Source organism: Haliotis rufescens, unplaced genomic scaffold, assembly GCF_023055435.1.
Source record: "Haliotis rufescens isolate VD_foot unplaced genomic scaffold, xgHalRufe1.0.p SCAF_9, whole genome shotgun sequence".
Taxonomy (NCBI): Eukaryota; Metazoa; Mollusca; class Gastropoda; order Lepetellida; family Haliotidae; genus Haliotis; species Haliotis rufescens.
The window spans coordinates 5,689,285-6,266,000 of record NW_025964383.1 but is presented as its reverse complement, the minus strand read 5'-3'; the positions used below and the strand labels follow the sequence as shown (position 1 = coordinate 6,266,000).

The 576,716-nt window shown below is 43.0% G+C and overlaps 13 protein-coding genes and 1 long non-coding RNA gene across 31 annotated transcripts; 6 read left to right on the top strand and 8 right to left on the bottom strand.

Annotated features, from left to right (window-relative positions):
* Positions 1-12,324: 12,324 nt before the first annotated feature.
* Positions 12,325-62,266, bottom strand: LOC124118726 (succinate--CoA ligase [ADP-forming] subunit beta, mitochondrial-like). Of its 5 annotated transcripts, XM_046480969.2 has the most exons (14): positions 62,119-62,266; positions 57,031-57,193; positions 56,088-56,199; positions 55,713-55,875; positions 50,123-50,293; positions 49,259-49,358; positions 36,287-36,448; positions 31,352-31,494; positions 29,608-29,728; positions 17,455-17,543; positions 15,768-15,838; positions 15,357-15,373; positions 13,864-13,885; positions 12,325-12,525 (listed from the first exon to the last, which is right to left on the bottom strand). In XM_046480969.2, the coding sequence occupies exons 1-12, from the start codon at positions 62,182-62,184 to the stop codon at positions 15,367-15,369; spliced, it is 1,368 nt and encodes a 455-aa protein (XP_046336925.1). In that variant the 5' UTR covers positions 62,185-62,266; the 3' UTR covers positions 12,325-12,525; positions 13,864-13,885; positions 15,357-15,366. The 5 variants fall into 5 exon arrangements, with proteins under 5 accessions (XP_046336925.1, XP_046336923.1, XP_046336922.1 ...); XM_046480967.2 differs by having other exon boundaries at positions 12,325-13,885; XM_046480966.2 differs by lacking the exon at positions 13,864-13,885.
* Positions 54,111-54,931, top strand: LOC125377559. Its single transcript, XR_007219733.1, has 2 exons — positions 54,111-54,180; positions 54,812-54,931. It is a non-coding gene; the product is annotated as an uncharacterized LOC125377559 (long non-coding RNA).
* A 66,281-nt stretch (positions 62,267-128,547) lies between the features above and the next one.
* LOC125377482 (extensin-like) lies at positions 128,548-129,294 on the top strand. Its single transcript, XM_048391063.1, has one exon. The coding sequence runs from the start codon at positions 128,548-128,550 to the stop codon at positions 129,292-129,294; it is 747 nt and encodes a 248-aa protein (XP_048247020.1).
* Positions 129,295-130,841: 1,547 nt separating this feature from the next.
* Positions 130,842-131,846, bottom strand: LOC125377481 (proline-rich protein 4-like). The gene has a single exon (XM_048391062.1). The coding sequence runs from the start codon at positions 131,844-131,846 to the stop codon at positions 130,842-130,844; it is 1,005 nt and encodes a 334-aa protein (XP_048247019.1).
* A 10,334-nt stretch (positions 131,847-142,180) lies between these two features.
* On the top strand, positions 142,181-554,014 carry LOC124151447 (muscleblind-like protein 2a). 14 transcript variants are annotated; one of them, XM_048390567.1, is made up of 14 exons: positions 142,181-142,199; positions 326,926-326,971; positions 410,360-410,401; positions 461,632-461,703; positions 506,193-506,648; positions 526,465-526,629; positions 536,386-536,445; positions 537,245-537,445; positions 538,728-538,982; positions 541,048-541,116; positions 541,827-541,980; positions 547,008-547,043; positions 547,713-547,797; positions 547,927-554,014. In XM_048390567.1, the coding sequence occupies exons 5-13, from the start codon at positions 506,448-506,450 to the stop codon at positions 547,745-547,747; spliced, it is 1,176 nt and encodes a 391-aa protein (XP_048246524.1). In that variant the 5' UTR covers positions 142,181-142,199; positions 326,926-326,971; positions 410,360-410,401; positions 461,632-461,703; positions 506,193-506,447; the 3' UTR covers positions 547,748-547,797; positions 547,927-554,014. The 14 variants fall into 14 exon arrangements, with proteins under 14 accessions (XP_048246524.1, XP_048246527.1, XP_048246523.1 ...); XM_048390566.1 differs by lacking the exon at positions 142,181-142,199 and adding an exon at positions 288,857-289,030; XM_048390570.1 differs by lacking the exons at positions 142,181-142,199; positions 536,386-536,445 and adding an exon at positions 288,856-289,030.
* Positions 184,385-186,802, top strand: LOC124118723 (periaxin-like). The gene has a single exon (XM_046480963.2). The coding sequence runs from the start codon at positions 184,385-184,387 to the stop codon at positions 186,800-186,802; it is 2,418 nt and encodes an 805-aa protein (XP_046336919.2).
* Positions 235,156-236,527, bottom strand: LOC124118725. The gene is made up of 2 exons (XM_046480964.2): positions 236,124-236,527; positions 235,156-236,016 (listed from the first exon to the last, which is right to left on the bottom strand). The coding sequence occupies exons 1-2, from the start codon at positions 236,178-236,180 to the stop codon at positions 235,156-235,158; spliced, it is 918 nt and encodes a 305-aa protein (XP_046336920.2). The 5' UTR covers positions 236,181-236,527.
* Positions 250,328-253,451, top strand: LOC125377480. Its single transcript, XM_048391060.1, has 4 exons — positions 250,328-250,611; positions 251,266-252,254; positions 252,414-252,658; positions 252,999-253,451. Exons 1-4 carry the CDS (start codon positions 250,328-250,330, stop codon positions 253,449-253,451), a joined length of 1,971 nt encoding a protein of 656 aa, XP_048247017.1.
* LOC125377479 lies at positions 266,907-267,641 on the bottom strand. Its single transcript, XM_048391059.1, has one exon. The coding sequence runs from the start codon at positions 267,639-267,641 to the stop codon at positions 266,907-266,909; it is 735 nt and encodes a 244-aa protein (XP_048247016.1).
* LOC124135241 lies at positions 346,210-351,214 on the bottom strand. Its single transcript, XM_048390573.1, has 3 exons — positions 350,935-351,214; positions 350,139-350,257; positions 346,210-349,867 (listed from the first exon to the last, which is right to left on the bottom strand). The coding sequence occupies exons 1-3, from the start codon at positions 351,133-351,135 to the stop codon at positions 349,366-349,368; spliced, it is 822 nt and encodes a 273-aa protein (XP_048246530.1). The 5' UTR covers positions 351,136-351,214; the 3' UTR covers positions 346,210-349,365.
* On the bottom strand, positions 351,427-355,014 carry LOC125377412. Its single transcript, XM_048390564.1, has 8 exons — positions 354,799-355,014; positions 354,388-354,546; positions 354,032-354,116; positions 353,709-353,818; positions 353,265-353,524; positions 352,664-352,834; positions 352,188-352,281; positions 351,427-351,835 (listed from the first exon to the last, which is right to left on the bottom strand). The coding sequence occupies exons 1-8, from the start codon at positions 354,989-354,991 to the stop codon at positions 351,564-351,566; spliced, it is 1,344 nt and encodes a 447-aa protein (XP_048246521.1). The 5' UTR covers positions 354,992-355,014; the 3' UTR covers positions 351,427-351,563.
* LOC125377413 lies at positions 355,434-365,502 on the top strand. Its single transcript, XM_048390565.1, has 10 exons — positions 355,434-356,227; positions 358,260-358,354; positions 359,275-359,356; positions 359,916-359,983; positions 360,252-360,386; positions 361,075-361,206; positions 361,708-361,939; positions 363,589-363,624; positions 363,859-364,062; positions 364,419-365,502. The coding sequence occupies exons 1-10, from the start codon at positions 356,032-356,034 to the stop codon at positions 364,538-364,540; spliced, it is 1,302 nt and encodes a 433-aa protein (XP_048246522.1). The 5' UTR covers positions 355,434-356,031; the 3' UTR covers positions 364,541-365,502.
* LOC125377478 (mucin-17-like) lies at positions 371,393-410,966 on the bottom strand. Its single transcript, XM_048391057.1, has 4 exons — positions 410,845-410,966; positions 373,714-374,411; positions 372,480-373,532; positions 371,393-372,354 (listed from the first exon to the last, which is right to left on the bottom strand). The coding sequence occupies exons 1-4, from the start codon at positions 410,964-410,966 to the stop codon at positions 371,393-371,395; spliced, it is 2,835 nt and encodes a 944-aa protein (XP_048247014.1).
* Positions 437,646-438,065, bottom strand: LOC125377477. Its single transcript, XM_048391056.1, has one exon. It carries the CDS (start codon positions 438,063-438,065, stop codon positions 437,646-437,648), a length of 420 nt encoding a protein of 139 aa, XP_048247013.1.
* Positions 554,015-576,716: the final 22,702 nt, after the last annotated feature.

Sequence of the window (576,716 nt, the reverse complement as noted above, 5' to 3'; positions counted from 1 at the left end):
AACGTATCTGTGACATATCTAGAACAAGTGTAACGTATCTGTGACATATCTAGAACCAGTATAACGTATCTGTGGCTTATCTAGAACCAGTATAACGTATCTGTGACGTATCTAGAACCAGTATAACGTATCTGTGACTTATCTAGAACCAGTATAACGTATCTGTGACATATCTAGAACCAGTATAACGTATCTGTGACTTATCTAGAACCAGTGAAACGTATCTGTGACATATCTAGAACCAGTGTAACGCATCTGTGACATATCTAGAACCAGTATAACGGATCTGTGACATATCTAGAACTAGTGTAACGTATCTGTGACATATCTAGAACCAGTATAACGTATCTTTGACATATCTAGAACCAGTATAACGTATCTGTGACATATCTAGAACCAGTATAACGTATCTGTGACATATCTAGAACCAGTATAACGTATCTGTGACATATCTAGAACCAGTATAACGTATCTGTGACATATTTAGAAATGAACAACGAATTTCCAACAGGTTTACCTTAACTGCAGTATATCACTTTTGGTGGACATTAAGAACACATTAACCAATTTTTAATGTACACGTTATTTCTAACACGTTAACAGATCCCCACATCTCGCAACTATAGTTGATGTAACAAAAGATTCAAATAATTACCTCAATCTAGGTATAAAATCACACTTCTTATATTATGTAAGAGGCTGTCCATAGCTTTCAATCCCTTTCCTGCCAATGTTTTTTGTGCTTCCTTAAACTTTCAAAAACAAGACATTATTGTACCAAGGTAAGACAATTCGTCAACTGTTGACCATTGTACTCCCAATATTCATCATATTTTACCCGCTTTTCGTAATATTAACTCGAATGCCGCAATCAAGACAATGGTCATATAAACTATCAAGTAATGATTGTAGCTCTTGTCGTGAACCATCTGCAAATAATGTCAAAACTATTTTTATGTAATCTATCAACAATTAGAATAGATAAACAATTACATAGTTTCATCGTGTATTGTACCTGGACAAGACGCGCGTCTGTTTATATGTAGTTTATATTATATAGTAGTTTGTATATAGTTTATATACATTTGCTCCCAAATGGTATCATTAATTATTAGTTTGTTGGGTTTTTTTTCCAAATATTTCGTTGTGGTGGCCTCAAGGGGACTCCCCGGAATGGACGCTTCTCTTGTTTAAGGTATAGGCAAACCAATGCAGCTTGTTGATGGGTATAACAATAGAGAATTATAGGGACCGCCTCACAGGTAAGTGAGGCAAGTTAACTATTGTAACCTAAAATTCAATTTCATTGATGATATTCACTTCTACACCATGACAGTGTAGTATAAATAAGCTTTTGGAATTCGTTTTCATGTCGTTATGACCCCTTAATTGGGCCCCATGTATTATTTGTTATTTTATCTTTTCAACTGAGAACTTCTAGAGAAGCGAGGATCAGTGACGATAATCCCTGACGTGGGTATATGGTATATATATATATATATATTTGCACCAGTGTCCCCACTTAGTCATGGTTGGTTGGCCCAATATGCATACCTTATACCTTTTCTACAAAGTGGAATGATACACTGTGGCTATGACAAAACACAATGTAGGATGTAAAGATATGTTTAACTTCCACTTCCAATGGATGCATGTTCCTTTGAGGAATTCTTATTGTACAGATGCCCTTCAAATAGCAGAATTGTATATCACAAGACACTGATCCCGATGCAGACCCTGAGAAACCGATTGCTCGCATTTTATTCGTGATAGTTTCAAAGAGTGAAGTTGCAGGCTGGGGAGAAATCCGAAAAATATGTCCGAACTGGGCAGACGTAGGAGGAGAAAACTATTTGTGAAATGCTGGACTTCCTCATTCATAACATTCATACAATTCTGGGGTAAGACATTTAGGCAGAAGTAGGCATCCCCAAGGACACCAACTGTGTTCCCTTTCTTGCGTTCTGTTTCTTTATGCATATGAATCGAAATGTCTGCTCGGAATGGTCATTTGGTCAAGAAGTTTCACTTGTGCTGCAGGTGTATCGATGATCTGATGTTGTTCAGTAACCATCAAATAGCCAATTCCATTCCACTGATGTACCCCCCTGAACGAGAAATAAAGGAGACCAGTGAGACTCCACAAAACTGTATGACGAGGCATGACTTCAACTTTCAAATAGTCAACTTTCCCTTTATGTGGAGCAATATTCCAGCGGCTCCGACCTTTTGTGTTTACTTTTCATAACTTTTGAGGTAAAATTGAGCATGCTCTTTCTATCAAGATTTCAAAGTGACGAATGTTGCTCAGAAGTTGTTTGATCAAGGTAAGAACATTCAAGGTCTCAGTAAAGCTTTCACAATGTTTTATGGTGGACATGTTAAGGACTTTTCCAAATCTGACGCATCAGGGACAAACATTATGTCCGATGCAGATGCTTATTTTGATTTGTACCATATCTTGATAGTGATTCATAAACACATGCTCACGATGCTCAGAGATGTCTTATGAATATGGGAAGGGTTTACAATAGTAGAGGCATACAGAAAAGTATCAAGTAATGCTGCACGTTGCGGCCACGTGAACCCCCAGCAGGGGACTGTCTACGCATGTCACTGCATCTCTGTCACTGCATCTCTGTCACTGCATCTGTGTCACTGCATCTGTGTCACTGCATCTGTGTCACTGCATCTGTTTCACTGCATCTGTGTCACTGCATCTCTGTCACTGCATCTGTGTCACTGCATCTCTGTCACTGCATCTGTTCACTGAATCTCTGTCACTGCATCTCTGTCACTGCATCTGTGTCACTGCATCTCTGTCACTGCATCTGTGTCACTGCATCTGTGTCACTGCATCTGTGTCACTGCATCTGTGTCACTGCATCTGTCACTGCATCTCTGTCACTGCATCTGTGTCACTGCATCTGTGTCACTGCATCTGTGTCACTGCATCTGTGTCACTGCGTCACTGCATCTGTGTCACTGCATCTGTGTCACTGCATCTGTGTCACTGCATCTCTGTCACTGCATCTCTGTCACTGCATCTGTGTCACTGCATCTGTGTCACTGCATCTCTGTCACTGCATCTGTGTCACTGCATCTGTGTCACTGCATCTCTGTCACTGCATCTGTGTCACTGCATCTGTGTCACTGCATCTCTGTCACTGCATCTGTGTCACTGCATCTGTGTCACTGCATCTCTGTCACTGCATCTGTGTCACTGCATCTCTGTCACTGCATCTGTGTCACTGCATCTGTGTCACTGCATCTCTGTCACTGCATCTCTGTCACTGGGGAAGTACTTGACCGACTTTATTTAAACCTTTGAACCAATTCGAAAATATACTGAACAACAAAAGTTCCTGTGACATTGAATAAGATTCAATGCAAAGTTATCTTTTTTACCAAATCTGAAACAATTTCGGTTTGCAACAGATAAAAGACTCCTGTAAGTGTTCAAATGGTTTAATTTGCCATACTGACTTCAGAAAATGCGTGATTTCATTAAAAAAACCACATGAACATGCCAAAATGTCAATTTACAAATCAATAGCGTGTGTGGTAGCGATGCAAGCAACACATCTTCGTCTCATGGAATGGACCAGGCGTCGCACAAAGTCCTGTGGGGTATCTGTCCATATCTGCTGGAGCATGTTTCGAAGTTCGTGGAGTGTATGTGGAACACGTGGTTGACGTCGAAGGCGCCGATCCATCTCATCCCACATGTGCTCGATTGGTGAGAGATCAGGGGAGCGAGCCGGCCAGGGGATGACATTCACTTTGTTTTGTTGAAGAGAATCCTCAACAAGTCGAGCAATATGAGGCCGGGCTTTGTCATGTTGAAAGGTAATGCCTGGGCCATGACGACGCAAAAACCGGTAGAACAACTGGGCCGATGATCTCGTTGCGGTAGCGCTGTCCATTGAGATATCCCTCTACCACTATCAGACGTGTCCTCTGTCTTGCTGTAATCCCATCCCATACCATAACGCTGCCGCCCCCGAACCGATACAATGATTGACGTAACGTTCAACTGCGTCGGTACACTCGAATCCGTCCATCGCTGTGGCTGAAGTGAAAACGAGACTCGTCAGTGAATAGAACTTGTCCCCACGCTGTCTGCACCACTGTAGACGTGCTTGATGGTGGTTTCCTGTCAAAATGGGTCTTCTGGCGACAATCCCTGCACATCTGAGGCGACGATGTACGGTTTGTGAAAATATTCGTCGAAGGCCAGGGATGATTCTTGCAGTCACTGTTGTCGGCTGGAATCGATTTCGAAACTGCATTCGTCTGTTGCCAACGTTGCCATAAACACCAAATGGTGTTTCTGTGGACGTTAAATTGTCTTACAACATCACGTTGACTCGATCCTGCTTCAAGCTTACCAATGGCTCGCAGACGCTCATTTTTGGAAAGGCGTGGCATTTCGTAATTTTGAATATTTGCGTAATTGTGTTGTTTTTCTGAGTGGTTGTCAGCACGATGCTAAACAATGCATATGGAATCCCGTTAACGCACATGTTTTTATACCCATTCTTGGGTAGTGAAATGCATGGGGCTTGCATAAAAGTCAACTTTTGCATGGAATGCATGCTTTTCTGTAGCAGTGACTTGATTCCATACATGTACTACAATATTGAAAACCAAACTTTACTTGTTTGAAAAAGACACTAAAATATTGGTGTCACAGAAACTTTTGTTGTTGAGAGCATATTATTAAATATAGAGAAACCATTCCGAAATTACGATCTTGTTCTTCGGGGAGTGGCTCAGTGCTGGACATGTCGCGACTCCATCCTGCATCTGACAAGACAAAGACAAACTTAAGTAAACAATCTTGTTGCCCTTTGCTGTTGGATATAACTTCCACTGTGGTATTGTCCGAATCAACTAGGATCGATAACGATGTCAGAAGATGTTTCCATATCACCTCAAGGCTATTTATGTGGAGCCTCTTCTCGTGGCCTAGCCAGTTTCCCTGAACTGTTAACCTGTCCATGTGAGCTCCCATCCTGAACTGGTTGTGTCTGTGAATAAGTGGTGTTTGTGGGGAATTCCAGCCTCTGGGATGTATTATCCCTTTCCACCTTTGGATGTGGATCTGCCATTAGATGCTACAGTTGTTCAGTCAAATCTTCTGAGGAATGGCCTGGTTCAAAGGTGTCCGGTAGAAACTCATTTCAATGTCGTTAACCCCCCGTAGCAATTGTTGTCCAGTCCCGTGAATATCTGGGGTAGAATAGGTCTTCAGCAACCCATGCTTGCCGTAAAAAGCGACTATACTTGTCGTAAGAGGCGACAATGGGATCGGGTGGTCAGGCTCACTGACTTGGTTGATGCATGTCATCGTATCCCAATTGCAGGGACCGATGCTCATGATATCAAGCACTGGATTGTTTTGTGCAGACTCGATTATTTACAGACCGCCGTCATATAGCTTGAATATTGCTGAGTGCGGCGTAAAACAACTAACCAATCAACCAGAAGGTCTATAGCTGAAGTCAATGATGTCGAGATTGTCGCCTTTTGAAAGAGGAATGTCCCTTGGGATGCTGCAGGTCTGTAACTCTGCAACTGCTGTAGCCAGACAGTTGGGATGTCATCGCATCACTGTCACGATGCTGATCAGTCACGTTCCGGCCGACCCAGAGTAACAATACCTGCACAGGGGTCACTCAAGAACAGTAGGTGTAGTTCAGGCGCCAAGCGGGTCAGTATCAGCAGACACGATAAGGCGACGTCTCCACGATGCTCACTGTCAACGTCTGTATGTGGGACCAATTTTGAATCACCGTCAGCGACCCTGACAATGGGCCCGACAACATTAACGTCCGCGACGTGCTCATTCAGCAAGGGTGTCGATGGCGTATCTGGCTCAGAACAACATGGTCATCTCTCTCGCCTAGATATGACTCCTACCGAACTATTGCAGCGGGTAGACAGACAAACACTCTTACAGAATTGGAACAGACATTAGTGTTTGAGTGGAACCACCTGCCTCAGGCATTTTTTCAGACCCTTACTCGATGCGCTGACGTTGTACCGCCTGTGTGGTGGTAGTCTATGGCGGCCACACTCTTTCTTTTTACACGACGAAGGGTATCTGTCTTTGACGTTCCGTGTTCCTTTGTAAACTTCTGCAATGCCAGTGTAACAACGACCTTCAGCTCTTAAACTGACAGTTCTCTCTGTAAATATGTGACATGAGACCACTGCGTTTGTCTTTTGTCCCAAAACTTAAAACGAATGTCAGACTGTTCAATCCGCGGATTACGCAAACGTTTACAGATTGTAATCGGTGTAATTGATGCTCAACAAAGGTCAGCGACAAAAGATAAGCGATTTTTACACTATGAACACACAATGCCATTTATAAAGTGGTCAAATGTAACAAATGTTATATTTGGGATAACACTTTCTTAGTAACGTATAGATTCTCGTACTTTTTTGGCTTCCACAAAAATGAAAGTCCGACAAATGGTAGTCTAGATCACGTACTTTGTGTGCTGGCGATAAGGTGCCTCACTCTGTCGGCATGGGTTCGAATCCCGGACGGGACTCAACCCAAAAAAGTACAAGAATCTGTACTTTACTAAGAAAGTGTTATCCCAAATACAACATTTGTTAGATTTTTACACTGGCTCTCAGTGATCGAAGTTGGCGGACTTTAACGATTGATTAACTGAGGAAGTTATACATGTATTATTATTATTATTATTAGCTATTATGAGGTATTTTTAAAATTAATCTGAACTTTTATATTACCATTAAAGGAATTTGAAGTTAAGACTTGTATTACTTTTTTGTGAATAAATGCCCTGAAGTTTACATTTCCATTATAAGGGCGTCCTTACTTTTTCTTGTGTTTCTCATCTCCCACCGTCTGCAAATTTCCCTTCTGCCTAAAGAATGAAAATATGTTTGAAATCCTGAATTATCCGCCGTATTTTACAGAAGCGCTGTAGGGACAGGAATAGGAGAAAAAAATAATTATTCATCGTGCAAACGATGTAGTATAGTGTGCACACTTAATACTAATGCAAGAAATGAAGAGACGTGATTAAAAATAATTCTACATCATATCGTGCGCACGAGATACTAAATTCTGCGCACGATGCATTATAATATGCACACGAAATAGTATACCTTGCGTATGAAATGAACAGGGAACAGTTCACTATATCGTACGCACGACATTTTGCCGTGGGCGCTCAATACTACTGCCTTGACTTCAAACGTGTTATGTTACACATCATGCATGTTAGGTTACATCTAGTCCATGTAAGTGGCTGGCGAAGCCTACTTTTAAGTTTGGCGCACAGTGCGTTCAGTTCTCATGTTGTCTACAAACTTGTTGTCTACTTTAGACACTTTCAGTTGGGATTCAAAATAAGATTACACCTTCAAGGCGCTCTTAAAGCAGGTTTGTTTTGGGTTCCAGCAGGATATCGACCTCGGAATGTGTTTTCGCCAATACGTACATGAACTGATGGGCATCAGGCTGTGATTGTCGATAAATGTTATCTGCATACGGAGAGTAGATTTCTTGTTTATCGTCAAATCTGAAGACCAACGACAGTTCATACTTGTATTGGAGTCATGTCCAAAGGGAAATCCATGCTTTAAGTGTGTAAAACGACATTGTTTTAAAACTACTAATAGAAACTATAAGCGCAGCGGGTATGTGGTGTATATGTCAACGAAAACAAATTACTGTGCTTCATATACATTTCAATAAGAATATATATATTCTGAAATTACAAAATGCATCTTCCGATACATGTTCATTCAGCCTCCTCACACACGTGGTTTTTTAATGTGCACGGCACACAATGTTTGGTTCAGATGGTCATAAAGAACTTTTGATTAACCGTTAATAACGCTCAAGCAAGGCAGCGACTTGCTGAAAATCAATCCTCGTATTTCAACAATATCACGGCCGGGGACACCAGAAATGGGCTTCACACATAGTACCCATGTGGAGAATCGAACCCAGATCTTCGGCGTTACGAGCGAACGCTTTAACCACAAGGCTACCCAACAGCCCTCGTATGCATGAATAAAAGGAATGACGCAAAACGAAGTCGGCAGAGATATTAATGTTCATCGAAACACAATATCATTTGTTTGGAGTCGTTATCTACAGCAGGGCAACACTCATGGGCCAGTCGTCCAGGTGTGACGAATGTCATCAATTTTGGGTGGAAGTGTAATGGTATGGGGTCACATCACAACTCATGGGAGAACACAACGCAGTACTGTTGAAGGCAATTTAAATGGCGTAGACTATCAGGACGACATCGTTCGAGATCATGTTCTACCCCCATGCAGATGCAGGGATGTAACGTCACGTAATATTCACCTAGCAGCAACAGTGGTCAAGCGTCTAAATTAGGCGTAAACTGGATATCCAGGATGAAAGCAATGATCATCACACACCCTTGATGTGATGTGAGACGAGGGAGGCAGCGTCTTGACCACTTGTACAGTCTAATCTCTTCCAGAAGGTTCTTTTCCATGCTGGATTAGTCTAGCTGTTCTTGAAGATTCCAGATTACACTTGACTCCGAAAGCATCTACATATAGCAACTCCCACACCACCACTTACATTTGATAGTTATACATTCCTGACAACAAACCATTGTCAAAACACAATGCTGTGCATTTCTACTGAGTCTCAACAGAAACATACAATTATAACAATAAATTACACTGCCGCTAGCTCATTGGGATCATTGGTTGACATTTGGAACAAAATCCCCTTGGCTGTTTCCAATTATCTGACTCACCTGTATCAACGCAAATGGTAGTCACACCCGACATTGACATTGTTAATCGAGATCTCTGGGTATGTCGCTGTTTGTTGTTTAACGACGCTCTTAGCAATATTCCACCTACATGACGGCGGCCTGTAAATAATCGAGTCTGGACCAGACAATCCAGTGATTGACATGCATCAACCAAGTCAGTGAGCCTTACCACCAGATCCCGTTAGTCGCCTTTTACGGCAAGAATGGGTTGCTAAAGGCCTAATCTATCCCGGATCTTCACGGGTCTAACGTCGCTGTGTCACCTGTTACCAAGTATGGGTTTTGTCAACGAGATTGTTATGATAAAACATTGATCAGACGAATTGCCAAATATTTCGATCGATGTTATTTTCAATAAAATAACATTTGCACCAATTTATATGAAGTGCGGTTATCATTTTACAGTAAATATATACACAAAGAAAAAAGTTAAGTACACCCTACTATATGTCATTATTGTTTGGTCCCAATATCTGTAACAGCCATGAAAGATATAATTACGGGAAGAATTATGTTTTCTCGAGATTATGTAATCAGTCATGCGTGACGAAAGCTCGCGTGTCATGCATAGTATGTCCGTGCAGCATGCTACCCTCGAGTATCTCTAATAGCAGTATATCCAAACGTTAAAATTGCTTTCTTTAGCTCCGTTTTAAACAGTTATTCTGTGACATTGTGTGACCATGGCACGAAGGCGAATATCAAACGCCACAAGATGGCAAATAATCGGCATGCATCAGGGATGTCTTGTAATGCCATTGGTCGGAATTTGGGGTATCATCACACTGTCGTAAGCCATTAAGTCGAGAAACATGCTCAAACCGGTGATGTACAGGGCCGTCCCAGGGCCGGAAGACCTCCTGTGACAACACGTTGCGAAGACAGGGACCTTCTTCCTCTCATACGCCGAGAACGCTTTTTAACAAGTACTCGTCTGAAACAGCTGTGGTTGCCCAATCGTCGTTTCAGCACCAGAACCGTCAGGAACCGGCTGAAAGCAGCAGGACTGAGGGCTAAACGAGTCATAATGCGTCCCTTGTTGAGAGATCACCACAAAGCTGCCGTTTAGCGTGGTGTATTGCGCGACAGAACTGGAATCTGAGAACTTTGAGGCGGATCCACTGGTCAGACTAGCTTTCTGCTCCACGTCACTGATGGGTGAACGAGTTTCGAGGCACCGGATCACGGCCTACACCCCCAGGAACATTAAACCGACTGTTGCATACGGCGGGGGCTCGGTAATGGTTTGGGGGCGTATCTCTCATGATTGCAGGTTGGATTTGGTCACCACAAGGGGCAACTTAACAGGGCGTAGGGTGGAATGCGTCATACGGGCACCTGGCAGTTATACCTGCTGTTGAACTGTTTCACGTGTCATGTCAAGTAGACTCTAAGGAACATTTTCACATGAAACATCAAAAGTAACTCGTTTACTTAATCCTGCAGCTCCATACTTTTTGAGGTATTGTCTAAGTCAAAAACAGTACCTGTGTTACCATGTTGCTTTTGTCAGTAAATTTCAATCTTCTTTATTTGTTGTCAAATGTTTGTTCTATCCGATGACAGTCATCCCATGAGGCCGGGGGTATGGGGTAGGGGACTTGTATAGAGTTTAGATATTGTTTCAGCTACAGGTACAAAACCAGATATAGGATAGAACTAGGATCCTGATATTTTAAAAGAAAAACACTTTGCAACAATGTAATCTTGGTGGCAGGCAATTTCCTTTCTTTCCCACCAACAGTCTGAAACATAATTTTGTTTTCAAGAATATTTGGGAACAATTTCTTTTTTTTGATAAATCCCAAACCCCCCTCCCACCTGTAAAGGAGGTGAAGAGTGAATGCTTTTTAGTGTCAGAGGTTGTCCAGGACAAAAAATGATGGGCATCTGATGCTGGTGTGCATGATAATTTGGAAGCCATTGGATAATATTACACAAATTCTCACTTCATCACAATCATTATTATGATCATAATAAGATTATATACCACACTCATCCAGGTACTAGTATATGCTTTAATGCGTTTATTTGTTCCCAACCAGTGGATCCTTTTGCATTCCTATGATCATTCTATAGTCCCTGGGGATTATACAACCAAAGCAATCTCGGAGCGCTAGTGGATTTATATACCAACTCCCAATTGCATAAAGAACCACCACACAGCAACAATAGATGCAAAGTATGGCTTATACATGACTGGAAGTTTGTGACTTGTTATCCCCCGCCCAACAAAGTTGGCGGGGAATATAGAAACGGGCTCCGTCTGTCCGTCCGTCACGTTTCTTTTCCGGAGCATAACTCATAAACCGTTCAATATTTTTTCATGAAACTTTGCAGGTCTGTCAAGTACATGCTGAACTGGTGCCTTTTGCTATTTAGAAATTTTAGAAATTTTTATCTTTTACGTTTCCATGGCAACAAGATGGACTTAGGTTCCAAACTCTTCTTTTTTTTACAATTTCCATGACAAGTTCCACCTCGGTTAAAAAAGGTTAGGGTTTGTTTAGATTTAATTATGTCATAAATTCTACAACAGGGGAGGGGGATATAGCCACGTTAGTGGCAAACTCTTGTTTAACTTTGCAATATTCCAGCTATATGACATTGCCATGTATTTAATCAAGTCTGGACCTGACAATCCTGTGATTGATATTCTGGATAATAATTCACTCAGTCAGGGTAAGGTGAAGGCAAGCAAGTCACAGCGCCTGACCACCTGATTGATCCATCTAGCTGCCGTCCATGTCCATCATGGGTTGTTTGGTACCAAGAACCCGAATCCCCGCTGGTAATGAGTATGAAGTTGATGGCCAGGAAATGCCACCCATCCTTCCGTCCTCGGATTCATATTTTCACAACAATACTCTATGTTCCAGCCATAGAATGGTGGATTGAAAATGATCGAATCTGGGCCAGACAAACCAGTGGTTGACATTATGAGAAACGTCCCACATTCCATCAATCAGGACACTGACACTGACACTGACAACCCAATCAGTAACATGTCACAAGAAAAAAACAGTGACTGGGATCTTTCTTATCTGTCATAAGATGACAAAGTATGTTTGTTTTGCTGTTGGAAAGAGTGAGTGAGTTGGATCCCAGGGTCAGAGGTTTTTGTTGGGAGTTGAACAATAAATGCCCTAATGTTGTATACCATTCCACTGGTGGATTTTCCCCAGACACCTTACATGGTAACCAAGGCCTTGGTCAAGTCACTTAGTGACTTAGGTATTATGTGCACCCCCCTTTTCAAAATTCCGGATCTGCCCCTACAGTATAATACACAACAGCTTGAGGTAGAGTATGTCTCAACTCACTTCACACAAGTCCTGTGGTTGGAGTAAAACCCTACTTTTAACAGTATGTCAGTTGTATCATGGCCAAGTCGATTCATAATCAAGGCACATCTGGGAATGTGGGGTTCAGGCCCCAGCCAAACAACTTTACTGTGAAACAATTTCCAGAACATAAATTGGAGGCACATAAAGACATAAATATGAAATTGAATAACATATTTTAATGGTGGCATGAAGATATCTCTGCAACAATCAGCACATTGTATTTCTCTCTTTACACAGCAACTTGGAGTGGGATTCTGTACAGTCAGTATCTACAAGTCCTGCCAGCCATCAAGCTGCAAGGTGACACGGGATCACATGATCCACAACAGGACTGGAGGCTAGTCAGGGTTTCCTTTTTGAGCCTGGGGATAGTAAATAGTTGCAACAAAGACACTCATCAATTTTTAAAATGGTTAAATTTCACTTTTCCACATTTCAAGGATCTTTCATTATTTCTGGAGTATCACCTTTTAAACAAGCCCTTATTCCATTACCTACTGCAATTGCCCTGGAAATGAGTAGGGCTGGGAAGAATCTAGTATTCTGGTACCCATGCCGCTCCTACCCAAACAGGGTACCTGCTTTGAACATTACATTGCGTGTTCTTGTGGAAATACTATGGTCAATATTTAATATTTGTTAGAAGTCCTGAATCAAAAATGATTCTTGTCGGTTGAATAAAGCATTAACAGCAAACAAATTAAATGTTTTACAAGTACACTGAGAAAAATAAAAACAAAAACAGAACAGTACAAAAGTTTCAATTATGTCATTATTTGTTTCCATTTTTCTATTTTCAAAAGATGACGGTCGATAAAGCCATGTGACTATGAGTCTCAGTACTTTCTCCCTTGGTAAGTATCTTGTTACCCATCCCAGCCCTACTGCACACAAAATACCAACTGTAACTGTTTCATCTGATGGTTTAGTAGTTAGATTTTGACAAACAAGAATAAGTGTGTTAGACACCTAGAGCAGGGTAAAGAATGTGTCAGTGAGTTGTTAAGACATACACATGCAATGCCGATAGATTGATGTAACACAGTCAGGTCTACTTCTCTTGTATTAATCATGTGCACAAAGTGAGTTCTTAGCAAACCATGGAGGGAATGTTGTTAGGTGTGTAAACAAAACTAATGTTTAGACCGGTGTGCAATTTCACTCACCAAATCATGCCAAATGAAGTGGAAATGAAAGCTCATTACAGAGAGAGGAACAAATATTGCACGGAAGTAAAAACTATTTCATACATGCTCATCATTTCCACTCACTGACAAAGGTCAATGTTGTAGACAGCAGTACCAACATACCAGGTATACATTGTGAAAGTGGAAAACCTGACAATGCCCAGTGAAAGATATTCATACCAAACGTTGTTGTGCAAGAGGGCATGAAAACTATTTGTGACAAGCATGTGGAAAGTTTATCAGAAAATTTTATTCAGCATGCTTTATATTGTTAGCTATTTCTGCATCATCGACCTGCTACCTGTTAAAATAGTGTCAGTAATGTTGAGGTTGCAATGACAATACAGTGGAATCTGTTTAATCCAGATCTCGGTAAATACACAGGACTCTGGAATCCAGACGGAAACTGTAGAACAAAGGACCACGTTTTCGCACATATCCCTCACATATCCAGTAAGCTGATCACAACATAGACTGATCGCGAGAATGGTAGTCGGCTCAGCTGTAACATACCTTATATTACCGGATACTAGGGCTGCAACGAATACACTGTGAGGCGAATACGATTCGTATCATGAATATAGGGTAACAAATACAAATATTTATTCACGAATACAATAGCAGGTCAGCAGTTCATGTATTATTTATGATAGTCAGTGAAACAATAACAAAATAAATTATGTGACATAGTTTGTTAATTATTAATTTATTATACATTTATATACTTCACTTATCCAGGTACTAGTATCTGCTAAAATGCGACAATAACCAGTGACTACATTACTGTCAAATTAAATATAAAAGAGTGTTGTCTTTGAAGAAATCTACGCATATGTTAATATGTTCTTATGGATATTTTAAGGGTCAGGGTATGTAAATGCACATGACTGCATATTCATTAGTATTCAATTCTAGTGACCACGAATAACGAATTCAATTCATGAATGGATACAGTTCCATTCACCGAATACACGAGTGAATTGTAACAGCCCTACTGGATACAATAAAGTTGATTGAATAAAGGTGCATAGGTCAAAAAGTTTATTTAGAATTCCATTCACAGAACTATCAAAGAGCATAAACAGTTACATTTCATGAGGATTGATAGAAAATGTTACTGTCAAGATGAAGTTTGTTTTAATTAAACACTTTTATCTCAGCTACCAACACTAAATTCAATGCTGATGGGGGCATAGGTGGCCCAGTCGTCTAAGGCGCTGCGATTCGCTGTGCAGAGTTGCGTCCCTTGGGCATGCCAGAAACCTATGATCGATGATTATGTTTCTAGGTTTGTCAGCACCATACCCGTGTTTGTGGGTTTCACTGAAGTCACTTCGGTCTTTCCTCCCACATTAAGCTGACACGCCGTGATATAACTGGAATACTGTTAAAAGCGGCGTTAAACCCAACTCACTCACTCTTTCCTCTGTTACTGTGACAAACAAGATATAATTAGTACATAGAGCTGATACAATATAATGTTTATCCATCATTCTAACCCAGAAAATATAGTGAACACAACACACTGTGAAGTTTTCATGTTTGCTCATTAGAGGCAATGACTTGAGAAGTGAAAAAAAACCAGCAAGTGGGAAACAAAATACATCGCTACCAGCTTCTACAGAAAACAGACAGTGGATGGAAGTTGGAGGTAAATGTCTACAATGGACTAAGAGCCAGGATATATTCCTGGTCAGTCACTTGAATAACATTCAATAATTCCTAAAGAGCATATGTGAGAGTTGTTAAATCCTGGCCTTTGCACCTGATGATATTAAACAATTTATTAAGGCATGCAGCTGGTAATATACTACAACCCCCAGGTCAGATATCTCCCAGTGACTAGCCAGTGTAGAGAGGGCTATGGATGTAAGAAGCAGACTGACAAGGAATACAGCTAGTCTGAGAGAGGGGAGGGTGATCTGTGACAGGGACATGGTTAGACTGCTGTGGCTTACACCTACACAGGCAGCTGTATACTCATCTCACCCCACCAGCAAACTTACCCAAGCTCTGCTACAACCTGAAATAACCAACACTGCTGTGTCACTCCATGCACTCATACAACAGTGTAAACAATACATAGTTCACATCCAGCTCTCACTGACCAGACAGTCCATATGTGGGATAACACTGCAGGTACCACTTAATGTTGACATGGCTACACAAATGTCTTCAATTTTCAGCTTCCTACAGTGTTCTTTTCAAAATTTAGCAACTTGGTCTGTTGATCTGAAAGCCTGTGTCTACAGCCTTGGCTCACATGTCACAATTCAGCTCTTACTGTCAGAGAGTTAACACTTGCCACCAGGAACCCATACTGTAAGGCTGGTGTGTGCGCTTAAATCTACAGTCTGTTCAAATAAACAACTTTCAGAACATTTCACGGAAACAGTACATTACTGAGGGCTATTTACAGTGGAAGTTCAAACTTGACATGTATGTCAGCTTCTCTTGCAAGGGTCACGATTGTTGATAGCTTTACAACCTGAAAAAGATGTAAAATGTTTGGTAATAATCCTTATAATTACTCTACCATATTGCTTTGCCTAAGGAGACATAGAAATGCAAATACAAATTAATTTGGACTGAAACATACTTGAAAAGACAGCAATATTTAAATGGATAAAGCCACAAGGCTCTGCACCTCTCCTGACTTTTTCTTGAATATCATATTAGATCAGGAAGGTTACACAACAGTAAAGAAGGATAAGAAAACAAATTAACAGAAGTCTCCATACAACAGACATCCACAGTATGTTCATCAATTGATAATGATACATAGATAACTGGCTGAATCTCATTAAAAAAGATCTTAGTGCTCACTACCGATAAACAAAGATCTGACAACATCCCATCACAGGTCATATCTGAACCACTTTTCATCTGACAAATCAAAATGTCATTGACGAAATTGGGAAAGAGACGGTCGGAATGTGTTTCCTATTCATTCAACCTAGAAAGGGTTTTCACAGGGTACTCCAAACGACAGTTTTGGGCTGCACAACAGATTCCGTCAAAATTATTGCTTTAATGAGATAAACATTTAAAACAGAAGAGACTTCCCATAGCCTATTAGACATTCCAGCATTGAGTTTTAAAATTTCTAATTGTAAACCTTATCAAAATAGGTTTCTAAGTGTAGTTGCCAGTTTGAAACTACGGTCATTAATAGAGAAAGCTGCCTTCTGATGGGCTAATATTGAACTCTTATAAGTCATTTCATAGGTCGGTCAAAGTTCACAAAAGGTCATTCTGACAGGACCTGTAATGGGATGTCCTCAGATCAATGTGTAGCAGTAGCGAGCACTAAGATGTTTTAATGACATTGATAACAGGCTATGCAAAGAGCCAAAATTACATGTTGACCTTGACTACCATGGCACTAATGGCAACCACAGCAGTGCATAACAATCAAAAGTTGAAGTTATATCATGATACCGTACTTTCATGATAACGTACTTTCATGATACAGTACTATCATGATACAGTACTATCCTGATACAGTTATATCAGGATACAGGAAAACATAACATGTTATTATTAGCAATACCCCTAAATTACCATGTATCAAATTTCATAACATCCACAGAAATTACTTAAATGTTTAAAATCAGATGATAATTCATAATATTATTTTTCCACTTTAATATCATGAACAAATCTTAAGTCTGTAATTGTACAAAACCTCTTCATACAGTTTCTACACCTTGGTTTTTGTGGTTCATAAGATGACTTTTTAAACTTAAATTGTTTCAATCTTTTTGAAAAATAGGGAGTCATTATAGCTTCTCAGAAGATGTTCAAACACAGCACTCCATTCAAGTATATTATAACCCTGGTTTAGAATATGTTCCTGCCATCTCTGTTCTGGGGTTCATTCAATGAAAGTCCATGTCTTGGCAGATTTATACACATATGATCAAACATATAACATTATGTAAAGTATGTGACAGTTGGCAAGATATGGTCCTAATTCATGAAACAGTTTAGGACAGAGCAAAGGGTCATTTTTTAGTACAGGTTGCAGCAGTATTGATACCCCGTTCACCCTGGGAAGAAGTCTTTTTTGCCAGCAGTATAGTACAAGCAACAGTGTCTCACCATTCTAGCTGCCTCATCGAGATTATCACAGGCTAAGATCTTCATTTGACTGGCTGCAATGATAGCTTTTGCATCTTCATTTCTTGTTCCTAGGAAAAAAACACAGAAATACACAAATCATGAAGTAGGTTTTGGAGAGAGGTCCATGACAAAAGGCAGTAAATATTCTCAGATTAACAATAGTCCTAGTTTTGCAAAGGATGAATGTATCCTACTGACTTATTCCAAGACAAGTAAAGAGAAGAAGGCTCCAATAGTTTTAGTAAAATCTAAATATTTTTTACATTTGTATACTTATCCTACATTACTCCTTAATGCATTTACTGCTGTTTTCTGACAGGGAGATGAACTGTGTGAGATCCAGCTGCTAGAGAAAAGTTGTTCCAACCAGAAGATGCAGCACCCTCGCAGTGTCGTTACATGACCCAGAAGTCATGACGTCACATCAAAACACAACTGCTTTAAACACAACATCTGAAACTTGGTTGGTTGGTTTGTTGTTTTTAAACGCCGCACTCAGCAATATTCCAGCAATATGACGACGGTCTGTAAATAATCAAGTCTGGACAATCCAGTGATTTATATCATGAGCATCAATCCACTCAATTGGAATCGATGACATGCCAAGTCAGCGAGACTGACCTCCTGATCCCGTTAGCGGCCTCTTATGACAAGCATAGTCGCCTTTTACAGCAAGCATAGCGAGGGGAGGACACTTAGACGTCGTTGTCATCAATCCCAATTGCGTGGATGGATGCTCATGATATCATTTAAAGCTTGTAGGATGTGAGCCCGGAGCCACAGGGAAATAGTATTCTGGCTGACCTCTGACTGCGACGAGGGAGAGATTGGCAGGAAAAAGCATTTCCTAGACTTGTGGCAGGCTTCTGACTGTCGTAGGAAAACCCTCAATGCTTGCACCAGGCATAACCAAAGCTCCGTTCTGCCTCTGCCTTGACAAGAGGGGGGAGGGGGGTGGTAAGCTATCTATCAGGCTGTCCTGGGAGTAGATTCTTATCAATGAAGTCCCAGCACATCCCAAGACACACAACGCCATGAGTACCAGGTTCAAACCGGAAACCTTGGAGACGTGAAGCTCACTGACCCGTGCAGCGGTAGTCAGAGCCAGTAGGAACACTGTCATCTTCGTAAGGTCATAGAAGGAAGACGAGTGGTTCAAAGGAAGCTGTCTGAAGAACCAGTAAAACCATGTAAAGATCCCACGCAGTCGATCTGAACTTGGCTTACTGATCTTCAAAACGAAACGAGTGCAGGGAGGCCTGGAGTTCAGGGATTTTCGTCATTCTCTGAATGACTGAGATGGCAAGCACAGAGTTAATGGCGACCAGGTATGTAGAGATGGTGGAGCTTTTCAACCAACACGCGCAAATAAAGGAGAAACGTAGCCAGAAACTGTAGGGATGCTGTCAACGGATCCTGGTGTTTTGTCTGAGCAGAGGGCCTGGAAGGAGCACCCTTTGTCGACATACAGTCCCTGTGTAGACGAACAATAGATTAATGCAATAGCCTTGGCCGTTCAAGCTGAGCAGCCCTTGGCAAACCAGGCAGGGTTTGGGTGTCGCAATCTGCTGTGTGGGTGTAACAAGTGGTCGAGCCACACCTGAAGGTCTAGGGGATTGCCTCTGGCAAGGGCTCGGAGGACAAGAAACCAGTACCTTGCTGGCTACCAGGTTGCAACCAAATTCAGTGGTTGAGGGGCCTGGAACATATGAAGAACCCTGGGAAGGAGAGCCGGAGACTGGAAAAGGGTATGCGGATAAACCTCCCCAGGGAACGCTGAGGGCGTTGACTGCCATAGCTGACGGATCCGGCACCGGTGAGATGTAGGATGTCCGCTGGCAGTTCTGGGATGTGGCGAACAGATCGATGTTGTGGGAGATGTGTGAGTGAGTTGGGTTTAACACCGCTTTTAACAATATTCCAGTTATATCACAGCATGTCAGCTTAATGTGGGAGGAAATCCCGAAGCGATGCAGGTCTCTTTGGTGAAACCCACGAGCCAGGGTATGGTGCTGACAAACCTAGAAACATAATCAGGGTGAACCGGGATTCAAACCCACAATCATAGGTTTCTGGCGTGCCCAAGGGACGACTGGGCCACCCGTGCCCCCTTTGGGGAGATGATCTTTTGGCAGATCAAGGTCAACACGTCTGAGGGGTGCTACCACCCGAGGGAGCCACCATGTCCGGCCTGGACAGAGCAATCAACCTGGTAAGTGCTGAACGAGAAATCGCAGGGTATTTCAGAGGTGATCCTGCCAATGTGTTATCGCTAGTATGAACACCCACAACTCTAGGTTGTTAATGTGCTAAGTGCACTTTGCCCCGGACCACCGCCCTGATGCCATCTGGTGTTCTAGAAATGCGTCTACGACTAGGTGTGACGATGGGGACAGCTCTGTTAAGGAGACACTTCTTAAGACATTTGACTCTACCGTCCACCAACTGAGGTGAGTCCAGAGATGAAGCAGTGGCATGATGGATATGAACGGCTTTGCCATCTGATGTCGGGTGCCAGGAACTGTAGGATCTGGTGTAAGTGCAATCGTCCCCATTTTGTCAGGTGCCATTAGTCAAGTTTAATTGGCTGCTGAAGAGCGGGCAGCAGATTTAGATTAGGCTGTCAACAAGAGTGTAAAGTTGAAAAAGTCAACTTCAGGAGGGGTTCTGAATGTGTTGTGCCTTGACGATAATACTGTTTGCTGAGGCATGACTAACTGTCGTGGGAAGATTAAAGATTCAATGCTGTATTCAGTAGATAAAGCTGACTGAAAATATATAAATCTTTGGTCTGAAAGATCGTACCGTAGGAAGGAGGTGATCATTTCTATTCCCTGGACATCCTACAAGCGCTCCAGTTCTTATATTGAGGTGATGATGAAGGGAGGTGCCTCGTTACTCTGCGTGTTGGCAACGGAAGCCTACTGAAGTTAGTGACTCAGTCACATTGAGGTGGTTGCAGCACTACGTACAAGTAAGCATGCAAAGCAATCTGTACAAATACACTGCACAGCTGGCATTAGGTCAGTAGACCTAATTCCAGTAAAGTCGGGTATGATTACAGTCAGCGGGTTCTTGACATGTGACATTTAAATCACCCTGCGCAGAAACCTAGAATCCCACATTTTGCAGGCGACGAGGTTCTAGCTCTACACAAGGACAATCCACTGTGAACTGTGTGTTGGACAGACAAGTGTTGTCTTACGAGTTCTGTGTAGAATTTGTGACATGGCCGGAGTAGGAGCATGTTGATCTCCATGATATTTGTAACGTCTTGTCATGTCCTGGGTATGATGATCCTGAGAGATGGGTACCAAATAGCATATGACAACTCAGGCACATGTGAACTTGATTGTGAATTTGTGATGATCTGCAAGTTTTGGTAATCACCGAGGAGGTCTGCAATGTAGACTCCTGAGCGTCCAACGTCCTCATGGAGCGCCACAAAGATTGCTGAGCCAAACGCTTTAGCTCCTGTGAACTATGTTCACTGGGCCTTTTTGTAAATGGCCTAATTGCAGCACTAAAAAAAGTTATTACTGGTGTTGTTTTGCTATCTGCAGTTTATGATAGAATATGTAAATGTATTTGTAATGAGTAAGGATGAGACATATGGACAAACAACTTCTTTATTACAATTAGGAGCGATGGTTCGGTGTAGTTTCTAAACCCGTTATCAAGTAAGTGAAGTACAGAGTATGGTTGTCAAGAATATATACTGGATAGGAGGCAGTGTTTATACAGTTGAGTAGGTTTAAGATCAGTTACACTGTTGTATTTGTTATGAGTTGTGTTTCTGCATGAAGTTACCGGTTGTCAGTGAATGCAAAAACACTTTTGGAGGAACATACACACAAGCGATGCAGAACTTACTAACAAGAAAGGAAATGTATTCAATACTGCAAGATGACATTATGTGCCAAGTTTGGTGAAGAAATATGGTACGGTTTTCAAGATCTGCTCCGGAAACGAGGACTACCACCATTTTCAGTCTAAATCAAAGTCTTTGCCATGAAAACTCGAAAAATATATTTTTTTTAAATCTCAAACTATCAAAAGGCACCAGTTCACCACTAGACCTATCTATGTGCCAAGTTTGGTGAAGAAATATGGTACAGTTTTCAAGATCTGCTCCGGAAACGAAATGTGACGGACGGATGGACGGACGGACGGATGACAGCACCCATTCCTATATCCCCCTTCCACTTAGTGGATGGGGATAATAATGGAATCACATAATAATATTGGAATTGTATTACACTATAACGACTGAGATAATGGCTTATAGTGCAAGCAACTTGTAAAATTACACCCAATTTACTGTGAAGTTGCAATGAGTATGATACCCAATTAATGAGAACAAACAGTCTAAATTCAAAATAATGGATATACAGCATATTATGATAAAGTGTTTTACACTTTAAACGCCAATAGCCGACTAAAGGTATAAATACACAAAGATACTGAGCCGACATTGAAATACAGAGTATGTGTCACGTTAGCACTTCAAGATGGCGGATTGGAACAACAGCCACAGTGGAACAAATTTTTTCTCATCAGCTGGACCCATCACAGCTTCGTTTCTGTCTAAAGTAAGCAGTAAATGCATTAAGGAGTAATGCAGGATAAGTGGAAAAAAATGGGTTTTTCAGATTAAAAACGATGTTTTATTGGTCTGTTTTCAGTCGTACAAATGGGTATCTCTCATACCCTCACGTCTAGTCGCACGTTTAAGAGGAAGCCAGAAGCTGGAATGTAAACATTAAACTTGTTTCCGTCCGGTTGCGCACGCACCTCCCTATGACATGTCACAAATCTCGAAGAATAAGCCATCAAGCAGGACTGGACTGGATTGCTTCCCTGTGGGGATGGCTGGGTGGGAACGTACGACTGAAAACAGACCAATAAAACATCGTTTTTAATCTGAAAAACCCATGTTTTAGTCTGTTTTCAGTCGTACAAATGGGTAGAATTCGACGGAACACTGGAAGGTGGGTCGGGAAAGTAATCAGGCAGTGACCACTTTCACGTCGAATGTACCAAGTTCCTCACCCCTGTAGTGACAATAGAACATTCGACCAGATGCACGGACGAGACAAGTTGTTTATCACGAACGCACAGCATGGTTAATGCTCTTCGACACACAACTAATTATCGATGCGACAGGTCAACTGCACGCGTCAGTTGAACAGCGATCGAAGTGTGGTCGACGAATAGTTTAGTTACAGAGCAACTCGCAGTATACAAGGTAACTAAAACAGCATGTTTAATGCTCTTCGACTCACAAATAATTATCGAAGCGACAGGACAACTGCACACGTCAGTTGAATTGCGATCGAAGTGTGGTCGGCGTATAATTTAGTTACAGAACAACTCGCCGTAGACAAGGTAACTAAAAAATACGAGCAGTATTACAATGTATGGGAAGACGATGCATACACCGAATAACCATAATAAAAAACAGAAGTACTACACGCAACAAAAAAACATAAGAATGCGTACATTCACCAACAGCTTTTATTGTAACCTGTTATATGTCACAAAGTGTCGAGCAAAAACTCCAAAGTGAATAAAACACAAATTCACTGTCTTTTCTGAGAGATCTGTTGTGCCACCACGAGTGGACCAAACTGTTTGAGTCCTTCAACATCTTCTGTGGAGATATCTCTAAGATAATGCGAGGCAAACACTGAAGTAGATCTCCAAAAGCAGCCCTCCATAATAGCTTGTAGCGAACAATTACTGTGGAGTGCTAATGTTGAAGCGATGGCTCGAACTTCGTGCGGATGAGAGGAGGTGGGAGGTGCGAGTCCTTGCGCCTCGTAAGCTCTGAGAATTACCGCTCTCAACCAAAATGAGAGAGTATTACGTGTAATCTCTTTCTTTGCATTGGTTGAGAGCGGTATGAACAGCCGTCGAAAATGTTGTCGTCGCTGTTCAGAACGCTGCAGGTAAATACGAAGAGCACGAACTGGGCACAAGGTGAGATCAGCGTGATCATGAGGGCCCATAATGGCAGACAAGGAAGAAATGTGGAATATTCTCGGATCTTGGCCAGGAAGTTGATTTTTCGCTAAAAAGTCCCATCTGAGACCAAGATGGACGTTTCCATGGTTACGCTGATCGAACGTAATCCGACCGACGTCAATGGCATGTATTTCCGAAATTCTCGCAGCCGTAGCCAGCGAGAGAAGGAAAGCCGTTTTCTGAGACAATAAGTCGAACGCGACCTGATCGAGAGGCTCGTAAGCCTGACTAGACAGGTTGCGCAGAACGACATCGAGGTCCCAGGCCGGCGGTCGGAATTTACGTGACTGATCTTCAACCAAGAAGGCACGTAGAATCTTCTGCAACTCCGGTACTTTAGTGAGCTTGTCGCCCGTAGGAGACGGCACCACCGAAGCCAAAGCTGCCAGATATGTCGAGATCGTCGATCCTTTCAGACGTCGAGATGACCGAAGAGAGACTAGGAACTCCGCCACCTGTGGTGGGGTCGCTACCGCCGGGTTGAAGCCATGAGACCTGGCGAAAATGGAGAAAGTGGTCCACTTGTCATCGTACAGCTTACGAGTCGTAACTCGATGTGCCGACGAGACAAGCGCTGCCGCTTTAGCCGAATAGCCTTTCTTCATTAACGAGGTCTTAAGCAAACCCAGGCGTGAAGCTGGAAGTTCTTTATCCCCGGATGCAAGTCGTCGGTGTGAGGATGAAGAAGGAGGTCGTCTCGATCTGGCAACGGGAACGGTGGTTGATCGATTATCTGAAGAAGTTCCGGGGAACCACGTTCTGGCCGGCCAATAAGGCGCGACCAAAAGCAGACGTAGGTTGGCCGTTTGACGAACTTTCACCAGTATCGATGGTAACAGCACCGTTGGCGGAAACGCGTAAGCGTCTAGACCCTCCCACGATATCGCTAGAGCGTCGTGGTCCCATGCCCGTGGGTCTGGAACCGGCGACACGAATCGAGGGAGGTGGTTGTTGTACCGAGTTGCAAAGAGATCTACTTGGGGCAACCAGAGTCGATCTGTCAGCAGATGAAAGACTGTCGGATGGATCATCCACTCCGTGGGAGACGGCCTCGATGGTCTCCACAGGGCGTCGGCTATCACATTCTTGGCCCCCGGGATGTGACGGGCGCGTACGCCCATGTCCAAGTCGTCGACGAGGGCGAAGAACCTGAATGTCCGGTCCAGAAGGGCCGCCGACCGAGTCGTTCCCTGTTTGCTGACGCAGTGGACGACTGTGGAGTTGTCCGACTGTATCATCAGCCGTTTCCGACGGAGTCGAAGTTTCCAGAACTCGACCGCCCGAATCACTGCTTCCATCTCGAGGCAGTTGATGTGGAGGACCTTTTCTACTGGCGACCACAGCCCGGCCGCTTGGTCGTCCCCGAAGTGTGCTCCCCAGCCTTCCAATGACGCGTCTACGAATAGGTGTAGTATGAACGGAGGCTCGCTCATAAAGACGCCTTCGCAAACGTTCGACGGCTGGAGCCACCACTCCAGATGACAACGTAGCTGCGCCGGAAGTGGAACCAGGAGATTGGGAAACTCCAGGTGGGGGTACAGCAATCTCTGCAGCGGACGAAGTTGAAGACGACCTCGGCGAGTCAGGTCTTGGGCCGATGTCAACAGACCGAGGACTTCCTGCCACGTGTGCACCGACGCCGGGGCATGTAGAAGTCTCGGAACGCTGCTGACAATCTTGTCCCAACGGTCTTGAGGTACCATGACCAGATTGACTCCCGTCTGGAAGCGTATCCCAATGTACTGTAGATCCCGAGTTGGTACCAAGTCTGACTTTTGAAAGTTGACGATCCACCCGAGGTACCGTAGTAGACTCAGGGTGGTCGCCAACTCTCTTGAAGGGCTTCTGTGAATTGGTGAGCTTGGAGCCCGTCGTCTAGGTAGAAGGCGACCCTGATCGCCTGCCGATGGAGCCATTCTACGACCGTCTTCATGATCCGTGTGAAAATGCACGGGGCCGTAGAAATTCCAAACGGGAGGGCCGCCCACTGGTAATGAATACCTTGGTATTCAAATCGGAGGTACTTCTGGAACTCGGAAGCTATTGGTACATGTAGATACGCGTCCTGAAGGTCTATCGAGACGAGGAAGTCGTTCGGTAATATCATCCGACGCAGAGAGCTGAGGGATATCATGGTGAATGTGTCGGGTGGTTGGAGGTATGTTGCGTTGAACTTTTTGAGATTGAAAATAAGCCGCATCTTTGTGGAGTTTTTCTTGGGTACTAGAAAGATGGGTGAGTAGTACCCCGGCGATGGTGCCTATGTCCCTAGGCGAAGTACGGCCGCCTTTTCCACCAACAATCGATGGCCTCCGTCAGCCGATCCGTTGGTGGAATGTGGAATGTCGGGGATGACGTCAGTGGTGGCGTCGATCTCAGGCGTGGGGCGTAGCCTGTTGTCAAAATGTTCTGAACGTAAGGGTCGTTGAGGAAAACCCACTTGTGGGCATAGTGATGAAGTCTCCCCCCTACCGGTAGCTCGTCTAAAGGTAGTGTCACCGGGGGGGACTCCAACCACGGCGACTGCGGGGGAAGGGACCTCACTTCCTCCCCCGCTGGCCCTTTCCCCCTCTGGGATACTTGGAAAAGGAGACCTGGCGACCTTTCCTGTCGGAATCTCTCTTGCGGAACGGCTGTCGAGGCACGTCCCTACGGAAGGCCCGTTGCACATTCTCGTTTCGGTAACGTCGTCTTGGGGCGTTCGAAACCGGTGGCCGTCGGGACATGTTGTGTGAAGCCGAAATGATGATGTCACGCTCGGCTTCCCTGGAGTACTTGTCCAGAACGTCGTTGGTATGACCGTCAAACAACTGTTGCGATGACCACGGGGCCCGTAGGAGTGACCTGCCATGACGATCAGGTAGGTCAGTGCAGTCGATGTAACCATGGCGACGTGCCGTAGTAATCTGACCCGACACATATCGGGACTGAGCGAGGACGTCCGAGATCCACCGTTGCATACAGGAGAGGACCGATGGCACCGTCCTGCCGTCCTCGTCCTGGGGTTCTTTCTCCTCAAAGTACACTGAGAGTGCCTCGATCGCAGTCGACAGCATAGCAAGCGGTTGTAGCTGGTGACGAACAGCAGAGTCCATGGATTCCAAATGCCTGTCTTCAACAAGAATTTTGGAGGGCGCTGGTTTCTTGAAGAGTGAAAACGGCATGCCATAGATCGGGTAACGAAATCGACCAGGCGGCTTGCAGAAGCTCTGTCCAGGCAGAGCAGAGGCAAAGTTCTGGTCCATATCGTGAGCCATGGCTCTGAAGATATCGGGAGGAGAAAACTGAAGAGACTGTGGTGTATCTCCGACCTTAAAGCCCGCACGCGTCGGTTTGTCATCGTCTTGTGATAACTCAGGTAGAAAGTTAGATAGCCAAGCAAACAACTCAATGTCTTTGGGAGGCCTAGGAGGGCTGTCGTCACAATCCATCGTCGACGTCGATTGTGGAGGCGTAGATGAAGGAGCTGGTGTACTAGTTGACGGGCCATGGACCCCCGACGTAGTCGTGTCCTTCTTGGTCGACGCCGTCGAGGCGAGAACCGCCGCCGTGATCTGGGCTATCAAAGCCGGGTCGATATGAAAGTGAGACTAGGTCGTCGTTCTGTCACTATCTTCACTACGACGCTGAACCCCCAAACTCTCCCTGCAAGAACGTCGCACGTCCCCGTGGGGACAAGGGCTACGATCTCTAACTGTAGAAGTACTACGATCCCCATCGTAGTTATCGTCCGAATCGTACCTACGACGACCACGATGGCGATAAACGCCCACGTGTCGTGTACTGTCTCTCGACGAGGCACTCGACCTGTCGTCCCGACGTAATCGGGAACGACTTCTGTGTCCACTGTCGTCCCGCACGACGTCCCTATCGTCGTTGGAAGAACGAGATACGGACCGACTGGGGACCGTAGTCCCCTCATGGTCTTCGTCACCACCCGGTCCCGTCGTAACAGGGGAGGTTGAGTAACGCCCTCGATCAACCGATTGACGAAGATCAGTCGTGCGGGTAGTATCATCAGCAGGCGAACGGTCCTTGTCGAAGACAGAAGTTGGCTGAGGCGGGTCTTTAACAACTGATTTCTTAGGAGTGGTCGACCCGCCACCCCCAGGGCCTGATGTGGAGGGTGCAGAGTCCAAGGATCCAACCGATGTCCTTCTCTGCTTGTAGCGCTGGTCAGCGGCCCGCTTCGCCAACGCACGAAGATACAAGTTAAAGTTTATTGAAGACAAGTTCTCACATTCTTTACAACGTTTATCCCTTGAACACGTTGAAAACCCGTCCTTAATGATGCAGGAAGGACAATACTTGTGAGGGTCCACTTTAGACAGTTTTCGTTGACACGAGGCACAAATGCCCGACATATTGCCACGTGTAGAATCACTGTCAAACAGCGAAACACGGGTTGAACACAACAATGGATTACCAAGGATTACATTCCAGGAGTCTACAGGTAAGACATATTATTATTATTACTTTATTAGAACAACTGTAGATAAGCGATAATCTACCGCGAAAGACTTTCTCGAGCGACCAGCTCAGAGGCGCGCTGAGAGATTTGTGACATGTCATAGGGAGGTGCGTGCGCAACCGGACGGAAACAAGTTTAATGTTTACATTCCAGCTTCTGGCTTCCTCTTAAACGTGCGACTAGACGTGAGGGTATGAGAGATACCCATTTGTACGACTGAAAACAGACTAAAACATGTTTTTTTGAGTAGGCCAGACTGTGCACACATGTGCATTTAATAGCTGTTGAATGCTTAGTTAATTTTTTTTAAATTTATAACACTACTACAGAAGTCTATGGGAAAACATTTGGTTTTGTATGACCTAAAAGCTAAAACTTTCAATTTTGATGTGTTTAATAAATCTTAAACCCCATTATGGTAAAAAGTACATTCAAATGAGCTTTAAAAACTAGGAAGTGTTTGCCAAATTGAAGGCACTTCCAGTGACACACATGGCATTATAATGTTTTCATGATTTCTCCACTTTTGATAAGACATTCTTCTATATCATAACCCTATTTTAAGGAAATCTTTGGACATTTTGGAAGACAATCAGTCAATGTCTTTATTTCAAAGGTGGGTATTTGTGACATGTTCACCGGCTTTTGACTTTTTGATGACCAGAAAGCAAGTTTAATAAAACCTGTTTTCTTCCCTTCCTTGAGGCACTATCTCTATAGCTGCCTCTTCTACCAGATCTGTTACCTCGAGACAAAGAGCCTCTTGGTAAGTTTCTCCAAAGCTGTGCAAGATTAAGAATTACACACTGATAGGAGTGTCCATGGCTGGAGTAGGGGGTTATGGCCGACTTCCCAGGGCTGCTCATTCAGCCCTAGCCCAAACAAAAAGACTGATTCCCCATTTACCACATCTTCCCAAGGCAAGGGTGTTAACTGTCTATAAAAGTCCAGTTTCCACCCTTGCCAAACTAGGCTGGAATTATGGAGTATATTTGGCTTATGCATTGTCCAATCCAAATTGCATAGTGAAATCGACATCTAGTTCGTAAACTGACGTGCAGATTTCCGATTTGCAAAGCACGTGAACCGCCAACATGGCCTCAACAGATATTATCCAAGTCTTTTCATGCTTTTAATCAAAGTGTGCACGTGATTAGATGCAATTCGCGAAGTCAGACCCATTTTATTACAACATAGATTTTGATTTCAATCAGACAATCTTGACTGGGTGCTGCCTTTTTGTTTGAAGCAAATGCAAGTGATATGAGAGGTGGAATCTGATGGGTCAGTAGGAGAGTGAGTGAGTGAGTGAATATGGTTTTACGCCGCTTTTAGCAATATTCCACACATTGTACCCATGTCGGGAATCGAACCCGGGTCTTCGGCGTGACGAGCGGTCAGTAGGAGAGACATAGATGGGACATAACTCATAATTGCCACTGGTGCCAATAATGAGTTATGCTAAGATCATGCCCTAGAAATTCACTGCTACTGCCATTATGTTTTTTCTTAATCTTTTTATTGATATAACTGTTAATACAGGTCTGTCACAAGGAAAGAATTTAAGATTTCAAATGTTGGAATAAGTCTCCCCAGGGAAGAATTATATGAAACTTACACCGTGAGACTCTCACCTTGTAATCTGACAACTATTGGTATTTTCAGTTGTAGTTCTGCTGCAGCTGCTACAATGCCCTGAGCAATTATATCACATCTCATGATACCACCAAAAATATTCACCAAAATCGCATGAACCTGCCAAGAAGAAAAACAGAATGCATCAAGTTTGGAATACTCTTCTATAATAAAATTGTCGTATTATACACAGGGTTGAGTATTTCATGGGGTATTTCTGCAACACAAAGACATTACTTGGCACGGAACACCGGAAATACCATGTCAACAATCCGTACTGAAATACTCAAATTAATCATGTAATTACACTGTCTGGTTGTAGAAAGAGTTCATAATATATCTGGACTGTTGGTAATCTACTTTATTAATTTTATTCAACATTTCATTCAATATTGTTTCAATTCATTTCGGCAAAATCATATGTGAAGTGATCGGAAGATCGCAGAACTCACAGTTATTTACAGCAACCACGGTCATGTTACAGCTATTGACGCCTTGAAATGAACTTAAGTGGATAGAGAATGGATATACATATCGTAAATACCATACTTTGACTCGCAGTCAGTCATACTTGTTGTAGTTTGACTATTATATGTCAACATTAAGTTTTCGCAATCGTCGGCGCATGGACGGTGATTGATCAAATTCTTCCATTCGAAAACATTTCCGGCAATGGCAATCAAATGAACCAAAGTGCTACGCTTATGGTTATTAATTTCTTTCATATATATACAGTAAAGCTGCAACTACACATGATATTGGAATAAATAATTCCTGATAAAATAATAGTTTCAGATACAATTCTTCCGCTCATTGTATCAAAATTCTTTAAAGTTATATTATCCGAGAAAAGTGTGTACAGCTGAATGCTACTTCTGGCTTGGTTTACGAGACAAGACGCACGATAATCTTAATCTCTGCATATAAAACAATGCCAATCAGAACAGGAAATACAATTTAATCAGCTAATCATTATGTTTAGTGATGATTAAGTTTAACTGACATAATCTGTTCCGTTTCCCTGAATTCGCTGAAGGGCTATGATGTAAAAAAGATTTCTGCGGAAGACAAACACATTTTTATTGCAAACGTAGAGTTTTGTATGTACTAGTGATGTGCTTTATTCCGATTCGCTTTATAGCCGGGGTATATAAATTAGCATTGATTACCCACTTATTTTATGAGACAAATAACCTCTGCGTATGAAACATTGTCCCTCATACAGTACACAAATATCATTGAATTTGTATTTGAATACCATCATCATGTCTAGTGAGGTTGTATCCAAAATTTAATTTTTTTATTGGCCAAATTTGCAAACAGCAAAGCAAGCACACAAACTCCTATTGCCGCCATGACCATAACTCACGAAATGCGCAGTAAAGCAGTGCGCATGGAAAGGGAAGTAACTGCATGTTATATTGGATCGCATTGTTTTTAAGTATTGTAGCATTTCACAGTTGAGGTCGTGTGTTCGAGATGCGGAACATTTAAGGATTTTTTCTTTAAAAATGTTGAAAATGGAAATAAAAACGAAACGTGAAGCGGACTTTATGATCATGCGGCGGTGCCTGAGAACCAAGAATATATTTTTTTTAGCCCCATATAGTTCCAATAATGAATATGTTGATAATAGAGAATGAACATCTTTAAATCAAACACTTATAAGAAATAGCACAGAGGGTCAACCATGCCAAATACCTTGAAAATAAAACCAGATCAAAAGTTTGTGTTAACCCTTACCTTTGGGTCTGATGTGATGAGTCTAAATGCTTCCGTCACCTGCTGTGAGGTGGCACCACCACCGACATCAAGGAAGTTGGCTGGAGTGCCTCCATGCAACTTGATGATATCCATTGTGGCCATGGCCAGACCAGCACCATTCACTGCCAAACAAGACATTGCTTTATAGCTGAAAATATTTTCATGACAAGTTCTTATCAAACAGTCCTGTCCCTCACAAATCAGCAACCTACTATACTGCTGGATTCCCTGTCAACTACATTCTAAATCACTTATCCATCTTCTAGAGCCTATATGTCTGTTGTCTCATTAGTACCTCTGTATCTCTTATTGAATAAAGCCTACCAGGGTAAATTGAAAAGTGTGTGGCCTCATAGCTATTGTTTTGTGAATATGTGAGGTTTCAACATGTGTATTAAGAATGTCATCTCTTAAAGACACAACACCAAGTTACAGACACAAAGTTCTGTCTGACCGAAGCTGACACTATTGGGATTAGTCTTGGGTCAGTACAGTACTCTACAAGAGCAAGCTGTCCACAAGATGGCTACCCACTATGTTGATACCAGATCAGAAGATCACCGACTGAACTTTTGACGAGTTTAATAAATGCATATTGTAACCCAGGATGAGACCTGGATCCATCACTTTGCTCCAGTGTCAAACTTCAGAACAAGCCTTGGAAACATTTGGCCTCACCCCTACCACAGAAGTACAAGCAGGTAGCATCAGTTGCCAAAGTTATGGAGTAAAGGGATAATCATGAATGACTATCAATAGAACTTTCAGTTGAGAGAAGCTTTGGAGGTAAAGCTCTGGTCACATGTCACAAGTGGCATTGACGGCAGTTGCAGACTGTGGCTTTGAATTACTTCCCCACTATATCCTCCCGACAGAGGGTTGATAGCATGTCCTTGCACTCTGATGGTGTCGAAAGTTGCACACAATATCAATAACTCGACTGTCTGGTCCAAATTACAGGAATTTGGATATTCATACTTATCCTGACATAACACATTGCAATTTCCTTGTTCACTTTGATCATATAACACAGAACCCAAACAGGATTCTTCTACCTGAGTTATCAGTCACTATTCCCTCACTATCTTCTCATCAGCAATCAGCTTGATATCCAGACTGGGGACAGATGGGCAGGCCAAAATACTTGTTGTGTCAGGGTGAGTATACTAATATCAAGAATATACAAATTCATGTAAATTATTTCTTATCCGACAAGCTTTAACAAATTTTTCTTCGGCACCAGGAAGATGCGGCTGTGAAATCCCGGAGTAAGACCTTTTGGAGACAGGAGCTCCAAAGGCCCCTTGTCCAAATGGACCCAAATGTTGTCCTGTAAGGGCTCCAAATGCACATCTAAGTACGGTAGTTGAAGGGGCCATAGCGTGAGAGGCGGTTGTGCAATTGAGGTTAACTGGCACCCGTAACAAAGAGTCGGAATAACCCAGTAGTCTGATAAGAGTTGACCTCAATCTTTCCAGAACCGCTGTCAGGAGTGTTGTGAGGAAGGACGACCAGTGGTGGGGAAGTTAGTGTAGGATCCAAACAGTATTGAAATTAGAGTTCTTAGCTCTTAAATCATGGGCTTTCACTGAGCAATTCCGTGATTGTCTCTAATATGCACTAAACTTTACCGTCTACAGCGACAACAATCCCCTAACATAGGTACTCACAAAAGCCAAACTTGATGGAACAAAACATAGATGGGCAGCTGAACTAGCAGACTACAAATTCACCATAAAGTACATGCCTGAGAAACAGAACAGCGACGCTGATGGACAAAGTAGGATGTCACTAGACTTTCATGAATAAATGTCACATTGTACAGAAGAAGTAAGTCATAACATTATAGGAGCCTCCATTCAGACAGTTCAGGCAAGAGATTCTAATGAGATAGTATGGATATCTGCAATCACAGACAATTGCAGTGGCCTGACAGAACTTGATCTACCAACTGACAATTCTAGATCTTTCCAGCATTTCACGCCAAGAGACATTCGACAAGCTCAGAAAAATGATCAAGCTATCTACCCGATCCTACAACTACTGCAATGGAAAGAGAGTAGGAGAAAGGTGCATGATTTGGTACTTGACAAAGAGAAACCTGAGCTCAACTGTTTATTCAGAGAATTCAGCAAATTGTTCTTTAACAGGGAAGGTATACTGTGTCACAAAAGTTCAATCTTTTGTCTACAAGAAAGAATTCAGATAGTGTTGCCAAAAGTGTACAGAATATCATTGGTGTTGAAAGAACTCCACAATGACATGGGTCATCTAGGGACAGAAAGAGTGACTGATCTTGTTAGAGAGAGATTTTACTGGCTATTCATGCTGCATGATGTGGAGACATATGTGACTAAGGAGTGCAGTCGTTTAAAAGACAAACCACCGGCTATCATGCAAAGAGCCCCACTGGTACCAATCACGACAACACCTCCATTTGAAATGGTATCCATAGATTTTGTACATCTTGAAAAAAGTTTGGGTGGATTTGAATACATGTTGGTAATATCTGACCATTTTACAAGATTTGTTTAAACTTACCCTACATGGAATAAATCTGGAAAAACTGCAGCTGAGAAAATATTCAACTACTTTGTACTACGTTTTGGCTTTCCACAGAAACTGCACCATGACCAAGGCAAAGAATTTGAAAATAACTGTTTCATCATATTCAGAAATACTGTAGAATGACTTGGTCACGCATCACTCCACATCATCCTCAGGGGTATGAACATTGTTAGGAATGCTTTGGACACTACCTCAAGAAATGAAGAGCAACTGGAAAAATCATGTGAATAAAGTAGTACATGCCTACAACTGCACCTGCCACCATTCCACCGGCTACTCCCCATTCTATCTCCTACTTGGCAGATCGCCTAGATTGCCAGTAGACCTTATGTTTGGTCTGGATAGAGGAGAAGGAAAGAGTGATCCAAGAAAGTATGTGGAAAAGTGGAAATCATGTATGCAGGAGGCTTATGAGATTGCAAACAAGAATGCAGAAAAGACAGCTGTCAAAGGAAAGTATCAGTATGATACCTACGTTCCATGATCCACAGTATCCGATCCTTAGAAGCGAAGAGTGGCTGCTCCTAACCATTAGATGTAGCAACACTAGCCATCAAAACACAAAAGGAGCCCCTCGGTGAAGAATGCACAAGCTTGGAAACCCTGTTAGGAGACGACGAACAGGATCTTGAATGCCGAGTCCAAGGCACAATCAACCCGAGACGCCTGATGAGGTGTGAGGGATGTATGGGAGTACCCTGAGGGGACAAGAGTGGTAAATGTCATACCGAACTGACATCCTGAGGAGAGTTCAACAGGGGTGAGCTGACCCAAGGTGAGGATAACTAAGGCAGAGTCTGTGACAGCTGAGCCTGAGATCAAGAGGGAACAGGTGGCGCCTGAGGAGGCAATGGTGGCGTACCGAACATCCAAGGCTGATAACCCTGTAGTTGCGCCTGTGAATGCGATGCCTGAGAAAGTGGAGCCTATGGATACGATGCCCGTAGCTTGGAGAAATGCTTGAGGAAGCGCCTGCACCACATGAGGATCCGGGAGAGGAGCCGGAAAGGAAGGCGGCAACTGGATAGCACAGTTAAATACGTCTGAGAAGCTGCCTTTGTCTGATGAGGGGTCTGAAGGTTCCAGGTCGACTGACACAATGGAACATGAGGTTGGGTTTGCCAATAGGCATCAGTGGAAGATGACAGTAGGCTGGGAGAGGTCACAGCCGAAGCGCCACAAGTAGTTATGAGAGGCACCATCGCAGTACCCGTCGGACAAGTTCCGTAGCAAACAGACAGGAGGGGTGATGACCTTGTGAGAGCTGATGAACCAGGTGAGGTAGCCCCCAGGTCGGATCCAGCTGATGATGAGCCTGTATGTGTTGCTGATGTGGTGGAGGTGACAGTCGCAGGCCTACTAGAGGAGTTTGAAGTCTGGCGGGAAAAGAAACCTGTCGGAGGGTAAGTAGACGTAAATGTCACATATTTATTGATAAGGAACGCTTGGGACCCATAGATAAATGTATATAGTAAGATATTCAATTCAAACCGAAATGACACACAAATCCAATCCCAAATAGGGAGTGGAAGCAAACACATCCATTCACTACGGGCCATGAAGGAAAAGTGATGAGAAGTACAGGAACATGTTGGGAGCGTGGTGGTAGGAGGATGTGTTCCAGTGATTATTGTTTTCACAATTTTCTACAGTCATATGATCGAAGCAAGAAGGAATTTTACAAACTGTTGTGGAGGGATTAGTTAAAAATAACATTTTCACAAGGAAAAAGATCTCTGACAGTCCTCTGCTGCGCATGACTATCAACTATCTACAGACATACCAATACACCCGACATTGCAGTTCATAGCGATCTCAGTCAGTCCTCCGCTACACATGTCTATCAATGATCTACAGACATACCAATACACCCGACATTGCAGTTCATAGCGATTTCTGTCAGTCCTCTACTACATATGTCTATCAATGATCTACAGACATACCAATCCACCTGATGTTGCAGTTCATAGCGATTTCTGTCAGTCCTCTACTACACATGTCTATCAATGATCTACAGACATACCAATACACCCGACATTGCAGTTCATAGCGATTTCTTTCAGTCCTCTACTACACATGTCTATCAATGACCTACAGACATACCAATACACTTGATGTTGCAGTTCATAGCGATTTCTGTCAGTCCTCTACTACACATGTCTATCAATGATCTACAGACATACCAATACACTTGATGTAGCAGTTCATTGCAATCTCTGTCAGTCCTCTGCTACACATGTCTATCAATGATCTACAGACATACCAATACACTTGATGTAGCAGTTCATTGTGATCTCTATCAGTCCTTGCAGTGCCTCTACACGTCTATTAAGCCTACAAACATACCAAGACAACCGATGCTGCCATCCAACCCGATGTAATTGAGATCTGCTTCAGCTGCCCGTTGGTCTCTGTCATCCTCCTGGCTCCAGTCACGGAGAGAGAAAATGTCCTTTTGGCGGTATGAGGCATTATCATCAAAATTCAACTTGCAGTCCATGCAGAATACTGTGAACAATGAATTTTACATATACTGTTAAATAACTGCTTCTTTATAGTTACAAAATAAGAATGTTAAACCTATTGAAATCTTTAATCTTATTATCAACAACTGCTAACAGTGCCCATGCTTAAATCCAATTGTCACAGAACTTTTGCCTATGGAGCACTTCTCTCTCGGCTGCTGCCATCAATGAGCCTCCTTCCATTCTCTTCACACTTCATTATTTCGTATTCCCACTTGTACATATACTTTATATATGATCTTCCTTTATGTTTTAGTGGGTGGACATGGTGCACCAAAAACATTCACTATTATCATTCAACTGAGTGTATACTAATTGAACAATTGGGACAGTGACCCTTTCAACAAGAAAATACGTGGTCATTTTGAGTTGGGTTTGGCGCTGCTTTGAACAGTATTCCAGTAATATCACTGTGTTTCAGTTTAATATGGGAGGAAAGCCCAAAGTGACGCAGATGTCAGATTTTTGCCACCTTGGTGAAACCCACAAACATGGTTATGGTGCTGACAAACCAAGAAACTTAATCACGACAAACCAGGATCTTTAGACAACTGGGCTACCCATGCCAACCACCCCCCCCCCCCCCCATCCCATCCACTAGGTAAGTAATATCAGCGATACACAAAATGTTTTACATGGCATCTTTCTCAGATGTAACGTTATATATTGTAGCAACAATGTCCAATGTCAGTAGTCTCAACAATTTGTTTTTCATCACTGCCGTTAACAAGTCTCTTCAAGTTCAAAAATTTAGAATTTAGTTGTCATTGAATATGACTTCACATAAATTATACAAAGCTGGCATGTCCCAGTATTTCTTCTGAGTTATGCTGCAACCATGTGTAATTGGGAAGCCAGATTGATTGAAAGTTTTTGCCATACGAAACATTGTGTGTATTGCTGACATGACTTGTGGTTGGCAATTCTGTAATACCAGGGTAATTCCTAACAGATGCATTTTGGGCATCATATGAAGACAACTTAGGCTGTGATGATTCAAATTTTATAAGTCTTTTTTCTCTGAACTTTTTTCAGCTGATTTTCCTTTTTGGTCATGGTTTATTAGTTACAGGAAAGAACCTTTAAAAATTGCCCATATGACTACTATATTTGTAAAATGTGTAAGCTCGATTTAGTAGGACCATTTGAACTAGCAACAAGTGAAAGGCGCTGATAGTAAAGTGAGACACATAAGGCAACGAAAAACAGGAAGTTTACATTCAATAACTGAACAGCTGTGCCAGTGATATAAAATACATTTGAGACAGTCAGTGATCCCCATAGTTATATAAATCAAACTATCAACATGAATGCGCATGATGACCCACTGAGATTAAGCATTATGCACCAATCAATAAATCACTGCAACAATCACAGCCTCTGCCTGAGCAGAACACTGGATCTATTCATAATTAGGGCTACATTTTTTAATGTTAATTATTCAATTTTGTCACATGCCTCTCAAAATGTGGGTCACTAGAGGTAGGACACGCAATTCATACACTCGAATACATGACACTATTAGTAAACGCGATATATTTCTTACATTTGTATACTTATCCTGTATTACTCCTTAAAACATCTACTGCTTACCTTACGACAAAGAAAACAGATCTTCGCGTTAGTCCTAGGTGAAGAAAAAAATATTTTTCCTTCTTCAATCTACTTTTACTAGGACTCATCACTGCAGTCATGTGACCTTCCGTGGTGACATCATATCTGATCACATTGCTGCTCTTCATCCATGCTAAAAAATGTCAGGCAAGTCTGCAACGGGTGGGCCCTTAGACGTAGTAACACAGGATAAGTATACAAATGTAAAAAATATTTAGATTTTACTAAAATGTTTTACTTATCCTGCATTACTTCTAATGCATCTGTGGTGGGTATACCTTCAGATTTTAAACCTCAAGATATATATAATCCCTTCAAACGACATGTGTGTCAAGGGAACAGTATAGCAAAAACAAAAAGCCAGACAGTAAGACTCGTTCAATCAAACGAAAATTGAGGATAAGGCCATGTGAACAAACAGTAAAAAGAAATTGGCATAAGCTAAAATCTTAACTGCGTCACCAAGCCAAAGCTTAAAAGCTTGGAAAAATCCCATGGTCATGTCAAATAAACACCGCACAAGTCTGGTAAGACTGGCTCCGGACATGACAGAGGATGTTCATTATTTGCGTTAGGGATTGGTTACCTGCTGGGCTACTACGAGAGGGCCAAAGCTACGGACACCTTTGACATCTTCAAGTGCCACATCTTGAAGATAATGGCTGGTGTCTGACCTCCCCCAAACATCCTTCCATGATTGCTCAAATAGGAAAGTTGCTATGTACAGCCAGGGTTGAGGTAACCGCTCTGATCTCATGAGGATTATTCCCTCTCGGAGGACCGAGGTTAGTGATCTCAAAAGCCTGCAAGACGACTGCGTGTAACCATACTGATATGGTGTTGTGACTGACTTTGGTCGTGGATGTCTAGGATACAGGAATGAACAACCGTTTCCTCGTGCCACTGCTAGTTTTGGAGCAGCGGATGAAAATTTGGAGGAGTTCACCCTCATCTTCGCCCACCCCACAATCATAGAGATTGGTAGAATGGTGAAAGACCGATCGGGTTGTCCTGGTAGCTGATTCTTCGGTATGAAATCCCATCACAGCCTGATGTGAACCGCTCCCTGCGTACCATGCTCAAAGAGGACATGGGTGATGTCGAGTGCATGTAAGTCACTAATGTGTGCTGCAGTGGCTAAAGCCAAGAGAATTTTTTTTCTTGGTGAGGTTGAAAAAAGGATGATGCATTGAGGAACTCCAAGGTGGGGCCAGCGCAATCCTCGAAGTGCCAAGCAGCAGGGACAGATTTTGGCCTTCTGATCCTCCAGCCTGAAAGAGCATAGGAGGGCCTGTAGTTCTTGAACCTTGGTCATATTGTGATTCTCTGATACAGCAAACTCTGAATTAAGCACTACCAAATATGTAGTAATAGTGCTGCCTTTCAAGTGTCGTTTGGTACACAAGTGTAGGAGGTACTCGGCTAAGAATTGAGGTGAGGCTGTCGTGGGATCTTGATTCTTTGCCTTACAAATGATCACCACTTGTTATTGTATAACCCCCTGGTGGAGGGACGATGTGCCATGGCCTCAGCTTCCGGCACCAAATAGCCTTTATAGAGTAGTGGCCAAACCCTCAAACTGCTGACATACCCCTCCCCATAGTAGAACAAAACAAATTTAGATCTCTCTTATGTTTTTGTATCGAATAGACAAGAAAATGATGGTTGTGGTCAAATGTTTTGGTGGCAGATACTGTTTTTGTGTCAGAAAGCACTTTTCAGTTGTAAAAAATGAGAAAATAAAAAAAAAGTCAAACAAAAGGTAGTGCATGCATTGAGTCCTTATTTTATCATTTATGTGATAGTTTATACATAGTAGGCTTGAATTATTATTACTTTTTCAATTATAGCCTCTCACAAGTTGAGTTATTAGTAAAAACAAGTCACAATATGGTAAATTTTACAAACCTGTAGAGGTTATGAATTCTCTGATGAAATCCTCCTTGGGGCACCTATTGCATTTTCCTTGCTCAAGAAAATCTACATGACATAGTTGTAACCATTTTCCTTAATAAAAAATGTTACCACACAAAAAACTTTGTTTTTGTATGATATACGACCACCCTTACGGGGCCTCACCCTCCATGGCGCGTCACGCAAGGGGGAGCAACTCTCACCCAAATCACTTTCCATATGTCTAATGCTGACGGAATGTGGGGAGGTGGGTGGCCGTGCCCCAAGGAGGATTTCATCAGAGAATTCATAACCTGTACAGGTTTGTAAAATTCTTTCAAATTAGATCCTCCTTGGGGCACCTATTGCATCAAGATAGATTCCTAAAGATAATATAGGAAGGGGCATCCGTCAGCAAGAGGCATAAATAAATACATCGTATTTGATTATTCAACAGAATAAAATATATAGTTCAATAAATGGAACCAACCTCATCGTGAAGCACCACCGTCGAAAGGTGGGGGCTAGGGACAGGGCGTGGTCGACCATATATTATGATAAAGCCTGTTTTTGCGGCTTGTCATAAGTTGAGAACTCGAACCCCTACACCCCCCCTCACTTTTTTGAACAAGTAATATAGGGGCGTAGATCACGAGAGACAAAAACCCACGCTGAGCTAGGCCAGAGGGACCCCGAGTATCGAAGGAGTGCGTGTGCAAATACGAGTATTATCGAGTAGTAAGGACTGATTTTTATCGACCGCAGAAGATAAAATCTGGACCACCATTACTGAGCAGTATAACCAGAGGACAGTCTAAAATCTTGAAGGCTCAATTGACTAGAGATTAGAACTTTGCCCAGTTCGGAGAACTGACTGACCAAACTGAGCACGCTCTCTTGAGTGTTTGTCGAGTTGGTAATGTTTGATGTTTGGCTCGGCTGGCTCCAAATAGCCGCAGAGCAGATCTCCTTAATGAGCAGAGCGTACACTCTTGTGACGTAGCCACTGCTCTAACCGAATGAGCCTTCAACCTGGTAGGGGGGTCCCTGCCTGTAAGCGTATACGCTGTACAAATGGTTGAAACTATCCACCTCGAGATAGATTGTTTGCTCGCAGGTGAGCCAGCCTTCCTACCTCCGTAACAGCAAAATAGTTGGTTATCCTTACGGATACCCTTAGTTCTGCTGATATAGGCCTTGAGGGTCCTGCGGACATCCAAGACATGAGCATGTCTTGCAGTGGTCCCTGACGAGGAAGGCTGTGAAAGAGCAGGTAGCTCAATAGAAGCCGTCACGTGGAAGGCGTGTGCGACCTTAGGACGGTAAGAGTCCAGTAGTCGAATACTGACTCTGTCCCCGGTGGCAGACAGTTAGTTCGGGATCGGTTGACATAGCATGAATGTCGCCTACCCGTCTGCCGGACGTTACCGCCACAAGGAACGCCGTCTTCCAGCTCAACAGCTGAAGAGAGAGAGACGACAGATCCTGAAAGGAAGGACCGAACAGCCAATCAAGAAAGATTGACAAGTCCCAAGGGGGACTGATCTGCCGGACTGGCAGTCGGATCCTGTCCACACCTGCTAAAAAGCGCTGCACTAATTGGTGTGCACCCAGAAGTGCCCCGTCGACAGGGACGTGAAAAGCTGCGATAGCTGTAGAGTACCCTCGGACTGTCGATGCGGCCAGGCCGTCATCTAGTCACGACTGGAGGAACTCAAGTGCGGCTACGAGATCTGCAGAAAAGGGATCTGCAATCCCTCTATCGACACACCAGCGCGCATAGCAGACCCATCTATCCATGTACTGAATGTTTGTCGAATCCCTCCGCGAACCCAGTATTGTGTCTGAAACTCGTGCAGGAATACCGCTCTTCTTGAGGTGATTCCTGACAGTGGCCAAGCCACCCATTGAATCCTGGGATTCGGGTGGAGGGCCCCGTTCTTGGATAGGAGGTCCGGTGGTAAAGGTAATAGAACAGGAGGCTGAGCCCGAAACCGGAGTATTACTGGAAACCAACTCTGCGCCGACCAAAAAGGTGCCAGGAGCACAAGTAGTCGTGCAGGCTGAGTGGCTAGCTGAGACAGGACCTTGGAAATCAGAGGCACTGGGAGGAATGCCCACAGAACTCTGTCCGTCCAATCTAGCTTGAAGTCGTCCGCTGCCACCGACCTCGGGTCAGGGACTCGGGAGCAGAACGTTGGTGTCTGGTGATTCACCCGAGACGCAAACAGATCCACCTGGAACGACCCGTATGACAGGGAGATAATCCCCAATATCCCCGGGTCAAGCCTCCACTCGTGAGGAGCAAGGATCCGGCGAGACAGAGCGTCCGCACGGACGTTGTCCAACCCCGGGAGATAAACAGGTAGCACCCTGATAACGTGAGAGTCGCACCATAGTAGGAACTGCCACGTCTTATTTCGGTGAAACCCACAAGCACGGGTATGGTGCTGACAAACCTAGAAACATAATCGGGGCGAACCGGGATTCGAACCCACAATCATAGGTTGCTGGCATGCCCAAAGGATGCAACTCGGAACTGGAGTATTGAGGGAGCCCCCAGGACAGATTCCCGACCTCAGTCCACCACTGAAGGTGTGTAATGAGCCACTGCTGAGTCTCGAGCACAGTCTCGAGAACTCCGAGTTCGCCCAAAGTCAACGGAGTGCTTGTTGAATGGGTCTCATTCTCAAGCGCGCCCACTAGACCACATCCACTGTCGCCGCCATGTTGCCCAGTAACAGGAGCCATGTACGAGCAGTGTGATTTGTGGACAGAAGGAACTGGGAAGTAACCCTTCTGACCTTGGCAATGCGATCTTGTGACAGATACAAGTCCGCTCGTGTTGAAATTCGCCCCTAGGAAGACTAGATTCTGAGTAGGGCTCAGAACTGACTTCTTGAGATTGATTATCCACCCTAGAGTGATCAGAATGTCTATCACTTGTTGTGTAGCTATCTGACTCAGGGATTGCGATAGAGCTCTTAGTAACCAGTCGGCGAGGTATGGGTGTCAGAACCGACCTTTCGACCTGGCCACTTGGGCAGGAATCAACATCAGCTTGGTGAACACCCTCGGGGCCGTGGAGATGCCAAATTGTAGAACCCTGAACTGATAACACCTCCCGTCGAAAGAAAACCTCAGGGTGTATGGGTACGTGGAGATAGGCGTCTTTTCGGTCTATTGACGTTAGCCATTCTCCTGTCTCGACAGCTGAGATCACTGAACGCAGTGTCTCCCTCCTGAAGGACGGTACCTCTATAAGTTTGTTCAGCCTTCTCAGATTGAGAATAGGCCTGAACCCTCCGTCTTTTTTGGTGACTAGGAAATATGTCGAGTAGAAGCCCTCGCTTTCCTGTCCCTCGGGAACCGGTTCGATCGCAGCTTTCATAAGAAGTGCGACTGCGACTGTGGGTCCATCCGGGGCTCTTCGGGCGCTAATGGGAACCCGATGGGTTCATGGCCCTGCGAAAAGGCTGCTGGCCTCGACCAGCTGCCTTGCCCCGGCCCCTGCCTCTCTTGCTCTTGTATTGGAATCATACAATTGAGCGGCCTCTCGGACCACCTGCTGAGCCCCAGGGAAGAGGGTGGCACCCATCTTATACGGCAAAGCAAGGAGGTCTTGGCGTGTTGAAGACGAGTATTTAGATACCGACATCCACAGCCTGCGCATGCCCATAACAGCGCACATCATCTGCGAGGCACAGCTACAAATAGCGTCCCACGCAAGATGACTGTGAACTTCCGTTAGAAGCGTGGCCAACTCCGAAAAGGTGGCCAGCCCCTTCCCCGCTAACTCCCTCTGTACTGCCGACAGATACACGGAGTGTACGGACACACAGAGCTGTTGGTATGCATTATGATATTGCTCCTCGAAGCATATGTAAGCAGCCTTCAACTCCGCACCGCACGCGGGAAAGGGGGGCAACCGCGGGCAAAGTGGAGCAAGTCAACTTGTCTCTTCTTTCGGGCCCGGGGGGTAAAGGCAATGCATATTGGGCATGACCCATCATCCTCCGCCAGACATTTTAGGGAGCGTTCGTGCCGGTCTTTGGGGAGGATGGTTGCAGAACAACCCGTAGACAGTTTGAAGGTCTGTAAAAAAAAGACTGTAATTTCTGATGTGGGCGGGAAGGGTATTGAAGTGTATCAGTGCGATATAAAGATCGGAAAGATACGTGCATAAATTGTGAAACCAGAAGCAAAGGCGTAATGTAGATAGCGATACTAATAGCCAATGTCGTAGTATAATTATAACACCAAAGGGGCGTGTTACACGCTAAGGTGTAAAACCCATAAAAAAGGTAATTGAAGTTATAAATTAACACACCACCTTGGGTTTATGTAAAGGGAAAGAAACCAAAAAAAATGTAGTCCAAAGCTGTATGATATAACAAAACCCCAAGCCGTTTCTAATGGCCTGGATGTTACATGTATCAGACCGTGGAACTACAATGTGGACGCCATTACGGCCATTTGAATTCAAATGTACGTACACGTGGCGTATAATTACAACTCTTATAACTTTACAATGCGAGGTATTACGCCTTTGCAATGAAAGAAATGTACCATACATACAGTTTGGTCAGCCATGGTTCTTGTCGAACGATAGATTCTCTTAATTTGTCTTGTGTGAAAAATCAGCACGTCTGTCTCTTACAGATGACATAAGGAAAGTGATTTGGGTGAGAGTTGCTCCCCCTGGCATGACGCGCCGTGGAGGATGAGGCCCCGTAAGGGTGGTCGTATATCATACAAAAATGAAGTTTTTTGGTAACATTGTGGTAACATTTTTTATTAAGGAAAATGGTTACAACTATGTCATGTAGATTTTCTTGAGCAAGGAAAATGCAATAGGTGCCCCAAGGAGGATTTGATCTGAAAGAGTATTGGCTCTATATTCATTTTCCAATAATTGGAAAATGAACCGTAAATAATTATTAGTATTATCAACCAAGCCATTTGATATGAGAGGCACCAGCTGCACAAGTCCCAACCCCAGAGGATGTATACGCCAGATCCCCTGCAACTGTGGCCACCAGTACATTGGAGAAACCCTCAGACCCCTCAACACCTGACTCAAAGAACATCAGACATCTCCATGAAAAGTATGGAAGATAGTTATTAGGGTGTCATTCATTGGTTACCCCCTTCTGCTCACGAGTCAACACGAGGTACATTTACATATATCTACTGTCGTAACAATCCGTATATCAAGATAGACTATGGCTATAACGATTAAGACAGTAGATATATGTAAACGTACCTCGTGTTGACTCGTCATAAAGAGAAATGTCAACCATTGTGAGATGTCCAATCGAAATACTTTTAGACATTAAATACTTGATTATGTGAATATTTCATCCTTTGCTTTGATAAATACAGCAGAAGGAAGAATCGAGCAAGGATTGTAGAAATGCACATATTGAACGGACATGTTTAAGCTCTTGCTTGGTTTTGATGTCGTATTGTAATCATCGCAGAGCAAGATACACCAAGTACCAAAACTCTTTAAACGGTTTAGAGGGTTAGAGAGAGGGCCGGGAGGGTCGTTGGAGAGTGTCCACCTCTAATATGAAGAGAGAGATCATATTAGATGACTAAATATTAGCTGAGATAATGATAAGGATCTTATGAAAATTATTTGAACTCACATTCTTGTGTCACTTAACAATACACTGCTTTGGACGTAATTCACTGAGCTGAGATAATCGAGACTGTGTATTCTCTGTTATTTATTTGTAAGTGAATTGGGAAAGGGAGTTGCACACTGGTAATTGCGCTCTAGAAGAACATTGTGAAACGTGATATTCTTATGACGATGTGTGGGTATAAATTCAAAGAAGCCAGCTTTCTCAGTGAGTTACGCAGCTTTTGGCAATATTCCAGCAATATCACGGCGGGGGACACCAGAAATTGGCTTCACACATTGTACCCATGTCAGGAATCTAACAAGGGTCCTTGGCGTGACAAGCGAACGCTTTAACCACTAAGTTACCCGACAGCCCCACAGCTTTCTCAACAATGCTGTCACATGTTGAAATGTTGAGGAACTTGTCAGTTTGGATTGAGCCACCTAGAATTGACCCTAAACTCTGCTAGAGCATTCATCCTCCCACTATACTTTTGAACACTCTGGATGAGCTAGACTATATCCAGGCTTCCAACACTGATAAGGAAGCTACAATGTTCCAACCAATATAGTTAATAGAAGATGCTTTCAAGCAACACATGTTGAGAGCCATGTTTCAGGCAACAACATAGCTCATCTGCAGTGACAGATCATGTCGTCTCCAGAAAGTGTCCTTGTCTCATGCCTGGGGTGCCACGTACTGAACACTGCACCTGCTCTGTTCTCCAAAACTCTGCACATGATGATAGGTTTCCTAAGTCAACACACTGATTTTATTTATAAAATGAGCATTGCAATATGCAAATTGACTTGTTTATTTGATTTACTAAATTTTGAAGCACAAATGTGCATTTTACCACCAAAAAACATGTCTGCACCCAAAGGAAATCACCACAACCAGCATTTTCTAATGCATAAATGACATCTTGTGAAGACAAATGTGGTTTTGCTTTGTTCTGCTGTGGGGAGGGATTACTCCTTAAATAAACTTCTTTTTAAGGGTTGGCCGCTATTCTGTTAGGGATTAGAGCCTTTTTAAGACGAACCAAGAGTGCAGATGAAATCTGCCTGGCATTGGGTGATGTAGTTTGCTGTGAGGGTGGATGAGTAAGTTCGGCCACTCTGGGAAGGGTAGTTGTATTGTCTTCTGCGAGGCCTTTGAGGTCGAAGAACCACCCCTTCATTGGCCACCAGGGCATGGCCAAAGTAAGAGTAAGGCTCTTGGTAGCTATGATTTTGTGTATCACCCTAGGAAGTAGTACAGGAGGTGGAAAAGAGTACGCTTTTAGCCCTTCCCAGGATTATGCCAATTGCATCTACCGGCCCAGTCTGCGGATCTGGTAGCAGTGAGACATACATCACAAAGTTGGTGGTTCTGATGTGTCGAGATAAGGTCAATCTTGGGTTAATTGAAGTGTTGATGCACCAGTTGATGCGCCTCGGGTGAAGTCGGCATAGGGCGTCGGCCAGAATTTTCTGACATCCGGGGATGTGCTAGACTAGGAATTGTAGTTCCAGACGAAGGGAGTGAGAGTGCGTTGCACAGGCACCACACCACCATGCTGTTGTTGGTGGAGATTGTGAGTTGGGTGAACCGTAGCTGCTCCTGCCAATGTGAGATGGCCAGAATGAGCGTTATTGATATGAAAAGTACCACAGGCTGAGGCTGTCTGGCCCTGTAGATGAGCCCCATCCCTGAAGGGAGGCATGTACGAACAGGTGTAGTTTTGCGATGAGCCAGATAAGAAGACGCCTCATAAGACGTTCGACTCTATCATCCACCAGTTGAGTTAAGTGATGGCTGCGTACAGGTCTTGATGCTTGATGTAAGGAACTGTTTCATTTTTATTTCCATTTTTTTTTTTTTTTTTTTTAAAACATCTTTAAATATTCCAAGTCCAACGGTAGTCAAATACTGTATTCCAGTATTTTGCTCATCAAGAAATACATTTATGTAAACAGGCCCTTTCCCAGGTTGATTGTACACAACTGTTTATTTGATTACATACTAGTTTGAACAACCAGAAAAAACCCAACAAAATACCACCCGCATGCATTATTTTTTCAAAAGCCATTGCCTGAGCCTGAGAGTGAGTTAACCTGGACATAACCTCATTGACAATCCATCCCAGTTGATATAGTAGATGCCTGATAAGATGCACCAAGGTCAATGCGCGTAGGAGTCGCTGCTTACGATGGAGGCTGAATCACAGTCGAAGTCACCTAGTACATCCGTGCCATGGACTGCTACCACATGGACTGCATGAAGTTCTGCATCCAGGAAGTCTCCAAGTACGGTGACATACATGGGCTGCACTACCGATAGGCAGGGGGTTCGGCATTAAGCCAACCCCACGTCGATGACATCGTAGGAGTGGCTGGAAGCCCTGAAGATGTAGTCATAGTCGACGCTGAGGTCAACGCAAGCCCTTGTGATAAGACGCCTGCAGGTGTGGACAGGATCGAGGCATGCGGTGGCACCAGGCCAGCAGGAGCACGGTAAAGCATGTGCGGGACCTGTCTATAAGTTGAGAAACTCGAAGGAAAGAGAGGTGAACAAAAATTACATTTTAAATTTGGAGTGCTTGATTGCAATCCAAACAATGTTGATGAGGATCTTTAGAAGATTTTGGCCACGACAATTAGTGCACCACGCCAGGATCAGTTACGCAAAACTTGAAGTTGTAGTTGAAGTAGACTTGTACATATCGATAATAAAACCAAAGTTTAAATTGGGAAAATTTATGACTTTAAAGTGTATCAAAATACAAATGTGAAACTGTAGATAACGCCACAAAAGGCCAAGGGTATTTAAACATACATGAAGTAATCATGGTAATACTTAGACAAGAATTGCAAACAATAATAAGTACCTCGAATATAGGAGAGAAACATATTACGCAATTACAAAATGGCGGGGAAACAACAGACAAAAGTCTTTTAACGTGGAATACATACATATTATTTCGCAAAAAGGGAACATAATGTTAGGCATACTTCACCGTCACAGACGAAATTTTATGCACTAAATTAAGCCTAAAGTTGGAGGACCAAACAAAGCAGAACATGTCCGTTTGGCAACAAGGAGGAATATGATCAGATGTGACGTCACCACGGACCATTGCGATGGGTCCTAGTAAAAGTATCCTTCTTTCTTTACCGGGGACCATTGCGAAGTGCTGTTTTCTTTGTCATAAGGTAAGCAGTAGTTGCAATAAGGAGTAATGCACATTAAGGAAAAAAATTATGGATAACATTTCAGTGATTGAGTGTTGTTTTGCGCCGCTTTTAGCAATAATCCAGCAATATCACGAGGGGGACACCAGAAAGGGCTTCACACATTGTACCGATGTCGGGAATTGAACCCGGGTCTTCGGCGTGACGAGCAAACACTTCAACCACTAGGCTACCCGACCACCCCGATAACATTTCAGACTACTGGAGGTTAATGCAACTAAATTCAAGGAGAAAACAAGAATTCTCCAGCAGTTGAGTTGGACAATGGGGGCAAACAATGTCTATGATAGCTTTATCTAAGGTGTCATCTAAATTTGGCAAAAGTAAATCAGATTGTACATGAAGACACCTAAAATCTGTGGTTGGTATAGAAATCTCTACACCACCAATATTTCTACCTGGAATCAAAGTATTTACCTCGTCCATTGGCATCTTCTGACATGGGGTTGATTTCAACTAACGTAGCATCATACTTGAGGAAGATGTCATTGTAGAGCTTCATCATATAGTCTGCCGCCTGTAACATACACGTCATGTGTAACTGTTGACTGGGATTCACTTTACATGGAGAATACACAGAGTGTAAAGTCATCAGAACAAGGTCTGTACAATCATCAAATACAGATACCATTTTTTATACATAAAGTTCACATGTTCATAACCCACATGAATTTAGAAAATAAATAAATGGCAATTGTTCTACATATAGCACACCAAGCCAAAGCAGAGAACATCATACCGGGGGTATGTCAAACATGGGCATTTTTGGAATATTCAAAACTGCTATTGTGTGAGCAAACACCATAGTATCAAGAATTAACACCTATAATTTCGATTTTTATAATTTTTATAATTAAATTAATTGAAATGTGTATCTATTTTGTAAGCAGGATAAGAGCAAAAACACTTCAAAAAGTACCACAGCATCGCTCTTAAAATCTCAGTCACTCACACTGCAGGTGTCCCTGCTTAGCAATTCACATCATTCAGTTTGCTGTATCAGATGAGTTTATATCCTGCTCTTGATATTTTGGAAAAGTAAAATCAGTGTGATCACTAAAAGAAGTGGTAGTTCATTTTACCACCCTATACTGATCACTGAAAAAGTGAAAATCTACAAAATCAAGTTTTATCACAACAAATAAATCAAAGTAAACCTTGAAATAACACATATACGAGATGTAGAGACTTATTATCTCACAATCAAACTCTTCACTATGTTTGTAATAAAGATCTCAAATTCAACTAAAAACACACACACATTAACTTTGAGTGACTGACCTCGTCAACACACTGGTCACTAAAACCCATATCTGCAGCCAGTTTGATCGTTTGTTCCTTTGACAGACCAGATGCAATATCAACTGCACTCTTCAGAATAGCAGAGGGGTTATCTTTGGCCACATCTTCTATATTCATACCTCCCTGCGAGCTGCCAACCAGCACTGGGCCCTGCAAATCATAACATTTGTAGCAAAGAAATAGGACTAGAAACTTTTCACACTGAACAATCAGACAACACCTCAGAACAATTCTATTTTACATTAATTTTCATAAAGGGAGATGCCCCAGGGAAAATTGATACAAGAGATTCATGTGTAAATACTTAAGTACAGATTTGTTGACATGCTTCTTCTGGTGATGTGTGCTCACAATAACGTCTTCGCATTGTGAAATAAAATCAAAGCTCATTGATACTTATCCTGCATTACTAGCTAAATGCTTCTACTGCTGTTCTCTGGCTAGGAAGACAGAGCTGTGAGAGGTCCTGGCTACAGAAATTGTTGTACCAACCAGTTGTGTGGCATACTTCCTCCCACAGCCACCACGTGACCAGAAGTAGTGACGTCAGGTATACCCACATCTCTGCTAGTACATCTGAAACTTTGCAGGGAGGTAGCAAAGCGATGGGAGGGCACTTTAGACGTAGTAATGCAGGATAAGAATCTAAATGTAAAACATATTTAGATTTTATTAATTTTTTTATCTAATCCTCGATCACTACAGTACTTTAATGCATTTTTGTCAGACAGAACGGACAGTGGGAATAACTTTCAGATGGAATTTTCGGGATAGACCCTCCCGTCAGTCTAGGTAGCCAGATAGCATACTGAGCGAGAAAAATTGGAAACCACAGACCTTCCTGTTGGCTAGAGCTACCCCAGGGAGAGTTGGAGGTGTGAAATCCAGTCATGAAAATGGAAAAGTAGAAAAAAGCCAAGTTCTAAATTCCATTTCAAGCAGCTGGAATAAAACAAATAGCACATCCTCAAGAGCCATGTCTTGGAGATAATCTGTGGGGTATCTCTGAGTATCTGAGCGCCAAAAACAACCCTCCATGATGGATTTGATAGAACAGTTGATGTGGAGAGCCATGGTCGAAGCGACATGGAGGTTGTTGGCTCTAGGCAGGTCCAAACTTGGTCGTAAGCCTGCAGGATAATTGAGCGCAGCCATACTGAGCTAGTGTTACAACTAACTTCCATCTGGGATGACCGGAATGAACAGTCATTTCCGAGCTACACGTTAAGGCTCAAACTGGGCACAGAAGTAGTTTAACCTTGTGCTTGGAGCCCACTATCCATGATAAGGGGGGAATGGTGAAGCATCTGTCCGGCTGTTCAGGAAGTTGATTCTTAGCAATGAAATCCCAGTACAGACCAAGATGGACAGCACCATGTACCTTGCGCTCGAACCGTACCCGTGGCCTTTTAACTTGCTGACACATTTTTGTAAGATTGAAAAAAGATGAAGAGTGGAGCAGTTCAAAGGGCGACTTTAATACCATGTTCAAATCCCAGGCTTGGGGACGAAACTTGGCATGTTGATCCTCCAGACGAAACGACCGCAATAGTGCCTGAAGTTCCGGGATCTTGGTCATTCTGCGATCCGTAGGAACTGAAGGTCTGAGACAGGGATGATGAGTGACGAGTCCCCTGGTATGGAGGCCCGAGTGTGCATCCGACAAATAAACGGGAGTGTAGCATGAGTAGTTGGAGTTGGTCTCTAGACGTCCGATCCTCAGCTGACGTAAGAAGGCCCATTAATTCCTGCCATTGACGAAGTGTACGAGCTTGGTCAAGGGCAGGAAGGAGGTGGTGCTGTATTTTGTACCACCTGTGGTTTGGTACCAGAGGGAGATCCGGCTCTGAGCCAAACAAGTCGTCTGTGAATTGGAGCTTGAAGGACGGAGCGAGTTCCGCCTTGAGATTGTTGACGATTCATCCCAGTTGAGCAATTAGAAGAAGTGTGAAATCCCTGTGAAAAACCGTGTCCTGATGATTCAGTAGATAGTCGTTGGTGTAACACTCGAACTGAGCGTCCCTCAGGTGCAGGTATGTGGTCATTGGCTTGGTAATCCGGGCAAATAACCACAGGGCCATGGAAATGCTAAATGGGAGGACCGCCCACTGGTAGTGGATACCCTGGAAAAAAGAACTTCCTGCAACTGGGATGGATGGGCTCATGAAGATAAGCGTACTGGAGGTCGAGACTGATCAGAGATTCGTTTGCATTGATTCTGGTCCTGAGCAGTCTCAACAGACTCTATGAAATTAGGGTGGATGTGCCATGTAACGCCGGAATTTGGATGAATCCTTCTTGGGCACCAGGAACACTGGAGAGTAGATCCTGGGGGGTGGGTAATACCCACAGGGTAAGAGGTCAACGGTGGGTTTGCCTTGAGAGAGAGATAGTACCCCTGACAAAGGATGTTGGTAACAAATGGATCTTGAAGAATTGTCTAACTGGACCCAAACCTGCCCAATCTCCCACCTACGGGGATGTCTATGACTGGTAAGACTGCGGGTAGGAGATCCCAGGTGCTGAGAGCCAGGGCGTCATAGTCAGCCATCTGGGGAAGCCTGCGGGCAAGTTGGGTGTGTCATTTCCTAAAGACCCCGAGGTTTTCAGTCAAGTCAAGAGGGGAGAGAAAACGGCAGTAGAAGCATTAAGGTTTTGTTTGATGTTTTACGCCGCAGACAGCAATATTCCAGCTATATGATGGCGGTCTGTAAATAATTGAGTCTGGACCAGACATTCCAGTGATTTACATCATCAGCATCAATCCACGCAATTGGGATCGATGACATGCATCAACCAAGTCAGCGAGCCTAACCACCCGATCCCGTTAGTCGCCTTTTACGACAAGCATAGTTGCCTTTTACGGCAAGCATGGGTTGCTGAAGACCTATTCTACCCCGGATCTTCACGGGTCAGAAGCATTAAGGTAGTAATGAAGGATAAGATAAACAATTATCTGTTTGGCTTGTCTACTGTTTTACACCACACTTATGTTAGCAATATTCCAGGTATTTGATGGCGGCCTGTAAATAATCAAGTCTGGACGGGACAATCTACAGTCAAGTCTCGTTAATCTGACACTCATTAATACGACAATTGGGTTTATCCGACACTAATGATGAGAACCAATTAAATCAGTGCTATTTAGAACTTACTTAACAATAAACACTTAATGCCTTAAAAAAAGAAAACAGGATTAATCACATGCTTAGATTACCTCAATCTCATTAAAATCAGATACACGTTCTCGTAACGCCAAGGACATGCTGTTACAGGTCACGTCAGAACAACCTTTTGCGAACTATTACTGACCAATGAAATGACTAACAGGAAGTCAATGTTTGCCACTTAGAAAGGAGCTTTCTTAACCCTTTGGCCCCGACTGCCCGATTTATTGGGCAGCATAAACTGTCCAAGTCCCACACACGGCTGCCCGCTAAATCGGGCGGCACGAACGTGTTTACAAAATCGCTCTTTCTACTTCCTTTATCGTGTGTAATCTCGTTCTAAAAATAGAAACGAGATCTACACGTAATGACACGTCATTCCATGGAATTTCCCAGTGTTTTTGGCGCGAAAATCGCAGATATGTCACCTGTTTTCGCGACAGGTATTTTTTCTTGCATGAATGGTAAATCTAGCGTAATGGCGGCCAACTACGATTCAGATAGCGATCAGATGACTAACAACGACTCTATCGAGAATAATAATGTGTTTGATTTGAATAATTTACGCGAAGGGGAGAGGGAATTTCGCGAAGATTCTGGTGAAGATTTTGACGGTTTCGACGAGGTGTCCCCCCCCCCCCCCCCCCCCGCCAACTTTCACGAATGGGAGTGGCAGAGGGACCACAACGGTGGAGACATGAGGGATTTTGAAGAGGCAACTGCGCTCAAGAAAACTTATTGACAGAGTGAAGAGTCGTGCTATTGATTTTTTCCAACTGTTTTACAATGATTCTGTGTTTGAACAGATTATCAGAGCGACGAATGAGAATGCAACCTACACGTGAACGAGCGATCACAACAACAACAAAGGTGAGTGGCATGACGTATCTCTTTCTTTTTTTTAAAAATTATTTTTCTGATCGCAATCCGAATTGTAGTTTGCCGATTTGTCGTATGTCCTTGTATTTCGCTCAATTTGAATAAAATTTATTTCCATATTCATGTTCGTTTTCTTGTTTTTTACATCTTAATTTAAATTTTAGTAACTGTAATAATTATTTATTTATTAATTGATTTAATAAAGTACTGATTTAATTTATTATGCAATTGTAAATAGCAGTGTATTGTAATTATGTTATCACAACTTGTATAGCTGCAGAACTTGAATTTACGATCTTTCTTCTTTTACAATCTTTCCCTCCTTTCAGATCAATCTGTGATATCTTCCCTGTGATGGCATTCTTATAGTAGCTGTGGTTCAATGTTCAGGTAATGTGATAAATTACTATTTAATTACTTAAATACTTAATTTTTGTTTCAAATCCTGAAAAAGAACAAAATAAATCTGTTTTTACCTGTGTTAACCAGTTTACCTGCGTTAACAAGTTTACCTGTGTTGACGAGTTTACCTAAGAGGCTGTAAGTGTATCATAAGTAATATGTGACATCAGTATAGAAAAAAAAAGTCGGTACCAAGTGTTGTAAACTTATTTGTTTACAGATGTGCATGAAGAGAATTTACCTGTAACACCTGGGATTACCTGTGCCGTCCAAGATGACAAGACCACCGTATTATGTTACCTTGTATGTGTGATTTATTTTTGTGATTTTTAATACAATTTGAGCCAAAATTCATTGTCCGTTATCATTTTTTCAGTGTTTTCAAGTTTTATTTCACTTGTAAACACCTGTAATTAGAAAATAACAAAGGTCAGAAACAATAACAACAAAGAATATTACAGTATACTTAATCTTCTTTACAATGGTATATGATAAATGTATATTAAAAGCAAGTTTCTGGTAGAAAAAGTGCATCAAAAATGATAGTGTGATTTTCCAATAATCCTGCCAGGGAGGCCAGTGTGCAGGCCTTGTCAGTGTCAGGGAAGCTTCAAACTTGCAAGTTCCATTCCAGACTATGCTTTTTAAAGTATTTTGAATAAGTCATACAGTCCGTAACAGTTGTTGTGTGTTGAGCTTCAGAGGTTGCATGATTGGAAAACATATTCCGCTAACAATGTAACATAACAAAATGAATATTTTATTTATATTTTTTTATTATGTGTTTCTATCTTTATCTATCGTGTAGTTGTCCGATTTTCGATCACACTGATCATGTCAAACGTTGATACTACTTAATTTTGTTTATCCGACATACTCGTTAATCCGACATAATCTTATGCAACCAACCATGTCGGATTAACGGGATTTGACTGTAGTCATTGATATATTAAATCAACAATCCATGACACAAAAATTACCAAGCATGACCATCCAATTCATTAAGTCGCCTCTTACGACCTTTGCCTAGTTTGCTGGGGACCAATTCTAACCTGATATCCCCAAGTATGATGGGCATTATCAACATTGGCATGTTCAAGTTATCTTAAAAGAGAGATTACCCCAAAACTTCTCTCCATTGTGATAGCGAAGTAGAACTCGCGTCTTGAGTACAGTCTTTCTGCCACCAGGACATTGGAGCATAATCTCCCCTCACTCCCAGTCTGCTTTGTGAACAGCTTGTGGTTCAACATCTTCGATGCCAAATCCTTTGCTTCATCAGCCCTGAAGATAGCAGCAAAAGATAACATTCTCAACTGCCCATCAGTGTTAAAAAAATCAGACAGTTATCATTGTAAAACATTGAAGAAGAACTTCTATTTAATGGTGCTGAAGGATAATGTTTACTGCATATCAGATATCATCGATACACAATACACAAAAACACATACATGACAGAAATATTGTTCAATAGATCATGTTGATGGTGTCCTTACGAAAATACAAGCTTCACTCCTCCCTTGAGTCCACTGTCCCAAGATCCTTTGCCCCTTCCACCTGCCAAGACCTGGGCCTTCAGCACAACATCCGGTGATCCAGCAACATGGCCTGAAGCAGCATCCTCATTACATTTAGTCCTGATTTACAACCACAACTGGAATAAGTAACATGTGAAACTAGCAGGGCTGGCTATCAATGCAGATCATAGAGGTCAATATTCGTGAACTAAATATCGATCAATTTTCAATAAATATCGTAACATTGAGCAAATACGCCAAAAACATCCAAAAGAAATCAACATATTTCACCCCACTGGTGAGTGGGGGCACATATTAAGTGTTCGAAATACCTGCCTGCCCGACCGTCCGAGACGGGTTGATTTCAACTCGGGCTGCCAGATTTTCAAATTCCCCTGCCCGACGGTTGGGTTATATTTCATATGTGAAAACATTCTATATATTTCCCGATGATAAGCATTAATTCACATGTAAAGATGAATGATAAAATGTAACCAAAAAGAAACCCTGTAAGCTTATCCTGAGAAACATACAATTATAGTGGGCAGGCGGGTTTTGGTCAGGGCTGGCAAGTATTTCAGGTACCAGTCCTGTGGACTGGCTGAAAGTTTTGGGAGTTTCATACCCTGACATATATGCATGGATTACTACGTAGACATTTCAGATAAAACAAAAACAGTTGCTTTCCATCTTCGGCAATTGATATGATTGTCAATAAAAGGTCTGTTTTGATTATCTAAACTTTATTTCATCACAATAGTTCATGTGAGATATTATCGATGACACAATTCTCACATCGATAATTGTTCATATTTCTACACATCAATGATAATTCTGATTATTGATCCTTTTTAGACAGCCCTAGAAACTAGTACTTGTATGTCTGGTTGGGTACTTTAGAAGACATGTGTATTGTGCTCACCCAGCTCCTTGGCAAAGTTGTATGCCTGATCTGCTGTCTGGGCCACCCTGAAGGAAGGCACTGCTACCCCCGCCTCTCGCAATAAGCCAAAGCTCATGTATTCATGAACAGATAGGTGGCGTTTCTGCTGACAGGGTGCTCCACCATTAGCTACACACATAACCTGTGAACAAAGTAGTTTCAACTTCAGACAAAATCTCTTTAAAATCACTACTCAGGTGTGAACATCATCCTGTGAGCATGATGAGTAAGCATCAGTCCCTCATAAATCACAAGCATAATTGCAATCTTGACTCATGAGGCTAGAAGAGCCGTTCTTTCCAGAAGAAGGTAAAATTTGTCACATTTTAACTTAGTTAAGATTTAGAACTTAAATAAATGAAGATTATGTGTTGGAAGGAGCACTAGGCTCTGGCTTCTACCCCACTGTTTGGCTGTGCATTCGGTTCCAAATTCAATTTCGCGTGGTTAAATCTACAGGTAACCTAGCTCTACATTGAAAACACAATATTTTTAGCGCCTAAATAAAGCTCCAACTTTCAGTCGTCTAGCCGGCACCATTTTAGTTAGCCGGTGTATTCACTTGAATCCAATTAGTGCAAGCGACTCAACAAACTGGACTTCTGACCAGCGAGGGGCCAACTTGAAAACCTCGTTGACAGCGAGGGGGAATCCCCTTGAATCCTCGCAATTCAGTGGATTATGCTCACTATAACCTTTCACATTGCAAATTCATTTGCGTGTATAAAAGGGTATGCACAAGTATGTAGTTTGGCATATAGAGGTTATCACGCGAGTGTGTTTGGGGATGGTAAATATCCTGCATTAGGAATAAACATTGTATTTAGCGAGCCTTGGCGAGCCGCAGAGGTCTACAGGCACAGATATGGCTACTGATCCTGCTCGGCTAGGCCTTGTGCCCTCGCAAAATTGTTTCGAAATTTATATCTCCAAAGTTGCCAAAACTTATAAAATGCCTCAGCTACGTCACAGTTAGACACTGATTTTCAGTATGTTAGACTGTTCTTTTGATAATGATAGCAATTATCCCTTTAGTTTATCCAGATTCTCGATGGTTAATTCTGACTCGATCGCCGAATGACGAGGGCGACGCCATGTTTGTTTATAAACAGTGAAAGCAGTCCCTACTTGACCTTTGATATTTGCATCTCTATCCGCATATGACCCCAACGGAAATCATTTTTATCCGTTGGCTTTATCCTGCCGAGAAACCTACCCATTATATGATAAAAAGAAAATATGTGTACATATTACTTTTGTTACAAAGAAATTCAGTTCATATACTCAACAGCAATGACCCTTAATTTTCAGGCAAATTGCACACATAATACAACAATTACTTCTCCCTTCTTATCATCCACGTCTCATGGTATAACCCCCCACCTGTGTATTTTTCGTCATTCACTTGATGCTCAGAAAATGACTTTATTACAGGTATAATCAGTGGTAGAACTACTCAGATTTCCTGACAAAGACTGCAATATATCTCAATAACGTTCACTGCTGCCCATGAGGATGTAAAGGTAATAAAGCACTCAGTGGTTCGCATGTATCTGGGGTATTTATCTAATCTACGATTGGGTTATATGTATATCCAGATCTGATGCGGTGAATTTCTACATATGATGTAATATGCACTTGGCAACACAGCAAAAGAGGGATGATCAGAAGAGTTGCAAAAAACATCGATCAAAAGATTAACTGGTAATATGTTGATTGATTAATCACTGTTATCTTGCACAGTGGATTTGGCAAAGTTTACTAAAGCAGTTCTGAAGTGCTGATGTAAAAACAACATTCTTTGTTCATGTTGTTCAAAGGATCAGCCTATAAATTATAATATGTTGATTGATTGCTTGTTGTCCTACTCTATGGATTTTTTTAAAAGAACCATGGACATTATGAACATAGTTGTTACGTGAGCTATCTCAGCTGACCAATGAGCCGTGACACCTATGTGAAACACCTGAAACAAATTTACATGGTCAGTTGTGAAACGAACATGGGTCATAATACCCCAAAATGCCATATATATTTTAAAATATTAGATTGTTATAAAGACACGTGACAACGGACAAGTTTCTTTGTACAGCTTCAGATGTATGGGATATTGTTTCTTTATGTGGATATCTGCGAATACATTCCTCAAACAGGTAACTACCTGATAGTATACATACACCTTTTGTTGGTTGTAATTACGAAATTTGCATTTTGTTTTCATTCATTTGCTGAACCAAGAATGCCGGAGGCTATCAAATTATTCCATACGTAAAATATATCCGGCATAGCTCTCAGTTGTCCCAAAGAGCTATGCTTATGGTTATTTTACACATATATAGTAAAAATTGCAATTAAGGATTGACTGTGTATTTTTTTCGGTTCATTGTGGTATGATTCGAAAAACCAATGTGCAAACTGTATGAATCCGCGTAGCGGATCTTACAAAAGTTTGCACATCGGTTTTCCTCTTCATACCTCAATGAACTGAAAAACATATACAGTCAATGCTTAAAATTAAATTCGACAACGTAAAACATGTTTTATCTACAATAGTTTAACCCCAAACAGTTGCATATATCAAAACAGACAAAAATGCCGACATTGATAAACATTCCAGGTGTAGGAATACATACAGTGGCGTGACATGAATCAGGTGATCGTTTAATTTATGCATATAACTTGACACACCTACAGAGTCAGTAGCCAATCAACGGAGAGTGGGATTAAAACAATGTTCATTGGACCTGTCAATTAAGGCAAGAGGCGAAAAGAACTGCAACAGTCAGACTGTAACAAACCGGAAGAAATATGTCCGAGAGAAGGCGGCTGTTTCAAATAACATGGTCATTTACTGCATGATTCAAACATTACTTCCCTGATTACGGTAAAACACAGTTGGAGAAATGCTAGTTAGAAATGAAACCCGAAGACATGAAAGTTGAACCGAAGCGAGCGGGGAAAAAACTGGCGAGCGAGCCTGCACGTTTGCTGTTTCATTCATTCTCGGCCTTCGGTTTCAAAGGGTAGTTTGGACAATGAATATGCATGAAAGTCGCTTAATGTCTTGTGCATGACGATACACGTGAGCAGAAAGGGAATTCCCTCGACTGTAATATTGGGATTCCCCGACATTCCGCAGTAATAAATGTAGTGCGCCGCGGTGGGCGTGGCTTAATTTTTTACATTCATTGGGAAATGAATGCAATAACACGTGACCAATTCAGCTAATCAGAATGCAGGAATTTCCATGAACACAACGAAAATTTAATTATTTAAATATAACTTGATGTTGGAATATTTTATATCTGATAAAATAATAGTTTCAGATACTATTCATCCGATCAAAATTCTTTGAAGTTATATTTTTGTGTATTTTTTAACCAAATCACCGGTAGAATGGTAGAAAATGTGTATACAGCTGTTTGCTATTTCCAGCTTCGTTTATGAGAAAATACACAGGATAATTTTTATTTCTGAACATGAAACAATGCCAAGCAGAACAGAAAATACAATTGAAATGGTAAATCATCATGTTTTGTGATAATTTATCTGAATTTCATAATTTTATTGATCAAGTTTGTTATCACCTGTTCGTTTACCTGAATTCTCTGAAGGGATACTGTGTAGTTTTTTATTGTATGGTGTTGACCGATAGCTTCATCCTTTCAAGTCATATACGCATTTATCAAAAACAAAACAGAATAGCACCGACAACAAGTCACACGAGTTGAAATTATAGTCCATAACAACCAACTTTTGCATCTTCGAAGAAAATACCTAGTTTCATAGTTTCAAATTTTAACTAAAACATATACACACAATAAAATAAGCAATGAGCAGGTGGAATATTTAGTTTGTGTTACAAGTCAAACTAGTGTAAACAAAAACTGCATATTACCAAGCATGTGACAGATCAAAACTTTGTTACTATTACCAATGCTACCCACAAGCATGCCTACATTTCCCTAACATTTCCAAGACAAAACTGTATTTAATTTTTTGGATCAATGTGATGTAATGCCCTTATATACTATTAATAAAAGTGATAAATTCGCTTACGGTTGGCAAAGCACAGGTCACGTCTTATCGAGAATTCTGGGATATCATCTGATATCCACAAGAAAAAATAATAACAAAAGCAAGAAAGGCAGTCTTATTGTCAGAGATCAGGGCAAGAATGCAGTATACCGGACACCTTTCGCCAGTTTGGTAAGGGATGTGCATGAGCTCATTCCTTAGTAACGTTTTTTAAGTTTTTCGGACGCCATGTTTATCGCTTTGCTAAAGTAACAGGGAGTTTGGGGGCTTGAATCCAACTCAACGGCTTGAATTAAATGCTTTCATAAGTAAATAAAATGTCTTATTTCCAAAGGAGATACAAAATACGTGTTCACTGAAATGTGGCTCAGACCGATGTCACACGCCTTGATGGAACATCTATTTTCGAGTACCTTTTCGATGTTGATGTCATGCATTGCTTTGATATTCAATTTCAAGGATTAATCATATTAAACCATACAAATGCAAGCTGGGTAATTTGTTTGCATATTTTGAGCATTATTCCCCTATTTTTCAAATAGTGATGCTGTCGTGTGCGTCTATACTAGTGGCATCAAACAGACACGGCAGATTGTGTCTTGTATAATGCACACGTACAGAGATCATTGCTGCTTTAGTCAAAATAGTGAAAACGACAATATTTCGCACAAGAAATGTGTTAGGCCCACCTCCTACCTACCTCATCACCATGACAGCGACGAGGCCTACCGACCAATCCGACATGACGCATCTAATGCTTGCAATTAGGCCTACACGTCAATGTTACGCCATGAGGGTAACATAAATGAAGTCAACTTAATCGTATGACAGGTATGTTCAGTATATATAGTTTAGTACAAATGAATCAGGGTTACAGGCATTGACATTGCAATGTCAAACTTGTTATAACACAGTCGTTGCGATTTGGACAAAAAGCGATAACAGAAAAATATGCATGCAAAATACTAATTAGGATATAGTTTTTCGTAAAATGAAGGACATGCACAAATATTCTTCGTGGAAACCTACCCGCGCGGCATGCTGGAAGGCTAATCTTTCAGCCGCACGTCCACTTCGAAATAAGGCAGACGCCATCTTTGAACGAAACTTCCGTTCTGGATATTAGAGTTATCTCTCTTGCACCACAACCCGAACAGTCCTGACCACCTTTTCACAGCTGAAACAGATAAACTCTACTGTTATGATACGTTTCACAGGAAAGGAGCGTAACCCGGGGCAACATATCTTGCTACTAGTATTCAACATACTAGATTTGGGATTCATTTTTGTAAATTTGTTAAAATAATTCGCCCACGGGGTTTGCCTCCAAAATACATAGCTTGGATGGCTTGAAAAAGTGTGTTCAGAATTTATTTTTAATTGTTCGGTACTAAGGCCCGGTTCGATTCCCCACATGGGTACAATGTGTGAAGCCCAAACCTGGTGTCCCCCGCCGGGATATATTGCCGAAATATTGCTAAAAGGAGCGTAAAACCCTACTCCCTCCCTCACTCACTAAGGTATAATAAGTATACTAACTGAGGTATAAATGTACTCATAAGTAAAAGGCGTTGTGTCGAGAGCGTGAGTCATTCAAACGTATGGGGAAACTTCGGGAAAGACGTACACTACATTTGGACACCTAAGTGAATAATTTCTCAGTTTTTTAATAATCCTTTGATAGTGATAATAGTTTTGTAGTAACAGTCACCCCATGTATGTGTTTTAACTTGTACTGTCACCCAAAGTAGTATAGGTAATGGGGGTTCTGGACCACTTCCACTGGAGCCAGATTTATTACCTATACTGCTACTACAGAGGGAATTTTTTTATGCGTAAATGATGATGCGATTCAATGATAGTCATAAGATTAAGTTAAATTGACTGCAGCTCACCACCACCTGGAGTCTATGATATACATTTTTATAGGTAATTGGAGTTCTGGACCACTTCCACTGGAGCCGGATTCATATACCTATACTGCTACTACAGGTGGCATTTTTTATGCCAAAATGATTATGCGATTCAATGATAGTCATGAGTTGTATTAAACGAAACATCAATATTAATTAATAATGGATAAAATTTACTATAGCCCACGAGGATATTGGAAAGGTATAGGAGCAATAAAAAAATTAGCCACCGCGGCTAAGGTATCTAAAGATGTGGCCAAGGATTGGTTAAAGAAACAAGCGATGTGGCAAATATATTTACCGGGTTTACCCCCATTACCTATACTACTCCCCATGTATGTGTTTTAACCTGTACTGTCAACCCATGTTTGTGTTTTAACGTACATTGTCACCCTTTGAAGACACAAAACATGGCCAAAATATCGGCAGCAGTGCGGAACCCTGCACATACAACACGTTATTTCACTGGTTAGTGGATCAGTGTGCAGGACCACTCAAGCTACCCGGCGATAATCTCTTAACCGTCCAGGTCTACACACATAATACTTGGTCATTGCCATCCTTTGCTATGGTATTTAAGGATATAAAACTTCCCAATTAGAGTGAAATTGCTAGCGTCAATACAATATAGCTACCAGTTCCATGGCGATTGGTGACCGCCAGCAGTTTAACAATATTTTGTGTGTGATAATGTGACAACCAAATATATTAGATACTGTCAAGTAAACTATCAAAGTTGCTATACCTACGACCATGGGCCAGAAATACTATTCCCTATAAATGTTATGTTAAACCTACTCGGCTATTCCCAATATTTTGGTATACCTAATATTAAACAATGAATCAAGTGATTGTACCTAATAAGATACAATGAATTAAGTGATGTACCTAATAATATGTAATAAGATTTAGTGTATATACCAGTACACCTGATAAGATATATTGAATGATATGATATATATGGTATATTTTATAATATAACAGCATATACTGATACTTAGATACTAACATAGCTAAAAAGACGTAGAAATTGTACCTGTGTTCGTGACTGTCGTAACTGTCGCTCAAGTCACTTACCTCATTTATGCGTTACAGGTGTAATATGTCCGCACTTTGGACTTTGCCCCCTATTCAGGTTATGGGGTATGCACGGGTCAACATAAAACACTTCGTTTCTATTTTAATCGACATGTCCTTTTGAACGCACTTACCTACAACGAAATAATGATTACAGTAAATTATACAGAAGCGACTACCACGAAAAAATAATGTTGATGAGTTAAACCAAAGCATTGACAACGTAACAATACTGATGATATGATATACCCAAACGTCTACCATCACGAAACAATACTGATCATATGCTATACCTAAATGTCTACCACGAAACAATACCGATGATATGCTGTACCCAAACGTCTACCACCACGAAACAATACTGATGATATGCTGTACCCAAACGTCTACCACCACGAAACAATACTGATTATATGCTATACCCAAACGTCTACCACCACGAAACAATACTGATTATATGCTATACCCAAACGTCTACCATCACGAAACAATACTGATGATATGACAAACTAAACGTCTACCATCACGAAACAATACTGATGATATGCTGTACCCAAACGTCTACCACCACGAAACAATACTGATTATATGCTATACCCAAACGTCTACCACCACGAAACAATACTGATTATATGCTATTCCCAAACGTCTACCACCACGAAACAATACTGATTATATGCTATACCCAAACGGCTACCACCACGAAACAATACTGATGATATGACAAACTAAACGTCTACCACCACGAAACAATACTGGTGATATGACAAACTAAACGTCTACCACCACGAAACAATACTGATGATATGCTATACCCAAACGTCTACCACCACGAAACAATACTGGTGATATGACAAACTAAACGTCTACCACCACGAAACAATACTGATGATATGCTGTACCCAAACGTCTACCACCACGAAACAATATTGATTATATGCTATACCCAAACGTCTACCACCACGAAACAATACTGATGATATGCTATATGCAAACGTCTACCATCATGAAACAATACTGATTATATGCTTTACCCAAACGTCTACCACCACGAGGCAATACTGATGATATGCTATACCCAAACGTCTACCACCATGAAACAATACTGATAGTATGCTATACCCAAACGTCTACCACCACGTAACAATATTGATGATATACTATACCTAAATGTCTACCACCACGAAACAATACTGATTATATGCTACACCAAAACGTCTACCACCACGAAACAATACTGATTATATGCTATACCCAAACGTCTACCACCACGAAACAATACTGATGATATGCTGTACCCAAACGTCTACCACCACGAAACAATACTGATTATATGCTATACCCAAACGTCTACCACCACGAAACAATACTGATTATATGCTATACCCAAACGTCTACCACCACGAAACAATACTGATTATATGCTATACCCAAACGTCTACCATCACGAAACAATACTGATGATATGACAAACTAAACGTCTACCATCACGAAACAATACTGATGATATGCTGTACCCAAACGTCTACCACCACGAAACAATACTGATTATATGCTATACCCAAACGTCTACCACCACGAAACAATACTGATTATATGCTATTCCCAAACGTCTACCACCACGAAACAATACTGATTATAAGCTATACCCAAACGTCTACCACCACGAAACAATACTGATGATATGACAAACTAAACGTCTACCACCACGAAACAATACTGGTGATATGACAAACTAAACGTCTACCACCACGAAACAATACTGGTGATATGACAAACTAAACGTCTACCACCACGAAACAATACTGATGATATGCTGTACCCAAACGTCTACCACCACGAGGCAATACTGATTATATGCTATACCCAAACGTCTACCACCACGAAACAATACTGATGATATGCTATATGCAAACGTCTACCATCATGAAACAATACTGATTATATGCTTTACCCAAACGTCTACCACCACGAGGCAATACTGATGATATGCTATACCCAAACGTCTACCACCATGAAACAATACTGATAGTATGCTATACCCAAACGTCTACCACCACGTAACAATATTGATGATATACTATACCTAAATGTCTACCACCACGAAACAATACTGATTATATGCTACACCAAAACGTCTACCACCACGAAACAATACTGATTATATGCTATACCCAAACGTCTACCACCACGAAACAATACTGATGATATGCTGTACCCAAACGTCTACCACCACGAAACAATACTGATTATATGCTATACCCAAACGTCTACCACCACGAAACAATACTGATTATATGCTATACCCAAACGTCTACCACCACGAAACAATACTGATTATATGCTATACCCAAACGTCTACCATCACGAAACAATACTGATGATATGACAAACTAAACGTCTACCATCACGAAACAATACTGATGATATGCTGTACCCAAACGTCTACCACCACGAAACAATACTGATTATATGCTATACCCAAACGTCTACCACCACGAAACAATACTGATTATATGCTATTCCCAAACGTCTACCACCACGAAACAATACTGATTATATGCTATACCCAAACGGCTACCACCACGAAACAATACTGATGATATGACAAACTAAACGTCTACCACCACGAAACAATACTGGTGATATGACAAACTAAACGTCTACCACCACGAAACAATACTGATGATATGCTATACCCAAACGTCTACCACCACGAAACAATACTGGTGATATGACAAACTAAACGTCTACCACCACGAAACAATACTGATGATATGCTGTACCCAAACGTCTACCACCACGAGGCAATACTGATTATATGCTATACCCAAACGTCTACCACCACGAAACAATACTGATGATATGCTATACGCAAACGTCTACCATCATGAAACAATACTGATTATATGCTTTACCCAAACGTCTACCACCACGAGGCAATACTGATGATATGCTATACCCAAACGTCTACCACCATGAAACAATACTGATAGTATGCTATACCCAAACGTCTACCACCACGTAACAATATTGATGATATACTATACCTAAATGTCTACCACCACGAAACAATACTGATTATATGCTATACCCAAACGTCTACCACCACGAAACAATACTGATTATATGCTATACCCAAACGTCTACCACCACGAAACAATACTGATTATATGCTATACCTAAACGTCTACCACCACGAAACAATATTGATTATATGCTATACCCAAACGTCTACCGCCACGAAACAATACTGATGATATGCTATACCCAAACGTCTACCACCACAAAACAATACTGATGATATGCTATACCCAAACGTCTACCACGAAACAATACCGAAAGTATGCTATACCCAAACGTCTACCACCATGAAACAATACTGATAGTATGCTATACCCAAACGTCTACCACCACGAAACAATACTGATGATATGCTATACCCAAACGTCTACCACCACGAAACAATACTGATGATTTGCTATACCCAAACGTCTACCACGAAACAATACTGATGATATGATATACCAAAACGTCTACCACCACGAAACAATACTGATTATGTGTTAAACAAAGCATATACCACAAAATTGTAATGATAGAACTTTATCTCAAATCATTTGAGCACGAAATCAATCATGAAAGTATAATTATACCAAAATTTGGCCTAAATATATGGCCATTTACAATATTCACACTCAATTTCTTATGTTTAGAGCTTTTGTGTATTTCAGACCGTTGCTGTCATAAACGTGAAGTTGGAAACCACCATACTTTTGATCATCTGCTTACAGTTCAATCTAGCCAATCTACAGATTCTTGCTGTTTGAAAGCTGATTTGATGGTTATAGCACATACTGTAAGATCATCACTTGAACTTGTTGGTGTTGTTTTTCCTAATTGATCTCCTATTGCAGTAGAAATACATTTCTAGCCTGGACAGGCTCCACAGATAATTGTTCTTGGCATTTAACTGTTTATGATGTGAATACTCATTCCTGTAACAATTTGTAAAAAGTAATCTGTGGCTAGGTAATTTTGCATAAAAATGAATTGGTTCAATAACGAATATGACATGTATTTGCAACCACATGGCCCTTGCCATGTTTGACATGTAAAGTTGCGTCGAAAAAAGCAAATGTATTGATTTTCAAAGATATAATGTATTAGACACCAACCAGCAGTTGTGCATTATGCGATTATTTTTTAATTTTTAAAAGTTTTAAATCATATTATATTTAAAAAGTCAAACCATGTAGTAGTTTTCTTTGAGAGCTCACTGAGCGCCAGTACAGTTCATAATATCGTTAAACATCAACAGAGAGGCATAGTCTCCTTTGCTCCTCAGCTTATGCTCATTAAGTATACTGTAATGCACAGGATGATGGCACCCGTGAACATCCAGAATAGACTAGAATAGATATGGTAGATACCAGAAGAACTACATATGGTCGATACTAAAAGTACTCGATACGGTAGATACTAGAAGTACTAGATATGGTAGATACTAGAGGTACTAGATACGGTAGATACTAGAAGTACTAGATACGATAGATACCAGAAGAACTAGATATGGTAGATACTAGAGGTGCTAGATATGGTAGATACTAGAGGTACTAGATATGGTAGATACTAGAGGTACTAGATACGGTAGATACTAGAAGCACTAGATACGATAGATACTAGTGGTACTAGATATGGCAGATACTAGAAGTACTATATACGATAGATACTAGAAGTACTAGATACTGTAGATACTAAAAGTACTACATATGGTAGATACTAGAAGTACTAGATATTGAAGATACTAGTGTTACTAGATGTAGAAAATACTAGAAGTACTAGATACGATAGATACTAGTGGTACTAGATATGGCAGATACTAGAAGTACTAGATACGATAGATACTAGTGGTACTACATATGGTAGATACTAGAAGTACTAGATACGATAGATACTAGTGGTACTAGATATGGCATATACTAGAAGTACTAGATATAGTAGATACCAGCAGAGATCATCAATCAGCATCGAGACCACACGTCGGTATAATGTTCCCTTCTCGGTCTCGAATAGCAAAATGTTTTTCAATCGGAATTCACTTGTCACATGTCCATCAGAATGAATCGGTATCATGACGTTGCGATGACATACCGAAAACGTTCCGAATGTATCCGTCGTCTGCACTTCCGAAACCACGGACAAAACGCGTGTCACTAAAATGTTACTTTCTGTCGTCTTCATCATCATTAATTTTGAAAGAGGTGAATTCTTCCGCTACAATTTATCTTTACAAACACGGTATTGATTATAACGTGCATAGATACATGTATAGAGAATCTCACCCGAGTGTGCACGCTGATTACACAACCGGATCATCCCAAGTAGGTCTAGATATCTGTCCAGATAAGTCGAAACTGACTTCATTTCACCACGCTTATCTTTAATCAAATTGAAAGCTGCGAAAGTGGTCGGTGCGTCACGCTCATGGGGACCCTCGATAAAAGATCGTATATTGTAAATGGATACAGCTCGATTATATAATGTCTGTAGAAGCTCTATGCATAACTAATATAGAATGCAAACCGAATTTGATGCGCGTGACTATCTTGTTTGGTTTAATAAAGTGTTTGTATTAAACCTCGCGTTCATGAGATTGCTTCAGTTCTGCCTTGTAGTCTAGTGATTTTTTATGAATGAAATAGTAGCCCCTGTCACAGAGGTGACGGTTATCCAATCAAAACGAATACAACAAGGTCAACCTTGTACGACACATATGTGACGTACGGATTTAATATGTTACCACCTGTATCTTCACCACGTGGGTAATAAGCGTACTTGTAACCAAATCGCAGGTAACCGATGACGTCATAATGGTCTGCAAAACATTGTGATGTATTTGCAGCGATATCTCCTAGGAGATATCATTTCATCTCACCCAAGCGATATCTCTGCCAGAAGCCAGTTTTGGATGATAAATAGAGGTTATCACGCCTCAATAGCGTGTTTGTTTGTTGTTTAACGTCACCATCAGCAGTATTCCAGCTTTATGACGGCGGTCTGTAAATAATCGAGTCTGGACCAGACAGTCTAGTGACTGGTATCATGAGCATCGATCCGATAAATTGGGATATGATGACATGCATCAGCCAAGTCAGCGAGCCAGACCACCCTATCCCAGTAGTCGCATCTTATGGCAAGCATGGGTTGCTGAAGACAATTCTAACCCGGATCTTCACGGGTCACGCCTCAATAGAGATTTTTGGCGACAGAATTAAAAAATGACATTATATGATAAAGAGGTTATCACGCGTCTGTGTTCCTTGATGTTACAAATTATGCGCTAGGAATAAACATTGTATTTAGCGAGCCTTACAAGCTAACTACATAGTGTTTATTCATAATGCAGGATATTTACCATCACATGTCATGCTTACATTTTGTCAAAAATCCTGTTCATATTTCTTACTAAGGATAACTAAACACTGCAAGTGTTCTTGGAATGCGCGCATTAAATAATATGTATTACTTCAGAAGGTCCATGACTAGTCAGTCAGGTTTTTAGACAGTGGCGTAATTACATGCAGGCGAAATAACAATTGCCTACACCAATATTTTGTCCATCTACTTACGTTTTGCTGAAATCCATCGTCCGCTGATTGAGTAACTGCCCTTTATCAAAGCGTTTAGCGCTGATATGGAAGTAAACCAGAACAACCCAGTTTATATAAAACGTAAAGAAGTCAGTCAAATATTAAATCATAAGCGAGTGTTTTGAAGTTAGAATTCTACACCGCGCTTCTTCATAATGCCAGTTATGCCCCTTTGACTAGAATTTTGCACTTTCGGTAAAACCAGACACATACATTTGTACACATACACAGACACACTGATGTTCACACATAAACAGACACATTTACATGAACACATACACATTTAATGTACACATACACACTTATGTTCACACATACACAGACACACTGATGTTCACACATAAACAGACACATTTACATGAACACATACACATTTAATGTACACATACACACTTATGTTCACACAGACACACTGATGTTCACACATAAACAGACACATTTACATGTACACATACACATTTAATGTACACACACACACTTATGTTCACACATACACAGAACACTGATGATCACACATGCATGGACACACAAATGTGTATACATACACAGACACACATACAAAGACACGTACACAGATATACAGACACATACGTGTAAACATACACAGACATATACATTGACACATACACAGACACACAAACACACATACACAGACACACATACACAGCTGTACAGACGCATGCGTGTACACATACACAGACACAATTACGTGTATACAAACACAGACACACAAACACAGACACACGTACACAGATATACAGAAACATACGTGAAAACATACACAGACACAAATACGTGTATATGTTACAGGAAACAAGTATAATCAGTGATTAAGTCTAATAACTGGAAATTTCAGTGATTATGTCTAATAACTGATTCACTCGGTGGTTATGTCTAATTACTGAAATCTTCAGTAATTAGACATAATCAGTGAAATGAACCAAGGGATTTTATACTTGTTTACTGAAAGCATATCCCTGCCTTTTTATAATAACTTGTGAGAAGGCTGTCCTTTCCTAAGCCAATCTTCTGTAAACAAACGGAAAGCCTCGACATCCCCAAAGCCAAGGTTCTGTAGAGAGGGCGAACTGTGACATTAAAGACATTCTAGTTGCTTGGCTTGGAGACAATGACACCAGTGATTGAACTGTAGGACTTAAGTTCGTCCAGTTTCAATACCGATGTCAATACCGATCGAACGCTCTTTGCGTCAAGCGGTTCAACCTGACTCAGTCTGTGGTGGTCAAGGCTTTGTAAGGTGTAATTGTGTTGGAACTAAACGGTGTCAGACCAATCGCTGCAAATATTTTAAGGCCAAGATGCAATGTAATTCTAGATGTCATTCAAGTCTTTCATGTGCAAACAAACATTCCTGAGTGTCCATCTGACTGCTATTTGTCATACCATTCATGTCATACCATTCACGTCATACCATTTACGTCATACCATTTTATAAAATAAAAGATTGAACTGTTTAAGCTTATTTCTGTGATTTTTGTGTAAGGTATCTGGTTACAGGAGGTTGTATTTACTTTGATAGCTAATCTAATTTCAAAACTAGCACACATTATAAAAACAAGGCAGAGACATGCTTTCAGTAAACAAGTATAAAATCCCTTGGTTCATTTCACTGATTATGTCTAATTACTGAAGATTTCAGTAATTAGACATAACCACCGAGTGAATCAGTCATTAGACATAATCACTGAAATTTTCAGTCATTAGACTTAATCACTGATTATACTTGTTTCCTGTAACATATACATACACAGATACACAAACACACATACACAGACACACGTACACAGATATACAGACACACATACGTGTACATATACACAGACACACATACGTGTACACATACACAAACACATACATGTATACATACACAGACACACATACGTGTAGACATACACAGACACACATACGTGTAGACATACACAGACACACATACGTGTAGACATACACAGACACTCATACGTGTACACATACACAGAAACACGTACATGTATACATACACAGACACACATACGTGTATACATACACAGACACACATACGTGTACACATTCAAAGACACACATACGTGTACACATACACAGACACACATACATGTATACATACACAGACACACATACGTGTATACAAACACAGACACATACATGTATACATACACAGACACATCTAGTATACATACACAGACACACATACATGTATACATACACAGACACACATACGTGTAGACATACACAGACACATACATGTATACATACACAGACACACATACATGTACACATACACAGACACACATACGTGTAGACATACACAGACACACATACATGTATACATACACAGACACACATACGTGTAGACATACACAGACACACATACGTATACACATACACAGACACACATACATGTACACATACACAGACACACATACATGTATACATACACAGACACACATACATGTATACATACACAGACACACATACGTGTATACATACACAGACACATACGTGTATACATACACAGACACACATACATGTATACATACACAGACACACATACATGTATACATACACAGACACACATACATGTATACATACACAGACACATACATGTATACATACACAGACACACATACATGTATACATACACATACATACATACGTGTATACATACACAGACACACATACGTGTAGACATACACAGACACACATACGTGTAGACATTCAAAGACACACATACGTGTACATATACACAGAAACAGGTTCGTGTACACATACGCAAACACATACATATATATATACACAGACACACAAACACAGACACACATACGTGTACACATACACAGACACACATACGTGTACACATACACAGACACACATACGGGTACATATACACAGAAACAGGTTCGTGTACACATACACAGACACATACATGTATACATACACAGACACACATACGTGTACACATACACAGACACACATACGTGTACACATACACAGACACACATACGTGTACACATACACAGACACACATACGTGTACACATACACAGACACACATACGGGTACATATACACAGAAACAGGTTCGTGTACACATACACAGACACATACATGTATACATACACAGACAAACATACGTGTACACATATACAGACAAACACACACTTATGAGTCATTTTCAGAAGATGTCACTATTTCTCTCCGAACCCATTACAAAATTTAAAAAAATATATATTGACATTGCCATTTGTACAGATTATCACCTGCAAAGTAATGCATCTAGTAAAATGGTTATTTTCAATCATTGTGTCATATTATGTGTTTTTGATGCGTTTTAAGTGGGTAGAAAGTGCATTTTTGGCTGTCCCAGTGCATTTAGCTTCAAATTTGAGAAACTGTCATTTTATAAATATTGGCATATATACAATATTACTGTGGTTATCTCATAAAAACTAGATTCATTTAGGAATTTCAGTGTGTAATTTCAATCTAACTGATATAATTCCTGAATAATAATTATATATAACACCGTCCTTAGATTTTGTGTCTTTCCTGTAACACTTAATAAAACTGGAATAGTCAATGATCCCCAATGCAAGGATATCAGTACTTTCTGTCATGCCTAGTACCATATCCTATACATTAGGAGTGTGATGTGCCATGTGCACCAGGAGACAAATAAGCACCAAACGTTAACCAAAAAGGTAAGGAAATGATGAGTATTTTCATTTCATGTCTTTCCCATAACACTGTGGTTCAATGGAACAGATGCAAAAAAGTTATTTCAAGTTCCTAGTTTATCTGCCAATTCATGAACAGAAAATTGTGTGAACATTCAGCTTCATGAAGAGACCACTAATTAGTCAATATAATTTTTTATCTAATGATTTGTCTTTCCTGTAACAGTCTTTCCTGTAACACTAAATTTTGTTACAGCTAAGACAGATTTTGTTATGGTAATGACTTTCTTCACTTAATAAGCTATAAAGTAAGAAAACTATTACTTTCTGTTCTTTTTCAACATTCCAACTGAATATTTTAATTCAGCAGTTTGAAAGACAAAGTTGTATTTTATTATTTTGAGCAACATTGTCAGAACATATGGTTTTTATAAGAAATGTGTTACAGTAAAGACATATTTTGTTATTGTAATGACATTTTGCAATTGAAAAGTTATAAAGAAACAAAGTAAATTATTCTCTGTTCTTTTTCAATATTCTAATTAAGTATTTCAATCAAGCAGTTTGTAGGAAAAACTTGCACTTCATCATTTTATGCAAAATTATTGAAACACCTAATTGTTATAAGAAATGTGTTACAGCAAAGATAGTTTTGCTTCAGTAATGACATTCTACATTTCCATAAGACAATCAGAATCAAAGTAACTACTCTCTGTTATGTTTGATGATATATTGTACTAAAGGGATCAATGAGATTTTAGTTACTTGTTCCTAAGCTTGCTAAAATAAGTGTTTATGATTTCGGAGTTAATATGGTACCATGGTTATAGATAAGACAAACTTTACATTTAATATAGAATCATGGCAGTGATCATGAAGTACCTAATAGCTCATGGGTATTTTCTATTTTAAAAGGTCAAACAAGTTTTAGAATACGAGTTTTGGAGAAAAACATTTCTTCACGCTTCTTTATTTTCTGAAAAGGTCCTTGTTGGCAAAGACAAACACTCAAGTATGATAATGTATAGATTTCATTACATCATCAAAATAATTTGAAATTTACTAATGCTGATTTCATGAAGGTTTACTGAATAGCAATGTGTGCTTGACTGGAATACAAAGCAACTCCAAAGTGGAATTTCTGAGTGGAACTGTACAACTAAATAACCATGGCAATGACAAATGGTGAGCTGTATCCTTGTACTGTGTTATCAAATGGTAACTGCTCACCATCATGTGGCAGTGCACTTGCTTTTGGGACAATTGACAGAGCAGCAGAAATGACAGTGAGAGTAGTCTCTGAACTTGTTGCCAATGAAGCCAAATATCTTGATGGAAATTTCCCGTCTCAAGGCATAAAGGAAGGATGTCAGTGTAAAGAGACATAACTTGCCACGTCATTATGCTCAGTATTCTGACATATATGTTCCAGGAACTTGTCTCACAGACAACATAGTCCAAAGCATATTTCGACTCAAAACCCTCAAAGTGAAGAGGGACAAGTCTTTTATGGGAATCTGGCAAATTCACACTTTGGCCAATGTTTTGAACAGACCACTATACACAATCTATCCCAAACGTGGTTAGTGAAGGAGAGAAGGTGAAGGCTGAAGATGCTGTTAAAGATAGAGAGAAAGTGAAGAGTGAAGATGAAGAGGCTAGTGATGGAGAAAAGGTGACGGCTGAAGATGAGGCTAGTGATGGAGAGATGGTGAAGGCTGAAGATGAGGCTAGTGATGGAGAGATGGTGAAGGCTGAAGATGAGGAGGCTAGTGAAGGAGAAAAGGTGAAGGCTGAAGATGAGGAGGCAAGTGATGGAGAGATGGTGAAGGCTGAAGATGAGGAGGCAAGTGATGGAGAGAAAGTGAAGGCTGAAGATGAGGAGGCTAGTGATGGAGAAAAGGTGAAGGCTGAAGATGAGGAGGCTAGTGAAGGAGAAAAGGTGAAGGCTGAAGATGAGGAGGCTAGTGATGGAGAGAAAGTGAAGGCTGAAGATGAGGAGGCAAGTGATGGAGAGATGGTGAAGGCTGAAGATGAGGAGGCTAGTGATGGAGAGAAGGTGAAGGCTGAAGATGAGGAGGCTAGTGATGGAGAAAAGGTGAAGGCTGAAGATGAGGAGGCTAGTGAAGGAGAAAAGGTGAAGGCTGAAGATGAGGAGGCTAGTGATGGAGAAAAGGTGAAGGCTGAAGATGAGGAGGCTAGTGAAGGAGAAAAGGTGAAGGCTGAAGATGAGGAGGCTAGTGATGGAGAGATGGTGAAGGCTGAAGATGAGGAGGCTAGTGAAGGAGAAAAGGTGAAGGCTGAAGATGAGGAGGCAAGTGATGGAGAGAAAGTGAAGGCTGAAGATGAGGAGGCTAGTGATGGAGAAAAGGTGAAGGCTGAAGATGAGGAGGCTAGTGAAGGAGAAAAGGTGAAGGCTGAAGATGAGGAGGCTAGTGATGGAGAGAAAGTGAAGGCTGAAGATGAGGAGGCTAGTGATGGAGAAAAGGTGAAGGCTGAAGATGAGGAGGCTAGTGAAGGAGAAAAGGTGAAGGCTGAAGATGAGGAGGCTAGTGATGGAGAGATGGTGAAGGCTGAAGATGAGGAGGCTAGTGAAGGAGAAAAGGTGAAGGCTGAAGATGAGGAGGCAAGTGATGGAGAGAAAGTGAAGGCTGAAGATGAGGAGGCTAGTGATGGAGAAAAGGTGAAGGCTGAAGATGAGGAGGCTAGTGAAGGAGAAAAGGTGACGGCTGAAGATGAGGCTAGTGATGGAGAGATGGTGAAGGCTGAAGATGAGGAAACCATAGTGATGGAAAGAAGGTGAAGCCTGAAGATGGGGAGGCTAGTGCTGGAAAGAAGGTGAAGGCTGAAGATGAGGAGGCTAGTGATGGAGAGAAAGTGTAGGCTGAAGATGAGGCTAGTGCTGGAAAGAACGTGCATGTCTATCCTATAACGCACTCATTTAAAAAATATATATATCTTAATATGTCTTTAGTTTCCGCAATGAGACATAAGTTGATCACAGTTTATCTTTGTTTATCAAATAAAAAACCTCCAAGAAATCTTGAAATTTAGAAATCATAATATTTATGTTGAAAGGGTAACAGTATTTCATAGAATTGACACTGAGTACATATTGGTCATTAAGAGACTACATAAATGCCCTTCATCCTCACTTTAAGTTTAATATACAAAAATATGAAGAAATAAATATGTTTCGTTTGTGCTTTTTGCATTTTCATGAATTTCAAACCAAAATAATTCACACAAACATTGTTATGGGAAAGACAAGCCAAGTTTCAGTTGCCAGGGTAACTGGTTATTCCCATTTCTTAAAAGCATCATTAAGACTTCCATTTGATGTTACTGACAGCTTCAGATATTTGTTACTCCATTTAAACCAAAAAAAGATATTATATCAACCATTGGATTTTGTAATTTTGGAAACTCAAAAAGTGACATCTTTTGAAAATGACTAAATACACAGACACACATACGTGTACACATACACAGACACACTGACACACATACACAGACACACATACGTGTACACATACACAGACACACATACGTGTAGACATACACAAACACTTATACAAAGACACACGTACACACATACACAGACACACATACGTGTACACATGCACCTACACAGACACACATACGTGTACACATACACAGACACTCATACGTGTACATAAACACAGAAACACGTACGTGTACACATACGCAAATACATACATGTATACATACACAGACACACATACACAGATACACATACGTGTACACATACACAGACACACAAACACACATACACAGACACACATACGTGTACACATACACAGACACACATACGTGTAGACATACACAGACACACATACGTGTACACATACACAGACACATATACGTGTACAAATATACAGACACACATACGCGTAGACATACACAGACACACAAATACACATACACAGACACATACGTGTACACATACACAGACACACAAACACACATACGTGTACACATTCACAGACACACATACGTGTATACATACACAGACACTAATACACAGACACACGTACACACATACACAGACACACACATCACTCTCCGAAATTAATGGAGGAAATAAAGATCATTCATTCATTCATTCATTCATTCATTCATACGTGTATACATTCACAGACACACAAACACACATACACAGACACATACGTGTACACATACACAGATACACAAACACACATACGTGTACACATACACAGACACATACGTGTATACATACATAGACACGCAAACACTTATACACAGACACACGTACACACATACACAGACACACATACGTGTACACATACACATACACATACGTGTACACATACACATACACAGACACACATACGTGTACACATACACAGACACACATACACAGACACACATACGTGTACATATACAAACACATACGTGTATACATACACAGACACACAAACACACATACACAGACACATACGTGTACACATACACAGATACACAAACACACATACACAAACACACATACGTGTACACATAAAAACACATACGTGAATACATACACAGACACAAAAACTTACATACACAGACACATACGTGTATACAAACATAGACACACAAACACATAAAAAGAGACACACATACGTGTACACATACACAGACACACATACGTGTACACATACACAGACACACATACGTGTACACATACACAGACACACATACGTGTACAAATACACAGACACACATACGTGTACACATACACAGACACACAGATACACATACACAGACACATACGTGTACACATACACAGACACACAAACACACATACACAGACACACATACGTGTTCACATACACAGACACACGTACATGTATACATACATAGACACGCAAACACTTATACAAAGACACACGTACACACATACACAGACACACAAATCACTCTCCGAAATTAATGGAGGAAATAAAGATCATTCATTCATTCGTTCATTCATACGTGTACACATACACAGATACACAAACACACATACGTGTACACATACACAGACACACAAACACTTATACACAGATACACGTACACACATACACATACACAGACACACATACGTGTACACATACACATACACAGACACACATACGTGTACACATACACATACACAGACACACATACGTGTACACATACACATACACAGACACACATACGTGTACACATACACATACACAGACACACATACGTGTACACATACACATACACAGACACACATACGTGTACACATACAGAGACACACATACGTGTACACATACACAGACACACATACGTGTACATATACACAGACACACATACGTGTACACATACACAGACACACATACGTGTACACATACAGAGACACACATACGTGTAGACATACACAGACACACATACGTGTACACATACACAGACACACATACGTGTACACATACACAGACACACATACGTGTACACATACACAGACACACATACGTGTACACATACACAGACACACATACGTGTAGACATACACGGACACACATACGTGTACACATACACAGACACACATACGTGTACACATACACAGACACACATACGTGTACACATACACAGACACACATACGTGTACACATACACAGACACACATACGTGTAGACATACACAGACACACATACGTGTACACATACACAGACACACATACGTGTACACATACGTGTACACATACACAGATACACAAACACACATACGTGTACACATACACAGACACACAAACACTTATACACAGACACACGTACACACATACACAGACATATATATATATATATATATATCAACTGTATATATATATATATATATAGAGAGAGAGAGAGAGAGAGAGAGAGAGAGAGATAATATGTACATGTAACCGATATAATATGTATGTTATGTAATACCCATGCATGTTCAGCTCTCATTCCATGTTGCAGGTGATGATTTAACGCAAACGGTTCATATCAACTAAGCGACTGCCAGAACGCTGCAGATGTTCAGTTATTTCCAACCGAGATAACATCAGAAAACAAAGTGTAATTTTACAACAGAAACAATGCCGCTCATGTTTCCAAAAAAAAATAAATCTATATATAGCGAATATTAACACGGTATCGCCGCTAAGAAATGTCACAGTGCCCCAACTGAAAACTGCAATCTACATACACCGACTGAAGTCAGTACCACATGCATCTACATACACCTGCGTCATGCATCTACATACACCTACTTAAGTCAGTACCACATGCACCTACATACACAAGCGTCATGCATCTACATACACCTACTGAAGTCAGTACCACATGCATCTACATACACCTACGTCATGCATCTACATACACCTGCGTCATGCATCTACATACACCTACTTAAGTCAGTACCACATGCACCTACATACACAAGCGTCATGCATCTAATTACACCTACTGAAGTCAGTACCACATGCATCTACATAAACCTGCGTCATGCATCTACATACACCTACTTAAGTCAGTACCACATACACCTACATACACAAGCGTCATGAATCTACATACAGCTACGTCATGCATCTACATACACCTACTTAAGTCAGTACCACATACACCTACATACACAAGCGTCATGAATCTACATACAGCTACGTCATGCATCTACATACACCGACTGAAGTCAGTACCACATGCATCTATATACACCTACGTCATGCATCTACATAAACCTGCGTCATGCATCTACATACACCTACTTAAGTCAGTACCACATGCACCTACATACACAAGCGTCATGCATCTACATACAGCTACGTCATGCATCTACATACACCTACGTCATGCATCTACATACACCTAAGTCATGCATCTACATACACCTAAGTCATGCATCTACATACACCGACTGAAGTCAGTACCACATGCATCTACATACACCTACGTCATGCATCTACATACAGCTACGTCATGCATCTACATACACCTACGTCATGCATCTACATACACCTACGTCATGCATCTACATACACCTAAGTCATGCATCTACATACACCTACTGAAGTCAGTACCACATGCATCTACATACACCTACGTCATGCATCTACATACACCTGCGTCATGCATCTACATACACCTACGTCATGCATCTACATACACCTACTGAAGTCAGTACCACATGCATCTATATACACCTACGTCATGCATCTACATAAACCTGCGTCATGCATCTACATACACCTACTTAAGTCAGTACCACATGCACCTACATACACAAGCGTCATGCATCTACATACACCGACTGAAGTCAGTACCACATGCATCTACATACACCTACGTCATGCATCTACATACAGCTACGTCATGCATCTACATACACCTACGTCATGCATCTACATACACCTACGTCATGCATCTACATACACCTGCGTCATGCATCTACATACACCGACTGAAGTCAGTACCACATGCATCTACATACACCTACGTCATGCATCTACATACAGCTACGTCATGCATCTACATACACCTACGTCATGCATCTACATACACCTACGTCATGCATCTACATACACCTACTGAAGTCAGTACCACATGCATCTACATACACCTGAGTCATGCATCTACATACACCTGCGTCATGCATCTACATACACCTAGTGAAGTCAGTACCATATGCATCTACATACAGCTACGTCATGCATCTACATACACCTGCGTCATGCATCTACATACACCTACTGAAGTCAGTACGACATGCATCTGTATACACCTACTGAAGTCAGTACCACATGCCTCTGCATACACCTGCGTCATGCATCTACATACACCGACTGAAGTCAGTACGACATGCATCTACATACACCGACTGAAGTCAGTACGACATGCATCTACATACACCGACTGAAGTCAGTACCACACGCATCTGCATACACCTGCGTCATGCATCTACATACACCTGCGTCATGCATCTACATACACCTACTGAAGTCAGTACGACATGCATCTGTATACACCTACTGAAGTCAGTACCACATGCCTCTGCATACACCTGCGTCATGCATCTACATACACCGACTGAAGTCAGTACGACATGCATCTACATACACCGACTGAAGTCAGTACCACATGCATCTACATACACCTGCGTCATGCATCTACATACACGTGCGTCATGCATCTACATACACCTACTGAAGTCAGTACCACATGCATCTGCATACACCTGCGTCATGCATCTACATACACCGACTGAAGTCAGTACCACATGCATCTGCATACACCTGCGTCATGCATCTACATACACCGACTGAAGTCAGTACCACATGCATCTACATACACCTGCGTCATGCATCTACATACACGTGCGTCATGCACATACATACACCGACTGAAATCAGTACCACATGCATCTACATACACCTACGTCATGCATCTACATACACCGACTGAAGTCAGTACATCATGCATCTACATACATCTGCGTCATGCATCTACATACACCTGCGTCATGCATCTACATACACCTACGTCATGCATCTACATACACCTGCGTCATGCATCTACATACACCTACTGAAGTCAGTACCACATGCATCTATATACACCTGCGTCATGCATCTACATAAACCTGCGTCATGCATCTACATACACCTACGTCATGCATCTACATACAGCTACGTCATACATCTACATACACCTACTGAAGTCAGTACCACATGCATCTACATACACCTGCGTCATGCATCTACATACACCTGCGTCATGCATCTACATACACCTACTGAAGTCAGTACGACATGCATCTGTATACACCTACTGAAGTCAGTACCACATGCATCTGCATACACCTACGTCATGCATCTACATACAGCTACGTCATGCATCTACATACACCTGCGTCATGCATCTACATACACCGACTGAAGTCAGTACCACATGCATCTACATACACCTACGTCATGCGTCTACATACACCTGCGTCATGCATCTACATACACCTACGTCATGCATCTACATACACCGACTTTAGTCAGTACCACATGCATCTACATACACCTGCGTCATGCATCTACATACACCGACTGAAGTCAGTACATCATGCATCTACATACATCTGCGTCATGCATCTACATACACCGACTTTAGTCAGTACCACATGCATCTACATACACCTGCGTCATGCATCTACATACACCGACTGAAGTCAGTACCTCATGCATCTACATACACCTGCGTCATGCATCTACATACACCGACTGAAGTCAGTACCTCATGCATCTACATACACCTGCGTCATGCATCTACATACACCGACTGAAGTCAGTACCTCATGCATCTACATACACCTGCGTCATGCATCTACATACACCTGCGTCATGCATCTACATACAGCTGCGTCATGCATCTACATACACGTGCGTCATGCATCTACATACAGCTACGTCATGCATCTACATACACCTGCTGAAGTCAGTACCAGATGCATCTACATACACCTGCGTCATGCATCTACATACACCTGCGTCATGCATCTACATACACCTACGTCATGCATCTACATACACCTGCTGAAGTCAGTACCAGATGCATCTACATACACCTGCGTCATGCATCTACATACACCTGCGTCATGCATCTACATACACCTACGTCATGCATCTACATACACCGACTGAAGTCAGTACCACATGCATCTACATACAGCTACGTCATGCATCTACATACACCTACGTCATGCATCTACATACACCTACTTAAGTCAGTACCACATGCATCTACATACACCTGCTGCAGTCAGTACTTCATGCATCTACATACACCTGCTGAAGTCAGTACCACATGCATCTACATACACCTACGTCATGCATCTACATACACCTGCTGAAGTCAGTACCACATGCATCTACATACACCTGCTGAAGTCAGTACCAGATGCATCTACATACACCTGCGTCATGCATCTACATACACCTGCTGAAGTCAGTACCTCATGCATGTACATACACCTACTGAAGTCAGTACGACACGCATCTACATACACCTGCTGAAGTCAGTACCACATGCATCTACATACACCTGCTGAAGTCAGTACCACATGCATCTACATACACCTGCTGAAGTCAGTACCAGATGCATCTACATACACCTGCGTCATGCATCTACATACACCTGCGTCATGCATCTACATACACCTACGTCATGCATCTACATACACCGACTGAAGTCAGTACCACATGCATCTACATACAGCTACGTCATGCATCTACATACACCTACGTCATGCATCTACATACACCTACTGAAGTCAGTACCACATGCATCTACATACACCTGCTGCAGTCAGTACTTCATGCATCTACATACACCTGCTGAAGTCAGTACCACATGCATCTACATACACCTACGTCATGCATCTACATACACCTGCTGAAGTCAGTACCACATGCATCTACATACACCTGCTGAAGTCAGTACCAGATGCATCTACATACACCTGCGTCATGCATCTACATACACCTGCTGAAGTCAGTACCTCATGCATGTACATACACCTACTGAAGTCAGTACGACACGCATCTACATACACCTGCTGAAGTCAGTACCTCATGCATGTACATACACCTGCTGAAGTCAGTACCACATGCATCTACATACACCTGCTGAAGTCAGTACCACATGCATCTACATACACCTGCGTCATGCATCTACATACACCGACTGAAGTCAGTACCTCATGCATGTACATACACCTGCGTCATGCATCTACATACACCGACTTTAGTCAGTACCACATGCATCTACATACACCTGCGTCATGCATCTACATACACCGACTGAAGTCAGTACCATATGCATCTACATACCCCTGCGTCATGCATCTACATACACCTGCGTCATGCATCTACATACACCTGCGTCATGCATCTACATACACCGACTGAAGTCAGTACCATATGCATCTACATACCCCTGCGTCATGCATCTTCATACACCTGCGTCATGCATCTACATACACCTGCGTCATGCATCTACATACACCGACTGAAGTCAGTACCACATGCATCTGCATACACCTGCGTCATGCATCTACATACACCTACGTCATGCATCTACATACACCTGCGTCATGCATCTACATACACCTACGTCATGCATCTACATACACCTACGTCATGCATCTACATACACCTACGTCATGCATCTACATACACCTACGTCATGCATCTACATACACCTACGTCATGCATCTACATACACCTGCGTCATGCATCTACATACACCGACTGAAGTCAGTACCACATGCATCTGCATACACCTACGTCATGCATCTACATACACCGACTGAAGTCAGTACCACATGCATCTGCATACACCTACGTCATGCATCTACATACACCTACGTCATGCATCTACATACACCTGCGTCATGCATCTACATACACCGACTTTAATCAGTACCACATGCATCTACATACACCTACTGAAGTCAGTACCACATGCATCTGCATACACCTACGTCATGCATCTACATACACCTGCGTCATGCATTTACATACACCGACTGAAGTCAGTACCACATGCATCTGCATACACCTACGTCATGCATCTACATACACCTACGTCATGCATCTACATACACCTGCGTCATGCATCTACATACACCGACTTTAGTCAGTACCACATGCATCTACATACACCTACTGAAGTCAGTACGTCATGCATCTACATACACCTACGTCATGCATCTACATACACCGACTGAAGTCAGTACCACATGCATCTGCATACACCTACGTCATGCATCTACATACACCTACGTCATGCATCTACATACACCTACGTCATGCATCTACATACACCTACGTCATGCATCTACATACACCTGCTGAAGTCAGTACCACATGCATCTACATACACCTACGTCATGCATCTACATACACCTGCGTCATGCATCTACATACACCTACGTCATGCATCTACATACACCTGCGTCATGCATCTACATACACCTACGTCATGCATCTACATACACCGACGTCATGCATCTACATACACCTACGTCATGCATCTACATACACCGACTGAGGTCAGTACCACATGCATCTACATACACCTGCGTCATGCATCTACATACACCTACGTCATGCATCTACATACACCGACTGAAGTCAGTACCAGATGCATCTACATACACCTACGTCATGCATCTACATACACCTACGTCATGCATCTACATACACCGACTGAAGTCAGTACCACATGCATCTACATACACCGACTGAAGTCAGTACCACATGCATCTATATACACCTACGTCATGCATCTACATACACCTACGTCATGCATCTACATACAGCTACGTCATGCATCTACATACACCGACTGAAGTCAGTACCAGATGCATCTACATACACCTACGTCATGCATCTACATACACCTACGTCATGCATCTACATACACCGACTGAAGTCAGTACCACATGCATCTACATACACCTACGTCATGCATCTACATACAGCTACGTCATGCATCTACATACACCGACTAAAGTCAGTACCACATGCGTCTACTTACACCTTAGTCATACACCTACATACACCGACTGAAGTTAGTACCACATGCATCTACATACACCGTATGAAGTCAGTACCACATGCATCTACATACACCGACTGAAGTCAGTACCAGATGCATCTACATACACCTACGTCATGCATCTACATACAGCTACGTCATGCATCTACATACACCGACTAAAGTCAGTACCACATGCGTCTACTTACACCTTAGTCATACACCTACATACACCGACTGAAGTTAGTACCACATGAGTCTACATACACCTACTGCCGCCAGTACGTCATGTATCTACATAAATCTACTTCATGCATCTATGTGGAGGAGGACGAGGTATACAGTGTAGCTATGTGGAGGAGGAGGACGAGGTATACAGTGTACCTGTGTAGAGGAGGACGAGGTATACAGTGTACCTGTGTGGAGGAGGACGAGGTATACAGTGTAGCTATGTGGAGGAGGAGGACGAGGTATACAGTGTACCTGTGTGGAGGAGGACGAGGTATACAGTGTACCTGTGTGGAGGAGGACGAGGTATACAGTGTACCTGTGTGGAGGAGGACGAGGTATACAGTGTACCTGTGTGGAGGAGGAGGACGGGGTATACAGTGTACATGTGTGGAGGAGGACGAGGTATACAGTGTACCTGTATTGATGAGGACGAGGTATACAGTGTACCTGTGTGAAGGGGGAGGGCGGGATATACAGTGTACATGTGTGGAGGAGGACGAGGTATACAGTGTACCTGTGTGGAGGAGGACGAGGTATACAGTGTAGCTATGTGGGGGAGGACGAGGTATACAGTGTACCTGTGTGGAGGAGGACGAGGTATACAGTGTACCTGTGTGGAGGAGGACGAGGTATACTGTGTACCTGTGTGGAGGAGGACGAGGTTTACAGTGTGCCTGTGTGGAGGATGACGAGGTATACAGTGTACCTGTGTGGAGGAGGACAAGGTTTACAGTGTGGCTGTGTGGAGGAGGACGAGGTATACAGTGTACCTGTGTGGAGGAGGAGGATGTATACTGTGTACATGTGTGGAGGAGGACGAGGTATACAGTGTACCTGTGTGGAGGAGGACGAGGTATACAGTGTACATGTGTGGAGGAGGACGGGGTATACAGTGTAGCTATGTGGGGGAGGACGATGTATACAGTGTACCTGTGTGGAGGAGGACGAGGTTTACAGTGTGGCTGTGTGGAGGAGGACGAGGTATACAGTGTACCTGTGTGGAGGAGGACGAGGTATACAGTGTACATGTGTGGAGGAGGACGTGTATACAGTGTACCTGTTGAGGAGGAGGACGGGGTATACAGTGTACATGTGTGGAGGAGGAGGACGAGGTATACAGTGTACCTGTGTGGAGGAGGACGTGTATACAGTGTACCTGTTGAGGAGGAGGACGGGGTATACAGTGTACATGTGTGGAGGAGGAGGACGAGGTATACAGTGTACCTGTGTGGAGGAGGAGGACGAGGTATACAGTGTAGCTATGTGGAGGAGGACGTGGTATACAATGTAGCTATGTGGGGGAGGACGAGGTATACAGTGTAGCTATGTGGGGGAGGACGAGGTATACAGTGTACCTGTGTGGAGGAGGACGAGGTTTACAGTGTAGCTATGTGGAGGAGGACGAGGTATACAGTGTAGCTATGTGGAGGAGGACGAGATATACAGTGTAGCTATGTGGAGGAGGACGAGGTATACAGTGTAGCTATGTTGGGGAGGACGAGGTATACAGTGTAGCTATGTGGAGGAAGACGAGGTATACTGTGTACCTGTGTGGAGGAGGACGAGGTATACAGTGTACCTGTGTGGAGGAGGACGGGGTATACAGTGTACCTGTGTTGAGGAGGACGAGGTATACAGTGTAGCTATGTTGGGGAGGACGAGGTATACAGTGTACCTGTGTGGAGGAGGACGAGGTATACAGTGTACCTGTGTGGAGGAGGACGAGGTATACAGTGTACCTGTGTGGAGGAGGACGAGGTATACAGTGTAGCTATGTGGAGGAGGAGGACGAGGTATACAGTGTAGCTATGTGAGGAGGACGAGGTATACAGTGTAGCTATGTGGAGGAGGACGAGGTATACAGTGTACCTGTGTGGAGGAGGACGAGGTATACAGTGTACCTGTGTGGAGGAGGAGGAGGTGTACAGTGTGCCTGTGTGGAGGAGGACGAGGTATACAGTGTAGCTATGTGGAGGAGGACGAGGTATACAGTGTAGCTATGTAGAGGAGGACGAGGTATACAGTGTAGCTATGTAGAGGAGGACGAGGTATACAGTGTACCTGTGTGGAGGAGGATAATGTATACAGTGTAGCTATGTAGAGGAGGACGAGGTATACAGTGTACCTGTGTGGAGGAGGATAATGTATACAGTGTAGCTATGTAGAGGAGGACGAGGTATACAGTGTACATGTGTGGAGGAGGACGAGGTATACAGTGTACCTGTGTGGAGGAGGATAATGTATACAGTGTAGCTATGTAGAGGAGGACGAGGTATACAGTGTACATGTGTGGAGGATGATGATGTATACAGTGTACCTATGTAGAGGAGGACGAGGTATACAGTGTACATGTGTGGAGGAGGACGAGGTATACAGTGTAGCTATGTGGAGGAGGACGAGGTATACAGTGTACATGTGTGGAGGAGGACGAGGTATACAGTGTAGCTATGTAGAGGAGGACGAGGTATACAGTGTACATGTGTGGAGGAGGACGAGGTATACAGTGTAGCTATGTGGAGGAGGACGAGGTATACAGTGTAGCTATGTGGAGGAGGACGAGGTATACAGTGTAGCTATGTGGAGGAGGACGAGGTATACAGTGTAGCTATTTGGAGGAGGACGAGGTTTACAGTGTAGCTATGTGGGGGAGGCGAGGTATACAGTGTAGCTATGTAGAGGAGGACGAGGTATACAGTGTACCTGTGTGGAGGAGGATAATGTATACAGTGTAGCTATGTAGAGGAGGACGAGGTATACAGTGTACATGTGTGGAGGAGGACGAGGTATACAGTGTAGCTATGTGGAGGAGGACGAGGTATACAGTGTAGCTATGTGGAGGAGGACGAGGTATACAGTGTAGCTATTTGGAGGAGGACGAGGTTTACAGTGTAGCTATGTGGGGGAGGCGAGGTATACAGTGTAGCTATGTGGGGGAGGACGAGGTATACAGTGTACCTGTGTGGAGGAGGAGGACGGGGTATACAGTGTACCTGTGTGGAGGAGGACGAGGTATACAGTGTACCTGTGTGGAGGAGGACGATGTATACAGTGTAACTATGTGGGGGAGGCGAGGTATACAGTGTAGCTATGTGGGGGAGGACGAGGTATACAGTGTACCTGTGTGGAGGAGGAGGACGGGGTATACAGTGTACCTGTGTGGGGGAGGACGAGGTATACAGTGTACCTGTGTGGAGGAGGACGAGGTATACAGTGTAGCTATGTGGAGGAGGACGAGGTATACAGTGTACCTGTGTGGAGGAGGACGAGGTATACAGTGTACCTGTGTGGAGGAGGACGAGGTATACAGTGTAGCTATGTGGAGGAGGACGAGGTATACAGTGTACCTGTGTGGAGGAGGATAATGTATACAGTGTACCTGTGTGGAGGAGGATAATGTATACAGTGTACCTATGTAGAGGAGGACGAGGTATACAGTGTACCTGTGTGGAGGAGGACGATGTATACAGTATACCTGTGTGGAGGATGATGAAGTATACAGTGTACCTATGTGGAGGAGGACGATGTATACAGTGTACCTGTGTGGAGGATGATGAAGTATACAGTGTACCTATGTGGAGGAGGACGATGTATACAGTATACCTGTGTGGAGGATGATGAAGTATACAGTGTACCTATGTGGAGGAGGACGAGGTATACAGTGTACCTGTGTGGAGGAGGACGAGGTATACAGTGTACCTATGTGGAGGAGGACGAGGTATACAGTGTACCTGTGTGGAGGAGGACGAGGTATACAGTGTACCTGTGTGGAGGAGGACGATGTATACAGTATACCTGTGTGGAGGAGGACGATGTGTATAGTGTAACTATGTGGAGGAGGAGGACGACACTGCAGCCGCCTGCGGGTGGAGAACGGTATACAGTTGTGGTTTCAGGGTGAATTATGGCATAAAAAAAACAACAACAAAAACCATTTGTTTTTGGTGACATATTCAACCTATTGCTTATCTTTGAATATAAAGTGTATCGTCACCATGCCATTTACTCTTATATTGGTGAAATGTGTTATACATTCTAATCCTGAAATCCTGAAAACGGAATCAAGAGAGGCGTTTGCCGTGACCACAGTGTTCGCTTATGACAACAGCTCTCATCTCTAGCTTCACGTCGACGTTGTCACAGCACTGAAGAGTCTGTCCTGTGTGTACTGTGCGTGCACACAGTGTCATAAGATGAGCACGCGCCGTCTCGCCACGACTGGATAGTCTGTCCATTGTTCGCGTTCATCATCTACAACCGATGATTCATTGCTGAATTCTGCCTACTAATACAACCGAAACTGTGTCTAGACTGAATCTATTCAATTTGATTGATTAGCAGAAAACACTCAAAGGGAAATAAGTATTCTTTACTTACACACAGGGCTTTTGCTCATTGAAAAAAAACAAAAAAAACATATCTTCCATTAATGCAACTGAGGGTTTTCATCATTTCACGACAGCAGACAATCTTTTCATGGACCCTATCAATTACCTATACAGCGCCCACTCAGCCACTGATCACCAGCGCTGAACAAGTAGGTCTATGCAGCACAATAAGGACTGTAGAAATATAATGGTACATGTGCTCGGCGAGTCATTACATGACATATATGAGTGGTAGTTATTGTATATACTGTATTATCAAAGTCTGTGCTCACGTCTTCTTAATATCCATGTGTGACATATATCATTACGGAAAATACTATGCTTAGATACAATATTCTCTCGAGGACGGTGCTTGCAGATCCTGCGCAGAGATGCCTCGCACGACATACACTGATGAGTCACTGTGGCCAGTATATTAGGAGCAGTTTCCACGACGACAGACAAATAAACTGGATACGATTTTTAGAGTATAATATTTGCTGATATTCGCTTTAAGTTTACTGAAGATGAAGTTAGTAGTCCTGTTGCCAAATATAAGGCTGACTTTTAGAATGTCTGGACGCTGATTACATACAGGTATAAAAAAATATTAGTCTTTGTTGATATCGTGTTGATGTATTTTTGTAAATTTCTCTTCCGTGAACACCTTAATTGGTGGGTTCAACAGACGATTATCTGTATATATCTGGCAGTACTAAACTTAACCATGAAGCAACATATAAGGTCCTATTTTACTAAATGTTTTAAAGGCAGTCCCGGCGGTTTGTGCTGGCGGTGTGGTTTAAATACTCTACACACCATGTGGATGTCGCTGTTCTCAGCTAAGCGAAACATCACCGTATGCATTAAATTCAATGCTGACAGACCAGTCAAAATAGTTTATTTCAATTTAGGAGAGATAACAACCTCTGGTTACAGGTGAGTGTATCTCACCATATATCTAGTACCCCTATCTTTTCTGCTAAATGTACATTTGAATCACCCTATGAACTGTGACGCTATCTCCTGGTAGCAAAACAACATTTGGTGAATTTCAAAGACCTTTAAAAAGACTTGCGTGTCGCTTTACATGAAAATGCTATTAAAGAATGAGAAAAGTGCCATCCATGTAAAGGCACGTGTGTTTGAGGTCAGGTCAGCGTGGCCTAGGTCATGTGACACAAATGGTGACTCACTCACTGTCAGTGTGTTTTGATTTACCGTGATTTTTGTGAGGTGGGGATGTATGAGTGAGTAAACTAGGGCATACCCACGTGGCGCAGGTCTAGTCCCGGCCTCCTCAGGGTCGGCCCGGGCCAACGCAACTTTCTGTACAGATTGATTTATGTAATAACCGTAGTTAATGGATAAAGTTTAAAACCTTGTCAATTAATTATGAAAATGGACGACATTCGTTTACGCTGTAATGATTGATTTAATTGTCGCATGATAACTGATTAGATTAAGGAGACGAAATCAGGCTGTCTGCGAACCGGCCATTCGCGCATGATGGATTGGTGATGTCGTACACCAGCAGTGAATATAATATGACGATGCAATACGGTGGTTAGCAGCACTCATGTACATGTTGAGATTTTAAATATCTCAATGACACAAAATCAGCACTTCACATACTTTAAATAGTTGCAATTCGTTTCAATCATATAGCTAACTGCAAAACAGCTGTCCAAAGGTTTATAGTTTCATGATATCAATAATATAGAAACAGAATAAAGTTGATTTAACCTCTTCCCAATTCATTGCCAGTGTCGAATGTTTAAAGCATTCAGAATTAACACAATTGCTAAATTACAGGTATAAATTAAGGAAACAACACCCCAGTAACACTTCATTTCTTTTGTTGATACATGACGGTATCTGTGACAGTGAAATGTCTACAAACATAATTTTAACTGATCGGAATGTTGAGCAAAATGTCAAGTTATTTTGCAAGCTATGCCCTGCTTATCAACTCTTGGCCCAGCTAATTTGATTGCCTTTAAAAAATAAGCTTTTATTGGTAAAATAATACCCCCGTGGGAAATGAAATACGCCGTCGGTTCATCAACTCAAAACACTACCAGCGTCTTTGAAGTTACCTCTCTTTGATGTTTGGCAGCGAGACGACGCACCTTACTATGACGTAATGGTGCTTTCCTCGGCATTCTGCTGCTGATGACACATGGTAGGCTAACATGCACGCCTCATGCAACACCGTCCGTAACAAGAGATGCATCATCTCCGTTTTGTAAACTGAATATTTCCAAGTCATATTTGGAATGAATATGTTTCATTCTCCTTTGAATATATTTATCCGGACATTTGTTGTATTGATTCCGAGAGCCTATCAGTTGCTTATGATCGAGATACTGCTAAGTCACACTGGCTACATGAGTCTCCCACTGTCACACTGGCTACATGAGTCTCCCACTGTCACACTGGCTACATGTGTCTCCCACTGTCACACCGGCCACATGAGTCTCCCACTGTCACACTGGCTACATGAGTCTCCCATTGTCACACTTGCTACATGAGTCTCCCACTGTCACACTGGCTACATGAGTCTCCCACTGTAACACTGGCTACATGAGTCTCCCACTGTCACACTGGCTACATGAGTCTCCAACTGTCACACTGGCTACATGAGTCTCCGAATGTCACACCGGCCACATGAGTCTCCAAATGTCACACCGGCCACATGAGTCTCCCACTGTCACACTTGCTTCATGTGTCTCCCACTGTCACACTTGCTACATTTGTCTCCCACTGTCACACCGGCCACATGAGTCTCCAAATGTCACACTGGCTACATGAGTCTCCCACTGTCACACTGGCTACATGAGTCTCCCACTGTCACACTGGCTACATGAGTCTCCCACTGTAACACTGGCTACATGAGTCTCCCACTGTCACACTGGCTACATGAGTCTCCCACTGTCAAACTGGCTACATGAGTCTCCCACTGTCAAACTGGCTACATGAGTCTCCCACTGTCACACTGGCTACATGAGTCTCCCACTGTCACACTGGCTACATGAGTCTCCCACTGTCAAACTGGCTACATGAGTCTCCCACTGTCAAACTGGCTACATGAGTCTCCCACTGTCAAACTGGCTACATGAGTCTCCCACTGTCACACTGGCTACATGAGTCTCCCACTGTCAAACTGGCTACATGAGTCTCCCACTGTCACACTGGCTACATGAGTCTCCCACTGTCAAACTGGCTACATGAGTCTCCCACTGTCACACTGGCTACATGAGTCTCCCACTGTCACACTGGCTACATGTGTCTCCCACTGTCACACTGGCTACATGAGTCTCCCACTGTCACACTGGCTACATGAGTCTCCCACTGTCACACTGGCTGCATGTGGTCCCACTGTCACACTGGCTACATGTGTCTCCCACTGTCACACTGGCTACATGTGTCTCCCACTGTCACACTGGCTACATGAGTCTCCCACTGTCACACTGGCTACATGTGTCTCCCACTGTCACACTGGCTACATGAGTCTCCCACTGTCACACTGGCTACATGTGTCTCCCACTGTCACACTGGCTACATGTGTCTCCCACTGTCACACTGGCTACATGAGTCTCCCACTGTCACACTGGCTACATGTGTCTCCCACTGTCACACTGGCTACATGAGTCTCCCACTGTCACACTGGCTACATGAGTCTCCCACTGTCACACTGGCTACATGAGTCTCCCACTGTCACACTGGCTACATGTGTCTCCCACTGTCACACTGGCTGCATGTGGTCCCACTGTCACACTGGCTACATGAGTCTCCCACTGTCACACTGGCTGCATGTGGTCCCACTGTCAAACTGGCTACATGAGTCTCCCACTGTCAAACTGGCTACATGAGTCTCCCACTGTCAAACTGGCTACATGAGTCTCCCACTGTCACACTGGCTACATGTGTCTCCCACTGTTACACTGGCTACATGAGTCTCCCACTGTCAAACTGGCTACATGAGTCTCCCACTGTCACACTGGCTACATGTGTCTCCCACTGTCAAACTGGCTACATGAGTCTCCCACTGTCACACCGGCCACATGAGTCTCCCACTGTCAAACTGGCTACATGAGTCTCCCACTGTCACACTGGCTACATGAGTCTCCCACTGTCACACTGGCTACATGTGTCTCCCACTGTCACACTTGCTACATGTGTCTCCCACTGTCACACTGGCTACATGAGTCTCCCACTGTCACACTGGCTACATGAGTCTCCCACTGTCACACTGGCTACATGTGTCTCCCACTGTCACACTGGCTACATGTGTCTCCCACTGTCAAACTGGCTGCATGAGTCTCCCACTGTCACACTGGCTGCATGAGTCTCCCACTGTCAAACTGGCTACATGAGTCTCCCACTGTCAAACTGGCTACATGAGTCTCCCACTGTCAAACTGGCTACATGAGTCTCCCACTGTCACACTTGCTACATGAGTCTCCCACTGTCACACTTGCTACATGTGTCTCCCACTGTCACACTGGCTACATGAGTCTCCCACTGTCACACTGGCTACATGTGTCTCCCACTGTCAAACTGGCTACATGAGTCTCCCACTGTCACACTTGCTACATGAGTCTCCCACTGTCACACTGGCTACATGTGTCTCCCACTGTCACACTGGCTACATGTGTCTCCCACTGTCAAACTGGCTACATGAGTCTCCCACTGTCAAACTGGCTACATGAGTCTCCCACTGTCACACTGGCTACATGAGTCTCCCACTGTCACACTTGCTACATGAGTCTCCCACTGTCACACTTGCTACATGTGTCTCCCACTGTCACACTGGCTACATGAGTCTCCCACTGTCACACTGGCTACATGTGTCTCCCACTGTCACACTGGCTACATGAGTCTCCCACTGTCAAACTGGCTACATGTGTCTCCCACTGTCAAACTGGCTACATGAGTCTCCCACTGTCACACTTGCTACATGAGTCTCCCACTATCACACTGGCTACATGAGTCTCCCACTGTCACACTGGCTACATGTGTCTCCCACTGTCAAACTGGCTACATGAGTCTCCCACTGTCAAACTGGCTACATGAGTCTCCCACTGTCACACTGGCTACATGAGTCTCCCACTGTCACACTTGCTACATGAGTCTCCCACTGTCACACTTGCTACATGTGTCTCCCACTGTCACACTGGCTACATGAGTCTCCCACTGTCACACTGGCTACATGTGTCTCCCACTGTCACACTGGCTACATGAGTCTCCCACTGTCAAACTGGCTACATGAGTCCCTCACTGTCACACTGGCTACATGTTTCTACCACTGTCACACTGGCTACATGAGTCTCCCACTGTCACACTTGCTACATGAGTCTCCCACTGTCACACTTGCTACATGTGTCTCCCACTGTCACACTGGCTACATGAGTCTCCCACTGTCACACTGGCTACATGTGTCTCCCACTGTCAAACTGGCTACATGAGTCTCCCACTGTCACACTTGCTACATGAGTCTCCCACTGTCACACTGGCTACATGTGTCTCCCACTGTCACACTGGCTACATGTGTCTCCCACTGTCAAACTGGCTACATGAGTCTCCCACTGTCAAACTGGCTACATGAGTCTCCCACTGTCACACTGGCTACATGAGTCTCCCACTGTCACACTTGCTACATGAGTCTCCCACTGTCACACTTGCTACATGTGTCTCCCACTGTCACACTGGCTACATGAGTCTCCCACTGTCACACTGGCTACATGTGTCTCCCACTGTCACACTGGCTACATGAGTCTCCCACTGTCAAACTGGCTACATGTGTCTCCCACTGTCAAACTGGCTACATGAGTCTCCCACTGTCACACTTGCTACATGAGTCTCCCACTATCACACTGGCTACATGAGTCTCCCACTGTCACACTGGCTACATGTGTCTCCCACTGTCAAACTGGCTACATGAGTCTCCCACTGTCAAACTGGCTACATGAGTCTCCCACTGTCACACTGGCTACATGAGTCTCCCACTGTCACACTTGCTACATGAGTCTCCCACTGTCACACTTGCTACATGTGTCTCCCACTGTCACACTGGCTACATGAGTCTCCCACTGTCACACTGGCTACATGTGTCTCCCACTGTCACACTGGCTACATGAGTCTCCCACTGTCAAACTGGCTACATGAGTCCCTCACTGTCACACTGGCTACATGTTTCTACCACTGTCACACTGGCTACATGAGTCTCCCACTGTCACACTGGCTACATGAGTCTCCCACTGTCACACTGGCTGCATGTGTCTCCCACTGTCACAAGACTGGATGTTGGTGTTCCACTTCCACGTCTCCCACTGCCAGGCAAAGCTCGATGTTGGTGTTCCACCACACGTCTCCAACTGTCAGGCAAGGCTGGATGTTGGTGTTCCACCACACGTCTCCAACTGTCAGGCAAGGCTGGATGTTGGTGTTCCACTACCACGTCTCCAACTGTCAGGCAAGGCTGGATGTTGGTGTTCCACCACACGTCTCCAACTGTCAGGCAAGGCTGGATGTTGGTGTTTTACTACCACGTCTCCAACTGCCAGGCAAGGCTGGATGTTGGTGTTCCACCACACGTCTCCAACTGTCAGGCAAGGCTGGATGTTGGTGTTCCACCACACGTCTCCAACTGTCAGGCAAGGCTGGATGTTGGTGTTCCACCACACGTCTCCAACTGTCAGGCAAGGCTGGATGTTGGTGTTCCACTACCACGTCTTCAACTGTCAGGCAAGGCTGGATGTTGGTGTTCCACCACACGTCTCCCACTGCCAGGCCAGGCTGGAAGTTGGTGTTCCACCACACGTCTCCCACTGCAGTGCAAGGCAAAGTTGGATTATATGGTTATATATACTCTGCTGCGTGACTACTTAGTTAGGCTGGATTGTGCGTATACGTATATAACTCAAACCGTGTGTCTAAGACACCGATTTAGAGATTGGATTATACGATTATATCTGTCTATTGTATAGTCTATATGAGTAAGACACCGAGTTAGAGAATGGATTATACGATCATATACCAGTATACTATTACTCTATCCGTGTGGTTGAGTCACTGAGTTAGATTGAGTTATATACCAGTATACTCTATCAGGATAGGTAAGACCCTGAGTTAAGAGATTGGCATATACAGTTTTATGTAGTCTATCAGTGAGCACCTGGGTCGGGATGGATCGTACGTTTATAGATGTGGTCAGACAATCATATTTGGATGGATAGGAACCTTACAATTGAATATGAAACTCACAGTACACGACATGTTCATGTAGTTATCAATAAAAACATTTCCCTTTAATGTATAGTATATGCAATGTTTATTTATCCATAACATATAAATGGCCAACAGTCAATAATGTGTGTGACTATATGACAAAGTAACAGGCTGTAGGAATATTTAACGTCACTGCGCATGAACTGGGGTTTTGAGGATTTGGTTCGATAAGCTTAAATGTGGAAGCACTTCATTATCGAGCACAATGAAAAAACGTTATTATGAATTACTGTCTGCTTGTTACCCAGCTTATGCCAGTGGCTGGACTGTCAGGCTGATTCCCTGTATCCCTCCCGGCCCTATCTCACAACACTCTCGTCCTCCGTCACCAGAGAGATCAGCGTCGGATCAGTAATTCTCCCTGGCGCCACTTGGATCACAGTTAAAAGATGGTCGTCACAATTCCAGTGATTTATGCCCATCTTTGGAACTACTTGTCTCATGTTTCCATCAAAAGTGCATTTTCCACCTATGTGAGATCCATTACACATGACCGTTGATCCCTTATCGATCTCAATACTCTTATAGCGAGAGCTGGCGGGAAGGTCGACCAAGCTTTAATGGCCGCTGGGGCACAGACACAAAATCTGGTGGATATTTTTTTCATTTTGTATCTCTTCCAAACAACAATGAGAATGAATTGAACATTTTCCGCTTGACAGATGAAAAATGAGGTAGAAGCGATTTCACCGTATGGTCCCTGTTTATCAGCCATATTTACGAGCCAATGGTCGGTTATTTGACTAAAGTATCCTCTTGAGATGTTCCCGCTCGTTACATGATATGAGTGATAAGCGTTCTGACCCTTGTGATGTGTTTTAAAGCAACCTGTATCTTTCCACACGGTAGAACCGCTATGATCTATGGGATGCAACGACTTCCGGAAACCTCAGTGCGGCCATGTCTAATTGAATGGCGGGAAAGTTCAGAACACGCCAGACGGCTTCCGGTGGTCTCTTCCGGTTGAGCTGCATCCATCATTTTAACAAGCGATTAGATACCCAGTTAGTCAATTAGAATAAAAAGTCAGGGAAACTTTTTCATGTGAAAGTTCAGAGAAAATTGCTCCCTTTACGATGGCAACTCAATAAAAGCGATGCAGTGTTTGTAATTGCGGCGCGACACCAGTCTTGTAACAATGATGACTGGCTATAAACCTGTGAAAAGAGCACCAGGACAGAATAGTGTTGTTCGGTGCAGACGTTTGATCCCAACACGGGACGCATGACACTGCTCAAATAACCATTCCGATTTTTAAGTTTTCTTTCAAGTGAAAACGTAATGGATTATGAGGTCAAACACAAGTATAATGAAGGTAGTTCTAAGACTGAGGTGGTGTTAATCGATGGGGCATCAATAAAATGGGCTATGTTCGGTGTCATGATGATAGGGTACAGGTTGAAGACGGTGGTTGTGCAAACTCGGAGACATGTTACAAGACTCCTTCCATGTCACTGAGCTACAAGTGGTAGCACGCATTAGCACGCATACATGACATACATCTTTACGTCATGACTGCTGTGGGCGTGCGTCCTGTAAACAATGCCTGCTGGGCCAGGCGCTACAACTGCCACAGCCTTCAGACATACCGGGTAAGTTATACAGCTACGTCCCAGCTTCATTCACCATACAACGACAATGACTGCAAGTGTGCACTTATGTATTGGAAATAGATTAAATGAGGCGAGATGAATATGTTATAGTAAAATATCTTATAAACAAACTGTGTCGTGAAATATTTCAAAACTGTTACTCAGGACTGGTGTGAGATGTGAAGTATGTGTCAACTGTATGCCAAGGTTGGTGAGGGTGTGAGATGTGAGGTATGTGTCAACTGAATGCCAAGGTTGGTGAGGATGTGAGATGTGAAGTGTGTGTCAACTGAATGCCAAGGTTGGTAAGGGTGTGAGATGTGAGGTATGTGTCAACTGTATGCCAAGGTTGGTGAGGGTGTGAGATGTGAAGTAAGTGTCAACTGAAGGCCAAGGTTGGTGAGGATGTGAGATGTGAAGTGTGTGTCAACTGAATGCCAAGGTTGGTGAGGATGTGAGATGTGAAGTGTGTGTCAACTGAATGCAAAGGTTTGTGAGGGTGTGAGATGTGAGGTATGTGTCAACTGTATGCCAAGGTTGGTGAGGGTGTGAGATGTGAAGTAAGTGTCAACTGAATGCCAAGGTTGGTGAGGATGTGAGATGTGAAGTGTGTGTCAACTGAATGCCAAGGTTGGTGAGGGTGTGAGATGTGAAGTGTGTGTCAACTGAATGCCAAGGTTGGTGAGGGTGTGAGATGTGAGGTATGTGTCAACTGAATGCCAAGGTTGGTGAGGATGTGAGATGTGAAGTAAGTGTCAACTGTATGCCAAGGTTGGTGAGGATGTGAAATGTGAAGTGTGTGTCAACTGAATGCCAAGGTTGGTGAGGGTGTGAGATGTGAGGTATGTGTCAACTGTATGCCAAGGTTGGTGAGGATGTGAGATGTGAAGTAAGTGTCAACTGAATGCCAAGGTTGGTGAGGATGTGAGATGTGAAGTGTGTGTCAACTGAATGCCAAGGTTGGTGAGGATGTGAGATGTGAAGTGTGTGTCAACTGAATGCCAAGGTTTGTGAGGGTGTGAGATGTGAGGTATGTGTCAACTGTATGCCAAGGTTGGTGAGGGTGTGAGATGTGAAGTAAGTGTCAACTGAATGCCAAGGTTGGTGAGGATGTGAGATGTGAAGTGTGTGTCAACTGAATGCCAAGGTTGGTGAGGGTGTGAGATGTGAGGTATGTGTCAACTGTATGCCAAGGTTGGTGAGGGTGTGAGATGTGAAGTAAGTGTCAACTGAATGCCAAGGTTGGTGAGGGTGTGAGATGTGAAGTGTGTGTCAACTGAATGCCAAGGTTGGTGAGGGTGTGAGATGTGAGGTATGTGTCAACTGTATGCCAAGGTTGGTGAGGGTGTGAGATGTGAAGTAAGTGTCAACTGTATGCCAAGTTTGGTGAGGATGTGAGATGTGAAGTGTGTGTCAACTGAATGCCAAGGTTGGTGAGGATGTGAGATGTGAAGTAAGTGTCAACTGAATGCCAAGGTTGGTGAGAGTGTGAGATATGAAGTAAGTGTCAACTGAATGCCAAGGTTGGTGAGGGTGTGAGATGTGAGGTATGTGTCAACTGAATGCCAAGGTTGGTGAGGTTGTGAGATGTGAGGTATGTGTCAACTGTATGCCAAGGTTGGTGAGGATGTGAGATGTGAGGTATGTGTCAACTGTATGCCAAGGTTGGTGAGGGTGTGAGATGTGAGGTATGTGTCAACTGTATGCCAAGGTTGGTGAGGGTGTGAGATGTGAGGTATGTGTCAACTGAATGCCAAGGTTGGTGAGGTTGTGAGATGTGAGGTATGTGTCAACTGTATGCCAAGGTTGGTGAGGATGTGAGATGTGAGGTATGTGTCAACTGTATGCCAAGGTTGGTGAGGGTGTGAGATGTGAGGTATGTGTCAACTGTATGCCAAGGTTGGTGAAGGTGTGAGATGTGAGGTATTTGTCAACTGAATGCCAAGGTTGGTGAGAGTGTGAGATATGAAGTATGTGTCAACTGAATGCCAAGGTTGGTGAGGGTGTGAGATGTGAGGTATGTGTCAACTGAATGCCAAGGTTGGTGAGGATGTGAGATGTGAAGTATGTGTAAACTGTATGCCAAGGTTGGTGAGGATGTGAGATGTGAGGTATGTGTCAACTGTATGCCAAGGTTGGTGAGGGTGTGAGATGTGAGGTATTTGTCAACTGAATGCCAAGGTTGGTGAGGATGTGAGATGTGAGGTATGTGTCAACTGTATGCCAAGGTTGGTGAGGATGTGAGATGTGAAGTGTGTGTCAACTGAATGCCAAGGTTTGTGAGGGTGTGAGATGTGAGGAATGTGTCAACTGTATGCCAAGGTTGGTGAGGGTGTGAGATGTGAAGTAAGTGTCAACTGAATGCCAAGGTTGGTGAGGATGTGAGATGTGAAGTGTGTGTCAACTGAATGCCAAGGTTGGTGAGGGTGTGAGATGTGAGGTATGTGTCAACTGTATGCCAAGGTTGGTGAGGGTGTGAGATGTGAAGTAAGTGTCAACTGAATGCCAAGGTTGGTGAGGATGTGAGATGTGAAGTGTGTGTCAACTGAATGCCAAGGTTGGTGAGGGTGTGAGATGTGAGGTATGTGTCAACTGTATGCCAAGTTTGGTGAGGGTGTGAGATGTGAAGTAAGTGTCAACTGTATGCCAAGGTTGGTGAGGATGTGAGATGTGAAGTGTGTGTCAACTGAATGCCAAGGTTGGTGAGGGTGTGAGATGTGAGGTATGTGTCAACTGTATGCCAAGGTTTGGTGAGGGTGTGAGATGTGAAGTAAGTGTCAACTGAATGCCAAGGTTGGTGAGGATGTGAGATGTGAAGTGTGTGTCAACTGAATGCCAAGGTTGGTGAGGGTGTGAGATGTGAGGTATGTGTCAACTGGATGCCAAGGTTGGTGAGGGTGTGAGATATGAAGTATGTGTCAACTGAATGCCAAGGTTGGTGAGGGTGTGAGATGTGAGGTATGTGTCAACTGAATGCCAAGGTTGGTGAGGGTGTGAGATGTTAAGTATGTGTCAACTGTATGCCAAGGTTGGTGAGGATGTGAGATGTGAGGTATGTGTCAACTGTATGCCAAGGTTGGTGAGGATGTGAGATGTGAAGTAAGTGTCAACTGAATGCCAAGGTTGGTGAGGATGTGAGATGTGAGGTATGTGTCAACTGTATGTCAAGGTTGGTGAGGGTGTGAGATGTGAGGTATTTGTCAACTGAATGCCAAGGTTGGTGAGGGTGTGAGATATGAAGTATGTGTCAACTGAATGCCAAGGTTGGTGAGGGTGTGAGATGTGAGGTATGTGTCAACTGAATGCCAAGGTTGGTGAGGGTGTGAGATGTGAAGTAAGTGTCAACTGAATGCCAAGGTTGGTGAGGGTGTGAGATGTGAGGTATGTGTCAACTGTATGCCAAGATTGGTGAGGGTGTGAGATGTGAGGTATGTGTCAACTGTATGCCAAGGTTGGTGAGGATGTGAGATGTGAGTTAAGTGTCAACTGAATGCCAAGGTTGGTGAGGGTGTGAGATGTGGGGTATGTGTCAACTGAATGCCAAGGTTGGTGAGGGTGTGAGATGTGAGGTATGTGTCAACTGAATGCCAAGGTTGGTGAGGGTGTGAGATGTGAAGTAAGTGTCAACTGAATGCCAAGGTTGGTGAGGATGTGAGATGTGAAGTGAGTGTCAACTGAATGCCAAGGTTGGTGAGGGTGTGAGATGTGAGGTATGTGTCAACTGAATGCCAAGGTTGGTGAGGGTGTGAGATATGAAGTATGTGTCAACTGAATGCCAAGTTTGGTGAGGGTGTGAGATGTGAGGGATGTGTCAACTGAATGCCAAGGTTGGTGAGGATGTGAGATGTGAAGTATGTGTCAACTGTATGCCAAGGTTGGTGAGGATGTGAGATGTGAGGTATGTGTCAACTGTATGCCAAGATTGGTGAGGGTGTGAGATGTGAAGTAAGTGTCAACTGTATGCCAAGGTTGGTGAGGATGTGAGATGTGAAGTGTGTGTCAACTGAATGCCAAGGTTTGTGAGGGTGTGAGATGTGAGGAATGTGTCAACTGTATGCCAAGGTTGGTGAGGGTGTGAGATGTGAAGTAAGTGTCAACTGAATGCCAAGGTTGGTGAGGATGTGAGATGTGAAGTGTGTGTCAACTGAATGCCAAGGTTGGTGAGGGTGTGAGATGTGAGGTATGTGTCAACTGTATGCCAAGGTTGGTGAGGATGTGAGATGTGAAGTGTGTGTCAACTGAATGCCAAGGTTGGTGAGGGTGTGAGATGTGAAGTATGTGTCAACTGTATGCCAAGGTTGGTGAGGGTGTGAGATGTGAAGTAAGTGTCAACTGAATGCCAAGGTTGGTGAGGATGTGAGATGTGAAGTGTGTGTCAACTGAATGCCAAGGTTGGTGAGGGTGTGAGATGTGAGGTATGTGTCAACTGTATGCCAAGGTTGGTGAGGGTGTCAGATGTGAAGTAAGTGTCAACTGAATGCCAAGGTTGGTGAGGATGTGAGATGTGAAGTGTGTGTCAACTGAATGCCAAGGTTGGTGAGGATGTGAGATGTGAGGTATGTGTCAACTGTATGCCAAGGTTGGTGAAGGTGTGAGATGTGAGGTATTTGTCAACTGAATGCCAAGGTTGGTGAGAGTGTGAGATATGAAGTATGTGTCAACTGAATGCCAAGGTTGGTGAGGGTGTGAGATGTGAGGTATGTGTCAACTGAATGCCAAGGTTGGTGAGGATGTGAGATGTGAAGTATGTGTAAACTGTATGCCAAGGTTGGTGAGGATGTGAGATGTGAGGTATGTGTCAACTGTATGCCAAGGTTGGTGAGGGTGTGAGATGTGAGGTATTTGTCAACTGAATGCCAAGGTTGGTGAGGATGTGAGATGTGAGGTATGTGTCAACTGTATGCCAAGGTTGGTGAGGATGTGAGATGTGAAGTGTGTGTCAACTGAATGCCAAGGTTTGTGAGGGTGTGAGATGTGAGGAATGTGTCAACTGTATGCCAAGGTTGGTGAGGGTGTGAGATGTGAAGTAAGTGTCAACTGAATGCCAAGGTTGGTGAGGATGTGAGATGTGAAGTGTGTGTCAACTGAATGCCAAGGTTGGTGAGGGTGTGAGATGTGAGGTATGTGTCAACTGTATGCCAAGGTTGGTGAGGGTGTGAGATGTGAAGTAAGTGTCAACTGAATGCCAAGGTTGGTGAGGATGTGAGATGTGAAGTGTGTGTCAACTGAATGCCAAGGTTGGTGAGGGTGTGAGATGTGAGGTATGTGTCAACTGTATGCCAAGTTTGGTGAGGGTGTGAGATGTGAAGTAAGTGTCAACTGTATGCCAAGGTTGGTGAGGATGTGAGATGTGAAGTGTGTGTCAACTGAATGCCAAGGTTGGTGAGGGTGTGAGATGTGAGGTATGTGTCAACTGTATGCCAAGGTTTGGTGAGGGTGTGAGATGTGAAGTAAGTGTCAACTGAATGCCAAGGTTGGTGAGGATGTGAGATGTGAAGTGTGTGTCAACTGAATGCCAAGGTTGGTGAGGGTGTGAGATGTGAGGTATGTGTCAACTGGATGCCAAGGTTGGTGAGGGTGTGAGATATGAAGTATGTGTCAACTGAATGCCAAGGTTGGTGAGGGTGTGAGATGTGAGGTATGTGTCAACTGAATGCCAAGGTTGGTGAGGGTGTGAGATGTTAAGTATGTGTCAACTGTATGCCAAGGTTGGTGAGGATGTGAGATGTGAGGTATGTGTCAACTGTATGCCAAGGTTGGTGTGGATGTGAGATGTGAAGTAAGTGTCAACTGAATGCCAAGGTTGGTGAGGATGTGAGATGTGAGGTATGTGTCAACTGTATGTCAAGGTTGGTGAGGGTGTGAGATGTGAGGTATTTGTCAACTGAATGCCAAGGTTGGTGAGGGTGTGAGATATGAAGTATGTGTCAACTGAATGCCAAGGTTGGTGAGGGTGTGAGATGTGAGGTATGTGTCAACTGAATGCCAAGGTTGGTGAGGGTGTGAGATGTGAAGTAAGTGTCAACTGAATGCCAAGGTTGGTGAGGGTGTGAGATGTGAGGTATGTGTCAACTGTATGCCAAGATTGGTGAGGGTGTGAGATGTGAGGTATGTGTCAACTGTATGCCAAGGTTGGTGAGGATGTGAGATGTGAGTTAAGTGTCAACTGAATGCCAAGGTTGGTGAGGGTGTGAGATGTGGGGTATGTGTCAACTGAATGCCAAGGTTGGTGAGGGTGTGAGATGTGAGGTATGTGTCAACTGAATGCCAAGGTTGGTGAGGGTGTGAGATGTGAAGTAAGTGTCAACTGAATGCCAAGGTTGGTGAGGATGTGAGATGTGAAGTGTGTGTCAACTGAATGCCAAGGTTGGTGAGGGTGTGAGATGTGAGGTATGTGTCAACTGAATGCCAAGGTTGGTGAGGGTGTGAGATATGAAGTATGTGTCAACTGAATGCCAAGTTTCGTGAGGGTGTGAGATGTGAGGGATGTGTCAACTGAATGCCAAGGTTGGTGAGGATGTGAGATGTGAAGTATGTGTCAACTGTATGCCAAGGTTGGTGAGGATGTGAGATGTGAGGTATGTGTCAACTGTATGCCAAGATTGGTGAGGGTGTGAGATGTGAAGTAAGTGTCAACTGAATGCCAAGGTTCGTGAGGATGTGAGATGTGAAGTGTGTGTCAACTGAATGCCAAGGTTGGTGAGGGTGTGAGATGTGAGGTATGTGTCAACTGTATGCCAAGGTTGGTGAGGGTGTGAGATGTGAAGTATGTGTCAACTGTATGCCAAGGTTGGTGAGGATGTGAGATGTGAAGTAAGTGTCAACGGAATGCCAAGGTTGGTGAGGGTGTGAGATATGAAGTAAGTGTCAACGGAATGCCAAGGTTGGTGAGGGTGTGAGATATGAAGTATGTGTCAACTGAATGCCAAGGTTGGTGAGGGTGTGAGATGTGGGGTATGTGTCAACTGAATGCCAAGGTTGGTGAGGGTGTGAGATATGAAGTATGTGTCAACTGAATGCCAAGTTTGGTGAGGGTGTGAGATGTGAGGTATGTGTCAACTGAATGCCAAGGTTGGTGAGGGTGTGAGATGTGAAGTATGTGTCAACTGTATGCCAAGGTTGGTGAGGATGTGAGATGTGAGGTATGTGTCAACTGTATGCCAAGGTTGGTGAGAGTGTGAGATGTGAGGTATGTGTCAACTGTATGCCAAGGTTGGTGAGGGTGTGAGATGTGAGTTAAGTGTCAACTGAATGCCAAGGTTGGTGAGGATGTGAGATGTGAAGTGTGTGTCAACTGAATGCCAAGGTTGGTGAGGGTGTGAGATGTGAAGTATGTGTCAACTGTATGCCAAGGTTGGTGAGGGTGTGAGATGTCAAGTAAGTGTCAACTGAATGCCAAGGTTGGTGAGGATGTGAGATGTGAAGTGTGTGTCAACTGAATGCCAAGGTTGGTGAGGGTGTGAGATGTGAGGTATGTGTCAACTGTATGCCAAGGTTGGTGAGGGTGTCAGATGTGAAGTAAGTGTCAACTGAATGCCAAGGTTGGTGAGGATGTGAGATGTGAAGTGTGTGTCAACTGAATGCCAAGGTTGGTGAGGATGTGAGATGTGAGGTATGTGTCAACTGTATGCCAAGGTTGGTGAAGGTGTGAGATGTGAGGTATTTGTCAACTGAATGCCAAGGTTGGTGAGAGTGTGAGATATGAAGTATGTGTCAACTGAATGCCAAGGTTGGTGAGGGTGTGAGATGTGAGGTATGTGTCAACTGAATGCCAAGGTTGGTGAGGATGTGAGATGTGAAGTATGTGTAAACTGTATGCCAAGGTTGGTGAGGATGTGAGATGTGAGGTATGTGTCAACTGTATGCCAAGGTTGGTGAGGGTGTGAGATGTGAGGTATTTGTCAACTGAATGCCAAGGTTGGTGAGGATGTGAGATGTGAGGTATGTGTCAACTGTATGTCAAGGTTGGTGAGGGTGTGAGATGTGAGGTATTTGTCAACTGAATGCCAAGGTTGGTGAGGGTGTGAGATATGAAGTATGTGTCAACTGAATGCCAAGGTTGGTGAGGGTGTGAGATGTGAGGTATGTGTCAACTGAATGCCAAGGTTGGTGAGGGTGTGAGATGTGAAGTAAGTGTCAACTGAATGCCAAGGTTGGTGAGGGTGTGAGATGTGAGGTATGTGTCAACTGTATGCCAAGATTGGTGAGGGTGTGAGATGTGAGGTATGTGTCAACTGTATGCCAAGGTTGGTGAGGATGTGAGATGTGAGTTAAGTGTCAACTGAATGCCAAGGTTGGTGAGGGTGTGAGATGTGGGGTATGTGTCAACTGAATGCCAAGGTTGGTGAGGGTGTGAGATGTGAGGTATGTGTCAACTGAATGCCAAGGTTGGTGAGGGTGTGAGATGTGAAGTAAGTGTCAACTGAATGCCAAGGTTGGTGAGGATGTGAGATGTGAAGTGTGTGTCAACTGAATGCCAAGGTTGGTGAGGGTGTGAGATGTGAGGTATGTGTCAACTGAATGCCAAGGTTGGTGAGGGTGTGAGATATGAAGTATGTGTCAACTGAATGCCAAGTTTGGTGAGGGTGTGAGATGTGAGGGATGTGTCAACTGAATGCCAAGGTTGGTGAGGATGTGAGATGTGAAGTATGTGTCAACTGTATGCCAAGGTTGGTGAGGATGTGAGATGTGAGGTATGTGTCAACTGTATGCCAAGATTGGTGAGGGTGTGAGATGTGAAGTAAGTGTCAACTGAATGCCAAGGTTCGTGAGGATGTGAGATGTGAAGTGTGTGTCAACTGAATGCCAAGGTTGGTGAGGGTGTGAGATGTGAGGTATGTGTCAACTGTATGCCAAGGTTGGTGAGGGTGTGAGATGTGAAGTATGTGTCAACTGTATGCCAAGGTTGGTGAGGATGTGAGATGTGAAGTAAGTGTCAACGGAATGCCAAGGTTGGTGAGGGTGTGAGATATGAAGTAAGTGTCAACGGAATGCCAAGGTTGGTGAGGGTGTGAGATATGAAGTATGTGTCAACTGAATGCCAAGGTTGGTGAGGGTGTGAGATGTGGGGTATGTGTCAACTGAATGCCAAGGTTGGTGAGGGTGTGAGATATGAAGTATGTGTCAACTGAATGCCAAGTTTGGTGAGGGTGTGAGATGTGAGGTATGTGTCAACTGAATGCCAAGGTTGGTGAGGGTGTGAGATGTGAAGTATGTGTCAACTGTATGCCAAGGTTGGTGAGGATGTGAGATGTGAGGTATGTGTCAACTGTATGCCAAGGTTGGTGAGAGTGTGAGATGTGAGGTATGTGTCAACTGTATGCCAAGGTTGGTGAGGGTGTGAGATGTGAGTTAAGTGTCAACTGAATGCCAAGGTTGGTGAGGATGTGAGATGTGAAGTGTGTGTCAACTGAATGCCAAGGTTGGTGAGGGTGTGAGATGTGAAGTATGTGTCAACTGTATGCCAAGGTTGGTGAGGGTGTGAGATGTCAAGTAAGTGTCAACTGAATGCCAAGGTTGGTGAGGATGTGAGATGTGAAGTGTGTGTCAACTGAATGCCAAGGTTGGTGAGGGTGTGAGATGTGAGGTATGTGTCAACTGTATGCCAAGGTTGGTGAGGGTGTCAGATGTGAAGTAAGTGTCAACTGAATGCCAAGGTTGGTGAGGATGTGAGATGTGAAGTGTGTGTCAACTGAATGCCAAGGTTGGTGAGGATGTGAGATGTGAGGTATGTGTCAACTGTATGCCAAGGTTGGTGAAGGTGTGAGATGTGAGGTATTTGTCAACTGAATGCCAAGGTTGGTGAGAGTGTGAGATATGAAGTATGTGTCAACTGAATGCCAAGGTTGGTGAGGGTGTGAGATGTGAGGTATGTGTCAACTGAATGCCAAGGTTGGTGAGGATGTGAGATGTGAAGTATGTGTAAACTGTATGCCAAGGTTGGTGAGGATGTGAGATGTGAGGTATGTGTCAACTGTATGCCAAGGTTGGTGAGGGTGTGAGATGTGAGGTATTTGTCAACTGAATGCCAAGGTTGGTGAGGATGTGAGATGTGAGGTATGTGTCAACTGTATGTCAAGGTTGGTGAGGGTGTGAGATGTGAGGTATTTGTCAACTGAATGCCAAGGTTGGTGAGGGTGTGAGATATGAAGTATGTGTCAACTGAATGCCAAGGTTGGTGAGGGTGTGAGATGTGAGGTATGTGTCAACTGAATGCCAAGGTTGGTGAGGGTGTGAGATGTGAAGTAAGTGTCAACTGAATGCCAAGGTTGGTGAGGGTGTGAGATGTGAGGTATGTGTCAACTGTATGCCAAGATTGGTGAGGGTGTGAGATGTGAGGTATGTGTCAACTGTATGCCAAGGTTGGTGAGGATGTGAGATGTGAGTTAAGTGTCAACTGAATGCCAAGGTTGGTGAGGGTGTGAAATGTGGGGTATGTGTCAACTGAATGCCAAGGTTGGTGAGGGTGTGAGATGTGAGGTATGTGTCAACTGAATGCCAAGGTTGGTGAGGGTGTGAGATGTGAAGTAAGTGTCAACTGAATGCCAAGGTTGGTGAGGATGTGAGATGTGAAGTGTGTGTCAACTGAATGCCAAGGTTGGTGAGGGTGTGAGATGTGAGGTATGTGTCAACTGAATGCCAAGGTTGGTGAGGGTGTGAGATATGAAGTATGTGTCAACTGAATGCCAAGTTTGGTGAGGGTGTGAGATGTGAGGGATGTGTCAACTGAATGCCAAGGTTGGTGAGGATGTGAGATGTGAAGTATGTGTCAACTGTATGCCAAGGTTGGTGAGGATGTGAGATGTGAGGTATGTGTCAACTGTATGCCAAGATTGGTGAGGGTGTGAGATGTGAAGTAAGTGTCAACTGAATGCCAAGGTTGGTGAGGATGTGAGATGTGAAGTGTGTGTCAACTGAATGCCAAGGTTGGTGAGGGTGTGAGATGTGAGGTATGTGTCAACTGTATGCCAAGGTTGGTGAGGGTGTGAGATGTGAAGTAAGTGTCAACTGAATGCCAAGGTTGGTGAGGATGTGAGATGTGAAGTGTGTGTCAACTGAATGCCAAGGTTGGTGAGGATGTGAGATGTGAGGTGTGTGTCAACTGTATGCCAAGGTTGGTGAGGGTGTGAGATGTGAGGTATTTGTCAACTGAATGCCAAGGTTCGTGAGGGTGTGAGATGTGAAGTATGTGTCAACTGTATGCCAAGGTTGGTGAGGATGTGAGATGTGAAGTAAGTGTCAACGGAATGCCAAGGTTGGTGAGGGTGTGAGATATGAAGTATGTGTCAACTGAATGCCAAGGTTGGTGAGGGTGTGAGATGTGAGGTATGTGTCAACTGAATGCCAAGGTTGGTGAGGGTGTGAGATATGAAGTATGTGTCAACTGTATGCCAAGTTTGGTGAGGGTGTGAGATGTGAGGTATGTGTCAACTGAATGCCAAGGTTGGTGAGGGTGTGAGATGTGAAGTATGTGTCAACTGTATGCCAAGGTTGGTGAGGATGTGAGATGTGAGGTATGTGTCAACTGTATGCCAAGGTTGGTGAGGGTGTGAGATGTGAGGTATGTGTCAACTGTATGCCAAGGTTGGTGAGGGTGTGAGATGTGAGTTAAGTGTCAACTGAATGCCAAGGTTGGTGAGGATGTGAGATGTGAAGTGTGTGTCAACTGAATGCCAAGGTTGGTGAGGGTGTGAGATGTGAAGTATGTGTCAACTGAATGCCAAGGTTGGTGAGGATGTGAGATGTGAAGTGTGTGTCAACTGAATGCCAAGGTTGGTGAGGGTGTGAGATGTGAGGTATGTGTCAACTGTATGCCAAGGTTGGTGAGGGTGTGAGATGTGAAGTAAGTGTCAACTGAATGCCAAGGTTGGTGAGGATGTGAGATGTGAAGTGTGTGTCAACTGAATGCCAAGGTTGGTGAGGGTGTGAGATGTGAGGTGTGTGTCAACTGTATGCCAAGGTTGGTGAGGGTGTGAGATGTGAGGTATTTGTCAACTGAATGCCAAGGTTCGTGAGGGTGTGAGATGTGAAGTATGTGTCAACTGTATGCCAAGGTTGGTGAGGATGTGAGATGTGAAGTAAGTGTCAACGGAATGCCAAGGTTGGTGAGGGTGTGAGATATGAAGTATGTGTCAACTGAATGCCAAGGTTGGTGAGGGTGTGAGATGTGAGGTATGTGTCAACTGAATGCCAAGGTTGGTGAGGGTGTGAGATATGAAGTATGTGTCAACTGTATGCCAAGTTTGGTGAGGGTGTGAGATGTGAGGTATGTGTCAACTGAATGCCAAGGTTGGTGAGGGTGTTAGATGTGAAGTATGTGTCAACTGTATGCCAAGGTTGGTGAGGATGTGAGATGTGAGGTATGTGTCAACTGTATGCCAAGGTTGGTGAGGGTGTGAGATGTGAGGTATGTGTCAACTGTATGCCAAGGTTGGTGAGGGTGTGAGATGTGAGTTAAGTGTCAACTGAATGCCAAGGTTGGTGAGGATGTGAGATGTGAAGTGTGTGTCAACTGAATGCCAAGGTTGGTGAGGGTGTGAGATGTGAAGTATGTGTCAACTGTATGCCAAGGTTGGTGAGGGTGTGAGATGTCAAGTAAGTGTCAACTGAATGCCAAGGTTGGTGAGGATGTGAGATGTGAAGTGTGTGTCAACTGAATGCCAAGGTTGGTGAGGGTGTGAGATGTGAGGTATGTGTCAACTGTATGCCAAGGTTGGTGAGGGTGTCAGATGTGAAGTAAGTGTCAACTGAATGCCAAGGTTGGTGAGGATGTGAGATGTGAAGTGTGTGTCAACTGAATGCCAAGGTTGGTGAGGATGTGAGATGTGAGGTATGTGTCAACTGTATGCCAAGGTTGGTGAAGGTGTGAGATGTGAGGTATTTGTCAACTGAATGCCAAGGTTGGTGAGAGTGTGAGATATGAAGTATGTGTCAACTGAATGCCAAGGTTGGTGAGGGTGTGAGATGTGAGGTATGTGTCAACTGAATGCCAAGGTTGGTGAGGATGTGAGATGTGAAGTATGTGTAAACTGTATGCCAAGGTTGGTGAGGATGTGAGATGTGAGGTATGTGTCAACTGTATGCCAAGGTTGGTGAGGGTGTGAGATGTGAGGTATTTGTCAACTGAATGCCAAGGTTGGTGAGGATGTGAGATGTGAGGTATGTGTCAACTGTATGCCAAGGTTGGTGAGGATGTGAGATGTGAAGTGTGTGTCAACTGAATGCCAAGGTTTGTGAGGGTGTGAGATGTGAGGTATGTGTCAACTGTATGCCAAGGTTGGTGAGGGTGTGAGATGTGAAGTAAGTGTCAACTGAATGCCAAGGTTGGTGAGGATGTGAGATGTGAAGTGTGTGTCATCTGAATGCCAAGGTTGGTGAGGGTGTGAGATGTGAGGTATGTGTCAACTGTATGCCAAGGTTGGTGAGGGTGTGAGATGTGAAGTAAGTGTCAACTGAATGCCAAGGTTGGTGAGGATGTGAGATGTGAAGTGTGTGTCAACTGAATGCCAAGGTTGGTGAGGGTGTGAGATGTGAGGTATGTGTCAACTGTATGCCAGGTTTGGTGAGGGTGTGAGATGTGAAGTAAGTGTCAACTGTATGCCAAGGTTGGTGAGGATGTGAGATGTGAAGTGTGTGTCAACTGAATGCCAAGGTTGGTGAGGGTGTGAGATGTGAGGTATGTGTCAACTGTATGCCAAGGTTTGGTGAGGGTGTGAGATGTGAAGTAAGTGTCAACTGAATGCCAAGGTTGGTGAGGATTTGAGATGTGAAGTGTGTGTCAACTGAATGCCAAGGTTGGTGAGGGTGTGAGATGTGAGGTATGTGTCAACTGGATGCCAAGGTTGGTGAGGGTGTGAGATATGAAGTATGTGTCAACTGAATGCCAAGGTTGGTGAGGGTGTGAGATGTGAGGTATGTGTCAACTGAATGCCAAGGTTGGTGAGGGTGTGAGATGTTAAGTATGTGTCAACTGTATGCCAAGGTTGGTGAGGATGTGAGATGTGAGGTATGTGTCAACTGTATGCCAAGGTTGGTGAGGATGTGAGATGTGAAGTAAGTGTCAACTGAATGCCAAGGTTGGTGAGGATGTGAGATGTGAGGTATGTGTCAACTGTATGTCAAGGTTGGTGAGGGTGTGAGATGTGAGGTATTTGTCAACTGAATGCCAAGGTTGGTGAGGGTGTGAGATATGAAGTATGTGTCAACTGAATGCCAAGGTTGGTGAGGGTGTGAGATGTGAGGTATGTGTCAACTGAATGCCAAGGTTGGTGAGGGTGTGAGATGTGAAGTAAGTGTCAACTGAATGCCAAGGTTGGTGAGGGTGTGAGATGTGAGGTATGTGTCAACTGTATGCCAAGATTGGTGAGGGTGTGAGATGTGAGGTATGTGTCAACTGTATGCCAAGGTTGGTGAGGATGTGAGATGTGAGTTAAGTGTCAACTGAATGCCAAGGTTGGTGAGGGTGTGAGATGTGGGGTATGTGTCAACTGTATGCCAAGGTTGGAGAGGGTGTGAGTTGTGAGGTATGTGTCAACTGAATACCAAGGTTGGTGAGGGTGTGAGATGTGAAGTAAGTGTCAACTGAATGCCAAGGTTGGTGAGGGTGTGAGATGTGAAGTAAGTGTCAACTGAATGCCAAGGTTGGTGAGGATGTGAGATGTGAAGTGTGTGTCAACTGAATGCCAAGGTTGGTGAGGGTGTGAGATGTGAGGTATGTGTCAACTGAATGCCAAGGTTGGTGAGGGTGTGAGATATGAAGTATGTGTCAACTGAATGCCAAGTTTGGTGAGGGTGTGAGATGTGAGGTATGTGTCAACTGAATGCCAAGGTTGGTGAGGATGTGAGATGTGAAGTATGTGTCAACTGTATGCCAAGGTTGGTGAGGATGTGAGATGTGAGGTATGTGTCAACTGTATGCCAAGATTGGTGAGGGTGTGAGATGTGAAGTAAGTGTCAACTGAATGCCAAGGTTGGTGAGGATGTGAGATGTGAAGTGTGTGTCAACTGAATGCCAAGGTTGGTGAGGGTGTGAGATGTGAGGTATGTGTCAACTGTATGCCAAGGTTGGTGAGGGTGTGAGATGTGAAGTAAGTGTCAACTGAATGCCAAGGTTGGTGAGGATGTGAGATGTGAAGTGTGTGTCAACTGAATGCCAAGGTTGGTGAGGGTGTGAGATGTGAGGTGTGTGTCAACTGTATGCCAAGGTTGGTGAGGGTGTGAGATGTGAGGTATTTGTCAACTGAATGCCAAGGTTCGTGAGGGTGTGAGATGTGAAGTATGTGTCAACTGTATGCCAAGGTTGGTGAGGATGTGAGATGTGAAGTAAGTGTCAACGGAATGCCAAGGTTGGTGAGAGTGTGAGATATGAAGTATGTGTCAACTGAATGCCAAGGTTGGTGAGGGTGTGAGATGTGAGGTATGTGTCAACTGTATGCCAAGGTTGGTGAGGGTGTGAGATGTGAAGTAAGTGTCAACTGAATGCCAAGGTTGGTGAGGATGTGAGATGTGAAGTGTGTGTCAACTGAATGCCAAGGTTGGTGAGGGTGTGAGATGTGAGGTGTGTGTCAACTGTATGCCAAGGTTGGTGAGGGTATGAGATGTGAAGTAAGTGTCAACTGTTTGCCAAGGTTAGTGAGGGTGTGAGATGTGAAGTATGTGTCAACTGTATGCCAAGGTTGGTGAGGGTGTGAGATGTGAAGTAAGTGTCAACTGTATGCCAAGGTTGGTGAAGGTGTGAGATGTGAAGTAAGTGTCAACTGTATGCCAAGGTTGGTGAGGGTGTGAGATGTGAAGTAAGTGTCAACTGAATGCCAAGGTTGGTGAGGGTGTGAGATGTGAGGTATGTGTCAACTGTATGCCAAGGTTGGTGAGGATGTGAGATGTGAGGTATGTGTCAACTGTATGCCAAGGTTGGTGAGGATGTGAGATGTGAAGTAAGTGTCAACTGTATGCCAAGGTTGGTGAGGGTGTGAGATGTGAGGTATGTGTCAATTGTATGCCAAGGTTGGTGAGGGTGTGAGATGTGAAGTGTGTGTCAACTGTATGCCAAGGTTGGTGAGGGTGTGAGATGTGAAGTAAGTGTCAACTGTATGCCAAGGTTGGTGAAGGTGTGAGATGTGAAGTAAGTGTCAACTGTATGCCAAGGTTGGTGAGGGTGTGAGATGTGAAGTAAGTGTCAACTGAATGCCAAGGTTGGTGAGGGTGTGAGATGTGAGGTATGTGTCAACTGTATGCCAAGGTTGGTGAGGATGTGAGATGTGAGGTATGTGTCAACTGTATGCCAAGGTTGGTGAGGATGTGAGATGTGAAGTAAGTGTCAACTGTATGCCAAGGTTGGTGAGGGTGTGAGATGTGAGGTATGTGTCAATTGTATGCCAAGGTTGGTGAGGGTGTGAGATGTGAAGTGTGTGTCAACTGAATGCCAAGGTTGGTGAGGGTGTGAGATGTGAAGTATGTGTCAACTGTATGCCAAGGTTGGAGAGGGTGTGAGTTGTGAGGTATGTGTCAACTGAATGCCAAGATTGGTGAGGGTGTGAGATGTGAAGTAAGTGTCAACTGAATGCCAAGGTTGGTGAGGGTGTGAGATGTGAAGTATGTGTCAACTGTATGCCAAGGTTGGTGAGGGTGTGAGATGTGAGTTAAGTGTCAACTGAATGCCAAGGTTGGTGAGGGTGTGAGATGTGAAGTAAGTGTCAACTGAATGCCAAGGTTGGTGAGGGTGTGAGATGTGAAGTGTGTGTCAACTGAGTGCCAAGGTTGGTGAGGGTGTGAGACGTGAGGTATGTGTCAACTGTATGCCAAGGTTGGTGAGGGTGTGAGATGTGAAGTGTGTGTCAACTGTATGCCAAGGTTGGTGAGGGTGTGAGATGTGAGGTATGTGTCAACTGAATGCCAAGGTTGGTGAGGATGTGAGATGTGAGGTATGTGTCAACTGAATGCTAAGGTTGGTGAGGGTGTGAGATGTGAAGTATGTGTCAACTGTATGCCAAGGTTGGTGAGGATGTGAGATGTGAGTTAAGTGTCAACTGAATGCCAAGGTTGGTGAGGGTGTGAGGTGTGAAGTAAGTGTCAACTGAATGCCAAGGTTGGTGAGGGTGTGAGATGTGAAGTGTGTGTCAACTGTATGCCAAGGTTGGTGAGGATGTGAGATGTGAAGTAAGTGTCAACTGAATGCCAAGGTTGGTGAGGGTGTGAGATGTGAAGTATGTGTCAACTGTATGCCAAGGTTGGTGAGGGTGTGAGATGTGAAGTAAGTGTCAACTGAATGCCAAGGTTGGTGAGGGTGTGAGATGTGAAGTAAGTGTCAACTGTATGCCAAGGTTGGTGAGGGTGTGAGATGTGAGGTATGTGTCAACTGTATGTCAATGCCGGTGTCAATGTAACGTGAGGTATTTGTTAACTGTATGTCAATGCTGGTGTCAATGTGAAATGTGAAGTATGTGTTAACTGTATGTGAATGCTGGTGTCAATGTAACATGTGAAGTTTGTGTTAACTGTATGTCAATGCTGGTGTCAATGTAACATGTGAGGTATTTGTTAACTGTATGTCAATGCTGGTGTCAATGTGAAATGTGAAGTATGAGTTAACTGTATGTGAATGCTGGTGTCAATGTAACATGTGAAGTTTGTGTTAACTGTATGTCAATGCTGGTGTCAATGTAACATGTGAGGTATGTGTCAACTGTATGTCAATGCTGGTGTCAATGTGACATGTGAAGTATGTGTCAACGAGATGTCAATGCTGGTGTCAATGTGACATGTGAAGTTTGTGTTAACTGTATGTCAATGCTGGTGTCAATTTGACATGTGAAGTGTGTGTTAACTGTATGTGAATGCTGGTGTCAATGTGACATGTGAGGTATGTGTTAACTGTATGTCAATGCTGGTGTCAATGTGACATGTGAAGTATGTGTTAACTGTATGTCAATGCTGGTGTCAACGTGACATGTGAAGTATGTGTTAACTGTATGTCAATGCTGGTGTCAATGTGACATGTGAAGTATGTGTTAACTGAACTTCAATGCTGATGTCGGTGTGACATGTGAAGTATGTGTCAACTGTATGTCAACGATGGTGTCAATGTGACATGTGAAGTATGTGTTAATTGTATGTCAATGCTTGTGTCAATGTGACATGTGAAGTATGTGTTAATTGTATGTCAATGCTGGTGTCAATGTGACATGTGAAGTATGTGTTAATTGTATGTCAATGCTGGTGTCAATGTGACATGTGAAGTATGTGTTAATTGTATGTCAATGCTGGTGTCAATGTGACATGTGAAGTATGTGTTAATTGTATGTCAATGCTGGTCTCAATGTGACATGTGAAGTATGTGTTAATTGTATGTCAATGCTGGTGTCAATGTGACATGTGAAGTATGTGTTAATTGTATGTCAATGCTGGTGTCAATGTGACATGTGAAGTATGTGTTAATTGTATGTCAATGCTGGTGTCAATGTGACATGTGAAGTATGTGTTAATTGTATGTCAATGCTGGTGTCAATGTGACATGTGAAGTATGTGTTAATTGTATGTCAATGCTGGTGTCAATGTGACATGTGAAGTATGTGTTAATTGTATGTCAATGCTGGTGTCAATGTGATATGTGAAGTTTGTGTTAACTGAACGTCAATGCTGATGTCGGTGTGACATACTGCTGCTGTAGATGTCTTTACTGGTCTCGGTATGACAGTCTGATACTGTAGATGTCGTGTGTACGGAGGGTGTCTTCGGGAAATGCTGCTACTGTAGATGCTGTGTGTACGGAGGGTGTCTGCGGGAAATGCTGCTTCTGTAGATGTCGTCGCAGGTGTCGGTCTGGCATACTGCTGTTGTAGATCTTATGGCTGGTGTCGTTGTGATATGCTTATGATATGCGGACAAATTGTGAGTGCGTGTGCGTGCGTGCGTTAGTGTGTGTGCGTGCATTAGTGCGTGTGTGTGTGCGTGTCGCGTGCATGTGTGTGTGTGTGTGTGCATGTGTGCGTGCATGTGTGTGTGTGTGCGTACGTGCGTGCTTGTGTGTGTGTGTGTGTGTGTGTGTGTGTGTGTGTGTGTGTGTGTGTGTGTTTGTGTGTGTGTGTGTGTGTGTGTGTGTGTGTGTGTGTGTGTGTGTGTGTGTGTGTGTGTGTGTGTGTGTGTGTGTGTGTGTGTGTGTGTGTGTGTGTGTGTGTGTGTGTGTGTGTGTGTGTGTGTGTGTGTTTTAGGGGATGGGGGAGCTATATCCATATCCTTGCTGATCGGCTCTGTGATGTACGGGCTCGCTACTAACATCAAGGATCTTTGTCGTCTGCTGAGATGAAAAAAATGCAAAATGGAGTTCCTGATGACCACACACACTGCAGGGACACTTACATCACAGCACAAAAGGTTCATTTAGGAGGAAAGAGATATTCGCAAGGAAGATGTAATCTTCTATTTGTGCAATCAAATTTTGCGAGAGACTATCTTGTCGCCCAGACACATAATTACAGAATACATTTCCCTTTCAAGTAATCCCTGAAGGAACACTACCTGTCCACAGACACTAGATTTGCAACTTGGAACCACGACGGGGAGTCCCAGCGCTGAAATCAATATGGCGGCCGCCGTTTAACACAGAGTTATTAATCGCTACACGGTGATAAAGAGCTGAATGTAATCACATTACATCTTGAGGGGAAATGGCGATGGTCAGACGTCTAGACTGATGGCACGTGTAGGTAATCCCAATTCCCGGGATCGAGTAAGCCTCGGTCACTTCTGGGTCACATTGTCACTGTGATACCACGTCAGGCACTGCCATATGTATCTGAGGGCGTAACATTATCATATATGCTTCATCATATCACCTACTCAATTGTCGCAATGTCACGATGTCTACCATAATGTGACAAACACACTGTCACCTATAAACCACTTTGTGCCAAGTTCTCACCGAGGTCACCGTGTTACGCGGCCATATGTACACATGTATTCTTGTCTACCACCATGTGACAAAGTTCAGTCTCGTCTAGGTCACATTGTCACCGTGTTACGCGGCCATATGTACACATGTATTCTGGTCTACCACCATGTGACAAAGTTCAGTCTCGTCTAGGTCACATTGTCACCGTGTTACGCGGCCATATGTACACATCATGTATTCTGGTCTACCACCATGTGACAACGTTCAGTCTCGTCTAGGTCACATTGTCACCGTGTTACGCGGCCATATGTACACATGTATTCTGGTCTACCACCATGTGACAACGTTCAGTCTCGTCTAGGTCACATTGTCACCGTGTTACGCGGCCATATGTACACATGTATTCTGGTCTACCACCATGTGACAAAGTTCAGTCTCGTCTAGGTCACATTGTCACCGTGTTACGCGGCCATATGTACACATGTATTCTGGTCTACCACCATGTGACAAAGTTCAGTCTCGTCTAGGTCACATTGTCACCGTGTTACGCGGCCATATGTACACATCATGTATTCTGGTCTACCACCATGTGACAACGTTCAGTCTCGTCTAGGTCACATTGTCACCGTGTTACGCGGCCATATGTACACATGTATTCTGGTCTACCACCATGTGACAACGTTCAGTCTCGTCTAGGTCACATTGTCACCGTGTTACGCGGCCATATGTACACATGTATTCTGGTCTACCACCATGTGACAAAGTTCAGTCTCGTCTAGGTCACATTGTCACCGTGTTACGCGGCCATATGTACACATGTATTCTGGTCTACCACCATGTGACAAAGTTCAGTCTCGTCTAGGTCACATTGTCACCGTGTTACGCGGCCATATGTACACATGTATTCTGGTCTACCACCATGTGACAAAGTTCAGTCTCGTCTAGGTCACATTGTCACCGTGTTACGCGGCCATATGTACACATCATGTATTCTGGTCTACCACCATGTGACAACGTTCAGTCTCGTCTAGGTCACATTGTCACCGTGTTACGCGGCCATATGTACACATGTATTCTGGTCTACCACCATGTGACAACGTTCAGTCTCGTCTAGGTCACATTGTCACCGTGTTACGCGGCCATATGTACACATGTATTCTGGTCTACCACCATGTGACAAAGTTCAGTCTCGTCTAGGTCACATTGTCACCGTGTTACGCGGCCATATGTACACATGTATTCTGGTCTACCACCATGTGACAAAGTTCAGTCTCGTCTAGGTCACATTGTCACCGTGTTACGCGGCCATATGTACACATGTATTCTGGTCTACCACCATGTGACAAAGTTCAGTCTCGTCTAGGTCACATTGTCACCGTGTTACGCGGCCATATGTACACATCGTGTATTCTGGTCTACTACCATGTGACAAAGTTCAGTCTTGTCTAGATCACATTGTCACCGTGTTACGCGGCCATATGTACACATCGTGTATTCTGGTCTACCACCATGTGACAAAGTTCAGTCTCGTCTAGATCACATTGTCACCGTGTTACGCGGCCATATGTACACATCGTGTATTCTGGTCCACCACCATGTGACAAAGTTCAGTCTCGTCTAGATCACATTGTCACCCTGGAATTTGGAAGTAGTGAGCAGTGTGTTTGATCATAATTATCTATTTGAAGCCACTCCGAATACCAGCAGATTGTATGTCTGTTGCCAGGACCCCATCCGGGTGTAGCAGCACTGCCTAGCTGGCATCCACAAGCCACAGAATCCAAGAGAAGGATCTAAATGCGTACTTGGATTGACATGACTAGTCGGATGTGCACGCGGTTCAGTGAGATCTGATCTGGGAAGTGGTGTGCGTCAAGCCACGGGTTTGAAGGCTGCAGTGAACATGAGAAGCACATTCCTTTCTACAATTTTGTAGTAAACAAAATCCACAAGGCCGTATACTGGAACTACAATGTCTCTGTCTCTCCCTGTCTCTCTCTCTCTCTCTCTCTCTCTCTCTGCAATATTCAGTGAGTCTCATAAACTGTCCACAGTTCCGAACCCGTACTACAGCAAGATTTCCTCGACCCGTGGTTTCCCCAACCCCTACACTACTCCATTTTTATAGTGCAAACCATTCGATCCCCCTACCTAAATTCACAATAAAGCAAATAGTAGTTCACAGGTGATAGGACACAAAGCAGCGTCAAGACGGCCGCCATCTTGGCGGAAAACATGCCACCAACGTCCAAGATCAAATCAGCCAACGTCAAGATTCTTCAGTAAGTGCCTCCCGATATGTATGTGTCACAATATATTAGAACTTTTGTTCGCACTCTCCACGTGCACAGTGTTTATACATATTCTCGCGGACATGTGTTGTTCATATAAGGTATGCTGTCTGTTATCAAGTCACTGTTTCGTTTGTGTTTAAATTTTGTCACGTTTTCATACATCGAGTATGTATTGCAAACTATGTGTTGTTCTCGGAGGTACATCCTTGTCAGATTAAGTGTTTGAAATCGGCTAGGCTCTTACTCTATTCATGTCCTACACCCTACGCTTATGCGCATTTAGTGCAGATCCATGCTATCTGCTGGTTCCAGCCCTCCCATACAAATCAGACTCCCGGTTTCAAGGATTTTCCTAATAATTTGTGGTTCGATAACCATTACTATAGATATAGATTTCAACAAGTTATTCAAAACCTATAATTTTCTGCTTATGTCTTCATTTATTCCTTTTGGAGTATTTAGGCACTGAAATCATTTGTACTCGTTGTGGAAACTGATAAAATCGTTCCATGTGCTAATAGTGATTGTAGAAGTATCAGTTAGGGAGCCTCGTTACTTACCAAGCTTTTTCTGTGGAGACTGTGTATACAGTCTGTATCCTTCTTCTTTGTTTCTGCCAACGTGATTTTGTGGTCAATTATGATACCGGCGAAAATTAAGTATCTTCGTGCGATCAACCTTCAATGGTCTCTGGCACACAATATGCGATTCGTTCAAATATCTTCAAGCCGATTTCACATGATTGAAGTTTTCATTACATTCCAGTTAACATTTTTTAAGTTGATTAGGTTTTTCTGCATGCACATTCTACTTTGAGCACAGATCACATCCCACAACTGCTAGCCTTGCCGAGTCTAGGCTCAATATAACACTCCCAATTTTAAGGATCTCACTCTTATCATGAAAATATTACATTCATATGCAAACGACAACGCATTACGCACATTATGTGTTCGTCCCTACGTCATCAGTGTACTTTACACTGTTTATTGCCTTAACCAATATAATACCGGTGATACTAAATGTATCTAGCAGTCTGGCATCCCGACTGCAAGGGCGACCGCGAGCAGGAGGTGCCACTGGGTGGAAACGTCCAATGTTTTTGTGTGTGAGCCGGGATCTCCGCTCAACTTGTTAATTTTATATATAACTGTTTGACTGGTGTTGACAGTTCTGTTATTCTTCTATTTACTTGTACGCGTCTGTATATCTTGTCTCATGTCATTCCAGCCATGTGAGTCACAATCAGTGCATGTAGCAACAACTTGTCAGCCTGTCCAAGTCACATGCATGTAACTGTATACTTGTACTTTCAATATTGTCACTATTTTTAAAACACTTTTGAGGACAAAAGCTCCACGATGTTCAGTGTATTGCCATTGTGCAAACCATTTCAATACTTTTATTTGAAACTTCATTTATCTAAAATACCTAATTGTTTCAATATGTTTCAAAAGTGAGCCTAAATTCTATCTTCTTTGACTGTTTATTATATTCAGCAAACATTCGGAGTATCCCCTCTCTCAGGGCACGCCCCTTAATCCCCAGCACTATCTATAAACGTCAATTAACACCTTCTCACGTCGCTGGAATTTGCGTATGTACGTGCATTTATCTTGCATCACGTTATATAATACCTCCAACAACAAAACCTGACTGACCATGTCAGTCGGGGAGACGGGCTCAGGTCATCGACAGAAGCGGACGGATTGTACAGCTTGTCGTGGCGTCGGTCAAGGCCGTCCCTCACAAACGACTGCTGTGTGTAATGCCTGAGTCACATATAAACCGATGCCCGAAAAGGCTGAAAATCGGCAAAATTGAGAGATACCCGACGGGGCGCCGAATGATCATCTGTGAGGATTGGCCATGTTTTTGACATCGGGAAGACCCCGGTGGACACATCGGAAGAAAATAACTCAGAGTTATTTTCTTGCGGCGACCGGTGGTCCACGCCCTCGTCGGTAATGGATCTGTGACACATCTTCCGGCAGCCCACCAGTGACCCCCTAGGCACCTGCCAGACCGCGAGGGAATCGGACAAAGTTTGTAGTCCGGTCAGTCACTGGACGGTACAAGCCTACCATTTTTTCCAAAATCCTTGGGACACCCTCCAGCCACCGGCCGATCATCTTTGGTTGACTACTGCACCGATGTGTCACAGATGTGGGCAAAAATCTGTGGCGCGCCGGGGCAACGATGAAACCCACTAATGCCCCCACATCGCCCGGCGACCGTTGTATATGTGACTGCGGCATAAGTGACAGAGAGAGCCCCGCCGTGATATTGCTGGAATATTGCTAAAAGCGACATAAAATCACTCACTCACTCACTCACTTACTTTAAAATGTGAATCAACAAATGTAAACAATACCACGGGTCAAACCAAATCAACAACAGACACCTGTCAATCAAACTTTGAAATTGACAACACATACTCCACGTGCATTGCGAGACGCTTGGAAAAGAGGCACGCTGACGAATTTGTACAATCAATTAAAAACAGTAATATTTCTTGTATGATGTCTACATTGATTCTTTGATGCCCGGTGATATTTGTAATATTATTGTGCATAATATAAACAATATTTTCTTACTTACAGCAAATTCAGCTTTTGACCTGAAGCGTCTCAATCATGGTATTAGCCGCGTAGACCCGCAATAGATCTTAGCCCTGGTTCGGACACCAGTGTGAGATCAGTAGGGGACGGTATCACCAGGCAAAACGGTATTTTAATAAGCATAAAAGTTTACAAAACAAAACACAACTTTTAAACAGTAGTCGACGTTATAAAAACACCTTCCTCAAATTCTATAATAGCCATCACTTCAAAATGCAAAACAATATTTCTAATTCACAGATAAATGACAACCGCTCATTTTGAAAAATGTTACGCCAGAAAGACAACGACGCAAATTTGCCACCTATTGATAACCTTATTTCAAAAACCTAAATGCAGATAATATTGACTCTATCATTGATGATTCGACTGATCTTAATATTAATTTCGATGTCAATAATTGTAGTGACATGAACACTGATATAAGCGAACAAGAAATTGAATGCGCCACCAAACTACTAAAGAATAACACGTCATGTGGCCAGGGCAACATTATCAATGAATATATTAAATCTTCAGTCCCAACATTCTTACCCTTGCATACCAGACTATTTAATCTTCTATTTGCTACAGGGAGGTTTCCTGAACAATGATGGGAATTATTCGTCCGCTCTACAAAGGTAAGGGAGGTCAGATGACCCTGTACTTTCGGCCCATAAATCTTGTAAGTTGCCTCGGAAAACTGTTTACCTCAGTTGTAAATAAAAGATCCAATGATTATGTTGAAAGTAATAACATTCTGTCTGAAACACAAGCGGGCTTTAGACATGACTCAATAAATGATCATATTTCTACCCTGTATGCAATTATTGATTTCTTAAAACATAGAAAGAAAAAATGTATTGTGGTTTCTTTGATTTCCAAAAAGGTTTTGACAAATTTGGCGGCCCGTATAGATTTATGGAAATAAATATTAGCACAAGGTATTGGCGGGAAACTTATTCGTATTATTGTTAATATGTACGGTGGCATTAAATCATATGTGTGTACAAAAGTGTGTGCATATTCAGAACAACCCCCTTGTCTCATTGGTGTCCGTCAAAGAGAAAACTTGTCTCCAATGCTGTTTTCATTGTTTCTAAATGATCTGGAACCATTATTTATATTCTCAAAACTGCCCCAGTGTTTTCAATCTAAGTCACTTAATGGTCTGTCAGATCTATCCGTTGTTTTGTTCGCATTACTATTTGCAGATGATACTGTTATATTTACTTTTACAAAATTTACAAAATATATTTGATATATTTTCACTTTACTGTGAACAATTGAGGTTGCATATCAATACTAGTAAAACAATAATTGTAGATTTTGGTGGTGCAAAAAAGACAAGGTTAAAAATATATTAAAAGGCTCACCAATCGAATATGTTAACGATTATATACATCTTGGAATTCACTTTACAAATAAAAACTTTTTCAAAACCTCTATGAAAATACATTGTGAATCTGCCACTAAGGCCATGTACTCTGTATTTCGTAAAAGTAGAACATTTAATCTATCCATAAAATGTCAATTATATCTCTTTGATGCTATGATAAAACCAATTCTATTATATGGATTTGAAATCTGGGGTTTTGAAAACTGTAAACAAATTGAATCTGTTCACGTTAATCTTTTCCGTAAATTACTCCACATTAAGAAAAGTACACCTTTATACATTTTTTTATGGAGAACTTGGAAGAGTACCTTTAATTTACTCTATCAGATGTCGAATGGTATGTTTTTTGGATAACCTCATACCTGGCAAAGAGCAAAAGTTATCAAGAATCCTATATCAAATGTTATATAATGAAGTCTGTACAAACACTAGCTGTCATAAATGTATAAAATGTTTGGAAAGTGTTTTCAATGAAACGGGCTATAGTTATTATTGGTGAAGCCAACAAGCATTTCTTCCTAATGTCCCTAAATCTATCAATTCCATACGATTATCTGACATAGCAACTCAAACATGGAATGCAGAGATTACAAATTCCTCTAAAGGTATCACATATCGCATATTTAAAACTGAACTCGTCCTTGAAAAGACTTTATTATTTATCCCTTTCTCTTTGGCTGTATAATTACTCGTGTTCAGAGCTTCATGCCACCATTTGGCAATTGAACTGGGTAGATGGCACACAATCCCTGTCAGTAAACGAACGTGTCAGCTCTGCGACATGAGCGATGTTGGTGATGAATTATATTTTTCTTTGTCCTTTTTTTAAACACATATGTTCCAATTACATATGCTAAAAATTCAAATATGTTTAAATTTAAAGAACATTTTAATTGTAAAAAAAATAAAAGTTATGAAAAAACTATGTTTCCCGGCCTGAGTGTAAACAAAGTTCTGTCCTGTTCTGTTTAAACTTCACACCTCAGTTTTGTCTTCCGTCATCACCCTGAGTTACCATCTTAGGTCACAACTATTGCTCTTGGATACTATTAACACGATTTCCAAAACCCGTACAGTACACCATCAACAAGATTTCCCCAACCCGTACACAACATCAAAAACAAAATCTCCCCAACCCGTACACAACATCAACAACAAGATCTCCCCAACCCGTACACAGCATCAACAACAAGATCTCCCCAACCCGTACACAACATCAACAAGATCTCCCCAACCCGTACAGTACACCATCAACAAGATCTCCCCAACCCGTACTCAACATTAACAACAACAAGATCTCCCAAAACCCGCACACAACATCAACAACAACACGATCTCCTCAACCCGTACACAACATCAACAACAACACGATCTCCCCAACCAGTACACAACATCAACAACAACAAGATCTCCCTTACCCGTACACAACATCAAAAACAAGATCTCCCCAACCCGTACACTACACCTTCAACAAGATCTCCCCAACCTGTACACTACACCATTAACACGATTTCCCCAACCAGTACACTACACCATCAATAAGATGTCCCCATCCCGCACACTACACCATCAATAAGATGTCCCCATCCCGCACACTACACCATCAACAAGATCTCCCCAACCCGTACACTACACCATCAACAAGATCTCCCCAACCCGTACACTACACCATCAATAAGATGTCCCCATCCCGTACACTACACCATCAACAAGATCTCCCCAACCCGCACACTACACCATCAATAAGATGTCCCCATCCCGCACACTACACCATCAACAAGATCTCCCCAACACGTACACTACACCATCAATAAGATGTCCCCATCCCGCACACTACACCATTAACAAGATCTCCCCAACCCGCACACTACACCATCAACAAGATGTCCCCATCCCGCACACTACACCATCAACAAGATCTCCCCAACCCGTACACTACACCATCAATAAGATGTCCCCATACCGCACACTACACCATCAACAAGATCTCCCCAACCCGCACACTACACCATCAACAAGATGTCCCCATCCCGCACACTACACCATCAACAAGATCTCCCCAACACGTACACTACACCATCAATAAGATGTCCCCATCCCGCACACTACACCATCAACAAGATCTTCCCAACCCGCACACTACACCATCAACAAGATCTCCCCAACCCGCACACTACACCATCAACAAGATCTCCCCAACCCGCACACTACACCATCAACAAAATGTCCCCATCCCGCACACTACACCATCAACAAGATCTCCCCAACCCGCACACTACACCATCAACAAGATCTCCCCAACCCGCACACTACACCATCAACAAGATGTCCCCATCCCGCACACTACACCATCAACAAGATCTCCCCAACCCGCACACTTCACCATCAACAAGATCTCCCCAACCCGCACACTACACCATCAACAAGATCTCCCCAACCCGCACACTACACCATCAACAAAATGTCCCCATCCCGCACACTACACCATCAACAAGATCTCCCCAACCCGCACACTACACCATCAACAAGATCTCCCCAACCCGCACTCTACACCATCAACAAGATGTCCCCATCCCGCACACTACACCATCAACAAGATCTCCCCAACACGTACACTACACCATCAATAAGATGTGCCCATCCCGCACACTACACCATCAACAAGATCTCCCCAACACGTACACTACACCATCAATAAGATGTCCCCATCCCGCACACTACACCATCAACAAGATCTCCCCAACACGTACACTACACCATCAATAAGATGTCCCCATCCCGCACACTACACCATCAACAAGATCTCCCCAACACGTACACTACACTATCAACAAGATTTCCCCAACCAGTACATTACACCATCAACAAGATCTCCCCAACCCGTACACTACACCATCAATAAGATGTCCCCATCCCGCACACTACACCATCAACAAGATCTACCCAACACGTACACTACACTATCAACAAGATTTCCCCAACCAGTACATTACACCATCAACAAGATCTCCCCAACCTGTACACTACACCATCAACAAGATTTCCCCAACCAGTACACTACACCATCAATAAGATGTCCCCATCCCGCACACTACACCATCAACAAGATCCCCCCAACACGTACACTACACCATCAAGAAGATAATTATATATTTCCTACTATGATATCTTTATGAGCCACAACTTCAATATTTGATGACCTGTGTTATGCATTAATATACATGATATAATCGACACAGAGAAAAGTGTGGACTAACAAGTCTGTGCATAGTCCTATCAAAATCGCGTAAAGAAGTAAACATCCTGTTCGTTAACAACAGGAATTTCAACGAGCTGATAATCGGTCGACTGCAGGATTTGCAAAGCATGTGTTCCATCAACTGGGCGTCGACAGGTATTAAGTAAACTCTTTCATGCTTTTAATGAAGGTGCTTACTCGATTTGATGCACTTCGCGGGGAAAGAACCATTTTATTACAATATAGACCTTGATTACCGAGCATATCGCCTTCGGCGCCGCCTATGTGATATGAGAGATGGAATCTGATTGGTCAATAGGAGGAACATAGAAGGGACATAATTCGTAATAGAAACTGGTGGCGCTTCGATCGAGCCATGAAATTCCAGCCTAGCAAGGGTGGAAACTGGCCTCGGGAAACATAACTACCTGGCAGGAGACATGAAAATCCAGGCTTGGGTTGAAGACATGACGTCACTCTTGTAGTATGTGCTTACAACATGACCACGCGGTACTCCTATAATAAGTGCCCAATCTATACAACTTGTCCTCACGATACTCCTGTAGTAAGTGCTCCATCTATACAACGTGTCCTCACGATACTCCTGTAGTAAGTGCTCAATCTATACAAAATGTCCTCACGATACTCCTGTAGTAAGTGCTCAATCTATACAACATGTCCTCACTATACTCCTGTAGTAAGTGCTCAATCTATACAACATGTCCTCGCGATACTCCTGTAGTAAGTTTTCAATCTATACAAAATTTCCTCGCGATACTCCATACAACATGTGCTCACGATACTCATGTAGTATGTGCTTAACCTATGCATCATGTCCTCACGATACTCCTGTAGTAAGTGCTCAATCTATACAACATGTCCTCGCGATATTCCTGTAGTATGTGCTCAATCTATACAACATGTCCACGCGATACTCCTCTATACTACATTTATGTCCATGTGATATTCCTGCAGTATATGCGTTACCTGTACATCATGGCCATGTAACACTCCTGGAAGGTTGGACACGAGGCTGTGATATTGACTGGTGCACACTTTTGCCTCGGGAGGATGCTTCAAGACAAATGGACTACTGCACACTCTTGCCTCGGGAGGATGCTTCAAGACATATTGACTACTGCACACTCTTGCCTCAGGAGGATGCTTCAAGACATATGGACTACTGCACACTCTTGCCTCGGGAGGATGCTTCAAGACATATGGACTACTGCACACTCTTGCCTCGGGAGGATGCTTCAAGACATATGGACTACTGCACACTCTTGCCTCGGGGGGATGCTTCAAGACATATGGACTACTGCACACTCTTGCCTCGGGAGGATGCTTCAAGACATATGGACTACTGCACACTCTTGCCTCGGGAGGATGCTTCAAGACATATGGACTACTGCACACTCTTGCCTCGGGGGGATGCTTCAAGACAAATGGACTACTGCACACTCTTGCCTCGGGAGGATGCTTCAAGACATATGGACTACTGCACACTCTTGCCTCGGGAGGATGCTTCAAGACATATGGACTACTGCACACTCTTGCCTCGGGAGGATGCTTCAAGACATATGGACTACTGCACACTCTTGCCTCGGGGGGATGCTTCAAGACATATGGACTACTGCACACTCTTGCCTCGGGAGGATGCTTCAAGACATATGGACTACTGCACACTCTTGCCTCGGGGGGATGCTTCAAGACAAATGGACTACTGCACACTCTTGCCTCGGGAGGATGCTTCAAGACATATGGACTACTGCACACTCTTGCCTCGGGAGGATGCTTCAAGACATATGGACTCATATACACGAAGTTATCATACAGACACAGACTCATGGACATTGCCATATACACGAAGTTATCATACAGACACAGGAGCATGGACATTGCCATATACACGAAGTTATCATACAGACACAGGAGCATGGACATTGCCATATACATGATGTTCCCATACAGACAGGAGCATGAACATTGCCATATACACGAAGTTATCATACAGACACAGGCACATGAATATTGCCATATACACGAAGTTATCATACAGACACAGGAGCATGGACATTGCCATATACACGAAGTTATCATACAGACACAGGAGCATGGACATTGCCATATACACGAAGTTATCATACAGACACAGGAGCATGGACATTGCCATATACATGATGTTCCCATACAGACAGGAGCATGAACATTGCCATATACACGAAGTTATCATACAGACACAGGCACATGAACATTGTCATATACACGAAGTTATCATACAGACACAGGAGCATGGACATTGCCATATACACGAAGTTCCCATACAGACAGGAGCATGAACATTGTCAGATACATGAAGTTCCCATACAGACAGGCGCATGAACATTGTCATATACATGAAGTTATCATACAGACACAGGAGCATGAACATTACCGTATACATGAAGTGATCATACAGACACAGACTCATGGACATTGTCATATACATGAAGTACCCATACAGACACAGGAGCATGGACATTGTCATATACACGAAGTTATCATACAGACACAGACTCATGGACATTGCCATATACATGAAGTTATCATACAGACACAGGAGCATGGACATTGTCATATACACGAAGTTATCATACAAACACAGACTCATGGACATTGCCATATACACGAAGTTATCATACAGACACAGGAGCATGGACATTGTCATATACATGAAGTTCCCATACAGACACAGGAGCATGAACATTGTCATATACATGAAGTTATCATACAGACACAGACTCATGGACATTGCCATATACACGAAGTTATCATACAGATAGGAGCATAAAGACTGTACATTGTCATATACATGAAGTTATCATACAGACACAGGAGCATGGACATTGTCATATACACAAAGTACCCATACAGACAGAGGAGCATGAACATTGTCATATACATTAAGTTATCATACAGACACAGGAGCATGGACATTGTCATATACACGAAGTTCCCATACAGACAGGAGCATGAACATTGTCATGTACATGAAGTACCATTACAGACACAGGACCATGGACATTGTCATATACATGAAGTTCCCATACAGACACAGGACCATGTACATTGTCATATACATGAAGTTATCATACAGACACAGGAGCATGAACATTGTCATATACATGAAGTACCCATACAGACACAGGAGCATGAACATTGTCATATACATGAAGTTATCATACAGACACAGGAGCATGGACATTGTCATATACATGAAGTTCCCATACAGACACAGGAGCATGAACATTGTCATATACATGAAGTTATCATACAGACACAGACTCATGGACATTGCCATATACACGAAGTTATCATACAGATAGGAGCATAAAGACTGTACATTGTCATATACATGAAGTTATCATACAGACACAGGAGCATGGACATTGTCATATACACAAAGTACCCATACAGACAGAGGAGCATGAACATTGTCAGATACATTAAGTTATCATACAGACACAGGAGCATGAACATTGTCATATACATGAAGTTATCATACAGACAGAGGAGCATGAACATTGTCAGATACATTAAGTTATCATACAGACACAGGAGCATGAACATTGTCATATACATGAAGTACCCATACAGACAGAGGAGCATGAACATTGTCAGATACATTAAGTTATCATACAGACACAGGACCATGGACATTGTCATATACATGAAGTTCCCATACAGACACAGGAGCATGAACATTGTCATATACATGAAGTTATCATACAGACAGAGGAGCATGAACATTGTCAGATACATTAAGTTATCATACAGACACAGGAGCATGGACATTGTCATATACATGAAGTTATCATACAGACAGAGGAGCATGAACATTGTCAGATACATTAAGTTATCATACAGACACAGGAGCATGAACATTGTCATATACACGAAGTTCCCATACAGACACATGAGCATGGACATTGTCATATACATGAAGTACCCATACAGACACAGGAGCATGGACATTGTCATATACATGAAGTTATCATACAGACAGGAGCATGGACATTGTCATATACATGAAGTTATCATACAGACACAGGACCATGGACATTGTCATATACACGAAGTTCCCATACAGACACATGAGCATGGACATTGTCATATACATGAAGTTATCATACAGACAGGAGCATGGACATTGTCATATACATGAAGTACCCATACAGACAGAGGAGCATGAACATTGTCATATACATGAAGTTATCATACAGACACAGGAGCATGGACATTGTCATATACATGAAGTTCCCATACAGACACAGGAGCATGGACATTGTCATATACATGAAGTACCCATACAGACACAGGAGCATGGACATTGTCATATACATGAAGTTATCATACAGACACAGGACCATGTACATTGTCATATACATGAAGTACCCATACAGACAGAGGAGCATGGACATTGTCATATACATGAAGTTCCCATACAGACACAGGAGCATGGACATTGTCATATACATGAAGTACCCATACAGACACAGGAGCATGGACATTGCCATATACACGAAGTTCCCATACAGATACAGGAGCATGGACATTGTCATATACATGAAGTTATCATACAGACACAGGAGCATGAACATTGTCATATACATGAAGTTATCATACAGACACAGGAGCATGGACATTGTCATATACATGAAGTTCCCATACAGACACAGGAGCATGGACATTGTCATATACAAGAAGTACCCATACAGACACAGGAGCATGGACATTGCCATATACACGAAGTTCCCATACAGATACAGGAGCATGGACATTGTCATATACATGAAGTTATCATACAGACACAGGAGCATGAACATTGTCATATACATGAAGTTATCATACAGACACAGGAGCATGAACATTGTCATATACATGAAGTTATCATACAGACACAGGACCATGTACATTGTCATATACATGAAGTTATCATACAGACACAGGAGCATGAACATTGTCATATACATGAAGTTATCATACAGACACAGGAGCATGAACATTGTCATATACATGAAGTTATCATACAGACACAGGAGCATGAACATTGTCATATACATGAAGTTATCATACAGACACAGGAGCATGAACATTGTCATATACATGAAGTTATCATACAGACACAGGACCATGTACATTGTCATATACATGAAGTTATCATACAGACACAGGACCATGTACATTGTCATATACATGAAGTTATCATACAGACACAGGAGCATGAACATTGTCATATACATGAAGTTATCATACAGACACAGGAGCATGGACATTGTCATATACATGAAGTACCCATACAGACACAGGAGCATGGACATTGCCATATACACGAAGTTATCATACAGATACAGGAGCATGGACATTGTCATATACATGAAGTTATCATACAGACACAGGAGCATGGACATTGTCATATACACAAAGTACCCATACAGACAGAGGAGCATGAACATTGTCATATACATTAAGTTATCATACAGACACAGGAGCATGAACATTGTCATATACACGAAGTTCCCATACAGACACATGAGCATGGACATTGTCATATACATGAAGTACCCATACAGACACAGGAGCATGCACATTGTCATATACATGAAGTTATCATACAGATACAGGAGCATGGACATTGTCATATACATGAAGTTATCATACAGATACAGGAGCATGGACATTGTCATATACATGAAGTTATCATACAGATACAGGAGCATGGACATTGTCATATACATGAAGTTATCATACAGACACGGGAGCATGAACATTGTCATATACATGAAGTTATCATTCAGACACAGACTCATGGACATTGTCATATTTATGAAGTTATCATACAAACACAGGTACATGGACATTGCCATATACATGAAGTTCCCATACAGACAGAAGCATGAACATTGTCATATATATAAAGTACCCATACACACACATGGGCATGCACATTCTAATATACATGAAGTTATCCTACACACAGAGGCACGTGGACATTGTCGTATACATGAAGTAACCCTACAGACGTCCGTATTTACGACAGGCATATGGACATAGTACTGTACTTGAAGTGACCATACAGATACATGCACATTGTCATAAACTGGAAGTAACCACGTTGATACGGGGTTATGGACACAGTCAAATACTGAAAGTAATCATAGATGCAGGCTCTCGGACATTGCCATACGCTAGAATTAACTATACATAGTCAGAACTTGATGTTAATATCACGTTCCCATAAACTGTCTGCTACGTCTCTATGTAATGTAAGTGATGTTGAACTTCCAGTCTTGGTCCAACGCTACTTATCACTTTAAATGGCGATTTATCAATATCCAGTTTAAGTGAAACCCAAGAGCGGTCCATATAGTTCCTAATGATCGGACACATGGCGCCGCAGTGGCTGCGATCAGAACTTTGTCCCATCAGATGTTGAAATCACTTCAGGTAGTAGTCATGCTCTCAAACATCCGCACGGCAGTGATTGAGATAAACTCCTAACATCAGAATTGTGCTCGAACTTGTGTTCATCCAGATATTATGGTATTTGCCATCTGACATAACTGGAGCGGTTATATCCCAGTTGTCACTTGGGTTTTGCAATAGGTTGATATCTATGTCTTCGCGTCACCCGTACCATCAGTGTTTAATGATATACCGGTGGCATTCCACTATGTGCTTGTGTGACGCGTCTCTGTTTCAAAAAACAATTCACTCACACAGTGTTCCATTTAACAAGAGTGAGTGTGTTTATTGGGTTTAACGCCGCTTTTAACAGTATTCGAGTTATAACGCGGCGTGTCAGCTTAATGTGGGAGGAAGCCGGAAGTGATGCAGGTCTCAAACGTTTACCACTTCGGTGAAACCCACGAGCACGGGAATGGTGCTGACAAACCTAATCGGTGCGAACCGGTATTCGAACCCACAATCAAAGGTTCCTGGGGTGCCCAAGGGACGCAACACCTGGAATCCATAAAGTACTTCCCTCAACAAGAGAACAGTTCACTCACACAGCACCTCCTTCAACAAGAGAACAGTTAACCCACACAGAACTTTCTTCAACAGAACAGTTCACCCACAAAGAACTTCCTTCAATAAGCGAACAGTTCACCCACAAAGAACTTCCTTCAATAAGTGAACAGTTAACTTACACAGTACTTCCTTTAACAAAAGAACAGTTCACTCACAAAGTACTTCCTTTAACAAGAGAACAGTTCACTCACACAGTACTTCCTTCAACAAGAGAACAGTTCACTCACACAGTACTTCCGTTTACAAGAGAACAGTTCACCGACAAAGTACTTCCTTCAACAAGAGAACAGTTCACTCGCACAGAACGCCGCTTTTAACAGTATTCCAGTTATAACGCGGCGTGTCAGCTTAATGTGGGAGGAAAGCCAGAAGTGATGCAGGTCTCAGACGTTCACCACTTCGGTGAAACCCACGAGCACGGGAATGGTGCTGACAAACCTAATCGGGGCGAACCGGTATTCGAACCCACAATCAAAGGTTCCTGGGGTGCCCAAGGGACGCAACACCTGGAATCCATAAAGTACTTCCCTCAACAAGAGAACAGTTCACTCACACAGCACCTCCTTCAACAAGAGAACAGTTAACCCACACAGAACTTTCTTCAACAGAACAGTTCACCCACAAAGAACTTCCTTCAATAAGCGAACAGTTCACCCACAAAGTACTTCCTTCAATAAGTGAACAGTTCACTCACACAGTACTTCCTTTAACAAGAGAAAGGTTCACTCAAACAGTGCTTCCTTTAACAAGAGAAAGGTTTCACTCAAACAGTACTTTCTTCAACAAGAAAAAAGTTCACTCACACAGTACTTCCTTTAACAAGAGAAAAGTTCACTCACACAGTACTTCCGTTAACAAGAGAAAGGTTCACTCAAACAGTACTTTCTTTGACAAGAGAACAGTTCACTCACACAGTACTTCCTTCAACAAGAGAACAGTTCACTCACACAGTACTTCCTTCAACAAGAGAACAGTTCACTCACACAGTACTTCCTTTAACAAAAGAACGCTTCACTCACACAGTACTTCCTTTAACAAAACAACGCTTCACTCACACAGTACTTCCTTCAACAAGAGAACAGTTTACTCACACAGTACTTCCTTCAACAAGAGAACAGTTCACTCACACAGTACTTCCTTCAACAAAACAACGCTTCACTCACACAGTACTTCCTTCAACAAGAGAACAGTTTACTCACACAGTACTTCCTTCAACAAGAGAACAGTTCACTCACACAGTACTTCCTTTAACAAGAGAACAGTTCACTCACACAGTACTTCCTTCAACAAGAGAACAGTTCACTCACACAGTACTTCCGTTTACAAGAGAACAGTTCACCAACAAAGTACTTCCTTCAACAAGAGAACAGTTCACTCACACAGTACGCCGTTTTTAACAGTATTCCAGTTATAACGCGGCGTGTCAGCTTAATGTGGGAGGAAAGCCAGAAGTGATGCAGGTCTCAGACGTTCACCACTTCGGTGAAACCCACGAGCACGGGAATGGTGCTGACAAACCTAATCGGGGCGAACCGGTATTCGAACACACAATCATAGGTTTCTGGCGTGCCCAAGGGACGCGACTCTTGGAATCAACAAAGTACTTCCCCCAACAAGAGTGAGTGAGTATGGTTTTAAGCAGCTTTTGGCAATATTCCAACAATATCACGGCGGGGGACACCAGAAATGGGCTTTACACATGTCGGGAATCGAACCCGGGTCTTCGAGTGACGAGCGAACGCTTTAATCACTAGGCTACCCGACCGCCCCACTCAACAAGAGAACAGTTCACCCACACAGTACTTCCTTAACAAGAGAACAGTTCACTCACAAGGTACCTCCTTCAACAAGAGAACAGTTCACCCACACAGTATTTCCCTCAACAAGAGAACAGTTCACTCTCACAGTACCGACCTCAACAACAGAACAGTTCACTCACACAGTACTGACCTCAACAACAGAACAGTTCACTCACACGGTACTGACCTCAACAACAGAACAGTTCACTCACACAGTACTTCCCTCAACAACAGAACAAATCACTCACACGGTACTGACCTCAACAACAGAACAGTTCACTCACACGGTACTGACCTCAACAACAGAACAGTTCACTCACACAGTACTTCCCTCAACAACAGAACAGTTCACTCACACGGTACTGACCTCAAAAACAGAACAGTTCACTCACACGGTACTGACCTCAACAACAGAACAGTTCACTCACACAGTACTGACCTCAACAACAGAACAGTTCACTCATTCAGTACCGACCTCAACAACAGAACAGTTCACTCACACAGTACTGACCTCAACAACAGAACAGTTCACCCACACAGTACCGACCTCAACAACAGAACAGTTCACTCACACAGTACCGACCTCAGCAACAGAACAGTTCACTCACACGTACCGACCTCAACAACAGAACAATTCACTCACACAGTACCGACCTCAACAACAGAACAGTTCACTCACACAGTACCGACCTCAACAACAGAACAGTTCACTCACACAGTACCTACCTCAACAACAGAACAGTTCACTAACACAGTACTTCCCTCAACAACAGAACAGTTCACTCACACAGTACTTCCTTCAACAAGAGAACAGTTCACTCACACAGTACCGACCTCAACAACAGAACAGTTCACTCACTCAGTACTTCCCTCAACAACAGAAAAGTTCACTCACACAGTACTTCCCTCAACAACAGAACAAATCACTCACACGGTACCGACCTCAACAACAGAACAGTTCACTCACACAGTACTGACCTCAACAACAGAACAGTTCACTCACACGGTACTGACCTCAACAACAGAACAGTTCACTCACACAGTACTTCCCTCAACAACAGAACAAATCACTCACACAGTACTGACCTCAACAACAGAACAGTTCACTCACACGGTACTGACCTCAACAACAGAACAGTTCACTCACACAGTCCTTCCCTCAACAACAGAACAGTTCACTCACACGGTACTGACCTCAACAACAGAACAGTTCACTCACACGGTACTGACCTCAACAACAGAACAGTTCACTCACACAGTACCGACCTCAGCAACAGAACAGTTCACTCACACGTACCGACCTCAACAACAGAACAATTCACTCACACAGTACCGACCTCAACAACAGAACAGTTCACTCACACAGTACCGACCTCAACAACAGAACAAATCACTCACACAGTACCTACCTCAACAACAGAACAGTTCACTAACACAGTACTTCCCTCAACAACAGAACAGTTCACTCACACAGTACTTCCTTCAACAAGAGAACAGTTCACTCACACAGTACCGACCTCAACAACAGAACAGTTCACTCACTCAGTACTTCCCTCAACAACAGAAAAGTTCACTCACACAGTACTTCCCTCAACAACAGAACAAATCACTCACACGGTACCGACCTCAACAACAGAACAGTTCACTCACACAGTACTGACCTCAACAACAGAACAGTTCACTCACACAGTCCTTCCCTCAACAACAGAACAGTTCACTCACACGGTACTGACCTCAACAACAGAACAGTTCACTCACACGGTACTGACCTCAACAACAGAACAGTTCACTCACACGGTACTGACCTCAACAGCAGAACAGTTCACTCACACAGTCCTTCCCTCAACAACAGAACAGTTCACTCACACGGTACTGACCTCAACAACAGAACAGTTCACTCACACGGTACTGACCTCAACAACAGAACAGTTCACTCACACAGTACTGACCTCAACAACAGAACAGTTCACTCACACAGTATTTTCCTCACAGAACAGTTCACAAAATACTTACTTCGAAATAAACATGTACATGTTTTAAAACTATTTGACCGTAATGATGACTCCCTCAATAGTCTCCGGCCTCGCTAGTTACTGTTCATTTTATGCACAGGTGGATATTTCCCGCATATTGTCACGTCAAATACCTGTACGTTTTCTCCCAATACCGATTGTCATATTTCTCCCGCTTTTCAATGCGATCTTTCGACCATCGCGTTTCCTGCGTCGTCTACCAACATCTATTGGGAACAACTCGCGACACACTCCCCTCTGAAAAAAAACATCGTCCATGGTCCGAGTTCTCAAGTTGCGAGTGCATGTTCGAATCTCCAAAAATGACGTCATGATAGAACAATGTGTTTTCGTGAAATAAACCATACATACATACATACATACATACATACATACATACATACATACATGACACCTAGTGTCAACAATGACAGTAAGATACAGTCACAGAACAAACACACGCGTGCTTCATTCACAGGAAAGCGATCTATTGAGATTGCTGTCATCAGTATTTTATATAAATGTGATTCACCGTTAAGACAATTTCTCCAGGATTTATACTACCCGTGAAGATTCTGGGGTAGAATAGGTCTTCAGCAACTCATTCTTGCCATAAAAGGTGACTATGCTTGTCGTAAAAGGCGACTAACGGGATCGAGCGGTCAGGCTCGCTGACTTGGTTGATGCATGTCATCGATCCCAATTGCGTGGATCGATGCTCATGATAATAATCACTGGATTGTCTGGTCCAGACTCGATTATTTACAGACCGCCGTCATATAGCTGGAATATTGCTGAGTTCGGCGTTAAACAACAAACCAACCAACCAAATCCAGGATTTATACGATAATCTGAACATAGAGTATTTGTATTTGCATTTACATCATTGTTAAGGAAATAGAGCTATCGGTATTATGAAAAAGTTAAATCGACTCACATAGGTGATAAAACTGTTTGCATTCCGATATGAGATTCATGATATACAGACAGACAGACAGACAGAAACATTGATTACAAGTTGAATGTGCGTGTACAAATACAGACTGACTAATACGTTTAAGTATATAAATCTTTCTTCATACTGTGTCAACTTTCCTATTGTAGGGTACCCTGACCCAACCCCTGTTGGTACCTCGGGTCACCTGACCGCGCCACTTCCCACTATTATGTAAGCGCCATGTCTGGCCGTGACGTCATCAGTAAACAATCCAAACGTGCGAGCAGATGAGATTATATTTTGAACGTCTGCCTTTTCCTGACCTGATATTAACTCACCAAACTATTCCTTAACGATAAGACTTATTTTGTGCATTATATCAGCTTTGTTTTATATTGTAAGCGGTTGTGAAGATTTGGGAATGCTGAGTGCAAGGTGATATTCCTGCTGTATCCGCAGACGGCTGGGCACAGACCAGGTAGGTCGGTTTCATTCCCGCTCTCACTCACTTGCATCTCAAGTGTATGACAAATGTTTACATGCATCCAGCGACCCATCCTGTTTTGTCACCACGCCACTGAATACCTCGGAGTCTGATCGCTCCTGGCTCCTAGTTTCCAGGGTGCGCGAAGGTCGCTTCCATGTCAGATGTCAGTTCAACTTGATACGCGTTTATGCTCAATAATTGCTCTGCATAAAGGGTTTCTCGCCAAGCCAACATAAAAAAGTTATCAACTCTTGAAGAACAGAGTGATCGAAGACTTACAGTAATGGCACATATAACAAACATATATTATGACATCCTGCTTATAAACACTTGATATAGGTAAATAAACAATTTAGGGTGACAAAAACAAACCAGCTGACTGGAGAATAAATGTTTAAACATTATTGTGTGTAAATGTCTTTTTCTGAGATAAAACTACAATATTGTATCATTTCAGTTATGAAAACTGTATTACATCTTATTCAAGCATGGTACAAGTGCGTATCTTTGTTGGATTGGATGGGTTATATAGCATTATCACGGGGAACCTATGTGAAATAAGTGTGTTGGTTACTGATGTTTACGTTGTGTATTTGACAAGGGAAAGCTGGATATGACCCTCACATTTGAGATGATGTCCAGTTCACGTGAAAGTCTGCATATATTCTTTAAGGTGGTTTATGTTTTGTTTTCTCAAGAATTAATTTCACAATCGACAAATGGCGACTCCATGTAACGTCTCAGTGCCCCACATCTGTGTCTGCTACTAGGTATTTGTGTACGAAGGGTAACATAGCGCTAATTCTTATATCTATCATTGTCACTAAGATAAACGTGCTAGATAAATGACTGAATAATACAATTTGTCGTACGTTGAGAAATCTTACTATAACAACGATACGGCGTACATCCACGTATGATTTCCGGAATTTCAGTTTCGACATTGATGATTTATGAAAGGTTTAAATGATCATATGTAAACTATAAGTCAACCCGATTAGATCTAGTCAACCTTGTAAAAAGGAATAAAAATCAGTATAACAGGTACATAGAATATGTATATGATATTTACACCATGACCACTGGAACTATCTTCCTGCCCTGCTATGAATACAACATTAGTTTGTGAAAGTGTAACAAGCGTCATATGAGTCTAAAGGTGTTCAAAATTGCGATCTCAGTGCTGCATTGCCGGCGACGGCATCTTTAACTGGGACTCCTTCACCGTCTTTATTTTATTGTTTCATAAGAGGAGCGGTCACTTCCAAACGCGTGCCATCTATACAATAAATAATATGACTTCTGATCGCATATGTGTAAGGATGTGGGGCTAGCGACGCCTTGTGCCATTCATTTGTACGGAATGCTTTCAGAATGGGTGGCTGACAACACTCCCAAGCTCTCTGTGACATTCCAACGTGTTAAGGTTCTATGAGAAAAAGGCAATGTAGCCATTTGGACTACTTAGTGGAAGTAACATCGGGGCGGGAGTTCCGTCACTCATAATGCACAGGAAATAGTCTTCTTGACAAGAGCATTCCAGTGACAGTGATATGCGATGAAGCAGTAACGGTGTGGAGGACACCGCTGTATGCCATCAAGCAGCAGAGGAAAAGAAAGCACCCATTTGGTGTTTTCCATAATTTATAAGAACTGCATTTCATAATTCTGACATTGACGTATAACAACGAATCTCACTTTAACTGAAACTCATGAATGAAACGACAACGTCAAGTTACCTATCACAACAAAACAGATCACGCTTTTACAACGTATCTCAAAACATCTTATGCATGTTAAATGTCGGAACATGAACTACAAAGTACTAAAAGTGATGGTAAAGGAAGGCAAATGGACAAGTAATAGCAAACATGTACACTATTACTTTCTCCTTTTCCATGTTCTACATTTCAAAAACATGTATTTAAAATTGGTGTTTGTCACAAAGACCACGTGGAAACATAAATCGTATTCATACTTGGTTTCTTGAATATCCCCGAACGACATTGATGAACCTTCTTATTTTCTTCCCTTTTTGTGATATGGGCACATACAATACACCATCAGACAGATAGAGAGATGGGCACATACAACACACCATCACACAGAGAGATGGGTACATACAACACACCATCAGACAGAGAGATGGGTACATACAACACACCATCAGACAGAGAGATGGGCACATACAACACACCATCAGACAGAGAGATGGGCACATACAATACACCATCAGACAGAGAGATGGGCACATGCAACACACCATCAGACAGAGAGATGGGTACATACAACACACCATCAGACAGAGAGATGAGAACATTCAACACACCATCAGACAGAGAGATGGGTACATACAACACACCATCAGACAGAGAGATGGGTACATACAACACACCATCAGACAGAGAGATGGGCACATACAATACACCATCAGACAGAGAGATGGGCACATACAACACACCATCAGACAGAGAGATGGGCACATACAATACACCATCAGACAGAGAGATGGGTACATACAACACACCATCAGACAGAGAGATGAGAACATTCAACACACCATCAGACAGAGAGATGGGTACATACAACACACCATCAGACAGAGAGATGGGCACATACAACACGCCATCAGACAGAGAGATTGGTACATACAACACACCATCAGACAGAGAGATGGGTACATACAACACACCATCAGACAGAGAGATGGGTACATACAACACACCATCAGACAGAGAGATGAGAACATTCAACACACCATCAGACAGAGAGATGGGTACATACAACACACCATCAGACAGAGAGATAAGAACATTCAACACACCATCAGACAGAGAGATGGGTACATACAACACACCATCAGACAGAGAGATGGGCACATACAATACACCATCAGACAGAGAGATGGGCACATACAACACACCATCAGACAGAGAGATGGGCACATACAATACACCATCAGACAGAGAGATGGGTACATACAACACACCATCAGACAGAGAGATGGGCAGATACAACACACCATCAGACAGAGAGATGGGTACATACAACACACCATCAGACAGAGAGATGGGCACATACAATACACCATCAGACAGAGAGATGGGCACATACAACACACCATCAGACAGAGAGATGGGCACATACAATACACCATCAGACAGAGAGATGGGCACATACAACACACCATCAGACAGAGAGATGGGTACATACAACACACCATCAGACAGATAGAGAGATGGGCACATACAACACGCCATCAGACAGAGAGATGGGCACATACAATACACCATCAGACAGAGAGATGGGCACATACAACACACCATCAGACAGAGAGATGGGCAAATACAACACACCATCAGACAGAGAGATGGGTACATACAACACACCATCAGACAGAGAGATGGGCACATACAACACACCATCAGACAGAGAGATGGGTACATACAACACACCATCAGACAAAGAGATGGGCACATGCAACACACCATCAGACAGAGAGATGGGCACATACAACACACCATCAGACAGCGAGATGGGTACATACAACACACCATCAGACAGAGAGATGGGTACATACAACACACCATCAGACAGAGAGATGGGCACATACAACACACCATCAGACACACCATCAGACAGAGAGATGGGTACATACAACACACCATCAGACAGAGAGATGAGAACATTCAACACACCATCAGACAGAGAGATGGGTACATACAACACACCATCAGACAGAGAGATGGGTACATACAACACACCATCAGACAGAGAGATGGGCACATGCAACACACCATCAGACAGCGAGATGGGTACATACAACACACCATCAGACAGAGAGATGGGTACATACAACACACCATCAGACAGAGAGATGGGCACATGCAACACACCATCAGACAGAGAGATGGGTACATACAACACACCATCAGACAGAGAGATGGGTACATACAACACACCATCAGACAGAGAGATGGGCACATGCAACACACCATCAGACAGCGAGATGGGTACATGCAACACACCATCAGACAGAGAGATGGGTACATACAACACACCATCAGACAGAGAGATGGGCACATGCAACACACCATCAGACAGCGAGATGGGTACATACAACACACCATCAGACAGAGAGATGAGAACATTCAACACACCATCAGACAGAGAGATGGGCACATGCAACACACCATCAGACAGAGAGATGGGCACATGCAACACACCATCAGACAGAGAGATGGGCACATGCAACACACCATCAGACAGCGAGATGGGTACATACAACACACCATCAGACAGAGAGATGGGTATATACAACACACCATCAGACAGAGAGATGGGTACATACAACACACCATCAGACAGAGAGATGGGTACATTCAAGATATCATAAGACAGAGAGATGGGTACATACAACACACCATCAGACAGAGAGATGGGCACATGCAACACACCATCAGACAGCGAGATGGGTACATACAACACACCATCAGACAGAGAGATGGGTATATACAACACACCATCAGACAGAGAGATGGGTACATACAACACACCATCAGACAGAGAGATGGGTACATTCAAGATATCATAAGACAGAGAGATGGGTACATACAACACACCATCAGACAGAGAGATGGGTACATACAACACACCATCAGACAGAGAGATGGGCACATGCAACACACCATCAGACAGCGAGATGGGCACATACAACACACCATCAGACAGAGATGGGTACATACAACACACCATCAGACAGAGAGATGGGCACATGCAACACACCATCAGACAGAGAGATGGGTACATACAACACACCATCAGACAGAGAGATGGGCACATACAACACACCATCAGACAGAGAGATGGGCACATGCAACACACCATCAGACAGAGAGATGGGCACATGCAACACACCATCAGACAGAGAGATGGGCACATGCAACACACCATCAGACAGCGAGATGGGTACATACAACACACCATCAGACAGAGAGATGGGTATATACAACACACCATCAGACAGAGAGATGGGTACATACAACACACCATCAGACAGAGAGATGGGTACATTCAAGATATCATAAGACAGAGAGATGGGTACATACAACACACCATCAGACAGAGAGATGGGCACATGCAACACACCATCAGACAGCGAGATGGGTACATACAACACACCATCAGACAGAGAGATGGGTATATACAACACACCATCAGACAGAGAGATGGGTACATACAACACACCATCAGACAGAGAGATGGGTACATTCAAGATATCATAAGACAGAGAGATGGGTACATACAACACACCATCAGACAGAGAGATGGGCACATGCAACACACCATCAGACAGCGAGATGGGCACATACAACACACCACCAGACAGAGAGATGGGCACATGCAACACACCATCAGACAGCGAGATGGGCACATACAACACACCACCAGACAGAGAGATGGGCACATACAACACACCATCAGACAGAGAGATGGGCACATACAACACACCATCAGACAGAGAGATGGGTACATACAACACACCATCAGACAGAGAGATGGGTACATACAACACACCATCAGACAGAGAGATGAGAACATTCAACACACCATCAGACAGAGAGATGGGCACATGCAACACACCATCAGACAGCGAGATGGGTACATACAACACACCATCAGACAGAGATGGGTACATACAACACACCATCAGACAGAGAGATGGGCACATACAACACACCATCAGACAGAGAGATGGGCACATACAACACACCATCAGACAGAGAGATGGGCACATACAATACAGCATCAGACAACGAGATGGGCACATACAACACACCATCAGACAGAGAGATGGGCACATACAACACGCCATCAGACAGAGAGATGAGAACATTCAACACACCATCAGACAGCGAGATGGGCACATACAACACACCATCAGACAGAGAGATGGGCACATACAACACACCATCAGACAGAGAGATGGGCACATACAATACACCATCAGACAGAGAGATGGGCACATACAATACAGCATCAGACAGCGAGATGGGCACATACAACACACCATCAGACAGAGAGATGGGTACATACAACACGCCATCAGACAGAGAGATGAGAACATTCAACACACCATCAGACAGCGAGATGGGCACATACAACACACCATCAGACAGAGAGATGGGCACATACAACACACCATCAGACAGAGAGATGGGCACATACAATACACCATCAGACAGAGAGATGGGCACATACAATACAGCATCAGACAGCGAGATGGGCACATACAACACACCATCAGACAGAGAGATGGGTACATTCAAGATATCATAAGACAGAGAGATGGGTACGTACAACACACCATCAGACAGAGAGATGGGCACATGCAACACACCATCAGACAGCGAGATGGGCACATACAACACACCATCAGACAGAGATGGGTACATACAACACACCATCAGACAGCGAGATGGGCACATACAACACACCATCAGACAGATACACTTATATAATTCAAATAAATGTTGATCGTCAAGGTTTTAACGGCATGTCATATATTTCAGGCACTGTTGGTTGTTGAGTTACACCCCAAGTACTTCCTCTGTCTTGAGAGTCCGGCGTGCAGACAGCCACGGTTGATTGGTTCTGTCTGCAACGGTACACTCTAGATATACAACACGTAAAGATCACAGTATAGTATAGTAATCTAACAATAACCTAGAAAACATGTTTTGATATGCTTTTCAGCGTTTTATGTTGTAAACATCTAATGTTAGTCTGGGCGTCATGCTCTCCAACGGGTTGTTATATTTTATCTTGAGCATAAAATATTTCAGATTTGTCTGACCAAACAATGTTCAGACATATTTTCTCATCTCATCAAAGGGCTTATCCAGCAGACTTGCATACCAGCAAGTAGGTGGCTTTGCAGACTGTACATGTACATCAGACTGAGTCACTCAGGTTGGAATACCGTACCACGTCGTGGAGGAAAGCTCGAATCTCAACACGGGAATCATTGTCAGAGAAATGCACCGGCTCTCTTCTCACCCCCCCCCCCCCCCCCCCACTGAATGAAATGTCCTCACCGTTGATTTGCTTAATAAAACTTAATAAATAGTGTGTCATGCTAACATGTAGTAAGTGTCGCTTCTACCAATCAGCGTATTGGCCTGTACCGTATATGCTAAGATTGCGTTGTGTTTTCAAATTGCCTTTAAAATTATTGATAATCAACAGGAACATCTGATCAAAGCTTCTATTGCGTATACATACATCTCTTATACAACAAGAAGACAAATACAGACGTATATTACCTATATTTTGTGTAGAACATAATCACACTGACAGCAATGAGAAGCTGGTGCAGTATAATCTAAGCCAAGGGTTGTTGATATTGAACCAAGCGCCCATATAATATGCGAGACCACGAATGCCACTAACAAGACCACCACGGCACGGACAGCCCAATGATGGCAGTCGAATGTCCATATGGCCTATGTCCATGACAGTTTCAGGTATACTTCATATTGCCGTCAAGCCATGTCAGTCCCCAGGGAAGAAGACAGCTGGGCAAAATAAAAATCGCTGTGATCATGGACCACCGAAAACCAGTGATGACATCAGGTGTTCGCCAAAAGACAAGCACGTCCCGCCCAGTGGGAAGCACCTGCCATCCATCAAATGGACATGATTCGAGAAAAAGTTCCAGTATTTATGCGTGCATGTTATAGGGATTTGTAAGATTAGTCATAGACGGCTTTATGCATAGATTTGTATAGGATATGGACAGGTTTTTTGTCGCTTTATTTACGTTAAAATTGTTATTGACGAATATTTGTCACACACAGACATATATTTTGAATATATTTTAAAACATGCAGTATGAATAAAGACAGGGTTGACCTATGAATTTCAACTTCTATACTCTTTCAATGCGACGTTTCGGCAGTTTCTAGCACCTTTATCGAGGAAATCGGCACAAGCATATGTACCGAAACGTAGCATTGGAAGAATAAAGAAGTTGAAATCCATAGGTCAATGTCCTAATTTGACAGCTTACAGGTATTACTGACCTGACATAAAAATGTCAATCGAGTTATAACTGGAAACTGAAATCATAACCATGGAAGCAAGAATAAGCATTTGACGTCACGCTGCTTACACACCGTCTATAAAACAAATTGACAACTGTACCTGGCTCACCGTGTACTTAGTGTCTCTGAAACAATTTGATAACTCTGTGACTCACTAGGCACACGGTGCCTATAAAACAGCATTCACTGTGAAGAAACTGACAGCCGTACCTGACCCACACGGCACTTACTGTCCATGAAACAAATCGACAGCCGTGCCTGACCCACACGGCACTTACTGTCCATGAAACAAATCGACAGCCGTACCTGACCCACACGGCACTTACTGCCCATGAAACAAATCGACAGCCGTGCCTGACCCACACGGCACTTACTGTCCATGAAACAAATCGACAGCCGTACCTGACCCACACGGCACTTACTGTCCATGAAACAAATCGACAGCCGTACCTGACCCACACGGCACTTACTGTCCATGAAACAAATCGACAGCCGTGCCTGACCCACACGGCACTTACTGTCCATGAAACAAATCGACAGCCGTGCCTGACCCACACGGCACTTACTGTCCATGAAACAAATCGACAGCCGTACCTGACCCACACGGCACTTACTGTCCATGAAACAAATCGACAGCCGTGCCTGACCCACACGGCACTTACTGTCCATGAAACAAATCGACAGCCGTACCTGACCCACACGGCACTTACTGTCCATGAAACAAATCTACAGCCGTGCCTGACCCACACGGCACTTACTGTCCATGAAACAAATCGACAGCCGTGCCTGACCCACACGGCACTTACTGTCCATGAAACAAATCGACAGCCGTACCTGACCCACACGGCACTTACTGTCCATGAAACAAATCGACAGCCGTGCCTGACCCACACGGCACTTTCTGTCCATGAAACAAATCGACAGCCGTGCCTGACCCACACGGCACTTTCTGTCCATGAAACAAATCGACAGCCGTACCGGGGGTGTTTGTATCAAGATTTGTTTCAGCTACAGCAACAAAACCAGATATATTTTTTCTAACCTATTAGCCTAAATTTTATTTTAACAGTGTAATTTGTCAAGAATTTTCTGAGACAATTTATGTTTTTTTAATGAAAACCATTTTTATACTCATATTACAGCATAAAGGAAAGTGATAATGTTGTATGACATTGAACAGTCGAATGTCATAATACCATTTTACTGAAAACACATGTTCATGGTGTTGTTTCTTAATATCAACTTTGAGATTGAACTCATTGATTGTTCCGTGCTGTCGTTTCAATAGACTGGACATGGTGATCTGGCAGTAGTACAGGAACATGCGGTGACCATTCCCAGTCAACTATCTGGGAGACGGCGACGGTGACCTCTCAAGGAGATAACTGTGAATGTGCAAGAGCTATATATTGTAAGGCTTTCTATTTCTATGTTCATCTCTACATGTGAACGCGCGGCAACAAGGATAGGTTTTAAAATATCACACTTCCCATACATATCTCTCATACCTTATGACGCTTTGTCAAAGTGTTTCAATAATAGTTTCAATAATTTCTCTCTCTCTCTCTCTCTCTCTCTCTCTCTCTCTCTCTCTCAGACAATATATATATATATATATATATATATATATATCTCAGACAATATTCAGTGAGTCTCATAAACTGTATACAGTTCCGAACCCGTACCACTACACCATCAACAAGATTTTCCACCCAGGTATTGGCACCCTTCCATTATAAGTTTCAGCGCACACGAATCTACAACTGTCTCTGGTAGCGGGTTCCCATCTTGAAGATGCGTTTCAGATAATAGGACTCCGATCTTAAATCTGCATTTCCTCATCTAATACGTTTCCAATTTTTAATCGTCCGTCCAAAATCGATTAGTGACGGCAAGATAGTCGTTTGTTTATGGTGGACTGTTCCGCAATTAGCTTGATACAGGATTAATAGACAGAGTTGTTTCTTTACCAAAGCGGAACGTGGTCAAGATTAATTCCTTCCGGGAAGGTTGCTGTAGTGTGGTATATGTGAACAAGCAGCTTGTGTGATGTAGTGGCAGCGAGCAAATTTACGATCATTATGAGAGCACATGCTTTCCTAAATGCACTTCCAGCGAGACTAAAAAGGGGGTTTTAACGATAGCTTAATCTTTGTAGGCAATAAGGTTCACACTCTAATGGTTATTTGGCTTGGTCCCTTTGGAATGTGTATAATTACACATGGTGTTCCCCTGCGCCTCGTTACAGCAGCATGTGTTACTGTGCTTGGTAAATGGTATTTTGAGGGGGCTTCAACTGTATGATTTGTAATGTGTTCATTCCTGTTGTGTTTTCTTGCAGAACATGATTTTGTATTTGATACGTTCTGCTTGACATGTTTCATTCATAAATATCTTGAATTGGTTTTAAACGATGATACATCTGTTGTCATGAAACTGTTGCAAAATGTACACCCTATAATTTGTGGCTTCTAATGTTATATTTCCCCAGGAACATCTTCTGCCTGTTCACGGGGACGTTATATATAAGTGGAGACCAGTAGCACGGTGATAATTAATGGTGGGTGTAGAGATGGCTGGCGAGCGAGAGGCCATCATATCGGAACCTGGTAATCACCAGGATACATCTCTTTTTATATGTCTGGGTCAACCTGTGGAGTTCTCAGCCAGCCAGTCATCATGAAGGTTTTCCCAATAGATGCTTTAGCGGCTGACGGCTTTGGATCGATTCAACAGGAAGAAAAAAATGATTTACCCCAGTTTATGGGTAAATGCAACCCGGTAACCTCGTCAATGCTTTGGACGACCACGCTGACGTAATGTGGCAAGACGGATAACTATGAATCGTATTTGCAGGTCGACATGCATGTTAATGATCGAGTTGAGTTACATAGTCGTATACAATTCACTCAATGTGGCTAGTGTGACTAGCTTGTGTCAGTGCAACACCAAGGCGGGGAATGGATGGGGTCCAATACTCTTCCGATATTGTCCCATCCATGTACATCCAAGTTACACAACCCAGCACCGAGCGTGTCGGTGGTCAGGGAGTATTGCCCATACGTTCACATACTACCAAGGGTCCAGCATGTGGGTGGTCAGGAAGTATTGCCCATACGTTCACACACTACCCAGGGTCCAGCATGTGGGTGGTCAGGAAGTATTGCCCATACGTTCACATACTACCCAGGGTCCAACATGTGGGTGGTCAGGGAGTATTGCCCATACGTTCACACACTACCCAGGGTCCAACATGTGGGTGGTCAGGAAGTATTGCCCATACGTTCACACACTACCCAGGGTCCAACATGTGGGTGGTCAGGAAGTATTGCCCATACGTTCACACACTACCCAGGGTCCAACATGTGGGTGGTCAGGAAGTATTGCCCATACGTTCACACACTACCCAGGGTCCAACATGTGGGTGGTCAGGAAGTATTGCCCATACGTTCACATACTACCAAGGGTCCAGCATGTGGGTGGTCAGGAAGTATTGCCCATACGTTCACACACTACCCAGGGTCCAACATGTGGGTGGTCAGGAAGTATTGCCCATACGTTCACATACTACCAAGGGTCCAGCATGTGGGTGGTCAGGAAGTATTGCCCGTACGTTCACACACTACCCAGGGTCCAGCATGTGGGTGGTCAGGAAGTATTGCCCATACGTTCACATACTACCCAGGGTCCAACATGTGGGTGGTCAGGAACTATTGCCCGTACGTTCACACACTACCCAGGGTCCAACATGTGGGTGGTCAGGAAGTATTGCCCATACGTTCACACACTACCCAGGGTCCAACATGTGGGTGGTCAGGAAGTATTGCCCATACGTTCACATACTACCAAGGGTCCAACATGTGGGTGGTCAGGAAGTATTGCCCATACGTTCACACACTACCCAGGGTCCAACATGTGGGTGGTCAGGAAGTATTGCCCATACGTTCACATACTACCCAGGGTCCAACATGTGGGTGGTCAGGAAGTATTGCCCATACGTTCACATACTACCCAGGGTCCAACATGTGGGTGGTCAGGAAGTATTGCCCATACGTTCACATACTACCCAGGGTCCAGCATGTGGGTGGTCAGGAAGTATTGCCCGTACGTTCACACACTACCCAGGGTCCAGCATGTGGGTGGTCAGGAAGTATTGCCCATACGTTCACATACTACCCAGGGTCCAACATGTGGGTGGTCAGGGAGTATTGCCCATACGTTCACATACTACCCAGGGTCCGGCATGTGGGTGGTCAGGAAGTATTGCCCATACGTTCACAAACGACCCAGGGTCCAGCATGTGGGTGGTCAGGAAGTATTGCCCATACGTTCACATACTACCCAGGGTCCGATGTGCTTAGGGAGTATTGTTGCGTATACAGTTACACTACGCAGGGTCCGATGTGTGGGTGGTCAGGGTGACGTTTCCCTTCATTGATCATGTCAAGTCAAGCACTCACAGACCCAGCTTCTGGAACACAGAGTGGTTGCTTTATAGATTGTGGTTTAGGCCTTTGTACGACCACATCAGCACTATCAAAGAATAACTACTCATTGCATCAATCATAAACACACTAAAAATGCAACCAACTACAACGACTTATCGGAACGTTGGAGTGCAACTATTGTCATAAAAACATCCGTTAATTTTCAAACATAAGTCCGGACTTTGGAAAACAAACAGCAATTGTTAACAGAAGCCGGTAATGAACCTCCATGTCGATATTAAAGACGTGCAATTATTGATGTCCGTTCTCACTTGGATACACGTTATAATGGTATGTCAGAATATACACATATTCTTTGCAACCACATGGAATATCCGACACAACCTTGGCCCTACCCGGTTCTTACATGACATGAAATATCCAACATGACCCTTGCCCTACCCGGTTCTTACATGACATGAAATATCCAACTTGACCCTTGCCTACCCGGGTCTTACATGGCATGAAATATCCAACATGACCCTTGCCCTACCCGGGTCTTACATGACATAAACTATCCAACATGACCCTTGCCCTATCCGGGTCTTACATGACATGAAATATCCAACATGACCCTTGCCCTACCCGGTTGTTACATGACATGAAATATCCAACATGACCCTTGCCCTACCCGGGTCTTACATGACATGAAATATCCAACATGACCCTTGCCTACCCGGTTGTTACATGACATGAAATATCCAACATAACCCTTGCCCTACCCGGTTCTTACATGACATGAAATATCCAACATGACCCTTGCCCTACCCGGTTGTTACATGACATGAAATATCCAACATGACCCTTGCCTACCCGGGTCTTACATGACATGAAATATCCAACATGACCCTTGCCCTACCCGGTTCTTACATGACATGAAATATCCAACATGACCCTTGCCTACCCGGGTCTTACATGACATGAAATATCCAACATGACCCTTGCCCTATCCGGTTCTTACATGACATGAAATATATTCAACATTACTTTTGTCTTTGTCATATTTTACATTGCATTGTCATGTCCAACACGGCCTTTGCCATATTGCCTTACACACATCTTACATGGCATGGCATGGCATGGCCTATCCAACACCACCATGCAAAATTTCCGTGCACTCCTTGAGCCGATGTAATGAGCGTGCCAGATCAATCTAGATTAGCGAGTCTATCTCAGGTGCAACAGGGAGATTAGTGGTTTGTGGAGTTCTGTTCACTCACTCATTTTGTATCGACCTGTTGTTGCCGCAGTTTTTACTTCCCAAAATACACGCCTGTGACCAGTCGAGCCAACATAAATGCTGGTTACGTGGTTTGCACTTACTGAATGTGTAATGTTATGTTTCCATCCTCTCTGCAATATTGATGCCAAAGCATAGTCACACTTATAAACCCTCTACAATTCTGATAATGAGTTCACAATTTCTACACAGGGCATGTGTACGCCTGTCATCCTTGGGCATGTGTGTAACTAGGTACAGGAGACAGCAGCAGACTACTGCGATTGCGCCACCTGCACAGCGGCCAGTGTCTACAGCAGCACATCCTTGCAGCGACGTCAGCTTCAGTCCAAACATCATACTCTTTGTTTCTGCAGGAACCGTTTGCATATTAGAGCAAGGGACACGTCTAACGCAGCATTTATAGTACCGATACGCGTCTTCTTAATACAGTAATATGGATGAGAAATGAATGTGTAGAACGGAACAGAATCATTTGGTAGCACATTTTAACATTAGCCCTATGAATCTACAAAACTACACGTTTCTGAATCAATGGACTCCACAACCTTGCGAGAACTGAATGTCTCTACACGCTGCTGCCTGTTGTGGTTGGTGGTCCGAGCATGTTCACACTAAAACATACTGCCAACTGCACCAGCATGGTTTCCACACGCTATATTTAGTTCATCGTGAGCTTGCAATGGGCGATAACGTTAACGTTTCCTCTTTTATTGAATCCGTCTTGATCAGTTGAATTCCCTTGGATGTACTTTGGTTCAATCATGATGCCACCTCGATGTCTTCTTCGCGAGTTTGGCGTGCAACGTTCACGTGTTACTCTCCGATTACGTCTAGAAGTCGGTGCCCCGGCGTGCGTGACGTGGCCCCCGCTCATAACACCAGCCTACCCACCCATTGGGCACACACACCAATTTATTGTCTCAAGAGAAGGTTTATTAACAGAGATTAAATTTCAAATTGGTTTTAACTGTTTTTGTGTTTGATACTCTTAAGTCAACACAACGTTTTCGCAATTGAATTTCCGAGCAGTATTTGTTTTCATTATGAGACCAGATTTTTGTTTTTGACGCAGCGAGCTGCACCAACGACCCATGGGAATTCTGGGTAATGTTTATTGTCGATTTCCGTTAAAACCGAAGTAACACAACACCGAACCTTTGTGCAATACTGCCACTTTTGAACATTAAATTTTGAGATTTTATTAGATGAACCGTCATGCTAGATAATAGTTCTTGTGTTTATGTGCGTCAGATAATGAGCTTCAATTTCATGGAGCAATGATAATCTCTCCAGAGAGAACATATTTCGCAGTTAAGATGCAGTATAACCTTCTTTAAGGAAGACGGGTTTACACATATCTATCAAACATATTGTCAACATGCACTCCAACCTGTACTGTTGATGTATACACCCTACACTCACGTCCACCTTGTACTGTTGATGTATACACCCTACACCACGTCCACCCTGTACTGTTGATGTACACACCCTACACCACGTCCACTCTGTACTGTTGATGTATACACCCTACACCACGTCCACCCTGTACTGTTGATGTATACACCCTACACCACGTCCACCCTATACTGTTGATGTATACACCCTACACTCACGTCCACCCTGTACTGTTGATGTATACGCCCTACACCACGTCCACCCTGTACTATTGATGTATACACCCTACACCACGTCCACCCTGTACTGTTGATGTATACACCCTACACCACGTCCACCCTGTACTGTTGATGTATACGCCCTACACCACGTCCACCCTGTACTGTTGATGTATACACCCTACACCACGTCCACCCTGTACTGTTGATGTATACGCCCTACACCACGTCCACCCTGTACTATTGATGTATACACCCTACACCACGTCCACCATGTACTGTTGATGTATACACTCTAAATCACGCCCACCACGTCCTCCCTGTACTGTTGATGTATACGCCCTACACCACGTCCACCCTGTACTATTTATGTATACACCCTACACCACGTCCACCCTGTACTGTTGATGTATACACCCTACACCACGTCCACCCTGTACTATTGATGTATACACCCTACACCACGTCCACCCTATACTGTTGATGTATACACCCTACACCACGTCCACTCTATACTGTTGATGTATACACCCTACACCACGTCCACTCTATACTGTTGATGTATACACCCTACACCACGTCCATCCTGTACTGTTGATGTATACACCCTACACCACGTCCACCCTGTACTGTTGATGTATACACCCTACACCACGTCCATCCTGTACGGTTGATGTATACGCCCTACACCACGTGAACCCTTTACTGTTGATATATACTCCCTACATCACGTCCACCCTGTACTGTTGATGTATACACCCTACACCACGTCCACCCTATACGGTTGATGTATACACCCTACACCACGTCCACTCTGTACTGTTGATGTATACACCCTACACCATGTCCACCCTGTACTGTTGATGTATACACCCTACACCACGTCCACCCTGTACTGTTGATGTATACTCCCTACATCACGTCCACCCTGTACTGTTGATGTATACACCCTACACCACGTCCACCCTATACGGTTGATGTATACACCCTACACCACGTCCACCCTGTACTGTTGATGTATACGCCCTACACCACGTCCACCCTGTACTGTTGATGTATACACCCTACACCACGTCCACCCTGTACTGTTGATGTATACGCCCTACACCACGTCCACCCTGTACTATTGATGTATACACCCTACACCACGTCCACCATGTACTGTTGATGTATACACTCTAAATCACGCCCACCACGTCCACCCTGTACTGTTGATGTATACGCCCTACACCACGTCCACCCTGTACTGTTGATGTATACACCCTACACCACGTCCACCCTGTACTGTTGATGTATACACCCTACACCACGTCCACCCTGTACTATTGATGTATACACCCTACACCACGTCCACCCTATACTGTTGATGTATACACCCTACACCACGTCCACTCTATACTGTTGATGTATACACCCTACACCACGTCCACTCTATACTGTTGATGTATACACCCTACACCACGTCCATCCTGTACTGTTGATGTATACACCCTACACCACGTCCACCCTGTACTGTTGATGTATACACCCTACACCACGTCCATCCTGTACGGTTGATGTATACGCCCTACACCACGTGAACCCTTTACTGTTGATATATACTCCCTACATCACGTCCACCCTGTACTGTTGATGTATACACCCTACACCACGTCCACCCTATACGGTTGATGTATACACCCTACACCACGTCCACCCTGTACTGTTGATGTATACTCCCTACATCACGTCCACCCTGTACTGTTGATGTATACACCCTACACCACGTCCACCCTATACTGTTGATGTATACACCCTACACCACGTCCACCCTGTACTGTTGATGTATACACCCTACACCACGTCCACCCTGTATTGTTGATGTATACACCCTACACCACGTCCACCCTGTACTATTGATGTATACACCCTACACCACGTGAACCCTTTACTGTTGATGTATACTCCCTACATCACGTCCACCCTGTACTGTTGATGTATACACCCTACACCACGTCCACCCTGTACTGTTGATGTATACACCCTACACCACGTCCACCCTGTACTGTTGATTTATACACCCTACACCGCGTCCACCCTGTACTGTTGATGTATACACCCTACACCACGTGAACCCTTTACTGTTGATATATACTCCCTACATCACGTCCACCCTGTACTGTTGATGTATACACCCTACACCACGTCCACCCTGTACTGTTGATGTATACACCCTACACCACGTCCACCCTATACGGTTGATGTATACGCCCTACACCACGTGAACCCTTTACTGTTGATATATACTCCCTACATCACGTCCACCCTGTACTGTTGATGTATACACCCTACACCACGTCCACCCTATACGGTTGATGTATACACCCTACACCACGTCCACCCTGTACTGTTGATGTATACTCCCTACATCACGTCCACCCTGTACTGTTGATGTATACACCCTACACCACGTCCACCCTATACTGTTGATGTATACACCCTACACCACGTCCATCCTGTACTGTTGATGTATACACCCTACACCACGTCCACCCTGTATTGTTGATGTATACACCCTACACCACGTCCACCCTGTACTATTGATGTATACGCCCTACACCACGTGAACCCTTTACTGTTGATGTATACTCCCTACATCACGTCCACCCTGTACTGTTGATGTATACACCCTACACCACGTCCACCCTGTACTGTTGATGTATACACCCTACACCACGTCCACCCTGTACTGTTGATGTATACACCCTACACCACGTCCACTCTATGCTGTTGATGTATACACCCTACACCACGTGAACCCTGTACTGTTGATGTATACACCCTACACCACGTCCACCCTGTACTATTGATGTATACACCCTACACCACGTGAACCCTTTACTGTTGATGTATACTCCCTACATCACGTCCACCCTGTACTGTCGATGTATACACTCTAAATCACGTCCACCACGTCCACCACGTCCACCACGCCCGGCATGTCCACAACGTCCACCTTGTCCACCACGTTCACCACCACGTCCATCACGTCCACCACGTCCACCACGTCCACTACGTCCACCACGTCCACCACGTCCACCACGTCCACCACGTCCACCACTTCCACCACGTCCACCACGTCCACCACGTCCACCACGTCCACCACGCCAGGCATGTCCACCACGTCCACCACGTCAACCACGTCCACCACGTCCACCACGCCCAGCATGTCCACCACGTCCGCCACGTCCACCACGCCCTGCATGTCCACCACGTCCACCACGTCCACCACGCCAGGCATGTCCACCACGTCCACCACGTCCACCACGCCCAGCATGTCCACCACGTCCGCCACGTCCACCACGCCCAGCATGTCCACCACGCCCAGCATATCCACCACGTCCACCACGTCCACCACGCCAGGCATGTCCACCACGTCCACCACGTCCACCACGTCCACCACGCCCAGCATGTCCACCACGTCCGCCACGTCCACCACGCCCAGCATGTCCACCACGCCCAGCACGTCCACCACGTCCTCCTTGTCCACCACGTCCACCACCACGTCCAACCATGTACACACTACACCACCGAACAGCACAATATTACTGTAACTTGTGTAATATGTTCATCAAGGAGGTCCTGAAATGTAAAGTTTCAATGATGTTTGTTGCCTGATGGTAATGATCTGTAAATTCATTTGTAATTAATGACATGACAGCAATGATGGTGCTTGGTCGAGTGCAGCTACAACAATGGACCGGGTCGGACAATATTTAGATATTGATACTTGGATCAGTTGCTTGTTATCTCAAGAGCATTCCCTAAAAAACAAAAACTGGGTGCCATCGTTCAGTCAGTGCTCTCTGACCCATGAGTCGTTAAAGATGATTCCGTATTTTTCACTTACTTCTACAACAGTGGCGGCAGTCAACCGCTGGACGAGGGTCAAATTATGACCTCATCAACATGGGTGCAATTCCAAATACTTTCCCCCTAAATTGCTTTCACGAACTTCTTGTCTGTACAAATGCGTAAAGGGTAATTTTTACGTGATTTGGCGATAGTTTAATGCCCCATATCTTGTGAAATACTGTGTCGCTAATTGCCACTAGGCGCCTGTAGTCTTGTCTAAGTGGAATCATTTAATCAAACATGTCGTTAGCGACTAGCTATTACAACGTGGAGGTGACCATCACGCAATACTACAAGTGCGCTGAGGCTTTCTTTAAGCCTCATCCATCAGGGTATCTGGGAAGGATGGCAGGCAACAGAGTCACCCGCTCTGTACCTGGAGACCAAACTTCGACAAGACTGTCATCCCTCGGAATACCACTGTCCTTTGTACATTACTGTGTTGAAAATATGACAAAACACATCGTGTAGATTCGGTGCAGCGTCAATGAACCTTTGTAAATAACACGTTTGAACTAAACGAACAGCTTTGAAAAAGGTTTATTTTTAAAAATCTCCACAATGACATGTAACTTTGCATCAATGTTCAAACAAGTAGAAATCTCCTGATGCACACGATGGTCATGAAATCCCGTGCAGCCCTGTGTACCACTTGCGATACGTTCATCCTCTGTGAAATACTAACTGAAAGGAGTAAGGCAGTTGTATGTTGTATTGAAGGACAAATTGTTGTGTTCCAGTAGAATATAAAAACAGTGTTTAAGGTTTTTTTGAGGATAGGCTTGAGGTTGTACTGAAGGATAAACCAGATGTTGTACTAAAGGCAGGACTAGATGATGTATTGAAGGACCGACTAGTGGCTGTGATAAAGAACGGGGAGTTGCTGTACAGTAGGACTGACAAGTGGCTGTGATAAAGAACGGGGAGTGGCTGTAATAAAGAACGGGGAGTGGCTGTAATAAAGAACGGGGAGTGGCTGTACAGAAGGACTGACTAGTGGCTGTAATAAAGAACGGGGAGTGGCTGTACAGAAGGACTGACTAGTGGCTGTAATAAAGAACGGGGAGTGGCTGTACAGAAGGACTGACTAGTGGCTGTAATAAAGAACGGGGAGTGGCTGTACAGAAGGACTGACTAGTGGCTGTGATAAAGAACGGAGAGTGGCTGTACAGAAGAACTGACTAGTGGCTGTGATAAAGAACGGGGAGTGGCTGTAATAAAGAACGGGGAGTGGCTGTAATAAAGAACGGGGAGTGGCTGTACAGAAGGACTGACTAGTGGCTGTAATAAAGAACGGGGAGAGGCTGTAATAAAGAACGGGGAGTGGCTGTACAGAAGGACTGACTAGTGGCTGTGATAAAGAACGGGGAGTGGCTGTACAGAAGGACTGACTAGTGGCTGTGATAAAAAACGGGGAGTGGCTGTAATAAAGAACGGGGAGTGGCTGTAATAAAGAACGGGGAGTGGCTGTAATAAAGAACGGAGAGTGGCTGTAATAAAGAACGGGGAGTGGCTGTAATAAAGAACGGGGAGTGGCTGTACAGAAGGACTGACTAGTGGCTGTGATAAAGAACGGGGAGTGGCTGTACAGAAGGACTGACAAGTGGCTGTGATAAAGAACGGGGAGCGGCTGTACAGAAGGACTGACTAGTGGCTGTGATAAAGAACGGGGAGTGGCTGTAATAAAGAACGGGGAGTGGCTGTACAGAAGGACTGACTAGTGGCTGTAATAAAGAACGGGGAGTGGCTGTACAGAAGGACTGACTAGTGGCTGTGATAAAGAACGGGGAGTGGCTGTAATAAAGAACGGGGAGTGGCTGTACAGAAGGACTGACTAGTGGCGGTAATAAAGAACGGGGAGTGGCTGTAATAAAGAACGGGGAGTGGCTGTACAGAAGGACTGACTAGTAGCGGTAATAAAGAACGGGGAGTGGCTGTGATAAAGAACGGGGAGTGGCTGTACAGAAGGACTGACAAGTGGCGGTAATAAAGAACGGGGAGTGATAGTCAACTTCATCTTGTTATCTGCACGTGTTGTGCCTGTATATCCCTGATGATACAAATGATAGTCAACTGCATCTTGTTAGCTGCACGTGTTGTGTCCGTATATCCCTGATGATACAAATGAGCGGTCAACTGCATCTTGTTAGCTGCACGTGTTATGTCTGTATTTCCCTGATGATACAAATGACAAGGCAACTGCATCTTGTCAGCTGCATGTGTTGTGTCGGTATTTCTCTGATGTTACAAATGATAGTCAACTGCATCTTGTCAGCTGCACGTGTTGTGTCCGTATTTCACTGATGATACAAATGATAGTCAACTGCATCTTGTCAGCTGCACGTGTTTTTGTCTGTATATCCCTGATGATACAAATGATAGTCAACTGCATCTTGTCAGCTGCACGGGACCGCCTCCATGGTCTAGTGGTAGAGCGTCCGCCTGGAGAGCGGAAGGTCCGGGGTTCGATCCCCGACCGCGTGATACCAAAAGACGGTAAAAGCTGGTACTTGTTGTTACCCTGTCTGGCGCTCGGTATTAAGGGGCTAAAACAAGGACTGGTCGGCTCGGAGTCAGTATACTGTGTCTGAGTGGGGTATTCATGTTAAACTGCGGCATGGTATCTCAGTGAGCTAGCACTATAAATCGGCATCAGTCCGGACTAGTACAAGCAGCCACACAAACACACACACGTACATGCACGTCGCTATAAAAGTGCAATAATCTTGGACGCGACGTTAAACCCCATTTCACCTCACCTGTCAGCTGCACGTGTTGTGTCGGTATTTCCCTGATGATACAAATGACAGGGCAACTGCATCTTGTCAGCTGCATGTGTTGTGTCGGTATTTCCCTGATGATACAAATGTGAGGTTAACTGCATCTTGTCAGCTGCATGTGTTATGTCTGTATTTCCCTGATGATACAAATGACAGGGCAACTGCATCTTGTCAGCTGCATGTGTTGTGTCGGTATTTCCCTGATGATATAAATGACAAGGCAACTGCATCTTGTCAGGTGCACGTGTTGTGTCGGTATTTCCCTGATGATATAAATGACAAGGCAACTGCATCTTGTCAGCTACACTTGTTGTGGCGGTATTTCCCTGATGATATAAATGACAAGGCAACTGCATCTTGTCAGCTACACTTGTTGTGGCGGTATTTCCCTGATGATATGAATGACAAGGCAACTGCATCTTGTCAGCTACACTTGTTGTGGCGGTATTTCCCTGATGATATAAATGACAAGGCAACTGCATCTTGTCAGCTACACTTGTTGTGGCGGTATTTCCCTGATGATATAAATGACAAGGCAACTGCATCTTGTCAGCTACACTTGTTGTGGCGGTATTTCCCTGATGATATAAATGACAAGGCAACTGCATCTTGTCAGCTACACTTGTTGTGTCGGTATTTCCCTGATGATATAAATGACTAGGCAACTGCATCTTGTCAGCTACACGTGTTGTGTCGGTATTTCCCTGAAGATACAAATGACAGCTCAACTGCATCTTGTCAGTTGCACGTGTTGTGTCGGTATTTCCCCGAAGATACAGTGACTACAGCCCGTTTCTCCATACCCTTCCAGTCATATAACTTACAGTTGACTGACAGTGTGTGCAGCCCGATTCTCCATAACTTCCCAGGCATATAACTTACAGTTGACTGACAGTGACTACAGCCCGTTTCTCCATACCCTCCCAGTGATATACCTTACAGTTGATTGACAGTGACTACAGCCCGTTTCTCCATACCCTCCCAGTGATATACCTTACAGTTGACTGACAGTGACTACAGCCCGTTTCTCCATACCCTCCCAGTGATATGCCTTACAGTTGACTGACAGTGACTACAGCCCGTTTCTCCATACCCTCCCAGTGATATAACTTACAGTTGACTGACAGTGTGTGCAGCCCGTTTCTCCATACCCTTCCAGTCATATAACTTACAGTTGACTGATAGTGTGTGCAGCCCGATTCTCCACACCTTCCCACCGATATAACTTACAGTTGACTGATAGTGTGTGCAGCCCGATTCTCCATACCCTTCCAGTGATATACCTTACAGTTGACTGACAGTGACTACAGCCCGTTTCTCCATACCCTTCCAGTGATATACCTTACAGTTGACTGATAGTGTGTGCAGCCCGATTCTCCATACCCTTCCAGTGATATACCTTACAGTTTACTGACAGTGACTACAGCCCGTTTCTCCATACCCTTCCAGTCATATAACTTACAGTTGACTGATAGTGTGTGCAGCCCGATTCTCCATACCCTTCCAGTGATATACCTTACAGTTGACTGACAGTGTGTGCAGCCCGTTTCTCCATACCCTTCCAGTGATATACCTTACAGTTGACTGATAGTGTGTGCAGCCCGATTCTCCATACCTTCCCACCGATATGACTTACAGTTGACTGATAGTGTGTGCAGCCCGATTCTCCATACCCTTCCAGTGATATACCTTACAGTTGACTGACAGTGTGTGCAGCCCGTTTCTCCATACCCTTCCAGTGATATACCTTACAGTTGACTGACAGTGACTACAGCCCGTTTCTCCATACCCTTCCAGTCATATAACTTACAGTTGATTGACAGTGTGTGCAGCCCGATTCTCCATACCTTCCCACCGATATAACTTACAGTTGACTGACAGTGTGTGCAGCCCGATTCTCCATACCTTCCCACCGATTTAACTTACAGTTGACTGACAGTGTGTGCAGCCCGTTTCTCGTAACCCTCCCAGTCATATAACTTACAGTTGACTGTCAGTGTTGACGGCAGGGTCGTGGAGGTGCTGGAATTTCAGCGGCTGCATAAAACATTATCAAAGTTAAATGTTCTTCACCCAACACTCACACCCAGTCCCATCTCCCGTTGAAAGCTGATACAGCACTCGTCGGATCAAAGTACACAATGTCATCAATTTAACAGCGTGTTTCCACCAAACCATTGTTGTTTTGCAGAGCGCACAATTCATTGTGTTATCTACGATAGAGTCTCATTCTAACCTATTGCTCAGGGAAATGTTATATTCAGCTAAGCTTTCAGTTGTTCGACTCGTCTATAATTTAATATTAACCGATAGTTATTTTTTCGCCATCAGACTTTGAAGAGATTTGTAAGCATTTAATCCTGTCTGGTGTGGAGTGTGTGGTCCTGGCCACGAGAGACCAGACCGTCCATAGTGTCGGCTGTGGGTTATTATTGTAATGGGAGATGGGAGTTTAGTGCTGCTACATTACTCCCAGACTGTGGCGGATCTAGATGGATACAATTCCCAATGTTTCAATGAATGAATGGGAGATAGTTGTTGAGAGAGCGCTCATCTGTCTTGCCTGCTAGTGATGGCTTCATTGGATGATATAACTCACTGTACATGTAACATGGATCAACAGTGAGCGTGTCATGTGTAGTTACTATTACTGTCTAAATCATTCTAGGTCACACGGCAATACGTCATTAGCCTTTTATGGGATTTTGAAAATGTATTTGGGCGCTCTTGTATGGCACCCATCTCGGTGGCGATGTGAGAATCATTGAACACCATTGTTACGAATCATTATGTTAATTTACCCGGAAAAGAAACATTATAACTTTTTACCAGAATCATGTGTGTATTGTTCGACTGAGAAAAGATACTTCAATTTGAGATCGAATGTGTCCCATTTAACTATCACGCGTGGACTTCACTTTGGCATGTATGTCTTTTCATCGCAATCTTGTGAGGTTGAAAGAAATTGAAAGGAAATAGAATAGAGGGAGTGTATCGAGAATATGTCGATCTGATCTCGTTACGTCAAAGCAATGATGACAGAGTCAGGCGCGGGATGCCCGTGCAGGACATGCTGCGTCCTCCCCAATAACAGTCTTAACCAGGGTGCATTGATTCACTTCCGGAATTGCCTCTCTGTAGGGATCACTTTTAATAAATCTAGTCTTAGGCGGAACTGTGCACGCAGAAAACATGCTTCTTCATCCATTGCTTCGTTCTCATGCGACACTTTATGTGTGTTCTGGCGACCAAATCGTCTTTGAATTGCACAATATCAAAGCAACAATTAAGATGAGCACGGCCTACCTGCCAGGGGTTGTAATTTATCTGATTTGATTAGCGATTTCCTCTTTGATCTCCCGTTATGCCTTGTGATTAGAGCCAATGCATTTGTTTTACTGTCACTTTTAACAAATGTCTTATTCTGGGAGTCTCGCTTTATCAACGCTTTCCAACACACACAAAGTCCTCTTTCCAGACTTGACATGTTCGGATTGTGTGATCATTTGATGTCGGCATATGCGACGTGAGAAATCGTTACAGGTCAGAATTAGGGCGAGAGAAACCTCGTAAAGTATTAAAGATGGAATAGCAGGCCCTTCGTAGCTCCAATGTCGCCGAATATCCTCCACAGACAATGTACCCTTAAAAGCTATACTTGAAGAGCATCGTTTCCAGTGTTGGACCCCTGCAGTGATTCAGTAGTGGTGTACCCCAGCTAGTAATGTCAGCCTCATCTGATGGGGACAACAATCTACATTCCTGCAGACAGGATAACGACTGTACTTATATCTTTCTGAAGAATGTGCCCTTCGCAGGCGTACCGACTGAGCCCAGTTACCTGGCAAGACCAGTTGAATGCTATGCCATGGGCACCAGTCATGTCCGAATGTCACATGCTCAATTCCTTCCTGTTCGTGTCACTAAGTTCAAAAGTTAAAAAAGAGAGATCAAAGGTCAGTGTGGACAATTTCGGAAAGAAAGGTTACCCGACTCAATGTTTTATTTCGAATTACTTCTCTTTATTCAGGACATGTGTAAGCCGGTGATTGGAAAATTAGCCTTCCTTACACTGGCGCCTCTACTGGCCTCGAGAGACTCACATGAAGTCTGTGCATGTTCAGTAAAGACAAGAGAGAGCCGCAAGCGAAAGAAACAATCTGAGGACATGGTCGTCGAAAGCCAATTTACTTTAACACAATTTTCTTCTCGTCGTCTTGGCATCGGACACACTCTTTGGTCAGAGTGACCTCACCAAACAAGAATGTTTAGTCGATTTCCGCAAGGGAATACTTGTACATGGTTGACCGGTATAGTAGAATAGACAGACAAGGTATCACTAGTATAGTAGAATAGATCACTGGTGTAGCACAGTAGAAAGAAAAGGGTTCGCCAGTATACTGGATAGATCAGAAGTCACTGCGTATAGTAGACAGACTAGGAATCACCAGTATAGCAGACAGACTAGGAATCAACAGTATAGCATAGTAGACAGGCTAGAAATCAACAGTATAGTAAAGTAGACAGACTAGCAATCACCGGTATAGCAGACAGGCTAGGAATCACCAGTATAGTACACAGACTAGGAATCACCAGTATAGTAGACAGGCTAGGAATCACCAGTATAGTAGACAGGCTAGGAATCACAAGTATAGCAGACAGGCTAGGAATGACTAGTATAGTAGACAGACTAGGAATCACCGGTATACTATTGTAGACAGACTAGGAATCACTGGTATAGTAGACATGCTAGGAATTATCGGTATAGTAGACAGACTAGCAATCACCGGTATAGCAGACAGTCTAGGAATCACCGGTATAGTAGACTGGCTAGGAATCACCAGTATAGCGGAGTAGATAGGACAGGAATCACAGGTATTGTAGACAGACTAGGAATGACTAGTATAATAGACAGACTAGGAATCACCGGTATACTATAGTAGACAGACTAGGAATCACTGGTATAGTAGACAGGCTAGGAATCACCGGTATAGCGGAGTAGATAGGACAGGAATCACAGGTATTGTAGACAGACTAGGAATGACTAGTATAGTAGACAGACTAGGAATCACCAGTATAGTAGACAGACTAGGAATCACCGGTACAGTAGACAGGCTAGGAATCACCGGTATAGTACACAGACTAGGAATCACTAGTATAGTAGACAGGCTATGAATCACCGGTATAGCGGAGTAGATAGGACAGGAATCACAGGTATTGTAGACAGACTAGGAATCACCAGTATAGTAGACAGACTAGGAATCACCGATATAGCGGAGTAGATAGGACAGGAATCACAGGTATTGTAGACAGACTAGGAATCACCAGTATAGTAGACAGACTAGGAATTATCGGTATAGTAGACAGACTAGCAATCACCGGTATAGCAGCCAGTCTAGGAATCACCAGTATAGTACACAGGCTATGAATCACCGGTATAGCGGAGTAGATAGGACAGGAATCACAGGTATTGTAGACAGACTAGGAATCACCAGTAAAGTACACAGACTAGGAATCACCGATATAGCGGAGTAGATAGGACAGGAATCACAGGTATTGTAGACAGACTAGGAATCACCAGTATAGTAGACATACTAGGAATTATCGGTATAGTAGACAGACTAGCAATCACCGGTATAGCAGCCAGTCTAGGAATCACCAGTGTAGTACACAGGCTATGAATCACCGGTATAGTAGACAGGCTAGGAATCACCGGTATAGTAGACAGGCTAGGAATCACCGGTATAGCGGAGTAGACAGGCTAGGAATCACAGGTATTGTAGACAGGCTAGGAATCACCGGTATAGTAGACAGGCTAGGAATCACCGGTATAGTAGACAGGCTAGGAATCACAGGTATAGCGGAGTAGATAGGACAGGAATCACAGGTATCGTAGACAGGCTAGGAATCACCGGTATAGTAGACAGGCTAGGAATCACCGGTATAGTAGACAGACTAGCAATCACCGGTATACTATAGTAGACAGGCTAGGAATCACCGGTGTAGTACACAGACTAGGAATCACCGATATAGCTGAGTAGATAGGACAGGAATCACAGGTATTGTAGACAGGCTAGGAATCACCGGTATAGTAGACAGGCTAGGAATCACCGGTATAGTAGACAGACTAGGAATCACCGGTAAAGTAGACAGACTAGCAATCACCAGTATAGTACCCACACTAGGAATCACCAGTATAGTAGACAGGCTAGGAATCACCGGTATAGTACACAGACTAGGAATCACTGGTATAGTAGACAGGCTAGGAATGACCAGTATAGTACACAGACTAGGAATCACCGGTATAGTAGACAGACTAGGAATCAACATTATAGTACACAGACTAGGAATCAACAGTATAGTAGACAGACCAGGAATCAACATTATAGTACACAGACTAGGAATCAACAGAATAGTAGACAGACTAGGAATCACCGGTATAGTAGACAGACTAGGAATCACCGGTATAGTAGACAGACTAGGAATCACCGGTATAGTACACAGACTAGGAATCACTGGTATAGTAGACAGACTAGGAATCAACATTATAGTACACAGACTAGGAATCAACAGTATAGTAGACAGACTAGGAATCAACATTATAGTACACAGACTAGGAATCACCAGTATAGTACACAGACGAGGAATCAACAGTATAGTACACAGACGAGGAATCAACAGTATAGTACACAGACTAGGAATCACCGGTATAGTACACAGGCTAGGAATCACCGGTATAGTAGACAGGCTAGGAATGACCAGTATAGTACACAGACTAGGAATCACCGGTATAGTAGACAGACTAAGAATCACCGGTCTAGTAGACAGACTAGGAATCACCGGTATAGTACAAAGACTAGGAATCAACAGTATAGTAGACAGACTAGGAATCACTGGTATAGTAGACAAGCTAGGAATCACCGGTATAGTACACAGGCTAGGAATCAACAGTAAAGTTCACAGACTAGGAATCACCGGTATAGTACACAGGCTAGGAATGACCAGTATAGTACACAGACTAGGAATCACCGGTATAGTAGACAGGCTAGGAATCACCGGTATAGTAGACAGGCTAGGAATCACCGATATAGCGGAGTAGATAGGACAGAAATCACAGGTATTGTAGACAGACTAGGAATCACCGGTATAGGAGACAGGCTAGGAATCACCGGTATAGTAGACAGACTAGGAATCACCAGTATAGTAGACAGGCTAGGAATCACCGGTATAGCGGAGTAGATAGGACAGGAATTACAGGTATAGTAGACAGGCTAGGAATCACCGGTATAGTAGACAGACTAGCAATCACCGGTATAGTACACAGACTAGGAATCACCGGTATAGTAGACAGGCTAGGAATCACCGGTATAGCGGAGTAGATAGGACAGGAATTACAGGTATAGTAGACAGGCTAGGAATCACCGGTATAGTAGACAGACTAGGAATCACCGGTATAGTAGACAGACTAGCAATCACCGGTATAGTACACAGACTAGGAATCACCAGTATAGTAGACAGGCTAGGAATCACCGTTATAGCGGAGTAGATAGGACAGGAATCACCGGTATTGTAGACAGACTAGGAATCACCAGTATAGTATAGTAGATAGGCTGGGATTCACTGGTTTTCATCATGTTTCTGGATTATATGAACATTTTGAAGATGTTGTCCCAGTGACATTCTGGAAGATGCAAACACCAGATGGAATGCTGCTTCAGATCGGACAACATTCGGCTTAACACCTGCAACTTCTGGGCAATGAAACAAATGTTGCTTCTCTTTGGAAGCCTACTTTTAAACTAACTAAGAATTGGTCTTTTTAGCAGGCAGGGAATTAATACTAGTTTAGACACGAGAAGTTAACTCTTTGGTTGCATATCATAGAAACTATTGGGCCTTTCTTCCTGCGAATGATGTTCAATTCCAGAGTTGTTTCCCCTTCTCCAATTGTTTTATCCTATAAAAAGTTTGCTGTGAAATTTGAGAACTCTCTGACTTAAAAATATCGAGTACATCCTAAAACCTGACTTTCTTTCGTTGTGCATCGTGTGCTAGTCTGATCACTGTTCATTAGATATGGTAAAAATGGCATGTTTGACGTCTCCCGTGGCCAGATAATCCCCCAGTGCTGTGTTGCCGTGTGATATTGGCTAACAAGCATGTTCCCGCAGTTTGCGAAGTGCATCTCTCACAAGAGAGAGGCGACGCCACTCGCAACTGTTTCATAATTGGGGCTATATTTGCTGACAGGAACCCAATGCCCGGCAGAATCAATTTGAAATCTGGCCTCGGCCGAATGCGTCTCAAACTCGGGGAATAATTAGACAAAGCCAGACCACTTCTTTCTCTAAATCTGGCCGCCCTGGGGATCCTTCTCAATTGCAGCATTGCAGATAGTTTTTTGTACGTCGTTGATGAAGTGTCGCTTGCACCAGGTAATCAAAGCATATCGTTTGCGTCAATCACGTCGCGCGCTTTAGCGGGCTTCTCTTGCTCCCTACTTTTCCCGCCATTGTGTGAGAGACGAAGCAGACGACAAATGCGCCATTTTGAATGTTCTCGCAAGCTACTCGATGGTAGAGATAATCTTTAAAAACACAATCAACCTGAGAGCAACTTCATCCGAGAGTGGGAGTGGCAGGGTTTTGTAACCGTCCTTGACGTCAACGTGCTCCACATGCAAGAGACATCCTCCACACTGACTGCTGATTGCCCACCTTCGTCTCTAAAAATGAGCTTCCTTCGCGCTTGTCCTCTGTCATATGATGCGGCCCCAGTCTTCAATAAGACAGCCTTCTTTATTCCAGACCTTACAGCCCCTGAGTGAAGGTGTACAAACTGATACAGTAATCATATAGCCACTGACACATTTTCGCCACTGCCATGATCAACATGTAATAGCAGTTAACAGCACATGGTTTACACTGACACTGCTTTGTACAAAAGGCTCTAGGTACTATCAACTTGTCACATGATGTCATATTATTTAAAAGCATCTTCGAAGCAATCTTAAACAAACCCGGCTAATAACCTTTCGGAAGTACTATACTGAGCACTCTCTAACACCCAAGACACTTTTACCGCATGTTGTACTGTCAGGTGACCAACCCTCCAGCCACTGGCTAGACGTTACACTTAATTGCCTGTTTATATTGATCCACGTGCTACAAGTGTTAAACACTGGCATAGAATACCCAACGGGCAGAAGCCAGCTATAGTTCCTCACCACTCTCCAGTGGTAGTCATCCGTGAGAGATGAGTGTTCTTGAAGTATATATCGCAAGTCCTGAACCACAACCCAACAGACAATGTGTTACAACGACGTCCACATTCTTCCTCATACACGTCACATTGACACACGTTCCCAAGTATCTTTAGCGTCGGTCCCGCCTAATGGAGATGGAGATAGTCGTGTTGACGGCGGACGGGTGCTAAGGGACCGACATTTGATATCCTGAGGGTTTGGGGAATAAGCCTGGGATCCCCTTATCAAGTACTTGCAGATATGCTCCTACTCAGATAATTGTGTGTGTCCTGAATCAATGACAGGAAAAATAGTCTGTCACTAACACGAATCTCACTAACAGTATAGTTACTTCAATATAAATAAGACGAGATCAACTGTTGTATTAATGAGGTCATTATTTCTGAGTTGATGTAAGTGTCAAAGTAAAGGATAACTTTTTACCCGCCCTGTATTGTGGACAAGTGTGTTGTTCCGTCAGTGGAGGTAGAATAACAAACCTTCACAAATATGTTTATGGAAGTTAATCATTTTGGTAGGTTATTGGTATTCCCGAACGACACTCGTGTCTGAAGTCATATTAAATACATATACATATTTACCATTTCGATACCACAGTTAATTTCAACAAATTGCAACTGATTGGAAATTCCATATGGTTTATTTGCGTAGCTGTCTAGGACGACACATCTCCGCCGTTTGGTTGGCTTCTTCAAAGGAGGCTGACGCGAGACTATTACAACACATTATCCATCGCCGGGTTTATATTTGGACCCTAACCGTCTCGGAAACACTGACTTACAAATGGGTTTCCTGTCAAGGCGTTTAACAACAGGTGTAAATGGTCTGTACTAACTTTCGAAGCGGACTCGGACAAATATCACAGGAATTATTAGGTGACGATACTTTCCGTCACATGAGTTGTATGGTAACGGTCAAATATAACTTGAAACACACACTTGACGAGGATATGGCCCAGGAGACAGGAGCAAAAGCGGTAATAATTGATCCTGCAGATTAAACAGGTTGCCCGTCTCACGAGACCTATTAAGGAACGTGACATAGTGACGTTGAGTTCAGCGGAGGATTTTTCTTGTTTTCTAGTTCTGTTTCCCTACGTATAATATGACTATATCAGGGAAATTATTTTTAATGAATGTATTGTGAAGTCTCAGAATGTTAAGATGCATCTGATATCAACAACCTTTGGTTTATATTCAGTGATGTCAGTGTGTGTTTTATATTTTCCACCTACACCACACCATAGATCTGTCTTCTCACCAGACCACACCTACACCACACCATAGATCTGTTTTCTCACCAGACCACACCTACACCACACAATATATTTGTCTTGTCACTAGACCACACCTACACCACACCATAGATCTGTCTTCTCACCAGACCATACCTACATCACACCATAGATCTGTCTTCTCATCAGGCCACACCTACACCACACCATAGATCTGTCTTCTCACCAGACCACACCTACACCACACCATAGATATGTCTTCTCACCAGGCCACACCTAGTCAACACCATAGAGCTGTCTTGTCACCAGACCGCAACTACACCACACCATAGATCTGTCTTCTCACCAGACCACACCTACACCACACCATAGATCTGTCTTGTCACCAGACCACACCTACACCACACAATATATTTGTCTTGTCACCAGACCACACCTACACCACACCATAGATCTGTCTTCTCACCAGACCACGCCTACACCACACCATAGATATGTCTTCTCACCAGGCCACACCTAGTCAACACCATAGAGCTGTCTTGTCACCAGACCGCAACTACACCACACCATAGATCTGTCTTCTCACCAGACCACACCTACACCACACCATAGATCTGTCTTGTCACCAGACCACACCTACACCACACAATACATTTGTCTTGTCACCAGACCACACCTACACCACACCATAGATCTGTCTTCTCACCAGACCACACCTACACCACACCATAGATCTGTCTTGTCACCAGACTGCAACTACACCAGACCATAGATCTGTCTTCTCACCAGACCACACCTACACCACACCATAGATCTGTCTTCTCACCAGACCACAACTACACCACACCATAGATCTGTCTTCTCACCAGGCCACACCTACACCACACCATAGATCTGTCTTGTCACTAGACCACACCTACATCACACCAAAGAGCTGTCTTGTCACCTGACCACACCTACACCACACCATAGATCTGTCTTGTCACTAGACCACACCTACACCACACCATAGATCTGTCTTGTCACCAGGCCACACCTACACCACACCATAGAGCTGTGTTCTCACCAGACCTAACCTACAACTCACCATAGATCTGTCTTGTCAACAGGCCACACCTACATCACACAAAAGATCTGTCTTCTCACCAGGCCACACCTACACCATGCCATATATGTGCCTTGTCACCAGACCATACCTACATCACACTATAGATCTGTCTTCTCACCAGACCACACCTACATCACACCATAGATCTGTCTTCTCACCAGACCGCAACTACACCACACCATAGAGCTGTGTTCTCACCAGACCTAACCTACAACTCAGCATAGATCTGTCTTGTCAACAGGCCACACCTACATCACACAAAAGATCTGTCTTCTCACCAGGCCACACCTACACCATGCCATATATGTGCCTTGTCACCAGACCATACCTACATCACACTATAGATCTGTCTTCTCACCAGACCACACCTACATCACACCATAGATCTGTCTTGTCACCAGACCACACCTACATCACACCATAGATCTGTCTTGTCACCAGACCACACCTACACCAGACCATAGATCTGTCTTTTCACCAGACTACACCTACACCACACCATAGATCTGTCTTCTCACCAGACCACACCTACACCACACCATAGATCTGTCTTCTCACCAGGCCACACCTACACCACACCATAGATCTGTCTTGTCACCAGACCACACCTACACCAGACTATAGATCTGTCTGCTCACCAGACCACACCTACACCACACCATAGATCTGTCTTGTCACCTGACCACACCTACACCAGACTATAGATCTGTCTGCTCACCAGACCACACCTACACCACACCATAGATCTGTCTAGTCACCAGACCACACCTACACCACACCATAGATCTGTCTTGTCACCAGACCGCAACTACACCACACCATAGATCTGTCTTCTCACCAGACCACACCTACACCACACCATAGATCTGTCTTGTCACCAGACCACACCTACACCACACAATATATTTGTCTTGTCACCAGACCACACCTACACCACACCATAGATCTGTCTTCTCACCAGACCACGCCTACACCACACCATAGATATGTCTTCTCACCAGGCCACACCTAGTCAACACCATAGAGCTGTCTTGTCACCAGACCGCAACTACACCACACCATAGATCTGTCTTCTCACCAGACCACACCTACACCACACCATAGATCTGTCTTGTCACCAGACCACACCTACACCACACAATACATTTGTCTTGTCACCAGACCACACCTACACCACACCATAGATCTGTCTTCTCACCAGACCACACCTACACCACACCATAGATCTGTCTTGTCACCAGACTGCAACTACACCAGACCATAGATCTGTCTTCTCACCAGACCACACCTACACCACACCATAGATCTGTCTTCTCACCAGACCACACCTACACCACACCATAGATCTGTCTTCTCACCAGACCACACCTACACCACACCATAGATGTGTCTTCTCACCAGACCACACCTACACCACACCATAGATCTGTCTTCTCACCAGGCCACACCTACACCACACCATAGATCTGTCTTGTCACTAGACCACACCTACATCACACCATAGAGCTGTCTTCTCACCAGACCGCAACTACACCACACCATAGAGCTGTGTTCTCACCAGACCTAACCTACAACTCACCATAGATCTGTCTTGTCAACAGGCCACACCTACATCACACAAAAGATCTGTCTTCTCACCAGGCCACACCTACACCATGCCATATATGTGCCTTGTCACCAGACCATACCTACATCACACCATAGATCTGTCTTCTCACCAGACCACACCTACATCACACCATAGATCTGTCTTGTCACCAGACCACACCTACATCACACCATAGATCTGTCTTGTCACCTGACCACACCTACACCACACCATAGATCTGTCTTGTCACCAGACCGCAACTACACCAGACCTTAGATCTGTCTTCTCACCAGATCACACCTACATCACACCATAGATCTGTCTTCTCACCAGACCACACCTACACCACACAATATATTTGTCTTGTCACCAGACCACACCTACACCACACCATAGATCTGTCTTCTCACCAGACCACACCTAGTCAACACCATAGATCTGTCTTGTTACCAGACCACACCTACACCAGACCATAGATCTGTCTTCTCACCAGACCACACCTACACCACACCATAGATCTGTCTTCTCACCAGACCACACTTACACCACACCATAGATCTGTCTTGTCACCAGACCGCAACTACACCACACCATAGAGCTGTGTTCTCACCAGACCTAACCTACAACTCACCATAGATATGTCTTGTCACCAGGCCACACCTACACCACACCATAGATCTGTCTTGTCACCAGACCGCAACTACACCACACCATAGAGCTGTGTTCTCACCAGACCTAACCTACAACTCACCATAGATATGTCTTGTCACCAGGCCACACCTATACCACACCATAGATCTGTCTTGTCACCAGACCGCAACTACACCACACCATAGATCTGTCTTCTCACCAGGCCACACCTACACCACACCATAGATCTGTCTTCTCACCAGACCACACCTACACCAGACTATAGATTTGTCTTGTCACCAGACTGCAACTACACCACACCATAGATCTGTCTTCTCACCAGGCCACGCCTACACCACACCATAGATCTGTCTTGTCACCAGACCATACCTACATCACACCATAGATCTGTCTTCTCATCAGACCACACCTACACCAGACCATATATGTGCCTTGTCACCAGACCACACCTACACCACACCATAGATCTGTCTTGTCACCAGACCACACCTACACCACACCATAGATCTGTCTTCTCACCAGGCCACACCTACACCACACCATAGATCTGTCTTGTCACTAGACCACACCTACATCACACCAAAGAGCTGCCTTGTCACCAGACCACACCTACACCACACCATAGATCTGTCTTGTCACCTGACCACACCTACACCACACCATAGATCTGTCTTGTCACCAGACCGCAACTACACCACACCATAGAGCTGTGTTCTCACCAGACCTAACCTACAACTCACCATAGATCTGTCTTGTCACCAGACCACACCTACATCACACCAAAGAGCTGCCTTGTCACCAGACCACACCTACACCACACCATAGATCTGTCTTGTCACTAGACCACACCTACATCACACCAAAGAGCTGCCTTGTCACCAGACCACACCTACATCACACCATAGATCTGTCTTGTCACCTGACCACACCTACACCACACCATAGAGCTGTGTTCTCACCAGACCACACCTACACCACACCATAGATCTGTCTTGTCACCTGACCACACCTACACCAGACTATAGATTTGTCTTGTCACCAGACTGCAACTACACCAGACCATAGATCTGTCTTCTCACCAGACCACACCTACACCACACCATAGATCTGTCTTCTCACCAGACCACACCTACACCACACCATAGATCTGTCTTCTCACCAGGCCACACCTACACCACACCATAGGTCTGTCTTCTCACCAGACCACACCTACACCACACCATAGATCTGTCTTGTCACCAGACCGCAACTACACCACACCATAGATCTGTCTTGTCACCAGACCACACCTACACCACACCATAGATCTGTCTTGTCACCAGACCACACCTACACCACACCATAGAGCTGTCTTGTCACCAGACCACACCTACATCACACCATAGATCTGTCTTGTCACCAGACCACACCTACACCACACCATAGATCTGTCTTGTCACCTGACCGCAACTACACCACACCATAGATCTGTCTTGTCACCAGACCATACCTACATCACACCATAGATCTGTCTTCTCATCAGACCACACCTACACCAGACCATATATGTGCCTTGTCACCAGACCACACCTACACCACACCATAGATCTGTCTTCTCACCAGACCACACCTACATCACACCATAGATCTGTCTTGTCACCAGAGTTGAGTTGGAGGCTGTCATCACTGCCAGGTACTGTACTGAGTTGGAGGCTGTCATCACTGCCGTGTAATGTACTGAGTTGGAGGCTGTCATCACTGCCATGTACTGTACTGAGTTGGAGGCTGTCATCACTGCCAGGTAGTTACTGAGTTGGAGGCTGTCATCACTGCCATGTAGTGTACTGAGTTGGAGGCTGTCAGCACTGCCGTGTAGTGTACTGAGATGGAGGCTGTCAGCACTGCCGTGTAGTGTACTGAGTTGGAGGCTGTCATCACTGCCGTGTAGTGTACTGAGTTGGAGGCTGTCATCACTGCCAGGTAGTGTACTGAGTTGGAGGCTGTCATCACTGCCATGTAGTGTACTGAGTTGAAGGCTGTCTTCACTGGCATTTAGTGTACTGAGTTGGAGGCTGTCATCACTGCCAGGTAGTGTACTGAGTTGGAGGCTGTCATCACTGCCATGTAGTGTACTGGGTTGGAGGCTGTCATCACTGCCATGTAGTGTACTGGGTTGGAGGCTGTCATCACTGCCATGTAGTGTACTGGGTTGGAGGCTGTCATCACTGCCATGTAGTGTACTGAGTTGGAGGCTGTATTCACTGCCATGTAGAGTACTGAGTTGGAGGCTGTCATCACTGCCGTGTAGTGTACTGAATTGGAGGCTGTCATCGCTGCCGTGTAGTGTACTGAGTTGGAGGCTGTCTTCACTGCCATGTAGTGTACTGAGTTGGAGGCTGTCATCACTGCCGTGTAGTGTACTGAGTTGGAGGTTGTCATCACTGCCATGTAGTGTACTGAGTTGGAGGCTGTCATCACTGCCGTGTAATGTACTGAGTTGGAGGCTGTCATCACTGCCGTGTAGTGTCCTGGCGACCGAAATACAATGACATGGAGCCGACAAAGAGTGGGCCAGTTTATAGTGGGATGTACGGAGGTTAAACTGTAGGTTCAAATACAGCAGGTCATGTAAACTATTTACTGATATCGATATTTATAAAACAACAAAAAAGTTTTAAACTTTTAGCGGAATGTTGAACATGTGAGCAAGGATCATGATGTGTTGATATTCACACCCACAACACTGCGGTACGCCATACGACATTGATAAAGTGAGGAAATAGATTTCAAATAAATAAATGTGTTACATAATTTATCTTTTTGGTGCTGGTGCTGGTGATCGTGCAGCTGTTGATGCATGCGATGATGTTGGTTAGCGATTAACACATGCTTACGAGGTAGTGCCTAAATAGGAGATAGATAAACGATGAGGTGATGGGAGAATAATTGACCATAGGTTCAAACGAATGCCCCTTAGACTCACAAAGGCAATATGAGCTGGACGAGATGAATGGAATATGTTTAACTCTTTCTATATTCCGGATAATATTTCAAGAAAAATCACTTAATGAATTAATTTCACGTTAATGCAATTTAGTAACACTGCCGCAGACAGGTTCAGTGACAAGCAAGGTTATTTCCACCAATCACCTGCCTCCTTTGGTTTTGTACTTCCGGTTACGGCGTCTGGTCTTCCCAAGGGATTGTGGGTCGGCGAACTTGATCTCCCCTTCCATCAAATATTTATTATTGATACGAGCTCGAAGACCATCTCGCCCTCAGTGGATTGTCATAAATTTCCGAGAAATATTACCACATTTACAAAATGTTAATCACATTGAGAGTAGCAGATAGTTTTGCCATTAAAGCGAAGTAAATTGACTTCCGTGAGCGCATAGATGAAAGCTAGTTGATAGGACAGTCACATCTCGATGAAACCTCGTTTCCGCTCTAGTGCTTCCGGCATAGACATGGAGCTGGTTGGAAATAGATTGATTGCCTTTGGTCAGACATTGTTACAGGTCAGAATCACACAGCTGTGACCTTAATGTAAGCTGTCTACAATAGGGGTCACGGTTTCAGCACAGCCACGTTAGTTAACAATGTATATTGTCAGGCTGAGAGCAGTATCAAAAGAACCATTTTAATTTATCTTTTCTAATCTATATGATACTTTTATCGTAAATATTACACATGAAGAAATGCACATACATGTTCTTACGGCTGATAAGTAGTTGTATCACTTCAACATAGTTCCTACCAGTTGGAGACCACGATAATAGCTTATCTGGTGTTCATATTATTCTCGTTTGGTGGGAAATGTTACCGTTCTAATAGAAAAAGTCTTTATTTGAAAAAATGAAAACAATGTCTTCTCAACAGAAACTATTTCCCACGTTCAGTCTCACAAGGTACACACCGTGCATTTACCTGTCTTTTATAAATGATAAGCAGACCGCACACTGTATATAATAGCGTTTACTTTTCTCTCCACTTTCTCCATACTGTTTTTCTCTTAATATTTACGTACATCTTCTGCCCACGTAATGCATTCATACAGAAAGATATATCCCCTCTTTAAACGCAGCCCGCACTATTAATTCAGCATTCAAAGGCTCCACGGTGTGCGAGATGAGGGTCTTTTTGCACAGAAAATCAATGATGTAGTAACAGCAGAAAATACAATGTCTGGTTGGAAGACCCACTTTCACCCGACTGTCTCCTTCATGAACTGACGTCACTGATCACGTGACGTGGAAAAACTGTCATGGTAGTTTCGAATAATGAACCTCAACATAGTGCTTATTTGGTTAAAATCCTTCTACAAGCCACGTGTAGGACTGTGTCGTCTTACTGATTGTATGACAATCGGCAGTGTGGTGACGTGCATCCTCAACTTTTGTGCGCACTTACATGTGCTCCAGTTTGTTGCCCTCCACTGAACGTGTTGCCTGCTTCCCTGATGCCGCCGCTTATACCGTGTGGTTCCACGTGTTAACAGCCTTTACAAGTAATGCAGGATCTGGAGCAGTAGTAGTACCGATCCGTTCTATCTTGTACGGATATTTCTACCGTCTCTAATAGTCTGGCCCACCTCAATATCCCTTATGCGTATAACCAAGATTATTTGAACTGATTTTGCGAGCAATCGTAACTTGTTTTTGTTTTTTATACTCATTCTGCTAGACTAAACAATAGCCAGTGTGTTTCCTGCATATGACAAAAAAATTGATCACAAGTTCTGAATCTGTCGAAGAGTATATATGTACACAGTACAACATCATATCGCGACACAATATATCTCTCAGTGTCACGACTGTATGTGATGCATGTAGCATAATAATCTGAGACTATGTGATTCGCACTGCAGAAAACTGCTGTCGTATATTCGTACCACACATTCGCCTGTTTTACGACCCTTGGTTTGTCATGACCAAACACGTGAAGTGGTAAATAGCCACGATATACTTCACACTGGACCCGCCGTGATGGAACAGAAATACCCAACTCAGTCGTTCATTCACTCTACCCGTTACATCGCTGCTCAATACAGCTTTACTACTGCAGTAACTATTTTAATATTCTTGGCGACGGATGTGTAAAATTTATATATATATATATCAATTTCTCCACTAGAATGTCCGACATTATATAAATGAGGCAAAATGTATTTAGCACGAATACTTATCTGCTATTGGCTGAAACTGGGTTAAAGAACGAGAAATAGATCTCGTTGAAACGAAACCCCACGCGGTTTTCTGGCAAGCGCTCTGCATGTGCTTCAAATTGCTGAAGGCCTGATCCTGGAGACGAGGAGATGTTATCGGGTGAAAAACTCAGCAACAGAGGCCGCGCAGCATTATTGAAATTCCCTTGATGTCGATTCGAATTTTACAACTTTAAATTGGCTTTCTAACAAACTCTGCTTTTGCTCCGCCTTAGGCTGGTCATAGGAGGAGCCTGTGGCTATAACACCCCAATGCTCACACGGTCTTACCATAAACGTCTATACACGGTTAACTTCCAGTCACTGAACAAATGGATCTGTGCTAGTTTCGTACTGTATAATATATAACATCGTGCATTGTAACGCTACGGATCTCTACATGTGTTTCAAGAGAATAACACTCCTTGAAAGGAGACATGGTCAGTTTCGTTTTTTAAAGAACTCTAATGCACCGGGAAATGTAATCTGACATTGACTCAGGGGAGAGTACTCCAATACATGTCAGTTGGAGGGTACTGACAAGCCAGACGATCAGTTCGATCTGCTCGATGAGTGGCGTGGACCAGTTCCCACACAACGTGTGACCAGACAGTATCAATCATGGTTATCCTCCCAGACAATTGCCATTTGATCCAAACTTAATATCTACCTCTAAATATTCCATATTACGGAATGGAGCAGGTCTAGACCGGACTTTAGGACAATTACTACCGCGAAGGAGGCTTGTGGTTGACTTGTGATGGGCAGTTTCTAGACAATTAGATACTGCTTGTCAATGTAATGCACCCTTCTTGTCGGTAATGTTATTTGTATTGCTGAACCTATCTCTGTCCCCAGAAGCAGCAGCCGACACACTGTCTTTCGAACATGATTACTTGAGTTGTTGAAATCGCAATATGTTTGTGTGTGTGTGTGTGTGTGTGTGTGTGTGTGTGTGTGTGTGTGTGTGTGTGTGTGTGTGTGTGTGTGTGTGTGTGTGTGTGTGTGTGTGTGTGTGTGGACATGATAGAGATTGCTGCTCCAACAGTGGACATGAAAGAGGTTGTTGCACCAACAGTGGACGTGATGGAGGCTGTTGCACCAACAGTAGACATGATGGAGGTTGTTGCACCAACAGTAGACATGATGGAGGTTGTTGCACCAACAGTAGACATGATGGAGGTTGTTGCACCAACAGTGGACATGGTGGAGGTTGTTGCACCAACAGTAGACATGGTGGAGGTTGTTGCACCAGCAGTAGACATTGTGGAGGTTGTTGCACCAGCAGTAGACATGATGGAGGTTGTTGCACCAACAGTAGACATGATGGAGGTTGTTGCACCAACAGTAGACATGGTGGAGGTTGTTGCACCAACAGTAGACATGATGGAGGTTGTTGCACCAACAGTAGACATGATGGAGGTTGTTGCACCAACAGTAGACATGGTGGAGGCTGTTGCACCAACAGTAGACATGGTGGAGGTTGTTGCACCAACAGTAGACATGGTGGAGGTTGTTGCACCAACAGTGGTCATGGTGGAGGTTGTTGCACCAGCAGTGGACATGGTGGAGGTTGCTGCACCAACAGTGGACAAAGTGGAGGTTGTTGCACCAACAGAGGACATGGTGGAGGTTGTTGCACCAACAGTGGACATGGTGGAGGTTCTTGCACCAACAGAGGACATGGTGGAGGTTGTTGCACCAACAGTGGACATGGTGGAGGTTGTTGCACCAACAGAGGACGTGATGGAGGTTGTTGCACCAAAAGTGGACATGGTGGAGGTTGTTGCACCAACAGTGGACATGGTGGAGGTTGTTGCACCAACAGTGGACATGGTGGAGGTTGTTGCACCAACAGAGGACATGGTGGAGGTTGTTGCACCAACAGTGGACATGATGGAGGTTGTTGCACCAACGGTGGATATGGTGGAGGCTGTTGCACCAACCGTGGTCATGGTGGAGGTTGTTGCACCGGCAGTAGACTTGATGGAGGCTGTTGCACCAACAGTAGACGTGATGGAGGTTCTTGCACCAACGGTGGACGTGGTGGAGGTTGTTGCACCAACAGTAGACGTGATGGAGGCTGTTGCACCAGCAGTAGAAGTGATGGAGGTTGTTGCACCAGCAATAGAAGTGATTGAGGCTGTTGCACCAACATTACACGTGATGGAGGTTGTTGCACCAACGGTGGACGTGATGGACGTTGTTGCACCAACAATGGACATGGTGGAGGATGTTGCACCAACAGGGAACGTGATGGAGGTTGTTGCACCAACAGTGGACATTGTGGAGGTTGTTGCACCAGCAGTAGACTTGATGGAGGCTGTTGCACCAACAGTGGACATTGTGGAGGTTGTTGCACCAACAGTGGACATTGTGGAGGTTCTTGCACCAACAGAGGACATGGTGGAGGTTGCTGCACCAACAGTGGACATGGTGGAGGTTGTTGCACCAACAGAAGACATGTTAGAGGATGTTGCACCAACAGTGGACATTGTGGAGGTTGTTGCACCAACAGAAGACATGTTAGAGGATGTTGCACCAACAGTGGACATGGTGGAGGATGTTGCACCAGCAGTAGACTTGATGGAGGCTGTTGCACCAACAGTAGACGTGATGGAGGTTGCTGCACCAGCAGTAGAAGTGATGGAGGTTGTTGCACCAGCAGTAGAAGTGATGGAGGTTGTTGCACCAGCAGTAGAAGTGATTGAGGCTGTTGCACCAACGGTAGACGTGATGGAGGTTGTTGCACCAACGGTAGACGTGATGGAGACTGTTGCACCAGCAGTAGAAGTGATGGAGGTTGTTGCACCAGCAGTAGAAGTGATTGAGGCTGTTGCACCAACAGTACACGTGATGGAGGTTGTTGCACCAACGGTGGACGTGATGGAGGCTGTTGCACCAACGGTAGACGTGATGGAGGTTGTTGCACCAGCAGTTGAAGTGATGGAGGTTGTTGCACCAGCAGTAGAAGTGATGGAGGTTGTTGCACCATCAGGGAAAGTGATGGAGGTTGTTGCACCAACAGTGGACATGGTGGAGGTTGTTGCACCAACAGTAGACATGGTGGAGGCTGTTGCACCAACATTGGACATTGTGGAGGTTTTTGTACTAGCAGTAGACGTGATGGAGGTTGTTACACCAACGGTGGACGTGATGGAGGTTGTTGCACCAACGGTGGACGTGATGGAGGTTGTTGCACCAACGGTGGACGTGATGGAGGCTGTTGCACCAGCAGTGAACGTGATGGAGGTTGTTGCACTAACAGTGGCTGTGATGGAGGTTGTTGCACCAGCAGTATACGTGATGGAGGCTGTTGCACCAACAGTATCCATGACAGGCCATGTTGCACCACACAGTATCCATGATAGACAAGGTGAAGGGTGTTGCACCAGCAGTAGCCGTGATGGAGGTTGTTGCACCATGCAGTATCCATGGTAGACCCCGTTGCACCACACAATATCCATTGTAGACCCTGTTGCACCACACAGTATCCATGGTAGATCCTGTTGCACCATACAGTATCCATGGTAGATCCTGTTGCACCATACAGTATCCCTGAAAGACCATGTTGGATCATACAGTATCCATGACAGGCCATGTTGCAACATACAGTATCCATGGTAGACCCGGTTGCATCATACAGTATCCATGATAGACCCTGTTGCACCATACAGTATCCATGATAGACCCTGTTGCACCACACAGTATTCATTGTAGACCCTGTTGCACCATACAGTATCCATGGTAGACCCTGTTGCACCAACAGTATCCTTGATAGACCCAGTTGCATCATACAGTAACCATGGTAGATCCTGTTGCATCATACAGTATCGATGTTAGACCCTGTTGCACCAACAGTATCGATGGTAAACCTTGTTGCACCATACAGTATCCATGACAAGCCATGTTGCGTCATACAACATCCATGGTAGACCATGTTGCACCATACAGTATCCATGACAAGCCATGTTGCATCATACAGTATCCATGGTAAACCCTGTTGCATCATACAGTATCCATGACAAGCAATGTAGCACAAGCCAGTATCCATGGTAGACCCTGTTGCACCATACAGTATCCACGATACACCCTGTTGCACCATACAGTATCCAGGATAGACCATGTTGCACCATACAGTATCAATGATAGACCTTGTTGCACCAACAGTATCCATGATAGACCCTCTTGCACCACACAGTATCCAGGACAAGCCATGTTGCATCAAACACTATCCATGGTAGACCCTGTTGCATCAACAGTATCCATGATAGACCCTGTTGCACCATACAGTATCCATGGTAGACCCTGTTGCACCACACAGTATCCATGATAGACCCCGTTGCACCATACAGTATCTATGATAGACCCTGTTGCACCATACAGTATCCATGGCAGGCCATGTTGCACCTCACAGTATCCATGATACATCCTGTTGCATCATACAGTATCCACGATAGACCCTGTTGCACCATACAGTATCCATGATAGACCCCGTTGCATCATAGAGTATCCATGATAGACCCTGTTGCACCACACAGTATCCATGATAGACCCTGTTGCACCAACAGTATCCATGGTAGACCCTGTTGCACCATACAGTATCAATGGTAGACCCTGTTGCACCATACAGTATCAATGGTAGACCCTGTTGCACCATACAGTATCCATGATAGATCCTGTTGCACCATACAGTATCCATGACGAGCCATGTTGCATCATACAGTATCCATGACAAGCCATGTTGCATCATACAGTATCCATGGTAGACCCTGTTGCACCAACAGTATCCATGATAGACCATGTTCCACCATACAGTATCCATGGTAGATCCTGTTGCAACATACAGTATCCATGATAGATCCTGTTGCACCATACAGTATCCATGATAGATCCTGTTGCACCTTACAGTATCCATGACATGCCATGTTGCACATACAGTATCCATGGTAGACCCCGTTGCACAAACAGTATTCATGATAGGCCCTGTTGCACCATACAGTATCCATTGTAGACCCTGTTGCATCATACAGTATCCATGACAAGCCATGTTGCACTAACAGTATCCATGGTGAACCCCGTTGCATCATACAGTATCCATTATAGATCCTGTTGCACCACACAGTATCCATCAAAAGCCATGTTGCACCAACAGTATCCAGGGTAGACCATGTTGCACCATACAGTATCCATGAGAGGCCCTGTTGCACCAACAGTATCCATGGTAGACCCCGTTGCATCATACAGTATCCATGAAGGGCCCTGTTGCACCATACAGTATCCATGACAAGCCATGTTGCATCATACAGTATCCATGACAAGCCATGTTGCATCATACAGTATCCATGACAGGCCATGTTGCATCATACAGTTTCCATGGTAGACCCTGTTGCACCATGCAGTATCCATGATAGACCCCGTTGCATCATACAGTATCCATAACAGGCCATGTTGCACCTTACAGTATCCACGACAAGCCATGTTGCATCATACAGTATCCATGATACATCCTCTTGCATCGTACCGTATCGACGATAGACCTTGTTGCACCATACAGTATCCATGGTAGACCCTGTTGCACAACACAGTATCCATGATAGACCCTGTTACACCATACACTATCCATGATAGACCCTGTTGCATCATACAGTATCCATGGTAGACCCTGTTGCATCATACAGTATCCATGGCAGGCCATGTTGCACCTTACAGTATCCATGATACATCCTGTTGCATCATACAGTATCCACGATAGACCCTGTTGCACCATACAGTATCCATGATAGACCCCGTTGCATCATAGAGTATCCATGATAGACCCTGTTGCACCACACAGTATCCATGATAGACCCTGTTGCACCATACAGTATCCATGGTAGACCCTGTTGCACCATACAGTATCCTTGGTAGACCCTGTTGCACCATACAGTATCCATTGCAGGCCATGTTCCACCTTACAGTATCCATGATACATCCTGTTGCATCATACAGTATCCACGATAGACCATGTTGCACCATACAGTATCCACGATAGACCATGTTGCACCATACAGTATCCATGATAGACCCCGTTGCATCATAGAGTATCCATGATAGACTCTGTTGCACCACACAGTATCCATGATAGACCCTGTTGCACCAACAGTATCCATGGTAGACCCTGTTGCACCATACAGTATCAATGGTAGACCCTGTTGCACCATACAGTATCAAAAGTAGACCCTGTTGCACCATACAGTATCCATGGTAGACCCTGTTGCACCATACAGTATCCATGGTAGACCCTGTTGCACCATACAGTATCAATGGTAGACCCTGTTGCGCCATACAGTATCCATGATAGATCCTGTTGCACCATACAGTATCCATGACGAGCCATGTTGCATCATACAGTATCCATGACAAGCCATGTTGCATCATACAGTATCAATGGTAGACCCTGTTGCACCAACAATATCCATGATAGACCATGTTCCACCGTACAATATCCATGGTAGATCCTGTTGCACCATACAGTACCCATTATAGGCCCTGTTGCACCATACAGTATCCATTGTAGACCTTGTTGCACCATACAGTATCCATGACAAGCCATGTTGCACCAACAGTATCCATGGCTCACCCCGTTGCATCATACAGTATCCATGGTAGACCCTGTTGCACCATACAGTATCCATGATAGGCCCTGTTGCATCAACAGTATCCATGTTAAACCCTGTTGCACCATACAGTATCAATGGTAGACCCTGTTGCACCATACAGTATCAATAGTAGACCCTGTTGCACCATACAGTATCCATGGTAGACCCTGTTGCACCATACAGTATCCATGGTAGACCCTGTTGCACCATACAGTATCAATGGTAGACCCTGTTGCGCCATACAGTATCCATGATAGATCCTGTTGCACCATACAGTATCCATGACGAGCCATGTTGCATCATACAGTATCCATGACAAGCCATGTTGCATCATACAGTATCAATGGTAGACCCTGTTGCACCAACAATATCCATGATAGACCATGTTCCACCGTACAATATCCATGGTAGATCCTGTTGCACCATACAGTACCCATGATAGATCCTGTTGCATCTTACAGTATACATGACAAGCCATGTTGCACATACAGTATCCATGGTAGATCCTGTTGCACCATACAGTATCCCTGGTACACCCCGTTGCATCATACAGTATCCATGACAAGCCATGTTGCACCATACAGTATCCATGGTACACCCGTTGCACCACACAGTATCCATTATAGGCCCTGTTGCACCATACAGTATCCATTGTAGACCTTGTTGCACCATACAGTATCCATGACAAGCCATGTTGCACCAACAGTATCCATGGCTCACCCCGTTGCATCATACAGTATCCATGGTAGACCCTGTTGCACCATACAGTATCCATGATAGGCCCTGTTGCATCAACAGTATCCATGTTAAACCCTGTTGCACCATACAGTATCCATGATAGACCTTGTTGCACCACACAGTATCAATGATAGACCCTGTTGCACCATACAGTATCCATGATAGACCCCGTTGCACCATACAGTATCCATGGTAGACCCTGTTGCACCATACAGTATCCATGGTAGACCCTGTTGCACCATACAGTATCCATGGCAGGCCATGTTGCACCTTACAGTATCCATGATACATCCTGTTGCCTCATACAGTATCCATGATAGAACCCGTTGCATCATACAGTATCCATGATAGACCCTGTTGCACCACACAGTATCCATGATAGACCCTTTTGCCACATACAGTATCCATGGTAGGCCCTGTTGCACCATACAGTATCCATGATAGACCATGTTGCCTCATACGGTATCCAAGGTAGGCCCTGTTGCACCAAACAATATCCATGATAGACCCCGTTCCGTCATACAGTATCCATGGTAGACCCTGTTGCCTCATACAGTATCCACGGTAGACCCTGTTGCACCATACAGTATCCATGATAGGCCCTGTTGTCTCATACAGTATCCATGATAGACCATGTTACACCATAAAGTATCCATGGTAGATCCTGTTGCACCATACAGTATCCATGATAGGACCTGTTGTACCATACGGTATCCATGGTGGACCGTGTTGCACCAAACAGTATCCATGATAGTGTCTTTCTGGTAAAGATAGCGACGTAGCGGTTTATTGTCAGCTCTCGATACAGCAGTCAAAATATCGACATAGCGCTTCATTGTTAGCTCTCGATACAGCGGTCAAGATAACGACACAGCGGTGCATTGTTAGTTCTGGATACAGCAGTCTAGAGGGTGGGGCAGTGGTGCATTGTTAGTTCTCAATACAGCAGTCAAAATATCGACACAGCGGTGCATTGTTAGTTCTCGATACAGAAGTCAAGAGGGCGACGCAGGGGACATTGTTAGTTCTCGATACAGCAGTCAAAATATCGACTCAGCGATGCATTTTCAGCCCTCGATATCAGCAATCAAAATGGCTACGTAGTGATTTATTGTTAGCTCTTGATACGGCAGTCAAGAGGATGACGCAGCTGGGCAATGTTAGCCCTCGATACAGCAGTCAAAATGTCGACGTAGTGGTTTATTGTTAGCTCTCGATACGGCAGTCTAGAGGGCGACGTAACGGTGCATTGTTACCTCTCGATACATCACTTAAGATTGCGATGTAGCAGTGCATTGTCAGTTCTCGATACAGCAGTCAAGATGGCGACACAGCAGTGCATTGTTAGTTCTCGATACAGCAGTCAAGATGGCGACACAGCAGTGCATTGTTAGTTCTCGATACAGCAGTCAAGATGGCGACACAGCAGTGCATTGTTAGTTCTCGATACAGCAGTCAAGATGGCGACACAGCAGTGCATTGTTAGTTTTCGATACAGCAGTCAAGATGGCGACACAGCAGTGCATTGCTAGTTCTCGATACAGCAGTCAAGAGGCTAACACAGTGGTGCATTGTTAGTTCTCGATACAGCAGTCAAGAGGGCGACACAGCGGTGTATTGTTAGTTCTCGATACGGCAGTCAAGAGGGCGACACAGCGGTGTATTGTTAGTTCTCGATACAGCAGTCAAGAGGGCGACACAGCGGTGTATTGTTAGTTCTCGATACAGCAGTCAAGAGGGCGACACAGCGGTGTATTGTTAGTTCTCGATACGGCAGTCAAGAGGGCGACACAGCGGTGTATTGTTAGTTCTCGATACAACAGTCAAGATGGCGACACAGCAGTGCATTGTTAGTTCTCGATACAGCAGTCAAGATGGCGACACAGCAGTGCATTGTTACCTCTCGATACAGCAGTCAAGATGGCGACACAGCAGTGCATTGCTAGTTCTCGATACAGCAGTCAAGAGGGCGACGCAGGGGACATTGTTAGTTCTCGATACAGCAGTCAAAATATCGACTCAGCGATGCATTTTCAGCCCTCGATATCAGCAATCAAAATGGCTACGTAGTGATTTATTGTTAGCTCTTGATACGGCAGTCAAGAGGATGACGCAGCTGGGCAATGTTAGCCCTCGATACAGCAGTCAAAATGTCGACGTAGTGGTTTATTGTTAGCTCTCGATACGGCAGTCTAGAGGGCGACGTAACGGTGCATTGTTACCTCTCGATACATCACTTAAGATTGCGATGTAGCAGTGCATTGTCAGTTCTCGATACAGCAGTCAAGATGGCGACACAGCAGTGCATTGTTAGTTCTCGATACAGCAGTCAAGATGGCGACACAGCAGTGCATTGTTAGTTCTCGATACAGCAGTCAAGATGGCGACACAGCAGTGCATTGTTAGTTCTCGATACAGCAGTCAAGATGGCGACACAGCAGTGCATTGTTAGTTTTCGATACAGCAGTCAAGATGGCGACACAGCAGTGCATTGCTAGTTCTCGATACAGCAGTCAAGAGGCTAACACAGTGGTGCATTGTTAGTTCTCGATACAGCAGTCAAGAGGGCGACACAGCGGTGTATTGTTAGTTCTCGATACGGCAGTCAAGAGGGCGACACAGCGGTGTATTGTTAGTTCTCGATACAGCAGTCAAGAGGGCGACACAGCGGTGTATTGTTAGTTCTCGATACAGCAGTCAAGAGGGCGACACAGCGGTGTATTGTTAGTTCTCGATACGGCAGTCAAGAGGGCGACACAGCGGTGTATTGTTAGTTCTCGATACAACAGTCAAGATGGCGACACAGCAGTGCATTGTTAGTTCTCGATACAGCAGTCAAGATGGCGACACAGCAGTGCATTGTTACCTCTCGATACAGCAGTCAAGATGGCGACACAGCAGTGCATTGCTAGTTCTCGATACAGCAGTCAAGATGGCGACACAGCAGTGCATTGCTAGTTCTCGATACAGCAGTCAAGAGGCTAACACAGTGGTGCATTGTTAGTTCTCGATACAGCAGTCAAGAGGGCGACACAGCGGTGTATTGTTAGTTCTCGATAAAGCAGTCAAGAGGGCGACACAGCGGTGTATTGTTAGTTCTCGATACAACAGTCAAGATGGCGACGTAACGGTGCATTGTTACCTCTCGATACATCACTTAAGATTGCGATGTAGCAGTGCATTGTTAGTTCTCGATACAGCAGTCAAGACGGCGACACAGCAGTGCATTGTTAGTTCTCGATACGGCAGTCAAGAGGCTAACACAGTGGTGCATTGTTAGTTCTCGATACAGTAGTCAAGAGGCTAACACAGTGGTGCATTGTTAGTTTTCGATACAGCAGTCAAGATGGCGACGTAGTGATTTATTGTTAGTTCTCGATACAGCAGTCAAGATGGCGACACAGCAGTGCATTGCTAGTTCTCGATACAGCAGTCAAGATGGCGACACAGCAGTGCATTGCTAGTTCTCGATACAGCAGTCAAGAGGCTAACACAGTGGTGCATTGTTAGTTCTCGATACAGCAGTCAAGAGGGCGACACAGCAGTGCATTGTTAGCTCTCAATACAGCAGTCAAGAGGCTAACACAGTGGTGCATTGTTAGTTCTCGATACAGTAGTCAAGGGGGCGACACAGCGGTGCATTGTCAGTTCTCGATACAGCAGTCAAGATGGCGACGTAGTGATTTATTGTTAGTTCTCGATACAGCAGTCAAGATGGCGACACAGCAGTGCATTGTTACCTCTCGATACATCACTTAAGATTGCGATGTAGCAGTGCATTGTTAGTTCTCGATACAGCAGTCAAGATGGCGACACAGCAGTGCATTGTTAGTTCTCGATACAGCAGTCAAGATGGCGACACAGCAGTGCATTGTTAGTTCTCGATACAGCAGTCAAGATGGCGACACAGCAGTGCATTGCTAGTTCTCGATACAGCAGTCAAGAGGCTAACACAGTGGTGCATTGTTAGCTCTCGATACAGCAGTCAAGAGGCTAACACAGTGGTGCATTGTTAGCTCTCGATACAGTAGTCATGATGCGACATAGAGCTGCATTGTTAGCTCTCGATAAAGCAGTCAAGAGGGCGACGAAGAGCTGCATTGTTTGCTCTCAAAACAGCAGTCAAGAGGGCGAGACAGCGGTGCATTGTTAGTTCTTGATACAGCAGTCAAGATGGCGACACATCAGTGCATTGTAAGTTCTCGATACAGCAGTCAAGAGAGCGACACAGCAGTGCAATGTTAGGTCTCGAAACAGCAGTCTAGAGGGCGACACAGTGGTGCATTGTTACCTCTCGATACATCACTTAAGATTGCGATGTAGCAGTGCATTGTTAGTTCTCGATACAGCAGTCAAGATGGCGACACAGCAGTGCATTGTTAGTTCTCGATACAGCAGTCAAGATGGCGACACAGCAGTGCATTGTTAGCTCTCGATACAGCAGTCAAGAGGCTAACACAGTGGTGCATTGTTAGTTCTCGATACAGCAGTCAAGAGGCTAACACAGTGGTGCATTGTTAGCTCTCGATACAGTGGTCATGATGCGACATAGAGCTGCATTGTTAGCTCTCGATACAGTGGTCATGATGCGACATAGAGCTGCATTGTTTGCTCTCAAAACAGCAGTCAAGAGGGCGAGACAGCGGTGCATTGTTAGTTCTTGATACAGCAGTCAAGATGGCGACACAGCAGTGCATTGTAAGTTCTCGATACAGCAGTCAAGAGAGCGACACAGCAGTGCAATGTTAGGTCTCGAAACAGCAGTCTAGAGGGCGACACAGTGGTGCATTGTTACCTCTCGATACATCACTTAAGATTGCGATGTAGCAGTGCATTGTTAGTTCTCGATACAGCAGTCAAGATGGCGACACAGCAGTGCATTGTTAGTTCTCGATACAGCAGTCAAGATGGCGACACAGCAGTGCATTGTTAGCTCTCGATACAGCAGTCAAGAGGCTAACACAGTGGTGCATTGTTAGTTCTCGATACAGCAGTCAAGAGGCTAACACAGTGGTGCATTGTTAGCTCTCGATACAGTAGTCATGATGCGACATAGAGCTGCATTGTTAGCTCTCGATAAAGCAGTCAAGAGGGCGACGAAGAGCTGCATTGTTTGCTCTCAAAACAGCAGTCAAGATGGCGAGACAGCGGTGCATTGTTAGTTCTCGATACAGCACTCAAGAGGCTAACACAGTGGTGCATTGTTAGCTCTCGATACAGTGGTCATGATGCGACATAGAGCTGCATTGTTTGCTCTCAAAACAGCAGTCAAGAGGGCGAGACAGCGGTGCATTGTTAGTTCTTGATACAGCAGTCAAGATGGCGACACATCAGTGCATTGTAAGTTCTCGATACAGCAGTCAAGAGAGCGACACAGCAGTGCAATGTTAGGTCTCGAAACAGCAGTCTAGAGGGCGACACAGTGGTGCATTGTTAGTTTTCGATACAGCAGTCAAGATGGCGACGTAGTGGTTTATTGTTAGCTCTCAATACAGCAGTCAAGATGGCGACATAGCAGTGCATTGTTAGCTCTCAATACAGCAGTCAAGATGGCGACACAGCAGTGCATTGTTAGTTCTCGATACAGCAGTCAAGATGGCGACACAGCAGTGCAATGATAGTTCTCGATACAGCAGTCAAGATGGCGACACTGTGGTGCATTGTTAGCTCTCAATACAGCAGTCAAGATGGTGACACAGCAGTGCATTGGTAGTTCTAGATACAGCAGTCACACTTGCGAAATAACGGTGCATTGTTAGCTCGCGATACAGCAGTCAAGATGGCAACACAGGGGTGCATTGTTACCTCTCGATACAGCAGTCAAAATATCGACACAGCGGTGCATTGCTGGTTCTCGATACAACAGTCAAGATGGTGACGTAGCGATGCATTGTTGGTTCTCGATACAGCAGTCAAGATTGCGATGTAGCGGTGCGTTGTAAGTTCTCGATACAGCAGTCAAGATGGTAACACAGTGGTGCATTGTTACCTCTCGATACAGCAGTCAAGATGGTAACACAGTGGTGCATTGTTACCTCTCGATACAGCAGTCAAGATGGTAACACAGTGGTGCATTGTTACCTCTCGATACAGCAGTCAAGATGGTGACGTAGGGATGCATTGCTGGTTCTCGATACAGCAGTCATTACAAAGCAAGGTTTTGTGACACTCAAGTCCCAGTTTGAGACATCCAACAGAATAACAATGAAACCAATGAACATACGTCTCTCTATGTCGTCTGAAGGCGACAAGTATTGTTGCGTTCTAGCGCCTGATTGAAATGCAGATTCCCTCGTGGTACCTGTAAGGTTGAAGTTAGCAGCATATCGTCGTACTATCTGCGACTCAGACCTAATTTGCGAGTCAGAAAAATTGGCGTGGAGACGGGTGGTGATCTTTAGTCCTGTACAACGTAAGCTGGTTGATATATCATGATGTATTCCCCAAGGCATGGAGAACAACCTTTGTCATATTTCATCTACCTCGCGTTAGTCTGCACACCATATCATATGACGTCAGTTGATTCTTGAAAGACTAAGAGGCGGACCATTTGCTTTTGGGGTGGGGGAGGGGGTGCGTTTTTTTGGAAACAAATAAACAGCTCATAATTTTGTGTAAATAATAAACTCAGCCTCCATCTACTTGGAAATAAATCATTCAGCCTCAATAAAAAGTCTTCACCGCAATATGGTCATCCTCATCAATACAGAGTATTTCGTGAGCAAAGCCATAATCTTTGACAGAAAGACATGACTATGAGAGACAGTATGCCTGTAAGCCTATTTATTAATCATCATTTCAAATCTTTCTTTTCAAGAGGCCATACCAGTTGTTGACTGTGATTGGAAATGACTATCAAGCATCATTTACCCTTACTTGGAAAAGAAAGAAATATACTGAACAGCATTGAAAACGCACCACCATGAAAATGGATGTATTTTTATCCGGGCTTATGTCATATGAACATACATAATTGAATGAGTAATATACGACGTTCTGGATGAAGCATGAAGAAGAACAGCTCGTCAAAACACATTCCTAAATTTTTTGTGAGCGACAACGCCAAAACGCAACAAATTGCGTGCGCATGATAGAAAACGTGTTTTGTTTCATGGGAAGCATGCAGAATAGGGCTACAAAAGCCACATCACTTGTTGCTGCAGACGTAAAGGGTACTGACACAAGAAATGCCAAGATTAACAGCAGAGGAACGTAAACGTGCCTTGGGCATGTTCAAGTTGGTACGTCAAGTAGAGTCGTTGCACAACGGTTTCAATGCCATCATTCAACAGTCCTCAGGCTACTGAGCAGATACCAGCAGACAGGAACCACCAGAGATCGACCACGTCTAGGTCAACGTCGTGTAACTACACCACGTCAGGATCGCCATATTGTTCGTCGTCATCTTCGTGATCGTACACTTCCAGCTACCAGGACTGCAGCAACCGTACAAGGCCGACGGGGTTTGATCAGCGCTGACACCGTACATCGACGTCTCCGCTCAGCTGGGCTACGTGCTCGACGTCTATATGTTGGACCCATACTCACTGATCGACATCGAAATGAACGTCTGCGTAGGGTCGAAAGCATCGTCATTGGAGATTGCAGCAGTGGCATGGTGTGCTGTTCTCTGATGAGTCCCGTTTTCATTTACGGAATGCTGACGGTCGACTGCGAGTGTGGCGTCGACGTGGAGAACGTTACCGCAATGACTGCGTTTTACAGACAGATTGATGGGGGGGGGGGAGTGTCATTGTGTGGGGCAGCATCAGTCACAACCATCGAACAGAGCTCCATGTTTGTCATGGAAGAGTTAATGCCCTTTACTACAGGAATAACATATTGGCAAATCACGTCATCCCATTCTTTCATCCGCACCAGGATATGCACACCTTCCGGCAAGATAATGCAAGAGCGAACACGGCACATGTTTCAACACAGTACCTAGCGAACAATAATGTGCCTCTGCTTCCATGGCCAGCCCTGTCACACATCTATCGCCAATTGAACATCTATGGGATTACCTGGGTCAACGCCTCTCACGTCGTCCGCAACTTGAAGATACACTACGTCAAGAGTGGAATGCTATCCCACAGAACACTATTCGCAGACTTATTCAATCAATGAAAAGACGATGCATGGCCTGTGTTGCTGCCAATGGCGGACATACCAGGTATTGACTTTTCATTTTAACCCTTTGTGTCTTCCTCACACTGATGACGTAAATGTAATTACTGTGTGTTATTCCTGTTTCCTTTGACGTCTCTCTTAATAATCCGTCAATGTCTGTTCTAATTAAAATCGATCATTGCTCAAGTTGTTTTTGTAATATTTCAAGATTTATTGCTGCTGCGTTTTCAATGCTGTTCAGTATATATATGTATGCATAAAGAAAAACAGTTTATTGCAATTACCTAAACTGGCGAGCAAAAGAAACGTTACCCATGAACATTGTTTGTACAGAACAGGACCAATGTCAAGGAAGATACATTGTCAAAGACAGTAATTAACAACATCATTACAAGTTATGCCATGAGCATCAAGTTGGCCTAAAATGTACCCTATTGCAGTTTAAGATGCAGTAGTATAGGTAATGGGGGTTCTGGACCACTTCCACTGGAGCCAGATTTATATACCTATACTGCTACTACAGATGGAATTTTTTATGTCAAAATGATGTTGCGATTCAACGATCGTCATGAGATTAAACTAAATTGTAATGAAAGTATTCTCTATTATTTTTACTCATACGTACACCATTATTTTTAACGATGTGATATTCAACATTTTTACTAAGTTCTTCGTTCATTTTACTAAGAGACCAGACTATATACTCTTCTTGGTATTTGGAAAGAAACAATTGATGACCGTATTTGGTTGGTTTGATATCACTGATATAATATATACCTCGTGGTAATTCTCTCCATTTGATAATTTTGTCCCTGAGCATAAATGCTTCGATAGCTTTTTTGAGTTCTTCCTTTGTTGGTTTGTAATTTTCCATTATTATATACTTATGTAAGCATTTGTTTAAATGAATGTATGATTTTTTATGCCGTGCGATCTAATGATAGGAAGCAATCTATTTTTAATCTCCAACAAGTTCTTTGGTTTTTGCACGGAATAATTGACGCGCTTGTTGTCTCCCCTGTTCTATAAACTTTTTTTCCTCGTCTTCACTAATACCACTGGTCTTATGAGAATTTGATCGAATCACCTGCTTCATTACATTGTATTTGGTGAGTTCTGACAAAACTAAACGAAACTCCTCCTCGGATATCTTACAATCAGCCATTGCTGTTGAAATATGATCCTCAATGCTGTTCAACTTTGCTTCGGTGAGTATCCGAATATTATCATGTTTTAATGCTTTCTTTTGCAACTTACGAGAAATAAATTTTATCGCTATTCCTGACAGTCCTGAGACTCCGGCGCCTATTTCCATGCCAAGTACGATAGCGTGGCGATTATAGTTGATAATAAACCAACACCGGCTACACCGAGTCCCATGCTAGCTGTTACAAGCATTCACGGCTCTGCGGTACTTTTTATACAATCCAAGTCTCAACTCCCTCTCCTTCTCTATTCGATGTTTTATGTCACTTATTTGATGTAATCGAAATCCATCAACAGTATCCATCTTTTCAGATGCTTCATCGAGCGCCGGATATAAACCCATAGTGTATATTATTATATCATATAATAGTCTTTAATTGGTCTTGCTTAAATGTTTTGAGAGTATACATCAACCTTATTAAATGTATATTATACAGCATGAATATCTTAGTAAGAGAAATGATGTCACTTTTAATAATTTGGACCCCCTCAAGGGTTGCAATGGGTGATGCTCCCACATAAATAATACTTCAACGTTGACGTTGGTGTTTCTTGAGCCATTTAATCGATAGACCTGGTAATATTTTGAAGGCATCTACCGGTGCATCTCCAAACAAGACTTCAATAATAAGCGTAGAATGATTAGGTATGGCATTCAAGTTATCTTCAATATCATTGAATTCAGTAACTAAATTTAAACTAAAATTTTTTTATGCCGGACGACTCAATAACATATGAACGGGGTTTTCTGGCAGGGGGGAGACTAACACACTTTTTCTTTTTGATGGGATATAAGCCCCGAGTATGATCCCACTATTTATTATCTTAGTTCAATTATGTGCCTTACCCGTCATCACATATGGTGGGGTAATCACGATATTCAATAGCCACTCGATTTTTGCTTCAATCATAGTCCATTTATTATCGTTGTTGCGAGTAAGATTGTACGATGTGTTTTTATTGAGTCTACTTACGTTGACATTGCTTAAATCGCCTAGATTACCTGTGAATGTAACTTCTTTCCGCTTGTATAGATTATCTTGTAAGTGTAAAGCATATAACTTGCCATCGGTACCGGATATACCGAATCCTTCTGTGTCTCCGAGATCGGAAAGCGCAATTGTATTACATTGTCTGAGTGTTCCAGGGCCTGATGAATCAACCATTATTTATAATGGAGTGTTACACTCAAATATCCTATATGTACAGGTCGATGTTTTACATCTAATACAGAAATTTTGAGGTCTGAAATAATACCCCTCTTTAATTTTTTATATTGTAATGTTGAGAAAGATTCCGTTCTACCGCTATTGTATTTTTCATCTTTGACTGGAATAGCTATCAGAAGAGTTGAAGGACTTTCGATTTGAATATTATCCGTTGTACTGATCTGATCAAGATGGATGCACAACTCTTTATAGGGAACTAAATCAGGCAATTTAATTCCATGAAATGGTCTGTTTGGTGGTATTGATATTGATCCCATAAGTCCCCCTATGCCTGAGGTAAGAATTATAATATCTTCTCCACTGACTAAAATCAGCATCCCATTCGACTCATTTTGTGTGAGACTAGCTCCCAAAGGCTTAAAAATTTCATCGTTGAGTGAGTGTATGCTGTAATACCCATCAGATATAAGGTGATTTTGTCTGTTTGAACTAAGGATATCTTCTAGTATTAACTTAGTATTTCTCGCAGTACTTGTATTGGTCGACTGCGGGTAATACGTTACATTGCAGATAGCGACTTCAAGTTGTCCAGTCGAGTTATTGATAGTATGAAGCAGTTGAATAGACTGACCATTTGTTATTCCCGGGAGAGTGACATACATATTAAATATACAAAGATACTATATCATAACTTAAATATGAAATCAACTTACATTACCAATCAGTCGATTTTAGTAAGTGCCTCTGGTGCTAATTGTTTTGTCAAATTCCCTGATATCTTTGAAAATACAGGGTCACAGCAACTAGCGATAAAATGTTGCATGATTGGTTTCACAATCCAATGCAATTTTGGCAGAACCAGTTAAACTTTGCCATATGGTGTGCCACAACAGGATGGGGTGTATCTTTTTATGCCCCAGGATTTGAACTAAATAAGTCTGTTTTATCATTTCACGTGTACTATCACATTAGGCGTATACTTAAAGAAATTAGTGCTCCATTACTGCAGGATTGAGCATGGAATTCCTCAAATAATCTGTACAATAGGTCCGTGTATGAGCGTATTTGTCAGGAATTTAATATTTCTACGAGTAAAGATTGGCGTATTAAAGGATTAGGTCTAGGTGTTCCGTACAGTAGACAAAAAACTGTTAAAGAAGAAAGCGATGATTTAGTTAAAAAAACTCATCAACCATTCGATCCATGTAAGCTGTTACAGAAAAACAATCTTTTTGTAAGATTGCATAATCTTAATCATGGCTGGGAACTTTCTAGTAACGATTGGAGAGGAGATCTTATGAGTTTTAAGGGTGGTTTAGCTTATATTGTTACAAGATTTGTGCAACTGAACGATACCGCAAACGCTTGGAATGATTTTCTTAATGATAAAACAGAAAATAATTTTACTAACCCAGGAGTTGTAAGAGTTAATGAATCAATAAGAACTTATGTATGGTCAATTCTTGGTGCACAATCGCAAACACGAACGGGAATAATTGGTTCTGGGACGGGGCTTGATGCGCAAAAACAGTTTGTAGCAAATGTGGAGGATGCTATTAATTCACCAGTTGACATACCATCTTCTATAAAGCGTTATCAAGATGTATTACAGTACGCTCAATCCAAAGTAGACTACGTTTATGCGCCGGGACTATACATGTCTCCGAGTAATATTGAATTTAAGATCGGTCAAGTGATCGGTTATAATAATAAAATTGTTATAGCTGCTCATCAACAAAAACCAGGTATAAATTCAGATATTAACACCGAATTAATAACGCAAACAAACACAGGCGAAACGGGAATAGTCAAGCCACAGACACCACATGTTTCACAACCATCTACTGACGCACAACCACAAGTGCCACCACATATTGCCGCTAAAAATCAACAAGATATCGATGAAAAAACAGCGCTCATAGTAGGTGGAGTCGCAGCTGGTTTACTCATGATTTGGTTAAATAGTTCTTAATGAACTGATTTGGATATACTGGCAATGGTTATCCCCTGTTCTCTGAACAATGTTTTAATCTTATCGGCCACTGTAGTATCATCATTGAGGACATGATCAATAGTTTCTTGAATTCGACTGATTTGTGAACGAAGTGCCTTTCTATTACTGGAAGCTGCTTCGAGGCGGGCCGATCTTTCAGCATTGCGGCGTCTACTGAATTCATCACCCGCCTGTTCAAGTTTTGTTTTCTCATAAGCTCTATGCTTGTCGAGTTCAGATAGCTTGGCTATATTAACGCATTGTTTGCATTGCCTTGTCAAGACCTCGTAATTCCCTAATACTGAACTCCGAGGATGGTACCTGTAATGTTGAATTATCGTAGTAGGTATCCGAGATTTCTCCAAGTCCGTCCGAGGCCAGCTTCGAGCTTTTTTCCAAATTATCTATGTTACCGAGTTCAGCACGGACAGTCCGAAGAACCTTAGTAGTCTTCACAGAAAGTTTTTCTCGTGAGTAGTCTACAAAACCTAATTCATCACAAACAGTGTTGATGCCATGTTTAGCGGCTATCGTAGACAAGGCTAGGGGCTTACGAGTACGAGAATTCATAAGATCAATATCCGGAGAGTCACGCAGTCGCAACATTCCTTTACTATCTATCGTAAACTTTGAATAGTCACGACCTATTGGGCTTTCTTTTAAGGCATCCTAATAATCATTAATCCCTGGTTTCAAAAGTTCATCGTTAAGATTCGTAAAGCTGGTTTCATCAGTACCCTCTTCGATTGTACTGGGGTTATCAAAGTCATCTAGATTAAAATCATCCATTTTTATATTAAACATAAGGTTACACAATTTCAATATAACAATATCTTCGCAATACGGGACGCAAGTTAAACCCATAAACGTAGACTTCGGGATCCATTAGGGGTCAAAGCAATTCGTCAGTCTGTAACTATAACTAATAACCCGAGTACCATTGATCAGAATCAAACGCTTCTGTTTTGCTTTCCTAATCTCGGCACACACGATGTGTTAGTTCCGGGAACTCTCCGACTATCATTTACAAGTAGTTTGAATTCTGCCTACGTTAACATGGAGATCGTTCAGTATATAGGTTGGGCGATTGTTAAGAAAATCGCTATTAAAATTAGCGGCAATGTTTTGAGTATTGACGACAGCGATGTACATTTCTGTTACATGGATCTCTGGAGAACATCTAAAGAACGGGAAAACTTACAGTACCAAGGTATTTGTAATCAGAACACATTGAGACTGCATGTAGGTGCTGATACTGATGATAATACCGTCGTAGGAGATAAGGCTGTTGCTGATGCATAAGTTAACCGATTCTATATTCCGCTAGACTTTAAATTACTAGATAGTCACATGCCTTTCTATCAAGCATCCCTAGGTGATAGGTTAGAAATAGGATATTAAGATTAGATTTTAATAATGAAGAACTGCGTTAGCAAGGACATTCAATTCAAACATTTAAGGATGTTGAATCTGCCATGCAGGAATACTTCCTTGTTTATGGAAAGAAACTTGACCCAATGCCAAGGCCAACACTCTCTCAGTTTTATACACCATCAGAGGCTCAGAAAGACTGTGAGATAGCATTTATAGTGTTTGGTTTGTCTGCAGTTGCTATTTATAGCTACACAATTATGCATAAGCCATGACCTATCAACACACTGTGTCAGGCTGAGTTATATCAGCTAGCTATGTCGCGCTGACTGGCCAAGCTATAAATAGATCTGGCTGGTTCAGAGACTCAATATGTGATTTACGTTTAAGACAAATGATATGATATGTGTATAACGATGAATCTATGCAGATATACACTCATGGGGAAATCGATTCAATGTCAGAAGCCATGTGTGGATGTTTACTGTGGGACCCACTCTTATAACATCAGAAAGGGTTATAAAAATTACTTTTGTTCTGTATGTGGGATTGGGGTCAAAGGTAGTTACTGTTTATGTAAGAGTCAGGGTGCTAATAGGGTCAGGAAGCAGATTATTTACGCTATGTCAGAGAGTTGAAGGCTTTGGCAAAACAATGTGGTCTACATGGATATTCTCGAATGAGAAAAGCTGAATTGATCGATTTACTCGGTTTGGAATACAACAAACCCCAGACTGTTAGAGAACTCAAAGCTCAAGCGAAAAACAGTGGGCTGAGAGGTTATTCTTGAATGAGAAAAGCTGAATTGATCGATTTACTAGATAATAATAAATCAGTTGGCGATGTTGATAAACACACTGTTGTTGATAATAATGAGTTAAAATTTGTACCCACAGCCGGCTTTGGTAAATATCTAAGAGGCTGGAAGATGGTTATTAATCCCAACATGGATGTTAATTATGTTAAGCCCATCGTATCGAGCAACATTAACGAGGAATTAGATGATTTAAATAGTATAAAATACCAGCTGACGATTAAAATGTCATTGAGTAAAAGTAACACAGACGATAGCACTGAATATACTGAACCATATTTCCAAAGTAATCAAGAAGTTATAACTGAATCCGATACTAAAAGCACATCATTAGATACATCAACGGATACAAGAATCTTTAGAACCCAGGACTAATAGAGTTTCGGGTTGGGGTGTGGATAAAATCGATAGTTTATATTTAGATATAGCAAATTATATGCCTTTCAAAGGTGGATCTTATATAGATTTACCTCCGTATTATAAAAAGAAAAAAGCCATAACTAATGTAAAAAATAAAGGCGATGACTGTTTCAGAATGATGATAAGATCTGCATTGTTCCCCGTAGACAAACATCCGGATAGACCTTCGAGCTATCCCCAAAACAATGGACTCAACCTTGATGGTATAGACGAACCTCCACCAATCTCACAAATTGATAAGGCAGAAAAGCAAAATAATTTAGCTATAAATGTTTACGGATATTCTTCTAGAGGAATTGTTGTACACAGCATAAGCTCTGCTCCGGAACATATTCCCAGAATCAATTCATTTCTGATCGAAAAAGATGGTAAATATCATTATACGTGGATAAAGAGTTTAAACAGGCTATTATACGATCAAACAAAACATGCTAGAAAGAAATATTTCTGTGAAAGATGCCTGCATGGGTACAGCAGACAAGATATATTAGAAGCGCATAAAGAAGACTGTAGAGGTGTTGGACAGAATGCTATCAGGATCGATATGCCTAAAGAGGGAAAAAAAATATTAAAATTTGAACATTATTGTAATCAAATGCCAGTACCGTACGTAATTTATGCTGACTTCGAAACACTTATCAAACCTATAGAAAATACCGAACGCAATACTGATAGTAGTTTAACGTACAAAACTCAAGAACATATTCCTTGTGGGTTTGGATATATAGTTGTAAGGTATGATGGGAAAACAAACCCGCCCGTGATTTACAGAGGTCCCGATGCAGCGGGAAAGTACCTAGAATATCTACAAAACGAAGAGAGAATAATCAGGGAAAATTTATCGTGTAAGAAACCCATGTGTATGACGAGGGATTATTGGAGGGCCTATAAGAAGTCTACTAGTTGTCATGTTTGTAATAAACCCCTGAATGGGGATTCTGTAAGAGATCATTGCCACGTCACGGGTAATTATCGGGGAGCCGCGCATAATGAGTGTAACTTGAAACTAAAAATGAATTCTCAAACAATACCCACCCCGTTGTGTTTCATAACCTTAGAGGATATGATTCATATCTCATCATGCAACCTATCTCAAAGACCAACGGCGGTTTAATGTGTATTCCTAATAATATGTAAAAATACATATCATTCTCGTTGACTAAAACTATACATTATACGGCCAAGGATGGGAAAGCCAGAATAAAGCAAAGTAATGGGCTTAGATTCATAGACTCCATACGGTTTCTGTTATCTTCCCTGGACAATTTAGCTTATACGAACAATCCCGATGACTTTGCAATAACAAATCAATATACTGATCGGATAACATGTCATTTGTTGTTGAGAAAAGGTGTATATCCTTACGAATATATGGATGATTGGTCTAGATTCATCAAAACTAAATTACCACCCCTTGAATCATTCTATAGTAACTTAACAGAATCTAAAATAACCGATGCTGATTATGAACATGCTCTGACGGTGTGGGATAAATTAGGTTGTAAGAATTAAGGCGATTATCACCATCTGTACTTAAAAACCGATGTACTGTTACTCACCGATATATTCGAGATATTTAGAAAGACAGGTTAAAAATGATACGGCTTGGATCCGGCATGGTACTATTCCAGTCCTGGACTATCGTGGGATGCATTGTTGAAGAAGACCGGTGTAGAACTAAAATTACTGACAGATTATGATATGCACTTGTTTATTGAGTAAGGATTAAGAGGTGGTATATCAATGGTAGCGAAAAGGTATTCTAAGGCTAATAATAAGTTAGTGGAAGGATATGATCCGAGTAAAACCGACACGCACATATTATATCTCGACGCCAACAATTTGTACGGATGGGCTATGAGTCAACCTTTACCCACGGGTGGTTTTGAGTGGGTCGATGTGAATGATATCGAAGTGAATGATATGCCCACACATTCCGATAAAGGGTACATACTAGAAGTTGACTTGGAATATCCAAATTTGTTACATAAAGATCATAACAGTTATCCGCTAGCTCCCGAGAGATTAATGGTTAATAAAGATTGGATGTCGGAATATCAACACTCCTTGATGGGTAATACAAGGTTAGCCAACGTAGAAAAACTCGTACCAAATTTGATGGATAAGACAAAATATATAGATCACTACAGAAATCTCCAGTTATATCTATCGTTAGGTATGAAACTAAAGAAAATATTCAAGAGTTCTAAAGTTTGATCAAAGCCCTTGGATGGAGCCCTATAGAAGGCTGAACACAGATTTAAGAAAGATAGCTACCAGCGATTTTGAAAAGAATCTATATAAGCTCATGAATAACTCAGTTTTTGGTAAAACTATGGAGAATCTAAGGAAGCGTGTTGATGTTAAATTAGTCAGGTCTAATGAGAAAGAAAGACTCAGGAAACTTATAGCCAGTCCGGCTTTTAACAGAAGCAAGATATTTGATAACAACTTAGCCGCACTACATATGCAGAAGAGTAATATAAAATTCAACAGACCAGTGTACGTTGGTATGAGTATTCTTGACTTGTCAAAACACTTAATGTATGACTTTTATTACAACGAGCTTAAGAAGCAATACGGTGATAGATGCTAGGTGTTATATACCGACACAGATTCTTTGTTGATGGAAATACAAACCGAGGATGTGTATAAAGATATGGCAGAAAAAATAGATATGTACGACACGAGCGATTACCCAAAAGATAATCCACTGCACAGTGTAGTTAATAAAAAGGTGTTAGGTAAGATGAAGGATGAATGTGCTGGGACCCCTATAGTTGAGTATGTCGGATTAAGACCTAAGATGTATTCTATAAAGAAGTCTGATAATGGAGAGATAAGAAAAGCTAAGGGTGTTAAGAAGTATGTGGTAAAAAAGCATATCAAACACGAACAGTATAAAGAAGCATTATTCAACGGTAGAACATTCAAACACGAGATGAACTCTTTAAGAAGTTACAATCATAGGATATATGGATTAAGAATGAACAAGACATCATTATCCCCCTTAGATACAAAGAGATTGATTGATAATAATGGTGTAACTACCTATGCTTATGGTTATGGTGGTAATACTGTATCGTTGGGAACTATGAGCAACTCTTCTCATACAAATGCCCTGCCCGGTCCATCTTTAAGATAATAAAGAATAGGCTCTCCTTCTTTCGTAACCAACCAACTAATGTTATATATCCTAAGGGATCAAATCTGATCGGTTGCGCGACGTAGGCCTCCTTCGAGTTCACCGGGGTGGTATAAATATCTTATGCTTACTCTATCCGGAAGTTTTTGTTCTTTGCCTCTCCTCGGTGCTGAAGATTCGGAAGTCACAGATTTCATTTTAATCACATCGGATGGTTTCTTCCCGATTAATCTCGTTACTTCATTATTCAGCGCTGATACAACAGCAGGTATCATGTCACCCATTTGGTTGATCTTAATTGTTCCGATTTCATTTCGATCCAATACTGATATCAAAACAAATGTTCCACTAACGTCCAGTTAAATCTTTCAACGATAGCTTGACTACGGTGGGCCTCTTTTTCACCACGCCTGATTTCGACATCGTGCTTTGTTAACAGTTTAGTTACTGATCCCATAAACTCACAACCAGGATCTACTTGAAATAGCTTAGGCCATTTTAGTGGTCCGAGTTTATATATACAACTTAGTGCATTAGCTACTTCTGTTGAATCTTTTGAGGTTAATGGCTCAGCCTCTTTTTATCGACTAGCTACATCCACTACAGTTAAACCGTATTTATACGTTTTGCATCTTACCTTATCATGGGGAAGAAACAAGAGGTCAGCCTGATGAACTTCATTCGTTGTAAAAATATCAAACTTCTTCCTCAGTATATAACACGGTGCCGGTAAGTATATTTGCCACATCACTGGTTTCTTTAGCCAATCCTTGGCCACATCTTAAGATACCTTAGCCGCGGTGGCAAATCTTTGTATTGCTCCTATACCTTTCCAATATCTTCATAGGCTATAGTAAATTTTATTCATTATTAATTGATATTGATGATTCTTTTAATACAACTTATGACGATCGTTGAATCGCATCAGCGTTTTGACATAAAAAAATTCCATCTGTAGTGGCGGTATAGGTATATAAATCTGGCTCCAGTGGAAGTGGTCCAGAACCCCCATTACCTATACTACTGATGCATCAGTTGTGAGGATGAAGGGTTTGTTTTGGTCGGGATATGCAAGGATGGGGCTGTTGTAAGGGCTTGCTTTAGATTTTCGAATGCCTGTTGTCAATTGTTGGAGCAATCAAAAGATGAGTCCTTTTTCAGAAGGTTGTATGGAAGTGAGACAATGCTAGAAAAATGTGCTACAAATTTGCCATAATACGAGGCCAAACCTAAGGAATGACGCACATCAAGGACATTTTTAGGGGATGGGACCTGTATGACTGAATCTATTTTTGAAGGATCGACATGGATGCCATCTTTGCTGAAGATATGCCCTAGGTAGGTGACTTGTTTTGTCGCAAATTTACATTTGATTGGTTTTAGAGTGAGTCCTGCTTCTTTGATCTTTTGGAATACTGCTTTGGGGTGATTCAAATGTTCCTAAAAACGTTATGATGTCATCTACATATATTAGTAATGTATTGTAATGCCAATTCATTTTTTATAGATTCTGAAATGGTTTGCTGAAATTAGCATTTTTTTAGGCCAAAAGAGAAGCGACACCATCGGATGTCATGAAGGCCGACTTGTGTTTTAGGTGTGGATGGAGTGGTATTTGCCAAAAGCCACTAGCATAATCAAGGACATTAAAGATTTTGGCATTCCTGTCGCCTACAGCATAAATGACATCTTCAAAACGTCGTAGAGGGACAAAAATAGAGGCTTGGTAACTGCAGTGAGGTGTCTATAATCTATGTAAAATTGGTAAGAGCTGTCACAGGTTTTTTAACCATGACAACGAGAGAGTGCCATAATGAAGACCAGGGGTTAATGATATTGGCGTCTTGCACCTGTCTGGGCCATTCTTTCCTAATGGTTGCGTTTTACCTATAAAAAGGGAGTCTTATTGGTCTGGCGTCCCCTGTTTCTATTTTGTGATGATGTGAGTGAGTCCTACTTCTGATCAAACTGAGGCAAAAACTGATCTTTGTAATTTGAGAAATGCATTGTACTTTCAATGATTTTAAAAAATGCTTTTAGGGACAAAAGCTCCACGACGATCAGGGGTATTGTCAATATGGTTTCAAAGTGCACCAACATTCTATCGCCTTAAAAAACCCGATTGACATGGTCAATCAAGAGACGTTCCCAGATCATCGACTGAAGCGGACGGATTGTACACCTAGTAGTCCTGTCGGGCAAGGCCACCGCCTCACCAGTGACTACGTCGACGATAAAGAATCGCCGTCTGACTTCCTGCCAGTAAGTGGCAGAGCGGGTCTACGTACCGGGAACATTGGCCTCTTGGGCCGGTGTGCGTTCTGTCATGGGATCACTATCAACATGTACAGTTATTCCCGATCAACAATAATCATGGCTGATGGCTCCTTAAACTTCACCCTGAGTATTTTCTTCCGTTGTTCACCCTGAAACTTGAAGTACCAACCGAGGGCAAAACACGCCCTTGCAACGTGGTCATGCTTTGCTTTTTGATATATCATACACCACTGGCTTGTTCTTTCAATTTGTACGTTTATCTTAGCATGTTATTTGTCACTGTCCAATGGTTTTGGTGTGAATGAACAGTACATCGTTCCTTTTACACCCATATCTTGTGTAAGCTGGCATGCTGCAAGTGCAGCAAAAGGTTTCACTTCTAACTCCAGATCCTCTGATCTCGGTACTGTAGCACGGGGGATTGATTCTAAACCATTTTGTAACAGTATTCAGGGTGTGGGCCCAACGTGTCCAGCTTTCAGTTTGGTAACGTTTCTATTGTTTGTCAGTTATCATCGAAAGTGTTGTTATTTATGTCCATCATCCCCAATTGAAAAGTTCATTCCTCCAGTAGTTGTGATTACAAACATGTCAGGTTGAGCACAGCTTTCTACCAATTTGAAGAAAACTTCACACTGGGTTTTGCTACACATGGTGTTGTAAAACATTTACTTTGATTATATAAAAATGCCTTATTATACTGCTATTTTCATTGTTCTGCTTTAAAATCTGCTTTAAAACCACATCTGTACAGTAAGTATGTTTTAGTGAACAGTGAGAAAATTGTAACATTCTTTACACAGGTTGAATTTGAAATGTGTCGTAAAAACAACATCTTAGCCCTCTATTAGGAAGAAAACAATATCATCTTCCTCTCTTTCAATTCATCCTACTCCCTGTCTGTTGTCTGAACCCCTAACTGTCTGCATAAAATGCGTGACTGTCCATTTGGGGCAGGTGTGAACTGCCCTCGGGTTGTCAAAGTAGGGCAGGTGTTGAAGGCCGTCGGGTCTAACTGTCTTCAGGGTTGTCAAAGTAGGGCAGGTGTTGAAGGCCGTCGGGTCTAACTGTCTTCAGGGTTGTCAAAGTAGGGCAGGTCTTGAAGGCCGTCGGGTCTAACTGTCTTCAGGGTTGTCAAAGTAGGGCAGGTCTTGAAGGCCGTCGGGTCTAACTGTCTGCATGATTGTCCACGTACTGCAGGTGTATCTGTTGACCATAAGTTTAGATTAACATATTACATTATTCTATAATTTGAAGGAGAAAAATGTGAAGCTGTTTAAATTATCTTGGTTGCAGACTTGAAGTCTGTACAAAAGCACCGTTGTGGGGACTTCTCTTCTTAACACAGATCATTTGCCATTATTCATTGGTTTTCTCGATGTATCAACGCGCCCATATCAATTTAGTTTTTACAGTAATCTTGATTTATGGACGTGTTAAACAATTCTTTCTGTTCATAAATAATGGTCACTTTAGGCAATAAATGATATTAGGCACGTGCTCTGCAGCAGTTGGGGATTTTAAGTGGAATTTCCTCTGAAACGTTAGCATGTGAGATCAGTCACATTTACTTTACAGCTCACAATGTGTCTGCTGCTCTCGTTGTCCCTGGTGTGATAAACGTGTCTAATTCCTGCATTATAACAACGAATCGTTCGGTGACACTAATCACTCTGGCGTTTGTTGTCTCATAAAAGCAGCTATTGGACATTTGAACTATCTGCTATATGTCAAAGCATAGTCGCCCTCCAAACATCTTCCCGAGGCAAGGGAGTTAACTGACGATACAATTCCTGTTTCCATCCTTGCCGAACTAGACTGGAATTTACGAGTTATGTCCCTTTTATGTCCTTCCTATTGACCAATCAGATTCCACTTCTCCTTGCAAAATGGCGGCGCCCAGTCCAGACGATCTGATCAATAATCAAGATCTTTATTGTAACAAATGGGCCCTACCTCGAAAGGTACATCAAATCACTTGAGCATCTGGATTAAAAACATGAAAACATTGGAAACCATCTGTCGACGCCCAGTTGACAGTACACAGGCCTGATGTAGTGAGATGTGTTGTCAGCTACTGGTATTATGTAGTGAGATGTGTTGTCAGCTACTGGTGTGATGTAGTGAGATGTGTCGTCAGCTACTGGTGTGATGTAGTGAGATGTGTCGTCAGCTACTGGTATGATGTAGTGAGATGTGTTGTCAGCTACTGGTGTGATGTAGTGAGATGTGTTGTCAGCTACAGGTGTGATGTAGTGAGATGTGTTGTCAGCTACTGGCGTGGTGTAGTGAGATGTGTTGTCAGCTACTGGTATGGTGTAGTGAGATATATTGTCAGCTACAGGTGTGATGTAGTGAGATGTGTTGTCAGCTACTGGCGTGATGTAGTGAGGTGTGTTGTCAGCTACTGGTATGATGTAGTGAGATGTGTTGTCAGCTACTGGTGTGATGTAGTGAGATGTGTTGTCAGCTACTGGTGTGATGTAGTGAGATGTGTTGACAGCTACTGGTGTGATGTAGTGAGATGTGTTGTCAGCTACTGGTGTGATGTAGTGAGATGTGTTGTTAGCTACTGGCGTGATGTGGTCAGATGTGGTCTCAGTGGTGGTGTGCATTGTAATAATAACTACTAAAGAAATGTTGTCGGGTAGGATCATACCCAAACCAACTCCCATAATTCAACGCACGGATTGCAAGAAGCGTAGTAAAATACATGTACCCCATCCTGAACAATGAATAATACAATGGTTCGTGTTGCACTTTATTAATGGTAATATATATAATTCTGTAACGTAAATAAATATTGCTGCTGGCATTTCAAGTAACCATATAAGAGATAATTCACATGTAAGGAACACATACGTGACACATTCAGTTGTTCCTACTCATCTATTCGTAGGGAGCAAAAAATTGTATTCAGCTGACTACAATACGATAGAAGATGCAGAAGTCCCACACCCGGTCGTTGCTGTGGGAAGGTGTATGCCAGTCACTCCATGAACAATAAAGTGTTGGTCTCTTTGCCGAGACGGGATTGATTGCTGCTGGTAAACACCGATAGCCATATGAATGAAATGAATGAATGAATGAAAGCCATATGTTATTACTGTCCAAATTGAACACAAGCTCCGCCAGTAAAGTTGGTACTTCCCTGTGTCTTGGATAATGTTATTATGGCTAAACACAAAATATATACTCTTCTTACATAATGAGGAAATCGATTAAGATTTAAAACGGCGACAACAGTTTCGAAGTACTCGTTTCAAATCTGTCCGTTCCTTTCATTACTACAGTGCAAATAACGCCGTCCTTCGTCAGTAGTGAAGCATCGGAGCATCTGTTCGCCAATTTAAATCCTGTCAAAGGACGTAGAATAACTTATCATTTTAAGACAGCAATGTAGTTTGAGCTGCCGCATGTTAAAACATCCTCCGTGTATCTCCGAGGCATGTAAAGCTGACGTCATCGGTACCCACCATGACAAAAGCCTGGCGTTAGATCATTACATGCCTGTCTGCCAGGCTTTCACCCTTCCAACCCATATCATCCATGTTCAACTACGACGCTCTGTGTTTTTGTGTGCCTGTTGGCTCACTATTCAGTATCTTCCTAAACTGTCAAGCCATTAGTCGACCGCCTGCGCGCTCTGTTTAGAGAGGCGGTAATTACTATTAGATCTCGGGGTTCGAATCCTAAAATGTACTGAATGATATCGTTTCCTTAAGATACTTAACATTTGGAGAAAACTGCATTTTGCTGTGAGGTATGCATTTCTAGAACGTGCTTTGTGATTAGGTACAACGCATGCTGAGAGATTTCACACAGACAGATGGGAGCACGGACCGCTTATTACAGCCCATAAACTCCTCGGCTTTGTGCCGTGTAGAATGAGCACACACGACCAGTACTCACATGTAATAGGCCATTGCACATCAAATTCACTCAATCTTGAAGCAATTTATTTCTTAAGGATAGTCCATACCTCTTGTATAAAACGTTGAGCACTGTTCTAATTTATATGCTTTCGGGAGTGACAGTTTTGAGACGACTCTCGTGTCACTTCATTTGCATACAGGTGCACGTTGTTATGTCTGACGGGGTAAGAGGCTCGACAACTCTCGTGTAATACGAGATGCAGGTCTGTGCAGCTGTTTAAATGAAGAAAGCACAATAGATTCATTTTGCATTTTGCGCGATGTAATTGTTTTCAGTTCTTCCCCATTAGCGTGTGATTTTGTCTAATGCATATCTAATGGTTGCTCTAAATTACCTCCCCCTTTCTTAACCATGACCGCCAGACGATGCTGAGCAATGATTGACAGTAGTCGTGTAAAGTTTATTCTGCAAAATGATTATTAATATCTGATCGCGACTGTGAACGCGTGTCGGGTAATGAAATTTATCTTGTCAAAATTAACAGATGAAACAAACGTCGTTTGAAAAGCGAAGTTATCAATCAGTTTCAAAATGGCTGCTGTTCCAGACATCCATGTTGTCTGTACAGAATGCTCTGAAATCTGAGTCATCATCTCGCGTATTTTGCGTGTGATTTGCATGCCCCTGTGCACTCGCGCCCCAGCGGTTCAAAAGACCTCTTGACAAATTAGCATTTGAGGGATTCCTACCCCTGCTACAATGAACCAAATCTGCCCAATATCTCGTCTCCAAAGAAGAAAGACGTTGAAAAAACTCTTCCCAGACACATCTGTCGTACAGTGTAAAGTTTGCCATTGAAAAGTTAATTGATACCCGCTAATTAATGAGCGATGATTGATGACTAGGTCCTTTTCATTAAACTTGTGCTTGAAATTGAAGCTCTGAACAATAGTCAAGATCGGTACAAACACGTGACAGAGGTTAAATACCCGCATGCACATTGTGGCGCGTGTTGTATGATACTTGCCAAAAAAACAGATAAGAGTATTTCACCAGTTTGTGTGAAACGATCGTTCTTTTGCACAATACAGTATAGCGTGGTGTCCGAGATTGTGTCAACCATTTAGTATGGGACGGTGTCAGCCCTACTGTAGGGAACGGTGACAACCAGGGGTAGGGTGTGGTGTCAACCATAGTGTAGGGAGTGGTGTCAACCAGGGGTAGGGAGAGGTATCAACAAGGGGTAGGGAGTGGTGTCAACCATAATGTAGGGTATGGTGTCAACCATACTGTAGAGAACGGTGACAACCAGGTGTAGGGTGTGGTGTCAACCATAGTGTAGGGTGTTGTGTCAACCAGGTGTAGGGAGTGGTGTCAACCATAGGTAGGGTATGGTGTCAACCAGGTGTAAGGAGTGGTGTCAACCAGGGGTAGGGTTTGGTGACAACCAGGGGTAGGGTGTGGTGACAACCAGGGGTAGGGTGTGGTGACAACCAGGGGTAGGGTGTGGTGACAACCAGGTGTAGGGTGTAGTGACAACCAGGTGTAGGGTGTGGTGACAACCAGGGGTAGGGTGTGGTGACATCCAGGGGTAGGGTGTGGTGACAACCAGGTGTAGGGAGTGGTGTCAACCATAGTGTAGGGTGTTGTGTCAACCAGGTGTAGGGAGTGGTGTCAACCATAGTGTGGGGTGTGGTGTCAAACATAGGTAGGGTATGGTGTCAACCAGGTGTAAGGAGTGGTGTCAACCAGGGGTAGGGTGTGGTGACAACCAGGGGTAGGGTTTGGTGACAACCAGGGGTAGGGTGTGGTGACAACCAGGGGTAGGGAGTGGTGTCAGCCAGGGGTAGGGTGTGGTGACAACCAGGTGTAGGGAGTGGTGTCATCCAGGTGTAGGGAGTGGTGTCAGCCAGGTGTAGGGAGTGGTGTCAGCCAGGGGTAGGGTGTTGTGACAACCAGGGGTAGGGTGTGGTGACAACCAGGTGTAGGGAGTGGTGTCAACCAGGGGTAGGGTGTGGTGACAACCAGGGGTAGGGTTTGGTGACAACCAGGGGTAGGGTGTTGTGACAACCAGGGGTAGGGAGTGGTGTCAGCCAGGGGTAGGGTGTGGTGACAACCAGGTGTAGGGAGTGGTGTCAACCATAGTGTAGGGTGTTGTGTCAACCAGGTGTAGGGAGTGGTGACAACCAGGGGTAGGGTGTGGTGACAACCAGGTGTAGGGTGTGGTGTCAGCCAGGGGTAGGGTGTGGTGACAACCAGGTGTAGGGTGTAGTGACAACCAGGTGTAGGGTGTGGTGTCAGCCAGGGGTAGGGTGTGGTGACAACCAGGGGTACGGTGTGGTGACAACCAGGGGTAGGGTGTGGTGACAACCAGGGGTAGGGTGTGGTGACAACCAGGTGTAGGGAGTGGTGTCAGCCAGGGGTAGGGTGTGGTGACAACCAGGGGTAGGAAGTGGTGACAACTAGGTGTAGGGAGTGGTGTCAACCAGGGGTAGGATGTGGTGACAACCAGGGGTAGGGTGTGGTGACAACCAGGTATAGGGTGTGGTGTCAGCAAGGGGTAGGGTGTGGTGACAACCATAGTGTAGGGTTTGGTGACAACCAGGGGTAGGGTGTGGTGACAACCAGGGATAGGGAGTGGTGTCAGCCAGGGGTAGGGTGTGGTGACAACCAGGGGTAGGGTTTGGTGACAACCAGGGGTAGGGAGAGGTATCAACAAGGGGTAGGGAGTGGTGTCAACCATAATGTAGGGTATGGTGTCAACCATACTGTAGAGAACGGTGACAACCAGGTGTAGGGTGTGGTGTCAACCATAGTGTAGGGTGTTGTGTCAACCAGGTGTAGGGAGTGGTGTCAACCATAGGTAGGGTATGGTGTCAACCAGGTGTAAGGAGTGGTGTCAACCAGGGGTAGGGTTTGGTGACAACCAGGGGTAGGGTGTGGTGACAACCAGGGGTAGGGTGTGGTGACAACCAGGGGTAGGGTGTGGTGACAACCAGGTGTAGGGTGTAGTGACAACCAGGTGTAGGGTGTGGTGACAACCAGGGGTAGGGTGTGGTGACATCCAGGGGTAGGGTGTGGTGACAACCAGGTGTAGGGAGTGGTGTCAACCATAGTGTAGGGTGTTGTGTCAACCAGGTGTAGGGAGTGGTGTCAACCATAGTGTGGGGTGTGGTGTCAAACATAGGTAGGGTATGGTGTCAACCAGGTGTAAGGAGTGGTGTCAACCAGGGGTAGGGTGTGGTGACAACCAGGGGTAGGGTTTGGTGACAACCAGGGGTAGGGTGTGGTGACAACCAGGGGTAGGGAGTGGTGTCAGCCAGGGGTAGGGTGTGGTGACAACCAGGTGTAGGGAGTGGTGTCATCCAGGTGTAGGGAGTGGTGTCAGCCAGGTGTAGGGAGTGGTGTCAGCCAGGGGTAGGGTGTTGTGACAACCAGGGGTAGGGTGTGGTGACAACCAGGTGTAGGGAGTGGTGTCAACCAGGGGTAGGGTGTGGTGACAACCAGGGGTAGGGTTTGGTGACAACCAGGGGTAGGGTGTTGTGACAACCAGGGGTAGGGAGTGGTGTCAGCCAGGGGTAGGATGTGGTGACAACCAGGTGTAGGGAGTGGTGTCAACCATAGTGTAGGGTGTTGTGTCAACCAGGTGTAGGGAGTGGTGACAACCAGGGGTAGGGTGTGGTGACAACCAGGTGTAGGGTGTGGTGTCAGCCAGGGGTAGGGTGTGGTGACAACCAGGTGTAGGGTGTAGTGACAACCAGGTGTAGGGTGTGGTGTCAGCCAGGGGTAGGGTGTGGTGACAACCAGGGGTACGGTGTGGTGACAACCAGGGGTAGGGTGTGGTGACAACCAGGGGTAGGGTGTGGTGACAACCAGGTGTAGGGAGTGGTGTCAGCCAGGGGTAGGGTGTGGTGACAACCAGGGGTAGGAAGTGGTGACAACCAGGTGTAGGGAGTGGTGTCAACCAGGGGTAGGATGTGGTGACAACCAGGGGTAGGGTGTGGTGACAACCAGGTATAGGGTGTGGTGTCAGCCAGGGGTAGGGTGTGGTGACAACCATAGTGTAGGGTTTGGTGACAACCAGGGGTAGGGTGTGGTGACAACCAGGGATAGGGAGTGGTGTCAGCCAGGGGTAGGGTGTGGTGACAACCAGGGGTAGGGTTTGGTGACAACCAGGGGAAGGGTGTGGTGACAACCAGGTGTAGGGTGTGGTGTCAGCCAGGGGTAGGGTGTGGTGACAACCATAGGGTAGGGTTTGGTGACAACCAGGTGTAGGAAGTTGTGTCAGCCAGGGGTCGGGTGTGGTGACAACCAGGTGTAGGGAGTGGTGTCAGCCAGGTGTAGGGTGTGATGACATCCAGGGGTGGGGTATGGTGCCAACTAGGGGTAGGGTGTGGCGTCAACCAGGGTTAGGGGTTGGTGCCAGCACTGAAATTCTCATTGGTCCTTTTATGAAATCTATCCTTACTTAAGATCGCATAAGGCGAGATGAGGCGCTTTAATCTCTCCCCGTCTTTTGAGAAAAGAAAAGCAATTAGGCTAACGAATCTCTTGATCCCAGACCGAGTGTGCTACGATAGAGGAGAAAACGGCGGGAAAACACGACGTATCGTCTGTTACTATGACATCAAAAAGACTTGGGCAGATTGCTCACTGTTTGTCTTCTTTTGAAAGGCTCCTGTATATTACGTCCTTCTATTTGCAGCAAAAATTGTTCTCTTTGTGCATTGCCGAACTCCTTGCAGAATGGACGACTATATTTCCAATGGAATTATCGCCAATACTCTTGTTCGCATCAAACAGGGTTATATAGATGTAATGACGGTCCTTGGGGTCAGTCATTAACATCATTGAGAATAAAATTTCGGCATCAAAGAGGGCGTAAAGTGAAACAAGCAGATGTATTAGTTTCATCTTTGATGGGCCTCAGCGATGACCAAATTGCATGATCTTTGTTCTCAAGGGCGTCCACAGTGCTGTGGAAATCTCAGGAAGAAAAAACACCACAATCCACATAGACACTGTCATGTCAGACAATACCACAATCCCACACAGACACTGCTATGTCAGACAACACCACAATCCCACATTGACACTGCCATGTCAGACAACACCACAATCCCACATAGACACTGCCATGTCAGACAACACCACAATCCCACATAGACACTGCCATGTCAGACAACACCACAATCCCACATAGACACTGCCATGTCAGACAACACCACAATCCCACATAGACACTGCCATGTCAGACAATACCACAATCCCACATAGACACTGCCATGTCAGACAACACCACAATCCCACATAGACACTGCCATGTCAGACAACACCACAATCCCACATAGACACTGCTATGTCAGACAACACCACAATCCCATACAGACACTACCATGTCAGACAACACCACAATCCCACATAGACACTGCCATGTCAGACAACACCACAATCCCACACAGACACTGCCATGTCAGACAACACCACAATCCCATACAGACACTCCCATGTCAGACAACACCGCAATCCCATACAGACACTGCCATGTCAGACAACACCACAATCCCATACATACACTACCATGTCAGACAACACCACAATCCCACATAGACACTGCCATGTCAGACAACACCACAATCCCACATAGACACTGCCATGTCAGACAACACCACAATCCCACATAGACACTGCCATGTCAGACAACACCGCAATCCCATACAGACACTGCCATGTCAGACAACACCACAATCCCACATAGACACTCCCATGTCAGACAACACCACAATCCCACACAGACACTGCCATGTCAGACAACACCACAATCCCATACAGACACTACCATGTCAGACAACACCACAATCCCATACAGACACTGCCATGTCAGACAACACCACAATCCCACACAGACACTGCCATGTCAGACAACACCACAATCCCACATAGACACTGCCATGTCAGACAACACCACAATCCCACATAGACACTGCCATGTCAGACAACACCACAATCCCACATAGACACTGCCATGTCAGACAACACCACAATCCCACATAGACACTGCCATGTCAGACAACACCACAATCCCACATAGACACTGCCATGTCAGACAACACCGCAATCCCACATAGACACTGCCATGTCAGACAACACCACAATCCAATACAGACACTACCATGTCAGACAACACCACAATCCCATACAGACACTGCCATGTCAGACAACACCACAATCCCATACAGACACTGTCATGTCAGACAACACCACAATCCCATACAGACACTGCCATGTCAGACAACACCGCAATCCCACATAGACACTGCCATGTCAGACAACACCACAATCCCACACAAACACTGCCATGTCAGACAATACCACAATCCCATACAGACACTCCCATATCAGACAACACCAAAATCCCATACAGACACTCCCATGTCAGACAACACCACAATCCCACATAGACACTGCCATGTCAGACAACACCGCAATCCCACATAGACACTGCCATGTCAGACAACACCACAATCCCACACAGACACTGCCATGTCAGACAATACCACAATCCCACACAGACACTGCCATGTCAGACAATACCACAATCCCACACAAACACTACCATGTCAGACAACACCACAATCCCACACAGACACTGCCATGTCAGACAAGAACACAATCCCACATAGACACTGCCATGTCAGACAACACCACAATCCCACACAGACACTGCCATGTCGGACAAGAACACAAACCCACACAGACACTACCATGTCGGACAAGAACACAATCCCACACAGACACTGCCATGTCGGACAAGAACGCAATCCGACACAGACACTGCCATGTCGGACAAGAACACAATCCCACATAAACACTGCCATGTCAACCTCCATCACAATCCTATCATTTCGAAAATTTTGAAAGCTCGCGGCTACTTCATACCTCTCCTTAATGTGTGAAGCGGCTCAATAATATGCCCCTACTATGCGTATAAGGATGGGTTGGGTGCATGCTCCTCGACACAGGATTTAGGATTTTAAGACCTCCGTTCCTTAGACGTCACTGTCACGGTATATATTCAGAATGCGCATGTAATTTAGGTATATAAGTAAGCTATTTCTGTTTGACCTTTTGGTGTTCTGTATACTTTCTACAAAAGGGTTAAACCGATAGTCGACCTAAGATATAATTCTGATACTCGTTTGAGAACTAATATTTGCTTAAACTCACAAGTGAGCATCTCTGCATAGCGACTCGTTTCAAATATAACTTTGAGATTACTCCCGTCCCTCTGAGCCAAGAGACTAGAAGCCAAACCCAATTACGTAAGAGAAAATTGTCTTGTAAAAATGTTATTCTTCTACTAGGATTGCCTTTGATGCTGGTGCTCGGAGCCTGGAATAAAATGCAGACCGGAGACTAAGTCCAATCGCTCTGGGACCAAGACGAATGGCGGAAAAATGAACTACAGCGACCGCAAATAACAGACGACATGTTTTCAACATTTCCATGTGAAAAAATGAGTATCGCTAACATCGATTTCTTTTGAACTAGGCCAAGAATTATGCTGATTAAAGCCTTACGTCTCTCAGGCCCAACGCTCTGGATCTGTCGCTCTGTAATGGTAGAAAGATAGAGTCGAGCAACTTAAGTATGGATGGTGGCTGGCCTCTGGAGCAACGTTCACTTTAAGGTGTTGCTTAGAGTTGGCTCTGTCGTGAACAGGAAAATTAAAAGCATATATATATATATATATATATATATATATATATATATATATATATATATATTATCTGCGAAATAAGCTAAGCTGGGGTGTTGTATGGTGAAGTACGTACACTTAAAGTAACAAATACATGACATAATCCATTAAAACATTTACAGGTGACATCAGACTATTTGCGAGAGTTATCCATCCAGCTATTTGTAACAGCGGCTTTCTCAGCCGCTGCTCGTCAGCACATTTTGCCCCTCGTCTGATTCGCTGCTAATATGGCGGATTACAGCCGGAACGAAAGCGACACATTCCTACAACCCTTTTAGAGTTTCAATCGATCTGCTCGCTGGAGGGATGCGAGGTGACAGACTTTTTCAAATATCCGGCGAAGAATCACTGTCTTTCGTTATTGTTCAAAATAAAAACGGAAGCATGTTCAATGAGTTCGGAGAGTGATCACGCCATTTTGTCGTCTGCTTGTTTTGATTCACGTTCGCCGCACGCGCGCTCTGAGGCTCCGGGCTGAGCCATATGCAAATGACATTGAACTTTTTTTTGTTAATTGCGCCTGTGGTAATTCTATTGCTTTTAGAGACGAGATTTTGTTAGCAGCTACATAACATGATACTTTCTAACCTCGTATTGATTCACCCGAGCCCGGCCTTCCCTACCAATATTCAAAATTTAAATTTCGGCCTGATTGCGTTTCGCACATCGATCCCAATTTTCACAATTTTCTGGCGGGTAAATGTGCTCAGTGATCCCAGTAATGAGAGTTGAGAGTTGTGCGCGTGTTACGTGAAAGGTCATGCGATGTCACAGATAGGCGCGTCTCGGGTCATTTTGACCTGATGAGGACAGGGTTCAGATAAGGAGACGTGCTGTTTGTTTTATCTTTTTTTCGGGTCAATAAGATAAAAATGGGAATGGGTTTTTTCTTCGATCGAAAATAATCATTACCTGTAGGATGAAAATTTTAGTAAAAACTATCTTGAGTTTATTGAAGGGAATTATAATGTAAACAATAACAACGTTTCAGCATCCTCCGTTATATACGCCCGCTGGCCCTAAAGTTTATCTGTAGTCTACTGCTGAGGTGGAACACATACCAGTACGAGGTTTAACATTGTTGCCAATATTTGATCATTTTTATTTTTGTGCACATCAGAAATCCCTAAGCCTTTGATTTGACTTTAAGTGTTATAGAATAGTATTTAAAAAGAGGAATAAAATATACAGATTATTTTTAAGTATACCTGCGTCATCTTTCATCATCTTAGAATATTAGAAAATCACACGAGTGTGTGTGGGTGCATGTGTGTTTGCGTTTGAGAGAGAGAGAGTGAGAGAGAGAGAGTGAGAGAGAGAGAGAGAGAGAGAGAGAGAGAGAGAGAGAGAGTATGTGTCTGCGTGTGTGTAAGGGAGTTTGCGCGTGCGTACGTGCGTTTGTAGGTAATTAATAGAAATTAGTTATCAGAGCTTTCACCAAAGTACAATCTTTCCCTTTTGCTTGGGGTTCACAGATATCCACAGATATATCAGGATATTTGTAAATATTACTTATTTGAAAATGCAGAAGCAGACGAATCAAATAATTCCGACATGAAAATGGCTATAACTTGCCTTGGGGTAATAATTGTAAAATTTGAAAAAAGCCCCGAGGAGACCTGTAAAAAGGCTGTCTCCTGATGACTTTAATAAAATCTTGTTTTATCCGGGCTCGTCACGTGCGTCGAAAACCGTCGCGTGCTAAACAGAAGCCGGTGGTAACATTTGAAATGAGAGTGGTAATTTTACCCAAGTTAAGATCAATATCATAGCAAGCAAGTCACTTTCAGCGTAATTTCAACTCCCAATTCGTGTGCTTGATTACACAATGTTGATTGTTACTCTAGATTACACAAGATCTCGTTCTGAAGCAGTCGCGCGAGACCTTGAGTGAGATTCTTGCCTCCTAAATGAAAGAGGTCGCGAGAGCTTGACGTGATGTCACTTGTCAAGGAGCAAATTAGATCAGCACAAATTGATTCCCCAAGGACAAAAATTCGATTTTCTGTTTTCCCAACTTCCTTTGCTGAAAGCCCACTGCATGCACCTGCTTTACTTCCTACCAATGTTGCACCGTGTCAACCAATCTCCATATTTCACCCACCCAAATCTTCTCTGCACGTGCCGAGCTCTCTATAAATCATGATAAATTTCGGATTATTCTTACCTGACATGTAAAATCTCCCCATTTCATCCTCCCTCTAAGATGTCTGTGCTATTGATGGGTCTCAACCTGAACGCCTTTGGACATAGGATGAAATGTTCGAGGTTCGCATACTAAACACGTTTTAGAAAGTTTCCGTTTTTACGAGTCATACCTATCGCAAGGGCAAAAAACAAATTAATACAGCAACTACATATGAACAGTCTATATATCAGCTGCTAGTGTTTTTATTATTTATTGAAGAGTGCGTGGAAAACGTTCTACCCCGTTGATACAATATATATATTTCACCTATTTACATCAGGATGCCATGATATAACATACAGAAACATCATAAAACAGTAAAAAATAATTGCGTGTAGAATATTTTGCTCGGATCAATTGTATTCCTTCAGTGTGGCCATCGTCAAAATCAAATGTGCTACTTCCGGTCCAAGGACTTCCTACAAGAGCATGGGGGAATCAATCCAAGTCCTTTTGAATCAATTTCCGATACGAAAATGTCGCTGTTTCTTTGCACAAACAGCAACTTTGAAATGGCGGGTCAGGACGTGCCAGGACACAGAGTCCTCCCTGGGTACAATCGATATTCCACCACTCACATCTCACACAACAGGTCACATGACCTGGAGGTGTGGCGCAGGGAAGGCAGTCCCGACCTCTACACGAACATTGACGTAGAACGTCACATATGACAACATTTGTCTTTTCCGGTTTAATTAGTTTGGCGCAATTAACAATACTAGTAATAAAATTTGACACATGTATTGCGCCGGTCTGGCGTCGACCAAAGCCTCAAATAAAACTTTGATGCCACCAATGTCCAGGGGCTAAAAAGTTTAAAGCCGTTCCAGGTCCAGAGAAACAAGTGGGACAAGGAGCTTTGATCTCTGACTAGTTCATGTGGGACAATCAGCACCGGTACTGTGAAATATGTATATGGGGAAGATTAAAAGGATTCGTCTGTCGACCACGAACATACACTTGATAATGATGAGTCATTAGATCCACGGGTGAATGTACAAAGCGATTATGACATATGTGAACAAAGGGTTAGACTTGAGGAGATATGACAAAGGAGGCTGTTATGGGTGCTGGTCCGCCTCGTGATGAATGCAGATTGTCACGCACATATTAGACAGAGATAAAATACTTCAAAATAAAATATTCATTACAGCTGGAATTGCACTTCAAAATGATGCGAGGTTTTTGTGATGGATTAGAAATGTGAGAGTGCACTCAGAAACACACAAGCATTCGGCTTCACAACATAAATAACCATTGATTTACTTCAACTTACAACTAAATATCATAGTAATGTGTACTGGATTACAACAATCCATTTCCAAGGTGTACTGATGAGTACCTCACCATTCATTGTCTACAACAACCTAGTCTCAAGGTGCACTGATGAGTACCTCACCATTCATTGTCTACAACAACCTAGTCTTAAGGTGCACCGATGAGTACCTCACCATTCATTGTCTACAACAACCTAGTCTTAAGGTGCACTGATGAGTCTCTCACTGAACCACGTCTCAAGGTGCACTGATGAGTCTCTCACTGAACCACGTCTCAAGGTGTACTGATGAGTACCTCACCATTCATTGTCTACAACAACCTAGTCTCAAGGTGCACTGATGAGTCTCTCACCATTCATTGTCTACAACAACCTAGTCTCAAGGTGCACTGATGAGTCTCTCACTGAATCACGACTCAAGGTGCACTGATGAGTCTCTCATTGAATCACGTCTCAAGGTGCACTGATGAGTCTCTCATTGAACCACGTCTCAAGGTGCACTGATGAGTCTCTCACTGAATCACGTCTTAAGGTGCACTGATGAGTCTCTCACTGAACCACGTCTCAAGGTGCACTGATGAGTCTCTCACTGAACCACGTCTCAAGGTGCACTGATGAGTCTCTCACTGAACCACGTCTCGAGGTGCACTGATGAGTCTCTCACTGAATCACGTCTCAAGGTGCACTGATGAGTCTCTCACTGAATCACGTCTCAAGGTGCACTGATGAGTCTCTCACTGAATCACGTCTCAAGGTGCACTGATGAGTCTCTCACTGAATCACGTCTCAAGGTGCACTGATGAGTCTCTCATTGAACCACGTCTCAAGGTGCACTGATGAGTCTCTAACTGAACCACGTCTCAAGGTGCACTGATGAGTCTCTCACTGAATCACGTCTCAAGGTGCACTGATGAGTCTCTCACTGAACCACGTCTCAAGGTGCACTGATGAGTCTCTCACTGAACCACGTCTCAAGGTGCACTGATGAGTCTCTCACTGAATCACGTCTCGAGGTGTACTGATGAGTCTCTCAGTATACATTGTCAACAACAACCAAGTCTCAAGGTGCACTGATGAGTCTCTCACTGAATCACGTCTCAAGGTGCACTGATGAGTCTCTCACTGAATCACGTCTCAAGGTGCACTGATGAGTCTCTCACTGAATCACGTCTCAAGGTGCACTGATGAGTCTCTCACTGAATCACGTCTCAAGGTGCACTAATGAGTCTCTAACTGAACCACGTCTCGAGGTGTACTGATGAGTCTCTCACTGAATCACGTCTCAAGGTGCACTGATGAGTCTCTCACCGAATCACGTCTCGAGGTGTACTGATGAGTCTCTCAGTATACATTGTCAACAACAACCAAGTCTTAAGGTGCACTGATGAGTCTCTCACTGAACCACATCTCAAGGTGCACCGTCACCCGTCACATATAACAATGTACATGCCCCACACATATAACAATGTACATGCCCCACACATATAACAATGTACATGCCCCACACATATAACAATGTACATACCCCACACATATAACAATTTCAATACTCCTCACATATAACAATGTACATGCCGCACACATATAACAATGTACATGCCCCACACATATAATAATGTACATGCCCCACAAATATAACAATGTACATACCCCTAACATATAACAATGTACATACTCCTCACATATAACAATGAACATACTCCTCACATATAACAATGAACATACCCCACACATATAACAATGTACATACCCCACACATATAACAATGTACATACCCCACACATATAACAATGTACATACTCCTCACATATAACAATGTACATACCCCACACATATAACAATGTACATACTCCTCACATGTAACAATGTACATGCCCCTCACATATAACAATGTACATACCCCTCACATATAACAATGTACATGCCCCTCACATATAACAATGTACATACTCCTCACATATAACAATGTACATACCCCACACATATAACAATGTACATGCCCCACACATATAACAATGTACATACTCCTCACATATAACAATGTACATGCCCCTCACATATAACAATGTACATACTCCTCACATATAACAATGTACATGCCCCTCACATATAACAATGTACATGCCCCTCACATATAACAATGTACATACTCCTCACATATAACAATGTACATGCCCCTCACATATAACAATGTACATACTCCTCACATATAACAATGTACATGCCCCTAACATATAACAATGTACATACTCCTCACATATAACAATGTACATACCCCACACATATAACAATGTACATGCCCCACACATATAACAATGTACATACTCCTCACATATAACAATGTACATGCCCCACACATATAAAAATGTACATACCCCACACATATAACAATGTACATACTCCTCACATATAACAATGTACATGCCCCTCACATATAACAATGTACATACCCCTCACATATAACAATGTACATGCCCCTCACATATAACAATGTACATACTCCTCACATATAACAATGTACATACCCCACACATATAACAATGTACATGCCCCACACATATAACAATGTACATACTCCTCACATATAACAATGTACATGCCCCTCACATATAACAATGTACATACTCCTCACATATAACAATGTACATGCCCCTCACATATAACAATGTACATGCCCCACACATATAACAATGTACATACTCCTCACATATAACAATGTACATGCCCCTCACATATAACAATGTACATACTCCTCACATATAACAATGTACATGCCCCTAACATATAACAATGTACATACTCCTCACATATAACAATGTACATACCCCACACATATAACAATGTACATGCCCCACACAAATAACAATGTACATACTCCTCACATATAACAATGTACATGCCCCTCACATATAAAAATGTACATGCCCCTCACATATAACAATGTACATACTCCTCACATATAACAATGTACATGCCCCACACATATAACAATGTACATACTCCTCACATATAACAATGTACATACCCCTCACATATAGCAATTATATAACACATTGTATGCATACAAATATATATCACATTGTATGCAGGTACATATAACACTGTATGCATACAAATATATAACACAGTGTATGCATGTTCATTTAACACAGTGTACGTATACCAGTATATAACAGTGTACTTGTACTTGTAATAACATTTGTATGCATACAAATGTATAACACTGCTTACATACAAATATATAACAGTGAATGCATGCACATATATAACAGTGTACACGTGTAGATATATAAAACAGTGTACGCATACACATTTATAACACAATGTACACATGCACGCGCCTAACACAGCGAACGCTTACAATTGTAACATAATGCATGTATGTCTTATGTACGAAGGGCGAGTAGGATGTCTGGACCTCTCAGTTTGCAAGTTTCCATTTTCAGCAATGACATTGAAGAACGAGTTATCTCCCATGGTATTTCTCGGCCCGTTCTTGGTCTTCAGCTTCAGCCTCATATAACTGCCACAGCATTCAATACATGAAGTGACAGGTGCTCGTTTACTTATCAAGGAGATCTGGTCTATGACAAGTGTTATCAGGGCCTCTGATTGTTGGCTCTCTCTCTCTCTCTCTCTCTCTCTCTCTCTCTCTCTCTCTCTCTCTCTCTCTCTCTCTCTCTCTATTCATACAGATCGTAATGACGCAAGATTAAAGAAGCACATTGCGATTTTTTACAGAGGTTTTTTTTTCTCTGTTTGATTACGTACATTCACATACGTACTAAATTGTCGATATCAACGATGAGTTGCATCTGTGTGGACCTTCTTAATTCTAGAAGGTTAAACAACATTTGGGTTTATAAGTAACTAAAACTGTGACTCTCTCTGTATCAGACACAATCAGCTTAGCGGGTGGACGGTCCAAATGATTTATTATGTTTAACACACGTGTGTGTGTGTGTGTGTAGGGGTGTGTTGGGGGGGGGGGGGGGGGGGGGGGGGTTATAGGGCATGGCTGAGGGGGTCGGGATAGGATGGGAGCGAGTTACAGGGCATGGTTTTGGGGGCGGGTCGGTAGGGTCGGGGTGAGAGGTTTTTCTTATGGGGCATGGTTGATTGAGTCGAGGTAGGGTGGGAGTTGGGTATAGAGCATGGTTGAGGGGGTCGTGATGGTGGGACGTCATATTTTGTACAGGGTGTGCACGGTGGGACGTCATGTGTTGTACTGGGTGTGCACGGTGGACGTCATATGTTGTACTGGGTGTTCACGGTGGAAGTCTTATGTTGTACTGGGTGTTCACGGTGGACGTCATATGTTGCACAGGGCGTTCACGGTGGGACGTCATATGTTGTACTGGGTGTTCACGGTGGACGTCATATGTTGTACAGGGCGTTCACGGTGGGACGTCATATGTTGTACTGGGTGTTCACGGTGGACGTCATATGTTGTACAGGGTGTGCTCGCTGGACGTCATATGTTGTACAGGGTGTTCACGGTGGACGTCATATGTTGTACTGTATGTTCACGGTGGACGTCATATGTTGTACTGGGTGTTCACGGTGGACGTCATATGTTGTACAGGGTGTTCACGGTGGACGTCATATGTTGTCCTGGGTGTTCACGGTGGACGTCATATGTTGTACAGGGTGTTCACGGTGGACGTCATATGTTGTACAGGGTGTGCACGGCGGACGGCATGTGTTGTACGTACGTTTTATATTTGATGCCAAAACATGATGCGGTGAACAACAGGGTGAGGTGAGATAATTACTGAGTCTCTGATAAATAGCAGGCGACAGTGCTGAATACAGGCGCTCGTTATCATGGCAGCACCACGTTTAACACTATCAATGTCACACAGATTCAACACGGCTATTGGGTCAATGAGTCTCACGAAAAGATCCCAGCGAGGTGACCCAAGCCTCTAATAACGTTAGGAATGGATTTTAAATACATGCGTGGCCCATGCCTGTGCTGTGCCATGCGAAGCTCCCTTGATGAACCACAGAGAAAAGGACGCAGTTAAATCGAAGGTGACTAGCTCACGACGCCAGGTGGAGGCCCTGGCGATGGGGCGAAGCGAATTTAAATAGATCGTGTTCTTTACTGCCACAGTTTGCACGGCAGTTTACGGCTTTTTTGTGCGAGTCATTAAATATTCATTTAGAGGTGGAAATATTCATGACGTCTAAGCTCGAGGTGTTGGCAGTAATAAAATGTTGTGAGTACATCTCGCTTCAGTGCAGCAGGATCAGACAGTTCACTATGTCGGCCTGTGTCATTTGTCAAACACCCAAGGGAAATTATGGTTTAGAATGTGGAAAACCAACTACAAGGTGACAAACGCATGTTTAAATTCACAGATAATATCGCATTTATAGAGCAGTGTGCACTAATGACTTTATGAGTGTCATTAATATGTTATTCTCATGCGCGGTTATGAACGGGTTAATTGCTTTACGAGCAGAGAGATTTGCTAATTTGCTCTTTATCATGAAGCACACATAGTGGTGTACACGGAAATGTCAGCTGTTAAAGGATATCAACATATTGGGATATGGCATCTTACGCTCCCAAACAAAAAATCACAACTGAAATAGTACAACGAATGTTTCTTGAAACTCGGCGATGCCAGCATGAGTATTTGTGTATACAAACACGTATGATTAACTAACTATACGCATCAAACACGCATTTCCGATCTCTCCTTCAGTTTTAGTGTCGCCGTATCATTAGATGTGTTTTAAGTGCTTTATAAACCAAATCCACTTAGCGTTTTATATAATATTGACAGCCATAGTAGTACTATATTGGGTATATTATGAATCTTGGTTTTTCAAGCAAAACAAACATATAAATATGGTAAATATACAGCTAGTGTTGACATATGAGTTTGTTTTATGTCAAGATACTTAATGTATTAGGAAAATATAACGCGTATCATTAATTTACAATTTTTTATATTGTTTCAGTGCTGTCTGTCCCTCAATAAACATAAACATGTTGCATTTACGTTTTACATCATCAGTACCTGAAATAATAAAGCATTCTTAAGTTGTATATGTTTCAACCCTTAAAGCAGTTAGCTAACACGGTAGTAGAAGAATGCATGGTGTTAATGTACAGCTCTTGAAAGATCCTCAACTCCCAGGACCCCAACACTCGCGAAGAAAACACGTACACCAACAGTTAAGACACTAGATGAATGTCAGGTACTCCTGCAGCAGTCCCGCCCCTCCTGCGGGGTCACTCTGCCCTCTGGCAGGTCACGTCGACCTACCGCGATCCGCAACATACCGCATTCCCCTGGATATGATAGAGGAGTGATAAAGTGTCCTACATTTCCTGATCGCTGGGTCTCACCTCGCCACAGACGCTGATAGACTGTTGTCTGTACCCAAGAGGTGGCACACATACATGTTGCTAGACATGCCAGTAAACATAAGTAGATAATTGCGCGTAGGTATTAATCGCCAATAGTAAACACACGAGGAAGTGCGCTATCTGTTTCAAAAGCGCCTTAGATCTAACCGGGGAATTCCCCCTTCTAATATAGTGCAACATTTATCAATATATCCTTTACCATGTTCATATATATAGCACAACGTATTTACATGCATGAAGCATACAACAGCTGGTGGTTATGTACTTTGCGGGGGAAGGTGTAGCTTTACATCATAGCTATGTGCTAACTAACTTCTGTGTGGAATGCCAAAGTTATCGTCACCGCACACTGAAAAAGTTTGTACATGCATATGCACTATGGTTTGAATGACAGATTAGACGAAGATTTCATAGAAACCTATTCTTGTCCGCGCCTGGACGGAGTCAAATGTCAGACTTCCTATTTGAAGTAAAGGTCCGTGACTTGTGAGCGGAACCTCCTTTGGAAGAGACATGAAAGCTTATACCTGGCATCCATTCTTGCCGACCTCAATATTTTAAAACATATTGCTGCAGATATTTCTGTGAAAGGTTTACATATACTCTGCGCATGAAAGCAATTGCACAACAATAGATTTCGCTTATTAAAATATGATATCATAATAAATCATGAACACTATGTGTCGTATCCTGGGTTCTGGATCCATATAAACATCTTCTTACATACATATTTCATATTGAATGTGTTCCGGTAGGTGACCAACGTTTCAGCTATCACGTGTGTGGATGCATGTGATGGACTGCACTAATCTTGTAAGATGTCGTCATTATTCTGCTGGCTGGGTGTTCTTAACGTGTACATGAAATGTGTGTATCCCACTATATATACTGAACCGCAAAAGGAACGTCACCCCAAGTAATATTGCATGAGAAGTTGTCATTTAAATATCTGGGTAATTTTTGTCAAAGTTTCTTATATACTGAGTCAAATTAGAAACTTCACATTTTTAAAAGTTATCCCATATATGATATACAACGGACAAATGTATCAGAGAAGGTAATTTTTAATCACTAATGTCCAAAGAAGGAATTTAATTAACGGCGGTAACCATAATTTGTTCCAAGCACCTACGGTATTCGGTAATAACATCAACAGTTTAAATCATGAGTCCCAAACACGAGAATCTGATGGCACACAAGTTCAGTAGCGTGTATGGCCACCATGTGCGTTGACAACTGCCACACAACGCCTCCGCATGGACCTTGTGATGCTTGTGAGTACATGATTGGGAAGACGACGCCATTATTGCTGCAAAATGGTGCCAATATCTTGCATATTCTGTGATTGATTCTGGAGAGTGCCAGACTTCTGCCAAGAGCATCCCAGACGTGTTCGATGGGATTGAGGTCGGGAGACCTTGACGGCCAGTCCATGACGATGACTCCCGCATTCTGAAGGAAATTCCTTGTCAAAATTGCTGTGTGGGGTCTGGCATTGTCGTGTTGGAAGATCAAAGCGGGTCCATGTGCTACCATAAAAGGCAGAAGTTCTGGTGCCAGTACCTGGTCGCGGTAAGCAGCAGCGTTGAGGTTGCCACGGTTCCATGACAAGAAGCCTAGAACGTGCATTGCCACAGAAAGCACCCCACACCATGACACTTCCGCCTCGAAATCTGTCAACTTCCTGTACACAACACTGGGCGTAACGTTCATGACTGCGCCTCCACACCCTCGCCCTACCATCAGCAAATCGAAGATTAAATCGGGATTCATCACTGAAGACGACTTGATTTAGTTGGGTAGGAAGAAGGGGGTATTGTGCACCCCCCGGAAATCAATTTCTAATTGGTGTTTCTAAACTGGAAAACTGTCATAGAAAACGATTTGCTATGTTAAAAAGTTGTCAAAATGTCCCACGTACCATTTTTATGCAAATTAGTCGCCATTACTGGAAAATGCATATTTCGTCATATCTCAGCCCATAGTGCAGATAGCTCAATACTTAAGGTGTCTAAACCCATGTTTTGAGGGTCTAAGAGCGTTATAAAACTATTCTTGAAATGATCAGATGTGTTATTATGCAAATTATTGCAGCCATTAGTGAAAACTCTATTTTTCGCCATATCTTGGCCAATATCAATGATAACTGCAGACATAGAGCGTATGGACCTATGTTCTGAAGGTCAAGGAATATAAAAACATAAATACATGTATATATATTTTAAAACAAATTTATTTTCTGATGGTTCAAGAACACAATAACACTATAACACAATAACATTATAAGTGTCCTTGTACATGTAGAATGTATGCTAGCATGTCCAAGCATGCTAAGTATGCAACAGAACAGCTAGGACTGGGCCATACAATTCTGTAAGTTACAGTCAAATTCTTTACTCATCACTCATCATCACTTTCATCTAAACTGTCAAACTCATCATTTTCATCGTCATCTTCATCAACAACATGTTCATCTCCTTCCCGATCACCAGCATCCAGGAGATCAACCAGCGAGGTTGGTAGGACAGGACCATTTGACCACATTGGTTCCAGGACTCCTTGGTCAGTTCTCATCCACCCCTGCTGCTCCTCGTAAGGCTTGGGTTTCTCCACAAAAGGTTGGTCAGCTCGCTTGTACAAAGCAACCCGATGGTTCACACGCTGAATGTGTGGCTCCAAAGCAGATTGGCATGGGGGAAGGCGAGCTAGGTCGACCTTAGACTTGGAAGTGAGTTTCTTGTCCTCTCCCACCATTTTGCAGAGCAGCTTGACACGGACGGCGTTCACAGAAGACTCACGACACTGTCCGTACATCAGACATGTGAACTGCTCTAGCTGCTTCATCACCTGAGGCTTGACGTTCCAGTCGTCACCCAGTTGCCTGAAGGCCTTGTGGAACCTAGGATTCTTTTCCAGCTTTTTCAGTGGCCCAACCTTTCCCTTGCCTTTAAAGGAACTTGTGCAATCCTCTCCACTGAAGACATAGTAGGCAAGGAGAGTTGCACAGTAGTCTTCTCCTAGAGACTCAGCAAGGTCAGATACGTTGACAAGCTGTCTGTGCTTCCCCGATCCTGTTTCCAGGTACACAGTCAACTTGATTGAATGGGCATGATGCAGTAGAATCACAAAGATGTCTGTATCTGGGGTTCTGACCACAGCGTCTTTGTATCCTAGTGCAGCGGCATGATGAAGGTACAATACCACCCTTGTATCGGTCTCTTCCTGGTTGCTGTAGATTGAGGGGAGGTCCTGCACCTCCACCTGGAACAAAGAGGCACTGTATTTAATTATTTTGATAGGAACACTTAAATTGACTTGACGTTTACAAAATATTACGGAAGTAGACTAGTAATTGAATACCATCTTACCTCGCCATCCGTTATAACAAGTTGATGGGCTCTACCTTCCACAATGAGGACTGCCATCTTTGTTCTCTCCAGTCTAGAAGCGGCCTGTTTATCAATCGCGCAACAAGAGCTGACATAGTTGCTTCTTGTTGTCGTCGTTTGCAAAGAAGCTCTTGAAGTCGTATGGCTTTCTGGTCGCTGGTCCAGCTAGAATGATCTTTTCTGAGCTGCCGCGCCTCAGCCTCTCTTGGGCTTTGATAGATCCGGGATGATAACTGTCAGTCGAGAACAAAAAGTGCTTTTTGGCTACCATCTGATCGAGGATTTGTAGGCATATCTCACCACAGGTTGGGGGAAGGTTGGTAATGGTATGGAGCAGTGCCATGCCATCCTGTATGAACAGAGCGTCCTTGGGGTAGGGCAGATCTTCTGGGATGGCGCCTTCCAGAAGGTAGTGCAAGAGGATGGCTTTGTTGGTCTTAGAGAAAAAGCCATCTGGTGACCCAAGGCTAGGAGGCACAGCCATAAGACAGTACTTCATGAGCTCTGCCAAGTCCAGTGGTTTATCTAGACTCTGAGACTTGACGAGGAGTAGGAATGCCAGGTTGCTTTGCTCCTGATACTGGATGACCTGAAAGTAAAGGTTTACCTAGTAAAACAGTTTGACGCAGCCTTTGAAAGACAATGAATAAAGTATTGAATAGGACACAGGCTTCGAATTTATTACCTTTCCGTGTGAGGAGGTGATGGTGATTATCTTGTTGCCAGCTTCCATTGTCTTCAGTTTCTTCCTCTTGATAGGGTCGAAGAAGCTTGTAGGCTCTCTGCTCTGCAGGCGTTTGATGAAGTCAGCTTTGGCGGCCTTTCCCACAGCTTCTGCCTGGCGCACGTCTACTTCAACATCAGCGGGAACAGGAGCACCGGAAGCCAATGAGTAGATCCTGTCCTTTTCAACGATGGTGAACGGATTTGTGAAGTTACTGACCGCAGCAAGGACGTGCTGAACGGCTTCCTCACCCTTCTTGACCTCAGCTTTTTCCAACTCACGATGTCTTCCTGCCTTTGGGCGTTCTGGATCGTCGATGAGGTTGACCATCTCGAGGGTTCTTTCATAGAACTGGGCCCGCGCTGAGGTTGTGCGGCACCATCTCTGATATGCTCCAAACTGACTGTACAGTCCTGCGAAGCCACCTGAAAGCATCCATCAAATGTTGCATTGACAACATAAAGTGTATGTACAGGTTCTTTCTACATTTCATGATCGATGCATAGATGTTACTGGATGACATTAATGGTTTACCTGGGGATTTTGCAAAATGCATGAATGTTTCTTCCATTGTTTGTTAGGTAGACCTCCAGCCAGGTTAGATATCTGTCGATAAAAGTATTCATGATATAAGCAATCATTAGATAAGAACATAAGGTTATGGAGATTCATATCAAAGTTCTACAAACCTGGAATAGTTTTGCCCATCGAATGCAAAGAAGAGTGCCGCCATCTCTCAATTACACTTGTGAAACAGCTGGATGTTGTTAGTCTTCACGGAGTGGAGGAGCATGAAGATTAGGTGACAGTGTCTGATAAATGACATCCAGAAAGCTGCCGTCTTCCCCAGGTGGCCATTGAGAACCTTTTCCTCATATGCGTGATACCTGTCAAGAAATGTTCCAGTGTGAGGGTCATTGAGGGCTTCGTTGAGACTCTGTCGATTGCAAGACTGAGTCATGTTCAGAAGAGCAACCGGGTCACTGAAGGTGATGTTCTCCTCCTCTGCAAATTGTTCAATCAACAGCCTCTCCATTGCTTCACACACACTTTTGAGACAAAAAATAGACTTGGCATAGGCCTTCCCACTGATAACATTCTTGAGGGATCCACTTGTGACCAGCTGTGCCTCAAATAGAATCTCTGTAAATCCTGAGCCAGCCATTTTGTGGCCGGTGAGCATACCGATGTAATTCATAGACGTGTGGAATGGCCCAATCGTGACAACGTGACTAGCGAATTCATCTGGCCATCGCCAGATGATGGGTAGGGCTTTCATGCAGACACCTAGATCGAATGTATTCAGGACCCACGTCTGACCCACTTCAGCCGTGGCTGCCTCCGACCGCTTCAGTAGCTCGTAGACGCCGCAGTTATCCGTTATAGGTTGATGGATGGGTGTGAAGTAGTCCACCGTTGATTTTCTTGGTGGTGGGGCACCAGTTGCAGAGGTGAAGCCTCCTAGTCCTGGTACAGGCTGCTTGCCACTGCTTCCGATGTACCTGCTGAACAGCCATAACTTGTACTCTTTCATCTGAGCAGCATAGACTGCGTCATTCCCTGCAGGGGGTGTGTATGATGAGCCTTCGGGAAACTTTGGGCCAATGCGAGTGAAGTGCAGCGGTGGGAGAGTTCCTGGCGTGTCTACCTTCAGGCTTCGCTGCTGTGACTTGCCGATAATAGGCAAAGTTCGGACCCTAGTGCTCTCAAATCCAGGCTTGACCTCCTGCACCATGATTCCCCCAGCACTGTTTACAATGTTGCTGCCATGCACATTTGTTGTGGTCTTGTTCAAATTGTCCCACTCTGAATGGAATACAACGTTTCCTTCTCCTGTCACAATCTGGGGTGTCAGATGGGTTGAGGCTGCATCCGTCGCCTTGGCCAGTGCAGTTTCCAACTCCAAGCCAAAGTCATAGCTCTCAGAGTGGCCAAGCCGATGCAATATCGTGGTGAGCTGCTTGCTTCTGAACAAGTGCCTGACAGTCACACAGAGAAGCACGTGTTTTGGTAATTTCCACTGTCCCTCTGATACAGCACGGCATAAGTCTTGCCCGATGGAGAACACTATACGATTCAACTTCTCCTGCGTTTCCACTTGTTCTTTGCCGGCCAAAACCATGTTAAGGAATCGGACGAGGTCTGGAGGCAGGACATTTTCGCAACTGAGTTCCATATTGTCGGATGTTGGCGGCCACAGTTGGTCTTTTGAATCTTCGAAAGCCTGCAGAATGTTACGACGAAGACGGAGAGCGACGTCCCGGTACTTGTCTGCACTTCCAAGGACGTAAGCTTGAGCAAGAGCATCGGCAACAGTGATAACCGAACTATGCACAAGCCAGAATGAAAAGGCATCCTTTGTGTTGTCCGGGACCTTCGTGAAGTTGACCTGATTTTTGATCGGGTTATTTTGAAGCCGTTTCAGCAACTTCTCAGAACGATAGTTCTGGTTCTCATAGCCATTGCGTTTCAATTCTTCGGGATATAATAGGCGCAAGGAAGACAGCAGTAGGACCTCATTCTGTTGGACAACATGCATTTGAATGTTCTCCAGTACGAAGTCGAGTGCCTTTTCATGTGCAGCTGACACACGGGCATGCTCCGTATCCTTTGGCCCTTCAGCCCTGCGAATCCCACGTTCATAGTTAGCAAATGCTGTTCGGAAAGATCTCAAGCACGATGGATGGTGTTTGGCCTCAACAGCAAAGAGATCCTTGTTTTTCACCAGTCGATGAAGTTGATCTAGACCCATTTTCTCAGCTCGTGATTCGATTTGCCGCCATGCATTTTCTTTGTTCTTCCAGGACGAGAACAGCTCAGCTCGTTCAGTTTTACGGTCACCATCTTTGACCTCTAGTTTGTCACAGAATATGCACTCTGGGGGGAAGATAGGTCCAGTGGAAGACCTTCTACGAGGGGAATGATGTTGTTGCGAGGTTGATGCTTGCGATTCTGTTTGATCTCCCAGAAGATGGAGGTTGCCAGTAAACCGCTGATAACACTGTCGATCATATCCAACACTTTGCAGGTCATCTGGCAGAGATGCAGGGATGTGGTCGCACACTGCTTGCATACGATACGGGGACCCATGTGGTTGGCGGAGACGTCTCTCCCGGATTGTATGAATTTGCCAGAGTTTTTCAGCAACAGTTCCTTTAACATTACTGAATGGTGTGAATCGACCATGATCAGATAAAGATGGCACATGAAGGATGCATGCAGGTGGAGCGTGTTTGGAAGGTCCAGGATCTGCGATCTTTTCACGTTTTCTTTTAGACATGGTTGCTAAATGTCTACACTGCCACCACCACTGTTAATCTGCAATCTGTAATGTCTACTACCTCTACTACCACTGTTTATTATAAGACCTGAAAAATACCACCACACATGCTAATCTAGAATTTCTACCACCTCTACTACCACCTCTACATGTAGTAGTAGAAGTGGCAAAAGCCACCTCTACTACTACATGTATTTCTACCACCACCGACATTAATGTGGAATGCAAAGCAAAGCTGAAACAACACCAAAGATGCAGTACACATGCTGTTATGTTGCATAGAGACATGCAAAGGACATATTAGATCACCCCGCGAGTAGTTTTATTGTGTTCTTTGACCCTTTGAACATAGGTCCGGACACTTAATGTCTGCTGTTATCATTATTATGGGCTGAGATATGGCGAAAAATAGATTTTTCGCTAAGGGCGGCAATACTTAGCATACTCACATGTCTTAGACAGATCTGATCACTTCAACAATAGTTTTATAATGCCCTTGGACCCTCAAAACATGGGTTTAGACACCTTAAGTATTGAGCTATCTGCACTATGGGCTGAGATATGACGAAACATACATTTTCCAGTAATGGCGACTAATTTGCATAAAAATGGTACGTGGGACATTTTGACAACTTTTTTAACATAGCAAATCGTTTTCTATGACATTTTTCCAGTTTAGAAACACCAATTAGAAATTGATTTCCGGGGGGTGCACAATACCCCCTTCTTCCTACCCAACTAATTCAAATTCCTCTTGGCCGTCGTGCTTGAAGGTGAGCAGTTCTCAGACGGTTTCGAACAGTTTGCGCACTCAGTCTACCCCTAAACAGTTCATTTCTGGTTGATGTAGCCGTCAAAAATCGGTTACGGAGGTGACGTAAGACAATCTGACGATCCTCTGCATGTGACGTCACACGTGGTCGACCTGGCCGAGGGCGATCATCGGTGGTACCCGTTTGCTGTAGACGCGTCTGTAAATCATAAACAGTCCGTCGACTACAACTCATCGTCCTTGCGACTTCAGCTACGGACGTTCCCGTCTGCAACATGCCGATGGCACGTTCACGTTGCACATTTGAAAGGCGTGGCATGACAAATGGCCGTAAAGACTTTTGTTTTCTTGTGTTTTTCTTTTTTTGTTAATGACTGCTAACAAGTATGGATGAAAACACATGCGGTATTATGGCCACGTGACCAGTTGCACGTGAAAAAACACTTTTGCCACTTTAGTGCTGTGCACATGATTTTGATCGACTCACCTGCACAAAAACGGGTGTTATCTGAAGACAATACGTGGCCATTACTGTTTAAATACACAATAAGGGCCCACAATGATAACTGGTCAAAATGTTTAAATTTTAGGATTGTGAAGTTTTTAATTTGGTTCAGTATATTTAACATTACCTTGTCCGTAAAAATGAGATTTGATGATAAAAAAAACAAAGCAAATGACAATAAAACCGATAGCCCAAACGCATCACGGCAACGGCCATGGTAACCCGATGGACGTAAGTTCCGTGCAAATTGAAATGCACATGCCACATTTCTTGCCCTATGCAAATCCACCCAGATCAGATAACATTCATTCGTTTTTGAATTGCTACCACATGCCAAGATTGACAAGAAATCAGCGACACCAAAACCTTGGACGATTGCAAGCTGGAAAAAACCGCCCGGCAAGTATCCAATGCATTTCAAGTCCACGTAAGGACCATATACAGGCTCCAGCAACGATACCAGACCACCAACACTACAGATGACCGACCACGCAGTGGAAGACAAAGGGTCACTACCCGACGTCAGGATCGTCAGATTGTCCGACATCATCTTCAAGATCGCGTTGTTACTGCTGCGGAAACTGCTCGACAGACCATGGGGACACACCAGCGACACATTGCGTCGACGAGAGAGAGAGAGAGAGAGAGAGAGAGAGAAAGAGAGAGAGAGAGAGAGAGAGAGAGAGTCTAGCAACGCCGTGAGAAACGTTATTCGGATGCTTGTGTCGTTGAGAGAGACTCGTTGGGTGGTCCGAGCATCATGGTGTGGGGTGGAATTGGTCTTGCACAGAGTGTTCTTCCAGAACATCGGTCCAGGGAGAGGCAATGGTGTCACAGCAGCTCGGTACATTGATCAAGTCTTGAAACCACACGCCATACCTCATTTGGCACGTCTCCGTAACCACGAGTTTCAGCATGATAACGCCCGTGCCCACACTGCGAGTGCAACAAGAGACTTCCTCCAGCAGAATGGCATCAGAACCATGCAGTGGCCTGTCCTCAGTCCCGATTTAAATCCCATTGAACATCTATGGGACGAGATTCAAAGACGACTGAATGACGTCCGACCAAGGCAAAAAACTCTTCGACGCACAGAAAAAGTCAGTCGTCTGATGAGGTCACGTCGGATTTGACGCCATTCTTCTTGGAGGGCCAAGATCAGTTCTTGCCGGTTGGCTGGAGAGTGTGGTCGTTGTCGAACACGACGATCAATCAAGTCCCAGAAGTGTTCTATGGGGGACATGTCGGGTGAGCGTGCAAGGCCACGGCAGGGCGTTGACGTTGTTGGCTGCGAGGAAGTTAGTGACAATTCTGGCTGTATGGGCTCTAGCGTTGTCATGCTGATAAATGACACCACGTGGCTTCTGTTGGAGAAATGGTAGGACAACTTGACGAAGAATGTTATCCATGTAACGCTGAGCTGTCAAGTTTCCGTCAACGATGACCAGCGGTGTCCTCTCCTGCCCACAGATCCCTCCCCACACCATGACACTCCCTCCACCATATGGTACGACCTCCTGCACGCAACACGCCGCCGTTCGTTCACCCCTTCGGCGGTAAACACGTTGTCTTCCATCAGCCCTAAACATACAGAATCGACTTTCGTCAGTGAAGACAACCCTCTGCCAGTCACGTCGTTGCCAACGTCGTACAGTCCGGGCCCATCTCAATCGCAGACGACGATGTTGCGCTGTCAATAGCTGTCCTCTGTATGGTCTAAAAGCCCTGATTCCATGAGCCCTGAGTCTCTTGGCCACTGTCTGTCGACTAACCCTGTGACCTAAGGCATTTGTCGCCGATGACGTCACTGTCAGGAAGCGATTTCGGAGGTGCAAGGTACGCAAGTACCGGTCATCATGGGGCGTGGTCACCCTGGGTCTGCCTGTTCTTGGCCTGTCAGCGGTCCGCCCTGTCTGTCTGTAACGTTGCATCAAGTTGGTAACGGCAACACGGGAGCAAACGAAGGTTCGTGCAATATGGGCGTGGGTGGCTCCCATCTGTACCATACCCAAGGCTCGTTCACGTTGTTCGACTGTGAGTCGTGGCATTTCTTTTGCGTTTTTTTATCACTGTGGATGTCTGACTTGCCGTTGCAATCGTTTTATACCCTTACCCGCACGTGCATTTGCAGTTGTCCGTGGTGCACGTGTTTTTCACTTTTTCGCGTGTTATCTCGCAAACATGTAACAGACGATTAACATTTTCTGCATACACTATTGTTGTATTAAGGGTTATGTGTTTTACATAGACTTCATCGAAAAAAAAATTATACTTTGTCTGAAATTTATATTTTCAGTTGGTAAAGTTACTTTTGGACGTCAGTTTAGATTACCCTACAATTTTAGATAATTAATCCCCCCGTGAAGATCCGGGGTAGAATAGGTCTTCAGCAACCCATGCTTGCCGTAAAAGGCAACTATGCTTGTCCAAAGAGGCGACTAACGGGATCGGGTTGTCAGGCTCGCTGACTTGGTTGATGCGTGTCATCGTATCCCAATCGATGCTCTTGATGTCAATCATGGAACTGCCTGGTCCAGACTCGATTACATAGCTGGAATATCGCTGAGTGCGGCGTTAAACAACAAACAAACAAACAAACAAATAAAAAATAATGAAACAAATATGTTTATTAATCTACATGACATAATGATTACTTACAAGTCCGGGCTAAGAAAATGTTCAGATAATAAAATGAATTTTATCACATTTTATACCTCCGTATGAAAGGTTACAAATATTAAATCCATGTAAAATCATTTCCTGTCAGGTACCAACTGCTCCTTTGTGTCTGGACGCTTGATGTGGAGGCGCCTTGTACTGCATACTCCCGTGCATCGCGCTCGTTAGACATTGCATGCCGGGTGAATGGAGCCTCTTTTATGGCAACGAAACAAGGGCTTCAGCGATTCCTTCTCGTCCACTGCTATTGACATTTTGTTACTTTTATATATATCACCTGATTATAAAAATGATTAGTTAGGTTAGAAAAGGTCGAGTGCGTTTTTATGGAACTGTGCTATACTGTGGCGGTATTACAATCCTGAGTTGTTTACTTGTATTTGGTAATGTAGAACGATAACAGGCAACACATCTTTCGCAATCAAATGTTAACGATTTGATTTATGGCCTCAAAATATTAATAGGTGACGAAAGCGTGACCTATGAAAGAGTTTGTGTAATTTACTTTGCGCAACAGAATATAAAAAGGGGACTAGTAACGCAGAATGGAGATTGAAACTACGCTGAACACTGAAAGGAAATAACACCATGGTAGAAACTGCTAAATATAATACTTGATATAATGGTAGAAACTGCCTCTCCAACTGCAAAATACAATATTTGATTCAATGGTAGAAACTGCCTCTCCAACTGCTAAAGACAATACATGATATGATGGTGGAAACTGCTAAATGCAATACATGATACAATGGAATAAAGTGCATCTCCAACTGTTAAATACAATACTTGATACAATGATAGAATCTGCCTCTCCAACAGCTAAATACAATGCTTGATACAATGGTAGAAACTGCCTCCCCAACAGCTAAATACAATACTTGATACAATGGTAGAAGCTGCCTCTCCAACACCTAAATACAATGCTTGATACAATGGTAGAAACTGCCTCCCCAACAGCTAAATACAATACTTGATACAATGGAAGAAACTGCCTCTCCAACAGCTAAATACAATACTTGATACAATGGAAGAAACTGCCTCTCCAACAGCTAAATACAATACTTGATACAATGGTAGAAACTGCCTCTCAAACAGCAAAATATAATGATTGATACAATGAAAGAAACTGCCTCTCAAACAGCTAAATACAATACTTGATACAATGGTAGAAACTGCCACTCCAACTGCTAATCATTACAACATATGATGTCACTTTATATATAAAAATATTTCTTTACTTGTGATTAATTTTTTGTAGTTTGTTTTATTTTATTCTGTGATATGTGTTATTATTATATTGCTCCGGGGTAGTGATTAGGTCAGTGATTAGGATATGTCCAAGCCTACCAAATGATGCGTACAACAGTCAGTTTTAAAAACGAAATCCCTTTGTCAAACAGATATATTTGTGCTGAGGTAAGTATGTCATTAATGAAGTAATCCATGCACCTGTTTGACAGGAGTCGGTCAAGACCAAATTTCTGAGGAAGAGGACTCTATTATCTAGGGATGAGGAGATGAGGGGGCATGTCAACTTTTCACCACCACCCCCAGCCAATAACTACTTCCCCGGTCTGGCTACAGCCCGACCCACCCTATCTCAGGGAATGCTATGTTGGTCCTGTACCCGCAGTAAAAGCAAAAGTGTGTTGGTCCTGTACCCGCAGTGTGTTGGCCGTGTACCCTCCAATGCAATAGTGTGTTGGTCATGTACCCTCCAATGCAATATTGTGTTGGTCCTGTACACGCAGTAAAAGCAACAGTGTGTTGGTCGTGTACCCTCCAATGCAATAGTTTGTTGGTCGTGTACCATCCAATGCAAAAGTGTGTTGGTGGTGTACCCTCCAATGCAAAAGTGTGTTGGTCGTGTACCCTCCAATGCAATATTGTGTTGGTCCTGTACACGCAGTAAAAGCAACAGTATGTTGGTCGTGTACCCTCCAATGCAATAGTTTGTTGGTCGTGTACCCTCCAGTGCAATAGTGTGTTGATCGTGTACCCTCCAATGCAAAAGTGTGTTGGTGGTGTACCCTCCAATGCAATAGTGTGTTGGTCGTGTACCCTCCAATTCAATAGTGTGTTGGTCGTGTACCCTCCAATGCAATAGTGTGTTGGTCGTGTACCCTCCAATGCAATAGTGTGTTGGTCGTGTACCCTCCAATGCAATAATGTGTTGGTCATGTACCATCCAATGCAAAAGTGTGTTGGTGGTGTACCCTCCAATGCAATATTGTGTTGGTCGTGTACCCTCCAATGCAATAGTGTGTTGGTCGTGTACCCTCCAATGCAATAGTGTGTCTGTCATGTACCCTCCAATGCAATAGTGTGTCTGTCATGTACCCTCCAATGCAATAGTGTGTTGGTCATGTACCCTCCAATGCAATAATGTGTTGGTCGTGTACCATCCAATGCAAAAGTGTGTTGGTGGTGTACCCTCCAATGCAATAGTGTGTTGGTCGTGTACCCTCCAATGCAATAGTGTGTCTGTCATGTACCCTCCAATGCAATAGTGTGTTGGTCGTGTACCCCCCAATGCAATAGTGTGTTGGTCGTGTACCCTCCAATGCAATAGTGTGTCTGTCATGTACCCTCCAATGCAAAAGTGTGTTGGTCGTGTACCCTCCAATGCAATAGTGTGTTGGTCGTGTACCCTCCAATGCAATAGTGTGTCTGCCATGTACCCTCCAATGCAATAGTGTGTTGGTCGTGTACCCCCCAATGCAATAGTGTGTTGGTCGTGCACCCTCCAATGCAATGTTGTGTTGGTCATGTACCCTCCAATGTAGTAGTATTTGGGTCTTGTACCTTCCCAAGGACAATTATGTTGGTCCTGTATCTTCCCAACCAAAAGTTTATTGGCCCTGTGCTCTCCAAGATAATACTGCACTGATCCTGTCTCCCCTCAAGAAATGCTGTATTGGTTTCGTGCCCTCTCAGTGTCAAGGAATACTATATTTGATAAACCTTGTCAGTTAACTGCAGACATTTTATCGATTCTGTTTCCCCGGAAAATTTAATTTGAGAAGTTGGAGGTGTTGATTATGGCGAGATTTAGATGAATGTAACCGCATTTGGACTTGGACTACATGACGCATATCCGCGCTATTGACAGGTCTAACAAGTCCAGGGGATGTCAGCAAAGTTAATTCGACATTGATTTTTTTTAAATTCAACATTTAATCCGGTTTCAAAAGTAAACCTCGTCTCTCCAAATTCAATTTCGTTCAACATTTTATTTAATCTAGCCAATTCAAAAAGTTAATGGTCTTTCAGAGAGAGGTTCATTCTTTACTGAGCTGAATAAGGGAATCCGTAAATTCAGTTCTTGCTTCATTGGAACTTCACTTACACAGTGTTACCGACACCCACTGGGACATCTTGACAGGCACAGTGTTACCGACACCCACTTGGACATCTTGACAGGCACAGTGTTACCGACACCCACTGGGACATCTTGACAGGCACAGTGCTTCCGACACCCACTGGGACATCTTGACAGGCACAGTGTTACCGACACCCACTTGGACATCTTGACAGGCACAGTGTTACCGACACCCACTGGGACATCTTGACAGGCACAGTGTTACCGACACCCACTTGGACATCTTGACAGGCACAGTGTTACCGACACCCACTGGGACATCTTGACAGGCACAGTGTTACCGACACCCACTTGGACATCTTGACAGGCACAGTGTTACCGACACCCACTGGGACATCTTGACAGGCACAGTGCTTCCGACACCCACTGGGACATCTTGACAGGCACAGTGTTACCGACACCCACTGGGACATCTTGACAGGCACAGTGTTACCGACACCCACTGGGACATCTTGACAGGCACAGTGTTACCGACACCAACTTGGACATCTTGACAGGCACAGTGTTACCGACATCCACTGGGACATCTTGACAGGCACAGTGTTACCGACACCCACTTGGACATCTTGACAGGCACAGTGTTACCGACACCCACTGGGACATCTTGACAGGCACAGTGCTTCCGACACCCACTGGGACGTCTTGACAGGCACAGTGTTACCGACACCCACTGGGACATCTTGACAGGCACAGTGTTACCGACACCCACTTGGACATCTTGACAGGCACAGTGTTACCAACACCCACTGGGACATCTTGACAGGCACAGTGTTACCGACACCCACTGGGACATCTTGACAGGCACAGTGTTACCGACACCCACTTGGACATCTTGACAGGCACAGTGTTACCGACACCCACTGGGACATCTTGACAGGCACAGTGCTTCCGACACCCACTGGGACATCTTGACAGGCACAGTGTTACCGACACCCACTGGGACATCTTGACAGGCACAGTGTTACCGACACCCACTGGGACATCTTGACAGGCACAGTGTTACCGACACCAACTTGGACATCTTGACAGGCACAGTGTTACCGACATCCACTGGGACATCTTGACAGGCACAGTGTTACCGACACCCACTTGGACATCTTGACAGGCACAGTGTTACCGACACCCACTGGGACATCTTGACAGGCACAGTGCTTCCGACACCCACTGGGACGTCTTGACAGGCACAGTGTTACCGACACCCACTGGGACATCTTGACAGGCACAGTGTTACCGACACCCACTTGGACATCTTGACAGGCACAGTGTTACCAACACCCACTGGGACATCTTGACAGGCACAGTGCTTCCGACATCCACTGGGACATCTTGACAGGCACAGTGTTACCGACACCCACTGGGACATCTTGACAGGCACAGTGTTACCGACACCCACTGGGACATCTTGACAGGCACAGTGTTACCGACACCCACTTGGACATCTTGACAGGCACAGTGTTACCGACACCCACTGGGACATCTTGACAGGCACAGTGCTACCGACACCCACTGGGACATCTTGACAGGCACAGTGTTACCGACACCCACTTGGACATCTTGACAGGCACAGTGTTACCGACACCCACTGGGACATCTTGACAGGCACAGTGTTACCAACACCCACTGAGACATCTTGACAGGCACACTGTTACCGACACTCACTGGGACATCTTGACAGGCACAGTGTTACCGACACCCACTTGGACATCTCGACAGGTACAGTGCCCCACAGTCCCACACATCCACCCCACCCCGACCACCCCCACCACCCCACACCCCCACACCCTACAGCACCCACTGAGATATCGCGCCCTTACCACCCCCCACCTCTACCCCCACCCCAACCTGACACCCACTGTGACATCTGGTATCCCCGCATATTGCCGAGACGTACAAACGTATTGTATTATCAACTACCATTGAATACGTGATGATGTGAACTGGTAGAACTCTGGTATTGTCAGGTTGATTGGAGCCCCGCCCACTACCGACCCGTCTCCGGGGCTATCGATCTCACTGTCCCTTTTTTCCCGATTCTAAGGTCAGGTCGGTGTGACCTGCAGAAGGAAAGAGGAGACCGTTGAACTCACAACTGGAAATTTTGGCTCCCTGCCTCTGTGGCAAGTGAAACCTATTAACGTCGTGAGGAGAATATATTTCTTTCGAGTTTTCCAGATCTTGAAACATGACTGCCTGATCATGACTACATTGCTCAAACACAAAAAGCTGAGAACTCAGTGTGAATAACATAACGTGCAAAAAACATCATCAAAGATAGAAAAACTGCCTTGGTTCATTCGTCACAGAACGAGGTCTAGTACAGGGGTGGAGGTCACTTTTGAGTCCAGCATTGGCAGGTGCCCACTTTCTGTCTCTAACAAGGGGTGGATAATTGCCCTCTGGGTCTACCACGGGGCAGGTGTCCAGTCTCTGGGTCTACCACGGGGCAGGTGTCCAGTCTCTGGGTCCATCACATGGCAAGTGTCCACTCTCTGGGTCCATCACATGGCAAGTGTCCACTCTCTGGGTCAATCACAGGGCAGGTGTCCACTCTCTGGGTCCATCACGGGGCAGGTGTCCACTCTCTGGGTCCATCACGGGGCAGGTGTCCACTCTCTGGGTCTACCAAAGGGTAGGTGTTCACTCTCTGGGTTCATCATGGGACAGGTGTCCACTCTCTGGGTTCATCATGGGACAGGTGTCCACTCTCTGGGTCCATCACGGGGCAGGTGTCCACTCTCCGGGTTCATCATGGGACAGGTGTTCACTCTCTGGGTCCATCACGGGACAGGTGTCCACTCTCTTGGTCCATCACAGGGCAGGTGTCCACTCTCTGGGTCCATTATGGGGCAAGTGTCCACCCTCTGGGTCTACCACAGGGCAAGTGTCCACTCTCTTGGTCTACCACAGGGCAAGTGTCCACTCTCTGGGTCTACGACAGGGCAAGTGTCCACTCTCTCGGTCTACCACAGGGCAGGTGTCCACTCTCTGGGTTCATCACGGGGCAAGTGTCCACTCTCTGGGTCCATCACGGGGCAGGTGTCCACCCTCCGGGTCCATTACGGGACAGGTGTCCATTCTCTGGGTCCATCACAAGGCGTGTCTCCACCCTCTGGGTCTACCAAAGGGTAGGTGTTCACTCTCTGGGTTCATCGTGGGACAGGTGTCCACCCTCTTGGTTCATCACGGGGCAGGTGTCCGCTCTCTCGGTCTACCACAGGGCAAGTGTCCACTCTATGGGTCTACCACAGGACAGGTGTCCACCCTCTGGGTCTCCCACAGGCCAAGTGTCCACTCTCTGGGTCTACCACAGGGCAAGTGTCCACTCTTTGGGTCTACCACAGGGCAAGTGTCCGCTCTCTGGGTCTACCACAGGGCAAGTGTCCACTCTCTGGGTCTACCACAGGGCAAGTGTCCACTCTCTCGGTCTACCACAGGGCAGGTGTCCACTCTCTAGGTCTACCACAGGACAGGTGTCCACCCTCTCGGTCTCCTACAGGCCAAGTGTCCACTCTCTGGGTCTACCACAGGGCAGGTGTCCACTCTCTGGGTTCATCACGGGGCTGGTGTCCACTATCTGGGTCTACCACAGGGCAAGTGTCCACTCTCTTGGTCTACCACAGGGCAAGTGTCGACTCTCTTGGTCTACCACAGGGCAGGTGTCCACTCTCTGGGTCTACCACAGGGCAGGTGTCTACTCTCTAGGTCTACCACAGGACAGGTGTCCACCCTCTGGGTCTCCCACAGGCCAAGTGTCCACTCTCTGGGTCTACCACGAACAGGTGTCCACCCTCTGGGTTCATCACGGGGCAAGTGTCCACTATCTGGGTCTACCACAGGGCAAGTGTCCGCTCTCTTGGTCTACCACAGGGCAAGTGTCCACTCTCTTGGTCTACCACAGGGCAAGTGTCCACTCTCTGGGTCTACCACAGGGCAAGTGTCCACTCTCTGGGTCTACCACAGGGCAGGTGTCCACTCTCTGGGTTCATCACGGGGCAAGTATCCACTCTCCGGGTCCATCACGGGGCAGGTGTCCACTCTCTGGGTCCATTACGGGGCAGGTGTCCATTTTCTGGGTCTACCACAGGGCAAGTGTCCACTCTATGGGTCTACCACAGGGCAGGTGTCCACTCTCTGGGTTCATCACGGGGCAAGTATCCACTCTCCGGGTCCATCACGGGGCAGGTGTCCACTCTCTGGGTCCATTACGGGGCAGGTGTCCATTTTCTGGGTCTACCACAGGGCAAGTGTCCACTCTATGGGTCTACCACAGGGCAGGTGTCCACCCTCTGGGTTCATCACGGGGCTCGTGTCCACTCTCTGGGTCTTCCACAGGGCAAGTGTCCACTCTCTGGGTCTACCACAGGGCAAGTGTCCACCCTCTGGGTCTACCACAGGGCAAGTGTCCACTCTCTAGGTCTACCACAGGGCAAGTGTCCACTCTCTGGGTCTACCACAGGGCAGGTGTCCACCCTCTGGGTTCATCACGGGGCTCGTGTCCACTCTCTGGGTCTTCCACAGGGCAAGTGTCCACTCTCTGGGTCTACCACAGGACAAGTGTCCACCATCTGGGTCTACCACAGGGCAGGTGTCCACCCTCTGGGTCTACCACAGGGCAAGTGTCCATTCTCTGGGTTCATCATGGGGCAGGTGTCCACCATCTGGGTCTACCACAGGGCAGGTGTCCACCCCTCTGGGTCTACTACAGGGAAAGTGTCAATTCTATGGGTCCATCATGATGCAGGTGTCCACCCACTGGGTCTACCAAAGGGTAGGTGTTCACTCTCTGGGTCCATCATGGGCCAGATGTCCACTCTCTGAGTCTACCACGGGGCAGGTGTCCACTCTCTGGCTCTCGCACAGGGCAGGTGTCCACTCTCTTGGTCTACCACAGAGTATGTGTTCACTCTCTGGGTCCATCACGGGACAGGTGTCCACCCTCTGGGTTCATCACGGGGCAGGTGTCCACCATCTGGGTCTACCACAGGGCAGGCGTCCACCCTCTGGGTCTACCACAGGGCAGGTGTCCACCCCCTGGGTTCATCACGGGGCAGGTGTCCACCATCTGGGTCTACCACAGGGCAGGTGTCCACCCCTCTGGGTCTACTACAGGGCAAGTGTCAATTCTCTGGGTCCATCACGGGGCAGGTGTCCACCCTCTGGGTCTACCAAAGGGTAGGTGTTCACTCTCTGGGTTCATCATGGGACAGGTGTCCACTCTCTGGGTCCATCACGGGGCAGGTGTCCACTCTCTGGGTCCATTACGGGGCAAGTGTCCACTCTCTGGGTCTACCACGGGGCAAGTGTCCACTCTCTGGGTCTACCACAGGGCAGGTGTCCACCCTCTTGGTTCATCAAGGGGCAGGTGTCCACTCTCTCGGTCTACCACAGGGCAAGTGTCCACTCTCTGGGTCTACCACAGGAAAGGTGTCCACCCTCTGGGTCTCCCACAGGGCAAGTGTCCACTCTCTGGGTCTACCACAGGGCAAGTGTCCACCCTCTGGGTCTCCCATAGGGCAAGTGTCCACTCTCTGGGTCTACCACAGGGCAGGTGTCCACCCCTCTGGGTCTACCACAGGGCAAGTGTCCATTCTCTGGGTTCATCACGGGGCAGGTGTCCACCCTCTGGGTCTACCAAAGGGCAGGTGTCCACCCTCTGGGTCTACCACAGGGCAGGCGGCCACCCTCTGGGTCCATCACAGGGCAAGTGTCCACCCTCTGGGTCTACCAAAGGGCAGGTGTCCACCCTCTGGGTCTACCACAGGGCAGGCGGCCACCTTCTGGGTTCATCACGGGGCAGGTGTCCACTCTCTGGGTCTACCACGGGGCAGGTGTCCAGTCTCTGGGTCCATCACATGGCAAGTGTCCACTCTGTGGGTCCATCACGGGGCAGGTGTCCACTTTCTGGGTCCATTACGGGGCAGGTGTCCACTCTCTTGGTCCAGCACGTGGCAGGTGTGAGGTGTGAACCTTATTGGTGTGAAACAAACAGACTAGGTGTAAAAGAACTTGATAAACACACAGAGATAAGTTGTAAACACTATTGATGAACACAGGTTAGGTTTAAACACTTTTGATGAACACACAGGTTAGATGTAAACACTATTGATGAAGACAGAGGTTAGGTGTTAACATTATTGATTTACACACAGGTTAGATGTAAACACCATTGATGAACACATAGGTTAGATGTAAAGACTATTGATGAACACACAGGTTAGATGTAAACATCGTTGATGAACACACAGGTTAAGTGTAAACACCATTGATGAACACACAGTTTAGATGTAAACACTATTGATGAAGACAGAGGTTAGGTTTAAACATTATTGATTTACACACAGGTTAGATGTAAACACCATTGATGAACACACAGGTTCGGAGTACAGACTATTGATGAACACATAGGTTAGATGTAAACATCGTTGATGAACACACAGGTTAAGTGTAAACACCATTGATGGGGACAGGGGTTAGATGTAAACATCGTTGATGAACACACAGGTTAAGTGTAAACACCATTGATGGGGACAGGGGTTAGATGTAAACATCGTTGATGAACACACAGGTTAGGTGTGAACACCATTGATGAACACACAGGTTAAATGCAAACACTATTGATGAACACACGGGTTAGTTGTAAACATTATTGATGAATACACATGTATGTGTAAACACTTTTGATGAACACATGTTAGGTGTAAACACTATTGATAAACACACAGGTTAGTTGTAAACATTATTGATGAACACACATGCTATGTGTAAACACTATTGATGAACACAGGTTAGGCGTAAACACTATTGATGAACACACAGGCTATGTGTAAACACTATTGATGAACACAGGTTAGGTGTAAACACTATTGATGAACACACAGGTGATGTGTAAGTACTTCACGAACGTACACATAAATAGAGTTATTTCAATGTCATGTTCCTCGCCAGAACTATTAAAATTATCAGTTGGTATTTTAGACAATCATCATTTCGTCAGTTTTATCGATTGCTTAACGTTACATGCAGACTAAAACTCATTTGTCTTCAGTGGGATACTCTGTATGTATTACCTTGCATAGCATGTGTATCCAAACATGTTACGGGTATGTCTACTATGTGAATAATGCACGGTTTCATTTCTACCATTGACGACGAAGTTGACATGAAACAAACACGATGCTGAATGGCGTTAGAAATGCATCGTTGCAACATGAAGAACCAATATTGACATTAACAATGAGACGTACTTCCGTGGTGATGCAGGGGTGGGGGAATTCTGCGGGATGTTGTATGGGAGGTGATGGACAGCTGCCGGATCTGACGTCGGACATGTCGATTATTATGGGGGGGCATATGGCCACGAGATAGCCTCAGCTAATTTACACACATACATCCGATCACAATGCTCGTCTCATCAATATCACTGCCATTGTACATTTTAAATATGAGCCAATTATACAAACGATTGGCAAATATTGGCAGAAAAAAGAGCGGTGGTAATTAAGCTAACGTGTCATCTGATTGGTCCAGACAAAGTAGGACCCTGGGGAGAGACGGGGAGAAAATATATATATGTATATATATTTGTGTGCGTGCGTGCGTGCGTGCGTGCGTGCGTGCTTGCGTGCGTGCGTGCGTGCGTTGAAAATTACTTATAATCTGTGTCTGCTCTACTCTTTTCATACTGTATGTTGCAAAGTAATTTGCAAAGCTATCCTTTCCTTCAGTAGAATGCGTGAAACAAGCGCCTTTAGGAGACACTTGTTCCGTCATGTAATTGTCTGCCTAGAAAAGGTCTAACGAATCTTACACATGGCGATCTAAACTCGAAATCAAAATATGACATGAAGTGTTTGACAAATCATGCTTTGCTATAGAGATTGAAATTACGTTGATTGTTCGTTAGCGACTTTTAAAGAGGCTGCGCTCGCCATTTGTGTGTTCGCGTGTCCGCTGACGAAACGCAGTGACGTGATAATTGCCAGGTTACGTCTCCGCGCCAGCCGCTTGTGTCCTGCATTGTCCATGTGAGCCCTGTTCGTCATCTGTGGCTAATTTACTTCATTCGCCGAGCGCGGCGCTCTTATTTTGCGTCTTGCAGCAAGGAAGTTGGTCGGTTATTCAGCCGTGTTTCATATTGAATCATTATGTGTCACTTCTAACCAAGACACCATTTATCGCCAAGGCGTCAAATGCGATTTTTCTGAGAAATATATTAACATAGAGAAGAACATGAGAGCCTGTGAGGAAAGTTTTAGATGCCAAAATCACTGTGAGGGATTCCACGGAAGACTGGGGGCTAGGGCGAGAGGGGAGACTGGGGGAGGTGAAAACGGATACTAAGGGAAGGTGACATGGGAGACTGGGGGAGGATGAGAGGGAAGCTGGGGGGGGGGGGGGGGGGGGGGGGGGGAACTGGGGAGGTGGAAAGGGGAGACTGGGGAGGGCGTCAGGGGAGACTTTGGAGGGCGTGAAGGGAGACTGGGGGAGGTGATACCGGATACTAGGAGAAGGTGACATGGGAGACTGGGGGAGGATGAGAGGGAAACTGGGGAGGGTAAGGGGAAACTGGGGAGGGTGTTAAGGGAGACTGGGGGAGGATAAGAGGGAAGCTGGGGAGGGGGAGGGGAAACTGGGGAGGTGGAGAGGGGAGACTGGGGAGGGCGTCAGGGGAGACTTGGGAGGGTGTGAAGGGAGACTGGGGGAGGTGATACCGGATACTAGGAGAAGGTGACATGGGAGACTGGGGGAGGATGAGAGGGAAACTAGGGAGGGGAAGGGGAAACTGGGGAGGGTGTTAAGGGAGACTGGGGGAGGATAAGAGGGAAGCTGGGGAGGGGGAGGGGAAACTGGGGAGGGTGTTAAGGGAGACTGGGGATGATGTGAGGGGAGACTGGGGAGGTGGAGAGGGGAGACTGGGGAGGGTGTGAGGGGAAACTGGGGAGGGTGTGAGGTGAAACTGGGGAGGGTGTGAGGTGAGACTGGGGTTGAATGTGAGGGGAGACTGGGGAAGGTGTGAGGTGAAATTTGGGAGGTGTGAGAGGAGATTGAGGAGGGTGTGAGGTGAGACTGGGGTTGAATGTGAGGGGAGACAGGGGAAGGTGTGAGGTGAAATTTGGGAGGGGAAAGGGGAGACTGGGGATGGTGACACGGGAGAAAGGAGACGAGGGGTGGGGTGAGATGTGGAACTGGGGAGGGGGAGACGGGAGATTGGGGAGCTTGAAGATGTAGAAAGGACGCAGAAATTACGTGAACAAGTCAGCAGTTTATGATTAAGTGATTTGCATTTTTAATCTTAAGCTGCCATGCCATTGTGTGCCATGTGCATCCGCTATAGGTGATACGAGTCTTTCTAATGGAACGCTCACGAGTCCATAAGTGATGTTGCGTATTTCCATTCCTAGATTTAATGTACCCAGAATGAGAAACACACTGGCAACCTAGGGCGACAGACATGGCTAGGGACAGGTAGCATTAATACAGTAGGCCAGTGTCCGTTCAGGTCCTGCATTCTGTAGCATCATTATCTGACAGGGAAGCAGAGAGCGGCAGGTACATCTTTATCAGTTTCAGACTGAGTGCATGGGAAGTCAAATGGAAATTATATTAACCGTGTTATTGGAAAGCATACGGCTGGCGTGCACAAATCACCGTGACAAGATTCAGTTACTGAAATATCGAAACATGAATCAATATAATTGAATAAAGTTTACTGAAAGCGTCTATAGTCAGTGCGTTATGGATGCTCTCACTGTCTCCAATCATTTTATTGAAATAAATAAAGTCTGTCTAGACGCTTCTCTTTATCTCAGCTACTTGTGCTATTTCCAATCACATTATGCTTGCACGGAACACGGAGAAATAAATCCATCGGATGTGCTTGCAGCATCACATTGGCCGCGCCAACATCCTACTCTCCCATCACCACTCAAATATTCCTCTAAAAAATTAAACTTAATCGATAAAATGTTTCTAGGTTGGTTTCTTTTAAAAGGTTGACTTTGAGAGTATATATGTATGTATGTATCTGGACAGGCTGTCATGCTGCCACTAATGTAGAACCATACAGCCATACCGACAGCTGTACCATACGGCCATACAGCCATATAGCCATACAGACATACAGACATACAGGTAGCTGTACCATACCGCCATACAGTCAAACAGCCATACAGCAATACAGCTATACGGCCATACAACCATACAGCCATACAGCTATACAGCTATACAGCCATACAGACATACAGCCACACAGCCACACAGCCATACAGTCAAACAGCCATACAGCAATACAGCTAGACGGCCATACAACCATACAGCCATACAGCTATACAGCTATACAGCCATACAGTCAAACAGCCATACAGCAATACAGCTATACGGCCATACAACCATACAGCCACACAGCCATACACCCATACAGCCATACAGACATACAGCCACACAGCCACACAGCCATACAGCCATACAGACATACAGCTATACAGACATACAGACATACAGACATACAGCTATACAGACATACAGCTATACAGACATACAGACATACAACTATACAGACATACAGACATACAACTATACAGACATACAGCTATACAGCCATACAGACATACAGCCACACAGCCACACAGCCATACAGCCATACAGACATACAGCTATACAGACATACAGACATACAACTATACAGACATACAACCATACAGCCATACAGCTATACAGCTATACAGCCATACAGACATACAGCCACACAGCCACACAGCCATACAGCCATACAGACATACAGCTATACAGACATACAGACATACAACTATACAGACATACAACCATACAGCCATACAGCTATACAGCTATACAGCCATACAGACATACAGCCACACAGCCACACAGCCGTACAGCCATACAGACATACAGCTATACAGACATACAGACATACAACTATACAGACATACAGATAGCTGTACCATACGGCCATACAGATACAGTCGAACAGCCATACAGCGATAAGCTATACAGCCATACAACCATACAGCTATACAGACATACAGACAAACAGCCATACAGCCATACAGACATACAGACATACAGCTATACAACTATACAGCCATACAGATAGCTGTACCATACGGCCATACAGATACAGTCAAACAGACATACAGCAATACAGCTATACAGCCATACAGCCATACAGCTATACAGACATACAGACATACAGACATACACCTATACAGCCATACAGCCATACAGCTATACAGACATACAGACATACAGCCATACAGCTATACAGACATACAGCTATACAGACATACAGACATACAGACATACAGCTATACAGACATACAGACATACAGACATACAGATATACAAATATACAGACATACAGCCATACAGACATACAGACATACAGCTATACAGACATACAGACATACAGCTATATAGCCATACAGCTATACCTCTGCATCATTAGAATGAGTTTGTCACAAAATACAAATTTGTTTATGAAGATAGCAATAACAATAAAACTCATTAAATCATAATATGACTAAGTACCCTGAGTCTAATGTACCTATGCTGTGCCTCGTTCTAGTTAGTCTAATCCAGTGCTTGATCCTATTTCGTCCAATGTAGTGCCTCGTCCTGTTTAGTCCAATGTAGTGCTTGATCCCATTTCGTCCAATGTAGTGCCTCGTCCTGTTTAGTCCAATGTAGTGCTTGATCCCATTTCGTCCAATGTAGTGCCTCGTCCTGTTTAGTCCAATGTAGTGCTTGATCCCATTTCGTCCAATGTAGTGCCTCGTCCTGTTTAGTCCAATGTAGTGCTTTATCCCATTTCGTCCAATGTAGTGCCTCGTCCTGTTTAGTCCAATCCAGTGCTTGGTCTCATTTCGTCCAATGTAGTGCCTCGTCCTGTTTAGTCCAATGTAGTGCTTGGTCTCATTTCGTCCAATGTAGTGCCTCGTCCTATTTAGTCCAATCCAGTGCTTGGTCTCATTTCGTCCAATGTAGTGCCTCGTCCTATTTAGTCCAATCCAGTGCTTGGTCTCATTTCGTCCAATGTAGTGCCTCGTCCTGTTTAGTCCAATCCAGTGCTTGATCCCATTTCGTCCAATGTAGTGCCTCGTCCTATTTAGTCCAATGTAGTGCTTGATCCCGTTGAGTCCAGTGTAGTGCCTAGTCCTATTTAGTCCAATGTAGTTTGATCCTATTTCGTCAAATAAAGTGCCTCGTCCAATTTGGTCCAATGTAGTGCTTGTTCCTTTTTCGTCCAATGTAGTGCCTCGTCCTATTTGGTCCAATGTAGTGCTTGATCCTGTTGAGTCCAATGTAGTGCCTCGTCCTATTTAGTCACATGTAGTGGTTGATCCCGTTGAGTCCAATGTAGTGCCTCGTCCTATTTGGTCCAATGTAGTGCTTGATCCCGTTGAGTCCAATGTAGTGCATCATCCTAATGGTCTCTTTCGTGAGTCTGATCCTATTTACTCTAATGTCCAAGGTAAGATAAAAATAGTGCTGCATTAGATTTAGATAAAAGTAATTTTGATCTTGAAACATGAAACAGCAAAAGAAATGCCAATTACTTCACGCTATTACACTGACACACCTATAAACTTGAAGATGTACTCAATACATCGCAGGAACACACAAACGCTGTATCTACCACATAAACACTACAATGTCACATATAACAAACACTGTATCTACTACACACAGACTACCATGTCACATATAACAAACACTGTATCTACCACACACAGACTACAATGTCACATATAACAATCACTGTATGTACCACACACAGACTACAATGTCATATATAACAAACACTGGATGTACTACACACATACTACAATGTCATATATAACAAACACTGTATCTACCACACACAGACTACAATGTCATATATAACAAACACTGTATCTACTACACACAGACTAAAATGTCACATATAACAAACACTGTATCTACCACACACAGACTACCATGTCATATATAACAAACACTGTCTCTACCACACACAGACTACAATGTCACATATAACAATCACTGTATCTACCACACACAGACTACAATGTCATATATAACAAACACTGGATGTACTACACACAGACTACAATGTCATATATAACAAACACTGTATCTACCACACACAGACTACCATGTCATATATAACAAACACTGGATGTACTACACACAGACTACAATGTCATATATAACAAACACTGTATCTACCACACACAGACTACCATGTCATATATAACAAACACTGGATGTACTACACACATACTACAATGTCATATATAACAAACACTGTATCTACCACACACAGACTACCATGTCATATATAACAAACACTGTCTCTACCACACACATACTACAATGTCACATATAACAAACACTGTATCTACCACACACAGACTACCATGTCATATATAACAAACACTGTATCTACCACACACAGACTACAATGTCATATATAACAAACACTGGATGTACTACACACATACTACAATGTCATATATAACAAACACTGTCTCTACCACACACAGACTACAATGTCACATATAACAATCACTGTATCTACCACACACAGACTACAATGTCATATATAACAAACACTGGATGTACTGCACACATACTACAATGTGATATATAACAATCACTGTATCTACTACACACAGACTACAATGTCATATATAACAAACACTGTATCTACTACACACAGACTACAATGTCATATATAACAAACACTGGATGTTCTACACACATACTACAATGTCATATATAACAAACACTGTATCTACCACACACAGACTACAATGTCATATATAACAAACACTGGATGTACTACACACAGACTACAATGTCATATATAACAAACACTGTATCTACTACACACAGACTACAATGTCATATATAACAAACACTGGATGTACTACACACATACTACAATGTCATATATAACAAACACTGTATCTACTACACACAGACTACAATGTCACATTTATAGCTCTGCGCCAGGCGCCGTGCCTTATTTGTATGGGTGTGATAAAAATACATGGGAGCATGGGGATGAGTAATCGTTGGACGTAAACAAACTTTTTAAAAATATTTATCTTTGTCTGACATTTATATAATGACATGTGTACTTGTATACGAAATACATAAATAAGAATGAAAATATTTGTTTATAAACATTCCAAACTGTAAATTATGACACTAGACATGTTTCCGTTATTCGCAAACAATCATAAGAGGGAGACGCGCCCTGTCATAGAATGATTTACCTGCCCTGCTTTTGTGTTCAACGTTTCGCGATTTTCCGTGAAGCGGGTCTGTCTGTCGAGAGGGTCGGGGACAGGCCTACAGCATATCCTTATGCGGGAAACGTTGACTCATTTCCGTGTAGCAAGGTGTGCCTGTCTAAAGGGGCGGGGGAAGTAGGAATAGACACTAGGAAGATATAGTACCTATACTGTGATTAAGCATACCTACCTATTGCTGCACGTACCTATACTGTGATAATGCATACCTACCTATTGCTGCAAGTACCTATACTGTGATAAAGCATACCTACATATTGATGCACGTACCTATACTGTGATAAAGCATACCTACCTATTGCTGCAAGTACCTATACTGTGATAATGCATACCTACCTATTGCTGCAAGTACCTATTCTGTGATAAAGCATACCTACCTATTGATGCACGTCCCTATACTGTGATAAAGCATACCTACCTATTGCTGCACGTCCCTATACTGTGATAATGCATACCTACCTATTGATGCACGTCCCTATTCTGTGATAAAGCATACCTGGCTATTGCTGCACGTACCTATTCTGTGATAAAGCAAGCCTACCTATTGCTGCAAGTACCTAAACTGTGATAAAGCATACCTACCTATTGCTGCACGTCCCTATACTGTGATAAAGCATACCTACCTATTGCTGCGCGTCCCTATACTTTCATAAAGCATACCTACCTATTGCTGCACGTCCCTATACTGTGATAAAGCATACCTACCTATTGCTGCAAGTACCTATACTTTGATTAAGCATACCTACCTATTACTGCACGTCCCTATACTGTGATAAACCATACCTACCTATTGCTGCAAGTACCTATACTGTGATAAAGCATACCTACCTATTGCTGCAAGTACCTATACTGTGATAAAGCATACCTACCTATTGATGCACGTCCCTATTCTGTGATAAAGCATACCTAGCTATTGCTGCACGTCCCTATTCTGTGATAAAGCAAGCCTACCTATTGCTGCAAGTACCTAAACTGTGATAAAGCATACCTACCTATTGCTGCGCGTCCCTATACTGTGATAAAGCGTACCTACCTATTGCTGCAAGTACCTATACTGTGATAAAGCATACCTACCTATTGCTGCAAGTACCTATACTGTGATAAAGCATACCTACCTATTGATGCAAGTACCTATACTGTGATAAAGCATACCTACCTATTGATGCACGTCCCTATTCTGTGATAAAGCATACCTGGCTATTGCTGCACGTACCTATTCTGTGATAAAGCAAGCCTACCTATTGCTGCAAGTACCTAAACTGTGATAAAGCATACCTACCTATTGCTGCGCGTCCCTATACTGTGATAAAGCATACCTACCTATTGCTGCACGTCCCTATACTGTGATAAAGCATACCTGGCTATTGCTGCAAGTACCTATACTTTGATAAAGCATACCTGCCTATTGCTGCGCGTCCCTATACTTTGATAAAGCATACCTACCTATTGCTGCAAGTCCCTATACTGTGATAAAGCATACCTACCTATTGCTGCAAGTACCTATACTGTGATAAAGCATACCTACCTATTGCTGCAAGTACCTATACTGTGATAAAGCATACCTACCTATTGCTGCACGTCCCTATATTTGATAAAGCATACCTACCTATTGCTGCAAGTACCTATACTGCACTTAAGTTAATATCCCAGCTAACACAACCCTCTGAAAACACTGGACTCGACCAACACCGCTTAAGCCTATATCCCAGCTAACACAACCCACTGAAAACACTGGACTACCAACACCGCTTCATTCAATATCCCAGCTAACACCACCCACTGCGATCAGTGGACTCGACCCACAGCCTTTCATTCAATATAAACTGGCGGTGTGACGTCATAATAGTGACGTGCGGCTTTCATTGCTTCAGTTTTTGATGGGGTGCCCACTTCACGCTTTCAGTGCCTGACATATATGTGAGTATAGTATAATAATGTGAAACAATGCTTGATCATAGACAGCGCCACAAATTGTTTAATTGCTGATTGCGGCGTTAAACTAGCAAGTACCGAAACATAATTTGTTTAAAGCTAATAAATAAGTTGCCAGTGATTCCGTGGCATCTGATTGGCTAACCAAGTGTTCTTTTCTTGCGTTTATTTTCCCCATAAACTGAAAATCTGTTAGGCCACGCCCACTTACGGACAACTGATTCCTAATTGTGTGCTAATAATAGAATGGACGGGGTTGTCAATTATTCCTGTGTCACTGATTTCGTATTGTTGTTGTCTACAGTGCTTTTAAGTTAATGGTTAGATAAGCAAACCTGTGCTGTTGTTATTGCTGACGTATGTATTTATAAGAATTGACTTCAATGTGTTTTTGCGTTTATGGAGATAAAATCGTAAAAGAATGGTGTGCACGTGTGTGTGTGTGTGTGCTCAAAATTTAAATAATTTGTTTCTACTGTACAGCGAGACTACTCTAAAGGTCAAAACACAGACGGTTTACCTCCTGATTTTAATCAAAACGTCTTGTGTTTCATCTGTACTTCTGACAGGTTTACACGTTAAACCATGCTGAATGGAAGACATTGTCTCCCTGGGATTTCGTCTCCTCGGAAGATGCACAACAAAACCAGTGAAGCTGTTGAAACAAAGAAAAATCAATTGTGGAAAGATGACATAAGTGACAAAGCTTCAGGTGTTGGTAACAAAGGCTCAATCTAAGCAGCACTAATGAGTAATCAGGGCGTACCACGCTCTTCAAACAGAACACATAGTAAAGCTGCGGGTTTTACGATTCCATGCCACTGTACTAGAGATTACTGCCATGTAAATCTCGACTCGTGGAGACTGACACAAGACATAAAATACAAAATTGTGAATTATTTATCGAAAAACTCTCCTGGTCGACCGGTTAATGCTAAAGAACGTGCGTGGGTCGTGGCTGAAATATTCCCTTTTAAGTTGGCTGCAAGGGGAAGACCATATTGCACGGCGTGGCTCGCGTGACGAACACAGTGCAGCCAGAGACTCGCGAGACTGAACGTGGGTTATGGCCCTTTAATGGCTATTCCGTGATTTCAGTGTTATGATAAAACAAAGACAATTGATTACTGGATCCTAGAGAGCGATTTTAGTTTAATATGAAGCAGTTTAGGGTTAGCACAGAGATGTTCATCTCACGTGCTAAACAAGGAGTACACGGCGTGCGTACATGAAGTGTTCAGGTGAGATCAATAAGGAGGGAAGTGCACGTGTTGCACGTGCATCACGTGTTGCACGACGCCATTGCCGATAACTGCCGGCTGGGTTACCTTGATCTGCAGGTGTATTCACATTATCTGCTTCTTTTCTTTCTCGGGTTGAAAATTATTGTAACCTTATTGCAGTTGATATCTGAAGAAAATATTGTATTTTTTCTTTTTCTTTTACTTGGAGAACGATACCTATTTTAAGTGTGACTTTGAATACGGTATGGCCGTGGTCATCGTGGAAAATTAAGGATGTACGTGGTGTCAGTATGGACCATGGGGGATGTACGTGTCGCAGGACCATGGAGGGTGAACGTGGTGTCAGTATGGACCATGGGGGATGTACGTGTCGCAGGACCATGGAGGGTGAACGTGGTGTCAGTATGGACCATGGGGGATGTACGTGTCGCAGGACCATGGGGGGTGAACGTGGTGTCAGTATGGACCATGGGGGATGTACGTGGTGTCAGTATGGACCATGGGGGATGTACGTGGTGTCAGTATGGACCATGGGGGATGTACGTGGTGTCAGTATGGACCATGGGGGATGTACGTGGTGTCAGTATGGACCATGGAGGATGTACGTGTCGCAGGACCATGGAGGGTGAACGTGGTGTCAGTATGGACCATGGGGGGTGTACGTGGTGTCAGTATGGACCATGGGGGATGTACGTGGTGTCAGTATGTACCATGGGGGATGTACGTGGTGTCAGTATGGACCATGGGGGATGTACGTGGTGTCAGTATGGACCATGGGGGGTGTACGTATCGCAGGACCATGGAGGGTGAACGTGGTGTCAGTATGTACCATGGGGGTGTACGTGGTGTCAGTATGGACCATGGGGGATGTACGTGGTGTCAGTATGTACCATGGGGGATGTACGTGTCGCAGGACCATGGAGGGTGAACGTGGTGTCAGTATGGACCATGGAGGGTGAACGTGGTGTCAGTATGGACCATGGGGGGTGTACGTGGTGTCAGTATGGACCATGGGGGATGTACGTGTCGCAGGGCCATGGAGGGTGAACGTGGTGTCAGTATGGACCATGGGGGATGTACGTGGTGTCAGTATGGACCATGGGGGATGTACGTGGTGTCAGTATGGACCATGGGGGATGTACGTGGTGTCAGTATGGACCATGGAGGATGTACGTGGTGTCAGTATGGACCATGGGGGATGTACGTGGTGTCAGTATGGACCATGGGGGATGTACGTGTCGCAGGACCATGGAGGGTGAACGTGGTGTCAGTATGGACCATGGGGGGTGTACGTGGTGTCAGTATGGACCATGGGGGATGTACGTGGTGTCAGTATGGACCATGGGGGATGTACGTGTCGCAGGACCATGGAGGGTGAACGTGGTGTCAGTATGGACCATGGGGGATGTACGTGGTGTCAGTATGGACCATGGGGGATGTACGTGGTGTCAGTATGTACCATGGGGGATGTACGTGTCGCAGGACCATGGAGGGTGAACGTGGTGTCAGTATGGACCATGGGGGGTGTACGTGGTGTCAGTATGGACCATGGGGGATGTACGTGTCGCAGGGCCATGGAGGGTGTACGTGGTGTCAGTATGGACCATGGGGGGGTGTACGTGGTGTCAGTATGGTCCATACGTGGTGTCAGTATGTACCATGGGGGATGTACGTGTCGCAGGGCCATGGAGGGTGTACGTGGTGTCAGTATGGACGATGGGGGGTGTACGTGGTGTCCGGACCATGGAGGGTGAACGTGGTGTCAGGACCATGGAGGGTGAACGTGATGTCAGGATGGACCATGGAGGGTGAACGTGGTGTCAGGATGGACCATGAAGGGTGAACATTGTGTCAGGACCATGGAGGGCGAACGTGGTGTCAGGACCATGGAGGGTGTATGTGGTGTCATGATTGACCGTTGAGGTTGAACTAGGTGTCAGGACCATGGAGGATGAACGTTGTGTCCATGAAGGGGATGTCAACATGGATCATGAAGGGGATGTCAACATGGATCATGAAGGGGATGTCAACATGGATCATGGAGGGGATGTCAACATGGATCATGGAGGGGATGTCAACATTGATCATGGAGGGGATGTCAACATGGATCATGGAGGGGATGTCAACATCGATCATGAAGGTGATGTCAACATGGATCATGGGGGGGATGTCAACATGGATCATGGGGGGGATGTCAACATGGATCATGAAGGGGATGTCAACATCGATCATGAAGGGGATGTCAACAGGGATCATGGAGGGGATGTCAACAAGGAGCATGAAGGGGATGTCAACAAGGAGCATGAAGGGGATGTCAACATGGATCATGGAGGGGATGTCAACATGGATCATGGAGGGGATGTCAACATGGATCATGGAGGGGATGTCAACATTGATCATGGAGGGGATGTCAACATGGATCATGGAGGGGATGTCAACATGGATCATGGAGGGGATGTCAACATGGATCATGGAGGGGATGTCAACATGGATCATGGAGGGGATGTCAACATGGATCATGGAGGGGATGTCAACATGGATCATGGAGGGAATGTCAACATGGATCATGGAGGGGATGTCAACAGGGATCATGAAGGGGATGTCAACATGGATCATGGAGGGGATGTCAACAGGGATCATGGAATGGGTGTCAACAGGGATCATGGAGGGGTGTCAACATGGTTCATGGAAGGGGTGTCAACAGGGATCATGGAAGGGGTGTCAACATGGATCATGGAGGATTGGGGGGGGGGGGGAGTCAACATGGATTATGGATTCACTTACAACTTAATATATCTGATTGTGTCGTTATTATTCCACGTTAACCTTGATTATTATTTGATATATCATTTTATTTAAAATAAGCTGTTGTAAAATATATAATTACTTATTGAATCCAACTGGTGATCTCATTTCCACTGTAACATAAAGTTGCCCAGCTTTGGAACAAACACAGTATCTTAAGGTGGTGTGGTGTGTATCATGATGGTGTGGCTCGATCATTTAATTACCGACATCTCATGGTTGGTCACATATTACTTTTACAAAGAGGCCAAGTAAGAGTGACGCTGCTAGCAGGGTACCTGGACACAAGGCGTATCAGCCGCACCCCACCTCCTAAACCTGGGCCTTTCTGTGTGTGTGTTAATAAGAAATGTTGCACCAATAAAGAAAATGCGACACATGTACTAAGAAGTGCCAGTCGGGACCACCTCCCCGCGATGGGGCCTGGTATGATTGTATGTCAGAACCTGCCACACGGACGCGTGTGAAGTACCCCACCAATGGAGATACCTTCTGACGGCTTCTCGAACATGCTTCTCAGCCAATACTCAACATATGCCAGTTTTTAGAAGGCACGAGCGTGTAAACATCAACACATCAGAGAAATTAGGGGAGCGATTTCTCTCTTGTTTCGGACCGACATGGTGCACATGTTGACTGTCAGAACAGCCGCTACTCCTACTTACCTCTCAAGATCTTTCGATAACGACGCGAGGTTACGCGCTAATGGAAATATTTGTACCATTACATGATTGTCCAACTTTTTCCTTTTTTCCTTATCACCCATATATGGATGGGGCATTTTGTTTCCTGAAACATCTAGCGTACTGCTATAGGCATGGATCTAGTCTATACGTCATCTAATTGAAAGTTGCAACATCTAGCGTACTGCTATAGGCATGGATCTAGTCTATACGTCATCTAATTGTAAGTTGCAACATCTAGCGTACTGCTATAGGCATGGATCTAGTCTATAAGTCATCTTATTGAAAGTTGCAACATCTAGCGTACTGCTATAGGCATGGATCTAGTCTATACGTCATCTAATTGTAAGTTGCAACATCTAGCGTACTGCTATAGGCATGGATCTAGTCTATACGTCATCTAATTGAAAGTTGCAACATCAAGCGTACTGATATAGGCATGGATCTAGTCTATACGTCATCTAATTGAAAGTTGCAACATCTAGCGTCCTGCAATAGGCATGGATCTAGTCTATAGTCATCTAATTGAAAGTTGCAACATCTAGTGTACTGCTATAGGCATGGATCTAGTCTATACGTCATCTGTTGTAAGTTGCAACATATATAGTGCACTGCAATAGGCATGGATCTAGTCTATAGTCATCTAATTGAAAGTTGCAACATCTAGCGTACTGCTATAGGCATGGATCTAGTCTATACGTCATCTGTTGTAAGTTGCAACATATATAGTGCACTGCAATAGGCATGGATCTAGTCTATAGTCATCTAATTGAAAGTTGCAACATCTAGCGTACTGCTATAGGCATGGATCTAGTCTATACGTCATCTGTTGTAAGTTGCAACATCTAGCGTACTGCTATAGGCATGGATCTAGTCTATACGTCATCTGTTGTAAGTTGCAACATCTAGCGTACTGCTATAGGCATGGATCTAGTCTATACGTCATCTGTTGTAAGTTGCAACATATATAGTGCACTGCAATAGGCATGGATCTAGTCTATAGTCATCTAATTGAAAGTTGCAACATCTAGCGTACTGCTATAGGCATGGATCTAGTCTATAGTCATATGTTGTAAGTTGCAACATCTAGCGTACTGCAATAGGCATGGATCTAGTCTATACGTCATCTGTTGTAAGTTGCAACATATATAGTGCACTGCAATAGGCATGGATCTAGTCTATAGTCATCTAATTGAAAGTTGCAACATCTAGCGTACTGCTATAGGCATGGATCTAGTCTATACGTCATCTGTTGTAAGTTGCAACATATATAGTGCACTGCAATAGGCCTGGATCTAGTCTATAGTCATCTAATTGAAAGTTGCAACATCTAGCGTACTGCTATAGGCATGGATCTAGTCTATACGTCATCTGTTGTAAGTTGCAACATATATAGTGCACTGCAATAGGCATGGATCTAGTCTATACGTCATCTAATTGAAAGTTGCAACATCTAGCGTACTGCTATAGGCATGGATCTAGTCTATACGTCATCTGTTGTAAGTTGCAACATCTAGCGTACTGCTATAGGCATGGATCTAGTCTATAGTCATCTAATTGAAAGTTGCAACATCTAGCGTACTGCTATAGGCATGGATCTAGTCTATACGTCATCTGTTGTAAGTTGCAACATCTAGCGTACTGCAATAGGCATGGATCTAGTCTATAGTCATCTAATTGAAAGTTGCAACATCTAGCGTACTGCTATAGGCATGGATCTAGTCTATACGTCATCTGTTGTAAGTTGCAACATCTAGCGTACTGCTATAGGCATGGATCTAGTCTATAGTCATCTAATTGAAAGTTGCAACATCTAGCGTACTGCTATAGGCATGGATCTAGTCTATACGTCATCTGTTGTAAGTTGCAACATCTAGTGTACTGCTATAGGCATGGATCTAGTCTATAGTCATCTAATTGAAAGTTGCAACATCTAGCGTACTGCTATAGGCATGGATCTAGTCTATACGTCATCTGTTGTAAGTTGCAACATATATAGTGCACTGCAATAGGCATGGATCTAGTCTATAGTCATCTAATTGAAAGTTGCAACATCTAGCGTACTGCTATAGGCATGGATCTAGTCTATACGTCATCTGTTGTAAGTTGCAACATATATAGTGCACTGCAATAGGCATGGATCTAGTCTATACGTCATCTAATTGAAAGTTGCAACATCTAGCGTACTGCTATAGGCATGGATCTAGTCTATACGTCATCTGTTGTAAGTTGCAACATATATAGTGCACTGCAATAGGCATGGATCTAGTCTATAGTCATCTAATTGAAAGTTGCAACATCTAGCGTACTGCTATAGGCATGGATCTAGTCTATAGTCATATGTTGTAAGTTGCAACATCTAGCGTACTGCAATAGGCATGGATCTAGTCTATACGTCATCTAATTGAAAGTTGCAACATCTAGCGTACTGCTATAGGCATGGATCTAGTCTATACGTCATCTAATTGAAAGTTGCAACATCTAGCGTACTGCAATAGGCATGGATCTAGTCTATACGTCATCTGTTGTAAGTTGCAACATCTAGTGCACTGCAATAGGCATGGATCTAGTCTATAGTCATCTAATTGCGTTTATTCTACCAGAGGTCAATAGTAGCACAGCTTCGATTTCTGTCTTGTGTGCGTTTATTCTACCAGTGGTCAATAGTAGCACAGCTTCTGTCTGGTGGGATTTAATTCAACCTGAGGTCAAAAGCAGTATAGCTGCTGTCCAGTATACGTTAACTCAATCCGTTCACACGAATTTGAATAGTTGAAATATTTGACATTACATTTGCTTTATGGTATGACTCACATATGTGATAGGGTTTAACCAATTTAGGTAAGTTAGAGTTATTTATAAATCATGTCATGCCACTGGTTATAAATTGACCTTAAAGATATTAATTACATATGAATTATACAAAACACCTTCTTTAACCCGAACAGAAGTGAGCACGGCTTAAACATGTAACCCGTGAAGTGCTAAATCTGTATTGAAGTGAAACCATCGGCCGCATGTCGAGATGAAACTGTTTAGACACAATTATAGTTTTTTTTTGTATCTCCCAAGAATGCGTAGATAACGCGAGAGAAGTAAGAAAGACGAGATTTGAGTTGTTCTGCGGACGCGACTCTCATCAGCGCTGAGTGATGGCCGCCATATTTACCTTCTCCGCTGTCAGGGAATGATAAAGCCAGCCACTTTTTTCCACGTTATTTCTGTTTTCTAAATAAAGCTCCCGTCTTGTCTGATGTGGTTTGGATCGCTCGTTCTTGGAATTTCAGGAATGGCGGAAAAGATGAGTATGGAGGGTCGGTAAGGACAAACTAAAAATTCCCGATTCTTGGTCATGTCAAATAACGTTTCCGCTCTCCTGCTGACATTCTAAGATGCTTGGTAGCGTAAGAAAAACAAATATGTAGCAACATTCTAGGAAAACGCTAACAATAAGAACCCGGCCCGATTGGGAGACAGTACAGTCGTTTGACTGCCACACACGTGAATAAAGTATCTCTACTCGAAAGTCGAATGACATGTGAATGTATATGCACATGTATTGGAATGCGCACATACAACGAATGCGAACTAAACATTTAAACACCAAGCTATTTAAAACAGTGAATGACAGTTGATATGTGTTACGAGCTGACAAGATGAACATTTTAGATAGCAGCTTGACCTGGTCCACTTTATCTGGCATCTTTCTTCGGTGTGGCTGGCTACACGGATTGCACGTGCACAACATGTCAGACCCGAGGAATACCACCGGCCTGAATACCACATCATATATCACCGTTGCTCTTTGCATCGCGCTGCGTGTTTGTTACAGCGATATGCCCTGTTATGCAACAGTAAGTGTCATGGTGTTGTGTGGTCAGGAAGACGCTAAGTCGATATGAACAAACATTAAACTCAAGGGTGCCTCACAACAAACCAGGACTTCAAATTGTTCATGAAATTCACCCGACAGTGCGTATGCATCATCTTTGGAAACTAGCATCCGTTCATCCAACACACCAACTGTGTATATCATCCACGATATATCTGGCATCATTCAAACCTGGTGACGTAATCTGTGCACAGTGCCACACCATAGTACCTGACTGTAGAAAACATGTCATCATTGAATGTGAAGGACTCTTACAAGAGAGAAATCAGATGTGCAATAGACTTTCTTCAATGCTGCACATAAACTAAACTGGGAGGCAAAAGAAAGTGTAGGTCGAGTTCCATGATCGATAAAAAAAATAACAAGAAGAGGTTTTGTTGTGAATTATAATATAATCTAGGAAGGGGTAACAAATGATTGATCAACTACAGTTTGAATGAAATTGTGCAATCACAGGTAATGTAAGCTCAAGGTAAACAATGGTGGGGTAAGAAATTTCATTTTCAAAAGTTCAAAAAAATTGTCAGACACACTACAAGTTCATTGTCGACACAGTTGCCTTCAATAGCGTGTATGACCTCCAGCTGCCTCAATGCATGCTGTGATACGCTGCCTCATCGATGACGTCAGTCTTCTGATGACGTGGACTGGAATCCGTTGCCACTCGTCTATCAGGGCCTGCTGCAATTCTTGTCTGTTGACGGGAGGCTGATGGCGTGCTCTAATCTGTCTGTCAAGATGGTCCCACAGATGTTCAATAGGATTCATATCAGGTGAGTGGACAGGCCAGGGCAAAACGTCAACGTTCTGCTGGTTTAGAAAATTCCGAGTCAGTCTTGCAGTATGGGGCCTGGCATTGTCGTGTTGAAACAATGTCCCCTGCTGTTGGTTTTGTAAGGACGGAAGCACAACTGGCTGCAACACTTGGTCTCTGTACTGCACAGCGTTCAGGTTTCCTGTATAATCACCAAATCAGTCTTCTGATCTCCACAAATACCGCCCAACATCATGACACCTCCCCCGCCGAATGGATGGACCTCTCGAATACACGCCGGAGCCAAACGACGTTCCCCTCTGCTTCGATAAACTCGTTCTCTGCCGTCATTTCGAATCAAGTTAAACCGACTTTCATCAGTAAACAGCACTCGACGCCAATTTCTCACTTGCCAGCGTCGAACCTGCCTCGCCAACGCAGTCTCAGGCGTCGATGTTGAGCAGTCAGTTCAATTCCTCGGAAAGGACGATACGCTCGGATTCCAGCAGCACGAAGTCGTCGTAGTACTGTACGTTGGCTAATGGGATGTCCCAACGTTGTTGCTGCCGTCGCCGTTACGAATCTGTTTCGCAGGTGAATGAGCCGTATCTGACCGTCTTCCAGTGGTGTTGTCACTCGGGGTCGTCCGGTTCTAGGCCTGTCCTTTGTCCTCCCTGTCTGCCTGTACCGTTGAATCAGCATGGCTACTGTCAATGGTGTACAACCAAACCTTCTGGCAATTTGGACCTGTGTTGCCCCCATTTCGGCCATACCGATGGCTCTCTCTCTCTCTCTCTCTCTCTCTCTCTCTCTCTCTCTCTCTCTCTCTCTCTCTCTCTCTCTCTCTCTCTCTCTCCCTCTCTCTCTCTCTCTCTCTCTCACTCTCTCTCTGCTCCTGTGACAGTCGTAGCATTTCTTTTGTGTGCTTTCATCACGTGTGGTTATACCCTGCAGACGAACGCATTTATACAGCTATTTTTTTGTCACCGCACGAGCGCCGTCAAAGGTGGCGCGTTCGGGTGAGGTGTTTTTTTGGTACCTGTTCCTGGGCAGTCATATTCCCAATACCTACTTTCCACTAGTTATCGCTGTTTTTAAGAAAATTACAAATTGCCAACCTATACGTTTTTTTGCCGCTTAGTGTATTTTCATACTATTTGTGACCAGGGTGATACTGCAATGAGGAACTATTTGCTTTGAGGAGATCGCAACACTTGATGTTGTGATGACTTTAGCACATGGATACAATGTGTGTTGGTTGTCTCAAAAACATATATCTATATAAGTCTTTGCTTGTCTCAAAGTGTGTACATGGGTTATTGTAGGTTTTGCATCAAACAAAGTATGTTCATTTATGATATATGACTTAATTTACTCTCATATGTACCCTTCAATTATTGGAGGAAATAAAGAATGTCTCTGCATAAGTACAAAGTGTCTTCTCGGATACGGAAGGAGAGTAATGTTTGCATAATGTCTTTTTTTGTTTCTTGTTTACGTCCATGTTGGCATTTTACTGTTGTGAAGTTTTTCACGCATGGCCCGTCAGGACCGCCGTACATTCCTTAGCTTTCCAACTGGTTTTATGATTTCTTGTCCTAGGATCGGTTACAACTTGGAATAGAAAAAACTTGTACTGAAAATAAACAGAAGTTCTCCCTTGTCTCTCATTTTGTCCTACTTTTGTCTATTTCCTGGCATTATGAAGTGCAGGAGATGTAACACAAACACGTTTTCCATGTATTAAGTTGGGAGTAAATCTTGCCAACATGCCACAGAAAGCTACGTTTTGAAAGCAACACATCATTAACCCTCGTCGTGTCACGTGATAACGGTCACATACGCTGGTCTTTGTTTATTTTCTCGACCATTATTTTGAATAGCAACACTACCAGAAACACACATGCAGGGCTATTCTCTGAGGGGATATGTAAACTATAGCCTTAACGCTGCATGTTCAGTGAGCGAGACTGTTACCAGACAAGATGGGTGTACAGACTAAACACACTCACACGGCCACACACGCTACAATGCTATATATGTTCCTTACACCTGCCTTCTGATTTGTGGCGAAGGCAACAGTTAGAAGTCTTTTGTTGGTATAACTTATTCTGTGGGCGCCACGACAATGTAACACATGATGGCTCTTCCTCAGTTGAACTGTAGTACTTTGGAAATACCCTGCACACCATCAGCTTGAATGTCAATGCATGGACTTTCGTCGCTATCGCTCATTGTCCCAGAAGCAATTGTCCGTATGTCCAGTAATAGCACACAACATACGCCAATGGCCGTCTGTCTAAAGGATACCATACAGGAGAGACCAACGGTCGTCTGTCCAATGGCTACCATATAGCCATGCTTTTCTCTGTTCTATGGTTACCATACAGCAGACACCAACGTCCCTCTGTTCTATGGTTACCATACAGCAGACACCAACGTCATTCTGTTCTATGGTTACCATACAGCAGACACCAACGTCCCTCTGTTCTATGGTTATCATACAGCAGACACCAACGTCCTTGTGTTCTATGGTTACCATACAGCAGACACCAACGTCCCTCTGTTCTATGGTTACCATACAGTAGACACCAACGTCCTTGTGTTCTATGGTTACCATACAGTAGACATCAACGCCCTTCTGTTCTATGGTTACCATACAGCAGACACCAACGTCCTTCTGTTCTATGGCAACCATACAGTAGACATCAACGTCCTTGTGTTCTATGGTTATCATACAGCAGACACCAACGTCCCTCTGTTCTATGGCAACCATACAATAGACAACAACGTCCCTCTGTTCTATGGTTATCATACAGCAGACACCAACGTCCTTCTGTTCTATGGTTACCATACAGCAGACACCAACGTCCTTCTGTTCTATGGTTACCATACAGCAGACACCAACGTCCTTCTGTTCTATGGTTACCATACAGCAGACACCAACGCCTTCTGTTCTATGGTTACCATACAGCAGACACCAACGTCCTTCTGTTCTATGGTTACCATACAGCAGACACCAACGTCCCTCTGTTCTATGGTTACCATACAGTAGACACCAACGTCCTTGTGTTCTATGGTTACCATACAGTAGACACCAACGCCCTTCTGTTCTATGGTTATCATACAGCAGACACCGACGTCCCTCTGTTCTATGGCTACCATACAGCAGACACCAACATCCTTCTGTTCTATGGTTATCATACAGCAGACACCGACGTCCCTCTGTTCTATGGTTATCATACAGCAGACACCAACGTCCTTCTGTTCTATGGTTACCATACAGCAGACACCAACGTCCTTCTGTTCTATGGTTATCATACAGCAGACACCGACGTCCCTCTGTTCTATGGTTATCATACAGCAGACACCAACATCCTTCTGTTCTATGGTTACCATACAGCAGACACCAACGTCCCTCTGTTCTATGGTTATCATACAGCAGACACCTCAGTGACGTTGTATATATGACGACGTTATTTTTGAGAGAGGAATATCTAGTGAGTTGTTCCCCATAGGTGTAGCTGTACAACGCAGATAAACACGATGGCCGAACGATCGCATCCCAAAGCGTGATAGATATGACACTCGGTATTAGGAGAAAAAGGTACAGGGAATCGACGTGAAGATTGTGAGAATATGCGGGAATACCCACCTATTCATGATAATGGACTTGTCCGACATTGCCGAGGTCGAATTCTATTGTTGGAGTCATCATTATTTAAATACGGGTCAAAATTTTTAAAGCTTGTATATTTTATCATCATCCTTAAACAGGCTGAACATAATGTTGATATCTCATATAAAAAAAAAATCACTCCCACTCGTCGTTTATTTAGTATACATATATGGATATTTATACAATCTAAATTCATCTCGCATGGCAGGAATGCAATCAATATTGCGAAAAAGGGTATTTACCTTTATCGGGATACTTCTGTTAAAATTATTAAATGAAATTCTATAGAGCATTCATCACTGATTTTGTGCGTAATCTAGGAACGCGTACATCATAACATTTACTCAGCAGAAAGAAACACACATAGAGTCATCAGGGCACTATTATATTTATAGGATGAGCCGTTTCAGAGCACACATGGATAATATTTGATCTGGGACAGGTGTTTCTACATACTCAGACTATCGTTTATTGAGCACTCAATCAGATGTCGCGACTTCAGTGAATGTCACTTATCGATTTGTTCACCTGACCTTTAGTTAATCTCCTATAAATTTTTTGCAATGCTAAATGATTTATCGGCAAGCCCCTGTAACCGAGATACCCTCCTGGATCACAGTGACCCCAGTGCCGCTGGAAAACCAGTATCGTCGTTGAAGCAGGTCCATACCTCGATCACGGGAGATAAACCGTCAAAGGACGTGTATTGTCCTTAAGTTACATCAGGTACAAACACCGTCAAAGGGCGTGTATTGTCCTTATGTTATGTCAGGTACAAACACCAGCACAGGACGTGTATTGTCCTTATGTTATGTCAGGTACAAACACCAGCACAGGACGTGTATTGTCCTTATGTTATGTCAGGTACAAACACCAGCACAGGACGTGTATTGTCCTTAAGTTACATCAGGTACAAACACCGTCAAAGGGCGTGTATTGTCCTTATGTTATGTCAGGTACAAACACCAGCACAGGACGTGTATTGTCCTTATGTTATATCAGGTACAAACACTAGCACAGGACGTGTATTGTCCTTATGTTATGTCAGGTACAAACACCAGCACAGGACGTGTATTGTCCTTATGTTATGTCAGGTACAAACACCAGCACAGGACGTGTAATGTCCTTATGTTATATCAGGTACAAACACCAGCACAGGACGTGTATTGTCCTTATGTTATATCATGTACAAACACCAGCACAGGACGTGTATTGTCCTTATGTTATGTCAGGTACAAACACTAGCACAGGACGTGTATTTTCCTTATGTTTTATCAGGTACAAACACCAGCACACGACGTGTAATGTCCTTATGTTATATCAGGTACAAACACCAGCACAGGACGTGTATTGTCCTTATATTATGTCAGGTACAAACACCAGCACAGGACGTGTATTGTCCTTATGTTATGTCAGGAACAAACACCAGCACAGGATGTGTATTGTCCTTATGTTATGTCAGGTACTAACACCAGCACAGGACGTGTATTGTCCTTATGTTACGTCAGGTACAAACACCAGCACAGGACGTGTATTGTCCCTATGTTATGTCAGGTACAAACACCAGCACAGGACGTGTATTGTCCTTATGTTATGTCAGGTACAAACACCAGCACAGGACGTGTATTGTCCTTATGTTATGTCAGGTACAAACAACAGCACAGGACGTGTATTGTCCTTATGTTATGTCAGGTACAAACACCAGCACAGGACGTGTATTGTCCTTATGTTATGCCAGGTACATACCCCAGCACAGGACGTGTATTGTCCTTTTGTTATGTCAGGTACAAACACCAGCACAGGACGTGTAATGTCCTTATGTTATGTCAGGTACAAACACCATCACAGGACGTGTATTGTCCTTATGTTATGTCAGGTACAAACACCAGTACAGGACGTGTATTGTCCTTATGTTATGTCAGGTACAAACACCAGCACAGGACGTGTATTGTCCTTATGTTATGTCAGGTACAAACACTAGCACAGGACGTGTATTGTCCTTATGTTATGTCAGGTACAAACACCAGCACAGGACGTGTATTGTCCTTATGTTATGCCAGGTACATACCCCAGCACAGGACGTGTATTGTCCTTGTGTTATGTCAGGTACAAACACCAGCACAGGACGTGTAATTTCCTTATGTTATGTCAGGTACAAACACCAGCACAGGACGTGTATTGTCCTAATGTTATGTCAGGTACAAACACCAGCACAGGACGTGTATTGTCCTTATGTTATGTCAGGTACAAACACCAGCGCAGGACGTGTATTGTCCTTATGTTATGTCAGGTACAAACACCAGCACAGGACGTGTATTGTCCTTATGTTATATCAGGTACAAACACCAGCACAGGACGTGTATTATCCTTATCTTATGTCAGGTACATACCCCAGCGCAGGACGTGTATTGTCCTTATGTTATGTCAGGTACAAACACCAGCACAGGACGTGTAATGTCCTTATGTTATGTCAGGTACAAACACCAGCACAGGACGTGTATTGTCCTTATGTTATGTCAGGTACACACACACCAGCACACGACGTGTATTGTCCTTATGTTATGTCAGGTACATACACCAGCACAGGACGTGTATTGTCCTTATGTTATGTCAGGTACAAACCCAGCACGGGACGTGTATTGTCCTTATGTTATGTCAGGTACAAACCCAGCACAGGACGTGTATTGTTCTTATGGTATGTCAGGTACATACACCAGCACAGGACGTGTATTGTTCTTATGGTATGTCAGGTACAAATACCAGCACGGGACGTGTATTGTCCTTATGTTATGTCAGGTACAAACACCAGCACAGGACGTGTATTGTCCTTATGTTATGTCAGGTACAAACACCAGCACAGGACGTGTATTGTCCTTATGTTATGTCAGGTACATACCCCAGCACAGGACGTGTATTGTCCTTGTGTTATGTCAGGTACAAACACCAGCACAGGACGTGTAATGTCCTTATGTTATGTCAGGTACAAACACCAGCACAGGACGTGTATTGTCCTTATGTTATGTCAGGTACAAACACCAGCACAGGACGTGTATTGTCCTTATGTTATGTCAGGTACAAACACCAGCACAGGACGTGTAATGTCCTTATGTTATGTCAGGTACAAACACCAGCACAGGACGTGTATTGTCCTTATGTTATGTCAGGTACAAACACCAGCACAGGACGTGTATTGTCCTTATGTTATGTCAGGTACAAACACCAGCACAGGACGTGTATTGTCCTTATGTTATGTCAGGTAGAAACACCAGCACAGGACGTGTATTGTCCTTATGTTATGTCAGGTACAAACACCAGCACAGGACGTGTATTGTCCTTATGTTATGTCAGGTACAAACACCAGCACAGGACGTGTATTGTCCTTATGTTATGCCAGGTAGATACCCCAGCACAGGACGTGTATTGTCCTTGTGTTATGTCAGGTACAAACACCAGCACAGGACGTGTAATGTCCTTATGTTATGTCAGGTACAAACACCAGCACAGGACGTGTATTGTCCTTATCTTTTGTCAGGTACAAACACCAGCACAGGACGTGTATTGTCCTTATGTTATGTCAGGTACAAACACCAGCACAGGACGTGTATTATCCTTATGTTATATCAGGTACAAACACCAGCACAGGACGTGTAATGTCCTTATGTTATGTCAGGTACAAACACCATCACAGGACGTGTATTGTCCTTATGTTATGTCAGGTACACACACACCAGCAAACGACGTGTATTGTCCTTATGTTATGTCAGGTACATACACCAGCACGGGACGTGTATTGTCCTTATGTTATGTCAGGTACAAACCCAGCACGGGACGTGTATTGTCCTTATGTTATGTTAGGTACAAACACCAGCACAGGACGTGTATTGTTCTTATGGTATGTCAGGTACATACACCAGCACAGGACGTGTATTGTTCTTATGGTATGTCAGGTACAAATACCAGCACGGGACGTGTATTGTCCTTATGTTATGTCAGGTACAAACCCAGCACAGGACGTGTATTGTTCTTATGGTATGTCAGGTACATGCACCAGCACAGGACGTGTATTGTCCTTATGGTATGTCAGGTACAAACCCAGCACAGGACGTGTGTGTGGCATTATACTAGTGATGGTAGAGCAGGTCACGTGTGTGTGGCAGTATACTAGTGATGGTAGAGCTTGGCACGTGTGTGTGGCATTATACTAGTGATGGTAGAGTCTGTCACGTGTGTGTGGCATTATACCAGTGATGGTAGAGCAGGTCACGTGTGTGTGGCATTATACTAGTGATGGTAGAGCTGGTCACGTGTGTGTGGCAGTATACTAGTGATGGTAGGGCAGGTCACGTGTGTGTTGCAGTATACTAGTGATGGTAGAGCTGGTCACGTGTGTGTGGCATTATACTAGTGATTGTAGAGCTGGTCACGTGTGTGTGGCATTATACTAGTGATGGTAGAGCTGGTTTCGTTTGTGTGGCATTATATTGCTGATGGTAGAGCTGGTCACGTGTGTGTGGCATTATACTAGTGATTGTGGAGCTTGTCACGTGTGTGTGGCCGTATACTAGTGATGGTAGAGCTGGTTACGTTTGTGTGGCATTATATTGCTGATGGTAGAGCTGGTCACGGGTGTGTGGCATTATACTAGTGATTGTAGAGCTGGTTACGTTTGTGTGGCATTATATTGCTGATGGTAGAGCTGGTCACGGGTGTGTGACATTATACTAGTGATTGTAGAGCTGGTCACGTGTGTGTGGCATTATACTAGTGATGGTAGAGTTTGTCACGTGTGTGTGACATAATACTAGTGATGGTAGAGCTGGTCACGTGTGTGTGGCATTATACTAGTGATTGTAGGGCTGGTTACGTGTGTGTGGCATTATACTAGTGATGGTAGAGTTTGTCACGTGTGTGTGTGGCATTATACTAGTGATGGTAGAGGTGGTTACGTTTGTGTGGCATAATATTGCTGATGGTAAAGCTGGTCACGGGTGTGTGGCATTATACTAGTGATGGTAGAGCTGGTCACGTGTGTGTGGCAGTATACTAGTTATGGAAGAGTTTGACACGTGTGTGTGGCATTATACTAGTGATGGTAGAGTTTGTCACGTGTGTGTGGCATTATACTAGTGATGGTAGAGTTTGACACGTGTGTGTGGCAGTATACTAGTGATGGTAGAGTTTGACACGTGTGTGTGGCATTATACTAGTGATTGTAGAGCTGGTCACGTGTGTGTGGCATTATACTAGTGATGGTAGAGTTTGACACGTGTGTGTGGCAGTATACTAGTGATGGTAGAGCTGGTTACGTGTGTGTGGCATTATACTAGTGATAGTAGGGCTGGTCACGTGTGTGTGGCAATATACTAGTGCTGGTGACGTGTGTGGCAGTATGTTAGTGATTGTAGGGCTGCTATTTTAGCATCCAGTTTGTTACTTGAACCTTGACCTAAAACTTAACTGAAGATGTAGAAAGCGAGCGGCTTTGACACGTTGCATTATCTATCTTCCCTGCGTGACAAGAATTGTATTTATATGCACCCGTAGGTTATCATTGATAAAATATCTGTGTACTTAGCCCAGTTACTGGTTGTTACTTGTGTCACTTGCAGATGGTGGTTCTTTACTGTCAGCCATCGATCATATTCTTAGTCAATATTGGACTGCAACTATTTCACAACTGAAACATATTTAGCATATCATCTATTTGTCTGGGGGCGGGGCGGGGTGCTGGTGGGGTTGGGGGTTGGGATTTCGTATCGAAGTTAGATACTTTTGTATTTATTATTTATAAATTAAACTATTAGCCTTATTTTTTTTAAAGAAATATACCTTGCAACAATGTCATTTTTATCTGAAGCATAATTATTTTCGGGGACAATTTGTTTTTTCGATAAAATCACACGAGAGAAGTGTGTGATACCACATATGGATGTTCAATGTATACGTACGTGAGGCTGTATTCAACATATGAATGTTCAATGTATACGTACGTGAGGCTGTCGTCAACAACTGATACCACATATGGATGTTCAATGTATACGTACGTGAGGCTGTAGTCAACAACTGATACCACATATGGATGTTCAATGTATAAGTACGTGAGGCTGTATTCAACATATGGATGTTCAATGTATACGTACGTGAAGCTGTAGTCAACAACTGATACCACATATGGATGTTCAATGTATACGTACGTGAGGCTGTCGTCAACAACTGATACCACATATGGATGTTCAATGTATACGTACGTGAGGCTGTCGTCAACAACTGATACCACATATGGATGTTCAATGTATACGTACGTGAGGCTGTCGTCAACAACTGATATCACATATGGATGTTCAATGTATACGTACGTGAGGCTGTATTCAACATATGGATGTTCAATGTATACGTACGTGAGGCTGTCGTCAACAACTGATACCACATATGGATGTTCAATGTATACGTACGTGAGGCTGTATTCAACATATGGATGTTCAATGTATACGTACGTGAGGCTGTCGTCAACAACTGATACCACATATGGATGTTCAATGTATACGTACGTGAGGCTGTCGTCAACAACTGATACCACATATGGATGTTCAATGTATACGTACGTGAGGCTGTCGTCAACAACTGATACCAAATATGGAAATGAGACATGGATGGGGGTGGAGGATGTAATTTTGTATCGAGATTAAATATTCTTTAAGTTACGGCTGCAAAACGAGATGGTTTTTTTATTTAAAAAAGCTATGAGCCTGAATTTTGTTAAAAGAAAACTACGTTGCAATATCTTTTCAAAGGTCTTAATGTTTTACCTCCTTTATTTTTCATGTCGTTACGAACTAAAAAAGTATGTAATCGGAACAATTCATTGATAGCAGTATACAATTCTTTATATCATAAATCATTTTCATTCATTCACTCGGAACAAAGAATCCGTAATCAACAACAATTCACAGAGACATAGGCACACTTGTCTGACTGCAACCTGTAGGCCGGTGTTGTAACCAGCATAAGAAAGCCAGTTGCCGTGGGCTACTTCTGTGATGTGAAGGGCTTGTGTTTGTGTACATAGCGTGGGCAGCCTCCCACCCGGCCTTGTGCACAAGTTTTATAAATACCACTGTAGATGTGGAGCGACGCTGATAAAACTGCCTATTTCCGCCCATTAAGCGTATGTCCACGGTGACAGTGTATGGCCAATTCCATGTGGTCGCCTACTGCAGCGGCCACCGCTGTGGCGGGGGTACCAGAAGTCAGGGCTATCGTTAAACACCCACTTCATGTTCAGCAAGCAACACCAGAAATCCAGTCCCGCGAAATACATATAACTTCATCGAATACATTCTTCATCAGTTTTACATTAGAAAATATCCAAGCCGTGCATTAATTTCTTGCATAATTACTTCTTACATGATGCACACTCTTCAAATTGTCCACAGCGTTATATACAAGTAGCGCCACTTTGCCGTCTGGCTGGGGCAACTCAAGCATGCATGTGGTGTGTTTGAGCTGGGGCATCACAAGTTCTGGTCATTGTCGGAAGTGGGAGACCTGTTACTTACCAGCCAATCCTGCTAAACAGGTTCTTTTGGGGTACACACAGCCTGAGAATACTGTATAGAGAATACCGCATGTCCTCCTATACATGACAATTATAGAACATTTGTGAGAAACCAGTGGAGCGGGCTTAACATTTTGTTGTCGTCAACGTCGTGAAGCCATGTTTGTCCCGTGTGTAGGGCCAGCGGGGAGAGAGGGGGCTCTCAGATGCAGCTTGGTAACTGTGCTATTAAAGTCTAGAGATAATCTAATAAGGAATAGGCATGAGAGAACTTAAACCTTACTGTATTTTGTTTTTTCAATTTTACACATACAATGGACATTGACGCCAGTAAGGCTTGAACCCAGATCAACATACGGTGTTCTTTATTTAGGGCAGTACTTCTGGGGCATCACTCAGGAAGGAGAGGTTGTATAGTTTTCAGACTTGAATATTGATCAAGGCTTTCAAACGTTACTTTCAGAATAATGAAAATGGTTTAAAATATTTTGGGACGAAACCCATATAGCATACAAATGAAAACATACTTTGCCCGACTATTTGCATTTTCACAGGTGATATTATAGTCAGTGACGCCCGTTACTACAACATATAGATAGGGCCCTGCAAACACATTTATAATAATAATAATAATAATAATAATAATAATAATAATAACAACAACAAAAACAGGTTGTAGATGTGTATAAATGTATGTTGATGAAATCATTAGCCAGTGTGCCGACGTTGCCACGAGGTAGACAACTATTGTGTGTCGGTGCGCTTTGACATAGACAGGGACTGGAGACGTTCCATCATAAACATATCGAATATAATAACACATGAATGCCCCAGCACCTGTGTCACATCACGTGATCTTGTCTAAGGTTGAGGCGACCTTGGCATAAAGGAAGCCTTGTGCAGAGCCCATGTTAACAACAATCATCCATTCACTACTGCATTGTAAATCCGTTTACAGGTTTATCTGATTTTCCTAGACCCCAGAAAAAGTAAAGAGGACATGGTGTGAGTATAAATGATGTAAGGAGTGTGTCTTTGTCGCGTACACGTGTCAACTGAGCCAATAGCTCAAAGCCTTCACACGGCTAGTCGCTTATGGCCGTAAGGTAAAAATGATATATCCACAAAGCTTTCAAGCAACAGTGGACCTTACCGTTACATTCATGTGTTACTGGTCCCATAAGGGTGTAACTCACGCCCCTCCACTGAGAGATAAAAGTGCCGTTTTCCATGCCAGGAAGACAAAGGGGATGTATTTATTGATATTTTTTAGAGCAAAATAAATCAATACAGGTTGTAGAAGGTCCCCACACACGGCAACTAAAAATTACATTGTAAGTGATCCAAAATGACTGCAACCCTCACCCTAACCCTAACCCTGTCTGGACGCCAGGATATCCCAACGTAGGGAAATGTAAACGGAATTACATCTAAACCTTTACTCTCAAATTGTTAAGCCGAAGAGTGCTTCTAACTGGTGCCAGAGTGCCAGGCTCAGAGATAGGTCTACTTCACCACAGCACATGATGGAATGTCTGGAGGATACACAGTGACATGACATGACACCAACTATTTTATGCGCTCTATGCCAAATGCAGCCCTTCTACAACTGCCAAAATCTCAAAAATATCAGACACAAAATCTATGAAAAAAATCGAAGGCAAAGAATGATGTCTGGGGCGAGGAACCGCAGTGAATATCAAATAAAAACCATTCCTGACAGGCAAAAAGTTAATTATGTGGCTGCGACCCTAGGTTGGAGCTCTGTAGGGGATTTGGAAACCGCTAACGCTTGCACTTGCTATTGCTGTCTCGCCAAATATTGATCCACAGACAGCGTTGGGAGGGAGGGGCTTTTGGGTCATAGACCTTCACATGATCGGAGTAGTAGACACACTGACCACACTTACATAACTTATTGTTTATACAGACAGTGTGATTAAATGAGGTTGTAGCCCACACGAGCATACGTGATTCGTTGGAAAACGTCATGCTGAATGAGTGTATTGTAATGTTTACAGATACATTCAGGATTAACGTTAGACGTTAGATGTTAAAGTCTTGGGGTTCAGAGGAATAACAGAGTATTTAACAGGGTTCTCTCACATTCTGAAATGGCCGTGGCTGGTGACATGCAAGAGAATACCTTGCCTGTCAATTATGTCACGGTCTACAGGCTGTCACACACTGCGGCGCGTGCTGGATGACACCTACTGCGTCACGGTCTACAGGCTGTCACACACTGCGGCGCGTGCTGGATGACACCTACTGCGTCACGGTCTACAGGCTGTCACACACTGTGGCACGTGCTGGATGACACCGACTGCGTCACGGTCTACAGGCTGTCACACACTGCGGTGCGTGCTGGATGACACCGACTGCGTCACGGTCTACAAGCTGTCACACACTGTGGCACGTGCTGGATGACACCGACAGCGTCACGGTCTACAGGCTGTCGCGCACTGCGACAAGTGCTGAATGACACCGACTGCGTCACGGTCTATAGGCTGTCGCGCACTGTGGCACGTGCTGGATGACACCGACTGCGTCACGGTCTATAGGCTGTCGCGCACTGCATGTGCTGGATGACACCGACTGCGTCACGGTCTACAAGGTGTCACGCACTGCGTCACGTGCTGGATACACCGACTGCGTCACGGTCTACAAGGTGTCACGCACTGCGGCACGTGCTGGATGACACCGACTGCGTCACGGTCTACAGGCTGTCACACACTGTGGCACGTGCTGGATACACCGACTGCGTCACGGTTACAAGGTGTCACGCACTGCGGCACGTGCTGGATGACACCAACTGCGTCACGGTCTACAAGCTGTCACGCACTGCGTCACGTGCTGGATGACACCGACTGCGTCACGGTTACAAGGTGTCACGCACTGCGGCACGTGCTGGATGACACCGACTGCGTCACGGTCTATAAGCTGTCACGCACTGCATGTGCTGAATGACACCGACTGCGTCACGGTCTACAGGCTGTCACACACTGTGGCACGTGCTGGATGACACCGACTGCGTCACGGTTACAAGGTGTCACGCACTGCGTCACGTGCTGGATGACACCGACTGCGTCACGGTCTACAAGGTGTCACGCACAGCGGCACGTGCTGGATACACCGACTGCGTCACGGTTACAAGGTGTCACGCACTGCAGCACGTCCCGGATGACACCGACTGCGTCACGGTCTACAAGGTGTCACGCACAGCGGCACGTGCTGGATACACCGACTGCGTCACGGTTACAAGGTGTCACGCACTGCAGCACGTCCCGGATGACACCGACTGCGTCACGGTTACAAGGTGTCACACACTGCAGCACGTCCCGGATGACACCGACTGCGTCACGGTGTACAGGCTGTTGCGCTCTGCTGTCTCACATGGCCTGTGATGTAAGTATAGCTGAGACTGCAACCACACTGTGGGGATTACAAGTTGTTTTCTCAAGGAGAGGTAAACTAAGGACGAAGACGTCATAAGGGGTCCGGACCCCTCCTTTTTAAAATCAAATGTATGTATGTGGTAGGCAGTACCACTGACGTAGAGAGGATTTTGATATTTAATTGGAACCCACCCTTTTGAGAATGCTGGATCCGCCCTTGAACGGTTTTCGTCCGTAATTTTTTTTATCTTAACTGTACATTTTACGTCTTATAATGTCTCTCCTTCTAAACACTTACAGGATATATCTTATAATTTACAACTTTCATTCAGTTGTTTAGATCACTTTGACAGTACCCAATAACAATTCCCTCATGTTAAAAATCCCAAGACGAATAGCATGTCCTGCTGCCTGTGGTGGTCGGCCAGTTGGGGTAGTTGCATTTCATCTGTGCTGATTGCTGTTAATGACTGGGCTATACGTTTCTTCTTGTAGCTGGGAAAATATGCCCCTAATGTTGCCCTATTGTGATATGATCGAAGACAATTCCATTGTATATCTTTCGGGGAAGAATAGTGACAAATTAAACCGTTTACTTAAACATGTTTCCAATCACCGAAACAACAACTAATAATAATCTAAGTATGTTTCTATTCGAACTAGTCTGTTATCGTATTTGACAAACAATAATTATAGATAGATCTCACCCTTTTTGCCTTTATTTTGATAAAAGCTAATTATGAAACATGGACCATATCATACAAGATTTAGTGCATGACTGGGACCACATGCAACACATTGCCAGTCTTCATTGATTATTTTGAAATTGCTGCTGGTAAAGAAATGCGTAGTTGATTTGGTGTGATTAGTTTAAAGTATGGCTATTTTCAACAGATATAACAGAAGTAAATAAAATGTAATTCATAAAAAAGCTATGCAGCCTACTAAACATCTTACATTTTTCAGTAAAATTTGGACGCTTCATTTATGTAAAGGTAAAATAGTCAAGCAGTAGTCACGAGAGGTGGGGGTTAGGATTTGGGGAAGGGGAGACATTATCCCCCGAATGATCTGTGTCGCACTGTTACGGAAGCTGAGATTGCGCATGTCGTCAATCACTGCTTCCGGATTAAGTGATAACATTATTGGCCTGCTTTAATATTAGCTTGCTGCCACTTCTTATGAAGTCAGGTCCTTACTGCTTGCTTGACGTGATTTAATGTTATGTAAATTATTCTGATGAACTCTTGGGTGAGTGTGGGACTTTAAGATTGCTGGAAATATCGCAAGGTAGGTTGGAAACTGGATCGTACTTGTAACGTGTTCGTGTATCAAACTGACAGCACGATAACACCCTCGCTTCTCGGATGAATTAAGAAAATCGCATTGATGACAAGTCATACATACAATCTTAAGTTGTTAAATTAACATCAGTGTATCGTTTGGAATGCTGATTGTACTTATGTTAAAGTTCGTTTTGTCACGTTAGTTCTCCGCGGCCCCAGGCTGAACATGACAGTACTTATAGCTAATCAAGGTAAACCTACTGACTGTATGTAGTGTCAGGCAAGTTAAACCTTCTGACTGTATGTAGTGTCAGGCAAGGTAAACCTACTGACTGTATGTAGTGTCAGGCAAGGTAAACCTACTGACTGTATGTAGTGTCAGGCAAGGTAAACCTACTGACTGTGTAGTGTCAGGCAAGGTAAACCTACTGACTATGTAGTGTCAGGCAAGGTAAACCTACTGACTGTATGTAGTGTCAGGCAAGGTAAACCTACTGACTGTATGTAGTGTCAGGCAAGGTAAACCTACTGACTATGAAGTGTCAGGCAAGGTAAACCTACTGACTGTATGAAGTGTCAGGCAAGGTAAACCTACTGACTGTATGTAGTGTCAGGCAAGGTAAACCTACTGCCTGTATGTAGTGTCAGGCAAGGTAAACCTACTGACTGTATGTAGTGTGAGGCAAGGTAAACCTACTGACTGTATGTAGTGTCAGGCAAGGTAAACCTACTGACTGTATGAAGTGTGAGGCAAGGTAAACCTACTGACTGTATGTAGTGTCAGGCAAGGTAAACCTACTGACTGTATGTAGTTTCAGGCAAGGTAAACCTACTGACTGTATGTAGTGTAAGGCAAGGTAGACCTACTGACTGTATCTAGTGTGAGGCAAGGTAAACCTACTGACTGTATGTAATGTCAGGCAAGGTAAACCTACTGACTGTATGTAGTGTCAGGCACGGTTAACCTACTGACTGTATGTAGTGTCAGGCAAGGTAAACCTACTGACTGTATACAGTGTCAGGCAAGGTAAACCTACTGACTGTATGTAGTGTGAGGCAAGGTAGACCTACTGACTATGTAGTGTCAGGCAAGGTAAACCTACTGACTGTATGAAGTGTCAGGCAAGGTAAACCTACTGACTGTATGAAGTGTCAGGCAAGGTAAACCTACTGACTGTATGAAGTGTGGGTCAAGGTAAACTTACTGACTGTATGTAGTGTCAGGCAAGGTAAACCTACTGACTGTATGAAGTGTCAGGCAAGGTACACCTACTGACTATGTAGTGTCAGGCAAGGTAAACCTACTGACTGTATCTAGTGTGAGGCAAGGTAGACCTACTGACTATGTAGTGTCAGGCAAGGTAAACCTACTGACTGTATGAAGTGTCAGGCAAGGTAAACCTACTGACTGTATGTAGTGTCAGGCAAGGTAAACCTACTGACTGTATATAGTGTCAGGCAAGGTAAACCCACTGACTGTATCTAGTGTGAGGCAAGGTAAACCTACTGACTATGTAGTGTCAGGCAAGGTAAACCTACTGACTGTATGTAGTGTCAGGCAAGGTAAACTGACTGTATGTAGTGTCAGGCAAGGTAAACCTACTGACTGTATGTAGTGTCAGGCAAGGTAAACTGACTGTATGTAGTGTCAGGCAAGGTAAACCTACTTACTATGTAGTGTCAGGCAAGGTAAACCTACTGACTGTATGTAGTGTCAGGCAAGGTAGACTGACTGTATGTAGTGTCAGGCAAGGTAAACCTACTGACTGTATATAGTGTCAGGCAAGGTAAACTGACTGTATGTAGTGTCAGGCAAGGTAAACCTACTGACTATGTAGTGTCAGGCAAGGTAAACCTACTGACTGTATGTAGTGTCAGGCAAGGTAAACCTACTGACTGTATGAAGTGTCAGGCAAGGTAAACCTACTGACTGTATGTAGTGTCAGGCAAGGTAAACCTACTGACTGTATGTAGTTTCAGGCAAGGTAAACCTACTGACTATGTAGTGTCAGGCAAGGTAAACCTACTGACTGTATCTAGTGTGAGGCAAGGTAAACCTACTGACTGTATGTAGTGTCAGGCAAGGTAAACCTACTGACTGTATGTAGTGTCAGGCACGGTTAACCTACTGACTATGTAGTGTCAGGCAAGGTAAACCTACTGACTGTATGAAGTGTCAGGCAAGGTAAACCTACTGACTGTATGAAGTGTCAGGCAAGGTAAACCTACTGACTGTATGAAGTGTGGGTCAAGGTAAACTTACTGACTGTATGTAGTGTCAGGCAAGGTAAACCTACTGACTGTATGAAGTGTGGGTCAAGGTAAACCTACTGACTGTATGTAGCACAGGCAAGGTAAACCTACTGACTGTATGTAGTGTCAGGCAAGGTAAACCTATTGACTGTATGTAGTGTGAGGCAAGGTACACCTACTGACTATGTAGTGTCAGGCAAGGTAAACCTACTGACTGTATCTAGTGTGAGGCAAGGTAGACCTACTGACTATGTAGTGTCAGGCAAGGTAAACCTACTGACTGTATGAAGTTACAGGCAAGGTAAACCTACTGACTGTATGTAGTGTCAGGCAAGGTAAACCTACTGACTGTATATAGTGTCAGGCAAGGTAAACCCACTGACTGTATCTAGTGTGAGGCAAGGTAAACCTACTGACTATGTAGTGTCAGGCAAGGTAAACCTACTGACTGTATGTAGTGTCAGGCAAGGTAAACTGACTGTATGTAGTGTCAGGCAAGGTAAACCTACTGACTGTATGTAGTGTCAGGCAAGGTAAACTGACTGTATGTAGTGTCAGGCAAGGTAAACCTACTGACTATGTAGTGTCAGGCAAGGTAAACCTACTGACTGTATGTAGTGTCAGGCAAGGTAGACTGACTGTATGTAGTGTCAGGCAAGGTAAACCTACTGACTGTATATAGTGTCAGGCAAGGTAAACTGACTGTATGTAGTGTCAGGCAAGGTAAACCTACTGACTATGTAGTGTCAGGCAAGGTAAACCTACTGACTGTAACTAGTGTGAGGCAAGGTAAACCTACTGACTGTATGTAGTGTCAGGCAAGGTAAACCTACTGACTGTATATAGTGTCAGGCAAGGTAAACTGACTGTATGTAGTGTGAGGCAAGGTAAACCTACTGACTGTATATAGTGTCAGGCAAGGTAAACCCACTGACTGTATGTAGTGTGAGGCAAGGTAAACCTACTGACTATGAAGTGTCAGGCAAGGTAAACCTACTGACTGTATGTAGTGTCAGGCAAGGTAAACCTACTGACTGTATGTAGTGTGAGGCAAGGTAAACCTACTGACTGTATGAAGTGTCAGGCAAGGTAAACCTACTGACTGTATGAAGTGTCAGGCAAGGTAAACCTACTGACTGTATGTAGTGTGAGGCAAGGTAAACCTTATAACTGTATATAGTGTCAGGCAAGGTAAACCTAATGACTGTATGTTGTGTGGGTCAAGGTAAACCTACTGACTGTATGTAGTGTCAGGCAAGGTAAACCTACTGACTGTATCTAGTGTGAGGCAAGGTAGACCTACTGACTATGTAGTGTCAGGCAAGGTAAACCTACTGACTGTATGTAGTGTGAGGCAAGGTAAACCTACTGACTGTATGTAGTGTCAGGCAAGGTAAACCTACTGACTGTATGTAGTGTGAGGCAAGGTAAACCTACTGACTATGTAGTGTCAGGCAAGGTAAACCTACTGACTGTATGTAGTGTCAGGCAAGGTAAACCTACTGACTGTATGTAGTGTCAGGCAAGGTAAACCTACTGACTGTATGTAGTGTCAGGCAAGGTAAATCTACTGACTGTATGTAGTGTCAGGCAAGGTAAACCTACTGACTGTATGTAGTGTGAGGCAAGGTAAACCTACTGACTTTATGTAGTGTCAGGCAAGGTAAACCTACTGACTGTATATAGTGTCAGGCAAGGTAAACCTACTGACTGTATGTAGTGTCAGGCAAGGTAAACCTACTGACTGTATGTAGTGTCAGGCAAGGTAAACCTACTGACTGTATGAAGTGTCAGGCAAGGTAAACCTACTGACTGTATGTAGTGTCAGGCAAGGTAAACCTACTGACTGTATGAAGTGTCAGGCAAGGTAAACCTACTGACTGTATGAAGTGTCAGGCAAGGTAAACCTACTGACTATGTAGTGTCAGGCAAGGTAAACCTACTGACTGTATGTAGTGTCAGGCAAGGTAAACCTACTGACTGTATGTAGTGTCAGGCAAGGTAAACCTACTGACTATGTAGTGTCAGGCAAGGTAAACCTACTGACTGTATGTAGTGTCAGGCAAGGTAAACCTACTGACTGTATGTAGTGTGCGGCAAGGTAAACTTACTAACTGTATGTAGTGTCAAAGCCTTTTTGAAAACACTATCAAACCTCCAATCAGAACTAATCAGACTTATGTTATGGATGTGCTGACATGAACTAGTGTTTGTTGGTCATCTTACATTGTTAATCTGCAAGTGGTGTATTTGTGGGCATACACTGAGCCTGTATGTGTAATCTACTGGAATACATGTACAAATAAAATGACCCTTTCAAAATGAATATCATTCCTTTGTTGCTCTCCCCCACCCCGGTCATACATGTATAAATAGGTGCTTGTATGGATGTTTTCAAAGATAGCCGTTCTTTATCTATGTGTGTGATGCATTAATCATGTGCATGAATCACTTGGTCTTTGTTTGACACAGCATTGTACACCGTGTACTTAATGCCCTTTGAAGCAGCAAGGCGATAGTGATAATTAAATATGTAACACTGATATTGGTAATGGCAATTTAACACTTCATCATTTATTTCTTACCTAATGTCAACCGTATATGTAATGAACACATTTTTTGTGGTATCACATGTTTACCATGTTCGCAAACCTAGGTTTTATTGTGTACCTTGAAGTCTTGTCACACATCAAAAGGGAACTGGTGTAACATTAGGGACTAAATCCAGATCAATAGAAAACATGTTCTTTCTGATGAGTGATTGAGGCCCAAGTTTGTCATCATTAATGTTATTTCCCTAAGTATCCTGTGTGCATCGTGTGTAATGGGTGGGTTGATACTAGGCACTGGTGGCATGAACAGACAGGGGGAACTTGTGTGCTTCAGGGCCACAATGTAGACAAAACAGGATTTTCCTAGGTGAAGTTAGTGTGTACATGGTTGAGTGAACACAGCATGTCTGCACTGAGGGCCGCACTGACAACTTGGATCACCTTAGTGTAGCAAACACTCTTTATCCTGGGCACACTAAGTTGTACAAAAGAAAACTTACATTGAATAATAAGAGCACAAGATGTAACTTGACAACAACAACAAAATAATAAAAATCCTATTTGTGTTTATCAAACGCACATGAAGTGAATATAATGTGAGTCTATCAACATATACAAGAGCACTGTCATAACTACCATTACATTAAATGTTTGTGTCGTTATTATCACACATACCACAGGAATTTATAACAACTGTCATTACATTAAATGCCTTTATCCAAGTTTGATCAAGTCAGACACGTAGTATGTGTACACCATGTCTTTTAGGGCCTAAAATACAGGTGTGTTCCTCAGACAATATTCTCAATGGCTGGGCTCTGTCCCACAAAGAGGTCCAAGTGCTATGACTATCGTAAGACTTTGTAAGCAGCATAAGTAAGGGACTCTACTCTTGACTCATTGTCTTCTCAGGAAATTGTCATTTGGAACAACGATACTTTAATCCATGTTGCCTTCTCTTACCTACAGTGCTTTACCCAGATTAACCCGTTGTTTCTGAGACCTCAGACCCTCCCTGTGTGTCTACAAATAGGAACTTTGCCTCATTTGGGTTTTTTCTCTGTTTTGGACATGACTGATTTGTCTTCATTTTTAGGCCGACACCCCAAGCGTGTCAGACAGTGTTATTCATGGTATGATAGTAGTTGTACATTGTCAATTTTGATCTTTGATTACTATTCCCATCACACACAATAACATTGATCAGAACGTTTAAAAATGACTACTGTGATGGAATATACAATTAAAGGTGTAAATCACCTTTTCCAGAATCTGTAAGTTACATCAATGTTTAAATTCAGTTTCTCCTCTCCTTTTGATAATGAATTAATTAAGTGCCCAGGGTGCTGGTATGGCGGATACTGTATGTAGACTGCCTAGACTCTGTAAGTCACTCTTACTACACACCGGTGTAAGGTGATCGATGTACACAGCCTAGACTCTGTAAGTCACTCTTACTACACATCGGTGTAAGGTGATCGATGTACACAGCCTAGACTCTGTAAGTCACTCTTACTACACATCGGTGTAAGGTGATCGATGTACACAGCCTAGACTCTGTAAGTCACTCTTACTACACACCGGTGTAAGGTGATCGATGTACACAGCCTAGACATTGTAAGTCACTCTTACTACACACCGATGTAAGGTGATCGATGTACACAGCCTAGACATTGTAAGTCACTCTTACTACACACCGATGTAAGGTGATCGATGTACACAGCCTAGACTCTGTAAGTCACTCTTACTACACACCGGTGTAAGGTGATCGATGTACACAGCCTAGACATTGTAGTCACTCGTACCACACACCGGTGTAAGGTGATCGATGTATACAGCCTAGACTCTGTAAGTCACTCTTACTACACACCGGTGTAAGGTGATCGATGTACACAGCCTAGACTCTGTAAGTCACTCTTACTACACACCGATGTAAGGTGATCAATGTACACAGCCTAGACATTGTAGTCACTCGTACCACACATCAGTGTAAGGTGATCGATGTATACAGCCTAGACTCTGTAAGTCACTCTTACTACACATCGGTGTAAGGTGATCGATGTACACAGCCTAGACTCTGTAAGTCACTCTTACTACACACCGATGTAAGGTGATCGATGTACACAGCCTAGACTCTGTAAGTCACTCTTACTACACATCGGTGTAAGGTGATTGATGTACACAGCCTAGACATTGTAGTCACTCGTACCACACATCAGTGTAAGGTGATCGATGTACACAGCCTAGACTCTGTAAGTCACTCTTACTACACATCGGTGTAAGGTGATCGATGTACACAGCCTAGACTCTGTAAGTCACTCTTACTACACATCGGTGTAAGGTGATCGATGTACACAGCCTAGACTCTGTAAGTCACTCTTACTACACATCGGTGTAAGGTGATCGATGTACACAGCCTAGACTCTGTAAGTCACTCTTACTACACACCGGTGTAAGGTGATCGATGTACACAGCCTAGACTCTGTAAGTCACTCTTACTACACACCGATGTAAGGTGATCGATGTACACAGCCTAGACTCTGTAAGTCACTCTTACTACACACCGGTGTAAGGTGATCGATGTACACAGCCTAGACTCTGTAAGTCACTCTTACTACACATCGGTGTAAGGTGATCGATGTACACAGCCTAGACTCTGTAAGTCACTCTTACTACACATCGGTGTAAGGTGATCGATGTACACAGCCTAGACTCTGTAAGTCACTCTTACTACACACCGGTGTAAGGTGATCGATGTACACAGCCTAGACTCTGTAAGTCACTCTTACTACACACCGGTGTAAGGTGATCGATGTACACAGCCTAGACTCTGTAAGTCACTCTTACTACACATCGGTGTAAGGTGATCGATGTACACAGCCTAGACATTGTAGTCACTCTTACTACACACCGGTGTAAGGTGATCGATGTACACAGCCTAGACTCTGTAAGTCACTCTTACTACACACCGGTGTAAGGTGATCGATGTACACAGCCTAGACATTGTAGTCACTCATACCACACATCAGTGTAAGGTGATCGATGTATACAGCCTAGACTCTGTAAGTCACTCTTACTACACACCGGTGTAAGGTGATCGATGTACACAGCCTAGACTCTGTAAGTCACTCTTACTACACACCGATGTAAGGTGATCGATGTACACAGCCTAGACATTGTAGTCACTCGTACCACACATCAGTGTAAGGTGATCGATGTATACAGCCTAGACTCTGTAAGTCACTCTTACTACACATCGGTGTAAGGTGATCGATGTACACAGCCTAGACTCTGTAAGTCACTCTTACTACACACCGATGTAAGGTGATCGATGTACACAGCCTAGACTCTGTAAGTCACTCTTACTACACATCGGTGTAAGGTGATCGATGTACACAGCCTAGACATTGTAGTCACTCGTACCACACATCAGTGTAAGGTGATCGATGTACACAGCCTAGACTCTGTAAGTCACTCTTACTACACATCGGTGTAAGGTGATCGATGTACACAGCCTAGACTCTGTAAGTCACTCTTACTACACATCGGTGTAAGGTGATCGATGTACACAGCCTAGACTCTGTAAGTCACTCTTACTACACATCGGTGTAAGGTGATCGATGTACACAGCCTAGACTCTGTAAGTCACTCTTACTACACACCGGTGTAAGGTGATCGATGTACACAGCCTAGACTCTGTAAGTCACTCTTACTACACACCGATGTAAGGTGATCGATGTACACAGCCTAGACTCTGTAAGTCACTCTTACTACACACCGGTGTAAGGTGATCGATGTACACAGCCTAGACATTGTAAGTCACTCTTACTACACACCGATGTAAGGTGATCGATGTACACAGCCTAGACATTGTAAGTCACTCTTACTACACACCGATGTAAGGTGATCGATGTACACAGCCTAGACATTGTAGTCACTCTTACTACACACCGATGTAAGGTGATCGATGTACACAGCCTAGACTCTGTAAGTCACTCTTACTACACATCGGTGTAAGGTGATCGATGTACACAGCCTAGACTCTGTAAGTCACTCTTACTACACATCGGTGTAAGGTGATCGATGTACACAGCCTAGACTCTGTAAGTCACTCTTACTACACACCGATGTAAGGTGATCGATGTACACAGCCTAGACATTGTAGTCACTCGTACCACACATCAGTGTAAGGTGATCGATGTATACAGCCTAGACTCTGTAAGTCACTCTTACTACACATCGGTGTAAGGTGATCGATGTACACAGCCTAGACTCTGTAAGTCACTCTTACTACACACCGATGTAAGGTGATCGATGTACACAGCCTAGACATTGTAGTCACTCGTACCACACATCAGTGTAAGGTGATCGATGTATACAGCCTAGACTCTGTAAGTCACTCTTACTACACATCGGTGTAAGGTGATCGATGTACACAGCCTAGACTCTGTAAGTCACTCTTACTACACACCGATGTAAGGTGATCGATGTACACAGCCTAGACATTGTAGTCACTCGTACCACACATCAGTGTAAGGTGATCGATGTATACAGCCTAGACTCTGTAAGTCACTCTTACTACACATCGGTGTAAGGTGATCGATGTACACAGCCTAGACTCTGTAAGTCACTCTTACTACACACCGATGTAAGGTGATCGATGTACACAGCCTAGACTCTGTAAGTCACTCTTACTACACACCGATGTAAGGTGATCGATGTACACAGCCTAGACATTGTAGTCACTTGTACCACACATCAGTGTAAGGTGATCGATGTACACAGCCTAGACTCTGTAAGTCACTCTTACTACACACCGGTGTAAGGTGATCGATGTACACAGCCTAGACTCTGTAAGTCACTCTTACTACACACCGGTGTAAGGTGATCGATGTACACAGCCTAGACTCTGTAAGTCACTCTTACTTCACACCGGTGTAAGGTGATCGATGTACACAGCCTAGACTCTGTAAGTCACTCTTACTTCACACCGGTGTAAGGTGATCGATGTACACAGCCTAGACATTGTAGTCACTCATACCACACATCGGTGTAAGGTGATCGATGTACACAGCCTAGACTCTGTAAGTCACTCTTACTACACACCGGTGTAAGGTGATCGATGTACACAGCCTAGACTCTGTAAGTCACTCTTACTACACACCGGTGTAAGGTGATCGATGTACACAGCCTAGACATTGTAGTCACTCTTACTACACATCGGTGTAAGGTGATCGATGTACACAGCCTAGACTCTGTAAGTCACTCTTACTACACACCGGTGTAAGGTGATCGATGTACACAGCCTAGACTCTGTAAGTCACTCTTACTACACACCGGTGTAAGGTGATCGATGTACACAGCCTAGACATTGTAGTCACTCGTACCACACATCAGTGTAAGGTGATCGATGTACACAGCCTAGACTCTGTAAGTCACTCTTACTACACACCGTTGTAAGGTGATCGATGTACACAGCCTAGACTCTGTAAGTCACTCTTACTACACACCGGTGTAAGGTGATCGATGTACACAGCCTAGACTCTGTAAGTCACTCTTACTACACACCGGTGTAAGGTGATCGATGTACACAGCCTAGACATTGTAGTCACTCGTACCACACACCGGTGTAAGGTGATCGATGTACACAGCCTAGACATTGTAGTCACTCGTACCACACACCAGTGTAAGGTGATCGATGTACACAGCCTAAACATTGTAGTCACTCGTACCACACACCGGTGTAAGGTGATCGATGTACACAGCCTAGACATTGTAGTCACTCATACCACACACAGGTGTAAGGTGATTGATGTACACAGCCTAGACATTGTAGTCACTCATACTACACACCAGTGTAAGGTGATCGATGTACACAGCCTAGACATTGTAGTCATTCGTACCACACACCGGTTTAAGGTGATTGATGTACACAGCCTAGACATTGTAGTCACTCATACCACACACCAGTGGATGGTGATCGATGTACACAGCCTAGACATTGTAGTCACTCATACCACACATCGGTGTAAGGTGATCGATGTACACAGCCTAGACATTGTAGTCACTCGTACCACACATCAGTGTAAGGTGATCGATGTACACAGCCTAGACTCTGTAAGTCACTATTACTACACATCGGTGTAAGGTGATCGATGTACACAGCCTAGACTCTGTAAGTCACTCTTACTACACATCGGTGTAAGGTGATCGATGTACACAGCCTAGACTCTGTAAGTCACTCTTACTACACATCGGTGTAAGGTGATCGATGTACACAGCCTAGACTCTGTAAGTCACTCTTACTACACACCGGTGTAAGGTGATCGATGTACACAGCCTAGACTCTGTAAGTCACTCTTACTACACACCGATGTAAGGTGATCGATGTACACAGCCTAGACTCTGTAAGTCACTCTTACTACACACCGGTGTAAGGTGATCGATGTACACAGCCTAGACATTGTAAGTCACTCTTACTACACACCGATGTAAGGTGATCGATGTACACAGCCTAGACATTGTAAGTCACTCTTACTACACACCGATGTAAGGTGATCGATGTACACAGCCTAGACATTGTAGTCACTCTTACTACACACCGATGTAAGGTGATCGATGTACACAGCCTAGACTCTGTAAGTCACTCTTACTACACATCGGTGTAAGGTGATCGATGTACACAGCCTAGACTCTGTAAGTCACTCTTACTACACATCGGTGTAAGGTGATCGATGTACACAGCCTAGACTCTGTAAGTCACTCTTACTACACACCGATGTAAGGTGATCGATGTACACAGCCTAGACATTGTAGTCACTCGTACCACACATCAGTGTAAGGTGATCGATGTATACAGCCTAGACTCTGTAAGTCACTCTTACTACACATCGGTGTAAGGTGATCGATGTACACAGCCTAGACTCTGTAAGTCACTCTTACTACACACCGATGTAAGGTGATCGATGTACACAGCCTAGACATTGTAGTCACTCGTACCACACATCAGTGTAAGGTGATCGATGTATACAGCCTAGACTCTGTAAGTCACTCTTACTACACATCGGTGTAAGGTGATCGATGTACACAGCCTAGACTCTGTAAGTCACTCTTACTACACACCGATGTAAGGTGATCGATGTACACAGCCTAGACATTGTAGTCACTCGTACCACACATCAGTGTAAGGTGATCGATGTATACAGCCTAGACTCTGTAAGTCACTCTTACTACACATCGGTGTAAGGTGATCGATGTACACAGCCTAGACTCTGTAAGTCACTCTTACTACACACCGATGTAAGGTGATCGATGTACACAGCCTAGACTCTGTAAGTCACTCTTACTACACACCGATGTAAGGTGATCGATGTACACAGCCTAGACATTGTAGTCACTTGTACCACACATCAGTGTAAGGTGATCGATGTACACAGCCTAGACTCTGTAAGTCACTCTTACTACACACCGGTGTAAGGTGATCGATGTACACAGCCTAGACTCTGTAAGTCACTCTTACTACACACCGGTGTAAGGTGATCGATGTACACAGCCTAGACTCTGTAAGTCACTCTTACTTCACACCGGTGTAAGGTGATCGATGTACACAGCCTAGACTCTGTAAGTCACTCTTACTTCACACCGGTGTAAGGTGATCGATGTACACAGCCTAGACATTGTAGTCACTCATACCACACATCGGTGTAAGGTGATCGATGTACACAGCCTAGACTCTGTAAGTCACTCTTACTACACACCGGTGTAAGGTGATCGATGTACACAGCCTAGACTCTGTAAGTCACTCTTACTACACACCGGTGTAAGGTGATCGATGTACACAGCCTAGACATTGTAGTCACTCTTACTACACATCGGTGTAAGGTGATCGATGTACACAGCCTAGACTCTGTAAGTCACTCTTACTACACACCGGTGTAAGGTGATCGATGTACACAGCCTAGACTCTGTAAGTCACTCTTACTACACACCGGTGTAAGGTGATCGATGTACACAGCCTAGACATTGTAGTCACTCGTACCACACATCAGTGTAAGGTGATCGATGTACACAGCCTAGACTCTGTAAGTCACTCTTACTACACACCGTTGTAAGGTGATCGATGTACACAGCCTAGACTCTGTAAGTCACTCTTACTACACACCGGTGTAAGGTGATCGATGTACACAGCCTAGACTCTGTAAGTCACTCTTACTACACACCGGTGTAAGGTGATCGATGTACACAGCCTAGACATTGTAGTCACTCGTACCACACACCGGTGTAAGGTGATCGATGTACACAGCCTAGACATTGTAGTCACTCGTACCACACACCAGTGTAAGGTGATCGATGTACACAGCCTAAACATTGTAGTCACTCGTACCACACACCGGTGTAAGGTGATCGATGTACACAGCCTAGACATTGTAGTCACTCATACCACACACAGGTGTAAGGTGATTGATGTACACAGCCTAGACATTGTAGTCACTCATACTACACACCAGTGTAAGGTGATCGATGTACACAGCCTAGACATTGTAGTCATTCGTACCACACACCGGTTTAAGGTGATTGATGTACACAGCCTAGACATTGTAGTCACTCATACCACACACCAGTGGATGGTGATCGATGTACACAGCCTAGACATTGTAGTCACTCATACCACACACCAGTGGAAGGTGATCGATGTACACAGCCTAGACATTGTAGTCACTCTTACTTCACACCGGTGTAAGGTGATCGATGTACACAGCCTAGACATTGTAGTCACTCTTACTTCACACCGGTGTAAGGTGATCGATGTACACAGCCTAGACATTGTAGTCACTCGTACCACACATCGGTGTAAGGTGATCGATGCACACAGCCTAGACTCTGTAAGTCACTCTTACTACACACCGGTGTATGGTGATCGATGTATACAGCCTAGACTCTGTAAGTCACTCTTACTACACACCGGTGTAAGGTGATCGATGTACACAGCCTAGACTCTGTAAGTCACTCTTACTACACACCGGTGTAAGGTGATCGATGTACACAGCCTAGACTCTGTAAGTCACTCATACCACACACCAGTGGATGGTGATCGATGTACACAGCCTAGACATTGTAGTCACTCATACCACACACCAGTGGAAGGTGATCGATGTACACAGCCTAGACATTGTAGTCACTCTTACTTCACACCGGTGTAAGGTGATCGATGTACACAGCCTAGACATTGTAGTCACTCTTACTTCACACCGGTGTAAGGTGATCGATGTACACAGCCTAGACATTGTAGTCACTCGTACCACACACAGGTGTAAGGTGATCGATGTACACAGCCTAAACATTGTAGTCACTCATACCACACACCGGTGTAAGGTGATCGATGTACACAGCCTAGACATTGTAGTCACTCATACCACACACAGGTGTAAGGTGATCGATGTACACAGCCTAGACATTGTAGTCACTCATACTACACACCAGTGTAAGGTGATCGATGTACACAGCCTAGACATTGTAGTCATTCGTACCACACACCGGTTTAAGGTGATTGATGTACACAGCCTAGACATTGTAGTCACTCATACCACACACCAGTGGATGGTGATCGATGTACACAGCCTAGACATTGTAGTCACTCATACCACACACCAGTGGAAGGTGATCGATGTACACAGCCTAGACATTGTAGTCACTCATACCACACACCGGTGTAAGGTGATCGATGTACACAGCCTAGACATTGTAGTCACTCTTACCACACACCGGTGTAAGGTGATCGATGTACACAGCCTAGACATTGTAGTCACTCTAACCACACACCGGTGTAAGGTGATCGATGTACACAGCCTAGACATTGTAGTCACTCGTACCACACACCGGTGTAAGGTGATCGATGTACACAGCCTAGACATTGTAGTCACTCGTACCACACACCGGTGTAAGGTGATCGATGTACACAGCCTAGACATTGTAGTCACTCGTACCACACATCGGTGTAAGGTGATCGATTTACACAGCCTAAACGTTGTAGTCACTCGTACCGCACACCGGTGTAAGGTGATCGATGTACACAGCCTAGACATTGTAGTCACTCATACCACACACAGGTGTAAGGTGATTGATGTACACAGCCTAGACATTGTAGTCACTCATACTACAAACCAGTGTAAGGTGATCGATGTACACAGCCTAGACATTGTAGTCACTCATACCACACACCGGTTTAAGGTGATTGATGTACACAGCCTAGACATTGTAGTCACTCATACCACACACCAGTGGATGGTGATCGATGTACACAGCCTAGACATTGTAGTCACTCTAACCACACACCAGTGGAAGGTGATCGATGTACACAGCCTAGACATTGTAGTCACTCATACCACACACCAGTGTAAGGTGATCGATGTACACAGCCTAGACATTGTAGTCACTCGTACCACACACAGGTCCAAGGTGATCGATGTACACAGCCTAGACATTGTAGTCACTCATACCACACACAGGTGTAAGGTGATCGATGTACACAGCCTAGACATTGTAGTCACTCATACCACACACCAGTGTAAGGTGATCGATGTCCACAGCCTAGACATTGTAGTCACTCATACCACACACCGGTGTAAGGTGATCGATGTACACAGCCTAGACATTGTAGTCACTCGTACCACACACCGGTGTAAGGTGATCGATGTACACAGCCTAGACATTGTAGTCACTCGTACCACACACCGGTGTAAGGTGATTGATGTACACAGCCTAAACATTGTAGTCACTCATACCACACACCGGTGTAAGGTGATCGATGTACACAGCCTAGACATTGTAGTCACTCATACCACACACAGGTGTAAGGTGATCGATGTACACAGCCTAGACATTGTAGTCACTCATACTACACACCAGTGTAAGGTGATCGATGTACACAGCCTAGACATTGTAGTCATTCGTACCACACACCGGTTTAAGGTGATTGATGTACACAGCCTAGACATTGTAGTCACTCATACCACACACCAGTGGATGGTGATCGATGTACACAGCCTAGACATTGTAGTCACTCATACCACACACCAGTGGAAGGTGATCGATGTACACAGCCTAGACATTGTAGTCACTCATACCACACACCGGTGTAAGGTGATCGATGTACACAGCCTAGACATTGTAGTCACTCTTACCACACACCGGTGTAAGGTGATCGATGTACACAGCCTAGACATTGTAGTCACTCTAACCACACACCGGTGTAAGGTGATCGATGTACACAGCCTAGACATTGTAGTCACTCGTACCACACACCGGTGTAAGGTGATCGATGTACACAGCCTAGACATTGTAGTCACTCGTACCACACACCGGTGTAAGGTGATCGATGTACACAGCCTAGACATTGTAGTCACTCGTACCACACATCGGTGTAAGGTGATCGATTTACACAGCCTAAACGTTGTAGTCACTCATACCACACACCGGTGTAAGGTGATCGATGTACACAGCCTAGACATTGTAGTCACTCATACCACACACAGGTGTAAGGTGATTGATGTACACAGCCTAGACATTGTAGTCACTCATACTACAAACCAGTGTAAGGTGATCGATGTACACAGCCTAGACATTGTAGTCACTCATACCACACACCGGTTTAAGGTGATTGATGTACACAGCCTAGACATTGTAGTCACTCATACCACACACCAGTGGATGGTGATCGATGTACACAGCCTAGACATTGTAGTCACTCTAACCACACACCAGTGGAAGGTGATCGATGTACACAGCCTAGACATTGTAGTCACTCATACCACACACCAGTGTAAGGTGATCGATGTACACAGCCTAGACATTGTAGTCACTCGTACCACACACAGGTCCAAGGTGATCGATGTACACAGCCTAGACATTGTAGTCACTCATACCACACACAGGTGTAAGGTGATCGATGTACACAGCCTAGACATTGTAGTCACTCATACCACACACCAGTGTAAGGTGATCGATGTCCACAGCCTAGACATTGTAGTCACTCTTACCACACACCGGTGTAAGGTGATCGATGTACACAGCCTAGACATTGTAGTCACTCGTACCACACACCGGTGTAAGGTGATTGATGTACACAGCCTAGACATTGTAGTCACTCATACCACACACCAGTGTAAGGTGATCGATGTACACAGCCTAGACATTGTAGTCACTCATACAACACACCAGTGGAAGGTGATCGATGTACACAGCCTAGACATTGTAGTCACTCATACCACACACCAGTGGAAGGTGATCGATGTACACAGCCTAGACATTGTAGTCACTCATACCACACACCAGTGGAAGGTGATCGATGTACACAGCCTAGACATTGTAGTCACTCATACCACACACCGGTGTAAGGTGATTGATGTACACAGCCTAGACATTGTAGTCACTCGTACCACACACAGGTGTAAGGTGATCGATGTACACAGCCTAGACATTGTAGTCACTCATACCACACACCAGTGTAAGGTGATCGATGTACACAGCCTAGACATTGTAGTCACTCATACCACACACCAGTGTAAGGTGATCGATGTACACAGCCTAGACATTGTACCACACACTGGTGAAGTTTTCGATACTGACAAATCTTAAGAGTGTAGGATCAGGGATTGAAAGATTTCTTAACCCAACAGGGCTTGAAAGATTTGTTAAACCCAACTTGTCCTATAGGGTAAGTAGATAATATTTTGTACTTGTCCTGCAATATTTTCACTTGTCCTGTTAAATTTCATGAAGCTTTGGGTTCTCAGTTATTATTGAAGGCAGACAGTACAAAATAATACAGATCCCTGCCATCTGCTTTCATCTTCGACCATTGAAACACACGCAACCATGTGTCTTGCACAGATCGTTATCTTTTTTTAAAGTCATGCTTTTCTTGAGAAATTTTCCTTTTTGAGGCCTGTTTGTTAATTCAATCATGTTCCTTGTTGTAAGCCAACCATCCCCACAGAAAACTTACATATGTGAGCCATTTCCCTCACAAAAATCAATCATCACCTGTTCACTATCACTTGACATTAGAGTATCAGTAATGAGTCGCTTACAACAAAAATAATAAATAGCAAATGTTATATTTGGGATAACGCTTTCTTTATTACGTACAGATTCTAGTACTTTTTGGGGGGTTGAGTCCAATCACGGATTCGAACCCACACTCCCAGAGTGAGGCACACAAAGTCAGTGATCTAACCCACTCAGCCACCAAGGCTTCCACAAGTACTTTACTAAGAAAGTGTTATCCCAAATATAACATTTGTTACATTTGACCAGTTTCTAATTGGCACTGTGTACGCATATATTGTTGTTCCAAACTGTTGTAAGGCAGACCCACTACACAGTACCCACGTGACCAAGGAAATGATGATGTCACGTTATCTGCACATGACTGCTTGTTGCCTGGATGATAAGCTGTGTTTAATAAACCTCTCCAACTAATTGTATTCATCCTTTGTGGTTGTTCATTATTTGATGTGTTATTTGTGATTGTCTACCATCTTCTGGTTGGTATCTTCATATTTCATTATAATTTTTTTCGGTAGCATTAATATTGTGCACGTATTAGTTGCTTTTTGTCACAACAATTTTACGTGTGCTTTGTGGTCATGTTCATCGTGGCATACGTTCCTGATTCTCTTGCATGGCTTGGTAATTATTTTCTGTTACCTCATATCAACCGATTACTGGTAATTAAGGTGGTTGTTTCACCAACACCAGGCAGGTTTTGTTTATGACACCTCAAGGGCAGCACCATCACGACCTACCTGGTAGCCATTACCGAGGTGTTGGCAGTTCTGGAGGAACGAAAGATGACCAGGGTTCCGGAACTGCAAGCCCTCCTGCACTCTTTCTGCCTTGATTATCATAAGGCCAAGTTTCGACCACCTGCATGGTATCTGAACGTGGTGCTTCGATTCCTGAGTGGACCTCCGTACAAGCCTCTACACACAGCTTCCTTCTATAACCTCATCAAGAAGATGATCTATGTCGGCAAGGGTCAGCGAGATGCACGCACTCAACATCTTCCAGGTCCGCTTTGAGCACAGGGAGACGTTCACCTTGGGCTGTACTGGGACATTACCAAGAATCAACTCCCTGGACAGCCTGCCAGGTCCTTCATAATCCCACCTCTTTCTTCTATAGTGGGGGCTGAAGATTAAAAGACGAATTCCTTCTGTGCCCAGTCAGTGCTCTGATGTTTTTTATCTGACACACCACTGTGTGGTGCCCCAAATGGCTTTTTATCTCCTTCTCACCCCTGTCTGCACGATGTTAGTCACAATACCTTCTCCCTATTTTTACGCACCGTCATCCTTTAAGCTTATGCGGCTGCTAGCCTGGATCCTCTGAGGGCCAACAATCCTCATAAGATCTGGGAGGTTACTTCTACCATTGCTCTACACAACTCCTCCATCAGAGCCATCTTGGAAGGATGCTTTTGGAGATCTGACACAGTCTTTGCAAGCCACTACCCGTGGGACGTGGCCTTGGAGGACGTCGAAGGCGTGCAGAGTTTTGACTCTCTGGTCATCATCGCCCAGCAGGTCGCCAGTCCCAGACGCCACTAACATCTCCAGTTGTCCAGAGCCGGCCTTACCCGTCTCTTACAGTGTTCGCACCCCAGACAGTGAGGATTTATACTACAAGCATCAGCTTGGTAAGTCAGCTTTTAGACCTTAGCATACACTATTTTCTCTTGGTGCCTTTTTCCTGGAATTTCATCTCTCTCTTGTTCTTCCTTGTACAGGACTGGTCCTTGGGTTGCCGATCTTTTGCAAATGCTTGCGCTGGACAGTTACCAGGATGTCCTTGAGGGTTTCTGAGGATCACAACTGAAGGCATGCCCACCTCTGTACCTTCTAAAACAAATGCATTAAGGAATAATGCAGGATAAGTTAAAAAAATTAGTAAAATCTAAATATTTTTGACCTTTTTATAACTTATCCTGCATTACTACCTCTGAGGGCCCACTTGTCGCAGAGCTACCTCCCCACAATGTCTCCAGATGTTATGATCAAGCAGTAATGTACAGATATGTGACGTCACTTATGTGGTCACATGGTTGCTGTGTGGTGGATCTGCCCTACAACAGGTTGGAACAGCTTCTTTTTCAGCTGGACCTCACACAGCTTCATTTTCTATCAAAGGAAAGCAGTATTTGCATTAAGGAGTAATGAATAATAAGTATACAAATGTAAAAGGAATTTATATTTTACTAGTTTCTAAACCTGCTGAGCAAAGGCACTTCCTGTTTATTTCTGTAACAGACAATTGCCAAACATGTCGTCTATTTTTTATATGAGCAACATGTATTTCGTTACTTAGAACATGCGAGAGATAAAAGCATATTTTAAGTTCAAAATTATCTTTCATATTTTATTGAAAATGAATAGAGATGAATTGATATGATTTAAATATATGCACTTGCTTCATAGGACAAGCGTTTCTTTGATTCTTTCTCACCCTGCGCATGCTGCCGCCCGTCAATACGAGCGGACAAGTGGATTTTTCTAGCCCTGAGGATGTATTTGTTTTTTAAACAAAAATAGAAGGTTAATGTTGGTTATTAAGGATGAGGATTAATAACAAGATGTCTGTGCTCTTTGCTAGTTAAGCAGAATCATGTAACACTGAGTCATAAATTGATTACCATCAAGCTTGTGTGCTAAAGTTTTATCTAGTCGAGTTGCAATGATATGCCTGAGATATAATATTATCACTCAAAAAAGATAATGAATGTATTTACTGGATAGATTTTTTGTCATAGAGGACCACCGGATCTCTGAATGGCCTACATTTGTACAAGTGTGGGATGAACACTGCAGACAATTTATTTTAAATCAACATATTTAGCTCACCAGGGCAAGCTGCCCAAGCAAAGTAATTTTATGGTAAGCAATGATGTCTGTAGTTGTCTTTTGACTTTTTGGCCTGAAATTTATAGTTGAAAATTGAAAACTAATAAGGTTTTTGAAAGAAATTTGTACAAGTTGCCAGAAACTGCTGGGTACTAACTGTGCTGAATACTTCACATTCAGGTTTCTTCTTTAAAGATTTATTGAAATTTATGTTAATGCGATAGAGTCCTTTACCATTTTACCATTTACCATAGTTTACTTGATGGCCAAAGCTTCCACTATAGCTTACTTGATGGCCAAAGCTTCCACTGTAGTTTACTTGATGGCTAAAGCTTCCACTTTAGTTTACTGGGTGCTAAAGCTTCCACTATAGTTTACTTGATTGCTAAAGCTTCCACTTTAGCTTACTTGACGGCCAAAGCTTCCACTGTAGTTTACTTGATGGCTAAAGCTTCCACTTTAGTTTACTTGATGGCTAAAGCTTCCACTTTAGCTTACTTGATGGCCAAAGCTTCCACTGTAGTTTACTTGATGGCTAAAGCTTCCACTTTAGTTTACTTGATGGCTAAATCTTCCACAATAGTTTACTTGATGGCTAAATCTTCCACTATAGTTTACTTGATGGCTAAATCTTCCACAATAGTTTACTTGATGGCTAAATCTTCCACTATAGTTTACTTGATGGCTAAATCTTCCACTATAGTTTACTTGATGGCTAAATCTTCCACAATAGTTTACTTGATGGCTAAATCTTCCACTATAGTTTGGGGCGGTCGGGTAGCCTAGTGGTTAAAGCGTTCGCTCGTCACGCAGAAGACCCGGGTTCGATTCCCGACATGGGTACAATGTGTGAAGCCCATTTCTGGTGTCCCCCGCCGTGATATTGCTGGAATATTGCTAAAAGCGGTGTAAAACCATACTCACTCACTCACTCCACTATAGTTTACTTGATGGCTAAATCTTCCACTATAGTTTACTTGATGGCTAAAGCTTCCACAATAGTTTACTTGATGGCTAAATCTTCCACAATAGTTTACTTGATGGCTAAATCTTCCATTATAGTTAACTTGATGGCTAAATCTTCCACTATTGTTTACTTGATGGCTAAAGCTTCCACAATAGTTTACTTGATGGCTAAAGCTTCCACAATAGTTTACTTGATGGCCAAAGCTTCCACTATTGTTTACTTGATGGCTAAAGCTTCCACAATAGTTTACTTGATGGCTAAATCTTCCACTATTGTTTACTTGATGGCTAATGCTTCCACTTTAGTTTACTTGATGGCTTAAGCTTCCACAATAGTTTACTTGATGGCTGAAGCTTCCACAATAGTGTAATTGATGGCTAAATCTTCCACTATAGTTTACTTGATGGCTAAAGCTTCCACTGTAGAATGTTTATTTCACCCCTAGTAGATACCATGGTGCTAATTTTGTTCTACTTATTCATTGTGCTCTGAAAATATACTTCGTATCTTAGTTTGCTATAAAGTCTGACAAATCTTTTTTTAAGTTATGTGTGCTGAAACTAGTGGCTCCAGTTAGTGTAGCACAGTATATGCCTAATAAGGAATGAAACCTGCAGAAAAGCCAACCATCTCTACCCTGTGCCTACATTACCAAACTGTGTTTGATGGACAGGATGTATATCCTGGATGACGCCTGTGTTACAGACCTGCCAGGTTTATGCTGCTAAGCTGATGTTCTTACATCCGATGACAGGAATTATTTGTTTGGCATACCACCATCAAAACGATGATAGCAATTATTCCCATCTTCATTACTTTGACCAACTGTGTGAAATAACAGCATGAAGAACTCTTTTGAAGGCTCCCCCATCAATGAGCCTTGAAATGGCCTCAGGTTAAGGGAGTGAGTGGAAATTTGATACTCCAAAGATTTCTTTTACTGATTTACCAGATAATCAGGAAGTAGGGTAGCTTTCTAGTCTGCAGAAATAACAAGAGTAGGAAAGCAGAAGCAAATGTTGTGTGAAGTATTTACTGTTTCCTTGAAAAGAAACTATGCTCAACAGTAGGACATGGACAGTATGTTGACAATCGTCATGGATGGTCTGTTGATTTCATGGATGGTCTGTTGATTTCATGGATGGTGTGTTGATGTTCATGGATTGTGTGTTGATGTTCATGGATGGTGTGTTGAAGTTCATGGATGGTCTGTTGATGTTCATGGATGGTGTGTTGATGTTCATGGATTGTGTGTTGATGCTCATAGATGTTGAGTTGATGTTCATGGATGGTGTGTTGATTTCATGGATGGTGTGTTGATGTTCATGGATGGTGTGTTGATGTTCATGGATGGTGTGTTGATGTTCATGGATTGTGTGTTGATGTTCATGGATGGTCTGTTGATTTCATGGATGGTCTGTTGATTTCATGGATGGTGTGTTGATGCTCATGGATGGTGTGTTGTTGTTCATGGATGGTCTGTTGATGTTCATGGATGGTCTGTTGATGTCATTTATCATGTGTTGATGTTCATGGATGGTCTGTTGATGTTCATGGATGGTGTGTTGTTGTTCATGGATGGTCTGTTCATGTTCATGGATGGTCTGTTGATGTTCATGGAGGGTTTGTTGATGTTCATGGATGGTGTGTTGATGTTCATGGATGGTGTGTTGAAGTTCATGGATGGTCTGTTGATGTTCATGGATGGTGTGTTGATTTCATATCTGTTGAGTTGATGTTCATGGATGGTCTGTTGATGTTCATGGATTGTGTGTTGATTTCATATCTGTTGAGTTGATGTTCATGGATTGTGTGTTGTTGTTCATAGATGTTGAGTTGATGTTCATGGATGGTGTGTTGATGTTCATGGATGGTGTGTTGATGTTCATGGATGGTCTGTTGATGTTCATAGATGGTGTGTTGATGTTCATGGATGGTGTGTTGATTTCATATCTGTTGAGTTGATGTTCATGGATGGTCTGTTGATGTTCATGGATTGTGTGTTGATTTCATATCTGTTGAGTTGATGTTCATGGATTGTGCGTTGATCTTCATAGATGTTGAGTTGATGTTTATGGATGGTGTGTTGATGTTCATGGATGGTGTGTTGATGTTCATGGATGGTTTGTTGATGTTCATGGATGGTGTGTTGATGTTCATGGATGGTGTGTTGATGTTCATGGATGGTCTGTTGATGTTCATGGATGGTCTGTTGATTTCATGGATGGTCTGTTGATTTCATGGATGGTCTGTTGATTTCATGGATGGTGTGTTGATGTTCATGTATTGTGTGTTGATGTTCATGGATGGTGTGTTGAAGTTCATGGATGGTCTGTTGATTTCATTGATGGTGTGTTGATGTTCATGGATTGTGTGTTGATGCTCATAGATGTTGAGTTGATGGTCATGGATGGTGTGTTGATTTCATGGATGGTGTGTTGATGTTCATGGATGGTGTGTTGATGTTCATGGATGGTGTGTTGATGTTCATGGATGGTCTGTTGATGTTCATGGATGGTCTGTTGATTTCATGGATGGTCTGTTGATTTCATGGATGGTGTGTTGATGTTCATGGATGGTGTGTTGATGCTCATGGATGGTGTGTTGTTGTTCATGGATGGTCTGTTGATGTTCATGGATGGTCTGTTGATTTCATTGATTGTGTGTTGATGTTCATGGATGGTGTGTTGATGTTCATATCTGTTGAGTTGATGTTCATGGATGGTCTGTTGATGTTCATGGATTGTGTGTTGATTTCATATCTGTTGAGTTGATGTTCATGGATTGTGTGTTGATCTTCATAGATGTTGAGTTGATGTTTATGGATAGTGTGTTGATGTTCATGGATGGTGTGTTGATGTTCATGGATGGTTTGTTGATGTTCATGGATGGTGTGTTGATGTTCATGGATTGTGTGTTGAAATTCATGGATGGTCTGTTGATGTTCATGGATGGTGTGTTGATGTTCATGGATGGTGTGTTGATGTTCATGGATGGTCTGTTGATGTTCATGGATGGTCTGTTGATTTCATGGATGTTCATGGATTGTGTGTTGATTTCATCCCTGTTGAGTTGATGTTCATGGATCGTGTGATGATGTTAATAGATGTTGAGTTGATGTTCATTGATTGTCTGTTGATTTCATGGATGGTGTGTTGATGTTCATGGATGGTCTGTTGATTTCATATCTGTTGAGTTGATGTTCATGGATGGTGTGTTGATGTTCATGGATGGTCTGTTGATGTTCATGGATGGTCTGTTGATTTCATGGATGGTCTGTTGATTTCATGGATGGTCTGTTGATTTCATGGATGGTGTGTTGATGTTCATGGATTGTGTGTTGAAGTTCATGGATGGTCTGTTGATTTCATATCTGTTGAGTTGATGTTCATGGATGGTCTGTTGATTTCATGGATGGTGTGTTGATGTTCATGGATGGTCTGTTGATTTCATATATCTGTTGAGTTGATGTTCATGGATGGTGTGTTGATGTTCATGGATGGTTTGTTGATGTTCATGGATGGTCTGTTGATGTTCATGGATGGTGTGTTGATGTTCATGGATGGTGTGTTGATTTCATGGATGGTGTGTTGATTTCATGGATGGTGTGTTGATTTCATAGATGTTGAGTTGATGTTCATAAATGATGAGTTGATGTTCATGGATTGTGTGTTGATGTTTATGGATGGTTCACTAATTAGTTCAAACATTGACTAAAGAGAATGAGGTTGTTGCATGTTGCTCATGATTTGCTACTGATTTGCTTTGACCAGTCTGTGATGGAAAGAGAATATGCCTTTGGTGAGTTGTGTCCTTACATACACAGCGATTACCCATGCCGTCCTCTGTATGTGAGGTGGCTGCCACAACACTTTGTACACAGGAAAAAGGTTTATTTTATGTTGCTACATTCCAAATTATAAGGGAATTTGAAATCAATGAACAATTTCCTGCTAGGATGAGACATATTCTGAGAGTGTCATGGCCCCTGGCTGTGATTATGGTTAGTGGTCCGTGTAAGCTGCTCATTCAGACACATAATGCATCCACCAAATGTACAGAGGATGTCCGATTCTGAGAAAAATATGTTGAAACCAACAGTCTTGACTCTGGCATCATGTTTCTTTACCACAAGCTCCAGGGTTCTCTCTCTGCTGTAGCATGGATGATGGTCAACTGTGACACACTTTCCCACAGGTCCAGGGGTCTCTCTCTGCTGTAGCATGGATGATGGTCACATGTGACACACTTTCCCACAGGTCCAGGGGTCTCTCTCTGCTGTAGCATGGATGACGGTCAACTGTGACACACTTTCCCACAGGTCCAGGGGTCACTCTCTGCTGTAGCAGGGGTCACGGGTGGCCCAGTCGTCTAAGGCGCCGCGATTGGCTGTGCAGAGTTGCGTCCCTTGGGTTCGCCAGAAACCTATGATTGTGGGTTCGAATCCCGGTTCGCCCCGATTATGTTTCTAGGTTTGTCAGCACCATACCCGTGCTCGTTGGTTTCACCGAAGTGGTAAACGTCTGAGACCTGCATCACTTCGGGCTTTCCTCCCACATTAAGCTGACACACCGCGATATAACTGGAATATTGTTAAAAGCGGCGTTAAACCCAACTCACTCACTCACTCTGCTGTAGCATGGATGACGGTCAACTGTGACACACTTTCCCACAGGCTCCAGGGTTCTCTCTCTGCTGTAGCATGGATGACGGTCAACTGTGACACACTTTCCCACAGGCTCCAGGAGTCTCTCTCTGCTGTAGCATGGATGATGGTCACATGTGACACACTTTCCCACAGGTCCAGGGGTCTCTCTCTGCTGTAGCATGGATGATGGTCACATGTGACACACTTTCCCACAGGCTCCAGGGGTCTCTCTCTGCTGTAGCATGGATGATGGTCACATGTGACACACTTTCCCACAGGTCCAGGGGTCTCTCTCTGCTGTAGCATGGATGATGGTCAACTGTGACACACTTTCCCACAGGTCCAGGGGTCTCTCTCTGCTGTAGCATGGATGATGGTCACATGTGACACACTTTCCCACAGGTCCAGGGGTCTCTCTCTGCTGTAGCATGGATGATGGTCACATGTGACACACTTTCCCACAGGTCCAGGGGTCTCTCTCTGCTGTAGCATGGATGATGGTCACATGTGACACACTTTCCCACAGGTCCAGGGGTCTCTCTCTGCTGTAGCATGGATGATGGTCACATGTGACACACTTTCCCACAGGTCCAGGGGTCTCTCTCTGCTGTAGCATGGATGATGGTCACATGTGACACACTTTCCCACAAGCTCCCGAGGTCTCTCTCTGCTGTAGCATGGATGATGGTCACATGTGACACACTTTCCCACAGGTCCAGGGGTCTCTCTCTGCTGTAGCATGGATGATGGTCACATGTGACACACTTTCCCACACTTTCCCACAGGTCCAGGGGTCTCTCTCTGCTGTAGCATGGATGATGGTCACATGTGACACACTTTCCCACAGGTCCAGGGGTCTCTCTCTGCTGTAGCATGGATGATGGTCACATGTGACACACTTTCCCACAAGCTCCCGAGGTCACTCTTTGCTGTAGCACTGATGATGTTAACTTTGATTTATTGGTAGATTTCTCCGTGAAAACTATTGATTTTTGTTGCAAGTATGTCTCGACAGCTTGGAAATAATTTTAAAGATATTTTATCAGTTGGTAAATGAGAAGACCGTGTTTTCTTGAATGGAGGCTATAGCCTTTTGTTGTAATGCTCTTCCTGTGATCTATTGTGTAACTACCTGTATCAGGACTTAACATCATCAAGTAAGGTTTTCGTATTGACAAAATTTGTTGTTATTTGGAATGACATTGCTGAAGTTACCGTTCACCATGATTACCATCCTTGACATTTGTGAAATATATAAACATATATTTGATCTCATTTAAAATGTTTAACTAATAGAATGTCCATGTGGGTGTTTCATGATTATTTTTGCTGAAATAAATGCATGGTATTATTGTGAGTGTCGTGGAGTATGTGAGTCCTCATCCCCTGTGTGTTGTGTAAGGAGTAGGTGGTGTAGCACTAGGAACACATGCATACTGTGCAGTCACATGTGTTGTGTAATGAGATGGTGAAGATGGGTGACATTTACCCAGGGGGCTACCCTGTTTACAATGTCTTCCCACTGAGGTTGTAATTGTGTCTTAAAAGTGCAGTCGGTCCCTGTTCTCAGGCCAGTTTTGTGCACTGTTTGCTTGTCTCTGTATTTGTATTGTGTTGCCTTTCGCCTGCTAGATGCGTGTTTGTTTAGTCGGTCTGCGTGCATTCCAGTCAGGGCGTTTGGGGACAAAGAATTTAGCTGTGTCAGTTGCCAAGGTTACGGGCGTGCGACCATTTTGAAGACTGCAGTTGCAGCTGCAAAGAGTTGGAGACTGGTGGACTTGCATTTTGCTAAGCAACATACCCATTTCTATCTGGGGTTCATTCTGGTAATTGTTCACCTTATATACAGCTTTGTTGTTAGGGGTTTATCCTTCAGTTGGTATGTTTGTATGTCTGGTGGTGAGGATATACAGGTCAGCAATACAATTACCATGATTATGTAAACTGGCCTGTACAGGTCCTCACTGTGACCTGTCGGCATCTAACAGTTGCAATAGGAGACTGCCGCACAGTGCTGTGTCACACACAGATTGCCTAGACGATGTCAGATGAGGAATACCAAACGTGTTTCACATAGGAGAACACAGTGGGTCTATCAGGGTAACACTACATTTAGCTAGGGCTAGAAGACACATGAAGGCAATGGGTCTATCAAGGTAACATGACATTTAGCTAGGGCTAGAAGACTAATGGAGGCAGTGGGTCTATCAGGGTAACACTACGGACAGCTAGGCCTTGAAGACAAATGGAGGCAGTGGGTCTATCAGGGTAACACTACAGAGAGCTAGGGCTAGTAGACAAATGGAGGCAGTGGGTCTATCAGGGTAACACTACGGACAGCTAGGGCTAGTAGACAAATGGAGGCAGTGGGTCTATCAGGGTAACACTACAGACAGCTAGGGCTAGTAGACTAATGGAGGCAGTGGGTCTATCAGGGTAACACTACAGACATCTTGGGCTAGTAGACAAATGGAGGCAGTGGGTCTATCAGGGTAACACTATGGACAGCTAGGCCTTGAAGACAAATGGAGGCAGTGGGTCAAATAAGGGTAACACTGCCTTTAGCTAGAGCTAGAAGACTAATGGAGGCAGTGGGTCTATCAGGGTAACACTACGGAGAGCTAGGGCTAGTAGACTAATGGAGGCAGTGGGTCTATCAGGGTAACACTACAGACATCTTGGGTTAGTAGACAAATGGAGGCAGTGGGTCTATCAGGGTAACACTATGGACAGCTAGGCCTTGAAGACAAATGGAGGCAGTGGGTCTATCAGGGTAACACTACGGACAGCTAGGGCTAGTAGACAAATGGAGGCAGTGGGTCTATCAGGGTAACACTACGGACATCTTGGGCTAGTAGACTAATGGAGGCAGTGGGTCTATCAGGGTAACACTATGGACAGCTAGGGCTAGAAGACAAATGGAGGCAGTGGGTCTATCAGGGTAACACTACGGACATCTTGGGCTAGTAGACTAATAGAGACAGTGGGTCTATCAGGGTAACACTAAGGACAGCTAGGGCAAGAAGACAAATGGGGGCAGTAGGTCTATCAGGGTAACACTACGGACAGCTAGGGCTAGAAGACAAATGGAGGCAGTGGGTCTATCAGGGTAACACTACGGACAGCTAGGGCTAGAAGACTAATGAAGGCAGTTGTTCTGTCTGAATTTATAAATAGAGCTGATCACAAATCCTGTTAAACAAGTCACATTAAGTTGACCTTATAACCTTAGTGTATCTGAATCACAAAAGAGATTTTTTTTATTTCTCTTTTCATGTTTTTATTTCCCATATTATGAATGTTTCACAAAAGAGATATCATATCTTACTGTAGTTCCTTTGTAATTTCATGTTCTATTTGATATGTGTCAGTCTGATGGAGACATACACAGGAATCAGTTACCATCTTTCTTCTGCTGGGGTTAAAGGAGTGAATTCACTTAAATAATGTGCCACTTTTCATTCACTCATAAAGAGATAATCTTATTGCTATACTGAAATAGCAGTGAATATTTAGCTATACCCAGGAAAGGCCTAATGCATGTTACGACAGTGTGTAATGCACACATAAATAATGATTAAAAGTCTGCCTGGAGGTTAAACACTCATATCTCTTGGTTAACAGATAATAGTTCCAAGATTGAGGTGCGAGAAAGCAGCACTCATGGGTAGACTGTATCTTGGCTCTCCTCCCCTGCTGGTGCTCTAATAGACTTGATGGGATAATCAACTATGAAATTGATTACAAGAGGAGAGTGGATGGGCCTGGTGAGAGGAAAGGAGGGGGTAGGAGAGTGAGGGAGGAGATGTGGTGGATTGGGGGAGGCTGGGAGGATGCTAAATATAGAACTGCCAGGCCATTCAATTATCTCATGCTAATTTTGTGCCATTCTAAGCTTGGAACATAAAATCATGGCATGGCGTGTTTTATGAGGTGATGTAAATTTTAATCACCGAAAGTATCAAATCATTTAACTCTCACTACCTCTCCACAAGGGCAGTGTGCCCTGCAATTGTTTGGGCACGTGTGTAATTGTAGTGGAATTTCCACAGATGTTGAGTAAGTTCTCCCCTTTTTTGCAGTTTCCTTTTCGGTTTGCTCTCATGTTAATCAAAGGCTTCTCTTTTTCAGAATGATTTATTTTCTTTGCTTCAACATTTGTAGGAATTTTTTTTTAGAAAACATGCAAGAGATTCATACCAGATAAGCATGTTTGGGAAAGATACTTGTGTGTAAATTGAATCCCTCTCCCAAAACACTCCAGTCGAACTGGCAACTTTAGGTTCATTTTCAACAAAACACAAGGTAAAAATTAAAAATGATTTATTCATGAAAACATCAATATCCATGTCCGGGATAAATGTCTCCAGATACACCAACCTTATGGGAGTTGCTTAAGTATGTTCCTGTATGATGGCCTGCCGACCACACACTGCAATGTTTTAAAGTACTTATCTTTGAGTTAAGGCTTTTTTAGGCTTTATGAATAATTTCTCTCTTGAAATACTAACATGAATGTGACTGTTATGTGGTTACAGTATGTGAATGATTGGCAGGTAGTGATGCATTCCTTGAACAGAACCTGGTAAGACCCAGCTAATTGTCACACATATGTCACTGTTTGCTGTCAGCCAAGTCAGTATCTGTCAATATCTGTCATTCTGAAGAAGTCTGACTATTGTTATGCATCTTCTCAAGTTGTTGATGCCAGATGTATTTGGTAGCAGTTAGCCACATTTTTACCTAGTGGCACCCAGCAGAGGTGCTGTTTGCTGGACATGGCTGCTGGCTTCTATATGATTAAATTTCCTCTGCTGTGACATGGTTGTGTCCATGTTGGCAGCACACTTTAGCAGACCATGATTAATTCATGTGGCTGTGTCTGCCGCTGCTGCCAGAGAAATATGCAGTCCATCAACAATTTAGCAGATACATGTTTGATGATGTAAAGAGTTCTCCTCCCCTGTACAGCTATGGTGCATTCTTGGTGATATGCTTTGCCCTGTGTAGTGCTAGAACTGCTACTTTGTAATCACACATTTACTGAATTCATTTTACTTTGCCACAGCGTCACTCAAGATAAATCATGTTTCTTGTCTCAGAAAAAGATGTTATTTGTCAGCATGGTAACAAAGATCATGTCTCAAATATGAAAAACTTTTTGAGCACTGTTGCTAGTGTCAGGAATGGAAGTGTAATCAATATTTGATTACTTTGGTGATTCACAGTTTGCAGTATCATGGTATTCTCTATTGTTCGGTTCATGTTAGTGGTACATGGTCACAGTTTGAGCTACACATATATATACTCATTCAGTAGCTACACAGGTGAAGGTGAAGATACTGGCAGGGTTCGATTTAAGGAACTTGACTTAACATGCACCAGGTGTACTTTGACATGAAAACCTAGTTGCACCAGACAAAATCAGGTTGTACCCTGATCCTTTCAATTTATCAAAGTTGAAACATAGATGCATAAAGTAGTATAAATAAAATCTCAGATCTCTGATGACTGTGTCTGGATTTTACATAAAATAATGACATATTGCCGTAAAACATGAGAGGAACATATGTACATAATCTTGCAGTACCCAGTTTGATAACATCAAGAAAACAGGACAATTACACATAATACTGGGATCAGTGTTGTGTGCAAGAGTAGGTTCTATTAAATACAAATTTAAGATGTTTTTAAATGCACTAAGTGCATATAGACATAAATATTAGGCTGCACTTTTCAGTGATAAGTTGCACTGCTGCATGTTTTATACAGCTAAATCGGGCCCTGACTGGTCACATTCCTGATTAGGACCTGATTCCTACTACTAAAGTTGCACCAGAGCACCATGTATCTGTTTGATCACAATTGAGATTATGGCACTGTAATAGATTCAGTTTCATGTAGTAGATATCCATGCACGTAACCAAACAAAAACATGTTGTATAGGACGCCTTGCAACAGAACTATGTTGGTCTACAGAGACCCCTTGCTGTATCTCCATTACAGAACCATGTTGGTCAACAGAAACCCCTTGCTGTATCTCCATTAAAGAACTATGTTGGTCAAAAGAGACCCCTTGCTGTATCTCCATTACAGAACCATGTTAGTCAACAGAGACTCCTTGCTGTATCTCCATTACAGAACTATGTTGGTCAGCAGAGACCCCTTGCTGTATCTCCATTACAGAACCATGTTGGTGAACAGAGACCCCTTTCTGTATCTCCATTACAGAACCATGTTGGTCAACAGAGACCCCTTGCTGTATCTCCATTACAGAACCATGTTGGTGAACAGAGACCCCTTTCTGTATCTCCATTACAGAACCATGTTAGTCAACAGAGACCCCTTGCTGTATCTCCATTACAGAACTATGTTGGTCAACAGAGACCCCTTGCTGTATCTCCATTACAGGACCATGTTAGTCAACAGAGACCCCTTGCTGTATCTCCATTACAGGACTATGTTAGTCAACAGAGACCCCTTGCTGTATCTCCATTACAGAACCATGTTAGTCAACAGAGACCCCTTGCTGTATCTCCATTACAGAACCATGTTAGTCAACAGAGACCCCTTGCTGTATCTCCATTACAGAACTATGTTGGTTAACAGAGACCCCTTGCTGTATCTCCATTACAGAACCATGTTAGTCAACAGAGACCCCTTGCTGTATTTCCATTACAGAACCATGTTGGTCAACAGAGACCCCTTGCTGTATCTCCATTACAGAACCATGTTAGTCAACAGAGACCCCTTGCTGTATCTCCATTACAGAACCATGTTGGTTAACAGTGCCCCCTTGCTGTATCTCCATTACAGAACCATGTTGGTTAACAGAGACCCCTTGCTGTATCTCCATTACAGAACCATGTTAGTCAACAGAGACCCCTTGCTGTATTTCCATTACAGAACCATGTTGGTCAACAGAGACCCCTTGCTGTATCTCCATTACAGAACCATGTTAGTCAACAGAGACCCCTTGCTGTATCTCCATTACAGAACCATGTAAGTCAACAGAGACCCCTTGCTGTATCTCCATTACAGGACCATGTTAGTCAACAGAGACCCCTTGCTGTATCTCCATTACAGAACCATGTTGGTCAACAGAGACCCATTGCTGTATCTCCATTACAGAACCATGTTGGTCAACAGAAACCCCTTTCTTTACCATGGCCATGTTAGTCAACAGAGACCCCTGGCTGTATCTCCATTACAGAACCATGTTGGTCAACAGAAACCCCTTTCTTTACCATGGCCATGTCGGACAGATACACCTCACAGTACCTCTACTATTGGTCAGTAGAGGCTCCTTGCTGTAGCCCCAGTACAAGACCATATTGGTCAACAGAGTAGCTGGCAGTTAATGGGAAGCCAAATATTGACTGTATTAATCATTAGTTGAGCAACGGTCAATAGAGTCCACTGCCCAATTCAGGACAAGTTGGATGTCTGTCATGTGTGCTCCAATTTGCTTGAATGTTGACAGATCACCTTCTGCCACATTGAACAATGAATCATGTGATGATAGGTTAACGTAACCAATGAGGGACAGTTTTAATTGACTGAAGAAGGTTTTCTTGAACAGACACATGTCCTCATCAAAGTCCTGCTTATAGATTTAGCTTTACATGCACACAACAGTCTGGCATTTACCTCAGACACTGTTGCAACATCTTCACGAAACTCTTCAGCAATTATATTTGCGCTTTTTCAGAATTTAAGATTCCATTATCAGTGTTATGAATGCTATGGTAACAAAATGCAGCTAAAAGCTGGGCTGGGCTCAATTTCATTGCAGAATCTAAATACTTATGAATAAGAGTGAAACGATACACCAATATTCCGATGCACCGATACTTGACCCACTATACAATACTCGATACACGAAGGCCTATTTATCTATATGCCACAATACGGAATGCAAATCTTAAGTACAATGTTCTCTCGCTATTACACATGGCTCCCAACACTTCTTACATTTTTAGTAAGCTCAAGTTTTACACTTACACAATGCTTTTCCCCATCTCAAAAGAGCATTTCAGCTGATCACTGCAAGCAGGTTACACCTGAAATACCAGTCAACAAATCCGAACTGAAGTACTCAATTCAATCCCATTATTATACTATCTGGTTATAAAAGTGTGTTCATTGTATATCTGGAGTTATGTTTGTGATATATTTTATTAACTTTATTCAAAATTTTATTTAATATTGTTTACATAAAATTCGGAAAAATTGTGCGGAGTGATCGGTAGATCGCACAACTCAACATTATTTACAGCAACCATGGTCAGATTAGCAATATTGGTGCCTTGAAACAAACTTTAGTTACTAGAGAATGGATACATATATTATAAATGCCATACTTTGACTCAACATAACGTTTTCGCAATTGAAAAACATGTAGCGCGGGAAGTCCCCACGGTGACTGGTCAAATTGTTCCCTACGTAAACATATCCTGCAAAAGCCATCACTTGTACCAAAGTGCTACGCATATGGTTTTTATAATGGCTGCAAACTAAAGTAACACAATATTGGAATATGTTATTCCTGATCAAACAATAATTCAAATACAATTTTTTCCGACTGTTGGCAGTTGTATCATTGGGTATTTTGTAACTGAATCACTGGTAGATTGCGAGAAAACGTGTGTACAGCTGAATGCTATTTCCGGCTATTTCCTAGACAGTTACTTACAGCCTGCTCTGTTGTGTCTGGCCAAGATACACTTAGCTACAGCCTGCTCTGCCATGTCTGACCATGGACAGTCAGTTACAGCCAGGTAAGCTTGCTCTGTTGTGTCTGGCCCAGAGACAGTTACAGCCTGCTCTGTCATGTCTGACCATGGACAGTCAGTTACAGCCAGGTAAGCTTGCTCTGTTGTGTCTGGCCCAGAGACAGTTACAGCCTGCTCTGTTGTGTCAGGCCCAGAGACAGTTAGTTACAGCCTGCTCTGTTGTGGCTGGCCCAGAGACAGTTAGTTACAGCCTGCTCTGTTGTGTCTGGCCCAGAGACAGTTAGTTACAGCCTGCTCTGTTGTGTCTGGCCCAGAGACAGCTAGTTACAGCCTGCTCTGTTGTGTCTGCCCCAGAGACAGCTAGTTACAGCCTCCTCTGTTCTGTCTGGCCCAGAAACAGTTAGTTACAGCCTGCTCTGTTGTGTCTGGCCCAGAGACAGTTAGTTACAGCCTGCTCTGTTGTGTCTGGCCCAGAGACAGCTAGTTACAGCCTGCTCTGTTGTGTCTGGCCCAGAGACAGCTATTTACAGCCTGCTCTGTTGTGTCTGCCCCAGAGACAGCTAGTTACAGCCTGCTCTGTTGTGTCTGGCCCAGAGACAGCTAGTTACAGCCTCCTCTGTTGTGTCTGGCCCAGAAACAGTTACAGCCTGCTCTGTTGTGTCAGGCCCAGAGACAGTTAGTTACAGCCTGCTCTGTTGTGTCTGGCCCAGAGACAGTTAGTTACAGCCTGCTCTGTTGTGTCTGGCCCAGAGACAGCTAGTTACAGCCTGCTCTGTTGTGTCTGCCTCAGAGACAGCTAGTTACAGCCTCCTCTGTTGTGTCTGGTCCAGAAACAGTTACAGCCTGCTCTGTTGTGTCAGGCCCAGAGACAGTTAGTTACAGCCTGCTCTGTTGTGTCTGGCCCAGAGACAGTTAGTTACAGCCTGCTCTGTTGTGTCTGGCCCAGAGACAGTTAGTTACAGCCTGCTCTGTTGTGTCTGGCCCAGAGACAGTTACAGCCTGCTCTGTTGTGTCTGGCCCAGAGACAGTTACAGCCTGCTCTGTTGTGTCTGGCCCAGAGACAGTTACAGCCTGCTCTGTTGTGTCAGGCCCAGAGACAGTTAGTTACAGCCTGCTCTGTTGTGGCTGGCCCAGAGACAGTTAGTTACAGCCTGCTCTGTTGTGGCTGGCCCAGAGACAGTTAGTTACAGCCTGCTCTGTTGTGTCTGGCCCAGAGACAGCTAGTTACAGCCTGCTCTGTTGTGTCTGGCCCAGAGACAGTTACAGCCTGCTCTGTTGTGTCTGGCCCAGAGACAGCTAGTTACAGCCTGCTCTGTTGTGTCTGGCCCAGAGACAGTTACAGCCTGCTCTATTTTGTCTGGCCCAGAGACAGTTACAGCCTGCTCTGTTGTGGCTGGCCCAGAGACAGTTACAGCCTGCTCTGTTGTGTGTCTGGCCCAGAGACAGTTACAGCCTGCTCTGTTGTGGCTGGCCCAGAGACAGCTAGTTACAGCCTCCTCTGTTTTGTCTGGCCCAGAGACAGCTAGTTACAGCCTGCTCTGTTGTGTCTGGCCCAGAGACAGTTACAGCCTGTTCTGTTGTGTCTGGCCCAGAGACAGTTACAGCCTGCTCTGTTGTGTCTGGCCCAGAGACAGTTACAGCCTGCTCTGTTGTGTCTGGCCCAGAGACAGTTACAGCCTGCTCTGTTGTGTCTGGCCCAGAGACAGCTAGTTACAGCCTGTTCTGTTGTGTCTGGCCCAGAGACAGTTACAGCCTGCTCTGTTGTGGCTGGCCCAGAGACAGCTAATTACAGCCTGCTCTGTTGTGTCTGGCCCAGAGACAGTTACAGCCTGCTCTGTTGTGTCTGGCCCAGAGACAGCTAGTTACAGCCTGCTCTGTTGTGAGTGGCCCAGAGACAGTTTCAGCCTGCTCTGTTGTGTCTGGCCCAGAGACAGTTACAGCCTGCTCTGTTGTGTCTGGCCCAGAGACAGTTACAGCCTGCTCTGTTGTGTCTGGCCCAGAGACAGTTACAGCCTGCTCTGTTGTGAGTGGCCCAGAGACAGTTACAGCCTGCTCTGTTGTGTCTGGCCCAGAGACAGTTACAGCCTGCTCTGTTGTGAGTGGCCCAGAGACAGTTACAGCCTGCTCTGTTGTGTCTGGCCCAGAGACAGCTAATTACAGCCTGCTCTGTTGTGGCTGGCCCAGAGACAGCTAGTTACAGCCTGCTCTGTTGTGTCTGGCCCAGAGACAGTTACAGCCTGCTCTGTTGTGTCTGGCCCAGAGACAGTTACAGCCTGCTCTGTTGTGGCTGGTCCAGAGACAGCTAGTTATGGCCTGCTCTGTTGTGGCTTGATACAGCTGACGGCTGCATGGTTACTCTCTCTGTCTGCAACATGTGATAAATTAGTTGAGGAAATACTGATTTTGTTTTGTGAAAGTTAAGTGTACATATCTAAGTAATAATAGGCCACATTCATGTAAGAATGACAGATAAGTTGATGCATTCTGTTCTAAGACTACATATTGGATAGATAATATGAGATAATTGTCTTGTTCTCCATGGATTATGTCAGACTGGGGGCTATGCAACAGTGAGCAGAAAAGGGTGGAAGGGATACAGATGACTTTCTCTTCTTCCATGATCATGACAAGCATTTTATGCTTCACTTCTGAAGCTGCAATGAAGTACATCGCCAAAGACAAGGACTTTCATAAAGACAAACACACTGGTATTAATATCAAGTTTGGTTTAGAGCCACTCTTCTGCTATTCACAAAATCTAAGATGTTACTTTGTTATTTGTTTTTGTTCATCCTTGTTTGCAGGTTACCATAGAAACTGACTTTGTGTATTTGTTTAATTTCAGATTCTCGGCAGCCAGTGTGTCTTGGCATTGTGTCTGATGTATCCAGGTAAGTGTCTTTAGCTGCCATGAATACATTAAGCATCAGCATGTACTGCATGTAGGTCAGGGTGTTCTCAGGCAGTCACATCTCAGTGTTGGTCAGGGTGTCCTCAGGCAGTCACATCTCAGTGTGGGTTGGGCTGTCCTCAGGCAGTCACATCTCAGTGTGAGTCTTGCTGTCCTAGGCCAGTCACATCTCAGTGTGGGTCAGGCTGTCCTTAGGCAGTCACATCTCAGTGTGGGTTGGGCTGTCCTCAGACAGTCACATCTCAGTGTGAGTCTTGCTGTCCTAGGCCAGTCACATCTCAGTGTGGGTCAGGCTGTCCTAAGGCAGTCACATCTCAGTGTGGATCAGGGTGTCCTCAGGCAGTCACATCTCAGTGTACATTTTGTATCTGTAGCAATGTTGAAGATGTGGACCACTCACCGACTTTTGTTTCTGTAGCAATGTTGAAGGTGTGGACCACTCACTGTCTTTTGTTTCTGTAGCGACTTTTTAAGATGTGGACCACTCACTGACTTTTGTTTCTGTAACGATGTTGAAGGTGTGGACCACTCACTGACTTTTGTTACCCCCCGCCCCAACGCGTGTGCGTGCGTGTGTGTGTGTGCGTGCGTGTGTGCGTCCCGAAATTGTTTCCGGAGCATAACTCAGAAACCGTTTAATATTTCTCTACGAAACTTTGCATGTCTATCAGACTCATGCTGAACTGGTGCCTTTTGCTATTTAGGAATTTTATAAATTTTTATTTTTTACGTTTCAATTGCAACAAGTTGGACTTAGGTTCTATAAGGGTGGTGTTCGTTTCCAGAGCGTAACTCAAATACCATTAAATACTTTCTTCGAAAACTTTGCATGTCTACTAGGCACATACTGAACTGGTGCCTTTTGCTATTTAGGAATTTTACTTTTTTTTACTTTTTACGTTTCCATTGCAACAAGTTGGACTTAGGTTCTATAAGGGTGCTGTTCGTTTCCGGAGCGTAACTCAAAAACTGTTAAATAATTTCTTACAAAACTTTGCATGTTTACCAGACACATACTGAACTGGTGCCTTTTGCTATTTAGGAATTTTTTTTTTTTTTCCTTTTTACGTTTCCATTGCAACAAGTTGGACTTTAGTTCTAAAAGGGTGCTGTTCGTTTCCGGAGCGTAACTCAAAAAAACGTTAAATAATTTCTTACAAAACTTTGCATGTTTACCAGACGTATACTGAACTGGTGCCTTTTGCTATTTAGGAGTTTCATAAATTTTTATTGTTTCTATGGCAACAAGTTGGACTTAGGTTCTATAAGGGTGGTGTTCGTTTCCAGAGCGTAACTCAAAAACCATTATATACTTTCTTACAAAACTTTGCATGTCTACTAGGCACATACTGAACTGGTGGCTTTTGTTATTAAGGAATTTTAAATTTTTTTACTTTTTACGTTTCCATTGCAACAAGTTGGACATAGGTTCTATAAGGGTGCTGTTCGTTTCCGGAGCGTAACTCAAAAACCGTTAAATAATTTCTTACAAAACTTTGCATGTTTACCAGACACATACTGAACTGGTGCCTTTTGCTATTTAGGAATTTTTTTTTTTTTTCCTTTTTACGTTTCCATGGCAACAAGTTGGACTTAGGTTCTATAAGGGTGGTGTTCGTTTCCAGAGCGTAACTCAAAAACCATTAATTACTTTCTTACAAAACTTTGCATGTCTACTAGGCACATACTGAACTGGTGCCTTTTGCTATTTAGGAATTTTAATTTTTTTTACCTTTTACGTTTCCATTGCAACAAGTTGGACTTAGGTTCTATAAGGGTGCTGTTCGTTTCCGGAGCGTAACTCAAAAACCTTTAAATAATTTCTTACAAAACTTTGCATGTTTACCAGACACATACTGAACTGGTGCCTCTTGCTATTTAGGAATTTTATAATTTTTTTTACTTTTAACGTTTCCATTGCAACAAGTTGGACTTAGGTTCTATAAGGGTGGTGTTCGTTTCCAGAGCGTAACTCAAAAACCATTAAATACTTTCTTACAAAACTTTGCATGTCTACTAGGCACATACTGAACTGGTGCCTTTTGCTATTTAGGAATTTTAATTTTTTTTACCTTTTACGTTTCCATTGCAACAAGTTGGACTTAGGTTCTATAAGGGTGGTGTTCGTTTCCGGAGCGTAACTCAAAAACCTTTAAATAATTTCTTACTAAACTTTGCATGTTTACCAGACACATACTGAACTGGTGCCTTTTGCTATTTGGGAATTTTATAATTTTTTATTTTTTACGTTTCCATGGCAACAAGTTGGACTTTAGTTCTATAAGGGTGGTGTTCGTTTCCGGAGCGTAACTCAAAAACCGTTAAATAATTTCTTACAAAACTTTGCATGTTTACCAGACACATACTGAACTGGTGCCTCTTGCTATTTAGGAATTTTATAATTTTTTTTTACTTTTAACGTTTCCATTGCAACAAGTTGGACTTAGGTTCTATAAGGGTGGTGTTCGTTTCCGGAGCGTAACTCAAAAACCGTTAAATAATTTCTTACTAAACTTTGCATGTTTACCAGACACATACTGAACTGGTGCCTTTTGCTATTTGGGAATTTTATAATTTTTTATTTTTTACGTTTCCATGGCAACAAGTTGGACTTTAGTTCTATAAGGGTGGTGTTCGTTTCCGGAGCGTAACTCAAAAATCATTAAATACTTTGCATGTCTACTAGGCACATACTGAACTGGTGCCTCTTGCTATTTAGGAATTTTAGAATTTTTTTTACTTTCAACGTTTCCATTGCAACAAGTTGGACTTAGGTTCTATAAGGGTGCTGTTCGTTTCCGGAGCGTAACTCAAAAACCATTACATTCTTTCTTACAAAACTTTGCATGTCTACTAGGCACATACTGAACTGGTGCCTTTTACTATTAAGGAATTTTAATTTTTTTTACTCTTTACGTTTCCATTGCAACAAGTTGGACTTTAGTTCTATAAGGGTGCTGTTCGTTTCCAGAGCGTAACTCAAAAACCGTTAAATAATTTCTTACAAAACTCTGCATGTTTACCAGACACATACTGAACTGGTGCCTCTTGCTATTTAGGAATTTTAGAAAAAAATTGAATTTTAATGTTTCCATTGCAACAAGTTGGACTTAGGTTCTATAAGGGTGCTGTTCGTTTCCGGAGCGTAACTCAGAAATCATTAAATACTTTCTTACAAAACTTTGCATGTCTACTAGGCACATACTGAACTGGTGCCTCTTGCTATTTAGGAATTTTAATTTTTTTTACCTTTTACGTTTCCATTGCAACAAGTTGGACTTAGGTTCTATAAGGGTGCTGTTCGTTTCCGGAGCGTAACTCAAAAACCTTTAAATAATTTCTTACAAAACTTTGCATGTTTACCAGACACATACTGAACTGGTGCCTCTTGCTATTTAGGAATTTTATAAAATTTTTTACTTTTAACGTTTCCATTGCAACAAGTTGGACTTAGGTTCTATAAGGGTGGTGTTCGTTTCCGGAGCGTAACTCAAAAACCGTTAAATAATTTCTTACAAAACTTTGCATGTTTACCAGACACATACTGAACTGGTGCCTTTTGCTATTTAGGAATTTTATAAATATTTGTGTTTTATGTTTCCATTGCAACAAGTTTGACTTAGGTTCTATAAGGGTGGTGTTAGTTTCCGGAGTGTAACTCAAAAACCGTTTAATACTTTCTTACAAAACTTTGCATGTCTACTAGGCACATACTGAACTGGTGCCTTTTGATATATAGCACTTTTATAAATTTTTATTGCTTATGTTTCCATGACAACAAGTTGGATTTAAGTTTTAATATAGGATTGGTTTACTTAAGTAGTATAACAAATAAACTGTTAAATATTTCCTTGCCAAACATTGCATGTCTATATATAAAGCGCATACTGAACTAGTGCCATTTGATATTAGGGAGTTTTAGAAATGTTTATTTTAGAATTTCCATTGCAGCTATTTTGACATGGGCTAAGAGAAATGTTGGGTCATTTACCTGGTTTGGGACCATAAAGTGTTAAAGTGGACGGGGGATAAAGATGACTTTGTCAACTATACGCTTGTTTTTGTAGCAATGTTGAAGGTGTGGACCACTGACTGACTTTTGTTTCTGTAGCAATGTTAAAGATGTGGATCACTCACTGACTTTTGTATCTGAAGCGATGTTGAAGATGTGGATCACTCACTGACTTTTGTTTCTGTAGCAATGTTGAAGGTGTGGATCACTCACTGACTTTTGTGCACCCAGTTGTGTGTTGATAGGGAAGGCAGTAGCTGTACATGCATGTGGTGTGCTGGAGCAGTTGACTTGCAAATGGTGATGTTGATGGTGGAGATCAAAGTATCCACATCTCTGTTTTGATGGAATGTTGTGGTTGTGACAGGTCCAGGCCGAATGGAAGAAGCAGTGTTGTCATCATGACACAAATCGACATGTCAGTCATACATTGGTAATGTAATCTCTGCTGCTCTGTCAAAGGCATCCAACCACACATGACTTATTCGAATCAGATTTCACTACCTTCACAACATAAGATAGACATTAATTGTGACAAGTTGTCTTTGAACTCTTGTTATCTGTGCTGGAATATATCTTTATTCTTTTGAGATGTAACAAAGTGGATGATATTGCAGCTTGAAAGAAAGTATTTTTGTTTTGAAATGTCTTACTCATTGTCAAGTGTTATTACTTGTGTGGATTGTGGGTATTATCAATGTTCATCCCTCTACAGTGTCAGCTTTATGTAGGTTTCTTGTGGCTCAGAAATATGTGCTTCCCCACATATATATATGTGTATATTAACTGTCCAAGGATGCTTCTTTTAAGGCTGGGACGAGTCCAAATTTACTACCTGGGTACCCATCCCCCTATTACCCGACCCTACCGGCTATAGGTCTCAAGAGGTAGATACAAACTGTCCGATTGGTAAAAGTTTGACCGTAGCTCTGGTAAAATGTGTTTAGATACATGTATGATACAACCTGGTGACTGAAGTTTTATTTTTATTCAAACATACAAAAGTCAGAAGGAATGGGCGTAGTAGTCAGGAAGAACTGTGAACATTAGTGACTTGTAGTTTAAACATAGAGTTTTAGATAATATTTGTCAATAAACAATATATCACGTGACTAATCACGGGTCCAGGTAGTCCTGTGGGTACCCGGGTCCTACTCAGTACCCATCCGACCTGAGGACCCGAGTTACCCGTCCCAGCCCTAGCTTCTTTCCATCTTAGTTTAAAAAAATGTTTCTGACAATGGTCCAGGGATTGACTTTGGTTGTGACTCCGCAGTATACACTAATAGTTGTCGTTGGTATCGCATCAACATTCATTCAGTCTGATTGAAAATCGCGTACATCTTTCAATCGTTTGTAGAGTTGTATTGCTAATTTATCTACCGTACCTGGAAATGTCAATAAAAAACTTACACGATAGTTTATTCAATCGTCAAGAGTTGTCCATCGAAACAGCAAGTTGCATGCTATCTCTTACTGTGCATAACCGATTCCTAAATTACTGCATGGAGCTTTGCATCAGCTGACAATGGTAAAGTGCGCAACATTGTTGATCCCTGATTGGCAAATTGAGTTTTACATAAGAAACACTTTGAAAGCTCACAAATCTTATTATCCCCCGCCAAACGGAGTTGGTGTGGGATATAGAAACGGGCTCCGTCTGTCAGTCCGTCTGTCCATATGTAGGTACGTCCGTCTGTCACGTTTCGTTTCCAGAGCATAACTCAGAAACCATTCAATTTTTATTTTTGACGTTTCCATGGCAGCAAGATGGACTTAGGTTCTGTAAGGGTAGGGTTCGTTTCCGGAGCATAACTCATAAACCATTCAATATTTTTTCATCAAACTTTGCAGGTCTGTCAGGTACATGCTAAACTGGTGCCTTTTGCTATTTAGAAATTTTAGAAATATTTATTTTTGACGTTTCCATGGCAGCAAGATGGACTTAGGTTCTGTAAGGGTAGGGTTCGTTTCCGGAGCATATCTCATAAACCGTTCAATATTTTTTCATCAAACTTTGCAGGTCTGTCAGGTAGAAATTTTAGAAATTTTTATTTTTTATGTTTCCATTGCAACAAGATGGACTTAGTTTCCAAACTCTTCTTTTTTTTAACAGTTTCCATGACATGGGTATACCTACAACTCTTTCTCCATATTAAAATTCATATTTCAGATCACCAACAAAAGTATTTTAGATTATATTCACTTCGCCTTGGGATAAGACGGCACTGGTGGAAGAGTTTTCACGAATGTACCCTTGTGCAAGAATGGCCACCATGCATGAATTATGTATTTTGAACTATACTGAACCGCAAAAGAAACATCACCCCAAGTCACATTGCATGAAAAGTTGTCATTTAAATATCTGGGTAATTTGTGTCAAAGTTTCTAAAATTTAACATTACCTTGTCCCTAAAAATGGACGATTGCAAGCTAGACAAACCGCCGGGCAAGTAGCCAATGCATTTCAAGTCCACGTAAGGACCATATACAGGCTCCAGCAACGGTAGCAGACCACCAACACTACAGATGACCGACCACGTAGTGGAAGACCAAGGGTTACCACCAGGATCGTCAGATTGTGCGACAGCATCGTCAAGATCGCATTGTTACTGCTGCGGGGACACAGCAGCTACATATAAGTGCAGACGCCGTGCATAGACGATTGACAAGCAGTCATCTCCACTGTCACAGGTCACACTGAGGACCCATTCTGACACCACGTCATCGCGGAGACCGTCTTCAGTGGGCAACACAGCACCAGCATTGGCGCCACCAGCAGTGGAGAAGAGTCCTCTTCTCAGAAGAGAGACGTTACTGTATCTCAACAGCAGATGGCAGAGAGAGAGTCTGTCCATGCCTTGGTGAACGTTATTCAGATGCTTGTGTTGTTGAGAGCGACTCGTTGGGTGGTCCGAGCATCATGGTGTGGAATTGGTCTTGCACAGATGGCCGGCCCTGTGGTCTGCCAGAACATCGGTCAAGGGAGAGGCGATGGTGTCCCAGCAGCTCGGTACAATGATCAAGTCTTGAGACCACACGCCATACCTCATTTGGCACGTCGCCGCAACCATGAGTTTCAGAGACTTCCTCCAGCAGAATGGCATCAGATCCATACAGTGGCCTGCCCTCAGTCCCGATTTAAATCCCATTGAGCACCTGTGGGATGAGATTCAAAGACGACTGAATGACGTCCGACAACTGCAGCTGAACTGCGTCAGGAGTTCCTCAGAGTGTGGGCTCAAGTGCCTATGGCCTTCATCAACCGCCTCATCGATTCCATGTATCGATGTTGCACAGCAGTCACCAATGCACATGGCGGACACTGACTCGTGATGCCATTTTCTCAGAGACAAGTGTTGTATTTCACTTTGAGAACATTTGACACTTTAATTTCAACATTGATGATCAGTTTTGCCAAGTTTCATCTTTTAAATATGTCTCAAAGTATGTTTACAGTGTTTGGACAAATAAGGTTTCTCATATAAACTATCCATGGTGATGTTTCTTTTGCAGTTCAGTATATTTCTAATGGCCAAACAGGAAGTTGGATTTTGAGAAACGGTATACACGCTACAGATTGAAATAGATGGCAAAATCTACAGCACTGTGTTTCATCTCATTCTTGAATGTGAATACATCTGTAATATAGTTTTTGCCAACAAACTGTAACACCATTTACAACAGTTGCAATTTCATGTCTTATCACTTTGAATGTATTAAATTACAATCTAAGCACACCTAGAAAGTTGATAACTGCAGATCTTTGTCTCTCGCAAACAAAAGAAATGAACAGCTGATTGTGGTAAACACGCCTCGTAAACAGTCTATAATTGTACTCACGAAAAAATCCTCCTAAAGAGGACAATGACCAGAAATACCCAAATTTACAAGACTGGTGTTGCCATCTTAAAGTCAATACAGTGCTTTTGTGGATGATCATTTGTACATATTATCTTGTCTTTCTAAATAGTTCGGCACAGATGTCATGTGCCATTCAAGTTTTCATTAGTATTGAATTGGAAGGAGGTGAGATGAGTGTCTTGTACTATCTGCTGTTGGCTGAAGGTGAGATGTGTGTCTTGTTCTATCTGCTGTTTGCAGGAGGTGAGATGTGTGTCTTGTACTATCTGCTGTTGGCTGAAGGTGAGATGTGTGTTTTGTACTATCTGCTGTTGGCTGAAGGTGAGATGTGTGTCTATTTCCATCTGCTGTTGGCTGAAGGTGAGATGTGTGTCTTGTACTATCTGCTGTTGGCAGGAGGTGAGATGTGTGTCTTGTACTATCTGCTGTTGGCTGAAGGTGAGGTGTGTGTCTATTTCCATCTGCTGTTGGCTGAAGGTGAGATGTGTGTTTTGTACTATCTGCTGTTTGCAGGAGGTGAGATGTGTGTCTTGTACTATCTGCTGTTGGCTGAAGGTGAAGTGTGTGTCTTGTACTATCTGCTGTTGGCAGGAGGTGAGGTGTGTGTCTTGTACTATCTGCTGTTGGCAGGAGGTGTGATGTGTGTCTTGTACTATCTGCTGTTGGCAAGAGGTGTGATGTGTCTTGTACTACCTGCTGTTTGCAGGAGGTGAGATGTGTGTCTTGTACTATCTGCTGTTGGCAGGAGGTGAGGTGTGTGTCTTGTACTATCTGCTGTTGGCAGGAGGTGTGATGTGTGTCTTGTACTATCTGCTGTTGGCAAGAGGTGTGATGTGTGTCTTGTACTATTTGCTGTTGGCTGAAGGTGAGGTGTGTGTCTTGTACTATCTGCTGTTGGCAGGAGGTGAGGTGCGTGTCTTGTACTATCTGCTGTTTGCAGGAGGTGTGATGTGTGTCTTGTACTATTTGCTGTTGGCTGAAGGTGAGGTGTGTGTCTTGTACTATCTGCTGTTGGCAGGAGGTGAGGTGCGTGTCTTGTACTATCTGCTGTTTGCAGGAGGTGTGATGTGTGTTTTGTACTATCTGCTGTTTGCAGGAGTTGAGATGTGTGTCTTGTACTATCTGCTGTTGGCAGGAGGTGAGGTGTGTGTCTATTTCCATCTGCTGTTTGCAGGAGGTGAAGTGTGTGTCTTGTACTATCTCCTGTTTGCAGGAGGTGTGATGTGTGTCTTGTACTATTTGCTGTTGGCTGAAGGTGAAGTGTGTGTCTTGTACTATCTGCTGTTGGCAGGAGGTGTGATGTGTGTCTTGTACTATCTGCTGTTGGCAGGAGGTGAGGTGCGTGTCTTGTACTATCTGCTGTTTGCAGGAGGTGTGATGTGTGTCTTGTACTATCTGCTGTTGGCAGGAGGTGAGGTGTGTGTCTTGTACTATCTGCTGTTGGCAGGAGGTGAGATGTGTGTCTTGTACTATCTGCTGTTGGCAGGAGGTGAGGTGTGTGTCTTGTACTATCTGCTGTTTGCAGGAGTTGAGATGTGTGTCTTGTACTATCTGCTGTTGGCAGGAGGTGAGATGTGTGTCTTGTACTATCTGCTGTTGGCAGGAGGTGAGGTGTGTGTCTTGTACTATCTGCTGTTTGCAGGAGTTGAGATGTGTGTCTTGTACTATCTGCTGTTGGCAGGAGGTGAGATGTGTGTCTATTTCCATCTGCTGTTTGCAGGAGGTGAAGTGTGTGTCTTGTACTATCTGCTGTTGGCAGGAGGTGTGATGTGTGTCTTGTACTATCTGCTGTTTGCAGGAGGTGTGATGTGTGTCTTGTACTATCTACTGTTGGCAGGAGGTGAGATGTGTGTCTATTTCCATCTGCTGTTGGCTGAAGGTGAGATGTGTGTCTTGTACTATCTGCTGTTGGCAGGAGGTGTGATGTGTGTCTTGTACTATCTGCTGTTTGCAGGAGGTGTGATGTGTGTCTTGTACTATCTGCTGTTGGCAGGAGGTGAGATGTGTGTCTATTTCCATCTGCTGTTGGCTGAAGGTGAGATGTGTGTCTTGTACTATCTGCTGTTGGCAGGAGGTGAGATGTGTGTCTATTTCCATCTGCTGTTGGCAGGAGGTGAGATGTGTGTCTTGTACTATCTGCTGTTGGCGGGAGTTGAGATGTGTGTCTTGTACTATCTGCTGTTTGCAGGAGGTGTGATGTGTGTCTTGTACTATCTGCTGTTGGCAGGAGGTGAGATGTGTGTCTATTTCCATCTGCTGTTTGCAGGAGGTGAGATGTGTGTTTTGTACTATCTGCTGTTTGCAGGAGGTGAGATGTGTGTTTTGTACTATCTGCTGTTGGCTGAAGGTGAAGTGTGTGTCTTGTACTATCTGCTGTTGGCAGGAGGTGTGATGTGTGTCTTGTACTATCTGCTGTTTGCAGGAGTTGTGATGTGTGTCTTGTACTATCTGCTGTTGGCAGGAGGTGAGGTGTGTCTTGTACTATCTGCTGTTTGCAGGAGGTGAGGTGTGTGTCTTGTACTATCTGCTGTTGGCAGGAGGTGAGGTGTGTGTCTTGTACTATCTGCTGTTTGCAGGAGGTGTGATGTGTGTCTTGTACTATCTGCTGTTGGCTGAAGGTGAAGTGTGTGTCTTGTACTATCTGCTGTTGGCTGAAGGTGAAGTGTGTGTCTTGTACTATCTGCTGTTGGCTGAAGGTGAGATGTGTGTCTTGTACTATCTGCTGTTGGCTGAAGGTGAAGTGTGTGTCTTGTACTATCTGCTGTTTGCAGGAGGTGAGGTGTGTGTCTTGTACTATCTGCTGTTTGCAGGAGGTGAGGTGTGTGTCTATTTCCAACTGCTGTTTGCAGGAGGTGAAGTGTGTGTCTTGTACTATCTGCTGTTTGCAGGAGGTGTGATGTGTGTCTTGTACTATCTGCTGTTGGCTGAAAGTGAAGTGTGTGTCTTGTACTATCTGCTGTTGGCTGAAGGTGAAGTGTGTGTCTTGTACTATCTGCTGTTGGCTGAAGGTGAGATGTGTGTCTTGTACTATCTGCTGTTGGCTGAAGGTGAAGTGTGTGTCTTGTACTATCTGCTGTTTGCAGGAGGTGAGGTGTGTGTCTTGTACTATCTGCTGTTTGCAAGAGGTGAGGTGTGTGTCTATTTCCAACTGCTGTTTGCAGGAGGTGAAGTGTGTGTCTTGTACTATCTGCTGTTGGCAGGAGGTGTGATGTGTGTCTTGTACTATCTGCTGTTGGCTGAAGGTGAGATGTGTGTCTTGTACTATCTGCTGTTGGCAGGAGGTGAGATGTGTGTCTTGTACTATCTGCTGTTGGCAGGAGGTGAGGTGTGTGTCTTGTTCTATCTGCTGTTGGCTGAAGGTGAGATGTGTGTCTTGTACTATCTGCTGTTTGCAGGAGGTGAGGTGTGTGTCTTGTACTATCTGCTGTTTGCAGGAGGTGAGGTGTGTGTCTATTTCCATCTGCTGTTTGCAGGAGGTGAAGTGTGTGTCTTGTACTATCTGCTGTTGGCAGGAGGTGTGATGTGTGTCTTGTACTATCTGCTGTTTGCAGGAGGTGTGATGTGTGTCTTGTACTATCTGCTGTTGGCTGAAGGTGAGATGTGTGTCTTGTACTATCTGCTGTTGGCAGGAAGTGAGATGTGTGTCTTGTACTATCTGCTGTTGGCAGGAGGTGAGGTGTGTGTCTTGTTCTATCTGCTGTTGGCTGAAGGTGAGATGTGTGTCTTGTACTATCTGCTGTTGGCAGGAGGTGTGATGTGTGTCTTGTACTATCTGCTGTTTGCAGGAGGTGAGATGTGTGTCTTGTTCCATCTGCTGTTGGCAGGAGGTGAGATGTGTAACTTGTTCAATCTGCTGTTGGCAGGAGGTGAGGTGTGTGACCTGTTAGTTCTATAGTGATTGTAGGTTCAGTAAGGCTGTCCAGTGTGTGACTTGTTAGTTCAATAGTGATTGTAGGTTCAGTAAGGCTGTCCAGTGTGTGACTTGGTAGTTCTATAGTGATTGTAGGTTCAGTAAGGCTGTCCAGTGTGTGACTTGTTAGTTCAATAGTGATTGTAGGTTCACTAAGGCTGTCCAGTGTGTGACTTGTTAGTTCAATAGTGATTGTAGGTTCAGTAGGGCCGTCAGTGTGTGACCTGTTAGTTCTATAGTTATTGTAGGCTCAGTAAGGCTGTTCAGTGTATGACTTGTTAGTTCTATAGTGATTGTAGGTTCAGTAGGGCCGTCAGTGTGTGACCTGTTAGTTCTATAGTTATTGTAGGCTCAGTAAGGCTGTTCAGTGTATGACTTGTTAGTTCTATAGTGATTGTAGGTTCAGTAAGATTGTCCAGTGTGTGACTTGTTAGTTGTATAGTGATTGTAGGTTCAGTAAGACTGTCCAGTATGTGATTTGTTAGTTGTATAGTGATTGTAGGTTCAGTAAGGCTGTCCAGTGTGTGACTTGTTAGTTCCATAGTGATTGTAGGTTCAGTAAGACTGTCCAGTGTGTGACTTGTTAGTTCTATAGTGATTGTAGGTTCAGTAAGACTGTCCAGTGTGTGACTGTAGCCTAGTTGCTTGACTACCTTTGGAATTGTTATCTTGGTATCAAGACTTACTGAAACACCAACCTACACTTTCGAGTATTCTTTTCATGATATGTATTATATACCAAAATCAATATCAAAATTCGAAGCTGTGTTGTCATACATTGTTCTTGTACTGATTATTCGTTGTCACCCATCCACAAATATTCATAACCTCCCAAATGAAAATACATGTTCCTCACACCTAAGTTTAGATACTTTCAGACAATTTTGTTTTTTTGTATATATAGCATGATCACCATGTCAAAAAAATCTTCATATTATTATTTGGTTATTTGCAAAAACAAGTTGCATATACATAACCTGATTCAAGCCTTACATATATGAGGTTCTATTGAAACAGAGTTGGCCGTCAGTATGTCTTCATTCGTATGAAGATGACTTTGAATCAGGTGTATCATAGTACACTGGTGGCTATAGTTGCTGTGAATTTCTCCGCTGCCCAGTTGATAGAAACAGTGAGAGGCTTTCAGACTAACACTAACACTAGCACACACAAACACACACACTAACACTAACACTAACACATGCACATGAACACTAACAATAACACTAACCTGCACACACTAGAAGACACACTAACGTGCGTGCACACACATGCACATGAACACTAACAATAACACTAACCTGCACACACTAGAAGACACACTAACATGCGTGCACACACACACACATGGAGTAAAGTGTGTGGTCCCTGTTTAGTGTAGGTTCAGTAGGGTAACTGTTGTCAAGGTTGGGTTAATTCAGTGGTGTACTTGGATGATACACATCTGATTGACAGTGCTGTCAGGGTAGTTATGTGATATGTTTTGACAGGTGGAAATTAAACAATGGTCATTCCTTGGATGTGTGCCCTCACTCTCCTGCCACACTGATTGGCTGTGACAGATGTAGTTCAGGTTTAGTGCAACAGTCACCACCACCTCTGTGTCTATACCAAATGAAGAACATTGTTATTGCTGTAGAGAAATTATCATGAAAGTATAAATGTGTTAGAATTCTGGAAATAATGTCCTGAATGGGGACGGGTAAGGGTGTGTAAAACAGTATGTATATAGTTCACTTTTCATGCCCATGATTACAAAACTGTATCAGCTCATGGTATTAATAGTGACATGTTTGCATTGTTGATATTCTTCAACAGTTGCCGTGCATTACACAAAGGTTAATTGAGTTGCTTGTCTTTTCACTGTGACCTCTGTGTGACCATAGGCAGCTTATGGTAGCTGCCTTCACTGTGAAGTGTCTGGTCATTTAAAGTGATGTGTGTAGGCTATTCTCAGCCATTCTCCTGTTTGATGGCCATATTTGTGTTGCCAGGATACACAGAAAAAACATTGAGAAAACATTCCATACTGAATGATGTTGTGACAAGAAATATTGACGAGAGTAGCAGATTTCCTTGCTTGACAAGGTCATAATGTGGCCACACACACGCTGAAAGAAATTACGGATGGAAAAATAGTCCTAGATAGACACACAATATGGAGTTATTTCCCTTATCAGCAATTTCCTGAGCTTTGTGTCCATGTGGGACCAGGTGACCTATTCTGTGCTCCTTTCATCTCAGGAGGACAACCCTAGCTCGCATGTCATAGAATTCTCAACTAATGCCACTAGTAATATAGTGGAAATAGTACAGAACTGTCCACCTATCTCTCCAATGTGTAAACCATGTTTTTTTGATAAGTTAGTTTAGCATGTTGTTTTATATGTTAGTGAGGTGATGGATGATATATGGGTGTACATGCCTCAGACTACGCTGTCAAGTTTCTTACCTTTGTGCATATAATGTTGTTATCAGTATGCAGATTACAACATCTGTAGATATTGATCAGCAGGTTATTACAATAGCATGGGGACCTGGTCTAAATAACATTGATAAGAAAGGTGGCGTGTCACATGCGTGTCACATGCTTGTCACTTGGACAACCTGAATGCTCCCACAGTCACAAGCAGGCCAATATCAATGTACGGTAGTTTTACCTTTTGTATTCGCTGATTTGATCAATGTAGGAATACTCAAACAAATCTGGTTAAGCTTTGGAAGCAGTTGTAAAACTTAAACTAAGTTTGAAGTAAATATGTTGTGCTTTTTCAGCAATGGTTCTTGATTATAAGTATTTTTGAAGATCTGGCTCAGAAATATGATAAACATGATTGATAGAAGTTTATGTATGAATAGAAATTAGCACAAGTGTGAGCCAGTTTGCCCAATGTTTAAAGAGAGTTAATGACAATACTGTATCCTTCCATATTAGTATGTTTTTGGAGGCAAGATTTTCAAGGTTGATAGCTAAGTTTCATTAGATGCAGTACCTGTTGTCTTATTTATCTAAAAGATTCATAATTGGGATATTTTCTAGTTGACATATCGATCAAAGATGGCTCTACAGTCCAGAGGACTTTATCATGCAGAAGGTTTGATAACTCTTACTTCTAGCTGCATTTCTGACAACATGAGCAGTTAAAAGAGTGTTAAATTGCTATATTGATAATGAGCAGCTGAAGCCAACGATCTGCCGGAGACAGACCATGATTGACCGATGGTCACTAACAATGCCTTGTTGTATGTGCAGCTGCCTTACCATATCTGGTTATTGACAACCTACGTGACGACCTAAGTTTTCATCACCTGTAATTCAGTCCCATTTCATCATGCACATGAGCTAGGTTCCTAGAGGTGAGGTGGCATAGGAGCAGCAGTTAGTGCTCAACACATATCAAGGTAGGTATTTCCATCTCACATGGAAAGGTTGTCTGTTGTGGAATTTGATATTTTCATAGGAATTCAACTCCCTTCTTGTAGTTCTCCAACTGCTTGTGTCCCAATTTTCAACTGCGAGTGTTCCAGTATGCTGCGACTATATCTGTCTGAAACACTGAGAACCTTCTTCAAACTGAGATCCTGAGATCATTCTTGAAACTGAGATCCTTCTTCTCACTGAGATCCTCAGATCATTCTTGAAACATAAGAAACTTCTTCACATTAGCTGAGATAATCTTATCGCTTTGCATTCGTTAAATGAGATCCTTCATCACATTAGCCTGGATCATTCTTTACACAGCAATCTATCTTCACACAGAGATCCTTCATCACATTAGCCTGGATCATTCTTTAAACTGAAATCTATCTTCACACAGAAATCCTTCATCACATTAGCCTGGATCATTCTTTACACAGCAATCTATCTTCACACAGAGATCCTTCATCACATTAGCCTGGATCATTCTTTACACAGCAATTTATCTTCACACAGAGATCCTTCATCACATTAGCCTGGATCATTCTTTAAACTGAAATCTGTCTTCACACAGAAATCCTTCATCACATTAGCCTGGATCATTCTTTAAACTGAAATCTATCTTCACGCAGAGATCCTTTATCACATTAGCCTGGATCATTCTTTAAACTGAAATCTATCTTCACACAGAAATCCTTCATCACATTAGCTTGGATCATTCTTTAAACTGAAATCTATCTTCACACAGAAATCCTTCATCACATTAGCCTGGATCATTCTTTACACAGCAACCTATCTTCACACAGAGATCCTTCATCACATTAGCCTGGATCATTCTTTACACAGCAACCTATCTTCACACAGAAATCCTTCATCACATTAGCCTGGATCATTCTTTACACAGCAACCTATCTTCACACAGAGATCCTTCATCACATTAGCCTGGATGATACTTTACACAGCAACCTATCTTCACACAGAAATCCTTCATCACATTAGCCTGGATCATTCTTTAAACTGAAATCTATCTTCACACAGAGATCCTTCATCACATTAGCCTGGATCATTCTTTACACAGCAATCTATCTTCACACAGAAATCCTTCATCACATTAGCCTGGATCATTCTTTACTCAGCAATCTATCTTCACACAGAAATCCTTCATCACATTAGCCTGGATCATTCTTTACACAGCAATCTATCTTCACACAGAGATCCTTCATCACATTAGCCTGGATCATTCTTTACACGGCAATCTATCTTCACACAGAGATCCTTCATCACATTAGCCTGGATCATTCTTTACACAGCGATCTATCTTCACACAGAAATCCTTCATCACATTAGCCTCGATCATTCTTTACACAGCAATCTATCTTCACACAGAGATCCTTCATCACATTAGCCTGGATCATTCTTTACACGGCAATCTATCTTCACACAGAAATCCTTCATCACATTAGCCTGGATCATTCTTTACACAGCAATCTATCTTCACACAGAAATCCTTCATCACATTAGCCTGGATCCTTCATCACATTAGCCTGGATCATTCTTTACACAGCAATCTATCTTCACACAGAGATCCTTCATCACATTAGCCTGGATCATTCTTTACACGGCAATCTATCTTCACACAGAGATCCTTCATCACATTAGCCTGGATCATTCTTTACACAGCGATCTATCTTCACACAGAAATCCTTCATCACATTAGCCTCGATCATTCTTTACACAGCAATCTATCTTCACACAGAGATCCTTCATCACATTAGCCTGGATCATTCTTTACACGGCAATCTATCTTCACACAGAAATCCTTCATCACATTAGCCTGGATCATTCTTTACACAGCAATCTATCTTCACACAGAAATCCTTCATCACATGAGCCTTGATCATTCTTTACACATCAATCTATCTTCACACAGAAATCCTTCATCACATTAGCCTCGATCATTCTTTACACAGCAATCTATCTTCACACAGAGATCCTTCATCACATTAGCCTGGATCATTCTTTACACAGCAATCTTTCTTCACACAGAGATCCTTCATCACATTAGCCTGGATCATTCTTTCCACAGCAATCTATCTTCACACAGAAATCCTTCATCACATTAGCCTGGATCATTCTTTACACAGCAATCTATCTTCACACAGAGATCCTTCATCACATTAGCTTGGATCATTCTTTACACAGCAATCTATCTTCACACAGAGATCCTTCATCACATTAGCCTGGATCATTCTTTACACAGCAATCTATCTTCACACAGAGATCCTTCATCACATTAGCCTGGATCATTCTTTACACAGCGATCTATCTTCACAGAGAGATCCTTCATCACATTAGCCTGGATCATTCTTTACACAGCAACCTATCTTCACACAGAAATCCTTCATCACATTAACCTGGATCATTCTTTAAACTGAAATCTATCTTCACACAGAGATCCTTCATCACATTAGCCTGGATCATTCTTTACACAGCAATCTATCTTCACACAGAAATCCTTCATCACATTAGCCTGGATCATTCTTTACACAGCAGGGTTATCCTGGAAATTTTTACCTATGAGAGAAAATCTTTCCTGGTCCAGAAGCAATGAAAATGTTTTGAGTGTGATGAGATTTTGCTTATTAATGGACATAAATTTGTCTGCAAACACTGAAAACTGTATGTGATTTTTGTTATTAGTGGCTCGAATTATGATGCAATTAATGTTACTAAGTTACGTAGATATATCCTTGTGTATCCTATGTTCAAACACTTACTTATTCCAGTGCAAATATGTAAAAACAAGTGTATGTGTTATTGGATAATTAGCACTGTCAACTGAAATAAAATATTTATTATTAATCCAAATGTGTTTGTTGTTATTACGGTATGTCAGCTATGTCACCAGTTAAAGAATCCATATATCCAGCTATTGAATGAAAATACTACAACTCCCTACCTGAAATTAATTTATAAACACTTTTTTTAAGAAAATATATGCAAGATCCCAACAATTACATCTAGTTTTTAATTAATCATCATTTTTAGAAGTAACATAACTTCACATAACATCACTGCCACAGGCTAATTTGCATATCATGTGACCAGACTTTTCACTCATTTTTAAACAAATGCTGAAATCAGAACAAAGTGGCGCTTTACATATTATTTTGCATAATTATATAAATATTCTACAAAAATTGCAACTGTGAGACGCACGACAATACATTTAAACATCAAAGCAATGTGTATTGCTACCTCTCAGTATGGCTTCCATGAAAACTACCCATATGGAAATAGTTGTTCATGTTTTGAGATATTTTCTCATTGAAAGTTAACTGATGAGTAGACTCGTCAAAACTGAAACAGAAGAAAATATGATCATTGTTGCAGTAATATGAGTTGGTGCTGTCGCGGTATGTGGTAAAGCGGGCACTATAGAACGGGGTAAACACAGGCTGTAAGTATCAGAGAGACACACGATTTCGCCAAAATTAATGTAATAATGTAAACATTATTGATTGAAATTTTGAATAAAATTACTTTAACAGAGTACAAACATAAGTTCAGATATACAATGAACACTTAAGTGGTGTAACTAAAGGAGTAACTTGCATAAATCAATGCAGATTTATTGGCATCCTATTTCCGATGACAGATCATGACAGTAATATATATATATACTGACAGCCTGAAATGTTACTACAGAAAAGTCTGGGCGTATCATACATGAGAGATATATTTTTTCAGGATTTAATTGGCCATAATTACAGATGTGTAGTATACACAAGTGTGTATTATACATGAATAAATATGTTTTGTGTACATTGATCAGCCGGAAGGGGCGCTTATTGTGAATGTTCACTTATATATATGCAAATATCGCCGTGGGCGTTTAAAAGAATGGGGCGCTGATTACATCAGTTATGGTAGTGCTTGGAGCATGAATTCCAAAATCGTTGAATATTTAGGAGATAAACATACTGTGTATTAATGTAGAGCTACCCAAGTGAAAATAATAGTGGGATCCCGGTGGGATCCCAGTGGGATGGCAAATCCCAGTGGGATCCCGGTGGGATCCCGGTGGGATTTCTATCCCAGTGGGATCCCACTGGGATCCCAGTGGGATTTCCATCCCGGTGGGATCCCACTGGGATATGGTAATCTCAGTGGGATATATATGTATATATTAATTATCATTTAAAAGTTATCCCAGTGGGCTATTCCTACAAGAAGCATATATGCATATATCTAAAGTATGTAGCAAAGTAAATATCTGCACAAAATCAAAACATTCTTGTTGCAAATTATGCTTTAAGAGCAGAAAACCTAATTATAATTAAGAGATGCAGGGTTTAAAATAACACAAGTCCGCTAGTCCGACGACAAGCATAGAATTAATAAGCTCTTTCAACAACGTAGGCCGGTACATCTGCAAAGCCGTATAGTCACGTCAAAATAGTTTATAAATTTATGAACCTATCTGCCATATCATTCTTGTATTTAATCTATCACATTTTACTATGTCTGGAATACGTATTCAATTTCAATTTATCATTTTCTATAGATAGATCTAGATTAAAAAAATATTCACTATTTCTCGCAATGTTGTAAATAAAATTCTCGGACACATGCAAACTTTGACAACATCGAACATGTCAAAGTGGACAAATAAGACGTTGCACGCAAATCTTTAAATATATTATACAAATTAATAAATAAAATTAACAACAAAAATTGTCAAAAATTGTCATTACATTTTATTATTTCCATGTTTTCGTGCGATCGCGTGTAATGTTAGTCAAATGACATCTCTGCTTTCGTCGCTTCGATTTCTCTGCTCGGACACAATGATTGATGCAAACATATATGCATGAGAAATCTTTGTCACAGCTCGTATACTAGCACGAAGTTCCATATTTAAACAATAGATAGCAATTTCCTGCTTAAAACGTTTATAATGTAAACGATGTAACAAAAACCTTACGTCTAAACATGAAATTGCACGAGGAAAGCTACCACAGCAGTAATTTGATTGGCTGCCCTAGGTCACGTGCTCAAATTTGACCAATCACGAACTTTGTAGCAGATTTCGGCAAGAAAGCGTCATTAGAAACCGATTTTTATCCAATCAAATATCATGTTACTGCTACGAAAGGACTCCAGTCGATGTAGACGACTTCCTGTTCATGCACATGGCAGATTTCGACGAACGGTTATTCACACAAAACTTCGAAGACGGATGTATTTCTTCATGTTACTGAGCGGACAGCCGTTATGATCGGGAAATGGGTGATGACAGATACTATATATATTTCTTTTTAAAACAAGTTTCTCATTAGGTAAATAATAAAAAAATAAAAGAAATAGATGTAAAAGTAAATATAATTGAATTTTATGAAATCTTTTATTTGCCGATGAAAGTCAAATTTGCGCTTGACGTCATGCATGTGTTCGCAACGAACCTAATTAAGTTGTAAACGAATATAGCATTCTGTAAGTAATGAAAACATAAATTATTTCCTAACAGCTTAGATGCATTTGCATGGTATATCAGTACAGGTAGTTGAAAAAATCATATTGCCATGGCAATTTCAGATCACAAAACACAAACAATCAGGAATTTACATTGTTATTATTTCCATGTATTTACAGAAGAAAACATAGATTTGTTATTTACATGTTATTACAGAGGAAAACATCAATGTATTGTAACAATTGAGTGAACTTTCACTTCTTGAAATAGAAAGCATCAAGAAGTACTGCCCACTAACTACATACAGCTTGCTTCTCTTAGTTTGTTTCATGTGCTTTTTATCTTTAAAATATTTACTGGTACATAATTAACAAGAGGCCCATATGGCCTGTATTGCTCACCTATATATTTACACAATCATGACAAAATATACATTTGCATTGTACATGTATATATACTACTGCAAATAATTCGTAATTTTGGCAAATCTGACAGCATGAACGTGTACTTCTCTAGATACAAATATAGCATATATATCTGAACCATTTCCATGTTATGATCCAGGATCTAATTTTCCAGAGGCAAGTCTGGTCCCCGGGGTGAATCCTATTGGCATAGTTGTATTATTCACTTCCTAACAAACAAATGTATACAATATAACGGTTTATTTTTGGGTGGGCATAAATTCTGTTTGGAAGTCCGTCAAGGTTCTAACTCCATTGGGAGTGCTGAACAGATGAACAGAAGGGCCAGTCCTGCATTTTAGCATGGATGTATTGTGTAATGAACATGAGCATGGGTATATAGATAGCATAGGGATTTCGACGATATTTTAAGTAATTATGACCCAAAGTCCATTCGGGTTGCAATAGACTCAAAGGCATATTTTGGTAACATGATGTCAAGTATATGTATATATTGATTCCAATTTAGAACTAAATTTCTCCCATTGGGCCCAACTCCATCTATACAATGACGATTTTTTTTAAAATTGAAAATCACCCCATCTGTATGGCAAGACAACTTCTAGAATTTACTTGTAAATCAGCTATTAAGCCCCACCCACTTTGTTTATACACCACCAAGTTTTCTTGGCCAAATTAGGCAAGGGGTCACACCTTTGCTAAAAAATAAAGTTTGCTTGGACATATTTTGGTACTAAACTTAGTACAAATCTAATCAGCCATTCTGGACTAGTCAACCAAATAAATTTTAGAAATTAACATCCAATGGGAAATAACTTTGGTCACTATGCTGTAGTAATGGTTAAAGGGAAAAGCTGCGGTACATCACAGGATAATTATAACTTCACATGACTATTCGGAATAAAACATATATGAAAACAAAGGCAAAGTGTTTATATACAAATTAAGTTGCTTGCAACCAAATATGGTTGATATCTAGAGGGTGTCATAGCTGTGTTATGAATTACCTGTTCATCATGTTCATACACTTGCATTGCATCTGAATAAACGTCACAATGTCACCTTCTTTCAAAATGTTCATTTATGATACATTTTAAAACATTTGTGCTGTTATTCATATTTGTAGCTAAATTCTGGCTATCATTAGTGCAAAAGACTAATTTGCTTTTGTGACTGACATGATGGACATTCCTTTCAACAACCTGTATACAGCGTTAGAAACTAAGTTTAAGTCCACTAGTCCTAAAGAAAGGCTCCAACCAAAATGTCTTAGTTGTGCTCAAACTGGTTTGGTGGAATTGCAATGTACATCACATTGTTAATGCTAATTTGAATACATTTCTTGTGGATATGATCAACTGGAAGAAGTATTTCTTCTTTTGAATCTGTTACCAAAATGATGTGTTTGAAGATCATACCACGATATTTTTGCAGTCTGTCAGACACAAGGCTAAAATCTCCATCAGGTCCTAATGTAGAGACATTAAACAGCTTAACAACTGCAAACAATTTGTCTTCATTATCTATGAAGTACAGAATTGAACCATAACGGGTTGCGTCATTGTAGATGAAGGAAATTGTGTACGAATTTCTGATTTTGCAACGCTGGTATTCTGCACTCCATAGACGATGACCTTTGTCAGTTGCACAGCGGAAGAATTTGTGAACCAAGCCATGTAACTGGAATTGCTCTACAGTTGGGTCATCTGCCTTCAGTTGTCTCCTCTTTCCCAGTACCTGAGCATCCTGTTTTTCATCATCCTTTTCGCCCCTGCATTAACAGCAAAAATGTAAAAATATTACATTGAAAATATACATATATATGTCATATATTAGAATTTCTGAAAGGCCAGAAATATCTTGGTATAGTAATCAGAAACAAAATTTGTTCTTACAAAGTACATGAAGTAAGAACATTAAGAAGTTGTTAGTGATGAATGTAACAAATAGAGACAAGAAACAATAAATTGTACTTCAATTTGAAGAGCTCTACCAATAATCGAAAAATAACCATGCATAGTCATATTGATAATTTTACCTACATGGTAATCTTGCTGGACAGAAGCTTGGCAAGCCTTTTTGTGTCATCACTCTCTGTTCTTTTAATAATATTTTTCACCAAGCCAGGAAGTGAACGTGTCATAGATATGGCACAGGAGATCTTGAAAAGTAAATATATTTATCTTTATACCATGTTTTACATCATTGCATGTATGTTATAAGGGTTACTCTGTTTTTCAGGGCATTATCATTTGCAGAAGCCAGAGGTCTTCCATTAACTGTACTGACGAAGGAGGGCAGTTGAAAAGACAGAGGGCTTCTGCAAATGATAATGCCCTGAAAAATAGCAATAACATTATCATAGCTAAGATGGAAGGAATTTGTTATCAAGTAAAAAAAGACAACAATATCAGTTTTGAAACATTTACTGTTATCAACACGAATGTCACTGACCCACTTTTACAAATATAGAAACATCATAGAAGAAACCAGATGACGTCACTATTGAACATGACTACACGTATCCCTATCCTATGACGTCACCTAACGTGATAATGGCCTGTCGTCAAGTAATATGAGGGCATTATCAAGTTACAGTGGCCCGATCATTCCTGATAACATGCAGGCGCTTTAATCATAATTCTATCCATTTTAGCTATAATAAATAATATTTAATTAGAATCAATGAAATCTATACTGTAGTACAATTTAAAAAGTTCCTTTTTATGTTAAAGTTATATCTGTTTTCTTTAAAAACAAACAAACCATTATTTATTAAGGTTGATCTAATAAAGATCAATCAGCAACAAGCAGCGTACAGAATCTTCGAGTGAGTACCTGATGATTGATGTGTCTTGTTCCGTGTATCATACTTTTCAAGTGTGCATTCATTGACTCGAAACCAAAACATGAAAAGTTCCACAGTGGCCCAAACAGCCGAACAAAGTGAGGAAGGTGGGTCAGCATGTGTATGTTCATGCTCTGTTTGGCAATACCTAAATTGAAAAGGAAACATAACATAAATATCATTGAATTCATCCTAACCCCATCTTGAGTGAGTGAGTTTTATGCCGCTTTTAACAGTATTCCAGTCATATCACAGGGTTTCAGCTTAAAGTGGGAGGAAAGCCCGAAGTAATGCACATCTGAGTCGTTACCACTTCGGTGAAACCCACGAGCATGGGTATGGTGCTGACAAACCTAGAAACATAATTGGGGTGTAGCAGTATTGGAACCCACAATCATAGGTTTCAGGCGTGCCCACGGGACGCAATTCTGCAATTTGCAGCGCCTTAGACCACTGGGCCACCCATCTTGAAATTTACAGTTTGTACATACATTTCAATATGAATGTAATTATATATCCTAATATTATTTGACATCACATTTTGCCAACTTCAAAAGTGCTATACAGAATTATTCATCTTTACAAATTTCTATTCTTACTTAAATTGTTTCTAAAAATGTCATATTATGCAGATTTCCATAATTTTACTTTGGAAGTGATTTGCAATCAAGCTAAGCAACATAACTAACTCGCCATATATGTCAGGAAACACAGTACAGAAGTCTGTCAACATGTCTTCGGCAACACTGATGTCTTCCACTGTTACAACTTCCTTTGTTAACAAGCTCATTGCATACACAAGCAAGAAGTAGTGGACACTGACTGGATATTTCAACAGACCCCTAAGCACAGGAATTGAGAAGTGTATCAGCCATTCCCGGCACTCAGTAGCTGAAACATGAAATCCACAATTGATACATATGCATGGACATACGCACATCAACCAAAGCAAAGATGCATTATGGGATCCACAAATATCTTGTGAACCGTCCCAACTATTGCTGGGACAACTTTATATGACAGTATATTTTAGTGAGTGAGTGAGTTTGATTTTACGTCGCTTTTAGCAATATTCCAGCAATATCACGGCGGGGGACACCAGAAATGGGCTTCAAACATTGTACCCATATCGGGAATCGAACCCGGGTCTTCAGCGTAACGAGCGAACGCTTTAACCACTAGGCTACCCCACCACCCACAGTATATTTGAAGATACAGGCTGATGTAAAATGCTACAGCTGACCTTTCCAGTGAGCATGCTCAGCTATGCTGCTTGGTTGTCGGGCTATGAAATCCGGCACTTGGATGTGTAGGAGCCTCCTATCCATCAGTGCAATCTGGAACAACACACGAACCTTGTTAACACAGATGATGAGGCTTACAAAGTTGTTTTCAAGACAGCACGGGTATTACTTAGCATCAAAACAAGTAGGGGTGAAACGATACAGCAAGGTCACGATACGATATGTATCATTGAAATGCTAATTTTGCGATATTTGACTGACAAAAATGCTGATGTCATTTAATGATTAGTAAGTGAATCAAGACAGAAAATAACATGGTGTATTGTATTGTCACTTGAAAGCACCGGTGTACCGATGTATCGTTTCACCCTTAAGAACAAGTTCATCAAAATTACACAATTGTACAATTATTTAAATTACACTATGAACGAAGTTTGCCCTTGGAGAAAGACATGAGTGAAAAGAAACATTGTACCTTATCTCCAATATAAAAGGATCTGTTCTTGTGTGAAGGACACAGCCAAAGTTTCAGCAAAGCCTTCACTACTCCAAGGAGCACACAGTGCATCCAGTCGATTGGACAAATCTTGGATAAGTCAACATGCTTTAAGGCAAGGAGGGCAGAGCCACCTTTCATTCCTCTTACCTAAACATAAAAATAAATGAAAATCATTTATTTGCAAGTCTGACATGTACTGGACAAAAGTAGACCATAAATATATATACAAATCTAAAACTGGCGCCCACAGGACATGTCGCTTGGGTGAGATCATGCAATATCTACATTGTAAATATGGCTTCTACATTGTAGATATTGCTGCAATGAAATTGCATCACAATGCTTTGAATACCATTGTGATGTCATTGGTTACCATGATGTCACAGTGAAATGACATTGCAAATGGCTCTGCTTCTGAAGCTGTTAGCTTCTACCTTTTTACACTTAGACACTGCTTATTACTGTCAACCAAACTGAAAAAGGTGGAGGAATGATGTAGTATCAATAGAATCTCACCCTTGTGTCTTTTAATATCTAATATTTATTTACAAACTACATAAATATAATAAATACTTACAGCTTGTCCACTTTGAACAGCTGTGCGAACATCATTCACCATGGACTTGTGAGTTCTTTGTGAGCTTTCTCCAACTGGATAATACCTGTGAAGTGGGCAATTTGGCTGAGTCTCTCCCTCTGCATGACAAACATTGCATCCATATTTGCCATTAAACTGTTTCATGTTTAAGACCATGGCTCTGGCTGGCAAATCAACACATACGGCTAGTAGGAGTCCTTTGACAAATTTCTTTCCCAAAAAGGTGTCAATTTCAATTCCTGAAACAAAATTTGGACTTAGTTATGAAATAATATAGTTCATTCTTTCACATTGGACATGATATATACACTGAAAGTTTAAGTGTGTCCAACATTAGGTCATCATAACCATTAGGTTAATAATTATATACACAAAATAATGGTTGCATGCTTGTATGAGAATGATTTAGTGCACAGAACATACCCTTTTGAAAACGATCGAGTGTCTGCATTAGACTTGCCAAATAAGTCTGCATGTTTGGTTTCTCTGATTGGCAAAACAACAGGCATGGCAGTAGGTACCTCCTTGAAAACCTGAAATATTTGTAAATTAAACTTGAAATGGCAATTGCTACATTTGAAAAAAAACATGAAGTGCCTTTATCACAGTCATTACATAGGCAAGTGATAAAATATTGTTTATATTCTTTCATTTGTACATAATTAAAATACCTGCACCATAAACCACATAAATTTGCCAAACGATATGGCACAAGTAAGAGCTGAACTATGGTCTAACAAACATACCTCAAAGCTATTGGAAGTTCATTTATCGCCAGATAGACTGGCCACAAGCTGCCTTTCTTTGATGAGGAATACACAGCAACCCCATCTATACAGGAAACAGAATTGAATTATGCACATATCATTTTTTTTAAAACAAGTGTTCAATGGCCAAGATTTGAAATTGCTTCAAGTACAAACAGCCATTTTTCTTCCTTTAAATATGTATTGGCTGATGTCACTCATCAAGTTATCAAATCTAGAGCACTGAATAATTCCCTGTTATCTGATTGGTTGTATAATTATATCGGAAACTATAAGCACATTGTGGGAATGCACTTCTCAAGAACATTATTGTTTGAAAAGAGTTTAACAATTACCAGTATTCAACAGAAAAGAAAGCTGAACTGTGTTGGAAGGCTGAAAGTCCGACTGGTCACATAGAAGCTTCCTGTACTCCGATCCATCCCTTATATCTGCCAATTGTCCATCCTTTGATGATTCCGTCTCCTTCATTACTAACTTGCAGAAGTGCTCATCTGAACAAAGAAAAAGAATCCATATATCATAAATATATAATTCATGTACCTGGTATATATCCTTCAAGCTACATAGAAGTACTGTGTTTATGTATTACACTGAGAGACAAATGAGAACACTCGACTATTTAAATCCGAATTCTAGAAAATATTGCAAATTACGTATTGACGAAAATATTTCTTTGGAAGGCACAATTAGATTCTAGACCATGTAAAGTAGAGTTATTACTTTATGATAATCTGATTACAAACCTTTGAACAAGTCTTTTATCTGTTGTTCAACGTCTAAATTGTGATATTCCAACACAGAAGATTCGTCACAGTGTTGACATCTGTTTTCACCTGCTGGAATTTCGATCTGGCAGGTCTCACAGTAGAAATGTACTGTGGGTTGCTTAGATTCCACAGATTTTCTGAGCTGATCCTTGATTTTGTAAACAGACATTTTCAGTGTACATGTGGGTGGAAACAGTGACTTGACCAACAAGATCAGATCGGAAAATGCTTCTTTGGATAAGGAGTGTTTTATTGCATACAACATCAACATTGTATACAGTGATGTTTTTGAATGGGGACATCCTTCAAAAATTGGAAATTCACGTGATTCATCCTTAAGTGTTTCATTTTGATACTCTTTATTTGCTTCAAAATCTTCTGAAAATGCGTCATCGTCAGAAGACAATTGTTCGCTGGAACTAGAGGGCAATGACGAGGTCGATAACGATAGTGAGTCACTTGATACATCACTGGATATGTCACTGTTAGTGTTACCGACAGATACATTTATTGAAGATTCATGTTCATGATGGGTATTGTCACCTATGTCCATGGTGCCTTGCGCAAATTGTGGAACCGCCTCACCGAAGTCGCACAGTTGTCTCATCCGTTTCTGGCCACCTACTTCACCTTGGATGGGAAACTTCAATTGAGACTTTGACCGGTAATATTCTGCGCGTCTGCGGTTTAAACCATGGACGGTCGACTTACATCTACGCTTTTTGGGTGTTATGAAATCTGTCCATTCCCTCGATGTATCTGAGTCACTCGAAGAAAGATTCGAAGAATCCATGTCGCGAATTACCGTACGGGAAGAGGAATAGGTAGCATATAGTACCGATTTAGAAATATTTAACGCCTCCCCTGGTCGCTCTTTCTTGGCCCTTCGCTATTTTACACACTTTTCGAGACATTTTCTTTCAACCCGGCACTGGTGTAGTTAGATATAGTTGGCAATGTTTTATATTCTCATATGTTTCATCTTCTTAGAGATAAACTCGCAATTCAAATACAGATATACGGTTCACATTGTAGATCTATTTTAATAACATAGAACTCACGTATGAAACTGTCCGCTTCATTTGTCTAAAGACAACACTTTGGCTTCGAACACATATCGGGGCCATACTTGGAACGAGAGTCTATTAATAGCATGGAAACGAGATTTTAACGAGAAGCGCCAAAGTTCCATCCTCGTGAATCCGCGACATGGCTGATACTTGTAAAGAAAACAATTTTATTCTTGTAATCTGGATAAAAGACCATCCCGTTACCGGAAATGTGGTCAGTATTAGAAATATCGTTTCACCAAGGAGACCCTATTACGAGTATGCTGTCGGACAGACCGTGGATGCCAGATGCCCCGGTCTTGGAACCTTCCAAGGAATGATTGGCGCCATTGGAGGTGAGTTGGAGACGGTGGCGAGTAGCCTATCTGAATATTAATTTAATTTGTAACTATCTTCAATCATTTGTAGTTAGGTCTACTTGACATTGTAACGTGTGAATATTGGGGGTCAGGTTCGGCAAGAATGCAGGATACCAGACAACTTCCACCGTTTTGGTAAGGGTGTGCTCGATCTCATTCCTAAGGCTGGTAGGCCCTAACGATTTCTGAGTTTTTCAGACGCCATTTTTGTCGCCTCGCTAAAATAACGGGTTTTTGGAAGCGGCGCCCGGGCTTGTCGCCCCATTGAATGGCTTGAATCAAATACTAAATGTAACGTAATGTTTAATTACCACAATAGATACAAAATACAACGTGTTCGCTGAAATGTGTCTCTGACGGATGTCCCCAGCTTGACAATGATGAGGTTGTGGCACACCTATAGAACTTCTTTTTCGAGTAATATGATGTCCAAATTTCGAAGTTTATGCTTCGCTTTGATATTCAATTGGATCATATTAAATCAGCGGGTTAATTTGTCGGCTCATTTTAAAATTTATCGCCCTATTTCCCAAATAGTGATCCCGTCCGTGTGTGTCACTTTATTAGTAACATCAAACAAAGATGGTGGATGGGTGTCCGGTATAATGCATGTGTTCAGGTTCGCTGTAAAATGAGTCCAGTAGCAAATGCCATCTTGTTTTGTGTGCATGAGGGAAATATATTTTCTTGTTGGAAGCGACATTACATAAACACTTCCGATTCAAATGTAAACACACAGCACACCACACTCCGCCCCAGTGGTGACTCAGCATAACACCACTGCCACAGGCTAGTTTGCATATCACGTGACCTTACTTTTCTCTTGTTTGTAAACAAACGCGCTTTTTACAGAAATCAGAACAGAACGGACAAATGCAAGTATTTGGGGGCGCTCTACACATTGTTTTGCATAATTATATAGATATACTACTAAAACTGCGACAGTGAGGTTCATAGAAACATATTTATTCATCAAAGTAACCGTATCGCTAGCTCTCGTTGGGTCTTCGATGACAGCACATGGGTGCAGGCTAAAACGGCACCTCCGCAAAACGTCACCGATTTCTCGGCGAAACTGCCACCTCTATTTTTAATAACAATTAGAAATATTTATGTAGTAGTAAATAAGATAATAATTGTTAAAGTATTTCTTTAAATGTCATGTCCAGACTGTCAGTGTCAGTGCCTAAAATTATAATTGGCAATGGACGATTTGTCACAATTAAACCATGTTGAATAGGCCTACAAATCACGGTCACTGGATTACTGGTGTAGTGATTGTTAGCTGCTGTAATTGACAAAATGAACTTGTTGATTCCTAATCCCCAACTCCTACTGGTCAACCACCAATTATCACCCTTCTTTCATGTTATGTCTGACATTACGTGTACAAAGTAGACTGTACCATTAATTTTTATTTTTGTGAAATTATGAGCATATGCGCTTATTTCTGTGTGTTGAAAAAGATTCATTTGAGTTCTGTAATAACGCTACAAAAGGGAATCAAAACAGTGAATATAAACATTTTCAGTCGACTCACTACACTACACCAGTTATACAAATTACATATTTTATCACTGGTATGACTCTGAATTTTATTATACAGCAAAATAAATAAGAAATACTATTACCAATTTGTCGTCTGCGAACTGACAACAACAAAAATATTCACCACATTTGATCTACAGGTGATGACTCACTTGGGGAAATATAGGTGTCCTTGGCGATAACTGATCGCTAGCCAGTACATATTTAAAGTAAATTAAAAAAATCAAATTTTACATGTTGATATGATGAAGAAAATAACTTTCATTTTTTTACTTTAACACATTTATGACAATAACTAGTTATGGTTTGGAAAGTCAGAACAAAACATCTCTTATCAGAGACCACTAAATGGATCATATCCCAAAATACAGAATGTTTCAAACCATAGATATACAACATTGAAGAAAATGCTAATAAATTAAGGGTGCAAACTTACTGATATGTTTTATCACTTTTATAGATTCGAAGAAAAACCTGCAACAGCTTCTTGCAGAAGACAAATTTCCTCAATTAGTACAGAGGATTGTGAACGATATACCCCCAGCACATCCAAAGGTAATAGATGATGCAAGACTTTATTTAGCTGTAGTCAGTCATTTATTATCCCAAACTGGCTCCCACAGCAGATATATGCTTGGGTGAGATCAAGCGTTTAAAAACGGTACATTGTAGATACTGCTGCAATGAAATTGCATCACAATGCTTTGCAGACTATTGTGATGTCATTGGTTACCATGATGTCACAATGAAATGACATCACTAATGGCTCTGCTACTGAAGCTGTTAGCAGTACTTTTTAAACTAAGACACTAACTGCTTTTTACAGTCTGCAAACTGAAAAAAATGGAAGAGTGATGTTGGATGATAAATAGAATCTCACTCTTGTGTCTTTTGATAGCAAATATATCAACACTTGATGAGATTTTCTAAGTAGATGATATATATGTAATGATTATATATAGAGATTGGAATTCAGTTCTAATCTGAGAAAAATTGTGATTAAACTCTCCATTATCAAATATTCAAGAAATATTCCAATATTTAAAGTGTTGACTAGTTTTCATGAAGATATAACATTAATATTTCTACAGTTTTATTTGATAAAAGGACCCACAGAGTAATCTGAAAATGTCCTGATATTGGAACAAATTCCCAGATTGTCAGCCATGCATGGGCATCATAAATCCCTTTGATGTCTTTTATTTTTGAAGCGAGACATTTAGCATGTTCATGTGATTATGGCAGTCTGTGTGTCACGAGTCATGAGTGAAGGTGGATGTGTTTCATATTTGGTAGAGTAAGGACTGCTTTGATCTGGTTAAAAACTCTGACCTCATATAGAGATGGTGTAGTTGTGAAAATATTTTTTTGACATTGTCAAGTGTATTTATTACTGGTGGGATGGTTAGATTGAATATGATAAATGTTTTATAGCTAAAGTGCAGCATAACCTCGTGATATTATTTCATCCCTAGATAAATACAGGTTCATCTGAAGAAAACCAAAGCGACCTGCAAGAAAGGGATGAGATTCAACTTGAAGTTGCTGGGAACAATGGTATGGTAAAAATACACATGACCTTTTTCTTAGAAGGGCGGTCGGGTGGCCTAGTGGTTAAAGCATTCGCTCGTCACAACGAAGACCAGGGGTCGATTCCTGACGTGGGTACAATGTGTGAAGCCCATTTCTGGGGCCCCCTGCCGTGATATTGCTGGAATATTGCTAAAAGCGGCGTAAAACCGTACTCACTCACTCACTATATGTAGAAGGAATGATCAGTGTAATAAATAACGGGGGAAAACCATCATGGCCACCAACACTGTAACCTAGCTACCTTGTCTACATTAAAGTTTTTGTAGGTTGTCAGCAAATATGCATAATTTTCAAATTTGCATATTGGAAGCAACAATCTTATGAGAATTGTGGGTGTGGTTGTAGTATGACAGTAGAATCGAAGTGGATATTGATATACACACAAACTCAGAATATATACGTTGATTGCTTGAATTATTATTGGAAATGATGTACAGTTAACAAACACTGATATTTTGTTGTACTTTTTCTAACATTGTAACTTATAGATCAATTGAAATGAAATAGAAACCTGAATTTGCAGATTATCCTGTTCAGCCCGTTCCGAAGAAAAGGAAAATAGATGTACAGGAGAAACAAAAAGATAAAGAGGTAAGATTTTGATTACTTAACTACTTTTCAGATAAAACACACTATTTATAACCGCTTTTGCTACTGTAATGAGTTACAATTCCCTCCCTGTTCTTAGTTTATTTCTGCAAAATTGTCTGAGTTACAAATAATTGTTTTTGTAAAATTCAGATAATTAATAGCTAAATGATTTGCTAAATGTTGGATATCATCAGATTGGGTGTATATATTGCAGTGGTTGTGGTAGATGTACGTTTTGAAAATTCTTATAATTATCATTGGCCCACAGGCTCAAGAGGCAAAAAAAGATCAGGCCAAGAAAAAGAAGAAGGCGACAGATGCCCGTGATTCAGGCAACAGACTGCAGTCACTGGCTGTGATAGGCCCTGGACTGCCAGATTCCGTAGAACAACTTCATGAGAAGGTGACTGAATTAACCATACAATAATTAACCAAGTTAACAGTATAGACGCACAGTCAAATCACACACTTATGACATTTTAGCTGATGTCACTACCCACGATATACATTCATATCGGGTATAATTAAGTATAACCACTTGTTATAATTCATAAGTTTCAGATTGATTTAGAACATGATTTAAGGTTTTAGTATTGTATAAGGATGTACAAAAGGTGATGTACATTAGTTTTACTTAAGTGTTATCTGTGTGATCAGTTTGTAAGCATCTTCCTGAGGCAAGGGAACTAACTGACTGTAAAAGTCCAGCTTCCACCCTTGCTGATCTAGGTTGGAATTATGGAGCTATAATTTGGCTGGACTAACGAGTCTATGCATAGTCCAATAAAATTTCTGTATATAAATCGAGCGTCGACAGATATTTTGCAAGTAAGTAGAGAAAATGCAGCATAAACACACACAATTTATTCTTAACAATGTTTATCAAATGACTGGGGTTGGGGGGGGGAAGTTAACTTACAAAACATAACCTGAGGGTTGCAGACTTTCCTCCTGCACTAATTTAAACTTATTTAAACTGACCATTATGATATGACTAAAATACTGTTGAAAGTGCCGTTTAACTCAAGTTCACTGACTCACTCACTCACTCATTGAAACAACTTGGTGTAACATATAGTTCTCATTTTCAGCTTAACAAAATGGATGACAAAATGTCACAACTTTTGTTTTTACGCCAACAAGACCAGGAGATGTTGAGGGACATGCAGGCCCAGATTGATAACTTCAAGTCCTGCAGAGCTTGCGTAAAGGGTGTATATCGGGTGAGATTTTAAATTACAGTGATGTTAGAAATATTATTTTATATTCAGGGTTCACTCCAGGAATTTTCTGACATGGGCCCTTTATGTGAAAATTTCAAATAATCCAGAGGTGCGCTCATACAGCACAATGTTAAAATGCCCCATTGTATTTGAAAATGTGGTCATTTTCTTCAAATTTAGTGCCTAAAAGCACAAGGCCCCCCCTTGAACTATCTCTGCATTTTGAAAAAATATGTCCATGCATCTGTTCAAGGTCAAATGTGGAGAAAACTTTGATGGTGGTCTTCATGGTGTCAATACAGCTATATATATTTATGTTCAAATACAAACTCCTCTTCTGCTCTTTTCTTCCTCTTAAGTATTTGGTCAAAACATGTCATTTCTTCTGTTTTAGAAAATAAATGCTAATAATAGTACAATATATATGTGTGTGTAGCTTGGCTTCGTTTCCATGTTTTTTTTCTAAGTATTATGTTGAACTCTTACTCATTTTTCAATAAGAATCTGAAGGACAATGGTAGTGGAAAGCCTTGTTCCCTTCAGTCACCAGAGGCAAGAAAAAGCCTTTTGCTGGCTTCTCCCACATCACTGCCATCGCTGCCATCTCCGCCACCACCACCACAACCACCAAAACCACAACCATCATCGTCATCATGGGTCAGTCAAGGGCAGCCTCAAGTCCTTGAGGATATATCAGACTTGGCAGAAGATATTATCTCCACAGTTGAGCCAGGTACATATACAAGAACAATACATTGTGTTGTTGATGTACGATAAACTTTGAACATTCCATTGAAAACTTATTATCGGAAGTAGTAACATGCATAACATTTTTTTAATAATGACAACATTTGTGTATAATAATAACTTTATTGATAATTTATAACAATAATAGCTCTAGTCGTGGCAACTTCCAAACTTTCGGGAAGTTGTGATCTATCGGACCGTCATTAAGGCGATGTTTCGGACAGATCATAATCTGAAAAATACTATCATGAAAGTGTATCCCGTGGATAAGCCGACCCCTTTCTACAGAATCTTTTTTATCTGGTCCTCAAAATTCGGCTTATACGCGGTCATGTACGGTATGTTAACAGCGTTAGAAATTGGCACTAGTCCTGTAGTCCTTGCCAAACTGCCCAATAGTTAAGGTATCATAGGCACTAGTAGAAATTTGCCCTTTTAAAGGGTTTTGCTATTTCTTTATCATTATAAGGACATGACTAAAAATGTCAGTTTCTACCTGATATATATATTTTACTCATCTGTCATGACTGGTTCATTGCACAAAAGACATTTACACCTAGCTGTTATATACATATGTGCTCTTTCCAGAGAAGAAAATACTGAACTAAAGCACATCTCCAGAAAAAACCATTTTGCGAATACAGTTTCATTAGATCAGTTCTCAGTGCACTGCATTTCTTCCTTCTTTTTCAAATGATGTGGAAACATGCTTGAACCATGTTTCCAGCTTCTGAAATAAAAACATTCACCCGAACACCCCTGCATCTCCATGGTTATGCCCAGAAACTAGGTCAATTGTGCATGACAAGCCTGCTTCAACTGACCAGGTCTGTTTCTCAACTGTTTCTCATCTCCACTGTGTGGTGACCTATTTTTACTTTAAGACTTTGACTTTTTTTTGGGCAAGTTCTGTGTAGAATTACACATCCTGTAAACATGGGCAAAAAGGACTGGCATGCAAGAATGCTGAAGCACTTATTCTATATCAGACCCTCACTCCTTCTGTTGTCTGTTGCCACAAACTACTAGTCATTGTAGCTAAAGTACTCACGGAAATGAAAAAAACTGTTTTTCTTAATTTAAAAATCGACACAAAGTGTTACGTAGCTGTAAATACGAAATAACAAAACAACTCGAAAAGTACTAGTCTGGATTTGCTAGTTTGATCTCATTGAACAATACAAAATGTACTGTACAGGAGGTAATTTGTCGGCACTTTCAACATTCAAAAATAAAACTAAGTCCATATTGACATAGCAGAAACAGACTATAGGCATTATGCACCTGTTCTCACCTGTCAAGGTGTCATAGGTCACCTTGATCTACTTACACCTGGTTATGCCCTGTTTCACAATAGTCTGTTTTATTCACATTTTTACACACTTTTACGAGTAAAAAGGCATAAAAACATTTGATACGCTGTATTTGTGCCACGGCCCAATTAGTACTAATTTAGTTGTTTGAATATATACATATTTTGTATATTAACGGCATTTATTTAAGATCTGAGATCGAAAAAACAGGGTTTTTTTCATTTCCGTGAGTACTTCAGTGACCAATTTCAGGAGGTTTCTTCTGCTGAAAATAACAAGAAATTAATCCTTTGGCAATTATATAGTCATATTTTCTTTTCAGTTTCAGATATTCCCCCTCTATCTGAAAGAAACCAAGGTGTGTATCCAGTTCATTGTCCATTTATCTCTCTATGGATCAGTTACTCATGTTTCTATGGGGTTTTAAAAATTCCAGTATTGATTTTAATTTCCTTTGAAGTGTCAAAGCAGTAATTTGTGCCTTTTTGACTTAATAATGTTTCAGTTTATCAACATTAATTGAATAATTATGACAGAATAGTAATGACTTGTCAGTTAGTACAGAAATATTCATATAGTATGTGGTTTACAGCATTTCTAGGTGATCCCAGGCATGGGATAAAAGTTAGTGCCGAGCGCCTCAGGGCTTGTGAAGAAGCAAGCACCAACCCAGTCAAGCTTGCCTTGAGCCTTCTTCCTTTGCTGATTACCAAGGAAGACTGCAAGACTCTATCAGTGAAGGGAGAGGCTCCAGGCAAAAGGGCAATGGACGAGAATGTCCGACGAGCTCTCAGGTGTAAGTTGAACACAATATTATACAAACAAACCTGCATGGCAAAATTAAACTATTAAAAAGAAGTCCTCCAAGTATGTAGACACATTACCAGGTATGTAATATCATTAATAAACTATTAATAATAACTATGTAGTTGCACATTTTCATGGGCTGGAATGTATTGTATTCATGCAGTTCTTGTCATTTTGTCTTCATACATGCGTCCCAGTATTTTGGGAATACTTTTCCTCTTTGTAATTTTGATCACACAGCAATGATTTTCTACTTGATAACACTGAATACCTTGTTTATAAGCTTTATTGTGCCTTGTCTAATGAATGACATTATCCATCTATATATATAATTCTGTTTTTCAGCTCACATATTCCAGAAGTTTTCGGTGTCAGCAATGAAGATGGAAGAGATGTGGGCAGAGATTAGCAAGAAGTTAAACGACAAAATAAGGGCAGTTAAGAATGGGAAATGTAGATTAGAGTAGAGTGCTGGGAATAAAGTTAATGTTCCGGGTGGTTGGGTGGTTAAAAACAAACAGGTAATAAAATGTTAATTAAAGATAAGATTTGTATACAGGACAGTTGCTAAAGTTATTAATTACATTTGTATTTTCTTTTTTTATTAGTTATAGTATTCAATGTTTTGTAGGGATACATGGGTGGACATATGCAAGAAGCTTAATGATCAAATAAGGGCGGTTAAGAATGGGAAATGTAGATTAGAGTAGAGTGTTGGGTCTAAAGTTAATGTCACGGGTGATTGGGTGGTTAAAAACAACGCGATAATAAAATATTAAATATAAGATTTTTATACAAGACAGTTTTTAAAGTTATTATTTGCATTAGAATTCTTTTTTTATTAGTTATCAATATTTTGTTGGAAAGTCATTGTGTTTGATCATTTTTTAATACAAATCAAATGGAAATAAAATTTGTTTATCTTTGCATTCATTACAAGTCATGTCTTCTATATGTACAATTTAATCCATCAAGAATTAATTAGCAGTGAAAATCGAGTTACATGTCACTGATATATGAGATATACCTGGATGCAGTTATACATTTCAGTGGAATGAATATCATATGGATTTACTGACTATATTGGTGCAAAATATCATGGACTCCTGTAAGCATGTCAAGTTTTGATTAAGGTTCGGACTACCTGTGGGATGTGATTCTGCATGACCATGCAAGACCATGCATCCTTGGTGGGATCCAACACAAGTGTCCCTCCCACTGGGATCCCACTGGGATCCCACCGGGATCCCAACCAAATTTCCCAGTGGGATCCCACTGGGATCCCAATCAATTTTCCCACTGGGATCCCACCGGGATCCCACTGGGATCCCACTGCAAATCCCACTGGGATCCCACCGGGATCCCACCGGGATCCCAACCAAATTTCCCACTGGGATCCCACTGGGATCCCACCGGGAATCCCACCGAGAATCCCACCGGGATCCCACTGGGATCCCAAAAAAATTTCCTCTAGGGTAGGTTACCTGTAGATTTAACACCGCTAAATTGAATTTGTAACCGAACGCGCAGCGTGAGGTTTCAAATGTTAAATTTAGCTTTTTGAGTTTCCATAGCAACAAGGTTCATATACCATTGCAGGGGATATTGATGACTTTGTCCTCTTGTTGAAACTTGCTATGCAGATCAGTCTGGTGGTGAACTGGTGCCTTTTGATGATTTGGGATGTTGACAGCATTATTGTTTTCTTCACTGCACTGAAGGTATCCAATGACAATAAACCAATAATTGTTTATAAGTAGCTAAACTCATTTCCAAATTCACCTGTGAATATCCAGGTTAGAATAGGTTTTCAGTATCCCATACTTGACATTAAAGGCAACTATGCAGGTCGTAAAAAGCGACTAATGGGATTGGGTGGTCAGGCTTGTTTGATGCATGTCATCATTTCCCAATTGTGTAGATCAATGCTTATGATGTCAATCACTGTATTGTCTGGTCCAGACTTGATTATTTACAGACCGCCATCCTATAGCTGGAATATTTCTGAGTGAGGCGTTAAACAACAAACAACCAAAGCAAACAAACATTTCCACATTCCACCAGAAAGGGGATATATCATCTTCTGAAGACTTTTGTTTCGGAAATGAAAGAGGAATTTTAATATAGAGGTTAGATTCACACTCAATCCATACAGACACAAATCGCTGATGGCTGAACAAAACTAAAAATTATACATGATGAAAAATGAAATTTAGGCTGAAGTATCAGTTTCCTCTCATTACACTTGCTACTATGGACAATCAGTATTTTTCAACATTTGCTTATCTGTGTTCCCAGAGTTATTTTGCCCATATCTGCTGAAATATTTAGGAGAAACATATGTAGAAAGTGGATTACATAATTGTCACAGACATTGATAAGCATTGTAAAACAAAAGTAGCAATATGAGAATCCATGTAGTGAGTGAGTGACTTTAGATCAAGTATCGCATCTGCATTATTTCAGCAATATAGCAAAGACAAGTTGAAAAATATACAAGTGAGTCATAAATCCAAAGTTTTATTTAAAAACAAATTTGTCAAGCACATTTTTGCGTAACAAGCATCCATGTAGTGTTTCTGTAAGCAACAAGACAACAAGGAACCCAGATTGGCACAGAAGTGTTGGCTACTACATGGATGCTTTCTGATTCATATGCAGAGAATTTCTGATCAGTATTGTATTATTTTCCTGAAACTGATTTTTACCTGGGTTTTTTCGTGGTATAGATTAATTTGTTCAGGGACTAACCAGTTTATACAGCGGGGCACCAGTCTGTATTTTCATTTCAGACAAATTATTTCTTTCAAAATAACTAGTCTGGAAGATCCAGGTCATCGTGTCCCAATTGTGTGGCTCAATGCTCATGATGTCAATTACCGGATTGTCTCAATTATTAACAGTCTGCCGTCATATAGCTGGAATATTGCTGAGTGTGGCGTTAAACAACAAACAAACAAACAAATAATTGTAATAATTACTGTGTAGTTATGTTTTGCAGACAAACAGTGATGGCAAAATCTATTTTGTATATTCAGCAGAAAACTGTAGTTTTAATATGTTTGCTTTCTACACCGTACACAAATTAACAATATGCAGTGCTTGTGCTTCTTGCCTTACAAATATGTCATGTTCAAGAGAACTTCTACAGTTGCCATGACATATCCTCAAGAGCCTGGTAGTGCCTGCAGGTAACAGAGGTGTGGTGATACCTTGCGGTCAGCTGCCCACTCCTGTCCAGCAATAGGCTCACCTGCCCATCTACATGCTCACCTTTCAATGACCTCTACTTCGACCCATACTATAAATAGTAACAGCACACGTTTTTGTGGCCTGTCACAGTGTGACCATTGTGTCTCCAACTTGTAAGAATTCTTGCTTGATTGTCTTCCAGATATTTTCAAGCAGGATACTGGAAAGGCCATGTGTGGAATATGTTTATTAGGATGATGTGAATTGCTGTTAACCTGTGACCCATGTATACTGCGGTTTACCTGTACGGAAGTGTTGAGCTGGTGAGTGAGATAGGCAGGTGATGCAGGGCCTTCAATTTGGTACTGGTGTAACAAGCAGGTAAGGCGGCTGACAGCCCTAATTGATATACAGTGTCCTGTGAAGCCATTACTGGGTGCAGGTAGGTAGACATTGTCATCAATAATTTGCTCAGGGTTTTTGCAAAAGAAATAAAAAATGTTTGTCTTGGTAGGACATGATCATACTGTATTTTTGACAGAAAATGTACACTGGATATCTAAACTGAGTATAAACACTGTCCGCTAGTTGCTGGGGATGGAGTATGTTGGAAAATGTACGTTCTGTAAGATAGGTCAGCCACAGATCAATTACGATGTTTCTAGTGAATTGTTTCCATAGTTTTATGAGTGTACTTTGTATACTTATGTATATTTGTAAAGCACTTTATTTAGCAGCTGTAGTTTGAATAGAATATTTTCAGATGGCTAAATGAGTTTAAATGTAGATGGAACTATTGAAGTAGACAGTTAACCACACCAGCAACTACTTTCAGATTGCCAATAGTAGCGGTTGAACAAATAGACACCAGGAAAGTTTCAAGGCAAATTTTATTCTGAAATTAATCATTTGAAAGGTTAAAGACCTTGGCACAAGAACAGGATTTAGGAAAACATTTTCAGACCCTTTAGAGAGAAGGCGCCAAGGCGACACAATCTTGAGAATGCAGTGTGTTTATTTTCGTAGGTAAACCAATCAAGCCTTAATTAAACATTGATCAGTGAACAGGTGCTAAGGCTAAACACCAGTCAGGTTTACCCAAATAGATGACTGATGAGACAGACAGAAGCAGGGTGTGTTGCCCCGACCAGTACCAGTGGCAGCTGATGCAGGCTCAAATTCTTTCAGTTTAGGATCCGCAAACTGTAGCCAAAATAAGATCTACTATAACAGAAATAACAAGACAATTTCAATAATAAATTCATCCTAATGCAGCCTCTGTCCCGTTAACCCATCAAGTTTTCACTCCAGGACCTGATTATATAATGGCTGCACAATAAAGCTGGGATATTGGTGACTGAAGCATGCAACACTATTCACTCTTTGAGAGGAGTTGGTGACAGAAATATTGTTTCAATGTTTCCAGCTATATCATTTGAAAAGTCATGTACATTTGTTGAATTATGATGTGACTTACAGGCATGTGTAGGTTTACTAACCCAAATCCTATGTCTCTAGCTCGCTTAATAACAAAGTTGTGAACACCTCTGGTATGATAATGTGATTTCCGGTCTAAGAAAAAAATACCAAATAAATGTAGGTCGGTACAGGCCCGGTACCCTGATAGCCACATGTATATGACCTCATTGATAGAGACGTGCATGTGTGATCTAGCCTCTCTACCTAGGTTACACAGGGCAGCTGTAGTAGACATGTATGTGTGAGGGCAAGGATACACAGGGCAGCTGTAGTAGACATGTATGTGTGAGGGCAAGGATACACAGGGCAGCTGTAGTAGACATGTATGTGTGAGGGCAAGGATACACAGGGCAGCTGTAGTAGACGTGTATGTGTGAGGGCTAGGATACACAGGGCAGCTGTAGTAGACATGTATGTGTGAGGGCAAGGATACACAGGGCTGCTGTAGTAGACGTGTATGTGTGAGGGCAAGGATACACAGGGCAGCTGTAGTAGACATGTATGTGTGAGGGCAAGGATACACAGGGCAGCTGTAGTAGACGTGTATGTATGAGGGCTAGGATACACAGGGCAGCTGTAGTAGACATGTATGTGTGAGGGCAAGGATACACAGGGCTGCTGTAGTAGACGTGTATGTATGAGGGCTAGGATACACAGGGCTGCTGTAGTAGACGTGTATGTATGAGGGCTAGGATACACAGGGCAGCTGTAGTAGACATGTATGTGTGAGGGCTAGGATACACAGGGCTGCTGTAGTAGACGTGTATGTATGAGGGCTAGGATACACAGGGCTGCTGTAGTAGACGTGTATGTATGAGGGCTAGGATACACAGGGCAGCTGTAGTAGACATGTATGTATGAGGGCTAGGATACACAGGGCAGCTGTAGTAGACGTGTATGTATGAGGGCTAGGATACACAGGGCAGCTGTAGTAGACGTGTATGTATGAGGGCTAGGATACACAGGGCAGCTGTAGTAGACGTGTATGTGTGAGGGCTAGGATACACAGGGCTGCTGTAGTAGACGTGTATTTATGAGGGCTAGGATACACAGGGCAGCTGTAGTAGACGTGTATGTATGAGTGCTAGGATACACAGGGCAGCTGTAGTAGACGTGTATGTGTGAGGGCTAGGATACACAGGGCTGCTGTAGTAGACGTGTATGTATGAGGGCAAGGATACACAGGGCAGCTGTAGTAGACGTGTATGTATGAGGGCTAGGATACACAGGGCAGCTGTAGTAGACGTGTATGTGTGAGGGCTAGGATACACAGGGCTGCTGTAGTAGACGTGTATTTATGAGGGCTAGGATACACAGGGCAGCTGTAGTAGACGTGTATGTATGAGTGCTAGGATACACAGGGCAGCTGTAGTAGACGTGTATGTGTGAGGGCTAGGATACACAGGGCTGCTGTAGTAGACGTGTATGTATGAGTGCTAGGATACACAGGGCTGCTGTAGTAGACGTGTATGTGAGAGTGTAGGATACACAGGGCAGCTGTAGTAAAGCTGATGGACAGAGTGATCGGCAAATGAAGATACAAAGGCTGTATAACTGGATGAGGAAGCAGAACACGGCTCAACATGAACGTTGTCATAACACATCAATAATGAAAACTCAATTACATGTGTGATTACTAGGTGGTAATTTGACTGTTTATCCTGTGGTAGCAGGCAGGCTAATTACAGTGGTTACCAGTGCTGGGTTAAATGCAATACACAGTGGCGAGGATTACCTCCCTCTGCCTCATTAAAGCTGTGTTAATGTACTTCCACTTTGTAGATACTGGCAAGACTGTGTAATTACTGCACCATCAGGTAGGACATTCAACACTTACTGTCACATTATTAATTGTTATAAAACATGCAATCAAACACTAGGCAATCCTGCAGCTTTCCATAACAAATGAAAATGAGGTTTTTGCTGTATAACTGGTGCCATACCTATGCTTATCCTGAATATTTACATTACGTTTTTTCTGTTATACATTTCAAATATTTCTCACCAAATGAAAAGTAATGATACCAGTTGTGTTACATTTGCAGACCCCCTTCAACAATGAAGATGAAAATGTGAGGCAAAGACTTAACTTTTGCATGTATTGGATTCTTTGGGTGTAACTGAATAACTTGCAGGCTTGCTCAATGGAATTCTGTTTTACTTCAATAATTTATTTTTAGATAAGTTTGCTCCCCCCTCCTTCCATCCCCTGTGAGTAGTGTACAGCAAGAAGCCAGATGTTACAGTACTGTTGTCATACTTGTTCACAGCTGTGTCCGGAGCCCCAATCTCATCACAAATATCACTCATAAGATTGACAGCATCAGAAATACACTGCTTTGGGTACAAAGCATTATTTCGTGTTTATTGATGATATTCATGGAAGTATTTGCTGATAGAAATACAATGCACATGAAACCAGATGTGGCAGCTCAGTTGAAGTCTGGCTTTCTTGTGCTTGGTACTGAATCACACCCTTAGAACAAATCAGACGTCACAACATGTGCAGGTCATAGCACTGAAGGCTCTGTAGGCTTTGTCATTACAACCACCCAATATTTTAACTAAAAAAATTAAATTTTGCCCCAAACTTGTGTAACTTTTTAGCAAAGTTAGTATTGATAATTCTGTTGCAGAGGTAGGTATCTTTAAGACTGGTGAGGGGAGACAGATGTCTGTGAGAGACTGGTGAGGAGAGACAGGTATCTGTGAGAGACTGGCGAGGGGAGACAGATGTCTGTGAGAGACTGGTGAGGGGAGACAGGTATCTGTGAGAGACTGGTGAGGGGAGACAGATGTCTGTGAGAGACTGGTGAGGAGAGACAGGTATCTGTGAGAGACTGTTGAGGGGAGACAGCTGTCTGTGAGAGACTGGTGAGGGGAGACAGGTATCTGTGAGAGACTGGTGAGGGGAGACAGATGTCTGTGAGAGACTGGTGAGGAGAGACTGGTGAGGGGAGACAGGTATCTGTGAGAGACTGGTGAGGGGAGACAGATGTCTGTGAGAGACTGTTGAGGGGAGACAGATGTCTGTGAGAGACTGTTGAGGGGAGACAGGTATCTGTGAGAGACTGTTGAGGGGAGACAGATGTCTGTGAGAGACTAGTGAGGGGAGACAGATGTCTGTGAGAGACTGGTGAGGAGAGACAGATGTCTGTGAGAGACTGGTGAGGGGAGACAGATGTCTGTGAGAGACTGGTGAGGAGAGACAGATGTCTGTGTGAGACTGGTGAGGAGAGACAGATGTCTGTGAGAGACTGTTGAGGGGAGACAGATGTCTGTGAGAGACTGGTGAGGGGAGACAGATGTCTGTGAGAGACTGGTGAGGAGAGACTGGTGAGGGGAGACAGGTATCTGTGAGAGACTGTTGAGGGGAGACAGCTGTCTGTGAGAGACTGTTGAGGGGAGACAGGTATCTGTGAGAGACTGTTGAGGGGAGACAGATGTCTGTGAGAGACTGGTGAGGAGAGACAGGTATCTGTGAGAGACTGGTGAGGGGAGACAGATGTCTGTGAGAGACTTGAGGGGAGACAGATGTCTGTGAGAGACTGGTGAGGAGAGACAGCTGTCTGTGAGAGACTGGTGAGGGGAGACAGATGTCTGTGAGAGACTGGTGAGGGGAGACAGATGTCTGTGAGAGACTAGTGAGGGGAGACAGATGTCTGTGAGAGACTGGTGAGGAGAGACAGATGTCTGTGAGAGACTGGTGAGGGGAGACAGATGTCTGTTAGAGACTGGTGAGGAGAGACAGATGTCTGTGTGAGACTGGTGAGGAGAGACAGATGTCTGTGAGAGACTGGTGAGGGGAGACAGATGTCTGTGAGAGACTGGTGAGGAGAGACTGGTGAGGGGAGACAGGTATCTGTGAGAGACTGGTGAGGGGAGACAGATGTCTGTGAGAGACTGTTGAGGGGAGACAGGTATCTGTGAGAGACTGTTGAGGGGAGACAGATGTCTGTGAGAGACTGGTGAGGAGAGACAGGTATCTGTGAGAGACTGGTGAGGGGAGACAGATGTCTGTGAGAGACTTGAGGGGAGACAGATGTCTGTGAGAGACTGGTGAGGAGAGACAGCTGTCTGTGAGAGACTGGTGAGGGGAGACAGATGTCTGTGAGAGACTGGTGAGGGGAGACAGATGTCTGTGAGAGACTAGTGAGGGGAGACAGATGTCTGTGAGAGACTGGTGAGGAGAGACAGATGTCTGTGAGAGACTGGTGAGGGGAGACAGATGTCTGTTAGAGACTGGTGAGGAGAGACAGATGTCTGTGTGAGACTGGTGAGGAGAGACAGATGTCTGTGAGAGACTGGTGAGGGGAGACAGATGTCTGTGAGAGACTGTTGAGGGGAGACAGGTATCTGTGAGAGACTGGTGAGGGGAGACAGATGTCTGTGAGAGACTGTTGAGGGGAGACAGGTATCTGTGAGAGACTGTTGAGGGGAGACAGATGTCTGTGAGAGACTGGTGAGGAGAGACAGGTATCTGTGAGAGACTGGTGAGGGGAGACAGATGTCTGTGAGAGACTGGTGAGGAGAGACAGCTGTCTGTGAGAGACTGGTGAGGGGAGACAGATGTCTGTGAGAGACAGGTGTCTGTGAGAGAGACTGGTGAGGGGAGACAGATGTCTGTGAGAGACTGGTGAGGGGAGACAGATGTCTGTGAGAGACTGGTGAGGGGAGACAGATGTCTGTGAGAGACTGGTGAGGGGAGACAGATGTCTGTGAGAGACTGGTGAGGGGAGACAGATGTCTGTGAGAGACTGGTGAGGAGAGACAGGTATCTGTGAGAGACTGTTGAGGGGAGACAGATGTCTGTGAGAGACTAGTGAGGGGAGACAGATGTCTGTGAGAGATTGTTGAGGGGAGACAGGTATCTGTGAGAGACTGGTGAGAGACTGGTGAGGGAAGACAGATGTCTGTGTGAGACTGTTGAGGGGAGACAGGTATCTGTGAGAGACTGTTCAGGGGAGACAGATGTCTGTGAGAGACTGGTGAGTAGAGACAGGTATCTGTGAGAGACTGGTGAGGGGAGACAGATGTCTGTGAGAGTCTGGTGAGGAGAGACAGATGTCTGTGAGAGACTGGTGAGGGGAGACAGGTATCTGTGAGAGACTGGTGAGGGGAGACAGCTGTCTGTGAGAGACTGGTGAGGGGAGACAGGTATCTGTGAGAGACTGGTGAGGGGAGACAGATGTCTGTGAGAGTGGTGAGGGGAGACAGGTATCTGTGAGAGACTGGTGAGGGGAGACAGATGTCTGTGAGAGACTGGTGAGGAGAGACAGATGTCTGTGAGAGACTGGTGAGGGGAGACAGATGTCTGTGAGAGTGGTGAGGGGGAGACAGATGTCTGTAAGAGACTGGTGAGGGGAGACAGGTATCTGTGAGAGACTGGTGAGGGGAGACAGATGTCTGTGAGAGACTGGTGAGGGGAGACAGATGTCTGTGAGAGACTGTTGAGGGGAGACAGCTATCTGTGAGAGACTGGTGAGGAGAGACAGGTATCTGTGAGAGACTGGTGAGGGGAGACAGATGTCTGTGAGAGACTGGTGAGGGGAGACAGATGTCTGTGAGAGACTGGTGAGGGGAGACAGGTATCTGTGAGAGACTGGTGAGGGGAGACAGATGTCTGTGAGAGACTGTTGAGGAGAGACTGGTGAGGGGAGAACGAGACTGGTGAGGGGAGACAGGTATCTTTGAGAGACCGTTGAGGAGAGATTGGTGAGGGGAGACAGGTGTCTGTGAGAGGGGAGACTATTTTAAGGGAAAGTTGTTCATGTTTTGAGATATTTTCTCATTATCCCCCGCCGCGCGAAAGCGCGAAGCGGGGGATATAGTATTCACGACCGTCCGTCCGTACGTCCCACCTGTTTGTTGCCGCGATATCTCAAGAACTAAACACTGGATTGTCTTCATGTTTGGAACTATGGTGTATATACAGACATCGCAGACACCAGTCGGTTTTGGTGACCTTGACCCCATTTTCAAGGTCACAGCAGGCAAATCTGCTTTTTGAGTTTGAAAACGGTGTTACCGCGATATCTCAAGAACTAAACACTGGATTGTTTTCATATTTGGAACTATGGTGTATATACAGACACCGCAGACACCAGTCGGTTTTGGTGACCTTGACCCCGTTTTCAAGGTCACAGCAGGCAAATCTGCTTTTTGAGTTTGAAAACGGTGTTGCCGCGATATCTCAAGAACTAAACACTGGATTGTTTTCATATTTGGAACTATGGTGTATATACAGACTCCGCAGACACCAGTCGGTTTTGGTGACCTTGACCCCATTTTCAAGGTCACAGCAGGTAAATCTGCTTTTGGAGTTTGAAAACGGTGTTGCCGCGATATCTCAAGAAGTAATCGCTGGATTGTCTTCATATTTGGTACTATGGTGTATATACAGGCGGGGGACATTTCGTCACTTCTGTGACAAATACTTGTTGAATGTTAACCATGACATTTGTTTATCTTAATGTGTCAAAAATTACACAGGAGAAACTAAGATCATTGTTGCATTGATAAATATGAGTTGACTCTGTGGAACGGGGTAAACGGAAGTTGTAAGTATTGGAGGGACACAAAATTTTGCCGAAATTAATGTAAACATTATTGAATGAAATTTTGAATAAAATTACTGAAGTAGATTTCCAACATAAGTCTAGATATACAATGAACATTTAGATAGTGTAACAAAGAAGGGTTAACTTGCGTAATTCAATACATATTTGTTGATATTCTATTTCCGATGAAAGATGAAAGATCATGAAATGCCTGAAATGATACTGAAGAGAAGTCTGTTACACGAGAGATTATTTTTCCGGAATTTACAGGAAATTACAGGTGCTTATATCACACGAGTGCGTATTATACACAAGTTACTAAGTTTTGTGTAAATTCATCGATTGAAAGGGGTGCTTATTGTGATTGATCACTTGCCAATATATTAGCAAATTACGCTTATTATTTCGAGGGCGATCGGGTAGCCTTGTGGTTAAAGCGTTAGCTCGTTGTGCCGAAGACCCAGGTTTCGATTCCCGACATGGGTACAATGTGTGAAGCCCATTTCTGGTGTCCCCTGCCGTGATATTGCATAAATATTGCTAAAAGCGGCGTAAAACTATACTCACTCACATATTACATCAAATACAGTATCTCTGAAACTGTTGAGTGGCCACAGGTATCTCTGAGATTGGTTAGGCTATACTGGTTTTTCTGAAACTGTTGAGTGGCCACAGGTATCTCTGAGATTGGTTAGGCTATACTGGTTTCTCTCAAACTGTTGAGTGGCCAGGTATCTCTGAGATTGGTTAGGCTATACTGGTATCTCTGAAACTGTTGAGTGGCCACAGGTATCTCTGAGATTGGTAGTGCCATACAGTATCACTGGAAGCCTTCAATGGCTTGATTCATCCTGGTATCCTGTGGTCCACATCCACCGCTAGAAGCCTTCAATGGCTTGATTCATTCTGGTAACCTGTGGGCCACATCCACCGCTAGAAGCCTTCAATGGCTTGATTCATTCTGGTATCCTGTGGTCCACATCCACCGCTAGAAGCCTTCAATGGCTTGATTCATTCTGGTAACCTGTGGGCCACATCCACCGCTAGAAGCCTTCAATGGCTTGACTTATCCTGGTATCCTACATTCCACATCCACCGCTAGAAGCCTTCAATGGCTTGACTCATCCTGGTATCCTGTGGTCCACATCCACCGCTAGAAGCCTTCAATGGCTTGACTCATTCTGGTAACCTGTGGTCCACATCCACCGCTAGAAGCCTTCAATGGCTTGACTTATCTTGGTATCCTGTGGTCTACATCCACCGCTAGAAGCCTTCAATGGCTTGACTTATCCTGGTATCCTACATTCCACATCCACCGCTAGAAGCCTTCAATGGCTTGACTCATCCTGGTATCCTGTGGTCCACATCCACCGCTAGAAGCCTTCAATGGCTTGACTCATTCTGGTAACCTGTGGTCCACATCCACCGCTAGAAGCCTTCAATGGCTTGACTTATCTTGGTATCCTGTGGTCTACATCCACCGCTGGAAGCCTTCAATGGCTTGACTTATCTTGGTATCCTGTGGTCTACATCCACCGCTAGAAGCCTTCAATGGCTTGACTTATCATGGTATCCTGTGGTCCACATCCACAGCTAGAAGCCTTCAATGGCTTGACTCATTCTGGTAACCTGTGGGCCACATCCACCGCTAGAAGCCTTCAATGGCTTGACTTATCCTGGTATCCTACATTCCACATCCAACGCTAGAAGCCTTCAATGGCTTGACTCATCCTGGTATCCTGTGGTCCACATCCACCGCTAGAAGCCTTCAATGGCTTGACTCATTCTGGTAACCTGTGGGCCACATCAACCGCTAGAAGCCTTCAATGGCTTGACTTATCCTGGTATCCTACATTCCACATCCACCGCTAGAAGCCTTCAATGGCTTGACTTATCCTGGTATCCTACATTCCACATCCACCGCTAGAAGCCTTCAATGGCTTGACTTATCCTGGTATCCTACATTCCACACCCACAGCTAGAAGCCTTCAATGGCTTGACTCATCCTGGTATCCTGTGGTCCACATCCACCGCTAGAAGCCTTCAATGGCTTGACTTATCCTGGTATCTTACATTCCACATCCACCGCTAGAAGCCTTCAATGGCTTGATTCATCCTGGTATCCTGTGGTCTACATCCACCGCTAGAAGCCTTCAATGGCTTGACTTATCCTGGTATCCTACATTCCACATCCACAGCTAGAAGCCTTCAATGGCTTGACTCATCCTGGTATCCTGTGGTCCACATCCACCGCTGGAAGCCTTCAATGGCTTGACTCATTCTGGTAACCTGTGGGCCACATCCACCGCTAGAAGCCTTCAATGGCTTGACTTATCCTGGTATGCTACATTCCACATCCACCGCTAGAAGCCTTCAATGGCTTGACTCATCCTGGTATCCTGTGGTCCACATCCACCGCTAGAAGCCTTCAATGGCTTGACTCATTCTGGTAACCTGTGGTCCACATCCACCGCTAGAAGCCTTCAATGGCTTGACTTATCCTGGTATCCTACATTCCACATCCACCGCTAGAAGCCTTCAATGGCTTGACTTATCCTGGTATCCTACATCCACCGCTAGAAGCCTTCAATGGCTTGACTTATCCTGGTATCCTACATTCCACATCCACAGCTAGAACCTTCAATGGCTTGACTCATCCTGGTATCCTGTGGTCCACATCCACCGCTAGAAGCCTTCAATGGCTTGACTTATCCTGGTATCCTACATTCCACATCCACCGCTAGAAGCCTTCAATGGCTTGATTCATCCTGGTATCCTGTGGTCTACATCCACCGCTAGAAGCCTTCAATGGCTTGACCTATCCTGGTATCCTACATTCCACATCCACCGCTAGAAGCCTTCAATGGCTTGACTCATCCTGGTATCCTGTGGTCCACATCCACCGCTAGAAGCCTTCAATGGCTTGACTCATTCTGGTAACCTGTGGGCCACATCCACCGCTAGAAGCCTTCAATGGCTTGACTTATCCTGGTATCCTACATTCCACATCCACCGCTAGAAGCCTTCAATGGCTTGACTCATCCTAGTATCCTGTGGTCCACATCCACCGCTAGAAGCCTTCAATGGCTTGACTCATTCTGGTAACCTGTGGTCCACATCCACCGCTAGAAGCCTTCAATGGCTTGACTTATCCTGGTATCCTACATTCCACATCCACCGCTAGAAGCCTTCAATGGCTTGACTTATCCTGGTATCCTACATTCCACATCCACCGCTAGAAGCTTTCAATGGCTGGACTTATCCTGGTATCCTACATTCCACATCCACCACTAGAAGCCTTCAATGGCTTGACTCATCCTGGTATCCTGTGGTCCACATCCACCGCTAGAAGCCTTCAATGGCTTGACTTATCCTGGTATCCTACATTCCACATCCACCGCTAGAAGCCTTCAATGGCTTGATTCATCCTGGTATCCTGTGGTCTACATCCACCGCTGGAAGCCTTCAATGGCTTGACTTATCCTGGTATCCTGGTATCGTACAGTCCACATCCACCCCAGCGAACCTTCTGTGGCTTGACTTGAATTGCTCTTGATTCAACAAGTAGTATAGGTAATGGGGGTTCTGGACCACTTCCACTGTAGCTGGATTTATATACCTATACTGCTACTACAGATGGAATTTTTTATGTCAAAATGAATTATGTGATTTAATGATAGTCATGAGATTAAGTTAAATTGGCTCCAGTTCACCACCACCTGGGGCCAATGATATAAATTTTTATAGGTAATGTGATTCAACGATGAGTCTAAATGTGATCAAACGATAGTAAGCAATCTATTTTTAATCTCCAACCAGTTCTTTGGTTTTGACACGGAATAACTGACGCGCTTGTTGCCTCCCCTGTTCTATGAACCTTTTTTTCTCGTCTTCGCTAATACCACTGGTCTTACGAGATTTTGATCGAATCTCCTGCTTCATTGCATTGTATTTGGTGAGTTCCGACAGCACTAAACGAAACTCATCCTCGGATATCTTACAATCGGCCATTGCTGTTGAAATATGATCCTCAATGCTGTTCAACTTTGCTTCGGCGAGTATCCGAATACTATCGTGTTTTAATGCTTTCTTTTGTAACCTACGAGAAATGAATCTTATCGCTATTCCTGCCAGTCCCGAGACTCCAGCGGTTATTTCCATGCCGAGCACGATAGGCGCGGCGATTATAGTTGATAGTAAACCGATACCCGCTACACCGAGTCCCATACCAGATACTACAAGCGCGGTGTCAACTCCGTCCAGAGCATTCACGACTTTGCGATACTTTTTATACAATCCAAGTCTCAACTCCCTATCCTTCCCTATTCGATGTTTTATGTCTTTTATTTGATGTAATCGAAATCCATCAACAGTTTCCATCTTTTCAAATGCTTCACCGAGCGCTGGATATAAACTCATAGTGTATATTATGATCATATAATAGTCTTTAATTGGTCTTGCTTAAATGTTTTGATAGTATACATCAATCTTATCAAATGTATATTATACGGCAAGAATATCTTAGTAAGAGAAATACTACCACTTTTAATAATTTGGACCCCCTCGAGGGTTGCAACGGGTGATGCTCCGATATGAATAATACTGCAACGTTGACGTTGGTGTTTCTTAAGCCATTTAATTGATAGACCTGGTAATATATCGAAGGCATCTTCCGGTGCATCTCCGAACAAGACTTCAATAATAAGCGTAGAAAGATTAGGTATTGCACTCAGGTTAACTTTAATTTCTTCGAATTCAGTAACCAAATTTAAAGTAACATTTTTTAAGGACGGACGACTATATAACATATGACCTGGGTTTTCTGACAGGGGAGTGACCAACACACTTTTTCGTTTTGATGGGATATAAGCCGCGAGTACGATGCCACTATTTATTATCTTAGTTAAATTATGTTCCTTACCCATCATCACATAAGGTGGGGTAATGATGATATTCAGTAGCCACTCGATGTTTGCTTCGATCATAGTCCATTTATTATCGTCGTTGTGAGTAATATTGTACGAAGTGTTTTTAAGGAGTCTACTTACATCGACATCGCTTAAATCTTCTAGATTACCCGTGAATGTGACTTCTTTCCGCTTGTATACATTATCGTGTAAGTGTAAAGCGTATAACTTACCATTGGTACCGGGTTTACCAAATCCTTCCGTGTCTCCGAGATCGGAAAGCGCAATTGTATTACATTGTCTTACTATTCCAGGGCCTGATGCATCAACCATTATTTATAATATGGAGTGTTACGCTTAAGTATCCTATATGTACAGGTTGATGTTTTACATCTAATACAGAAATTTTGAAGTCTGAAATAATACCCCGCTTCAATTTTTTATATTGTAATGATGAGAAAGATTCCGTTCTACCGCTATTATATTTTTCATCTTTCACTGGAACACTTCTAAGCAGAGTTGAAGGACTTTCTAGTTGAATATTATTTGTTGTACTGATTTGATCAAGATGGATGCACAACTCTTTATAGGGAACTAAATCAGGTAATGTCTCTCCATCTTTTAATGTATTGGATATTTTTAATATTTGTGTAAATCCAAGTGTGTTTGTTAAGTTATTGTAAGGAAATACACTTTTTTTTTCTCCAGGGTATAATTTCAGTCTCCCATTCGCCTCATTTTGTGTGAGACTAGATCCATTAGGTTTAAAAAATTCATCATTGAGTGAGCATACGCTGTAATACCCATCAGGTATAGTAATGAATTTAGGAATATCATTTTCAACTATTAATAATTCATTATTTTCTTTCGCAGCATTTATATTGGTCCACCGTGGGTAATACGTTACATCGCATAGAGCTACTTCGAGTTGTCCATCCGAGTTATCGATAGTATGAAGCAGTTCAATAGACTGACCATTTGTTATTCCTGGGAGTGTAACATACATATTAAATATACAATGATACTATATCATAATTTAAATATGAAATCGAGATATATTACTAATCAATCGATTATAGTAACTGCCTCCGGTTCTGAATTTTTCGTTAAATTCCCAGATATCTTTGAAAAGTACAGGGTCACGGCAACTAGCGATAAAATGGTGCACGATTGGTTTCACAATCCGATGCAATTTTGGCAGAATCAGTTAAACTTTGCCAAATGGTGTGCCACAACGGGATGTGGTGTATCTGTTAATGCTCCAGGATATATGCTAAATAAGTCTGTTTTATTATTTCATGTGTATTATCAGATTAGACGTATACTTAAAGAAATTAATGCTCCATTACCACAAGATCGAGCGTGGAATGTATCAAATAATCCATATAATAAGGGGGTGTATGAACGTATTTGTAATGAATTTAATGTTTCTACGAGTAAAGATTGGTGTATTAAAGGAGCAAACCATGGTCTAGGTATTCCGTACGCTGGTGCACACTCTGTTAAAGAAGTCAGCGATGATTTACTGAAAAGGGGTCGGCTCCTTCCGAGCTTTGCTCTCTCAAGTAACGAGTGGAGAGATGATCGTATGAACTTTAAGGGTGGTGTTGCTTTCACCATCCAAAAGGTTGAGCAACCACCTGGAGACGCTTGGAATGAATTTCTTAATGATAAAACGGAAAATAATTTTACTAACCCAGGATTTGTAAGATTTAATGAATCGATAAGAACTTATGTATGGGCAATTCTCGGTGCACAATCGCAAACACGAACATCCATTATCGGTTCTGGGACGGCGCTCGATGCGCAAAAACAGTTTGTCGCAAACGTGGAGGACGCCATTAATTCACCAGTTGACATACCATCGTCTATAAAACGTTTTCAAGATGCATTACAGTACGCTCAATCCAAAGTGGACTTTGTTTATGCACCGGGACTATACATGTCTCCGAGTAATATGGAACTTAAGATCGGTCAAGTGATAGGCTATAATAATAAAATTGTTATCGCTACCGATCAACAAAAACCAGGTATTAATTCAGATATTAACGTCGAATTAATAACGCAAACGATCACAGGCGAAAAGGGAATAGTCAAGCCACAAACACCAACTATCACACAACCATCTACTAATGCACACGCACAAGTACCACCACATATTGAGGCTAAAAATCAACAACATATCAATGAAAAAACAGCGCTTGTAGTGGGTGGAGTCTCGGTTGGTTTACTCATGATTTGGTTAAATAGTTCTTAGCGAATACGTACAACAGCCCTGCAATTGCCACGATCAGCCCCCACAAGTTTTGACTAAGCCAAGTGGTGGTCTTAGCTAATAAATTCAATAGCCAGGAAACTATACTCCCTATTATACCAGGAAGTGCGGCCGCGGCTTTCTCAGCGAGCTTTCCCAGTGCTGAACCTAATGCTTTTAAATGTTTTTTTATCCACTCTTTTATACCGTTTTTATCGCTGGGTGGTGTACCTCCACCTGTACCACCACCTGTTAACGAGAGAGTCAAAGTCGATATAATAAAACCCAACGCGGTTAAAATACTGGCAATTGTTATTCCCTGTTCTCTGAACAATGTTTTAATTTTATCGGCCAGTGTAGTGTCATCGTTGAGGACTTGATCGATAGTTTCTCGAATACGACTGATTTGCGAACGAAGTGCCTTTCTATTACTGGAAGCAGCTTCGAGGCGGGCCGATCTTTCGCCTTCTAAGTTACGCAATCTTTCCGCTACGCGGCGTCTACTGAACTCATCGCCCGCCTGTTCGAGTTTTGTTTTCTCTTGAGCTATATGCTTGTCGATTTCGGATATCTTGGCTATATTATTGATGAGTTCTCCCCGCATTGTTCGCATTGCCTTGTCAAGACCTCGTAATTCCCTAATACTGAACTCAGAGGATGGTACCTGTAACGTGGAATTATCGTAATAGGTATCTAAGATTTCTCCGAGTCCGTCCGAGGCCACCATCGAAGCAGCTTCCAAATCATCTGTATTAACGAGTTCAGTACGCACGGTTCGAAGAACCTTAGTAGTCTTCGCGGAAAGTCGTCGGTAGTCCACAAAACCTAATTTATCACGAACAGTGCTGATGCCGTGTTTAGCAGCTATCGTAGACAAGGCTAGGGGCTTACGAGTACGAGAATGCATAAGATCAATATCCAGAGCGCCACGCAGTCGCAATATTCCTTTACTATCTATCTCAAACTTTGAATAGTCACGACCTATTGGGGTATCTTCTTTTAAGGCATCATAATAATCATTGACGGACGATTGTAAAAGTTCATCGTTAAGATTCGTGGCACCAAAGTTGGTTTCATCAGTACCCTCTTCGATTGGGTTATCAAAGTCATCAAAGGTACTTAGATCAAAGTCATTATGTTCAAAATTATCCATTTTTATATTAAACATAAGGTACATAATTTCAATATAAACAATGTCTTCGCAATATGGACGCAAGTTAAACCCACAACGTAGACTTCGAGATCCATTAGGGGTCAAAGCAATTCGTCAGTCTGTAACTATAACTAATAACCCTAGTACCATAGATCAGAATCAAACCCTTCTGGTTCGCTTTCCTAATCTCGGCGCACACGATGTGTTAGTTCCGGGAACTATCCGACTAGCATTTACGATTAGTTTGACTTCTACAGACGTTAACAGGGAGCCCGTTCAGAACATAGGTCGTGCTATCGTTAAGAAAATCGCCATTAAAATTAGTGGTAATGAGGTTTTGAGTATCGACGATAGTGATGTATACTATTGCTACATGGATCTCTGGAGAACGGATAAAGAGCGGGAAAACTTACAGTACCAAGGTATTTGTAATAAGAACACATTGAGACTGCGCGTGGGTGCTGAAAATGGTGTTGATACCAACGAAAAAGATAAGGCTGTTGCCGACGCATTAGGTAACAGATTCTATGTTCCCCTAGACTTTGAATTACTAGATTCCCACATGCCCTTTTATCAAGCATCCCTAGGTGATAGGTTAGAATACGAACTCACTTTTAATGATTATGGTAGAGTAATCAGATCTGTTAATGAAGATGCTAGATATTCCATTGATAATATCTCTCTGGAGTACGATATGATAACGGATCCCGAATTAGCCAGACAAATTCGTAATCAGTATTCGGGAAGTTTAGCTATTTTGTACGATCGCGTGCTGCGACACCGAAAGATCACGAGGGATAAAAAAGATACGATGTGGAATATCAATCTAAACGTCCCCACGAGGTCGTTGAAGGGTATTTTAATGTTGTTCGAGGACCCCTCCGATGTGTTTAAAAGAAATACCGAGAAGTTCTACAATCCTAAGATTACAAAAGTAGAATTGACTATCGAGGGAGTTCCTAATCAACTATATAGCCAAGGAATGCTAGCGTATCACCAGTGGGATGAGATTAAAAAACTTCCTTCTATAAAACGTTCTCCCGAAGTTAACGCGGTCGTGAAAGATCTGTCTCTCGGGAGTGTATCGATGGGTGAATACCTCACCACGAAGTACGCGCTATGGCTAGACATGCGAACAACGGATGATGACCAACTACACGGTAGTGGGAGGAGAATAGAAAATGCTAGCGAGGGTGCCACCATACAGATAACAAAGCTTCAGGAATCAGCTGGTAAATTAAACATATATTTGTACGTGATTATGGATGCGCAACTTAATATACAGAATGGGAGATTCGTGCAAGCAATCTATTGATAATCTTTTACCTAAAGATCCACACTGCGCTATCATATGTGGGCAAACGGGCTGTGGAAAAACAGCCTTTATTCTAGATATTTTAGAAAGTCATTATCAGGACGTTTTCGATCATATCATTATTCTATGCCCGACTATAAGCGTTAATAAAACATACCTATCGAGAGATTGGGTAATGAATGACAATGGGGTACACAGAGTCGATCCAGGCGATCGTTTACAAGACTGCCTCCGAGTATGTCACGAAAAATACAAAGGAGAATCGACCCTTTTCGTAATAGATGACTGCAGCGCGAGTAAAGAACTCACAAAAAAGAAAGATATGCTTTCGTATTTAGCATTCTCCGGTCGGCATACTCAACATAGCGTTTGGGTACTTACTCAAAAATACAACTCTGTACTGAAAGATCTCAGAGAGCAGACCAAATGGGTAGCGCTTTTTCATTGCAAAGACCGAGATTCATTCGAGGAATGTCTACGCGAAAATGATGTCATTTATACCAAGGGCGAACGAGATAAAGTCAGAAAAGTGTTAGCGGCAACGAAGCACTGTAAACTCGTATTAAAAACCGATCAACCAGCTGCTTATACAATTGCTTAGCAAAATGTAGCAAAATGTAGCAAAATTATAGCAAATGTAGCAAATTGAACATTAGCGGTTAATATTACATAAAATGTGGTTCGAAATCCTCATTCTTTCGCAACAGTTCATTATTACGGGTTGTATTGGATATGTCATATTACATTATGTTAAACTTAAATATCTCCTTAGGTATTACATTATGGAATGCGACGAACTCATCGAACAAATGCTCAAAGAATCTGAGCCTGATCAAAAAACACATCAACATGCTGAAGTAGTTACAGATAAACATAGAGAAAGACTCGCGGCTTTGGTAGCCGGTGGAAAATGTTCCCAATATTTGGGTGAAAATTATACCATCGAAAAAATTGATAACATGACAGACGAAGAAATTAAAAAACTGTACGCTCGTTACGAGTCTAGATTGGGAGCTACATGACTAAAACGATAGGGTCTTCTATATTACAACTATACACGACCATAGCTAGTACATTTCTCCCCATCCCAGCAGAACATCGCATGTATTTATGCGAATCTCTAGAGAAAGACCCATTCATCGAACACGCTATAAGCGCAGTGAGCTGTGAGTTTTATCATAGATATGGAATGTTCTTAGCTCCATTCACCACAGCTTTAATAACAGCTAGGTATTGTCAATTTAAACATACGTGCCCACTTAATAATAATGGAGACACAATCACAACAGGTGACACCACAGATTGTGAACGAGGAACAACAGATTGTGGAAACGCAACAACAAGTGAATGAGGAACCACAACATGTGAATACAAAAAAACAACCCAGAGTGACAAAGAATCCTTTGAAAATAGCCGCAGGAAGAAAGGGAGGGCTGGCGCGCAAAGCGAAATTAATAAATAATTCAAATATTAATCCGATTAAAACATGGGCACTAGTAGGAGTTGCTGGTATAGCGGTTGTATGGTTCTTTTATAAGTCCGGAGAAGAGAAAACGTCACCCCCGCCGCAACAATTAGAGGTTAGTCCTCATATAATGCTATAAGAAGCATGACTACTCCAGCTACAGACGGTAAAATGTTGGTAAACGCGACGTATCATTCAGCGGTGGTCACCGGCTTGGCCATTGGATATGCCCGTATGGCTAAAATGATTACTAAAGCCACACCTCCCAAGCTAGATTTTAATGGATATGACATTGGTATGGCCATTCTGGATATTGGATTAGCTATGGCAACAAAGGATATGCTAATCAAACAAGGACTTATCCCGGAAGACATAATGAAGTAATTAAACATTTGAATATTTTATATTATTATACATATGACATCAATTGCGATGATGGTCGGTGGAGCTGTTGTTAATGCTCTAGCTTTTTCAGGGAGTAATTTTTTATTTTCTAGTATGAGGGAATCAAACGCTAAAGAAGTTGAAGAGGAGCGTAAACGACATAACGAAGCTTTAGAGCAATACCAAGCAGCTCAGTTACAATATACACAGCAGAGAATGAAGAGATTAGACTTTATTCATGAACAACTGATAAAGGAAGGACATTCAATTCAAACGTTTAAGGATGTTGAATCTGCCATGCACGAATACTTCCTCGTTTATGGGAAAAAACTAGACCCAATACCTAGACCAACAATGAGTCAGTTTTATACACCCTCAGAGGCTCAGAAAGACCGCGAGGTCACATTTGTGATTATGGGGTTGACTGCTGTATTGATTTTCAGCTATACCATGCATTTAGACAAATGATATGATATGTGTATAATCATGAATCTATGCAAATATACACTCATGGGGAAATCGATTCAATGTCAGAAGCCATCGGTGGGTGTTTACTGTGGCACTCACGCTTATAACATCAGAAAGGGGTTTAAAAATTACGTTTGTTCTGTATGTGGGATTGGAGTCAAATGTAGTTACAGTTTATGTAATAGTCACGGTGCTGATAAGGTCAGGAAGCAGATTATTTATGCTAGGAAGAGAGATTACATCAATGAGAGGAATAGGTTGGGGAGAATACGTATAACCATTTAGACAAATGAATCATTTTGTATATTCAACCACAATGGTTTTTGTCAGAAAGTTGAAGGCTATGGCAAAGCAACGTGGTCTACGTGGATATTCTCGAATGAGAAAAGCTGAATTGTTTACCTTACTCGGTTTGGAATACAACAAACCTCAGACTGTTAGAGAACTCAAAGTTCGAGCGAGAAACAGTGGGTTGAGAGGTTATTCTAGAATGAGAAGAGATGAATTGATCGCTTTACTGGAACAAAAAGAATTAATATTTGTACCCACATCCACCGGCGTTGGTAAATATCTAAGAGGTTGGAAGATGGATATTAATTCCAACATGGATGTTAACGATATTAAGCCCATCATATCGAGTAAAATTAACGAGGAATTAGATGATTTACATAGTATAAAATACCAGCTGACGATTAAAATGACATTGAGTAAAAGTAACACAGACGATAGCACCGAATATACCGAACCATATTTCCGTAGCAATCAAGAAGTTTTAACCGAATCCGATGCTATAAACACATCATTAGATACATCAATTCAGAGAATACAGGAAACTTTAGAACGCTGGACTAATAGAGGTTCGGGTTGGGGAGTGGATAAAATCGATAGTTTATATTTAGATATAGCAAATTATATGCCCTTCAAAGGTGGATCTTATATAGATTTACCCCCGTATTATAAGAAGAAAAAAGCCATAATTAACGTAAAAAATAAATCCGATGACTGTTTAAGAATGATGATAAGATCTGCATTGTTCCCCGTAGACAAACATCCAGATAGACCTTCTAGCTATCCCAAAAACGATGGACTCAACTTCGATGGTATAGACGAACCTACACCAATATCACAAATTGATAAGGTGGAAAAGCAAAATAATTTAGCTATAAATGTTTTCGGACATTCTTCTGAAGGAATTGTTGTACACAGGATAAGCTCCGCTCTGGAAAATATTCCCAGAATCAATTCATTTCTGATCGAAAAAGATGGTAAATATCATTATACGTGGATAAAGAGTTTAAACAGGCTACTATACGATCAAACAAAACATAAAGAAAAGAAATATTTCTGTGAAAGATGCCTACATGGGTACAGCAGACAAGATCTATTGGAAGCGCATAAAGAAGACTGTAGAGGTGTTGGACAGAATGCTATCAGGATCGATATGCCTAAAGAGGGAAAAAATATATTAAAATTTGAACATTATTGTAATCAAATGCCAGTACCGTACGTAATTTACGCCGACTTCGAAGCGCTTATCAAACCCATAGAAAATACTGAACACAATAATCAAGATAGTAGTTTTACGTACAAAACTCAAGAACATATTCCTTGTGGGTTTGGATATATAGTTGTAAGGTATGATGGGAAAACAAACACTCCTGTGATTTACAGAGGTCCCGATGCAGCGGGAAAGTTCCTAGAATATCTACAAAATGAAGAGAGAATAATCAGGGAAAAATTATCGTGTAAGATACCCATGCGTATGACGAGGGATGATTGGAGTACCCATAAGAAGTCAACGAGTTGTCACGTTTGTAATAAACCCCTGGATGGGGATTCTGTAAGAGATCATTGTCACGTCACGGGTAATTATCGGGGAGCCGCTCATAACGAGTGTAACTTGAAACTAAAAATGAACTCTCAAACAATACCCATCCCCGTTGTGTTTCATAACCTTAGGGGATACGATTCACATCTCATTATGCAAGCTATCTCAAAGACCGACGGCGGTTTAACATGCATTCCTAATAATATGGAAAAATACATATCGTTCTCGTGTAATGGGCTTAGATTCATAGACTCCGTACAATTTCTGTTATCTTCCTTGGACAATTTAGCTAATGCGAACAATCCCGATGACTTCACGATAACAAATAAATATACCGATAAGATAACTCGTCATTTGTTGCTGAGAAAAGGTGTATATCCTTACGAATATATGGATGGTTGGTCTAGATTCGAAGAAACTGAATTACCACCCCTCGAATCATTCTATAGTAACTTAACAGAATCTAGAATAACAGATGCTGATTATGAACACGCTCTGACGGTCTGGGATAAATTAGGTTGTAAGAATTTAGGCGATTATCACGATCTGTACTTAAAAACTGATGTACTGTTACTAGCCGATATATTCGAGATATTTAGAAAGACATGTTTCAAACAATACGGCTTGGACCCGGCATGGTACTATTCCAGTCCCGGACTATCGTGGGATGCATTGTTGAAGAAGACCGGTGTAGAACTAAAACTACTCACAGATTACGATATGCACTTGTTTATTGAGAAAGGATTAAGAGGTGGTATATCGATGACAGCTAAAAGGTATTCTAAGGCTAATAATAAATTAGTGGAAGGATACGATCCCAGTAAACCCAACACACACATATTATATCTCGACGCCAACAATTTGTACGGATGGGCTATGAGTCAACCTTTACCCACGGGTGGTTTTGAATGGGTCGATGATATCCATAATATCGAAGCGAATAAAGGGTACATACTAGAAGTTGACTTGGAATATCCAAGTTCGTTACATAAAGATCATAACAGTTATCCGCTAGCTCCCGAAAGATTAATGGTTAATAAAGATGGGATGTCGGAATATCAACGCTCCTTGATGGGTAATAATAGGTTAGCTAACGTAGAAAAACTCATACCAAATTTGATGGATAAAACAAAATATATAGTTCACTACAGAAATCTCCAGTTGTATCTATCGTTAGGTATGAAACTTAAGAAAATACACAGAGTTCTAAAGTTTGATCAAAGCCCTTGGATGGAGCCCTATATAAGGTTGAACACAGATTTAAGAAAGATAGCTACCAGCGATTTCGAAAAGGATCTGTATAAGCTCATGAATAACTCAGTATTTGGTAAAACTATGGAGAATCTAAGGAAGCGTGTTGATGTTAAATTAGTCAGATCTAATGAGGAAGAAAGACTCAGGAAACTTATAGCCAGTCCGGCTTTTAACAGAAGCAAGATATTCGATAATGACTTAGCCGCGTTGCATATGCAGAAGAGTAATATAAAATTTAACAGACCGGTGTACGTTGGTATGAGTATTCTGGACTTGTCAAAACACTTAATGTATGACTTTTATTACAACGAACTTAAGAAGCAATACAGCGATAGATGTGAGGTGTTATATACCGACACAGATTCGTTGTTGTTGGAAATACAAACCGAGGATGTGTATAAAGATATGGCAGAAAAAATAGATATGTACGACACGAGCGATTACCCAAAAGATAATCCACTGCACAGCGTTGTAAATAAAAAGGTGTTAGGTAAGATGAAGGATGAATGTGCTGGGACCCCTATAGTGGAGTATGTGGGATTAAGACCTAAGATGTATTCTATAAAGAAGTCTGATAATGGAGAGATAAGAAAAGCTAAGGGTGTTAAGAAGTATGTTGTAAAAAAGCATATCAAACACGAACAGTATAAAGAATCATTATTTAACGGTAGAAAGTTCAAACATGAGATGAACTCTTTAAGAAGTTACAATCATAGGATATATGGATTAAGAATGAACAAGACATCATTATCCCCCTTAGATACAAAGAGATGGATTGATAATGATGGTGTAAATACCTATGCTTATGGTTATGGTGGTAATACTGTACCGTCGGGAACTATGAACAACTCTTCTCGTACAAATGCCCTACCCGGTCCATCTTGAAGATAATAAAGAATAGGCTCTCCTTCTTTCATAACCAATCGACTAATGTTATACATCTTAAGGGACCATATGGGATCGGTTGTGCGACGTAGGCCTCCTTCGAGTTCACCGGCCTGGTATAAATATCTTACCCTTACTCTATCCGGAAGTTTTCGTTCTTTACCTCTCCTCGGTGCTGAAGATTTGGAAGTCACGGATTTCATTTTAATAGCATCGGATGGTTTCTTCCCTATTAATCTCGTTACTTCATTATTCAGCGCTGATACAACGGCTGATAATCGTGTCACCCATTCGGTTGATCTCAATCGCTCGGATTTCATTTCGATCCCATACTGATAGCCAAACAAACGTTCCGCTAATGTCCTGTTAAATCTTTCGATGATAGCTTGACTGCGGTGGGCCTCTCTTTCACCACGGACGATTTTGACATCGTTCTTTGTTAACAGTTTAGTTACCGATCCCATAAACTCGCGACCGGGATCTACTTGAAATAGCTTAGGCCATTTTAGCGGTCCGCGTTTATATATGCGACTCAGTGCATTAGCTACCTCTGTTGATTCTTTCGATGTTAATGGCTCAGCCTCTTTGTATCGACTAGCCACATCCACTACTGTTAAAGCGTATTTATACGTTTTGCGTTTTACCTTATCGTGGGGAAGAAACAAGAGGTCAGCCTGATGAACTTCATTCGTTGTAAAAATATCAAACTTCTTCCTCGGTATATAACGCGGTGCCGGTAAATATATTTGCCACATCGCTTGTTTCTTTAACCAATCCTTGGCCACATCTTTAGATACCTTAGCCGCGGTGGCTAATTTTTTTATTGCTCCTACACCTTTCCAATATCCTTGTGGGCTATAGTAAATTTTATCCATTATTAATTAATATTGATATTTCGTTTAATACAAATCTGACTCCAGTGGAAGTGAGCCAGAACCCTTATTACCTATAAAAATTTATATCATTGGCCCCAGGTGGTGGTGAACTGGAGCCAATTTAACTTAATCTCATGACTATCATTAAATCACATAATTCATTTTGACATAAAAAATTCCATCTGTAGTAGCAGTATAGGTATATAAATCCAGCTACAGTGGAAGTGGTCCAGAACCCCCATTACCTATACTACTCAACATGATAATGAAACAGATTTTGAATCTAGTTAGTGACAAGACTAGAGGGTGTTATCAGCTAATAAATTAAGTAGGTAGGTCTTTTCAGGTCTTTTCAGGTGAAAATTAGTAATGTTGGCCCTGCATTCTTTTTTTCACAATACAACTATTATGTCAGCATCGGAGTAGTATTCAGGTTGGCTCAAAAGCTCTTCCACAGATAACATCTGATTGCCTAGTACAGGTTGTGTTTTTTTGAGAGATAAGAGGTTTTGCAAGACACTGAAGCAAAAAAGATTGACATTCCACGGTTTAAACATCATGTATTCTGTGGCTGTATTTCAAAGCTTCTGTTAGATAAGCATTCTTTTGTGTGACACTGTCCATGGGTACAATACCTGAAGCCCATTCCTTTCACCTGCTGTCATATTGCTGCAATATTGCTAAAACTTAAACCAGGTGTATGTAGTGCATCCCACATTGCATCAGTAACAGGTGTAACCAGGTGTATGTAGTGCATCCCACATTGCATCAGTTACAGTAGTAACCAGGTGGATGTAGTGCATCCCACAATGCATCAGTTACAGTGGTAACCAGGTGTATGTAGTGCATCCCACATTGCATCAGTTACAGTGGTAACCAGGTGTATGTAGTGCATCCCACATTGCATCAGTTACAGTGGTAACCAGGTGGATTGCATCAGTTACAGTAGTAACCAGGTGGATGTAGTGCATCCCACAATGCATCAGTTACAGTGGTAACCAGGTGTATGTAGTGCATCCCACATTGCATCAGTTACAGTGGTAACCAGGTGGATGTAGTGCATCCCACATTGCATCAGTTACAGTGGTAACTAGGTGTATGTAGTGCATCCCACATTGCATCAGTTACAGTGGTAACCAGGTGGATGTAGTGCGTCCCACATTGCATCAGTTACAGTGGTAACTAGGTGGATGTAGTGCATCCCACAATGCATCAGTTACAGTGGTAACCAGGTGGATGTAGTGGATCCCACAATGCATCAGTTACAGTGGTAACCAGGTGTATGTAGTGGATTCCACATTGCATCAGTTACAGTGGTAACCAGGTGGATGTAGTGCATCCCACATTGCATCAGTTACAGTGGTAACCAGGTGTATGTAGTGGATTCCACATTGCATCAGTTACAGTGGTAACCAGGTGTATGTAGTGCATCCCACATTGCATCAGTTACAGTGGTAACTAGGTGTATGTAGTGCATCCCACATTGCATCAGTTACAGTGGTAACTAGGTGGATGTAGTGCATCCCACATTGCATCAGTTACAGTAGTAACCAGGTGGATGTAGTGCGTCCCACATTGCATCAGTTACAGTGGTAACCAGGTGGATGTAGTGCATCCCACATTGCATCAGTTACAGTGGTAACCAGGTGTATGTAGTGGATTCCACATTGCATCAGTTACAGTGGTAACCAGGTGTATGTAGTGGATTCCACATTGCATCAGTTACAGTAGTAACCAGGTGGATGTAGTGCGTCCCACATTGCATCAGTTACAGTGGTAACCAGGTGTATGTAGTGGATCCCACATTGCATCAGTTACAGTGGTAACCAGGTGGATGTAGTGCATCCCACAATGCTTCAGTTACAGTGGTAACCAGGTGTATGTAGTGCATCCCACATTGCATCAGTTACAGTAGTAACCAGGTGTATGTAGTGCATCCCACATTGCATCAGTTACAGTAGTAACCAGGTGTATGTAGTGGATTCCACATTGCATCAGTTACAGTGGTAACCAGGTGTATGTAGTGCATCCCACATTGCATCAGTTACAGTAGTAACCAGGTGTATGTAGTGGATTCCACATTGCATCAGTTACAGTGGTAACCAGGTGGATGTAGTGCATCCCACAATGCTTCAGTTACAGTAGTAACCAGGTGGATGTAGTGCGTCCCACATTGCATCAGTTACAGTGGTAACCAGGTGTATGTAGTGCGTCCCACATTGCATCAGTTACAGTAGTAACCAGGTGTATGTAGTGGATTCCACATTGCATCAGTTACAGTGGTAACTAGGTGGATGTAGTGCATCCCACAATGCTTCAGTTACAGTAGTAACCAGGTGGATGTAGTGCGTCCCACATTGCATCAGTTACAGTGGTAACCAGGTGTATGTAGTGGATTCCACATTGCATCAGTTACAGTGGTAACCAGGTGGATGTAGTGCATCCCACATTGCATCAGTTACAGTGGTAACCAGGTGGATGTAGTGCGTCCCACATTGCATCAGTTACAGTAGTAACCAGGTGGATGTAGTGCATCCCACATTGCATCAGTTACAGTGGTAACCAGGTGGATGTAGTGCGTCCCACAATGCATCAGTTACAGTGGTAACCAGGTGGATGTAGTGCATCCCACATTGCATCAGTTACAGTGGTAACCAGGTGTATGTAGTGGATTCCACATTGCATCAGTTACAGTGGTAACTAGGTGGATGTAGTGCGTCCCACATTGCATCAGTTACAGTGGTAACTAGGTGGATGTAGTGCGTCCCACAATGCATCAGTTACAGTGGTAACTAGGTGGATGTAGTGGATCCCACATTGCATCAGTTACAGTGGTAACCAGGTGTATGTAGTGGATTCCACATTGCATCAGTTACAGTGGTAACTAGGTGGATGTAGTGCGTCCCACATTGCATCAGTTACAGTGGTAACCAGGTGGATGTAGTGCGTCCCACAATGCATCAGTTACAGTGGTAACCAGGTGGATGTAGTGCATCCCACATTGCATCAGTTACAGTGGTAACCAGGTGGATGTAGTGCGTCCCACAATGCATCAGTTACAGTGGTAACCAGGTGGATGTAGTGCATCCCACATTGCATCAGTTACAGTAGTAACCAGGTGGATGTAGTGCGTCCCACATTGCATCAGTTACAGTAGTAACCAGGTGGATGTAGTGCATCCCACATTGCATCAGTTACAGTGGTAACCAGGTGGATGTAGTGCGTCCCACATTGCATCAGTTACAGTAGTAACCAGGTGGATGTAGTGCATCCCACATTGCATCAGTTACAGTAGTAACTAGGTGTATGTAGTGCATCCCACATTGCATCAGTTACAGTTGTAGCCAGGTGGATGGAGCTGTGTTACACTTTTATTCCATGCAACCTCATACTTCAATGATTTGTCACCATAACAGAGCGTCGTGATCACATTCAGAACTAACATGCAATCAGTGCAGACAATTTAAGGCATGTTCTGTTTTGTAAGGAAGAGAGTACCCACACTGTATGCAGTAAACAATGAGCCTATTACCTGGCTCTGATGCAATGTTTGTCTCTCCATCGGCAAATGGATTGGGATTATCGGTATGCACCCAAATTCATGCTTCATTTGATTGTGAGATAGGACATGATTATTGTGGAGTGCTGGAGATCAATATCACCTCATGTCGCTAGACTGGAGCTCAATACATTTGATGAGGCAAATTTGCAAAGATACAGTTTTACAATTACCTGGCCATTCTGTAAACTATTTCTTAACTAATAATCAGGTTACAGTGGGATCAAAAGTCAACAAATTATTTTACCATCAGAATTCCTCAAAGCAGTTATGAATCTGTCATTCACCAACCCTCAGGTCAGTTATTTTGAAAGGATGTGATCAATTTGTTTTTAGTTTAAAACTTTGACAGTTGTCATGCATTGCATCAAACTGCAAGCCAATATGAATAATCAGATATTGTCAGTGAATGTGCTCTCTTTTAATCGATTGCAATGATTACAGTTTTACCACACACACACACCCAATGCACACCACATATACATGCAGACACACATTATACATACATGCATACACACACCTTGCATACATGCAGACACACACCACACATACATGCAGACACACACACACACACACATCACATACATGCAGACACACACACACACACACACATCACATACATGCAGACACACACACACACCAAATATATGCAGACACACATAACACATGCATGCAGACAGACATACCACACATGCATATAGACAGACACACACCAGAATAACATGCAGACAGACACATAACACATATGCATGCAGACAGACACACCACAGATACATGCAGGCACAGACACCACAGATACATGCAGACACACACCACACATACATGCAGGCACAGACACCACAGATACATGCAGACACACACCACACATACATGCAGACACACACACCACAGATACATGCAGACACACACCACACATACATGCAGACACACACACCACACATACATGCAGACACACACCACACATACATGCAGACAGACACACACCACACATACATGCAGACACAAACACCACACATACATGCAGACAGACACACACCACACATACATGCATACAGACACACACCAGACATACATGCAGACACAAACACCACACATACATGCAGACATACACACCACACATACATGCAGACAGACACACACCACACATACATGCAGACACACACCACACATACATGGAGACACAAACACCACACATACATGCAGACATACACACCACACATACATGCAGAGAGACACACACCACACATACATGCAGAGAGACACACACCACACATACATGCAGACAGACACACACCAGACATACATGCAGACACACACACACCACCCATACATGCAGATAGACACACACCACACATACATGCAGACAGACACACACCACAGATACATGCATACAGACACACACCACAGATACATGCATACAGACACACACCACAGATACATGCATACAGACACACACCACACATACATGCAAACACAAACACCACAGATACATGCAGACAGACACACACCACAGATACATGCAGACAGACACACACCACACATACATGCAGACAGACACACACCACACATACATGCAGACACACACACCACACATACATGCAGACACACACACACGACAGATACATGCAGACAGACACACACCACACATACATGCAGACAGACACACACCAGACATACATGCATACAGACACACACCACACATACATGCAGACAGACACACACCACACATACATGCAGACAGACACACACCACACATACATGCAGACAAACATACACCACACATACATGCATACAGACACACACCACACATACATGCAGACAGACACACACCAGACATACATGCATACAGACACACACCACACATACATGCAGACAGACACTCACCACACATACATGCATACAGACACACACCACACATACATGCATACAGACACACACCACACATACATGCAGACAGACACACACCAGACATACATGCATACAGACACACACCACACATACATGCAGATAAACACACACCACACATACATGCAGACAGACACACACCAGACATACATGCATACAGACACACACCAGACATACATGCATACAGACACACACCACACATACATGCAGACAGACACACACCAGACATACATGCATACAGACACACACCACACATACATGCAGACAAACACACACCACACATACATGCAGACAGACACACACCAGACATACATGCAAACAGACACACACCAGACATACATGCATACAGACACACACCACACATACATGCAGACAGACACACACCAGACGTACATGCATACAGACAAACACACACCTCACATGCATGCAGACAGACACACACCACACATGCATGCAGGCAGACACACACCACACATGCATGCAGACAGATACACACCACACATACATGCAGGCAGACACACATCTCACACATGCATGCAGGCAGACACACACACCTGCAATAGGGTATACATACATCAGTCTTAAATATCAACAAGAATTAAAGACGATATAAATATGATAAAAAAATTATTATTTCTTTTAGATTAGTTATGGAAATAATATTTTCATAGTTGTTGAAATATAAGGCTAACTGTGTGGTGTCTGTGACTATGTGTAACGATGGGGACACACAGGTGTTGCTTGTTACTGCAGATAGCTCCCCATGTTACCTTACATGTAATGCTGCACAAAAGGATAACATTGAAATGATGAACGGCTTGTTACTGTCTGAGGTGTGTTGGTGACAGTTTGATGTGGAATGCTGTGGAACAATGTATACAGCTGTCTCCAACTGCAGCTCCTCCACCACCAATACATACACAACATGTGCACCTATGCTGCGCATCGTGCAGACTTAGCTACAGCTGCACCTTCAAAATACCAGTTGTCAAATCCAAAACTATTTGTACTCCATGAACGTGAAACATTTTTACTATATAACTTTTAGCATACACCATATTCAACCTAAATCATAATTTGTCGAGGCCTGAAATTATGGTTCTCTCAAGTGTTTGATATGTATTAATACTAAATGGCCCTGCTGGTGTGTATGTATGAGGAAGAGATTGATGCTGGGGGGGATCCAAACATGGGAGAGACAAACTGTCTCCCCTCACAAGCTGCAGGGTAACAGCATATCATTAAGCTGTCTAAAAATTACCATAGACACAAGTTAATGCCTACTGAAAGACTAGGAACATGGTTCTTGCATTGAGCTTGGAAGCTGATGCTAATTTATGACATAGCTTCTTATGTGATTGGTAGAAAGATGAAGTTAGTGGACAGACTAGTCCAGTGTTGGAATCAATGTCGTCCATGGAGGAGGCAACAGCCGCACAGAGTCTCATGCACTGTAACAAGCCAGCACCATCTTAATTTAATATCAGCTTGATACATTACAGGCTTGTATGGCTGTTTACGCTAATAATACTGACTGTCTGGATCTGCTGCCATTGGGGCTTTGGCCTTCCAGATAAGGCAGAAACCTGGGATTATCATAGGTGAAGAGTTGGTGTCAGGCATGTAGTATCTTAGGTGAAAGATTGTGTTAGGCAAATGTGATCTCAATCCAGAGGTTGAAAGTTAGTGTCATTGTGATGATATGGAACAGAAGGAGATACACTCGGCATTAACACACTGTTATGTTTAAGTAAGTGCTCTGTTTTTGTTATGTTCATTTAAGATGATATCACATAGGTGCTTGGGAGGTAATTGCAAAGTTGGCCTGTGTGTTGAAGGTGGATGTGAGGCAGATATGATCAGCAGAAAGAAGAGGGAAGTGATGTAGCTGCACACACTTATGTATATAAGCACATGTAGTTGTAACAAGTGACGTCTTGGCTGACACTCCCTCTACATGTAGGTTAAATCCACAGTAGCGTGAAGCCACTGATCAAAAACTAAATGAATAAATCTTTTATTTGTCTACTTGATTTCTTTGGATTGGAAACAATTAAAAAAAAAATTGTACAAGAGAACATTATAAAAACAATTTCAGAATTAAAATCAATTAATGCAATTCACTCATTCTATGATACTGAAAAATATTGCTTTATTACAAGTAGCCTGACAATAAATGCTAGTCAAGCCTGCGGGAGGGATTAGGGGAGGGGGAGGCGTGTGTTACTACTTATGTCATCATACTCATGAATTGGCACTTGCCAATTTGTTTGAATCTCTTCTACTAAATTAAATTTGTGAAAACTGGCTACACTTCCCGTGTCATCTGCAAGCCAGGTGATTTATGGACTTGAATGCTGACATTTTGCATTTTTCGGATGAACTTTACTGGTGGGTAGTTATTGAGTAACTACATCATGTAGGAGAGTTTTCTGCAAGGCAGTCCCATGTGAAATGGACTAGTAACCTTTTATCATGGCTGTATGTGGTGATATAAATACATGCGTTTCATCCGCCAGTGTGGTACTTTGACAGGCACATGCATTAAAAGCTTGAATCATCAGAATCAACCAGCTAGGTATTTGACTTGTCAGGATCAACCAGTTAAATATTTAAGCAGCCCCCTGTACCTGATATACCTTCCATATATACCTGGGGAACTTTTACCACATATGATTGGATGGCATTGAAAGTCAAGATCACTCAGTATAAAATCAGTGTTAAAGGGCTTGTGTACAAAATAACAGCATTTATGAATGGATTTTGATGAAACTTAGAGTACAAGTGATGATTGATAAGTTCTATGCCTCACATAGAAGGAATTGCTTAATATTGAAGTCTTTTGTTGTGGACACTACATGATGTCATAGAGGTATACCAACTGAACAAATTGTTTCACTGTGGCAAGAAAGTAAAATATACAGGGGACTTTGACCTTTGGAAAATTTGACAAAGTTTTGTGGTAAACTCAATCCTCAATTCAATGAAACTGTGCATGCTTGTGACGGGAATAATATTTATATGTCTTAGTTAAGTTAGACTCTTTGTGCAGTATTCACTGTAGGATAAGGATGTACAAGTAATTAAAGATCTGTGAAGAGGAAAAGTAGAGGATTACAAGTATGCAAGATGAATCTACAACAATGGGTAATAACACAAATACACATCATATCTGGAGCTCTAAGTGTGCTGTTCTCTATCGGCAGAAACAACCAGCTAGGTATCTGGCTAGAATAAACCAATTTGATGCACTAATTTCAGTATCAATCAATTTCATTTAAGTTCTTTCTTTCATAATGTCACGATTTTTTGTATGTTATTACACACGCACACGCAAACGCAAACGCACACGCACACGCACACGCACACGCACATAAATATATATATACGGTGACCATATACAGCTAAATCTAATTGATCCGACACTCTTTAATCCAACAATCGACTTTATCTGCCACTAATGATGGGAACCGATTAAATCAGTGCTATTTAGACCTGTTAATGCGACAGTCTCACACTGTGACTCAGACACACCTAATTTGCAATGAATTACCAAAATGACTCATTTATCAGTAGGTCTGGGATGATACACAAACTGTGCGATCCGATACGTATCACGATACCTTGCTCACGATCCGATACATATCCCGATACTTCTATGTACTCGTATCTATTGTGCCTAACCCATATTTTTCATTGTCAGGGTTTTCAAATACCTGTTACACTAAGAATATATTTAAGGTAAGAATTGATACATTTTACTTGGTGTGCAACCGTGATCGATACTTGTATCGGGAAGTGAAATATCGTAATCCACCGATGCATCGGTGTACCGTCCCACCACTATTTATCAGTCTCGTTAATTGGACACAGTGATCAGCATACAGCATACTCAGCCCACAAGTACACAGCCCATGTTTTGATGTGAGATGAGTCGGCTAGTGGCTGCATATTACAACGGCTGCAGAGATAAACTTGCCTAACAATAAACAATTAATGCTTTATATAGACTAACAGGATTAATCACATGCGAGATTACCTCATTCTCACTAAATTCAGATACAAGTTCTCGCAACCACTGACAACATCCCATTACAGGTCACATCAGAACAACCTTTAGCCAACTTTGACCAACCACGTAAATGACTAACAGGAAGTTGACATTAGCCACTAGGAAAAGAGTTTTCTTGAGCTTAGCGGTACTAGTTTCAAACTGGCTACTTCCATTCCAGACTATGTTTTCAAAAGTATTTTGAATCAGTCATACAGCCCGTAACAGTAGTTTTGTGCTTGAGAGGTTGCATGATTAGAAAACATATTCCTCTAACAATGTGATATAACAAATGAATGTTTTCTTTTTCATTTTTTTTTATTACGTGTTTGTATTGTTATCTATCATGTAGTTGTCTTATTTTCGATCACGAATGTTGATACTACTTATTTTCGATTATCCAACCATGTCGGATTAACGAGACTTGACCGTACAAATGTTTAAAATATGACCAAAGACAAAAAGTTATTAACATAAAATAATCAGATTACTTCAGGAAGTTTTAGACAAGTGTTATCTTCCGGTTTTCTATTCATGACATCTACTGAAGCGTCCCTTTGTATGCAAGTGCACCTTTGTGCCCTTTGTTGCCCACATAGCCCTTTTAACAGCACATTACTGTCATTAATGATCTTCCTCTGGCCAGCAACAAGCTTCCAGGTAAATTGCTATGAAGTGCTAATGAATACTGTGCTGTACTCTTGCCTCTGATCTTCCATACTATCCAGCAGCGTGGCAGGAGCTTGTTCATGTGCGGGTAATAGGAGGTCAGGGGATGGGTCACCATACATATAATTGAATAATTGAGGATCATTATGTGATCATTATAATGGCTCTTTGATCTACTGTGATTGTATCTGTGCGTCAACAATTGATTTGTGTTACGATTGACACATAGCTGGTGTGTGTGCCCTCGACACCAACTGTTCAGGTCGCTGGATTACATCTTCATCTTCCAACAGTTACTTCATTATCCCATAACAATTACACTTCATTGCTCAGCTTGGAATATGTGTGCACACTCAGACTCGCAGTAAATGACTTGATTGCATTGCAAGTAGATGAGTTAATTGATACATTTTATTAGATTGATGGGCAAGAAATTATTTGCAATGAATACAGATGTGAAAGAATCAAAAGCCTGTCAAGTTATATGTCATGGTGTTTCAGACAGCCGTCACCATTACAACTGTCAGAACGGTGGCACATACCACATACACACTGGCCCCCAATACTGAAACCTTCCACATACCACATACATACTGGCCCCATACTGAAACCTTCCACATACCACATACATACTGGCCCCCAATACTGAAACCTTCCTTAACCACATACATACTGGCCCCATACTGAAACCTTGAACATACCAGATACATACTGGCCCCCCACTAAAACCTTGCACATACCACATACATACTGGCCCCATACTGAAACCTTGAACATACCACATACACACTGGTCCCATACTGAAACCTTGCACATACCACATACACACTGGCCCCATACTGCAACCTTGAACATACCACATACATACTGCCCCCCCACTGAAACCTTGCACATACCACATACATACTGGCCCCATACTGAAACCTTGCACATACCACATACATACTGGCCCCCCCACTGAAACCTTGAACATACCACATACATACTGGCCCCCCACTGAAACCTTGCACATGCCACATACATACTGGCCCCCCACTGAAACCTTGCACATACCACATACATACTGGCCCCCCCACTGAAACCTTGCACATGCCACATACATACTGGCCCCCTACTGAAACCTTGCACATACCACATACATACTGGCCCTCCACTGAAACCTTGCACATACCACATACATACTGGCCCCATACTGAAACCTTGAACATACCACATACATACTGGCCCCATACTGAAACCTTGCACATACCACATACACACTGGCCCCATACTGAAACCTTGCACATACCATATACACACTGGCCCCATACTGAAACCTTGCACATACCACATACACACTGGCCCCATACTGAAACCTTGCACATACCACATACATACTGGCCCCCCACTGAAACCTTGCACATACCACATACATACTGGCCCCCCACTGAAACCTTGCACATACCACATACATACTGGCCCCATACTGAAACCTTGCACATACCACATACATACTGGCCCCCCATTGAAACCTTGCACATACCACATACATACTGGCCCCCCACTGAAACCTTGCACATACCAAATACATACTGGCCCCATACTGAAACCTTGCACATACCACATACATACTGGCCCCATACTGAAACCGTGCACATACCACATACATACTGGCCCCCCACTGAAACCTTGCACATACCACATACATACTGGCCCCCCACTGAAACCTTGCACATACCACATACATACTGGCCCCCCACTGAAACCTTGCACATACCACATACATACTGGCCCCATACTGAAACCTTGCACATACCACATACACACTGGCCCCATACTGAAAGCTTGCACATACCACATACATACTGGCCCCATACTGAAACCTTGCACATACCACATACATACTGGCCCCCCACTGAAACCTTGCACATACCACATACACACTGGCCCCATACTGAAACCTTGCACATACCACATACACACTGGCCCCATACTGAAACCTTGCACATACCACATACATACTGGCCCCCCACTGAAACCTTGCACATACCACATACATACTGGCCCCCCACTGAAACCTTGCACATACCACATACATACTGGCCCCATACTGAAACCTTGCACATACCACATACACACTGGCCCCATACTGAAAGCTTGCACATACCACATACATACTGGCCCAATACTGAAACCTTGCACATACCACATACATACTGGCCCCCCACTGAAACCTTGCACATACCACATACACACTGGCCCCATACTGAAACCTTGCACATACCACATACACACTGGCCCCATACTGAAACCTTGCACATACCACATACATACTGGCCCCATACTGAAACCTTGCACATACCACATACACACTGGCCCCATACTGAAACCTTGAACATACCACATACATACTGGCCCCCCACTGAAACCTTGCACATACCACATACATACTGGCCCCCCACTGAAACCTTGCACATACCACTTACACACTGGCCCCATACTGAAACCTTGCACATACCACATACACACTGGCCCCATACTGAAACCTTGAACATACCACATACATACTGGCCCCATACTGAAACCTTGCACATACCACATACATACTGGCCCCCCACTGAAACCTTGCACATACCACATACATACTGGCCCCCCACTGAAACCTTGCACATACCACATACACACTGGCCCCATACTGAAACCTTGCACATACCACATACATACTGGCCCCCCACTGAAACCTTGCACATACCACATACATACTGGCCCCCCACTGAAACCTTGCACATACCACATACATACTGGCCCCATACTGAAACCTTGCACATACCACATACACACTGGCCCCATACTGAAACCTTGCACATACCACATACATACTGGCCCCATACTGAAACCTTGCACATACCACACACATACTGGCCCCCCACTGAAACCTTGAACATACCACATACATACTGGCCCCCCACTGAAACCTTGCACATACCACATACACACTAGCCCCCCACTGAAACCTTGCACATACCACATACATACTGGCCCCCCACTGAAACCTTGCACATGCCACATACATACTGGCCCCATACTGAAACCTTGCACATACCACATACACACTGGCCCCATACTGAAACCTTGCACATACCACATACACACTAGCCCCCCACTGAAACCTTGCACATACCACATACATACTGGCCCCCCACTGAAACCTTGCACATACCACATACATACTGGCCCCATACTGAAACCTTGCACATACCACATACACACTGGCCCCATACTGAAACCTTGCACATACCACATACACACTGGCCCCATACTGAAACCTTGCACATACCACATACACACTGGCCCCATACTGAAACCTTGAACATACCACGTACATACTGGCCCCATACTGAAACCTTGCACATACCACATACATACTGGCATCATACTAAAAGTCAGACAAGTTCATTCAGTATTATGGCCTAAAGTAAAATTGATAGTAACTCCTAATATATTTGAATGTGAATGTACAGAAAATCTTCTTAAACGTGACATTAAGACATGTTTTATGTTAGTAGCCACTGAAAGGATGACATGTCCATTTTGTAAATTAATTACATTGATCATTAACATTTCAGATTTATAGTTGTTATTCAAGAAAAAAAGATATCTAGATCTTTACTTGGAATACTAGTTACACTTAAATAAGACGTGGAATTCATCTTCATTTTCACCTATGTCACAATTGGTACATATACTATTAACAGCATCAATATCTTTAGATTTTTTACACAAATTATGTAATGAAATTATAAATTTACAAAAAAAGATCTTGGTAAGACAGACAATTATAGTGATTAAGGTCCCATTTTCAACCAGAAATGGTCCACTGTCTAGTGTTAATGAAAATACATTCTCAGAACTGGTTCACTGTCTAGTGTTAATGAGAATACATTCTCAGAACTGGTTCACTGTCTAGTGTTAATGAGAATACATTCTCAGAACTGGTTCACTGTCTAGTGTTAATGAGAATACATTCTCAGAACTGGTCTACTGTCTAGTGTTAATGAGAATACATTCTCAGAACTGGTCCACTGTCTAGTGTTAATGAGAATACATTCTCAGAACTGGTTCACTGTCTAGTGTTAATGAGAATACATTCTCAGAACTGGTTCACTGTCTAGTGTTAATGAGAATACATTCTCAGAACTGGTTCACTGTCTAGTGTTGATGAGAATACATTCTCAGAACTGGTTCCCTGTCTAGTGTTGATGAGAACACATTCTCAGAGCTGGTCCACTGTCTAATGTTAATGAGAATGCATTCTCAGAACTGGTTCACTGTTTTATGCTTACACGTATGTGTAGTCTGAAACTAATATTAATAGGGGTTGTTTTTTAGCATACCCTGTGAGACTGGTAAGAGATGCAAATCACTGTATTTTGGATCATTGGACAACTATGCAACCGTACTCAGCTTAGGTATGCTGTAAATCTAACTGTTGCTTTTTGCAACATTCTCTGCAGTCTAGGTTTCCATTATTTAAGCACTGAAGAGCAGCTGGCCCAGACTGCAGCAGCCTAGCTTCCATGATACCCGATACTGTTACGTGGCAATGCTAGTCAGACAATGATCTATGTCTTTCGCAGATGCTGCTATATGAGTCTTATTAAAATTCCAACTTTACTGCTCCTAAATTTACCTTGCAATCACTAATGACATTTGTAACTGGCTATTTCTTTGCAGTCAGTTCTCGTTGTCGTGGAAACATTGTCATATGATATGACTTTCTACCATTGTAATGCATGACCACAAAGAATGGTTTTGTTTTTCGCGTAACTGTGTTTCCTGGATGCACTAAGGCTTCCAGAGTACTGCCATACATTCATATTGTTACCATCTATTTGTAATTATACTTATTTGTGCAGTATGGCCCATATCTGTAGACAGGTATGACACAACAAAGAAAATAAATGTAAATGATGAACAAAAGGTAAATCTATAGTGTTATATTACCAGTTATGTTGTGAAACTTATATGCGTCTATGATATTAGCTGCATTTGACATTGTTATTTTGAAATGCTATTTTTTCCCAAAGCGAAATGAAATGTTTTTGTATGTATGTAGGTGGATACATTAAACAGATGGATTAGGTTGGTACTGCCACACTAGCTGGTTGCTGTGCTGTGCTGTGCTGTGCTGTGCTGTGCTGTGCTGTGCTGCCTAGCAAGTCACAATGGTGTACTGCACTGTCACCTCACTATCCAGCCTTATCTGTTTTGCAGGCTTTCAGAGTTTGGATAGACTACTTATTTTAATTAAATAACCTTGTTTAAGTGTGACCATGTGTCACCGCCTCTTCCAAGGAATGAGACAGGGATCTGTAACACCAACCCTACCTTCCACTGGCTGTACAAGACAATGGGAGATACCACATAGTCCTCCCATCACATGCTATATCCATTGTGTCTGTGCCAGAGAGTAGTCTGTTTAATGATATTCTAAAGAGCCCATTTAAGACTCATGACCACACTTAAATCACTATGACTAACTGTGTCTTTGTCTGTAAATTTTATACTGTAAGCATAAAACTTGTTGGCAAATATTAAAAATACAAGGTCAATGACATAAAATATTGGCATGTGATGACTCCACCTGTCAGGGCAGTCCAAAGATACTTGAAGAGTTGTCATACTTGGGGTATAATGATTTCATAACTGGAGGTACTATTTCTGAGTTTTCCAGTATTTTGCATTACATTTTAGTTGTTCATTATTGTTATGAAAAATGCTGTTTATCAAAACTATTTCTGATGTCTAATGTCCATCAAGCTAATATTTGAAGATCAGTTATGAATTTCAACTGTTGATTGTTTTTTCTTAGTAACTGTGCCGAAAGACTGTTGACTGTTGACCCCAGAATAAGTCACTGAATGCTATGCACTTCACCAACACACATTTTCATAATGTACAAACTTACATTTTGTATCTGAAAGTAAGATCTTATCTTTGATGGTTTGTTTTGGTCCACTATTTGCATATTGTTCAGATGCCCTGGTTGTGTCCTGTTATTAGCCTGGTTATCACACATATTTCTCCCCTCTCCTTCCCCATTCCCTACTCCCCCCAAACCACCACCACCCTACCCCACACGTTAGCCTAATGGCCCTTCGCCTGTGACAGTATAGTTAGTAGTTAGTGTCATCTACGCTCTCTCTAATATGTTCTTGATTGACATGTTTTTTCTGCTGTTAACTCTGGCGTCTGCAGTCTTAATGTCTGTCCCCAGCGGCCCTTGCACCTGCCTGCTTATACTGGCGGCCAGTCCTATAATTCAGCCAAATAGCGCTGCATGCACAAATTGATCTTGTATGCTCTGGTCAGACATGATGTCACAGAAAATAATTTGCAAGAAGAACTCGGTGATTGGGTTGGGTGCAGGGAGGATGGTACATAACATTATGTCCATGTGTGATTCATGGTATCAGTGTGCAGGATATATCTGTGTAATTGTTAGTCACAGGGCAGGGTGGAGAGGAGGGGAGAGTGTAGGGTGAAGGAGGGAGGGGTTGGTTAAAGGAGGTGGGTGAGGGACAGGTGGGTGGGTTGGTGTGTGAAGGAGGGGAGGGACAGGCAGGGGGGTTGGTGGTCGAAGGAGGGGAGGGACAGGCAGGGGGGGTTGGTGTGTGAAGGAGGGGAGGGACAGGCAGGGGGGTTGGTGGTCGAAGGAGGGGAGGGACAGGCAGGGCAGGTTGGTGGTCGAAGGAGGGGAGGGACAGGCAGGGGGGGTTGGTGTGTGAAGGAGGGGAGGGACAGGCAGGGGGGTTGGTGTGAAGGAGGGGAGGGACAGGCAGGGCGGGTTGGTGTGAAGGAGGGGAGGGACAGGCAGGGGGTGTTGGTGGGTGAAGGAGGGGAGGGACAGGCGGGGGGGGGGGGGGGGGTGTGTGAAGGAGGGGAGGGACAAGCAGGGGTGTGTGTGAAGGAGGGGAGGGACAGGCAGGGGGGGTTGGTGGGTGAAGGAGAGGCGAGGGCAGGCTGAAGGTGGGTGGGTGGAGGGACAGGCGGGTTTGTTGGTGTGTGAAGGAGGGGGGGGGACAGGTGTATGAAGGTGGAGAGGACGAGGGGGGTTGGTGTGTGAAGGAGGGAGGGGGGACAGGTGTGTGGGTTGGTGTGTGAAGGAGGAGAGGGCGAGGGGGGTTGGTGTGTGAAGGAGGGGAGGGATTGTTGATAGGCAGGGAGAAGAGGAGTGGCACTAAGGAGGGAAAGAGCTGCAGGTAAAGGGGTGGCAGGGCCACTCAACTTGTGGTGTACGTAAGCTGATTTTATCTTGCTTTTAATATTCATATTGCATCATTCTGACAATTGCAAGTCCAAACTCTGTCACACAGTAGATGATGTTAGTTAAGTAATCTGGCTGTGAGTATTTCTCTCAACTGAGGATAATAGTTTTCTTAAGACAACAGTCATAGTATGTTGTTTAAAAATAGTGCAACTGCCAAATTTTGCAAACCTTATGTGTGAGTTTAACACTGCCTGGAGCGTTGTTTGTTATTGGGTGAATCGAGTGTGAAGCAGTGAGGTGATGCACTAATCTGTTACTCACGACAGAGGTGACACAGACATAGCTAGCAGAGATGACACGTCATCTGCATAACACCCGCTCTTTTATCTTTACAAAACATCTGTCGGGGCTTTGTTCTCTCTCATTACAAATATTCTTTAGGAAACAAATGACACAAAAAAATATTCTTTAAGAAACAAATGACACAAAATATTATTGTAAACTCCAAATGACTCAGTTTGCATGTATGTTGAGGAAACTAGCCCTAACTGTACATCTGGTTAGCGATTACTGATTCAAATCAATCACAGTGTTGTGAGATTTATTTAAATAAGTCAGTACATTTACTTATCTTGGTAGTTTCAACTTGTTTTTAATCACCTGGAGAAGCGTTATGTAACAGGAATAAATACACGCTACATGCTGAAGTTTGTGAGTCATATCCTGCTGTGTCACATGACTGGTCATGTGACCATGGATGACATGTACCCCATAGTAGTAAGTAACAAACCTGTTTGGCGATTATAAAATTTGGATTTTCCTTGTATGTTACAGGTGAAGTTTGAAGAAGTAGTGATTGCTTTCCTGCAAGTTTAGGTAAGTATTGCATGCAGTCTTTGATTTGATTCAATGTGATCGTCTGTGTTAAACGAGATGAAGTAGTATCAGTATGTAACCATGGAACATGCATGTTCCCGCCATTACACGTTGCTTATTCATGATGACAGTATTGTCAATATATTTCATTGCCCTATCAAAGTACATCATGGAGACCATTCTATACTTGTCACAAGGTAATGGGGGCACAGGCTTCATGCATCTAGAAGCTTCCAGAATTCATAACAGAGATTTCAAATTCAGGACTGTTGTCATGTCAAGCTGACAGAGAGGTCACAAATGATATCAATGCTGTGACGATTTATGACTGTAGGCTGTAATATCAGGTTCAGGGGCATTTTAATATGTATGAAATTAAAGCACTAAAACACTTCAAGATAAGGTTTCAGAATGACAAGAGAGGTATTTGTGTAAGGACTGACCAAGGTAATGTCTGAAACTTGGGTGAAAGACCTGTTTCCAACTGGAGATGGCCGGGGAGCAGCATGAGCCACTGATGGTTGGTGGGACTTGTGCCATTGGAGGGCCCATGGAGGTGACCCATCGGTGCCATCATATCACCTTGCCCTCACCAAAGATTGCAGTTCTCACTCACTTATGGCATGGCAATCATGAGGGATTTGTGGCAGAACTGTTTTGTGCATCTTCATTAAGCATTTATTAAGTATTAATTAAACTAGCATGTGCATTTTCATACCGATTAATAATGGTTTGTCAACATACGATGAATGAGACTTTCTTCACTGCATCAGTTGTAATATAGGAGTACCTTTTTCACCTACTACGTGATATTTTGCTGTGTTTAGAAATGTAATGTATACCCCTAGATATCCATAATTGCAGCCAGCTACATTTTGCGTTCAAATACAAACTTATGGTTTGAAAATATATATATATTTATAGCCCAAAAGGTTTTTATTTTTAAAATAATAATATTTATGCTTCAAGCATGCCTAGTTTTGATTTGCTTAAGGAAATAAATATTTTTGTCTATTTTATCCCTGCATTGATTTTAAGATAACCTCTATTTACACAAACTCAATCACCATGCTCTTCCTAAAATGAATATTTGATATGTAATATGGGGACTCTTCAAACTATTGATTTTAAAATTTGAATTTGAAATGTCAGGTCATCGTGACATTTCAGAACTTGTTTTTCTTGATTTCATTCCATAGACACGATAAGATAAATGTACATTTTCACACAAATATTCCACACAGTTGTGTGTTTGAGTGAAGAGAAATAACTATGACCGAAACTGTGTAGGAATACATTATGTGTGTAAGATGGATGGAATAATGCATTGTGTGTGCAATCTGGAGAAAGAAGAATGCATTGTATGTGCAATCTGGAGAAAGAATAATGCATTGTGTGAGTAATCTGGAGAAAGAAGAATTACTCACACAATACATTAAGAAGATAGAAGAATCGTTGATAGAAGAATCGTTGAGAAAGAATAATGCATTGTGTGAGTAATCTTGAGAAAGAATAATGCATTGTGTGAGTAATCTGGAGAAAGAATAATGTATTGTGTGAGTAAGATTAGTCACACAATGCTTTCTTCTATCCTTCATCTTACACACAAGGCATTCTTCTATACTTCAACTTGCACACACAATGCATTCTTCTATCCTTCATCTTACACACTCATTGTATTCCTACATGGGGTGAATTTGTCTTCAAATCATCTTGCTGCATATATACTGTGTACCAATTACACATTGCCCACATCCCCTGTGATACATAGCCCACATCCCCTGTGATACATTGTCCACATCCCCTGTGATACATTGCCCACATCCCGTGTGATACATTGCCCACATCCCCTGTGATACATTGTACACATCCCCTGTGATACATTGTACACATCCCCTGTGATACATTGTCCACATCCCCTGTGATACATTGCCCACATCCCCTGTGATACATAGCCCACATCCCCTGTAATACATTGCCCACATCCCCTGTGATACATTGCCCACATCCCCTGTGATACATAGCCCACATCCCCTGTGAAATATTGTACACATCCCCTGTGATACATAGCCCACATCCCCTGTGATACATTGCCCACAACCCCCGTAATACATTGTACACATCCCCTGTAATACATTGCCCACATCCCCTGTGGTACATTGCCCACATCCCCTGTGATACATAGCCCACATCCCCTGTGATACATTGTCAACATCCCCTGTAATACATTGTCCACATCCCCTGTGATACATTGCCAACATCCCCAGTGATACATAGCCCACATCCCCTGTAATACATTGCCCAAATCCCCTGTGATACATAGCCCACATCCCCTGTGATACATTGTCCACCTCCCCTGTAATACATTGCCCACATCCCCTGTGATACATTGCCCACATCCCCTGTAACATATTGCCCACATCCCCTGTGATACATTGCCCACATCCCCTGTGATACATTGCCCACATCCCCTGTGATACATTGTCAACATCCCCTGTAATACATTGTCCACCTCCCCTGTGATACATTGCCCACATCCCCTGTAATACATTGCCCACAACCCCTGTGATACATTGCCCACATCCCCTGTGATACATAGCCCACATCCCCTGTGACACATTGCCCACATCCCCTGTAATACATTGCCCACATCCCCTGTGATACATTGCCCACATCCCCTGTGATACATAGCCCACATCCCCTGTGATACATTGCCCACATCCCCTGTAATACATTGCCCACATCCCCTGTGATACATTGCCCACATCCCCTGTGATACATAGCCCACATCCCCTGTGATACATTGTCCACATCCCCTGTAATACATTGCCCACATCCCCTGTAATACATTGTCCACATCCCCTGTGATACATTGTACACATCCCCTGTAATACATTGCCCACATACCCTGTAATACATTGCCCACATCCGCTGTGATACATTGTCCACATCCCCTGTAATACATAGCCCTCATCCCCTGTGATACATTGCCCACATCCCCTGTAATACATTGCCCACATCCCCTGTGATACATTGCCCACATCCCCTGTGATACATAGCCCACATCCCCTGTGATACATTGCCCACAACCCCTGTAATACATTGTCCACATCCCCTGTAATACATTGCCCACATCCCCTGTAATAAATTGTCCACATCCCCTGTAATACATTGCCCAAATCCCCTGTGATACATTGCCCACATCCCCTGTGATACATAGCCCACATCCCTGTAATAAATTGTCCACATCCCCTGTAATACATTGCCCACATCCCCTGTGATACATTGCCCACATCCCCTGTAATAAATTGTCCACATCCCCTGTGATACATTGCCCACATCCCCTGTGATACATAGCCCACATCCCCTGTAATAAATTGTCCACATCCCCTGTAATACATTGCCCACATCCCCTGTGATACATTGCCCACATCCCCTGTAATACATTGCCCACATCCCCTCTGATACATAGCCCACATCCCCTGTAATACATTGTCCACATCCCCTGTAATACATTGCCCACATCCCCTGTAATACATAGCCCACATCCCCTGTAATACATTGCCCACATCCCCTGTAATGCTTTGTACACATCCCCTGTGATACATTGCCCACAACCCCTGTGATACATTGCCCACATCCCCTGTGATACATAACCCACATCCCCTGTGATACATTGCCCACATCCCCTGTGATACATTGCCCACATCCCCTGTGATACATTGCCCACATCCCCTGTGATACATAGCCCACATCCCCTGTAATACATTGCCCACATCCCCTGTAATACATAGTCCACATCTTCTGTAATACATTGCCCACATCCCCTGTGATACATTGCCCACATCCCCTGTAATACATTGCCCACATCCCCTGTAATACATTGCCCACATCCCCTGTGATACATAGTCCACATCCCCTGTGATACATTGCCCACATCCCCTGTAATACATAGTCCACATCTTCTGTAATACATTGCCCACCTCCCCTGTGATACATAGCCCACCTCCCCTGTAATACATTGCCCACATCCCATGTGATACATTGTCCACATCCCCTGTGATACATTGCCCACATCCCCTGTGATACATAGCCCACATCCCCTGTGATACATTGCCCACATCCCCTGTAATACATTGCCCACATCCCCTGCGATACATAGTCCACATCCCCTGTGATACATTGCCCACATCCCCTGTAATACATAGTCCACATCTTCTGTAATACATTGCCCACCTCCCCTGTGATACATAGCCCACCTCCCCTGTAATACATTGCCCACATCCCATGTGATACATTGTCCACATCCCCTGTGATACATTGCCCACATCCCCTGTGATACATAGCCCACATCCCCTGTGATACATTGTCCACATCCCCTGTGATACATTGCCCACATCCCCTGTGATACATAGCCCACATCCCCTGTGATACATTGCCCACATCCCCTGTGATACATTGTCCACATCCCCTGTGATACATTGCCCACATCCCCTGTGATACATTGTCCCTTCCCCTGTGATACATTTCCCACATCCCCTGTGATACATTGCCCACATCCCCTGTAATACATTGCCCACATCCCCTGTAATACATTGCCCACATCCCCAGTAATACATTGCCCACATCCCCTGTAATACATTGTACACATCCCCTGTGATACATTGTCCACATCCCCTGTAATACATTGCCCACATCCCCTGTGATACATTGCCTACATCCCCTGTAATACATTGCCCACATCCCCTGTATTACATTGCCCACATCCCCTGTAATACATTGTACACATCCCCTGTGATACATAGTCCACATCCCCTGTGATACATTGCCCACATCCCCTGTAATACATAGTCCACATCTTCTGTAATACATTGCCCACATCCCCTGTCATACATTGTACACATCCCCTGTGGTACATAGCCCACATCCCCTGTAATACATTGCCCACATCCCCTGTAATACATAGTCCACATCTTATGTAATACATTGCCCACAACCCTGTGATACATTGTCCACATCCCCTGTGATACATTGTCCACATCCCCTGTAATACATTGCCCACATCCCCTGTGATACATTGCCCACATCCCCTGTGATACATTGCCCACATCCCCTGTGATACATTGCCCACATCCCCTGTAATACATAGTCCACATCTTCTGTAATACATTGCCCACATCCCCTGTGATACATTGTACACATCTTCTGTAATACATTGCCCACATCCCCTGTGATAAATTGTACACATCTTCTGTAATACATTGCCCACATCCCCTGTAATACATAGTCCACATCTTCTGTAATACATTGTCCACATCCCCTGTGATACATTGCCCACAACCCCTGTGATACATTGCCCACATCCCCTGTGATACATTGCCCACATCCCCTGTCATACATTGCCCACATCCCCTGTCATACATTGCCCACATCCCCTGTGATACATTGTCCACATCCCCTGTGATACATAGCCCACATCCCCTGTGATACATTGCCCACATCCCCTGTAATACATTGCCCACATCCCCTGTAATACTTTGTACACATCGCCTGTGATACATTGCCCACATCCCCTGTAATACTTTGTACACATCCCCTGTGATACATAGCCCACATCCCCTGTAATACATTGCCCACATCCCCTGTGATACATTGCCCACATCCCCTGTGATACATTGCCCACATCCCCTGTGATACATTGCCCACATCCCCTGTGATACATTGCCCACATCCCCTGTGATACATTGTACACATCCCCTGTGATACGTAGCCCACATCCCCTGTGATACATTGCCCACATCCCCTGTAATACATAGCCCACATCCCCTGTGATACATTGCCCACATCCCCTGTGATACATAGCCCACATCCCCTGTGATACATTGCCCACATCCCCTGTGATACATTGCCTACATCCCCTGTGATACATTGTACACATCCCCTGTGATACATTGTCCACATCCCCCGTGATACATAGCCCACATCCCCTGTAATACATTGCCCACATCCCCTGTGATACATTGTCCACATCCCCTGTAATACATTGCCCACATCCCCTGTGATACATTGCCCACATCCCCTGTAATACATAGCCCACATCCCCTGTGATACATTGCCCACATCCCCTGTAATACTTTGTACACATCCCCTGTGATACATAGCCCACATCCCCTTTAATACATAGCCCACATCCCCTGTAATACATAGCCCACATCCCCTGTGATACATTGTACAAATCCCCTGTGATACATAGCCCACATCCCCTGTGATACATTGCCCACATCCCCTGTAATACATAGCCCACATCCCCTGTAATACATTGCCCACATCCCCTGTAATACATTGCCCACATCCCCTGTGATACATTGTACAAATCCCCTGTAATACATAGCCCACATCCCCTGTGATACATTGTACACATCCCCTGTTATACATTGCCCACATCCCCTGTGATACATTGCCCACATCCCCTTTAATACATAGCCCACATCCCCTGTGATACATTGTACACATCCCCTGTGATACATTGCCCACATCCCCTGTGATACATAGCCCACATCCCCTGTGATACATTGTACACATCCCCTGTGATACATTGCCCACATCCCCTGTGATACATTGTACACATCCCCTGTGATACATTGCCCACATCCCCTGTGATACATTGTACACATCCCCTGTGATGCATTGCCCACCTTCCTGCAAGGATCCCACTGGTGTAGACGGCTTCCTCCTGGTGGTGTAAGACAGTTCATTCTGTAAGCTTGGGAAGAGGTGGAAATCTGATGTGATATATATGGTGAATAAGGATTATGTTCAATGAGTTCAAAGCCACTGTCATGCATTTCAACCATGGGGACAACCCATTTATGCACGGGTGCATTGTCAATAGTTATAGGCTTTTAGCCTCCATATTTTCACACAGTTGCCAAAGCATATTAGCAAAATATTGGCTATTGATGGTGTGACCTTTAGGGAGGTAGTCCACCAGTAGGATTCGTTTGACATCCCAGAAAACTGAAGCCATCACCTTGCCAACTGATGGAACAGACTTTGCCTTCTTGATAGGAGGAGACATTTGATGTTGTCACTGCTTTGACTGTTTAGTCTCTGGCTGATAGTGGTGAACCCAAGACTCATTCATCCATCAACAATATTAGATGCATCTGCTTCAAAACGACATAAATTCTCATTAGAAATGATGAACCTGGAGTTTCTCTGATCAGGAGTCATTCACCTTGGAACCCAGCCTGCAGAAATCATTTTCATGCCCAGTTCAGAATGTTCTCAGTCTCTTATGACAGATTCGGGGCGGATGGGTAGCCTAGTGGTTAAAGTGTTCGCTCGTAATGCCAAAGACCCGGGGTTCGATTCCTGACATGGGTACAATGTGTGAAGCCCATTTCTTGTGTCGCCTGCCATGGTATTGCTGGTGGCGTAAAACCATACTCACTCATGACGGATGCCTACTGTATTGGCTGTGTGAATTATGTTGTCCCTAGTGATCCCTTGGATCAACTTCAAAACTCTCCCTTCCCCTCTTGATCTCTCTCCTAACAGAGGCAAAGGAAGGAGCATCATCCCCTAAAATTGACACCAAGTCCACATGGATGGCTGTAGGACATAATTTGTCCATTTTCATCATCGGAGACTACCAATTCATATCTAAAAATGTGAAAAAAAACTTACACGATAGTTTATTCAATCGTCAAAAGTTGTCAATAGAAATAGCAATTTGCATTTATGCCACCTCACATGCTATCTCTTACTGTGCATAACGAATCCCTATATCACTGGATGGAGCTTTGCATCAGCTGACAATGGTGGAGTGCGCAACATTTTTTATCTCTGATTGGCAAATGAGTGTTTATTTTACAACATAAACACTCTGGTAGCTCACAAAAATCTTATTCCGTGATCTACAACACCAACTCATGAAATATATTTTTTGTCACTTAAATCCTAGCTGAAATCAGAGACGTACATGTATGTACATGCGTGCAGAAATCAAGAGAAAAAAGGCAATCACTGTAAAGTTTTAAAACACAAGCAAATATCAGTTTTGGAATGACAAGAACACAAAAACTAAATGAATATGCTAACAAGTCTATCCCCTTAATAATAGACAATTTTTAGATCACATTGGATCATATTTTAGATGAGATTTTCCTAGCCTTTAGATAAGACGGCACTTGTGGAAGAATTTTCACAAATCAGAATGGCCACCGTGTGTGAATTACGAATTTTGAACTATTTCTAGTGGCCAAACAGCAAGTTGGAATAGATCTTTTAGAATATGCTCTGATACGTTTGCTTCCAGATTTGTCCATAAAAATTGAAAACTGTGACCTAATCATTCAAATGTTACTCATAAATATTTTTGAATGTCAACAGTCTTTTCAACTTCCGGTTACTCGTAAACATTTTCTGGCTGCTGCACGTGGCAAACACGCTGCCTTCTGCAGGGAATAAATGACTTAATTGTTGCTAATTAAACATTAGAGTGAACCTGGAGCAATAGTCATTGTGAAATGAACTGTCACTTCTATTTAATTGAAATGTCCATATGGATAAGATTTCATATGATAGGGTCTCTGACCTGGTCTCTGATACCGTACACATGACAGATGGAAATAAGATGGCGAAATTGACGAAAGCACTGGAATGTAAATAGTTTTGCCAACAAACTGTAACACCATTTACAACAGTCTCTATTTCATGTCATCACTTTGAATATATTAAATTATGATCTAAACACACATTGTCGAAGACCTAGAAATTTGATAACTGCAGATTGTTGTCTCCTGCATGCAAGAGAAATGAACAGCTGATGAACATGCCCCCTAAACAATCTATGATTGTCCTCGCGAATAATTCCTTCTTAATTTGACAATGAACAGAAATACAGTAATATGAATGTAATTTCTACTTAAATAGACAATGAACTGAAACATAAATACTTTTGTATATTTTTGTTAATACTAATGTTTATTTGTCACAGTGGAATAATTAATGTTCGGAAATAGGATATACAAGGATATATCTATATGATCTAGTAACATTAATTGCAACACAATTCCAGTCACAAATACTCAAAATCAAAGACAAAATATCTCTGATAAACTCATCACACACCAAAAATCCAAATTGCTTTGGGACAAGGGGAGATTTAAAAATTTCCAGGAAAATCCCTGGTTTAATTTCAGCCAGAATTGTTTTACAATTTGGATGAATTATAGGTTTGTATAGACTATATATACTGCCCTTCTAATGACCCCTTTATTTATACTCTCTAGTTGTACTTTTGTCCTCCATTTCTGCTTTGTGAAAGTCCCTCCATTTGTCTTTTATTGTCAATGTCATACACCTGTTTATATGGCAAACCATGTGCCATGCATGTTCTCTGATATAATCTGTCTTAACTGACAGGGGGGTCCTTCTATTTGTCTTCCTTGACAAAATGGTTGTATACATTGTGTATTATTATATAAACATCAGTTTGAGAACCATGTTGTCACCAACTAGGATGGATGTCCATGTCACCATTCATTTGAAATGTGTAGGGAATGTGTCACAATGTCTGTAATGTAACACATGCTATACAAATGTCTTCTTGGAGTCATGTTGTATGATACTTGTATATTAGCAGTGTCATGGTATCCATTGCTATTTTGTTCATTGTGCGATTTTCCTTTGACCAGAGGTTATTGCATATAGTTCAGTGTTTTTCATTTTAGTACTCTTTGGACTACAACCGCCTCCCTACCGCTTCCATGTGACCTCTGACTTCCGTTGTCTATTCCTATCTGCTTGGGGCTAGCTACATCTGTGACAATTGGTCAGGCTTGTTATCTATATATAGACTCCTGTACCAGAGTGGGCATGATTATCTTAACATGGATTACTTGACCAGTTGCTGTCTTGTGTCTCTTGAAGACTGGTCAGTCTACAGCCCTGGAGACCTCAACCCTGATTGCTCCAGACACCTTTACAAGACAGTAGATTGGCCGGAAGCTTATGTGCCTGGTGTTGTATCTACATGTATGTGTTGGAAGAGACCTACAAGACCAAACAGTGGTCACTTTGTCAATGTCAGTGTTTTAGTCTAAGTGATCAAGTAGTCTGCAGTCTGATGGATGACTCTTCTCTTTGTCTAGACATTGCTACAAATGGCTTGGATGTCTTAACAAACAGCATTATCACAATAATCAAATTTTGGTGAATTATTTGGAGTCTGTGATATGAACTGCATTTGAATTTGTTTTTGATGTATGTAGTTTTGTGAAACTGAAAAAAATGTCTTTGATGCCAGCTGGATGCAAACACAATAAATGGTACAAACTTTCTGTACCATCGCCTAATTCTGTCCACAGACTGTCTGTACAATCAACCCAGTCTGTCCACTGACTGTCTGTACCATCAACACAGTCCATCCACTGACTGTCTGCACCATCAACACAGTCCATCCACTGACTGTCTGTACCATCAACCCAGTCCATCCATTGACTGTCTGCACCATCAACACAGTCCATCCACTGACTGTCTGTACCATCAACCCAGTCTGTCCCCTGACTGTCTGTACCATCAACACAGTCCATCCACTGACTGTCTGTACCAGGGGTCCGGAAACCGTCATATGCGCCGGACATGTCCGATTGGGAATCTCAAATGTCCGTTTTAAAATATTGCTTACCGGACATTTTAAAAAGTATTGTCCAGACATTCTTAAATTTTGACCGGACATGATCAACAGTTAGGACTGAGCAGTTTCTGTCTGCAGTTGCAACACAATGAAGATTAACTACACTGACAAGCTTTGTTTGTTTTGATTGCTGTAAATACATCGTACCTACACGATAGTCCAATCGGTCAATCACTGTAATAGGCAATAAACTGAGTTGACACTGATTAATCGAGGATTAATTACTGAGAACATCTTGTTAATTTGAGTGAAAGGTGTTTACAACTGTACATTAATACCTTGCATCATCGATGTACCTCATTATCCTCACAATGCTACGATACGTAACCTCAGACAAGAAGCGAAAGCGTGACGACAGCCAGTCGACCGATGCAGATCAGTCGAGCGGATCTGCCAAACCCTCAAAGTCTGGACGATCATTTTGTAAGTCGTGGCTAACGACTTTCACTTGGTTGACATACAATGAGGATTTGCAGATTTTATTGTTTTTCAGTAGCTAGTCGTATATTGAATCTTGATTGACCGCCATTTTGCTTTCTCGGACGATCGATATCCAATTTTTTTATGGTCAATAATTAAGTACAGATGAAAAAAGTATTCAAATAACTGTTGCTATCAACGATATTTTAGTATTTGTGATTAAATTATCTGTCTTGTTTTTAAAAAAATCTTTAGTTTAAAAAAACCTTTTCCCGTGAGGTCACGTGATAACCAAATATGGGATAATAGTCTCGATCCAAATGTTACAACGCGTACACTTGAGCAGACTCATGAATATAACTCATGAATATTAATTAGACCGTTCACTACGTTAACAGATCGTTATTATAACAGAAACAAACGTATGTTTTCCATGTAAATCTAAAATGATATTATTTGTTATTAATTGTCCTGTGAATTAAACAATTTAAATTGAAACAATTCATAATTCATCATATTATGAATACGTAAACTTGTAATGTGTGTGAAAAGTCGTACTAAAATACGCTATTTGAAGGGGGCGTGGCCTAAATGCAAATGTCCGATTGGGATTTTAAATTTTCCGGACCCCTGGTCTGTACCATCAACACAGTCCATCCACTGACTGTCTGTACCATCAACACAGTCCATCCACTGACTGTCTGTACCATCAACACAGTCCATCCACTGACTGTCTGTACCATCAACCCAGTCTGTCCACTGACTGTCTGTACCATCGCCTCATTCCGTGAACTGACTGTCTGCACCATCAACCCAGTCCATCCACTGACTGTCTAAACCATCAACTCAGTCCATCCACTGACTGTCTGTAACATCAACACGGTCCATCCACTGACTGTCTGTACCATCAACTCAGTCCATCCACTGACTGTCTGCACCATCAACACAGTCCATCCACTGACTGTCTGTACCATCAACACAGTCCATCCACTGACTGTCTGTACCATCAACCCAGTCTGTCCACTGACTGTCTAAACCATCAACTCAGTCCATCCACTGACTGTCTGTAACATCAACCCAGTCCATCCACTGACTGTCTGTACCATCAACCCAGTCCATCCACTGACTGTCTGTACCATCAACTCAGTCCATCCACTGACTGTCTAAACCATCAACTCAGTCCATCCACTGACTGTCTGTACCAGGGGTCCGGAAACCGTCATATGCGCCGGACATGTCCGATTGGGAATCTCAAAAGTCCGTTTTAAAATATTGCTTACCGGACATTTTAAAAAGTATTGTCCGGACATTCTTAAATTTTGACCGGACATGATCAACAGTTAGGACTGAGCAGTTTCTGTCTGCAGTTGCAACACAATGAAGATTAACTACACTGACAAGCTTTGTTTGTTTTGATTGCTGTAAATACATCGTACCTATACGATAGTCCAATCGGTCAATCACTGTAATAGGCAATAAACTGAGTTGACACTGATTAATCGAGGATTAATTACTGAGAACATCTTGTTAATTTGAGTGAAAGGTGTTTACAACTGTACATTAATACCTTGCATCATCGATGTACCTCATTATCCTCACAATGCTACGATACGTAACCTCAGACAAGAAGCGAAAGCGTGACGACAGCCAGTCGACCGATGCAGATCAGTCGAGCGGATCTGCCAAACCCTCAAAGTCTGGACGATCATTTTGTAAGTCGTGGCTAACGACTTTCACTTGGTTGACATACAATGAGGATTTGCAGATTTTATTGTTTTTCAGTAGCTAGTCGTATATTGAATCTTGATTGACCGCCATTTTGCTTTCTCGGACGATCGATATCCAATTTTTTTATGGTCAATAATTAAGTACAGATGAAAAAAGTATTCAAATAACTATTGCTATCAACGATATTTTAGTATTTGTGATTAAATTATCTGTCTTGTTTTTAAAAAAATCTTTAGTTTAAAAAAACCTTTTCCCGTGAGGTCACGTGATAACCAAATATGGGATAATAGTCTCGATCCAAATGTTACAACGCGTACACTTGAGCAGACTCATGAATATAACTCATGAATATTAATTAGACCGTTCACTACGTTAACAGATCGTTATTATAACAGAAACAAACGTATGTTTTCCATGTAAATCTAAAATGATATTATTTGTTATTAATTGTCCTGTGAATTAAACAATTTAAATTGAAACAATTCATAATTCATCATATTATGAATACGTAAACTTGTAATGTGTGTGAAAAGTCGTACTAAAATACGCTATTTGAAGGGGGCGTGGCCTAAATGCAAATGTCCGATTGGGATTTTAAATTTTCCGGACCCCTGGTCTGTACCATCAACACAGTCCATCCACTGACTGTCTGTACCATCAACACAGTCCATCCACTGACTGTCTGTACCATCAACACAGTCCATCCACTGACTGTCTGTACCATCAACCCAGTCTGTCCACTGACTGTCTGTACCATCGCCTCATTCCGTGAACTGACTGTCTGCACCATCAACCCAGTCCATCCACTGACTGTCTAAACCATCAACTCAGTCCATCCACTGACTGTCTGTAACATCAACACGGTCCATCCACTGACTGTCTGTACCATCAACTCAGTCCATCCACTGACTGTCTGCACCATCAACACAGTCCATCCACTGACTGTCTGTACCATCAACACAGTCCATCCACTGACTGTCTGTACCATCAACCCAGTCTGTCCACTGACTGTCTAAACCATCAACTCAGTCCATCCACTGACTGTCTGTAACATCAACCCAGTCCATCCACTGACTGTCTGTACCATCAACCCAGTCCATCCACTGACTGTCTGTACCATCAACTCAGTCCATCCACTGACTGTCTGTAACATCAACCCAGTCCATCCACTGACTGTCTAAACCATCAACTCAGTCCATCCACTGACTGTCTGTACCAGGGGTCCGGAAACCGTCATATGCGCCGGACATGTCCGATTGGGAATCTCAAAAGTCCGTTTTAAAATATTGCTTACCGGACATTTTAAAAAGTATTGTCCGGACATTCTTAAATTTTGACCGGACATGATCAACAGTTAGGACTGAGCAGTTTCTGTCTGCAGTTGCAACACAATGAAGATTAACTACACTGACAAGCTTTGTTTGTTTTGATTGCTGTAAATACATCGTACCTACACGATAGTCCAATCGGTCAATCACTGTAATAGGCAATAAACTGAGTTGACACTGATTAATCGAGGATTAATTACTGAGAACATCTTGTTAATTTGAGTGAAAGGTGTTTACAACTGTACATTAATACCTTGCATCATCGATGTACCTCATTATCCTCACAATGCTACGATACGTAACCTCAGACAAGAAGCGAAAGCGTGACGACAGCCAGTCGACCGATGCAGATCAGTCGAGCGGATCTGCCAAACCCTCAAAGTCTGGACGATCATTTTGTAAGTCGTGGCTAACGACTTTCACTTGGTTGACATACAATGAGGATTTGCAGATTTTATTGTTTTTCAGTAGCTAGTCGTATATTGAATCTTGATTGACCGCCATTTTGCTTTCTCGGACGAGCGATATCCAATTTTTTTATGGTCAATAATTAAGTACAGATGAAAAAAGTATTCAAATAACTATTGCTATCAACGATATTTTAGTATTTGTGATTAAATTATCTGTCTTGTTTTTAAAAAAATCTTTAGTTTAAAAAAACCTTTTCCCGTGAGGTCACGTGATAACCAAATATGGGATAATAGTCTCGATCCAAATGTTACAACGCATACACTTGAGCAGACTCATGAATATAACTCATGAATATTAATTAGACCGTTCACTACGTTAACAGATCGTTATTATAACAGAAACAAACGTATGTTTTCCATGTAAATCTAAAATGATATTATTTGTTATTAATTGTCCTGTGAATTAAACAATTTAAATTGAAACAATTCATAATTCATCATATTATGAATACGTAAACTTGTAATGTGTGTGAAAAGTCGTACTAAAATACGCTATTTGAAGGGGGCGTGGCCTAAATGCAAATGTCCGATTGGGATTTTAAATTTTCCGGACCCCTGGTCTGTACCATCAACACAGTCCATCCACTGACTGTCTGTACCATCAACACAGTCCATCCACTGACTGTCTGTACCATCAACACAGTCCATCCACTGACTGTCTGTACCATCAACCCAGTCTGTCCACTGACTGTCTGTACCATCGCCTCATTCCGTGAACTGACTGTCTGCACCATCAACCCAGTCCATCCACTGACTGTCTAAACCATCAACTCAGTCCATCCACTGACTGTCTGTAACATCAACACGGTCCATCCACTGACTGTCTGTACCATCAACTCAGTCCATCCACTGACTGTCTGCACCATCAACACAGTCCATCCACTGACTGTCTGTACCATCAACACAGTCCATCCACTGACTGTCTGTACCATCAACCCAGTCTGTCCACTGACTGTCTAAACCATCAACTCAGTCCATCCACTGACTGTCTGTAACATCAACCCAGTCCATCCACTGACTGTCTGTACCATCAACCCAGTCCATCCACTGACTGTCTGTACCATCAACTCAGTCCATCCACTGACTGTCTGTAACATCAACCCAGTCCATCCACTGACTGTCTAAACCATCAACTCAGTCCATCCACTGACTGTCTGTACCAGGGGTCCGGAAACCGTCATATGCGCCGGACATGTCCGATTGGGAATCTCAAAAGTCCGTTTTAAAATATTGCTTACCGGACATTTTAAAAAGTATTGTCCGGACATTCTTAAATTTTGACCGGACATGATCAACAGTTAGGACTGAGCAGTTTCTGTCTGCAGTTGCAACACAATGAAGATTAACTACACTGACAAGCTTTGTTTGTTTTGATTGCTGTAAATACATCGTACCTACACGATAGTCCAATCGGTCAATCACTGTAATAGGCAATAAACTGAGTTGACACTGATTAATCGAGGATTAATTACTGAGAACATCTTGTTAATTTGAGTGAAAGGTGTTTACAACTGTACATTAATACCTTGCATCATCGATGTACCTCATTATCCTCACAATGCTACGATACGTAACCTCAGACAAGAAGCGAAAGCGTGACGACAGCCAGTCGACCGATGCAGATCAGTCGAGCGGATCTGCCAAACCCTCAAAGTCTGGACGATCATTTTGTAAGTCGTGGCTAACGACTTTCACTTGGTTGACATACAATGAGGATTTGCAGATTTTATTGTTTTTCAGTAGCTAGTCCTATATTGAATCTTGATTGACCGCCATTTTGCTTTCTCGGACGATCGATATCCAATTTTTTTATGGTCAATAATTAAGTACAGATGAAAAAAGTATTCAAATAACTATTGCTATCAACGATATTTTAGTATTTGTGATTAAATTATCTGTCTTGTTTTTAAAAAAATCTTTAGTTTAAAAAAACCTTTTCCCGTGAGGTCACGTGATAACCAAATATGGGATAATAGTCTCGATCCAAATGTTACAACGCGTACACTTGAGCAGACTCATGAATATAACTCATGAATATTAATTAGACCGTTCACTACGTTAACAGATCGTTATTATAACAGAAACAAACGTATGTTTTCCATGTAAATCTAAAATGATATTATTTGTTATTAATTGTCCTGTGAATTAAACAATTTAAATTGAAACAATTCATAATTCATCATATTATGAATACGTAAACTTGTAATGTGTGTGAAAAGTCGTACTAAAATACGCTATTTGAAGGGGGCGTGGCCTAAATGCAAATGTCCGATTGGGATTTTAAATTTTCCGGACCCCTGGTCTGTACCATCAACACAGTCCATCCACTGACTGTCTGTACCATCAACACAGTCCATCCACTGACTGTCTGTACCATCAACACAGTCCATCCACTGACTGTCTGTACCATCAACCCAGTCTGTCCACTGACTGTCTGTACCATCGCCTCATTCCGTGAACTGACTGTCTGCACCATCAACCCAGTCCATCCACTGACTGTCTAAACCATCAACTCAGTCCATCCACTGACTGTCTGTAACATCAACACGGTCCATCCACTGACTGTCTGTACCATCAACTCAGTCCATCCACTGACTGTCTGCACCATCAACACAGTCCATCCACTGACTGTCTGTACCATCAACACAGTCCATCCACTGACTGTCTGTACCATCAACCCAGTCTGTCCACTGACTGTCTAAACCATCAACTCAGTCCATCCACTGACTGTCTGTAACATCAACCCAGTCCATCCACTGACTGTCTGTACCATCAACTCAGTCCATCCACTGACTGTCTGTACCATCAACTCAGTCCATCCACTGACTGTCTAAACCATCAACTCAGTCCATCCACTGACTGTCTGTACCAGGGGTCCGGAAACCGTCATATGCGCCGGACATGTCCGATTGGGAATCTCAAAAGTCCGTTTTAAAATATTGCTTACCGGACATTTTAAAAAGTATTGTCCGGACATTCTTAAATTTTGACCGGACATGATCAACAGTTAGGACTGAGCAGTTTCTGTCTGCAGTTGCAACACAATGAAGATTAACTACACTGACAAGCTTTGTTTGTTTTGATTGCTGTAAATACATCGTACCTACACGATAGTCCAATCGGTCAATCACTGTAATAGGCAATAAACTGAGTTGACACTGATTAATCGAGGATTAATTACTGAGAACATCTTGTTAATTTGAGTGAAAGGTGTTTACAACTGTACATTAATACCTTGCATCATCGATGTACCTCATTATCCTCACAATGCTACGATACGTAACCTCAGACAAGAAGCGAAAGCGTGACGACAGCCAGTCGACCGATGCAGATCAGTCGAGCGGATCTGCCAAACCCTCAAAGTCTGGACGATCATTTTGTAAGTCGTGGCTAACGACTTTCACTTGGTTGACATACAATGAGGATTTGCAGATTTTATTGTTTTTCAGTAGCTAGTCGTATATTGAATCTTGATTGACCGCCATTTTGCTTTCTCGGACGATCGATATCCAATTTTTTTATGGTCAATAATTAAGTACAGATGAAAAAAGTATTCAAATAACTATTGCTATCAACGATATTTTAGTATTTGTGATTAAATTATCTGTCTTGTTTTTAAAAAAATCTTTAGTTTAAAAAAACCTTTTCCCGTGAGGTCACGTGATAACCAAATATGGGATAATAGTCTCGATCCAAATGTTACAACGCGTACACTTGAGCAGACTCATGAATATAACTCATGAATATTAATTAGACCGTTCACTACGTTAACAGATCGTTATTATAACAGAAACAAACGTATGTTTTCCATGTAAATCTAAAATGATATTATTTGTTATTAATTGTCCTGTGAATTAAACAATTTAAATTGAAACAATTCATAATTCATCATATTATGAATACGTAAACTTGTAATGTGTGTGAAAAGTCGTACTAAAATACGCTATTTGAAGGGGGCGTGGCCTAAATGCAAATGTCCGATTGGGATTTTAAATTTTCCGGACCCCTGGTCTGTACCATCAACACAGTCCATCCACTGACTGTCTGTACCATCAACACAGTCCATCCACTGACTGTCTGTACCATCAACACAGTCCATCCACTGACTGTCTGTACCATCAACCCAGTCTGTCCACTGACTGTCTGTACCATCGCCTCATTCCGTGAACTGACTGTCTGCACCATCAACCCAGTCCATCCACTGACTGTCTAAACCATCAACTCAGTCCATCCACTGACTGTCTGTAACATCAACACGGTCCATCCACTGACTGTCTGTACCATCAACTCAGTCCATCCACTGACTGTCTGCACCATCAACACAGTCCATCCACTGACTGTCTGTACCATCAACACAGTCCATCCACTGACTGTCTGTAACATCAACCCAGTCCATCCACTGACTGTCTGTACCATCAACCCAGTCCATCCACTGACTGTCTGTACCATCAACTCAGTCCATCCACTGACTGTCTGTAACATCAACCCAGTCCATCCACTGACTGTCTAAACCATCAACTCAGTCCATCCACTGACTGTCTGTACCAGGGGTCCGGAAACCGTCATATGCGCCGGACATGTCCGATTGGGAATCTCAAAAGTCCGTTTTAAAATATTGCTTACCGGACATTTTAAAAAGTATTGTCCGGACATTCTTAAATTTTGACCGGACATGATCAACAGTTAGGACTGAGCAGTTTCTGTCTGCAGTTGCAACACAATGAAGATTAACTACACTGACAAGCTTTGTTTGTTTTGATTGCTGTAAATACATCGTACCTACACGATAGTCCAATCGGTCAATCACTGTAATAGGCAATAAACTGAGTTGACACTGATTAATCGAGGATTAATTACTGAGAACATCTTGTTAATTTGAGTGAAAGGTGTTTACAACTGTACATTAATACCTTGCATCATCGATGTACCTCATTATCCTCACAATGCTACGATACGTAACCTCAGACAAGAAGCGAAAGCGTGACGACAGCCAGTCGACCGATGCAGATCAGTCGAGCGGATCTGCCAAACCCTCAAAGTCTGGACGATCATTTTGTAAGTCGTGGCTAACGACTTTCACTTGGTTGACATACAATGAGGATTTGCAGATTTTATTGTTTTTCAGTAGCTAGTCGTATATTGAATCTTGATTGACCGCCATTTTGCTTTCTCGGACGATCGATATCCAATTTTTTTATGGTCAATAATTAAGTACAGATGAAAAAAGTATTCAAATAACTATTGCTATCAACGATATTTTAGTATTTGTGATTAAATTATCTGTCTTGTTTTTAAAAAAATCTTTAGTTTAAAAAAACCTTTTCCCGTGAGGTCACGTGATAACCAAATATGGGATAATAGTCTCGATCCAAATGTTACAACGCATACACTTGAGCAGACTCATGAATATAACTCATGAATATTAATTAGACCGTTCACTACGTTAACAGATCGTTATTATAACAGAAACAAACGTATGTTTTCCATGTAAATCTAAAATGATATTATTTGTTATTAATTGTCCTGTGAATTAAACAATTTAAATTGAAACAATTCATAATTCATCATATTATGAATACGTAAACTTGTAATGTGTGTGAAAAGTCGTACTAAAATACGCTATTTGAAGGGGGCGTGGCCTAAATGCAAATGTCCGATTGGGATTTTAAATTTTCCGGACCCCTGGTCTGTACCATCAACACAGTCCATCCACTGACTGTCTGTACCATCAACACAGTCCATCCACTGACTGTCTGTACCATCAACACAGTCCATCCACTGACTGTCTGTACCATCAACCCAGTCTGTCCACTGACTGTCTGTACCATCGCCTCATTCCGTGAACTGACTGTCTGCACCATCAACCCAGTCCATCCACTGACTGTCTAAACCATCAACTCAGTCCATCCACTGACTGTCTGTAACATCAACACGGTCCATCCACTGACTGTCTGTACCATCAACTCAGTCCATCCACTGACTGTCTGCACCATCAACACAGTCCATCCACTGACTGTCTGTACCATCAACACAGTCCATCCACTGACTGTCTGTACCATCAACCCAGTCTGTCCACTGACTGTCTAAACCATCAACTCAGTCCATCCACTGACTGTCTGTAACATCAACCCAGTCCATCCACTGACTGTCTGTACCATCAACCCAGTCCATCCACTGACTGTCTGTACCATCAACTCAGTCCATCCACTGACTGTCTGTAACATCAACCCAGTCCATCCACTGACTGTCTGTACCATCAACCCAGTCCATCCACTGACTGTCTATACCATCAACCCAGTCCATCCACTGACTGTCTGCACCATCGCCTCATTCCGTGAACTGACTGTCTGCACCATCAACCCAGTCTGTCCACTGACTGTCTGTACCATCAACTCAGTCCATCCACTGACTGTCTGCACCATCGCCTCATTCCGTGAACTGACTGTCTGCACCATCAACCCAGTCTGTCCACTGACTGTCTGTACCATCAACTCAGTCCATCCACTGACTGTCTGCACCATCGCCTCATTCCGTGAACTGACTGTCTGTACAATCAACTCAGTCCATCCACTGACTGTCTGTACCATCAACCCAGTCCATCCACTGACTGTCTGTACCATCAACTCAGTCCATCCACTGAATGTCTGCACCATCGCCTCATTCCGTGAACTGACTGTCTGCACCATCAACCCAGTCTGTCCACTGACTGTCTAAACCATCAACTCAGTCCATCCACTGACTGTCTGTAACATCAACCCAGTCCATCCACTGACTGTCTGTACCATCAACACAGTCCATCCACTGACTGTCTGCACCATGAACACTGTCCATCCACTGACTGTCTGCACCATCAACCCAGTCTGTCCACTGACTGTCTGTACCATCAACTCAGTCCATCCACTGACTGTCTGTAACATCAACCCAGTCCATCCACTGACTGTCAGTACCATCAACCGAGTCTGTCCACTGACTGTCTGTACCATCAACCCAGTCCATCCACTGACTGTTTGTACCATCAACCCAGTCTGTCCACTGACTGTCTGTACCATCAACACAGTCTGTCCACTGACTGTCTATACCATCAACCCAGTCTGTCCATTGACTGTTTGTCCCTTCACCCCAGTCTGTCCACTGACTGTCTGTACATCAACACAGTCCATCCACTGACTGTCTGCACCATCAACCCAGTCAGTCCACTGACTGTCTGTACCATCGCCTCATTCCGTGATCTGACTGTCTGTACCATCGCCTCATTCCGTAAACTGACTGTCTAAACCATCAACACAGTCCATCCACTGACTCTCTGCACCATCAACACAGTTTATCCACTGACTTTCTGTACCATCAACCCAGTCCATCCACTGACTGTCTGTACCATCAACCCAGTCTGTCCACTGACTGTTTGTCCCTTCAACCCAGTCCATTCACTGACTGTCTGTACATCAACACAGTCCATCCACTGACTGTCTGCACCATCAACACAGTTTATCCACTGACTGTCTGTACCATCAACCCAGTCCATCCACTGACTGTCTATACCATCAACCCAGTCTGTCCACTGACTGTTTGTCCCTTCAACCCAGTCCATTCACTGACTGTCTGTACCATCAACACAGTCCATCCACTGACTGTCTGCACCATCAACACAGTTTATCCACTGACTGTCTGTACCATCAACCCAGTCCATCCACTGACTGTCTATACCATCAACCCAGTCTGTCCACTGACTGTTTGTCCCTTCAACCCAGTCCATCCACTGACTGTCTATACCATCAACCCAGTCCATCCACTGACTGTCTGCACCATCAACACAGTTTATCCACTGACTGTCTGTACCATCAACACAGTCCATCCACTGACTGTCTGCACCATCAACACAGTCCATCCACTGACTGTCTGTACCATCAACCCAGTTCATCCACTGACTGTCTGTACCATCAACCCAGTCCATCCACTGACTGTCTGTACCATCAACACAGTCCATCCACTGACTGTCTGCACCATGAACACTGTCCATCCACTGACTGTCTGCACCATCAACCCAGTCTGTCCACTGACTGTCTGTACCATCAACTCAGTCCATCCACTGACTGTCTGTAACATCAACCCAGTCCATCCACTGACTGTCAGTACCATCAACCGAGTCTGTCCACTGACTGTCTGTACCATCAACCCAGTCCATCCACTGACTGTTTGTACCATCAACCCAGTCTGTCCACTGACTGTCTGTACCATCAACCCAGTCTGTCCACTGACTGTCTGTACCATCAACTCAGTCCATCCACTGACTGTCTGTAACATCAACCCAGTCCATCCACTGACTGTCAGTACCATCAACCGAGTCTGTCCACTGACTGTCTGTACCATCAACCCAGTCCATCCACTGACTGTCAGTACCATCAACCGAGTCTGTCCACTGACTGTCTGTACCATCAACCCAGTCCATCCACTGACTGTCTGTACCATCAACCCAGTCCATCCACTGACTGTTTGTACCATCAACCCAGTCTGTCCACTGACTGTCTGTACCATCAACACAGTCTGTCCACTGACTGTCTATACCATCAACCCAGTCTGTCCATTGACTGTTTGTCCCTTCACCCCAGTCTGTCCACTGACTGTCTATACCATCAACCCAGTCAGTCCACTGACTGTCTGTACCATCGCCTCATTCCGTGATCTGACTGTCTGTACCATCGCCTCATTCCGTAAACTGACTGTCTAAACCATCAACACAGTCCATCCACTGACTCTCTCCACCATCAACACAGTTTATCCACTGACTTTCTGTACCATCAACCCAGTCCATCCACTGACTGTCTGTACCATCAACCCAGTCTGTCCACTGACTGTTTGTCCCTTCAACCCAGTCCATTCACTGACTGTCTGTACCATCAACACAGTCCATCCACTGACTGTCTGCACCATCAACACAGTTTATCCACTGACTGTCTGTACCATCAACCCAGTCCATCCACTGACTGTCTATACCATCAACCCAGTCTGTCCACTGACTGTTTGTCCCTTCAACCCAGTCCATCCACTGACTGTCTATACCATCAACCCAGTCCATCCACTGACTGTCTGCACCATCAACACAGTTTATCCACTGACTGTCTGTACCATCAACACAGTCCATCCACTGACTGTCTGCACCATCAACACAGTCCATCCACTGACTGTCTGTACCATCAACCCAGTTCATCCACTGACTGTCTGTACCATCAACCCAGTTCATCCACTGACTGTCTGTACCATCAACTCAGTCCATCCACTGACTGTCTGCACCATCAACACAGTCCATCCACTGACTGTCTGTACCATCAACCCAGTTCATCCACTGACTGTCTGTACCATCAACCCAGTTCATCCACTGACTGTCTGTACCATGAACCCAGTTCATCCACTGACTGTCTATACCATCAACCCAGTCTGTCCACTGACTGTTTGTCCCTTCAACCCAGTCCATCCACTGACTGTCTGCACCATCGCCTCATTCCGTCCACTGACTGTCTGTACCATCGCCCCATTCCGTGAACTGACTGTCTGTACCATCAACCCAGTCCATCCACTGACTGTCTGCACGATGAACCCAGTCCATCCACTGACTGTTTGTCCCTTCAACCCAGTCTGTCCACTGACTGTCTGTACCATCAACCCAGTCTGTCCACTGACTGTCTGTACCATCAACCCAGTCTGTCCACTGACTGTCTGCACCATCAACCCAGTCTGTCCACTGACTGTTTGTCCCTTCAACCCAGTCTGTCCACTGACTGTCTGCACCATCAACTCAGTCCATCCACTGACTATCTATACCATCAACCAAGTCTGTCCACTGACTGTTTGTCCCTTCACCCCAGTCCATCCACTGACTGTCTGTACCATCAACACAGTCCATCCACTGACTGTCTGCACCTTTAACACTGTCCATCCACTGACTGTCTGTACCATCAACCCAGTCTGTCCACTGACTGTCTGTACCATCGCCTCATATCGTCCACTGACTGTCTGTACCATCGCCTCATTCCGTGAACTGACTGTCTGTACCATCAACCAAGTCCATCCCCTGACTGTCTGCACGATGAACCCAGTCCATCCATTGACTGTTTGTCCCTTCAACCCAGTCTGTCCACTGACTGTTTGTCCCTTCAACCCAGTCTGTCCACTGACTGTCTGCACCATCAACCCAGTCTGTCCACTGACTGTCTGTAACATCAACCCAGTCCATCCACTGACTGTCTGTACCATCAACCCAGTCCGTCCACTGACTGTCTGTACCATCAACCCAGTCTGTCCACTGACTGTCTGTACGATTCTTCATTCCGTCCACTGACTGTCTGTACCATCACCTCATTCCGTGAACTGACTGTCTGCACCCTCAACCCAGTCCATCCACTGACTGTCTGCACCATGAACCCAGTCCGTCTACTGACTGTCTGTAGCATCAACCCAGTTCATCCACTGACTGTCTGTACCATCAACCCAGTCTGTCCACTGACTGTCTGTACGATCGCCTCATTCCATCCACTGACTGTCTGTACCATCGCCTCATTCCATGAACTGACTGTCTGCACCCTCAACCCAGTCCATCCACTGACTGTCTGCACCATGAACCCAGTCCATCCACTGACTGTCTGTAACATCAACCCAGTCTGTCCACTGACTGTCTGTACCATCGCCTCATTCCATGAACTGACTGTCTGTAACATCAACCCAGTCCATCCACTGACTGTCTGCACCCTCAACACAGTCCATCCACTGACTGTTTGTACCATCAACTCAGTCCATCCACTGACTGTCTGTAACATCAACCCAGTCTGTCCACTGACTGTCTGTACCATCAACCCAGCCTGTCCACTGACTGTCTGTATGATCGCCTCATTCTGTCCACTGACTGTCTGTACGATCGCCTCATTCCATCCACTGACTGTCTGTACCATCGCCTCATTCCATGAACTGACTGTCTGCACCCTCAACCCAGTCCATCCACTGACTGTCTGCACCATCAACACAGTCCATCCACTGACTGTCTGTACCATCAACCCAGTCTGTCCACTGACTGTTTGTACCATCAACCCAGTCCATCCACTGACTGTCTGTACCATCAACCCAGTCCATCCACTGACTGTCTGTACCATCAACCCAGTCCGTCCACTGACTTTCTGTACCATCAACCCAGTCTGTCCACTGACTGTCTGTAAGATTCTTCATTCCGTCCACTGACTGTCTGTACCATCACCTCATTCCGTGAACTGACTGTCTGCACCCTCAACCCAGTCCATCCATTGACTGTCTGTAACATCAACCCAGTCCATCCACTGACTGTCTGTACCATCAACTCAGTCCATCCACTGACTGTCTGTACCATCAACTCAGTCCATCCACTGACTGTCTGTAACATCAACCCAGTCCATCCACTGACTGTCTGTACCATCAACCCAGTCCATCCAATGACTGTCTGTACCATCAACCCAGTCCATCCACTGACTGTCTGCACCATCGCCTCATTCCGTGAACTGACTGTCTGCACCATCAACCCAGTCCATCGACTGACTGTCTGCACCATCGCCTCATTCCGTGAACTGACTGTCTGTACCATCAACCCAGTCTGTCCACTGTCTGTCTGTAACATCAACCCAGTCCATCCACTGACTGTCTGTACTATCAACCCAGTCCGTCCACTGACTGTCTGTACCATCAACCCAGTCTGTCCACTGACTGTCTGTACGATTCTTCATTCCGTCCACTGACTGTCTGTACCATCACCTCATTCCGTGAACTGACTGTCTGCACCCTCAACCCAGTCCATCCACTGACTGTCTGCACCATGAACCCAGTCCGTCTACTGACTGTCTGTAGCATCAACCCAGTCCATCCACTGACTGTCTGTACCATCAACCCAGTCTGTCCACTGACTGTCTGTACGATCGCCTCATTCCGTCCACTGACTGTCTGTACCATTGCCTCATTCCATGAACTGACTGTCTGCACCCTCAACCCAGTCCATCCACTGACTGTCTGCACCATGAACCCAGTCCGTCCACTGACTGTCTGTACCATCAACCCAGTCTGTCCACTGACTGTCTGTACCATCACCTCATTCCGTGAACTGACTGTCTGTAACATCAACCCAGTCCATCCACTGACTGTCAGTACCATCAACCCAGTCCATCCACTGACTGTCTGTACGATTCTTCATTCCGTCCACTGACTGTCTGTACCATCACCTCATTCCGTGAACTGACTGTCTGCACCCTCAACCCAGTCTGTCCATTGACTGTCTGCACCATGAACCCAGTCCATCTACTGACTGTCTGTAGCATCAACCCAGTCCATCCACTGACTGTCTGTACCATCAACCCAGTCTGTCCACTGACTGTCTGTATGATCGCCTCATTCCGTCCACTGACTGTCTGTACGATCGCCTCATTCTGTCCACTGACTGTCTGTACCATCGCCTCATTCCGTGAACTGACTGTCTGCACCCTCAACCCAGTCCATCCACTGACTGTCTGCACCATGAACCCAGTCCGTCCACTGACTGTCAGTAGCATCAACCCAGTCCATCCACTGACTGTTTGTACCATCAACCCAGTCTATCCACTGACTGTCTGTACGATCGCCTCATTCCGTCCACTGACTTTCTGCACCATCAACCCAGTCTGTCCACTGACTTTCTGCACCATCAACCCAGTCTGTCCACTGACTGTCTGTACGATCGCCTCATTCCGTCCACTGACTTTCTGCACCATCAACCCAGCCTGTCCACTGACTGTCTGTACGATTGCGTCATTCCGTCCACTGACTGTCTGTACCATCAACCCAGTCCGTCCACTGACTGCCTGTACGATCGCCTCATTCCGTCCACTGACTGTCTGTACCATCGCCTCATTCCATCCACTGACTCTCTGTACCATCAACACTGTCTGTCCACTGACTGTCTGTACGATCGCCTCATTCCGTCCACTGACTGTCTGTACCATCGCCTCATTCCGTCCACTGACTGTCTGTACCATCGCCTCATTCCGTCCACTGACTGTCTGTACCATGAACACTGTCTGTCCACTGACTGTCTGTACGATCGCCTCATTCCGTCCACTGACTGTCTGTACCATCGCCTCATTCCGTCCACTGACTGTCTGTACCATCACCTCATTCCGTCCACTGACTGCCTGTACCATCAACGCTGTCTGTCCACTGACTGTCTGTACGATCGCCTCATTCCGTCCACTGACTGTCTGTACCATCAACACTGTCTGTCCACTGACTGTCTGTACGATCGCCTCATTCCGTCCACTGACTGTCTGTACCATCGCCTCATTCCGTCCACTGACTGTCTGTACCATCACCTCATTCCGTCCACTGACTGTCTGTACCATCAACCCAGTCCATCCACTGACTGTCTGTACCATCAACCCAGTCCGTCCACTGACTGCCTGTACCATCCCCCTAGTTTTGCTTCCACATCACCTTCAGACACTCAGTTTGGTGTAGACAGCGTCTAATGTTCAAAAGACAAGGCTTGGAAAGTGGACTGTTCACAGATGAGTCCAGGTTTCATCTGGAGAGCTCCGATGGTCGTGGAAGGGTCTTCAGGCATCCAGGAGAGCATTTTTTATGACTCGACATGGTCCGTTTGGGGATGGCAGCGTAATGTTTTGTGGTGGCATCACAACTCATCGGCAATTTGAATGGCAGTCGCCCTGTAACAGACTTTTTGAGGCAGAATAACATTGCCGTACTGCCATGGGCTGTTTCTCCAAATATCTCCCCTTCAGTCTGGAATGAGATGAAACAACACCTACCACAGGACCAGAACCAGCCGGTAACCCAAGCTCTTTTGACATTAAGAATGTCATTTAGAATCCACTGCTACCTCATCTGCATCAACACAAATGATGGTCAGACCTGATAATGATACGGCTAATTGAGTTGTTTCACCACCCTTCTTTTAGGGTGTCTTGCTCTGTCTCCTGTTACCAGGTAGGGGTTTGTCAATGAATTTGTTATAATAAAAATTGTTGAGATGAAGGACCACATATTATGTTGTTATTTTTCAATCACGTAACATTTAGGTTGTCTGAAGCACAGTTACTTTTTTACACTAATATTCACTGTTGTAACCACTTCATCATGACAGTTTATATCCTGCTCCACCACATACCACTGATTGCTGTCATTATTGTTTCTTGGAGAGTTAATGCCAGTTCTCATAATCAACTCCACATTGTGTAGTTAAGACTGAATAATTTGTCCAAGATAACCTTTTTGTAATCCCAAAGTCCACACCCTAGCTGTTATGGAGATAGCGTTGTTATTAGTGAAGCAGTCTTGCTGGCTGCCTGGATGTGATTTGAGTGGCCAGCTCCATGTCAGGCTGCATGTTGACATTGCAGTGTTGTCAATGTGTCAGTACCACCCCACCTTGTTCTGTGGACAGGAAGCAGTCTGTGTCCTACTGGCTGGAACTGTTAGGAGAAGATAACTCTCATGTCATCAATGCCAACATTAATCGTTGGAGAGTAGGATTCAAATATAAGGAGACCCTTCACTGTATGTTGTAAGACTTTGTGATATTACTCCCAAGGAAATTGGTATACTACAGAGGCTGGTCATAACAGAATGTGCTGTATATGTCAAAGTACATTTGTTTTGCAGGTCCTATATTTAACCACTGCTTTGCACAAGGCATGGTTTTATACTTGTCCTACAAATTGACAAGTGGAATATATAAATGATGTTTTATTGCATCAACTTTCACCTCACGCTGAGCTGATAAGATTTGCAGTATCTCAGACCTGTGTCCTGTTAGTAGTTATCATTGTGTAGGAGTTATGGCTCGCAAATTAGAAGCATGTGAAACTGATGTCTTATATCAGTTAGATAGATTGCATTTCAGTATGAGGAAGTCAATATAGTTTTTATACAAACCTAGTTGTTTATGTTATGTTACACCTCATTGGGTTGAAGGGCAAGAAGTGTTTACTTTCTGTCACCTGGTGGGCCCAGATATTAGTGTTTGTATTGATGATAATTAAGGTTTAACATGTTTCTGACATGAGGATATTTTCTCTTTTTAGGCTTCGAAATTAAAGCCCCACATACAGGCCTCTGAGTGAGAAAATAGAGGAAACAGGTTGATAAAATGTCTGGTAGTCGTTAACTTTTACTTGTTCCTCCTTAAACTACAATGCTTGTTGAGCTGAAACTTTGTATGAATGTCATTTTTTTTATCATCACATAAATGCATTTTTTGGCACATTTTCATTTTTGATCCTGTTATGATCTGTTACTTTTATGTACGAATGTTTTTCAAGTGTTACTGCTTTATCAAAATCTAAACTACAACACTTATGGAGCTGAATCTTTGTATAAATGTTCCCAGCTTGTCACCTGCCAGTTTTGGAATTCCATTAATGGCTATTAACTGGCCTTCTCTGTGGCCTTCTCAAAGCGTATTGAAATTTGGCATAGGTGTTTTCAGTTGTTTGACCTAAGAAATATCTTCCATTTGTTTTAATATTTTGAATTTGAACTATCATTCAACCTGTACAGCATAATAGTTGGTTTCACTAGCCTGTCACCATGTTTCATTCAGTGAACTGCATACAATGCAAATGGCAAAATGGCAAAAAGTAAATGAAACCAAACTGACGCAACTGAACAAATGACCAACAGCACTTCAGTATGATTCTTGTTAAGGTTATTGGGGTACATGACCCCAATAACCCAGACTCTGACATTTACAGTTGGAAAACTGAATCGATGCCATATGCCTAAATCAAGAGGCAGATAATCTCATTCAGGGCTCATTAAAGTGTGGTCAGCAATGATTGAAGAGTTTACGCTAAACTATGTAGCTGTAATTCACTTCATACTTAACAGTTTTGTTAGCAGTAAAACTATAAGAGGAAGGGTCCTGATGAGTTACTTCAGAGAGTGGTGTGTTAGGGAGGTCACCAAGACATGGTTCTGGTCAGCATCTGACCCACTGTTTTCCATCATCATTTATTTATGGGAGTCTCACCCACATTCTGCTGTTAGCACTTGTGTGAGACACAGTGTCTGGGAAGCTGTGAGAAGTGTTTGTCTGGCCCCAGGAGAGAAGGTGGTGGGTGTGCAGCAGACACCACACTACAGCCTAGCAGGCTTGGGTTGGGCATGTTAGGATGGTGTCTAGACAGCCACATATAAGAGAAGGACAATGTCTTCATTTTTTTCTTCTAAATTCATACTGTTTTCACAAGAGATTTTGATCTTGTATTAGGAGAATCAATGGGAACTTTCTGCACTATGAGGTTCATTAAAACCTATTGTGTCAGTATGTCATTTATTCCATGGAACACACACTACACAAACACATATTCGCCCCTCCATGTGATGTTACTTCATTCATCTGCTGGTGGCCTGGTTTGATGCCCACCAGTTGTGATGTTACTTCATTCATCTGTTGGTGGCCTGGTTTGATGCCCACCAGTTGTGTTGCTACTACATTGATCAGTTGGTGGTCTGGTTTGATGCCTACCAGTTGTGTTGCTACTACATTGATCAGTTGGTGGCCTGGTTTGATGCCCACCAGTTGTGATGTTACTTCATTCATCTGCTGGTGGCCTGGTTTGATGCCCACCAGTTGCGATGTTACTTCATTCATCTGCTGGTGGCCTGGTTTGATGCCCACCAGTTGTGATGTTACTTCATTCATCTGCTGGTGGCCTGGTTTGATGCCCACCAGTTGTGATGTTACTTCATTCATCTGTTGGTGGCCTGGTTTGATGCCCACCAGTTGTGTTGCTACTACATTGATCAGTTGGTGGTCTGGTTTGATGCCTACCAGTTGTGTTGCTACTACATTGATCAGTTGGTGGCCTGGTTTGATGCCCACCAGTTGTGATGTTACTTCATTCATCTGCAGGTGGCCTGGTTTGATGCCAACCAGTTGCAATGTTACTTCATTCATCTGCTGGTGGCCTGGTTTGATGCCCACCAGTTGTGATGTTACTTCATTCATCTGCAGGTGGCCTGGTTTGATCCCCACCAGTTGTGATGTTACTTCATTCATCTGTTGGTGGCCTGGTTTGATGCCCACCAGTTGTGATGTTACTTTATTCATCTGTTGGTGGCCTGGTTTGATGCACAGCAGTTGTGATGTTACTTCATTCATCTGCAGGTGCCCTGGTTTGTTGCCCACCAGTTGTGTTGCTACATTGATCAGTTGGTGGCCTGGTTTGATGCCCACCAGTTGTGTTGCTACATTGATCAGTTGGTGGCCTGGTTTGATGCCTACCAGTTGTGATGTTACTTTATTCATCTGTTGGTGGCCTGGTTTGATGCACAGCAGTTGTGATGTTACTTCATTCATCTGTTGGTGGCCTGGTTTGATGCCCACCAGTTGTGTTGCTACATTGATCAGTTGGTGGCCTGGTTTGATGCCTACCAGTTGTGTTGCTACTACATTGATCAGTTGGTGGCCTGGTTTGATGCCTACCAGTTGTTTTGCTACTACATTGATCAGTTGGTTGCCTGGTTTGATCCCCACCAGTTGTGATGTTACTTCATTTATCTGCTGGTGGCCTGGTTTGTTGCCCACCAGTTGTGTTGCTACTACATTGATCAGTTGGTGGCCTGGTTTGATGCCCACCAGTTGTGTTGCTACATTGATCAGTTGGTGGCCTGGTTTGTTGCCCACCAGTTGTGTTGCTACTACATTGATCAGTTGGTGGCCTGGTTTGATGCCCACCAGTTGTGTTGCTACTACATTGATCAGTTGGTGGCCTGGTTTGATGCCCACCAGTTGTGTTGCTACTACATTGATCAGTTGGTGGCCTGGTTTGATGCCCACCAGTTGTGTTGCTACTACATTGATCAGTTGGTGGCCTGGTTTGATGCCCACCAGTTGTGTTGCTACATTGATCAGTTGGTGGCCTGGTTTGATGCCCACCAGTTGTGTTGCTACTACATTGATCAGTTGGTGGCCTGGTTTGTTGCCCACCAGTTGTGTTGCTACTACATTGATCAGTTGGTGGCCTGGTTTGATGCCCACCAGTTGTGTTGCTACATTGATCAGTTGGTGGCCTGGTTTGATGCCCACCAGTTGTGTTGCTACTACATTGATCAGTTGGTGGCCTGGTTTGTTGCCCACCAGTTGTGTTGCTACTACATTGATCAGTTGGTGGCCTGGTTTGATGCCCATCAGTTGTGTTGCTACATTGATCAGTTGGTGGCCTGGTTTGATGCCTACCAGTTGTGTTGCTACTACATTGATCAGTTGGTGGCCTGGTTTGTTGCCCACCAGTTGTGTTGCTACTACATTGATCAGTTGGTGGCCTGGTTTGATGCCCACCAGTTGTGTTGCTACTACATTGATCAGTTGGTGGCCTGGTTTGATGCCCACCAGTTGTGTTGCCACAATGATCAGTTGGTGGCCTGGTTTGATGCCCACCAGTTGTGTTGCTACTACATTGATCAGTTGGTGGCCTATTTGTTGCCCACCAGTTGTGTTGCTACTACATTGATCAGTTGGTGGCCTGGTTTGATGCCCACCAGTTGTGTTGCTACATTGATCAGTTGGTGGCCTGGTTTGATGCCCACCAGTTGTGTTGCTACTACATTGATCAGTTGGTGGCCTGGTATGATGCCCACCAGTTGTGTTGCTACTACATTGATCAGTTGGTTGCCTGGTTTGATGCCCACCAGTTGTGTTGCTACATTGATCAGTTGGTGGCCTGGTTTGATGCCTACCAGTTGTGTTGCTACTACATTGATCAGTTGGTGGCCTGGTTTGATGCCCACCAGTTGTGTTGCTACTACATTGATCAGTTGGTGGCCTGGTTTGATGCCCACCAGTTGTGTTGCTACTACATTGATCAGTTGGTGGCCTGGTTTGATGCCCACCAGTTGTGTTGCTACATTGATCAGTTGGTGGCCTGGTTTGATGCCCACCAGTTGTGTTGCTACTACATTGATCAGTTGGTTGCCTGGTTTGATGCCCACCAGTTGTGTTGCTACATTGATCAGTTGGTGGCCTGGTTTGATGCCCACCAGTTGTGTTGCTACTACATTGATCAGTTGGTGGCCTGGTTTGATGCCCACCAGTTGTGTTGCTACTACATTGATCAGTTGGTGGCCTGGTTTGATGCCCACCAGTTGTGTTGCCACAATGATCAGTTGGTGGCCTGGTTTGATGCCTACCAGTTGTGTTGCTACTACATTGATTTGTTGGTTGCCTGGTTTGATGCCCACCAGTTGTGTTGCTACTACATTGATCAGTTGGTGGCCTGGTTTGATGCCTACCAGTTGTGTTGCTACTACATTGATCAGTTGGTGGCCTGGTTTGATGCCTACCAGTTGTGTTGCTACTACATTGATCAGTTGGTGGCCTGGTTTGATGCCCACCAGTTGTGTTGCTACATTGATCAGTTGGTGGCCTGGTTTGATGCCCACCAGTTGTGTTGCTACTACATTGTTCAGTTGGTGGCCTGGTTTGATGCCCACCAGTTGTGTTGCTACTACATTGATCAGTTGGTGGCCTGGTTTGATGCCCACCAGTTGTGTTGCTACATTGATCAGTTGGTGGCCTGGTTTGATGCCCACCAGTTGTGTTGCTACTACATTGATCAGTTGGTGGCCTGGTTTGATGCCCACCAGTTGTGTTGCTACTACATTGATCAGTTGGTGGCCTGGTTTGATGCCCACCAGTTGTGTTGCTACAATGATCAGTTGGTTGCCTGGTTTGATGCCTACCAGTTGTGTTGCTACAGATCTATTTTGTTACTTGACTTACGACATTAGTGCATGGCTATATAAGTATGTGGAAAGAAGACTGGCTTCATCTTTTGATACGCATCCAAGAAAGAGATGTCATCTGTGAAAGTCGAATAATGAAACCTGTATATTGATAAAAAAATAAAGTGTTTGTAATATTAATCTTTGAATCACAGTTTACTGCTGTAATCTGTGTGTTCTCATACTCAGTTTACTCAGCATTCCTCTGTGTAACACCTTCATCACCCTGTGGGAGAAGGTCATGTGAGTTTTGTTTAATGCCACTTTAAACAGTATTTTAGTTAAATCATGTTGTGCCAGCAAAGTCCCAAGTGCAGACTTTGGCCACCTTGGTGATCCCATGAGCATGGGTATGCTGCTGACAAACCAAAGAACATAATCAGGAAAACCAAGATTCAAACCCACAATCATTAGGTTTCTAGCACACCTAAGGGCCATGAAGTTGTTTTGCTGTAGGCGATGAAATGATGGCGTACAGAGTTGGAGTACAAATAAAACAGGAACATTGGCAATGCATTGACAACTACCCCAGTGCAATCACAGACTTCTATTCTTGATCATGAAGAACAGTAACAGGGCTTGATTTACCTCCATAAAATATGGACAGGTACAACCTATTATTTAGAAATGCAATCTAATAATTATGTCTACATGCACCAGTGGATGGTCAGAACATCTCAATTGTGTCATCTTCAGTAATCAACATCTGGCATATCTAGACACAGTCTGCTTGGAGCAGTGATGAAGATATTCAGGAGTACTGGCACTGAGTTGTGATTAATTGACAACATTGCTACAAAAGGACTGTAACAATAAACTGTATTAAAAATCATGAGATCTGAGATTGTATTTAGTCAGACTAATCTTTGCATCTATGTTTTAACTTTGAAAGATTTACATGTCAACATGCACCTGGTGCAAGTTAAATCAAGTTCCTTAACTCGAGCCCTGAGCAAGCAACAGTCAGTCAATGAGAGGTCTCCTGTCACTGTGGGCATCATATCAGAATGACCACTTTTTTTACAAGAAAACTTGTTATCCATTTGTTAACTCTGCTTTTTTATAATGACCCCTACTTCCTACCAAATAACCTTGCATTTTGGCACTGGTGAACCTGATGGGCCTTACATTTTTGGCAGCAAACATTGTTGGGTTTAAAAATTGTCGGGTGTCACTTGACCTATGAGATCACACAGTGACTTGACAAAAAAATCAGCAAAAAATCCAATGACTTGTCAATTATTTTTGTGACTTACATTGATATTTATGTTTATTTCTACTTGAGTTACAGTGTCAGTATAAACATAAACATAGAAATCAAAGTGATACAGATAAAGAAGTAATTAGCCCTGTAGTTTCTTGTTTATAATATGCACCTTCCCATTACTGGACATCATTGTTTACAATCAGGACAATATAATTTCCTGTTACACTAAACATTTGGTATACGCATCGATCACTACTATCATGTGTGATTTTCTCGTATAAAACCTTGAATGTACGGTGAATCAGTTAAACATGACCTATGTAATAACTCAAATAATTTTGAACACAATGATCGGGAGAAATTAAATCTGATGTTGATATTTAACCAGGATATATTTTGATATCTTGTTATTATAGTTACAGCTGTTTCAATGTGTATTTAAGATTAAAATAATGCTCAATATAGTACTTTGATATATTACCGACTTGTTGTTACACATGGTAGTTTGAGCAAGGCCAATCAGCAATCGTCAATATGAAAATCATAAACACATGCAGAAAAAACACAGTATTTCACTGAAATTTATTAAACAATAAAGAATAAAGTTCTGAATAAATTAATATAAATAATGTCAAAATTGAATCAAAAACTTACGGCAGGAAATACAATGATAAACAGGACGAACTAGCGTTCTTCCAGTCATGCTGTTTCTGGGGTTAAAGTGCATTTTTCTGCTCAAAATGTCATTGAGGATATATTATATATGCCCCCACCTACACAGCTGTATTGGATTTGTGAAAAAAAGGGCTCACTATACACATGAAACTACAGTTCTTTTGTCTTTTTATGTTTTATGTTGAAATATAGGGAACCTCTGCACTGGTGTCACTGATCCCAAATTCTGAACAGAAGTGTACTGTAACTAAAATGTTTATTTATCTTTTGGTGTTGTCTGACTGACAGTTAACTTGCAGATCAGCTGATCTATGTTTGTGTTGCTTGTACATCAATGCTATTTAACAGTTGACAGATCCAAGTCCTGCTCATTTCAGTCCTTCATTTGTGAACCGTGATGAGAGTTGTTTGTTTTTTTGTTGTTTTTTAATTTTTATTCAGTCATATACACAGGATACAGATGCAGTCGAATAACAGTACAAATTCATGTATAAAGGTAATTCTCAAAAGGATGTGGTACAGAGGAGGCCTAAGGCATAACCCACAGCATGGTACAGATGAAGGCATATTTATGTATACAATTAAGAAGGTGCAGTATTTATGGTACATCAAATTATGTTGCAAGCATCAAGTGAATAAGTTATTTTACAATTTGAGTAAACAAAGCCCATTTTCTGTTAAAGGCAGAGAAGTAATTATTTCTACGTGCAATATGATATTCAACGTCATAGATACTTCTTATTGTGTTCTTAAAAGCAACAAAGTCAACATTTTCATTACACTGGACAAAGATAAATCTTTTAGCAGCTACAATCAAATGGTTAATTAATACATCAGAGGTACCAAAAAGGAGCTCATTGTCAGTTATATGAATTTTTCTATGCAAAATATGAGTCAAGTAAATACAGAAATCTGACCAAAAATTCTTAACAACATGACATTCGATATAAACATGAAAAACATTTTCTTTGTGAGAAGGACACAAAGAACACTCATCGTTATCAATAAGTTTCATTCTTAATAACTCACGTTTAGTAAATATTACTTTATGAATAAATCTAAACTGGAAGTCCTTGAGTTGTGTGTCCCTTAACCCATGGCAATATACACTGAATATTTGTTTCCATGGAAAAGAACATCCTAGCTGATTTTCCCATTTCAAACAAGATTTAGGGAGAGGGAGGGAATTCCCTATCAGTTTATTATAAAAAACTTTAGTTCCTTTAATAGAACGTGTAAGATCATATATCCAAGGAGATACTGTGAGATTAGAAGAGGAATGTAGATTTTTATCAATATTTTGTCTCCAACTTCTTGGAATATTAAAAAACATACGGTTATAGTTGAGAAAAATTCCTTTAAGATCATAAAGTTGTTGTAAACGTGGGAAAGGGATCCATCCGTTTTCATCATACAAGTCTTTTATCGTAACTATACCTTTTTTAAACCAGTCATTAAAAATTAATACTGGATCTCTTAAATAATGGTTTAACCATATGGGTTGGGAAGCAATTTCTGCTTTTTCTAAGTCTTCAATGTCATATGAATGCATAAAGTCACTCCAGGCTTTAAGGGTATCTTTCCAGAAAGGATTTACAATTTCCCGATTCTTGTGCAAACTGGCACCTAAAGTGTAGATATGAGCTAGCTGAAAACTAGCAAGGTCATAATTAATGTTTTTTTCGCAATATCTTTTTAAACATGAAATTTTCAAAGATATAAATTTGGGTATATCAGTCATTTTCAATCCACCTAGACTATAATTCCTTTTCAATTAATCCCTCTTAATCTTATCTCTTTTGCCACTCCAAATAAAGTTAAAAAGAATTCTATTCAATTGATCAATAAAAGCTTTTGATGGATTTGGGAGAGCAGAAAAAATATGTACAAGGGTAGAGAGAATTAAAGTCTTAACAACTGTTATTTTACCCACCAAAGTCAAATTACATATTTTCCATTTGCTTATAATACCATAGATATTATCCAGGCGTTTTTAAGTGTTGATTACCCAAAGGTCTTTTAAGTCAACATTAAAACATATGCCCAAAACTTCAAAGTTGCCAGCCGTGATGAGAGTTGGTAATCCTTTGTCTGTCTTGACTGACAAGGTCATATCATAATGATCTGGACAGACACAATCTTAAAGAGTTAGCTTGAGGCACCTGGTGACACTGCTGCCGACAGATCCAGAATAAACACTCCAAACACCATGTGACATTGTTGCTGACAGTTCCAGAATAAACACTCCAAACACCATGTGACATTGTTGCTGACAGTTCCAGAATAAACACTCCAAACACCATGTGACATTGTTGCTGACAGTTCCAGAATAAACACTCCAAACACCATGTGACATTGTTGCTGACAGTTCCAGAATAAACACTCCAAACACCATGTGACATTGTTGCTGACAGTTCCAGAATAAACACTCCAAACACCATGTGACATTGTTGCTGACAGATCCAGAATAAACACTCCAAACACCATGTGACACTGCTGCCGACAGTTCCAGATTAAACACTCCAAACACCATGTGACATTGTTGCCGACAGGTCCAGAATAAACACTCCATACACCATGTGACATTGTTGCTGACAGATCCAGAATAAACACTCCAAACACCATGTGACATTGTTGCTGACAGTTCCAGAATAAACACTCCAAACACCATGTGACATTGTTGCTGACAGTTCCAGAATAAACACTCCAAACACCATGTGACATTGTTGCTGACAGTTCCAGAATAAACACTCCAAACACCATGTGACACTGCTGCTGACAGTTCCAGAATAAACACTCCAACACCATGTGACGATTATTGTATCCTGCTGTGTACAGTTTCAATTATGATGTAGATTTTGCATATATTTTATACATTTTTTCACACATTTAATTTCACTTTGGATATTTGTCAATGTCCAATATGATATCCTACGTAGATAAAGGCCACATCATGTATAAACCTTTGGTAATCTCCTGTTGGTTTGAACATTGTTTACATAAGAAATTGATGAGTTTGTATTTGTGCCAGACAGTGTGTACTTGTGTCAGACAGTGTGTACTTGTGTTGTCAGACTGTGTGTACTTGTCTTGTCAGACAGTGTGTACTTGTGTTGTCAGACAGTGTGTACTTGTGTCAGACAGTGTGTACTTGTCTTGTCAGACTGTTTGTACTTGTGTTGTCAGACAGTGTGTACTTGTGTTGTCAGACAGTGTGTACTTGTCTTGTCAGACAGTGTGTACTTGTCTTGTCAGACTGTTTGTACTTGTCTTGTCAGACAGTGTGTACTTGTGTTGTCAGACTGTTTGTACTTGTGTTGTCAGACTGTTTGTACTTGTGTTGTCAGACTGTTTGTACTTGTGTTGTCAGACAGTGTGTAGTTGTGTTGTCAGACTGTTTGTACTTGTCTTGTCAGACTGTTTGTACTTGTGTTGTCAGACTGTGTGTACCTGTGTTGTCAGACAGTGTGTACTTGTGTTGTCAGACTGTTTGTACTTGTGTTGTCAGACTGTTTGTATTTGTGTTGTCAGACAGTGTGTACTTGTGTCAGACTGTGTGTACCTGTGTTGTCAGACTGTTTGTACTTGTGTTGTCAGACTGTTTGTACTTGTGTTGTCAGACTGTTTGTACTTGTGTTGTCAGACAGTGTGTACTTGTGTTGTCAGACTGTTTGTACTTGTGTTGTCAGACAGTGTGTAGTTGTGTTGTCAGACTGTTTGTACATGTGTTGTCAGACAGTGTGTAGTTGTGTTGTCAGACTGTTTGTACTTGTGTTGTCAGACAGCATTTACTTGTGTCAGACAGCATGAATTGGTTTCAGATGCCATTTTTCACACACACAGGGATTTCTTTGATAACATAAATTTTTATTCATAGTGGGGTTAGGGTATTGCAGTGCAACTCTGAACTGGTTTTGTCATTACTTATCTCAAGCTATTGACTATATTAGTACCCATATGGAAAGTTTGTTTGGTGGATCTGTGCAGAGTGCAACATGTTGCCGTGGTGACCTTACCTCTATTGATTGGCGTTAGCTGGACAAGATGTTTTACTTTACCATTATCCAAGGCTAGGGAGACTGGTGCCTCATCTCTGGGGGGCTGGAGGCCAGTGCAGTCACTAATGCATAATGTATTAAGGTCAAATGTCTAGTGTAACAGTTATGAATACTGTATCGGTAGTAATGACTTCAACATTCACTGCCACCAGCTGACATTTGATCACGTCTCTTATGCCTCATTCAGAATGGTTCCCCTGTCACAAGAAATGATGACTTTCATTGACTATTTGTCGAGCCCTCACATTAACATTGATGCAGAGCTACCAGTTTCAGCACTGTCCACCTTATAGAGCTTCCTTCATTTCTACTGATTGTATGTCTAAAGAATGCCCTGTGTGTGTGTGTAAGTAAGAATGTATTTCTCCTGCATAAAAGTTGAAAATCTATGACAGACTCTCAGAATTCTTTTGCTAAAGCAGATTTGCAACAAAATGTTTCAATTTCAAAACAATAATGAAATATTTGTTAATGAGGTGAATCATGATGTTATGCTTTGCTAGATTGAAAAGCTGAATTTATTTTTGTAGTTGTTTGTCTGTTGCAAGATATTGTCCTGATGTTTAACCCAACACATTACAGTGTTCCCGCTGAGTGGCAGCAGCCTGGAAACAATTGATTGTGGACCCCATAATCCAGTGATTGATCTCATGACCAATGATTCACATACATATATTAGGTCTTTGGTGTTCACCCTCTCTGTAGTGTCTACATTCATTCAGTCTGTGGTATTATGTCCTCTCCGTAGTGTCTACATACATTCAGTCAGTGGTGTTACGCCCTCTCTGTAGTGTCTACATACATTCAGTCTTTGGTGTTATGCCCTCTCTGTAGTGTCTACGTACATTCAGTCTGTGGTGTTACGTCCTCTCTGTAGTGTCTACATACATTCAGTCTTTGGTGTTATGCCCTCTCTGTAGTGTCTACGTACATTCAGTCTTTGGTGTTATGCCCTCTCTGTAGTGTCTACATACATTCAGTCTTTGGTGTTATGCCCTCTCTGTAGTGTCTACATACATTCAGTCTTTGGTGTAACATCCTCTCTGTAGTGTCTACATACATTCAGTCTGTGGTGTTACGCCTTCTCTGTAGTGTCTACATACATTCAGTCTGTGGTGTTACGCCCTCTCTGTAGTGTCTACATACATTCAGTCTTTGTTGTTACGCCTTCTCTGTAGTGTCTACATACATTCAGTCTGTGGTGTTATGTCCTCTCTGTAGTGTCTACATACATTCAGTCTGTGGTGTTATGTCCTCTCTGTAGTGTCTACATACATTCAGTCTGTGGTGTTACGCCCTCTCTGTAGTGTCTACATACATTCAGTCTTTGTTGTTACGCCTTCTCTGTAGTGTCTACATACATTCAGTCTGTGGTGTTATGTCCTCTCTGTAGTGTCTACATACATTCAGTCTGTGGTGTTACGCCCTCTCTGTAGTGTCTACATTCATTCAGTCCATGGCATGCTTCCTTCTCTGTAGTGTCTACATTCATTCAGTCTTTGGTGTTACATCCTCTCTGTAGTGTCTACATACATTCAGTCTGTGGTGTTACATCCTCTCTGTAGTGTCTACATACATTCAGTCCATGGTATGCTGCCCTCTCTGTAGTGTCTACATACATTCAGTCCATGGTATGCTGCCCTCTCTGTAGTGTCTACATACATTCAGTCCATGGTATGCTGCCCTCTCTGTAGTGTCTACATACATTCAGTCTGTGGTGTTATGTCCTCTCTGTAGTGTCTACATACATTCAGTCTTTGGTGTTACATCCTCTCTGTAGTGTCTACATACATTCAGTCCATGGTATGCTGCCCTCTCTGTAGTGTCTACATACATTCAGTCTGTGGTGTTACGCCCTCTCTGTAGTGTCTACATACATTCAGTCTGTGGTGTTACGCCCCCTCTGTAGCGTCTACATACATTCAGTCTGTGGTGTTACGCCCCCTCTGTAGTGTATACATACATTCAGTCTTTGGTGTTACATCCTCTCTGTAGTGTCTACATACATTCAGTCCATGGCGTGCTGCCCTCTCTGTAGTGTCTACATACATTCAGTCTTTGGTGTTACATCCTCTCTGTAGTGTCTACATACATTCAGTCAGTGGTGTTACGCCCTCTCTGTAGTGTCTACATACATTCAGTCTGTGGTGTTACGCCCCCTCTGTAGCGTCTACATACATTCAGTCTGTGGTGTTACGCCCCCTCTGTAGTGTCTACATACATTCAGTCTTTGGTGTTACATCCTCTCTGTAGTGTCTACATACATTCAGTCTTTGGTGTTACGCCCCCTCTGTAGTGTCTACATACATTCAGTCTTTGTTGTTACGCCTTCTCTGTAGTGTCTACATACATTCAGTCTGTGGTGTTACGCCCTCTCTGTAGTGTCTACATACATTCAGTCTTTGTTGTTATGCCTTCTCTGTAGTGTCTACATACATTCAGTCTGTGGTGTTATGTCCTCTCTGTAGTGTCTACATACATTCAGTCTGTGGTGTTATGTCCTCTCCGTAGTGTCTACGTACATTCAGTCTTTGGTGTTACGCCCTCTCTGTAGTGTCTACATTCATTCAGTCCATGGCATGCTTCCTTCTCTGTAGTGTCTACATTCATTCAGTCTTTGGTGTTACATCCTCTCTGTAGTGTCTACATACATTCAGTCTGTGGTGTTATGTCCTCTCTGTAGTGTCTACATACATTCAGTCTTTGGTGTTACATCCTCTCTGTAGTGTCTACATACATTCAGTCCATGGTATGCTGCCCTCTCTGTAGTGTCTACATACATTCAGTCTGTGGTGTTACGCCCTCTCTGTAGTGTCTACATACATTCAGTCTGTGGTGTTACGCCCCCTCTGTAGCGTCTACATACATTCAGTCTGTGGTGTTACGCCCCCTCTGTAGTGTCTACATACATTCAGTCTTTGGTGTTACATCCTCTCTGTAGTGTCTACATACATTCAGTCCATGGCGTGCTGCCTTCTCTGTTGTGTCTACATACATTCAGTCTTTGGTGTTACATCCTCTCTGTAGTGTCTACATACATTCAGTCCATGGCGTGCTGCCCTCTCTGTTGTGTCTACATACATTCAGTCTTTGGTGTTATGCCCTCTCTGTAGTGTCTACATACATTCAGTCTGTGGTGTTACGCCCTCTCTGTAGTGTCTACATACATTCAGTCCATGGCGTGCTGCCCTCTCTGTTGTGTCTACATACATTCAGTCTTTGGTGTTATGCCCTCTCTGTAGTGTCTACATACATTCAGTCTGTGGTGTTACGCCCTCTCTGTAGTGTCTACATACATTCAGTCTGTGGTGTTACGCCCTCTCTGTAGTGTCTACATACATTCAGTCTTTGGTGTTACATCCTCTCTGTAGTGTCTACATACATTCAGTCTGTGGTGTTATGCCCGCTCTGTAGTGTCTACATACATTCAGTCCATGGCGTGCTGCCTTCTCTGTTGTGTCTACATACATTCAGTCTTTGGTGTTACGTCCTCTCTGTAGTGTCTACATTCATTCAGTCTGTGGTGTTATGCCCGCTCTGTTGTGTCTACATACAACATTATTTGTTGCTTGGAAGCATGGTTTTGACAACCGGGTCTGCTCTGAGGTACTGATGTGCAAGGAAAGCTAGTTTGGTCAGCCGGTAATGCTCTCAGACACTTTGCTGGTAGACAGGCCTGTTTGTCAAGCATGTCCGCAAAAATCGATCAGGATGCAGCCAAAACCTGTGTGTGATAGCATTAAGCCTGGATACGACATCCAGACCTGCTTCACTTTTAATAGACACAATCTTTAACTTTGTCATGAGGCCTAAGCATGAGGCGGAAATATTAGACACATAACGATGTTTCATCTGGGGTGTTGATGCCAACTCTAGCTTCAATAATTAAGCAAGTCTAGACAAAGAGGCTAATCTTAGTAGGTTATTGATTACCTGGTAGCCAGATGCTCAGTCACCGACCTGTGTCTGTGTCTGGACTGGCTTGTCACACACATAGTACCCTACGCTTTGGACTGTTGCAAGTTCATGGACCAAACTTATAACATTGTAGCAATGACATGGTCAATTGTGCAACATACTGCCTGGCCTGGAAAAATGGCACCGACAATTAGTACATTTTTAATCTATTTTTCTATGCAGGTGTCCTGTAATTCTAATTGTGGAAAAACTGTATATGGACTGCTGAATTGACACTCTTTCGGGAGTTATCAAGTGACTGTCAGCACTGGGGTGTCAGCAGACAGACAGTTGACTGCCTGTATAACCACCAGAGTGGACAGTTGACTGTCTGTATAACCACCAGGGTGGACAGTTGACTGTATAACCACCAGAGTGGACAGTTGACTGTATAACCACTAGAGCGGACAGTTGACTGTCTGTATAACCACCAGAGTGGACAGTTGAGTGTATACATAACCACTAGAGCGGACAGTTGACTGTCTGTATAACCACCAGAGCGGACAGTTGACTGTATAACCACCAGGGTGGACAGTTGACTGTATAACCACTAGAGCGGACAGTTGCATGTCTGTATAACCACCAGAGTGGACAGTTGACTGTATATATAACCACTAGAGTGGACAGTTGACTGTATAATCACTAGAGCGGACAGTTGACTGTCTGTATAACCACCAGGGTGGACAGTTGACTGTATAACCACCAGGGTGGACAGTTGACTGTATAATTTTGCCATGTCAAACATTTCCATTTGTCATATGCAAATGGCCAGTAAGTGATTGATCTCAGGTTGTCTATGTTTGGCAACTTGTTCATGTCCTCAGGCTCTTTGGCTACTAACCCTTTTTGTCTTGATTCCAAGGACAAACTGGACCACCTCCGTGGTCTGGTGCTAGTGTATCTGCCTGGAGAGTGAAAGGTCGGGGGTTCAATCCCTGGCCGCATCATAACTAAAGCTGTTAAAAGATGGTACTTGTTGTTACCCTGGCTGCTGCTCAGCATTAAGTGTCTAAAACAAAGACTCAGAGTCAGTATACTGTGTCAGAATGGGGTATTCATTTTAAACTGTGGCATGGAATCCCAGCTGGGCTAGCACTATAAAATAAGCATTAGTCCTGATGAGTACAAGTTGGACACAGACAGATGCATGTCACTAAATGTGTGCAATAATCTTGGACGGAACATTAAGTTCCATTTCACCTCACCTGACTGATCATGTGTAGAGTTGCTTGTGTGTTCAATGTTGAGTTTAGTGTTGCTCATCACAGTGTTCAGTGCATGTTGCTTATAGCATATCATGGTTAGATGTTGGTTGATTCTCTGCTCATGCTGCAGCGGACAGTCATATTGAGTGACAAGTCAAATAACAACAGTGCAATGTATGTGTACAGTCATCAAGGGCAAACACTGTTACCTACTAGGCCCGTGAAGATCCAGGGTACAATAGCTCTTCAGCAACCCATTCTTCCTGTAAGAGGCGACTATGCTTGTTATAAGAGGCGACTAACGGGATCAGGTGGTCAGGCTCGCTGACTTGGTTGATGCATGTCATCGTATCCCTATTTTGTGGATCAATACTCATGATGTCAATCACTGGATTGTCTGGTCCAAACTTGATTATTTACAAACTGCCGTCATATAGCTGGAATATTGCTGAGTGTGGCGTTAAACAACATGAAACAAACAATCAAACAAACTGTTACCCACTAGGACAGTCCATGCACCTAGTTATTTCTACTGTTCTACTTATCTACTGATGACAACACTCAGACAGAAATTGTTATCTATTCCTGCAATTTAAAACAAAACTTTGTTATAAGCAGTCTTAAATGAATGGGGATGCTGTACAGTTTTGCCTGAATTTGACCAAGCAGACATTTCAAGGATATATCATAGCATGTATATCTCAATTATTGGTCTGGGAAATTTTCTCATCAGTAAAATTGATCAGTAATGTCTTCCTCCAGGTCATATCCCGAAAAGATCTTTGTTTACCTCCAACCTCCAAACATTTTCTGTATGTCATTGAAACTTTGTACGTGTCATCCTTGGGGCAGGGCAACCAAGAAACGTTATGGTGACCTCTGTGTAAGGGGAAGGGCAACCAAGAAACGTTGTGGTCACCTCTGTATAAGGGGCAGGGCAAGTAAGAAACGTTGTGGTGACCTCTGTATAAGGGGCAGGGCAAGCAAGAAACGTTGTGGTGACCTCTGTATAAGGGGCAGGGCAACCAAGAAATGTTGTGGTCACCTCTGTATAAGGGGCAGGGCAAGCAAGAAACGTGGTGACCTCTGTATAAGGGGCAGGGCAAGCAAGAAACGTTGTGGTGACCTCTGTATAAGGGGCAGGGCAACCAAGAAACGTTGTGGTGACCTCTGTGTAAGGGGAAGGGCTCAATGAAGGTTTGCACTGTCACTAAACTGCCTGAGTCTGCAGATACTTATATAACATTATGCTTGTATTGTTATATTGTTTGAATAATTATGTATGACGAGTGATGACAATCTCATATGAGTACACTGTTTCTGTTGTTACATTCTATTCCATCTAATGGTCAACATAATGTTTGGTATCCATACTGGATAGCCCTAAGGAATGTTCTTGAAATACTTATTACCCCCCGCCACGAAGTGACGTTACATGAATGAAATTTTGCATGCTTTATATAAGAGTTATGGAGTTATAATCCTTGCTCTTAGGTTGTCCCCATTGCAGACAGGATGCACTTTCTCAGAAAGTACTACCGTTACGTAAATGAAACTTTGGATGCTTATCTATAAGATGCTTGGCAATATGAAGTTCGAAATTTGATGGTCCCGTAAATTATTTTTTAATAATATAGTACCATGGCACTATTTTCTGCTTTGAGGTAGCTGTGGGCATTTAATTAGGCATGTATTTCACCAGACCAAAACCATACGGGAAATATGTGTACCATACGGTAATGATTTCTGGGACCTTCTAGAAATAACAGTGAAGCTTTGTTTTTTGCTCACAAACTCTTTCCTAGTTAAGGGAGTGTTTATTTGAATCTGAAATTTGATGTTGTCGTTATTGGCAATCTCATTAAAATGAGATTAAAATTAGTTCTTGCGATTGCAAAACAAAGATCTGAGGACATCCCATTTCGAGTCACATCTGAACGACCTTTTGGGAACTTTGACAGACCAATGAAATGACAAACAAGAAGTCAACATTAACCACTCAGAAAGCAGCTTTCTAGAGCTATACAGCACTAGTTGCAAACCGGCAACTTCCATTCCAGATTACGCTTTGAAAATAAGTTGTTGATTGAAAATTTCAAAACTGAACAATAGACATTCTTGAATGGTCGAGATTGTTATGACAGTACTTCCCAAGGGCTATGCAAGGTCTCCTCCATTCAAATGTTTATCCCACCGAAGCAAGAGATACATGATGAGTTTTGACAAAATCATTCATACAGCCCATTACTGTCGTTCGGAATACCCAATGTTAACCATTTCAAGGTTGCATGATGAAAAAGCACATTTCATCTGCCAGTTTCCTGAACTGGTAAAAGACACTCTGGTTGGTCAGATGAAAGGTCACTCTGACATGACCCGTAATATCCTTAGATCTAATGGGATGTCCTCAGATCTTTGTTTAGCGGTAGTGAGAACTAAGATCTGATTTTAATGCTGTTAGGTAATTGTTTTTTCAACTAATGGCAAATATTAGATCAGTCATACCTGATATTGATCCAATATACCCCCGGGAAATTTTTCTGACATATGACTGGATGACATTGAAGGTGACTGTGACTGCTGTAGATGTAGCTTTTGTCAATAACCTGTGACTGCTGTAGATGTAGCCTTAGTCAATAACCCATGACTGTTGTAGATGTAGCCTTAGTCAATAACCCATGACTGCTGTAGATGTAGCCTTTGTCAATAACCTGTGACTGCTGTAGATGTAGCCTTAGTCAATAACCCATGACTGTTGTAGATGTAGCCTTAGTCAATAACCCATGACTGTTGTAGATGTAGCCTTAGTCAATAACCTGTGACTGCTGTAGATGTAGCCTTAGTCAATAACCCATGACTGTTGTAGATGTAGCCTTAGTCAATAACCCATGACTGTTGTAGATGTAACCTTAGTCAATAACCCATGACTGTTGTAGATGTAGCCTTAGTCAATAACCTGTGACTGTTGTAGATTTAGCCTTAGTCAATAACCTGTGACTGCTGTAGATGTAGCCTTAGTCAATAACCCATGACTGTTGTAGATGTAGCCTTAGTCAATAACCCATGACTGTTGTAGATGTAACCTTAGTCAATAACCCATGACTGTTGTAGATGTAGCCTTAGTCAATAACCTGTGACTGTTGTAGATTTAGCCTTAGTCAATAACCTGTGACTGCTGTAGATGTAGCCTTAGTCAATAACCCATGACTGTTGTAGATGTAGCCTTAGTCAATAACCCATGACTGTTGTAGATGTAGCCTTAGTCAATAACCCATGACTGTTGTAGATGTAGCCTTAGTCAATAACCCATGACTGTTGTAGATGTAGCCTTAGTCAATAACCCGTGACTGTTGTAGATGTAGCCTTAGTCAATAACCTGTGACTGTTGTAGATGTAGCCTTAGTCAATAACCCATGACTGCTGTAGATGTAGCCTTAGTCAATAACCCATGACTGTTGTAGATGTAGCCTTAGTCAATAACCCATGACTGCTGTAGATGTAGCCTTAGTCAATAACCCATGACTGCTGTAGATGTAGCCTTAGTCAATAACCCATGACTGTTGTAGATGTAGCCTTAGTCAATAACCCATGACTGCTGTAGATGTAGCCTTAGTCAATAACCCATGACTGCTGTAGATGTAGCCTTAGTCAATAACCCATGACTGTTGTAGATGTAGCCTTAGTCAATAACCTGTGACTGCTGTAGATGTAGCCTTAGTCAATAACCCATGACTGTTGTAGATGTAGCCTTAGTCAATAACCCATGACTGCTGTAGATGTAGCCTTAGTCAATAACCCATGACTGCTGTAGATGTAGCCTTAGTCAATAACCCATGACTGTTGTAGATGTAGCCTTAGTCAATAACCAATGACTGCTGTAGATGTAGCCTTAGTCAATAACCCATGACTGCTGTAGATGTAGCCTTAGTCAATAACCTGTGACTGCTGTAGATGTAGCCTTAGTCAATAACCTGTGACTGCTGTAGATGTAGCCTTAGTCAATAACCCATGACTGTTGTAGATGTAGCCTTAGTCAATAACCCATGACTGTTGTAGATGTAGCCTTAGTCAATAACCCATGACTGTTGTAGATGTAGCCTTAGTCAATAACCCATGACTGCTGTAGATGTAGCCTTAGTCAATAACCCATGACTGTTGTAGATGTAGCCTTAGTCAATAACCCATGACTGTTGTAGATGTAACCTTAGTCAATAACCTGTGACTGCTGTAGATATAGCCTTAGTCAATAACCCATGACTGTTGTAGATGTAGCCTTAGTCAATAACCCATGACTGTTGTAGATGTAGCCTTAGTCAATAACCCATGACTGTTGTAGATGTAGCCTTAGTCAATAACCTGTGACTGCTGTAGATGTAGCCTTAGTCAATAACCCATGACTGCTGTAGATGTAGCCTTAGTCAATAACCCATGACTGTTGTAGATGTAGCCTTAGTCAATAACCCATGACTGTTGTAGATGTAGCCTTAGTCAATAACCTGTGACTGCTGTAGATGTAGCCTTAGTCAATAACCCATGACTGCTGTAGATGTAGCCTTAGTCAATAACCCATGACTGTTGTAGATGTAGCCTTAGTCAATAACCCATGACTGCTGTAGATGTAGCCTTAGTCAATAACCCATGACTGTTGTAGATGTAGCCTTAGTCAATAACCTGTGACTGCTGTAGATGTAGCCTTAGTCAATAACCCATGACTGCTGTAGATGTAGCCTTAGTCAATAACCTGTGACTGCTGTAGATGTAGCCTTAGTCAATAACCCATGACTGTTGTAGATGTAGCCTTAGTCAATAACCCATGACTGCTGTAGATGTAGCCTTAGTCAATAACCCATGACTGCTGTAGATGTAGCCTTAGTCAATAACCCATGACTGTTGTAGATGTAGCCTTAGTCAATAACCTGTGACTGCTGTAGATGTAGCCTTAGTCAATAACCCATGACTGCTGTAGATGTAGCCTTAGTCAATAACCCATGACTGCTGTAGATGTAGCCTTAGTCAATAACCTGTGACTGTTGTAGATGTAGCCTTAGTCAATAACCTGTGACTGCTGTAGATGTAGCCTTAGTCAATAACCTGTGACTGCTGTAGATGTAGCCTTAGTCAATAACCCATGACTGTTGTAGATGTAGCCTTAGTCAATAACCCATGACTGCTGTAGATGTAGCCTTAGTCAATAACCTGTGACTGCTGTAGATGTAGCCTTAGTCAATAACCTGGGACTGCTGTAGATCATGCCCTCCAAAATAAGCCTTGAATCTTACTTGAATACTTTGCTTGGTATTTTTGTTCAGAACATTTTGCTTTCTCATCCTTGAAATCTTCTTTGAGACAAATGTTGGTTGGTTGGTTTGTTGATACATGCCGCAGTCAGCAATATTCCAGCTATATGACGGCAGTCTGTAAACAATCGAGTCGATCCAGTGATTAATATCATGAGCATCGATTCACGCAATTGGGATCGATGACATGCATCAACCAAGGCAGCGAGCCTGACAACCCGATCCCTCTAGTCGCCTTTTACGACAAGCGTAGTCACCTTTTACGGCAAGCATGGGTTCCTGAAGACCTATTCTACCCCGGAATCTTCAAATGAGGGGACATGGTGCTACGTAGGTGCCCATGATATAAGGTGAAGTGTTACACAAATGTTAATGTAATGTATCTACCCGTTCTGTTTCAGAGTGCCATACATCGTCTAATGCAAAGCTGTACAGATTGATGAATCTGACGAGATAAAAATTGGAACAAATGTGTGAGTGTAATATATCATTCTAAACAATCAGCCTTATGGATTGTACATGTTCTGCTCTGAAGTATAGATTATCATTATCCACAGACAGACTGTTGTCATGGAACTTTGCACAGATGTACCTATTATGACACCGGAGCTACTGCAGCAGGTGGAAGATTTAGATGTTGTTAAGCATGCAGTTACTATTTCCTGTGTTAACTCTCCAGGTAAAAAGTGAACAAAACACTGGTGAAGCCAGGTCGACCTGGTCAATGTGACCTGCTGAGACTGCTGCCTTGGGTGTGATTGCCTAGCACAGCCAGCATCCTGGCCCCAGGCACTGTTTATTCAATCATCTGCTATTCTTGGTGAAGTAGTTATTTCTGGAGTTTTGTCAGATTGTATCCCCTTGTCTTTGTGTTGGTATATTACTAGTTCAGATGCAGTCCTTATTGCTCAGAGGTTTCATCACAGCCAGATTCATCCCACTTTATCTATTTCACTTGATCATGATTGCAGCCACTCTTAGGCAGTTTGGGAGGAGTTAATGCAGCACAGCCTGCCATCTTGTAGCTGGAGTGACAATAAACTAGGTTAGAATTCAAAACAAGTGCCTCCAGTTGATGTGGTGTTAATGTCAGTAAACATTTATCAGTTGCATTGTGAAGATGTAATCCTCCTACAAGGTAGCAATGACGTTGAGTTATTCAATGTACATGGATACAGTTGATACTGGCATGTGCTGAAAAATAGCCAGTCAAGCTGCTTGAGAAGAATGTGCAGAATGGCCCATTAGAAGTCTCCCCTGTCCAGCTAGCTTTCATATGTACACCTGTATGCTTATCTCTAATGTCTTGCCGTGTAACCATGTGAGTGTATGTGTGACTGGGACTTGAACAATAAACTAAAACTAAAGGTTAATGATAATTTATTGTAATGAATTATATGAACCATGCCAATCATATCTCTCACAATGCAGTGACCAGGTTCACCTGACTTATTGATGCATGTATTTGAATCCATTGTGAACTGTGCAGTCATTCAAGTGATGATAATCTTGTCTTACAGTAGCAGATACTGTGACCTAATTAGTAATGTCTGATATACTTCCATTGTTACATGGAATACTACCTGGGGACAACATATTTAAATAAATATCACAAATATATATGTGACAGTTAATTCACTCACAATGTAGGTTACACAATCCTAATACTAACTGATTTGGTGTTTCTCAGGAAGACTGGAATAAATTATGTTTAGCTACTGTAACAGTATAGACTGAGAGGTTCTCCCAATGTTCCAGCTACTGTAACAATATAGACTGAGAGGTTCTCCTAATGTTCCAGCTACTGTAACAGTATAGACTGAGAGGTTCTCCCCTTGTTCCAGCTACTGTAACAGTATAGACTGAGAGGTTCTCCCCTTGTTTTAGCTACTGTAACAGTATAGACTGAGAGGTTCTCCCCTTGTTTTAGCTACTGTAACAGTATAGACTGAGAGGTTCTCCCAATGTTTCAGCTACTGTAACAGTATAGACTGAGAGGTTCTCCCCTTGTTTTAGCTACTGTCACAGTATAGACTGACAGGTTCTCCCCTTGTTCCAGCTACTGTAACAGTATAGACTCAGAGGTTTTCCCCTTGTTCCAGCTACTGTAACAGTATAGACTGAGGTTCTACCCTTGTTCCAGCTACTGTAACAGTATAGACTGAGAGGTTCTCCCCTTGTTCCAGCTACTGTAACAGTATAGACTGAGAGGTTCTCCCCTTGTTCCAGCTTCTGTAACAGTATAGACTGAGAGGTTCTCCCCTTGTTCCAGCTACTGTAACAGTATAGACTGAGAGATTCTCCCCTTGTTCCAGCTACTGTAACAGTATAGACTGAGAGGTTCTCCCAATGTTTCAGCTACTGTAACAGTATAGACTGAGAGGTTCTACCCTTGTTTTAGCTACTCTAACAGTATAGACTGAGAGGTTCTCCCAATGTTTTAGCTACTGTAACAGTATAGACTGAGAAGTTCTACCCTTGTTCCAGCTACTGTAACAGTATAGACTGAGAGGTTCTCCCCTTGTTTTAGCTACTGTAACAGTATAGACTGAGAGGTTCTCCCAATGTTTCAGCTACTGTAACAGTATAGACTGAGGTTCTACCCTTGTTCCAGCTTTTGTAACAGTATAGACTGAGAGGTTCTACCCTTGTTCCAGCTACTGTAACGGTATAGACTGAGAGGTTCTACCCTTGTTCCAGCTACTGTAACAGTATAGACTGAGAGGTTCTACCCTTGTTCCAGCTACTGTAACAGTATAGACGGAGAGGTTCTCCCCTTGTTTTAGCTACTGTAACAGTATAGACTGAGAGGTTCTCCCCTTGTTCCAGCTACTGTAACAGTATAGACTGAGGTTCTCCCCTTGTTCCAGCTACTGTAACAGTATAGACTGAGAGGTTCTACCCTTGTTCCAGCTTCTGTAACAGTAAAGACTGAGAGGTTCTACCCTTGTTCCAGCTACTGTAACAGTATAGACTGAGAGGTTCTCCCCTTGTTCCAGCTACTGTAACGGTATAGACTGAGAGGTTTTCCCCTTGTTCCAGCTACTGTAACAGTATAGACTGAGGTTCTACCCTTGTTCCAGCTACTGTAACAGTATAGACTGAGGGGTTTTCCCCTTGTTCCAGCTACTGTAACAGTATAGACTGAGAGGTTCTCCCCTTGTTCCAGCTACTGTAACAGTATAGACTGAGAGGTTCTCCCCTTGTTCCAGCTACTGTAACAGTATAGACTGAGAGGTTTTCCCCTTGTTCCAGCTACTATTACGGTATAGACTGAGAGGTTCTCCCCTTGTTCCAGCTACTATTACGGTATAGACTGAGAGGTTCTCCCCTTATTTTAGCTACTGTAACAGTATAGACTGAGAGGTTCTCCCCTTATTTTAGCTACTGTAACAGTATAGACTGAGAGGTTCTCCCAATGTTTCAGCTACTGTAACAGTATAGACTGAGAGGTTCTCCCCTTGTTTTAGCTACTGTCACAGTATAGACTGACAGGTTCTCCCCTTGTTCCAGCTACTATTACGGTATAGACTGAGAGGTTCTCCCAATGTTTCAGCTACTGTAACAGTATAGACTGAGAGGTTCTCCCCTTGTTTTAGCTACTGTCACAGTATAGACTGAGAGGTTCTCCCCTTGTTTTAGCTACTGTAACAGTATAGACTGAGAGGTTCTCCCCTTGTTTTAGCTACTGTAACAGTTTAGACTGAGGTTCTCCCCTTGTTTTAGCTACTGTAACAGTATAGACTGAGAGGTTTTCCCCTTGTTCCAGGTACTTTAACAGTATAGACTGAGAGGTTCTCCCCTTGTTTAAGCTACTGTAACAGTATAGACTGAGGTTCTCCCCTTGTTTCAGCTACTGTAACAGTATAGACTGAGAGGTTTTCCCCTTGTTCCAGCTACTTTAACAGTATAGACTGAGAGGTTCTCTACCCTTGTTTTAGCTACTGTAACAGCATAGACTGAGGTTCTACCCTTGTTTTAGCTACTGTAACAGTATAGACTGAGGTTCTACCCTTGTTCCAGCTACTGTAACAGTATAGACTGAGGTTCTACCCTTGTTTCAGCTACTGTAACAGCATAGACTGAGGTTCTTCTCTTGTTTCAGCTACTTAAACAGCATAGACTGAGGTTCTCCCCTTATTTTAGCTACTGTAACAGTATAGACTGAGAGGTTCTCCCCTTATTTTAGCTACTGTAACAGTATAGACTGAGAGGTTCTCCCCTTATTTTAGCTACTGTAACAGTATAGACTGAGAGGTTCTCCCCTTGTTTTAGCTACTATTACGGTATAGACTGAGAGGTTCTCCCCTTATTTTAGCTACTGTAACAGTATAGACTGAGAGGTTCTCCCCTTGTTTTAGCTACTGTAACAGTTTAGACTGAGGTTCTCCCCTTGTTTTAGCTACTGTAACAGTATAGACTGAGAGGTTTTCCCCTTGTTCCAGGTACTTTAACAGTATAGACTGAGGTTCTCCCCTTATTTTAGCTACTAGACTGAGAGGTTCTCCCCTTGTTTTAGCTACTGTAACAATATAGACTGAGGTTCTCCCCTTGTTTTAGCTACTGTAACAGTTTAGACTGAGGTTCTCCCCTTGTTCCAGCTACTGTAACAGTATAGACTGAGAGGTTCTCCCCTTGTTTAAGCTACTGTAACAGTATAGACTGAGGTTCTCCCCTTGTTTCAGCTACTGTAACAGTATAGACTGAGAGGTTTTCCCCTTGTTCCAGCTACTTTAACAGTATAGACTGAGAGGTTTTCTACCCTTGTTTTAGCTACTGTAACAGCATAGACTGAGGTTCTACCCTTGTTTTAGCTACTGTAACAGTATAGACTGAGGTTCTACCCTTGTTCCAGCTACTGTAACAGTATAGACTGAGGTTCTACCCTTGTTTCAGCTACTGTAACAGCATAGACTGAGGTTCTTCTCTTGTTTCAGCTACTGTAACAGCATAGACTGAGGTTCTCCCCTTATTTTAGCTACTGTAACAGTATAGACTGAGAGGTTTTCCCCTTGTTTTAGCTACTGTAACAGTATAGACTGAGGTTCTACCCTTGTTTTAGCTACTGTAACAGTATAGACTGAGGTTCTACCCTTGTTTCAGCTACTGTAACAGCATAGACTGAGGTTCTACCCTTGTTTCAGCTACTGTAACAGCATAGACTGAGGTTCTTCTCTTGTTTCAGCTACTTAAACAGCATAGACTGAGGTTCTCTACCCTTGTTTTAGCTACTGTAACAGCATAGACTGAGGTTCTCTACCCTTGTTTTAGCTACTGTAACAGTATAGACTGAGGTTCTACCCTTGTTTCAGCTACTGTAACAGTATAGACTGAGAGGTTCTGCATTACTCATGAGCTAAACTGGTGCCTTTTGCTATGTTGCTATTTTTCCAAATTTTTGTTTTTACATTCCCATGACAATAATTTGACTTAGTCTCAAACGAGGGTAGGGTTTGTTTCCAGGCCATAACTTGAAAACAGTTCAACATATTTCAATGAAACCTGGAATATGCATTGCTTATCATTTTAACTGGTTCCTTTTGCTATTTTGAAGTTTTTCCATATTATATTTCTCATGTTTCCATTGAAACATTTTTGACTTTGTCTCAATTGAAGGTATGGTTTGATTCCAGGCTATAACTTGAAAACCTTTCAACATTATTCCACGAAACTTGGCACATGCATTGCTCCTCAGCTTAACTGGTGCCTTTTGTTATTTTCAAATCTTTCCAAATTTGTTCTGCCCTTGTTTCAGCTTGTCCCAGTGATTTGGGCATCTACTACCTTTCTTACTGGAAAGTAACACCGAAAATAGCATGTCGACAAATAGTATTCAAGTATGCAAGTCAGTCCTCTGATTACACTATCTGTTGATAAAATCTCTTCTTTGTATCTGAGTGGAAAAACTAAAAATATATGTTAACGGTAATGATTTATTTTTTTAATGATAAGGTTAACATGTAAACTGTATTTGATCAATCAAAAAATGCAATCTTAATCATAATTAAGAATGGTTCTAATTAGGGTTGAATGACAGATTAGGTCGAAAATGTCCATACTGTTACCAAAATAAAATTGTCTAATTATTAAAGACCAATTTAAAATTTAGTTTCTTTGTAGATGCTTATGGTTATAAAATTATCTATTTTTTAAATTTCTATCTTAAAATGCGAGATGTTTGAGAATATTATGTATTGATAACCATAAATATGTGTAACTTCTTTGAGAGGCATTTAGAAGTTGGAGTACTAAGTAATAAGATATATGGATGAACAACTTCTTTATTACAATTAGGTGTAGGTTCTAACACCGTTATCAAGCAGGTGTGTAATCAGAAAAAAGGCAAAAGACAATACAAATTAACTATTTCAATGCTAAGAAACAACACTTACATCTGCATCTGGTTATGAACATTCTAATAAAATATATGGAAACATTTTTGAAGTTACTAGAACATATACATTTTCATATTATCATTTTTTAGGAGTTTTGTCTGGTAACAGTTATGGACATCTATAGTAAAATTATGGACAAAAAACAGTAACAGTATGGACAAGGAAGTACATGCCTGTACATGCCTGATGTTAATGAATATGTACAAAATGAACACAGAAGCAACTGTTGATTCATTCCATAAGAACATACTAAATATGAAAATGGTTTACCTACCATACAATAAGAAGTATAAAATTTAATTTTTGAAGTTGACTGCCTGGCAAAGTGACAGTATGGACATTAGTTGTAACAGCATTGGCATCTATAAAAATGGGAGTATAAAAAAAGTAATAATAGTCATAAAAGGCCTATTTATATTGCACTATATCGACAACACAGGGGCATGCTCAAAGCTCTACACTATAATTACCCCAGTCAATGGATCAGTGTGCACTCAACCATCATTCTCCGCTCCCTGGGGAGTATACAACCCAGGCGCTAGAAGGTTAACAACTACATTCCCATCTCATCCTACCGGGTACCCACTCACTGCTGAGTGAACAGAGGCACATTTCGAACAAAGTCACTTGTCCAAGGAGACACCACATGTGGTACATGTGCTTCAGTGTGGGGCAGGACCGAAGCCCTAGAAACTCTCAGGAGTCAAGTTCCCAAACAAGGCCACCCATCCAAGGACGTTGCTTAACTTCAACTGATTTGTGACCTGTGCGCCGTGGTCACGTGCTGCCTATTGTAAAATCCTACAGGAAAACAGTTGCTGAAATATTGAAGAGCTGAGACATTTTCTTTTCTGTGACCCCTTTGATACAAGAAGGACTGTAAATGGAAATACAACATGTAGTAACAGTTTGAACGTATATAGTAACAGTATGGACATTGTGCATTTAGCCTATAAGTACTCAAGGTATAATCAGACTAGTTACTAATATAGCTTATTGCAACTGCAGATGCTTCAGTCTTAACACAACTGTACTAAATGCTATACATTATCATTAATCAAGGCTTTGCAAACTTACAAACAAAAACAGAACAAACAGATCGTGAAATGTCATGGCCGTGTCAGTCATTAGCAACAGTTGGCAGCTCATCATTGTTATCAGTGAGTGGACATAAGTAGAAGTTCTATAAAGGTATCATGAAGAGTGTTATTTATCACCTTTTTCATAATAGTAATAAGTACCAACATTAAAAACACGTAAAACAGACTTTTATTGAATTTTTTGTTTATGTTTTAAGAAATATGTCCACACTGTTACCATTTTTTTCCATGCTGTTACCGTAACTGCATGTTTTTGTGGTATGTATGTTGAATAAACTTTTGAATTTCCCATTCAGAATTGTATGACTTGCTTTGTTTTCTTGACACTAAAACTATGCAGAAGTAAAAACTTATAAAAAATATTCTTACTTCATTATTTGATTAATTTTGAAGAAATGTGTCCATACTGTTACCGAAAATACACATTAATGTTGGTTATCTAAAAGTAGATTTATGCAACAGTGAACAAAATAAAATATTACTAACGAGGGCTGGCTGAAAAGTTCTAAGCCTAACTGTGAAAGACCCGTACCAAGTCGATGGTTTTCATTTATTTCTCCACATAGTCCCCTTGCAGGTTTACACACTTTTGCCAGCGATGCTGGGGATGGTCAATGAGTTCGAAGCCACAATTATGGATCGCTGACATGGCAACCACCGATTTGTGAACAGGAGCATTGTCTTGGTGGAACAGGACTCCTTTAGTGAGCATTCCCCGTCACTTAGCTTTGAGAGCTTCACGCAATTGTCTCAGTAGGTCAGCATGATATCTTCCATTGATAGTCTGGCCTTTTTCAAGATAGTCAATCAGCATAATACCCTTGGAATCCGCTGTCAAGAGCTTTGGCACCCATCTTGCAGAAACTTTTGTCATTCCCAACTCGTTGGTGATAATGTGCTCAACCTTCTCATGAGAGATGCCCACAACACTGGCAATATGTCAAGTGGTCAATCGTCGATCAGCCATCACCATGTCATGCACCCGGGTTATGTTTTCCCGGAATGGTTGCTGTTGAAGGCCTTCCTGGATGCGGGTCATCGTCAAGGCTCTCTCTGCCACGCTTGAATTCCGCAGCTCACTTCTTTACAGTGGAAAAGGAAGGGGCATCATCCCCTAAAGTGGAGACCATGTCAGCATGTATCTGTGTTGGAGTTAGCCCTTTCAGTTGCAGGTACTTGATGACTGCCCTATAGCCAGTTTTGACCATTTCTGGTGATTTTAAATGGGTAGGTTCACAAGCTGGTCTGGTACAAAGACAATAATAACACTACAGTTGCAGTTCTTATGTCTATGATTCATTAAATGGTTGTACTTGTTGGGGGCAAAAGTTTGTTTCAATCCGATTGAGATATCCCACTTAGGCTTAGAACTTTTCAGCCAGCCCTCGTATATTGAGTTATTTGGTAACTGTTTTTGTGAAAGAACTCTGTCCAGACTGTTACCAACATTTCTATTTTTAATCTCCATTAAGTAATTCAAAGGTCTCTGGCCATTACAAATTTTATGTAATGCTGAGAATGTTTAAAAAATAAGATACTACTCCAGTAATCTATGTTCAAAACTTCTGTTAAGGATTTATTTTTTTAACTTTTCAAAACCATGTCCTTTTCTGCTAAACAATTATTATACAGATCTGTTGACATTTTGGAAATTAAGAAAATACTTTACAGTTTTTACATACATTTGGATTAATATTAGAAATTTGTTTTTCATATCAAGAATATGTATTTCTGTAAATACTATTTTGAAATGTATATTGCCCGTACGGTTACATTTTGGGAACAGTATGGACAGTAACAGTACTGACAATACTAATACAATTCTGTTTCATTTAATTTGGGACCCTTAATGCTTCCAGGAAACATTTGGAATCAGAAAGAGAACATTTATTCAATTCAATATCACAGAAGGAATTTTTTATATGTTATATTTCTATCACTGAAAAGACAGCAAACAGTATGGGCACAACACATTCATAGACCAAACTTTGCACTTACTTGCAAGTGAAAAAATAATGTACTATTGATCACAGTCAAATAAAGCTGCTGGCCATCATGTTGTTCTTATGTGTTTATTGTCACAAAAAATTAATGTATGATAAACAGTAGACATTATAGTTTTGTATGGACCTATGGATAGGATGTAACACCTATCATGGAACTAACGGTTTTCTGCTAAATGTGAGTGGTACAAGACAACCAAATCAACATTCTAAATCAAAATGTAAAAATTGTTTTTACAAGTCTTTCTCTCACACAGAGAGAGAGAGAGACTTGTAAAACTTGACACTTTTTGGGGTGATTGAAATAGCAAGACTGAAGGAAGCCTTCATGTCCTCCGTAGTCTCTTGTCATGCTGTTCCAGATGTAAAAATAACTGGTAAAATGCCAAAGTAATTTACTGTAAAAGCTGAAATTAGATTAACAACATATTTGAATATTTTGTTCCTTGTACAATCATTGTTTCAGATGTAATTTCTTCTGATTATTGCATTATATTTCTTTTGAGTTGCATATTGGGCATTATTTAAATGAATCACCGGTAGATCACAGGAGAAAATGTGTGTACATCTGATAGCTTTTCTGGATTCATTTTTAAGAGTAAATTACATGTGATAATCAATCTCTATACAATTAAATGCCTAACATACCATGAAATACAAATGAACTTGTCTGTCTTCATCTCTAGCAATGTTTTATCTGAATTAGGTTTGCTGAATAATACTATTTTAAACGCAAGACCAGATTTTCATTCATGACTGTAATTAGAGGTATTTCCCACAATTGCTGCAGCATTGCACTTCTCACAGACAGGGGGATTTCCAAAATATCAGGGAGTACATCCTTATCCAGGGCTCTAGTTTTTATTATGGATGTCAAGTTATAAACGTGATATTTTCACTGTGCTGAAAAAAGACATTTACTTGGTAGTTGAAAAGGGCAGATGTGTGTGTGTTAAATGTGTTGGTAAACTAGCGGGAGCTGGAGCTGGCCCTTTTACGTATGGCCACATCATATTTGGGGCACTTCTGCCAAGTTGACATAGACAGGCCAATGTTTGCAAATCGCCAGGGAGTGTTTGTGGTGGCTAAATATGGCCATGTTCACTTTACCAACCTTGCACCTGCTTCAGTTTAGGTACCAACAGTTTGCATTAAATTTAAACCTTTAATTTTTTCTCTCTTTTGATGTTATACCCTGAAGAAACAGGGGAGTTACATTACTGAAGATATTCACAACTGCTGAGACTCTATTCCCTTCAATATTTTCACCCTTGACATTGAACATAATACCAGCTTAAGAATAATAACATGAAGACCATTTAAATTCACAAAGATATAATTTGAACTTAGGTGTGATATTCAGTTACACAATGTGATGCAAGACCACAGCGCCCGAATGTGAATGAACAATGGTTACCCTGGCGGCCCACCCTCCAGTGACTCGGTTCACCAGAGTGGGACACACAGCAAGTTAGTCTCTGGCGACCCACCCTCCAGTGACTGTTGGTTCACCAGAGTGGGACACACAGCAAGTTAGTCTCTCGCGGCCCACCCTCCAGTGACTGTTGGTTCACCAGAAAGGGACACACAGCAAGTTAGTCTCTGGCGGCCCACCCTCCAGTGACTGTTGGTTGACCAGAGTGGGACACACAGCAAGTAAGTCCCCGGCCCACCCTCCAGTGACTGTTGGTTCACCAGAAAGGGACACACAGCAAGTTAGTCTCTGGCGGCCCACCCTCCAGTGACTGTTGGTTCACCAGAGTGGGACACACAGCAAGTTAGTCTCTCGCGGCCCACCCTCCAGTGACTGTTGGTTCACCAGAAAGGGACACACAGCAAGTTAGTCTCTGGCGGCCCACCCTCCAGTGACTGTTGGTTCACCAGAAAAGGAGACACAGCAAGTTAGTCTCTGGCGACCCACCCTCTAGTCACTGTTAGTTCACCAGAGTGGGACACACAGCAAGTAAGTCTCTGGCGACCCACCCTTCAGTGACTGTTGGTTCACCAGAGTGGGACACACAGCAAGTTAGTCTCTGGCGGCCCACCCTCCAGTGACTGTTGGTTCACCAGAGTGGGACACACAGCAAGTTAGTCTCTGGCGGCCAACCCTCCAGTGACTGTTGGTTCACCAGAAAGGGACACACAGCAAGTTAGTCTCTGGCGGCTCGCCCTCCAGTGACTGTTGGTTCACCAGAGTGGGACACACAGCAAGTTAGTCTCTGGCGGCCCACCCTCCAGTGACTGTTGGTTCACCAGAAAGGGACACACAGCAAGTTAGTCTCTGGCGGCCCACCCTCCAGTGACTGTTGGTTCACCAGAAAGGGACACACAGCAAGTTAGTCTCTGGCGACCCACCCTCTAGTCACTGTTAGTTCACCAGAGTGGGACACACAGCAAGTTGGTCTCTGGCGGCCCACCCTCCAGTGACTGTTGGTTCACCAGAGTGGGACACACAGCAAGTTAGTCTCTGGTAGCCCACCCTCCAGTGACTTGGTTCACCAGAGTGGGACACACAGCAAGTTAGTCTCTGGCGGCCCACCCTCCAGTGACTGTTGGTTCACCAGAAAGGGACACACAGCAAGTTAGTCTCTGGCGGCTCGCCCTCCAGTGACTGTTGGTTCACCAGAGTGGGAGACACAGCAAGTTAGTCTCTGGCGGCCCACCCTCCAGTGACTGTTGGTTCACCAGAGTGGGACACACAGCAAGTTAGTCTCTGGCGACCCACCCTCCAGTGACTGTTGGTTCACCAGAGTGGGAGACACAGCAAGTTAGTCTCTGGCGGCCCACCCTCCAGTGACTGTTGGTTCACCAGAGTGGGACACACAGCAAGTTAGTCTCTGGCGACCCACCCTCCAGTGACTGTTGGTTCACCAGAAAGGGACACACAGCAAGTTAGTCTCTGGCGGCTCGCCCTCCAGTGACTGTTGGTTCACCAGAAAGGGACACACAGCAAGTTAGTCTCTGGTAGCCCACCCTCCAGTGACTTGGTTCACCAGAGTGGGACACACAGCAAGTTAGTCTCTGGCGACCCACCCTCTAGTCACTGTTAGTTCACCAGAGTGGGACACACAGCAAGTTAGTCTCTGGTAGCCCACCCTCCAGTGACTTGGTTCACCAGAGTGGGACACACAGCAAGTTAGTCTCTGGCGGCCCACCCTCCAGTGACTGTTGGTTCACCAGAAAGGGACACACAGCAAGTTAGTCTCTGGTGGCTCGCCCTCCAGTGACTGTTGGTTCACCAGAAAGGGACACACAGCAAGTTAGTCTCTGGCGGCTCGCCCTCCAGTGACTGTTGGTTCACCAGAGTGGGAGACACAGCAAGTAAGTCTCTGGCGACCCACCCTCCAGTGACTGTTGGTTCACCAGAGTGGGACACACAGCAAGTTAGTCTCTGGCGGCCCACCCTCCAGTGACTGTTGGTTCACCAGTAAGGGACACACAGCAAGTTAGTCTCTGGCGGCTCGCCCTCCAGTGACTGTTGGTTCACCAGAGTGGGACACACAGCAAGTTAGTCTCTGGTGGCCCACCCTCCAGTGACTGTTGGTTCACCAGAAAGGGACACACAGCAAGTTAGTCTCTGGCGGCTCGCCCTCCAGTGACTGTTGGTTCACCAGAGTGGGAGACACAGCAAGTTAGTCTCTGGCGGCCCACCCTCCAGTGACTGTTGGTTCACCAGAAAGGGACACACAGCAAGTTAGTCTCTGGCGGCTCGCCCTCCAGTGACTGTTGGTTCACCAGATTTGGACACACAGCAAGTAAGTCCCCGGCCCACCCTCCAGTGACTGTTGGTTCACCAGAAAGGGACACACAGCAAGTTAGTCTCTGGCGACCCACCCTCCAGTGACTGTTGGTTCACCAGAAAGGGACACACAGCAAGTTAGTCTCTGGCGACCCACCCTCCAGTGACTGTTGGTTCACCAGAAAGGGACACACAGCAAGTTAGTCTCTGGCGGCTCGCCCTCCAGTGACTGTTGGTTCACCAGAGTGGGAGACACAGCAGGTTAGTCTCTGGCGGCCCACCCTCCAGTGACTGTTCGTTCACCAGAGTGGGACACACAGCAAGTTAGTCTCTGGCGACCCACCCTCCAGTGACTGTTGGTTCACCAGAGTGGGACACACAGCAAGTTAGTCTCTGGCGGCCCACCCTCCAGTGACTTGGTTCACCAGAGTGGGACACACAGCAAGTTAGTCTCTGGCGACCCACCCTCTAGTCACTATTAGTTCACCAGAGTGGGACACACAGCAAGTTAGTCTCTGGTAGCCCACCCTCCAGTGACTTGGTTCACCAGAGTGGGACACACAGCAAGTTAGTCTCTGGCGGCCCACCCTCCAGTGACTGTTGGTTCACCAGAAAGGGACACACAGCAAGTTAGTCTCTGGCGGCTCGCCCTCCAGTGACTGTTGGTTCACCAGAGTGGGAGACACAGCAGGTTAGTCTCTGGCGGCCCACCCTCCAGTGACTGTTCGTTCACCAGAGTGGGACACACAGCAAGTTAGTCTCTGGCGACCCACCCTCCAGTGACTGTTGGTTCACCAGAAAGGGACACACAGCAAGTTAGTCTCTGGCGACCCACCCTCCAGTGACTGTTGGTTCACCAGAAAGGGACACACAGCAAGTTAGTCTCTGGCGGCTCGCCCTCCAGTGACTGTTGGTTCACCAGAGTGGGAGACACAGCAGGTTAGTCTCTGGCGGCCCACCCTCCAGTGACTGTTCGTTCACCAGAGTGGGACACACAGCAAGTTAGTCTCTGGCGACCCACCCTCCAGTGACTGTTGGTTCACCAGAGTGGGACACACAGCAAGTTAGTCTCTGGCGGCCCACCCTCCAGTGACTGTTAGTTCGCCAGAGTGGGACACACAGCAAGTTAGTCTCTGGCGACCCACCCTCCAGTGACTGTTGGTTCACCAGAAAGGGACACACAGCAAGTTAGTCTCTGGCGGCCCACCCTCCAGTGACTGTTGGTTCACCAGAAAGGGACACACAGCAAGTTAGTCTCTGGCGGCTCGCCCTCCAGTGACTGTTGGTTCACCAGAAAGGGACACACAGCAAGTTAGTCTTTGGCGGCTCGCCCTCCAGTGATTGTTGGTTCACCAGAGTGGGAGACACAGCAAGTTGGTCTCTGGCGGCCCACCCTCCAGTGACTGTTGGTTCACCAGAAAGGGACACACAGCAAGTTAGTCTCTGGCGGCTCGCCCTCCAGTGACTGTTGGTTCACCAGAGTGGGAGACACAGCAAGTTAGTCTCTGGCGACCCACCCTCCAGTGACTGTTGGTTCACCAGAGTGGGACACACAGCAAGTTAGTCTCTGGCGGCCCACCCTCCAGTGACTGTTGGTTCACCAGAAAGGGACACACAGCAAGTTAGTCTTTGGCGGCTCGCCCTCCAGTGACTGTTGGTTCACCAGAGTGGGAGACACAGCAAGTTAGTCTCTGGTGGCCCACCCTCCAGTGACTGTTGGTTCACCAGAAAGGGACACACAGCAAGTTAGTCTCTGGCGGCTCGCCCTCCAGTGACTGTTGGTTCACCAGAGTGGGACACACAGCAAGTTAGTCTCTGGTGGCCCACCCTCCAGTGACTGTTGGTTCACCAGAAAGGGACACACAGCAAGTTAGTCTCTGGCGGCTCGCCCTCCAGTGACTGTTGGTTCACCAGAGTGGGAGACACAGCAAGTTAGTCTCTGGCGGCCCACCCTCCAGTGACTGTTGGTTCACCAGAAAGGGACACACAGCAAGTTAGTCTCTGGCGGCTCGCCCTCCAGTGACTGTTGGTTCACCAGATTTGGACACACAGCAAGTAAGTCCCCGGCCCACCCTCCAGTGACTGTTGGTTCACCAGAGTGGGAGACACAGCAAGTTAGTTTCTGGCGGCTCGCCCTCCAGTGACTGTTAGTTCGCCAGAGTGGGAGACACAGCAAGTTAGTCTCTGGCGGCCCACCCTCCAGTCACTGTTTACTTGTCTGGGTTCACCAGGGTGTTTCGTTTGTTTGTTGTTAAATGCTGCACTCAGCAATATTCCTGCTATTTGACATCATTCTTTTGACCAGACAATCCTGTGATTGACATGCACATTGATATACACAATTGGTTTGGTTGGTTGGTTTGTTGTTTAACGCCGCACTCAGGAATATTCCAGCTATATGACGGCGGTCTGTAAATAATCGAGTCTGGACTAGACAGTCCAGTGATTAATATCATGAGCATCCATCACGCAATTGGGATTGATGACATGCATCAACCAAGTCAGCGAGTCTGACCACCCGATCCCGTTTGTCACCTTTTACGACAAGCATTGTCACCTTTTATGGCAAGCATGGGTTGCTGAAGACCTTTTCTACCCCGGAATCTTCACGGGTCTATACACAATTGGAAAACAATGACATGCATCAACCAAGTCAGCGAGTCTAACCACACAATCCTGTTAGTTGCCTCTTACGACAAGCATAGTCACCTTTTGCAACAAACATTGGTTGCTGAAGACCTTGTTTAACCTAGATTTTCACGGGTATCACCAGGGTGTGACAAGTGTACATGAAGATTTGAATCATGGGGAAACACCATCTGCTTTTGCACCATTTGCTATGTCTATATATTAATTACATATTATTCATACTATTTGGTATTTGTAATTCAGAGATTGATGTATTCAGTAGCTACATTTATCAATGTCAGCCCAAAATGTACAATGCTACAGAGGTGCTTGATTGATGCCTACAGTGATAACCAGACATTTCATGATCTTTTGTATAAAGAACACAAAAAATGCTGGGCATAAATTAAATTTGAAGTTTTGAATTTCTTTGTTATTTGAAATAAATAGATGCAACTTGGATTGTGGGACCAACTGCATTCCACAGTATTTGCCTGACATGTTTTGTTGATACTAACGTCGGATAACTGAAATTACTACCTTACTTTTTACCTTTGTGTTCTCATTAACTATACAGCAGCAGAATTACTGTTGGTCCCTGGTCCATGCACATTAGATGTATTCTCATTAACTATACAGCAGCAGAATTACTGTTGGTCCCTGGACCATTCACATGAGATGTATTCTCATTAACTATACAGCAGCAGAATTACTGTTGGTCCCTGGACCATTCACATGAGATGTATTCTCATTAACGATGCAGCTGCAGAACTACTGTTGGTCCCTGGTCCATTCACATTAGATGTATTCTCATTAACTATACAGCAGCAGAATTACTGTTGGTCCCTAGTCCATGCACATTAGATGTATTCTCATTAACTATACAGCAGCAGAATTACTGTTGGTCCCTGGTCCATTCACATTAGATGTATTCTCATTAACTATACAGCAGCAGAATTACTGTTGGTCCCTGGTCCATTCACATTAGATGTATTCTCATTAACTATACAGCTGCAGAATTACTGTTGGTCCCTGGTCCATTCACATTAGATGTATTCTCATTAACTATACAGCTGCAGAATTACTGTTGGTCCCTGGTCCATGCACATTAAATGTATTCTCATTAACTATACAGCAGCAGAATTACTGTTGGTCCCTGGTCCATTCACATGAGATGTATTCTCATTAACTATACAGCAGCAGAATTACTGTTGGTCCCTGGTCCATTCACATTAGATGTATTCTCATTAACTATACAGCTGCAGAATTACTGTTGGTCCCTGGTCCATTCATATGAGATGTATTCTCATTAACTATACAGCTGCAGAATTACTGTTAGTCCCTGGTCCATTCACATGAGATGTCTGCTCAATAACAATGCAGCTGCAGAATTGCTGTTGGTCCCTGGTCCATTCACATAAGATGTATTCTCATTAATGATGCAGCTGCAGAATAACTGTTGGTCCCTGGTCCATTCACATGAGATGTATTCTCATTAACTATACAGCAGCAGAATTACTGTTGGTCCCTGGTCCATGCACATTAGATGTATTCTCATTAACTATACAGCTGCAGAATTACTGTTGGTCCCTGGTCCATTCATATGAGATGTATTCTCATTAACTATACAGCTGCAGAATTACTGTTAGTCCCTGGTCCATTCACATGAGATGTCTGCTCAATAACAATGCAGCTGCAGAATTGCTGTTGGTCCCTGGTCCATTCACATAAGATGTATTCTCATTAATGATGCAGCTGCAGAATAACTGTTGGTCCCTGGTCCATTCACATGAGATGTATTCTCATTAACTATACAGCTGCAGAATTACTGTTGGTCCCTGGTCCATTCACATAAGATGTATTCTCATTAACTATACAGCTGCAGAATTACTGTTGGTCCCTGGTCCATTCACATGAGATGTATTCTCATTAACTATACAGCTGCAGAATTACTGTTGGTCCCTGGTCCATTCACATAAGATGTATTCTCATTAACTATACAGCTGCAGAATTACTGTTAGTCCCTGGTCCATTCACATAAGATGTATTCTCATTAACTATACAGCTGCAGAATTACTGTTGGTCCCTGGTCCATTCACATGAGATGTATTCTCATTAACTATACAGGTGCAGACTTACTGTTGGTCCCTGGTCCATTCACATGAGATGTATTCTCATTAATGATGCAGCTGCAGAATTACTGTTGGTCCCTGGTCCATTCACATGAGATGTATTCTCATTAACTATACAGCTGCAGAATTAATGTTGGTCCCTGATCCATTCACATAAGATGTATTCTCATTAACTATACAGCTGCAGAATTACTGTTGGTCCCTGGTCCATTCACATAAGATGTATTCTCATTAACTATACAGCTGCAGAATAACTGTTGGTCCCTGGTCCATTCACATAAGATGTATTCTCATTAACTATACAGCTGCAGAATTACTGTTGGTCCCTGGTCCATTCACATGAGATGTATTCTCATTAACTATACAGCTGCAGAATTACTGTGGGCCCCTGATCCATTCACATGAGATGTATTCTCATTAATGATGCAGCTGCAGAATTACTGTTGGCCGCTGGTCCATTCACATGAGATGTGTTCTCATTAATGATGCAGCTGCAGAATTACTGTTGGCCCCTGGTCCATTCATATGTTTGTTTGTTTGTTTCTTGTTTAACGCCACACTCAACAATATTCCAGCTATATGATGGCGGTCTGTAAATAATCAAGTCTGGACCAGACAATCCAGTGATAGACATCATGAGCATCGATTCACACAATTGGGATCGATGATATGCATCAACCAAGTCAGCGAGCTATTCACATCAACAATGCAACTGCAGAATTACTGTTGGTCTGTGGTCTATTCACATGAGATGTATTCTCATTAACGATGCAACTGCAGAATTACTGTTGATCCATTGTTAATTCAAATGAGATGTATTCTCATGGATCGATGTGCATGATGTCAGTCACTGGATTGTCTGGTCCAGACAAAGACATCTGACACACTACATAATGGGCATATCAAGGAGGGATGTGAGTTTTGCCAGGACTCAACAGCACTGATCACAGAGGGAACCTATTTCATGGTGTGCATGGTACTAACTTTTAATCACAGCATGTATTTGTTAGTTGAGGGTTTTTTATGGACTAATTTATGTATAATCGGACAATTTTGTGTCATGTGAAATGAATTGTGATTGTAAAGAACAGATGATCTATGACAATGGAACAGATAGGTGACTTGCCCATGCAGTGTGTAACTAGACACAAGTTCATTGCCTTAGTCATTTTCTCCTGCAGGCAGCTAAACACCTATGGAATCCTGTGACATTTTCAAAACAATAGAGAAAAGACTATGTTTGCGGAGATGTAGGATATTAAAAGTTATATGTGGATCAATATGGCTGTCTGGCCTCATCAGCTACTTGGAATATTGATGAAACTTAACACTGCTTGGGTGAAAACAGATGAAGAAATGTTGATGAAGGTAAAATAAATATTGATCAAATGAGCCTCCATGAGGAAGAAGATAGCGGGTACTTTGGAGGTGTATATGCAGGTACTGATCAATGCTGGATGCAGATTTGGAAGTGTTCAACATTTCATTCGCCATACATTACCTGTCTACAAAAATGTGGTCATAATCTTACCATTTTTATGCTAGGTTAAATTGAATAAATAATTACATAATTTTAGAGGTGCTATTATTTTGAGTTAGTCTGTACCTAAAATATGAATGGTGTTACTTTTGTGGATGTTACGTTATGGTTCATGCCTGTGAAATGATATGGCCATGATGAAATATGTTTTGCCATTGTTAGCTGAGATGATAGTAGCTGTAGCCAGCCTGAGGTAAAATATAAAGAAGTGAATAGATGAGGAGGTTGTGTTGTTTATATATCACCATGACATCAGCTAAGGCCAGGCCTAGCTCAGGTCACCAGTCACAAGAGCCAGGCGAGGTAGTCAGACACAACAAAAAATTTATCCTGAAAAAGGGAGGCTGCAGGTTTTCTGGAATTACAGAGATTTTTCCTGAGTTACATGCTACAAAGACGCGTGAGGGAGAATCTTGGTGTATAGCCAATCAGCAGAGGCGTCTAAATTTAGCCAATGACGTTGTGTCTGGTGATTCACTGGGTACATGTTACTGTCTGCATGCCTGCTGCCTGCCACTGCTACTACCGCTAGCTGAGTTCGCTGTCAACCTCCGAGGCCAGCCTGCTGCCTTCTGGCACACTCACGCTTTCACACGCTAGTTCTGACTACTGCCATCCAACTGCTTGTCCGCCGACACATGGCAAAAAGATGCTTCATATTTAACAGCCTGACTACAATGGAGTTGTAAGTATTGCCGTGTGTGTTGTTGAGTTGACCTACATAGCGGGAACCCACCTAGGCAGTGAGCGAGGTAGTCAGTGGGGAGATCAGCAGCTGGGTCATCCCAGGTTAATATCGGTGGACACTAACAAGCGGAGACAGTCAGGGACAACAGTGGAGGATATGAACAAGGCCAGTTACTTCGGTGTGTGTATGGGCATTTCTTGGTTACTCAATTGCCTGAACATGTTGGGAAGAAAGGTGTAGCGGTGAGAGGTAGGCAGAGTGATAACAGGTCTTGTCTTGGCTGTGTCACCAAGCTGTAAGCGTGGTGTCTGTGGTCAGCCAGCTTGCTCATCACAGGTTGACTACTAGGAAACCTGCATTGACTGTAGCCACATGGGCCTACTTGGTCCAGTGTAGCATCATTGTAGTGCAGCACTCACATGGATGTTCATAGCGGGAGGTAGGTCAGGTGTTGAAATTGTTCCTACCATGTGCAGTGTCACTTGCAGTTCTGTCAATACGTCATTCATTGCATAAGAGATTTGCCATGCACTTGTGCTGCATTATCTATGGCCGCAAGGTCTGCTGTCTCCTTTCTTGAATAAATCTGGGCTTTAAACTACAATACCTAGTTGTAGCATGTAATTGATAATATGCACTTGCTTACGTATATTTTAACAGTCATACTTTGATAAACTGAACTGTAGTTGAGGTAAGATAAAATAATGTTATAAAAAGTTGTGGAGACCATCATTTTGTTGAATTTGCTTGTTAAGCCTTAAATAAAGCTAGTAGACAGGTGTGCCTGCATGCCACTGTCTAGTTGCTTGTCGGTCCCGCGAAAGTCTGTATTGCCATACTAGACATTTACTGAAGAATAATCTTGTGTGTGTGTGCAAGGGCGTGGGCGCGTGCGCGTGCGAGTGTGTGCATGTGCGTGCGCACGCGAGCTCCATATTAACATCTGTCACTGTGTATGTTTGAAAGAGACGGCATTTAAACATAATAACTGTAGCCATAACCAATTACATCACAGTCCACCTACAAAAATACTTTTCACACTTCATATTACCAAAGTATACTTTTCACAATTCACACTTCAAAAAAACTATTCACAGTTCATACTACAAAAATAAATTCTGCTCACATTATGTATGTGTGTATGTGAAGATACATGAACATTCATTTTTAAAGTAATGAATAATTGTATCAAATATAAATTAATCTGCATTTGTTCAGAATGTTTTGAATTTGTGAAAATATTTTTTGTATTTTTTTGCTGATTTGTTACCCTCAGAATCTAATCTGCGGTGTCACTCCTAATTATGGGGAAAGGTTAGAAATAAGCACAGAAGTAATTGATGTTCCTATCAAACAGACAAGCATACCCGTGTGTATTCTTGCTTTTCATCTAAACTGTGGTTGATATTATTAAGTGACAGTTTGTATAAAAGTTATCTGTAGTTGTTATCTCAGTAGTATCATCTACATACTCATTTCATCGAGGATATTAAAACTGCATAGTTAAAAATTTGTGACACGTGTATAGTTTATGAGTATTGCAGAAGATATTTTGCATCTAAAATGATAACTGGCCAGCATATGTGAGTCTGGTCATCTGCTGATATGCTTGATACAAAGTCCGTGTATTGTTGTGCTGGTACACCTGGCAGACATCAAATACCCACGTTTTTCCTGCATGTCCAACTGAGTGCCTGTGGCTCCCTACTCCTTCATATGCTCCTGTCATGTCACTGCTGTGGCTTTAATCATCAGTTCTTTGTACTTTCTTAATGACAATTTACATTATCCTCTAATTTGACAAAAACCTTGATTGTGAACACCTAAAACATTGCACAGAGCAAACCTTCACTTCAAGTATGTTGCGTTAAAAAAAACATTCTGCTGTCATAGTGGATTAAAAAATATTAATTTGTATAAAATAATTGATTGAATTCAGTCATTTTTTATTTCATGCTTCCATTATCAGCTTATCAGATATTTAAGAATGCTATTCACTTGGGTCCAAGATGCCTGTGTGACTCAGAGGTCATCAATACATCAAGTACAGGGAAAATTTACATATTGGGAAATCATTACTTTTTCCATTATTAAAAATAACAAACTTGTGAAAAACATGCAACATTTTATTAACAATAGCCCCAGGTTGTCAAGTTAAAAGATTAAAAACTACTATTCGATGATAAAATCATCCCGGAACACTGGTGAACTTTAATGATTAATGATTAATAGAGTTGCTGCCACATGTGCCTTACATGATACCATTTAATAATCACATAATGCTAATTAAGTGTAATCGTAAAGATGAAATTTGCAAATTTAATCTGGTGGCATTGTTATGACGAGGTGTATGGTCTGAGAGACATAATCCCATGCAACAGCTGCACCCGCCCCTTGTTTGGCCGGCCCCAGCATAAACCCTGGTGGCAGATGACAACCTACCTGTCCTAAAATGACTGTACAATCACAGACATTACACATGCCTTCTCGCCTAGCTATGTTTCTAACCTGTAATTGTAGAATAATTTCACTTTTGTAGTCATAGAATCATTTGTGCTTCACAAGGTATTACATCTATTGTTACGGATGTCTGAACTAAGTAGAGGGGAATGTCCGAGTAACTTTTAAAATAATGGCTCCAAGGAGCATTATATTTAAGGAATGGAGAGTTACAAGGATATTCCCCTTATTAAAACACATTCCTACTTTAATACATTGACAAAACATTCCCTTGTGGAAAATATTTAAAAAATAAACCAAAACCCTTTGTAGACTGTATTTATACTGTACGAGTCGCCCTTGCATATGAGGCCTGAGGAATACATTCCCTGCCGCTCTTGCACATGCACCGAACTCCTTGCGAGCTGACATTTACAATGCATGGTACACGGCTCCTCATAATTTTGTGGGCTCCTTAACTTGTATTTTACCAGTCACTTGCGCATTGTTAATACATGGTGATTGGGATTACAAGAAAAATAGAGCCCTGAACAAGGTTATATGTGTTTACCTGATTTTTTTTTTCTCGTCAAAGGTTTATCTAATTGCTTTAAACATGAACATTGTTATAGGTACCCTGCTGTAACACAACATTTTATGCATGTTATTTTATAGATTGAAGGATTGTGCAAATATTTGAAACTATTTAATAGTTAATTTCACGCCATAGCCTTGGTCAAATATTGGACATCCTAAATCATAGGATGTGTGTTCGAACCCCACTGACAGCACATGTTTTCCGAGAAAACTCAAATCTTTCACTTGTCCAAAAAAAATTGTTCCATGCAAATTAATACAAATGTTGGTTAAGATAATGTATACTTGACAAACAACTCACTATTCCTGAAAAATAATGGAGCTTTTAAACAATAGAATGACATCACAGAATATTTAACTTTGAACTTAAAGGTACATTTTTCTAAAATCTTATTTATTTATTTAATTACTGTTCAAATTAATAGTATCTTTTTTTTCGGTGTGCATTCTCTACATGTGTGCGTCATGTAAAATCCTGGGTAAATGCAATTTTGATGGCAAAAGGTGCCCTTGTTAACTACTGCACCAGTTCACAATTCACTGCAGAAGCATCAGGGGGAAATCACTCACCATAGAAGCAGTTTCCCTTCATAGTGTAATTAAGATTATTTAGCTTTTTAGACATTTTAAACGCATATGGATAAAATGTTCATCTATAACAAAGTGTCTTCACTTCCAATATTTCAGCAAACCGTTAAGTGTGAGATTATACTTATTTCCTGGATGTGCAGCATGCAGCACCCTTCCCTCAATGACCTCATCTAGGGCTATGACAAAGAAAGGTTACAATGAATGCAGTGCTGCCACACTCCAATGAATCCTTGTACCTGACCTGTCAGAAATGGGGAATTAATTCACGTTTTGTTTGAATATATTACGCCTTACATTTGAATGGTTAACTTTTTATCTATGATTTTCAGCTTTTCAGACAACAAAATACAGATTGGTCTAAAAGCTGGTAAGGAAGGGTGGGGTGGGTTGGCTGTGCACTTGAGCATAATATGGGGAATACAGTGCGTTTAACCCAATGTACTTACTTTCATTTGTTGAGTAACTGTTTCAAAATGACCAGAAACAAGTTGTCACTGGCAGAAGACCCTGTCTATGCTATGGTACCTGGCGATGGTACCTGGCCTCACTGGAATCCAGATTTATGCAAAAAAGTAGTTGTATTGGACAGAGCACAAGTCTGCCAAACAACCAAGAATTGCAGTTTTAAATTTTACCGAAATATTGTAATGAATAGTGTCTTCCTCCCCTCGTTTGTCTAGCATTACAAAGCTAAAACCTGTGCATGTGTTGGTCCTTTTCACCTCCTTGGTCCTCTGCTTCACTGGCGTTTTATTGGCTTGTTTTTATTCGAATTGGATTGCTGCATGTTTGAGCCACAGAGTAGAAGATGGAAAATAAATTACGTCAGATAATTTAATGCATGAGCAATCGAGGTTGTGGAAACTGTCTGGTGAGCTGTGTAGATGATGACATTATGGTCTAAACCCCTTCTGTCCCAAAGCAATCAGGAGATCGAAGTGCAATAAGTCATCTGCAACCTTCTCTCTGTCTTGCCTACAGACTTTTATTGAGAATGTTCTGTTATCCCTATTAGTATCTGCAGACACCAGGACTGTCTGTTACCCCTACTAGTATCTGCAGACACTGGGACTGTCTGTTACCCCTACTAGTATCTGCAGACAGCGGGACTGTCTGTTACCCCTACTTGTATCTGCAGACACCAGGACTGTCTGTTACCCCTATCGGTATCTGTAGACACAGGGACTGTCTGTTACCTCTACTAGTATCTGTAGACACTGGGACTGTCTGTTACCCCTACTAGTATGTGCAGACACCGGGACTGTCTGTTACCCCTACTGGTATCTGCAGACACCAAGACTGTCTGTTACCCCTATCGGTATCTGTAGACACAGGGACTGTCTGTTACCTCTACTAGTATCTGTAGACACTGGGACTGTCTGTTACCCCTACTAGTATGTGCAGACACCGGGACTGTCTGTTACCCCTACTAGTATCTGCAGACAGCAGGACTGTCTGTTGCCTCTACTAGTATGTGCAGACACTGAGACTGTCAGTTACCCCTACTAGTATCTGCAGACACCGGGACTGTCTGTTACCCCTACTAGTATGTGCAGACACTGGGACTGTCTGTTACCCCTACTAGTATCTGCAGACACTGGGACTGTCTGTTGCCTCTACTAGTATCTGCAGACACAGGGACTGTCTGTGACCTCTACTAGTATCTGCAGACACCGGGACTGTCTGTTACCCCTACTAGTATCTGCAGACACTGGGACTGTCTGTTACCCCTACTAGTATCTGAAGACACTGGGACTGTCTGTTGCCTCTACTAGTATCTGCAGACACAGGGACTGTCTGTGACCTCTACTAGTATCTGCAGACACTGGGACTGTCTGTTACCTCTACTAGTATCTGCAGACACCAAGACTGTCTGTTGCCTCTACTAGTATGTGCAGACACCAAGACTGTCTGTTGACTCTACTATTATCTGCAGACACCAAGACTGTCTGTTGCCTCTACCGGTATCTGCAGACACCAAGACTGTCTGTTGCCTCTACTGGTATCTGCAGACACCAAGACTGTCTGTTGCCTCTACTGGTATCTGCAGACACCAAGACTGTCTGTTACCTCTACTGGTATCTGCAGACACCAAGACTGTCTGTTGCCTCTACTGGTATCTGCAGACACCAAGACTGTCTGTTACCTCTACTGGTATCTGCAGACACCAAGACTGTCTGTTACCTCTACTGGTATCTGCAGACACCAAGACTGTCTGTTACCTCTACTGGTATCTGCAGACACCAAGACTGTCTGTTACCTCTACTGGTATCTGCAGACACCAAGACTGTCTGTTACCTCTACTGGTATCTGCAGACACCAAGACTGTCTGTTGCCTCTACTAGTATTAGCACACACCAAGACTGTCTGTTACCCCTAATAGTATCTGCAGACACTGGGACTGTCTGTTACCCCTACTAGTATGTGCAGACACCAGGACTGTCTATAACCCCTACTAGTATCTGCAGACACCGGGACTATCTGTGACCTCTACTAGTATCTGCAGACACCAAGACTGTCTGTTACCTATATTATTATGTGCAGACACCAAGACTGTCTGTTACCTATATTATTATGTGCAGACACCAAGACTGTCTGTTACCTCTACTATTATGTGCAGACACAAGGACTGTCTGTTACCCTTTCTAGAATCTGCAGACACTGAGAGAGTATGTTACCCCTACAGACACCAGAACTGTCTGTTACCTCTACTAGTATCTGCAGACACCAGGACTGTCTGTTGCCTCTACTAGTATTGTGTAGATATTAAGACAGTGTGTGTAGATATTTGGACAGTGTAGATCTTGGGACAGTGGACTTTGTGTAGATATTGGGACAGTTTACTGTGTACAGATATTGGGACAGTGTACTGTGTGTAGATATTGGGACAGTGGACTGTGTACAGATATTGGGACAGTGTACTGTGTGTAGATATTGGGACAGTGTACTGTGTGTAGATATTGGGATAGTGGACTGTGTGTAGATATTGGGACAGTTTACTGTGTGTAGATATTGGGACAGTGGAATGTGTGTAGATATTGGGACAGTGTACTGTGTGTAGATATTGGAACAGTGTACTGTGTGTATATATTTGGACAGTGTACTGTGTGTAGATATTGGGACAGTGGACTGTGTGTAGATATTGGAACAGTGTACTGTGTGTAGATATTGGGACAGTGTACTGTGTAGATATTGGGACAGTGGACTTTGTGTAGATATTGGAACAGTGGACTGTCTGAAGATATTGGGACAGTGTACTGTGTGTAGATATTGGGACAGTGTTCTGTATGTAGATCTTGGGACAGTGGACTTTGTGTAGATTTTTGGACAGTTTACTGTGTCTAGATATTGGAATAGTGGACTGTGTGTAGATATTGGAACAGTGGACTGTGTGTAGATATTGGAACAGTGGACTGTCTGAAGATATTGGGACAGTGTACTGTGTGTAGATATTGGGACAGTGGACTGTGTGTAGATATTGGAACAGTGTACTGTGTGTAGATATTGGAACAGTGGACTGTCTGAAGATATTGGAACATTGGACTGTGTGTAGATATTGGGACAGTGTACTGTGTGTAGATATTGGGACAGTGTTCTGAATGTAGATCTTGGGACAGTGGACTTTGTGTAGATATTTGGACAGTTTACTGTGTCTAGATATTGGAACAGTGGACTGTGTGTAGATATTGGAACAGTGGACTGTGTGTAGATATTGGGACATTGGACTGTGTGTAGATATTAGAACAGTGTTCTGTATGTAGATATTGGAACAGTGTACTGTGTGTAGATATTGGAACAGTGGACTGTGTGTAGATATTAGAACAGTGTTCTGTATGTAGATATTGGAACAGTGGACTGTGTGTAGATATTGGAACAGTGGACTGTGTGTAGATATTGGAACAGTGTACTGTGTAGATATTGGAACAGTGGACTGTGTGTAGATATTGGAACAGTGGACTGTGTGTAGATATTAGAACAGTGTACTGTGTAGATATTGGAACAGTGTACTGTGTAGATATTGGAACAGTGGATTGTGTGTAGATATTGGAACAGTGGACTGTGTGTAGATATTGGAACAGTGGACTGTGTGTAGATATTGGGACAGTGTACTGTGTAGATATTGGAACAGTGTACTGTGTAGATATTGGAACAGTGGATTGTGTGTAGATATTAGAACAGTGTACTGTGTAGATATTGGAACAGTGTACTGTGTAGATATTGGAACAGTGGATTGTGTGTAGATATTGGAACAGTGGACTGTGTGTAGATATTGGAACAGTGGACTGTGTGTAGATATTGGGACAGTGTACTGTGTAGATATTGGAACAGTGGACTGTGTGTAGATATTGGAACAGCGGACTGTCTGAAGATATTGGGACAGTGTACTGTGTGTAGATATTGGGACAGTGTTCTGTATGTAGATCTTGGGACAGTGGACTTTGTGTAGATTTTTGGACAGTTTACTGTGTCTAGATATTGGAACAGTGGACTGTGTGTAGATATTGGAACAGTGGACTGTGTGTAGATATTGGAACAGTGGACTGTCTGAAGATATTGGGACAGTGTACTGTGTGTAGATATTGGGACAGTGGACTGTGTGTAGATATTGGAACAGTGTACTGTGTGTAGATATTGGAACAGTGGACTGTGTGTAGATATTGGGACAGTGTACTGTGTGTAGATATTGGGACAGTGTTCTGAATGTAGATCTTGGGACAGTGGACTTTGTGTAGATATTTGGACAGTTTTCTGTGTCTAGATATTGGAACAGTGGACTGTGTGTAGATATTGGAACAGTGGACTGTGTGTAGATATTGGGACATTGGACTGTGTGTAGATATTGGAACAGTGTTCTGTATGTAGATATTGGAACAGTGTACTGTGTGTAGATATTGGAACAGTGTACTGTGTGTAGATATTGGAACAGTGGACTGTGTGTAGATATTGGAACAGTGTACTGTGTAGATATTGGGACAGTGGACTGTGTGTAGATATTGGAACAGTGGACTGTGTGTAGATATTGGAACAGTGTACTGTGTAGATATTGGGACAGTGGACTGTGTGTAGATATTGGAACAGTGGACTGTGTGTAGATATTGGAACAGTGGACTGTGTGTAAATATTTGGACAGTTTACTGTGTCTAGATATTGGAACAGTGTACTGTGTAGATATTGGAACAGTGGATTGTGTGTAGATATTGGAACAGTGGACTGTGTGTAGATATTTGGACAGTTTACTGTGTCTAGATATTGGAACAGTGTACTGTGTAGATATTGGAACACTGGACTGTGTGTAGATATTGGAACAGTGGACTGTGTGTAGATATTGGCACAGTGGACTGTGACATATATATAAATATATCAGTCAATAGGAGCCTAGCTGTATGGGAATATATTCAACTTGCCCTCCAGGAAAGGCTAGAGTAAAATAACACTTAGATGCTGTAGTTGATGAGGTATGTCTTTCAATTAGTGTACATGGCATTTTAATTTTGTTGTGTTGACTGAATAGTAATATTTATGGCTTTTTACAGTACATACAAAAATAACGAAGCTCTATTTGATTTTGAATGATCACTAAAATGATGTACATTACTGAGTGACTCTATGAATAATGTGATTGTGTTTCCTAAAACATGTACATATGGCTATGGCAGTGGTACTTCTAGAGGTTGACTGTCAACTGCCAACAGACTGTGGCTTTTTGACTAAAACATCTCCGAGTAGAAAAGCATGGAGATGTTTTCAAAGAATTTATTGCTATTTGAACTGGTATGGAAAGAATGTGCTGCCAGTCTTACGCTTAAGTGTAAGCACAGAATATCCAATTCAGCAAAATAGCACTGTCTGCAGCATGTGTTTCCAAACATCTATTTCCCCCTCCAGGTTTTTATGATTTGATGTGTTGTGTTACATTGTTTAAAAAGGGGGCACGGGTGGCCCAGTCGTCTAAGGCGCCGCGATTCGCTGTGCAGAATTGCGTCCCTTGGCCACGCCAGAAACCTATGATTGTGGGTTCGAATCCCGGTTCGCCCCGATTAAGTTTCTAGGTTTGTCAGCACCATACCCGTGCTCGTGGGTTTCACCGAAGTGGTAAACGTCTGAGTCCTGCATCATTTCGGGCTTTCCTCCCACATTAAGCTGATACGCCGTGATTTAACTGGAATACTGTTAAAAGCGGCGTTAAACCCAACTCACTCACTCACTCATTGTTTAAAAAAAGTATTTTGCTCTGTTCTGTACTGTTTTACTTTATTATGATGCATTATATTGAATCTTTGTTTTTGGAATATAGTATGTTTATATTACACTATTTGGCAGATATGTTTTCAAGCACATTGATTCTAAACTCATACTCATGCAGAAAAAGTAGAACATGATTTGTTCTCAGTGTTGCCTTGTTTTCAGGACATGGTTGTATGACTGGTGCAAGCTTCCTCAGTCATGTCTGGAAGAAGTGAAGGATATTTGCCCCAGTGGATGTCACCATATTTGGAATCAGGGATTTTATAACTTTGGTTCAAGATTTTACAGTTGACTTACATCTGCAATGTTGATGTTTCCTTGAGGCACAAAATACCCACAAGACAACTACACCTTGGGTGAGACAAGTACCCACAAGGCAGCTGCACCTTGGGTGAGTCAAGTACCCACAAGACAACTACACCTTGGGTGAGACAAGTACCCACAAGACAACTACACCTTGGGTGAGACAAGTACCCACAAGGCAGCTGCACCTTGGGTGAGTCAAGTACCCACAAGACAGCTACACCTTGGGTGAGACAAGTACCCACAAGGTAACTACACCTTGGGTGAGACAAGTTCCCACAAGACAACTACACCTTGGGTAAGACAAGTACCCACAAGGCAGCTGCACCTTGGGTGAGACAAGTTCCCACAAAGAGCTACACCTTGGGTGAGTCAAGTACCCACAAGACAGCTACACCTTGGGTGAGACAAGTTCCCACAAAGCAGCTACACCTTGGGTGAGTCAAGTACCCACAAAGCAGCTACACCTTGGGTGAGACAAGTTCCCACAAAGCAGCTACACCTTGGGTGAGACAAGTTCCCACAAGATAGCTGCACCCTGGGTGAGACAAGTTCCCACAAGACAGCTGCACCCTGGGTGAGACAAGTTCCCACAAGACAGCTGCACCCTGGGTGAGTCAAGTACCCACAAAGCAGCTACACCCTGGGTGAGTCAAGTACCCACAAAGCAGCTACACCTTGGGTAGGACTAGTTCCAACAAGACAACTACACCTTGGGTAGGACTAGTTCCAACAAGACAACTACACCTTGGGTAGGACTAGTTCCAACAAGACAACTACACCATGGATAAGACAAGTACCCACAAGACAGCTTCACCTTGGGTAAGACAAGTACCCACAAGACAACTACACCTTGGGTGAGACAAGTTCCCACAAAGCAGCTTCACCTTGGGTAAGACAAGTACCCACAAGGCTGCTGCACCTTGGGTGAGGCAAGTTCCCACAAAGCAGCTGCATCTTGGGTAAGACAAGTACCCACAAGACAGCTGCACCTTGGGTGAGACAAGTACCCACAAAGCAGCTTCACCTTGGGTGAGACAAGTACCCACAAGACAACTACACCTTGGGTGAGACAAGTACCCACAAGGCAGCTTCACCTTGGGTAAGACAAGTACCCACAAGACAACTACACCTTGGGTGAGACAAGCAAGTACCCACAAGACAACTACACCTTGGGTGAGACAAGCAAGTTCCCACAAGGCAGCTTCACCTTGGGTAAGACAAGTACCCACAAGACAACTACACCTTGGGTGAGACAAGCAAGTACCCACAAGACAACTACACCTTGGGTGAGACAAGCAAGTTCCCACAAGGCAGCTACACCTTGGGTGAGACAAGTACCCACAAAGCAGCTTCACCTTGGGTGAGACAAGTACCCACAAGACAACTACACCTAGGGTGAGACAAGTACCCACAAGGAAACTAAACCTTGGGTGAGACAAGTACCCACAAGACAACTACAACTTGGGTGAGACAAGCAAGTACCCACAAGACAACTACACCTTGGGTGAGACAAGTTCCCACAAGGCAACTACACCTTGGGTGAGGCAAGTACCCACAAAGCAGCTTCACCTTGGGTGAGACAAGTACCCACAAGACAACTACACCCTGGGTGAGACAAGTACCCACAAGGCAGCTTCACCTTGGGTAAAACAAGTACCCGAAAGACAACTACACCTTGGGTGAGACAAGTACCCACAAAGCAGCTTCACCTTGGGTAAGACAAGTACCCACAAGACAACTATACCATGGGTGAGACAAGCAAGTACCCACAAGACAACTACACCTTGGGTGAGACAAGCAAGTTCCCACAAGGCAGCTACACCTTGGGTGAGACAAGTACCCACAAAGCAGCTTCACCTTGGGTGAGACAAGTACCCACAAGGAAACTAAACCTTGGGTGAGACAAGTACCCACAAGACAACTACAACTTGGGTGAGACAAGCAAGTACCCACAAGACAACTACACCTTGGGTGAGACAAGTTCCCACAAGGCAACTACACCTTGGGTGAGGCAAGTACCCACAAAGCAGCTTCACCTTGGGTGAGACAAGTACCCACAAGACAACTACACCTTGGGTGAGACAAGTTCCCACAAGGTAACTACACCTTGGGTGAGACAAGTACCCACAAGACAACTACACCTTGGGTGAGACAAGCAAGTACCCACAAGACAACTACACCTTGGGTGAGACAAGTTCCCACAAGGCAACTACACCTTGGGTGAGGCAAGTAACCGCAAAGCAGCTTCACCTTGGGTGAGACAAGTACCCACAAGACAACTACACCTTGGGTGAGACAAGTTCCCACAAGGCAACTACACCTTGGGTGAGACAAGTACCCACAAGGCAGCTTCACCTTGGGTGAGGCACAGCAGACACATGAGGGCTAACAAAACTGAGATGGCACAGGCTGAAGAGTACTGCAGACCTTATTATGATAATTTGTGGTATCTATGGCAGCTGTTGTGCCCCTATTACCAGGTTGCCAGTTAGCTACAGAAGGAAGGGAGGTCATCTGTATGTCGGTGTTGCTGTCGCAGAGCATTCACTATCATCCTGTGACAGATGGACGATGTTTGAATTTCCAATATCCTTGGCTTGAATTATGCAGGTATTTTGAGGATACATTTATGACTGGTGTGCAGACAGAATTTCTTACATGGTCGTTGGAGTCATTCCCCGGGGATGAAAAAACAGCACTATCAATTATTTTTCGACTTGGTGGAAAGCCAGCGAATTGATTTTGTCTCCTGGATGTCACTTCACTTTGACAGTATTCCGTGCAACTTGTAAATAGAAAAGACACCAAGAAATGTAGACCCTGTAAGTTGAGGAGAGGAGAAAATAGCCATGTGGCTGACAGTTGAGGATCTTTTTTATAGAAAGGAACTATAGTCATAAACATGATTAATTGGATTGAACTTAACTTTCTAGCAATTCATTATGTCAAATACCAATCTAGCCTGAGGATAAAGAAAAATCCACTTGTATCATTGACAGGTTACTTGATTTATCTCCTGATGTAGATATCTGAAATTTATCTGCTGGATATTTACTGGACAACCAAAATGCCCCTTATGATGGCGATAAGTGCTGGATGCCTTGACTAGTTAGATGTGAGCTGGTTGTATCTGTCAGGCTGGATGTGAGCTGGTTGTATCTGTCAGGCTGCATGCAGCGCTGGATGTGAGCTGGTTGTATCTGTCAGGCTGCATGCAGGGCTTGATGTGAGCTGGTTGTATCTGTCAGGCTGCATGCAGGGCTGGATGTGAGCTGGTTGTATCTGTCAGGCTGCATGCAGGGCTGGATGTGAGCTGGTTGTATCTGTCAGTCTGCATGCAGGGCTGGATGTGAGCTGGTTGTATCTGTCAGGCTGCATGCAGGGCTGGATGTGAGCTGGTTGTAACTGTCAGGCTGCATGCAGGGCTGGATGTGAGCTGGTTGTATCTGTCAGTCTGCATGCAGGGCTGGATGTGAGCTGGTTGTATCTGTCAGGCTGCATGCAGGGCTGGATGTGAGCTGGTTGTATCTGTCAGGCTGCATGCAGGGCTGGATGTGAGCTGGTTGTATCTGTCAGGCTGCATGCAGGGCTGGATGTGAGCTGGTTGTATCTGTCAGGCTGCATGCAGGGCTGGATGCGAGCTGGTTGTATCTGTCAGTCTGCATGCAGGGCTGGATGTGAGCTGGTTGTATCTGTCAGGCTGCATGCAGCGTTGGATGTGAGCTGGTTGTATCTGTCAGGCTGCATGCAGGGCTGCATGCGAGCTGGTTGTATCTGTCAGTCTGCATGCAGGGCTTGATGTGAGCTGGTTGTATCTGTCAGGCTGCATGCAGGGCTGCATGCGAGCTGGTTGTATCTGTCAGTCTGCATGCAGGGCTTGATGTGAGCTGGTTGTATCTGTCAGGCTGCATGCAGGGCTTGATGTGAGCTGGTTGTATCTGTCAGGCTGCATGCAGCGCTGGATGTGAGCTGGTTGTATCTGTCAGGCTGCATGCAGGGCTTGATGTGAGCTGGTTGTATCTGTCAGGCTGCATGCAGCGCTGGATGTGAGCTGGTTGTATCTGTCAGGCTGCATGCAGGGCTGGATGCGAGCTGGTTGTATCTGTCAGTCTGCATGCAGGGCTTGATGTGAGCTGGTTGTATCTGTCAGGCTGCATGCAGTGCTGGATGTGAGCTGGTTGTATCTGTCAGGCTGCATGCAGGGCTGGATGTGAGCTGGTTGTATCTGTCAGGCTGCATGCGAGCTGGTTGTATCTGTCAGGCTGCATGCAGGGCTGGATGTGAGCTGGTTGTATCTGTCAGGCTGCATGCGAGCTGGTTGTATCTGTCAGGCTGCATGCAGGGCTTGATGTGAGCTGGTTGTATCTGTCAGGCTGCATGCAGGGCTGGATGTGAGCTGGTTGTGAGCTGGTTGTATCTGTCAGGCTGCATGCAGGGCTTGATGTGAGCTGGTTGTATCTGTCAGGCTGCATGCAGGGCTGGATGTGAGCTGGTTGTGAGCTGGTTGTATCTTTCAGGCTGCATGCAGGGCTGGATGTGAGCTGGTTGTATCTGTCAGGCTGCATGCAGGGCTGGATGTGAGCTGGTTGTATCTGTCAGGCTGTATCTGTCAGGCTGCCTGCAGGGCTGGATGCAAAAGCTTGTTGATTTTAGCTGGTAGTATTTGTCAGGCAGCATGCTTGGGAAAGCCCACCCAATAGCAGGAGGAGACAGAAATAGGACAGTGACTATCATTTCAAGCAGTGTCTATAGACAATTAACACCTAGAGAGCTTTGGCCTATCAGCCCGAAAGTATTCATTTCCCAATGTTATGTAATAGCAGACAATCGCATGTATTACCATTAGTGATGCTGTTACTGGATGGTTGAAGCTAGCTTCCTCTTCCATAGTGACTGATATTAGTTGAATTGGACGTACTGGCTGAATGAAAGGAACTCATGTCAGTGTACAATTAGGCCACAATAAAGTTTTGTATTTCAATTTTAGTACACAGTTTTCTTTGCAAGATAGATACTGTAAAACCTGGGTTGTAGACCTGATGGATCTCAGTGAACTTGCATTATGTCTGCCATACTGATAAGTGAAAGTCAACATGGCATCAGTTTATGACAACTTGAGATGAGCGTTTGATGTGTGGCAAGGTATGTCCATGGGCATCTATCAATAGTATTTAACTCTTTCTAAGATTTCTAAATTCTTTAATATTTATGTAAGTGTTTAAATGAAGAAAGGAGGTTGGCATGCGTTTTATTGGGCTAGGTGAACTTTTAACTATTGCACCAAATTTGTGCTTTACTATAGAGGCTTGTGAGGAAAATCATTCCCCCATTTCAAGTTTTCATAAAAGTATTGCTGAAGTACATTTTTTAACTAAATAAATTGTTTCTGTGTAAGAAAAATATCATAATATCTTGATGTTAGTGAGGTAGTCATTATGTTTTGACAAAACACGCCACAGACCGAAAATTTGTCAATGCTTCATATGGTGATAGATTCTTACACTATGTCAGAACACTCCTGTGTACGACAGTTCCAGTTGTGCAGTGATTAAACATTATTCCAGCAGAGATGCTCAGTTGATTACCAGGCATAAAAGGATCCTTTATAAACCTAACATGTCAAAAGGAGAAATTTGAGGCCTATAATGTTGTGTTTAAAATCTTGTTATTTATGACAATACAGGATCAGAGTTGTACCAGCAAATTAAGAGAATGCACTGGAAAAAAAACCTGAAAGTATTTAATATTTGATATGTTAGTTTGTGTAATCTGATGAGAGTAGGCCTCATGGGTAATTGTGTCATACTGGGGTTGCGTGAGGCTCATTATTGCTATCTCAGAATGCCATGCAATGATGCAAACCAACACTTGTTTTTTTTTGAGTCACTACATCAGACATTTAGTCACTGAGAATTTCAATACCCTTAGTTGTAGGATTTTGAAAAAATACCATTTTTTTGACAATCCGGTTGGAAAGATTGATATTAAGCAAAAAGACAATGTCAGCCATAATGGTAACATACATCCCACTTGGTTTTCTGATCCCGAGCAGACTATTCATGGATTATGCAGCCACCACTGTATGGTATTGTATGGTACTGTATGTATCTAGGTTATAAGATAAGGTTTGCTGGTTGCTTGTTACAGATAATTGAGAAGGTCATTCTGGTTGTTGTCTCATCCAGGGGCGGTCGGGTAGCCTAGTGGTTAAAGCGTTCGCTCGTCACGCCGAAGACCCGGGTTCGATTCCCGACATGGGTACAATGTGTGAAGCCCATTTCTGGTGTCCCCCGCCGTGATATTGCTGGGATATTGCTAAAAGCGGCGTAAAACCATACTCAGTCAGTGTTGTCTCATCCCAATGGTGTCCATTGATTGCAGGGGGATGAAGCAGGGCCTACACAGAAAACGTGTAAAACATGTGGCAAGGCCATTCATAGGGTTTCATATAGTAGGCAGATAGAGGGACCATGTAGGGGCAGATAGAGGGACCATGTAGGGGCAGATAGAGGGACCATGTAGGGGCAGATAGAGGGACCATGTAGGGGCAGATTGAGGGACCATGTAGGGGCAGATAGAGGGACCATGTAGGGGCAGATTGAGGGGTACCATGTAGGGGCAGATAGAGGGACCATGTAGGGGCAGATAGAGGGACCATGTAGGGGCAGATAGAGGGGACCATGTAGGGGCAGATTGAGGGGTACCATGTAGGGGCAGATAGAGGGACCATGTAGGGGCAGATAGAGGGACCATGTAGGGGCAGATAGAGGGACCATGTAGGGGCAGATAGAGGGACATGTAGGGGCAGATAGAGGGACCATGTAGGGGCAGATAGAGGGACCATGTAGGGGCAGATAGAGGGACCATGTAGGGGCAGATAGAGGGACCATGTAGGGGCAGATAGAGGGGACCATGTAGAGGCAGATAGAGGGACCATGTAGGGGCAGATAGAGGGGACCATGTAGGGGCAGATAGAGGGACCATATAGGGGCAGATAGAGGGACCATGTAGGGGCAGATAGAGGGACCATGTAGGGGCAGATAGAGGGACCATGTAGAGGCAGATAGAGGGACCATGTAGGGGCAGATAGAGGGACCATGTAGGGGCAGATAGAGGGACCATGTAGGGGCAGATAGAGGGACCATGTAGGGGCAGATAGAGGGACCATGTAGGGGCAGATAGAGGGACCATGTAGGGGCAGATAGAGGGACCATGTAGGGGCAGATAGAGGGACCATGTAGGGCCAGATAGAGGGACCATGTAGGGACAGATAGAGGGACATGTAGGGGCAGATAGAGGGACCATGTAGGGGCAGATAGAGGGACCATGTAGGGCCAGATAGAGGGACCATGTAGGGCCAGATAGAGGGACCATGTAGGGCCAGATAGAGGGACCATGTAGGGACAGATAGAGGGACCATATAGGGGCAGATTGAGGGGGACCATGTAGGGGCAGATAGAGGGACCATATAGGGGCAGATAGAGGGACAATGTAGGTGCAGAAAGAGGGACCATATAGGGGCAGATAGAGGGGACCATGAAGGGGCAGATAGAGGGGACATGTAAGGGCCAGATAGAGGGGACATGTAAGGGCAAATAGAGGGGACCATGTGGGGGCAGATAGAGGGGACCATATAGGGGCAGATAGAGGGACCATATAGGGGCAGATAGAGGTGACATGTAGGGGCAGATAGAGGGACCATGTAGGGGCAGATAGAGGGGACCATGTAGGGGCAGATAGAGGGGACAATGTAGGGGCAGATAGAGGGGACATGTAAGGGCAGATAGAGGGGACCATGTGGGGGCAGATAGAGGGGACCATGTAGGGGCAGATAGAGGGACCATGTAGGGGCAGATAGAGGGACCTTGTAGGGGCAGATAGAGGGTACCATGTAGGGGCAGATAGAGGGACCATGTAGGGGCAGATAGAGGGGACAATGTAGGGGCAGATAGAGGGGACATGTAAGGGCAGATAGAGGGGACCATGTGGGGGCAGATAGAGGGGACCATGTAGGGGCAGATAGAGGGACCATGTAGGGGCAGATAGAGGGACCATGTAGGGGCAGATAGAGGGACCATGTAGGGGCAGATAGAGGGACATGTAGGGGCAGATAGAGGGACCATGTAGGGGCAGATAGAGGGACATGTAGGGCCAGATAGAGGGACCATGTAGGGGCAGATAGAGGGGACCATGTAGGGACAGATAGAGGGACATGTAGGGCCAGATAGAGGGACCATGTAGGGGCAGATAGAGGGACATGTAGAGGCAGATAGAGGGACCATGTAGGGGCAGATGGAGGGGACCATGTAGGGACAGATAGAGGGGACCATGTAGGGGCAGATGGAGGGACCATGTAGGGGCAGATAGAGGGACATGTAGAGGCAGATAGAGGGACCATGTAGGGGCAGATGGAGGGGACCATGTAGGGACAGATAGAGGGGACCATGTAGGGGCAGATGGAGGGACCATGTAGGGGCAGATAGAGGGACATGTAGAGGCAGATAGAGGGACCATGTAGGGGCAGATGGAGGGACATGTAGAGGCAGATAGAGGGACATGTAGAGGCAGATAGAGGGACCATGTAGGGGCAGATGGAGGGGACCATGTAGGGGCAGATGGAGGGGACCATGTAGGGGCAGATGGAGGGACCATGTAGGGGCAGATAGAGGGACATGTAGAGGCAGATAGAGGGACCATGTAGGGTCAGATAGAGGGACCATGTAGGGGCAGATAGAGGGACATGTAGAGGCAGATAGAGGGACCATGTAGAGGCAGATAGAGGGACATGTAGAGGCAGATAGAGGGACATGTAGAGGCAGATAGAGGGACCATGTAGGGGCAGATAGAGGGACATGTAGGGGCAGATAGAGGGACATGTAGAGGCAGATAGAGGGACATGTAGGGGCAGATAGAGGGACCATGTAGGGGCAGATAGAGGGACATGTAGGGGCAGATAGAGGGACATGTAGAGGCAGATAGAGGGACATGTAGAGGCAGATAGAGGGACCATGTAGGGGCAGATGGAGGGGACCATGTAGGGGCAGATGGAGGGGACCATGTAGGGACAGATAGAGGGGACCATGTAGGGGCAGATGGAGGGACCATGTAGGGGCAGATAGAGGGACATGTAGAGGCAGATAGAGGGACCATGTAGGGCCAGATAGAGGGACCATGTAGGGGCAGATAGAGGGACATGTAGAGGCAGATAGAGGGACCATGTAGGGGCAGATGGAGGGGACCATGTAGGGGCAGATAGAGGGACATGTAGAGGCAGATGGAGGGACCATGTAGGGGCAGATAGAGGGACCATGTAGGGGCAGATGGAGGGACCATGTAGGGACAGATAGAGGGGACCATGTAGGGGCAGATAGAGGGACCATGTAGGGCCAGATAGAGGGACCATGTAGGGGCAGATAGAGGGACATGTAGAGGCAGATAGAGGGACCATGTAGGGGCAGATGGAGGGGACCATGTAGGGACAGATAGAGGGGACCATGTAGGGGCAGATAGAGGGACCATGTAGGGGCAGATAGAGGGACATGTAGAGGCAGATAGAGGGACCATGTAGGGGCAGATAGAGGGACCATGTAGGGGCAGATGGAGGGGACCATGTAGGGACAGATAGAGGGGACCATGTAGGGGCAGATAGAGGGACCATGTAGGGGCAGATAGAGGGGACCATGTAGGGGCAGATGGAGGGGACCATGTAGGGGCAGATAGAGGGACCATGTAGGGGCAGATGGAGGGGACCATGTAGGGGCAGATAGAGGGACCATGTAGGGGCAGATAGAGGGACATGTAGAGGCAGATAGAGGGACCATGTAGGGGCAGATGGAGGGGACCATGTAGGGGCAGATAGAGGGACATGTAGAGGCAGATAGAGGGACCATGTAGGGGCAGATGGAGGGGACCATGTAGGGGCAGATGGAGGGACCATGTAGGGGCAGATAGAGGGACATGTAGGGTCAGATGGAGGGACATGTAGGGGCAGATAGAGGGGACCATGTAGGGGCAGATGGAGGGACATGTAGGGGCAGAGTTCTGAAAATACTGTGTTGTGTTGAGCATATGTTGTATTGTATGGAGTCTGATGGCTGGTGAAGATATAGCATTGTATAGAGTAGATACCAGTTTGTCATAAGCTTGAATTCATTGAAACTACACCAACATTTATGAACGTTAGCTCTCAACTTACTAAATCTTTCGAATGTCCTCGGGGAGGTCATTAGTGTAGTTTTGTGTCCTGATTATGCAGATTGCAACAATTATTTGAAAGGTTTATCCCATGGGCCAAAATAATTCAATTATTGTTTTGTCGGTCAGTAACATTGGTGAAATTCACAGGGGAACATTTTGATACATATTTAGTTTAAACGTCTGCTGCAGCTTTTTTTTAAAGCAAACGGTTTACAAAACTTCTGATTTGTTATTTGGACTTATATAATGTGATGAATAGGAACAGTGGCAACAAACTGGCTTCCATGTAGCTGATTCCTCTAGTTGGCCTGTTTGTAGTGAGGTTCTCATAGGGCAGTATTCAGACTGAAGAATCTATGTTTAGCCAGTGGCCTAGATGGTCAGCCACACTGAAACATGTTACCTGGACGAATAACAGGCAGTCATAGCTTTACGCACCTGATGAGTAGCTGGCAAACCGACCACAAGTCATTCAATACAGAGGTGTGTGGAGCTATTTCATATTAGTTAACAATCCTTTACCCACCCGCATTAAGCTTGTTGTACTGATCTCCCTTTAATGGGCTTTTGGTTGTGTGAGCTACACACCTAGTGGGCTCTTGTGTCACTGCTACAGCCGCCACAAACAGATTGCAACAGATAAAGGAAGTGCGTTTTGGCGGGAGTGAGCTCACAAAGCACTCTGGGATAGCTTCTTAGTGATAAAGAACTGAACAGAAGCACATGTCTAGGGAATGGACAGTAGACGCTATGAATTGGAACGAAAGAAGGGTGAGTAGATTTGTGGGATACATGACTTGATAATAACATGTTGAGGCTACATGAACTAACTGCCTTCAAGGACAACAGTAAAAACCTGAGCCTGTGTTTAGTGATTACTGTGTTTTCCAGCTTTGCCGGCTAATAAAACTTGGGGTCTGGCTTGTCACATGTACTGTGCTGCCTGGTCTGGCTGGATGGCTGGCCCGACTGCCTGGTGGTTCATGTGTGTGTACCGGTGCGTGGTGTCATGCAAGTGTGTCATTACTGTGGGGCCAGGTAGAGGGAGGCAGTCACACACAGAGAAGACTGTAGCCCACCTCACTCAGGCTGGCGCATTTACAGCTCAGATGTTAGTGGAATTGGAGATGCTTCCAACTTGACAGTATATTGTCATCAGTTACCTGTATGTGTTTACATGATTTGTCTGTTGTATGGTGCAGGTTAGGAAGTGTACCGTGTGTAGATTTTAACCACTTTTAAGCCTTTCAGTGTTTGAAATTTCCTACTATTCCTGAGTTTGAGTAGACAAATCGGTGAGGTTGTACTTCCTGGTGTGCACATGGGACCGACCCATCTCACTAGATGGCGGTGTGTTCTATATTACTGTGAAACCAGGACACACAGTTAGGCTGAGTGTAGAAGAAGTTATGGTTTGGATTCACAATGTTTGTGGAATATGCATGACTGCTCAAGTGAATGTGTGTTGAATGGACAGCCCCCTTGTCCAGTCACAGTGGTTATTGAAAGAGATACCTGCATGTGAATGCATGATAGAAATTGAATGTAGGTTTTGTATGAAGAGAGTGTAAACTGTATTTGGTTATATGTATGAAACAAATCATATTATAGGTACAGATTTGAGGCAGTAAATATATCACTTGGCTATCACTCAATAGCATTAGTTACATTTTTTGACTTGTCATTTTATGCTTGGTTTGAAATTTATTTTGGACTGAACGCCATGCCATTGTATGTCCACATGTTGACTTGAGAGTGTACGTGTGGAAGCTGACCATTGTTCAAATACCCTAAACCTTGACAATGAGAGCTAGCCCACACAAACAGTTTGCCGGGAGGGAGAGAGGGAGGTCACGTGATGTAGGCTTGTCTGGTCGACTTGACATTTGTGCACAGAGATCCGTATTTGTCTCAAACCAAATGAACATTATTTTACTGTCTCACAGTGTCATTGTGTTTTCTAACAGCCTGCATATATGTCTGTTGAGGAAACATTTGTGCACCTCCAAACTTTTGTGAATATTGGTTTCCCTGGTTCTCTTGTGAATGGATCAGCAAATGGTATAGGAAATACTCCTACATGTTTCACACACTGTCAGGCAGTAGTTATAGTCCGTGCAGTTTCATAAAATCAGTCAACACTTTAACCTTGTGTAGGGTCATATATTTGCCATTTATGCAAAGATTAATTTCTAGTGAGATTATGAAAACAAAATGTTTGAGCATTTCTAATCGAGTTGATGGAGTTGAATGTGTTGTTGTGAGAAGCCGGCCTAGAGCAGGGGTGTGGTATGTATGCTGGCATTCCTCACACACTTGGTGGGGAGGAAGAACACATCTTACCATGTGTGGCACAGACGGAATTCACAGGCAGTTAGTCAGGCCTCCCTCCCATCAGACAAACAGATGACACATTGGATCCAGTCAGTACTACATGGTCTGTAGCGTCTGTCTGTGCATTGGATCTGTCTGCCTCATAATGTTTGGAGTTTCCAGTATCACCACAGCCTACACCATATACAAAAGAATTGAACTGACTTAACACATATTGTAAGCTATGAGCAGTCATTCAAAAAAATTGTCTGCATGAATTATGTCGGGTTATTATCATATATTTTTACTGTTTGGTTTAGGTTATCGGTGGTCCAAGTTGTGAGTTGATATTCAAATGTTCTTTTGTTCCATTAACTGGAAGAAAACGTGTTAATGTGCAGTATGTACCAGGTTGTGAGACAGAAGTGTCTCTCATATTGTTCCTGGCCAATGATCTGCCCACCAATCACAGGGAGGGATGCTGAGAGCTGTGGGAGCAGGCAATTATCTCCCTGCTCCTCCTCCTCCCCAGGGATAGGCAGCTTTGTTCTCCTCTGGTCATGTGTCTGTGCCACTGACCTAGATTAGGGTCGCAGCTGCTTCACCTTTGGGTGTGCCAGGTCATGGCCTGCCAGCCTCCAGGGTCAGCTCAGGTCACTGGTCAGACAAACCCCCCCTCCCCCTTCCTTTACCTGTGGCTACTCTTGTGAGTGAGTGAGAATGAGGCTTATGTTTACACATAACTATTTCCTACCCCCAAACTGTTGCAGTTTCTGTCTCTAGTTTCTGGTCATGACTCAGTCTGAAATGACGTTGATTTTCATGAAATATGATTAGTTTAATGTTGATGTTATTAGCACAAAGGATTTCTACATGTTATGTAGACGGTACATGAGGTTGATCCAGCAATCATGTGACAGATGCCAGGAGTTGCGTTGAAAGACAGAAGCCTGACTTCTTCACTTTGAAGATTTAAAATGTCTGTTGTATGTCAGGATTTAAGACGAATAGGATGAGCATCACATGAGCTTGTGTCTCCCATTTAAATTGATTTCTTAATTTAATTAGATGTTGAGTGTCACACAGCAGAGACAGCATCACAAATCATGCAAATTGTAGAAAAGGTCCTGATGAACATGTGTAGTTTCTCAATGAAGTTCACCTCTCTTGCTTTTTCATATGAAGCATTTACAGAGTTGTTGTATTTAGAAATGACAGGTTTAAATACGATGTGACATGGTGATATGGCCAGTATGAGCTGTGCCGTTTCTGGTGAGGGTGATGAGCGGCTTAGGACCAGCCTAGCTGCTTGTAAGTGGAGAGCTAGTTCTCAAGTGGGAAGAGGGAAATGGAATGTTAATGGCTTTTAGAAATGACAAAAATCCTTGTAATCAGTTACCACAGCTGGCCAAGAGATGTTGTGATGATAGACAGGGAGTATGTTCCTGAAGTCCAGCAGGAGTGGGTGGGGCTGGCTTTTATCCCCTTATTGTCACATGCCACTCGATTCTTCCATGTCTGGCAGTCCTCACACAGTACATATGTAATGATTTCTACATCATCATATGTGCCAGAAAATAACATACATGTATACTATGTCATTAAGCCCTTTTGCCACCAAAATATATTCCACAATAAATGATAAACTGTTTTCAATCAGAATATTCTCATATATTGCACATATTTTGGGCTGGATCATTATATGCTGTGCTTCTATGAATTTCTAACCAGATTTGTCAGTCAGTATGTAAACCATGAGCCTCAACTCCTTCCTGGTGATAGTAGATATCACATCCTGAAACTATAATCTCCTTGTTGTCAGTTATGTTTTATCAACTGTTGTGAAACAAGGAAGCTGATACATTGCTGGTGTGGACAGGACGATTTTGGACAGACATTCTGTGTCTTTATTAGGTAGTACTATGCGGACAGGAAGCTTGATTTATTCGTTATGATTTGTAATACAGCATAAGGTAAAATGATGAAATGACTGTGCTTAAGTTTGTCTAAATTGAATTTGTTTTAATGTTACCTGTTGTTTGTTTCAGATCCTTGATATTGGAGAAAGCTAACACCCTCCCCTAGTGCCAGACAGCAATCCCTGTGTCCCACAAAGTGGTATATTCACTGACAGATCAAGGCAAAGTGGCTTCTACACCAGGACTCACCTATCCTTATATGACCTCTACCGTCTGTGTCCTACTAGCTACACATTTAGTTGGTCTCTTATGGTGACTCTTGTTTGAGTACTTAGTGTTAAAACCCATTGTCTTTCATATCTTGCCCAGCGAGTAACTCTTGGTATGGCCATGGTGAATCCTATGCTGAATCTAGCCATTCCTAACCCCAATGTTAAGGACTCAAGATGGCTTACACTGGAAGTTTGCCGCGAGTTCCAACGGAACAAATGCACCCGCACGGAGAATGAATGCAAATTTGCTCATCCACCTCCACACGTGGAAGTACAGAATGGGCGGGTGATAGCCTGCTTTGATTCCATAAAGGTAAGTTGAATGTTGTGTGACGTATTGCAGTGAACTAGAGCCTGCAGTTGTGGTGGTGTTGGTGGTGTTGAGGATGTGCACGTCCCATGCACAGCAGGTTGACGACAACCAGCATTAGTACTGATGGTCTACTGTAATGAGTTCTGGGATATGTACCAAATTATTTTGTACATTGGAATGTTGGACTAAGAAAAAGTAGTAGTATGTCATAGTATCTATTTGATATTGATATTGGTTTTATCTTACAGAGACACAATTACTAGAAATCATGGCCCCCGAGGTAGTACTAAAACACACATGCTGAATTCCGTCTGTGTCCATACATTGTGATGTCCCTACAGTAGACATCATATCCTACTGGAACATTCTACCTTGTATTGATGAGCATGGGTGCAAGTACTCCAATTATTTCATTGTGGTGCAATATGATTGCCCCTTGTGTCGCTCTGTGCTAGACAATGTTGTGCTTGTTCCTACTGTTGTACAGTGTTGTTCACTTTGTCTGGATATATACCATTTGTGGTGTGTGCATGGATGGAACTACAAGAAGTGCTATTGTCCAGTTTCAGAAGTCGGTGTTTGGATTTCAACTGTGGTGTTATTGTTCAGATATGCTGGATCTACAGTATGGAGTATTTCTTGTGGTAGAGAGTCTGGCAGTAAATCTGGCAGTCATGTTGGTGCCACCACCCCATGTGCCCTAGTGGTGCCATCTGCATCATACACTGCCAAACAACATTTAATATACCCCGGTAACTTCAAGTTGAAATCTTTTATTTTGGTTCAGGATATTGACTGGCCAGGAACATTTGGCCTTCAAGAATCAGATTTTTCTCTCTCAGGCTGTCAAATTCACCACACCTGTGAGGTCTTACAATGAATATTCTTCCAGTCTGATTACATTGATTACAAGTTTTTTTAACATTTCAAATTAAACTAGAAAGCTTGTGATGCAGAGTCATGTCCATTCTGAGCCAGAGCACCCAGCATTTGCATATGCCTCACTCACTTCTTTCACCAGCTCCGCACACTGTTTCTTTCACCAGAAGGGCTTTAATTGATATGACAATGAAAAAACTGACAACTTGAATGTGGATTGAGGAGGGTTCTGCACGATATAATTTACATATATATTGTTGACCACAGAGGCAGGTCAGCTGTCAGATTCTGTGACCCAAAACAATCCACTGTAAATGTTGCGGGGGGGGGGGGGGACTCCCAGGGATAGTGATGGTGCAAGGTCATCTAAGGGCATATCCAGGATTTCAAATAAATTTCATGACTGGAAATAGTATTTGATTGTTGCGGAAGCCATCCAAGTCTCACAGTGTGCTGGATGGGTAATTCTTTTCATTAATTCATGATATGTGATTTTTATGAAGAGCACGTCTTGAAGGGCCAATTTTTGTGTCAACTTTTGTTAGTTACCTGATTAAAAGAAAGCTTTCTTTATGTAAACAGGGCATAAGCTATAGTTCAGAAATTGTTATTTAACCTTTCATGAACATATGAATACTTTGAACATTTCAGTCCGGACAAATATGTCATGTCAGTATGACTTGTCTGGTCACATTCAAAACTCAGTGTTACAGAGGCAGTGTTTTCTACATCATGTAGATGCTAAGACTTTATCAATGTTAGTTTGAACCTTGTATGACCTTCTCTCATATTAAAAAGTGTTATTTTGAAGACTTAGAGGTGTAGAAATACACTCAGTGATGCAGGTAATGGAAGTGGCAACATCACGGGATAGTCTTGCCACTCCTTGTCTGTATGCCAGCCCAGTGACAGAGTGCTATGTTGCATTGGAAAACAGTCATCTCATCATGGAATTGGAAATGATCATATTAGCTGTCCAGTTGACAGATGAATCCTAGTACAACATCTAGTACATAAATTTTACGGGCACAGCATTGAAAATATGCAGCATTGAACGGTTGTGTATGCATCTGCCTAAAATTGGACAAGACAATACAGCAGTTTTCACACTGGTGGGCTGAACATGCAGGGACAAACATGATGTCCCCTTGAGTCAATATTGGTCTCGGCTATGCCGGCCACAGGCCTGGCACACACAGCAACACTCACAGGAAGACACACAGACAACTCAGAGGATTCCGCAGTGGGATAAACACTACTCAAACTTTAATTGGAAAACAGAAATGTTGGAGCTTCAGGTTCCTTTAAACTCTCAAGGGAATAATTTTGGATGCATGAGAATATTTCCATTCCAAATCTGGAGGATGTTGGCTTTTAGTGTGATATAACTAGGTGGGTAGTGAAAGAAATTATGTGTGAACTTAGGAATACTTCTTTTATTAGTGGCAAACAGAAAGACATATTTTATCTGTAGAAATTGTGTATTGTTTGTTATGCAAGGTTAATTGATTTCAATTTTGTGGGAAGCATTTATGTGGATTTGGAGTTTTTCCTGAGTAACAGGACACAGGCGGGGGTTGGCAGGTGAACATGTTCAGATGACTGCCATGACCGAGGAAATGTTCAATCAAGATTTAGTAGAACTTTGAATAATGTCTCAGGTATTACATATGTAGTACAAAATCATTATTCCAATTTATTCAGAGAAGCACCATGTTCTCCCCGAGTCAGAGAAACCACATAAATATATGTTGCCAAAATTCCATGCATGGGTTTGGCGCTTTCAACATTTGTGAGGGTAACCCACACCACAAGAGCTGTTCCCTGCAGTTGTACAATGTCGGGGTCTTTGGTACAGGAAAATACATACCTTTGTTCTTTGTGCAATAATATAGAGCTGTATTGACACAGTGCTGTGTGTAGAAAGGTGTTGGTTATCAGTTTCATTTATTCAGCACTCCTCTGTCAGATGTAGCCGACAGACATCTAGTCTATATCACATCTGGTCTATATAATATCTAGCCCCAATCCACTGTAGCAGACGGAGATCTAGTGTATATCACATCTAGCCCCATGCGACATAAAGCAAGCTAGACACATCCACTGTAGCAGATGGAGATCTAGTCTATATCACATCTAGCCCCACTCGACATATAGCTAGCTATGCACATCCACTGTAACAGATGGAGATCTAGTCTATATCACATCTAGCCCCACTCACCATAAAGCAAGCTATACACATCCACTGTAGCAGATGGAGATCTAGTCTATATCACATCTAGCCCCACTCACCCTATAGCAAGCTATGCACATCCACTGTAGCAGACGGAGAGCTAGTCTATATCAATCACATCTAGCCCCACTCGACATATAGCTAGCTATGCACATCCACTGTAGCAGACGGAGATCTAGTCTATATCACTTCTAGCCCCACTCGACATATAGCTAGCTATACCCATACACTGTAGCAGATGGAGATCTAGTGTATATCTCATCTAGCCCCACTTGACATATAGCTAGCTATACCCATACACTGTAGCAGATGGAGATCTAGTCTATATCTCATCTAGCCCCACTTGACATATAGCTAGCTATACCCATACACTGTAGCAGACGGAGATCTAGTCTATATCTCATCTAGCCCCACTTGACATATAGCTAGCTATACCCATACACTGTAGCAGACGGAGATCTAGTCTATATCTCATCTAGCCCCACTTGACATATAGCTAGCTATACCCATACACTGTAGCAGACGGAGATCTAGTCTATATCTCATATAGCCCCACTCGACATATAGCTAGCTATACCCATACACTGTAGCAGATGGAGATCTAGCCTATATCTCATCTAGCCCCACTCGACTAGCTATACACAATGTCCACAGCAGACAGACATAATATATTCTTTCTCGCATCTCACATATGTCACATCTAGCTTGACTTGACATATAGCTAGCTAGAAACAACTTCTGTAGCAGATAGAGATCCAGTCAATTGAGGTAATAGATGTCCATTATTTGCTGAGCAGTGTTTGAGAGGGCTGTAAGTGTATGGAGGTGTGGAGGAGGATGTCCTCCGGCATGCACACACTCCTGTGGCCAGCACCAGTCGTACTGCCCCTCCTCTCTCAAACACATTGTTTCAATATTGACCCAGCTTCAGCATACCATTAGACACTTGTCATGCATCTTAATCTATTTAAATCCCTGTCTGTAAACACACTATAGGCAGTCTTTATGGGGTGCTGTATGATGGGGTCTGTAGTAGTGGCTAGCTAGTGTATCTGTTTGTTCCTGTTGTAGCCAGCCATCATTCCCCATGCTTATCTGGACATGAATCAAGCAGTCATGAATGGGGTATAACAACTGTAGAACAAAACATCAGGGGGGAGGGGGTTGAGAACAGGTCATGTTGGACAAGGATTGACCTCAGCTAGCAATAAACAAAGCATTAGATGTTGTGTTCCCTTGTTTAATGTACTGTACATACTGCTCCAGTCTGTGTCTGTCAACAAGAAAGTGTCTATTCTCAGTAGCATTATGTTTCATATAGTGTGACTTGGAAAAGATTTTGATAGGTGATGTCACACTAAGGGTGCTAAGTTATGAATATTCATGGGGATAATATTCAATGGAAAGGACAAAATGAAAGGCATTCCGATAATTTGACCCCAATGGTAGATCTAAGCTCACAGCTCAATAAACACTATAGCATAAGAAGGGAATCCTGAAATATTTCCCATGTAAATGCTTGTTTTTCACACTTGACATATTTCTTGTCATACAGTGTGACTCAGTAAAGAAGCCTGTGAGAACACTCTGTTCCGAGTCAAGAAATATAAACTCTGTGACTATTATGCAAGGACTTTTACTGCATGAATCACAAATCTGAGTCATAACTTTTGCATATCTGATCACATTTGTTTAAACAACCTAATATCTGAATTTGTCTGACATTAGCCAAAAACCTTGTCTAAACATGCAATTGACATTGTTCAACTAGCTAGTTTCTGAAGTTATCATGTATACAGGCCAATAGTAGCATCAGCCATGGTGTTAATGTCATGTATACAGGCCAATAGTAGCATCAGCCATGGTGTTAATGTCATGTATATACAGGCCAATAGTAGCATCAGCCATGGTGTTAATGTCATGTATACAGGCCAATAGTAGCATCAGCCATGGTGTTAATGTCATGTATACAGGCCAATAGTAGCATCAGCCATGGTGTTAATGTCATGTATACAGGCCAATAGTAGCATCAGCCATGGTGTTAATGTCATGAATATACATGCCAATAGTAGCATCAGCCATGGTGTTAATGTCATGTATACAGGCCAATAGTAGCATCAGCCATGGTGTTAATGTCATGTATATACAGGCCAATAGTAGCATCAGTCATGGTGTTAATGTCATGTATACAGGCCAATAGTAGCATCAGCCATGGTGTTAATGTCATGTATATACAGGCCAATAGTAGCATCAGCCATGGTGTTAATGTCATGTATACAGGCCAATGGTAGCATCAGCCATGGTGTTAATGTCATGTATATGGGGCAATAGTAGCATGAGCTATGGTGTTAAGCTATCATGTATACAGGCCAATAGTAGCATCAGCCATGGTGTTAATGCCATGTATACATGCCAATAGTAGCATCAGCCATGGTGTTAATGTCATGTATACAGCCCAATAGTAGCATCAGCCATGGTGTTAATGTCATGTATATACAGGCCAATAGTAGCATCAGCCATGGTGTTAATGTCATGTATACAGGCCAATGGTAGCATCAGCCATGGTGTTAATGTCATGTATACAGGCCAATGGTAGCATCAGCCATGGTGTTAATGTCATGTATACAGGCCAATAGTAGCATCAGCCATGGTGTTAATGTCATGTATACATGCCAATAGTAGCATCAGCCATGGTGTTAATGTCATGTATATACAGGCCAATAGTAGCATCAGCCATGGTGTTAATGTCATGTATACAGGCCAATAGTAGCATCGGCCATGGTGTTAATGTCATGTATACAGGCCAATGGTAGCATCAGCCATGGTGTTAATGTCATGTTTACAGGCCAAAAGTAGCATCAGCCATGGTGTTAATGTCATGTATATACAGGCCAATAGTAGCATCAGCCATGGTGTTAATGTCATGTATACAGGCCAATGGTAGCATCGGCCATGGTGTTAATGTCATGTATATACAGGCCAATAGTAGCATCAGCCATGGTGTTAATGTCATGTATACAGGCCAATGGTAGCATCAGCCATGGTGTTAATGTCATGTATACAGGCCAATGGTAGCATCGGCCATGGTGTTAATGTCATGTATACAGGCCAATAGTAGCATCAGCCATGGTGTTAATGTCATGTATACAGGCCAATAGTAGCATCAGCCATGGTGTTAATGTCATGTATACAGGCCAATGGTAGCATCAGCCATGGTGTTAATGTCATGTATACAGGCCAATGGTAGCATCGGCCATGGTGTTAATGTCATGTATATACAGGCCAATAGTAGCATCAGCCATGGTGTTAATGTCATGTATACAGGCCAATAGTAGCATCGGCCATGGTGTTAATGTCATGTATACAGGCCAATAGTAGCATCAGCCATGGTGTTAATGTCATGTATATACAGGCCAATAGTAGCATCAGCCATGGGCTGCCTATCTATCAGTCTGTCTATTTTTGAAGAAGAAGCCTAAATAATGCAGACATGAAAGTTTCAGATTAGATTTTCTGTCACTGAATCCTTTGACTTGAATGATGCATGATAAACTAACACTGTTTTGAGTTTTTGTTTTGGCTCTCTGCGTGGGAACATTATCACATCACTGTCAACATAGGTTCGTTTGGAACAATTTGTTTTGGCAACAAACTGAAACTGAAATATTTTCAACATTCTTTAGTAAACAAAACCTTTCTGTGGGTGAGAAACTGTTGTTTTGTTACCAGACCTTCCGTATGTACTTCATCCACGTCAGTCATGGATAATATTTGGATGGATGACGAGTTAGGCAGCTTGACTCTAGAGAGTTTCTAGGGCTTCAGGTCCTGCCCTACACTGAAGCACATGTACCACATGTTATGTATACTGAGACAAGTGACTTTGTTCAAAATAAAATATGCCTCTGTTCACCCGGCAGTAATATTGGGTACTCTCATGATGAGATGGGATGGTGACTGTTAACCATCTAGCACTTGACAAGGCGGTTTGGGGAGTTTTGTTTTGTATGTTGTTTAACGCTGCACTCAGCAATATTCCAGCTACATGACGGCTGTCTGTAAATAATCAAATCTGGACCAGACAATCCAGTGATTGACATCATACGCATTGATCAACACAATTGGGATATGAAGACATACATCAACCAAGTCATCGAGCCTGACCACCCGATCCCGTTAGTCGCCTCTTATGACAAGCATGGGTTGCTGAAAACCAATTTTAACCCGGAATCTTCACAGAAAGCTTTGGTTGTATACTCCCCAGAGATCTGATCCATGGACTGGGGTAATAATGTTAGCGCTTTGAGCATGCATCTCATGTATGGAGTCTTGCGCATTATAAGTACAATTAGTAGTAGTAGTAGTAGTAGTAGTAGTAGTAGTAGTAGTAGTAGTAGTAGTAGTAGTAGTAGTAGTAGAAGTAGTAGTATTTACAGATTAAAATAAAAAATGCAGCAAAGAGGGTTTGGATGATCCTGGCACAGTCAGGCTGGTTAGGCTCATCATCAGCTCTGTGCCCTTTGCCCCCTCTTCACGCAGCCCAGACAGCAAATGGGACCTCTCCAAGGAAGCGCTGCCTAGTCGAACCCACCCAGCACTTTTCGGAGAATGTGACGACTCCCCAACACTGCAGCCTTCTGCATTACATAGATTGTCAGAAGGGCTGTATTCCTAGCAACAAACCCAGGTACTCTCCCGATGTCAGTCAACAGATTGGGAGGTACCAAACTTAAGTCACCGAGGACAATGGAGAGTCAGACAACTTGATACTTGGGATGCAAGTGTGACATTTTGAAAGCGAGGACCACATATATGCCATTTTTTTCCTGAATCTTGTCAATCTCTTTAGTGTCAAAAGAGACAGAAAATTCAATGATATAAATGATTTCTTTGGATTTATCAAAAAGGACAAGATCAGGTTTGTTGGCCTGGAAATGCCTGAGGCTGTATACGGGCCTATTCCAAAGGATTTTTTATTTATCATTTTCCATGACACCCCCTACATATTCCGGGTCGTACCATGGGTGGACCTCTGTGTCAAAACCGCAAGCATGACGAAGATGGTAATAAAATGATTGAGCCGCTCAATCATGTCGCTTAAGATACTGTGTTTGTGCCAAAGCTGGGCAACCAGTTAAATTCATTGCATATTCTCCATTTCATATATACATTTTAATGCAAAATCACACATTGACGTTTTCGAGTGGGAAGTGACTGGTCCTGAGCAGCAAACAGAAAGCCTTCTGTTTCACTTTTCAGGCCAGCCATCTCATCCAAGCGAAGGACTCTGCTGGGTTTCTGATCTTCTCAACACACTGCACTTAAACTCGTTGCAGTGGTCGTTCAGATAGCCTCTCCTTGAAAAACTGAGTCTTGGCAGATTTAATATAGCACATCGCTTGGTTGACACACATTTCTGTACCGTCCAGCAGTACAGAACCATCAACAAAATCAACACTGACATGGAGATTATGTCCCACATACTTGGCTGGTTTAAGAAAACTTGACATGCTTCACAAAAGGATCATCAGACAAATAAATGTGTGCAAAAGTGCACAATATAATATTATCATGAAGAGCCTCCACGTTAATGAAACCATGCCCTCCCATTATGATTGGTAAATATAAGCGTTTCAGGGAAGAACGAGGGTGGTGGGATCTATTGTCTATCTATGGTGGTGGTAGTAGTAGTAGTAGTAGTAGTAGTAGTAGTAGTAGTAGTACTCTGTTCAAACATTGTCTAGGTGGAAATGGGTTTAGAACACTCTGGTTAACTCTGGCACACGCCAATTTCGTAGCGTCGATGTCCTGGAAACGGTGACGGAGTTGGTACAAGCAAACCCTTTGAGGATTCGAACATGTTCAAGGTCGGAAATGGGTTTAGAACAGACTTGGACACCCTGACACATGCCAATTTCGTAGCGACGATACCCTGGAAGTGGTGCCTACATTTGACGGATTTGGTACAAGGAAACCCTTTGAGGATTCGAACATGGTCGATTGACTGCAGTGTTACTTGGAGCCCACCATTGCTGTTTTGCAGCTATATTTATTATTATTATTATTGGCATCATCATTCTTTCCCCTTTTCCATCCACTCTCTTGGCATTGTTTCCTCAGGCACTCTTCGTGCTCCTTTTTTAATCACTGCAATTGGACTGCCTTCATCATTCTTTCCATATCTCACACTCTTTCCCCATCCAACTTCATCATGTCACCTTCTCATGATGCCTAATGTTATGCTTGCTGGTTTCTTCCACACAATTAGTTGCAAAACATGTGATAGTATGCCTTGTTGCATCAGCTTACCCTTCTCCCTTCCACCTACCAGCCATTTCCCTACCCCCCTTTTACCTATTCTCCTCCAGTCTAGCTCCTATCCTCTTATCTGTCTGGTCTGCTCCCCCATTTCCTTCTCCCTACCCCAATTTTCTGTTTCCTTCCCCGCCTTTTTCTCTTCTCCCTTCCACCTGCTTCCTATCCCCCTTTTCCCTGTCACACTTCTGCCTTCTCTCCCTCTGCCCTCCCCTTCCCCATTCTGCCTCCCCTTCTTCCTCCTGTGTCTGTGTTTGCCAGTGATGTGAGGACTCCCAGATGAGCAAATATGAAGACATTCCACAGTAAAACAAAGAAAATACCAAGTGTAAGCATTCGGGAGAAGCAGTTGATTAATTTTCCAAAAAAATGTGTCATTTGTAATATTGCATTACAGCTCCATTATTTGTTTGTAAGAAAATGTAGACAAACTAGTCCGTATTGTGTTGCGTAACAGACGAACATGGAGCATACTAATCACTTCAACCTTTACTTAATAATGTAAAGAATTAGTTTCACATTGTGGAAAGGAACATCTGCTTCCTTACTAATGACAGTAGACCACACATATATATTTTTCTGAAGAGTGAGTGAGGTAAAATTTAACATCGCATTGGCTGTATATGAGCCATATAGCAACACTAGCATGGTATTCATTCATTGAACGAATAACTGCATTACTGTATCTTTATCACGTGTTTCTTTTGGCAGATGCCTGTTATCAACCTGATTGTATCTATTATAGAGTATATAACATATGTGTTGTGGTCCACAACATAGCTCCCTGTGCCATGGTGATGGGAGTGATTGAAACCTAGAAGGTGTTGGTGACAGACCTAAAGGGTGATAGATGTCCTGCAGGGTGATGGACGTGACGGCCCTAGTGGGTGATGGATGTGACAGACGTAGAGGGTGATGGATGTGACAGACCTAGAGGGTGATGGACGTGACGGCCCTAGTGGGTGATGGATGTGACAGACGTAGAGGGTGATGGATGTGACAGACGTAGAGGGTGATGGATGTGACAGACGTAGAGGGTGATGGATGTGACGGCCCGAGTGGGTGATGGATGTGACAGACGTAGAGGGTGATGGATGTGACAGACCTAGTGGGTGATGGACGTGACCAATCTAGTGGGTGATGGATGTGACAGACGTAGAGGGTGATGGATTCAAAGGAACTAGAGGGTGACAGACCTAGCGGGTGATGGATGTGACGGACCTAGCGGGTGATGGATGTGACGGACCTAGAGGGTGATGGATTCGACTGAACTAGAGGGTGACAGACCTAGTGGGTGATGGATGTGACCAATCTAGCGGGTGATGGATTTGACGGACCTAGAGGGTGCTGGATTCGATGGACCTAGAGGGTGAGAGACCTAGCGGGTGATGGATGTGACGGACCTAGCGGGTGATGGATGTGACGGACCTAGTGGGTGATGGATTCGATGGAACTAGAGGGTGATGGATGTGGTGGTGACGGACGTGGTGAATCTGCCAGCAGTTTATACCAGACAGTTGCTTCCCTCACTTTGGTATGTAGGTCAACTAATAGAATGTATGTTGAGGTATCTTGAGGCAGTCAGATATGGCACGGAAGAGGGGCAAGAAATATCTTTAAGGAAAAAGAAACCATTCACTTCCTGTGAATTACAGTGGTGCAGATGGCTCATCACTCCAGTATAGTGAGCCACTTTAGTACTCACGTTAGCTATGTGTACCCTTCACCATCTGTATTGACTACTAAAGGTTAGAGAGGTATAGCCTTCACCATCTGTAATGATGACTACCAAAGGTTAGAGAGGTATAGCCTTCACCATCTGTAATGATGACTACCAAAGGGTAGAGAGGTATAGCCTTCACCATCTGTGATGATGACTACCAAAGGTTAGAGAGGTATAGCTTTCACCATCTGTGATGATGACTACCAAAGGTTAGAGAGGTACAGCCTTCACCATCTGTGATGATGACTACTAAAGGTTAGAAAGGTATAGCCTTCACCATCTGTGATGATAACTACTTAAGGTAACAGAGGTATAGCCTTCACCATCTGAAATGAATGACTACCAAAGGTTAGTGTTGTGAGAGATATAGCCTTCAACATCTGTGATGATGACTACCAAAGGTTAGAGAGACTGTCTGTGTCACCTGGACATGTACCTGTAGACTGCCTGTGTCACCTGGACATGTATCTGTAGACTGTCTGTGTCACCTGGACATGTACTTGTAGACTGTCTGTGTCACCTGGACATGTACCTGTAGACTGTCTGTGTCACCTGGACATGTACCTGTAGACTGTCTGTGTCACCTTGACATGTACCTGTAGACTGTCTGTGTCACCTGGACATGTACCTGTAGACTGCCTGTGTCACCTGGACATGTACCTGTAGACTGTCTGTGTCACCTGGACATGTACCTGTAGACTGTCTGTGTCACCTGGACATGTACTTGTAGACTGCCTGTGTCACCTGGACATGTACCTGTAGACTGTCTGTGTCATCTGGACATGTACCTGTAGACTGTCTGTGTCACCTGGACATGTACTTTTCTAGACTGCCTGTGTCACCTGGACATGTACCTGTAGACTGTCTGTGTCACCTGGACATGTACCTGAAGACTGTCTGTGTCACCTGGACATGTACCTGTAGACTGTCTGTGTCACCTGGACATCTTTGTGCTATGATTACTATTAATCTGTTGTTATGCCTTTATTAAGAATCTTTAATTTGTTAATGCTGATCACATGCGGAAACAATAAATTTCAATACTGACCTAACAATAGAAAATTGAACTTGAAAAGGTTTAGCCAAGTCATGTGACTTTATTATCATTTACTAAGGGTAATTATTTGTATAGTATGTAGTGCTGCTTTGTGGAAACAAAGTTTACTTGCGTGCATATCAAGAGTATTATTATTGTGCTGACAGAAGCTGCCCACTTACTTTAGAATATGTTATTAATACAGAATTTCTGATGATTTATAAAAACTACTGTCAGTATTTTGCTGAATATGATTGGTGATATTAAGTTGAATGTTTTACTCAGCAGGGTATGTAAAGCAGATACTTCTAATAAAATTTGCCTTTCATCATAAGATACGTGTAAAGAAAAACAAATTAGAGAAAAATTGTCACTGATGATCAAGAGTGTAATTCTAACATAATTGATCATGTCTCAGGTTACCTGTGTTAGCTTAATGACCTAAGACCAACCTCAGTACCCAATATCTATGGGCGTTCTCTTCCACCATGGAGACTTCTGCCCTGAAACTCTTACTTCTGTGCTGCAGAGTGATGGTACATCATATATTGGTCCTCATTATATGCATAGTGTGTAAATGTAATCAGCTGGATATAGTGTGTGTAGAGCTAGTTGAGAAGTTGTTGGATGATGACTCCGGGGGGGGTAAGGGGTGGTGACCCACAATCAGGGAGCTGTTCACAGGCTGATAAAGCATCCCAGTTGAGATAACAGGACCTGCTATGATGTGTACACCAGTTAGCCCAGTGAACCCTGTTAGTGATACTTGACCCTGCTACTTGGCTGGCACTACCCCAGATAGAACACCTGATAGGGTTGCTCTTTCTACAGCCATTCCACATTTAGTTGCTGTTTTCTCAAGCTTGATCTAGTACTTTTGAGGCAGATTATTTGTTAATTCCATGGTTTTCCTGCTGTTGCTTGGTACAAATCTAACTACTCCCAGTTCATCAAACATTTAATCTGACCTGCAGTGGACGTTTCACTTACCTGCCTCAATGTATGACTAACTTATCACTATAACTTCTCAAAATATGACTACATCAGGTATCTATCAACAGCCAGATGTGCCAGTTTTCTATCACACTATAACCAATTATGCCAGGATCAGTCTGATGCTGATACAGTCGGGGGGGGGGGGGGGGGGGATGCCAGGATGCTGGTACAGTCAGGGGGGATGCCAGGATGCTGACACAGTCGGGATGCAAGGATGCTGACACAGTCGGGGGGATGCCAGGATGCTGACACAGTCGGGGGGATGCCAGGATGCTGACACAGTCGGGGGGATGCCAGGATCAGGCTGTTGCTGATACAGTCAGGGGGGATGCCAGGATGCTGATACAGTCAGGGGGGATGCCAGGATGCTGACACAGTCGGGGGGATGCCAGGATCAGTCTGTTGCTGATACAGTCAGGGGAGATGCCAGGATCAGTCTGTTGCTGATACAGTCAGGGAGATGCCAGGATCAGTCTGATGCTGATACAGTCAGGGGGATGCCAGGATCAGTCTGTTGCTGATACAGTCAGGGGGATGCAAGGATGCTGATACAGTCAGGGGATGCCAGGATCAGTCTGATGCTGATACAGTCAGGGGGGATGCAAGGATGCTGATACAGTCGGGGGATGCCAGGATCAGTCTGATGTTGATACAGTCGGGGGGATGCCAGGATGCTGATACACTCGGAAGGATGCCAGGATATGTCTGATGCTCATAGTCGGGGGGATCCCAGGATCAGTCTGATGCTGATACAGTCGGGGGGATGCCAGGATCATTCTGATGCTGATGCAGTCTGGGGGATGCCAGGATCAGTCTGATGCTGATACAGTCAGGGGGATGCCAGGATCAGTCTGTTGCTGATACAGTCAGGGGGATGCCAGGATCAGTCTGATGCTGATACAGTCAGGGGGATACCAGGATCAGTCTGATGCTGATACAGTCAGGGGGATGCCAGGATCAGTCTGATGCTGATACAGTCAGGGGGATGCCAGGATCAGTCTGATGCTGATACAGTTAGGGGGATGCCAGGATCAGTCTGATGCTGATACAGTCAGGGGTATGCCAGGATCAGTCTGTTGCTGATACAGTCGGGGGTATGCCAGGATCAGTCTGTTGCTGATGCAGTCAGGGGGGGATGCCAGGATGCTGATACAGTCAGAGGGATGCCAGGATCAGTCTGATGCTGATATAGTCAGGGGGATGCCAGGATGCTGATACAGTCAGGGGGATGCCAGGATCAGTCTGTTGCTGATACAGTCAGGGGGATGCCAGGATGCTGATACAGTCGGGGGATGCCAGGATGCTGATACAGTCGGGGGGATGCCAGGATCAGTCTGATGCTGATAGTCGGGGTGATGCCAGGATCAGTCTGTTGCTGATATTCGGGGGGATGCCAGGATCAGTTTGATGCTGATACAGTCGTGAGGATGCAAGGATCAGTCTGTTGCTGATGCAGTCAGGGGGGGATGCCAGGATGCTGATACAGTCTGGGGGATGCCAGGATCAGTCTGATGCTGATGTTCGGGGGGATGCCAGGATCAGTTTGATGCTGATACAGTCGTGAGGATGCTAGGATCAGTCTGATGCTGATACAGTCAGGGGTATGCCAGGATCAGTCTGATGCTGATACAGTCAGGGGGATGCCAGGATCAGTCTGATGCTGATACAGTCAGAGGGATGCCAGGATCAGTCTGATGCTGATACAGTCAGGGGGATGCCAGGATCAGTCTATTGCTGATACAGTCAGAGGGATGCCAGGATCAGTCTGATGCTGATACAGTCTGGGGGATGCCAGGATCAGTCTGTTGCTGATACAGTCAGAGGGATGCCAGGATCAGTCTGATGCTGATACAGTCAGGGGGATGCCAGGATCAGTCTATTGCTGATACAGTCAGGAGGGATGCCAGGATCAGTCTGATGCTGATACAGTCGGGGGGGATCCCAGGATCAGTCTGATCCTGATACAGTCGGGGGGATGCCAGGATCAGTCTGATGCTGATACAGTCTGGGGGATGCCAGGATCAGTCTGATGCTGATACAGTCAGAGGGATGCCAGGATCAGTCTGATGCTGATACAGTCTGGGGGATGCCAGGATCAGTCTGTTGCTGATACAGTCAGAGGGATGCCAGGATCAGTCTGATGCTGATACAGTCAGGGGGATGCCAGGATCAGTCTATTGCTGATACAGTCAGGAGGGATGCCAGGATCAGTCTGATGCTGATATAGTCGGTGGGGATCCCAGGATCAGTCTGATCCTGATACAGTCGGGGGGATGCCAGGATCAGTCTGATGCTGATACAGTCAGGGGGATGCCAGGATCAGTCTGATGCTGATACAGACGGGGGGATGCCAGGATCAGTCTGTTGCTGATACAGTCGAAGGGGATGCCAGGATCAGTCTGTTGCTGATACAGTCGGGGGGATGCCAGGATCAGTCTGTTGCTGATGCAGTCAGGGGGGGATGCCAGGATGCTGATACAGTCAGAGGGATGCCAGGATCAGTCTGATGCTGATATAGTCAGGAGGGATGCCAGGATGCTGATACAGTCAGGGGGATGCCAGGATCAGTCTGTTGCTGATACAGTCAGGGAGATGCCAGGATCAGTCTGTTGCTGATACAGTCAGGGAGATGCCAGGATCAGTCTGTTGCTGATACAGTCGGGGGGATGCCAGGATCAGTCTGTTGCTGATACAGTCAGGGAGATGCCAGGATCAGTCTGTTGCTGATACAGTCGGGGGGATGCCAGGATCAGTCTGTTGCTGATACAGTCAGGGAGATGCCAGGATCAGTCTGTTGCTGATACAGTCAGAGGGATGCCAGGATCAGTCTGTTGCTGATACAGTCGGGGGGATGCCAGGATCAGTCTGTTGCTGATACAGTCAGAGGGATGTCAGGATCAGTCTGATGCTGATACAGTCAGGGAGATGCCAGGATCAGTCTGTTGCTGATACAGTCAGGGGGATGCCAGGATCAGTCTGTTGCTGATACAGTCAGAGGGATGCCAGGATCAGTCTGTTGCTGATACAGTCGGGGGTATGCCAGGATCAGTCTGTTGCTGATACAGTCGGGGGTATGCCAGGATCAGTCTGATGCTGATACAGTCAGGGGGATGCCAGGATCAGTCTGATGCTGATACAGTCAGAGGGATGCCAGGATCAGTCTGATGCTTCAGCACTGATCAAAAGAAAGCTTTCATCGAGAGGCTGTATTTTCTCTAGTTATCTCTGAAACTGATTTAAAGGTCTAAGGGAGAGTACTCCATCTGTATTGACCAGTGGTCAACTAGCAGACATTTATCGATATGCATGATGGCTTTGTTACTATATCTAGCCACCATTCTCCTAGCCTTATACACACTGACTGATGTGTTAAATGTATTTATAGCATTTTACAAATATATATAAAGTGCAGAGTGTCACATTTGTAGACAGAACAAATTGCAAATGCCTGAAAACAATCATAATAATGGAACAAGATATTTTGTGTTGCAGCAAATCTACAAAATTATGTATTTTGCTGTTCATAGAGCATTTATGAATTGGAGCATGTCAGAAGGCCAAGTTAATTTCTGTTAACATTTGTTGGGCAGGGGGCAATATTCTATTTGTTATAATGTATTTTGCATACATTAGTGGTGAATTGAAAACTAATACAGTGTGTTAGGAACATGTGCATGGATTTTCCTAACAACAAGCCATGTGTCATTGCTTAATGTGAGCTGTCTTGAGCATGATAGTGTTGCTGGTTTACTGTGGTATGTGAAGGCTTGTATTTGCGGTAAATGAAAAGGTATTCTTTTGGTTGTATTGGGGCCGGATGTGACTCATTCAGATGAAGCATTTTTTTCTATGAAAGCAAACAACGCTTTCTATAAATAGCAGTGTTAGACTGGATCACTCTTGGCAGTCCCAAGGCTTACTTTATGGGTCTCCCTTGCAGCACTGTTTTGTCATTACAGTCAGAGGTCCTGTAAAAAGTGTGGACCCAGCAGAGCTTCTATCTAAAATATCAAGTTTTTTATCCCCTTGTTTTTGCAGCAAGCATTCACATTTTTGACAATTCTGAAACCACAAGGCCTATGTACTTGCCCCTTAGATGGACAATCACATATCTCTAAAATATGCTCTCAAAATTACAATCCAATTTTAAACATGGCCACCACAGCAGCCATAATTAAAACTATTCAGCATGTTAGAAATGTCATATTTTTCCCATTACTCAGCAATTTTTGCATGTGTCATTAAGAAATTTGATATGCAGCATGTGCTATGCCCCCAAATATTATTGTATATCTTGCTGTGTATTGTGGTGTTTGACACAGCTTTATCTTTTGATGTTCGTGTACCGTTCTTGAGGAACATGTAGTTGGGCCCTCTAACATAGACATTGTGTGGAAATGTCAATGATACATCTTTGAAAGATTGCAGCTGCCATGAATTGGAAATCCAACATACCCGTAGCTAATATTCCATACACTAATTGTCCCATGACCAAGTGGTCTGTGTGTACTTTGACAAAGTGGTTCTCAGTGACATATCATTTGTTGACAAGCAGAGTACATGCCGGTGTCCAGAAGCTGTATGCTCATCATGTGGCTGGAGGCTGGTTTGTTTGCTGTGGCTCATCTGGATTCAGAAAGAGATAATAGTCTGTCAGGTCACAATCTGTATTTCATCCATCTTCCTTAATGTGTCATGATAGCTAATAGGAAAATGGTACCATAAACTTTGTGGATTGAACTTGTAATTCTAGGCAAACCTAAGCATTCAAACATGAGCTTCAGCATGAAAAATGAGAGGAAATATATTGAAATGCGTACAGTAAGATAGGATATAAGCATGCTGTTTTCATTTATAGCTGCTACCTGTAGATTTGACAGTGCTAAATTGAAGTTAGAAGCTAACACATAGCATGAGATTTTGAAATGTTACATTTAGAGGTGTGAAATCTTAAGGTATGTATGCACAACTGGTGACAGCAATGGTAACGGAAGTTCAAGCAAAAACCACAAACTGAAGGAATAAGATTAATAGGATGTTGTCAACTGGTCTTACCTGTTAGAGTCATTAGTGACAGTGCTTGTTTTATGCAGGGTCGCAATATCATGGAGTACATCAGTAAGAGTGCACAGCGGCTATCTTCTAAGTTTTATTTTCCAGTATGATAAATTTGACAATCAACCAAAAAAACAATGCTTATGTCCTAGAAGTTTGATGGCAAACAACAAGTATGTTAGACACAGGTCTTCACACATGCCTATGGATGAGCTGTTGAAGACTACAACAAAGTCCTGTGTCTATTTCAACAATATTCATTGATGGATAGGATTTATCTTCATTCTAACTTAGTTTTAATGAGATTATATTATTTTTACAGTTTGGAATTTCAGTAGAGAAACTATTCCATTTGATCTTAACCCTGAATGAAATAAAACGAATATTATCCTGGGTAGGATCAGCGATAAAAGGCCTGATGTTGATTATATCAATGTTGTTGGCAGAAATAGCAATGACAAATTGATTTGGACTCCCAACGGCTGTTTAGAATTGACTACTGTAGCTGAGATTATGTACCCAGCTTCTAGTAGGCGCCAGGCCAGGTCATAATCGTGTGAACAATCTGGAGATCTTTTTTGACAAATGTAGACAGACTTTTTCTTCCTATTTCCTTGCTTTTAATCTGGCCATATGATTTTGCTAGCATTGCATCATTGTTGGCAGACGTGTGTATTGATTGGTGGGAAAACACAGGCCCCCCCCCCCGCAGATGAACTGACTCTCTTCTTCCCTCACTACCAGGACTTGAGCTGACCTGCTAAAGAACATGAAATTGATTGAATGGATGGGGGCATGTTAAATATTCATGAAGAATCAGACCTAATGTGACTTCTTGTGTAAAATTGATAGATTGGCAGTCATAATGTGTTGGACACAACCAACCAGGTCATTTTGACATTCCCATCTTCTCAGCGGTAAGAAGAAAACTGGACAGAACTGCATTTTACAATTTGTGTCTTCTTGCGTCTTCTCATTACACTGTAGGGGTTACTCTGCTTTATCAATCAGATTGGAGAGGTTTATGATAGTGAGCGTTTGAGCATGAGCCAGTAGCAGCTGATTACATCATTACTACAAGCAGCCATGAGACCTGCATGGTTGTGAAGGATTGGCACATGGCTACTGTCAACTGTTTTCTTTCAGTCTAGACACTAGACATGCTAGCTCTATTGTAGATATGTCTCAAATTGTATCACATCTGTCACAAAAACAAATGGAATTCATATAAATTTACTTATATCATATATTTACTTTTTACTCAGTAGATTGATGATTACCTTTTTGATCACCAGCATGTTTTTTAGATGCAAGTTTTGACAAATCACTTAAAAAACAAACAGTACAGTTTTCAAGTTACAAGTGTTACGGTTTCAGAAGTAGATGCCTTCCGTGCATGAAGATTTTGTGTTTGATACGTCACACATTTCAAAATATGTTTCAATCACTACTAATGCAGACATTTCACACAAAATAATCATGGTAATACTGTCTTACTGAATTGCTTGCAATGAATAAATTAATTAACAAGTGAATGTCTTGATCTATAGCTTGATAATGTGATATGCTCTCCTTCCAGGGTAAATGTCAGAGGAAGGATCCTCCTTGCAAGTACCTGCACCCACCCCAGCATTTGAGAGAGCAGCTCCTTCAAAATGGTCGGAACAACTTGATATTGCGAAACCTGCAACTCCAGGCTGCTCAAGCTGCCATCCAGCCGTATGTGCCCAATGTGATTCCAATGGTGAGTGGGGCTCTTGTTTACTCGTGACCTTTGCATTTTGACAGACTTTGCTGGTATCCTTCACTTAACATTGGTCTGAACCAAGATTATTGCAGGATTACTGACTGTAATACTGGACTGGACTCTAGGCTTGGTCAGGATCATAGCAGGACTGGACTCGGGGCTGGGTCAGGATCATAGCAGGACTCAACTCGGGCCTGGGTCAGGATCATAGCAGGACTTGACTCTAGGCTTGGTCTTGATTACTGTAGGATTGTACTCTAGGCTTCGTCTGGATTACTGTAGGTCAACTGAGGCATGACCTGGATTACTGCAGGATTGTACTCTAGGCTTCGTCTGGATTACTTTAGGTCAACTGAGGCATGACCTGGATTACTGCAGGATTGTACTCTAGGCTTCGTCTGGATTACTGTAGGTCAACATGAGGTATGACCTGGATTACTGTAGGATTGTACTCTAGGCTTCGTCTGGATTACTGTAGGTCAACTAAGGCATGACCTGGATTACTGCAGGATTGTACTCTAGGCTTCGTCTGGATTACTGTAGGTCAACTGAGGCATGACCTGGATTACTGTAGGATTGTACTCTAGGCTTCGTCTGGATTACGGTAGGTCAACTGAGGCATGACCTGGATTACTGTAGGATTGTACTCTAGGCTTTGTCTGGATTACTGTAGGATTGGGCCCTGGCTTGGTCTGGATTACTATCCAAGAACTTGGAAATATCAAACTCTAGCTATAGTGTAGCAGACATTAACATGACCACCCCTAAGTCCCTGACATGTACACAGACAAAACATATGCAAAATCTGTCAAGTTTAAAGGTTTTGGGTGTGTTCTTTTTTTTAGAAACCTTGCATGCTGACACTGTTATACATACTTAGATCTTCCAGAATCCATAGCTTTTGACTAAATTTGCTTTATTAGGACATTTCTGCATGGTTTTTCGGCTTTTTATGTTTCAACCAGCAATGACACCACAAGCCCTGTGCTTGCATTGTTGCAAAGCCTTTTGATGCAAATGTCACTATATTATTATAAAGTAGATCTATCTTCGATGTAGTGACTTCAGAATATGAGGGTGCGTTAAAGCTCTGTAAGTGTCTGTGTGTCATTTAACACTGTAGTGACCCTTGCTGACAATGGCTAAACAGTTCCGATCTCCTACCCAGTAGAGCCCATACTGGCCATCCTACTGGTGCAGGTAGACAGAGATTGGTTTAGGATAACACTGATGCAATAATGTAAAGACATGACGATATTGTAAGTGGGAGAAATCGTGCGTGCATATTCCTGTACATATACAGTCAAGTCCGGTTGATATGACACCGATGGTTGCATATGATTATGTCGGATTAACATGTATGTCGGATAAACGAAATTAAGTAGTATCAACGTTCGTGATAGAAAATCAGACAACCATACGATAGATATCGATTCAAACACGTAATAAAAAAAATTTATGTTCTTATTGTTATGTTACATTGTTGGCGGAAAATGTTTTCTAATCATGCAACCTCTAAAGTTTAACACAAAACAACTGTTACGGACTGCATGACTTATTCAAAATACTTTAAAAAGCATAGTCTGGAATTGAAGTCAGATGTTTGAAACTGGTACCGCAAGGCTTAAGAAAGCCGCTTCTTCTACAGCCGTTGTAATATGCAGCTACCAGCCGACTCGTCTCGCATCAAAACATGGGCTGTGTACTCGCGGGAAGATGACCACGGAGTACACTGATCATTGTGTCGGATTTACGAGACTGATTAATGAGTGCTTTCGGTAATTCATTTCAAATTAGTTGTGTCGGAGTGCAAGACTGTCAGATTAACAGGTCTAAATAGCACTGATTCAATCGGTTCCCATCATTAGTGTCGGATAAAGCCGATTGTCGGATTAATGAGTGTCGGATTAACAAGACTTGGCTGTATATTACAGTTTATATGAATGCAAGAACAGCTCTTGGAAGAGGTTGAGGCACTATGTATATAGACACTATTCCACACTCTAAGAAGGATGGGGAATACATGTTAATAGACACTATTCCATACTGTAAGAAGGATGGGGAATACATGTATATAGACACTATTCAACACTGTAAGAAGGATGGGGAATACATGTATATAGACACTATTTCACACTGTAAGAAGGATGGGGAATACATGTATATAGACACTATTCCACACTGTAAGAAGGATTGGGAATACATGTATACAGACACTATTTCACACTGTAAGAAGGATGGGGAAATACATGTATATAGACACTATTCCATACTGTAAGAAGGATGGGGAAAACATGTATATAGACACTATTCTACACTGTAATAAGGATGGGGAATACATGTATATAGACACTATTTCACATTGTAAGAAGGATGGGGAATACTTGTATATAGATACTATTCTACACTGTAATAAGGATGGGGAATAGTTGTATGTAGACACTATTCTACACTGTAATAAGGATGGGGAATACTTGCATATAGACACCATTCTACATTGTAAGAGGGATGGGGAATACTTGCATATAGACACTATTCTACATTGTAAGAAGGATGGGGAATACATGTATACAGACACTATTCTACATTGTAAGAGGGATGGGGAATACTTGCATATAGACACCATTCTACATTGTAAGAGGGATGGGGAATACTTGCATATAGACACTATACTACATTGTAAGAGGGATGGGGAATACTTGCATATAGACACTATTCTACATTGTAAGAGGGATGGGGAATACTTGCATATAGACACCATTCTTCATTGTAAGAGGGATGGGGAAAACATCTATATAGCCACTATTCCATACTGTAAGAAGGATGGCGAATACATCTATATAGACACTATTCCATACTGTAAGAAGGAAGGGAATACATCTATATAGACACTATTCCATACTGTAAGAAGGATGGGGAATACGTGTATATAGACACTATTTCATGCTTATCAACAGCACAATAGACATATTGTTTATTTGCCATTATGGTCAAGTAGTTGATATTTAGCTGAGAAAATATATCAAGAAAAGATACATCTTCATGGATAACAACTTCTGGTTTATTGCATTTAGCAACATTATGATGTAGATTCTTACACCGTTATCAAGCTAGAGATTTGATGTACATACTTGCATCGTTATCAAGCTAGAGATCTGATGTACATACTTACACCGTTATCAAGCTAGAGATTTGATGTACATACTTACACCGTTATCAAGCTAGAGATTTGATGTACATTCTTACACCGTTATCAAGCTAGAGATTTGATGTACATACTTACACCGTTATCAAGCTAGAGATTTGATGTACATACTTGCATCGTTATCAAGCTAGAGATTTGATGTACATACTTGCATCGTTATCAAGCTAGAGATCTGATGTACATTCTTACACCGTTATCAAGCTAGAGATTTGATGTACATACTTACACCGTTATCAAGCTAGAGATTTGATGTACATACTTGCATCGTTATCAAGCTAGAGATCTGATGTACATACTTGCATCGTACAAGCTAGAGATCTGATGTACATTCTTGCATCGTTATCAAGCTAGAGATTTGATGTACATACTTGCATCGTTATCAAGCTAGAGATATGATGTACATACTTGCATCGTTATCAAGCTAGAGATTTGATGTACATACTTGCATCGTTATCAAGCTAGAGATTTGATGTACATTCTTACTCCAGCTTGATAAAGGTGTAGGAATCTACAGCAAAAGGACACTAAATGCAATCAACCAGAAGTCATCTGTAACATGTACATTTACTTATGTACTTACAAACTTCTTCAATGCCAATTAAACAGTAAGAACAATCCTTCCTGGGTGTAATCATGTACAACTGTGCCGAAGGCAATCATCACTTGATACAGTGAAAACTATGCAGACATACAGGAAACTGACTACTAACAAAATATCAAAAACAGTAAATTGTCTGTCATCAAAAGATATTTTGTATTATTTGATTGCTTGAAACTGTGTTATAGTAAAAGCTAGAAAGAAGAGAAAATAGCATGATGCACACCATTGTTGCCATTGTTTGTTTGTTTGTTGTTGTTGTGTTATGATTGTTTGTTTATTTCCATGTCCAATGCCAGCATATATAACTCATGACTTTCACCCCCAAATCTTCTGGCCTTGCCCCTACTAATGCAAGATGTACACACAACATGATCCTTCCTTCCTTCCTTCCAACTCTTGATGGGACTTGACACTTGGCTCTCCCCCTTTCAGTGGGAATATACCAGTAGTCTGTATTGTAGAGCCAGTAGTCGGCAATATTAGCTTTATGTGTAAGCTGGTTACTTCATATTAACACTTAGCAAGATACTGCCAAAGAAAAAAGGTTGTGCAAAGAGGCGAGATTATATTTTTCAGTATGATCTGGTCTTCCCTGTTCTATCTGTATATGAAAAATATAATTTTTTCATCCTTTTATGTTATCAAAATTACATACAGTGATTCCTTGACCTGACGCTCCTTGATGTACTGCTAGCTGTACAGGGTAAACCTTGACTCCCAACAATTCATCAAGAATTCCCGTAAAAAGAGTGTTAATGCAAATAAGGTGACAAATATACTGATGATTTAACTTCCAGTCACATCCGTTCAGCAAATTCCAATATCATATATATTGTAGTTGCAGCTATACTATATATAGTTGAAATAAATTAGTAACCGTAGCACTTTGGTCCAGCTGATCACTAATGACGGATATCTTTACGTATGGAGCAATTTGAACAATCACTGTTGAAAATGTAATGTTGACAAATAATAGTCAAACTACAATAAAATTGTCTTTCAACGAGTCAAAGTATGGCAGTTATGATATATATATCCATTCTATATATATGTATATCCATTCTCTGTCAACTGAAGTTCTTTTCAAGGCATCAATAGCCATAATCTGACCGTGGTTGCTGTTAATAACAGTGCATACTTCAGTACGGATTTGTTGGCATATGCTATTGTGATGAAATAATACACTGTACTTTGATTCATTTACACTAATAATTATTTTTATTTTTTTATGCATGTATATTGAATAATAATAATAGTAATAATAATAATAATAATAATAATAGCTGCATAGCAGCAATTGCGGGCTCCAAGTTACACTGTGCACAAACATCCCTGTTCGAATCCTCAAAGGGTTTCTTTGTACCAAATCTGTCACTTTTAGGCTCAACTTGCAGGGTATCGTCGCTTCGAAATAGGCGTGTTTTAAGTTTCTTCTGAACCAATTTCCGACCTCGAACATGTTCGAATCCTCAAAGGGTTTGTTTGGACCAACTCTGTCAAAAGATCATCACCGTTTGCACCGTGTCCCAAATATTAATCAAGTATCACCACCAAGTGATCTTACTTTAGCAGCCAACCAAGAACAAAAAATGAGATGCATATGGCACACTTACTTAATGTAAACTTTCAATAGTTTCCGTCAACAACCTTACAAGATATGATCTTTAGAGTAAAATTCAGGTGAATTTTTTTTGTCAAAATCAAAATCCAATACAGCCGCAACTAAAAATGAAATCCCAAATTGGCCGTTAAGGTTTGATGTGTTATGTATGTGTTATCAGAAAGTTTGGAAACATTTCATGCAGTGGACTCGAAGTTGTTTGCATTTGAAGACAGGTACCCAAAAGACACTGTGAAAACCTTGAATCCAATATGGCTGCCAAACCACGTGACCAATGACCAAAGTCAAAGAACAATAGATGTCAAGTAACTAAAGCAGCAGATACATGCAAGTAATCGGACAAGCGGTTCCGGAGCAATAGTGCAAAATACGTTGTCAAAAAATACTTGTTTTTCAGTTATCTGCCCTTGGCCATTGGGGCTACGGCCTTGGCATTTTGGCGGAATCTAGTATTCAACGGTCTTCATACACATACAAAATTTGAACATAATGGAGCCAGTGGTTATTCTGCTAGCTCTCGTACAAAAATCGGCGGAATAATAATAATATTAAATGGAACGATAACACTAGGGCTCTTCAGCCTTTCGGCTTGGTGACTCTTTAACAGGCTGTCACTTCTTTGTCATTTGAGCTTCAGTTAAACGGATAAGCGTTCCGAGTTCGTCAGTTTCTGTCGCATTGCTTAGATAAAGTGCCGAACCTGTTTCCGACCTCGTCCATGTTCGAATCCCCATATGGTTTCCTTGTACTGACGCCGTCAAAAGTAAGGACACGCTTGCAAGACATCGCCGCTATGACATTGATGCGTCCCAGAACCTCCCGAGATGTTCTACATCCATTTCAGATGCCGTCCATGTTCGAATCCACATATGGTTTGCTTGTACCAACGCCGTCAAACGTAGGGAACTGCTTGTGAGACATCACCACATGGGTGACCTTGGGTCACCCATTTCCGACCTTGAATCCTCATGTTCGAATCTTCAAAGGATTTGCTTGTACCAACTCCCTAAGAAGATAGTCACCGTTTGCAGGACATCACAGCTACGAAATTGGCGTGTGCCAGAGTTAACCAGAGTGTTAAACCCTTTTACCACCCAGACAATGTTCGAATCCCGATAATCGCCTCTTAAGACAAGCATGGGTTGCTGAAGACCAATTCTAACCCTCATCTTCAAGGGTGGTATACATAATGCAGAAGACACTTGACAGTGAAAGGAAGTTAATCCTAGGTTTTCTGAGCCATTTATTCAGTATTTCGGGGAAAAAAATCATCAAAATCAAAATCAAATATAGGCGCAACTAAAAAAGATATCCAAAAACGGTTAAGACAATTTGTTGTGTTGTGTATGGAGACAGTCCTCAGAAAGTTTGAATGCATTTCATGCAGGGGTTTCAGAGGAGTAGGGATTTGAAGACAGGTACCCAAAAAACCCTGTGAAAACCTTGAATCCAATATGGCCGCAACTAAAAAAGATATCCAAAATTGCTTAAGACAATTTGTTGTGTTGTGTATGCAGACAATTCTCAGAAAGTTTGAATGCATTTCATGAAGGGGTTTCAGAGGAGTCGTGATTTGAAGACAGGTACCAAAAACACCTGTGAAAACCTTGAATCCAATATGGCTGCCAAACCACGTGATCAATGACCTAAGTCAAAGAACAAAAATTTTCAAGGATCTGAAGCAGCAGATACATGCAAGATATGAAAGTAATCGGACAAGCAGTTATGGAGCAGCAGGGCAAAATATATCATCAAAAAATACTTGTTTTTCAGTTATCTGCCCTTGGCCTTTGGGCCTACGGCCTTTGCTTTTTGGCGAGCACTAGCACCCAACGGTCTACAAACACACACAAAATTTGAACAAATCGAGCCAGTGGTTATTTTGCTAGGTCTGGTACAAAAATCAGCGGAATAATAAATAATAATAAATAATGATAATAATAATAAATCGAACGATTACAATAGGGCTCTACAGCCTTTCGGCTTGGAGCCCTAATAAACAATAAATCGGCCGATTACAATAGGGCTTCCAGACTTTCGGCTTGGAGCCCTAATAATAATAATAATAATAGGCTATTTCTATTGCGTGTATTTCCACACCACACCGGCCACTATGCTCTTTCCTAGAACGCATGGTCAGGATCTTGTTCCCCGATGGCAGTTGTATATCGAGGAATCACTGTATCAATGATTGAGCATTATAAATAACACAATAATGTGAATTGTCACAGTGTCTGACGTGCCTAACAGCCCATCCTTGAATAGTCAGTGATAGTCAGTGTCATAGTTGCAGACTATACCAGTGATAGTAAGTGCCAGGCTAGTCTTGCAGACTATACCAGAGATAGTCAGTGTTAGGTTAGTCTTGCAGACTATACCAGAGATAGTCAGTGCCAGGCTAGTCTTGCAGACTATACCAGAGATAGTAAGTGCCAGGCTAGTCTTGCAGACTATACCAGAGATAGTCGGTGTCTAGCTAGTCTTGCAGACTATACCAGTGATAGTCAGTGTCTAGCTAGTCTTGCAGACTATACCAGAGATAGTAAGTGCCAGGCTAGTCTTGCAGACTATACCAGAGATAGTCAGTGTTAGGCTAGTCTTGCAGACTATACCAGTGATAGTAAGTGCCAGGCTAGTCTTGCAGACTATACCAGAGATAGTAAGTGCCAGGCTAGTCTTGCAGACTATACCAGAGATAGTAAGTGCCAGGCTAGTCTTGCAGACTATACCAGAGATAGTAAGTGCCAGGCTAGTCTTGCAGACTATACCAGAGATAGTAAGTGCCAGGCTAGTCTTGCAGACTATACCAGAGATAGTAAGTGCCAGGCTAGTCTTGCAGACTATACCAGAGATAGTCAGTGTTAGGCTAGTCTTGCAGACTATACCAGTGATAGTAAGTGCCAGGCTAGTCTTGCAGACTATACCAGAGATAGTCAGTGTTAGGCTAGTCTTGCAGACTATACCAGTGATAGTAAGTGCCAGGCTAGTCTTGCAGACTATACCAGAGATAGTCAGTGTTAGGCTAGTCTTGCAGACTATACCAGTGATAGTAAGTGCCAGGCTAGTCTTGCAGACTATACCAGAGATAGTCAGTGTTAGGCTAGTCTTGCAGACTATACCAGTGATAGTAAGTGCCAGGCTAGTCTTGCAGACTATACCAGAGATAGTCAGTGTTAGGCTAGTCTTGCAGACTATACCAGTGATAGTAAGTGCCAGGCTAGTCTTGCAGACTATACCAGAGATAGTCAGTGTTAGGTTAGTCTTGCAGACTATACCAGTGATAGTAAGTGCCAGGCTAGTCTTGCAGACTATACCAGAGATAGTCAGTGTTAGGCTAGTCTTGCAGACTATACCAGAGATAGTCAGTGTCTAGCTAGTCTTGCAGACTATACCAGAGATAGTCAGTGTTAGGTTAGTCTTGCAGACTATACCAGTGATAGTAAGTGCCAGGCTAGTCTTGCAGACTATACCAGAGATAGTCAGTGTCTAGCTAGTCTTGCAGACTATACCAGAGATAGTCAGTGTTAGGCTAGTCTTGCAGACTATACCAGAGATAGTCAGTGTCTAGCTAGTCTTGCAGACTATACCAGAGATAGTCAGTGTCTAGCTAGTCTTGCAGACTATACCAGAGATAGTAAGTGCCAGGCTAGTCTTGCAGACTATACCAGAGATAGTCAGTGTCTAGCTAGTCTTGCAGACTATACCAGAGATAGTCAGTGTTAGGTTAGTCTTGCAGACTATACCAGTGATAGTAAGTGCCAGGCTAGTCTTGCAGACTATACCAGAGATAGTCAGTGTCTAGCTAGTCTTGCAGACTATACCAGAGATAGTCAGTGTCTAGCTAGTCTCACTGATTGTCTTGGAGATTGTCAATGTCTAGCTAGTCTCACTGATTGTCTTGGAGATTGTCAATGTCTAGCTAGTCTCACTGATTGTCTTGGAGATTGTCAATGTCTAGCTAGTCTCACTGATTGTCTTGGAGATTGTCAATGTCTAGCTAGTCTCACTGATTGTCTTGGAGATTGTCAATGTCTAGCTAGTCTCACTGATTGTCTTGGAGATTGTCAATGTCTAGCTAGTCTCACTGATTGTCTTGGAGATTGTCAATGTCTAGCTCGTCTCACTGATTGTCTTGGAGATTGTCAATGTCTAGCTCGTCTCACTGATTGTCTTGGAGATTGTCAATGTCTAGCTCGTCTCACTGATTGTCTTGGAGATGGCAAGTGTTTTGACCCCCCCAGCTACAGCTGCACTGGACTCTAACATTTTGCACACCAATACTAATTAGTCTGCATGAATATTTTTCTTTTTATTTCAATGTTTGAGGCCGGGAACAAAGCCGTGGCGTATTCCACAGTTCTGCCCACCGGACATTACCCCCTTATGGTCAGTGGTAATATTCTTACATTATTCACGCACCCTTCATAGTACTGCCATCTGCATGCAGTCACTGAAGGGGGAAGATCTTGTGTGTGTCTGCCCATCTGCTGCGTCTGTTCCCACAGCCATCATATCATCATGTCCCAACTTTCTGTTGCCAGTATACTCCCCAGAGATATCTGTATATCGACTGGACTGTACTCAGAATGCATACGACACACAAGATCTTCCATCACTCCCTATGCTTTTCTTAATCTTAAAGCTTGCTTAGCATTTGCTTAGAACAGATAGATGCTTTGTTTCTTTAGATAATGAATTTGATTGCTTTTGTTGCCATAATGACTAGATGAATTAAGCTATTATGTGCCCTTGTTGAACAAGGCCCACATGACAAATGATGAAACGTCTCTCTTCCAGAGTTGCTTGTAGTATGTTGATGGTGCTGCTGCTGTAGTATACACTATATTTAATGGTTTTTCATAGGTATAAGAATATTGAAAAGGAAGTTGAAAGGATATGTTGATGGGACATGTCAGAAACTATTCAGTTATACATTCAGATAAGATTATTTATCTGTCCTTTTTGAGTCCATGAAAAGCAGAATTGCTGATGATAATGATGCACAACTGATATTTCTCTATCGGGCCAGCAATGCAGCAGCATTCAAACCTCCGGTAGCACGGAATTAGCAGTGTTTTCCTTGAATGACTATGTAGACCTATTCAAGTATAGAAACTGTTGTTACTCTGTCCACTTGTTTCTCAGCAGTACTGTTTGCATATGTGTGTGTATGTTGATGTTTCAGGCCCCGCCATACATGAGTTCTGCACCAACATCAGCTGTGGCAGCCTTCAATCCGTACCTAAATGCGTCCATGCCTGGAACAATGGCTGTGCCAGGGACTGGTAGTGAAGCCACGGTGGTCACGCAGCAGATCCCAGGTGTCATTCCCACACCCATACAAGCTAGCAGCCAGCAGAAGGTAGCCCGCCCCGATAGGCTTGAGGTAGGTCCTCCCCAGCTCCTCCTGTCTCCCCCCCCCCCCATCCCGGTGTGCTTGGATGATGTACCTAGGTACATGGGAACCCACTTTTGTAGATACTTGCTGGGATGGCACCGTTTGAAAGTATAAGCTTGTCCTTACATTTATATGCCTTAGTCTGAAGTGTTCTGGAAAGGGAAGGCACTCTGCTGCAATATGCTTCCATCTCTCAAATGCTTCTTTTTAGATGTAGGTCAGCTCTCTCTACATTTGTTTATTTCCTTCTCCTGGATGCTTTGTATGCAAGGGCCTGGTATATGCTCTGTCATCTTGCTAGAGGATGCTGACCCACCCTCAAGTAGTATCTTTGGTTGTACCTAATGCATTCCCCAAATGTCATATGATAGGAAACAAGATTAGAATTTCACAGCAAAACATTATCACGACGTGGTCAGATATGTGTAAGTATGTTGAAATGTTGATTCCTGTAGTATTGACATGAATACATTTCTGTGTTGTTTCTGTCTGTGGAGCACAGTGCGGAAGTGTTGCCTCCCAGAAAGTACAGTGGGCTGGGCCTGGCTCGGCTCTGTACCCTCACATTCAGACAAGGCGAGCATTCAGACAAGGAGAACCCAAGTGTCTTCCCTAGCCACAATTACCACTTAGTAACCACTGAGTTTTCATACTTGCTCTGTAATTCAGACAATATCATACAAGTTTAATATCACTCACTCCTCCATGTACAGTAAAGAAAATTGATCAGTTGAGCAGATGACGTAATTCCCAGTTAGAATAGATGAATGATGAGTAATGGTACACTTGTATCATCTTGAAAGAGAGACATCATTAATGTCATTGGAAAGACTGACAAAATATTCATGGTAAAGGGTTGTGGGTATTTCACTTTGGCTATTTAAATATGCTATCTTATTTAAAGCTTTAGACAGCTTGTGTACAGTTCTATTCACAATTCACTGCACACATCTGCACTAAATTTACATATGCTACAACAAGCTTTTATCAGGGGCAGGTAACCCTAATGTCCACAAGCTGGACTTAACATGGTCACTGCTGCTAGTTCCACGTGTGTTGTCACAACAACGGTAACTATGTAGTGCTTCCCTAGCCACTATTTCTAGACTTTAGCACATTCTAAACTAGTTCACCTCTCTCCTGTAAATTGGTTTGCTTTCTCTCTCTGACATATGTCAAAGCTAGCTATTTTAGTTGCTCAAGGGGCACCCCAAGCTCCATCTGCAAGTACTAACATATGCCTTTTTCTGCTTTTCTACATTCATTTCAGGTATGTCGTGAATTTCAAAGAGGTACATGCACGCGACAACCTAGCGAATGTCGCTTTGCTCACCCTCCTGACAATGTAACAGTCGACCAATCCGACAACCATGTAACGGTGTGTATGGATTTCATAAAGGGGAAGTGTACGCGGGATTCGTGTAGATATTTTCACCCTCCGGCCCACCTTCAGGCCCAGATTAAGGCCGCTCAACAACGGGCAAACGCTGTCGCTGCGCAGAACGCCCCGACCCAGACTCAGCTGGTAGGGCTACCGTCTGCTTACTTCACACTTATACAGTCTGTCTGTCTGTCAGTCTGTTACCTGTCTGTCAGCTTACTCCTTCCTCTGTCCGTCCATCTGTCCGTCCTCTGCTGTCTGGTGTCTGTAGTCACACTCTATCAGTACCTTGCATACTATGCTTGTTGAGTCTTACTTTACTACCTTATTATTTATTGCTAGACCTGATACATGGGAATCTGATGCAATCTATTACAAAGGATGTGAAAGTACTCATAATAGATTCATTTCCCTTGGGCATTGTCATTTATAATCATCATTAAGAAGAAAGCATCGAATTACTGATGTATCAAATCTTTTTTGTAATGGTTGCATCAAGATACCTAAGATTCTAATGCTGGGTCACTCCACTTGAAAGCTGCATTCCCTGATATGACATCCGTCAGTCCATCCATCATCCCCTTGCTGAAAAACGCTGATAGTTTTTTGTTTAGTTTGAGCGTGGCACTACTACACTACCTCCACACTTTATTTGATGTGGGCCGGGAGTCAGCCAGCACACCCTCTCTCTCTACCTATTTAGACTCTAACACTGCATTGTGCAAGCTTGACCGCCCGCCCGCCCGCCCGCCTGTTGTAGTCGCAACCACTCTCCGCCGCCTTTAGTCACTCACCTCTATGACACCACTGTCTGAGATCCTGCTAGGGGCTTGCTGGTTAGCTCAGATATCATACAGAGAGGACCAGCCAACGTTGATGTCGTTAGCTACCTGCTGTCCATGTCTGCTGGTATTGCTCTGTCTCCTGCTACTTCAATCCACAAATCTGCCACTCCAACCCGTATACAGACCACATCCATCCATCGTCCGTCTATCCGCAAGCTCCAATGTACAAGCTGTAAATACCTGCGCTGGGAGCCCCAGACGATGCCCTCACAGCAACACCGTAGTCTGCCACAAACCATCTTCGTAACATTTACACGAAACACGTGTACATACTAAATGGATGGCTAATTTCTGTAAACAATTAGAAGCGAAATGTTCGACTGTTACAGCGTTAAGAGTTTCAACAGGGGGTGATATTAGTAAATTTCAGCAAATCAAGTCAGTGACCCAAACTGCATGTGAACGTTTGGTGTATCGCTTGGTTGTACGTACGTGCTAATATATACCAATCCACGCACATACATGACACATGCGACTTGCTATCCGAACACTGCAATCAGCTTCAAGCTTTGTCCTTTATTATTTCGAAAACCCAAGGACAAGCTCAATCAAAATTCTTCAATAAATTTAAACTAATCTGATGGAAAATTTCTCCTTCAACGAGGGATGATCAACCTCAAATATTTTGGAGTAAAGGTATGTTTCCTAGTTGAACAGACAAACTGTAGTAACCTCCCCATAGTTACAGCACTTTGTCTGCTACACTAAAAATCATGACATGCTCAACAATGGTTGCCATTGCAACAAGAATATATAGTTTAATATGATAGCTCTTGTAAAAATACATTATCATTTTGTTTTTCAGCTTTGATGGTTTAATTCTCTTCTGTTGCAGATTTTTCTTATTTGACTAGAAATGCAGCAGGGTTTAGCAAATTGAACTTACACACCCACAAAATAAATGAGAGCTTTCTGTATGTTCTGATGAGCATCACATAGACAAACCTTACTCTTTGCTTTGGGTTGACTCTTTACTGAAAGTGTTTTATTTCTAATTTTTGTTATATGCATGAATTATTAATTTTGGCACTCTGTCTTCTTCTAAGGGTTCTACTCACGTTGTTGATAATAACAACTCAAGCACTTGGCATCTATCCAAACACTTACCTATATTTTAATTTCAAATTATGGGGAAGGACTTTTCCTTTACTGGAATAAAGGCATGATGTATGTCTCTCTCTCTAAAGCTTTTTGTAAAGATAACATTGAGTATTTATATGCATGGTATCAATCTTGACCGACGGTGCCTTTTTTATTTTCATCACCCAACATGCCTTGCTGCTTGCTGTTGTCATGTGCCGCCATCCCTGCCATGCCGCCATTTCATTGGCCAATTGCCATCATGTGCTCTGCATACTAATTAGCCGCAAGTGGTTGAGGTCTTGACCGCGGGCAAGAAGCGACCTCGTGACCCTACAGACGATCTTGTTCTGGTACTATTTCCCATCATGCTTTGCATGTAGCTGTAGAAAGCTTTAAGAGATTGTTTGCACAGTCACATGACACACAAAGTGACATATCTTGCTTTCTGTAGAATTAATTTCATTTTCCTTTCATTCGTGATCCAAATTGTCTGGCAGTATTCTCACAAGCATCACAGTACACGCAGGCTACTGCATGGCAGCTTCTGACTGGAGGACACCCAGTTTGAAACTCTTGTCTATCAAATTGGGACAGGGGTTGTAATCTATCCGTGGTCATGTGATTCTGCAACATCAATTTGATAGCCAATCAATGTAAAGATATTTCTCTATCTGTCTATAAGTAGAGTATTGGTATTGAAGCGAATGTGATTTATACAGCTGTCTTAGTTTTCCCCTCAAGTAGCAAATGTCCCCTAGTCTAGAATGTTCCTCAATGATGATATTTAGCCCAGTCTACTGGTCTTGTAGATGCTTCAAGCTCTTTAATATTAATCTTAGAAATGCTCAAGAGGTTTTTTCTGTAAAGCAATTGAAGAAGCTAATTTTAACACTATGTCTGATCTGTCGGTTGAGTTACTTGATCTGTCTTCTTCTATTCTTTCAAGTCATTCCAAGAGAAATAATGTGCTGTCTATCTGTTGTTTATGTTTATGTATGATAATTTCCCTACACCTGCTTTGCTTTGGGCCAATCATTTTTGTCCTCTCTGCCACCCATAGGGTGCCATCCCTGGAGTTGTGCCCCCTTACAAACGGATGGCGATGACGGATGCTAAGAGCGGATTTCCCATGACGTACCAGCCTAGTGCTATAGGAGCATATCAACATGCCGCCCTTATGCAGCTAGGACAACAACCATATATACCAGTCACGTGTAAGTCTACTTTTTCTCACCACTTGGCCACCACCGCCGTCTTGGCTAGCTCACACATTACATGCTAGTAATATTGGAATGTATGGTGTATTTTGTGTATATCTGTGTGATATAACTACCAATGCATGCACTGCCTCTGCTTGACAATACACAGTGGTCATGGCAGTCTGTCAGCTTCTCTGCACATGTGGCCCAGATCTGTACCAGTCACCCATGCAGTGGCTCAGAATCATACAGTAATAAATAAAATGGAACTTGAGAAAGCATGGAGTGGTGAACTGCTGTGTATATGTGATGTGAGCAGAGTTGCATCATTCTATGTTGTCATACTCCCGTCTCACCCCGATATCCTCTCTGAATGGGAACTAGACCCATAGTCTTGATGGTAGTGGCAACTGGAGCATGAACTTTTCAGTGTGCATCAGTCACTGACATTTCTGTTTTGTTTCATTCTTTTTGGTTTTTGTTGACACCTCTAAATGCTTGCATGTGAAAGATCTCCAGACAGTGTGCACAACATCCTTCAGCACAGATCTCTGTGTGCGCTTCTCCACCCTGCTTCACAGGGGATTTAACAATGGAAGTCATGATTTATGTGTTATGGTGCACCGTGTAGTACACACTTGATCAGATTGTGGGAGGAGGGTTAAGGGATTTTTAATTTATGAATAATTTAAAAAGCTGAAAAATATGGACAGCTTTAAACTATTTCACTATTTCACTGTCATTTGAATGAAGCACCCTCTCTAGACATGCAAGCATCAGATGGTTGACACTGTATAGAAAAGCCAAGTTGGCACTAACATATATTTGTTTCTAATATAGTTGAATAATAGTGCTTCGGGGATATGGTATACGTTTAATTTATCCATTAACACTTATTTTGCTCACTGGTATTTATGTAATGTCTCGCTTTAAATATTGACTAAAATAGCCCACATCAGTCTTGGAGTCAGGTGCCTGTGTGCTGTGTGCCTTACATCTAAAACTGGCATACAACATACTTTATGAAAGTCACAGGCTAAAATATCAACATGTGCACATAATTAAGAAAACATTTGTGTGGAAGCATTTTGACAAATGTCCATTTCTGCTGAGTAGTGAGAACTCAAGTCTCCTCCACAGGAGATTCTGGGTCATGACCAACTCAATAGGTAATAGATATTCTACACCAAATTGGCTTTCAGACACCTTATTTAATGACACTGGTAACTTTTTAGAGTGACATGTGGGTTTAAGTTCACATTTCTTGAGATTCTATTTTCTTTAGAGAAAACTACTTTTTTAATGTGGATTTATTTGATACAATTGATTTGTCACTATTGTTGGAGGTCAGAATGTCAAGCAGAATTAATTTTACAGACATTTATCATCATTACATTTTCCCTGTCATTTCATCAGTTCCCTTTGTTTGTTGTCACTAGTATACTTTATATGAGAGGCATTGAAAGTGTGTAGCACAACTACTTCATAAGCCAGCATGACGTGGGCCCCCGAAACTGAAGCAAGCCTTGCAATGTTTAGTCCCTACTCCACTCATTGTGACGCAGAAGGTACGATGTAACAGTCAGCTACCGAAAAGTGCCAAATCTCAAGTTTTCTTAATTACACTCTTTTATTTCACGTTTATAGTGTTTTCTGAACATAATTTATTGTCACAGATATTTTGAATATTGTAGTAACTGCAACTCATTTGTAACCTATAATTGTACATATGATTACTTTAAAATGACAAAATGCTTTTCTAAAAATATTTGCTGTGATGCAGCCATCTAAGTGGCTGTTTCAATCAGAGGTGGTTAATGTGATTAGATACCTCTATCTGACCAATCAGAATCAAATAATTTCCAAATTCATGGTATGCTCATAAATAAGTCAAAGCTAATGAAGAAAGGTCTACACATTTGTATTCCTGCTTTTTCTTCAATCTTAAAAATGGGCACCTATCTAACAAAAAGAAGCTAAAAAATAATTCACATGACCAGTTAGGACATTATTAGACTACATTTTCCACAAACATGCTTTAAGTCAGGTTATTTACTGGTTTGTGTGCATGTTTGTTTATCACCCACAATGTTGGTTATTGCAATTAAATAAACAAAATATTTGTAATTTGAGCTTGTAAAAATTCTGTTTCCAGTCAGTTTCAAACATTCCTTTGCACTATATATTGGGAATTTTGGGGAGAGTCTGGCTATGTATGTATTTGTCCAAGACTGATGTGGTCCATTCACCTGACTTGTAATCACTGTCATCATCTTCATCACACCTGTCTGAGCCACGGCAGTCTCTCTTCTAAAAAACATAAACAGAGATATAACTGTATGTTGTTTGTTCCATCCTTGCACGGAGCCACTGTTGTGCTGGAGACAGGTGTGATCAGGATGCATGTGTAGACCATAACACCATTTTGTTATTTTATCATTTTTGTTCTGTTTCATGCTGACTACACAAACCTGTGTGCTTCTTGCCATTCTGCATGTGTCTGCTTCACCTGCACAATTTGCATTATGTTGCCATGGCAACCTTTGATTGACAGATCCGCTGGTTGTTGCCCCAGCCGAGGCTGTGGTGGCGGCCCCTGCTTGTCCAATCCCCTCTAATGCAGCTAGTGTCATGTACTTTGATGACAATAAACAGGTAGCTATCTAATCACCTGCTAAAAGCACTAATCTACACGGTAACCAGTAGTCAACAAATACATACACACAACAGAAAGGAGTTGATAACATCCATCATGTTAATACTTTACAATTCTCAACTTGCACACTTCTCTACATCAAGTGGGAGTACTTGTTTGAGGATGTCAAATCTGAGTTACTTCAGCATTTGTGGTAGTTCATCATCTCCTCAGTGAAAGAGGTTCAGGTATTCAGGGTGTTTGGAAAGACTTAGAAAGTGTGTTGGAAGGACTTAAAGACCTAGTCACATGATAATGACTACAGAAGCTATGTATATTACTGGTATTTATTGACTTGTACCTAATTCCTGTGTGTTTGTACAATGCATGCAGATTCCTTTCATCAAAACCTCTAAAGTCAATTTTACTTTAAAACCTACTTGCGTTAAAAATAACCAGTTTCATTTCTTCATATGTTCATATGAACATGTGTGATTTGTTGTAAAGCGTCCCTCATTTCTTGAACTATGTAGATCTAGTCAACCATTTTGGTCCTCATCATACCTTGTTGAATGAAGTGAGTGAGTGTTTCCACAGTGGTATTACAGTGATCTATCATGATGGCCTCTGAGGTTCACTGACAGTAGCCATGAACAACTTCATGATAACACACAATCAGCCAGCTGGCACATTTTACAACCGCTATTTGGATTTGTTCTCTCAACAATCACAGGGTTACTGGGAATCCATTCTGCCCTGGAAACACAAGTGTCAGGGGATTTGATTTGTTTTCTTTTTTGTTTAAGTATAATATCTCCTTCATCTGACAATACTACTGTGTCACAAAATGCTTGTTAGGGGCAAGGTTTGGGAATTTGTAGTTGTCACTTTCTAAATACACATATTGGTAGATATGAATGATACAGGGAACATTATGCTCACAGAGAAATGAAGTGAAAGAAATGTTATTATACCTTCAGATATGCACACAGTTTCCAACACAAATGAATAAGAATTCCTTTCTTGTAAAACCTGTGTCTTAGCAACACCCACACACATCCAGCTGTCTTAGCAAGACACCCACACACAAGCAGCTGTCTTGGCAACACCCACACACAAGCAGCTGTCTTGGCAACACCCACACACATCCAGCTGTCTTGGCAACACCCACACACACGCAGCTGTCTTAGCAACACCCACACACATCCAGCTGTCTTGGCAACACCCACACACAAGCAGCTGTCTTAGCAACACCCACACACATGCAGCTGTCTTGGCAACCCCCACACACAAGCAGCTGTCTTAGCAACACCAACACACACGGAGCTGTCTTAGCAACACCCACACACAAGCAGCTGTCTTAGCAACACCAACACACATGGAGCTGTCTTGGCAACACCCAAACACAAGCAGCTGTCTTAGCAACACCCACACACATGGAGCTGTCTCAGCAACACCAACACACAAGCAGCTGTCTTAGCAACACCTACACACATGGAGCTGTCTTAGCAACACCCACACACATGCAGCTGTCTTAGCAACACCCACACACACGTAGCTGTCTTGGCAACACCCACACACATGCAGCTGTCTTCGCAACACCCACACACATGCAGCTGTCTTAGCAACACATATACACACAGAGCTGTCTTGGCAACACCCACACACAAGCAGCTGTCTTAGCAACACCAACACACACGGAGCTGTCTTAGCAACACCTACACACATGGAGCTGTCTTGGCAACACCCACACACATGCAGCTGTCTTAGCAACACCCACACACACGGAGCTGTCTTAGCAACACCCACACACATGCAGCTGTCTTGGCAACACCCACACACATGCAGCTGTCTTAGCAACACCCACACACACGGAGCTGTCTTAGCAACACCTACACACATGCAGCTGTCTTAGCAACATCCACACACATGCAGCTGTCTCAGCAACACCCACACACATGGAGCTGTCTTAGCAACACCCACACACATGGAGCTGTCATAGACGTACACCCTTGCAGCTGTACTGATCACAAAACTAACATACTAACACATACTTTCACTGTGATGCACCATCCTACTAACACACTCTTGCACAGCTGTTCATTCAGCTGTTTTGAACAGTAACATTTCCTTTGTCAAAGAAGTAGTTCATTTATACAAGATTTTAAACAAATATATTTGAAAATAACAAACTAGGTACATCCTTTCTGAAGATGTAATACCCCTTGAGTCCTTCTGTCTCCCCCTGTGTATGGACCAGTCAAAGGAATCCGACACTCTGCTTGCCCCGAACTCTCCGAGCTTGTCAGTGTGCCCGGCTGTATTATGTTGCTTCATAATGCTCATAGTAGGAGGACTTTTCTCAGTTTACAAGAGAACATTTATTGAATCTTTGTTCCAAATTCAGGGCATTTGACATCACAACAAGTGGCAGATGTAACACGTGAGTCCGCTCTTGCATCCTGCTCCTCGCAGAGCTAGCTCACATGCTTCCATCTACCGGCAGACATGCAGCACCAAGTTGCTTATCTCAACAAAATGCTTGTGTACAGAATCCTAGACAAACACACAATGAATGGGATTGAATTTCTCTCATTTAAATATGTGGCATTTAACCTTGACTAATAATGGTGTTTGGGTCAAGGTGAATTCTGTTCTCTCATTTCTTCACACTAGATATGACACAAGGTGTAACAACACAAGAACTGCCTGTCAGCTAACTACTTCCATATTGTACAATACAGGCCATTACACTCACACCAAAGCATGGCGCCATCCTCACACATGCCACTTTAGCCTCTGCATTGTGCAAATACAAATATTGATAAATGTTGTTAAATGCATGAAGACTGGTTGTCTTGTATCCTGTCATTAGCTTTACCTTAGCCGTTACCTGAATGTGTAAATGACATGAATCTAAGGAGCTGTATAAATATTTACTGTTCAATATATGTAGTCTAATCTGATTAACACACTGCTCAGTTCATTTGAACACAATGTTATTTTCTATGTATGCTTATAATGTAGTATGTGTATGCTCCTCTCTAGGATATAGTGTTGGCCCTGTAGCTGGGTGCATGTGTCCTCAATGTCACCTGTTCTTCACTTCCAGTTGCGGGACACCCTCCCAGTGTGCCGAGATTTTAAGTCCGGCCAGTGTGACCGGCCGCAATGCAAGTATGTGCATCTTCTAGAGGGTAAGTCACCATTCTAGCACCACTTTTATGTGATGTTTCTCTGTAGACTGTCAGTAGGAATGCGTTTATGTAAGCATGTTTGATAGGTATGTATCACTCTCTTACAACGCTCTAATTGTTTGTTTTCAGAATACGTTGAAGTGATGGATGGCCATGTGACAGTTTGTCGCGATTCTGTACGTGGCAAGTGCCAGCGCCCTCTGTGCAAGTATTACCATATTCCCGTAATTCTGCCAGCCTCATAGGTCTGCCTGTCTGACCCAGGGGCTAGCTCGGACTTTGATGAGAAGGGCAAAATGTCTCAAGCATGATGGTCTCTACTTAGTGTTTCAGTCCAGTCAGTTGGTCTGATAAATGTCCATGCTGTGTTGTACTCCTGGATGGGCCAAAACAGGATAGCCAGCTTATGTCCAGTTGTGGGCAAAGATGGAAAAGCACAGATTTTCTTCATTCAAAACCATTGTTGTTATGCTTTTCTTATTTTATGAGCACTAAACAATAGAAATCTGTTTTGTTTAACTATTGAGTTTTAGCTCAAGGATATTTTATTAATTTTTCATTGTCACAATAGCTGTGTGAAGATAGTTTTTGAAAATATTTATCAAAACCTTTGTTGGCAGATGCACAAAGCTTTCTGAGAAATTATATGATCAAAGCTTGCTTGAAACTGTCTTTTTAATATTTTGCTTGTGAAAGCTAAAGTAGATGACTTTCTGGCAAGCTTTACCATCCCTTGCCTGCTGGTAATACTACACCATGATCCAGGCCACACGTTACGGCTGGCACCTGTGTCTGTCGGTTAGCACTGCTAGATGCATCACAGGGACAGCGTTTGTAGGTATCATCAAGATTTACCCTTCCAAAAGTTCATATAATTCAAAGTTTGATTTAAATCAAAATGAATGGAAAATCTGAAGTGATATGTAGGCTGTGTAGAAGAAGGGTGGTGATGCATCTAGCCTGGCGGCCAGCACTGGGATCCAAGGAGACACCTCTGGTGCATCTCTCAGACCTGGTTTTCAGTTCTAAGAGTTCTTTGTTTTAGATGTCTCGTTTCTCTCCTTGAGTCTCAATGCCTACCTTCAGGTACAGGTTGCAAACCAATCAAAAGAAAACCTTGCTTCAATGTACTGCTCACACCAAATTTGATACCAGATTTTAAGTGCAAATTGTGATGTAAAATGTTTTACTTGTGTTGTGCTGGGTTCTAGTAAACTGGTGGTGTACACCTACCTACATATTGATAAGATTTTAGAATTGTGTCATTTGAATGTCTCCATGTGCCATAAGACTGGACTGCCCCTCTCAAGGGTTTGCAGCCACTGGTTTGGACTGTTGTGTTCAAACCAGGTGATTGGAAGGCCTCTGTTCCTTCTACTGTTACTGGTTCTATATCTTGGTGGTAGTTTATTGGTTTGTCGTCACCATGACGATGGTATAGTAGTATGTTATTTACATTTCCAGAACCCTGTCAACTTAAGAAAGGTGCATGTATAGTGTTAGATGCTGTTAGAGCACACCTTATTAACGAAATAGTGCTGGGTGCTCTTAAAGTATCTAATATAATCATACTTTTAGAATTGTTATTGAGTGTCGTTTGTTTTATGTAATACATATTTCTAAAACAAAACCAAATTTACTACTGTAAGCCATGTGATTTGCGTACAAGATTGATTTTCATACATTTATTACAAGACGAAACTGCCTGATACTTGGATATTTCCTATTAACTAAGGCCTCCTTTTAGTACAGACCCATATTATAACATTGACTCATGTCAAGACGGTACATTTAGGTTTTGTTAAGTTATAACTGTATGAAAATGAAATGGTTTACAGTAAACTGTATACGTACAATGCCATTGAACTTTCCAAAGATGTCTGGAAGGTGAAGGCCATGACTTTTACATGTGTGAAGGTCATGACCTCTTCCATGTGTCCTTATATACCTGAGGTGATAAAGTTTGTACATATTTCTAGCAACAGTGTTCACACGGTGATCTTTTTGGAGGGACATTACATACATATCAACTTCAAAAGTTGTTGTTTTTTTATAGAAAAAAACTTATTCTCTTTGTTTCTGGGAGAAATACTAAACATGAAATGTTGGCTGCTGCTGTGCCCTGACCACATGATGTGCCACAAGTCTCCAAGAGGCTGGCATGGCTCACTGTGTTACAGCTTGGAATGGATTCGAGCAGTTCCAATAAAACTTTTTTGTCTTTCTGTTTTTATCCAAAAGCCAGATTTTTAAAACCTGAGTGTGTAGTTTTGTGAGTTTTATGTTATTAGCTTTTTATTAAAAGGGACACACAGTTAAAATGTGTTTATTTTGGAAAGTATGTCTTTCCAAGGGTACAGAAATTGATATATTTTATTTTCATCTGACATTTTATGAGCATATTTCAGTGTTGAGTTTTAGATATCAGTGTCATATAGGTTAAATATCCCAATGTACCAACAGTTATACTAGTATTTGTGATACCATATGTATTTTGTAGTTGTACCCAATCGTATCACTATGGATATGAATCATTGTAGTTGTAATCTGTATGTATCACATGGATACAAATCATTGTAGTTTTTCTGTATGTATCACCATTGATACAATCATTGTAGTTGTACTGTACGTATCACCATGGATACAGTTCATTGTAGTTTTACTATGTATGTAATTCCATGGGTACGGTTCATCATTGTAGTAGCTAACCATATATTACTATGGCAATACTAAGTTTTGAGACAAGAAAAGTCATGAGATACAGTGTTGCCACGGTGATATGACAACATCGTGTGCCGAGTGTTCTGTCATTCATCTCCACGGCCCTCTGAGGGCACTCCACCGATCCACGATCCAGCGAAATATTTAATGTGGTCCCATTTTGACATTATTCAAATGATTTAGATGTACATGTATGGATTCCAATAAATCGTGGTGCTCTTTTTCTTGTCAAAGTGGTTAAAGCAAAGGTTATGTGATGAAACTGGAGTGAATACCACATTTGACAAGATGGTGTACAGTTCTTCATGTTCTGGAGTCTGTGAGTGGCGGGGAGCTTGTTCCACTGTTTGTACCCATGTACTGTTGTCTGATTGTCTCATCATCACCGTGGAGACACATGATATCATATGTACATTGTAGACTTTCTTTTTGTTATTTCTCTGTTGTTTGAATTCCTATTGAATACAAGGGCTCTGGGTGTAAAACACACAGGGCCACTCTGTTAAATAATTGTTATTAACAATGAACTTGTTTATTTTTTTGGATGCCAGTGACGCAAGGACATAAAATGTTCGACTTTCAAGGTATTTTGGATCTGTTTGGCCTCCAGCGGAAATGTTCCTTCACCAATGCTTGTAAGCTTTGTGTGAGCTAGTTTGCCAAGAACTGTCAAACAGTTCGCCCGGATCAGCTAATTTGAATGAAGCGCCTTTGCAGAGCAACTAAAACAGAAATATCATCTTGAAAGATAGTAGTTTGACACTGCTTGGTATGTGTGCTTGCTACCTAGGTTCTGAAGGGGATGGACTTACTGACATAACTCTCTCTCCGTACAGGTATGGAGGTACATCACTGCACAGATTGTACCAGGGTCACAAGCAGGAGTATGTTTGTTCGCTCATCGATACTACCTACCTTCCACTAGTTCTGCTACCTTGCTTCTTGCTACTCTTCAGTAGCACCCTGCCCGCTACATTGTACCAAAACTTGGCTTCTCTAGTATCTGTCTGCATAGCTCTATGTATGTGTCAAACACTCTCGCCAGATTGAAATAAATACTAAAATTACAAATATATTCTGAAACCAACCTAGTGTGTGTGATTATTGCTTAATGCATGCTTAACACAGATTCTTGTGTAGTGTGGCTGGTAGGGGGTAGAGGATGGACTCCCTCACACACCATGATACACACGGCTAACTCTTTCAGTCTGTATAACACCCCCAAAGTAAAGTGTGGAGTCCGTCTGATGAGGGAGTTCCCTCCTTTGTGTCCTGCCAGCCTTGCTCACTGACCATGGTAGGCCCTAACATCGGCCAACTGTCTTTGGAGCCCACCTAGAATTGCACTGAATGGGAGTGTCCCCAACACTCATTTCACAACTGAAGTACTTATGCCTCAAACTAATTCACCTTAATATGTCGTTTAATGAACTCTTTGAATTGCTCTTGGAATAAAATTATTAATGGGAATCCCCAGTAAAATGTAGTATAATTCAAAAGTTGTGTGTGAAACCTCCTGTATAGCAAAGGACAAACTGGGGATTGGGATTTAAAGATTGTTTTCCACATTAACATGTAGACTGCTGTAATCACTGCACATTGTCAACATAACATACCTGCACAGCTCTTGGTCACAGGGATGGCATTATAATTCATGATTACGCTACAATTGGATCCAAATTTGCGCAATCACTTACATTCCAGAGCATTGAGCATCTGAGTTGAGTATCGGCTGCTGGCAAAGTTCCTGTGTAAGCTTGCTTGCTGCCATCTTGCCCTGTTAGAGTATATGCTAGAGCCATCCTGAGTTACTTAACATCCTTTGGCCATCAACCTTTTTTCAAACCACAGGATTTCCTATTAGCTGCTAACAGGTGGAACAAAAAAAGACCTTTTTACAAGTAAAACATAGTCTGTTTGTTTTTGTTAGTCTGTCATTAACTCCAGTACTTCAGTGGTAACATTAGTCAGTATCATGCCCTCTAAGGACAGATGCTTGTTGCATTGGCCTGCTTATAATTTGTGCCAGAGTTTAGATTAAAGAAATGTCATCTTGTAAGCTTCCGTGCATTGTCTCTAATGTATCCACACAATTACAGCATATTATCAAGACTAGGAGTTGGTCTCTAAACTTTTGAAAGGGCATTTGCAATGTTCGTGTTAGAAATCCAGGATGAGGTGCTCCTAATAACTTGGGGTCTCTATTGAGCTATGGTTCTCATTTTGCCACTGTAATGTCTTAACTTTTTATTAACTGATGTGCGATTCTATCACAAACCTATATGTTTTTGGCCTTTTTTTGTATTTTTACTACTTCTAAAACAAACTTGTATGATAAAATGTTTCAGTTTTCCCATTTTCGGTATATGTCCTAAGATAGACAATAGGCCCCCGAGTTGGCCTGGGTTCTAGCGCTGTATTCCTTTCTTGATCTCAGAATATAATCACCACCATGGTGAAATGAGTAGATGATCTGTCACTGGGTGGTGTATGCCTGTTTGGTAAAGAGATTCCTACCTAAGTTTGTGCATGACTTAATATAGGGAATATAGGGGTGGACATAAGAGCAGTCAGTGGAGAGGGGCTCTTTCTCCAAATTGATCTGAAGCCAGTGGTCACAACTAACCCCAGTAAACATTCAAACAGTCTTTGGCTTTTTTTGCAATGTTTGTATGTTAGTGCAATTTGTGTATTGCTCATTACTAATGTAGAAGCTGCCACTATTCTAAGGCCATCTCTAACAGAGGGCATATGTGCAATATCATGGCTTCATCAATGTCCTAGTGGTCCTGATGGTAGCTCTGTTCAATAACCACATTGTCTTTTTAATGAACCTCTTGGTTATAGCCAAGACGTGTTATTCCTCAGTGACCACCAGGTGTGGATTAAGAGCTCCTCTCCTACAGGTGGGCTTCTGTCGCAGGCTTGCGTTAGGCTAGTGGCCGGCCACCGCAGCCCTCTCTTGGTGCTCTAACAGCCCGGCTGTATCGTGATCTCCAATCCTACCCTCCAGTGAATTATTTCATGAAATCATTACACATGTCAATTCACAACTCATTGCTCTATCTCACACATGTGAGCAGGCGAACCAAAGACGTCTTCCTAGTGGTGTTCATGTCCTGACCAGGCCACAGTTAAGCAGTAAACAGACAACACAAAATACTGTCCATACTTCTATAGTGCTATGTTGCTGTTGTTTAGTTGAGTGCTGTTGCAGCGAGGTGTCCAATACACTCGACACAACACAGTTGCCTAAGACCAGACATGTTATTCCACAGTTTGTAGTTTTCTGCCTGACTATTACCTGGTGGGGACAGAGATGTGTAGTTGTACTATGAACAAGAGACTGCGGAAACAAGATCGTTTATCATCACTTAAGGTGGTTGACTTTGTTATTTTTTGTAAATAGTTATATTTTGGTTTTCAGACATTTTCTTTTCTTTAATTGGAAAATAAAGTTCACACACTGTAGCAAATAAAAATATTTTCAGATGTATTCTTGTGTCGGATGTGTGCATTTACTTGTGAACAAATACCAGATCTGTGGACAACTACCTGTGGGGAGACGCTCTCACGCTCTGCTTCCTCTCACACACCAGATTTTTCAAAACATTCTTTAAAAACATTACATTTTTATATACTCTCAAAAAGGTAGGGGATCTTTAAATATGAATGTTATGATCGGTCATCAGAAGAAAGATCAGTTTTAAAAAATTACTTCAAGAGATGGAATGGTTTCAGAACCCAAACCTAACGCCCTAACACACCCGAAACATTGCATGTCGACATGCAATTCCTCCCTGCCTTGGGTAGGGGGTCATTCTTGATATTTACACATCAGTGAATGGTCGTCAGACCGCTATAATCATTGATTTTCATTAATAACAGAGACATTAGTATCGTTGATTTTCATTATCCACAGTAACGGGTAAGCTCTCTCATTGCTCAAATGCAGGGGCCCAGTCATCTGAGGCTCCATAAATTCACTGTGCAGAGTTGCCTCCCTTGGGCACTACAGACACGTATGGCTGTGGGTTTGAATACCTGTTAGTCCAGATTATGTTTAGCCATGATGTAACTGGAATACTGTTAAAAGCAGCTTTAAACCCAACTCACTCACTCACTCTTCTTTAATGCAGTATAATGTGGTGTCCTGTACACCATGATGAATGCCTATGGAACAGCTGCATCAGCAAAAGCAAATGTTTTTAATTACATCGAAATATTTCCTTTACACAAACCTCCTTGCAACAATGTATTTTTAGTGATAGTCAAACTTTCTTTTTTTAAAAATAAAATCTAACCCCCACCCACCCCCAAGACGACCAAATGGCTGATCTCTGAGGGCTACGGGCATGCCTTAAACTAGTGGAACCCCGCGAGAGGAGCTAATGTGTTCAATGTGTCTCATCTCAGGCATTGTAGACTTTGGTATATGTTTCTGACACAAAATATTCATATCGGCCCTACACGAGGCTCCCAAAGTCAACAATACAAAGACAAAACAAGGATCGATTAATGAGAATAGCATACTTTAAGAAATCTCGCCCAAACAGCCAGTGGAATGTCTGTTCACTTGTGCCTGGCAACTTGAGTTCAAATTACCGACCAGACAATTGGAAATCGTCAGCATGCTCGGAGAACACGTGGTACACCACCATTAACAAATCGACACATTCTAGCCAGACGCCAATGGTGGTTAGAGCTTAGAACTTTGGATCTCGTGTAATGTTTTCAGATGATAGGCATGGCGTGTCTGGAGGCAACCTAACGAACGCCATGCGGACGTCAACGTAAGGTAACATGACACATGTGAGTTGGGGGAGGGGGGGGGGGGGGGGGGGAGTCTGTAATTATATACGGCAGAATCACTATAACTGCCAGCTCGCAACTGTATAATGTCCACGGACATTGCCACCGAAACAACATATAAAATTTGCGTCATAGTTGTGCTGTTTGCGCGCCATGCTGGTTCACGTCTTTCGAAACAATAACGCTAAGTGGTACCTATTGTGCAGGTATAGTAACTGACTACCAGCAGTAAAACATCACCAAAATGCAATGGCCAGCCCTGAGTCCTGACGTTTCCCATCATAGACCACGTTTGGAACATAATCGAGATACGTGTACGTCGACTTCGAAAGCCACCCACCATGTCAGCCGAGCTTGGCCAGACGCTGCAAGAGGAGCGGGCATGACTCCCTCAAATTGTAATTGAGAGATTGATTCAGACCATACACAAATGTTTAGCAATCGTAGGGCCATGACCCGTTATTAATCAAGTTACCTCAAACGTTCATTTTTTACTACACTCGACTGTCGTCGCCCAGGCTCGCTAAATACGTTTATTCCTAATACAGGAAATTTACCATCCCCAAACACACTCGCGTGATAACTTCTATTTATTTGATTGAGATAATACAACTAATACCCCGTTCACATGCGCCTCTATACATATGTGTGTATATGTGCATACGTGTGTGGAAATACATACGTGAGTATACTTGTCATGTGAACGCGATTACTCGTGTGTATATTTAAACCAGGAGCAAATTTGCATCATGTCTGGAGCAAGTGCAAATGTAAATGTTCCTACCATAAGCAATTGAGTAATGTCAGGCCTCAGGATTCAGAGACAAGTTAACAGTAAGTAGCGACTGTGTCAACTTGTGTATTGACACCTTCCCCTCATTGAGGCCACCAAATGATGAAGAAAGCCCTCGGGAATGGCATTCCACACCTGAAGAAGGATAAGCCGGAGTTAATGCAACGTTGTTGGGGTATTTGGCAGAAGTCGCAAACGTGGGTCCATTTCAACCATTAATGTTCGATTTGTGACAGATCAGGGAATAACTCAGGCCAGAGTAGCACTTTAACATTGTTCTGAGTCAGATACTGCTGTAGAACTCAAGCAACATGTGGTCTGGCATCATCGTACTGCAATGTCACCCCAGGGCAGTTCTGTTTCAAAAAAGGTAAAACTGCCGGTATCCCGGCACCTCGCAGCTTTCACATTCCCATCAGTCCTACCTGTAGCCGTCACTCCGCCCCAGGTCATAACGCCGTCACTCCGCCCCAGGTCATAACGCCGTCACTCCGCCCCAGGTCATAACGCTACCTACCCCAAACCGATTGATTCAAGTTGACATGGCGTGGCGTGACATGAAATGCACTTCGACGCCTGTAGACTAATTCATCCATGCACCCTTCTCAACAGACGTGCTGTCCACCACAAGTGTTATCTGCAGCACTCCAGACGTAGGTGTTGATCATCTGCTATCAGGATTTGACGGATGCCGTCGGACTGTCTTTGCAGATGTATATCTGTTGCCATGGACGGTACAGGGATAGATGCTATCTGGTACCTCCTGAAGAGGGGTTGTCACCGGTCGGCGGCTACAACGAGACTGTCTCTGGCGTGGATGTTCTGTTCATAGCGTCACCGTAAGTGCAATTTAGTGTTCCTGTGGACGTTCAGTTGGCGTACGAGATCACGCTGCATGGTTCCAGATTCAAACTATTCCTATGTTTCGCTAAGTGTGATAGTCTCTTAGGCGTGGCAATGTGACATCTCCTCAAAACAATCAAAAATATGTGTTTTTCTTAACTCTGTACCGAAGATTGCTTAGAAAGGAAATACTAATTGGGTACATGACCTTTCGAGAGCTTTTCAAGCAATTTCTCATGAACTTCACACGAGTGAATATCAACATAAATGGCATATGTTATTGTTCTCATCAAAGAAGCAAAGTGACGTCATGAACGACAGATGGTCTGTAAATAATCGTGTCTGGACCAGACAGTCGAGCGATTGACATCATGAGCATCGATCAATGCAACTGGGATACGATTACATGCATCAATCAGGCCAGTGAGCCTGACCACCCGATCCCGTTAGTCGCCTCTTACAAGCATGGCTTGCTAAAGACCAGTTTTATACTGGATCTTAATGGCATATATAATATATACTGAACCGCAAAAGAAACGTCACCATGGATAGAAATATGAGGAACCTTAGTTGTCCAAACACTATAAACATACTTTGAAACATATTAAAAAGATATACTTGGCAAAACTGATCATCAAGGTTGAAATTAAAGTGTCAAATGTTCTTAAAGTGAAACACAAAACTAGTCTCTGAGAAAATGGCATCACAAGTCAGTATCTCGTGTGTCCGCCATGTGCATTGATTACTGCCGTTCAGCGACGATACATAGAATCGATTAGGCGGTTGATGAAGGCCACAGGCACTTGAGCCCACACTCTGTGGAACGCCTGACGCAGTTCAGTCGGCCTTGGTCGGACGTCATTCAGCCGTCTTTGAATCTCGTCCCACAGGTGCTCAATGGGATTTAAATCGGGACTGAGGACAGGCCACTGCATGGTTCCGATGCCATTCTGCTGGAGGAAGTCTGGTGTTGCTCTCGCAGTGTGGGCACGGGCGTTATCATGCTGAAACTCGTGGTTGCGGCGACGTGCCAAATGAGGTATGGCGTGTGGTCTCAAGTCTTAATCAATGTACCGAGCTGCTGTGACACCATTGCCTCTCCCTGGACCGATGTTCTGGAAGACCAATTCCACCCCACACCATGATGCACGGACCACCCAACCAGTCTCTCTCAACAACACAAGCATCCGAATAACGTCCCCCACGGCGTCGCCAGACTCTCTCTCTCTCTCTCTCTCTCTCTCTCTCTCTCTCTCTCTCTCTCTCTCTCTCTCTCTCTCTCTCTCTCTCTCTCTCTGTGAAGGCGGTCCCGGCGAAGACGTGGTGACGTGGTGTCGGAATGGGTCCTCGGTGTGGCCTGTGACAGTGGAGATGGAGCAGTTTCCGCAGCAGTAACATAGCGATCTTGAAGATGCTGTCGCACAATCTGACGATCCTGAAGTCGGTTGGTGAACCTTGGTCTTCCTCTACGTAGTCAGTCATCTGTAGTGTTGGTGGTCTGGTACCGTTGCTGGAGCCTGTATATGGTCCTTACGTGGACTTGAAATGCTTTGGCTACTTGCCGGGCGGTTTGTGCAGCCTGCAATCGTCCAAGGGCTTGTTGTCGCTGATTTCTTGTCAATCTTGGCATGTGGTAGCAATTCAATAACGAATGAATGTTTTCGATCAGGGTAGATTTTTAAATGGGGGAACGCATGTGCATTTCTTTTTTCATGGAACTCACGTGCATCGGGTTACCATGGCCATTGCCGTGATGCGTTTGGGCGATCAGTTTTATTGTCATCTGCTTTGTTTGTTTATCATCAAATTTCATTTTTCCGGACAAGGTAATGTTAAATTTTAGAAACTTTGACACAAATTACCCAGATATTTAAACGACAACTTTTCATGGAATGTTACTTGAGGTGATGTTTCTTTTGCGGTTCAGTATATTATTGTTGTCAACAACGGATGGCATATGGTATTGGCCTCAACAACGGATGGCTTATGATAGTGGTCTCAAAAACGGATGGCATATGGTATTGGTCTCAACAACGGATGGCATAGGGTATTGGCCTCAACAACCTATGGCATATGGTATTGGCCTCAACAACGGATGACATATGGTATAGTTCTCAACAACGGATGGCATATGGTACTGGTCTCAACAACGGATGGCATATGGTATTGGCCTCAACAACGGATGGCATATGGTAGTAGCCTCAACAACGGATAGCATATGGTATTGGTATCAACAACGGATGGCATATGGTACTGGTCTCAATAACGGATGACATATGGTATTGGCCTCAACAACGGATGGCATATGGTACTGGCCTCAACAACGAATGGCTTATGGTATTGGTCTCAACAACGGATGGCATATGGTATTGGTATCAACAATGGGTGGCATATGGTATTGGTCTCAACAACGGTTGACATATGGTGTTGTTCTCAACAACGGATGGCATATGGTATTGGCCTCAACAACGGATGGCATATGGTATTGGTATCAACAATGGGTGGCATATGGTACTGGTCTCAACAATGGTAGGCATTTGGTAGTAGCCTCAACAACGGATGACATATGGTATTGGCCTCAACAACGGATGGCATATGGTACTGGCCTCAACAACGAATGGCTTATGGTATTGGTCTCAACAACGGATGGCATATGGTATTGGTATCAACAATGGGTGGCATATGGTATTGGTCTCAACAACGGTTGACATATGGTGTTGTTCTCAACAACGGATGGCATATGGTATTGGCCTCAACAACGGATGGCATATGGTATTGGTATCAACAATGGGTGGCATATGGTACTGGTCTCAACAATGGTAGGCATTTGGTAGTAGCCTCAACAACGGATGACATATGGTGTTGTTCTCAACAACGGATGACATATGGTATTGTTCTCAACAACGGATGGCATATGGTATTGGCCTCAACAACGGATGTTATATGGTATTGGCCTCAACAACGGATAGCATATGGTATTGGTATCAACAATGGATGGCATATGGTACTGGTCTCAACAACGGATGACATATGGTATTGGCCTCAACAACGGATGACATATGGTATTGTTCTCAAAAACAGGTGGCATATGGCAGTGGTCTCAACAACGGATGTTATATGGTATTGGCCTCAACAACGGATGACATGTGGTATTGGCCTCAACAACGGATGTTATATGGTATTGGCCTCAACAACGGATGAAATATGGTATTGTTCTCAACAACGGATGGCATATGGTATTGGCCTCAACAACGGATGGCATATGGTATTAGTATCAACAATGGATGGCATATGGTACTGGTCTCAACAACGGATGACATATGGTATTGGCCTCAACAACGGATGGCAAATGGTATTGGCCTCAACAACGGATGGCTTATGGTATTGGTCTCAACAACGGATGGCATATGGTATTGGTATCAACAATGGGTGGCATATGGTAGTGGTCTCAACAACGGTTGACATATGGTGTTGTTCTCAACAACGGATGCCTTAGGTAGTAGCCTCAACAATGGGTGGCATATGGTATTGGTCTCAACAACGGATGACATGTGGTATTGTTCTCAACAACGGATGACATATGGTATTGGCCTCAACAACGGATGGCATATGGTATTGGCCTCAACAACGGATGGCATATGGTATTGGTCTCAACAACGGATGGGATATGGTATTGGTCTCAACAACGGATGACATATGGTATTGGCCTCAACAACGGGTGGCATATGGTAGTGGTCTCAACAACGGTTGACATATGGTATTGTTCTCAACAACGGATGACGTATGGTATTGGCCTCAACAACGGATGGCATATGGTATTGGCCTCAACAACGGATGGCATATGGTATTGGTCTCAAAAACGGATGGCATATGGTATTGGTCTCAACAAGGGATGGCATATGGTATTGGTCTCAACAATGGGTGGCATATGGTAGTTGTCTCAACAACGGATGACATATGGTATTGTTCTCAACAACGGATGGCATATGGTATTGTTCTCAACAACGGATGGCATATGGTATTAGTCTCAACAACGGATGGCTTATGGTATTGGCCTCAACAACGGATGGCATATGGTATTGGCCTCAACAACGGATGACATATGGTAATTGCCTCAACAACGGATGGCATATGGTATTGGCCTCAACAACGGATGGCATATGGTATTGGTCTCAACAACGGATGGCATATGGTATTGGTCTCAACAACGGATGACATATGGTATTGGCCTCAACAACGGGTGGCATATGGTAGTGGTCTCAACAACGGTTGACATATGGTATTGTTCTCAACAACGGATGACATATGGTATTGGCCTCAACAACGGATGGCATATGGTATTGGCCTCAACAACGGATGGCATATGGTATTGGTCTCAAAAACGGATGGCATTTGGTATTGGTCTCAACAAGGGATGGCATATGGTATTGGTCTCAACAATGGATGGCATATGGTAGTTGTCTCAACAACGGATGACATATGGTATTGTTCTCAACAACGGATGGCATATGGTATTAGTCTCAACAACGGATGGCATATGGTATTGGCCTCAACAACGGATGGCTTATGGTGTTGGTCTCAACAACGGATGACATATGGTATTGGTCTCAACAACGGATGGCATATGGTATTGGCCTCAACAACGGATGGCATATGGTATTGGTCTCAACAACGGATGACATATGGTATTGGCCTCAACAACGGGTGGCATATGGTAGTGGTCTCAACAACGGTTGACATATTGTATTGTTCTCAACAACGGATGACATATGGTATTGGCCTCAACAACGGATGGCATATGGTATTGGCCTCAACAACGGATGGCATATGGTATTGGTCTCAAAAACGGATGGCATATGGTATTGGTCTCAACAAGGGATGGCATATGGTATTGGTCTCAACAATGGGTGGCATATGGTAGTTGTCTCCACAACCGATGACATATGGTATTGTTCTCAACAACGGATGGCATATGGTATTGTTCTCAACAACGGATGGCATATGGTATTAGTCTCAACAACGGATGGCTTATGGTATTGGTCTCAACAACGGATGGCATATGGTATTGGTATCAAGAACGGATAGCATATGGTATTGGCCTCAACAACGGATGGCTTATGGTATTGGTCTCAACAACGGATGGCATATGGTATTGGTCTCAAAAACGGATGGCATATGGTATTGTTCTCAACAAGGGATGGCATATCGTACTTGTCTCAACAACGGATGGCATATGGTATTACTTTGGCTGACCAGTACACAAGGATACTTTGGCCTGACCACTACACAAGGATATTTTCTCTAACCAGTACACAAGGATACTTTGGCTGACCAGTACACAAGGATACTTTGGCTGACCAGTACACAAGGATACTTTGGCTGACCAGTACCCAAGGATACATTTCCTGACCAGTACACAAGGATACTTTGCCTGACCGGTACACAAGGATACTTTTCCTGACCAGTACACAAGGATACTTTGCCTGACCGGTACACAAGGATACTTTTCCTGACCAGTACACAAGGATACTTTCCCTAACCAGTACACAAGGATACTTTGGCTGACCAGTACACAAGGATACTTTGGCTGACCAGTACCCAAGGATACATTTCCTGACCAGTACACAAGGATACTTTGGCTGACCAGTACACAAGGATACATTTCCTGACCAGTACACAAGGATACTTTGGCTGACCAGTATAGAAGGATACTTTGGCTGACCAGTATACAAGGGTACTTTGGCTGACCAGTACACAAGGATACTTTGCCTGAACAGTACATATGCTTCAATTCTCAGGTGGCTTACTGTTACACTGACATTTTCTAGACACTTCCTAATAACCTTGTCAGGGGATCAATATTGTCTACCTTGACGAAAAAAAAGCACTGGGTAATTAAGCACTAATCCACTGACCCATGGTACAATATGGGAAGGGAAGTAGGGTCATTTACTTACCGGAATCATTAAATGAGGCATACTAACGGATGTGACTTTGAGACTAAAAGGCAACTGGCGATTATCACAGGAAATTGATGGATACGTTTCGTAAACTGGCTACAACATCAGCTCCATTTTAATCTCAATAACTGAGGGCCATTGTCATGGATAACACCACGTACCCCCCAACACAATAAAGACATATATAACATATAAAACATACCAGCTTTGTTGCTCCAGTTATCCTAATTCACACACATCCTCAGCTCAGTCAGACTTTCTGTCATAAAGGAATTATACATGTCTCCCATAGTGCAGACTGTAAGCACACACGAGTAATGCTATTGTCCCAATATTTTAGTACCCCGAAACAGTTACAGTGCAGTACTTTCATTACAACAGTCCAGTTACAGTATCATTAACAATGTATAACCCAACTACTTCTATATATTGCACAACACACAGGCATTAAAGGACGCAATAAAATTCATTTGAAAATCATTAATAAAACTGACCAAAAACATGTCAAAATCATAAGCAATCTCTCTACCACACGCCTGGTCACCTGCCTGTCAAGCAATCACTCTACCACACGCCTGGTCACCTGTCTGTCAAACAAACACTCTACCACACGCCTGGTCACCTGTCTGTCAAGTAAACGCTCTACCACACGCCAGTCAAGCAAACTCTCTACCACACGCCTGTCAAGCAAACACTCTACCACACGCCTGTCAAGCAAACACTCTACCACACGCCTGTCAAGCAAACACTCTACCACACGCCTGTCAAGCAAACACTCTACCACACGCCTGTCAAGCAAACACTCTACCACACGCCTGTCAAGCAAACACTCTAAAACACGCCTGGTCACCTGTCTGTTAAGCAAACACTCTACCACAAGCCAGTCAAGCAAACACTCTACCACAAACCAGTCAAGCAAACACTCTACCACAAGCCTGTCAAGCAAACGCTCTACCACAAGCCTGGTCACCTGTCTGTCAAGCAAACACTCTACAACAAGCCTGGTCACCTGTCTGTCAAGCAAACGCTCTACCACACACCTGGTCACCTGTCTGTCAAGCAAACGCTCTACAACACGTCTGGTCACCTGTCTGTCACAAGTATAGTCACCAGTCAGAGCCGCAAACAGTCTACAACACGTCTGGTCATCTGTCTGTCACAAGTATAGTCACCAGTCAGAGCCGCAAACAGTCTACAACACGTCTGGTCACCTGTCTGTCACAAGTATAGTCACCAGTCAGAGCCGCAAACAGTCTACAACACGTCTGGTCATCTGTCTGTCACAAGTATAGTCACCAGTCAGAGCCGCAAACAGTCTACCACACGTCTGGTCATCTGTCTGTCACAAGTATAGTCACCAGTCGGAGCCGCCAACAGTCTACAACACGTCTGGTCATCTGTCTGTCACAAGTATAGTCACCAGTCGGAGCCGCAAACAGTCTACAACACGTCTGGTCATCTGTCTGTCACAAGTATAGTCACCAGTCAGAGCCGCAAACAGTCTACAACACGTCTGGTCACCTGTCTGTCACAAGTATAGTCACCAGTCAGAGCCGCAAACAGAATACAACACGCCTGGTCACCTGTCTGTCACAAGTTTAGTCACCAGTCAGAGCCGCAAACAGTCTACAACACGTCTGGTCATCTGTCTGTCAAGCAAACGCTCTACCACACGTCTGGTCACCTGTCTGTCACAAGTGTAGTCACCAGTCAGAGCCGCAAACAGTCTACAACACGTCTGGTCACCTGTCTGTCACAAGTATAGTCACCAGTCAGAGCCGCAAACAGTCTACAACACGTCTGGTCATCTGTCTGTCACAAGTGTAGTCACCAGTCAGAGCCGCAAACAGTCTACCACACGTCTGGTCATCTGTCTGTCACAAGTATAGTCACCAGTCAGAGCCGCAAACAGTCTACAACACGTCTGGTCATCTGTTTGTCACAAGTATAGTCACCAGTCAGAGCCGCAAACAGTCTACAACACGTCTGGTCATCTGTCTGTCACAAGTGTCATAGCGACTGATTTATGACTACCATTGTCTGAAGTACATTTGACTCCATAGGCAAATTACCCTGTAGCCATGTCTCCATAACTTAATTGTCATTAAGTTTTAGGCGCTAATCCCCGTTGTTAATCCTCACCAACATTTCATTGTATATTGACTGACAGCCAACCTGGGCTACTTTATCACTTCCCGTTTATTACTGTTATTTATAGTATGACATTTATTGCCTTAATTGTTCATCCCCTGAGTTGTGTCGGTACGTCACCCCCGGAAGTCCCATGTCCAGAGCAACGTCATTGTATTTCCATTGTTCAGTACTATATATGTGCTACCATTACACAGTTACTACGGTGTTAGTCAGGCTTGGTATTCCGAGTGCTGGCATAGGGACGACCTCGAGCAGGATATGCTGCTCGTAGGAAACGCCCTGAGGTGAGCTGGAGCTCCGCTCACCTCTTGTACGTCGGAGCTGGAAAGGCCGCTCATTGCTGTGTTTGTGTTGTCAGAGCAGGTATTCCGCTCATTGTGCAATTGTTGTTTATTGTTTACATGTTGTGCATAAAGCGTTCCGGGACAGTGATGTCGATTTTGTCCTTCATTCCCCCAAGAGCTAATTCCCCGTCAACATGCGCGTTGACAACTGGTGTTAGAATCCGGCTGGAGTAACTCTTGAGTTAACTCCCGATCCAGTAACCTCTCTGTATGCCTACCACCCTGAAGAACAATCATCAACGCAAGCCATGAAGAAACAAGGTTGAAGAAAACAACACGAATCTCTTCGAATCTCTCAAGATTTCGTTCATACACAGGACCAAAGAAGTATAAACGTCTATCCCACAGTGATCCTGACCACAGCCATCATCATGCAGATCCTGCACCATATAGAAACCGCCTCACGGGCACCTACAAGATGGACACTGTGTACAAGATATCTCATTTGGACTTACTAATTTGTGTTTACTTACATGGACTCATTCCAAGATATATATTGTGTGACTGTTGATAAGTGCAACCAGGTATGTTTGATCAAAGCCAGTATATTAATGCCAAAAGGAGTCTTTCCAAAATTCATTTTTGCATATGTGCACTATACTCCAAATCACAACTTTAGTCAAGCTAGATCTTTGAAGTTATTGTGTAGGGAATCTTTGAAATGTCCCCAGGCCACGCCAGACATATAGATACAGCTAGGGCCCAGACAAACCTAAGCTGTAGGGTTATCGAGTTACACCTTTAAGCTAGACTCGTAATTTCAAAAATCTAAACGGCAAAATTTGTCATTTGTAACATGTTATTAATGTGCACAATTTGGTACAAAATTGAATGTATTGTCTAGGACTTTGAATTTAGATTAGGGATATTCTTGGGTGAGCCACCCCCACACATATGTTTATTGTATGTCAGTATTAAGTAATTAACAGCACAGCAGTATTCAGCATTTCAGAGATTTGATGTCGGAAATAAGGATTTTTTTTTCTTGGGCATCGCACCCACAATATCTGGGCAAGCTCCGTCAAAGACACGGGAATAGCACCCATTGTACTTAAAAGGGCAATAGTACCCACAAGTACCGTTTGAGTCACGCGGTAAAGCTAGACTCCTGGTTTCAAATTTCTTTATGCGAAATATTTGCTGAGATGTTTAATTTGTACTTTTTATGACATTACTCGTTATCATAATTCGGTACTGAGTCGCACCGCCAAACCAGACTCTTGAATTCAAAGAACCTTCAGTGATATATTTATTGAATCTGTGCAAAACGGTAATTACCTTGTCGTGAAATTGCACATTACAAAGATCACTTTCAAACTGGCACTAAATCAAATTGGCTAAATGATCACTTTCATACCGCCATTGCATAGGTATATTTGTTGCACACGTATTTCAACAATATCCTGAACTCATCTTACTGATTATGTTAACATTTTGCACTGTTGTTTTCGTTGGTGAAAACGTGTCACACATATCAATTTGGACTCATGTAAGCTTGGGGTCCAAGCTTCACGGAACGGAGGGAAGTTGTCATAGCGACTGATTTATGACTACCATTGTCTGAAGTACATTTGACTCCATAGGCAAATTACCCTGTAGCCATGTCTCCATAACTTAATTGTCATTAAGTTTTAGGCGCTAATCCCCGTTGTTAATCCTCACCAACATTTCATTGTATATTGACTGACAGCCAACCTGGGCTACTTTATCACTTCCCGTTTATTACTGTTATTTATAGTATGACATTTATTGCCTTAATTGTTCATCCCCTGAGTTGTGTCGGTACGTCACCCCCGGAAGTCCCATGTCCAGAGCAACGTCATTGTATTTCCATTGTTCAGTACTATATATGTGCTACCATTACACAGTTACTACGGTGTTAGTCAGGCTTGGTATTCCGAGTGCTGGCATAGGGACGACCTCGAGCAGGATATGCTGCTCGTAGGAAACGCCCTGAGGTGAGCTGGAGCTCCGCTCACCTCTTGTACGTCGGAGCTGGAAAGTCCGCTCATTGCTGTGTTTGTGTTGTCAGAGCAGGTATTCCGCTCATTGTGCAATTGTTGTTTATTGTTTACATGTTGTGCATAAAGCGTTCCGGGACAGTGATGTCGATTTTGTCCTTCATTCCCCCAAGAGCTAATTCCCCGTCAACATGCACGTTGACACAAGTATAGTCACCAGTCAGAGCCGCAAACAGTCTACAACACGTCTGGTCATCTGTCTGTCACAAGTATAGTCACCAGTCAGAGCCGCAAACAGTCTACAACACGTCTGGTCATCTGTCTTTCACAAGTATAGTAACCAGTCAGAGCCGCAAACAGTCTACAACACGTCTGGTCATCTGTCTGTCACAAGTATAGTCACCAGTCAGAGCCGCAAACAGTCTACAACACGTCTGGTCATCTGTCTGTCACAAGTATAGTCACCAGTCAGAGCCGCAAACAGTCTACCACACGTCTGGTCACCTGTCTGTCACAAGTATAGTCACCAGTCAGAGCCGCAAACAGTCTACAACACGTCTGGTCACCTGTCTGTCACAAGTATAGTCACCAGTCAGAGCCGCAAACAGTCTACCACACGTCTGGTCATCTGTCTGTCACAAGTATAGTCACCAGTCAGAGCCGCAAACAGTCTACAACACGTCTGGTCATCTGTCTGTCACAAGTATAGTCACCAGTCAGAGCCGCAAACAGTCTACAACACGTCTGGTCACCTGTCTGTCACAAGTATAGTCACCAGTCAGAGCCGCAAACAGTCTACCACACGTCTGGTCATCTGTCTGTCACAAGTATAGTCACCAGTCAGAGCCGCAAACAGTCTACAACACGTCTGGTCATCTGTCTGTCACAAGTATAGTCACCAGTCAGAGCCGCAAACAGTCTACAACACGTCTGGTCATCTGTCTGTCACAAGTATAGTCACCAGTCAGAGCCGCAAACAGTCTACCACACGTCTGGTCATCTGTCTGTCACAAGTATAGTCACCAGTCAGAGCCGCAAACAGTCTACCACACGTCTGGTCACCTGTCTGTCACAAGTATAGTCACCAGTCAGAGCCGCAAACAGTCTACAACACGTCTGGTCATCTGTCTGTCACAAGTATAGTCACCAGTCAGAGCCGCAAACAGTCTACCACACGTCTGGTCATCTGTCTGTCACAAGTATAGTCACCAGTCAGAGCCGCAAACAGTCTACAACACGTCTGGTCATCTGTCTGTCACAAGTATAGTCACCAGTCAGAGCCGCAAACAGTCTACCACACGTCTGGTCATCTGTCTGTCACAAGTATAGTCACCAGTCAGAGCCGCAAACAGTCTACAACACGTCTGGTCATCTGTCTGTCACAAGTTTAGTCACCAGTCAGAGCCGCAAACAGTCTACAACACGTCTGGTCATCTGTCTGTCACAAGTATAGTCACCAGTCAGAGCCGCAAACAGTCTACCACACGTCTGGTCATCTGTCTGTCACAAGTATAGTCACCAGTCAGAGCCGCAAACAGTCTACAACACGTCTGGTCATCTGTCTGTCACAAGTATAGTCACCAGTCAGAGCCGCAAACAGTCTACAACACGCCTGGTCATCTGTCTGTCACAAGTATAGTCACCAGTCAGAGCCGCAAACACTTTACCGCACGTCTGGTCACCTGTCTGTCACAAGTATAGTCACCAGTCAGAGCCGCAAACAGTCTACCACACGTCTGGTCATCTGTCTGTCACAAGTATAGTCACCAGTCAGAGCCGCAAACAGTCTACCACACGTCTGGTCATCTGTCTGTCACAAGTATAGTCACCAGTCAGAGCCGCAAACAGTCTACCACACGTCTGGTCATCTGTCTGTCACAAGTATAGTCACCAGTCAGAGCCGCAAACAGTCTACAACACGTCTGGTCATCTGTCTGTCACAAGTATAGTCACCAGTCAGAGCCGCAAACAGTCTACCACACGTCTGGTCATCTGTCTGTCACAAGTATAGTCACCAGTCAGAGCCGCAAACAGTCTACAACACGTCTGGTCATCTGTCTGTCACAAGTATAGTCACCAGTCAGAGCCGCAAACAGTCTACAACACGTCTGGTCATCTGTCTGTCACAAGTATAGTCACCAGTCAGAGCCGCAAACAGTCTACCACACGTCTGGTCATCTGTCTGTCACAAGTATAGTCACCAGTCAGAGCCGCAAACAGTCTACAACACGTCTGGTCACCTGTCTGTCACAAGTATAGTCACCAGTCAGAGCCGCAAACAGTCTACCACACGTCTGGTCATCTGTCTGTCACAAGTATAGTCACCAGTCAGAGCCGCAAACAGTCTACAACACGTCTGGTCATCTGTCTGTCACAAGTATAGTCACCAGTCAGAGCCGCAAACAGTCTACCACACGTCTGGTCACCTGTCTGTCACAAGTATAGTCACCAGTCAGAGCCGCAAACAGTCTACCACACGTCTGGTCATCTGTCTGTCACAAGTATAGTCACCAGTCAGAGCCGCAAACAGTCTACCACACGTCTGGTCATCTGTCTGTCACAAGTATAGTCACCAGTCAGAGCCGCAAACAGTCTACCACACGTCTGGTCATCTGTCTGTCACAAGTATAGTCACCAGTCAGAGCCGCAAACAGTCTACCACACGTCTGGTCACCTGTCTGTCACAAGTATAGTCACCAGTCAGAGCCGCAAACAGTCTACCACACGTCTGGTCATCTGTCTGTCACAAGTATAGTCACCAGTCAGAGCCGCAAACAGTCTACCACACGTCTGGTCATCTGTCTGTCACAAGTATAGTCACCAGTCAGAGCCGCAAACAGTCTACCACACGTCTGGTCATCTGTCTGTCACAAGTATAGTCACCAGTCAGAGCCGCAAACAGTCTACCACACGTCTGGTCATCTGTCTGTCACAAGTATAGTCACCAGTCAGAGCCGCAAACAGTCTACCACACGTCTGGTCATCTGTCTGTCACAAGTATAGTCACCAGTCAGAGCCGCAAACAGTCTACCACACGTCTGGTCATCTGTCTGTCACAAGTATAGTCACCAGTCAGAGCCGCAAACAGTCTACAACACGTCTGGTCACCTGTCTGTCACAAGTATAGTCACCAGTCAGAGCCGCAAACAGTCTACCACACGTCTGGTCATCTGTCTGTCACAAGTATAGTCACCAGTCAGAGCCGCAAACAGTCTACAACACGTCTGGTCATCTGTCTGTCACAAGTATAGTCACCAGTCAGAGCCGCAAACAGTCTACCACACGTCTGGTCACCTGTCTGTCACAAGTATAGTCACCAGTCAGAGCCGCAAACAGTCTACCACACGTCTGGTCATCTGTCTGTCACAAGTATAGTCACCAGTCAGAGCCGCAAACAGTCTACCACACGTCTGGTCATCTGTCTGTCACAAGTATAGTCACCAGTCAGAGCCGCAAACAGTCTACCACACGTCTGGTCATCTGTCTGTCACAAGTATAGTCACCAGTCAGAGCCGCAAACAGTCTACCACACGTCTGGTCACCTGTCTGTCACAAGTATAGTCACCAGTCAGAGCCGCAAACAGTCTACCACACGTCTGGTCATCTGTCTGTCACAAGTATAGTCACCAGTCAGAGCCGCAAACAGTCTACCACACGTCTGGTCATCTGTCTGTCACAAGTATAGTCACCAGTCAGAGCCGCAAACAGTCTACCACACGTCTGGTCATCTGTCTGTCACAAGTATAGTCACCAGTCAGAGCCGCAAACAGTCTACCACACGTCTGGTCATCTGTCTGTCACAAGTATAGTCACCAGTCAGAGCCGCAAACAGTCTACCACACGTCTGGTCACCTGTCTGTCACAAGTATAGTCACCAGTCAGAGCCGCAAACAGTCTACCACACGTCTGGTCATCTGTCTGTCACAAGTATAGTCACCAGTCAGAGCCGCAAACACTTTACCGTTTTCAACTTTAGCACTGAAGGAGACTGTGATCATAATGCATGAATCGGCCGTATCCCAGTTCCCTCCTCTCTGCTGGGAGATCAATGACCGTCGTCAGTCTAGACTTATCTTAAGAAGGCATCCATAATTGCTTCCTCCAGTTCAACTTCCGAACAACAATGGCGGAAGTGGCCGCCTGCCCAGCAAATCAATGATAACATTCTTTCTTTTACTTCATGTAATTCGGTTCTAAGCCACCGATGTCGGGTCAATAACGGAACATTTACTGACCGCGCCTCGAATCAATTCTGTAAAGGTCAAATCGCATATCCTGAGATTCAATCATGGCACACTGCCCAAATGGGGGCCGCATAATATATTGCATGTTTTCCTTGCTTTTTGGAAGACAATCGGCGGTTAGGATTAGGGGTGATTGGACATTAAGTGTTGACTATTCTACATGAAGGGTTGGATAAGACACGAACCTTGGTGTCACACTGTGGCAGTATTTAAAGCACATATTCATGAATAAGCATTATATCCGGAATGCACGTGTTCAAGCAGTGGGTTCAATTTGATATGTTGCCTTAATTAATGGAGGAACATTTTACGATACGAAGAATGAATATCCCAAGTGTAATGAAACAATAATCACAAAAGGAATGAGAGACTTTAACATAAGAAATTATTTTCTTTTTCAAATTGAAAATTATGAGTCAAGCATTTCACCTTGATATATAGACAGACAGACAGACAGACAGACAGGTGAAACATGCAAGAGAGCAATTCATGTCGTGTAATTATTTTGTGAATTTCTTTATATATGTGCTGCTGTACACTTGTGCATTTTACCTCGATAGACAAATAGAAAGGTAGATCACCAACCCAGATCACATTTCTTAGAACAACAAATTCAAAGTATCGAGATCGAAGTGAAGGTGCAACCGTAACTATCAATGATACAACCCAATTTCACAACGACCTCAAAGATGACCTTGACTTTCAATAGATATGCCACTCAAAATGGATGAAGTCAGTCACTGTGGGTTTTGTGCACTTAGACGTACAGTATCAGGCCCGTAACGGTAACCAATGCCTCTGAAACTGTCAATGATATAACTATGGGTTTTTTCAGGGAGTCTTGTCTATCTTTCGATGGGTGGCTTTTGGTGATAAGCTCTTTGTCTGCAAGTACTTGACCACTGCGCGTTCCACAAGTTTGTCCTTTTTGCAAATGTCACAGACCCTTGTTTAATTTACTGATTTGTCTCGGCGAAACAATTTGCCTCACTGACCAAAGTCTTTGTAGATTTACCTCTATGACATCATGTAATTTCCCCCCAAAAAGACTGACACACCCTTAGGGTCGTCAAATACATACGATAAACTGCAGTTATCAAGTGTGTATTTGACATTCTGGATGCAGGTGACTTGTATACGAGGAATAACATTTAAGGGAACCCCCGTCATTTCAGCCATAAGAACGAATTGACCAGCTTTGTTGCACGAGAACACGGATCGCAAACTCGCTCAAACATTGCACATTGCGCATAAAAAACATGCCGTCCACGGTGACAAATCTTGGTTACTTGCATGTGCCAATAAACGTTACAACCACGGGGCTCATTGATCAGGTACAAAGAAGGAAACTGCCTCCAAAAATGCATATGACAGAAAAGGAAAGTTGAGTGCAATAGGCATGATTGAAACTGGCCAATCACAGTACGCGGTTGCCGGACACTTCGGTAACTTTAAAAGTGTGATATCCCGACTGATGGAACGTTATCGGCAAACGGGTGGGGTTTAGATTAGGGATTGGTAGAGGCCTTGAAAGACCACTCCCAAGTAGGATCGATATGTACGCTTCATTGCGTTGAGGAACAGATTCAGTTGCGGACAACGTCAGGGCTGACACAAGAATCGTCAACGACACGACACAGGTTGAAACGTTCGGGTCTGAAATCAAGACGTCCTTTCAGATGCATGCGTCCACCTGTATACAGACGCCGCAGGCAAAGCAGTTTGGGTGTCGTCAACGGCGGTATTGGAGATTGTACGCCTTAAAAACGGTAGACAACGTTTTTAGAGACGGTGTGGAGTGTGGCACTGTCCGCTAGGGGTTATAGCGAAAACGGCACCTCAGCAAAACGTCACCGGGCGAAAACGGCACCGATTGGCGAAAACGGCACCTCGCCTCAAGCACCTTGGTGAAATAAATGATAATAAACTTACATAAAACAAGTAAAAGATTAGCCCCCTTCTCCAATTTACTTGCCGACTCTGATTGGTAGGCGCAGTTAACTTATTGTGAAAACACTATAGCTTTGAAGTTTTAAGTACTTTTACTCAATTTAAGCTGAAACTGTATTAAAGAGGCCTAACATGGTGCTGTCAGATCCACCCACTCTTGGCATTCATTCCAATTCTCAAAATTTCAAAATTACTATATAAGCCCCCCTCCTGGGTTGCACAAACTCACTTTTCCACTCAACCCTCATTCGCATGGCGAACTGAACCTGGGAACTGTTGCGCCCAAAAGAGCCGAGGACTTTAGACTTAGAGGTAATACTACTAATAAAATAAACTACATAATGCTATTGTATAAATTCTCAGAATAACCGCAATTTTGTAACAGAACGAATATTGTATTTTAACTTTTATACATATTTTCAGATTGCCGAGGACTTCTTACCTGTCCGTGTAAATACATCACATGCATCCAATAGCATTTAAATACATCAAATATCATTAAATAAACCATATATATATCTAAAAGAATCGTTCTTATCATTATTAAAAATAGAGGTGCCGTTTTCGCCAGAGAAATCGGTGACGTTTTGCTGAGGTGCCGGTTTAGCCTGGACTGTTTGGGATACCTGTAACTTCAAACACAGGAATCCATCAGTGGGTCCTCAACACTTTATTAATGATATAACAAATGAATAATCATGATAATGATAACAGGACAGACATGGCCAGACCAACCCACACAGTAACTCAAGGCCTGAGTGGATAAAACCTAAGTGTACAAGTCAGCCACAATCAATTGTAGATAGACATGGGTATATAAAAGAGGAACGTACATCTCGAACATGACATAAAATGATTGACAATGACTGGTACAAATTGATAAACACATATGACGCTTTTGGTATGACATGTTCAATTCACCACAAGAATGTGCAGGTATTGCCAAAGGTAACAGTGTGTAGTTAAGATTTAATATAGTAAAATATAGTATACTGCTTATCTGAGAGAATAAACACGACTTTACTTTTAAGTCAGACACAGCGTGATGTGTTGGTGACTGTCGTAGGTATTTTTATCTATTCTAGCTAGGGTGGGTTATCTAATTTTCTGATTAAAGTTGTATAATCACATTTGACCGAGGCATTGTGATAAAGGTGTTTTCTAGACAAATTCTGTATAAAGAATACTATTTGACTATATTCCAGCAATATGTAGTCGGGGGACAGCAGATATGAGCTTCACACATTATACCCATGTCGGGAATCGAACTCAAGAAGAGAGACTGGCCCTGGGCTGTCCAAATCGCCTTATCGGTTTGACCATCAGCATGTTTTAAGATATTGGAACGTTGTTGAGCATGTTTAACTATCTCTTTAATCCTGCCTTTTGCTGTATTTGTGATCAGGTTGGGAATGCTACGTCTACAATGTGATTAGTCCAGCAACTCACTGTCACCGTTTGCGTTTCTGCGATTGCAGAAAACTCATTGCGATATGGCGTCGCTTAATATGCTGATGATGCTTGAAGAAGAAATGATATCTTTACTAGTATTGTTGCTAACAGTAGGTAAAATAGTCGTTATTATTCCCGATTATCGAGATTTGTTTTGTCGTAGAGAGCAGGACTACTTTCAACCATTTGCAAGAAAGTTTTTATGTCGACAGCTACTGCACCATCATTACAATGTTTCGATTTGTGTGCCATTTTAAAGTATGGCCTCTATTAGGTGCTTAAAAAACTGCAAAAAAACTACTTGGTATCCAAGTCACATGACTGTAATCACATGTCTTAAGAACCAAAAATACATCACATTTAGATTCCACTGCTGCGATATATCATGCGATGTTGTTTAAAAGCCCGAGTTTGATAAGATCGCAACGCAGAACAAATCGCAAACCAGCACAAAAACGCAGTCACTTTGACGGTGGCAGTGATTTTAACATTAGATATTATCCCAAAGACGGGCAAAAATGGTAAGGTGAGTTTTGGTCCTAAGGACTGTTGGCTTCAAGCTTGCACAACTCAGCGAGAGGTAGCTAGTGCTCAAAGATTCTGTCTGTGATTTGCAGATTTCCGCAGATACAAAGTCTTGATGATCGGCCACGCACTGGGCGGGATCAATTTATCAGAAACCAGGCTTCAAGAAATCGTGCCCAAAACAAATCGCTGTTCACTTACGCCAGACAAGTTCAAGTTCCTGACCAGGCGATATGGAATCGTCAGCATGCAGCTTATCTGCATACTCGGTGACCACGTGTTGTTCCACTGTTACAAATCGACACATTCCAGCCAGACCAAAATGGTGTTTAGAGTGTAGAAACTGGGGGAATAGTCGATGGTCTCGTTAAATATTTCCTGACCAGTCCACATTCACTCTGGACTTTCTAGAACGGCGTCCTAACGAACGTCAACGTAAAGCAACATGACAGATTTCTTTTGTGATATGTGGTGGTATCACTATGACTGCCAGAACGCTAGACTGACATTTCGTACCAAAAATAAAGTTATCTTATCTAAAAATATATATCTAAAATATAAAAATAATAAAATCCAAATGGAGCCAAGTAACAATCCTTAATTTCAAGGAACTAACCAAATCTGCAAAGCTCTAATATGTTGGAATTTCTGTAATCGTGCCAATGTCAACCTTCATTTCTGTTCACATGCCTCTGCTACTCCCAGCCACCTCCTTCTTGCCTTGGTATGCCTCCTCTCATGGACTGTTGCTTTCCTTGTTTTCCAGCTCTTGGGTATTGCCACGTGTTGAAGTAACCACGAAGACAAATTAAGATTTTAAAAATATATTTGTTTCATGTAGGATTGTATACACTAAAGATAGATTTTTTAATGTATTGTTTTTAGATGTAATAATATTCATATATTGAATATAATATCGAGAAGCCACTTTAAAACAACCCTAAACAACTAAATACGATTAAAGTATAACCAGTTCAACTCAGTGAAATGTAAATCAGAGTATTGATGCATTGTTGTATGTATTGTGATGTATTGACACATACCCAAATGACTGTAGTTGCTAAAATTATATTGTAATATCCCGGAACTGGTCCGTTATCCCCATAGTACGTAAGGAGAGAAGTATCTCCGACACTACGTAAGGAGGAAAGACGTACATC

What these genes read in the sequence shown, in the direction of transcription:
- LOC125377480 (XM_048391060.1), top strand. Translation starts at nt 250,328, where the DNA reads ATGGGGCAAGTGTCCACCCTCTGGGTCTACCACAGGGCAAGTGTCCAC. An exon ending in CCCACTGGGTCTACCAAAGG is followed by an intron (nt 252,255 to 252,413) that starts GTAGGTGTTCAC and finishes ATCACGGGACAG; the next exon opens with GTGTCCACCCTCTGGGTTCA. An exon ending in CCCTCTGGGTCTACCAAAGG is followed by an intron (nt 252,659 to 252,998) that starts GTAGGTGTTCAC and finishes GGTCTCCCATAG; the next exon opens with GGCAAGTGTCCACTCTCTGG.
- LOC125377412 (XM_048390564.1), bottom strand. Translation starts at nt 354,991, where the DNA reads ATGTCTGTTTACAAAATCAAGGATCAGCTCAGAAAATCTGTGGAATCT. An exon ending in GAACTTCCAATAGCTTTGAG is followed by an intron (nt 353,819 to 354,031) that starts GTATGTTTGTTA and finishes CAAATATTTCAG; the next exon opens with GTTTTCAAGGAGGTACCTAC. An exon ending in TGAGCATGCTCACTGGAAAG is followed by an intron (nt 351,836 to 352,187) that starts GTCAGCTGTAGC and finishes TTCATGTTTCAG; the next exon opens with CTACTGAGTGCCGGGAATGG.
- LOC125377477 (XM_048391056.1), bottom strand. Translation starts at nt 438,065, where the DNA reads ATGGTACAGACAGTCAGTGGACGGAATGAGGCGATGGTACAGACAGTC.
- LOC124118723 (XM_046480963.2), top strand. Translation starts at nt 184,385, where the DNA reads ATGATAGAGATTGCTGCTCCAACAGTGGACATGAAAGAGGTTGTTGCA.
- LOC124118726 (XM_046480965.2), bottom strand. Translation starts at nt 62,184, where the DNA reads ATGGCGTCTGCCTTATTTCGAAGTGGACGTGCGGCTGAAAGATTAGCC. An exon ending in TGGCAGCATCGGTTGTCTTG is followed by an intron (nt 31,495 to 36,286) that starts GTATGTTTGTAG and finishes CTTGTTTGGCAG; the next exon opens with TGAATGGTGCTGGTCTGGCC. An exon ending in GTCAAGTTTGAACTTCCACT is followed by an intron (nt 12,526 to 15,767) that starts GTAAATAGCCCT and finishes TACTATCCCCAG; the next exon opens with GCTCAAAAAGGAAACCCTGA.
- LOC125377479 (XM_048391059.1), bottom strand. Translation starts at nt 267,641, where the DNA reads ATGATCCCTGTTGACACCCATTCCATGATCCCTGTTGACATCCCCTCC.
- LOC125377478 (XM_048391057.1), bottom strand. Translation starts at nt 410,966, where the DNA reads ATGGGTCACCTCCATGGGCCCTCCAATGGCACAAGTCCCACCAACCAT. An exon ending in CCAGTCTCTCACAGACATCT is followed by an intron (nt 373,533 to 373,713) that starts GTCTCCCCTGAA and finishes TCCCCTCAACAG; the next exon opens with TCTCTCACAGATACCTGTCT. An exon ending in ACATCTGTCTCTCCTCACCA is followed by an intron (nt 372,355 to 372,479) that starts GTCTCTAACAGA and finishes TCCCCTCACCAG; the next exon opens with TCTCTCACAGACATCTGTCT.
- LOC124118725 (XM_046480964.2), bottom strand. Translation starts at nt 236,180, where the DNA reads ATGGCAGTCCTCATTGTGGAAGGTAGAGCCCATCAACTTGTTATAACG. An exon ending in TTGTTATAACGGATGGCGAG is followed by an intron (nt 236,017 to 236,123) that starts GTAAGATGGTAT and finishes TCTTTGTTCCAG; the next exon opens with GTGGAGGTGCAGGACCTCCC.
- LOC125377482 (XM_048391063.1), top strand. Translation starts at nt 128,548, where the DNA reads ATGTCCCCATCCCGCACACTACACCATCAACAAGATCTCCCCAACCCG.
- LOC124151447 (XM_048390567.1), top strand. Translation starts at nt 506,448, where the DNA reads ATGGCCATGGTGAATCCTATGCTGAATCTAGCCATTCCTAACCCCAAT. An exon ending in ACCATATATACCAGTCACGT is followed by an intron (nt 541,981 to 547,007) that starts GTAAGTCTACTT and finishes TTCCAAATTCAG; the next exon opens with GGCATTTGACATCACAACAA. An exon ending in ACAAGTGGCAGATGTAACAC is followed by an intron (nt 547,044 to 547,712) that starts GTGAGTCCGCTC and finishes CTTCACTTCCAG; the next exon opens with TTGCGGGACACCCTCCCAGT.
- LOC125377413 (XM_048390565.1), top strand. Translation starts at nt 356,032, where the DNA reads ATGGCTGATACTTGTAAAGAAAACAATTTTATTCTTGTAATCTGGATA. An exon ending in TGAAGTTGCTGGGAACAATG is followed by an intron (nt 359,357 to 359,915) that starts GTATGGTAAAAA and finishes CTGAATTTGCAG; the next exon opens with ATTATCCTGTTCAGCCCGTT. An exon ending in TGTCCGACGAGCTCTCAGGT is followed by an intron (nt 364,063 to 364,418) that starts GTAAGTTGAACA and finishes TCTGTTTTTCAG; the next exon opens with CTCACATATTCCAGAAGTTT.
- LOC124135241 (XM_048390573.1), bottom strand. Translation starts at nt 351,135, where the DNA reads ATGAATTCAATGATATTTATGTTATGTTTCCTTTTCAATTTAGGTATT. An exon ending in CAAGACACATCAATCATCAG is followed by an intron (nt 350,258 to 350,934) that starts GTACTCACTCGA and finishes TTACTTTTCAAG; the next exon opens with ATCTCCTGTGCCATATCTAT. An exon ending in CTGTCCAGCAAGATTACCAT is followed by an intron (nt 349,868 to 350,138) that starts GTAGGTAAAATT and finishes CTGTTAATGCAG; the next exon opens with GGGCGAAAAGGATGATGAAA.
- LOC125377481 (XM_048391062.1), bottom strand. Translation starts at nt 131,846, where the DNA reads ATGTCCATGCTCCTGTGTCTGTATGATAACTTCGTGTATATGGCAATG.